General features: G+C 41.4%; 5 protein-coding genes, 6 long non-coding RNA genes and 6 pseudogenes across 37 annotated transcripts, besides 20 other annotated features; 9 read left to right on the top strand and 8 right to left on the bottom strand.

Moving 5' to 3' along the window:
- RNU6-659P (RNA, U6 small nuclear 659, pseudogene) lies at positions 25,561 to 25,664 on the bottom strand (annotated as a pseudogene).
- On the top strand, positions 38,015 to 52,895 carry ADAM20P1 (ADAM metallopeptidase domain 20 pseudogene 1; annotated as a pseudogene). Its single transcript, NR_037933.1, has 2 exons — positions 38,015 to 38,336; positions 50,179 to 52,895. The product of NR_037933.1 is annotated as an ADAM metallopeptidase domain 20 pseudogene 1 (transcript).
- Positions 52,896 to 61,865: 8,970 nt separating this feature from the next.
- ADAM21 (ADAM metallopeptidase domain 21) lies at positions 61,866 to 69,597 on the bottom strand. The gene is made up of 2 exons (NM_003813.4): positions 69,508 to 69,597; positions 61,866 to 64,422 (listed from the first exon to the last, which is right to left on the bottom strand). The coding sequence occupies exon 2, from the start codon at positions 64,269 to 64,271 to the stop codon at positions 62,103 to 62,105; it is 2,169 nt and encodes a 722-aa protein (NP_003804.2). The 5' UTR covers positions 64,272 to 64,422; positions 69,508 to 69,597; the 3' UTR covers positions 61,866 to 62,102.
- Positions 69,598 to 77,289: 7,692 nt separating this feature from the next.
- Positions 77,290 to 104,686, bottom strand: LOC124903339 (uncharacterized). Its single transcript, XR_007064237.1, has 2 exons — positions 104,583 to 104,686; positions 77,290 to 77,938 (listed from the first exon to the last, which is right to left on the bottom strand). It is a non-coding gene; the product is annotated as an uncharacterized LOC124903339 (long non-coding RNA).
- Positions 96,112 to 96,312: a silencer, noted in NCBI's record as "peak2189 fragment used in MPRA reporter construct". NCBI's record gives its function as "represses an SCP1 promoter by STARR-seq MPRAs in K562 erythroleukemia cells {active_cell/tissue: K562}" and the evidence as "EXISTENCE:reporter gene assay evidence [ECO:0000049][PMID:32103011]".
- Positions 103,695 to 104,894: an enhancer, noted in NCBI's record as "BRD4-independent group 4 enhancer chr14:70883594-70884793 (GRCh37/hg19 assembly coordinates)". NCBI's record gives its function as "activates an origin of replication core promoter dependent on BRD2, P300/CBP, MED14 and CDK7 cofactors, and independent of BRD4, by STARR-seq in HCT116 cells {active_cell/tissue: HCT116}" and the evidence as "EXISTENCE:reporter gene assay evidence [ECO:0000049][PMID:35650434]".
- Positions 103,695 to 104,905: a biological region, named in NCBI's record as "BRD4-independent group 4 enhancer GRCh37_chr14:70883594-70884793".
- Positions 104,606 to 104,715: an enhancer, noted in NCBI's record as "active region_8654". NCBI's record gives its function as "activates an Ori minimal core promoter by ATAC-STARR-seq in GM12878 lymphoblastoid cells {active_cell/tissue: GM12878}" and the evidence as "EXISTENCE:reporter gene assay evidence [ECO:0000049][PMID:35858748]".
- SYNJ2BP (synaptojanin 2 binding protein) lies at positions 104,681 to 155,272 on the top strand. The gene is made up of 4 exons (NM_018373.3): positions 104,681 to 104,871; positions 133,165 to 133,301; positions 146,000 to 146,095; positions 148,640 to 155,272. The coding sequence occupies exons 1-4, from the start codon at positions 104,808 to 104,810 to the stop codon at positions 148,778 to 148,780; spliced, it is 438 nt and encodes a 145-aa protein (NP_060843.2). The 5' UTR covers positions 104,681 to 104,807; the 3' UTR covers positions 148,781 to 155,272.
- SYNJ2BP-COX16 (SYNJ2BP-COX16 readthrough) lies at positions 104,681 to 196,690 on the top strand. Of its 3 annotated transcripts, none has more exons than NM_001202548.2 (6): positions 104,681 to 104,871; positions 133,165 to 133,301; positions 146,000 to 146,095; positions 179,042 to 179,113; positions 192,535 to 192,597; positions 195,322 to 196,690. In NM_001202548.2, exons 1-6 carry the CDS (start codon positions 104,808 to 104,810, stop codon positions 195,436 to 195,438), a joined length of 549 nt encoding a protein of 182 aa, NP_001189477.1. In that variant the 5' UTR covers positions 104,681 to 104,807; the 3' UTR covers positions 195,439 to 196,690. The 3 variants fall into 3 exon arrangements, with proteins under 3 accessions (NP_001189477.1, NP_001189476.1, NP_001189478.1); NM_001202547.2 differs by lacking the exon at positions 179,042 to 179,113 and adding an exon at positions 148,640 to 148,738; NM_001202549.2 differs by lacking the exon at positions 179,042 to 179,113.
- Positions 104,826 to 104,905: an enhancer, noted in NCBI's record as "active region_8653". NCBI's record gives its function as "activates an Ori minimal core promoter by ATAC-STARR-seq in GM12878 lymphoblastoid cells {active_cell/tissue: GM12878}" and the evidence as "EXISTENCE:reporter gene assay evidence [ECO:0000049][PMID:35858748]".
- Positions 121,910 to 122,470: an enhancer, noted in NCBI's record as "H3K27ac-H3K4me1 hESC enhancer chr14:70866018-70866578 (GRCh37/hg19 assembly coordinates)". NCBI's record gives its function as "activates a minimal SCP1, AML or CMV promoter by ChIP-STARR-seq in naive H9 embryonic stem cells {active_cell/tissue: H9 hESC(naive)}" and the evidence as "EXISTENCE:reporter gene assay evidence [ECO:0000049][PMID:30033119]".
- Positions 160,689 to 160,867, bottom strand: RNU2-51P (RNA, U2 small nuclear 51, pseudogene; annotated as a pseudogene).
- Positions 161,509 to 161,598: an enhancer, noted in NCBI's record as "active region_8652". NCBI's record gives its function as "activates an Ori minimal core promoter by ATAC-STARR-seq in GM12878 lymphoblastoid cells {active_cell/tissue: GM12878}" and the evidence as "EXISTENCE:reporter gene assay evidence [ECO:0000049][PMID:35858748]".
- Positions 162,059 to 162,368: an enhancer, noted in NCBI's record as "active region_8651". NCBI's record gives its function as "activates an Ori minimal core promoter by ATAC-STARR-seq in GM12878 lymphoblastoid cells {active_cell/tissue: GM12878}" and the evidence as "EXISTENCE:reporter gene assay evidence [ECO:0000049][PMID:35858748]".
- Positions 162,088 to 196,690, top strand: COX16 (cytochrome c oxidase assembly factor COX16). 2 transcript variants are annotated; one of them, NM_016468.7, is made up of 4 exons: positions 162,088 to 162,252; positions 179,042 to 179,113; positions 192,535 to 192,597; positions 195,322 to 196,690. In NM_016468.7, the coding sequence occupies exons 1-4, from the start codon at positions 162,184 to 162,186 to the stop codon at positions 195,436 to 195,438; spliced, it is 321 nt and encodes a 106-aa protein (NP_057552.1). In that variant the 5' UTR covers positions 162,088 to 162,183; the 3' UTR covers positions 195,439 to 196,690. The 2 variants fall into 2 exon arrangements, with proteins under 2 accessions (NP_057552.1, NP_001191019.1); NM_001204090.2 differs by lacking the exon at positions 179,042 to 179,113.
- Positions 171,002 to 172,201: an enhancer, noted in NCBI's record as "MED14-independent group 3 enhancer chr14:70816287-70817486 (GRCh37/hg19 assembly coordinates)". NCBI's record gives its function as "activates an origin of replication core promoter dependent on BRD2, BRD4, P300/CBP and CDK7 cofactors, and independent of MED14, by STARR-seq in HCT116 cells {active_cell/tissue: HCT116}" and the evidence as "EXISTENCE:reporter gene assay evidence [ECO:0000049][PMID:35650434]".
- Positions 171,348 to 176,636, bottom strand: LOC124903340 (uncharacterized). Its single transcript, XR_007064238.1, has 2 exons — positions 176,578 to 176,636; positions 171,348 to 175,443 (listed from the first exon to the last, which is right to left on the bottom strand). It is a non-coding gene; the product is annotated as an uncharacterized LOC124903340 (long non-coding RNA).
- A 9,843-nt stretch (positions 196,691 to 206,533) lies between the features above and the next one.
- Positions 206,534 to 266,952, bottom strand: LOC101928046 (uncharacterized). Of its 4 annotated transcripts, XR_007064236.1 has the most exons (7): positions 266,429 to 266,952; positions 265,582 to 266,006; positions 246,411 to 246,475; positions 230,205 to 230,294; positions 207,917 to 207,971; positions 207,353 to 207,453; positions 206,540 to 206,645 (listed from the first exon to the last, which is right to left on the bottom strand). It is a non-coding gene; the product is annotated as an uncharacterized LOC101928046 (long non-coding RNA). The 4 variants fall into 4 exon arrangements; XR_943988.2 differs by lacking the exon at positions 266,429 to 266,952 and having other exon boundaries at positions 206,534 to 206,645; positions 265,582 to 266,139; XR_943989.1 differs by lacking the exons at positions 265,582 to 266,006; positions 266,429 to 266,952 and adding an exon at positions 263,717 to 263,758.
- Positions 219,490 to 220,180: an enhancer, noted in NCBI's record as "OCT4-NANOG hESC enhancer chr14:70768308-70768998 (GRCh37/hg19 assembly coordinates)". NCBI's record gives its function as "activates a minimal SCP1, AML or CMV promoter by ChIP-STARR-seq in primed H9 embryonic stem cells {active_cell/tissue: H9 hESC(primed)}" and the evidence as "EXISTENCE:reporter gene assay evidence [ECO:0000049][PMID:30033119]".
- Positions 231,996 to 232,497: an enhancer, noted in NCBI's record as "H3K27ac hESC enhancer chr14:70755991-70756492 (GRCh37/hg19 assembly coordinates)". NCBI's record gives its function as "activates a minimal SCP1, AML or CMV promoter by ChIP-STARR-seq in naive H9 embryonic stem cells {active_cell/tissue: H9 hESC(naive)}" and the evidence as "EXISTENCE:reporter gene assay evidence [ECO:0000049][PMID:30033119]".
- Positions 263,905 to 265,409, top strand: LOC105370552 (uncharacterized). 2 transcript variants are annotated; one of them, XR_943992.1, is made up of 2 exons: positions 263,905 to 264,007; positions 264,938 to 265,409. It is a non-coding gene; the product is annotated as an uncharacterized LOC105370552 (long non-coding RNA). The 2 variants fall into 2 exon arrangements; XR_943991.1 differs by having other exon boundaries at positions 263,905 to 264,278.
- Positions 266,825 to 266,934: a silencer, noted in NCBI's record as "silent region_5886". NCBI's record gives its function as "represses an Ori minimal core promoter by ATAC-STARR-seq in GM12878 lymphoblastoid cells {active_cell/tissue: GM12878}" and the evidence as "EXISTENCE:reporter gene assay evidence [ECO:0000049][PMID:35858748]".
- ADAM21P1 (ADAM metallopeptidase domain 21 pseudogene 1) lies at positions 273,970 to 276,018 on the top strand (annotated as a pseudogene). The gene has a single exon (NR_003951.1). The product of NR_003951.1 is annotated as an ADAM metallopeptidase domain 21 pseudogene 1 (transcript).
- Positions 276,019 to 282,072: 6,054 nt separating this feature from the next.
- Positions 282,073 to 283,459, top strand: LOC124903338 (uncharacterized). 2 transcript variants are annotated; one of them, XR_007064235.1, is made up of 2 exons: positions 282,073 to 282,243; positions 283,109 to 283,459. It is a non-coding gene; the product is annotated as an uncharacterized LOC124903338 (long non-coding RNA). The 2 variants fall into 2 exon arrangements; XR_007064234.1 differs by having other exon boundaries at positions 282,073 to 282,291.
- A 2,673-nt stretch (positions 283,460 to 286,132) lies between these two features.
- Positions 286,133 to 287,467, bottom strand: LOC101928010 (histone deacetylase complex subunit SAP25-like; annotated as a pseudogene).
- Positions 287,468 to 289,187: 1,720 nt separating this feature from the next.
- Positions 289,188 to 334,663, bottom strand: LOC646548 (ADAM metallopeptidase domain 20 pseudogene; annotated as a pseudogene). The gene is made up of 4 exons (NR_135825.1): positions 334,539 to 334,663; positions 329,250 to 329,402; positions 294,067 to 294,199; positions 289,188 to 291,753 (listed from the first exon to the last, which is right to left on the bottom strand). The product of NR_135825.1 is annotated as an ADAM metallopeptidase domain 20 pseudogene (transcript).
- LOC107984686 (uncharacterized) lies at positions 298,353 to 313,555 on the top strand. Of its 2 annotated transcripts, none has more exons than XR_001750796.1 (3): positions 298,353 to 298,511; positions 309,122 to 309,213; positions 313,531 to 313,555. It is a non-coding gene; the product is annotated as an uncharacterized LOC107984686 (long non-coding RNA). The 2 variants fall into 2 exon arrangements; XR_001750795.1 differs by lacking the exon at positions 313,531 to 313,555 and adding an exon at positions 311,378 to 311,414.
- Positions 307,612 to 307,812: a silencer, noted in NCBI's record as "peak2187 fragment used in MPRA reporter construct". NCBI's record gives its function as "represses an SCP1 promoter by STARR-seq MPRAs in K562 erythroleukemia cells {active_cell/tissue: K562}" and the evidence as "EXISTENCE:reporter gene assay evidence [ECO:0000049][PMID:32103011]".
- SLC8A3 (solute carrier family 8 member A3) lies at positions 332,366 to 477,556 on the top strand. 15 transcript variants are annotated; one of them, XM_017021606.2, is made up of 8 exons: positions 332,366 to 332,462; positions 353,287 to 355,132; positions 460,832 to 460,935; positions 465,958 to 465,975; positions 469,657 to 469,781; positions 470,664 to 470,763; positions 472,729 to 473,004; positions 475,448 to 477,556. In XM_017021606.2, the coding sequence occupies exons 2-8, from the start codon at positions 353,349 to 353,351 to the stop codon at positions 475,822 to 475,824; spliced, it is 2,784 nt and encodes a 927-aa protein (XP_016877095.1). In that variant the 5' UTR covers positions 332,366 to 332,462; positions 353,287 to 353,348; the 3' UTR covers positions 475,825 to 477,556. The 15 variants fall into 15 exon arrangements, 14 of the variants coding, with proteins under 14 accessions (XP_016877095.1, XP_047287667.1, NP_001424998.1 ...); NM_058240.4 differs by lacking the exon at positions 332,366 to 332,462 and adding an exon at positions 332,820 to 333,392 and having other exon boundaries at positions 469,666 to 469,781; XM_017021607.2 differs by lacking the exon at positions 332,366 to 332,462 and adding an exon at positions 332,820 to 333,392 and having other exon boundaries at positions 472,732 to 473,004.
- Positions 332,846 to 333,175: a silencer, noted in NCBI's record as "silent region_5885". NCBI's record gives its function as "represses an Ori minimal core promoter by ATAC-STARR-seq in GM12878 lymphoblastoid cells {active_cell/tissue: GM12878}" and the evidence as "EXISTENCE:reporter gene assay evidence [ECO:0000049][PMID:35858748]".
- Positions 333,246 to 333,385: a silencer, noted in NCBI's record as "silent region_5884". NCBI's record gives its function as "represses an Ori minimal core promoter by ATAC-STARR-seq in GM12878 lymphoblastoid cells {active_cell/tissue: GM12878}" and the evidence as "EXISTENCE:reporter gene assay evidence [ECO:0000049][PMID:35858748]".
- Positions 447,545 to 447,839: a silencer, noted in NCBI's record as "tiled region #1623; HepG2 Repressive non-DNase unmatched - State 12:CtcfO". NCBI's record gives its function as "represses a minimal TATA promoter and a strong SV40 promoter by Sharpr-MPRA in HepG2 cells {active_cell/tissue: HepG2}" and the evidence as "EXISTENCE:reporter gene assay evidence [ECO:0000049][PMID:27701403]".
- Positions 460,016 to 461,215: an enhancer, noted in NCBI's record as "CDK7 strongly-dependent group 2 enhancer chr14:70527273-70528472 (GRCh37/hg19 assembly coordinates)". NCBI's record gives its function as "activates an origin of replication core promoter dependent on BRD2, BRD4, P300/CBP, MED14 and CDK7 cofactors, with strong dependence on CDK7, by STARR-seq in HCT116 cells {active_cell/tissue: HCT116}" and the evidence as "EXISTENCE:reporter gene assay evidence [ECO:0000049][PMID:35650434]".
- Positions 468,492 to 468,692: a silencer, noted in NCBI's record as "peak2186 fragment used in MPRA reporter construct". NCBI's record gives its function as "represses an SCP1 promoter by STARR-seq MPRAs in K562 erythroleukemia cells {active_cell/tissue: K562}" and the evidence as "EXISTENCE:reporter gene assay evidence [ECO:0000049][PMID:32103011]".
- Positions 468,492 to 468,700: a biological region, named in NCBI's record as "MPRA-validated peak2186 silencer".
- Positions 468,499 to 468,700: a silencer, noted in NCBI's record as "fragment chr14:70519788-70519989 (GRCh37/hg19 assembly coordinates)". NCBI's record gives its function as "represses an EF-1alpha promoter that drives an FKBP-Casp9 reporter gene in an ReSE screen in HepG2 liver carcinoma cells {active_cell/tissue: HepG2}" and the evidence as "EXISTENCE:reporter gene assay evidence [ECO:0000049][PMID:32094911]".

Raw genomic sequence — 485,908 nt, 5'->3', positions numbered from 1 at the left:
GTTGGTTGAGTTCTCCAGAAGCAGATACTGAATTGGAGTTTCAAGTACAAGATTTTGTTAGGGACCAACAGCTGTGAAAAAAGGCAAGGAAGTTGGTTGTGCAGATGAGAAATACAAGTACAGGCGTACCTTGGACATAATATAGGTTCAGTTCCAGACCACTGCGATAACAGGAATATCACAATAAAATGAGTCACACAAAATTTTTGGTTCCCAGTACATAAAAAAGTTATATTTACACTACACTGTAATCTGTTAAGTATGTAGCATTATGTCCAAAAATGCAATACCTTAATTAAAAATCTTTTATTGCTGAGAAATAGTAACAATCCTCTGAGCCTTTAATGAGCCATATGTTTTTGCTGGTGGAGGTTCTTGCCTCATTGTTGACAGATGCTGACTCTTCAGGGTGGTGGTTGCTGAAGATTGGGGTGACTGGAAATTTCTTAAAATACGACAACAATTAAGTTTGCTGCATCGATTGACTCTTCCTTTCACAAATATTTATCTAGCATGTGATGCTGTTTGATAGGATTTTACCCACAGTAGAACTTCTTTCAAAATTTGAGTCAGTCATCTCAAATTCTACCACTGCTTTATCAACTAAGTTTATGTAATATATTAAGTCCTTTGTTGTTATTTCAACATTGTTGACAGCATCTTCATCAGGAATCAATTCCATTTCAAAAAACCATTTTCTTTGCTCATCTATAAGAAGCAACTCCTCAACCATTCAAGATTTATCATGACATTATGGCAATTCAGTCATATCCTCAGGCTCCACTTTTAAGTCTAATTCTCTTGCTATTTCCACAACATCTACAGTTCTTTCCACCACTGAAGTCATCTGTGAAGGTTAGACTCAATGTCTTCCAAACTCCTTTTAATGTTAATATTTTGACCTCCTCACATAAATCAGGAATGTTCTTAATGACATCTAGAATGGTGAATCCTTTCCAGAAAGGTTTCAATTGATTTGCCCAGATCCATCAGTGGAATTACTATCTATGGCAGCTATAACCTTATGAAATACATTTCTTAAATACAAAGACTTGAAAGTCAAAATTACTCCATCCATGGGCTGCAGAATGGATGTTGTGTTAACAGGCATGAAAACAACATTAATCTCCTTGTACATCTCCATCAGAGCTCTTGGGTGGTCAGGTGTATTGTCAGTGAACAGTAATATTTGAAAAGATGTCATTTTTTTTTCTGAGCAGTAGGTCTCAACAATGGGCTTAAAATATTCAGTAAACCATGCTGTGAACAGATATGCTGTCATCAAGGGCTTTGCTGTTTCATTGACAGAACACAGGCAGAGTAGACTTAGCATCATCCTTAAGGGCCTTCAGATTTTTGGAATGGCAAAGGAGCATTGGTTTCAATTTAAATTCACCACCTGCATTAGTCCCTAACAAAACCGTCAGCCTGTCCTTTGAAGCTTTGAAGCCAGGCATTGACTTCTCCTCTCTAGCTGTGAAAGTCCTAGTCTCCTTCCAATAGAAGGCTGTTTCATCTACATTGAAAATCTGTTGCTTGGTGTAGCCACCTTCATCAGTGACCTTAGCTAGATCTTCTGGATAACTTGCTGCAGCTTCTACATCAGCACTTGCTACTTCATCTTGCACCTTTATGTTATGGAGATGGCTTTTTCCTTAACCCTCATCAACCAACCTGTGCTTGCTTCAAATTTTTTCACCGCAGATTCCTTACCTCTCTCTGCTGTCATAGAATTGGTGAAAATTAGGACCTTGCTCTGGATTAGGCTTTGAATTAAGGGAATGTTGTGGCTGGTTTAATCTTCCGTCCAGACCACTCAAACATTCTGTATATCAGCAGTAAGGCTGTTTTGCTTGCTTATCATTTGTGTGTTCACTGGAGTAGCATTTTTAATTTTCTTCAAGAATGTGTCCTTTGCATTCACAACTTTGGCTGTTTGGTACAAGAGGCCTAGCTTGGCTTTTGACATGCCTTTCTCATTAAGCTTAATCATTTTTAGCTTTTGATTTAAAGTGAGAAATGGAAGACTCTTCCTTTCACTTGAACACTTAAGCTATGGTAGGATTATAAATTAATGGGCCCAATTTCCATCTTATATCTTAGGGAATAGGGAGGCCCAAGGAGAGGGAAAGAGATGGGGAAATGGTCAATTGGTGGAGCAGTTGGAATACACATAATTTTTTTTGCTTAAGTTTGTCTTCTTATATGGTTGGGATTTGTGGCACCCCAAAACAATTATTATGGTAACATCAAAGTTGACTGATCACAGATCACCACAACAGATATAATAATAATAAAGATTGAAATATTGTGAGAATTACCAAAATGTGACACAGAGACACAAAGCAAGCACTTGCTATTGAAAAAATGGTGCCAACAGATTTGCTCAACAAAAGATTGCCACAAACCTTCAATTTGTAAAACAAAAGCAAAAGAGTATCTGTGAAGCACAATACATTGACGTGTGATAAAATAAGGTATACTTCTATATTGCAGCTTTGGCCAATCTGGCAGTGAGCTCTGGACTGAATATTGCTTGACAAATTTGTCTGAGTTGGGCCAAAATGGTCTGGTCTTCATCCCTTCAGTTTGTTCATTCCCTTGGATGTGGGAGAAGGGCATGAGCTTGGTAGGATGCCTCTTTGTAACTGAGGCTGACCCCAAAGAGCTAACATCTGGATGCTGTCTTCTGATCATAATTCCTGCAGACGGTCAGCAAGTCCTCTCTTGAAGGAGGATCCAAGAGGCATATTTGTGTATTCTACAGTCCAATATTTGCACTGCTCTGACCCACTTTTTTGAATATATTGTGGGAACAATGCCTCCAGGATTATAGTGGACATCCCTTTCTGTGGGGAACCTTAGGAGAAGGAAGTTAATGGGATAAACCATAGTCCCTCTGTAGCATTTGGGATTGAGGCTGAAATGGATACTTATTGTCTCACTCCTCCACTGTCCATTCTAGTTTCCTTGACTGTGTGATATGACCCAGGTCTTTATCTCCAAAAGCTCGGAGCACCAGAGCACCTTCTCAGACTGTGATTGCTGAACCTGTCCATTTATATTCACAATCAGGCTGGGGAGTACCATTAGGCACCTAAGGAGATCACCTGGGTTCTACACATACACTCTTATGTTTCCATCTTGTGACAGAAGCCCTGCCTCCTCCTGATGATTAGGGTCAATCACTTCTGTCAAGAATGTGATCATCTTCTTGGTTGGTGCAAGGACACAGTGAGTTCTAGTGGCAGCTTTAGCTTATAATTTATTGGGACTCTAGCTTTGCCCTGGTGAAAATATGACCCATTTGGGGACCAGGACCTTTGGGCCACAGAGTCCGGAGTTGCAGTAGGCAAGAAGCACAAACCACCCCAATGAGTCACTGTGAGTGACAGTAAGTGGGACCACTCCTGTTTCCAGGCCTTGGTTCCCAGACCCATGTAAAGATCTGTAGTTCAGTGCACACAATTCATTCTGTGAAATGGTAGTATATTGCCTCTGAACAAGCGCTTCAGCTTTAGCTCAGTTGCACCATCAGTAGATATTTCCAATGCTTTATTAGGCTGGCAGCCCCTAGATTATGTTGTCTGATATACAGCCAGTATATACCATGTTCTTTGGTCCCCTTCCAAAACTTCTTCACTGTAAAGTGGTACCTTGGTCTGATATGATATTATACAGAAACACCAGACCAGTGGGTCAAATACTCCAAATGTCTTTGAATATTGGTGCTCACTGAGGCTCACTGCCTTACCTCAGTGAGATAAGGCAAATTCATATCAAGAATATGTGTTTATTACTGTACGAATGAACCACTGGCCCTTCCAGGATGATAATGAAGAATTGTAGTCAATTTCCCTCTATGTGTTCTTCTAGAAATTATGCCAGATTAGGGGATCAGCTTGGTCTTTATTGTTAGTTGGCTGATGGCATGCCTCTGCTGCAGAATCCCAGAGGCATACACTGTGATTCTTTCTCTGGGGCTTACCACAAACTCCACCCAACAACCTTTTCTGTCACAGACACTTTCAACATCATAGGGTCTACTAGGGAGTATGACCCCAGTGGAAGTCTGTTTGCATCACAACCTGGACCTGGTGCAGAGCTCTTTCCTTCTATGGTTTCCACTCAAAGATGACATCATTATATGTTACCAAATATAAGGACCAGAGTTGTGGTCCTAGGTATCAAATTTGCTGCCTCCAGGAACCAAAGCAATCCCCAGGCATTGTGTTTCCTTCTTCATGATAGGAGATGCAGAAAGGAATAATTTGGCCTTACTTTGGAAGGGATAACCCGGCATATTCCTGGCTCTTAGAAAACTAAAAATTTTACTGACACATCATGTCCTTGATTACAATGTATTATTTTTCACAGAGCTTATCTTCCATTTTCTGAGCTCATGTGTTTTACCAAGGCCTTCAATGTCATTACCACCTCTTTTACACCTGGCTTGATCAACATAATGTCATCAATGTACTCGATCAATGTGATGTTATCTGGGATATCCAGACAGTCCTCTCACTATACTATGTTATGACAGAGGGTAGAAGAATTATCATAGCCCTGTGTCCATAAGACCAGTAACCCACTGTAAGTCAGAGTGTTGCTAAGACTTTATTTATTACCCTGTCCTCATATATGTCTTCATTCTAACAGGAAGGTCATCAAAATGTTTTGAGTACTTGGACATTAATGTCAACTCAGTCCCTGTGTTCAATAGTCCTTGAAATGTATAGATATTCCCCCTTCCTTATGCACAGCTATGTAAGTGGCCATAGTTCCCTTTGGTGAAGGGCTGGGGGAATCATTATTATTTATATATTTGCCATGGTTTTATAGCATCCTGGGCCCAAGGCTCTGTCCACGTCATCAGGGAGTGAGTTCCAGGTTTGAAAGAAGTTCAAGTCCATAAACTGGAAAAGTGATTAACTTTTGGGGAGGCAACTGCTTTTTGCTTCCCAGTCATCTATCTTTGGCTTCTTCTATTGGCATAAAGTAAGTATCCTTGTTGGCTGTCTATCTATTTTACCCTTAAGGATTCTAGAATCCTTCCACTACCATCTCCTTAGGTCTTGGCTGCCATTCTGACCTTGCCAGTCTTTATGACAATTGCAACTTCTTATTCTTATTCCTTGGGATGGTTATGTATTGCTCGCTGACCTCTAGGTGTCAGAGTCATATTATCACCAATGCTATCAGCAAGCAAATTTCTGTAACACCCTCCTCCTACTCTGAGCCTGGCTTGCAAAGACTTAATAATGGACCTTTTGGTAATGCCAGTGCTTCCTCTTATTAGCACATTCTTTATGCCTTTGGTAAATGGTGTATTTTCTGGACATTCCTATGGAACATTATCATCTGAAGGCCATGTATAATTCCATTTCAGCATGCCCATTTCCATGAACCTTTTAATCCCATAATCATTATGGCAATTCTGGCATTTCGGCTTCTCTGTATGAGCATTACTTTTTCCATGCTTCTAGGAGACATCCCAGGAACAAATTTACACCATGCCCTAGGGTCCTTGCCAAGATGTAAAATCCTATATCTTGGGAGAGTGAACATTTTTCCCTTCCCAATTTATTGTTTGTCATTTGATTTTTGCATCTCAGAATGTAGTGCCTTTTCTCTGAGCATGCTGAGCACTTTTCCAGTTGATTATGCTGTGACTCAATCCTAGCTTTATGCCTAGTGGCCAAAAAAGGAGGTGGGGGAAGACTCTGCAAAAGACATCTATAGCCTCATGGTGGAGTGGCATCTGCATTCTCCTTCACTATACAGGGGTGAATCACTCCCGTGGATGAGTATATGGAGCGTGAGTGTTCAAAGGATCTAGTCAGATGTTCCCATCATGTGTGTCAGAGTCTCAGGTTTTCTCCACCAAGGTCCTGATTACAGCGCTCCCTTGGTTGGGCATTTAACTTTTATTTATTTATTTATTTTTAGGTTCAGCCACTTGGATTTCTTTATCCTCCCCTGGAAGGAAATGAGGGTCACTTTGTATGCAGTCAGAGAGGATACTGACATTCATGCCTGGATTTTAATTGCCTGTTGCTCACCATCAGCTGTTCACTATCTTGCTGTAGTATATCGAAGGCACTTAGCAATCCAATGCTTTTATTATTCTAGCTCCGATTTCCTCCTTACCTCTTGTGGTAGGCAGAATTCTAAGATGCCCCCCTTGCATCCCATCCCCCTGGTATCTGCCTTTATGTATTCTTCTCCCCTCAAGCTTGAGTGAGACCTGTAACTTGCTTCTAACCAGACTATCGCAAATGTGGGAATTTTGCAGATGTCATTAAGGCCCTTAACTAATTGACTTTAAGTTAATCAAAAGGGAGATTTTCCTGGGTAGCACCAGGTGATCCCTTTTAAGAAGGGTCTGGAGGTAAGACTTAAAGCTGCAGACACTTCTGTTGGTGGCTTTGAAGAAGCCAGCGGCCATGAGTTCTACAACTGCCAGAAAATGAAACCCGCAACAACCTGAGTGAGCTTGGAAGCAGATCTTTCCCCAGTCCAGCCTTTGATGAGAATGCAGCTCAGCTAGTGCCTTGATTGTAGCCTTGTGGGACCCTGAGCCAAAGACCTAGCTAAGCCTGCCCCAACTCCTCACAAATGGAAACTGTGAGATAATAAATGTATTTTGCTTAAGACACTAAGCTTGTGGTAATTTGTTATATAGTTTAGAAAATGAATACAACTCAAACCCTTGCCCTGTCTCATCTGTCAGTGATTTCTTCCTCAGTGGCACATATCCCTAGTCACTACTTATGAGAGTTTTAACCATTGGAATGCCCACCTTGTGCCAGGGGCTGTTTGTACTCCACCTATCACCAGAAATAGAGTCCTTGTTACCAGTTCTTGGGGGCAGGCTAACTCACTGCAGCTGTGTCAAACCGTGAATTAGCTGAAAGCTCAAGTCTGGCTGCTGACCCCTGGGGACACCTTGTCCTTCCATGAGAGAGAACCTGGGCTTCTCATCTTCTGTTATGTTTTTGTTATCTTAGTGTTTCCTTTCCACGTTTCAGTCCTCTGATACTTGTTTAGCCACTTTTGTATTTAACCATTCTGTATGTTGAATTATTGCTTTTAAAGTAACTGACATGCTGTGGTTTTCCTATCTGGGTAATGACTCATATAGCATCTTGAATATATTCTTTCAATTTTTAGCAGGCATGATGTCCTTTTGTCACTCTTTGGCTTCATGGTGCCCTCATGTAATCCTTGAAGTCTACAGACAGACATGGAGAATTGGCTTCTGGGAAGCCTGTCATTAGGTAGCTGGGATTCATCCATTCAGTTCTCCTCAAAGTTGATATGTAACTGAAGCTGATAGAAGTACGTAAGTCTTTAGTTCCTCAGAGGTCCTAATCTTAAAGTGACTAGGGTACTGGTGTCATAACCTTGATGGGGACTAAAGCACAGAGAGCAAGGTAGAACCCCACTAATCAACATTAGGGAACAAGCTAGCCTCTAATCTCAGGAGAAAGCAGAGAAAATAAAACTTACACATGAGTGCAAGGAACAGCTGGCTAGGAGGAAGAGGAATTTTATATCGAGCCCAGGATGTTAGTCTAAAGCTGTTTAGCCAACATCAGTCTCCATTCTAGAAAGAGGTGCCAGCGTTGGACCTTCCTGCTTGGGTTACGGCTGGAGCTACAGGAAGAATGCAGAGACTGGGGAGACAGGGACTGACAGAATAGGGAAACCACTCACTTTGGACATGGGTATAGGTGGCTAAGTGACCAAAACAAAACAAAACAAAACAACAAAAAACCTTCCCTTCCATTCTCACGTGAATTTCTTTTTAAAAAGTTTTTATTTAGATTCAGGGGGTCCATGTGTATGTTTGTTACATGGGTGTATCTCATACTGATGGGATTGGGCTACTAGTGTACCCATTAGTGAACATTATACCTGATAGGTAACTTTTCAACTCACCCCACTTCCATCTTCCTCTGTTTTGGAGACCCTGGTGAGTATTGTTTCCATCTTTATGTCCATGTGTACCCATTGTTTAGCTCCCATTCATAAGTGAGAACATGCAGTATTTGATTTTTCGTTTCAGTAATTCACTTCCTCCTCCCTTTCACCCTCCGCTTTCTTTCTCCTCGTCCTATTTTTCCTTTTTCTCCTCTGGCTTCCCTTTCTTCTTCCTTCTGTTCTTTACCTTCCTTACCCTGTTCCTCTCTGTCTTCCCTGTTATTTTTTTTTTTATTATACCAGAAGTAAAGACATGAACATTCATTTTGTGAAACATTAAAATTTTGTAGATAGAATTGTAATCCCATTTTACTGTTCGCCTGTCAAGAGGAAACTTTATCAGCTTATTTGGCAAGATTCCAGACTATTTCCTTTATACATACATTACAAAATAATACATAATTTTGATGGACATGTAGATGTCCATTATTTGGATGATTTTTGTTATCGTTATAGATTTTCATAGTAACCAGACTGTTCTATTTTATACTATCTATGCTTTTTCACCAAATTAAAAAATATCCTTTACTTTGTTTATAGTGATAGAATTTAAAATTTGTTAAGTAGTTGTATTTATTTTCTCTAACACTGAACTTTTTTAAAAAGATTCTTAGACAAGAATTTTTTTTTTTTTTTGAGATGGAGTCTCACTGTCACCAGGCTGGAGTACAGTGGCGCAGTCTCAGCTCACCGCAATCTCCGTCTCCTGGGTTCAAACGATTCCCCTGCCTCAGCCTCCCGAGTAGCTGGGACTACAGGTGTGCACCACCATGCCCAGCTAATTTTTTGTATTTTAGTAGAGACAGGGTTTCATCATGTTGGCCAGGATGGTCTCAATCTCCTGACCTCGTGATCTGCTCCCGTCGGCCTCCCAAAGTGCTGGGATTATGGGCATAAGCCACCATGCCCAGCAGAAATATTTTTCTACCCTCAGATCATAAAGACATTCCTTATTTTTCTAGTAGTTTAAGAGGAGTTTTTTTTTCATATTTAGGTCTTTATTCTTTTTGAAATATGTTGTGTCTCTGTGATGTATAGATAGAATTTTATTTTTCCATATGGAAAGCCAATTTTGCTGAACCCTGGTTTTATATGTGTGTGTATATATATACATGACTATTTCTAGCGATTTAAATCTTTTTTTTCTTTTTTTTTCTTTTTTTAGATAGAGTCTCACTCTGTTGCCCAGGCTGGAGTGCAGTGGTGAGATCTTAGCTCACCACAGCCTCTACCTTCTGGGCTCAAATGATCCTTCCACCTCAGCCTCCTGAGTAGCTTGGACAGCAAGCACATGCCACCACACCCGGTCAATTTTTCGTATTTTTAGTAGAGATGGGGTTTCACCATGTTGCCCAGGCTGGTCTTGAACTCTTGGACTCAAGTGATCTGCCTGCCTCAGCCTCCTGAAGTGCTGGGATTACAGGTGTAAGCCACCTCACCCGGCCTACATTTTAAATCTTGTTGTATGTTTGTCTGTTCCTATACCAATTCCACATTGTTTTAATTATCATACATTAAAAATAAATCTTGATATGTAGTTGGTATAGATGCCAATCCCCTTGTCTTGATTTTCTTTTCAATTTGTTTGGTTTTTACTTAATGTTTTACTCTTTCAAATATATAATTTTAATATTTTTAAATTTTCTTCAGGTTTTTTGGGGCATGATTGAAAAAAATTGCATGTATTTAGGGTATACAATGTATTTTTTTTTTTTTTTTGAGACAGAGTCTTGCTCTGTTGCCCAGGCTGGAGTGCAGCGGTATGATCTTGGCTCACTGCAGCCTCCATCTTCCGTGCTCAAGCGATCCTCCCACCTGAGCCTCCCAAATAGTTGGGACGACAGGCATGCACCACCACACCTGGGTAATTTTTTTTTTTTTTGGACTTTTGTAGAGATGGGGTTTTGCCCTGTTGGCCCGGGCTGGTCTGGAACTCCTGGGCTCAAGTGATACACCTGCCTCAGCCTCACAAGGTGCTGGGATTACAAGTGTGAGCCACCACACTCGGGCTGATGTTTTGATATAGGTATACATTATGAAATGATTACCACAATCAACTTAATTGACATATCCATCACCTCACATAGTTTGAGTAAATTTGTCTATCCTATGAAATATTCCCTTGGGATTTTGACTAGAATTTGACTTGTTTTAATCACCAATATGATACATATCTCAATTTCCTCAGTTCTTTTTTGTGCTTCAATAATGTTTTAAAATATATGTCTAAAGGTATGTACATCCTTTTAAAAAATATTTATTCCTCAATAAGTTAAGACATTTTATTTTGCTAATGTGTGTACTTTTTTCTACTGCATTTTATAATTATCTCTTGTGTATAATAATGGTATTTACGTTTGCATGTTGTTCTTGTATTTAGGAAATTTGTTTAGCTCTCATTAGTTTTAATGGTTAGTTTCAAGCTTTTTCTGTTTGATTTCCTATATGGACAATCATATTATCTGCAAATAATGATATGTTTTCCTTCCACTGCAAGCATTATACCCCATTTTGTGTTCTTGGCATGTTTGTCAAAGGTCAATGGACCATAAATATGTGTTTATTTCTAAGCTCTCTATTATGTTCCATTGGGCTATGTGTCTGTTTTTATGCCATTACCATACTGTTTTGATTACTATACCTTTGTAGTATATTTTGAAATCAGGTAGTATGATGCCTTCTTCAGCTTTGTTCTTTATGCTCAAAATTGCTTTGGCTGTTCTTTGTGTGTGTGTGTGTGTGTGTGTGTGTGTGTGTGTGTGTGTGGTTCCATACAAATTTTAGGGCTGTTTTTCTATTTCTATGAAAAATGCCATCAGGATTTTTTTTTATTATACTTTAAGTTCTGGGATACATGTGCAGAACATGCAGTTTTGTTACATAGGTATGCACGTGCCATGGCGGTTTGCTGCACTCATCACCCCATCATCTATATTAGGTGTTTCTCCTAATACTATCCCTCCCCTAGTGCCCCCACCCCCCAACAGGCCCTGGTGTATGATGTTCCCCTCCCTGTGTCCATGTGTTCTTATTGTTCAACTCCCACTTATGAGTGAGAACATGAGGGGTTTGGTTTTCTGTTCCTGTGTTAGTCTGCTGAAAATGATGATTTCCAGCTTCATCCATGTCCCTGCAAAGAACAGCTGAGAATGATGATTTCCAGCTTCATCCATGTCCCTGCAAAGGACATGAACTCATCCTTTTTAATGGCTGCATAGTATTCCATGGTGTATATGTGGCACATTTTCTTTATCCAGTCTATCATTGATAGGCAAAAAATGCCATTAGGATTTTGAGAGGGATTGCGTTGAATCTATAGATTGCTTTGAGTAGTATGGACGTTTTTTAATTCAATTCATGAGCACAGAATATCTTTCCATTTATTTGTGTCTCCTTCAATTTCTTTCATCAATGTTTTATAGTTTCCAAGGTACAGATTTTTTTCACCTCATTGGTTAAATTTATTCCTAAATATTTTATTTCTTCATAGCAGTTGTAAATGGGATTGTTTTCTTGATTTATTTTTCAGATAGTTTGCTGTTGGTATAAGAATGCTACTGATTTCTGTATGTAGATTTGTATCCTGAAATTTTATTATATTCATGTATTAGCTTTTGATGAAGTCTTTGGGGTTTTCTGTACATGAGATCATGTCATCTACAAACAGATAATTTAACTTCTTCCTTTCTAATTTAGATGATTGTTTTTCTTTCATCTGATTACTCTGGCTAAAAGTCCCAGTACTATATTGTACTGAATTAGCGAGGGAGGGCATCCTTGCCTTGTACTGCATCTTAAAGAAAAAGCTTTTAGTTTTATCTTACTGATTATGATGTTAGCTGTGAGCTAGTTATATATGGCCTTTATTGTGTTGGGGAAATTTTCTTCTATATCTAAGTTGTTGGAATTTTTAATCATGAAAGGATGTTGAGTTTTGTCTATGCCTTTTCTGCATTCATTAGAGAATCATAGTTTTTACCCTTCATTCTGTTAATGTGATGTATTGCATTTACTGATTAGTGTATTTTGACTATCCTTGCATCCCAGAGATAAATCCCACTTGATCATGGTGAACAATCCTTTTAATGTGCTATTAAATTTGGTTGGCTAGTATTTTGTTGAGCATTTTGCACCCATGTTCATCAGATATATTCGTCTGTAATTTTCTTTTCTTGTAGTGTCCTTAGCTGGCTTTGGTATCAGGGTAATGCTGACCACATAAAAATAATTTGAAACTATTTCCTCCTCTTCAATTTTTTTTTGAAGAGTTTGAGTAGCGTTGGTGTTAGGTCTTTTTACATGTTTGGCGGAATTCATCAGGGAAGCCATCAAGTTCTGAGGCTTTGATGGGAGATTTTTTATTACTAATTCAATCACCTTACTTATTGGTTTTTTTCAGATGATCTTTTTTTTTTTATAATTCTGTCTTGGTAGGTTGTAATGTTGTAGGAATTTATCCATTTCTTCTAGGTTATCCAATATTTTGGCTTATAATTGTTCACAGTAGTCTCTTATGATCCTTTGTATTTCTGTAGTACCAGTTGTAATGTCTCCTCTTTCATTTTTGATTTTATTTATTTGAGTTTTCTATTTTTTTTAGTTAGTCCATCTCAAGATTTGTCCATTTTGTTTATCTCTTCAAAACCCAACTCTCAGTTTTGTTGGTCTTTTCTATTTTCTATTTAATATATTCCAGTCTCTATTTAATTTATTCCTCTCAGATGTTTATTATTTCCTTTCTTCTGCTTGCTTTGGGCTTAGTTCTTGTTTTTCTAATTCTGTCAAGTGTCAAGTTAGGTTGCTTTTTCAAAATCCTCCCCTTTTTGATAAAAGCATTTATTGCTACAAACTTCTGTCTTAGAACTGCTTTTGCTGCATTCCATAAGTTCTGGGTATGGTGTGTGTCCATTTTTGTTTGTCCCAAGATATTATTTAATTTCCCTTTTTAATTTCTTATTTGAAGAGCCATCAGTTGTTCAGTAACATGTTTAATTTTCATGTATTATGTAAATTTAAAAAAATTCCTCCTGTTATTTCTGGTTTTATTTTTTATTTTTTTAAGGATTGTTAAAAATTTCATAATGGTTTTAACATTAATATGTCTTGTCTTTTGGATACATTTACTTTTTTCTTTATTTATTTATTATACTTTAAGTTCTGGGATACAAGTGCAGAACATGCAGGTTTATTACATAGGTATACATGTGCCATGGTGGTTTGCTGCACCTATCAACTTGTCATTTAGGTTTTAAGCCCCACATGCATTAGGTATTTGTCCTAATGCTCTTCCTCCACTTTCCTCCCACCCCTGACAGTCCCTGGTGTGTGATGTTCCCCTCCCTGTGTCCATGTGTTCTCATTGTTCAACTCCCACTTATGAGTGAGAACATGCGGTGTTTGGTTTTCTGTTCCTGTGTTAGTTTGTTGAGAATGATGGTTTCCAGCTTCAGCCATGTTCCTGCAAAGGACACGAAATTCTTTTTTATGGCTGCATAGTATTCCATGGTGTATATGTGCCACATTTTCCTTATCTAGTCTATCATTGATGGGGATTTGGGTTGGTTCCGAGTCTTTGCTATTGTGAATAGTGCTGCAATAAACATACATGTGCATGTGTCTTTATAGTAGAATGATTTATAATCCTTTGGGTATATACCCAGTAATGGGACTGCTGGGTAAAATGGTATTTCTGGTTCTAGAGCCTTGAGGAATTGCCAGACTGGCTTACACAATGGTTGAACTAATTTACACTTCCATCAACAGCATAAAAACATTCCAGTTTCAGCCGGGTGTGGTGGCTCACGTGTGTAATCCCAGCACTTTGGGAGGCTGAGGTGGGTGGATCATGAGGTCAGGAGATCGAGACCATCCTGGATAACATGGTGAAACCCTATCTCTATTAATATACAAAAAATTAGCCAGGCGTGGTGGCAGGTGCCTATAGTCCCAGCTACTCGGGAGGCTGAGGCAGGAGAATGGTGTGAACCCAGGAGGCGGTGCTTGCAGTGAGCCAAGATCGTGCCACTGCACTCCAGCTTGGGCGACAGAGCGAGACTCCGTCTCAAAAAAAAAAACAAAAAAAAAACAAAAAACGTTCCAGTTTCTCCACATCCTCACCAACATCTGTTGTTTCCAGACTTTTTAATGATCGCCATTCTAACTGGTGTGAGATGGTATCTCATTGTGGTTTTGATTTGCATTTCACTAATGATCAGTGATGACAGGCTTTTTTTCATATGTTTGTTGGCCACATAAATGTCTTCTTTTGAGAAGCATCTGTTCATATCCTTTGTCCACTTTTTGATGGGGTTGTTTGTTTTTTCTTTTATATATATATATATATTTATTATACTTTAAGTTCTAGGGTACATGTGCACAATGTGCAGGTTTGTTACCTATGTATACATGTGCCATGTTGGTGTGCTGCACCCATTAACTCATCATTTACATTAGGTATTTAGGTATATCTCCTAATGCTATCCCTCCCCCCTCCCCCCACCCCACAACAGGCCCCGGTGTGTGATGTTCCCCGTCCTGTGTGCAAGTGTTCTCATTGTTCAATTCCCACCTTTGAGTGAGAACATGCGGTGTTTGGTTTTTTGTCCTTGCAATAGTTTGCTGAGAATGATGGTTTCCAGCTTCATCTATCTCCCTACAAAGGACATGAACTCATCCTTTTTTATGGCTGCATAGTATTCCATGGCATATATGTGACACATTTTCTTAATCCAGTCTATCATTGTTGGACATTTGGGTTGGTTCCAAGTCTTTGTTATTGTGAGTAGTGCCGCAATAAACATATGTGTGCATGTGTCTTTATAGCAGCATGATTTATATTCCTTTCGGTATATACCCAGTAATGGGATGGCTGGGTCAAATGGTATTTCTAGTTCTAGATCCCTAAGGAATCACCACACTGTCTTCCACAATGGTTGAACTAGTTTACAGTCCCACCAACAGTGTAAAAGTGTTCCTATTTCTCCACATCCTCACCAGGACCTGTTGTTTCCTGATATTTTAATGATCGCCATTCTAACTGGTGTGAGATGGTATCTCATTGTGGTTTTGATTTGCATTTCTCTGATGGCCAGTGATGATGAGCATTTTTTCATGTGTCTGTTGGCTGCATAAATGTCTTCTTTCAAGAAGTGTCTGTTCATATCTTTTGCCCACTTTTTGATGGGGTTGTTTGATTTTTTCTTGTAAATTTGTTTAAGTTCTTTGTAGATTCTGGATACTAGCCTTTTGTCAGATGGGTAGATTGTAAAAAATTTTCTCCCGTTCTGTAGGTTGCCTGTTCACTCTGATGGTAGTTTCTTTTGCTGTGCAGCAGCTCTTTAGTTCAATTAGATCCCATTTGACAATTTTGGCTTTTGTTGCCATTGCTATTGGTATTTTAGTCATGAAGTCCTTGCCCATGCCTATGTCCTGAATGGTATTGCCTAGGTTTTCATCTAGGGTTTTTATGGTTTTAGGTCTAACATTTAAGTCTTTAATCCATCTTAAATTAATTTTTGTATAAGGTGTAAGGAAGGGATCCAGTTTCAGCTTTCTACATATGGCTAGCCAGTTTTCCCAGCACCATTTATTAAATAGGGAATCCTTTCCCCATTGTTTGTTTTTCTCAGGTTTGTCAAAGCTCAGATAGTTGTAGAAGTGTGGTATTATTTCTGAGGGTTCTGTTCTATTCCATTGGTCTATATCTCTGTTTTGGTACCAGTACCATGCTGTTTTGGTTACTGTAGCCTTGTAGTATAGTTTGAAGTCAGGTAGCATGATGCCTCCAGCTTTGTTCTTTTGGCTTAGGATTGACTTAGCAATGCAGGCTCTTTTTTGGTTCCATATGAACTTTAAAGTAGTTTTTTCCAATTCTGTGAAGAAAGTCATTGGTAGGTTGATGGGGATGACATTGAATCTATAAATTACCTTGGGCAGTGTGGCCATTTTCACAATATTGATTCTTCCTATCCATGAGCATGGAATGTTCTTCCATTTGTTTATGTCCTCTTATTTCATTGAGCAGTGGTTTGTAGTTCTCCTTGAAGAGGTCTTTCACATCCCTTGTAAGTTGGATTCCTAGGTATTTTATTCTGTTTGAAGAAATTGTGAATGGGTGTTCACTCGTGATTTGGCTCTCTTTGTCTGTTATTGGTGTATAAGAATGCTTGTGATTTTTGTACATTGATTTTGTATCCTGAGACTTTGCTGAAGTTGCTTATCAGCTTAAGGAGATTTTGGACTGAGACGATGGGGTTTTCTAGATATACAATCATGTCATCTGCAAACAGGGACAATTTGACTTCCTCTTTTCCTAATTGAATACCCTTTATTTCTTTCTCCTGCCTGATTGCCCTGGCCAGAACTTCCAACACTATGTTGAATAGGAGTGGTGAGAGAGGGCATCTCTGTCTTGTTCCAGTTTTCAAAAGGAATGCTTCCAGTTTTTGCCCATTCAGTATGATACTGGCTGTGGGTTTGTCATAGATAGCTCTTATTATTTTGAGATACATCCCATCAATACCTAATTTATTGAGAGTTTTTAGCATGAAGGGCTGTTGAATTTTGTCAAAGGCCTTTACTGCATCTATTGAGATAATCATGGGGTTTTTGTCTTTGGTTCTGTTTATATGCTGGATTACGTTTATTGATTTGCATATGTTGAACCAGCCTTGCATCTCAGGGATGAAGCCCACTTGATCATGGTGGATAAGTTTTTGATGTGCTGCTGGATTTGGTTTGCCAGTATTTTATTGAGGATTTTTGCATCGATGTTCATCAGGGATATTGGTCTAAAATTCTCTTTTTTTGTTGTGTCTCTGCCTGGCTTTGGTATCAGGATGATGCTGGCCTCATAAAATGAGTTAGGGAGGATTCCCTCTTTTTCTATTGATTGGAATAGTTTCAGAAGGAATGGTACCAGCTCCTCCTTGTACCTCTGGTAGAATTCAGCTGTGAATCTGTCTGGTCCTGGACTTTTTTTGGTTGGTAAGCTATTAATTATTGCCTCAATTTCAGAGCCTGTTATTGGCCTATTAAGAGATTCAATTTCTTCCTGGTTTAGTCTTGGGAGGGTGAAATTTATCCATTTCTTCTAGATTTTCTAGTTTATTTGTGTAGAGGTGTTTATAGTATTCTCTGATGGTAGTTTGTATTTCTGTGGGATCGGTGGTGATATCCCCTTTATCATTTTTTATTGTGTCTATTTGATTCTTCTATCTTTTCTTCTTTATTATTCTTGCTAGCCAGTCTATCAGTTTTGTTGATCTTTTCAAAAAACCAACTCCTGGATTCATTGATTTTTTGAAGGGTTTTTTGTGTCTCTATCTCCTTCAGTTCTGCTCTGATCTTAGTTATTTCTTGCCTTCTGCTAGCTTTTGAATGTGTTTGCTCTTGCATCTCTAGTTCTTTTAATTGTGATGTTAGGGTGTCAATTTTAGCTCTTTCCTGCTTTCTCTTGTGGGCATTTAGTGCTATAAATTTCCCTCTACACACTGCTTTAAATGTGTCCCAGAGATCTGGTGTGTTGTGTCTTTGTTCTCATTGGTTTCAAAGAACATCTTTTTTCTGCCTTCATTCCATTATGTACCCAGTAGTCATTCAGGAGCAGGTTGTTCAGTTTCCATGTAGTTGAGTGGTTTTGAGTGAGTTTCTCAATCCTGAGTTCTAGTTTGATTGCACTGTGATCTAAGAGACAGTTTGTTATAATTTCTGTTCTTTTACATTTGCTGAGGAGTGCTTTACTTCCAACTATGTGGTCAATTTTGGAATAGGTGTGGTGTGGTGCTGAGAAGAATGTATATTCTGTTGATTTGGGGTGGAGAGTTCTGTAGATGTCTATTAGGTCTGCTTGGTCCACAGCTGAGTTCAATTCCTGGTTATCCTTGTTAACTTTCTGTGTCATTGATCTGTCTAATGTTGACAGTGGGGTGTTAACGTCTCCCATTATTATTGTGTGGGAGTCTAAGTCTCTTTGTAGGTCTCTAAGGACTTGCTTTATGAATCTGGGTGCTCCCGTATTGGGTGCATATATATTTAGGATAGTTAGCTCTTCTTGTTGAATTGATCCCTTTACCATTATGTAATGGCCTTCTTTGTCTCTTTTGATCTTTGTTGATTTAAAGTCTGTTTCATCAGAGATTAGGATTGCAACCCCTGCCTTTTTTTGTTTTCCATTTGCTTGGTAGATCTTCCTCCATCCCTTTATTTTGAGCCTATGTGTGTCTCTGCACATGAGGTGGGTTTCCTGAATACAGCACACTGATGGGTCTTGACTCTTTATCCAATTTGCCAGTCTGTGTCTTTTAATTGGAGCATTTAGCCCATTTACATTTAAGTTTAATATTGTTATGTGTGAATTTGATCCTGTCATTGTGATATTAGCTGGTTATTTTGCTTGTTAGTTGATGCAGTTTCTTCCTAACATCGAGGGTCTTTACAATTTGGCATGTCTTTGCAGTGGCTAGTACTGGTTGTTCCTTTCCATGTTTAGTGCTTCCTTCAGGAGCTCTTGTAGGGCAGGCCTGGTGGAGACAAAATCTCTCAGCATTTGCTTGTCTGTAAAGTATTTTATTTCTCTTCACTTATGAAGCTTAGTTTGGCTGGATATGAAATTCTGGGTTGAAAATTCTTTTCTTTAAGAATGCTGAATATTGGCCCCCATGCTCTTCTGGCTTGTAGAGTTTCTCTGAGAGATCTGCTGTTAGTCTGATGGCTTCCCTTTTTGGGTAACCGAACCTTTCTCTCTGGCTGCTGTTAATATTTTTTTCTTCATTTCAACTTTGGTGAATCTGACAATTATGTGTCTTGGAGTTGCTCTTCTCGAGGAGTATCTTTATGGCATTCTCTGTATTTCCTGAATTTGAATGTTGGCCTGCCTTGCTAGGTTGGGGAAGTTCTCCTAGAAAATATCCTGCAGAGTGTTTTCCAACTTGGTTCCATTCTCCCCGTCGCTTTCAGGTACACCAGTCAGACGTAGATTTGGTCTTTTCACATAGTCCCATATTTCTTGGAGGCTTTGTTCATTTCTTTTCTTTTTTCTCTAAACTTCTCTTCTCGCTTCATTTCATTCATTTGATCTCCAATCACTGATACCTTTTCTTTCACTTGATCAAATCGGCTACTGAAGCTTGTGTATTCATCACGTAGTTCTTGTGCCATGGTTTTCAGCTCCATCAGGTCCTTTAAGGACTTCTCTGCATTGGTTATTCTAGTTAGCCATTCATCTAATCTTTTTTCAAGGTTTTTAGCTTCTTTGCAAAGGGTTCAAACTTCCTCCTTTAGCTCGGAGAAGTTTGATCATCTGAAGCCTTCTTCTCTCAACTTATCAAAGTCATTCTCCGTCCAGCTTTGTTCTGTTGCTGGTGAGGAGCTGTGTTCCTTTGGAGGAGAAGAGGCGCTCTGATTTTTAGAATTTTCAGTATTTCTGTTCTGTTTTTTCCCCATCTTTGTGGTTTTATCTACCTTAGGTCTTTGATGATAGTGACGTACAGATGGGGTTTTGGTGTGGATGTCCTTTCTCTTTGTTAGTTTTCCTTTTAACAGTCAGGACCCTCAGCTGCAGGTCTGTTGGAGTTTGCTGGAGGTCCACTCCAGACCCTGTTGGCCTGGGTATCAGCAGCAGAGGCTGCAGAACAGTGAATATTGCTGAACAGCAAATGTTGCTGTCTGATCATTCCTCTGGAGGTTTTGTGTCAGAGGGGTACCTGGCTGTGTGAGGTGTCAGTCTGCCCCTACTGGGGGGGTGGCTCCCAGATAGGCTACTCGGGGGTCAGGGACCCACTTGAGGAGGCAGTCTGTCCGTTCTCAGATCTGAAGCTCCATGCTGGGAGAACCACTACTCTCTTCAAACCTGTCAGACAGGGACATTTAAGTCTGCAGAGGTTTCTGCTGCCTTTTGTTTGGCTATGCCCTGCCCCCAGAGGTGGAGTCTATAGAGGCAGGCAGGCCTCCTTGACCTGCGGTGGGCTCCACCCAGTACAAGCTTCCCGGCCGCTTTGTTTACCTACTCAAGCCTGAGCAATGGCGGGTGCCCCTCCCCCAGCCTCACTGCCACCTTGCAGTTTGATCTCAGACTGCTGTGCTAGCAATGAGTGAGGCTCCGTGGGCGTGGGACCCTCCGAACCAGGCATGGGATATAATCTCCTGGTGTGCTGTTTGCTAATACCATTGGAAATGGGCAGTATTAAGGTGGGAGTTACCCGATTTTCCAGGTGCCATCTGTCACAGCTTTGCTTGGCTATGAAAGGGAATTCCCTGACCCCTTGCACTTCCCGGGTGAGGCGATGCCTAACCCTGCTTCAGCTCATGCTTGGTGCACTGCACTCACTGTCCTGCACCCACTGTCCGACAAGCCCCAGTGAGATGAACCCGGTACCTCAGTTGGAAATGCAGAAATCACCCGTCTTCTATGTTGCTCATGCTGGGAGCTGTAGACTGGAGCTGTTCCTATTCGGCCATCTTGGAACCACCCCGCAGGGTTGTTGGTTTTTTCTTGTAAATTTGTTTCAGTTCCTTGTAGATTCTGGATATTAGACCTTTGTCAGATGGATAGACTGCAAACATTTTCTCCCATTCTGTAGGTTGCCTGTTCACTCTAATGATAGTTTCTTTTGCTGTGAAGAAATTCTTTAATTAGATCCCATTTTTCAATTTGGGCTTTTGTTGCCATTGCTTTTGGCGTTTTAGTCATGAAGTCTTTCCCCATGCCTATGTCCTGAATGGTATTGCCTAGGTTTTATTCTAGGATTTATATGGTTTTAGGTTTTACGTTTAAGTCTTTAATCCACCTTGAGTTAATTTTTGTATAAGGTGTAAGGAAGGGGTCCAGTTTCACTTTTCTGCATGTGGCTAGCCAGTTTTCCCAGCACCATTTATTAAATCCTTTCCCCATTGTTTGTTTTTGTCAGGTTTGTCAAAGATCAGATGGTTGTAGATGTGTGGCATTATTTCTGAGGCCTCTGTTGTGTTCCATTGGTGTATATGGTTACTGTAGCCTTGTAGTATTGTTTGAAGTCGGGTAGCATGATGCCTCCCACTTTGTTCTTTTTGCTTAGGATTGTCTTGGCTATACAGGCTCATTTTTGATTCCATATGAAATTTAAGGTAGTTATTTCTAGTTCTGTGAAGAAAGTCAATGATGGCTTGATGGAAATAGCATTGAATCTATAAATTACTTTGGGCAGTATGGCCATTTTCACAATATTGATTCTTCCTATTCATGAATATGGAATGTTTTTCCACTTGTTTGTGTTCTTTCTTATTTCCTTAAGCAGTGGTTTATAGTTCTCCTTAAAGCAGTCCTTCATGTCCCTTGTAACTTGTATTCCTAGGTATTTTATTTTCTTTGTAGAAATTGTGAATGGGAGTTCACTTACGATTTGGCTCCCTGTTTGTCTATTATTGGTGTATGGGAATGTTTGTGATTTTTGCACATTGATTTTGTATCCTGAGACTTTACTCAAGTTGCCTATCAAAGTAAGGAGATTTTGGGCTGAGATGATGGGGTTTTCTAAATATACAATCATTTCATCTGCAAAGAGAAATAATTTGACTTCCTGTCTTCCTATTTGAATATGCTTTTTAAAATTTCTCTGACCTGATTGCCCTGGCCAGAACTTCCACACTATGTTGAATAAGAGTGGTTAGAGAGGTCATCCTTGTCTTGTGTTGGTTTTCAAAGGGAGTACTTTCAGCTTTTGCCCATTCAGTATGATATTGGCTCTGGGTTTGTTAGAAATAGCTCATATTATTGTGAGATATGTTCCATCAGTACCTAGTTTATTGAGTGTTTTTAGCATGAAGGGGTGTTAAATTTTATCAAAGCCTTTTCTTCATTTATTGAGATAATCATGTGGTTTTTATCATTGGTCCTGTTTCTGTGATGGATTATATTTATTGATTTGCATATGTTGAACCAGCCTTGCATCCCAGTGATGAAGCTGACTTGATCGTGGTGGATAAGCTTTCTGATGTGCTGCTGGATTCTGTTTGCCAGTATTTTATTGAGGATTTTTGCATCGATGTTCATCAGGGATACTGGCCTGAAATTTTCTTTTTTTGTTGTGTCTCTGCCAGGTTTTTGTATCAGGATGATGCTGGCCTCATAAAATGAGTTAGGGAGGAGTCCCTCTTTTTCTGTTGTTTGGAATAGTTTCAGAAGGAATGGTACCAGCTCCTCTTTGTACCTCTGGTAGAATTTTTCTGTGAATCTGTCTGGTCCTGGGCTTGTTTTGGTTGGTAGGCTATTAATTACTGCCTCAATTTCAGAACTTGTTATTGGTCTATTCAGGGATTCAACTTCTTCCTGCTTTAGTGTTGGGAGGGTGTATGTGTCCAGGAATTTATCTGTTTCTTCTAGATTTTCTAGTTTATTTGCGTAGAGGTGTTTTTAGTATTCCCTGATGGTAGTTTGTATTTCTGTGGGATCAGTGGTGATATCCCACTGATGGGGATCCTTTTGTAGGTGACCTGTGCTTTCTCTCTAGCTGCCTTTAACATTCTTTCTTTGATTTCAACCTTGGAAAATCCTTGATTTTGGGAATGATCTTATGTAGAATCTTGCAGGAGTTCTCTGTGTTTCCTCAATTTTACTGTTGGCCTCCCTAGCAAGATTGGGACAATTTTCATGGATGATATCTTGAAATATATGTTCCAAGTTGTTTGGTTTCTCCCCCTCCCTTTCAGGGACACCAGTGATTCATAGATTTGGCCTCTTTACGTAATCCCATACTTCTCAAAGAATTTGTTCACTTTTAAAATTCTTTTTTCTTTATTTTTGTCTGACTGTCTTATTTCAGAGAATCAGTCTTCAAGTTCTGAAATTCTGTTTGTTTTTGTTTTTTGTTTTGTTTTGTTTTGTTTTGAGACAGTTTTGCTCTTGTTGCCCAGGCTGGAGTGCAGTGCTGCAATCTTGGCTCACTGCAACCTCTGCCTCCTGGGTTCAAGCAATTCTCCTGCCTCAGCCTCCCAAGTAGCTGGGATTACAGGCACCTGCCACCATGCCCAGCTAATTTTTGTATTTTTAGTAGAGAGGGGCTTTCACCATTTTGGCCAGGCTGGTCTCGAACTCCTGACCTCAGATGATCTGGCTGCCTCAGCCTGCCAACATGCTGGGATTACAGGCATGAGTCACTGTGCCCAGCCTGAAATTCTTTCTTCAGCTCGATTTATTCTGCTCTTAATACTTGTGATTGCATTGTGAAATTCTTGTGTTATTCAGCTCTGCCAGACCTGTTAGTTTCTTTTTTATACTTGTTATTTCATTCTTCATCTCCTATATCACTTCATTGTGATTTCCATTTTCCTTGGATTGAGTTTTGCCATCCTCCTGAGTCTTGGTGATCTTTGTTCCTATCCATATTCTGAATTCTATTTCTGTCATTCCAGCCAGTGCAGCCTGGTTAAGAACTGTTGTTGGAGAACTGCTGCAGTCATTTGGAGGAAATATGACAGGTACCAAAGTTCTTACCTTGGTTCTTTCTCATCTGTGTGTGTGAGTGTTCCCTTAACTGCAGTAAAGATTGAACACAGTCAATAGATTTCTTTTCTGGATGTTTTCACTGGACCAAGACATTGTGTAGGGTCTTTATTTGAAGCTGACTTCTTGTCTCTGATTTCAGAGGGAGGTATGTTAATGAGGTATTTTTGGTGTTGAAGCCTTGGGATGTGATCCAGCAGGTACACTTAGGCTTATTGGTCAGTTGGTAGACTCTTGCCCCTTTGTGTGGCTCCCCTGTGTTTTCCTGCAGTTGCAGTCATGTTCCCTCTCAGTGCTCTGAAAATGTGGTTCCTCTCCCCGTTAAGTACAGGGTGTAGTTCACGATTTGGCAGTCCTGGGCTGCCCACTGCAGCTCTTGGGTGATTTCAGTGTTTATGTTCTTTTCCCAGCTTAGCGGCGCAGAGGAAGAGATCTTAGTAGTGGTTGTGGCCAAGGGTCATTTGCTTGATTCCTTGGGACTCCAACTCAGAGAGATGCAGGTCAGCAATTGCTCAGTGCAGTCAACCCAAGATGGAGAGTTTGTGCTGTGGGCCCAAGCCAGGGGTTCCCTGTCTGTTGATAAGCCATGGGGGCTATATGGGACCCGTGGGAGATGGACTGACGTCCTCCCCTTGGGTCAACTGCAGCTCACTGGAGGTATGAATAAGGCACTTAGGGTCTCTACTTCTTCACTAATCTGACGGTGGCAAGGGCAGTTCCCTTGGGAGCTTTGCCAAGGGAGGTATGGACCTGTTGCTGGCCCAAAGTCACCTATAGGAAGTGGCTAGAGACCCCGGTTGGGAGGTCCTGCCCAGTAAGGAGGAATGGGATCAGGACCCATTTTAAAAAGCAGTCTGGCCACGTTTTTGTAGAGCAGCTTTTCTGTGCAGCACTGGGGGTCCACTTCAGGGCCCAGTCACCCCAGACACTCCAAAGTCCAAAGGCTGGAATAGCTAAGTCACCCAAACAGTAAAGATGGTGGCCTTCCCCTCCCTCTGGGAGTGCCATGCCAAGAGTAATTCAGATCTCTGTTGGTTGGAGTGCCTAGGTGGGGTGGCTTGAGGCCTGAGTTGGGAGGTCCTGCTCAGTAAGGAGGAACAGGATTGGGTACCTGCTTAAAGCAGCAGTCTGGCCACATTTTGGTAGAGTGGCTGTACTGTTCTGGGGGATCCCTTCTGCCCCAGGTCAGCTCAGACTCTCCAAAGCCTGAAGGCTGGAATGACTAAGGTGCCTGAACAGCAATGGTGGTGGCCCACCCCAACCCCAGGGAGCTCCTTCTTAGGGAGGTGCAGTGCCACTACTGGTAGCTGCTGGAATTCCAAGTCAGTGGGTCTTATCTTGTGAAGTGCTGTGGAAGTGGGGTCCGTGGGCTGTTGCTGCTCAGCCCCCTGGATTCATCCTCTTTCCTAGGGGCATGCACAGGAGTCTAACCTCCCACTTTGCTGGAGCTGCAGCTACGTTTTCTAGAAAGCCTTAGCATCTAAGGCTGCAGGGTCTCCATGCGTGCCTGAGCAGCTGCTATGCCAAGACTCCACCTAGTTCTGTCTGTCAAACTGAAGACTGAAGGCCCTGGTGGAGTGCGTTCACAAGGAGACCTCTTGACCAGCAAGTTGCAAAGATCTGTGGGAGAAGCATGGTTTCCCAGGGCTGCTCATTCACTCACTGCTTCCCTGGGCAGGGGGGAATCCCATGGCTCCATGTCGCTGCTAGGTGGGCCATTGTCCTGTCTTGCTTTTGTTTGTTCTCTGTGGGTAAGGCTGTTTCCTTGATTAACCCCAGTGCGAGTACCTGGATGTTTCAATTGAAGGTATTGTATTTATTCACCCCTTCTCTTCCTCTCCATGAGAGCCATGCACACTATCTGCTTCTATTCGGCCATCTTGGCCACTCCTTTTTTTTTTTTTTTCTTTTTACTATGCTATAAGAAGCAGTTCTTACAGCATTGGTCTATTTTTACTTTTATTTTTGGAAATTAAAAATTATTTATTATGTTATTTTTCACTATGGGCTACTTAGAAACTATATAGCATGTTTTTCCAAACTGTGTATTAAAATTCTTTAGTTTTTAAAAATTTTTAAATAATAATTTTATTTAATATAAAAATATAGAGTACTTCACAAATTTGTGTGTCATCCTTGTGCAAGGGGCCATGATAATATTCTGTGTATTATTCCAATTTTAGTATTTGCTTCCAAAGTGAGCACTGCTAGTTTTTTTAGTTTTTTTTTTTTTAATTTTTGTGGGTTCATAGTAGGTATATGCATTTGTGGGGTACATGAGATGTTTTGATACAGTCATGCGATATTAAATAATCACATCATGGAGAATGGAATATCCATTCCCTCTAGCATTTTTCCTTTGTGTTACAAACAATCCAATTACGCTTTTTAAGTTATTTTAAAATGTAGAATTAATTTATTATTGACTATAGGCACCCTGTTGTGATATCAAATAGTAGGTCTTATTCATTCTTTCTATTTTTTAAAACCTATTAGCTATCCCAACCTCCCCTCCACCACCACGTCCCCTTCCCAGCCTCTGGTAACGATTCTACTGCTGCTCTGTGTCCACAAGTTCAATTGTTTTGATTTTTACATTCCACAGATAAGCGAGAACATGCAATGTTTGTGCCTGGCTTATTTCACTTAACATGACCTCCAGTTCCATCCATGTTGCTGCAAATGAAAATTATAGGAGCTCATTGTTGTTAATGGCTGAGTAGTACTCCATTATGTATATGTACCACATTTTCTTTATCCATTCATCTGTTAATGGACACTTAGGTTGCTTCCAAATCTTAGCTATTGTAAGCAGTGCTGGAACAAACATAGGAGTGCAGATATCTCTTTGATATACTGTTTACTTTCTTTGGAGTATATACCCAGGAGTGGGATTGCTGGATCATATGGTAGCTCTATGTTCATTTCTGTGAGGAACCTCCAAACTGTTCTCCATAGTGATTGTACTAATTTACATTCCCACCAACAGTGTATGAGGTTTCCCTTTTCTCCACATCCTCACCAGCATTGGTTATTGCCTGTCTTTAAGATAAAGGCCATTTTAACTAGGGTAAAAAGATATCTCATTATAGTTTCGATTTGCTGATGATCAATGATGTTGAGCATATTTTCATACACCTGCTTGCCATTAGTATGTCTCCTTTTGAGAAAGGTCTATTCAGATCTTTTGCCCATTTTTTAATTGGATTGTTATATTTTTTTCCTATAGAGTTGTTTGAGCTCCTTATATATTCTGGTTATTAATCCCTTGTCAGATAGGTAGTTTGAAAATATTTTCTTCCATTCTGTGGGTTGTCTCTTCATTTTGTTGACAGTTTCCTTTGCTTTGCAGAAGCTTTTTAACTTGACGTGATCTCATTTGTCCATTTTTGCTTTGATTGCCTGTGCTTGTGGGGTATGCCTCAAGAAATTTTTGCCCAGAGCATTGTCCTGGAGAATTTCCCCAATATTTTCTTGTAGTAATTTCATAGTTTGAGGTCTTAGATATAAGTCTTTAACCTGTTTTGATTTTATTTTTGAATACATTGAGACATAGGGGCCTAGTTTCATTCTTCTGTATATGGATATCCAGTTTTCCTAGCACCATTCAGTGAAGAGACTGTCTTTTCCCCAGTGTATGTTCCTGGCATCTTTGTAAAAAATGACTTCACTGTAGGTGTGATGATTTGTTTGTGGGTTCTTTATTCTGTTCCATTGTCCTATGTGTCTGTTTTTACACCAGTACCATGTCATTTTGGTTACTATAGCTTTGTAGTATAATTTGAAGTCAGGTAATGTGATTCCTCCAGTTTTATTATTTTTGCTTAGGATAGTGTTGGCTATTCTGTGGTTCCACATAAATTTTAGGATTGTTTTGTCTATTTCTCAATTTTTTTTTTTTTTTGAGACAGGGTCTTGCTCTGTCACCCACTCTGGAGTTCAGTGATGCAATCCTGGCTCACTGCAACCTCTGCCTCCCAGGCTTAAGCCATCCTCCCACCTCAGCTTCCTGAGTAGCTGGGACTACAGGCACATGCCACCACACCTGACTAATTTTTGTATTTTTCTGTAGAGACAGGGTTTTGCCATGTTGCCCAGGCTGGTTTCAAACTTCTGAGCTCAAGCAATTCACTCACCTCGGCTTCTTGAAGTGCTGGCATTACAGGCATGAGCCCCTGCATCCTGCCTTTTTTTTTCCTTTGAATAATCTTCACAGATGATAAAAATATAAATTCTATATAAATTTTATGATTTTTTTATTTCTGTGAAGAATCTTATTGGTATTTTGATAGGCATTGCACTGAGTCTGGAGTTTCCTTTGGGTAGTATGCACATTTTAACTATTTTGATTCTTTCAATTCATAAACATGGAATATTTTCTATTTTTTGGTGTCCTCATCAATTTATTTCATCAGTGCTTTATAGTTTTCATTATAGACATCTTTCATTTCTTTGGTTAATTCCTAGGTAGTTAAATTTTTGTTGCTACTGCAAATGGAATTACTTTGTAAATTTCTTTTTCAGATTGTTGACTGTTGGCATATAGAAATGCTACAGATTTTTGGATGTTGATTTTGTATTCTGCAATTTTACTGAATTTGTTTATCAGTTCCAACAGTTTTATTGTGGAGTCTTTAGGTTTTTCCAAATATAAAATTATATCATCTGTAAACAAGGATCATTTGACTTCTTCCTTTTCAATTTGGATGCCCTTTCTTTCCTTCTCTTGTCTGGTTGCTCTAGCTAGGACTTCCAGTACTATGTTGAATAACAATGGTGAAAGTGGCATCCTTGTCATGTTCTAGACCTTAGAGGAAAGGCTTTCTGACTTTTCCCATTCAGTATATACTAGCTGTGAGTCTGTCATATATGGCTTTTATTATGTTGAGGTATGTTCCTTCTATACCTAGTTTTTTGAGTCTTTATTATGAAGGGATGTTAAATTTTATCAAATGCTTTTTTAGCATCAATTGAAATGATCATATGGTTTTCATCCTTCATTCTGCTGATCTGATGTATCACATTGATTGTTTTGCATGTATTGGACTGTCCTTGCATCCCAGACGTAAATCCCCCTTGGTCATGATGAATGATTTTTCTAATGTGCTGTTGAATTAGGTTTGCTAGTATTTTGTTGAGGATTTTTGCATCAATATTTATCAGAGATATTTGCCAGTAGTGTTTTTTTTTTTTTTTTTTTTTTGATGTGTCTTTGGTATCAGGGTAATACTGGCATTATAGAAAGAGTCTAGAAGTATTCTCTTCTCCTCTACTTTTCAGAATAGTTTGAGTAGGATTGGTATTAGTACTACTTTAATGTTTGGTATAATTCAGCAGTGTCACCATTGAGTGCCAGGCTTTTCTTTACTGGGAGACTTTTTATTACAGCTTCAATCTCATTACTTGGTTTTGTTCTGGACAGGTTTTGGATTTCTTCATGGTTCAATTTGGTTTTTTTGAGACAGAGTCTCAAAAAAAAGGAGTGCAGTGGTGTGGTCTCAGCTCACTGCAACCTCCACCTCCTAGGCTCAAGCAATTATTGTGCCTCAGCCACCCAAGTAGTTGGGGTTACAGGCACGTGCCACCATGCCTGGCTAATTTTTTGTACTTTTAGTAGAGACAGGATTTCACCATGTTGGCCAGGTTGGTCTCGAACTCCTGGCCTCAAGTGATCCACCCACCTTGGCCTCTCAAAGTACTGGGATTACAAGCATGAACCACTATGCCTGGCCCATGGTTCAATCTTGTTCTCATAATAGTGAGTTCTCACAAGACTTGATGGTTTTATAAGTAGAAGCTTCCCCTGCTCTTGCATCTCTCACCTGCCCCCACGTAAGACGTGCTTGCTTCCCCTTCCCCTTCTGCCATGATTATAAGTTTCCTAAGGCCTCCTATCCATGCTTCCTATTAATCCTGCAGAACTGTGACTGAATTAAACCTCTTTCCTTTATAAATTACCCAGTCTCAGGTAGTATCTTTAAAGCAATGGGATAATGGACTAATACAGTAAATGGGTACTGGTAGAATAGGGTACTGCTATAAAGATAACCTGAAAGTGTGGAAGCAACTTTGGAACTGGGTAATGGGCAGAGGTTGGAACAGTTTGGAGAGCTCAGAAGAAGACAGGAAGATGTGGGAAAGTTTGGAGCTTCCTAGAGACTTACTGAATGGTTTTGACCAAAATGTTGATAGTGATATGTACAATGAAGTCCAGGTTGAGCTGGTCTCAGATGGAGATGAGGAACTTATGTTTAAAAGGAAATCAGAACATAAAAGTTTGGAAAATTTGCAGTCTGACCATGTGGTATAAAAGTAAAACCCATTTTCTGGAAAGAAAGTCAAGATGGCTGCAGAAATTTACATACGTAATGAGGAGCCAAATGTTAATAGCCAAGACAATGGGGAAAATGTCTCCAAGGCATGTCAGAAACCTACTGGGAAGCTTCTCCCGTCACAGGCCTGGAGGCCTAAGAGGGAAAAATGGTTTTGTGCGCCAGGCCAGGGACCTGCTGCTTTGTGCAGCCTCGGGACTTGGTGCTCCATGTCCCAGCCACTCCAGCCTTAGCAGTGGCTAAAAGGGGCCAAGGTATGGCTTAGCATTGCTTCAGAGGGTGCAAGCCCCAAGCCTTGGCAGTTTCCACATGGTGTTGGGCCTGTGGATGCACAGAAGGCAAGAGCTGAGGTTTGGGAACCTCCAACTATATTTTAGAGGATGTATGGAAATGCCTGGAAGTCCAGGCAGAAGTCTGCTGCAGGAGTGGAGCCCTCATGGAGAACCTCTGCTAGGTCAGTGCCGAAGAGAAATGTGGGGTTGCAGCCCCCATGCAGAGTCCCCACTGGGGCACTTCCTAGTGCAGCTGTGACAAGAGGGCCACCATCCTCCAGACCCCAGACCCACTGACAGCTTGCACTGTGTAACTGAAAAAGCCACAGACACTCTGGGTTTTGAACTTGCATGGGTCTTGTAGCTCCTTTATTTTGGCCAATTTCTCTCATTTGGAATGGGAACATTTAACCAATGCCTGTACCCCAACTGTATCTTGGAAGTAACTAACTTGTTTTTGGTTTTACTAGATGAGACTATGGATTTGGACTTTTGAGTTAATGCTGGAATGAATTAAGACTTCGGAGTATTGTTGGGAAGGCATGATTGGTTTTGGAATGTTAGGACATGAGATTTGGGAAAGGACAGGGCAGAATGATATGGTTTGGCTCTGTGTCCCCACCCAAATCTTATCTTGAATTGTAATCCAAATTGTAATCCCCATGTGTTGAGGAAAGGACCTGGTGGGAGGTGACTGGATGATGGGGGTGGTTCCCCCATGCTTTTCTCATGATAGTGAGTTCTTACGAGATCTGATGGTTTTATAAGTAGACGTTTCCATGGCTCTCATGCTTCTTGCCTGCCACCATGTAAGATGTGCTTGCTTTCCCTTAGTCCTCCACCATGATTGTAAGTTTCCTGAGGCCTCCTAACCATGCTTCCTGCTAAGCCTGCAGAACTGTGAGTCAATTAAACCTCTTTCCTTTATAAATTACCTAGTCTCAGGTTGTATCTTTATAGTAGTGTGAGAATGGACTAATACAGATATGGACAGTGAAGTCTGGACTGAGGAGGTCTCAAATGGAGATGAGGAACTTATTGGGAACTGGGATAAAGGTCACTCTTGTTCTGCTTTAGCAAAGAGACTGGTGGCATTGTGCCCCTGCTCTAGAGACCTGTGGAACTTTGAACTTGACAGAGATGATTTACGTTATCTGGCAAAAGAAATTTTTTTTTATAAGACAGGGTCTCACTCTGTCACCCAGGCTAGCATGCAGTTGCGTGATCTCAGTCACTGCAACCTCTGCTTCCCAGGCTCAAGCAATTCTCCAGCCTCAGCCTCCCAAATAGCTGGGCCTACAGGTTCACACCATCACACAGAGCTAATTTTTATATTCTTTATAGAGAAAGGATTTTGCTGTGTTGCCCAGGCTGGTCTCAAACTCCTGAGCTCAAAGCGACCTACCCACCTTAGCCTCCCAAAATGCTGAGATTATAGGCATGAGCCACCGTGTCTGGCCAGGCGGAAGAAATTTCTAAGTAACAAAGCATTCAAGCTGTGGCCTGGCTGCTTCTAAAAGCTTATGCTCATTTGCATAAGCACTGAAATGAATTGAAACTTGAACTTATATTTAAAAGGAAGCAGAGCATGAAAGTGTGGAAAATTGCAGCCTGGCTATGTGGTAGAAAAGAAAAACTCATTTTCAGCGGAGGAATTTAAGCCCAAGCTGGCTGCAGAAATTTGCATAAGTAAAGAGGAGCCAAATGTTCATAGCCAAGACAATGGGGAAAATGCCTCCAGGGCATTTCAGAGACCTTCACGGCAGCCCCTCCCATCACAGGCCCAGAAACCTAGGAGGGAAAAATGGTTTCATGGGCTGGGCCTCGGTCTTCAGGCCTCACTGCCCTGTGCAACCTAAGGACACTGCTCCCTGCATTCCAGCCACTCCAGCTCCAGCTGTGGCTAAAAGAGCCCCAGATATGTCTCAGATCACTGCTCCAGAGGGTGCAAGCTGGAAGCTGCCAAGACTTCTATGTGGTGTTAAGCCTGTAGGTGCACAAAGGGCAAGAATTGAGGCTTGGGAGTGAAGTGACACAAGCACCCCTGTGGCCACCACCACTGTGACTTTGTTGGGTCACACCTGCAGCCAGAACAGCACTGAGTCTCACCCAAGGCCTGCTGTAACCAATCCCTTGCTACTGTCTGTGTTTACACAAGGTTCTGGGGCTGTACAATTAGCAGGTGGAAAAGCCACCCAGGCCTGTGTTTTTTTTTTTTACTTCAGGAAAGCAAGTTCCTCAAAACCTCAGGTGGGTCCAGAGATGCTCTCTGGGAGTTGAGGACTAGAGTCAAAAGCTTTAGCAGCCTACCTGGTGTTCTATTTTACTGCAGCTGAGCTGGGACTCAAACTACAAGATGCAATCTTTTTCACTATTCCCTCCCCTTTCCAAAGGCAGAGGAGCCTCACTCCATAGCCACCACCATCACATGCCACAAGGAGTACTGCCAGACTACTGGTAATGTTCCCTTAAGGCTCAAGGGCTCTTAAGTCAGCTGTGGTGAATGCTGCCTGGCCTGGGACTCACCCTTCAGTGGGCTCCCCTCCAGCCCAGGGCAGGTCCAGAAATGCCATCCAAGAATCCAGTCCTGGAATCAAGGACCCCAAGAGCCCACTTGGTGCTCTACTTCTCTGTGGCCATGCTGATATGTAAGGTAGAAGACAAACTCCCCTTTACTTTTCCCTCTGCTTTTTTCAAGCAGAAGGAGTTTCTCCCAATAGCCACCACAACTGGTAATGTGCTATGTCTCACCTGAAGCTGGCAAGTCTCAGAGGCTCACCCAAGATTCTTGACATAGTACCTGGGTATTGCTGCTGATTATTCAGGGCTTAAGGGCTCTGTAGTTAGCAGGTGATGAATGCTTCCATGTCTGGGCCCCTTTCTTCAAGGCAGCAGGTTTCCTTCTGGCCCAGGATGTGTCTAGAAATGTTGTCCAAGAGCTAGGGCCTGAAATGGGGGCCTCATGACTCTGGCCAGTGCCCTGTCCTGCTGTGGCTGAGCTGATATCCAAGTTGCAAAACAAGTCCTCCCCATTCTTCCCACTCCTCTCCTCAAGTGGAAGGAAGGACAACCAGGTCTCTTGCAAGCTGTGAAGTCTGATTTTAGAGGAGGAGTGATGCCAGCACTCCCTTAGACACCCTGGCTGGTGTCTCAGTTGGTCACGTGTCCCCCACCCCATCCCCCCCTGCCACCAACCCAGTCCACTGACTCTGGGCCTAGTTCAGCACTAGGACTTATCTTAGAGTTGCAGTCCTTATAGCCTATACTGCCTTTCAAATTTACTTAGAGACATGCAGCACTGTAGCCCTCAGTGGTGAGGTTTGCAGGTACTCAAGTACAGACTGCTGGGACTAGCAGTTCCCCTCTGGCTAGGGCTTATTTAAATGCTCCCTCTATGGGCAAGTGTCAGCTGAGTTCAGTCTGATTTTCCTTTCTGGTCTAACAGGACAGCACTGAGTTTAATCCCTCCAATTGTTGTGCTCTCTCTCCCCCAGCATCCAGACATGCTCTCTGCACCCCACTACAGTTGCCTGGGGCAGGAGTGGTGGTGTCGGGAATTCAAGACTGTTTTTTTCTATTTCTTCGGTCCCTCTTTCAGGGATACAAAGTAATATGAAGATAAAACCAGGTACTAGGAGTGCTCTTGTGATTTTTGGTTCTTATGAAGGTTTTTTTTGTTTTTGTTTTTTTTTCTGTGTAGATAGTTGTTAAATTGGTGCTCTTGCAGTGGTGACAATCGGTAGAGCCTTCTGTTCCACCATATTGCTCCCCCTCTGCTCCTGCTTTCACATTGGGTTATTTTTTAATTTTTAAAATTAATATACTTTATTTTTTGGAACATTATTAGGCTTACAGAAAAACTGAATAGAAAGTACAGGAAGCTTCCATTTACTTCCTGTCTCCCCTACCCACATTCTCCCCTATTATTAACATCTTGCATTGGTAGGTACAGTTGATACAATTGATGAATCAATATCAATACATTGTTACTAACTCAATTCATAGTTTACATTGAGGTTCACCCTTTGTGTTGTACATTTCTATGGATTTGAAAAACACATGTCATGTATCTACCATTGCAGCACAATACAGAATAGTTTCACTCCATAAAAATCCCGTGTATGCCAGCTATTCATTCCATCTCTTTAACACTGCCCCGCCAACTCTGGAAGCCACTGATATTTTTAATCTCTATAGTATCACCTTTTACAACATTGGAAACATAAAAGTATGTCAGCATTACACCTATTCAAGGATATCTTTGTTGCTTTCAATTTTTATCAATTATGAGTAAATCGGCTATAGATATATGTACACAGATTTTTGTGGACATAAGTTTTCAATACATTTGTGTAAATACCTAGGAGTGTGATAACTGGATTATATGGTAAGACAATGTTTAGCTTAGTAAGAAACTGCCAAAATGCCTTCCAAATTGGCTGTATCATTTTGCATTCCCACCAGCAATGAAGGAGAGAGTTTCTGTTGCTCCACAACCCTACCATCATTTCCTGTTGTTGGTGTTTTAGATTGTAGCCATTCTAATAGATTATGTGTGGTGGTATCTCCTTGTGGTTTTAATTTGCAATTCCCTAATGACATGTGATGTTGAGCATCCATAAATATGCTTATTTGTTATCTGTATATCTTCTTTGGTGAAGTATATGTTCAGATTTTTTGCTTATTACTTAATGGGTTGTTTTTTCTTACTGTTGAGTTTTAAGAGTTCTATCTATATTTTGGATACAAATGTTTCATCAGATATGTGCTTTGCAAATATTTCCTTCCAGTTCATGGCTTGTCTTTCCATTCTCTTAACAGTGCTTTTTACAGAACTGAAGTTTTTCATTTTAAAAAAGTCCAACTGATCATTTTGTTCATTCAAGGAACATTCATGCTTTTTGTATGGTATATAAAACATTGCCAAATCCAAAGTCATATACGTTTTCTCCTATATTAGTTTCCAGAAGTTTTAAAGTTCTTTTAAAAAGTTATTTATTTATTTAATTGAAATGTTGTAATTGTATATATGTATGGGGTACAATTTAATGTTTTGATACATATCTATGTTGTATAATGATCCAATCTGGGTAGTCAGTGTATGTATCACCTCATGCATTTACATTCCTTAAGGTGAGAACCTTCAAAAGCCTCTCTTCTAGCTATTTTGTAATATACAATATTTTAATGTCAACCATAGTCATGATACTGTGCAATAGAACACCAGAATTTACTCCTTCTATCTAATTGTAACTTCGTACCCATTGACCAACTTCTCCTATCCTCCTCTTTTCCTCTATCTGAAGTCTTTGGTAACCACTGTTCTATTCTTTGCTTCTGTGATATCAGCTTAAAAAAAATAGATTCCATGTATGAGTGAGATCATGCAGTGCTTGTCTTTTCTGTGTCTGGCTTATTTCATGTATCATGATCTCCTCCAGGTTCATTCATGTTGTCTCAAATCGTAGGATTTCATTTGTTTTTATGGCTGAATAGTGTCCCATTGTGTATATATACCACATTTTCAATATCCATTCATCCATTGATGGACACTTAGATATGTTTCATATCTTGGCTATTGTGAATAGTGCTGCAATAAACATGAGAGTGCATATATCTCTTCAACATATTGATTTCCTTTATTCTGGGTATAAACTCAGCAGTGGGACTGTGAGGTCATATGGTAGTTCTATTTTTACTTTTTTCTGAGGAACCTCCATACTGTTTTCCATAATGGCTGTACTACTTTACATTCCCACCAACAGCATATGAGTATTCTTTCTCTCTATCCTTGCCAGCATTTTTAAAAAATCTTTTTGATAATAGCCATCCTAGCTGAAGTGAGGTGTTATCTCCTTTGGTTTTGATTTGCATTTCTCTGATGATTAGTGATGTTGAGCATTTTTTCATATACCTATTGACCATTTGTATATCTTCTTTTTAAAAATGTCGATTCAGGTCTTTTTGCCCATTATTAGGTTGAAGTATTTGGTTTTTAGCTGTTGAATTGTTTAAGTTCTTTATATATTCTGTATATTAACCTCTTGTCAGATAAATAGTCTTAAAATTTTTTTACATTCTGCAGGTTGTCTCCTCACTCTGTTAATAGTTTATTTTGCAGTGCAAAAGTATTTTAGTTTGATATAATCCTGTTTGTGTATCTTTGCTTTTTTTGCCTGTGCTTTTGAGGTCTTATTTTTCCAAATTCTTGAAAAATTCAGCCCAATATTGGGAAGGATTTTCTTTATGTTTTCTTCTACTAGTTTCATAGTTTTTGTGTTTTATATTTAAGATTTTAATCCATTTTAAGTTAATTTTTGTATACGGTGAGAGTTAGGGATCTGGTCTCATTCTTCTGCATAGAATATCCAATTTTGCTAGCATCATTTATTAAAGAGACTGTCTTTTCTCCAATGTGTGTCCTTGGCACCTTTGTCAAGGATCAGGGTTGTTGATTTGTTTCTGGGTTTTACATTCTATTCTATTGGTCTATGGATCAGTTTCTATGTCACTACCATGATGTTTTGGTTACAATAGCTTTGTAATATATTTTCAAGCCAGGTAGTGTGAGGCCTCCAGCTTCACACTCCAATGGAATCTTTTATGATTTCACATAAATTTTATGGTTTGTTTTTTCTTTATCTGTGAAGAATGTCATTGGTATTTTGATAGGGATTGTATTAAATCTCATTGCTTTGGGTAGTATGGCCATTTTAAAAACATAAATTCTTCCAATCTATGAACACTTCTACTTATTTGTATCCTCTTCAGTTTCTTTCATCAAAGTTTTATAGTTTTCAGTGTAGAAATCTTTCACCTGCATGGTTATGTTTATTCCTAGGAGTTTGCTGTTGTTGTAGTTGTTGTTGCGATTGTAAATAAAATTGTTTTCTTGATTTCTTTTTAAGATAGTTCACTATTAGCATATTGAAATGGTAATAATTTTTATGTTGATTTTGTAGCCTGTAACTTTTAATTGAATTTGTTTATTATTTCTAGAGGTTTTTTGGTGGAGTCTTTAGGGTTTTCTCTATACAAGATGAAGTCATCTGCAAACAGGACCAATTTGACTTCCTCTTTTCCAATTTGGATGCCTTTTACTTCTTTCTCTTACCTAATTGATCTGGCTAGGACTTCCAGTAAAATATTGAAAGTGGGCCTTCTTATTTGGTTCCTGAGCTTTTCCCTTTTCACTATGATGTTAGCTGGGAGTTTGTCATATATGGTCTTTATTGCGTTTAGGTGCATAACTCTATACCTAATTCGTTGAGAAATTTTGTCATGAAAGGATGTTGAATCTTGTCAAATTATTTTCTGCATCTATTAAAATATCACATGGTTTCTGTCACTCTTTCTTGTAACGTGGTGTAGTGCATTTGTTGATTTGTGTATGCTAAATCATCTTGCATCACTGGCATTAATCCCACTTGATCATATTGAATAGTCTTCTTAATATGCTGTTGGATTTGGATTGCTAACACCTTACTAAGAATTTTTGCATGTACATTCATCAAGGAGTTTTTGTTGGCCTGTTGTTTTTGTTGTTGTTGCTGTGTTGTTTGGTTTTGGAATCAGGGCAGTAGTGGCCTGGTAAAACTAGTTTGGCAATACTCATTCCTTTTCAGTTTTTCTGGAATAGTTTGAGGAGAATAGGCATTAGCTCTTCAAATGTTTGTAGAATTCAGCACTGAAGCCATTAGTTCCTGAGCTTTTCTTTGATGAAAGACTTTTTATTACTGATTCAGTTTCCTCGCTCATGTATTACTGATTCAATTTCCTCACTCATCACTGGCCTGTTCAAATTTTCTATTTCTTCATAATTTAATGTTGGTAGGTTATATCTGTCCAGGAATTGATCCCTTTCTTCTGTGTTATGAAATTTGTTGTCATAATAGTCTCTTATGACCCTTTATATTCCTGTACTATCAGTTGTAACATCTCCTTTTCATCTGCATTTTATTTATTTCAGCCTTCTCTCTCTTTTTTTCTTAGTCTAGATAAAGGCTTGTGGATTTTGTTTTTTAAACCAGCTCTTCATTTCATTGATCTTTATTTTAGTCTTTTTTTGTTTATTTCTTCTCTGAGCTTTATTATTTCCTTTTTAGATTGCCAATTTTGCCAATTTTGAGTTTGGTTTGTTCCTGCTTATCTCTCGCCTAAGTCTTAAAGATTAAGAGCTTGTGAACAGAATATTGGCAGAAATATGGACAATGAAGGCCTTTCTGATGAGGTCTCAGATGGAAATGAGGAATATCTTATTAGAAACTGAAGGTAAGGTCATCCTTGTTATAAAGTGGCAATAAACTTGGCTGAATTATCCTCATGACAGAGGACGTTGTGGGAAAAATAATTAAAAAGCAATGAAGCAATGCACTGACCAGGCATGGTGGCTCATGCTTATAATCCCAGCACTTTAGGAGGCTGAGGCAGAAGAATTGCTTGAGCCAGGAGTTCAAGACCAGCCTGAGCAATATAGTGAGACTTTGTCTCTACAAAAACAAACAATCAAATGATAGATAGATGATAGATAGATAGACTACATATATATGGTATATATGTACACATGAATATATAGACAAAAATATTTTATTAATATTTTGCTTAGATATTTCTGTTATATATATACATACACACATACACACACACACACACATATATAAACACATATATAAAAAACAACCAAATAAAATAAAAGTAATACATAATACATATATATATATATAGACATCTGGCCATAGAAATATCTAAGCAAAATATTAATAATCTGTATGGCTTCTATCAACTGCTTAGAGTAAACGCTAGAAGAAAGAAAGTATTTTTTTATTTTTTATTTTTATTTTTATTTATTTTTATTTATTTATTTTTTTATTATACTTTAAGTTTTAGGGTACATGTGCACATTGTGCAGGTTAGTTACATATGTATACATGTGCCATGCTGGTGCACTGCACCCACTAACTCGTCATCTAGCATTAGGTATATCTCCCAATGCTATCCCTCCCCCCTCCCGCCACCCCACAACAGTCCCCAGAGTGTGATATTCCCCTTCCTGTGTCCATGTGATCTCATTGTTCAATTCCCACCTATGAGTGAGAATATGTGGTGTTTGGTTTTTTGTTCTTGCGATAGTTTACTGAGAATGATGTTTTTCAGTTTCATCCATGTCCCTACAAAGGACATGAACTCATCATTTTTTATGGCTGCATAGTATTCCATGGTGTGTATGTGCCACATTTTCTTAATCCAGTCTATCATTGTTGGACATTTGAGTTGGTTCCAAGTCTTTGCTATTGTGAATAATGCCGCAATAAACATACGTGTGCATGTATCTTTATAGCAGCATGATTTATAGTCCTTTGGGTATATACCCAGTAATGGGATGGCTGGGTCAAATGGTATTTCTAGTTCTAGATCCCTGAGGAATTGCCACACTGACTTCCACAATGGTTGAACTAGTTTACAGTCCCACCAACAGTGTAAAAGTGTTCCTATTTCTCCACATCCTCTCCAGCACCTGTTGTTTCCTGACTTTTTAATGATTGCCATTCTAACCGGTGTGAGATGATATCTCGTAGTGGTTTTGATTTGCATTTCTCTGATGGCCAGTGATGATGAGCATTTCTTCATGTGTTTTTTGGCTGCATAAATGTCTTCTTTTGAGAAGTGTCTGTTCATGTCCTTCGCCCACTTTTTGATGGGGTTGTTTGTTTTTTTCTTGTAAATTTGTTTGAGTTCATTGTAGATTCTGGATATTAGCCCTTTGTCAGATGAGTAGGTTGCGAAAATTTTCTCCCATGTTGTAGGTTGCCTGTTCACTCTGATGGTAGTTTCTTTTGCTGTGCAGAAGCTCTTTAGTTTAATTAGATCCCATTTGTCAATTTTGGCTTTTGTTGCCATTGCTTTTGGTGTTTTGGACATGAAGTCCTTGCCCACGCCTATGTCCTGAATGGTAATGCCTAGGTTTTCTTCTAGGGTTTTTATGGTTTTAGGTCTAACGTTTAAATCTTTAATCCATCTTGAATTGATTTTTGTATAAGGTGTAAGGAAGGGATCCAGTTTCAGCTTTCTACATATGGCTAGCCAGTTTTCCCAGCACCATTTATTAAATAGGGAATCCTTTCCCCATTGCTTGTTTTTCTCAGGTTTGTCAAAGATCAGATAGTTGTAGATATGCGGCGTTATTTCTGAGGGCTCTGTTCTGTTCCATTGATCTATATCTCTGTTTTGGTACCAGTACCATGCTGTTTTGGTTACTGTAGCCTTGTAGTATAGTTTGAAGTCAGGTAGTGTGATGCCTCCAGCTTTGTTCTTTTGGCTTAGGATTGACTTGGCGATGCGGGCTCTTTTTTGGTTCCATATGAACTTTAAAGTAGTTTTTTCCAATTCTGTGAAGAAAGGCATTTGTAGCTTGATGGGGATGGCATTGAATCTGTAAATTACCTTGGGCAGTATGGCCATTTTCACGATATTGATTCTTCCTACCCATGAGCATGGAATGTTCTTCCATTTGTTTGTATCCTCTTTTATTTCCTTGAGCAGTGGTTTGTAGTTCTCCTTGAAGAGGTCCTTCACATCCCTTGTAAGTTGGATTCCTAGGTATTTTATTCTCTTTGAAGCAATTGTGAATGGGAGTTCACTCATGATTTGGCTCTCTGTTTGTCTGTTGCTGGTGTATAAGAATGCTTGTGATTTTTGTACATTGATTTTGTATCCTGAGACTTTGCTGAAGTTGCTTATCAGCTTAAGGAGATTTTGGGCTGAGACAATGGGGTTTTCTAGATATACAATCATGTCATCTGCAAACAGGGACAATTTGACTTCCTCCTTTCCTAATTGAATACCCTTTATTTCCTTCTCCTGCCTAACTGCCCTGGCCAGAACTTCCAACACTATGTTGAATAGGAGTGGTGAGAGAGGGCATCCCTGTCTTGTGCCAGTTTTCAAAGGGAATGCTTCCAGTTTTTGCCCATTCAGTATGATATTGGCTGTGGGTTTGTCATAGATAGCTCTTATTATTTTGAAATACGTCCCATCAATACCTAATTTATTGAGAGTTTTTAGCATGAATGGGTTGTTGAATTTTGTCAAAGGCTTTTTCTGCATCTATTGAGATAATCATGTGGTTTTTGTCTTTGGCTCTGTTTATATGCTGGATTACATTTATTGATTTGTGTATATTGAACCAGCCTTGCATCCCAGGGATGAAGCCCACTTGATCATGGTGGATAAGCTTTTTGATGTGCTGCTGGATTCGTTTTGCCAGTATTTTATTGAGGATTTTTGCATCAGTGTTCATCAAGGATATTGGTCTAAAATTCTCTTTTTTTGTTGTGTCTCTGCCTGGCTTTGGTATCAGAATGATGCTGGCCTCATAAAATGAGTTAGGGAGGATTCCCTCTTTTTCTATTGATTGGAATAGTTTCAGAAGGAATGATACCAGTTCCTTCTTGTACCTCTGGAGAATTCAGCTGTGAATCCATCTGGTCCTGAACTCTTTTTGGTTGGTAAGCTATTGATTATTGCCACAATTTCAGATCCTGGTATTGGTCTATTCAGAGATTCACCTTCTTCCTGGGAGAGTGTATGTGTCGAATTTATCCATTTCTTCTAGATTTTCTAGTTTATTTGCGTAGAGGTGTTTGTAGTATTCTCTGATGGTAGTTTGTATTTCTGTGGGATCGGTGGTGATATCTCCTTTATCATTTTTTATTGCATCTATTAGATTCTTCTCTCTTTTTTTCTTTATTAGTCTTGCTAGCAGTCTATCAATTTTGTTGATCCTTTCAAAAAACCAGCTCCTGGATTCATTAATTTTTTGAAGGGTTTTTTGTGTCTCTATTTCCTTCAGTTGTGCTCTGATTTTAGTTATTTCTTGCCTTCTGCTAGCTTTTGAATGTGTTTGCTCTTGCATCTCTAGTTCTTTTAATTGTGATGTTAGGGTGTCAATTTTGGATCTTTCCTGCTTTCTCTTGTGGGCATTTAGTGCTATAAATTTCCCTCTACACACTGCTTTGAATGCGTCCTAGAGATTCTGGTATGTTGTGTCTTTGTTCTTGTTGGTTTCAAAGAACATCTTTATTTCAAAGAACATCTTTATTTCTGCCTTCATTTTGTTATTTACTCAATAGCCATTCAGGCGCAGGTTGTTCAGTTTCCATGTAGTTGAGCGGTTTTGAGTGAGATTTTTAATCCTGAGTTCTAGTTTGATTGCACTGTGGTCTGAGAGATAGTTTGTTATAATTTCTGTTCTTTTACATTTGCTGAGGAGAGCTTTACTTCCAAGTATGTGGTCAATTTTGGAATAGGTGTGGTGTGGTGCTGAAAAAAATGTATATTCTGTTGATTTGGGATGGAGAGTTCTGTAGATGTCTATTAGGTCTGCTTGGTGCAGAGCTGAGTTCAATTCCTGGGTATCCTTGTTGACTTTCTGTCTCGTTGATCTGTCTAATGTTGACAGTGGGGTGTTAAAGTCTCCCATTATTAATGTGTGGGAGTCTAAGTCTCTTTGTAGGTCACTCAGGACTTGCTTTATGAATCTGGGTGCTCCTGTATTGGGTGCATATATATTTAGGATAGTTTGGTGTTCTTGTTGAATTGATCCCTTTACCATTATGTAATGGCCTTCTTTGTCTCTTTTGATCTTTGTTGGTTTAAAGTCTGTTTTATCAGAGACTAGTATTGCAACCCCTGCCTTTTTTTGTTTTCCATTTGCTTGGTAGAACTTCCTCCATCCTTTTATTTTGAGCCTATGTGTGTCTCTGCACGTGAGATGGGTTTCCTGAATACAGCACACTGATGGGTCTTGACTCTTTATCCAACTTGCCAGTCTGTGTCTTTTAATTGGAGCATTTAGTCCATTTACATTTAAAGTTAATATTGTTATGTGTGAATTTGATCCTGTTATTATGATGTTAGCTGGTGATTTTGCTCGTTAGTTGATGCAGTTTCTTCCTAGTCTTGATGGTCTTTACATTTTGGCATGATTTTGCAGCGGCTGGTACCGGTTTTTCCTTTCCATGTTTAGTGCTTCCTTCAGGAGCTCTTTTAGGGCAGGCCTGGTGGTGACAAAATCTCTCAGCATTTGCTTGTCTGTAAAGTATTTTATTTCTCCTTCGCTTATGAAGCTTAGTTTGGCTGGATATGAAATTTTGGGTTGAAAATTCTTTTTTTTTCACTCTTTTTTTTTTTTTATTGATCATTCTTGGGTGTTTCTCGCAGAGGGGGATTTGGCAGGGTCATAGGACAATAGTGGAGGGAAGGTCAGCAGATAAACAAGTGAACAAAGGTCTCTGGTTTTCCTAGGCAGAGGACCCTGGGGCCTTCCGCAGTGTTTGTGTCTCTGGGTACTTGAGATTAGGGAGTGGTGATGACTCTTAACCATCATGCTGCCTTCAAGCATCTGTTTAACAAAGCACATCTTGCACCGCCCTTAATCCATTTAACCCTGAGTGGACACAGCACATGTTTCAGAGAGCACCGGGTTGGGGGTAAGGTCATAGATCAACAGCATCCCAAGGCAGAAGAATTTTTCTTAGTACAGAACAAAATGGAGTCTCCTATGTCTACTTCTTTCTACACAGACACAGCAACAATCTGATTTCTCTATCTTTTCCCCACATTTCCCCCTTTTCTATTCGACAAAACCGCCATCGTCATCATAGCCCGTTCTCAATGAGCTGCTGGGTACACCTCCCAGATGGGGCGGCAGCCGGGCAGAGGGGCTCCTCACCTCCCAGAAGGGGCGGCCGGGCAGAGGCGCCCCCCACCTCCCGGACAGGGCGGCGGCCGGGCAGAGGCGCACCCCCACCTCCCTCCCGGACGGGGCGGCTGGCCGGGCGGGGGCTGACCCCCACCTCCCTCCCGGACGGGGCGGCTGGCCAGGTGGGGGCTGACCCCCCACCTCCCTCCCGGCGGGGCGGCTGGCCGGGCGGGGGCTGCCCCCCACCTCCCTCCCGGACGGGGCAGCTGCCGGGCGGGGGCTGCCCCCCCACCTCCCAGATGGGGCAGCTGCCGGGCAGAGATGCTCCTCACTTCCCGGACGGGGCGGCTGCTGGGCGGAGGGGCTCTTCACTTCTCAGACGGGGCGGCCGGGCAGAGACGCTCCTCACCTCCCAGACACGGCGGTGGGGCAGAGGCGCTCCCCACATCTCAGACGATGGGCGTGGGCGGCCGGGCAGAGACGCTCCTCACTTCCTAGACGGGATGGCAGCTGGGAAGAGGCGCTCCTCACTTCCCAGACTAGGCAGCCGGGCAGAGGGGCTCCTCACATCCCAGATGATGGGCGGCCACGCAGAGACGCTCGTCACTTCCCAGACGGGGTGGCGGCCAGGCAGAGGCTGCAATCTCAGCACTTTGGGAGGCCAAGGCAGGCGGCTGGGAGGTGGAGGTTGTAGCTAGCCAAGATCATGCCACTACACTCCAGCCTGGGCAACATTGAGCACTGAGTGAACGAGACTCCTTCTGCAATCCTGGCACCTCGGGAGGCTGAGGCTGGCAGATCACTCCCGGTTAGGAGCTGGAGACCAGCCTGGCCAACACAGCGAAACCCCGTATCCACCAAAAAAATACGAAAACCAGTCAGGCATGGCAGCGCGCGCCTGCAATCGCAGGCACTCGGCAGGTTGAGGCAGGAGAATCAGGCAGGGAGGTTGCAGTGAGCAGAGATGGCGGCAGTACAGTCCAGCTTCGGCTCCGCATCGGAGGGAGACCGTTGAAAGAGAGGGAGAGGGAGACCGTGGGGAGAGAGAGAGGGAGAGGGAGAGGGAGCAAAAATTCTTTTCTTTAAGAATGTTGAATATTGGCCCCCACTCTCTTCTGGCTTGTAGGGTTTCTGCCGAGAGATCCGCTGTTAGTCTGATGGGCTTACCTTTGAGGGTAACACGACCTTTCTCTCTGGCTGCCCTTAACATTTTTTCCGTCATTTCAACTTTGGTGAATCTGACAATTATGTGTCTTGGAGTTGCTCTTCTCGGGGAGTATCTTTGTGGCGTTCTCTGTATTTCCTGAATCTGAACGTTGGCCTGCCTTGCTAGATTGGGGAAGTTCTCCTGGATAATATCCTGCAGAGTGTTTTCCAACTTGGTTCCATTCTCCCCATCACTTTCAGGTACACCAATCAGATGTAGATTTGGTCTTTTCACATAGTCCCATATTTCTTGGAGGCTTTGCTCATTTCTTTTTATTCTTTTTTCTCTAAACTTCCCTTCTCACTTCATTTCATTCATTTCATCTTCCATCGCTGATACCCTTTCTTCCAGTTGATCGCATCGGCTCCTGAGGCTTCTGCATTCTTCACGTAGTTCTCGAGCCTTGGTTTTCAGCTCCATCAGCTCCTTTAAGCACTTCTCTGTATTGGTTATTCTAGTTATACATTCTTCTAAATTTTTTTCAAAGTTTTCAACTTCTTTGCCTTTGGTTTGAATGTCCTCCCGTAGCTCAGAGTAATTTGATCGTCTGAAGCCTTCTTCTCTCAGCTCGTCAAAGTCATTCTCCATCCAGCTTTGTTCCATTGCTGGTGAGGAACTGCGTTCCTTTGGAGGAGGAGAGGCGCTCTGCTTTTTAGAGTTTCCCGTTTTTCTGTTATGTTTTTTCCCCATCTTTGTGGTTTTATCTACTTTTGGTCTTTGATGATGGTGATGTACAGATGGGTTTTTGGTGTGGATGTCCTTTCTGTTTGTTAGTTTTCCTTCTAACAGACAGGACCCTCAGCTGCAGGTCTGTTGGAATACCCTGCCATGTGAGGTGTCAGTGGGCCCCTGCTGGGGGGTGCCTCCCAGTTAGGCTGCTCGGGGGTCAGGGGTCAGGGACCCACTTGAGGAGGCAGTCTGCCCATTCTCAGATCTCCAGCTGCATGCTGGGAGAACCACTGCTCTCTTCAAAGCTGTCAGACAGGGACATTTAAGTCTGCAGAGGTTACTGCTGTCTTTTTGTTTGTCTGTGCCCTGCCCCCAGAGGTGGAGCCTACAGAGGCAGGCAGGCCTCCTTGAGCTGTGGTAGGCTCCGCCCAGTTGGAGCTTCCCGGCTGCTTTGTTTACCTAATCAAGCCTGGGCAATGGCGGCCGCCTCTCCCCCAGCCTGGCTGCTGCCTTGCAGTTTGATCTCAGACTGCTGTGCTAGCCATCAGCGAGACTCCGTGGGCATAGGACCCTCCAAGCCAGGTGCCAGATATAATCTCGTGGTGCGCCGTTTTTTAAGCCTGTCGGAAAAGCGCAGTATTCGGGTGGGAGTGACCCGATTTTCCAGGTGCTGTCCGTCACCCCTTTCTTTGACTCGGAAAGGGAACTCCCTGACCCCTTGCGCTTCCCAAGTGAGGCAATGCCTCGCCCTGCTTCGGCTCGCGCACGGTGCGCGCACCCACTGACCTGCACCCACTGTCTGGCACTCCCTAGTGAGATGAACCTGGTACCTCAGATGGAAATGCAGAAATCACCGTCTTCTGCGTCGCTCATGCTGGGAGCTGTAGACTGGAGCTGTTCCTATTCGGCCATCTTGGCTCCTCCCCCAGAAAGAAAGAATTTAAAGACAGTTTATCACTAAAAGGGAAGCAGAGCATAAAGACAGAAAATTCTCAGCCTGGGTTTTCTTCTCCATCTAAGACTCCCATAATGCATATGTTGTTTAGCTTGATGGTGTTTCACAATTTCTTTTTGTTCTGTATACTTTTCTTCATTCCTTCTTGTTTCTTCTACTTAGATCAGATAAGTTCAATTGTCCTATCTTCAAGTATTTTCAAGAAAAGAAGACTTTTTTTCTCTTTGAACAAATCTGCTGTTGAGCAACCCTACTACATTTTTCATTGTAGTTACTGTGCCTTTCCAATCCAGAATTTTCATTTATTTCCTTTTTGTAATTTTCTTTGTTAAAAATGCTTATTTTGTTCATATATTAGTTTTTTGATTCTTCTGGGTTTTTTTTTTTTTTGTCCATGTTTTCCCTTAGCTCTTTGACTATACTTCAAACTGTTGTTTTATGGACTTAGTCTAGTAAGTCTGGTGTCTAGGTTCTATTGGGGATGATTTCTGTCAATTATTTTGTTCTTTTGAATAAGCCATGTCTTACTGTTTCTTTGTATACTTTGTACTTTTTGTTGTTTATGACAATAGGGTATTTGATTATTACAGTGTGGTAACTGAGAACATATTCTCATTCCTTCCGGTAATGCTTTTGAAAAGTTTAGTTGTTGAAGGATATAAGGCATTTGTTTAGATATTTTTCCAAACAAATTTAGTCAAGCCTATCTGGTTTTGTGTGCTCAGTAAAGATGCTGTTCCTTTAGCTTGCATTAACTAATGTTTTGGCAAAGGTTTCTTTAATTATTGGAGTATTTTGAAGATGGCATTTTCTTGATGTATGTTTGTTTGTTTGTTGTAAACCTTTGCATTTTTTTCCAAAGCTCTTACACAGTTGATTCAGATAGCTGAATTTCTAGGTTTTTTCTTTTTCAATGTTTCTATGGGGGAAGGAGAGCTTGCAGTTTTCCAGCCTGATATTTTACTGATGTCACTCTCACTTAAAACTTTTTAAAACATCTATGATTTCAAAAATAATACATTATAATTCATGAAAAGCCAGATGAGACACACAAAGAGAGAACTAAATTCAAGAAGATTTTTAAAAGACTAAACACAATACACACACACAGACACACACATACACACGATTACTCAAACCTAACTCATTTCTAGAACTTCTGTGTACCCCCAAACAGTCCCTTCACGTCATTGAAATAGTCTGCTAATTTATACAACATTGTGACTAGGGGGTTTCCTGGCTGTATCTTTTCAGTATCTGTGATATTATGATTTTATATATATATATATATATTTTATATATAATATATACACACACACACACACACACACATACACACATAGGTTTTCATCCATAGTTCCTGGCTTACAATGCCCACAACCTTATTATAGTTTTGTTATAATTAATGTTGGAGTGCTTTAGGCCTCAGAAACAGACCTGAAGAATCAGAATCCCTCTCTCTCTCTCTGACCTTTTCCTGTCCTTTTTCACCTATCCAAGGCAGGACTAATCTGATTATGGGGCAGAAGACCCTCATTCCAGAGGGGGTCCTACCCAATATCCTAAAGGAAGAATGGTAAACACAGAGGCGAAGACTGAACAGACAGGCCTTGCTGGGTTTAAACCATGCACTTTCTCCAATCACATTTCTGTGTGGTTGTCAATCATGCCTATGTAATGAAACCTCTATAAAAACTCAAAAGGGTAGGGTTCAGAGAGCTTCTGGATAGCTGAGCATGTGGGGGCTCCTTGATGATTGTGCACAAGGAGGGCATGGAAGCTCTGTGCCCCTTGCACCATACCTCACCCTATGCATCTCTTCTTCTGTATCATATATAATACCCTTTATAATAACTGGGTAAGCGTAAGTGTTTTCCTGAGTTCCATTCCAACAAATTAACCAAACTCCAAAAAGGAGTCATGGGAACCCCAAATTGAAGCTTGTTGATCAGAAGTTCTGGAGGCCTACACATGTGACTGGTAGCTGAAGCTGGGGACTGGATGCCTAACCTGGGGAATCTGACACTATACCCAGGTAGATGGTGTCAGAATTGATTTGAAGGACACACAGCTAGTATCTGCTGCTTGGTGTGTGTGAAAAACAAAAACAAAAACACTTTTGGTCACAGAAGTCTTCTTTAGTGTTGATTGTTGTTGCAGTGTGAGAGCAGAGGACAAAAACGATTTGACAGATTGCTGAAAACAGTACCTGAATATAAAAAGCAGCCTAATTATCTTTCGAATATCACTTCCCTTATGTCATCCCCATTCTTACAGATTTCAGTCAATATTTCCCGTCATGTCAAATAATAAACGGATAACTAGCTATTACTCCTCCCCAAAGGGCTCAATCCTTTTTATCTGTTCCTATTTTTCAATAATTCTTAATATACATATAATGTATAAATTAGTACATTTTATAATTCTTACCATTACAATTACTTTTATTCCTCTTTCTACTTTTATTACATTACTTTCTTCTAGAAATTATTATTTTTTTTTATTGTGGCCAATTAATTTCAGGCTGAGATCAACTCATTCTTGTACTTTTAAAGTATTTCTGACTGCACTGAATTTAAAACAAATCTTTCAATGTTGCACACATTTAAATATTAATATATTCTTCTTTTCTAAATATTACCTTGTGTAAATCCTCCCAACTAAAAGGTATGACTCATAAGAGGAGAAAAATAAATGAGGTAAGCTGCTGTAGGTAACTTCCTTATACCAAATTGAGTCTGTTTTCATGCAATTCTATGTTAAAACTATTTTTGAAAAGGAAAGGCAGATGGTTTCTGAGATAATTTCATGATGTGCTAATTCTGGATTGAGTCAGAAAGAAGCTAAAGTCAGATCCTTTATAGAAAATTAACTCTTGAGGTGTACTTAGCTTATGATAAAATACACAGATTTTAAGGGTGCAGCTTGATTAGCTTTTATTTGAAATCACCATTGCAATCAAGATATTTGACTGATACTTTACCTTTTTCCAGAAAGGTCCTTTTATGCCCCATTCCCCTGCTCACACATCTAGAAACTAATAATTACATTTCTATTTCCATAGATTAATATGAAGTATCCTAGAACTTCATACAAATTAAAACATAATCTACTCCATTTGGTCTGGCTTCTTTGTCTCATAATTTCTTTGAAATTCAACCATGATCTTGCATGTTTCAGAAGTTTGTTCATGTTATAACAGAGGAGTATTTCAATGAATGAATATATCAGTTTGTTTATCCATTCACCTATCAAGGACTGGTTCTTGGTTTCCAGATTGTAGAATACATTTATGAATAATACTGCTATGAACATTCATAGACAAGACTATGTGGTAAGTTCCTAGGACTGAAATTGCTGGATCAAAGCGTAGGTATATGTTTAACTTGATAAGAAATTATAGTTACACACCCTAATTTTTCTCATGACATTTTACTCTCCAGTTCATCCATTACCCTCAGCTCCATTTGATTTCTATAACCTCTAAGTCTATCCTCAAAATTCTTTTAAGAAGTTTCTACTTTCCTTATCATTGTATATGCTTCCCTCTTTTAATTACATGTTGAATCCTTCCCTCATTTAGGCTTGAGAAAAATGTCCTTAAGTGTCGTAAACTTGCATCAAACCCACTTACTCATCAAACCCCACTTATGACTTCCCTTAGAGGACAAGCGACATTTCAGCTCAGTTATACACTGCTTTTCTCAATTCCTGCCATTTTTTTCTCTTCCTTTGCCCCCTGGCCTACGTCTCCAGCTCACTGAAAACAGCCTCCCCTGATGAGCACACCATTGTTATGTAATAGCCTAACCCTTACCCCTCGCCTATCAGGGGGTGCCAAGCCTGCAGACTCACTCTGCCTTCCTCAAAACTGCCCTGAGGAGAAGGCTGAAGACTGAGGAATCCTCTTTCTGCCTCCCATTTGACTGCATTTTCTTTGGTCAAAGGCTTCCTTATTCATGGGACCTGCCTGGGTCCAGGACCCCTTGACAGGTGCTCTCTGGCTGCCTGTCCTCTGGGCACTCTTGTCCCAGGTCTATTGTTTTCATGACCCACCAGGATGGCGCTTCACTTCCTCAGAAATTGTGATCCCCAGGAAAGTGCCCCACAAGAGGGGTGGAGTTGAGATGCCAGACCAGCTCTCTTACAGCATGCGTTTCCGGGGCCAAAGACACGTGATTCACATGAAGCTCAAGAAGAACATGATGCCCAGACATTTACCTGTTTTTACTGATAATGACCAAGGGGCCATGCAGGAGAACTACCCTTTTGTCCCACGAGACTGTTACTATGACTGCTACCTGGAAGGGGTTCCTGGGTCTGCGGCCACATTGGACACCTGCCGTGGAGGTCTGCATGGCATGCTGCAGGTGGATGACTTGACTTACGAAATCAAACACCTGGAGGCTTCTTCCAAATTTGAGCATGTAGTATCTCTGCTTGTGTCAGAAGAAAGACCAGGAGAGGCTAGTAGATGTAAGACTGAAGGGGAAGAGATAGATCAAGAATCTGAAAAGGTAAAACTGGCTGAAACTCCCAGAGCAGGCCACGTTTATTTGTGGAGGCATCATAGAAAAAACTTGAAAATTCACTACACGGTTACTCGTGGATTATTCATGCGGAACCCTAATGTGTCACATATAATAGAGAATGTAGTGATTATTAACAGCATCATACATACCATTTTCAAACCAGTTTATTTAAATGTCTATATATGTGTTTTGTGCATATGGAATCAAAAGGATGCAGTACTATTTTCTGCTAGCAGGCCAGGCCACGTTGCTGTAGAACTGTTTGGTGTGTGGAAATATCACAATTTGTATTCAGAAATTTCACATGATACCTCAGTTGTTTTTACATCAAATCGACTTGGAAACAGTGAGTGTTATGCCAGCTTTGATGGAATATGCACCCCCAACTGGGGAGCAATGTTTGTGTATATAATGAGGTATCACCTATTTAGGGGGGCATGTGTTACAGCACATGCACTAGGTCATAACATGGGCTTGAGACATGATTCTGTTGGTTGTTATTGTTTTCGACGAACCAACTGTCTCATGACCCTGTTCCTGATCTTAATGATATGATGAGCAATTGTTCTTATGAGATAATTCAACGCAAGTTTAATCAATGGGATCCTTGTTTGAGTGCTCCAAATGTTCCATACACTAATTTTCCATACGTAGCTCCTCGTTGTGGAGACAAGATCAAAAATCAGAGGGAAGAATGTGACTGTGGCTCCCTTAAAGATTGTGCCAGTGATAGATGTTGTGAGACCTCTTGTACCCTTTCTCTTGGCAGTGTTTGCAATACAGGACTTTGCTGCCATAAGTGTAAATATGCTGCCCCTGGAGTGGTTTGCAGAGACTTGGGTGGTATATGTGATCTACCGGAATACTGTGATGGGAAAAAGGAAGAGTGTCCAAATGACATCTACATCCAGGATGGAACCCCATGTTCAGCAGTATCTGTTTGTATAAGAGGAAACTGCAGTGACCGTGATATGCAGTGTCAAGCCCTTTTTGGCTACCAAGTGAAAGACGGTTCCCCAGCGTGCTATCGAAAATTGAATAGGATTGGTAACCGATTTGGAAACTGTGGGGTTATTCTACGGCGAGGGGGAAGTAGACCTTTTCCATGTGAAGAAGATGATGTTTTTTGTGGAATGTTGCACTGTAGCGGTGTCAGCCACATTCCCGGTGGAGGTGAGCACACTACATTTTGTAATATATTAGTACACGACATAAAAGAAGAAAAATGCTTTGGCTATGAAGCACACCAGGGGACAGACTTGCCAGAAATGGGGCTGGTAGTGGATGGTGCAACCTGTGGCCCAGGGAGCTACTGTCTTAAACGCAATTGTACTTTTTATCAAGACCTGCATTTTGAGTGTGATCTTAAAACATGCAATTACAAAGGAGTATGTAACAACAAAAAACATTGTCATTGTCTGCATGAGTGGCAACCACCAACATGTGAACTGAGAGGAAAAGGAGGTAGTATAGATAGTGGCCCTCTACCTGACAAACAATATCGTATTGCAGGCAGCATACTTGTAAATACAAACCGAGCACTAGTTTTAATATGTATTCGTTACATCCTTTTTGTGGTTTCGCTTCTCTTTGGTGGCTTTTCACAAGCAATACAATGTTAGGGAAGAGAAAGGAAAAGAGCCCACACAATGGAGTAAATTACATTGACACTTACTGGGAGATATAATCAATAGTCACTCTGACAATTACATCATCTTTTAGCAATTCTGATGTCATCTTGAAATAAAATCACTTGGCAATTTAAAAAGGTCTGTGTGTTTAAATTTACTTAACATTTCATGTCTGGTCACATTCTCAATACTTCTATAGATGATGGCAGCAACTCCTAGATTCACTAACAAGAGGACTTGTACTCATGTAAGATTTGGGGTCTAATGTTTTCTAGATACCCCTGTGGCAAATCCTGTTTGCACTAATATACATTTGCTTTGCTTTAACACTCTTAAGGTCTTTTTCTTTTTCTTATTTTTTGAGACAGGGTCTCACTCTGGCGCCCAGGCTGCCAGGCTGGAATGCAGTGGTGCAATCTTGGCTCACTGCAACCTCTGCCTCCTGAGTTCAAGCAATTCTCCTGCTTCAATCTCCTGAGTAGCTGGGATTACAGGCACACACCACCACGCCTGACTAATTTTTGTATTTTTAGGAGAGAGAGGGTTTCACCATGTTGGCCAGATTGGTCTCAAACTCCTGGCCTCAAGTGATTCCCCTGCCTGGGCCTCCCAAAGTGCTGGGATTACAGGCGTTAGCCACCGCACCCAGCCTTAAGGTCTTTTTCTAATTGGTTACATTTGAGATGTTTGCTATTTGTCCATTTTATTGTTAGTGTTAAACAAATAAACATAAAAGGCTACTTTGGCACTTATATGGTAGGATAGATTTTAAAAATCTTTTGTGTCATAAGCACCTTGAATTTCAACAGTGGTTCTACCAACTGCTGATTGTGTGATTATAGGCAAAGTCTTAATATTTCAGAGTTTCAAGGTCCACATTTTACATTCCCAGTTGAAATGTACTTTTCCAAAGCATTGTGACAATCAAAAGAAAGCACTTAGAAAAGCCTGAAACATTTTCGGCACTTGGTACATGCTGTCTGCTATCATTTTCATTATTCTCAGTATTTCTACATTGTGTTAAGCCTGGGGAATCCCATATGTAATTTCTCTGGCTTTTTGTCTTTACCGTTAAACTATTACAGAAAGGGTCATTATTCACTGATAAATCACTTCTCAATTTCTCTGGAAATTAAAGGTATGGGACATCATATTTTAAATCTCCAGGAATTGCCTAAGCCCAGCCTATCTATAAATTGCAGGATGGAACTGACAGTCTGATAAATGTACAGACACAAAATCTTACCTAAAGGGAAACAGGAAGAATCACTTCAGAAATAGTGCACTAAGGTCGGGCACAGTGACTCATGGCTATAATCCCAGCAATTTGGGGGCCTGAGGTGGGAGGATTCCTCGAGGCCAGGAGTTTGAGACCAACCTGGGCATCCTTGTGAGACTCTATCTCTATAAACTATCAAAAAAATAAAAAAAAAAATACCCAGGCATGGTGGCATACACCTGCAGTCATAGCAATTCAGGAGTCTGAGGAGGGAGGATCAGTTTGAGACCAGCCTGGGCAACATAGTGAGACCTTGTCAACACAAAATATAAAGAAATTGGCTAGGCATGGTGGCATGTGCCTGTGGTCCTAGCTACTCAGGAGGCTGAGGCAGGAAGATCACTTGAGGCCAGGGGTTCAAGACCAACCTGGGCAAGATAGCAAGACCCTGTCTCTAAAAAAAATTTAAAAATCAGCCAGGTGTGATAGTGTATCTCTATAGATCCAGCTTCTTGGGAGGCTGAGGCAGGAGGATCACTTGAGACCAGGAGCTGGAGGTTACAGTGAGTCATGATCCTACCACTGCACTCCAGCTGAGTGAAAGAGTGACACACTGTGTGTGTGTGTGTGTGTGTGTGTGTGTCTGGGTGTGTTTTAAAAACTTCTCCCTTGTTTTTAAGGCTTATCATATCCAACAAGAGGTGATGTTCCAGGTCAAATAATAAGAGGGAGCTGGAGATGTGGAAGAAAAGAAGCAAGGGGGACTTTAAGAAGATAGGGATCAGGATAGAAGGGAGGTGAGAATCAGAGGCATAAACTGAGGTAGAAGGGAGGAGTCTTTTGGGAAAAGAAGACCATTGAAGTTGTTGGAAACAGGACTCAAGACTAGAGACTGTTCAAAATATTTCTTTTCTTGGTTTCTTCATACCAATTAAAGTAAGTTATTCGTGGAGTGTCAGCTATTCTGCTACCCTTTTCTTCTAAGGTGACACAAAAATGCACAAGTTTGACATGTCCCAAGTAACCAAAGGCAGTGCATTTCAAATTTATACCTGATGAAATCACACCACTTAAGAATTTAACAGATCTATCAACATTGCACCAGACCATATGTCTACACAGATCTGGCCAGGTGTTTGGGTTGAATAGGAGTTTCCGTAGTAGAAGAAATTTGAGATAATAGAAGAGTCTTGTCCCACCTTAGGAAAGTTGCCTAAACTCTCTGCACATCTAAAGAACTCTGAAAGATGGAAGGAAAATGCTGACTTCAGTCTGACAAAAGGGTACCTAGAAAAAAGTCAAAGCATGCAACCACCATGCTCTGAAAGAAAGTCAGGTGATGGGATGATCTGTGTGGCAAACCACCGTGACAGTGTTTACCTATGTAATGAACCTGCATGTCCTATCCTGCACATGTAACACTGACCTTAAAATAAAAGTTGGAAATCAAGAATAAAAATTTAAATGAGGGAAAAAAAGAAAAGAATCAGAGACCAAGAGCAGGGCTTATCTCTCCACCCAAGGATATATATATATATCACTTGAGACCAGTTTTTTTTAAGTGACTCAGACAGAGGTTAAAGGCATTATTCAATTGAACTACATGAGGGAGTACCTGAAGACCAGGTGATGTCACAAGTGAAGCAGTGTCAAGGTTTTTACAAGATGGGAATGTTTTGGGTAGCTGTCCTTGTCCTTTCAATTTTACCATCAGTGTTCACCTTAACCAAAACTCGTAGATGGAGACTATTCGTATTTCCTTGTCCCTTCTTTGGAGTCTAATAACCAACAGAACAATAATTCTGAGAACTGTCTTTACAAACCTTGTGGGTTTTTGGATAGCCATGGGCTGTGAGAGATATACAGTTTAAAAAAAAAAAGGGGGTTGTGGGAAGGGTGCTGGGCATGGTTGCTCATGCCTATAATCCTAGTACTTTGGGAGGCCAAAGTGGGAGGAATGCTTGAGCCCAAGACTTTGAGACCAGCTTGGGCAACATAGCAAGACCCCACCTTTATAACATTAATTTTATTTTAACTTTAAAAAAATAAAGAGAAGAAGGAAAAAGAAAAAGGACAAAAGTGGGAGTCAGGGAGAACCCAGAGCCCTTGCTGTAATGTTTGTTTTAAATCTTTTGCATCTTCATCCCAGGAGGTTAACACTGCTGCACATATCCATTCACAGTTACGATTGTGTTGGGTGGTTCCAAGTGGCTCCCAAGTGAATCCTCTAGTTTCTTCATATAATCCTCCATGCCTCTACTGGGGCTCAGCAGCCTTACCTCCCCCTGCTATCCAGGGTCAATTACTCCTGCCAAAATGACTCTTCTTTTTACCTGCTTGTCCTTGAACAGAAGATGTCCCAGATGCCCTGAGGGCAGCTTGCAGGTCTATGGAACTTATACTGGGTCCCCTGGCAAAGATGCATTCTCTTTGTGGACCAAGACCTGCCTAGAGAACAGATAGTTGCAGGGAGGGAAGCAGATCAGTGGATCATCAAGTGTGATGATAAGTGAGGCCACCCAGCTTCTCTTCCTTGGTTCTGGGCCCCATATATTCTTTCTATTGCGTATACAACACCATGTAGGAATCTCTGACTAAATATACACAATGCATTGTGAAGGCTGGCACTCAATTCTATTCTTTCAGAATATTGTTTCTGAGCTGGCACTCTGGCCCTGCCTTCTGCAGGCCATTCTAAGCAGTCTAGAATAGATGCTACTAAATATTTGATATATGATACAAACAATATAATTCATTGCTACATGCCATTCTTGCACCTCATACACTAAAGAATGAATGAATCCTCTATTCATATGCCAAGTTGCATGAGATTCCATGCTTAAAGATCCCACAATCCATATACCCCCAGTAGTGGTGCTGGCTCAAGTTCTGCAGACAATATCATAACTAGAATATATATATTTTCTTGTGTGAACTAATCTCTGGCCCTCCCAGGATAAAAGGTGCACAAAGGAGTTAATGTCTCACTAATTTGCTCTTTGGTTTCCTCGAAGAGTAGTACCTTCCCAGAAACTCAGCCTTGATCTGTGTCACTGGCAAGTTGGACATTCATGGCAGAAGTGTCTTGATTAATTCTCTTGGCAAGTGGGAGTCCATGCTATTGAGCCCAATGTACCTGTATCTCTGCCACCATGGCCACTTGTTTGTGTGCCCCTTGAAGAACTCATATATATAGATATCCTCTCAAGAGTGTGAAGACCCAAAATAATGGCTAAAGCAGAAAGCTTTTTTACCTTTAGAAAAAGAACAATACATTTGTGAAGAAATGACAAAAGGATCTAAGCTAGGGACAGTGAATTCCAGGGAAGTCACTAGGAGATATATTGGTAGGGAGGAGGAGTTATAAAGCTAGGGAGAGATAAGAGTTACTTTATTTGTACAGGTCTACTGAAGCAACAATTTCCAATCTTTGGGGATAGGGTTATTTTCTTGTCCTGGTACAGGGAAGGCATCTTTCTCCATGGAATTTTTATGGCTTGCTATATGTGGGAAAAGGCAGGTCAGATAGTCACTTCTGGAAATACAGTTTCCAAAGTGCTTTGAGCTTTGAAGTAATCATATACTAATTTGGCATATTTTAGAGCAGCAAACTTTTAACTCCTTTATTTTCCCTGTCTGAAACTTCCCTAACAGTTTCAAATTAAAAGCTGAGTTAGTGTTTGTGGAGAGAAGAGTTGTGTTAGTAGCTGAGTGGCAAGGGGTCTGCAAAGGGAGAGAAGAACACAGATTAGAAGGAGAATTAATAAGCAGAAAAGAACAAATCTAAACACATTTACCCATACTGCATTCAACCAATCTCCTATCACTGGCAATGGGTCAGTCCAATTGAATGGTTTAGCCTCATTTATAAGATGAAGAGTGTTTATTTTGTCTTTCAAAAAGTTCAGATTAGATTCTGTCTGTCCCTAGTGATTTACACATAAGCAGGGTTCCTCACCAATGATTGCATAAGCTCCTCCTTCTTGGGCTGTCATTGTATCCAGGACATGGTGATTCTGAAGTACAACAGAGGCTAAACTGTTCACTTCTGATTGGAGTCTTCTCAGTGCTTGCATAGTAATACTGACTCCTGTTCTATTACTATGGAAACATTGAGAATTGCCCTTTCCCTCTCATAAGTTCCAAAGCCTGGGAAAATGGATCTCAGCATGGAAAGGAACTTAGAATTGTGACATATAAGTGGATTTTCTATAAAATCTCATTTAGTACGCTTGTGTATCACTACTTTATAAACGAAGGAGCCCAAGTTTATAATTTGGCTGGCATTGAAGGAGGAGTACCTGGTGGCAAAGTGTTAGGTATCTGAGTCCCCATCATTCTGACCATGTAGGTGGGAACCCTTCATAGACCTTGTCACCACACAAGATAAAAAGACCAGTGTGGTTCACAAATAACGTTAGAGTGAAACTCGTGACCCTACAGATTGGGGTTTGTTGTGCTTTGTCTTCCGTCATATTGGCATCTGTGTATCTATATGTGCCCCTGTCAATCCGAAGGAGTAGAATAGATTGCAGAATATCAATTTAGTTTGGTTTTGGCAGCTATAGGACTTGATTTTGTCACCTGGCCAAGTTATTCCACATTTTTTGAATACTCACCATGCTATCACCATGTAATCTTTGGTGCCTATCAGTCTAATGAGAGGAGCAAGTGAGCAAATCCAAGTTGCACAGGGCTGACTTCTGGGCCATCCATAACATGTGGTGATGTGGCAAGTGTTTGTACCATAAGATTCAGTGTCAGGACCATTTATGACCTTTGTGAGAGGCTTATATGTGTTGTCTGTGGCATCAAGTCACAGGGTTTGATTGTACTACTGCCTTGGGAAGTTACCTATGAAAGGTCCTGCACCATCTCTGCTTTCAGTACAAAGGGAAAAATCCCTTTCTAATGTCTTTACCTAAACAAATGACAGTCCTCAACCTTCTATACAGGTGTCCAACTCACCAGAAAGAGAAGTAGTGTGACGTTGTTTTCTTTTCATGGAAGCCATACCTTGTCATGCGTCTGTGCTCCGGATTTGACCCACCAGGCACTTGCATCAGCAGGAACAAAAATAAGTTCACATAATTTTGCATAATCTAGATGCTGATATACCCAGCAATCAGATGGCTTAGTTCACGTGGCCACGGTTTGGAAAACTCATGCAAAGGGATGTCATGTCAGTTCTGTGCCTAAACTGTTATGAAAACAGTAAGGGTTAATAACAATAAGACACAGTTTGAAAGAAAGTCCATAGTGGAGGATCACAGGGAGAATTGAATAGACTGAGACAGTCTCCAGTCAGCTTTTTCAATAGGTGCTCAAAGAACAAAGAAGACTTTGTGAAGAACAGAGTTTTTTGAAGTTTTCTTTGGGGGGAAAGTAGAGAGACCCAGTTCCTGTTATACTAAATGAACAGCCTCACTTGGGCCCCAACACCACAGAGAAGTTCCATGAGGACTGGGGAAGCTGTCATGCTCATTCACACATTTCTTATCAGTTGAGAGTTGCTTTCACATGCGTTAACTCCTTCTTGCTTCCAGCCTGCTCCATCAATGGGCTGAGCTCACCCCCATAAAGTAGAATGCCATTAGTGTACATAGTTGTCATCAGTACTACAGACAACCTCAAGGTTCAGCCTAAGAGGATACAGGCAGGTACCACTAGAATCTGCTGTACCATACTTTCCAGCCCTAAATACCTTTACTTTTACTCTCATTTCCCTAGGATTGTATTTTCCAAATAAACCATTTAGATTTATTCCTTGCTTCAGCATATGTTTTCTAAGGAACCTGGGTACAGTAGATGCTGAAAGCTCACCCTCCATCTTCTTGTCCCACTTGAGTTCACTTGCAGCCACAGTAGACAATCTTCATGCTCTGAGAGTTTACTACTTCACATGCTTATATCTCAGATATTCTTTTCCTTACAGCTTTCTCCTGAACCATGGAATATTAATCAAAGGTGTGTTTCACATGACTTCTCAGAAAGCCTACAGGGATGACTCCAGTAGTACACAGAGAAAACTTGTTCATTAGTCTGCCCTGTTTTGTGCTTCCCCAGAAAACTAACTCCACCTAAATCCTTGTCTCTGGGTCTGCTTTTTGGGCAATCCAAATTAAAACAGGTGGTAAGACTCTATGCTTCTTATAAAAAGGTTAATTCTACCCACCAATCCTGATATAATTGACTGATATAGCTCTAATTAACTCAATGAATATAAAATAACTATGCAGCTTTTCTTAAAATAAGAATATTGCAAAATGCACTGCTTCTTGTAAAAATTTACAAGTAAAATAAGGTGACTCTAACAAATTAACTTTAAAATACAATACAGGATACCAATTTACCAGCAAAGCAGTGATAAAGGATTTATTCTATGAAGTGTATCAGGACAACAGGCTACCCATTTGGAAAAGTATACAATTAGATACCTATCTCATTCCTTATAGCAAAATAAATTCCACAATTAAGCATAAGAGCTGAAACCAACATAATCCCAGAAAAGTAATCTCAAGCAGAAATACAAAACTCGGCAAATATAAAAGAACATTAGGCTGACAAATTTTACCGTAATCAACTTCAATGGCTTTTTACCATAAAGCTTTTCAAAAAAGAACCAATAAACTGGAGCAGCTATCTTTTGTCTCCATATGGATGTGTACACTTACAACATGTGGAGCTTTCTCTGATTTGACCAGATTGTATTCTTGATTCACTCCTCCCTCCTTGTATGGCTCCAGTAGCTGTCCTCTGCTTCTTTTTGCTAGCACATTGTTGGACCCTCTCCATCTCTATTCCTAGAGGACATCAAATCATAAAGGGGTGACCACAAAGTGATGGGGCACACAAGTGGAACACTTACCATTTCATAAGGAATGCTTCTACGAAGATATAACATTTAACCTCTATTGAGAGAAAATAGGAGTTTTCCAGGGCAAGGGAGTAGGGGCAGGGTGGTAAACAGCATTTTGGGAATGGGGATTTCATGTACAAATATGCAGAGAATGACACAGCCAAATATATTCTAAACATGAAATAGATAGAAGATGCAAAGTTGGCAAAGCATAATGAAAAATGATATGCAAAAGGTATTTTGACTCAATTTACAGAGTGCCATTCAGAAGTTAACTGATCAATACAAAGGGTATCTGACTCACTCTGTGTTTTCAAGAGACAGGCTTTCCAAAAACACTGAGAATAGACGGAGAAGATACACTGGGGGAAGAAAAGACCAGCAAACTGCACCAGGTACAAACAGCAGCATTTTAAATATTCAAAGTTTAATTTTGAGCAAGAGCTCCAGTAGTTTAAAAAAGAGGATCAGAATGACATCCCAAGGTATCAAAATATTATTTTTACTTTTCATAATTTCATTTATTTAATACTCCATTCAGATTCATGATTTCATTTAAGTATTTATTGTGTAGTAAGCACTGTGCACTGTTCCGGCTATCAAGGATACAATGATGAGCAAAACAGATGAAAACAACCCCACCCTCATGGAGATTATATTTTGGTATGTGAAGCAAGCAAATGCTCCAAAAGGATATCCAAACTGCCAAATTAAGACAAAGAGCTAGGAAGCACACAGGGAGCAAGATCAGGAGATTTCATCAGATAACAATCTGTTTATACTTAACAAAAATTCACTTATTTCTCTCTTTTGGTTACCAAATAAAACCAAGAAGTTGGGTGGGACAAATATTATTATGAACCCTACCCCTTTTCAGATTTTGAAGCAGAACATCAGAAAATTTAAGTAATTTTCCCACATTGATAAATGTCAGTAGAGAGGTAAGCCTCACCCCTGGACACTCTGAGGCAGAAACATCTCATACATTTCCCATAAGTCATCTCTATGCACAAGAAACACAACAAGGACTAAAGGGAGGGAAGGATGTAGCTTTATTTGCTGCTTAAAACAATAAACAATAGATAGAAACATGTTAAGAATAACTTGAACTTAATGACAATGTTTGTGGTACTAATGTAAGGGAAGATCTTTGCAGCTTTCTGGAAATGGTCAGAAATGTGCTCAGTTTCAGGGATGTACTAATGTTTCTACTGCCAAGAGACTAAAGTGTACTAATGCATGGAATATTAAGTTAGAGACATTTTCTTAACCTGATGAATGAGCCTTAGTTTCTTTGGGACCAGAACATTGTCGTAGATACATAAGAAGCCCGACAGTAAACAGGAAAGTCAAAACAGACAAAGAAGGAATCACAATCAGCGGCAAAAAAACTCCTCTCTTTGCAGATGCTGGGCCACTGTCAATACTGCCCCCATAGCCTCTGTGCTGGCAGTAGGGTGGGGACCACCCATAGCCACAGTGGCAGTGATGTTTGTTATTGCAGATCCCCTTCATATTGCAGGTCTCAGGAAGGCAGACATGTGACAAGACAGACAGACTGACACACTTCTTATGGATGCAGATCTTTCCTGGGCCACACACAGTACCATCTTTCACTTCACCAATGTCAGATATGTTCATCCTTAAATGATAGTCAATACCCCAGCAGGTGACACCATTGATATGAGTGTGCTGCAAAGTAAAATGATCTTGGAGAAGAGGAATGTCTCTCACATTCTCACATTGAACTCTCCCACAAAAGACATCAGAGATATGACATTTTAGGTATGTTGTGCCATTTATACCACAGTGACCAAAACGGTTTCCCTGAGAATTGATTTCTTTATAGCAATTCTGAGATGCACTTTTTGCATCTTTACCAAAAATCTCCCTGCAATGCTGGTCATGGTTATTACACCTCTTTTGATAGCAGTAGGCACTGTCACTACAGGGGATCCCGTCCTGCACATATCTATCTTCTGGACACTGATGAGATGTTCCATTGCACCATTCTGGAAGGTCACATTCATTGACCTCTTGTCTACAGAGTTCCCCTGATGGCATGAACTTGCAGTCTTTGCAACAAAGCCCAAAAGCACAGGCAGCCCCAGGCCTTAGAGTGCAGTTCAACAGACAACAGGCGTCTTGTTCACACTGCTGTACGGATCCACAGTCACACTGCTCTTCTCTTTCAACCACACCATTCCCACAGCGCTTTAGCATAAAGATTTCCCCCAATCTTGGAGGATTATGCAGACATGATCCCTGGTTTAAGGTGGTCTTCATAAAATCAGCGTAACTGCAATTGGTGAATTTCTCTGCTGGCACTCTAAAAGTATTCATGATGCAACCTCTTTCCCCACAAAAACAGAATTCTTCATCATGCTGCATACCTAACGTATGACCTAACTCATGGGCCACAGTGTTGGCAAAAAGAGACCAGGTATCTCCTTGAAAATTATCAACTCCACAATCAATAGGTGGACGACATATTCCTGCAACATAGGCTAGGCCAAGTATACTTATAAGTGAATTTTTTATGAACATATGTGCAGCATCATGCTGTAGCTGGGAAAGACTGATTTGTTTCCATTGAGAGAAATCGTTCAGGACCTGTTCTATGCTTGTCATTGGGAAAACATTTCCTTGATTCCAAATTTCAATTCCAATCAAAATTATGTAAGTACCTAACTGCTTATACATGGAATCCACTATGTTGACAACAAGAAATACATCCTCTTGCACCTTTGAGATGTTGCTTTGAGAGTAAATGAAGAAATCATGGTTCACCACAACAACTAGCTCCAGAAACCATGCATGAGTCCACCAGTCACCAGCAGATTTTGGTTCCAGAGCTGAGTTCTCAGCCTCTTCAAATTCCAACTGTTGGCGTGCTACTTCCTTCTCTGTTAAGCCACATCTCATAGCTGGGAATTGTGTCTCATTACTGTTTATCTTATAAACCAGGTGTTCAAATGTGGCAGAGTGCCTGATGGGTTCAATTTCATAAGTGAGGCCACTTATTTTTAATACTCCTCGAAAGCCCCCAAAACAAGCACTGAACACAACCAGAGACTCAGGGGCTGCCTCCACGTAACCATGATAGTAACAGTCATCTGGGATGAAGAGCTGATCCTCCAGGAGTGCACGGTCATCTGTGTAGGTGAACACTGGGAGGTGTCTAGAAACTAAGAGCTTCTTGACCCTCATATGAACAACGTGTTTCTGGCCCCCAAACCGCAGACTATAGGAGAGCCATCCAGGAGCCTTTGCACTTCTGCCCCTGCTGATCACCTTCAAGGGGATCACCACTTCCGGGGAAGTGAAATGCTGGGAGGGCCCAGCCTGACAGTAGCCGGAAATAGACAAAAATACCCCAAGCCAGAGCAGCAGAAGAGTGACTCTGATGTACACGAGGGTCCCATCCACTGCCATTATGAAGCTGTCGTTATGGAGCCATCTGTCCAGAGCAGAAGAGGACAAGGTGTGAGGCACTGCTGGTCTGGCTTCTCCCTCTAAGCTGCTCAGGATGCAGGGCTGACCCTGTGGATCTGTGTCCTGGCAGAGTTAGATCAGAACTGCAGTGCTGGAAGTAAAAATAAAAAGATGGGTTGGAAAGGTGATAAGTAAGGAATCAGGAGAGAAAAAGAATGAAGTAGTGAAAAACTGGTTGATGAATCAAGAAAATGCTTTGGATTTGCTTTTAGTAAATGAGGGTGGGGATTTAGGGGGTATAGAGGAGACAACATTGGCCACGTGGTGATAATAGTTGAAGTTGGAAGATGGGTACTTAAATAGTTATCTCAGTCTTTACAGGCAGTATGGAATGTCCATAATAAAAAGTAAAAGCAAAAGTAAAGAAACTTAAGAGTAGGGTGACTCTATATATCAAATTGTCCAAGATAATATTAGTTTATGCCTGTTGCCCTTGCAATATCTATTGATAGTGTCTCCTTTGACTATCAAAACTGGAGACATCAAAAATAATCACAATTCTGTGTCAAGTTGCATCAGTCTTATGATATACTTTAGTTTCTTTATCTCAAAGTTATTTACTATTCCTCATTGTATTCATCTTTACTCATAACTTCATTAGACTGAAAGATTCTTGACTGCAGGGTTTATGATTTTCGTTCATTTTAGTATCCTCTGTAATGCCTCATATAGCTCTATGTACAATGAAAAATGGAAAAACGGAGGAGGGATTGCAAAATGTCTTGGATTATAAGTGAATGCTACTAAAATGTGTTCATATTGTAGTATAATTTTTAGAAAAGAAAATTCATGAAACACTGACATCATTTAAGGGTATGGAGAGAATAATGTTGTTCTCTCCAGTTAGCTACAGGAGAGTCCCAAAGACAAAACGAAATGCTTTCAGAAGAGAAAATGAGAATCTATGCAGTTTAAAGGTCTTCCGAAAAGGAACTCTTTTCTTATTAGGGCAAAAACCATTGTAGAGTCTAGTATTTTAGGATCGCCAGGGAAGAGTCTGAGTGTTTGCTCAAATATATTTACCAACAGTTTTTGAAAGTGGGGAATTTCTGCACCTGTCATACAGTCTGGCTGGCAACACTTATCCATTTCTTTTTCTATTTATTAAACAAGTCTTTATGTGTTTGGAGCATACAAAGTGCAGGACATTGTGCTAGATATTAGAGAAAGAAAATCAAAATACAGAGCATTAAATAAATTATCAATTTAGTGCAGAAACTGTGGCAGGAGCAAGAATAAGCTTTAGGAGGTCAGTAATATTGTATTCAATATTTTATGTATTTCATGACTTTTTTTGCTGAGGAGAGTATCCATATATTTCATCATAGTCTCAAATGACTGTCAAAAGTGAGGCTAGTAAGCACTGAGCATGTGTAGAAACAAACAAAAAACAGATAATTATAATATAATATGATCAAAACCAGACAAAGTTTATGCTTCAGGGATCCTCACTGTACAGACCTCTATAAAGACCCTGTAAGGGGCTCAGCAATGGACTTTATGAAAGTCATATAATTATGAGTAATCAAAATTAGTCACTATACAAGAAAAATCTCAAACACCCTGAAATATTACATCGCATACATAAAAGACTTAATAGAGGTTTTCTAAAATTTGACAATAGTAAATTTAATTATTTATCTCATTACCAATAACAAGCTGTGAAGCTGAATTTTCTTTTCTAAACTATTAATAATACAAAATGAATTTTTATTAAACATACTAGGGAAAGGCAAATGCCTTTCAGTTCTTGCCGTAGAAATTATAACAAAATAATTCTCTTAAGGGAGGTAATTAAATAAGCAATTTAAAAACTATAGGGAAAAGGTATCATAAAAGTGAGTTAGGAAGTTGATTAATGTAATACTGAGGGGATTAAATTTTGTGATGTTTATGGTGTTTTCAACCTTTTAATATTTATAATTTGTTGCAGCTTCTTTCTTATGCTAAATAAATCCTCATTTTCATACTTATTTTCTGCAATTGTAACTTGGTATTATTTTTCTTAAAGTGGGCCCCTCATCTTGTACGTGCATCAGGCCCAAAAACTTAATTTCACCTCTGACTGTGATCAACATATTGATGAAGGTAGGTGCTATTTCTTATAAGAACAAAAAGGAAAAGCACTTAAATCAAGCTAATCTAAGAGGACTTACACAGAAGATATAAAAATGAACATGCCTGACCCAACACCAATCATCTCCTGGATTTTGAATCCATTTCTAATCAATGCTTTCTTTGCCCTGATTCAAGTTTCCTTATATTCTCTTCTTATACCTTCCCTTGTGCTTTCTGGAGTCTTCCTTTAAAGACAAAAGGAGAGAGAGAGAGAACCAACTCCATCCTGTACCTCTTCACAGAAAGCTCCCTACATCTACTTACCGTATTGAACCTGAGCTTTAATAGAATTTACTGCTTGCCTAAAGGCTTCCTCTTGAGAAACTCCATCCTCAGAAGTCACATGCACCACAAGGACCAGAGTTCCTGTTCTCCACAGCCCACAACATGAACACCAAATCATTTATCCTGCAATATCTGACTACACTATTTTTAGATGTCTCTTCAACCACCCTTATCACACTTGGACAAAATTCAAAGGCTCTGGCCTCTGACTGATAAAATTATTCTCCACCAAAATTCCTACCCTCAACTTAAAGTAATATTAGCAAGTATATAGAAAACCCATCTGAAAACAAGACAGGGTTTTTTAAAGTTTTTTTTAACCTCTTCAATTCATCTTCAGTGTAATTCAGCCCACCCACTCATAGTCATAATGTATACCTTGTCAACACACAAAAAATTTCATATATCCTAATCAATTTACCAACAATTTTAGTTCTCCCAGCTCTCCCCCTTACTTCTGCTATACCTGTTTCTCAAACCCAAAGAAAACCCAAATACTTTTCTTTCATCATCCCCCATTTCTCTTAATGTTCTTGTCTTCCAATCCATTCAGCTCTGCTACCAGTTTCATCCCTTCAAGCACTGTATGCCAAAATCTTTGACTCTAGAGAGTCCTAAATGTGACAGAGATTGTCGGGGAATGGGGGGTGGGCAGGAACTGCATTAATTCTTCACATACTTCCTCCACTCCTACATCAAAGCTACTAATGCTGCTCTGAAAAAAAAAAAATCCCAAAACCAATGTGTTTGTGAAAGGCTTAAAAAGAGAATATAGAAATCAAAACTGAAATGGCTTGTCCTGGATCCCCAGCCTAAGGAATAGAGATATAAAATCCAGTAGATATTTCAAAACTTCCTATGCCATATTGCTCTTTTCTTTATTCTCCTGGATATTGCATTTGCACCTCCTCAATCTTCTGAGTTTTCCTCATTTATGTATAGTGCCAGCAGCTGAAAATCCATTCTCATTGTCTCTCAATCACAGTAGAATTAGTTAACCAAGTACCTTTCCTTTCTAATATAAAGTATTTAAGGTTTTTTTCCTTTTCTTGTCCTAGACTGGCTATGTGGATGCTGGAAGATGGGGAAAACTTGTTTCAAGCTGAACATTATCCTTGCCATTAACTTGCTTAAAGAGGCTGGATTCATCTGGGCAGTTTTCACTGCTGCAAGTTAGGCACCTTATTCCACAAGGTGCAAGTAGCATGGAAGAGAAAAGCAAAGTTCATAGGCAAAACTTCCAAGAACAAAGATCTCTGAATTGGGATGAAATTCTAACTGCCAGATTTGCTCTCTATATCTCTCTTGATATGTTTTCTACTTACTATGGAGTGACAGTTGTTGTGGATGGGAGGATTGAAAATGGGAAGAACTAATCAAAGATATAATGTTGTGGAAAGGACTGATAAGCTACACCAACCTGTGTCATATTATTCTTTTTCTTGGAGCTCAGCATGAGAGCAGGCAATAACAGGAGAATAACTTTAAAAAAATCTTTAAAACCAGACTCATTGTCTTCATTCCTAGGACTTACAGAGACCAAAGCTCCTGAAGTACCATCATTCTACCATGGATACTGTGAAGTGGTACCACCGTAAATCCATGTCCTCTAATGTCAGCGGACTATCAGGTGAGCCAACAGCCCTCTTCTGCATGTTTGATAAACTCTTCCTTTCCCCACAGCTATTTCAAATTCATCAAGACCGCTCTCTACCCATCTTCCCTCTTATTCCAATGCCCTAATGCACTGTTTTCCTATCTGTCTGTCACTAATATCTGTCCCATTAGAGTCATGGAAGTAATTCAGCTGGCTATAGCCTGCAGTCTTTTTCCTTGAGGAAATAGAACAGAAATATCAGAAGGCATCCCTAGAAGATCCTTAGCAACCTTGCACACACAGTGCCAAATATGTGGGGTGTAAGTGTGTGTAAAGCCACAATGTCATAATATAAAGTGGATTTCTTTCTCTGGAATATGATACACACACACACACACACACACGCCAAATTCAAAGATAAAATGGTTTCTGGGCCTTTCACCATCTGAATCTGCCTATATCCACCTCTTCTCTACCTTACTACCTCTCTAGTCTCATTAGCCCCTCATGGTTCCAGATCATCTCTCCCACCTACTTGAGGACTGTTTCTATTAATTTTCCCTATTCTCAACTGCATCTTCATCTTCTACTACTTTATCTATTCCTTACTGGCAATTGAGGTGACTACCTCATCCTGATTTTCCCAGGACTGTCCTGGTTTTAAAACTGAAAGTGCTGCACCCAGCAATCCCCTCAGTCTCAACCAAACTGGAATGGTTGGTCACCCTACCTACATCCATGCTCAAGTCACTCATATCTTTAAAAATGAAAACACGCCGGGCGCGGTGGCTCACGCCTGTAATACCAGCACTTTGGGAGGCCGAGGAGGGCGGATCACGAGGTCAGGAGATCGAGACCATCCTGGCTAACATGGTGAAACCCCGTTTCTACTAAAAATACAAAAAAATCAGCCAGGCGTGGTGGCGGGCACCTGCAGTCCCAGCTACTCAGGAGGCTGAGGGAGGAGAATGGTGTGAACCCAGGAGGCAGAGCTTGCAGTCAGCTGAGATCGCGCCACTGCACTCCAGCCTGGGCGACAGAGTGAGACTCCATCTCAAAACAAACAAACAAACAAAAAAAATGAAAACAAAACAAAAATTAAGAGACTTCACATTATCCAGTGGACTACTCTGGATACCAAATTATGCATAGAACCAAACTTTATGAATGACTTACCATCAGAAGAAACAGTAGTTTCCATGGCCATTTCTGTCTAGATGGTTTATACCATGCTTTATCAATGGTTTGTAGCTGAGGCCACAGAACAAAGGGAAACATAAGCCCTCTCCCTTTTGTCTCTCAGGTGACTAAATTCTAGATTTAGCTACTTAGCAACAAGGAACTTTCAATTCTACAGAAATAATAATAGGCTCTGAAGAATATCTTGCTCTCATCCTGCCATTTCTATACTCACTTCCGAATTTAATACAATTGGAATTGGGTTGTCTCCTCACCTCCAGTCTATGTCCCCTGACAGCACAGGTTTGTAATTTTGCTGGTGTCATTGCATTGGTCTAGACTGTCTAATCACTTTTCCCATTGAACTGAATTATAGTAACTTTATAGGGCAAGATCAAATTCCACTTCCATTATCAAATCTTTCCTAAATAATCCAGAAAACATTAACATCCTGTAACTCTCTTTATAACTTTAATATGCAATACATTTTTGTGTGACAAAATTTATATCCTTGCTATTTTCTGTTTCATACGTGAGTTTTAAAAATTGCATCTCCTATTAGACTATAATGTTTTGGAGAAAAGTATGCTCAAAATGATTGGTGGAGAATTTATGGTATAGTGTTTGGTAAAATATATAATCAATAAGATGAGTTCAATTTATAAAAACTACATAGGATAAAGACTAATTTAATAAAATATTAACTCTAACTTTGGGAATTTCTGTTATAGATTTTTGTCAACTCCTAATTTACCTGGTAGAATCAGAGCCTCATGGGATAACCATCAATTAGAAGCAGTTTTAATTACAGACCCCTTCCATTTCCTGCCAGGAAAAGATTCTACTATTTATGCTGGTTTCTTTAGAAATCTGACAAGGTTCCTTTTGATAAACTGTTTTGCTCATACATGCAAAACTGGAGACACCTCTGCCTTAGGAGGGGTAGATACAAAGAGGTTTGTCTTCCGCTGGACTCAGTGGATAACATCTACTTCTATACCAGACATCATTTACAATGAGGTATACATAGCCCCAAAAAATTAGAGTAGAGGAAACCACATACATTCAATCATGGAAAAAGCTTAGTAGCAAGCCAGTAGCACTAGTAAGCAGAGCGAAGAAACTCTACGCAGGGAGAAAGATAATTGAGGAAGAATAGAATGCCTGCTTCAGGCAGAACAAATAGTAACCTGCAAGATCCATAGGTGGGAAAAGAATGAAACCTTCCCAAAGGAGCTTGGCTTGATCTCTCTAGCTGTAAGAAGGAGTAAATTTATTTCTTCTTCTTCTTTTTCTTTTTCTTTTTTTTTTTTGACAGGGTCTCACTCTGTCACCCGGGCTGGAGTGCAGCTGTTTTTTGTTTGTTTGTTTGTTTGTATCTTTTATAGAGATAGGGTTTGTCCATGTTGGTCAGGCTGGTCTCAAACTCCTGGGCTCAAGTGATCTGGCCTCCCAAATTGCTAGGATTACAGGCACCCGGACAACATTTATTTCTTTGTGGAATCAGCACTAAGAACTTCTGGTTCCAGAAAAGATAGAGTAGACACATTTCTTCCTATTATTCCTAGTAAGTATAGTAAGTCCTCAATGTCATGAATAGGTTCTTGGAAACTGCAACTTTAGGTGAAACAATGTACAGTAGGTCCTGAAATAACATTGTTTTGTCCAATGTGTTTCATTATAACACTGATGAGACAAATAAAAATTTGTTTTGTTGTATGTTACTTTGCACTGTTAAAGTCACAGTTTCTGAGAACCTATTGCTGATGTGAGGACTTACTGTGCAAGTAAAAACACTGTATTTTAAATAGAAAACAAACATAAGAAGGTTAAGAAAGGTAGAGAAAATCATGCAGAGAAGGTACCTACCCTGGGATCTAAGGAATAACATGGTGGTGAATCCCTGAGTTTTCTTTTAACCTCAAGCAATCTGGAGAAGCCTATAACATTTTAATGCCAACAGACATAGAACAAAAAGACTCAAGAAGTTTGCTGTCTGTAGCCAAAGGACTCAGAAATGAGCAGTCTGGCGAGACAGAAAACTTTTAGAAAATAACCATCCTTCTCCACCCAAATGTCATGGGAAAACTTGTATCCCCACATGCACTTCATCAGCAAAAGCCACATGGGGAGCTTAAACTTTCAAATCTTCCCAGCTGTAACGTGGCATCCCCTCCCCCACCCCACTCACTGGGGTGGTGTCAGAGAAGGTCAAGTTGAGTTCTGAGACTTTCCTCCTTGTCATGCAGTAAATGAGGCCCTGATATAGTTTGAATGTTTGTTCCCTCAAAATCTAATGTTAAAACATGATCCCCAATGTTACAAGTGAGGTGTGATAGAAGGTGTTTGGCTGGATCCCTCATATATGGCTTGGTGCTGTCCTTGCAGGAATGAGTGAGTTCTTACTCTATGAGTTCACATGAGAGCTGGTTGCCTAGCCAAGCTCTAGGAACAGGGCCACCACCCTTCAGACCCCTGAATGATAGAGCCACCAGCAGCTTGTACCCTTAGCCTAAAAACACTGCAGGCACTCAATACCAATCTGTGAGGGCAGCCACAGGCGCTGCACCCTGCAAAGCCGCAGGGGCAGAGCTGCCCAAGGCCTTGGGGAGCCCACCCCTTGCACTAGTGTGGGCTGAATACAGGACATGGAGTCAAGGATTATTTTAAAGCTTTAAGGTTTAATGTCTGCCCTGCTGGGCTTCAGACTTGCATGGGGCCTGTTGCCCCATTTTCTTTTGGCCAATTTATCCCTTTTGGAATGAAAATGTTTGACAAATGCCTGTGCCACCATTTAATCCTACAGGCACATAGGTGGAAGAAACCTGCCTTGAGTATCAGATGAGACTTTGGACTTTGGACTTTTAATTGAATTGATGCTAAAATGAATTCAGACTTTAGGGGACTACTGAAAAGGGATAATTGTGTTTTGCAATGTGAAAAAAAAAACATGAAATTTGGGGTCCTGGGAAAAAATGATATAGTTTGGATGTTTTTACCCTCCAAGTCTGATGTTAAAATATAATCCCCAGTGTTAGAGGTGGGGCCTAGTGGGACACGTTTGGAGCATGGGGGTGAGTCCTTCATGAATACATTGGTGGTGTCCTCATGGTAATGAATGAGTTATTCCTCTATGAGTTCATGTGAGATCTGGTTGTTTAAAAGAGCCTGGCACCTCCTCCCTCTCTCACTTTTTTCCTCTCTCACCATGTGACACACTGGCTCCCCTTTGCCCTTTGCCTTCAGTCATGATTGTAAGCCTCCTGAGAACCTCGCCAGGAGCAGATACAAGCACTAGGCTTCTTGTACAGCCTGCAGAACCATGAGCCAAATAAACCACTTTTCTTTATAAATTACCCAGTCTCAGGTTGCTTCATAGCAACACAAAACAAACACTGGCTCCTATTTCACAATGTCAGTGGAGGTCACTTGGACAGCTGTAATGAGGCATCTTTCAACTTCCCAGCTAAGATGGCGTCAACAGAGGCCTAGAGAGGAGGATGAACTTTTCCATTTGAACAGCAGATGTGAGCTGCCCTTTACCCCTGGCATATCAACAGAAATTAAGTGGAGAACCTGGAAAGATGCCAGCGTTTAGCAACAGCAAAGTAATGCCATTCTTACCCTACTGGTGCAACATCATAAGGATCCTGATAAAAGAAAAAATTTAATAAGATCTAGGGCCTCACAACATAACACCCAAAGTGTTCAGAATACAGTGGAGGCCAGGCGCAGTGGCTCACGCCTGTAATCCCAGCACGTTGGAAGTCCAAGGTGGGCGGATCATGAGGTCAGGAGTTTGAGACCAGCCTGGCCAATATGGTGAAACCATGTCTCTACTAAAAAAAACAAAAAATACAAAATTAGCCAAGCATGGTGGTGTGCGCCTGTAATCTTAGCTAATAGGGAGGCTGAGGCAGGAGAATCACTTGAATCCTGGAGGTGGAGGTTGCAGTGAGCCGAGATCATGCCACTGCACTCCAGCCTGGGCGACAGAGCAAGACTCCATCTCAAAACAATACAAAAAACAGAATACAATGAAAAATCACTAGTTATTTATAAAACCAGGAAAATCTTAACTTGAATGACAAAAAGACAACAGATGCTGACTCTGAGATGATGCAGATGTTAGTATTATCTGATAAGGATTTTGAGACAGACATCATGAACTGCTTCAATGAGCAATTACAAATCTGACTAAAATGAAAAAAATAGAGACTTGGAACAAAAAAATGAGAAAGTCTCAGGAAAGAAATATAAAATATAAAGATGAAAGTAATAGAAATTTTAGAACTGGAAACTACAATAACCAAATCCAAACTCACTGGATGGGCTCAACAGCAGGACAGAGAATAGAGAAAATTATCAGCAAACTTGAACATAGAGAAATAGTTAATACCAAACCTTTTGTTAGATTTATACCTAAGTATGTCATTTTTGGGAGGTGTTAATATAAATGGTTATATTCCAAAGAGATCAAATCAGATCTGTACAAAACTGTTTATTGTGGGATAATGTGTACTACCAAAGGTTTGTGCACAATTCTAATTCCATCATTAGAAAGCTATTAGGTAAACAGCAATGCTTCTACATCATGAATAATATGCAGTCATAAATGAAAAAGGATTATCTCTTTACATTAATATTCAGTGATTTCCAGGGTCAGTAAGCTTAAAAAACAAGATTAAGAGAAGTATATATGGCATACTACATTTTGTGTTAGGAAGGAGAAAAAGGAGAATTCTGAGAAGATGACAATGTTGAGACTTCGATCCATCTATTAGGGAAGATAGAGCTGACAGATGCAGGAGGCAGATAAGGGAACCTGCCCAGGGTCTTGCCTGGGCATGCTCACAATGAACTGGGGGCCTGTATGTTCACTGGGAGAATGGGGTGGAGCCACCAGGAATTCACACCTTATGCTGGGGGAGGGGCCCGGCCTCTTCAGCTTGTGTGAAGTGGTCTGGTCTTCAATCTGTGAGGTGGTAGCATGTTGGCAGGACCACTTCTTTCTTTGCTGAGCTTTCTTTTTGCCTAATAGATCTACCCTCCTCATCCTTCAATTTGTCCACGTGCCTAATTTTTCCTGGTTGTGAGACAGAAACCTGGATTTTAGCTGAACTAAGGAGCAAAAAATCCTGCATCATTTGGTAGCCTGTAGAGGGACATGAGGAGGGGTGAGTAAAGTGCGGACCCAAAAATCTCCTTCCCTTTCATTTCTGAGCCTTTTTGTCCTCACACTAAGTCTGAGGGTAGAGGAAACTGCTCCCCCGCCCCCCAACACCCATCACTCTTGGGGGTCAGGAACTTTGGCCCTGGTCCAAGCCAGTCTTTTCTATGGCATTTTCCTTCTTTTTGGGGGAACTGTAATGGCATCTATCATTTCTTTTACAATATTGGGGATGTTTCACCCCCACCCCAGTGGCCTCAGGTACACGTACAGGATTGACAGGTGAGCAGTTGCTCCCCGCCCCTCTTCCCTTTTGGCTGGGGCACATGGCTGTGTCTGCTGCATGTGCGTGCCAAACACACACACACAGGCCAACAGCCACGCAGGGCAAAAATGAACCACAGCCACTACCCAGGCCCCAAGGCACCTCAGGGTCCCATGCCCTGCACAAACAGCTGGCCAGCGTTCCCCACCACATACCCCTGGCGTCTTCCCCTCCCCTGGCCAAGGGGTCCAGCTCAGTCCAAACCCCAGGGAAGAAATAGCAATTAAAAGTTTCTCTCCCAGTTGAAGAAACTCATTTGCATAAGAATAAGAGGTTTCTTCCCCAGGCATCTTTTTCTTTTCTCCATTTTTCAGCAATTAACACAGCGTTGTATTTAGGTTTTTTTTTTTTCCTTTCTCCACCAGGTCAGAAGTTAACTTTTATGTGAGAGGCATTTTTTTTCCTTTTAGAAGACGTTTTACTAGGTTGGGACCCCAATTCACAAGACACCCTTTTCTATCCCTTGTTGGAGGAAGACTCAAATTCACAGCTTCACCTTAGCATTCTGCTTATAAGGAGTTCATGCAACCCAACCCCCCAGAAACATTTTTGTCCCAAATTCAATTCCAAGTTCAGGAACTCAAAGGCTACTGACAGCAGGGGAGATAGGGCATACGTGGGTAAGAGAGGATGATCCCACCCCCTAGACCCCTCTGTTAACATGGGTGAAAGCTGCTTTGATACCCATGGGTGGCAACCTGTTGTGATTGCCAGAACTCAGAAATATAAGGATGGAGTAAAGAAAGAGACATGCTTTGCTTTCTCTACCTCATGTACCATGGGTATTCGCTAGGAAAAGAAGGGAACTGGGGACACCTTGCTCCTCTCTTTCTAGATGAGTAGCCATTCATCTTCCATCTGTACCTCTTTGAATGCATCCTGAGTCCTGGGTCTCCTTTGAAAAAATGCCGTATTTTTCCTTTTTCCTCCTCTGTCCTCTGTTCACAGATGGAAGGTTGTGTCCCCATGCTGCAGGACACTCCCCTCAGATGTAGCCTCCAAACTGGGAAAAGTTAACTTCCCAAGCTTTAAACTAGTTGTCTTGGGATTGAGCTCAGTGGGGAGGGAACACAGAAGCCTGACATGCTGGCAAAAGGGGCCTGACATGCTGGCAAAAGGGTAAGAGTGGTTTTTTTATTTTACCAGTTGAGCTTTTGGCCCCACTCTCCTGTGCAAACTGGTAAAGGGAATGATAAGGATCACTGTTTATATTCTCTGTAAAGTTTGTAGAGTTTTAATTATAAAAAAGGATTCATGAGGTTGGTCTTAAGCTGTAGCCAATCTGGTGTGCTTTGCATGCTTCTCTATATGGTTCTGTAAGAAAGAGGGGTACCTTAGGTTGGGATGTGGGCCTAGGACTCTATAGGCCTTCTACTCAAGCCAGCCTGGAAAACTGGTCAGTGGCAAACTTTGCTGAAGGCCTCCATCATATTTTATGTACTTGGAAGGATGACCTTTAACCATGTGGCAGTGCTTTGTTTTAGCCTCTGCCATTTTACAATGGTGGCCCAGGTTCAATCCCGGCTTAGGGAATGAGTTCTTTCTGGTTCGATATCTGTGACCTTTACCATTTGTTGATTCTCTTCCCCTCCATGAACTACCTTGAATTTTCCTTTCTGTGAGCACCTGGGAAGTTACCTTTCATAAAGTTCAAAAGCTAGAAATATTGGCTGCTTGGCATGGCTAAAGTTGCATAATAAGGGATTTAAAAGGACTTTCTTAAAGAGTGCTTATCTTAACTAAAAGTGGATATCCAAGTTATAGGTATATTTAAAACGCCTTTATGTTTTTCTCTTCTTGGATCTTGTTTTGTTGGAAAAAGGTTTTTTTTTTCTCAGACAGCTGAATTCTTTTTCTCCCTTAAGGCATGCATGAGAGGCCCTAAAATAATTTCTGATGGCCTGGGGCTGCTTGGGCAAAACAGAAAAGGTGCCACAGATTCCATTTTGGGAGAGACCTCTGTTTTCCTCACGGAGCCCCAGGAATTGGAGGCAGATGAATCCCTCTCAAAATCTGATTTTGTCTTCCAGCTATACCTGTTTTTTAGGCCCTAGAAACTGCATGCTTTCCTAGCCATGCTCTCAAAGGGCCCACTCAGAGGTGAACAGTCCAATTAAGAGATTGCAGAACAGAAAATCTGATAACTACTGGATCTGCTTCTGCTTGTCTGTGTAGTTACATAGGTGTAGTGTGTGATGTCTATTTTAAAAAAGAGCTCTAATTAATTGACTTGAAGGATAAGCACTAGGATCAAATATTTTTGAAGAAAAAATAAACACTGTAATGCCTTTTAGTTCATGTGACTTTAATCATCAAGAAATAAAAAAAGACTTATGGATTCTGAACCCCAAAAATTTGAGACAGGTCTCAGTTAATTTAGAAAGTTTATCTTGCCACGGTTGAGGATGTGGCCATGACACAGCCTCAGGAGGTCCTGAAGACATGTGCCCAAGGTGATTGGGGCACAGCTTGGTTTTATACATTTTAGGGACACATGAGACATCAATCAATATATGCAAGAAGTACATCAGTTCCATCCAGAAAGGTGGAGACAATTCAAAGTAAGGCCCCCCCAACTGGGGGCTTCCACGTCACAGGTAGGTGAGAGATAGATGGTTGCATTTTTTTGAGTTTCTGTTAAGTATTTCCAAAGGAAGCAATCAGAATATGCATCTATCTCTGTGAGCAGAAAGATGACTTTGAATAGAATGGGAGGCAGATTTGCCCTGAGTGGTTCCCAGCTTGAGGGGGCCAAGATATTTTCCTTTCACATTTCCCCCCTTTTCTTTTTAAAAATCTTTTGGAGAAAGTATTTTACAAGGAAATGAGTCTCTGGTCTTGTTTCATCTGATCTCTCGTGGCTAGGATGGTTTATTTCTAGATGTGTAGGTTGCAATAGCTCATTTTTAGCAGGTTGTATAAAGTCTCATGTCCTGTGAAGAGAAAATAGTGGTGTGATGGTTAATACTGAGTGTGAACTTGATTGGATTGAAGGATACAAAGAATTGATCCTGGGTGTGTTTGTGAGGTTTTTGCCAAAGGAGATTAACATTTGACTCAGTGAGCTGGGAAAGGCAGATTGGGTGGGCACAATCTAATTAGCTGCCAGCACAGCTAGAATATAAGCAGGCAGAAAAATGTGAAACGAGAGACTGGCCTGGTCTCCATCCTCCCGTGCTGGATGCTTCCTGCCCTTGACTATCAGACTCCAGGTTCTTCAGTTCTACAACTTGGACTGGCTCTCTTTGCCCCTCAGCCTGCTGATGACCTTGTGATCATGTGAGTTAATGAAGCAGAAAATGTAAAAAGAAAAATAAGTAAAGGGAAAAACAAGTTTTCCTGTACTTGGCTAACTCACTCCAAGGCCAGCAATAGGCAGAGCCCTAGTGGGGCCTTGATAATACTATCTGAAAAGCCAGAGCCCAAAGGAATGAGCTCCAGAGATTCTCCCAACACCTTCCCCACCCAGAGCAAGAATAAGAAAAACAAGTTCTTCTTATCAGTTTCCCCCTTTGAAATTCTTTTCCTATACCATTATCCTTTGATCTCTTCTCACAACTACTTTTGTAACTATTTCTGCAAGTTTGCAAGGATTTTGTAAGTTCCTGTTTTCCAGCTGTGCAGTATGGCAATGGTCACAAGACATGCCTGAGTTGTAAAACCTGTCACTGTTCGATAAACTGCCTTTGTTCTGCTTCTGTAAGCTTGCTTACCCACCTTACAGGTTTTGCACCCTTTTCAGATGTATATATAAAAGTCAAGCCCTGTCTTTGTTTGGTGCTCAGCCTTTGGATATGAATCCGCTGAGTTGGTGGCCACCTAATAAAATCCTCCTGTTCCAACCATTGGTCTCTCTCATCTCCTGATTCCTGCAACATTTTGGTGAGCCAGGCAGGGGTGGAGACAACAGGTTTGCTGTCTCCTTTGCCTGTGGGTCTAGGCCCCTGGGCTGGGGGAGAACCGTGACCTCACGTGCCACTGGGGGAACTCAAACCCAGAGAAGGAAGCAGCTCTCCCATGACTTGGTGCCCCTCCCTGACATGGTGTTAATCCTTACCATCCCGCAGGCTGAGGAATGGAGACTATACACAAAAAAGACACAGGCACCAGACCTGCCTCATATGCTGGGGATAGAGGAATTGTTTGGGTTACTTACTAAAATTCCTGGAGTACGGGCTGAAGATAACCCTCTGGGATGGCTGTAAATTAGGCACTGGTAGTAGTAGAATTAAAACCAGGAGCAACTCCGGTTCGGGTTCACCAGTACCCACTCCCCTGAGAAGCCATTTGGGGCATTTACAACCACTTAAAGTGGCTCTATGATCCTGGAATCTTAGTCCAATACCAGTCACCCTGGAACACTCCACTTACCAGTACAAAAACCAGGGTCTGGTGAATATAGGCTGGCGCAAGATTTACATGCTGTAAACCAGACTACAGTGACCATCCCTCCAGTGGTACCAAACCTGTATACTTTAATGGGACTCATTGCGGCAAGTGCTGCTTGGTTTACTTGCCTAGACTTAAAAGATGGCTTTTTCTGCCTTTGCCTAGCACCAAGTAGTCAGCCCCTCTTTGCATTTCAATGGGATGATTCAGTCACAGGCACAGGGGAGCAACTCACCTGGACTAAGCTCCCACAAGGATTCAAAAACTCTCCCACAATTTTTGAGGAAGCATTGGCCTCAGACCTCAAGGCCTACACCCTGCCAAATAATAACTGTGCCTTGCTCCAATATATAGATGATATCCTTTTAGCAGCCCCAACCCATGAGGACTGTTACCAAGGAACCCAAGACTTCCTCTACCTCCTATGGAAAGCTGGTTATAAAGTATCCAGAAAGAAAGCCCAAATTTGCCAGGAAAGGGTTAAATATTTAGGCTTCCTAGTGAGTCAAGGGGAATGCCAGCTCAGCAATGAACAAAAGCAGCCTGTTTGTGCACTCCCAACTCCAACAACTTGGCACCAAATAAGAGAATTCTTCGGGGCAGCAGGGCTCTGCCGTATCTGGATCCCAAATTTCTCACTAATGGCCAAGCCCTTGTATGAAGCCACAAAGTTGGGGGGAAAGGAACCCCTCCTCTGGGAGGCTGACCAGGAGAAGGCGTTTAAACAAATTAAAAAAGTCTTAACCCAGGTCCCAGCCTTAGGACTGCCAGATATAACTAAGACTTTCTTTCTATATGTCCATGAATGAAAGGGAATAGCTATAGGGGTCCTGACTCAAGTCATGGGATCATGGCATCGCCTGGTGGCACACTTATCCAAACAATTGGACTCTGTGGTGCTAGAATGGCCTCCTTGCCTCAGGGCACTAGCTGCCACTGCCCTATTGGCACAAGAAGCTGACAAAATGACTCTAGGGCAGCAACTAACCATCCAGGTACCACACTTGGTTATAACGTTAATGGATCAGAGACGGCACCATTGGTTATCGAATCCGAGGATGACTCAGTACCAGGGGCTCCTACGTGAAAATCCCCACATAACTTTGGAAACAGTAAACATCCTTAACCTGGCTACCCTGCTCCCAATCGAATGGGGATCCCCCTCCATGACTGTGTGGAAACAGTAGACGAGGTGTTCTCAAGCCAGGGAGACCTTACAGACCAACCCCTCAGGGACCCAGATGTTGAATACTTTACAGATGGAAGCACTTTTATGCTGGAGGGGGTCCGCCAAGCTGGGTATGCAGTAGTAACACTGGACTCAGTGACAGAGGCTCAACCTTTGCCTACAGAAACTTCCACTCAGAAGGCAGAGCTAATAGACCTGACAAGAGCTCTTTTGCTGGCAAAAGACAAAAAAGTCAATGTTTATACAGATTCCAAGTATGCCTTTGCCACATTGCGTGTTCATGGAGCTATATATAAGGAGAGAGGACTAATAACTGCTGGGGAAAAATAAATAAAGTACAAAGAGGAAGTTTTACAGCTCTTAGATGCTGTATGGGCCCCAAAGAAGTAGCTGTTATGCACTGTATGGGGGCACCAGAGGTCCAGGACACTAGAGGCCAAAGGAAACAGAAAGGCAGACAGGGAAGCAAAACAGGCTGCAGTGACAACTTTGCATCCTGGAGAGGAAGCCCTGGCTATGCCTCCTCTCCCAGAACCTCCCCTCCTGGAGGTCTCAAGTTACTCTCCAAATGAGAAGGCCTGGTTTGCCCAAGAATCCGGAAAATATATTGAGGTAGGATGGTGGAAATTCTCTGATGGGAGACTAGCCATTCCTGAAATGGTGGCTTCCAAATTTGTAAGACAATTCCATCAAGGAACTCACATGGAGAAAACAGCACTAGAAATGTTACTGGGACACCATTTCTATGTGCTGCGGCTCACTGCCATCACCCAAGCTGTTTGTGAACAATGTCTAACTTGTGCCCAGAACAACCCATGACAGGGGCCCACTCGGCCCCCAGGGATTCAGGAAATGGGAGCCACACTCTGTGAAAACCTGCTTATGGACTTCACTGAGCTGCCCCGAGCAGGGGACTATCGGTACATGTTAGTACTCATCTGCACCTTTTCAGGATGGATTGAGGCTTTCCCCACCAGAATAGAGAAAACATGAGAAGTGACTAAAGTACTGTTAAGAGACATTATCCCAGGTTTGGACTGCCCCTAACTCTAGGGTCAGACAATGGACCGGCATTTTTAGCCACAATAGTTCAAAAACTAACACAGCTGTTAAAAGTAAGATAGAAATTACACACAGCCTACCAGCCACAGAGCTCAGGCAAAGTGGAGCACATGAACCAGACACTCAAACAGCCACTGAAGAAATATTGCCAAGAGACCCATCTAAGGTGGGATCAGGTCCTACCCATGGTCCTCCTCCGAGTCAGGTGCACCCTTACCAAACAACTGGGTATTCACCCTATGAAATCTTGTTCAGCCAGCCACCCCCAATCATAGGTCAAATTAAGGGTGATCTCCGGGAGCTAAGGGACTTAACCTTAAGAAAGCAAATGCAGGGCTTAGGGATAGCCATGCAAGATGTCTATGGCTGGGTACGGGAAAGAATGCCCATAAGCCTGGCAGACCCAGCACACCCCTTTAAACCCGGGGACTCTGTTTGGGTCAAGAAATTGAATCCAACCACTTTGGGACCCCTATGGGATGGGCCCCATACTGTAATCTTGTCCACTCCCACTGCTGTTAGAGTTGCAGGAATTGTGCCTTGGATCCACCCCAGTTGGCAGAAACCAGCAGTCCAAGACAAGTGGACCAGCCAACAGGACCCAGACCATCCAACCCGGCTAATCCTATGATGGGACTGAGTTGCCATTAAGGATGGTGACAGCCCTGCTCTGGTCACTCCAGAAGCTGACCAGTCTACACATGGCTGAAGCTTGAGGAGACAACAGCCATGCTCTAGTTACCCTGGAAGCTTACTAGTCTATGCACGGCTGAAGCTTAAGTTGTCATCAGGGAAGTAATGTGGCTAGAGATCTTAAGCCTAGTAATTTTCCTTATAATATTAATTGTTATACTGTTGTTCTGTTGCTTTGCTCAACCTCCTCCACTGGGTAAAAACCTCTTTTGTCCTTGCTGGGTATAAAGATGCTGCTCTTTTCTTTGTTCCTACTCCTCCCCATCAGGGCACTCCCTTTACCTGTGCCAGGGGATGGGCCCATAGAAGGGTGCCCCCACTGTACTCACACCACACGGTCGGGGAGCACAGTAACTAGAACGCTGTTACATCACACTTACTGTAAATGTACAGGGACTCGCCGAGGAACTTGTATTCACAATCAGACGACCTACTTAGTCTGTGACCTGGGAAATGACCAGCCTTATATATGTTATTATGCTAATTCCTCACCTTATGAGTCCATCCGGTTTGAGGCCTATGTCAGGCAAAAGAAGGGAACCTTCTAACCCTAACCCAAAAGGTCCCTCCCTCCTACAGGGGGCCTATTTCCTTGTATTTTGATGACTGCCAAGCTGCATACATCAGCTACTCTTATCCTGTAGTTTCTTGTGACGGCCTATCATGGGAAAGATACTATAGTAACTGTCACAAGTATATATGCGCACCAAGGAGAGGAAGCTTTCAGGAGAAGACCCCTCTTTGCTCCCTGAGGTCTCTGGAAGCAGACTGTCAGGCCAGCACGATGTGGTCCATTGACCCTGTAGAAAGTCAGGGACGACCACAGGAGACCGTCAGGCTTACCAAAATGCCAGCAAAACCATATTGTAAGACAAGAACCTGCAATCCTTTAAATTTTACCATCTTGGAGCCAAATCTGCCCATATGGACTACAGGTTACCCCATGACATTATGGATCAGTGGTCAGGGAACTGACCCAGGAGTCTATTTATATATTATAAAGAAAACTCAGACCCATTCAACCCAATAATTCTGAGTTTTTGAGTCATTCTGTGAGCACATCCACCAGGAGTTGCCTGAACCTTCTACCTTGGCCAGACACCTCTTTCCCCAACTAGCTGAAAATATAGCTAGCAGCTTGCACGACTCCTCATGTTACATCTGTGGGGGAACCAACATGAGAGATCAATGGCCATAGGAAGCAAGGGAGCTAATGCCCCAAGATAACTTTACTCTGAATGTCCCCTCCCCCAAACCAACGCTCACAAGCCCGAGCGTCTGGCTCTTAAAAACTTCTATTGTTGGGAGACTCTGCATTGCTCACTGGGGAAAAGCCTTTACAGACCCGGTAGGAGAATTAACTTGCCTGGGACAACAATATTCCAATGAAACAGTAGGGAAAACTTTATGGTGGGACGGGAAATATAATTCTGCATTGCCCCACCCAAGCCCATCCAGTTTCCCTTCCTTAAACAACTCTTGGTACCAACTTAATGTTCCAAATATCTGGCAGGCACCCTCTAGCCTCTATTGGATCTGTGGACTGCAGGCATATCGGCAGCTGCCAGCTAAATGGACAGGAGCTTGTGTACTAGGAACAATTAGAACGTCCTTCTTCCTAATCCCTCTAAAGCAGGGAGAAGCCTCAGGTACCCTGTTTATGATGAAACTAAAAGGAGAAATAAAAGGGGCATAGCCATAGGGAATTGGAAGGATAATGAATGGCCCCCTGAGAGAATAATCCAACATTATGGCCCGGCCACCTGGGCAGAAGATGGAATGTATGGATACCACACCCCTTTTACATGCCCAACCACATCATAAGGTTGCAGGCAGTGCTTGAAATCATTACTAATGACACTGCAAGAGCCTTAAATCTGCTGGCCAAGCAAGCCACAAAAATGAGACACGCTATTTATCAAAATAGATTGGCCTTAGACCACCTCCTAGCCCAGGAGGGAGGGGTATGTGGAAAGTTCAATCTAATTGTTGCCTAGAAATTGATGACAATGGAAAAGTCATTGAAGATATAACTGTAAAAATCCAAAAATTAGCCCATGTTTCAGTCCAGATGTGGAGGGGATGGTCTCCAGACTCCCTCTTCGGGGGCTGGTTTTCATCCCTCGGAGGATTCAGGACCTTAGTAGGAATAGTTCTGGCCATATTAGGAGGTTGCTTAATACTCCCTTGTCTCTTACCCCTCCTTGTCAAAAACATCCAATCAGCAATAGAGGCTCTTCTAACAAGCCAAACTACTCAGCTAATGGCTCTAACCAAATAGCAGCCCTTGCCAAGTAAGAACTAACTCCCCATGAAGAATTAAAATTTGATGATGATGCTTTCTATTAAACTTCATTTATAGGAAGCACCAAAGCGGGGAATGAAGCAGAAAACGTAAAAAGAAAATTAAGTAAAAGGAAAAACAACTTTTCCTGTACTTGGCTGACTACCTCCAAGGCCAGCAATAGGCAGAGCCCTAGCAGGGCCTTGATAAAACTATCTGAAAAGCCAGAGCCCAAAGGAACGTGCTCCAGAGACTCTCCCAACACCCCCCCAACCCCGAGCAAGGATAAGAAAAACAAATGCTTTTTATCAGTTCCCCCTTTGAAATTCTTTCCCTATACAATTATCCTTTGATCTGCTCTTACAACTACTTTTGTAACTATTTCTGCAAGTCTGCAAGGATTTTGTAAGCTCCTGTTTTCCAGCTGTGCAGTATGGCAATGGTCACAAGACATGCCTGAGTTGTAAAACCTGTCACTGTTTGATAAACTGCCTTTGTTCTCCTTCTGTAAGCTTGCTTACCCACCTTACAGGTTTTGTGCCCTTTTCAGATGTATGTATAAAAGTCAAGCCCGGTCTTTGTTTGGTGTTTAGCCTTTGGATATGAATCTGTTGAATTGGTGGCCGCCTAAAAAAATCCTCCTCTTCCACACATTGGTCTCTCTGGTTTCCTGATTCCCACAACATTAATACTTAATAAACTCCTATCTATCTATCTATCTATCTGTATGTATGTATGTATTCCATTAGTTCTGTCCCCCTGACTAATACAGATTTTGGTACCAGGAGTGATTCTAGAGGAACAGAATATTAAGGATGGAGTTCTTTTGTTGGTTTTGGGGTTTCTGTGGTTGGTTGCTTAATATGATTAGACCCAAAAATGCTAAGGACTCTACTTCTGATAGTATGGAGAACACTGATAGTACTTGGCATGAACTGTTTAGAGAGTTAGGCAAAATAAGTGCATTTGACACCCTGATTCATTGCTCGTGAGAGGCAAGGAGTTTAGTGACTCAATACATAATACCTTTGACCATATGTGGAGAACAAGGGAACATAATGAAACTGGTTGGTTGCTCCTAAGTCTAGCAGACAAAGTGATGAAAGAAAATGATGAACTCAGGGATTTTATCTCCTGGCCTCAGAGGCAGATGCTGAGCCTCAAATCTGCTAAGATTGCCCTGAGTGACAGTTTTATCTCCTGTAGAGAAAGAGCTGAAATTATGGAAAAACAGAGACAAGCTCTTATCATGTGAGTGGCTGACCTGGAACAAAAGTTGCATACCCAGCCTTGTCAGGTGTCTATTGTTAAAGTGAGGACATTGATTGAAAAAGAATGAGACCCTGCATCTTGGAATGGGGATGTGAAGGAGGACCCTGATGAAGCTGGGGACACTGAGTTTGTAAACTCTGATGAGACTTTCTTTTTTTGCCAGAAGAAACAGCTACCCTATCCCCAGTAGCAGCAGCATCGCCTCCCTGACCCATGCTGCAATCAGCATTTCCACCTTTGTCTGAGGAGATAAACCCTGTGCTGCCTGAGGCAATAGTGATGGCCTCCCCTGAGGCAATCACCAGGCAAGATAATGTTTATTCTCCTCAAGAGCCACTCCCAATGCCCCTGTTTGCTTCTAGACCTATAAGTAGACTAAACTGGCAGGTACCTAGAGGTGAGACTGAGAGTGTGACCCATGAGGAAGTGTGTGACACTTGAAAAGAACTGCTTGAGTTTTCTAATTTACATAAACAGAAATCTAAATAACAGGCATGGGAATGGATATTAATGGTGTGGGATAATGGTGGAAGGAATATAGTGTTGAATCAGGCTGTATTTATTGATCTGGGCCCTCTAACTAGTACTCTGCATTTAATGTTGCAGCTTGGGGAGTTAAAAAAGGGTATGATCAGTTTTTTTTTTGGTTACCTGAAATATGGATTTAAAGATGGCCCACTATGAGTGAACTGGAAATGCCTGATCTCCCTTGATTTAATGTAGAGGAAAGGATCTGAAGGCTTAGGGATATTGGGATGGTGGACTGGATTAGTCACTTTAGACCTACTCATCCCAGCTGGGAGGATCCAGAAGATATAACCTTGACCAATGTCTTGAGAAATAGATTTGTGAGGGCAGCACCTGCATCTTTGAAGAGCCCTGTAATTGCTCTTCTCTGTATGTCAGATCTAACCATGGGAACTGCAGTCACTCAACTACAAAATTTATATACAATGGGAATAATTGGATCCCAAAGTGGCAGAGGCCAAGTGGCAGCACTCAACCATCAAAGTCAAGATGGGCCTAGCTATTGTAATGGACAGCAGAGGCAAAGCAGCAATCAGAATAGTGTGACTTGTGTAGACCTCTGGCATTGGCTAATTAATCATGGTGTTCCTAGAAGTGAAATTGATAGGAAGCCTACTGCATTTCTACTTAATTTATACAAGCAGAAAACTTCTAGGTCAAATGGACAAAAGACTAATTCGAATGATAAAAACAGAGAATCACAGCCCCTCAATCAATTTCCAGACTTGAGCCAGTTTACAGACCCAGAACCCCTTGAATGAAGGGGAGGCTGAGTCCCCTTGAGGAAGGACCCCACTACATCACCAACAATTTATGCAGTTAATCTTTCTCCCATCCTTCCCCAAGGAGATCTCCAAATCCAGCCTTTTACCAGGGTAACTGTGCACTGGGGAAAGGGAAAATGATCAGACATTTCGGGGACTACTGGACACTGGCTCGAGCAGGTCCTGAAGGCACAAGTAAGTTACATGAGGAAGTGGCTCAAATGCCCATGGTCTCCACTCCTGCCACCCTGCCTCCTCTCCCGCAGCCTGCACCGACGGCCTCATGGGAAATTCCCTATGATCAGTTGACAGAGGAAGAGGAGACTACGTAGGGCCTGTTGACAGATGGTTCTGCACGATATCCAGGTACCACCCAAAAATGGACAGCTGTAGCACTGCAGTCCCTTTCTAGGACTTCCCTGGAGGACAGCAGTGAAAAGGAGTCTTCCCAGTGGGCAGAACTTTGAGCAGTGCACCTGGTTGTGCACTTTACATGGAAGGAGAAATGGCCAGATGTGCAATTATATACTGATTCATGGGCTGTAGCAATGGTTTCTCTGGATGGTCAGGGACTTCGAAGAAGCATGGCAGAAAAATTGGTGACAAAGAAATTTGGGAAAGAGGTACGTGGACAGACCTCTCTGAGTGGTCAAAACTGTGAGGACATTTGTATCCCATGTGAGTGCTCACCAACGAGTGACCTCGGCAGAGGAGGAAGAGGAGGATTTTAATAATCAAGTGGATAGGATAACCCATTCTGTGGACACCACTTGGCCTCTTTCCCCAGCCACTCCTGTCATTGCCCAATAAGCCCATGAACAAAGTGGCCATGGTGGCAGGGAAGGAGGTTATGTATGGGCTCAGCAACATGGACTTCCACTTACCAAGGCTGCTCTGGCTATGGCCACTGCTGAGTGCCCAATTTGCCACCAGCAGAGACCAACACTGAGCCCTCAATATGGCACCATTCCTCGGGGTGATCAGCCAGCTACCTGGTGGCAGGTTAATTATATTGGACCTCTTTCATCATGGAAAGAGCAGAGGTTTGTCCTCACTAGAATAGACACTTTCTCCAGATATGGGTTTGCCTATCCTGCATGCAATGCTTCTGCCAAGACTACCATCAGTGGATTCATGGAATGCCTTATCCACCATCATGGTATTCCATACAGCATTGCCTCTGACCAAGGCACTCACTTTATGGCTAAAGAAGTGGTGGCGTAGTTTCATGCTCATGGAATTCACTGGTCTTACCATGTTCTCCATCATCCTGAAGCAGCTGGATTGATAGTAAAATGGTCTTTTGAAGTCACAATTACAACACCTACTAGGTGACAGGACTTTGCAAGCTTTGGGCAAAGTTCTCCAGAAGGCCGTGTATGCTCTGAGTCAGCATCCAATATATGGTACTGTTTCTCCTATAGCCAGGATTCACTGGTCCAGGAATCAAGGGGTGGAAGTGGAAGTGGCACCACTCACCATCCATCACCCCAGTGATCCACTAGCAAAATTTTTGCTTCCTGTTCCTACGACATTACATTCTGCTGGCCTAGAGGTCTTAGTTCAAGAGGGAGGAATGCTGCCACCAGGAGACACAACAATTCCATTAAACTGGAAGTTAAGATTGCCACCTGGACACTTTGGACTCCTCCTACCTTTAAGTCAACAGGCTAAGAAGAAAATTACTGTGTTAGCTGGCATGATTGACCTGGACTATCAAGATGAAATCAGTCTACTAACACACAATGAAGGGAAGGAAGAGTATGCATAGAATACAGGAGATCCATTAGGGCATCTCTTAGTATTACCATGCCCTGTGATTCAGGTCAATGGGAAACTACAACAGCCCAATCCAGGCAGGACCACAGATAGCCCAGACTCTTCAGGAATGAAGGCTTGGGTCATTCCACTAGGAAAAAAAACGCGACCTGCTGAGGTGCTTGCTGAAGGCAAAAGGAATACTGAATGGGTAGTGGTAGAAGGAAGTCATCAGTACCAGTTACGATCATGTGATCAGCTATAGAAATGAGGACTGTAATCGTCATGAGTATTTCCTCCTTCTTTGTTAAAAACATGTTTGTGCATGTATACACTTGTACTAAGAAAACATCTTCAGTTTATTTCCTTTCTCCTTTATCTTGTGACATAAGATTTATTGACTTCATATCAGCATTTAAGTATTGTTAACATTATATAATAGTATTTGGGTATGGGATTGGTGCGTTTCCGGTTGTACGAAGAATAGTTGTGTTATGTTAGGGGTAACTATGACCTTACTATTGTCTTTATTTGAAGATTATGTATGATCTCAGGAGTTGTATATGGGTTCAAGTTGACAAGGGGTGGTCTTCTTATCGTTAATACCGAGTGTCAACTTGATTGGATTGAAGGATGCAAAGTATTAATCCTGGGTGTGTCTGTGAGGGTGTTACCAAATAAGATTAACATATGACTCAGTGGGTTGGGAAAGGCACACCCATCCTTAATCTGGGTGGGCACAATCTGATCAGTTGCCAGCATTGATAGAATATAAACAGGCAGGAAAATGTGAAAAGAGAGACTGGCCTAGCCTCCCAGGCCACACCTTTCTCCACTGCTGGATGCTTCCTGCCCTTGAACACTAGCCAGACTAATAAACAAGAAAAGAGAAAAGAATCAATAAATAAACTAGAAAATCTAGATGAAATGGATAAATTCCTGGAATTTATCCCCTCCCAAGACTAAACCAGGAAGAAGTAGAATTCCTGAATAGATCAATAAAAAGTTCTGTAATTGAGGCAGTATTTAACAGCCTATCAAGCAAGAAAAGCCCAGGGCCAGACGGATTCACAGCTGAATTTTACCAGAGGTACAAAGAGGAGCTGGTACCATTCCTTCTGAAACCATTCCAAACAATAGAAAAAGAGGAACTCCTCCCTAACTCATTTTATGAGGCCAGCATCAACCTGATACCAAAACGTGGCATAGATGCAACAAAAAGAAAATTTCAGTCCTGATGAACATCGATGCAAAAATCCTCAATAAAATACTGGCAAACAGAATCCAGAAGCACATCAAAAAGCTTATCCACCATGATCAAGTCAGCTTCATCCCTGGAATGCAAGGCTGGTTCAACATACACAAATCAATAAACGTAAATCCATCATATAAACAGAACCAGTGACGAAAACCACATGATTATCTCAATAAATGCAGAAAAGGCCTTCGATAACATTCAACACACCTTCAAAAACACTCAGTAAACTAGGCATTGATGGAACATATCTCAAAATAATAAGAGCTATTTATGACAAATCCATAGCCAATATCATACTGAAAGGGCAAAAGCTGGAAGCATTCCCTTTGAAAACTGGCACAAGACAAGGATGCCCTCATCACAACTCCTATTCAAGATATTATTGTAAGTTCTGGCCAGGGCAATTAGGCAAAAGAAAGAAATAAAGGGTATTCAATAGGAAGAGAGGAAATCAAATTGTCTCTGTTTGCAGATGACATGATTGTATACTTAGAAAACCCCATAGTCTTAGCCCAAAAACTCCTAAGCTGATAAGCAACTTCAGCAAAGTCTCAGGATACAAAATCTGTGTGCAAAAATCACAAGCATTCCTATATACCAATAATAGACAAACAGAGAGAGCCAAATCATGAGTGAACTCCCATTCACAATTGCTACAAAGAAAATAAAATACCTGGGAATACAACTTACAAGGGACATGAAGGACCTCTTCAAGGAGAACTACAAACCACTGCTCAAGTAAATAAGAGAAGACACAAACAAATGGAAAAAAATTCCATGCTCATGGATACGAAGAATCAATATCACAAAAATGGCCATGCTGCCAAAGTAATTTATAGATTCAATCTATTCCCATCAAGCTACCATTGACTTTCTTCACAGAAATAGAAAAAGCTACCTTAAATTTCATATGGAACGAAAAAAGAGCCCATATAGCCAAGAATCCTAAGCAAAAAAAAAAAAAAAAAAAGCTGGAGGCATCATGCTACCCAAGTTCAAACTATTCTACAAGGCTACAATAACCAAAACAGCATGGTACTGGTACAAAAACAGATATATAGACCAATGGAATAGAACAGAGGCTTCAGAAATAATATCACACATCTACAACCATCTGATCTTAGACAAACCTGCCAGAAACAAGCAATGGGGAAGGATTCCCAATTTAATAAATGGTGCTGGGAAAACTGGCTAGCCATATGCAGAAAACGGAAACTGGACCCCTTCCTTACACTGTATACAAAAATTAACTCAAGATGGATTAAAGACTTAAATGTAAAACCTAAAACCAGAAAAACCCTAGAAGAAAACCTAGGCAGTACCATTCAGGACATAGACATGGCAAAGACTTCATGATTAAAACACCAAAGAAATTGCAACAAAAGGCAAAATTGAAAAATGGGATCTAATCAAACTAAAGAGCTTCTGCTCAGCGAAAGAAAATATCATCAGAGTGAACAAGCAACCTGAAGAATGGGAGAAAATTTCTGCAATCTATCCATCTGAAAAAGGCCTCATATCCAGAATCTACAAGGAACTAAAGACATTTCTAAGAAAAAAATAACCCCATCAAAATGTGGGTGAAGGATATAAACAGACACATCTCAAAAGAAGACATTTATGAGGCTAACAAACATGAAAAAAAGCTCATCATCACTGGTCATTAGAGAAATGAAAATCAAAACCACAAAAAAATCAATACCACCTCACACCAGTTAGAATGGTGATCATTAAAAAGTCTGGAAACAATAGATGCTGGAGAGGATGTAGAGAAATGTGATTGCTTTTACACTGTTGGTAGGAGTATAAATTAGTTCAACCATTGTGGAAAACAGTGTGGCAATTCCTCAAGGATCTAGAAGCAGAAATACCATTTGACACAGCAATCCCATTACTGGGTATATATCCAAAGGATTATAAATCATTCTACTATAAAGACACATGCACACATATGTTTACTGCAGCACTATTCACAATAGCAAAGACTTGAAATCAACCCAAATGCCCATCAATGATAGACTGGAAACAGAAAATGTGGCACATATACACCATGGAATACTATGCAGCCATAAGAAAGAATGAGTTCATATTCTTTGCAGGAACATGGATGAAGCTGGAAACCATCATCCTCAGCAAACTAGCACAAGAACAGAAAACCAAACACTGCATGTTCTCAATCATAAGTGGAAGTTGAACAATGAGAACACAGGGAGGGGAACATCACACACTGGGGCCTGTTGGGTGGTTGCGGGTAAGGGGAGGGAGGGCATTAGGACAAATACCTAATGCATGCTGGGCTTAAAATCTAGATGATCGGTTAATAGGAGCAGCAAACCACCATGGCACATGTATACCTATGTAAAAAACCTGCACATTCTGCACATATATCCCAGAACTGAAAGTAAAATAAAAATTAGAAAAATTAAAACTTTCAGGAAAAAAAATCAAAAAGTAACAGATGCTGGTGAGGTTGTGGAGAAAAGGTAACCCTTATACACTGTTGGTGGGAGTGTGAATTAGTTCAACTATTGTGGTAAACAGTATGGCGGTTCCTCACAGAGCTAAAAGCAGAACCACCATTCAACTCAGCAGTCCCATTACTGAGTATATATCCAGAGGAATGTAAAGCATTCTACCATAAAGACACATGCACGTGAATGTTCATTGCAGCACTGTTCACAATAGCAAAGACATAGAATCAAGCTAAATGCCCATTAGTGACAGACTGGATAAATAAAATGTGGCACATATACCCCATGGAATATTTTGCGCCAGAAAAAAAGAATGAGATCGTGTCTTTTGTGGGAACATAGATGGAGCTGGAGGCTATCATCCTTTGCAAACCAACGCAGGAACGGAAAACCAAATACCATGTGTTTTCACTTATAAGTGGAAGCTAAATGATAAGAACTTATGAACACAAAGAAGGAAACAACAGACACTGGGGAATACTTGACGGGGGAGGCTGGGAGAGAGAGGAGCAGAAAAGATAACTATTGGGTCCTGGGCTTAATACCTGAGTGATGTAATAATATGTACAACAAACCCCCGTGACACGTGTATCGGTGTAACAAACGTACACATGTACCCCCAAACCTAAAATTAAAACTAAAAAAAAAAAAAAAAGAAACAAGATTCCAAATTCATATTCTGAGGCTAGCCTAATCCTGATAATACAACTTCATAGTAAAGCATATGTTATGTGCTCTCATTTTAGCCTCTCCACCAGAGAAGTTAACATGCTGGATCAGATTAATACGGTCTTGGGTGCATAGGATGCAACCAATGAACTGAAAATGTGTTATTTTCTATTCTGATAATAAAAGAGCCATCAGAAAAAAATCTGCACTCATATAGCGTGGACACAAATATTTATTTATAGGCTTGCCTCCAGGGCTATGTTATTTCACCTGCCTCTGGCATAATATAATCTGAGGAAATCTAGACTGTTTGAACATACAGAAAACCTTATACGGATTCACTTCATTGAGTATCATGCTGATGGGGCTGCATTGTTGGTTCACTGGAGGTCTTATTAAGAGATATGCATTCCAGGGGTAGGAAAGATTTGGGGACATGATACTTTATTAGAGTATTTAAGGGTACAGTGGTTAAAACCATGGTGGGATATACCCTTGAAGTAAAGGCAAATTGCCGCATTTTGCATTCCCTAGCACAAAGAAAAAGGTGGTGCCTGCTATATGCCTCCATGGGTTGTTGAAGCAAACATTTCACACCTATGAATACTACTCTGGCCCATACACTAGACAATAATGAAGTGATCATCTTTGAGTAGGGCCCAAAACAAGAAATGACCTTGCTGTGGGTCCAGGTTGTTATGTGAAGGAGTTAAGGATATGCCACCCCAAAATATGCCAAATTGGCATATTGATTATTTCAAGCTGAAAGCACTTCAAAAACTGCATTTGCAGTAACAGCCATTTGACCTGCTGTTTTCCACATGTAGCAAACCATAAAATTTCCATATAGACCAGGAGGTCAAGACCAGCCTGGCCAACATGGCAAAACCCCATCTCTACTAAAAATATAAGAATTCCTTTGGGAGGCCGAGGTGGGTGGATCACTTGAGGTCTGGAGTTCAAGACCAGCATGGCCAACATGGTGAAACCCCATCTCTACTAAAAATATAAAAATTATTTTTTATATTTTTATATATAAAACATACAATATAATATTTTATTTAAAACATACATATAAATGTATATAAAAATACAATTAATATTTTATAAAAAATATACAGGCATGGTGGTGCATGTCTGTAATCCCAGCTACTCGGGAGGCTGAGGCAGGAGAATTGGAGAACTGCTTGAGCCTGGAAGGTAGAGGTTGCAGTAAGCCAGGATTGCACCACTGCACTCCAGCCTGGGTGACAGAGTAAGACTCTGTCTCAAAAAAAAAAAAAAAAAAAATTTAGCCAGGTGTGGCAGCACATGCCTATCATCTCAGCTACTCAGGAGGCAGAGGCATGAGAATTGCTTGAGCCTGGGAGGTGGAGGTTGCAGTGAGCTGAGATCACACCACTGTACACCAGCCTGAGTAACAGAGTGAGACTCTGTTGAAAAGAGAAAAAAAAAAGTTCCATAGATGTTGGGAACAGGCCCCCAAATCTGGCCATAAACTGGCCCCAAAACTGGCCATAAGTAAAATCTCTGCAGCACTGTGACATGTTCTTGATGGCCATGACACCCACACTGAAGGTCGTGGATTTACTGGAATGAGGGCAAGGAACACCTGGCCCACCCAGGGTGGAAAACTGCTTAAAGGCGTTCCTAAACCACAAACAATGGCATGAGCAATCTGTGCCTTAAGGACATGTTCCTGCTGCAGATAACTAGCCAGAGCCCATCCCTTTGTTTCGGCCCATCCCTTTGTTTCCCGTAAGGAATACTTTTAGTTAATCTATAATATATAGAAATAATGCTTATCACTGGCTTGCTGTCAATAAATATGTGGGTCAAACTCTGCTTGGGGCTCTCAGCTCTGAAGGCTGTGAATCCCCTGATTTCCCACTCCACATGCTGTATTTGTGTGTGTGTCTTTAATTCCTCCAGCACCACTGGGTTAGGGTCTCCACGACTGAGCTGGTCTCAGCACATAGAGGAAGATGGTTTTCCTGTACTAGGACAAGACAGTAACCCTATTACCAGAGACTGGAAATGGTGCTGCAATGGACCTGTACAAATAAACTTAATAACCCTTACCTTCTACTAGGTTTACCCCTCCCCAGTATATCTCCTAGTGACCTTCCTGGAATTACTGCCCTTAGCCTAGATCCTTTTGTCCTGTCATTTCCTCATAGACGTATTGTTCTTCATCTAAAAAAATATAAAAGCTTTCTGTTTTGGCCATTTCTTCAGATCTTCACTCTCTTGTGAGGATCCCCCTGTACATGTAAAAAGTAATAAAACTTGTATCCTTTTCTCCTCTTAATCTATCTTGCATCAATATCATTCCTAGACCCAGTCAGAGATGGGTGGAGGTGATCCGTACATTCCCTACAAATTTTGGTGCCCAACGTGGGGCATCCTTCACTGGCTGGAACACTGCTTGCTCGAAACTGCTGCACCTGAAATCCTGGCCCTCTGACAAAAGGCCAGCAAAGGTAAGAATTCTTAATACTGTCAGTCTGCTGGATCTCTGCCTGTGGAGAATGGTCAAGGTGAGAGTGGTAAGACTCTTTTCTTCCTCTTTCCCTCTCTAAATTTAGACTGGCAGGAGAAAATATTTATGTGAACTAGTTTTGGGGGCAAAGTGACTTTGGTGTTTGTGAGTAGTCTTGTTTTCTATTTGATCTTTTCCCCCCAGAGTTAATCTTTGCTTTCCTTTTGTCTTTTGGGGTAGTTTGTTATAAGGGGGAAAATCATATGAAGATTCTCATTTCATCTTGTTTTATGTCTTGAGAGCTTGGCTTTGTAACCAAGTGAGAAGTTCTCTCTCTCTGGTCTCTGCCACTTGGGGAACATGATTGTCAAGTCATGTCTGGCAGCCAGCCAAAAGGCTGGGAACTTGAGATGCAAAGTGACAAGCAGGACTCTCCTCGTCTGACTGTGCCAGCTCCCAGGGGTGTTTTCTCTTAAGAAGAAGCTCTAATTTATAAGCAGCTTTTGTAATCTCAACCTTTGTTGCTTAGTGCAACATGGAGGTCACACATAATGACCTCCATTGTATGTCCATATATATGTAATTGTATATGTATTACATATATGTACATTCTATACATACGTGTACATTGTATACATATACATATACATACATGTATACACACATATACAACGTATACATACATGTATACATACACATACAATGTATACATACACGTATACATGCATGTATACATACACATACAATGTATACATACACGTATACGTGTATGTATACATACATATACAATGTATACATACACGTATACGTGTATGTATACATACATATACAATGTATACATGCATGTATACATACATATATACATTGCATACATGCATGTATACATACACATTGCATACATGCATGTATACATACACATTGCATACATGCATGTATACATACACATTGCATACATGCATGTATACATACACATTGCATACATGCATGTATACATACACATTGCATACATGCATGTATACATACACATTGCATACATGCATGTATACATACACATTGCATACATGCATGTATACATACACATTGCATACATGCATGTATACATACACGTATACATACACATTGCATACATGCATGTATACATACACATTGCATACATGCATGTATACATACACATTGCATACATGCATGTATACATACACATTGCATACATGCATGTATACATACACATTGCATACATGCATGTATACATACACATTGCATACATGCATGTATACATACACATTGCATACATGCATGTATACATACACATTGCATACATGCATGTATACATACACATTGCATACATGCATGTATACATACACATTGCATACATGCATGTATACATACACATTGCATACATGCATGTATACATACACATTGCATACATGCATGTATACATACACATTGCATACATGCATGTATACATATACATTGCATACATGCATGTATACATATACATTGCATACATGCATGTATACATATACATTGCATACATGCATGTATACATACAAATACATTGCATACATGCATGTATACATACAAATACATTGCATATGTATTACATATATGTGAACATACAATGTATTACATATGTGGACATATGTATATGTATATGTGGGCATATACTTACATGTGTACACTGTATATGTGTATGTATATGTATATATATACACAAAATTGAGCACTGTAATACATATACACATACATTGTATGGGTGTATGTATACACATACATTGTATGGGTATGCGTATACGCATACATTGTATAGGTTTGCATATACACAATGTAGCACACCATAAAAGTTCCATAGAGATCGGAGTTGTGTAATACATATACACAATGGAGTACTATTTTCCTTATCCATTCATCTGCTGATGGACACTAGGTTGCTTCCAAATCTTGGCTATTATGAATAGTGCTGCAATAAACACAGGATTGCAGACATCTCTGATATACTGATTTAATTTCCTTTGGCTAAACACCTACCAGTGGGATTAGTGGATTTTATGGTAACTGTACCTTCAGTTTGTTGAAGAACCTCCAAATTCTTCTCCATAGTGGTTGTACTAATTTACATTCCCACCAAGTTACAAGTGTTCCCTTTCCTCCACATCCTCGCCAGGATTTGTTACTGCCTGTCTTTCGGATAAAAGCCATTTTAACTGGGGTAAAAAGATATCTTATTATAGTTTCCATTTGCTGATGATCGATGATGTTGAGCATCTTTTCTTTTCTTTTTTTTTTTTTTTTTTTTGAGACGGAGTCTCGCTCTGTCGCCCAGGCTGGAGTGCAGTGGCGCGATCTCGGCTCACTGCAAGCTCCGCCTCCCGGGTTCACGCCATTCTCCTGCCTCAGCCTCCCGAGTAACTGGGACTACAGGCGCCCGCTACCACGCCCGGCTAATTTTTTGTATTTTTAGTAGAGATGGGGTTTCACCGTGTTAGCCGGGATGGTCTCGATCTCCTGACCTCGTGATCCGCCCACCTCGGCCTCCCAAAGTGGAGCATCTTTTCATATACCTGTTTGCCATTAGTATGTCTTCTTTTGAGAAAGGTCTAGTCAGATATTTTGTCCATTTTTTAAATTGAAATATTAGATTTTTTCACTATAAAGTTGTTTGAGCTCCTTACATATTCTGGTTATTAATCCCTTGTCATATGAGTGGCTTGAAAATATTTTCTTCCATTCTGTGGGTTGTCTCTTCATTTTGTTGATAGTTTCCTTTGCTTTGCAGAAGGTTTTTAACTCGACGTGATCCCATTTGTCCATTTTTGCTTTGATTGCCTGTGCTTTTGGGGTATGACTCAAGAAGTTTTTGCCCAGAGCAGTGTCCTGTAGAGTTTCCCCCAATATTTTCTTGTAGTAGTTTCATAGTTTGAGGTCCTAGATATGTCTTTAATCCATTTTTTAAATTTTTATGTATGTTGAGAGACAGGGGGTCTAGTTTCATTCTTCTGCATATGGACGTCCAGTTTTCCTAGCACCATTTATTGATGAGACTGTCTTTTCCCCAATGTATGTTCTTGGCACCTTTGTCAAAAAATTAGTCCATTGTAGATGTATGGGTTTATTTCTGGGCTTTCTCTTCTGTTCCACTGGTGTATGTGACTCATTTTGAGCGCATCAGCAATGTCAGTGAGAACAGCTGAGAGGAATTCAGGCAGTAGAACTAGTACACTATTGACTGCAGCAGGTGATGAGACAGCAAATGACAACTGCAGTGTGATCTTTAGCAAGTGACTGAGTTTAAGTTTCATCATCACTAAAATTCATTCATTCATTGAAAGCCTATTATAAGGCCAGACACGATGGCTTATACCCATAATCCCAATCCTTTGCAGGGGCTGAGGCAGGAGGATTGCCTGAGGCCAGGAGTTTTAGATCAGCCTGGGCAATACAGCAAGACCCTATTGCTACAAAAAATAATTTAAAAAAATAAACAAAAAGAAAGCCAAGTTTGTGTTGGCAACTCTTATAGGTACTGGAGATAAAGCAGTGAACAAGAAGCCGTGGGGCAGATGGCACAGCAAATGCAAAGATCTAAACTAAACCAAATGTATTTGTTTGAGAAACAGAAAAAAGTTCAGTGTAGATGTAATGAATGAGGGAAGGGGGTTGTGGTAGTAGACGAGTTAGAGAGCTTGACAAAAGCCAGATTATCTGGTCTTAGAGGCAATGTTAAGGATATCGATTTTTTTCTACATGAGATGGAAATGACTGAAATATTTAGATTGGGGCATGACATGATCTGATTTACATTTTTGTAAGATTGCTCCAGCTGAGGGAAGAATAGATGGGAGATATCGAGTGAGCAGCAGAAAAAACATTCAGGAAGAACAGTAGAAGTAGAGGCAATACATACTGGTGGTTTGTAATAAGCTGGTAGTATCAGAGATGGTCAGATAGACTGTATTTCATACATAGCAACAGCTATACTTTTGATGGGTTGAATGTAGAATGCAAGGGAAAGAATGGAATCAAAAGCTGTTCTTAAGATATTCATATGAACTGAGTAAACTGAGTTACTCAAGGAAGGGGAACAGCTAAGAGAGGTATCAGTTTAGGGGTATAAGGGTTAGAAATTCTCATTTTATCATAATTTAAGATGCCTGCTAGGCATCTAAATTTTGAGATGTTAGGTAGGCAACTGGGTTACACAAGACTGAAGCTCAGTGAAGAGACATGACAGCTGGCATATTAATGGCATTAGAGCCAGGGGTCTGAATTAGACTTCTTATAAAGATAGCATATATATACAGAAGAATAAAGAGTACCAATCAAAAAGGACAATAGAAGATAAAATAATTGTAAATGCCTTGTGGCTATCTGCTGTCATCAATAGCTGGGGTCAGCAGTGCAACTTGCAGCAAGAACTTGAAAATTAAAGCAATAATACTGCTATCAGGTCTAAACTTTAAAATCAACAAGTAATGGGCCAGAGCAGAGATATGCAATGCCAAAGGCTGTGACTTCACTGTAATCTGTGTTATGGGCTGTGTTGTATGCCTGCAAAATTCATCTGCTGAAGTACCTCAGAATGTAACCATATTTGGAGAAAAGGTCTTTAAAGAGGTAAGTAAGTTAAAATGTGGTCATTACGGTGGGCCCTAATCTAATATGAACGATGTCCTTATAAGAAGAGGAAATTTGGAAACAGACATGTGTGCACACAGAGGAAAGACCATGTGAAGACAGAGGTAGAAGATATGGCCATCTGCAAGCCAAGGAAAGAAGCCTCTGAGGAAACCAACTCTACCTGCACCCTGATCTTGGACTTCCAGACTCCACAGCTGTGAAAAAATACATTTTCATTGTTCAAATTACACAATCTGTAGTATTAGTTACAGTAACATTAACAAACTAATATCGTCTGATTAAATGTAATAATAATACAACAAAGAAAAAAGTGTGTCAATCACAAAAGAGTTTTGTCACCTAAGGAAGCATAGAAAAAATAAAATATGCAGGAATTTGAAACTAAATAGGTAAGGGCAAAAAGTTGGAACAAATGCTATGTCAAAGGAGAGGTGGATAAGTCCCAAATACAAACATATTCATGAGTTGGTCATCAAAGAGGCTGATAGAATAAAATACTGAAGTAGGAGGGGACTGAAGCAGACAAGAGAGATTAAAAAGACAAAGTGAATATATGACAGGAAATGTGCAAAAATAGAGCAAGGTGTGATTAAGGTGAGGCAAGGTTTCCACTAATTTTGTAAATGGTAGATTGAAGTTTCCACTACATTCTACATTTTTTACATAACTCAAGGTCATAAGCAGAAAGGTTAGTTCAGACAGAAAGTGTCACTTCTTGTGTCAGAGACTGCCAGTGGCCTCCCAATATCCATTCTCCCACTTTCAGTTAATAATAATAACCTTGATTTTTATGGTTGGCACATTTCTATCCCTGAGATTACAAGAAGTCTATGACATTTCCAGGAGGTCTTCTTTGCCCTTCCTTCATTACCTTCCTGGAATGTAGATATGATGGTTGAAGTTCCAAAATCCATCTTAAGCATCTTGGACCACGAAGTAAAGTCTACACTCCAGGGGTGAGCCACTGCACCCGGCCTGATTCCATAATTTTTCTCAATTGTTTCCTCTGAGTAGGATCTCATTTTCTCTGTCATTTGCTTTCCTACATATTAAAGCTCCCTCATTTTTTTTTTTAATTTATTTACTTTTATTATTTTTTAGTAGAGATGGGGTCTTGCTCTGTTACCCAGGCTAGAGTGCAGTGCTTCAATCACACCTCACTGCAGCCTCAAACCCCTGAGCTCTAATGATCCTCCCGCCTCAGCCTCTAGAGTAACTGGGACTACAGGCATATCACCACGCCCAGCTAGCTTCCTTGTTCTTCCATTGTTACTGGAAAGGGGTCCTGATCCAGACCCCAACAGAGGGTTCTTCAACCTTGTGCAAGAAAGAATTTGGGGCAAGTCCATAGAGTAAAGTGAAAGCAAGTTTATGAAGAAAGTAAAGGAATAAAGAATGGCTGCTCCATAGGCAGAGCAGCCCCGAGGGCTGCTGGTTGGCTATTTTTATGGTTTTTTCTTGATTATATGCTAAACAAGGGGTGGATTATTCATGAGTTTTAGGGGAAATTGGTGGGCTATTCCTGGAACTGAGGGTTCCTTCCCTTTTCAGACCATATAGGGTAACTTCCTGATGTTGCCATGGCATTTGTAAACTGTCATGGCGCTGGCAGGAGTGTCTTTTAGCATGCTAATGCATTATAATTAGCATATCATGAGCAGTGAGGATGACCAGAGGTCACTTTAATCACCACGTTGATTTTAGTGGGTTTTGGCTGGCTTTTTTACCACATTCTTTTATCAGCAAGGTCTTTGTGACCTGTACCTTGTGCTGACCTATCTCATCCTGTGACTTAGAATGCCTAACTTCCTGGGGATGCAGCCCAGTAGGTCTCAGCCTTATTTTACCCAGCCCCTATTCAAGATGGAGTCGCTCCAGTTCAAAAGCCTCTGACACCATTATTCCTATACTTCTATTAGGGAATAAAGGCAATTTACATATCCCATCTCTCACTCTACTTATTACCAGCATTTCCTCAACTTGTTTAGGATACTTTTTTCTTTCACTGCCCTATGTATTTCTTTTGAAGCTGTGTGTTCAGATGAAAAGGACAATTTTCCCAGGTACTGAGAGGTGATTCCCCCACCACCGTCCCCACAGTGGTCTAAAAGAAACCTTGTGTTTTTTTCCTTACAAATCTCCTCATTGATGATTTCTTGATTTTCCCCCCATTTCTATTTGATCTTTTCTCTCTTGACATTCCAATGTCATTTATTTTATTTTATCTATTTATTTTTTGAGATGGAGTCTTGCTCCGTCACCCAGCGTAGAGTGCAGTGGCACGATCTCCACTCACTGCAACCTCCGCCTCCTGGGTTCAAGTGATTCTCCTGCCTCAGCCTCCCATGTAGCTGGGACTACAGGCCTGCGCCACCACGCCCAGCTAATTTTTTTGTATTTTTAGTAGAGATGGGGTTTCACCATGTTGGCCAGGCTGCTCTGGAACTCCTGACCTCAAGTGATCTGCCCACCTTGGCCTCCCAAAGTGCTGGGATTACAGGTGTGAGCCACCCCGCCCAGCCCCCAATGTCATTTATTTATATTACACATTTTTTTAATTTATCATTCTCTGCCTTTTATAATGATCATTTTATTCACTCATCCAACCAACATATGAAGAGCTACTATCAATCCCATTTTAAGATGGGGAAACAGAGTTCAGAGATGTTGGATTCCTTGCTCAAAGACAGACAAGTTTAAGGGAATGGAATGGAAACTTGAGCCCAAGTTGTAAGTCATAATCTGTGTTATTTCCACTATCCCATCTTTTTTTTTTGAGACAAAGTTTCGCTCTTGTTGCCCAGGCTGGAGTGCAATGGTGCAATCTCGGCTCACTGCAACCTCCGCCTCCCGGGTTCAAGCGATTCTTCTGCCTCAGCCCCCCGAGTAGCTGGGATTATAGGTACCTGCAACCACACCGAGCTAATTTTTTGTATATTTAGTGGAGACAGGGTTTCACCATGTTGACCAGGCTGGTCTTGAACTTCTGACCTCAGGTGATCCACCCGCCTCGGCCTCCCAAAGTGCTGGGATTACAGGCGTGAGCCACTGTGCTCAGCCTCCACTATTCCATCTTAACTTCTCTCAGAGTGAGCAAATAAGAGGTCTTCCTGCCGAATCTGCCCCTATCTCCTTCTGTTTGGTAAACATAGTAGCTGCTGCTTTGGTTTTTTACTCTAAATTTAAATGTCTTTACATTGGCCTTGCACTTTCTAGTCCTCTAAGATCCCCACCAATCCCTGTGGTCTAACTCCAGGTTGCTTCACAAGGTTGTCACCTTCCTGGCTCTTTAGGCTTTTGTGTTTTTGACCCCTGAAGTTTCATTCAAGTTCAGTTTGGAATGTCTCATTCCAAAAGTCAGGAAGACTGGCCTAAAGTTATACCTAAGCCATGCGTTAACCTTATTGTAAGAGTTAAAACATTAAAAAGATTGAATTTTCCCAGTTGCCAAAAGAATGAGACATTCCCCCACCCCCCTTTCTTAAAACATTTTCTTGAGCAAATTGTAATTATAATCCGTGTGTAGTGTGTGTGTGTGTGTGTATCTTTTTAAAAGCTAAATAAGCCTCTTGTCAGATAAAACCCAGGAATTGTTTTCGTCAGGTCCCGGGAGCCAACTCCTTGAAATTTAAGTATCAAGGTAGACAGTGCCCCTATGTTCCAGGCTCGCGGGAGTTACCCGAAGCGCCTTGCTCCAAGCCGTAAGTACCTGTTTGTCACAGAGATAACGTTTTATTTTTCCTTTGGATAAAGGCAATTAACCAACACAGGCGGCCACTCCAACGGTGAACTACCAAAAATTGAATACCAAACCATGTTAACTCGTCTTACATGAGAAGATGCGTGTGCTTTGGCTACATAAAATGTGAGATTTTTGTCTCTCTTTGCAATCTCATTAGTGGATTGCCTGTAACACCCATTCCGGTCTGGTTCGATGCTTACAGAATAATACACCTTTTTTTTCTTTTCTACATTTGTGGAGATTTTCTAGGATGGCAGGAGATTTTTTTAAAATTTTTTTTCTCGACAATATCAATTTATTTAGGTCCCTTACTTTTACTAGCCACCCCCTTCCCACTTGCTTCCAATGGCAAATTAGAATGGTAACTTGCCCCTTGCTCACCTCATGCTTGGCTTTGGGAACCGGTGAGAAACTGCAATCCATTGGCGGTAGGAACCACGATTCCCAGCATTCCCAGTGCTCCGAGTCCTTCGGGCTTCCTTTTCCGGGTCTCGAGGCTGCTGAAACCGAAACCGCTGTGCTGTGGGCGCAGCGCCGAGATTGATTCACCTTCACCTGTGCTGCACTCCAGCTGACCCAAGTAGGAAGCCAGACGAGCTGTAAAACATGAACGGAAGAGTGGATTATTTGGTCACTGAGGAAGAGATCAATCTTACCAGAGGGCCCTCAGGTATGTGCGGAAAGGGTCATATCTGACAGTAGGGGATTAGAGGGTGTAATTGCAGACACCTCTGCTGCTGAGCCGGATTCACCTGGCCTCGGGGCGGGCAGGCCACAACCTAGAGGTTTCGTGCAACGCTTCGGGGTGCTTAGAGAAAATATATTGAAATCCATCATTAGCCAGATACGGGTCTGAGGAATCCACCTCAAAATCCAGTTGGATGAACACAAATATATATAGTCAAGAAGGGGTTCTTTGTGCAAATCGTGCTAGAAAAGCCTTTTTAAAAGCCTGCTTTTTTAGCCTGCTTATCGTGGATACCACATCCTTCTTTCCGTTGCCTGTTCTATCCCTCCCCCTATGAGGGACCGTTTAGTAAAATGGGAGCATAAACGGTGTGGACTCTGAATGCATAGCCGTTTTCCTGCAGCTAGGATCCCTCCCTCGCTCCTTTGATTTCTGGGAACTTCATTTACAATGTCAACTAGAATGTTAAAGCAGGAAGAGCCCTTAGAAATCTTTTATTACACAGGTTCCCAAACTTGGTTCCGCCACAAAATTACCCAGGGCTTTAAAAAAAAAAAAAAAAAAGAAAATAAAAAGTTAAATCTTATCTCCCATCTGCAGGGATTTGGATTTAATACAGATTTATTTTATTTATTTATTTATTTTTTATGAACACCTCATGTGATTTTGAGCAGCCAAACTGCTATCCTCTTCCCCCACTGTGGCTCTTCATTAAACCGGGCTCTTGACATTACTACATTCTGCCTGCTTTCGACTTTGTTTACTTTCCTTTACAACTATTTAGTTGATCAATTAAGAGCTCTTTAGCTTTGGAATTACAGTATCTGGGTCTAAATCTTGTATCTAACCTCTTACTGATTCTTGATACTTATTGGCTAACTTAACTGATGTAAGCCTTAGTTTATCATCTCTAAAATGGGGATGGTTATAAATATACTTCATAGTGTTGTGAGAATGAAATGAGTTAATCCATGTAAAATGTTTACAACATTGCTTGACCTATGGTAAACAGTATGTGTTTCCTACTATTGTTACTGTTAATGGATAAATAGCTAAACTGACACAGTAAATCCTACTAATACTGTATTCCAAGAGTCTCTAATAAATCATCAAGTACTCTGAGCTCCATCTCTGAAATGTTCCTGAAATTCTTTCACTCCTGTTTCCCTTGCCACTACCTAGGACAGTCCATCACCTTTTCTCATCTGCAGTTCTGCAGTAGCTTAATCATGGATAGATTATTCTTTATAAAATATAACTTTCAGAATTATCCATACTTTGTGTCTTCTTTTCTTTTCTTTCTTTCTTTTTCTTTTCTTTTTTTTTTTTTTGAGACAGGGTCTCACTCTGTTGCCCAGGCTAGAGTGCAGTGGCACGATCTCAGCCCACTGCAGCCTCTCCCTCTTAGGCTCAAGCAATCCTCCCACCTCAGCCTCCTGAGTAACCGATACCATGGGTGTGCACTGCCACGCCCGGCTAATTTTTTTGTATTTTTGGTAGAGACGATGTTTCACTACGTTGCCCAGGCTGGTCTCATTTAAACTCCTGAGTTTAAATGATCCACCCACCTCTGCCTCCCAAAGTGCTGGGATTACGGGTGTGAGCCACTGTGCCCTGCCTTCCTTTCTATTATTAAAAATTGGAAGTTGGTTTTACTTATCGGAATATAACTCATCACTAATACCATTATTAATATTTTTTTTTTTTTAGAGACGAGGTCTCACTTTGTTGCCCAGGCTGGTCTTGAACTCCTGAACTCAGGCAGTCCTCCTGCCTTGGCCTTCCAAAGTGCTGGGATTACAGTCATGAGCCATCATGCCTGGCCTATCACTAATCTTAATGGATTAGTGTCATGCTCCATATGTGCGCCTAAACTTTTGTCAAAGGCTCATTTGGTATGCCCAAGTTTCTTGGATTCATTTTTTTGCTATTTTATATAAATGTATCCTTCACTCACTGTTAATATTTATTGACTTTTGAGGCTAACATAGAAAGTTACTTTTCAATCAAAATCTGTTTTTTTGTACTTTTCATCCATTGATAACTTGTTCTCTTAGGACCAATTAAAACAATGCTAGTTCCTTTTCTGATTGCTGTGCAAGTATTTATTTAAAGGCTCTAGTTGTTCTGCTCCTGTTTTGCCTCTTTCTTCTTTATCCTAAATATCTTCGGTTATTTTACTACCTCTTGAGATGTTTGAGATTTGATTCTTGCCTTTTGCTTAAGAATTTAATGTACTTTGACATAGTCCTTTTGCTCTGGCATCCAAAGTATTTTCAGATCTCCTGTCTAAAGCAGAGCAGGACCCTGATATTATCTCTTGTTCTAAAGATGAAATCTTTTTAAAATTCAGTATAATATCACTTCATCTTTTTTGGCATTTGTAGTCATAAATTTCCTAGTGTTAGTATTTTCCCAAAACATTGGCATTCGGACAAGCTTCAAGGACTAATTAAAGGGAATAATTATATCTAGCTAATATATTTCACCCAAAAATGGTTTGATTTCTGTATCACATATTTATTACAAATGAATGTATTTATTCACTCAGTGGCTTCCTAAATTTTCATAAGCATTTCCATGTATTAATTATATAAGTCAGTGAACTTACTGGGAGAGTAAAGCCTCAAGTTTAGGAATGAACTTGGGTGAAAACAGTCATTTGAAATTTGGTTGGTTCAGTTAACAAAGAAAGGTTTCAAGTTCATGTTAATCACTTACCAGAACTGGTTTCCTAGTATGTGATACTCTTCTTCTCAGGGTCTAATTCAGCTTTTCTTCATGGTATCATCATGAAGATATATAGGGAGGAGACTGTCTCAAAATACCACTAGAAACTAATCACCACTAGAAACTTCCACATAATTTTGATGGTCCCATAAGGATCTTTCTATCTATGGAAGAAATATGAAAATCCTCTAAGTATGCATTTCTTTTGTAGGCAGCATTGCCCACTCTTTGTGTTTGTATAGCTGTGTACTCAGGAACCTGATGTTTAATCAGATCCGAGAACATGTGTACCATTCCCCCTTTGTGTTCTGTCAGGGACAAGAATTGTGGATATTTCCAGTGTTTGGGCCCATATTATAAGGCAGTCGAACCTGTTCCTGACTGATCTGCTTACTGCAAGGGAAGTAATGAAATCTTGGGGAAATTATGACAACAGAGTGAAGAGGCAAAAGAAGCTTGACATGTATTAGGTTGGTGCAAAAGTACAATTACTTTCTTTTGTTCTTCTTTTTTTTGAGACGCGTCTCACTCTGTCACCAGGGTGGAGTGCAGTGGCACGATCTTGTCTCACTGCAACCTCTGCCTCCCAGGTTCAAGCAATTCACCTGCCTCAGCCTCCTGTGTAGCTGGGATTACAGGCATTTGCCACCATGCCCGGGTAATTTTTGTATTTTTAGTAGAGACAGGGTTTCACCACGTTGACCAGGCTGGTCTTAAACTCCTGACCTCAAGTGATCCACCTGCCTTGGCCTCCCAAAGTTTTGGGATTACAGGCGTGAGCCACCCCGCCCAGCCATAAGTACCACTACTTTCAATGGCAGAACCGCAATTACTTTTGCACCAACCTAATAGCATGGAATCTCTCCTGTTGTCTGCTTTCTCAACTGTAAGAAGGGACTTGGGCTAGATGACTTCAGAGGTCTCTTCCATCTCTAAGAGTTCATTCTTTGGCTCATTTTATGATTATTTATGTTATTTTATGTTTCCTACCATTTGGAACTTCGTTTTGTTTTTATTTCCTGCCATTTTAGACTAATAGTATGAGCTGAAGAATTACAAAGGCAGTGGCTACAATCTCAAATGTCTTCAAGGGTTGAACAGTTTACCTTTTATCTTTAGTGGAATCTTGTTTTTTTCTACAGGAGTCCAGCTTGATTATAGTATCTAAGGCTCTCACTTTTTCTTTATCAAATTGAAAGTCTCTTAATGCGTCTCAAAACTCAGTTACTCTAAAAAGTGTGACAAGACTGTTTAATATGTTTTTTTGCACTGCAACAGGTAAGAGATTGGCCATAAAGACAACCTTACTGTACATTGAGTACTATGATTAGGAATCTTGTTTTTAGGTCCGAGTCCTCAATGGGTTTCAGCAAGTTACTCCTGATATGCCATCTTTAAAGAGGGAAGAGAATATTTATTTTCTTACTTTCTTTAAAGGCCTTGGAAAAGATGATGGGTTGATGGCAGTGTTTTAATAATGAATACTAAAGGAGGTATTGTCTTTCCGGTAGTGTGCTAGTTACTATATATACATATATATACTGTATATATACTATACATACATATATATACTGTATATATACTATACATACATATATATACTGTATATATACTATACATACATATATACTGTATATATACTGTATATATACTATACATACATATATATACTGTATATATACTATACATACATACATACTCATTTAATCTTCACAGCAACCCTGAGTAATAAATATTTAATCCACATTATTAGATTGGGAAATTGCCTTGGGGAGGTTAAGGACTTGCCCAGTTTCTAATGCCAGTAAATTTCAAAGGATTTTTAACCCAGGTGTGTTAATTCTGCTATACCATATACTACTTTCCACTGCAGTAGCCATGTTTAAGAAGTTGACTGCCAACCTTTCCCCTGACCTTTATTTTATTATATCATGCCTTATTCCCAGAAGCATTTGAGGCATCTTAAATGACTAATACAACCTACAGTGGAAAGTTTTTATTGCTTGCTCTTGATAGAGCTGAGGGCATATCAAGGTGAGTACCTAAAATCAAGATGCCCCATTAAGTTCTATCATTTAAGCCTTGTAGACCTGTCATAGGCTTTGGGTTTCATGCTAACTGAAACTGTTGCTAGCAGTTTTCTGATCTATTCCTTTCTTCACATATCAAATAGATGTGAGGCTAAATGCTATATCCTTGCCCTATTTTCTCTTGCTTACACAAAGTCTCGCCTTCATGGAGTTTACAATCCAATAGAGATATGATGTTCACATATGAAAAATTAAATCTCACTGCAAAGGTGCAGATAGTTAAGGAAAATGATGAGGAGGTAGTTAGTGGGAGGGCAAAGGAAGTGCGGAAAGGAGCATGGTAATCTGACCCTGTGTTGGGAAAGTTCAAGAATGCAGACACTGCTGAGAACCATTAAAATGGTCAATTAAAAGAACGTGGAACTTGTGGGTCTTCTGGAATGGACAGGCTTTAGGCTAGGGCCAGAGTCAGGGATGAGTATGGCCTAAGCAATAATAGAGAGAAGAAAATAAGCAGAGCATATTCTGAGGTTAGTGAGTAAACCAGCCTGGACAGAAGGAAAGTTTCCTTTAGGAGATTCAAGAGAGAAGAGGTAGCTGAGTAGTAACCTGAGTAGGTGGAGATCAGATTATGGAGTCTTTAGTGTTAGTATGGAAACTTAATCTTTCTCTAAAGTTCTATCTGGATTCTTTCTACTTCCTAGCCATTGATTAGGACTCAGTTCAACAGTTAGCTCCTCCAGGAAGCAGGCTTTACCTAGGATAGATGTTCTCTTATTGTCTATATTATACATCATTTACAGATTGCCTGTAATGTATTCCCATGTATTGCCAAGCTAAGCACTGTATCTTGTCCCCTTGTAAAAAGGAAGAGATGAAATGGTTATTATCCCCATTTCAGAAATGAGGAAACCTTGACTTCTGCATTATACAACTCTTTAAGTGAAGATTTCGATCCAGGTCTGTGTGACTTAAAATTCCAAGCCCTGAATCATTATAAATAACTTTTTTTTTCTATATGCTTTCTCACTTATGTCTCCTCCTTCTACTTCACTTTGAGCTCTTCTGAGTCAAAGAACATATATTTTATTTCTTATTTTCTTTCATTTAACTATTATTTTAGGTTCAGGGGTACATGTATAGGTTTGTTATATAGGTAAACAGTGTCATGTGGGTTTGTTCTACAGATTTTTTCGTCACCCAGGTATTAAGCCTAGTACCCATTAGTTATTTTTCCTGATTCTTTCCTCTCAACCTCCACCCTAAGTAGGCCCCAGTGTCTGTTCTCCTCTGTGTGTCTATGTGTTATTATTTAGCTCCCACTTATAAGTGAGAACATGTGGTATTTGGTTTTCTCTTCCTTTGTTAGTTTGCTAAGGATAATGGCCTCCAGCTGCATCCACGTTCCTGCGAATGACATGATCTTGTTCTTTTTCATGGCTGCAAAGTATTCCATGGTGTATATGCACCACATTTTCTTTGTCCAGTCTACCATTGATGGGCATTTAGGTTGATTCGATCTCTTTGCTGTTATGGATAGTGCTGCAGTGAACACATGCATGCATGTGTCTTTAATGTTTTTTTAATGCTTTGTCTAGTGCATGACACACAGTGGTCAGTAAGTGTTCATTAAATGACTGAGCAAACTGATAGATATCATAATAATATAATGGAATGTTTTTATATTTATTTATTTATGACATAGGGTCTTACTTTGTCACCGAGGCTGGAGTGCAGTGGCACGATCTTGGCTCACTGCAGCCTTGACCTCCTGAGTACAAGTGATCCTCTTGTCTCAGCCCCTCAAGTAGCTGGGACTACAGGTGTGTGTCACCACACCTGATTAATGTTTTTATTAGCCATATTTTTCATAGAGACGGGGTTTCACCATGTTGCCCAGGCTGGTCTCCAACTCCTGAGCTCAAGTTATTCACCCACCTCGGCCTCCTAAAGTGCTGGGATTACAGGCGTGAGCCACCACACCCAATGTACTTATTTATTTTTGAGACAGGGTCTTGCTCTGTCCCCCAGTCTGGAGTACAGTGGCACTATGACAGTTCACTGCAGCCTCGACCTCTTGGGCTCAGGTGGTCCTCCTGCCTCAGCTTCCTGAGTAGCTGGGACTACAGACATGCACCACCACACTTGACTAATTTTTTTTTTTTTTAATTATTTGTAGAGACGAGATCTCACTATGTTGCCCAGTCATGCCTTGGACTCCTGGGCTCAAGTGATCCTCCACCTCAGCCTCCCACAGTGCTGCGATTCCAGGCATGAGCCACTGTGCCTGCCATAATGGGATGTTTTAAATAAAGAGAAGCAGTAACATGATCTGTTTCAGCTTTCAAAAAGTGGTAAACATGGTTCTTCACTAAATACAATTTGAGAAAGAGAGAATGAGGATGGACACATTGTATTATGATGGATAGGAAACTGGCTAAGATATCAGAAACAAGGAGAAGGAGTAGATGGAACACCTCTTGGAGAGAGTCAGGTAAATGGAACAGTTCTCTAAAGATTGCTTCAAGGATCAGTATTAAGATCTTTTCAAAACAATACTAAAGAAAAACTGTACAGTAAAATATCTAGGAATTACTTTGGGGAAATAGAAAGGCAAGCTGATAGATGTTCAACTGCAGAAACATTTTGCGAAGCCATGTGACTAGCCAGAAAAGTGGTCAATGATTACATGTGATAAGTACACAATTATTTATTGAGGGAAAAATAGCCAAACTATACTTAGATGATAGGGTCAGAACTGCTGGTTTCAGAAGACTGAAAAGTAAAGTAAAACTATTTTTTAAAATTTATTTAGCATTTATTATGTGCCTACACTATGATTAGGAATCATGGACACTAGAATAAAGAATAAGAAATGATCCCCATTTTTAAGAATTTTGCAGTTCAAGCCAGGCATTGTGGCTCTTGCCTGTAATCCGAGCACTTTGGGAGATCAAGGAGGAGGACTGCTTGAGGCCAGAAGTTCAAGACCAGCCTGGGCAACATAGCAAGACTCCCATCTCTGCCAACAAAACAAAGCAAAACAAAACAAAACATTAGCTGTGTTTGGTGGTGCATGCTTGTAGTCCTAGCTACTTGGGAGGCTGAAGTGGAAGAATTGCTTGAGCCCAGGAGTTCGAGGTTGTTGTAGTCCTAGCTACTTGGGAGGCTGAGGCAGGAGAATTGCTTGAACCTAGGAGGTGAAGGTTGCAGTGACCTGAGATCGTACCACTGCATTCCAGCCTGGGCGATACAGCGAGACTCAGTCTCAAAAAAGAAAAAGTGCCAGAATGCTTGAGTTCAAATCCTTACTCTATCACTCACTCACTGTGTGACCTTGTGCAAGTCACCTCACTTCTATCTGCCCCAGTTTCCTCAGCTATAATATGAGAGTATTATTAGAATCTACTTATAGAGTTGTGAGGATTCAATGATTTTTTTTTTTTTTGAGACGGAGTTTTGTTCTTGTTGCCCAGGCTGGAGTGCAGTGGCGCAGTCTCAGCACACTGCAACCTCTGCCTCCCGGGTTCAAGCGATTCTCCCGCCTCAGCCTCCCAAGTAGCTGGGATTACAGGCGCCCGCTACCACACCTGGCTAATTTTTCTGTATTTTTAGTAGAGATGGGGTTTCACCATGTTGGCCAGGCTGGTTTCTAACTCCTGATCTCAGGTGATCCACCCATCTCGGCCTCCCAAAGTGTTGGGATTACAGGTATAAGCCACCACGCCTGTCCGATTTTTGTTTTATAAATAATTTGTAGTGACGATTCTGTACTGTCTTAAGCACTTTACCACAAAACAACTCATTTAATTCATTGAAGTGCTTTAAGGATACTGCTATGTGGGGAGTAGACTTTATGGGGCAAGAATTGAGTCATCTAGGAAGGGTAGGGTAAGCTGTGTCAGTAATTTCAGGGATATGGGGCTTCTGTTTCTCTTTTTCCCTCCTTTTATGCCTTAGTTTATAAAAAAACCCTATTACTGCAATAGTCCTTCCCCCTCCTCCAAAAAAAAAAAAAACCTGTTAGAAGCTCCCAGAAACATTTTTAACCTTGTGAGATTTCCCTAGAACTGGAAATGTTAGAAATTCCTGACCTAGGTGTAATTTTCAATTCCAATAATAGTCAATTGACACCAGTTGGGCTTTGTGTATGTACTAGGTACTATATTGGCACAGGAGGTACAAAAATGAATATAAGCTAATTACATTGTCTTCTAGGAACGAATATTGCAATAGGGTAATGAGACAATTAAACAAGTAATTTCATGTTTTCAGGCAAAGGGAAGAAGACATCCAAAGTCACGGAGATAAGCAGTAGCTGTGGGCGGGGATGATAGGGTGAAAAGCGATAGCAAATATTAAATTTTGTTTACTGTATAATGCAAAGTAGAGAATGTCCAAAGATGGCTAGAAAGGTAGATTATGGTGATTTTGAGTTTAAACTTCATCTTCTATGTTTTTTTTTTTACTTTGATTTTATCTTGGGGATATACTTAGAATTTATTTAAAAATCATTTTATCATATTTGCATAGGAAATAGTAGAAAAAGTCTACTGTAAGGAGGATACTATAACAAATTTTTTTTTTGCTTAATTAACACAAAATTGGTGCTTTGAGAAACTTTAGCCTTTTATTATTGACTAAGTTGGTGCAGAAGTAATTGTGGTTTTTGCCATTTTTTTTTTTTTTTTTGAGACGGAGTCTCGCTCTGTTGCCCAGGCTGGAGTGCAGTGGCACAATCTCGGCTCACTGCAAGCTCCGCCTCCCAGGAGATCACGCCATTCTCCTGCCTCAGCCTCCCAAGTAGCTGGGACTACAGGCGCCTGCCACTATGCCTGGCTAATTTTTTGTATTTTTAGTAGAGACATGGTTTCACCATGTTAGTCAGGATGGTTGTGATCTTCTGACTTCATGATCCACCTGCCTCGGCCTCCCAAAGTGCTAGGAGTACAGGTGTGAGCCACCGCACCTGGCCGGTTTTTGCCATTTTTTATAGCAAAAACTGCAATTACTTTTGCACCAACCTAATAAGTAGGAGTCATTAATAAATGTTTAAAATGCTTGCATTTTTGTACATAATCACCAGGTTCATCTCAACTTTTTTGAGGCATGATTCACATTCAATGAAGTGCAGGTGTAATCACCCAATGGGTTCTTCTTGCTCGCTGCCTAGACTGAGCCAATTTATCAAGGCAAGGGAATTGCAATAGAGAAAGAGTTTCATTCACACAGCGCTAGCTGTACAGGAGACTGGAGTTTTATTATCAGTCTCCCTGAAAACTCAGGGATCAGGGTTTTTAAGGATAATTTGTCAGGTGGGGGGTTGGAAAGTGGGGATCACTGATTGGTCAGGTCAGAGAAGAAATCATGGGGAGTTGAAGCTGTCCTCTTGTGCTGTGTTGTTTCTTGGGTGGGCACTACAAAGACTAGATGAGTTAGTTTATAGATCTAAGTGGTGCTGCCTGATCCATTGAGTGCAGGGTCTGCAAAATATCAGAAGCACTGATCTTAGGTTTTACAATCGCGATGTTATCCCCTGGAGCAATTCGGGGAAGTTCAGAATCTTGCAGCCTCCAGCTGCATGACTCCTAAATCATAATTTCTAATCTTGTGGCTAATTTGTTAGTCCTGCAACGGCAGTATAGTCCCCAAGCAAGAAGGGGGTTTATTTCAGCAAAGGGCTGTTATCTTTGTTTCAAAGTTAAACTGTAAGCTAAGTTCCTCCCAAAGTTAGTTTGGCCTACACCCAGGAATGAACAAGGACAATTGGAGATTAGAAGCAAGATGGAGTCAGTTAGGTCAGATCTCTTTCACCATCATAATTTTCTCAGTTACAATTTTTGGAAAGGCAGTTTCATAAGCATTTTAAATATAAAGTTTATTTTGTAGTTGTTGGGTGTGTTATTCTGCAAAGGTAACCTGACGTTCCTGGTGTGTGTGTGTGGTGGTAGGCCCCCTCCTGCCCTGCTTATGCCTGACTGGCTACCTACTATAACAATATGATTTTAACATATAAGCCTAATACGTATCTGTTGGACTTCCAGGGGTTCCTTTTGGAAAAGGGTTAAAGTTAGAATTTGAAATTTAGTTTTGGAAAGCATGTCAAATAATGCAGGTTGAAAACACTTAATCTAAACAGGATCACAAGACACAATAAATAATAGTCATTAATTAAGTCAAGGTGATAATTGAAAGCAAAGACCTTTACTCTTGAATAGAAAGGAGACTTGGTTTCCCAAACAATCAAAAGACCTAATAAAGACAGCACAAGACCAACACATCTTTTTCTCTTTTTATTTTTGTAGATTACTCAAAAGGTGAACAAGTCTTTTATTATCTCTTAGTATATGAAAATATTGTTTAAAAGAGAGAACCATATTCTACCTTTGCATCAGTATGTTGTTAATGCTAAAGCTAACTTTAATAAACAAATCCATCTAATCTCAATCAGCTTTGAACACACAAGATTCCCATAACCCTTTTTTAATCTATTAAAGAGCAGATCAGTGGCCCCCAAAACCCATTATTTTGAGTCTGGCCTTGCATCAGTGTGCTTTTGATATTAATGCTCAATTTTGATTTTGATGCTCAGTTTTTTAAAAAGTGAAATAATCCCCTTCTAATTTTAGCCAACTTGATCACTCACAAAATTCATAAGATTCATGTTCCACAAAACTTCTATTAGGTTGGTGCAAAAGTAATTGCAGTTTTTGCCATTACTTTTGCACCAACCTAATACAACCTGTTCAAACCTTCAGTTTTGTCCTATACTTCCTTTTTGATATTGGCATTCTACCTTAGGACAGAAATTTATTATACATTTATTTCCCCATTATCATTCATTCATTCATTTATTTTTTTCCGTAGACATTCTACAACCTGTTTAAATCTTTAGTTTTGTCCTATACTGACTTTCTGATATTGGCATTCTACCTTAAGACAGAAATTTACATTTCCTTCTTTCCTATCATTGATTGATTTGATTGATTGATTGACTGACAGGGTCTCACCCTGTCACACAACTTGAAGTGCAGTGGTGTGATTACAGCTTACTGCAGCCTCATCCTCCTGGGCTTTGATGATCCTCTCACTTTAGCCTCCTGAATAGCTGGGACTACAGGCACACACCACCACACCCAGATAATTTTTTGTATTTTTTGTAGAGATGGGGTTTTGCCATGTTGCCCAGGTTGTTCTTGAACTCCTGTACTCAAGCAATCCACCCACTTCAGCCTCCCAAAGTGCTGGAATTACAGGCGTGAACCGCTATACCTGGCCCTCCTTATTTAATTTACATTTCTTTCCTCCTTATTTTGTCCACACAAAGTTACCATGTAAAGAAAAGTGATCTCTATTGTCAACTTTCTTCACATCTTACTTTCTTTATATGCACTGTATTTAGAATTGTTTCTCTTGTGTTCAGTAGTTTTAATTGTATATATTGACGGTAACTTTAACTCTTAGTAACCCTAATTTCCAGTGAAGAACCTAGGAAGTAAGGTAATTTTGAACAGTTTTATACCAGTATTTGTAGATAGAACCATTTCATAATTTCTAGAAAGATAACCTTCTCAATCTGTTTGTTAACAGATCTAAATATATTTAGCTTTTCTATACCATGTAAATGACTCAGACATTTTATAATTATCTGTTACTTAATTTAGCATAACATGATTTTAAGTTTCTGAAAAAGATTCTTAAAATTATGAAAAACTTGCTTATACACTTTTATACCATTTATATTCATTTAATTTATTCATTTTTAAAAGTTAGACTTGTATAGATCATTAAACAAAGCTGGCCGTCATCCCAAGTTACTTATTTTTTTGTGTTTGTCTTTAAGACAGGGTCTTGCCCGGTCACCTAGGCTGGAGTAGAGTGGTGCTATTATGGCTCACTCCAGGCCTACAGTAGTGCACCACCATGCCCTGCTAATTTTTTTTTTTAATTTTTCATTTTTGTAGAGACAGGATCTTGCCAGTTGCTTAGGCTGGTCTTGAGCTCCTGGCCTTATGGATGTTAGCTACCATGCCTGGCCTCAAGTTATTTCTTTGTTAATAGTTTCCACAGCTTGTGAAAGAAACCCTGACGTTACATACATGCATATTTTGCTGATCAGAAGAAACAGCCATTTTCATTAAACCAACAAAGTAGTCTTATTTTTGTAATGTGAACTAAAAGGCATTTGAGTTACTTTCTATATTTCTGATAAAATACTTGATTTAAGTGCTTACCTTTAAAGCCATTTTGTTACTGGAAAGGGGTCCTGATCCAGACCCGAAGAGAGGGTTCTTGGATCTCACGCAAGAAAGAATTTGAGGCAGTCCATAAAGTGAAAACAAGTTTATTAAGAAAGTAAACAAATAAAAGAATGTCTAATCCATAGGCAGAGCAGCCCTGAGAGCTGCTGGTTGCCCATTTTTATGGCTATTTGTTGATTATATGCTAAACAAGGGGTGGATTATTTATGCCTCCCCTTTTTAGACCATATAGGGTAATTTCCTGACATTGCCATGGCATTTGTAAACTGTCTTGGCGCTGGTGGGAGTGTAGCAGTGAGGACCACCAGAGGTCACTCTCATCACCATCTTGGTGGCTTTTGGCCAGCTTCTTTACAGCAGCCTGTTTTATCAGCAAGTTTTTCATGACCTGTATCTCGTGCCAAACTTCTTTTTCACGCCATGACTAAGAATCCCTTAACTTACTGGGAATGCAGCCCAGCAACCTTATTTTACCTAGCTCCTATTCAAGATGGAGTTGCTCTGGTTTAAACGCCTCTGACAAATTCATTAGAATGTTTTCATGTATTTTGGTAGTGAAGTATCACATACACATGACACATAAACATAGAGACATACAGACACAGTGACAGAAACAGATCTTATAGCTTTATAAGATTCTTCATTTGCCAGTTTGCAGATAATCTCTCCCTGTTTAGACTACCAGTTCCTTGATTACTTATTCCATTGCCCTAAACAGTTGTTTAGCTAGGTAACCCTAAATTGCAAACATTACTCTTAGGTGAAAATTGATACCCCTAGAGGCATAGAACTTATATCTATATACCATTATTTGCTGAAACAAAAAGAATCAGTCAAGATAAGATTGCCAGGAAAAGTATCTTTAAACATAGGTAAGGTTTGTTATGTCAACTTTAAGCCAGTGTCTTTCCCATTGTAAAAATTTCTAGCTGCTTGGGTATAGGGGCATGTCCTTACAAATGGAGATTTCCTTTATAGAAGTAAATTTATTTTACATAGAGTTTCAAAGTAGCCAGCTAAGTGCTAGAAAGTTGTATTTTGGAGACTATAATCTTGTTAGATACTTAGTTCGTTTCTTGATTAGATTACTGACTTCAAAGTGGAGCCCTTTCATGAATGGGACCAGGAAAGTATTTGCAGTTTCCAGGGCCTAATAGATATATATTTTAAAAATTTCTTTCTTTTTTTTTTTTTAAAGCAGGCTTTCATTATGTTACCCAGGCTGGTCTTGAGCTCCTGGACCCAAGTGATCCTCCCACTTCAGCCTCCCTGGGACTACAGGTGCACCACCTGTTGTCCCAGTGAGGACTGCCTCAGGGCCTGATATTAAGTGTCTAAAAACCAGGCAGATTTGCAGGGCAGTGCATCTGGATCTTTAAAAATCAAGGAAACCACTTTTACGTGAATCTTGGGTCTCCACAAAGAGCAAAATGCCATGATACCAGGCCACACAAACCTCCACAGCGCACCTCACTACAAAGACATTAAGCCACACCTTTCTTACCTAAATGTTTAAAAAATAAAATAAAATGAGTAGCTGCCTATAGTAATAACCATTCACCATAAACAACTGCTGTTAGTCACCTCCAATACTGTAGCTCTTGTCAGTGACTTACCAGCCATAACATACACAAAGGTCTCTTTCACAGTACAAAGTAATCTCTGGTACTCTCAAAAGCCAACAAGTAATGCAGTATGGAAGAGAGCAGAGTTTTAGACCTGAGAGGAACCTGTCCATGACTTTTCAGACTCCACAAGAAGACAGAATACCCCAAAAAGGGAGTGAATGGTGTGTTTTTTCAGCGTTCCTTGAGGGGTCTGAGTCGTTAGAAGTCTCCTTTAGATTTCTTCCTGTGGTATCAAAATAACAAAAGGAAGGAAGAGCAGAGTGGAAAGAAATAGAACAAGTTTAGCCAGGAACAGTGGCTCATGCTTGTAAGCCTAACTGTTTGGGAGGCGGAGGTGGTAGGTTCACTTGAGCTAGGAGTTTGAGACCAGCCTGGGCAAAATAGCAAGACCCTGTCTCTACATAAAAAAAGAAAAGAAAAACATTAGCTGGGTGTGGTGGTGTGCTCCTGTAGTCCGAGCTATTTGGGAGGCTGAGGTGGGAGAATCACTTGAGCCTGGGCGATTGAGGCTGCAGTGAGCTGTGCCACTGCACTCCAGCCTGGGCAACAGAGCAAGAGCCTGGAGATTTTAAATTTTGTAAAAGGCCAGTGAAGTTTTATATTTTTCTCAGCAAAAATTATGCCAGCAAGATTGGAAACAAACAGAAGACTCAAGGTATCAAACATATTTAAAAAGGGGTCTCAATTGACTGAAAAAAAAAAAAAAAGCCAAGAACCAGGATCCAAGAGAGGAAAAAAGCAGAAAGTCCTTTCCCCCCCACAAAAGATAGCCTAAATATTACTTTTAATTAAGCTTTTTTTCTTTTATTAAAAAAAAATACATTGCCCAGGCTGGTCTCAAACTCCTGGCCTGAAGTGATCCTCTCTCCTTGGCCTCCCAAAGTGCTAGGATTACAGGTGTGTGAGCTGCCATGCCCAGCCCTAAGTAAGCTGACTTCTGACCAGAGAACTCTAAAAAATAATCTTTTCAAATCTCTTATTATCAGATTTTAACCAAGACAATTATAAAGTAGGTCTCTCATTCAGTTTGTACGGTTCTAAAACCAGCTTTTTTTTTCCCTCTTGTGCTTGCAAATGAATTATTTTATACATTTCAGAGGATCCCTGTTTTGGCTGTTGCTGCTTATCAGCATCCCAAGTTAAGTGAGTCCACTTTCCTAGATATTTACAAGAGGATGTCCCATAAGTGTTATATATAAGTCATGCTGGTGTTTCTAAAAAGAGCACTCGAATTTTGAAGCTTAATTTTTCATAATTTACGGACTTTTCAAAAGTCATAAACTGCTTCTTTGGCTTTTGAAAATTCTTCAACTTGCCTGCTTTACAGTTTGGTAAGGCTGGGGAACATATGCCACACCCCTAGCTATGTTAGAAATAGACCTTATCAGCATCTAAGTAAATAATTAAAATAACTTACCAGATTTTTCATCAAAATTAAGAATTGCTAACAGTTACCATTATAACATGTAATTGAGACTACTGAGGATAGATTTACATGCAAGGTGTGTAAAGAATGTAAAACGTGTCTTTAGTAAAAGTATAAGAAGGCATGGGAATATACATTTTTGCCTAGTTTAGGGGGTTAAATGATTGTTTTAAATTAGGTAAGATAAAGCTAAATGTTTAAACAAGTTGTGGAAGATTTGTAAAGGTTAATCTTAAAAACAAAATTCTGTGTGGGAATACTAAATTCAAAAGGGTATTGTTTGTTTTTTTTTATAAAGTGAACTTGGGAATAAAACCACAAGGGTTTCTAAAGGCACTGTTCTACTCTTTAACAAAAATTTGTAAAGGGATTGTCAAGATAAAGATAGGGTTTAGTCTTCTTCAGGTTATATTTTGGTGAATAATACTTGTGTATGTTCCAAAATTGTATGGGACTTCAAAAATCCAAATGTCTGAGTATATGCTGTCAATCATAATTAGGGTTATCGTATTGGGTTATTGTAATCCACAGAGGTTACCAAATTTCTTAGTCATTTGTGTTTTTGAATGAAACGACCTTAGGATATTTTGGCATTCACAGACAATTGTTGTCTTGTTTTGATCCTCTTCAAAAGATGGATTATAGTCCTTGAGTACAGGTTTCTGATAACTTTGGAGATTGTGAACAGGAGTTGACTGAGTGATCTGAACTAATGGAAGACTGAAATAATCCTTTTTGACTTTTTGCTTGGAACATTGCTGCTCATTTGTTTTGTATTTCAGAGTCAAGGAAACTTTTCTCTTTTTTGCAGCTTTTGACAATTGTAGGGGTGAACCAACCAGTGATCTCTGACTGCAGCTCAAAAGAAATAAAAGGGGTGGGCTGTCAAACTCCAAATGGTCATGGAAATGGAGCCTCGGATGATGGCTCCCTTTTACTGGGGACCCTTAGGTAGGACCCTGAGAGGAAATCTGCTGTTTTCCCCAAAACAACACCAATCAGCATGAAGCTGACCCTTAGATAGGATCCTGAGAGAAAATCTCCTGTTTTCCACAAATTAACACCCTCTGTCAGCATGAAGCAGTTAAGAGCAGTCATCGTCCCTATCTTAACAGCAGTTAGATGTTCCTCTTCAGAGGGGGAATTCATGGCAGTGCCATCACACTGGCTGCAGCGGGGAGGCGTGGGCAGTGACAGCAGGAGTGGCTGCGGGAGCAGCAATGGCAGTGGTGGGTCCCCTATGCCTTGCGTCCCTGAGGCAGCCAACTGTGTGTCCCCCACCCTCACATGGCCAGGCAGGACCCATCCCCAGGTCCGGAGCCTCTGTTGCTCCAGACCCTGGCCCTGCATTGCCTCTCTTGCCTGCTGCCACTGCAGGGAGAGTGTGGGGAGGAGGCAGGGCTGGGCCCCGGGCAGTGCCTTGCTCCATGGAGCCAGTGGGAGCCAGGGACAAGCAGGAACCCCACTGGAGCCTGCTGCCCTGGGGGCTGCGCTATGGGGCGAGGCCGAGATGGGCGCCAGCAGGTGAGCAGTGTGGTCGAGCAGAGAGGGGCCGTGAGGCCAGGGTGGGCCTGGGGCAGTGCCACGCTTCTACACAGAGCATGGGGGCTGGGCCAGGGGTGCAGAGCTGGGGCCGCACGTTGGGGCCCCAGGGTGGGAAGTGGGAGCGGCGCCTGCTTTGGGGACCTGGCCAGCGGAGCACCCACCACACCCACCCACCACGGGCACTGCAGTGGGTTCTTGCACCTTGGGAGCAGCCTCCGCGGGGCCGCATCCCCGGGGTCCACCCTGCATCTGGGTGACTTCCGAGCCTGACACTTGTGATGGCCAGGACTGGGGCCCACTATCTGCTCCTGGAGGCCCCCTATCTGCTCCTAGAGGCCCCCTATAGGCAGGGCTGTGAGCCAAGCGACAGTGAGTCCCAGGCCACCCCTCAGCGCCAGGGCGACAGCAGGGAGCTTGTGGTGATGTCACTCCTGCTCTGAATATTTGCCCCGGCCCAATGAGGACCTGGAGCCCCCACCCCAGGCTGTGAGGAGGCACAGCTAGTGCTGGCTGCACACTTCATGGAGCAGATGAGAGCTCTGCCCTCCCAGGTGCAAAGACCTAGGCATTTCTGCACTCTTCACCCTCAGGGGCCCAGGAAGGTTCCCCCTGCACCCACAGGCTCAGGGGTGTCTTTTCCTGCTGCCTGGCCTCTCCCTGCTCCCAGTGCCTGCTCTGATCTCAGTGCAGGGTTTGGGCCAATCTGAGTGCTGTCAAAGCCCGGCCCAGTGTGTACACACTTAGGGCAGTGCTGACACACCAGCCCCTTGCTGCCTCAGCCCTCTCTGGACTTTGGGCACCAACAAGCATGAGGGGAATCCTGGGGGTGCTGAGGGCAGCTCAGCACTGGCCTGCAGGTGCCCCTTGGCACAAACAGGCTGGTCGCCATGGATGGTGGCAGGAGGCAGACAGTCTCCTGGGTGGAAGGGGGTTGGTCCCTGGTGAGGCCCCACCTTCAGGCCAAGGTGGGCCTGAAGGCTGAGGGCTGGGCTGCTAGTCCCACAGACTGGAATGGGTACATGTGGTGCCTTTTCTGGGCTGTCTGTGGCTGCCCATGGACCAGTCGGCATACACTTCTGCTCTGAGGCCCATAAATGCCCCAGGTTCAGCCACAGCAGAGAAGATGGGATGACCAGCTCCAGAGAGGAGCTACCCTCTCTGCTGAGAACTGAGTACTTGTTGAGATGACCTGCCTACAGAGAGGAGCTACCCTCTCTGCTGAGAGTTGAACACTCATTGGGATGACCTCCCTAGCAGAGAAGAGCTACTGTCTCTGCTAGGAGCCGAACACTCATCAGCACACCCTGGATGCTGAAAGGAGCTGCCCCCTGCAGGTCCCCTCTGAGCTGTTCTGTCACTCAGTAAAGCTCCTCTTTGACTTGCTGACACTCCACTTGTCTGTGTATCTCATTCTTCCTGGTTGCTGGACAAGAACTCAGGATCCATCGAATGGTGAGGCTAAGAGAGCTGTAACACAGTCAGGGCTGAGACATGCCCCTTGCTTGCCACATTGTGGGTGAAGAGAAAGAGAGAAGAGCTGCAACCCTTCATGTATCTGAGACCTGGGAGCTCCCTGAGCCAGGGCTGTGACTTTCTCCTTGGGACCCTACGGTTCCTGGCATCTCCAAGCTTCCAGATGCCATCGTGTTCCCCAGTGCCAGCTGTAGAAGCTGCTCGCGCTACGCCTGGTCCAGCTGTAGCCTTGCAGAGAGCCAGCACCTGGAGCTGCCCACCCTGCTGCAGCAGCCACACAGAGGTCTCCTGCCAGAAAAGTGACACCCCAAAGTTCCCATAACAAAACAACAGAGTGCCAAAATGTATCAAGCAAATGTTGAAAAATTGATCTGGAGAAGTAGACCATTTTATAATAATAGTTAGACCTCAGTATCCTCATTTTCAGTAATGGATAGGACAACCAACAGAAAATCAATAAGGAAAGAGAGGATTTGAACAACACTATAAACAAATTAGACCTAACAGGCGTATATATATATATAGAACACATCATCAAATAACAGCAGAGTACACATTTTTAACATACGGTGTTTGGAAAACTGTATATTCACATGCAGAAGTATGTGAAAGTTGGATTTTTGCCTTAACATTATGTACAAAAATTAACTAGAAATTTATTAAATACCTAAATGTAAGAGCTAAAACCATAAAACTCTTAGAAGAATGGAAAAAGCTTCAATACCTTCGATTTGGCTATGATTTCTTGGATGTGATACCAAAAGCACAGGCAACAAAACAAAAGATAAACCGGGCTTCATTAAAAGTAAAAAATTTTGTGTTTCAAAGGACACTATGAGGAGAGTTAAAGATAGCCCACAGAATGGGAGATAGTATTTGCCAATTATTTATTTGCTAAGAAGTTAATATCCAGCATATATAAAGAACTTTTACAGCTTAGTGACAGAAAACAACCCAATTCAAAAATGAGCAAAGGACCTGAGTAGACATTTCTCCAAAGAAGGTAATACAAATGGCCAATGGCCAATAAGCACATGAAAAAAATATTTAACATCACTAGCTGTTAGGGAAATGCAAATCAAAACCACAATTTGTTACCACTTCACACCCATTAGGATGACTATTTTACATACATACATATATATATACACATACATATATATATAAATATACATATATATACATACATATACACACATACATACATACATACACACATATCATTGGGGTAGCTGTGCATTGTTTGTGAGGATGTAAAATGGTGCAGCCACTGTGGAAAAGTTTATCACCTCCTCAAATTATTAAATATATAATTACCATGTGATTCTGCAATTCCACTCCTAGGTATATACCCAAAAGAATTGCAAGAAGGGACCGGGCGCGGTGGGTCATGCCTGTAATCCCAGCACTTTGGGAGGCTGAGGCGGGCAGATCATGAGGTCAGGAGATGGAGACCATCCTGGCTAACATGGTGAAACCCTGTCTCTACTAAAAATACCAAAAATTAGCCAGGCGTGGTGGCAGGCGCTTGTAATCCCAGTTACTCAGGAGGCTGAGGCAGGAGAATGAGTGAACCTGGGAGGCGGAGCTTTCAGTGAGCGGAGATCGCGCCACTGCTGGTCAGCCTGGGCGACAGAGCAAGACTCCATCTCAAAAAATAAAAAAAAGAATTGCAGGAAGGAACTCAAAACAGATATTTGTACACCAGTGTTCACAGCCGCCAAATGTGGAAACAACACAGATATCCTCTGCCAGATGAATAGGTAAATAAAATGTGGTATGTACATACAAAAGATTATAATTCAGCCTTAAAAAAAAGAATGAAATTCTGAAATGTGCTGCAATGTGAATGAACCTTGAAGACATTATGCTAAGCAATATAAACAAGACACAGAATAACAAATATTGTGTGATTCTACTTATATGGGGTACCTAGAATACACAAATTAATATAGACAGAAAGTATAATAGATGGTGTCAGAGTTTGGGGGAGGGGAGAATAAGGAGCTATTTTTTAGTGGGTATAGAGTTTTTATTTGAATAAAAAGTTCCAGATATAGGTGGTGGTGATGATTATACGACATTGTGAAGGTACTTAATGCCACTGAATTATACATTTAAAAATGGGTAAAATGTTAAATTTTATGTTAAGTTTATTTTACCATGATATAGATAAAGACAGACAGGGGGGTTGTGTATCCAATGGAGTTTGATTGATGTCTGGGAGAAAATTAGTCGGATTGATCTTGGGAAAGAAAAGGGAAAATAGGGTGTTTGTTACTCTAGTCTTCATAAAAGACAGACAGGGGGGTTGTGTATCCAATGGAGTTTGATTGATGTCTGGGAGAAAATTAGTCGGATTGATCTTGGGAAAGAAAAGGGAAAATAGGGTGTTTGTTACTCTAGTCTTCATAACTCAACAAGTGGCTATAATCCTTGGTGTTAATGAACTATTTTGTTTCATTTTAATTATGTCCAGAATTGTTATTTCTAGAATAACAGGTTAACACTGGTCATTTACTTTATAACTTTTAGATTTTGTAGATAAGAATCTGAATGAAATGAAGGGCTTTTCCTTTTCTGGTCTGAAGGTAAATAATAGGAACCTTGACAACAGTTACAAAACTCTATAGTGGTGAATTCTTCCTCTAGAATATATTACCCTTGGAGATTGTTCTACAACCATTATCCCAGCATTGCTTGTTCAGAGCCAGCCTGGAGACCAGTTAGCTCCTAAGATAGCCAGCAATGCTTAGAAGACTTTTTTTCTTAAAGCAGTTTATATTTTCTGCAAAGATGTATTGTAGCAAAATGGTTAAAAATTCATGCTTTGGAATCACACAGCCTGACTTAAGTCTTGGCTTTGCAAAGAGCTGTGTGACATTTTTGTAAAGTTGCTTAACCTGTCCATGCCTCACCTTTTAAACTCTTTGAAAAATGAGTACTTGTGTTTGTCAAGAAGATTAAATGAGATAATATATATAAAGTACATAGCATATTATTTGGTACATAATAAGGTCTTGGTAAACATTAGCTGTTGCTTCTGCCATTGCTCTTTTAAACAGGCTTAGGGTCCAGACCTATAGTCAGGAGTTCAAAAGAAGGGATTTCTTGTTTAACTTTCCAAGGTTCTTCTATTAGGCACACTTTCTTTCTCTCTTAATCCTATAGTGGTGTCATTCTTATGCTACCTTTACTATTTTGCATTTAGACTGCAAAATAGACACCCAGCAACCCATTTTAATCTTGCCATATTTTAAAATTTGTTGGCACATTATAACCAGAGCTCACTAAGCTCTTCATTCATTCACTAAAAAAAAAAAAAAAAAAGTTGAATCCCAGTCTTTTTTCTTCCTGCCTCTCCCCTCAACTCCTTTTGGACCTTAAATGCTAAGAGCTGAATTAATTATACCCTTTAGCTCCAAAGTACACTGTTATCATCAGTATGTTCCTCTCAGGTTCTTTTTTCACCCTTCATACCTAAACTCTATCCTGTATCTTTCTCCCCATAAGTACCCACTCTAATGTGTCTTTATATTTCTTTAAATATGCATGCATTTTTGTAAATAGTTAATATTTGTGTGTATGTTTTTATTTATAGGGAGGTGTTGTGTTATGAATATGAACATTACATTTTAAAACTCCATGTTTCTTTTTTTTTACATTTTTATATTTTTACAAGCCTGGTTACCTTGTAAATAGCTGTAATAGGTTTCTGTCTCATGGGTGGTCAGACTTTTCCTGTGAGTTAATGAAAAACTAAGAATATATTATTAAGGATCTTTTTTTTTTCCTTTGGTTTCAAATCTTTTTTTTTTTTTTTAATTTTAAGTTCTGAGATACATGTGCTGAACGTGCAGGTTTGTTACATAGGTATACATGTGCCATGGTGGTTTCCTGCACTATCAACCCGTTATCTAGGTTTTAAGCTCCGCATGCATTAGGTATTTGTCCTAATGCTCTCCCTCCCCTTACCCCCCACCCCCTGACAGGCCCTGGTGTATGATGTTCCCCTCCCTGTGTCCATGTGTTCTCATTGTTCGGCTCCCACTTATGTGAGTGAGAACATGCAGTGTTTGGTTTTCTGTTTCTGTGTTAGTTTGCTGAGGATGATGGTTTCCAGCTTCATCCATATCCCTGCAAAGGACATGAACTCATTCTTTTTTATGGCTGCATAGTATTCCATGATATATATGTGCCAATTTTCTTTATCCAGTCTATTGTTGATGGGCATTTGGGTTGGTTCCAAGTCTTTGCTATTGTAAACAGTGCTGCAGTAAACATATGTGTGCCTGTGTGTTTATAGTAGAATGATTTATAATCCTTTGGGTATATACCCAGTAATGGGATTGCTGGGTCAAATGGTATTTCTGCTTCTAGATCCTTGAGGAATCTCCACACTGTCTTCCATAATGGTTGAACTAATTTACACTCCCACCAACAGTGTAAAAGCATCCCCATTTCTCCACATCCTCGCCAGCATCTGTTGTTTCCAGACTTTTTAATGATCGCCATTCCAATTGGCATGAGATGGCATCTCTTTTGATTTGCATTTCTCTAATGAGCAGTGATGATGAGCTTTTCTTTATATGTTGTTGGCCGTATAAATGTCTTCTTTTGAGAAGTGTCTGTTCATATCCTTTGCCCACTTTTTGATGGGGTTGTTTGTTTTTTCCTTGTAAATTTGTTTAAGTTCCTTGTAGATTCTGGATATTAGCCCTTTGTCAGATGGATAGATTGCAAAAATTTTCTCCCATTTTGTAGGTTACCTGTCCACTCTGATGATAGTTTCTTTTGCTGAGCAAAAGCTCTTTAATTGATCCCATTTGTCAATTTTGGCTTTTGTGGCAATTGCTTTTGGGATATGTGGTCACCCTACTTATGCAAGATTTTTCTGGGCCATAGCCAATGATTAGCAAGATACGTATTGAATAGCCTTTCCCTTTCTGGTGGTTTCCAACTGACATCTGTTTCAATTGGTTGGTCCATATGCTGGATGATTGCCGCAGAGTTTAGATATCACACTTGCTAGAAACTACTCTTAAGGGGGATTTCTAGGTCACATGCCATAGACGTACTTAATAAGTTTGAGTTCCTGTTTATAGATGGGTGGAATTTTAAAATCTGTCTTCCCATTTTTTAGGAGATTTTGCATTTCTACTGTATATTTATTCATTCTTTCTCTGTCAAACTATCTAGTTTGGAGCTTTAGCAGCCATTAGTTTATTGACAACTACTCCTAGCGCCTTATCCCAATAGAGCAACTACTATGTAGTTTATGAAGATTTTTTTTCGTATTTTATGTTATTGGCCCCTAACACTTACCCATTGATGTAGACAGGGCAGAATTTATAATTCTTATTTTTGTAGAAAAGGAAGCTGAGGATCAGAGGTAAACTGACTTGCTTCAGTCCACATATCTGGTAAGTTATAAACTTAGAACCAAGTCTTCTGACTTTGATTTGCTTCTACAATATCTAAAAGGGACAGGGAAAAGGATAAATTTGGGTTTGTGGTTAAAATAGGAACTGTCCAGGTTAGCTTTATATCTTCCTCAGAGCATAACGTAATGCCTAACACATAGTAAATGTTGATTTGCTTCTGCAATATCTTAAAGGGACAGGAAAAAGGAAAAACTCCAGTTTGTGATCAAAGCAGGGAGTGTGCAGTTTAACTTTATGTCTTCCTCAGATGATAACACAACATCTTACACATAAGATTCAATCAGTAATTTTTACTGAGCAAGTGAACTGGGGATTATGTAGGTATCCGTACAGCCCAGGTTCAGTTGGTCATGCCACTACTTAATGCTGTGGTGACTCTTTTATTGCAGCAATGCTTTGGCTTATAGATACACCCAGTTCTGTAAATATTCTGGCTGAACAAAGGGCTTCAGGTCAGTCCAGGAGTTCTCATGTTAAATAGTTTGGTTCATTTACAACAGAAGTAGCAACGGGTTATAAATGTACCTATATAATATGACTTCGATGGGGTGTGTAGTAGACGGCTCTTTTTTGTTTATGGTAAATCTCGGTAAAATTTCTTCTACTCTTCCTTTTTTTTCTACAGTTAGCTTTGAATAACCAGTAGCAAAGTCCTTTCTGTTGCTAACTACTACATTGCATTCAGCTGCTTAACATTTGCTTCCTGTTCCCAAGATCACCAGAGGCAACTGTAGCATTTGATGAGGGTGTTGGATTTCATCAAAAGATTTTTCTACATAGTTTGTTCCAGCTTGGGAGAGGTGGGTTGGCCTTGGCCCCCTTGTTCAAAGCTGTCACAGTTTTGAAGTCATTTCAAAACCTTCGATAATCTTGTTCCATCTGCTTTTCCACCTTATCTTACATTTCTGTACCTTCTCCAATACTTCCTACCTTCTATGATACAAATTGAGGGTGCTCTAAGAAAATCATTTAGTAAGTTAAGCTACTATTTTTAATACCCAGCCCTTCAAGGAAGTTAAAATAGCATCTTCCAGAAGTAGCACCTTCTTATTTATTTTTTTAGAGAATAGGGTCTTGCTATGTTGCCCAGCCAGGTCACAAACTCCAGAAGTAGCACTTTCTATTATGTATATTATTTTAGAGAATAAATTCTTTCTATTATCTAGCTGCAGAGATTTTATGCACAAGGTATGCTTTTTATGTATTTTATTTTATTTTTGAGATGGGGGTCTCACTCTGTCACCCTGGCTGGAGTGCAGTGACACAATCTTGGCTCACTGCAACCTCTGCCTCCCAGGGTCAAATGATCCTCCTACCTCAGCCTCCCAATGTTGGTCATGTGCCACCACGCGTGTCTAATTTTTTGTATTTTTGGTAGAGACGGGGTTTCACCACGTTGCCCAGGCTGGTCTCGAACTCCTGAGCTCAAGTGATCCACCCACCTTGGCCTCCCAAAGTGCTGGGATTATAGGCGTGAGCCACCATGCCTGGCTAAGGTATGCTTTTTAACTTAAATGTTTCCTGTTGTGTCTTTGTTTGGTCATGTTTTTCTTTAAATTACAAATTGATTTGCTAGTGCTTATGTTAATACTGTGAGCTTCAGGTGTAAGCTTTTCTCCCACCAATGGGGAGAACTTTCAGAAAGCCCGCATATGTCTCTTTTTTATTTTTTTTTTTGAGATGGAGTCTTGCTCTGTCGCCCAGGCTGGAGTGCAGTGATGCAATCTCAGCTCACTGCAAACTCCACCTCCCGGGTTCACGCCATTCTCCTGCCTCAGCCTCCCGAGTAGCTGGGACTACAGGTGCCTGCCACCATGCCCAGGTGATTTTTTGTATTTTTAGTAGAGACAGGGTTTCACTGTGTTAGCCAAGATGGTCTCGATCTCCTGACCTTGTGATCCACCTGCCTTGGCCTCCCAAAGTGCTGGGATTACAGTCGTGAGCCACCGCGCCCGGCCCCCCGCATATGTCTCTTTAAGTATCTTTTCTATTGAGAACAGTGTAGGCTGGTGATTATGGTTATTCCTTCCAATTGCACCGCTAGATTTTTGGTTTGTTTCCAAACTATCTCCTTTGTCTTACACTGTGCCCCTGAATTCTACCAGTAGCTGACATTAAGAAAGCCCTAGAGAAGTTCCTTTTTCCTTTTTATTTTTTTATGCATAGGTAAAATCCTTTCCTAACAACGGTTTCTGTACAGTAAAATCCTTTCCAGCACTTAGTCATTGGTCCATAGAAATAGCACTTTGGTACTCAGTTTTCTTTCCTTCTCTTTTTTCTTTCTTTTAATATTTTGTTTTACTGTGGTAGGAACACTTAACGTGAGATCTACTCCGAACAGATTTTTCAGTGTATGATATAGTATTATCTGTAGGCACAATGTTGTACAGCAGATCTCTAGAACTTAATTCATCTTGCATAACTAAAATTATATGCATTTAAAATAGTTAAACTCATAAAAACAAATATTAGAATGGTGGTTTCCAAGGACTTAGGGAAGAGGAACTGGGGAGTTGCTAATCAACGAGTAGTCAGTTTTTTCTACAGTGAATAAAAGTTGTCAATTACTATGCCCAAGTATAGATTGAGTAGCCCAAATCCAAAAATCTGAAATTTGAAATGCTTCCAACTCCAAAATTTTTTAAGGGCCAACATGACGTTCAAAGGAAATGCTCATTGAAGCATTGCAGATTTCAGATTTTTGGATTAGGGATATTCAACTGGTAAGTTTAATTCAAATATTCCAAAATCCCCCAAATTCAAAATTCAAAACACATTTGGTCCTAAGCATTTTGGATAAGGGATACTCAACCTATATATGGTTGTACTTGAAGTAGCGAAGGAAGGGAGAGTAAATTTGGTGATTTAGTCCTACCATGAAATAGCAGTTACCTTTCTGGTTCTGAGGTTTCTCTGCCAATACCTACACCACTGCCTCCACCACCAAAATGGAAAAAAAAAAAAAAAAAAAGAAACTCTCAAGAGATTTTTCTAAAGCACTATCATACATAAATTCTCCAGAAGCTTGGGAGAAGGAAAGTGTGGAAGGGAAGGTATGGTTAGAAATCTCTCACACTAAATTAGGAACAGTTCATTTGATAATTGGTAAAAATGCATAGCTTCTTTTGATGAACACAGCTAACCCTGCTGTAGTAATATCAGGAATGTCAGGAATTGGGTCCTTTGAATACCATCAACAGGATCAAAACTAAATGTGAGTAGAAGAACTTACATCTAGGCTGGGCATGGTGGCTCACACCTGTAATCCTAGAACTTTGGGAGGCCAAGGCAATAGTGATTGCTTGAGGCCAGGAGCTCATAACCAGCCTGGGCAACTGAGCTATGAACTCCTGAGTAGCTGGGATTACAGGCGCCCACCACTATGCCCACTAGCAAGACTCTGAAAAAAAAAAAAAAAGAAAAAGAAGAACGAACTTAGAGTAATCACCATTATTCTTTAAGTTCTATATAGATCTTTCTTTATATATTGAACAAAACAGGTGGATCACTGTGTTTATATTTTCAGTCGTGCCTCATTTGAGTGAGCAACTCAATACTCTTGATATGGCTGACCTTGTTCATGACCATTCACCAGCTCCATCACAGGCTGACTCGCCAGCATCTCCTCTCCATCAGCCTTTCCTCCCCAGTAGGCTTTCCCTCCCTTTCTCTTCATCTTCTCTAATCTCTTTCTTTCTTCTTCACCCCCATCTTTTTACTCCTCCATGATTTTCTCAGGGCTGGGCTTCAACATCGTCGGTGGGACAGATCAGCAGTATGTCTCCAACGACAGTGGCATCTACGTCAGCCGCATCAAAGAAAATGGGGCTGCGGCCCTGGATGGGCGGCTCCAGGAGGGTGATAAGATCCTTTCGGTGAGAATGGGCTTCGGCCTCCTTCACTGTCCTTTGCTCCCTAAGCCCTAGGTCCTACCCCTCCCTATCCCTTTTCCTTGAAAAGATTTGGATCTGGAAATATACAGGTTGTAGAGTTGAATGGGAACAACTTTGATCAGTCATTCTTTCCAACCCTATCATTGAGCATGGAGGGCAACATTATGCTCACCTGATAGATGAGAATGTGAAGCCCAGAATGTGAAGTTACTTGTTCAAAAAGCACAAGGCAGGAAGCAGCGAGGGACTCATATGGGGAAAAGAGATTTAAAATCCACAAATTTTGTCTTTCATCCATTACTTTATCACCTCCTTTTGTTGATTAAAACACTAATGTGTATCTTCCTTTGGGGGAATGTCAGCCCTTATAATTGGATTTAACATCACAAAACAGAAAGAAGGAAGGTTGGAGTTAAGTGTCCTTTTCAGACTCAGAGCCCTTTTTCACCCATTATTAACATGAAAATTTGGAATGCAGTTGATTTGGGTACCTGTCCGCTGTGTTCCCATTTCATCCTGCTAATGTCTCTACGAAGACATACTACATGGTAATTATTAATCTTACTATTTTCCAGAATATTTCCTCAAGGGCAGTGAAAAGATCCTTTTTTTTTTTTTTTTGAGATAGATTCTTGCTCTGTCACCCAGGCTGGAGTGCAGGGTCGTAATCTTGGCTCACCGCAACCTCTGCCTCCCGGGTTCAAGCGATTCTCCTGCCTCAGCCTCCTGAGTAGTTGGGACTACAGGCCCCTGCCACTACGCCCAGCTAATTTTTTATATTTTTAGTATAGACAGGGTTTCACCATGTTGGCTAGGCTGGTCTCGAACTCCTGACCTCATGATTCGCCCACCTCAGCCTCCCAAAGTGCTGGGATTACAGGCGTGAGCCACCGGGCCCGGCCTAAGATCTTTTTTTAACCTTTTGAATCATAGCACAGTGCTTAATAATGTTTAAGAAATGAACAAGTTAAGAAATTCAGGCAAACCTAAAAAGGTTGACTGATAAATATGGGCCCACAGACCTCAGGTCTTAAAATAAATTAGAACAAGCATACAGTCAAAACTATTAAAATGCAAAATATAACTCTGGCCCTATTGTTCATTTCTCTACCTTACCATGGGCCACAGTAATCCTATGATACTATCAGTTTGCTGGGGGATAAGGGAGTATAGTTGGAGATAATTATTCTGTAGAATTTCTTTTTTTATTAATCTTCAGGACTAGTGAAAAATGGCCAGCTTATTACTTGTATGGAAACAGTGCAGATGATTGGTATAAAGAATGGAAAAATGCTGAGGGGGTGAGATATTATCTAGAATATTCTTGGGAGAGCTGGCTTCAAAGGGCTAGACTTAAATAAAAGGAAATTGAAATAGGATAGGGCTTCGGAGCCCTATCCTCTCCAGATGGGCCATAAGCCCATGGTCCGAAGAGGAGAAAACTATTCCCTGTTTTCTTTTAGAACTGAATAGGGCAAGATGGCCACGTTGGGAAAACGTTGAAATAAATGAATGAAGTACAGACAGGAGAAGTCTTGATTGGCAGAATTAAGTATTGGTCTCAGATACATGATTTTGAACCTACCTCTATAATGAGTTAGCTTCATCCCTTAAAAATTTTTTGCTATATAGTTTCATTTGAATTTTCCCTTTCACATTACTTCTCATGCAGTTCAGGTGATTAGTGATTAAAGGTCATATGTGTGAAATCTCTTGCTCTTCTTAGTTGTCAGCTTATTGAACACCTCTCTGCCATGAAGCCCATTTGGTAGCAGAACCTGAAGGCAGAGATACAAAGGAAAAGAGAGAGAGAACATCCACCTTTTCTTCATTTGGCATCTGAGTATTTGAGTGATCAGGCTCAGCAGTATGGTTCTGAATGCCTCTTCAGGAAGACTGTGACTCCACTTAGTCCCCCAAAAAGAAAGAAAATCAGAACAAGTAGCTATTAGAGCCACCTAAATTAGCTCAAGAATGTCTAAGCATGTGTCCTCGCTGATCCATAATATAAATATAGTATCAAGCACTGCAGTATTTCAGTCCTTCTCATTGACTATTCTGCCTCTCTTCAGTCCATTAAGCTTCTCCTAGACCCTGTTTATTAATCAGTGAGATGGAGACAGTGATAATATACCTGTCTTCTCAAAAGGATAGTGAAAAGTTTAGAAGCAGATTATTTCCTTTAGCTCCCAAGGAAAGACATTCATCCAATATGAATCAACTTGGCAGTGGTACTGTAAGGAATGCTGAGAGTGGGTTGTTAAAATAAAGGTGTAGCATTTAGTTAGAATCTATGCAGCTTAATATTTTGACACATAAATTACATTATCCTCAGAACACTGGAACCTGGGCTCTGTGGATGAAGAATAGTATAGGAGTTAAGAAGAGAAAGAAGAGAGCTGTATTATTTTAAAAGCTTTGGTTAAACGTAGATTATTGCAAAATGAGAATGGTGAGAAGTATTTGAGCACTAAATGTCAGGTAACATGCTAAGAACTTGAAATTTATTTTGTTTAATATTATAGTAATCCTATGAGGTGGGCATGATTATTGTGCCCAAGCCATTTGCCCAAGGTCACACAATTAGTAAGCAGCAAGGGACTCAAACTGGTTTGTCTGAATTTGTAGCCTTTTTTTAAACCACTATGTTATACTGTTATACTGCCTCCTAAAAGGTAAATGAGGAGCTAGGATTAGTTATCCTAAAGACAAAGTTACATGGTGAATTAATAGTAGATTGCATGTATGGTTTTATATAAAAACTAAAATTAGCCCAGGTACAGTGGCTCATGCCTGTAATCCCAGCACTTTGGGAGGCTGATGAGGGTGGATCACTTCAGGGCAGGAGTTCAAGACCTGCCTGGCCAACATGGCAAAACCCCGTCTCTACTAAAAAAAAAAAATACAAAAAATTAGGTGGGCATGGTGGCACGCGCCTTGGTGCACGCGCCTGTAGTCCCCCAGCTACTCAGGGGGCTGAGGCACGAGAATCGCTTGAACCTGGGAGGCAGAGGTTGCAGTGAGCTGAGATCATGCCAGCGCACTCCAGCCTGGGCGACGGAGTGAGACTCTATCTCAAAATAAAATAAAATAAAATAAAAATAAAATAAGATAAAAACTGAAATTCGTCTTTCTATAAAGGGTAGAATCAGAAATAAGGAAATAAACCTCAATGTAAAGAAGATTATTAGATACAAGTTGAGAACCTTATGTGGACCATTTCCTCACAGAGAAAATAAATTATTGAAAGGCCTCTCAAGTTTTAAAAAAGGGCTGGAGCTGCTGATAAATGATGGGAGATAAATGTCAATGAAGAGAAAAGTAGATGTCTAAATTTATAGCAAAGAAGATTTTACTTTACCAAAATATAAGAAATATAAAGATGTAAAAAGATATTAAATATTACAAAGATATGTTACAAGGAATGATATGTTTATGTTTTGGCCATTTAAGGAAAAGGCATCCAAAGAAGAGAGGGGAAAAGCCAGGGGAAGGAGAGGCAGAGATAGAAGACATATCAGGGGCTGTATCAATCTGTTTTCACACTGCTATAAAGATACTACGTGAGACTGGGTAATTTATAAAGAAAAGAGGTTTAACTGACTCACAGTTCCACTTGGCTGGGGAGGCCCCAGGAAACTTAAAATCATGGTTTTAAGTTTTAAGTTTAAACTTAAAATCATGTTTTTAAGGTGAAGGAGAAGCAAGTACCTTCTTCACAAGGTGGCAGGAGAGAGAGAGTAGGGGGAAGTGCCAGACACTTATCAAACAACCAGATCTAATGAGAACTCACTCACTATCACCAGAACAGCATGAGGGAAGTGGCCCCCATGATCCAGTCACCTCCCACCAGGTCCTTCCCATGACATGTGAGAATTACAAGAGTTTGCTTCAAAATTCTTCTTTCTAGATCCCATTCGTTAAGAAATACTATGAAACAGCCTGTTCCATCACTTACCCGTGACATCGTATTCCCTCTCTGTCCTTAAGTGAACTTCTAGGCCATAACTATGAAATGTACTTAAGTATTCATTTATTATTGGCTTTGAAGTCTCTGTAAAAATGATGCTAAATTATGTATTAGTCTAAATTCTCATTTAGTTTTTATGTATTTTCCTATGCTCCACGCATAGGTTATTTCTCCATGTTATAAAATATGCCCCATTTTTCCTCTAGTAATGTTTGCTAGATAAACTAAAAATGTATCTCTTCCTTAGCACATACCTATTTTAGATAGCTGATTTAAGTAACATTATGTGACATGTAAATTTCCTAGAGTTATTATTAGCTATTAATTTAACCTTTTCATTCTCCCCAAGTAATTCCCACATATTATCTTGCTTTCAAGTTCTAAAATTAAGTAACTGCATGGTTTATCATGTAGTTTCATGGCGTGAACCCGGGAGGCAGAGCTTGCAGTGAGCCGAGATCGCGCCACTGCACTCCAGCCTGGGCAATGGAGCAAGACTCCATCTCAAAAAAAAAAAAAAATAGTTTCCTCTTTCTCATCAAAAGTGAAATTTCATTTTTTATGATCACTGTAGATGATTTAAACTTAAGAAAGAAAAATTTTCTTAAATAATGACAGTAAATGATTTTTAAGGCCATGTTGCATCTGACAACCATGAAATAAAAATGGCTATTACGAAGGCTGGAAATTCCTCACCCATGGTTCATTTTGTGTGTGTATGCTGGCGAGAATGGTTTATTATTAGAATAAACCATTATGGAACCTGGAATAATTTAATTTTTATTTTTAGAAAAGTGAACTAAGTTTCTCATTCCTTGTGTGTCTGCCTAAATGAAGGGAGGTGAAGAATAGTCATTCCTCAGTGAACATGACATTTTTATTAAGCTAAGGGTGACGTAGCTGGTCATACTACACAGTTGAATGTTCCATTTTAACATGGAACAAACCCCTTATATAACAAAATGGCACAGATTGAGCCATTAGCCAGCTTCATTTCATATTCTGTGTGAGTACAGTTTTTAATTTGGTGAATGAAAGAGTTGGTTAGTCATCAACATTTATCAACTATTGTACTTAATGGCCTTCAGAGCACTGTGCCAAGTGCTATGGGAAAGTTACAAAGGAAATGAAACACTGGTCTCTGCGCTTACCTTAGAAATCAGTGAGAAAGACCCAGCAGAAACCCTCATCCAATCAGCTGCAGAGATGTTGAAATATACAGCAGCATTCTTTAAATAAAATACCTCCAGGGAAGGATCTTTGCCTTATCATCTCTTTATCTCCAGCATCTAGTCCTGTACCTGGCCCTGAGTAAGCATCTAATAAGTTAGTTCCGTGAATTAACCCCTGCATTATAACACACTGACTTTTTTGGATTGGATCTAAATAATCTATTTTTATGGTTTCTTCAAAAATTGATGAAAAAAGAGACCAAAAAATGTGGTTCATTGCAGGATCTTAGTAAAAAATTACAATATCCAGAGTATATTCTCACATCTATTGCGTATTAAATTGAGCCCATTCTTTCTCTATGTCTCTACATTTACAAGTCAGAGATCTTGTTTTAGAATATCCTGAGGCAATTCAAAATTCTTAATCAAAGAAAACTAATTTTAACTCAGCTGATTTCATAAGGCAGGAAATAGGAAACACATTTTAACATGCTAACAACCAGAGTTAAAGTAAAAAAAAGTATGTTTCCTCATCAGTTAACTAGAACAACACCATGCTCATTCTCTGAAACTTCAGAGTCAGCGAAATTTTCTAGCACATTGCAAATCTGCCATATCTTAGGTTCAATAAACCTTATTATGTCATGAGTTAAGGAAGCTGAAGTAGCAAGTTAATTCTGGGATTACTCAGCCGAGTAGCTTCTGGTACTAAAAGTGAGGTTCAAGGACCAGCAGTCTGGCCATCACCTGGGAGCTTGTTAGAAATGCAGAATCTCAGGGCCCTTCCCAGACCTACAGAATCAAACTCTGCATTATGAGATCCCGTGGTGAGCCTGTGCACAGTAAAGTTTGAGAACCACTGCTGTAGGCAAGTGTTTTTCAGACCTTTTAAATTATAACCTATAACAGGAATGACATACATTTCCTATTCGTCAAATGAGTGTGTGTGTGTATTTGAAGCAAAAGTTTAACACAACAATACTTTTCTATATGTGATGAATTTTGATATTTTGTTTTCTTCTAATTTCACTTTTTAAAAAATAAACAACTTTTTTGTTTTGTTTTGTTTTGTTCGAGACAGAGTCTCCCTCTGTCACCTAGACTGGAATGCATCGGCGCAATCTCAGCTCACTGCAAGCTCTGCCTCCCGGGTTCACTCCATTCTCCTGCCTCAGCCTCCCGAGTAGCTGGGACTACAGGCGCCTGCCACCACGTCCAGCTAATTTTTTGTATTTTTAGTAGAGACAGGGTTTCACCATGTTAGCTAGGATGGTCTCGATCTCCTGACCTCGTGATCCGCCTGCCTTTGCCTCCCAAAGTGCTGGGATTACAGGCGTGAGCCACCGCGCCCGGCCAAACAACTGGTCTTGACCCACTGGATTGATTTCACAATATTTGAAAAATTACTACTCCAGTGAATGGAAAAGTACTAATGAAATCTGTAGATGCAAGGGATATGTAGAAAGGGGTATATTAAATAGGGGAAGTAGTCTGGGAGTGGAGACCAGTTAAAAGACTGTTTCAGGCAGATTAGGTAAGAACTAACTCAGACTTGAGAATCACTTTGAAGGAGTGTTAAAGTGCAGCTAGGATGAGGCCTAAACGTTTGCATTTTTAACAGGTTCCCAGGTGATGCTAAGGCTGCTGGTGGTGGGACCACACTTTGAGAACCACTGGTCTATGTTAGTAAGGATGGTAATAAAAAGAGTGGATTCCACAGATACTTAAGGGTGAAATCTACAGAACTTGGTGGTTAGTCACTGAGCAGCTGGAATCTAAAAATGCTTAGAGGATGTCAGTATTGGAGAGCAAATTCAATTTTGGAGTAGAAATGATATTGTCAAGGGAGAAAGTCGTAATCATGACATGTTTTAGGGGCTGGTTTACCTTGGGTAAAGGATGCGAAAGGGTTCTTTAAGAAAGAATTATCTTTGCATTTCTAAAAGGTCTCTTATTTGGGGTTTTAAAGTAGTCATTAGAATAACGTCTCTTAAATTAGAATACCTTTAGCCTTAACTAGGAGGGTTGAAAGGCATAATTGGCTTAACTGGCCTATGCCCTTTATAACATCTTCTTTTGCCTGATGTACCAATGTCTTTCTTCCCTGTTAGCAGAAGGAGACTCAGATGGAGGGGCAGGATTACACACTGAATCATTGGCAGGTAAAGCTACTATTAGAATCCAGGCCTTGCAGCTTTATGTAGTACTGAGATTATGTCAGTCAGGCTTTGTGTATTTATGGCTTTTTCAGGGTGCACTCTGCAGCCAAACTTCAGGAAAGCATGTGCTATTTATTATGCTCAAGTGTACAAAGTTCTCTTAGGTATTGTAGAGTTATAATGATCAGCTGAGATACATGTTGAAGTTACAATAGAATGCAAAGTGGTGTCAGGCAGAGTTCAATTTGGACTTTAAGAGAGTTACACAGTATTCAAAGTATATAGTTGCATAGTATTCAGAGTTACAGAGTATTCAAAGAAGTAAATCAGTCATATCTAGTGACGTTATCTAGAAAGGCCTTGTCAATGAAGTGGCACCTAACTAAATTGCTTTTTTAATTTTAATGCTACTTCTGTATATACAAATGAATAGTAATATTAATATATAAATACCTTGTTTTTATTCAACTCTAACTTTTTTTTTTTTTTGAGACAGAGTCTTGCTCTGTTGCCCAGGCTGGAGTACAGTGGCACAATCTTGGCTCACTGCAACCTCTGCCTCCTGTGTTCAAGTGATTCTTCTGCCTCAGCCTCCCGAGTAGCTGGGACTACAGGTGTGCGCCACCACGCCCAGCTTATTTTTGTATTTTTAGTAGAGACGGGGTTTCACCATGTTGGTCAGGGTGGTCTCGAACTCCTGACCTCATGATTCGCCCTCCTTGGCCTCCCAAACTGTTGGGATTGCAGGTGTGAGCCACCATGCCTGGCCTCAACTCTTAACACTTTTTAAATGTGTAACATTAAATACAAACTAAATGGCAAAACCAATAAAAATTTAATTTACAACATATATGTGATAGGCAGTAATATGTTGCTGAAATAAAATCCTTGCTTGCCATGTAAATTCATATAGATTAGTGTTTTAAAGTGAAGGCTTTTGGGCCAGCCTGCTTGAGTTTGAATCCTTGGCTTTGCTGCTTTCATTCTGTTTGCTCACAGATAAATTGATAGCCTTTCTACACTTCAGTTTTATCACTTATAAAATAGGGGTTCCTAACTTACAGAACTATTGTGAAGACTAAATGAGTTAATACATGTAAGATGAACAGACAGCTCCAGACATGGTTATGTTCAATAATTCTCTGCAATTATTACTGACTACTATGGCAAAGATTATTTTAAGCCCAGTATTTCTACCATTTAATATAGTGACCCAGTTATCTCATTTGCATTTATATTACTATGAAACCTTGGCTCTGATATTGAGCTGTGACATCATTTGGCATTCATTGACATGACTGCATCATTAACTTACTTGTCTGCCTCTAAAGAAAGTACTTATTTCTTTATAATGAGAAATAGAGCTATCACATGGGCTAGATTACTTAAGTGAGCATTCCCATGACAGTCAGCAATCTCACACCTATTCTGTCAGGAGTTAACTAGAAAATTGAGTCATTGAGAATTCATTGTGATAGTTATAGAAATCCTGAAGTTCTTTTCCTACAGCATATCTAACAAGAAAACCAAGGCATAACATGAAATTAAAGTCCCTCGACTAGAAAACTGTATTCATTTCTACACTGTAGGTAGCAGGACTGATCCTTTTTAAAGATCAATCTTGGAAGATAAATAGAATTTTTTAAAAGGGAAGGGCATTTAGGTGGTAGATACAGTTTGAGCACAGGTATAAAGGTAAAAAATATGTTTTATGTCCCAGTCAGTGAGTTATGTGACTTAGCTAGAGTATAGGATATAGGAAAGGAAATAGAAATTAACCTGAGAAGATAGGTTAGAGTCATTTCCTGGAAGACTTTCCATATCAGCATAAGAAACGAGGTATGTACTCTTTCCTTGCTCCCCAGTTTTGTTTTTGTTTTTTGAGCAGTAAAGTGGTAGTAACAGAATTGTACTTTAGGAAGATTAATCTGGAGACCTAGTATTTGAATCGGTTCCAACCTAGAGAAAAGTAAATCAGAGAGAAGTGATCACAGTAGTTCAACTAAGAGTATTTTAAACCAAGAGTCTTCTAAATTGATTGAAGTTTCTTTTGCCAAGGTTAAGGACATGCCTGGGAGACAGGTATGTTCCTTTCTCCAAAGATGATTTTGAGGGCTTTAATATTTAAAGTAGGCTGAAGAGCAAAGAGGGAAGGTATGGTAATCCACATGTTGCCAGAGGAAAGGAGCAGGCAAGGGAATAGTCAATTACGTATTTTCTTTTGCTTAGTAAGTTGGGACTTTACATAAGATAAGGTGAACATAGAGTAATTACCTGTGGAGATATTTAACCTGTTATCTGTAGCTATCTGCTTGGGAACAAAAGGAAAAGCAGTTTATTGCATGACTCAGCTTGCAGCTTAATTTTTTCTCTTGACATGGTGGATTGGGGTCCCAAGTTTTTGTTTTGTTTTTAGTGTCAACAGCCTAAAATAGGCAATAGGAAAGAAAATACTGTATGAGAGATGTCATAGTGTTAGACTGTGGAGTTTGGCAATCTATTGTATATGAAAGTTGACAGCAGAGAGAGTTTAAAACTATTATTAAAATTTTAGCCTGGGCTGGGGCACAATGTCTCACACCTATAATCCCAGCACTTTCGGAGGCTGAGGCAGGAGAATCACTTGATCCCAGGAGTTCAAGTCTCCAGTCAGCCATGATCACACCACTGTGACAGCCTGAGGGACAGAGCAAGACTCTGTCTCAAAAAAAAAAAAAAAAAAAAAAGTTTGAAGGAATGATAGTGGCAATAAGAAGCAAGGTATGTATTCTGATTTTTGTGGGAAGTAATAAAGAGGTTTTGGATATGTTGAATTAGGGTCTAGCAGAGTATACAGGTGTAGGCATCCAGCAAGAAACTGGCAAATCCAGAAGTACAAGTAGGGATACAAATTTGGGAGTTATCTTACAGATTATGGTTGAAACTGTTAAAGCTCACAGTGGGAGAGAAAGAAAGAAGATAGAGGATTGATACTGAAAAACCTTGACTCACCTTAAGGAGAAAGAAAGGGAAGAGGAAATCCGGAAAGGAATAATTTAAGAACAAAGAATGCTAAGTGTTCATATGCCAAGATAGGAGAAAATTACAAAAGGGAGGAGGTGGTCTGAAGACAAAAACGGCTATAGGATTTGGTGATTGGAAGTTATTGGTGACCTTTAGAAAAACATGTTCTTCCCTTCTACCTCATACATTGTGAGATTACAGGGGAATAGAGAATGAATGCTGAAGAAATAGAGGTAGTGCATGCAAACAGTTCTTAGAACAAATTTAGCAGTCAAAGAAAGAGGAAAGAAGATGGGAGGAGAGTGATAATGCGTTCCAAGAAATAGTTGTATTGTTTTCTTTATAGAGGTGTATAATTTTAGTTGAGAGAAGGAGCAGAGAAAGATAATAGTTAAGTAATCAAGAAGACAGAGTGTCTGTGAGTTTTGTAAGGAGGTTAGAAGAAGTATGATCAAGATCATCAGTGGATGGTTTCACCTTGAAAAGGAAATAGATCTAATTCAGAGACTAGGGGAAAGGAGTAGTGAGAAGATATAAAGAAACTTTGAGGGAGAAGGAAAGAAAATGTAGAAAGCATTTATCAGAAGTCCTCAGTGTTCTCACAAAAGATAAAGGAATCAGCTAGGGAGAGAGGTAGAAATGGGGTTGGAGACGGTGGTGGAAAAAGGTCTGGAACAGCTATCACTGCGTGTTTATTAAGGAGTTCAGCAAATGAGTAGAAGCGGTTTTAAGGATGAGCTGGAGTCAGCTAGTATGGGTCTATGGTGGAGAATGAGAATATACCTTTCTCCCAGAATATTCAACTTAATGATGGCAAGAAAAGGATTGCAGAATATGGCCCAGGACTGGAAAGATGGCAGAAGATCTTGGGGACAAAGGATTCTAATGATTTACCAAGTGCTTTGTTGAAATTACAACAGGAACTCCTAGATGGGCAAGGATGCAAGTAAAGTCTAAAAAGGTTACAAGGAGGAAATTCAGTAGATGAATAGAAAGTATGAAAAGAGTGGAAATTGTTGTCAGGTTTTTAAGAGTTTGAGATATTGGAGCTGAAGCATGTCTAATATTGAAGTCTAAGTTTACGTCAATTGGTGACTGAAGTGGAATGGAGTTGGAAACTATTGGTTTACAAAGGTAGACTGTCTATAGGGCAGAAGTGTTGGTAGATTCATTCACCAACTGTATTGGCAAGAGAGAGAGTAGAGGGAAGATTATGAGTGCCTTGGAGAAGGAAGATTGCGACAAGGAAAATGAGAGAGTTGAGTAAGGGAGTGACTTGAGCATTAGCTGAGCAGAGGATAGTTGGTGAGTCAAGATGGAAGAATAACAGTGCAGAAGGAACAGTGAAATGCAAGGACACTTTGATCTTTCTTTCATTATTTACAAATCCTAGCCCTAGCTCCAGCACAAATCTCACTGAGCTTCAAGTTTCTTTATCTGTGGAAACGAGATAAAAATAATGTCTACCTCATAGGGTTATCATGAGAATTAAAAGAGATAATGTATGTAAAGTACAGAACCTATCAAAAGAAATATATCAGATGTTCTTATTGCTGCTACTGTTAACGATGACATTGACAAGTATAAAAGATATGTAATCTTGCACTAAGTGGGCTGTGCTGTGTCACTGAATACAGCATAGGATAGATAGATTATTACTTGTGGCCGATGTCACTCCTAACTGCAAAAAGTATTAATACAAGTATTCCTTCACATCTCTCACCTCTAAGTGGTAGGAGTGACCTACACTGAAATTTTTTTAAGGATTTATATCATCACAGGAATATGGTTTTTACTAAGTTTTGATTAAAAAATGACTAATTTACTAATTTGGATATAATGGATAGGAGTATCCGTGGAATCACAGGAAGTTGTTCACTATGAAAAGCCCAATAGAATGGGCTAGTATAGATTTATATGACATCAAAATAAATTGGTGGAGAGTTTCATAGAGTTATATTTCTACAGTTGCAGCTGGCAATGCCAGGGCTTAGGAATATAAAGGTTAGGGTGGTAACCTGGAAGACCATGCTATCTTTAAGGAAGCAGGTTAACACTCATGGAAGAAATGCTAATACGGTAACAGATTCCCAAGTGTCAAAACGAGACAGGCATAGAAGCTAAGAGGAAGGAGAGACCACTTTTTATTTTACATAGGTTCTCTTCAGATGGCCTGTGGAACTTCAGTTCTAGGAAAACATAGTTTTGAAAATGAAAAAAGTTCTAAGTTCTGAGCTCTAAGTAACTTTGCCCATACTCCTAGTCCTTGCAATTTGCTCTGAAGGAGTTTGTTATTTAAAGTTTGGCCATTTGAAAATAAATTGTTGACTTCTAATAGCCTTCTTCCTTTCTTACTACTCTTTGGTGTTTTGACAGGTAAATGGCCAAGACCTAAAGAACCTGCTGCACCAGGATGCTGTAGACCTCTTTCGTAATGCAGGCTATGCTGTGTCTCTGAGAGTGCAGCACAGGGTAGGTATCACTTTGAGCCAGAAACCTGGCACCAGGCTTTTGCACTGTACTTCTGAATAAGCCCAATGTGTGTAATCTTCAGTGTTGCTTTTTGTTTTACCCTCACTCCCCTGAAGAGTTTCTCAGGCAAAGGGAGGGGTCCATTGGTACTTCTGCTTATCATTGAAGGACATTCAGGCCAGGCACGGTGGCTCACACCTGTAATCCCAACACTTTGGGAGGCCAAGGTGGGCGGATCACTTCAGGCCAGGAGTTCGAGACCAGCCTGGCCAACATAGCAAAACCTCATCTCTACTAAAAATACAAAAAATTCAGGCACGGTGGTGCACACCTGTAGTCTCAGCTACTTGGGATGCTAAGGTGGGAGGATTGCTTGAGCCCAGGAGGTAGAGGTTGCAGTGAGCCAAGATCATACCACTATACTCCAGCCTGGGCAAGAGAGTGAGACCCTGTCTCAAAAAAAAAAAAAAGAAAAAAAGAGAAAAAAAAGAGAAATTCACAACAGTATGGCTTATAACCAAGGTCCTTGCTTCAAGATAATATGCCTTAAAGATAAAGCTTGACAACCAAATTAAAACAGATGATTAAAGAAAAGCCAGGTGTGGTGACTCACATCTGTACTCTTAGCACTTTGGGAGGCCAAGGTGGTATGATTGCTTGAGCCCGGGAGTTCAAGACCAGCCTGGGCAACATAGAGAGACCTCATCTCTTAAAAAAATAATAATAAAAATAAATAAAAAATTTTAAGAGTGACATGGACCAATGGAAAATAAATAAATTAATTAATTAAAAAGATGGTAAAAAAACGTAGCCAATTTTACTTTTTGGTAGGGAAGGAACCATATGTCTACCGCTGAAAACTTATTTATAAAACCATTGGATAAAACACTACAAAGATGGTGGGTTTTCTGGTACCCACTATATGCTTTTCCCTGTCACTGCCATGAACCCTTCATTTATCAACTTGGTGACCCTCTTAACCAAATCTTTAGTGTTCATAGGAGAACTCCAGGAAAAAGGAAATGGAATTCAGAATTCAGTCAAGGCAGCACCTATCCCTGCATCTGTTTCTTATTTCCAAGTGTTTTATAATTTGGATGATGATGTAAAGGGAAGCCTGGGTAGATATAATTCCTCCTATAGCATTGAGAATTTCTGAGCATATTCACAAAACAGGTTCCATGTGCCTTTAAATTAAATCAATTTGCTACTTCTTAAATAGGTGCACTCTTCCTCACTCAGTGGCTAAGGATTTAGAAGCTTAAGAACATTTAGAGGAGTTCCTAAAAAAGTAGAGAAGGCAGAACGTGAAAGATACCTGAGAAAACAACCAGTTGCAAGCAGAATCTGGGTGTAATGGATTAGAAAACAGGTTAATAAGAGATAATATTGGTCATCAGTTGCTTCTGCCTTGGCTCTTCTCTTTCTAAAGCATGGGAGCATTTGTGCAGTAGATAAAAACAAGTAAATATAGGGACACACTTCAATATGATTACAATTCTTTTGGAAGGTATGTGAGAAGTTATTTCCAGTGTTCACTTTTAAGGAAACATCCATAAATAATTCCTAATAAAAAAGACCCTTATGTTCAGGCAATTGGCCTAGCCCTAAAAACCATGCCTTCTTATTGAGCATGTCCTTTCAGGACAGCTCATCAGCAAATGAATGAAAAACATAGAGGTGGAATAGAGGGTATAATGGTATTTCATGCAGTCTTGCCTTTCAGATTGAAGTGTCAGTTTTATGAGTTGTAATGAGGCAGTTTAACTGAAATACGATGATGCCATAATTATTGCAAGTTAGCCACTAAAAGTTGATATTAAGAAGAGCTACCCTGAAAACCATCACTAAAATGAAGACCATCCAGCCTCAAAAGGAAACACTTAGCCAATAGAAAATTATAAGCACTAGGATATAATTTCTTTTTGCTTTTTTACATCTGTTCCATATAGATTCACCTTCATCTCTCTCTAGTATTAGAAATGAGCAGATGAAGGGCAAAACCCCATCTTTGGAGGGAGTTGGGTGCCTTCTGGGATCTGGAAAGCATTTTTCAAGTAATGGCATTGGACGTATGTTGGTATTGCACCTATGTTGACATTGCCCACATCTGCTCTTACTACATTTTGATGACTGATTATCTAAGTAAACATTTCCAGAAAGATCCCCCTTCTTCCTCACCAAGTAATATCCAAGTTCCCTATAAGATCATAGGTTTTATCTCATGTCTTCATTTTCCTGATACGATACACAAATAGCAAGGTAGAGGCAGTACAGAAACAGAAATTACCTGACTTGCCCTCACGGGTCCCTTTAGGTCAGCAAGGTTAAATGCCTCCCCATTAGACCTATTTTCTTTCCAAAGATCCTGTGACACTGATGCATCAGCTCAGGACAAAGAGAGGACTCCTTCTGCTAGGTATTGCTGGGGGTTACAGTTTTGGGTGGTCTAGAGTCTACAAACCCAGGTGATGTATCAACCTGGGCGTTTCAGTTGCAAACACACATTAGTCACTAGAGTTAACATTTTTCTTTCCCTTCCAGTTACAGGTGCAGAATGGACCTATAGGACATCGAGGTGAAGGGGACCCAAGTGGTATTCCCATATTTATGGTGCTGGTGCCAGTGTTTGCCCTCACCATGGTAGCAGCCTGGGCTTTCATGAGATACCGGCAACAACTTTGAAAAACTTGCTCTCTTTCAATACTCCCAATGAAGATACATTTCACTCACCCTCCACCCCTGCTATTCTGCCATGTCTTTCCCTCTCTCTGCATAGCCAGATTTGAAGTGACTGATACCCACCCCAAACCTTGCTGTTCACAGTCTCCAATTCTTCATATTCTAATGGGAAAGTAAAGGTATTGTTTGAAGGAAAACTGAAGAAAAGACTTGGCTTAGAACAAATGAGGAGTTATATATTTTACTAGGACTTTTGATAGAAATTCAGCTACAACCCAAAGAGAGAAAGATTGAGTCTTCCTGTCACCATAGGCAATACCTTTTTTCTTAGCTGGCATGCCATAAAGGCCAGCTATGTGATATTAGAGGAAGAAAGGATTTTTCTTTTTAATGATCTTCCTTGGGAAATTATTGTGGCCTTTATTTAATTTCTAACTACGTACCTGGGTGCCTATATCGACAAAGAGTGAGAAGAGCATTTTTACTTTTTTAAAAAAGCAAATACATATATACACATACGTATGCAAATATTATAGTATAATAGTGATCCCTATGGAGAATTAAAGGTGAGAAAGCTACTTTGTGGTGTCTAGGTTTCTGATAAAAGGGATGATCTTAACTGAAGAATTTAAAGAGATACTTAAACAGAGCAAATGTAGTAGGAACAAGGGAGTGAGCCTTATAAGAGGACGTTCAGTCTCATTTATTAAAATAATAACTGAGACTGGGAGAGGTGGCTCATGCCTGTAAATCCCAGCACTTTGGTAGCCTGAAGTGGGAGATTGCTTGAGTCCAGGAGACCAGCCTGGGCAACATAGCAAAACCTCATCTCTATTTAAAAAAAAAATAGAAAAAAATGTAATAACTGAAGCAACTAATTAAAAATCTTAGAAGAACAATATTTATTCTTATAACAGCCAACTATGGTGAGTTATTATAAGGTAAATTGCCATAATCCAGCGCTGCTCACATCTAAAAAACTTTGAGGTGTAAAGGTAAATCGTACCAATCTCTGGGCTGCCCTAGTGACTTTTTTGATACCTCAGAGTCCTATTGAAGAACCAGGTGGAATGATTGTGGTAAGGGCTATAGTGCTGGAGCCAAACACCCCAGCAAGAAAACTCTAAAAGGACAAAAGATAAGGTAGTGCCTCCAAGGTGGCACCTGAACCCTCTCAGGCTACTTTTTGGTTTCTACTAACAAACCTGAGGGAAGGAACTGCCTCCCTGGCAGGATGGGCATCAAATCAACTCTGGCTTCAGATTTAGTTAAAATGAGGCCGGGTGCAGCGGCTCACACCTGTCATCTCAGCACTTTGGGAGGCCGAGGCAGGCAGATCACAAGGTCAGGAGTTCAAGACCAGCCTGGCCAACATGGTGAAACCCCATGTCTACTGAAAATACAAAAATTACCTGGACATGGTGGCGCGTTCCTGTAATTCCAGCTACTCAGGAGGCTGAGGCAGGAGAACTGTTTGAACCAGGACCTGGGAGACGGAGGTTGCAGTGAGCCAAGATCACGCCACTGCACTCCAGCCTGGGCTACAGAGCAAGACTCCATCTCAAAAAAAGAAAGGCATGGATTGCTAGTATTTTTGAAAGGCTTTATACACTACATACGGCTTTTAATAAACCTTTTTGCAGCAAGAGGGAGGAAAAGAGTTTTGTTTGCTTTAGGAGGTAGGGAAATGTGGTAGGTGTTTCATGCGGCCTAGGAGGAGGATATGAATGAATGGATACTATGGAATGCCAGTGATCTCGATAAGGTGGGAACCATCCTGTTCATGTTCTTTTAAGGCTGGTTTTAAGCACTATGGGTAGCTGAATTTTCTGGCTTTAAGAAAATCATTTCCATTAGCCAAATATATTGGCCATACTATAGGCCTTTTATAATTTTGTTAGCAAGATTATCAGGACTCAGGCAATCAACTGTATTTCATTTCTAGCTTGGACAGTCTGGTAATTAAATGTTGATTGGACATCAGCTTTGTCAAGACACTTTTACAAAGAAGTACAGTGCATATCCTCCATCCCATAGGGCTTTTGGGTTCCAACTGCGAAGACAACACTCTTATTGGCCACATAGGTAGGACAGTGTAAGTAGGGGTCATGTTTATATTACAGACAGCAAAAGAGAAAAGTTACTGAGAACTGGGGCGTTTGAGAAAGTTACGTGGAGGAAAGGGACAAGTTGAAGACCCTTAAGGGCCTCACAGCCTAGTTAAGAGAATTCATAAACAGGTGAGAAGTTAAAAGTATATCAGCAGGCTAAGTATTGAAAACAATATTAAAGGGGTACCATGCAAAACACGATGCAGCAACAAAGAAGATATGCAGGTAATCATCACATTTTCTTTTAGAAATTCAGGGAAAAAAAGATGTCACATAATGGCATCAGGCTCAATTGGAAAGGGAAGGCTTTTGAAAATAAGAGGTCCGGTAAGACCTTGCCTCTGGGTCACTACTGGTATAGGGAGAAACTTGCTTTAAACAGTCCTGACATAAAGTGCCTTTTGACATCAACTATTCAATACCTTTGAGACTCACTTAGACAACTGGACTCATTGTAGGTTCCACAGAAAAACACGGACAACATTCTAGTTGTCACTCCAACCAGCCACACTAGGAGGGCACAGCCTCTGGTACCCTTTCTGTTCCTGAAGGCATGTACAGCGGCTTCTACAGCAAGCTTGCTTACCTCCCAGGATTCACCTCATGGTTTGGACACTGATTCCTGAGAGAGCCTTGAGACACACAAAGTGAAAAAAATGTCAAGCAGGAATGAAAGCTCTAGTTTTTTGCTTGTTGGTATATGTAAATTTGTTTAAAAAGTATCCATTCTGTCGTTGGTAGAAGTTTTGCTTTGGTTGATAATAGAGATTCTGATGTACTCTTATAACTTAGGTTTTCTCAGAAATTAAGTAGCATTGAAGATCAATGTAATACAGTTTTAAGCAGGTACACTAATTATATTATTGATTCTATAGAAAACTAAAATTATAGATGAGGTATCAGGATCCATTATAGGTTGTAAAAAAATTCATGTTCTTCATAGATTGAGTCTAATATTTCTTCTATAGATTGCATCTAATGTTCCTACTACCTAAATTATTACGTTCAAAGTTTTGAAAATTGAACGAAGGTATTTTTAAGTACTTAAAACATTTCTCTATCATTCTGTATTACATGTATAATTATAAGATATTGTTTGCTTCAACTAGCTGTACTTTGTTTTCCTGTGAAGTTTCAACTTATGTGTTATCGATTTAACTTAATTGTTCCATCTAGCCATGTATAATGGAAAAAGGAAGTTAATATTTGTTATTGTGTTCTATGCCAGGGACTGTACCAAACTCTGATTGGTACATTATTTCATGTCTCATAACTCTGGGATCTAAGTATTGTCACAAAGAGACTAAAAATGAGAGAAAAAATTACTTGACTAGGATTATGTAGGTGGTAATAATAGAATCAGGATTTAAACTCAGGACTTCAGATGCCAGCATCAATGATATTCTCTCACTGGAAGTGGTTCTCAAAGCAAGGTCCTGACAAAAGCATCAGCGTTACTGGGGAACTTGTTAGAAAAGCAAGTTCATAGGCTGGGCATGGTGGCTCATGCCTGTAATCCCAGCACTCTAGGAGGCCTAGGCAGGTGGGTCACTTGAGCTCAGGAGTTTTGAGACCAGCCTGCACAATGTGGTGAAACCCTGTCTTTACTAAAAGTCAAACAAATTAGTGGTGCATTCCTGTAGGCCCAGCTACACGGGAGGATTGCTTGAGCCCAGGAGACTGAGGTGCAGTGAGCCGTGATTGCTCCACTTCATTCTAGCCTGAGCAACGGAGTGAGACCTTGTCTCAAAAACAAAAAAACAAACAAACAAAAAACAAAAAGCAAGTTCCCAGAAGAGAAAAAAGAAGTTCCAGACCTAGTGAATCAAAAACTCTGAGCGTGGCATCTCACAATCTGTGTTTTTGTAATCCTTCCAGGTGACTGATTCATGCTAAAGTTTGAGACTCATTGCTCTATGCCAGTCATCATTCCCTTTGCTCAGGTTAGAATCATCTGGAGAGCTTATAAACGTCCCCATGCCCAGGCTGCACACAGATCAATTAAAAGGAACCTCTGAGGGTGGGACTCAAGCAGCAGTAAAATAAAGTTCATTGAGTGATTCTGGTGTGCAGCCGCAGTTGAAAATGTTATATAGCATTTAAACAAGACACTATTTAATTAAACACTATTTAAATTATTAAATTACATACATTGCTTCAGGCAAAACAACAACAACAACAACAACAACAAAAACTTGGGCCTTTAGAGCCCAGCTTCCTGAGCTTCTGCACGAAGTAAGTGGAACATTCATTTCTTCCTGATTTGCTAAGGATTGATCAACCTCCAGCAAAATGTATGATTAGTGAGTGTTTCAGTTGGTGCATCAATTAAATGAGAACCAATCATAGAACATTGAAGCTAAAAAGGACCAGAGAGCTTCTAGGATGAATCTGTCTTAGAGATGAGAAAAATAAAGGCTCAGAGAGGGAAGCTAACTTAACTCTGATCAGACTTAGTTTGTTGCAGAAGTGACCTTTCTGTCTCATATTTATGTCTTGAATATATTCACTACATGAATACACAGACTACCCATTTTATCTTAGTCTACTTCTTTCTTCTCTCTTTGGGCCTGAATAAAGACCAGAACTGATAGACAGCTAAAGGATATTGCAAGCATCATTATTGGAATTGGGAGATTCCACAGAACAATCTGAGAATGATCTCATATCAAATCCAATCAGATGAGTTATTCTGAGACTAATTCCAATAGTTCTAGAGACTTTTTTTTTTATGGTGGACATTGTTTTTATTGTGTAAATAAGCAATTTTTAAAGTATATTTAAAGAAATGAAACATAAGGAAGTGTATAGGCTGTCAGGTATGTGGGGAAGTGAAGTTCATGTAGTTTTCATGTGGAGCCCATACAGATTTTATTATAGTCAATTTTAGTGAAATTTATCGTTGGTCAGATGAAGGTTTTTTTCCTTCATTCAGCAAATAACTAATGACTGCCTACTATGTGCTAGGTGCCGAAGATAGAGAGATAAATAACACTTAGTCACTCTAAGCTGAAATTGCTCAGCATATGAAAGTGGAGGAATATTTGTAGGTGATTTTGATGTTAAAGTATTTTTTTAACATCACCTGGTAGTAGAAGATTGAGTTATGAAGCTGTCTACCTCTCACCTGTAATAGTTTTAGAGTTGGTTGCTATTTTGGTGTAAGTCTTTTTTGCTGTTCCTCTTTTAACTGCAAATCTTTTTGAGACCAGCACTCACATCCAAAAGGGCAATTGTGATAAAAAAGAAGACAGTATTTTAAGGATTCTGATCAGAACCAGATTCTTTTCTTTTCTTTTTTTTTTTTTTTTTTTTTTTTTTGAGACGGAGTCTTGCTCTGTCGCCTAGGCTGGAGTGCAGTGGCACGATCTCAGCTCACTGCAATCTCTGCCGCCCGGGTTCAAGCGATTCTCCTGCCTCAGCCTCCCCAGTAGTTGGGATTACAGGTGTGTGCCACAACGCCTGGCTAATTTTTGTATTTTTAGTAGACACGGGGTTTCAGCATCTTGGCCAGGCTGGTCTTGAATTCCTGACCTCGTGATCCACCCATCTCGGCCTCCCAAAGTGCAGAACCAGATTCTTAACTGCCACAGACTCTTGTATTATGTAATTTATATACAGAACACAAAGCACTTGATTTGCTTAACTGATGTACTTGATGATACTATAAAACCTATATTATGAGAAAGCATTGCTCCTTCAAAGGAATCAAGTGATAGCAAACACTCGGTCCTGTTTCCAGGTTTTCCTCACTGTTCATTTTGCCTTTGTTCTTGCAGGGGGAGAATGAAAGGGGCGAGAGCTAAAGTGTGTTGTCAATGCAAGTCAATCCTTAACCAACAATAATTTACAAAAGAACTTTATATTTGCTGTAATCATTAAATTTAGTTACTAATCCCAGGAAAAGGGTTAGTCCTTCCTCCTAGTTTGTAGATTTGCAAATGGAGATGAATAATTGAATCCTATTTTAATCTTTTATCTGCAGTAATCTGGGCTTCTTATTACCGGATATATTTGCATTTTACCTCCAGGCCATGTTAGTTCTTAGAAGATTATTTTCCTCATGAACCCTGTTTTGTTTTGCTTCCTTTCTGCTTCAATTCTAATGTCACATTGCATACCTGGATGTAAACAGCAGTCAGTTTCTCAGATCAAATAGAGCCCTGTAGCAACTTGGAAGACACAGAAGACACACGGACATAAAACTGTATTTATTATCCAGGGAATGTCACTACGGATTAATTATGTTAATGAGGCCATCAAAATCTATGGTAATCTTTCAGGCTTTGTTGTTTGATACCAGATACAGCAAATGAGATAATAATGTGTCTAATTGTGCCTAGCCAGTATTGGTATTTAATAAAACTTTGTCATTGAATCTTTACAATCTTTTTTCACCTTATTTTGAAGACCGTTGATTAAATATCTCATTTTTTTTTCTTCCAGATGAGGGTTTTTTCCTTCATTCAGCAAATATCTGATAAGTGCTTACTATGTACTAGATATTCTTAGGGTAACACCTCTGACAGAATTGTGGAAAGAGGAAGAAATCTAAATGATCAGTTTGAGGCTTTGACATAGGAGATAAGGAACAGGACATTGATATCCTGTTAACAATTATGGAGCTCTTATCAATATTCCAGCTTTTGTTCTAAGGCCTTTGCATGTATAATATTTATTTAAGCCTCAAAACAACTCTTAAGATAACTGCTGTTGTTATCTTCATTTTATAGATAAAAGGCATAGAGAGGTTAAGTAACTTGCCCAAGTTATACAGCTACTAAGTGCCAAAGCTGTGATTTAAACCCAGGCAATCTGGCTTCAAAACCTGCATTCATAACTATAACACCTTACTGTCTCTACTTCCCATGGTACCAGGCACTGCATTAGGCTGCCCTTTTGTATAACTTAATGCCAAATTCTCATATCTGTGCAAGGCAGTGTCAATATTCCATTTTTATAGGGGAGGTAACTTGATGCTTAAAGAAGTTAATAACTTGCTCAAGATACATAACTAGTCAGTTCCAGACCTGGGAATTTACTTCAAGCCAATGAGTCCACTGCCCTTCCACTATTCTAGAAAATTAAGGTTTACTATACTCAATTTGATTCAACCATGCTATCATATCCTTCCATTATGGATAACAGGAAATTGACTGCACTAGGTTAAATGTTCTATAATAGCAGTAGCAGTATCATTGTGTATTTATTCGCAATGTTTGCAAGCAGTTGCCAACATTTACCATCTTACTTGTATCCCCTTCATCCCCCAAAGCCTTATAAGATACATAGAAGGCAGAAGTGGGTTTGTGCCACAGCATGAAAAAGGACTTGTCAGAACTGAATATTGTTGACCTTTATTCTAAGTTAGTTTGCATACAGCTGACTTTGATATGAAGAGAAAAGGCAGTTTACATTGGTCATCATTGCTCCGTCACCCATGTTAAGCAGTTCAGGCCTGAAATCAAATTGGTAGTCTACAGTATGTATAGAATGGCCATGTTCTTTCTTGATAGGCAAAGGTGTGTCAGTTACCAATTATGTAACAAACCACTGCAAAACTTAAGTGGCTTAAAGCATATTAATAATTTTTTAAAAGATTCTGTCAATTGACTATTTGTTCTGCTGATATCACCTGGGATGGTTTTACTAATCAATTCTTGTATTTTTGCTTGTTTCCTATTTTTTTAGTTTAGCTTTTATTTTGGTTAATTCCCTCGTTATGCTTTCCTTTGTTTGTGTTTTTGGTTTTGGGCTTTTTTTTGTTGTACTTTTCCTTTTCATAAGTTGGATATTTGTTTTCAGTTATGTGCAATCATAGGACTTCATATGAAGTTTTTTTCCTTTTTATTAACTGCCATGTAACATAAGTTCTATTTTGATATCCTCCTCAGTTTGGGGGTTATTCAAAATGTTGTTTGATTTGGAAGTGATTATTTTAGGAAATAGATTCATTTTTGAGGCATCAAGTTCCAATTCTATTGGATGTGCATTGTGTTTTGTTTTATAGGAAACTTTGTGTGTACAATGGTATTTGACTAATCTTTTTTTTTTTTAAAACCAGTGGTAGACAATAGATGTTATTCAAGCATTTAAAACAACACAAAACACACATACAGACAGGACATTTTTTAATGGTTTCCTTTCCAGGAAGTTTATCTTGAGATAAAAGTGCACTTCACTTGCTCTCAATTCAAACATTTGTCTTCATATTTCTAAATATAAGTGTTTCTGTAAAGTTTTTTTTAACATAAAGTTCAATAGATAAAATCCTGTTTCACCACTGACTTATATTACAAAAGCACCCATCCACCTACCCAAAAAGGAAACCCTAGTTAATTAACAATATTTATACAGAAAGCTTTCAGATAGGGCTTAACCCTGTGACAACCAGCAGGCTAGAGTTCCTGCTTTGCTCTACCTGATGAAATTTGTAATCCAAGTAATAGTGTACTTTAGGACATTGCCGTTGTCTTTGAATTCCTTTCGGTTTCTTTTGTCTGTCTGTATAGAAGAGACCTCTAGCACTTTTGTATGGAATAGTTACCTTTGATTCTCTCCAAAGTGTTACAAAGCAGATTTTTGTTTGGTTTGAGAATTACTGGCCGGGCATGGTGGCTCATGCCTGAAATCCCAGCACTTTGGGAGGCCAAGGTGGGAGGACTGCTTGCGCCCAGGAATTTGAGACCAGCCTGGGCAACATAGTGAGACCTCGTCTCTACAAAAAATGAAAAAAAAAAAACAAAAAACGCCAGGTGTGCTGACATGGACCTGTTGTCCCAGCTACTCGGGAGGCTGAGGTGGGAGGATCACTTGAGCCTGGGAAGTTGAGGCTGCAGTGAGCCATGTATTCTTCATCCTTCACTGTATAGCATGATATGGGAAGATCCTGCCATTTCCTTGTTTTTGTTTGTTGGTTTGTTTTATTTATTATTATTATTTTTTTAAGATAGGGTCTTGCTCTGATGCTCAGGCTGGTCTCAAACTCCTGGGTTCAAGTGATCCTCCCGCCTTGGCCTCTCAAAGTTCTGGGATTACAGATGTGAGCTACCACTCCTGGCTGCTCCTGTCATTTCATTTGTTTTTCCAGAAAATTATGCATTGTGGTTTTGTACTATGAAGGAAGTCATGGAAAACAGAAATGTATTAGGCATGGTCCTGTTTACCCCATATCTTATACTCCATAAAAAGTAATAAGGCAAATACAGCAATAATTCTAAACTTGGAATGTTCATGATCACTATCATAAGAGAAAGTGCATTAAAGAAGAAACAGTTGATTTTCTGGCTGAACAATATCAAGGACAATTTTAACTGGTTTCAAGTTGGACTGAACTAGACCAACTCTTAGCTACTCTAGTTCTAGCCATAGAAATTAGATTGAATGGAGAAAAGGATTAAAATAAACCTTGGTGGCATGTTGACCTTGAGGTGTTAGAAAATCGTTCAGGCTCCTGGAAGTGTACCAGAAGTCTTCCATGCTGTGATAAAATTTGAAGCCAATGTGAAAGTGGAGTTTACCTAGGGAAAGAGGATGGAGCAGTGGTTGTCAGAGTGTGGTCCTCAGACCAGCAGCATCACCCAGAAGCTTGTTAGAAGGGCAGATTTTCAGGCCCCATCCCTGATCTACTAAATCTGAAACTCTGGTGATGGGGCCCAGCAGTCTGTTTTAATGCTCTCCCAGGGATTCTGGTGCACACTAAAGTTTGAGAGTAACTGAGACAGAGGGAAAAAATGGGACTAAGGACTCCAGTTTAAGGTTTGTAAGTCTGAAGACAACAAAAAGAAGTCTCACCATTGGAGAGGAGCCATGGCAGTGAAACTTCCATAAAAGCCACAGGAGGAGAGAATTTCAAGGAGATAGTCAGTATTGTCCAATTCTACAGGAAATTTAGTTCTGTTTGGGATATTTGTACCCCTTCCAAAGTGAGACCTTGTGTTTGCCTCTTAACTTTTCTGAGCCTTAGTCTGTTAACCTATAAGATGAGTCTGGCATCATGTTCTGCCCCTATCATAAGGTTTTTGAGTGAATCAAATTAGATGGTAAGCCAAGCATGGTAGCACACACCTGTAGTCCCAGCTACTTAGGAGGCCAAGGCAGGAGGATTGTTTGAGCCCAGGAGTTCAAGACCAGCCTGAACAATATAGCAGAACCTGTCTCAAAAAAAAAAAACAATTAGTAGATTCAATGGCATTATCAAAGTAAACAAAGATTCATGAAGTAACTAATCTTTCGATTACCATAGCCATGAATTCTGGCCATAATTCTGCTCTGTTGCCCAGGCTGGAGTGCAGTGGCACCATCTCGGCTCATTGCAGCCTCCACCTCCCGAGTTCAAGTGATTCTCCTGCCTCAGCCTCCCGAGTAGCTGGGATTACAGTCATGCGCCTTCATGCCCGGCTAATTTTTGTAGTTTTAGTAGAGACAGGGTTTCACCATGTTGGCCAGGCTGGTCTCAAACTCCTGACCTCAGGTGATCTGCCCGCCTCGGCCTCCCAAAGTGCTGGGATTACAGGTATGAGCCACTGTGGCTGGCCAGTTCTGGCCATAATTCTAAAACCTAACTTCAGGACTAAAGCTCTCAAGAAGACTGGTGTTTTTGTTTTTGTTTTATAACAACGCTCCCATGTACTTGCATGAGTTAAATGCTGGTAGAGCAGATACTAGAGGATAATATAACCTGCCTGGATATCAAGTACATACCAGTCCTCAGGGACTGGCATAGATGGTGGAGATGCCCCATTTCCTGAATATACATTTTTTGTAACTTCTTACAGTTAAGATAGCTGAGTCAGCATTTTAACTGTTTATTAACAATGGAAACACATGGAATTTGAGTCATATTTCTGGGAAGGCAACAGATTCCATACTGGTAAGAAATTTTGTGTTCCCTTTTTGTGAGAATCGTAAACTGATGACAAATATCACTCATTCCGATTTAACAGATGGAAAAACTGAAGTATACAGTAGTGATGCTTAAGAAGGGCGCTATGCATAGCTGGTAAAATTTACCACCTATGTAGTATGATTTGATAGGTGCTTACATTCCTCAGTGTCACAGATTTTGTCCCCTGACAATCTGCCGGCATACCTGTAATTCCTACTGTTCACAGTTACTCCTTCAGGGCCATTTCAAGGTTCTCAATAAATGCTTATTTGAGTGATTGAACAAACAAGATACTAAAGACATAGAGTGCCTTAAATTGGATAGATGCCTTATCTGAAAAGTGTAAGATTATCGACTCTAGCATTATTTTGAATATATGTATACGATTTAACCCATTATTAGCTACTACTTAGGTGCCGGGTTTTGATGGAGTAGTATCCAGTAGGCTGATGTTTTATGTAGTGAAGATGTAGGAAAACGCTAGAGTTTTAGAGCAGCGCCTTTGGCTTCTAGGATCTTAGGGAAAGTAGGAGATGTGATACGCTTAACTAACCTGGATGCCACGTGAGATTTATTTATTTATTTTTGAAACAGGGTCTAGCTGTGTCACCCAGGCTGCAGTGCAGTGGCATGATCACGGCTCACTGTAGCCTGGACCTCCTGGGCTCAAGTGATCTTCCCACCTCAGCTTCCCAAGTAGCTGAGACCCCACCATGCCTGGCTAATTTATTATTATTATTATTATTTGTAAAGATGGGGTCTTGCTTTGTTGCTCAGGCTGGTCTCGAACTCCTGGGCTCAAATGATCCTCCTGCCTCAGCCTCCCAAACTGCAGGTATTACAGGCATGAGCCACCATGCCTGGTCTGCATGAATTTTGAAATATCAAAAGGAAGTAAATAAGATGGGAGAGATGCACCGTTCCTGGGTTTCTGGAGGTATTGAAATACAGGTTGATGTGTAGAGTGGTGGAGCAAACTCCTATTCCATCTCCTTGCTTCAAAAACCCATTTAACATATTTTCCTTGGATAGAGAATGTGTCAAATATTAAACTGTTAAGAACAGATACTACACTTGATCTTAGCCAAAAGGATAAGTTTCACTGGAGTAGCCTGCAGTAGATCTGGAGCTTCTCTTCTGGAGACCACTTAAGAGGCTACTTTAATAGGTGAAAAGATGATAAGGAATTAAAAAAAGGAACATTTCAGTGGTAACAGAGAGGCAGGGACAGATGGAAATATTTCAGGAATAGCATGGAAGATAATATTCCGCATCACCTGCACTCTGATTCACTCTGGTAAATGGGACACGTGGGGGATCGGCTTCCTAAGCTATCCCAGTACTTCACACATGTTTGTTTCTGTGCCCATGAAATCGCCAGTGTCTTTAAGGTAAGGATCATATATTTTTATCTGTGTTCCTAGAACCCTTTCAAAGACACGCTGAAAGGTGGCCTGTATGGTTGCTGAATCATTGGTAAATAGACATTCATAAATGACTAAAGATTACAGGTTATCTCACAGTAAAATCATTAGCATTAAAAGTTCAGTAATGACTGATGAGACACTACACTGATTACATTTCAACCTAATCTTTCAAAAGCGATTTATTTTTAAAAGTCTCCATTAAACTGGCAAATTCCTCATCCCACAAATAGCCATAAAGACTGGAGTACCAGCTTCAAAATACTTTTTTTTCTTTTTTCTTTTTGAGACGAAGTCTCGCTCTTGTTCCCCAGGCTGGAGTGCGATGGCGCGATCTCTGCTCATTGCAACCTCCGCCTCCCGGGTTCAAGCGATTCTCCTGCCTCGGCCCCCCAGTAGCTGGGATTACAGGCGCCTGCCACCACGCCCGGCTAATTTTTGTATTTTTTTTTTTTAATAGAGACGGGGTTTTACCATGTTGACCAGGCTGATCTAGAACTCCTGACCTCAGGTGATCTACCGGCCTCGGCCTCCCAAAGTGCTGGGATTACAGGCCACCCACCCAGGCCACCGCGCCCGGCCTCAAAATACTTTTTTCCTTAGCTGATTTTATCGAGTGGCTATGTGCCTAAGGGAGTGTTCTAAGCAGACGTTAGTTAGGACCCAGAACGTGGGAAGTACTGGTTTCCAGATCAATTTGGTGGTGATCGTAAACCGATTCAAATCTCTAAATCCCAATTGCACGCCGACGTTACGGAACCAAAAACGCTGACGCCCACATTTCTGGGCGGACGCACAAGTATGTTACGATGGCTCGATTGCTTTTGCCTAGCGGAAACCATTCACTAAGGACCGAGCACCAAATAACCAAGGAAAAGGAAGTGAGTTAAGGACGTACTCGTCTTGGTGAGAGCGTGAGCTGCTGAGATTTGGGAGTCTGCGCTAGGCCCGCTTGGAGTTCTGAGCCGATGGAAGAGTTCACTCATGTTTGCACCCGCGGTGATGCGTGCTTTTCGCAAGAACAAGACTCTCGGCTATGGAGTCCCCATGTTGGTGAGTGGAGTGAGGAGGATCTTCCGCAAGGGGTGGGACCCTCCTCCTTGGCAGGATCAAGACCTGGGAGGGAATCTGTAAAATGTGAAGTTAAGGGCTGGCACTCGGGCTAGGAAGGAGCTAGCGACGGGGTGAGAGCTTTCCTAAAAGCTCTTCCACCAGTCTTTTCCACACCCCCACTTCCCCGCCGCTGTCCCCCACTCCCGGTTGGATTTCAGGTGTACTAGGATCTGTCTGCTTGTGAGCGTGGCGTCTTTCCCATCGTCGAACGCGGTCATTGTTACTACCCTTGATTCACAGTTAAGTAAATTGAAGCTCAGAGAATTCAGTCAGAACCACACTTTAAGCCAAGTTTGGATGATTACTAAGCTTGCTTCCTCGCCCCCAACTTAGCTATGTTTTGACGATACTGTGGATCATTGGGACTAGATGTATTCCATTTAACTGCACGAATTCCTGGTATCTTTCTGTTTCATCTTTCTAGTTTGTGAATTAGCTTAATACTTAGAGTTGTGATGAACTAATAACACCTTGTGAATAAAGTGTTGAGTACGGTGCCTGCCACATTGTAGCCAGAATGATTGCTGTGTTATAATTTCTAAAGCACGTTGAAAACAGCTTCCGTGTTTATATGGTTTCATCCATATCCACACTGAGTTCCCTAAGGATGTCATGAAATGCAGGCTGAGGCTGGCTTAAGACAACCAGAGTTGAAATCCAGATGACTCTTATTTGCTTTTTGATTACGGGCCAGTTATTTTGCTTCAGCAAGCCTTGATGTGTTAGTAAATGAAATAATTAAAGCATATGAACAAAAGCTGCTTTTAAATACAGACTATATTTTTATTTTGTATGAATGTTGGCGCAGATGAAATTACCAGCTTTTCCATTTAAGCAGACTAAAGGAAAGAAGTGATCTTAGAAAGGTAATGGATATTTTACACAGTTTTGAAAAATCCACATTCATCAAATGTGGATTTTAGGAATCTCCAAAAGATTCACCCATTTGAAGTATCTGGGCCAAGCACGATGGCTCACACCTGTAATCCCAGTGTTAGGGGAAGCCAAGACAGGAGGATCGCTTTAGGTCAGGAGTTCCAAACCAGCAAGACCTCTGTCTCTCCAAAAAAAAAAAAAAAAAAAAAAATTGTTGTTTTTAGCAAATTCGATATTAGTATACTAATATATTCGTATATTAGTATATTCTTAGTTATGGAGCCATCACCACAATTTTAGAACATTTTCATTGCCCCCAAAAAAGCATCATAACTAATAGTAGTCACTTCCCATTTCTTCCTGCCTCTTAATGCTGGCCTGGTAAACCACTAATCTACTTCTACCCGTAAATTTGCTTATTCTGCACATTTCATATTAACACACTAATACAACGTGGGTTTTTTGTGACTGGATTCTTCCACTTAGAATGTTTTTAAGGTTCATTCACATTGTAACATATATCAATACTTCATTCCTTTTGATGGATATAATTCCATTGTTTGGATATATTTTATCAATTGATGAACATTTGGGTTGTTTCAATTTTTGACTATTATGAATAATGCTGCTATGAACATTTATGTACACGCTTTGTGTGGAAGTATGTTTTCATTTCTCTCAGGTAGGGAATATACCTAGACGTGGAATTGCTAGGTCATATGGTAACTCTTCAACTTTTTAGGATGTGCCAGATGTTTTCCAAAGTGGCTGCATCATTTTACATTCCCACCAGCAAGATATGATTTTCAATTTCTCCACATCCTTGCCAACACTTGTTATTGTCCATCTTTTGAATTATTACCCTTTCTAGTAGGTGTGAAGTGATACCTCATTGTGGTTTTGATTTTCATTTCCCTAACGACTTATTATGTTGAGCATCTTTTCAAATGTTTATTGGTCATTTGAATATCTTTTTGGAGAAATGTCTGTTCAAATCCTTTGCCCATTTTTTAATTGGACTATGTTTCCTTTTATTGGACAGAGGTTTCTTTAAAACCCAAAACCAACAAATCTGCCAGTCTTTGTCGAGAGGCTCTGCATGCTTTTTTGGGCATGCTTTCAACATTCAGCCATGCAATTTACAGCTCCATGTATAGCCTTCACTTCTTACTTGCTCAGAGCTTCAAATTAGTCATAAGTTGAGAATTTAGGGCCTTCTCAGGTCTTTCTTGGGCATATACATTGCTCTGGGCATGTACACAGTTCTAGTTATTTGCATGACTTTCTAAATTCTCAGGAATATATTTGAGCTTTTCAGAGTCCTCTAAGGACACCTTATTCCTATTATCTACCACATCAGACAGTCATAATGTTAAACAATTACCTCTGAATTTTTTTTTTTTTTTTTTTTTTTTTTTTTTTTTGACAAACGCTTCCTAGGAGAAGTCTGTTCATACTAGTTGAGCTCCATGTCAGGTAAACTACAGAGAGCTTTGTGAATAGCATCTTCCAGGAAGTACCAGACTGGTGAAATGATGACATTTCTCACAGAATGGTGTTTTAAAGAGCTCCAACCTCTCTACCCTCTTCACTTGGTGCCAGGCTTTACATCATGTTTGCAGGCTGTTGGTTTTCATGGTTGTTACGGAGCTTGGGTGGAGGGGTGAGAATATGACAAATTAAAAATGCCACCAAGCTGTTCTTCCTGAGATTCAGGCATTTTTCTTAGGTAAATACTGTGCACATTGTTGCAAGTTTTTGCTTAATTTTCAGAGTTCTAAAAAAGTTTATTTGACAATTTTTTACAAATATTCTCGTTTTTGTGGAGGAAAGGATTTTTGGAGATACTCCACCATGTCACTGATATCACCCTTTGGTTCTTCTTTATATCTTCTATGTCTTTGGCGAGATTTTCTAATTTTCCATTTGTTTCAAGAAAATCTGTTGTTGTTTGAAGTATTTTTATGATGTTTCCTTTGAGGTCTTCGTCATCTTTGTCAGATAATTCTAATCTCTGATTTATCTCTGTGTTAGCATCTCTCCATAGCCTTTTTAAAATTCAAGTTTGTCTTAGTCCATTTGTGTTGCTAGAAAGCAGGGGTCCTCAACCCCTGGGCCACGGACTGGTACTGGTTTGTGGCCTGTTAGGAACTGGGCTGCACAGTAGGAGGTGAGCAGTAGGTGAGTGGGCATTATTGCCTGAGCTCCACCTCCTGTCAGATCAGAGGTGGCATTAGATTCTCATAGGAGCACGAGTCCTATTGTGAACTGCACATGTGAGGGATCTAGGTTGCATGCTCCTTATGAGATCTAATGTCTGATGATCTAAAGTGGAACAGTTTCATCCCCAAACTGCCATCCCACCCCCCACCCCCGCCACCATCTGTGGAAAAATGGTCTGCCATGAAACTGGTCCCTGGTGCCAGAAAGTTTGGGGACCACTGTTGCTATAAAGGAATACTAGAGGCTGGGTAATTTATAAAGGAAAGAATTTTCTTTTGGCTCATGGTTCTGCAGGCTGTACATACTGTGAAGCACGGCACAGCATCTGCTTCTGGTGCGGGCCTCAAGCTGCTTCCACTTGTGGCAGAAGGCAAAAGGGAGCCAGCATGTGCAGAGATCACATGCCAAGAGAGAGGGGAGGGAGGTGGCAGGCTCTTTTTGACAACCAGCTCTCAAGGGAACTAATAGAGTGAGAACTCACTCATTACCACAAGGACAGCCTCAAGCCTTTCGTGAGGGATCTGTCCCCATGACCCAAACACCTCCCACTAGGCCTTCCCTCCAACATTGGGGGTCAGATTTCAACAGGAGGTTTGGAGGGTCAAATATCCAAACTTGAGTAAAGTTATTTTCCTGGTTCTTGTCATGACAATGGAATTTGTATTATATCTTGAACATTTTAAATATTAGGAAATGATATCCTATTTAAGTCTTCTAGTTTAGCAGGATGTCGTCATGTTTAACTTGTAGGCAGTAGCCTACTATAATATTTTGGGCTCCCTTTCCTGGAACTTAGGTTCCAGATTTTGCAGTACTAATCTGGTCTGCTTTGTTCACCCGGTGGTACTGGGATTCGTGCTTGATCATGTCTGTATGGAATGTTGTAATCAACATATGCTTTTAAAGCCATAAGATTGATTAAGATTACAAAATAAGTGAATAGAGAAGAAGAGAAAACATTGTGCCCTGAGGTATGCCAACATTGGAGAGTTGAGGTATACAGGAGGAAACAATCAAGGAGACTAAGAAAGAGTGACTCTGTGGCAAAAGAAAAACCAGATATGAGGGAAGAGGAGGAGAGTGTGATCAATTGTATGAAATTTTATTCATGAAATCAGATGAAAATAAGTAAATCACCAGATTTAGTAATGTGGATGTCATTGATGGTTGGAATGGATCTAAGAGAGAGTAGGAAGAGCAGCTAGTATAGGCAACTCATTTGAGAAATTTTTCTGCATATAGGAACAAAGAAAGAGGTTGGTATCTGGTGGGAAAGTGGTGTCCAGGAAAGTTTGTTAATAAGATAGGAGAAATAATAGCATTTTTATGCTGGATCCTGCAGTGGTGAGCAAGATTTTGATGATACAGGAAAGGAGAGAATTGATGAATCAGTGTCCTTCAGTAGATAAGAGAAGATTGGAGATAAATGAAGATATTTAGTTAGGAGTGTGGATTCTATGGTAACAGGCAGTAAGTGTTGCAGTGCAATTCAAACACCACACACACACACACACACACGCACACACACACTCTATGCATAGTCCTGCACAAAACTCCCCTAACTTCCTACACCAGGCATAACCCCAGGTTTAAGCCACCCCCTCAGGTTCAATAATTTAGTAGAACTACTCATAGAACTCAGGAGAATACTATACTTATGATTACAGTGTTATTATAAAGGATATAAATTAGGAACAGCCAAAAAAAGAGACTCATATGTCGAGGTCCAGGAGGGTCCTGCATGCAGAGCTTCTGTGTTCTGTCCCCATGGGATCAGGGCATGTCACCCTCCTTGCACATTGATGTGTTTACCAACCAGGGAGTTCAACCAAGTTTCACTGTCCAGAATTTTTACTGGGGTTTCATTATATAGGCATGGGTGATTGAACCATTGGCCATGTGACTGAACTGTCTCCAGCTCTCCTCTTCTCCCTTGAGGTTTGGAGGTTGGGTTGATATCACATAGCTCAAAGCCCCAGCCCTCTAGTCACATGGCTGGACTTTTCAGCATGGCCTGCCTGTATCTTTTCATTGAAACTGAAACAAAAGTTATTTTGCGTATACAAATCTTACATTTTGACATTGCAGGTATTAGCTGCTTATCTATAACAGATATTTTTTCTGATTTGTTCTCTTTTGATTTTATGTTGTTTTTATTTCATTTATTTGTCAGCATAGAAGTTTTATTTATTATTATTATTGTTGTTTTTTTAAGAGAGGAGGTCTTGCTGTGTTGCCCAGGCTGGTCTTAAACTCCTGGCCTCAAGTGATTCTCCCACCTCAGCCTCCGGCGTAGTTGGGATTACAGGGATAAGCTACCATACCCACCCAGAAGTTTTAAATTTTTATGTGGTCACATATACTTGGTTTTGAAATTTATAGCCTCTGATGATAAAATCTTCTGATGGGAAAAAAAATGAAATTCATAACCTCAAGGTTTTGTTGGTATTCTCAACTTCAAAATTATAAACATTTATGTTTTATACCTTTTAATATTTAATTCTTTAATTGGTATATAAATATATTTATAAAAAAAAGGAAGGTAGGGGCCGGGCGCAGTGGCTCACGCCTGTAATCCCAGCACTTTGGGAGGCTGAGGCAGGTGGATCACAAGGTCAGGAGTTTGAGACCATCCTGGCCAATATGGTGAAACCCTGTCTCTACTGAAAATATAAAAAATTAGTCGAGTGTGGTGGCAGGCGCCTGTGGTCCCAGCTACTCAGGAGACTGAGACGGGAGAATTACTTGAGCCTGGGAGGTGGAGGTTGCAGTGAGCTGAGGTCACACCACTGCACTCCAGCCTGGGTGACAATGCAAGACTCTGCCACACACAAAAAAATATGTGTATATCTATCTATCTATCTATCTCTATGTGTGTGTGTATGTATATATATATATTTATATATGTGTGTATATATATGTGTGTATATGTGTGTGTATATATATGTGTATGTATATATATATAAAATTATATATAAATTAAATTAAAAGAAAGGTAGGGATCAAACTTTATTTTTTTCCAAATGGCTACATCTTTCAGCTTCAGAATGATGGATTAAAGCTAATTAGATTTTTTTTCTTTTTCTTTCTTTTTTTTTTTTTGACAGAGTCTCACTCTGTCACCAGGCTGGAGTACAGTGGCGCAGTCTTGGCTCACTGCAACCTCCACCTCCCAGATTCAAGCGATTCTCCTGCCTCAGCCTCCCGAACAGCTGGGACTACAGGTGCGTGCCACCACACCCGGCTACTTTATGTATTTTTAGGAGAGATGGGGTTTCACCGTATTGGCCAGGCTGGTCTTGAACTCCTGACCTCGTGATTCTCCCGCCTTGGCCTCCCAAAGTGCTGGGATTACAGGCATGAAACTAATTAGATTTTTGGATGACATGATAAAGTAGCAATGACAACTTGGGGATCTTTTAAGGTTACCACATACTGAGAAGTGTGGTAAATTTCATGAGATTTCTTTTTTTCTTTAGAAAAAAGTGGCAGTATTTACTTAAGAAGTGAAGATGTCATTTATCTGACCCAGAAATTCCATTACTGGATATTTTTTCTCCAGTATATGTGTACAAAAACAAATGTAGTTGGGAGGCTGAGGCAGGAGGATCTCTTGAACCCGGGAGGCAGAGGTTGCAGTGAGCCGAGATCGCGCCACTGCACTCCAGCCTGAGTGACAGAGCGAGACTCTGTCTCAAAAAAAAAAAAAAAAAAGAAAAAAAAAGAAATATATTTGTGTTAGAAAATGTATGAGTGAGTAGTGCACATAAATAATGTATGTAATATGCATTATGTTTACATATATATAATTATATAACATGTAGTTATAAAAATATCATATGTATGACACACATACAAATATAAAAAGATCTCCACTGGGTGTGGTGGCTCATGCCTGTAATCCCAGCACTTTGGGAGGCTGAGGCGGGTGGATCACTTGAGCCCAGGAGTTCAAGACCAGCCTGGGCAACATGGTGAAACCCCGTATCTAGTGAAAATACAAAAATTAGCTGGGTATGGCAGTGGATGCTTGTAATCCCAGCTACTCGGGAGGCTGAGGCAGGAGAATTGCTTGAACCTGGGAAGCGGAGGTTGCAGTGAGCCGAGATCGCTCCTCTGCACTCTAGCCCAGGCAACAGAGGGAGACTTGGTCTCAAAAAATAAATAAATAAATAAAAAAGTACAGACCAGTATTATATACTACACGTAAGTATCAATTCCTGGGTCAAATAAATGACATCTTCACTTCTTAAATAAATATTGCCAGGTTTTTCAAAAGAAAAAAGAAATCACATGAAATTTACCACACTTCCCAGTATGCAGTAATCTTAAAAGATCCCCAAATTGTCATTGCTGCTTTATCATGTCATCCAAAAATCTAATTAGCTTTAATCCCTCATTCTGAAGCTGAAAGTTCTAGCCATTTGCAAAAAAATAAAGTTTGATCCCTACCTTCCTTTTTATATAAATATACTTGTATTACCAATTAAATGATTAAATATTAAAAGGTATAAAACACTATAAAACATAAACTTTTATAATTTTGAAATTAAGAATACCAACAAAACCTTGAAGCTGTGACATTATTCCAGAAATCATTCAACTATCAAACAAGAGAATGAGTAAATAAACTGTGTTCTGTTTTTATAATGGAATACCATATAGCAAAGAAAATTAACTATAGCTGCATACAATATACTTTAATCTAAAATACATAATTTCTCACTAAAAAAAGTTACACCAAAGAATAGTTTTAATAAAATTCAAAAACAGAAAAGGCTTAATTATAGAATTTAGTTATTATATATAGATGGTAAAGTAAAGAAGAAAATCAAGAAGTGAATGCAATAAAATCTAGCTTTTGTGTTAACGGTAAAGAGAGGAAGGTTACCCTTTTATCTGCAAGGGGTATATGTGTTGGCAGTATTCTATTTGTTAAACTGGGTAGTTAATGCATTGTAGTTTATGTTACAATTATTATCTCTAAATTAATGCTTTATATACACTTTTGTGTGTATTTATTAATAAAATATTAATGCAGTGTGCAAGATGGTAAGCACGATGCATATTATGTCTCCGTTTGTATTAAAGGGAGAGTGTGGTATGTTTAAAATGTCTGTGCTTATACATGGATTGATGATTTTTTGAAGGACAACCAATAAGTTGGAAACAGTGGTTATATTGGGGGGAAAGACATAAATAAGATAGAAATTGTACCCTTTGAGTTCAGGCAAAATACTACCCTAATGAGGGCTCCCTACCCCTTTCATCCCCCCTTGAAGAATGGCTTCAGTCATTTAGTAGAAGGGCTAAGCTTTTGAAAATATTATTTTCTTCTTTTGTTAAATCAGCAAAATGTCAGGTATGTCTGCTTTTTCTGAGTTGTGTAAATTCCACAGTTAGGCTGATGCAAAAATATTTGAAGTCCAGTCTATAGAAGTTTTCAGTTAGCTGCTTTGAGATACAGCATTTGGTATTAACAAAGTTCCACAACATAAACCTTTGTAATACATTGCAGCACTGAAGATAGCAAATTGACCTAAAAGCACAAAAAGATGAATTAACCAAATGAATTGGATGAACTATTGTTTGTTCATTTTTAATTGTACTCAAATTATATTTCTTATTAGGGGAAAATGATAGGAGAACAGAAAGTAAAATATTAAACATTAAAATTGTTATTCTACTAAACACGTATAGTTAGGTGTAAGTTGGACAAAATCATTTGTGTGTTGTTGTTTTTAGAGAATACATTTATAAATGCAATGACAGTATTGTAAATATGTTTTCTTTGCATAGGAGAAGATAACTCTTAGTTAGCTGTCACTGCTGTATTGCTTCAATATGAGGTGAGAGGTGACCCAGCTGACTATTTGTAAGGTTCTTGTATTGGTTTGAACCCCGAGAGCGCGCCAATGTACAACACTGAGGCGGTATGGAGCAACATGCTGTTTTAATGAGCGCCTGGGTGCAGGCGGGCTGAGGCCTAAAATGGCGTCAACCCCAAGTGAGGACGGGACGAAAGTTTTACAGTCTCCTGTAAACAGGAAGTGTCCTAGTCTGACGTAATTGCTAAGTTGTAACTGGATTGGCCTCTTTCTGGGTCTTCAGGGGTGTGTCTTCCGGCCGGCTCTCTTCCTGCTTCTGCTATCTTCCTGGCGCACCCTGCTGGCGCAAGTAGCCTTGAGCCTTGGGACTGGGCCTGAGAAGGGAAGAGTTTTTCTTTCATCTCCTTAAGCTTTCAGGCCCCGGGGAGAATCTTACATTCCTGTCTATTTGGTTATAGAAAAGGGAAAAGGGATGACTTTCTCAATAACTACTTCAGGCGTGACATAGGGGTGGCGTGGGCACCTTGGAAAAAGAAAACCTTAATTTTTTGGGTATTCTTGAGAGACGGGCTGGTGTCCACCATGTCGTTGTATCAGGAGCATCATCTGGATTGTCTGGAAACACATCTGTGCCTGCAAGACAGTTATGTTGAGAGGACAAGGCGGTGTGGACAGGGAGAGGCATGGCCTCATTTGCTGCTTCACAAATGAAAGACCCTGTCTGGATTAAGGAGGGAAGGTAATTCCTGAAGGGCTCAGAGTCTGGTAAGGGTGGAGGCCCCAAGACAAAAGTTCAGCCATACATGATTGCAAAGGGACTATAAAAAGAGGGTGCTTTTGGTGTTGCGCAGAGCCTTATGAGGGCAAAAGGGAGATTTTTTTTGTCCACAACTGCTGGGTTTTTAGAGCCAGCTTGGTGAGTTGGGCTTTAAGGACAGAGTTCATTTTTTCAACTTTGCCTGAAGATTGAGGCCTGTAGGGTGTGTGGAGAACCTACTTTATTCTTAAGGACGTAGAGACGCCTTGGATAATTTGGCTGATTAAGGTGGGCCTGTATCGGACTGGATGGATGTTGGGAGGCCGAAATGGGGAATTATATGCATGATGAGAGTTTGTGTGACATTTGCACCTTCTGAAGTTGTTGGGAACACTTCTGCTTACCTGGAGAAGGTACAGACCAAGACTAGAAGATAGCGGAGCTGTTTATTGGGCGGCATGTGAGTGAAGTTTACTTGCCAATCGTGCCTGGGTATCTGGCCCCGGGCTTGGTGGGTAGGAAAAGGCGGTGGCCGGAGGGAGCCCTGGGGTGACACTGAGTGGCAGATAGAGCAGGACTGGGTAATATCTTGAACATAGCTGGAAAGGTGAGGACAAGTGAGAACAGGGCGGAGAAGTTGCAAGAGAATTTGTAACCAACATGGAAAGTGTTGGGGAGGCTTTGGAGATGAGGAAGGCTTTGAGAGTGAGGAAGAATGAAGTGCCTTTCCTTGACATACCATGGTCCTTGCTTTTGAAGGTTTTGGGCTCAGAAGTCCTCCTTTTCTTCTGAGGAGTAAAGAGGAGAGAACAAGGACAGGGACAGAAACTGGCCTTGCATGGGTTGCAGGGCTACTTGTTTGGCTACCTGATCTGCTAGCGCATTTCCAGCCGATATAGGATTGTCCCGGGTTTGGTGGCCCCTGCAATGAATGAAGGCAGCTTTCTGCGGGAGTCTGGCAGCTTGAAGGAGCTTGCTGGTAAGAGAGCCATTTATGACAGGAGTGTTTTTTGCAGTTAAAAAACCTTGTTCTTTCCACATAGACGAGTGTGAGTGTACTATATGGAACGCATAATGAGAATCTGAATATATGTTAATTTGTTGTCTGGTTACTAGAGTGAGATCTTGAGTGAGAGCAGTGCATTCAGCTTTTTGGGAGGTGGTGCCTGGGGGAGCGGATTGGCTTCAGTAGTGTGTGTGAGGGGGTGACACTATATCATAGCCAGCATGCCGGCATCCTTGACATAGGAAGGAGCTGCCATCTACAAACCAAGTAAAGGAGGCATCTGGAAGGGGTTGGGCTGTTAGGTTTGGAAAAGGTGTAAGAAAGGTTTGAACAGTGTTCACACAGAAGTGTGTAGGGTATTGGGCGGTTGTAGCTTCAGGAAAGAGCATGGCAGGGTTTACATGAGAGCTGGTTAGCACGGTGATTTGGGGGGTTTCTATGAACAGAGCATACAGTTGGAGGAGCCGTGGGGCAGAGATGAGACTTAGTACACTGTGGTGAGCTAGCATGTCTTTGATATTATGGGTTGAATAAACTGTTAGGTTGGCATGGAGAGATAGTTTTAGGCTTTCAAGGATGAAGACAGCAGCTGCCTCCAGTGCTTGGAGGCAGGCAGACCATCTGAGAACTGTGGCTTCAAGCTGTTTGGAGAGGTAGGCGATAACCTGGAGGGTGGGTCTCTTAGACTGGGTTAGAACACCTAGTGCAACTCTACACGTTCGTTGGTATAGAGGGAGAAAGGTTTGGTGAGGTCTGGGAGAGTGAGGATGGGGGCTGAGATGAGAGTCTTCTGGAGTAGATGGAAAGGTTGGGTAATAGGCTATGCAGGGTTTGAAGGCTCATGGAGAGGGCCTTTAGTGTCTTGGTATAATGGTTTGGCAAGTAGAGCAAAGGAGGGAACCCAGAGCCTAACATATCCCACTAGTCCTAGGAAAGAGAATTTCTTGCTTAGTTTGCAGAGGTGGGAGAGACTGGAGGAGGGATATGTGGTCGGTTGTGAGCCCTCGGGTTCATGGGGTAAGAGCCAGGCCTAGATAAGTGACTAAGGGGGCTCATATTTGTGCTTTCTTAGGGGAGACCCGATACCTCCGTTCTGCCAAGAAGTTTAAAAGAGAGAGATAGCATGGGCGTTGCAGTCTCTTTGAGAGGGGCTACACAGGAGCAGATCATTAACACATTGAAGGAGAGTGGACGGTTTTAGGGATAAGGTACAGAGGTCATGAGCAAGGGCCTGTCCAAAAAGATGGGGGCTGTCTCTGAAACCTTGAGGTAGTACGCACCAGGTGAGCTGATGTGAAAGGTGGGTGTCGGGGTTTTCCCATGTAAAGGCAAAGAGGTTTTGGGAATCAGGGTGTAAAGGAATTGTGGAAAAAAGCATCCTTTAGGTATAGAACAGGAAAATGGGTGGTATTGGAGGGAATTGCAGAAAGTAAAGTATATGGGTTAGGAACTACTGGACATACTGGGAGTACAGCTTGGTTAATGAGCCTGAGGTCCTGGACTAAGTGATAAGTTCCATCTGGCTTTTAAACAGGTAGAACTGGTGTGTTAAAAGGAGAGTTTCTTGGGTGGAGTAGGTGACTGGTGAGGCGGCGAGAAATGATAGGCTTTAGGCCTATGAGAGCTGCTTGGGGGATGGGATACTGCTTCTGTGATAGGAACTGGGTGGACTCTTTAAGGGTAATGCGGACGGGGGTGTGGTGTTTTGCGACTGAAGGTGTGGAAATATTCTAAACAGCGGGGTTAACTACGGATGGGGGATAAGGTAAAGTTGCATGTTTTAAGGTGGCAGGTTGGAGGAGTAGAAGAAAGTTAGATGCCCCGAGGGGTCTGGGTTGATGCGTTGGGTACTATGGGGAATGTGCAAGTGGAGAGTAGTGTGGAGTTTTGAAAGGATGTCTCTGGTATGAGGGCAGGACTAAGAAAGGGTGACTGAAGGAAAAGGTGTGCAGGGAGCAGAAAAGTGGAGGGGTGGCTCAGGGTTTGGAGTCTTGTCTGTCAATTCCCACAACGGAGAAAAGGGAGGACTGGGTGTGTCCTGAAAAATTAGGTAAAGCAGAGTAGTTTGCCCGGTATTAATTAAAAAAAAAATACTGGCCTACCTGCCACCATCAGGGTTACCCTTGGCTCGGATGAAGCGATGGTAGTTGCCGGGGCATCCATTCCAGGGCACCATCAATCTTCAGCGGCAAGGCCAATGAGATCCAAGTAGGAGGTTTTGGCCGGCTTAGGAAGTGATGGGGCCGCCCTTGCAGGGGCCGCTCACAGTCCAATTTCCATTGGGGTCCTCTGCAGAGGGGGCATGGCCTGGTGGGCTTACCTGGATTTGGGCATTGTCTGGACCAGTGGCCTTCATTGCCGCACTTGAAAAGGTGCCAAGTGGAGGTAGGTTGCTAGGAGGCTTCCGTGTGGAGCTGCGGACCCGTGGGCCTGCAGGGCCCCTGATGGCGGAGGCAAGCATTTGAAACTCCGCCTGTTTTTGCCTTTTACTTTCCCTATCACGATTGTTAAAGACTATGAAGGCTAAATTAAGACGGTCTTGTGAGGTTTGAGGGCCATCATCAAGCTTCTGAAGCTTGCACCGAATATCGGGGGTGGATTGGGAGATGAACCGAAGGTTTAAGATAATGGTTCGTTCTGAGGGTTTGAAGGGGGAAGGAGGGTTAACAGGCAGTGGAGGATAGGCAGGGGCGTAAGGTGGCGGGATGAGTTTACAAGCTTTAGGAGAGGGCAGTGGGGGAGGAGAATGGGTACAGGCAATACTAGAATTGTCCCGAGGAGGGGATGGTGTAGGAAAAGAAGTGGATACAGCTGACTGGGAAGATGGCAGCTGGGAAGATGGCAGCTGAGAAGACAACGAGGAGGCTTGGGGGGTTAAAAAAGATGGTTGAGAGGAAAAGGTAGGGGTTGGGAGGGGTGGATAGCAGTCAGTTGGATCGAACGAGAAAAATGAGGTAGGGTCGGGAGGAGAAAGGCGATCAGGGCGGTGAGAATGGAGGGGAAGGATTTGAACAGGTAAGCAAGAATTGCAGAGGTTGGGTTGTGAACTGAGTGCAAAAAGGCCTGGACATAAGGAATTTCTTCCCATTTTTCCAGTCGTCGGCAATAATTGCTTAAGTCAGTTAAAATTGTAAAGTTGAATGTTCTATTTGCAGGCCATTTGGACCCATTATTTAATTTGTACTGTGGCCAGGCTGTATTGCAAAAAAGACAGGTACTTAGAGCGAATATCTTGCCTGAGGCCTAAGGTTTGCAGGTTTTTTATGAAGCAGCCTAGAGGGCTGTTGTTTGGAATGGAGGACCGGAGTTTCCCATAACAGAGGGTAGGCTCAGGAGAACAGGGAAAAAGGAGACCATCCTGGAGGGAGATGATAAAAGGAGCAACTGTCACCGCTGCCTTTTTCGTTCCTGGAACACGATCAAATGGCTTAGAGGCATCCCCCTAAGACCAGATGATCAGCGAGTGCCTGGCACACGCCGGCGCCTTCTTGGACCAACACTGGATATTCGGACCAGAGAAACTAAGAGAGGCCGTGTGAATTTTCCCTGCTAACTGGGCCCCTGAGGAAACTTACCAGTAAGCAAGATCAGTGACCAATGTGCATGCACAGAGAGGCAACTGGAGATCGAGGAGCTTCCTTTGTCTGGCTGCTGTGGCCTGCTGTCTGGGGTGGAGGGGTAGGTTCACAGGGGACGTGGACCAGAACCTCTCCCGGGTTTCAGCACCAGATGTACGGTTCTTGTATCGGTTGGAACCCTGAGAGCGCACCAACAGACAACATGAGGTGGTGAGGAGCAACATGCTGTTTTGATGAGCGCGTGGGTGCAGGTGGGCTGAGGCCTAAAATGGCATCAGCCCCAAGTGAGGATGGGACAAAGGTTTTATAGTCTCCTGTAAACAGGAAGTGTCCTAGTCTGACATAATTGCTCTGTTGTACCTGGATGGCCTCTTTCTCAATCTTCAGGGGTACGTATTTTCCGGCCGGCTCTCTTCCTGCTTCTGCTATCTTGCTGGTGCACACTGCTGGTACAAGTAGCCTTGTGCCTTGGGACTGGGCCTGAGAAGGGATGAGTTGTTCATCTCCTTAAGCTTTCAGGTCCCAGGGAGAATCTTACACTATTCATCCCTGCTCTGAGATGTCAGGGAAATCTACAGGTGTCTTCTGAAATCCAAAGTCCATTCTAAGCTTGTTTTATAAGAGCGACACACAATAAGTAATGGTGAGTGAGTTTCTCCTTGTGGTCATTAACTTTTGTAGCAATACTGAAACCGCCTTTGCAAAATTATAACTGAGGAAATTATGACAATGAAAGAAATCAGACCTAACTGACTCCATCTTGCTTCTAACCTGTAAGCTGCCCTTGTTCATTCCTGGGCATAGGCCGAACTATGGGAAGGAATTCAGTTCATGGTTTGACTCTGAAACAAAATTGATAATAGCCCTTTCCCAAAAAGACTCCCTTCTTGCCTGGGGACCAGTCTGCCTTTGCAGGACCAACAAATTAGCTACAAGATTAGAAATTACAGTTTATGGGTCATGCAGCCTCTGGCTCCAAGAGCCTGAACCTCCCAAATTGCTCCTGGGGATAACATCGCTATTGTAAAACCTAACATCAGTTCTTGAGATATTTTGCAGACCCTGCACTGGATGGATCAGCTGACATTACCCAGACGGGTAATTGGGCTCAACCAGTTCTGCCATCCCACCCAGTGACAGAAAACAGCAAGGAAAGCTCACTTTGCCCCCTATGAGTCCAACTCCAAACTGACCAATCAGCACACTCCCCACTTCCCAAGCCCCTACCCACCAAATTATCTAAAAACTCTGATCCCTGAATGCTCGGGGAGACTGATTTGAGTAATAATAAAACTCCGGTTTCCACACAGCTGGCTCTGCAATTCCCCATTGTTATTCCCCATTGTAATTCCCCTGTCTTGATAAATCAGCTCTGTCTAGGTAGCACGCAAGGTGAACCCATTCGGTGGTTACAATTCTTTATTATGAAGTTTAAATCTTTTGAAAATACTGTGCCTCAAATAGGTGCCAGCAAAAACATGAAAGTGATTCTGTATATCTTAAGATGATGTTTCAGAATTTCACTATATAGTAAGAATTTGAAGACTTTCTTTACCTGTGACCTGTATAGCCATATTGTCCCTGGGAATACAATGTGATATACAGAATATTCTGCAGCAAGTTTTCATGAGATTTCTTTATCACTTGGTAAGGTAATGAGAACTCCAATTGCCTTATTTTGAAAAATCATAAAATCAAAAGAATTCTGGTCTTGAAGGAAAAAATGGCAAGTTTTACTGCTGGGTTTACCTTGTGTAATCATAGTACGAAAAGAAGGAAAACCTTAAACAAAAAAACAATAATGTTATAGAGTTTATTTGAACAAAGAAAATTCATGAATCAGGCAGCACTCAGAACCAGAAGTTGAGAGAGCTCCATTCTGCAATATGGGCAATGAGTATAGACAAAACAGGAAAGTGAAGTACAGAAATAGCTTGGTTGGTTATAGCTAGGCATCTGCCTTATTTGGACATGGTCTGATCAGTTGATCAGGTTTCAATTTCATTACTTACTAAGGAAGATCGCATAGCAATGGAATTACAGAGACATCCCTGGGCAAAATTTAAGTTAACAATGGACAAGTCATTTAGCTGGCTGTGCTTTTATTTCCTCATTTGTTGAATTTGTTTTTGTTTTTGTTTTTTTCTTAGCAAAAAACAAAAATAGGTCTATTGTAAGAGTCAGATAATACAATGCTTGTTATGATGTCATTTAAATCATAAGGTCAAATACAGGTATAGGGTGACGATTTTGGTATTTGGTAATGATGTGCTATAATGATTTCCTAGCCAGTATATACTGCATTTACTCTAAAAGATGAATGGTGACTCACCAGGAAAAATAATCTATAGAATTTTTGTATAATGTGCCTCTATTGTTGTTTAGAAAAGCAATCTATAGATAGGCTGAATTTGAATTCTGGTCTTCTGTTTTGCTTAAATGTTTCCTTTCTTTGTTTTAGTTGCTGATTGTTGGAGGTTCTTTTGGTCTTCGTGAGTTTTCTCAAATCCGATATGATGCTGTGAAGAGTAAAGTAAGAAATATAATTAGAGTTTGACATGTGTCTGTCTATATGTATGTTCTGGTTTAGGAGAATTGTATACTCAGTATACTAAGTAGTCTGAGTTTGTCTTGCTTTTCAACACTAAGATGTGATCTTTGTTTTTTTCTTTAAAATAACATTAGTGATCACATGGCAGTGAATCATGAAATGTAACTAATTTCGTAATCTTTCTTTTTTTCTTTTGCCACGGGGTCTCACTCTGTCGCTCAGACTGGAGTGCAGTGGCCTATCCTGGTTCACTGCAACCTCTGCCTCCCAGGCTCAAGCAATTCTCTTGTCTCAGCCTCCCGAGTAGCTGAGATTACAGGTGTGCGCCACTACCACCCGGCTAATTTTTGTATTTTTAGTAGAGATGGGGTTTCACTATGTTGGCCAGGCTGGTCTTGAACTCCTGACCTCAAATGATCCACCCGCCTTGGCCTTCCAAAGTGTTGGGATTACAGGTGTGAGCCACTGTGCCCAGTCTAGTAATCTTTCTTATTTCATTAGGAAATTTGCAATGTTGTTAGCATTCTCCCACAAAATATGATCTGATGTAGCTGTTTTTAGAATTTAGAAGGGATTAAAAAACAGAGGTCAATAATTTTGCTTTATTTTATTTCTCTTAATTTAATATTAATATCAGTAATTGTATAAAGTATATTGATATGTATCTTTAATAACTGTTACTAAAAGGAAAACTATTTTTCAGTATAAATAAAGACAGCTACATTTATAGTATCTACTTTGTAGTAGGACTATATTAGTTCATACACACACACACTCACACACACACAGATGATCCTTGACTTATAATGGGGTTATGTCTTGCTAAACTCATTGTAAATTGAAAATATCATAAGTAAAAAATGCATTTAATATCTGATTAAATGGATCGTAAAGTAAAAGAAACGTACGTTGAAACATTGCAAGTTGGGGCTATATGTTATCGTCTTTATTTTACAGGTGAGGAAACTGAGGGGGTCTATACATTAACTATAGTGGGTCTTTACTTGAAAAAACTGAAGAAAAATAAAGCTTATCTAAGTTGGCTAAGGTCACATGGCTACTTAGGGGTAGAGCTAGGATTCTCACCCTCTAATCACACAATTGTGAAATTCAGGACACATAAGAACTCTGGTTTTTTCATTCAGAAGTACATAGCTTTTGTTTATGGCACATATCTGATATTTGTAGTTTTTTTCTCAAGTAATATATGTATTTTATTAGCAGACCTCAGTAATATTGATAGAAAAGTAGAGTATAAAGTCCTATTCAGTTTCCTCAGTTAATTTTATGGTTTTAGAGAAACCAACATCAGCTAGTTTTAAGGACAGTAGGTATTAGGGTAAATTTTAAATTTAAAAAAATGTGTACTTTCTATGAAGGATTAGAACAATTTTATTTAATGAGGAATTTTACTTAATTTTCAGTTAGCAACTTTCAATTTAACTGTGTTAAAAGCTTTCAGTTAGCATCCCAATTATTTTATCAAGGAATTTTTTTCTTTTTCCCTTTAAGATGAAAATTATGGTAGTATATGACATTTGGAAGGGAGAAAATAAGTATATATTTGAAAAATAATTGAATAGTGGTCATGTGTTAATACTTGTTAGATGCTGCAAGTAAAGTATTCAGAAACTAGTACTTATAAAGTTTATAATTGAGGCTGGAAGACAGCTAATTAAAAAAATGTACCCAGACATATAATATAGCAATGCCAGTAAAATGCCATTACTAGACGTTCAAGGAGAGGTGTATAGTTTTAACTTGGAAAAGGAGAATCAGAGAAAGTTTTCTAAAGGCATTAGCCTTTGAATTAGGCTTTAAGAATGAGTAGGAATTAGCTAAATGATAGAAATGACTTATATTCTATAAGGTAGAGGGATTATTGGGCACATGGTCAGTGTTTCATTTTAGAACTAACTCTCTGGCAGTGGAGTACAGGTGGATGGGTATTGGGGGAGCAAGAGAGAAGAGAAAATATTGTTTAGGTTGGAAGTAAAGAGATCTGTTAGGATTCTGGGGCAGTAGCATAGATGAACAATAATGGAACCTGAAATAAAATATTTGCAACGATGATAAAGAGAAATTAATGAGTTCCAGCAATAATTTTAGCAGCAAATTGATAGTATTTGATGACTAATGTATGTAATACAAAAATATGAATAAATCTAAGATGTCTCAAGGTTTTGGTTTTGAGGACTAGGTAAATGGTGGTGCCAATAACCCAGTGTATTAGTCTGTTTTCACACTGCTAATAAAGACCTACTCAAGACTGGGTAATTTATACAGAAAAGAGGTTTAATTGACTTACAGTTTCACAAGACTGGGGAGGCCTCAGGAAACTTAGTCATGGCAGAAGGGGAAGCAAACATGACCTTCTTCACATGGCGGCAGGAGAGAGAAATGAGAGCCTAACAAAGGGGGAAATCCCTTATAAAACCGTCAGATCTTGTGAGAACTTACTATCATGAGACTAGCATGGGGGAAACCACGTCCATGATTTGATTACTTCCCACCAGGTCCCTCCCATGACACATGGGAACTACAATTCAAGATAAGATTTGGGTACAGACACAGCCAAACCATATCACCCAGTTAAGGAGAACAGGGGAGGTTGAGCTACCAGATGAGGTTTAGGAAATGGAGTCAAAGTAAACGGAACAAGATTAGGTAAGGTTAAGAGAATGAGGTTGATTGAAGTTGTGAGGACAAGGTCAGTTGAAGTCAAGGGAATGAGGTTAAAAGAAGGAGGATGGTTAAGGTCTGTAGGAGGAAGATGAGAGGACATGGTTGAGGTGAGAAGGATCAGAAGACAAGGCTTATGACATTTAGAGGCCGAGGTTGGTTGATGATGTTGAAAAGTCAAACTCAGGTGATCAAGAGTCAGTGTTTGGGTGAGGTTGAGTTCCAGTTAGGTAGAGAGGATGAGGTAATGTTGAGAGGAGTTAAGAGGTTGAGTTTTGTTCTTCAGGATTGAAAGGATAAGATTGTTTGAGGCTGATAGTGGTTGCATGGGTTGAGAGATTGAGGTTAGGGTGGTCAAGAGGGTAAATTGCTGAGGTCAAGGGGGGTTGACACTGTGGTCTAAAGGAACAAATTGGATCAAGAGAGGATGGGTTCAGTTGAGAAGTTTGGAAAAGGATGTAGAAAGCACAATATGGATTTGGGGTGACCAACCGTCATTGTTTGCTTGAGACAGTCCTGATTTTTGTACTGAAAGTTTGGCATCCCAGGAAAAAAAAATCTTGCTTCTCAGTAATGGATGTGCAAAGTTCATGGGAAAGTATAAGCCTAAAAAAGTAAGGGCTGGAAGCAACAGCTTTCAAGTTTTAGAAAATGATTTGGAATAGTTTATCTGCTGTCCCTAGTGGCTGTTGCTGTTTTTTTCTCATGAGTGCTGATTCTAACCACCAAGGATCCACAATAATGGGTCATACATTGTTGGATCACACCAAAAGATGTGATTTAAGTGTGCAATATAAGTACATTGCAATTGCGAGCAGTAAGTCTTCGACTTTGCCTGCCTGTTGTGCTTTGTAACAGATGGTGTTAATTTTTAACATTATAAATATTGTGACCGTGTTTTCTAAGATTAGATAATGAAAATGAGAACAATTATAATATCAGTGCCAGTATGATTCAGACATCACTGAAAAGGAAAGCTAAATGACTCTGTTACTTTAATGACATATGGAAGGACACATACAACTGGATTAAGGAGTTAAATAACCAAAACGGAGCATACTGCACAATACGCAAACAAGAAATTAGATTGGGCATGGTGGAGACAGGAATGTGAAAACAGATATGAAGACTGAATCTCACAGGTCCACGATGAGGCAGGCAAGTACTTATAAATCAATCATAAGTTTACTCATCTCCCCAAAATACAACACTATACTCAGTCTAAAATAGAGCTGCTGAGTTAGCTTGTGTATACCATACCAGTGAGAACATGCATTATCATATTGTTCTCTTGATTGCTCTATGAAACTGACTAAAGTGACATTTTTCTGATTCAGAGGTTAGAACTACTAAAATATCCTATGGGTGAACAAAAGGGGGACTGGTACCAGGTTTGTTGACCTCCTATGTATACTGTTAAATTTTACCAAGGATCGTGCTTTCTATAGTATATCAATGCTAAACAGAAAAATGGCACCAAGAAATGTCCACCTTAGCTCTTAGGTACTTGATTTAGAAAAAATTGACTTTCAAATTATCTTCTGGGGCCGGGCATGGTGGTTCACATGTGTTAATCCCAGCACTTTGGGAGGCCAAGGTTGGTGGATCACTTGAATCAGGAGTTCAGGACCAGCCTGGGCAATATGGTGAAGCCTCATCTCTGCAAAAAATGAAAAAAGTAGCCAGGCGTGGTGGTGCGTGCCCGCAGTCCCAGCTACTCGGAGGCTGATCTGGGAGGATTGATTTAGCTCAGGAGTTTGAGACTGCAGTGAGCTGTGATCGTGCCATTGCACTCCAGCCTGGGTGACAGAGCGAGACCCTGTCTCAAAAAAACAAGAGACCCAAAAAGCCAAATTATCTTCTGATTTCTTTGAAGATTTTAATGAAACCACAGAAAATGTAAAACCAAAAATTGTTCATTATCTTGTCAGTTGTTGCTTTTGCCGAGTTTTCTTTATGGGATACCAATCAGATGTGTGTTATATTCTTCATGCCCAACATTTCTATTATGATTTTTCAATGTTTTGTTTTCCCCTCATTTTTTTTTTGTACTTTATTTTGTATATTTTCTATTGTGTTATCTTCTAGTCACTAAACCTCTTTTTTGCTGTGTTCAATCTCCACATGAAGCCATCCCTTGATTTAGTGATTTCAGTTACTATATTTTTTAGTTTTAAAATGCATTTAATTCTTTATTACACATTCTAGTAGTCTGGAGAAATCTTCTATGATGCCATATTTTAATCTATTTTTTCCTTTGATATCTTGAACATATACAAATTATTGTTACTTAAAAGGCCTGTCTCCAACATAAGGATCACTATAGATCTGCTTTATTTTTCTCTTGTTTTTTCAGTTATATGATTCTATCTTTAAACATGCCTCATAATTTTTAAATTAAATACTAGACATTATTTATAAACAATTATAGAGGTTCCAGATGGTATTGTTTTCTTCCATAAAAGGCTTATCCTTTTTTCTGCAATGCAGATAGATTGAGGGCTGCTCCATCTTACTATCATCCAGGAGTGAGCCAGGTCCTGGCTTGACTTCAGTTAATTAAGACTTAGGCTATCCTCTCTGTTTCTTCACTATTCCTAGCCCCCAATCTGTCTGTATTGCAGAAAAAAGGATAAGCCTTTCCTGGAGGAAAACAATATCATCTGGAACCTCTATAGTTGTTTATAAATAATGTCCATGGACCTACATGGCTTTAAATTGATACTCCAGGAAATTCTGCTCTACTTTTCAGAGAATTTTCAACCTAGTGGTATACTTCTATCTTATGCAGTTCTAGAATTTCAAAACTGTTGCATGTTTTGATCTCTACTTTTTGTCATTATAGCCCTGTGTGGTGGTTTCTGTGACCTCCAGTAGCAGCCATCTGCCTGGTTTCAAACCTTTGTTCTTATCCTATGGGTTTACCAGGTGTGTCAAGGGTTTCCAGGGAAAAAATGGGCTTTCAACTCTAAGCTCTTTTGGAACCCTTCCTTTAGTGGGTCTTTATCTCTTAAACTCCAAGAGACTGCAGTAATAGCATTTTTTGGTTGATTATTTTGTTTTGCAAATTACTTTGACATTATTGGATAAATTTTAGATTATTGGATAAATTTTGTACAGAAAATAAAGATACAGGAAGAAAGTTTATCAAAGCATTATACAATAGAGTAGCATCTTAGGTAGAGGTTTGATTTTAATGTATGCTGGTAAGGCAGAAATTTCACACAATCAAAATTAGCACTAAAAATTTCTTTTAAATCACACAAAGTACAGATATATCTCTCAATAATACAGTCAGTTCCTCGTGCCCACCAACAGTAGGTCATTTGCTGTTTTCTTAGTTGAAAGCATATGAGGAAGTTAACTTGTATTGTAGGTTTGTGTTTTATCCCTTTTACATACATGCAATTATTAATATAGTAATTCATTATTTTATTTTTATTTATCTAAGTTGTTTTGTTGTGAAACACAATACAGAAACCAAGGAGTATATTGAACATACATGTACAATTTAATAAATTATCATAAACTGAAAACCCAAGTAACCACCATCTGTGTCAAAAAGTAAAAATTGTTAAGCATTCCAGACCCATTCTGTGTGCTGCTTCCTAATCTCTCCTCCTGCCGCTCCATGTCTTCCTCTTGGCCCTAGCATAAACACTACTGCGCTTTTTTGTTTTTGTTTTTGTTTTTTGTTTTTTTGAGACGAAGTCTCACTCTGTGGTCCAGGCTGGAGTTCAGTGGTGCAATCTTGGCTCACTGCAACTTCCGCCTCCTGGGTTCAAGCGATTCTCCTGCCTCAGCCTCCCGAGTAGCTGGGACTACAGGTGCATGCTACCACGCCCGGCTAATTTTTTGTATTTTTAGTAGAGACAGGGTTTCACTGTGTTAGCCAAGATGGTCTTGATCTCCTGACCTCATGATCCACCTGCCTTGGCCTCCCAAAGTGCTGGGATTACAGACATGAGCCACCACACCTGGCCCTACTGTGCTTTTTATAGTAATTACTTCCTTGGTTTTACCATTTTAGAATACATCCCAAAACCTTTGATTAATTTTCTTTGTTTTGAATTTTATATCAGTGGAATTATATATATTCTTTTGTGCTGACTTCTTTTATTCAATATTATATATGTGAAATTCATTTGTGCTTCAAATCTAAGTCAGGGATCAGCAAGCTTTTCCTGTAAAGAGCCAGATAGTAAATTTGAACTTCTGCATTTACTCAAGTTTGCTGTTGTAGTACAAAAGGCAGTCATAGACAAAGGTAAACAAATGAACATAGCTATGTTCATGTTTCCATTTTTATTTGTTTCCATAAATTTTAAAAATTTGGTCCTTTTTTTTTTTTTTTAACTCTTTGGTCATTCAGGAGCGTTGTGTATAATTTCCATGTATTTGTACAGCTTCCAAAGCTCCTCTTGTTATTGATTGCTATTTTTATTCTGTTTTGGTCAGAGTAGACACTTGATATGATTGATACTTTTTTGAATTTGTTGAGACTTTGTGGCCTAACATATGGTCTATCCTGGAGAATATTCCATGTGCTGATGAGAAAAAGTGTATTCTGCAGCAGTCTGATGACACATTCTGTAAATTTGTCTTAGGTCCATTTGGTCTAGGGTAGAGTTTAACTTTAATGTGTCTTTGTTGATTTTGTACCTAGATGATCTGTCCATTGCCAAAAGTAGGTTGTTGAAATCCCCCAATATTATGTATTGCAGTCTGTCTCCCTTTAGATTTGTTAATATTTGCTTTGTATATCTGGGTGCTCAGCTGTTGGGTGCATATATATTTACTGTTGTTATATTCTCTTGCTGAATTGACTCTTTTATCATTATATAATTTCCTTCGTTGTCTCTTTTTAGTTTTTGACTTAAGTCTATTTTATCTGATATAAGTATAGCTACTTCTGTTCTTTTTTTGGTTTTCATTTCCATGGAATATCTTTTTCTATTCCTTCACTTGCAGTTTATGTGTATCTTTATAGATGAGGTGAGTTTCCTATAGGCAGCATATACTTGGGTGTTATATTTTAATTCAGTGAGCCACTCTGTTTTCTAACTGGAGAGTGTAGTCCATTTACATTCACTGTTATTATTGATAGGTAAGGCCTTACTACTGCCATTTTGTTGCTTGTTTTCTAGTTGTGTAACTCCTCGCATCCTTTTTTCATTCCTTTTTATGTGATTAACTGATTTTTATCTGGTAGTATATTTTAACTTGTTGCTTTTTATTTTTAGTGTATCTGTTACGGATTTTTGCTTTGCAGTTACCTCAAGGCTTACAGAAAACATCCTATAGATATAACAACTTATTTGAAATGGATACCAACTTAACTTTGATTACAGAAAAAGGAAAAACCAAAATAAAAACCTATACACATTAACTCTCTTTCCCCCAACATGTTGAATTTTTGATGTTACAATTTATTTATTTTTGAGATGGAGTCTTGCTTTATTGCCTAGGCTGGAGTGCAGTGGTGCAATCTCGGCTCACTGCCACCTCTGCCTTCCAAGCGATTCTTCTGCCTAAGACTCCCAAGTAGCTGGGACTACAGGTGCGCACCACCACAACCGATGAATTTTTGTAATTTTAGTAGAGACGGGGTTTTGCCATGTTGACCAGGCTGGTCTTGAACTCCTGACCTCAAGTGATCCATCCACCTCGGCCTCCCAGGATGCTGGGATTACAGATGTGAGCCACTGCGCCTGGCCACAATTTACATTTTTGTATTGCCAATCTCTTAGCAAATTGTTGCAGTTACTATTTTTAATAGTTTTGTCTTACTAAAGATAAAAGTGATTTAAACATCATGATTGCAGTATTAGTATATCATGCAGTATTCTTATCTTTTAGTATGAAGAACTCTCTTTAGCATTTCTTTTGGGACAGGTCTAGTAACAATAAATTCCCTCTGCTTTTGTTTGGCAGTCTTTCATCTCTCCATTTCTGAAGGATAACTTTGCTGGATACAGTATTTTTGGTTGTTACAGTATTTTTGTTTGTTTTCCTCAGCACTCTAAATATATTGTCCCACTCTCTTCTGGCCTTTATAGTTTCTACTAAGAAGTCTGCTGCCAGGCATATGGATGCCCCTTCTATCATTTGCTTCACTTCTCTTATTGCTCTTAGCCTCTTATCTTTGACTTTGGTGTTTGAGAGTTTGATTATAATATGTCTTGGGGTATTATTTGGGTTGAATCTGATTGGTGACATTTTACCTTGCTTTTCCCAGATACTTATATATTTCTCCAGGTTTAGAAAGTTTTCTGTTATTATTTCTTTGAATAAGCTTTCTGCTCCTTTGTCTTTCTTAGTTCCCACTTTAACTCCAATAACCTGAATATTTGCTGTTTTTATGTTGTTCCATAGATCCTGTGAGCTGTTTATTACTTTCATTCTTTTTCCTTTTTTCTCTTCTTACTGTGTATTTTCAAATCGTTTCTCTTTGAGCTCACTGATCTTTCATCTGTTTGCTGAATTCTTCTGTTGATGCTTTGTAGTGCATTTTTTGTTTCATTCATTGTATTTTTCAGCTCCAGGATTTCTGTTTGATTTTTAAAAAATTATTTCAACCTCTCTGTTCAATTTCTCTGATAAATTTCTAAATGGCTCTCTGTCTTTTCTTGAAGTTTATTTAACTTCCTTGAAACAGCCATTTTCAGTTTTTTGTCTGAAAGATTACACATCTCCATCATTTTAGGGTTGGTTTCCAGTGCCTTATTTTGTCCATTTGATGAGGTCATATTTTCCTAAATGTTTCTGATACTCAAGGAAATGTGACAGTTTGTGCACATTGAGAGCCTCTGTATTTATCTTAGTCTGTGCAAGTCTGGTTTTGTTTGTGCCTGTCCTTCTTCAGAGGGTGTTCCAGGGATTCTAAGCACACTGACTGTTGTCTTCCCTGAGCCTGTGTCCACCTGAGCTGCCTCAGCCCTAGAGAGTGCCCAAAGCCCAGGCTTGCCGTGAGTCTTATGAAGGCTCCAAGGTTGGCATGGCTTTTTGGCCCAAATGGATCTGTGGAAGATCCAAGGTAGGTACTGGGGCTGTGTGGGAATGCTGACCAGGTACTTGAGTCCAGAAGACTGTCTCAGCGTACCAGACAAGCATGCCTCCCAACAGTTCTCTGCATAGGCAGGATGGGTTCTTGACTGTAGCAAAAGGGACTGGAGTTGAGACTGGACCCCTTCTGGATCTGCTGTGGGAAGGCTGATGATCCCCTCTCATTGCCACGGATGAGCATGTGTCACTTGGCAGGTCACTGCATCAGTGGGGTAGTTCCTCAACTTCCACAGGAGGGGCTGAAGCTGAGACTGAGCTGCCTCGGGATCTACTGTAGAAGAGAGGATGGCATGCCTGTCACATTGGCTCAGGTGGGTGTGCATTTCCCAGCAGGTCCCTAGACAGACAGGATAGTTCCCCAACTGTGGCAGGAGAGGCTAGAACTGAGACTGGGCCCCCCTGGGATCTGCTGTGGCCTGGAGGCTAGAGAGCTGGATCTTGTTGGCTCAAGTGGGGCACTTGTCTCCCTGGAGGATCCTGCGCAGACAGGATCGTTTCTCAACTACAGCAAGAGGGGCTGCAGCTGACGCTGGGCCCCCTCAGGATCTGCTGTGACAGGAGGTTGGCAAGCCCACAGGGGAGGCCTATACTCCTGGGCTGCCAGATATGTTGAGTCTCCCTTTGGGTCCTTGTGTAAACAGCTCTGAGCTGGGACCTGCAGCTGAAGGCTGGAGCAGAGCCACAGGGTCACTTTCAGGCTCACTGTCAAGACCAATATCATCAGGCAGACAAGCCTTTCTGTTAAGTCACTAGCATGTATGAGTCCTTCTGGACCTCTTGGCAGCTGGTTTTGGTTGTAGACTGAAGGCCAAATGGGGCTATAGCTAAGCCCGTTGAAGGACTGGGCTGTTTCCAGGCTTGAACTTAGAAGCAAGCTCAGTGGATCATCCACCTAGGTGTGAATGCATTCAAAACGACCTTCCTAGGTCTTTGGCTCCATCAGGGTTTGACAACCTCCTACCTGAATTCTGAGGTTCCTGCAGCAAGACTTTTTACTGTGGATAGGTGCAGGATTCTTGTTGCTATGGGGGGATATGAGCAGGTTACCTTCTATTCTGCCATCTTGGTGACATCCTGAACATTCCCATTCTTGTATGCTTTTCTCCTGTACATGTACAAAAAGGAATTGCTAGATTATAGGGTGTTGTATCATACTTCAATTTTATTTGATAATTCCAAACTGTTTTTCAGAATGACTATCCATCTATACTGTTACCAGCAATTTATTGTTAAGGCTCCAAATACTTTGTATTGTCAGTTTAATTTTGTTTTGTTTTTTAAAATCATTCTGGTGGGTGTGTTACGAATTGCTATCCAATTATGAGGTGAATTTAAATTTTCCATGGTGACCGATGAAGTTAATCACTTTTTATATGTCTGTTGGCCATTTTTGTATTCTATTTTGTATATTCATTTTTGTGATGTGTCTATTGAGGCCTCTTGCTCATTTTTTTCTACTGGATTATTGGGTTTTTTTCCTACTATTTTTTAGGAGTCTTTTTATGCATGCCAGATTATAAACCTTTTAGTCTTCACTTTCTTAATGGTATCTTTTGATAAACAAATTTTCTTAAGTTTAATACACTTGGTTGGGTGCCGTGGCTCACACCTGTAATCCCAGCACTTTGCGAGGCCGAGGCAGGTGGATCATGAGGTCAAGAGATCAAGACCATCCTAGCCAATATGGTGAAACCCCGTCTCTACTAAAATACAAAAAATTAGCCGGGCGTAGTGGCACATGCCTGTAGTCCCAGCTACTCGGGAGGCTGAAGCAGAGGAATTGCTTGAACCCAGGAGGCAGAGGTTGCAGTGAGCCGAGATCGTGCCACTGCTTTCCAGCCTGGTGACAGTGAGATTTCCATCTCAAAGAAAAAAAGTTCAATACAATATATTTTATTCTTCTTTTACTTTATGATTTTTAAGAAACATTTTCCCTACTCCAAAGTATAAATATTTTTCTATGTGAATTACTATAAGTTTTGATTTTTGCCTTTCATATTTGGGTCTACATTCTATGTGGAATTGATTTTTTTCTTTTTTTGTATGTGATGTGAGGAATATATTCTCTTAATAGATAAGAAATTGTGCAATCATCAAATATTGACAATCGCATTGTTTCGTGACTGCTCTTCTGTGCCTAATTTGTCATAAATCAACTGTTCATATAAGTTTTTAAGTCTGCTTCAGGATTCTCTGTTCTGTCGCATTAGTTTGTTTGCAAATTACATTGTGATTTCCAAATTAACTTCGCCTTTCTGGAATAAATTCAACTTGATCATGGTATGCTGTCTTTTTGGTATGTTGCTGAATTCTTTTTACACTAAGAATTCTGCATTTGTGTTCATATATGAAGCTGGCCTGTTATTTTTATTTTCTTGTGAAATTTGATATCAGGGTTATGCTTACCACATAATTCATACAGAGTGTTTGTTACACTGGCATTATTTCTTCCTTGGGAGAATTCACTGGCAAAGCCATCTGACCCTGGACTTTTCTTTGTGTGAGGTTATTCATTATAGATTTAATTCTTTATAGATTGTAAAACTATTCAGGTTGTCTATTGTGCCTTTGTCAGTTTTGGAAAGTTGTATTTTTCTATTAATCTGTCCATTTTATCTAAGTTTTCAAATTAATGGCATAAAATTATTCATATTATTATACTCTTTATTGCCTATAGAATTTGTGCTGTTGACCTTTTCATCTAAATACTCTTTATTTGTGACTTCTCTTTTTTCTCTTAATCAACTTCACTTTGATTAAAAATGTTTTTGTTTTGTTGTGCTTATTTCTTATGATGTTCTTTCAGTCTGAGGACTCATTGCTATGTAGTGGTGAATTCTTTGCTATTTTTATTTAATTATTGCTCTCCCTCCCCTTTATTTTCTAATTCTGGAACTTCTAGCTATGTGTTAGAACTTTTAGGTCTAGCTTTTGTAAAATACTTTTTTTCATTCATCTCATTTTTATCTCTTCATGCATTATTCCAGTGAAATCCTCTGGTTATGCTTCTATTTTACTTATTTGATCTTTGCTTTTTTGTAGTTGTTGTTTATTGATTTCAGCCATCATACTCTTTTTCCTGAAGGCTTTGCCACATACAGAAAGGCTTTTTATACAGTTAATATAGCATTAGCTCCTTTTTACCTCTATGGATTTTTTTTTTTTTTTTTTGGTAGATATCTACTTCTGGCCCATGGAAGGTATTCCTTTTTGTTTTCAAGTGCAGCATTATATTAGTATTTTTGTTATTTCTCCATAATATAATTTAGATTGGTGGTTAATAGTGTGAACTCTGGAGGCAGAGAACTAATACTTAAAGCCAAGCTCTGCTTCTTTGACATGTTATTCAAACCCCGTGTCCCATATTCCTTACATATAATACAGATCTCATGGATTTTGTGAGGATGAAACAAGATAATATATGTCAAAATGCCTCTCACATAACAAGTAATCAGTAGATATTAACTCTTTTTAGTTGAATAATGCTGGCAGTAGTACATTAGTTATCATTATGTGATCAGAGTAGATGGTGGAGATTTTGCCATGTGTTTGTATTTGGCTATAGTATTTCAGCCATCTCTTCTATAACTTAAAATTGAAAATTGAGTCTAACAAACAGACTTAGATAACTTATTACTTTTTTTCCTTTTCTACAGATGGATCCTGAGCTTGAAAAAAAACTGAAAGAGAATAAAATATCTTTAGAGTCGGAATATGAGGTACGGTATGTTAATATAGTCTCTGTCTTATAACAATCAGTTACTGGTTTTATCTGCCTTAAAAGTATTAGTAGTACAGAAAAAAATTACGTTGAATATATATGGTATTTGATAAACTATAATCATTTGAAAAGCAAATAAAAAGATGGATCCATACTTAATATACTACAAATAAATAAATTCCAGATGGATCAAGAATTTGAAAGTAAAAAACAAAATGCTGAAAGTACTAGGAGAATATAAATGGAGAATTTTGTTTGTTGTCTTGAGTCAAAAAAGCCTATTTAAATGTGATATAAAACCCAGAAGCTCTAAAAGTAAAGATCAATGGGTTCATACATACAAATTCAAAAGTTAAGAATGAAAAAAGTATATAAAGTCACAGATTACATGAGAAATCCTACAGATATAGTTTAATCTTATCATGGCACATTAATTTACTTAAATATGAAGACCATCTCCAAATCAATGTGAAAAAGTTCAACAATTCATTTGTTCAGTAAGAACATGGGAAAGCATAGCATGTAAAACTTTTGGACAAAAGGAAATAAGTATCATTCTTAAACATATGAAGAGATGCTCAATTTATCATAATAGGAATGTCAAAGTCTAACGAGGTATCACTTTTCACCCATCTAATTAGCAAAAATCAAGGAGTTTAACAGCACGCTATATTATGGGATGTGGTGAGGATGTTCTTCATGTCTTTGAGTTTGTCATTTTTTTGACTGGATTATATTTTCCTGTTTCTTTGTATATGTCTGGTCATTTTGTATTGAAAGGTAGTCATTGTGAATAATACACTGAAGAAAATTCTGAAGAGTGTTGATTTTTATTTTGACAATTTAATTGTTAGCTAATCACCTTAAACTTCATTTTGTGCTTTGTAGGGAAGTATCTGTTGAAGGGCTAGCTATCTTTCCTTGGCCCTTCTCCCTTGTTGGGACTCAATCTCCAGACTATCTCCCCAGAGAATCTTGTCAAGGCTTGGCTTTAAGCTTTGTTGGGGTGAGTCTAAAGAAAATCTTATCGCGCCACTGCACTCCAGCCTGGGTGACAGAACGAGACTCCGTCTCAAAAAAAAAAAAAAAAAAAAAAAAATCTTATTCTCAGGCATAATTTTTACTCCTGAAGAACAGTCCTTTTGGTGTCTTAGGTGGATGTCAGGGTAGCAACAAAATGTTAAAAGAAAGGTCTCCACTCTGGCAGGCCTGGAAACTCCATATTCTTGACACTGTTTTTTCTCAGCATTTCTTGACGCTGTTCCACACTCAGGCCTATACCAGTTGGCTGTGAAGTGTTATGTCTTGGGTGGTTTTTCTCAGCACATTTACATAGCCCATTCTTCAGCCACTGTGCACGTTTTGTAGAATTCTACAAGGAATCTCCTTCACCAAAGATCTGTAAAGGCTAGACTACTTTTACATGAACTTGTTATTTAAGAATTTTCTTCAGTTCTGTTAAGCATACATATCTTACGTTACCTGGATAATGGCCATTATTCTTTATTAAAATCTTTTAATAACTTTAGATCATTTCATAACTATACTTATGAAATAATCTAAATTCTTCTTGTATGCTAAATTAGTTGAATTTTGTTCCTTCATGTATATATGTAATACAGACTCCTGGTAAAACTATAAGTGAACAGTATTTTCATTTACTACTTTCCCATTGATTAAAAAAAAAAATCCTGTAACTTGCTAACTTGTAGTTCTACAAGTGCTATACCAGTAATGATGCTATGAAGAGTTTGTCTGGGAGTAGATTTTCCTTCTAGTTCTTCTAGGACCTGTAGAATTTGAGAGCTGAAGACTCTCAAATGTAGAGTATTTGGTCCAACCTTTTCATTGTTACTTATGAGAGAGTTAATGCCCAGGTGGCTTAAATTACTTTCCAAAGGTTATATAGCTAGTTAGTAAGAGAGTAATGCTTAGTATCCAAGTGTCAAGGTAAATTTATTCCATTTTCCCTGTCTCTGGATATAAGCTATCCTATGTTTTCACAGCTTTTTTTTTCCATCTTACTCAATTATTTCAGAACAACCAAAACAGCAGATATGTAAAAGTTAATGTCAGAGTGGTGGTCAGTAGGAGAAAGGTGAAGAAACATTTATTTCTTCCCTTTTATTCCAACTATTTTTGTGCTTGAGAGGTACTTCAGACTAAATGAAGGTAGGATGATCCATAATGTAGTTGCAGTTAGTTTCAGTTGCCCAAAAGTGTTTTGCTTATGATAGATAGCTGTAGGAAAGTCTTTTCATTCCTAAGCCCAGGCGTAAGACAAATGATCTTGGTCTCTTTTCTTTTTTGTAGAAGACTTTAGGGTCTCCACCCTTTGTTCTTTTCTTCTTATTTTCTACCATCATCCCTGATAACCCTTTCAGTCACTGTGCTGGATCAGCCTTCAGATTTGTACTTTTGTTTTCCCAGCTTCAGCCTTTTCCTTGTCCTCTCAAAAATAAGGCATGTAGACTCTTTCTCTATTTTAATAGTTTTACGGTTAAGGTGGCGTAAGATAGGCATTAACATCAGTAACAAATGAAAAGTTCTAAATCTTAAGATGACATTTCATCAATGATTGTAGTTGATTTATTTGCTACAGTTGTAATCGAGGACCTATCGGATACTTTCTACTCATTTATTCATTGAGTTAGTTGTGTCCTAATCAAAGCCACAGGCTCTTATACTAATATTTATACTTTAATTTTTTGTGGTTCTATAGAAAATCAAAGACTCCAAGTTTGATGACTGGAAGAATATTCGAGGACCCAGGCCTTGGGAAGATCCTGACCTCCTCCAAGGAAGAAATCCAGAAAGCCTTAAGACTAAGACAACTTGACTCTGCTGATTCTTTTTTCCTTTTTTTTTTTTTTAAATAAAAATATTATTAACTGGACTTCCTAATATATACTTCTATCAAGTGGAAAGGAAATTCCAGGCCCATGGAAACTTGGATATGGGTAATTTGATGACAAATAATCTTCACTAAAGGTCATGTACAGGTTTTTATACTTCCCAGCTATTCCATCTGTGGATGAAAGTAACAATGTTGGCCACGTATATTTTACACCTCGAAATAAAAAATGTGAATACTGCTCCAAAAACAGAGTCACGTATTCCACTCTCCAACTACCCACATATTCCTTTTGCAATAGCCATTAGGGCATCATTTTGATATTTCATTCTGATTTCTGATTCTCTGATTTCTGATTCCTAATGAGGACAGTAGGTCTGGATCCAAATTCTCACAGTAAAATCAAGCAGTAATTTTCTCTCATATCTATTAGGGAAAGAAAAATGATCACAGTCTGCTAAGAGTCTTGATTTTCTTTGTAATGCCTCACATAGTATGATAATCAGTCTCCAAAGCATCACATGATAATTACAATGATACCATTAACATGTCAAGGAAATTATATTATTTATGGTTGTCAAAAATTATGAAGTAGTGTATGATTATAAGCAGATATGGCAAATTTGTTCAGTAAATCCATAGATGACTACATTTTGAGAAATACTAAGATAATACTAAAAATTATGCCTTAGCATAATTTGCATGCAAAATTGCCCTCTAGTGTTTTTGTTTTGTTTTGAGACATAGTCTCGCTCTGTTCGCCCAGGCTGGAGTGCAGGGGCACGATCTCTGCTCACTGCAAGCTCTGCTTCCCGGGTTCACACCATTCTCCTGCCTCAGCATCCTGAGTAGCTGGGACTACAGGCACATGCTGTCACACCCGGCTAATTTTTTGTATTTAGTAGAGATGGGGTTTCACCACGTTAGCCAGGATGGTCTCCATCTCCTGACCTTGTGATCCGCCCACCTCGGCCTCACAAATTGCTGGGATTACAGGTGTGAGCCACCACGCCTGGCCGAAAGTTAGTTGTTTTGAACTCATTTTCTCCTTTTTACCCCTGCCTTTATCAGCTTCTACCTTCTGGTTTCATGCTGAGTTCTAGTTGCCTAAAGTCTCCATTGAAACACTCCTGTTATAATTGCCATAAAATCATAAATCCACTCCCCCTTTCTCCTCCTAGTCAAAATTTGTATTCTTTTCAGCAGGTTGGTTTTAATAAAAAGTAAATTAAGTTGATTATCTAGTGATAATTTGTGATAGACATGATTCATAAGATAGTTATCTGGGGGAGCAATTGGATTTCAGAGAAAAAAAGTCTCCACTTATTATTCACTCATTAAACAAGTAACTCAAAAAAGGATCATTGATTTAAATGTAAAACATAAAAGTATAAAACTTTTAGGAAAAACCACAGGAGAAAGGCTTCAACTTACCGAATAGCTCTTACCAAAGAATATTGATAAAAGAAAAACTTGACAGATTGACACATCAATATTACAAGCTTTTGTTTGCCAAAGGCCCTGTTAAAAGGATGAAAAATATAGACAGAGAAAACACATGTAAACCACATATCTGGCAAAAGACTCATACCTAGAGTAAAGAACTCTGTAAACTCAGTTAAAAAATATCCAATTAGAAAATGGGCAAAAAACATAGAAACATTTCACTACAGAGGATACACTGATAGCAAATTAGCTCTGAAAAGAATGTTTGACATCACTATGAAGGAAATGCAATTTTAGACTACATTGACATCACTAGACATCTATTAGAATACCTAAAAAAAAAAAAAAATTAGTGACAGTATGAAATGCTGGCCAGGATGTGGAGAAATGAAATCTCACATGGTGGTGGTATCATGTAAATGGTACAACTCGTCTGGAAAATTGGCAGTTTCTTTAAAAGCATAAGGGACTTCTGGTTTCCAGTTTGATATGTAAAAAGTTTGAAAAATTTAATTCCCATCATAACAAAGAAAAAAGCTGAACAACTAAACTCTGACTTTGAGTTGAAGTCACAGGACAAACTACCACCCTGAAAACTGGAGACAAAGGCAGGTCCAGAAAATCATATTTTACCTGGAGGAGCACCTGCCCAGAAACCACCACTGGAGCCAGCATTGGGTAGGAATATCTAAAGGTAATTGAATACTTCCTGGAGGCTGATCATGGACTAATTGAGAGAAAATCTCTTGAGAGGAGGCCAAGCCTTGTGTGGATTTGAGAAGGCACACTTGTGAGTTTTACCTCTAAGAGTCCCACCTGGTTTTCATAGTGAATATCAGAAAAATCCCCTTGTGCTTCTAGCAGATGTAGGTGAGAGTAACTATTCTGAAATAAGCCCAGAGAATTCTGTTTTATTTAATGTAAGCCTGGCCCCAAAGTAAACTCTTTTGCTAGAACCTAATTGCATTGGGTTTTACCAGTGCCTAGACAACTGGAGGAAGGGGAATAACCAACTCCAGCCTCCTCCAACCTTCCTGTTTTACCTAAATGGGGGTGAGGAGAGGTGGAGGAAGACTGAAAAACACTTGTGAATGTCCAGTCTGGGGACCTAGGCTTATTAAGAAGCCTAATCACAGGACCTATAGAATGCTCCCCACTGCATGTATTACCACCACATCACTAAAGACCTATTCACTCGAGTTCATTTTACCCGGTACATCACGTCCAACAGTCAACAAAAACGAAAGACAAAAAGCACAGTTTGAAGAGAAAATGAGCATCAGAATCAGATTCAGACATGGCAGGGATGTTGCAGTGATCACACTGGGAATTTAAAATATGATTAATATGCTAAGAGCTCTGATGGAAAAAGTATACAACGTGCAAGAACAAATGGGCAATAAAAGCAAAGAAATGGAAGAATTAAAAGGAAATTCTAGCATTAAAAAACTAACAAGAGAACAGTGACTTTGATGAGGTCATCAACAGAGTGGACAGAACTGAAGAAAGGGAGAAAAGTACATATAGTATGTTAACAGTAATCAAAAAGTTTGAGTAGTTATATTAATCTCAGACAAATCAGACTTTAGAGCACTGAAAATCATGGAAGAAGAGGGGCATTACATAATAATAAAGGGGGCCCACCCTCTCCAAGAAGACATAAAATTCTTAATGTATATACACTGAACAAAGCAGCAAAATACATGAGCAAAAACTGGTAGAGCTGCAAATATGTGAGAAATATAGGAATAGACTTACAGAGACACAATCCTCTTATCAGCAACTGACAAATCAAGTAGGCAGAAAATGATTGAGGACATAGTTGAGCACCATCAATCAGCTATATCTAATTGACATCTATAGCGTACTCCACAACAACAGAATAGGCATTCTTCTCAAGTTCAAACAACATTCATCACTATGAACAACCATATAACACACCTCAACAAATTTGAAAGGATAAAAATCATACAAAGTATGCCTTCAGACTATTATGGAATTAAACTAGAAATCAATGACAGAAAGATAGCTAGAAAATCCCAAAGTACTCATAGATTAAATGACACTCTTCTAAATAACACATGTGTAATGAAATTTAAATAAATTAAAGATATTTTGCACTAAATGAAATAGAAAATAAAACTTACCAAATTTGTTGGATGCAGCAAAAGAGGTGCTTTGAAGGAATTTTATAGAATTGAATGTGTTTAATAGAAAAAAATATATACATTAGAGACAGGGTCTTTCTCTGTTACCTAGGCTGGAGTACAATGCCACAATCATAGCTTACTGTAGTCTCAAACTCCTTGGCTCAAGCAACCCTCCTGCTCATCCTCACTGGTCATTAGAGAAATGCAAATCAAAACCACAATGAAATACCATCTCATGCCAATTAGAATGGCAATCATTAAAAAGGAAACTACAGATGCTGGGAACATCACACACCAGGGCCTGTTGGGGGGTGGGTGGCTAGGGGAAGGATAGCATTAGGAGAAATACCTAAAGTAGATGATGGGTTGGCAGGTGCAGCAAACCACCATGGCATGTGTATACCTATGTAACCTGACAAAAACAAGCAATGTGGAAAGGATTCCCTATTTAATAAATGGTGTTGGGAAAACTGGCTAGCCATATGCAGAAAACAAACTGGACCCCTTTCTTACACTTTATACAAAAATTAACTCACGACGGATTAAAGACTTAAATGTAACACCTAAAACCATAAAAACCCTAGAAGAAAACCTAGGCAATCCCATTCAGGTATAGGCATGGGCGAAGATTTCATGACTAAAATACCAAAAGCAATGGCAACAAAAGCCAAAATTGACAAATGGGATCTAATCAAACTAAAGAGCTTCTGCACAACAAAAGAAACTATCATCAGAGTGAACAGGCAACCTATAGAATGCGAGAATATTTTTGCAATCTATCCACCTGACAAAGGGCTAATATCCAGAATCTACAAAGAACTTAAATTTACAAGAAAAAAACAACCCCATCAAAAAGTGGGCAAAGGATATGAACAGACACTTCTCAAAAGAAGACATTTATCCAGCCAACAAACATGAAAAAAAGCTCATCATCACTGCTCATTAGAGAAATGCAAATCAAAACCACAATGAGACGCCATCTCACACCAGTTAGAATCACGATCATTAAAAAGTCAGGAAACTACAGATGGTGGAGAGGATGTGGAGAAATAGGAACACTTTTACACTGTTGGTGGGAGTATAAATTAGTTCAACCATTGTGGAAGACAGTGTGATGATTCCTCAAGGATCTAGAACCAGAAATACCATTTGACCCAGTAATCCCATTATTGGGTATATACCCAAAGGATTATAAATCATTCTACTATAAAGACACATGCATACATGTATTTATTGTGGCACTGTTCACAATAGCAATAGACTTGGAACCAACCCAAATGCCCATCAATGATAGACTGGATAAAGAAAATGTGGCACATATACACCATGGAATACTATGCAGCCATAAAAAAGGATGAGTTCGTGTCCTTTGCAGGGACATGGATGGAGCTGGAAACCATCATACTCAGCAACTAACACAAGAACAGAAAACCACTGCATGCTCTCACTGATAAGTGGGAGTTGAGCAATGAGAACACATGGACATAGGGAGGGGAACATCACACACTGGGGCCTGTTGGCGGGTGGAGGGCTAGGGAAGGGATAGCATTAGGAGAAATACCTAATGTAGATGACGGGTTGATAGGTGCAGCAAACCACCATGGCACGTGTATACCTATGTAACAAACCTGCACGTTCTGCAGAACTTAAAGTATAAAAAAAAAAAACATACTCTTAAAACTGTTTCAAATAAGAAATAAAGACAAAATTACAACAAATATTGAAGAGTCTTTAGGATATGTTGCAAATATGAATATATATGCCACTAATCATCTCCACGTAAGCAGTTCCTCTCCAGTAAATTTACATTGCAGTAAAAAGTGATGTCTCACAGTTCTCACATATTTTTTCATCATGTTTACTGCAATATCTTAAACCTTGAATAACACCATGGAACCCATAGAGTGCCACTAATTGATGCTCAAAGTACTCTAAGAAGCAGATAAAAGTCATGACATTATAATAAAAAGTTGAAATGCTTGATAGGTACCATAGATTGAGGTCTGCAGTGCAGTTGCCCACGATTTCAAGATACATGACTCCAGCATAAGGGCCTTTGTAAAAAAAAAAAAAAAAAAAAAGGAAAGAAAAAGAAAAAAAGAAAAATTGTGAAGCCATCACTGCAGCTATGCCAGCAGATGTGAAAACCTTGCACTTTTTGCAAACTATCTTTTTATCTCATTTTGAAATTGCAGCTTTTATGTGGTGCTGGGTTGCTATAAGAAAGACATACCTATAGACTAATATGAGTCAAGAGAAAGTGAAGTCATTATATGACAAAGCAAAAGGAAGGTGAAGAATCTAAAGCTGAAGAATTTGATGCCTGCAAAGGATAGTCTGATAATTTTACAAAGACGTTTGGCTTTAACAACAAAACAAAAAAAACAGTCACTCCCAGCCTGGCCAATAAGGTGAAACTCCATCTCTACTAAAAATACAAAAATTAGCCGGGCGTGGTGGTGTGCGCCTGTAGTCCCAGCTACTCGGGAGGCTGAGGCAGAAAAATCGCTTGAACCCAGGAGGCAGAGGTTGCAGTGAGCCAAGATCGTGCCACTGCACTCCAGCCTGGGCGACAGAGCGAGACTCCATCTCAAACAAACAAACAAACAAACAAACACTCACTCCTAAGTGTGGAAGTACACTGAGAGTTTCCTTGTTTGCTGCTTGACTGTCCTAATCATACTACAGCAAAGAGGTAGAGATAATGAGAAATAGTGCTCCAACCCTACTGGTCAGTTTCATAAGAGGCATCAGCCCAGGACTGGGTGTTTCATGGAGTATAAAGGGTAGAACTGAGTGTTGGCATATCATTTGATTCAATGGGGCCTAAAAAGCAGGGCACTTGGGAAACTGGGAGTTTGCGGAGACGTAGCCAAGTTGTCGCCTCCTTCTGGACTTCATTTTCTCTAACTGTACAACAGAAGGTGGGGTAGTAAACACCTACAGGAATGGCATTAGGATATGGTAAGACTGTAAGCACAAGGGCAGGGAATGTTTCTTTGAAATGTTCTGCCTCATTTCTCTTCCTCTCCTCTCTCTCTACCACAACAGCAAAGCTGAGCTGACCTGATGTGGAAGGTATTTTTCTTGGGCTTTCCAAGATCCTGGTAAGGTGTTAACATTTCAGTTTAAGATGTGGATTTCTTTTGTTTTTGAAAGTCCATGGGAACATTTAAATTTACAATGCAGTTAATTGGTTGTTTCCTACCACTGTCTTTGAGTTCCCCACCCTAAAAAAAATTTACTTCAATACAAAGTATTAGTAATCAATGTAACATTTACTAATAATTTCATAGGGAAGAGAGGAGATGGTTTATACTGTACCACACAAGAAGTAACTCAAGAAATCCCCCTATCGGCTGGATGCGGTGGCTCACACCTCTAATCTGGCACTTTGGGAGGCTGAGGCGGGTGGATGACTTGTGGTCAGGAGTTCAAGACCAGCCTGGCCAATACAGTGAAATCCTGTCTCTACTAAAAATACAAATTAGTGCTCACACCTGTAATCCCAGCACTTTCGGAGGCTGAGGCGGGCAGATTGCCTGAGGTCAGGAATTCGAGACCAAAGACCAACCTGGCTAACATGGTGAAACCCTGCCTCTACTAAAAGTGCAAAAATTAGCTGGGTGTGGTGGTAGCTGGGTGCCCGTAATCCCAGCTACCTGGGAGGCTGAGGCAGGAGAATCGCTTGAACCCAGGAGGCGGAGGTTGCAGTGAGCCGAGATCATGCCATTGCACTCCAGCCTGGGCGACAAGAACAAGATTTTGTCTCAAAAACAAAAACAAACAAACCCAAAAACACACCAAACAAACAAAACAAAACAAAACCACACAGCCCGGTTTGGTGGTGGGTACCATAGAGACTGAGGTAGGAGAATCGCTTGAACCTGGGAGGCGGAGGCTGTGGTGAGCCGAGATTTCCCCACTGTACTCCAGCCTGGGTGACAGAGCAAGACTGTCTCAAAAAAAAAAAAAAGTTCTTATCAAAATGTCACACCTAAAACAATATTTTAATAACATTACTCAGTAGTCTGTTCAATTAGTAGCAATAAATTCTGTGTGGGTGGAAGGATCTATCTAAATGTTTTTGTATATCTCTTTTCTGCAAACAGTGAAGTTCAGTGGAAAACCATGTAAACTGGTAGCCCTGAATTGGACTCTGGACTTTGTCACTTACAAACTGTGTAATCTTACACAAATTACATAACCTCTTTGAGTTCCAGTTGCCTCATCTGCGAACTGCAGTTTTGACTGTGTCAACAGTTGTGTGACTGTGTGAGGTATACATGGAACTCAGTGGAGAGACAGGAAAGATAAGATAGGTAATAAAGGAGTAGTATTGATCAGTACAAGGAAAATAGTCTGCTTACAGATGATAGATTGTTCTACAAGCATTGCTTCATATAATACTGTTTTTTTAAAAAAAATTTCTGGTTTTCTGCCTTTTGAAACTTAAACAATGTTTAGCCTACTGTAATCATTACTAGAATAATAGAAGGAGAGTGGACAAAAGGTTTCTGAAATAGGACTTTCAGTTGGATGACATTTGTGTGCATTCCTTTTGTGAGAGTGGAGACCAGATTTTGAGGATGGACTTTGGTCTATGATACTCCCAACGGAAATGATCCTGGTCTGGGCAAGCCTTCAGGAGTCACTGCTCACTCCACAAGAGGGTGCACAAAGACCACACAATACTGAGTTTTGAAGCCAGAACTCTTAGATGATGTCCAACTTTTTCTAGGGCCTTGCCCTCCACAGGGAGTCCCATAATCAAGAATCCTGACTTGTTCTCTCTGCATTTTCCCTTTAGATGCTGTGAGGCCAGAAGATTCCTGGCTGGATGAACTGGCTCCTCCAGCTACTGTATCTTCTTTGTGCAGAGCTGCCTCCCTCAGGGGTGGCTGATGCCTGTAGTCCAGCAGAGCCTCACAAACCCTGGACCCCAAAGGAACTGCTCAGGAACCCTCAGGGTTCCCAAAGGAACCCTGAGGAACTGCTAATCACCTGTGTCTGAGCTGGGCTCTTCTGTCTTCTTTCAGCTATTTCCTCCTGCCTTCATCCTTTTTGCTCAACTTTCTCTGATTGCTTCTCAGCTCCCTTTTCCTTGCCCAGGTATATCAACCACAAGAAACCAGGGCTCCCCTGCGTCAGATGTCTCTAGGCAGTAATAATCAAATCCTCCTGCTGGTCCCTTGGACTGCCTGCTTCACAGACATACTGACACAAAACACAAACATACACACACACACACACACACCAGCTACAAATCCTCCTGCTGGTCCCTTGGACTGCCTCCTTCACAGAAATACTGACACAAAGACACAAACATACACACACACACACACACACACACACGTGCATGCTAATCCCTCCATGGTGGCCGGTGTGTGGGAAGGGGCCATCTGGGACAGTAGCCTTGGGAGGCAGCTGTGAGGCCTGACCTCAGCATAAGTCTCAAGTCTGTGCCACACCTGAAGGGGGCATATTTACTCCCATGCACCGAGGATACGATGTCAAATAGCATTGCCCTGGACCTGGGCAGTCTTTCTGGGGCAAATCAAAGTTTTCCTCAGGTGCTAGGAAAACAAGAAACTCCAAAGCCAATGCTGGCCACTGTGTGTGAGAAGATACCCAGCTTCCAGAAATCCTAGCACTCTGCTGGCAAAGTCCCTGCAGTAACATTCTTCCAGGCTTGTTTGATGATTTTTATGGCAGGGGGTCTGGGTGAGAACACTAATTCAATTGTAGTATAACTCTGTTTAAACACACAGAAAAAAGAATCTTGACAAAACCCTCTTTCTTGGACTTCACAACACTGTGAAGCACAAACTGCCCCAAGGGCAGCCTTGTCTGCCCCACCTGCTAGATTCCCCTTCCCATCTCATCAAGGCGGGGCAAGAAGCCACTACAGTTGTCACCTCTCTTCTCTTCCTTTGCTATGCTATATTAATTGCTTGTAATGTGAGCTTTCTCTGAAGTTTGGGTATGTGAAGGTCCGAGAGGCCTGTACTATACCATTTCTTGGGCTCAGGACACAGTTCCTGATGTGGCTCAGAAAATACACTAGTCCCTACAGTTCACTAGGAAAAAAAATCTAGGTTTGTTATCAATTTCCCCCAGAAAATAATCTCAGCTTTTCCTACAACAGATACAGGGCCTATATTTATTAAAGAATGAGAGAGTTACAAAATGTGAAATTGAGAAAGAAACGTAGAGATCACCCATCCTAGACCAAGGGTCTCACTTTACAGAAGACGAAGATGAGGCCTGAAAAGAGAGGTGACTTGCCTGAGGTCCCATAGCTGGTTGGTGGAAGATTCTGGGCTGAAACCCAGTTACCCTGACTACCAGGTGAAGACAGTCTTGTTCACCTCAGTTTAAAGTGTTGTGTAGGAGCCAGTTAATTTTTTTTCCAATAAAGTCTGTATGTCTCTATTTGTGAATGTGGCTGAGAATACGAGGCCCTGAGAAGAGATACAATATCTCTGGCATTTATAACCATGCTTGGCAGGTACATGCTAAGAAAATATTTATTGAATGAATGGATGGGCCTGTGTGAACGCAGAGAAAGGGAGTGGCTATATGCCTAATATTACCCATGACTCAAGACCCAACAAAAGCAGACAAGTCAGGGACATACAGATATCAGGAGCACATTTTTTCCACTGGGTATGAAGCCTGAGTGAGGGAAGGGAGTATCTATTTATAAGTGATGTCTGAAAGCTTCATGTGTGCTGAGAGTCCAGTCTATGATCCCAGGATTAGACTTAACTTTCTTGGGCTCCATTTCCCTAATGTTCCTTAACATTAAGTAACTAGAGTGTATCTCCCAGATTGTCCCAGATCTATGTCAGGCCACAGACCTCAAGGGGGGAATGGATTTCACAGGAAAGTCATCTTATCTTGCGATGGTGTGCTCTTTGGGTGGTGGGTCCCTGTAGTGGGTAGAACGCCAACATTTCCACCTCTTAGCCTCTAACACATCTATTCCCAATCCCAAGCTTCATTTCTCCCTTTCCTCTGTTCACAAAAGTTCATTCTCTGGACTGAGAACTTGGAAGAGAGATGCAGGATTCAGTTTTGAATTGCGTGTATCTCGTGAAATAATCTTGGTATAACAAGTGAACTATTTAAATTCTTAGCACCTGTCTGGACATTTATTTCATTTCATATACCAGTCCATATCCAGTAACAAAGTATTGAAATCCTGTAACCATTTATTCTTCTCTTATCTGCTATAGAAAATATCTCCCCAACCTCCGCCAAAGAAGCTGGTTACTTAAACTGCATTTCATACTTCCCTCCCTGGACCACCCTCCACCACTTAGGAATACATCTGCCACAAAGCTCCAGCGCTGCTGCATCAGATAGAAAACAGGACTGGAAGAGGAGGGCCAGCATAAAATGGCCCTTCTCTTTTGGGTATTAGGTTCCAGACACTTGACAGGTTCCCTAAGGATTGCTAGGCAGATTCTGCTGCTTACTTTCAGTATCAAGGAGCAGGCTTGGCCTGGGTCCATAATCCCTAGAATGAGGAACTCTACCATCATGGCTGGAGAGCATCTCAGGTGCGGAGCCAAATTATATTGTGTTTCTCTAGACATGGGAATTAACCGGAGTTAGTCTTATCTTTGTAAAGTAAAAACCAGATGAACTACAAGTTCAGATACTCCCACTCGCCATAATATGCACTGAATTTTGTATGCAGAATGGGTTCACTTAAGTTCTCTATGATCTTATCACTTAACGGATAACATGCTTGTGAACCCCAAAAATCTGAGACAGGTCTCAGCTAATTTAGAAAGTTTATTTTGCCAAGATTGAGGATGCATGCCCATGACACAGCCTCAGGAGGTCCTGAAGACATGTGTCAAAGGTGATCAGAGCACAGTTTGGTTTTATAAATTCTAGGGAGACATGAGACATCAATCAACATATAGAAGATAAACATTGGCTCGGTCTGGAAAGGCGGGACAACTCAAAGCAAAGGCGGGAGGACTCAAAGTGGGGAGGGGGCTTCCAGGTCATAGGCAGATAAGGGACAGATGGTTGCATTTCTTCTGAGTTTCTGATTAGCCTTTCCAAAGAAGGCAACCAGATATGCATTTATCTCAGTGAGCAGAGGGGTGACTTTGAATAGAATGGGAGGCAGGTTGGCCCTAAGCAGTTCCCAGCTTGACTTTTCCCTTTAGCTTAGTGATTTGGGGGCCCCAAGATTTATTTTCCTTTCAAATTTCCCCCTTTATCTTTTTAAAAATCTTTTGGAGAAAGGACTTTAGAAGAAAATGAGTCTCTGGTCTCACATTTTCTCTGATCTTTCATGTTTAGGATGGTTTATTCCTAGACAGGTAGGTCCCGAGTTATTAGGAAAGCTCATTTTCAGCAGGTTGTGAAGTCTTATATTCTATGAAGAGAAAATAGGGGGAGGAAGGGAGAAAAGCAACATCAAACTAAAGAACAATCCTGGGAAATCAATATAGGCCACATTACTATGAAGTCCATATATCAGTAGGCAGGTATGAAAGTGGCTTATGTATGTAAACAGGTTGCTGTTACTTTCTTCTGAAGTTTAGTTGTCTAGCTTCAGTTCACAGGGCTTTACAAAAGCACAGCTTAGTTTTTGGTGGTTCCAAATTAGGAAAAATGGGGGAAAAAAAGAAGGAAAAAATGGAAAACATTATTTTGCAGGCTTGTAGCCAAGAAAAATTAGAATTCAGTCCAAACTGTAGAAAATAATAAAAATTGAAAAACATTAGACAAGACTAGAATCTAACAACAGGTGTTGTATTCATCCATTTTCATGCTGCTGATAAAGACATACCCAAGACTGGGTAATTTACAAAGAAAAAGGGGTTTAACGGACTCACAGTTTCATGTGGCTGGGGAGGTCTCACAATCATGGCAGAAGGCAAAAGTCATGTCCTACATGGCGGCAGACAAGAGAAAATTAGAACCATGCAAAAGGGATTTCCACTTATAAAACCATCAGATCTCATGAGACTTATTCACTACCATGAGAACAGTATGGGGGAAACTGCCCCCCACAACATGATTCAATTATCTCCCACCAGGTCCTTCCCACAACGTGTGGGAATTATGGGAGCTACAATTCAAGATGAGATTTGGGTGGGGACACAGCCAAACCATATTAAGTGTACTACAGTTTTTGAAATATAATTTTTCTCTCTCTAGTTTTCCATTTTTACAAAAGACAAATCATGGTAGGACTGATTTGCTTTATTATACTTGGCTTGATTATTTGTATATAGTGCAGCAAGAATAATTATTTATTTTTTACATAGGCTTTTAAATTGGCTTTGATGGAATTTTGTTCCATAGAAGGAATCTCACATAAGACTTTTTTAAAGCTGAGCCCAGCCATGGATTTGGACCATCAAATACTTATGAGTTGGGTGAATTCCTCTCTTCTTCAGGTTCCAAGATAAACTTGGGGCTCCTGAGCCTGTCAGAAAGTGACATTCTTTACTTACCACAGGTCAGGAACCCTGTACAGGGACTGTGTAGACAAAGATATAAGGCCAGTTTTTCCAAGGGGCTTATATTGGCTCCATAAGTCAAGTTTGATTCCTTAAAGGAAAGCACACCATTCCAGTCAAAGCCTTGGTAAAATAACCAGTTTCTCCAATTGTGTCCTGTTACAAATGAAAACAGATTCTTATTGTACTTATGCAAATAACTATTATCATAAATTAAGAATACTCACAGGCCAGGTGCAGTGGCTCACACCTGTAATCCCAGCACTTTGGGACGCCGAGGCGAGTGGATCACAAGATCAGGAGTTTGAGACCAGCCTGGCCAATATGGTGAAACCCCGCCTCTACTAAAAATATAAAAATTAGCCAGGCGTGGTGGTGGGTGCCTGTAGTCCTAGCTACTCGGGAGGCTGAGGCAGCAGAATTGCCTGAACCCGAGAGGCGGAGGTTGCAGTGAGCTGAGATCGTGTCATTGCTCTCCAGCCTGGGTGACAGAGCAAGCCTCCATCTCAAAAAAAAAAAAAAAAAAAAGAATATTCACAAATAGTTCCCAAATTATGTAGAAATCAGGTAGAGAGAAACAAAGGGAATATACTTTACTCAATTGTTAAAAGCTGTAAATAGCTTAAAAGTCTTTTTGACTCTGAAAAACAAAACAAAGGATCAGCAACGTTTTATTCTATTAGTTTAGTCCATGCACTTAATTCCTATTCTGTTTGTTATTCAGGAGCATTTCAACTCTCTATGAGCCCTGAAAGTTTCTCCTCTATTCTGATGTCACAATCTCCAAAGCTATCAGAAAACTGCATTCAAGAGCACCTGTTAAGAGTTTTATAGCTGATTATAAAACCACCTTCTAAAGAGGACCAAAACAAGACAAGAAGGGCAGCCGTAGTCAAAGACACAATTGACAAGGAAATTTGTTACCTCTGTGTCACACAATAATTTAACATAACAATTATAATTATTACTGATAACATACACTAAGTCATATCAGAATTATAGGAGTTTCCCATAATTTTGGAACACATACCAGCAACATATTTATACAAATACGGCCCAAAGAAAAACCAAATACCATTTCATATTTGACAATGCTTCCTGTATAATTTCTATATCAAATAAGCCAAACATGTCATTTTTTGACTTTAGGGATCCTATTAATAATATCTTAAAGGATTAATTAGGTCAGAAATGACATAATGTATAATTTGATTTTGGAAAGTTTGTCAAATATCAAAGGTTTAAAATACTTGATACCAGGCCAGGCATGGTGGCTCATTCCTGTAATCCCAGCACTTTGGGAGGCCAAGGTGAGTGGATCACCTGAGGTCAGGAGTTTGAGACCAGCCTGGCTAATATGGTGAAACCCCATCTCCACTAAAAATACAAAAAATTAGCCAGGTGTGGTGGTGCACTTCTGTAGTCCCAGCTACTTGGAAGGCTGAGGCAGGAGAATTGCTTGAACACAGGAGGCAGAGGTTGCAGTGAGCTGAGATCATGCCATTGCACTCCAACCTGGGCAACAGAGCGAGACTCCATTTTAAAAAGTAATAATAATAATAATAATAATAAATAAATAAAACACTTGATATCACAAAATGGGATTACAGGCCATTGTAAAGTAAGTCATTCATTTAACCAAAGTGATAACTCAAGGATTTCAAAAAAGAGAAAACCTTCATTCTTTGAGAGAGAAGACTTAATTTTCCAAATAATAAGCCCTAATAAAAATAGCATGAAGCCAATTAAATTTGTTTTTCAAATTTTACCCATATGCTAGTCTTGCAGAGGTGTGACTTTGACATTAATGGTTAATTTGTAGAGAAACTGAACTTATTTTATCTCTTAAAATCGGCCCTCACAATCTCACATGCCCACCTCTTCCACAATAGTCCCTGGGCCTTGTGGAGTTGAACGGCTTTAATTTCTGGGCCTGTGTCTCAAGAAGGTAGTTTATTTTGATTGGCATCTTCTATGGGGCCTGAAGATGAGGCTTTAATTGCTGTCAGTGTTTAAGAGTTAGAAAGGGATGGCCGAATAGGAACTGCTCCAGTCTACAGCTCCCAGTGTGAGTGACACAGAAGATGGGTATTTCTGCATTTCCAACTGAGGTACAAGGTTCATCTCACTGGGACTTGTTGGACAGTGGGTGCAGCCCATGTGAGTGTGAGTCAAAGAAGGGCGGGGTATCGCCTCACCCTGGAAGCACAAGGGTTCGGAGAATTCCCTTTCCTAGCAAAGGGAAGCCGTGACAGACGGTACCTGGAAAATCGGGACACTCCCACCCTAATACTGCGCTTTTCCAATGGTCTTAGCAAACGGCACACCAGGAGATTATATCCCATGCCTGGCTGGGAGGGTCCCATGCCCATGGAGCCTTGCTCACTGCTAACACAGCAGTCTGAGATTGAACTGCAAGGTGGCAGTGAGGCTGAGGGAGGGGCGTCTGCAATTGCTGAGGCTTGACTAGGTAAACAAAGCGGCCGGGAAGCTTGAACTGGGTGGAGCCCACTGCAGCTCTAGGAGGCCTGCCTGCCTCTGTAGACTCCACCTCTGGGGTCAGGGCACAGCTGAACAAAAGGCAGCAGAAACTTCTGCAGACTTAAACGTCCCTGTCTGACAGCTTTGAAGAGAGTAGTGGTTCTCCCAGCACGGAGTTTGAGATTTGAGAACTGACAGACTGCCTCCTCAAGTGGGTCCCTGACCCCCGAATAGCCTAACTGGGAGACAACTCCCAGTAGGGGCCGACTGACACCTCATACAGCCGGGTGCCCCTCTGAGACGAAGCTTCTAGAGGAAGGATCAGGCAGCAACATTTGCTGTTCTGCAATATTTGCTGTTCTGCAGCCTCCGCTAGTGATACCCCAGCAAACAGGGTCTGGAGAGGACCTCCAGCAAACTCCAACAGACCTGCAGCTGAGGGTCCTGACTGTTAGAAGGAAAACTAACAAACAGAAAGGAATAGGATCAACATCAATAAAAAGGACATCCACACCAAAACCCCATCTGTAGGTCACCATCATCAAAGACCAAAGGTAGATAAAACCACAAAGATGGGGAGAAACCAGAGCAGAAAAGCTGAAAATTCTAAAAGTCAGAGCACCTCTTCTCCTCCAAAAGAATGCAGCTCCTCACCAGCAATGGAACAAAGCTGGACGGAGAATGACTTTGACAAGTTGACAGAAGTAGGCTTCAAAAGATCAGTAAGTAAAACAAACTTCTCTGAGCTAAAGGAGGATGTTCAAACCCATCGCAAAGAAGCTAAAAACATTGAAAAAAGATTAGACAAATGGATAACTAGAATAAACAGCGTAGCGAAGACCTTAAATGACCTGATGGAGCTGAAAACCATGGCACAAGAACTACATGATGCACGCATAAGCTTCAGCAGCCGATTTGATCAAATGGAAGAAAGGGTATCAGTGACTGAAGATCAAATGAATGAAATGAAGTGAGAAGAGAAGTTTAGAGAAAAAAAGAGTTAAAAGAAACGAACAAATCCTCCAAGAAATATGGGACTATGTGAAAAGACCAAATCTTCGTCTGATTGGTGTACCTGAAAGTGACGGGGAGAACCAAGTTGGAAAACGCTCTTCAGGATATTATCGAGGAGAACTTCCCCAACCTAGCAAGGCAGGCCAACATTGAAATTCAGGAAATACAGAGAATGCCATAAAGATACTCCTTGAGAAGAGCAACCCCAAGACACATAATTGTCAGATTCACCAAGGTTGAAATGACAGAAAAAATGTTAAGGGCAGCCAGAGAGAAAGGTCGCGTTACCCACAAAGGGAAGCCCATCAGACTAACAGCGGACCTCTCAGCAGAAACTCTATAAGCCAGAAGAGAGTGGGGGCCAATATTCAACATTCTTAAAGAAAATAATTTTCAACCCAGAATTTCATATCCAGCCAAACTTCATAGGTGAAGGAGAAATAAAATCCTTTACAGACAAGCAAATGCTGAGGGATTTTGTCACCACCAGCCTTACAAGAGCTCCTGAAGGAAACACTAAACATGAAAAAGAACTGGTACCAGCCACTGGAAAAACATGCCAAATTGTAAAGACCATTGATGCTAGGAAGAAACTGCATCAACTAACAAGCAAAATAACCAGCTAACATCATAATGACAGGATCAAATTCACATATAACAATATTAACCTTAAATGTAAATGGGCTAAATGCCCCCAATTAAAAGACACAGACTGGCAAATTCGATAATGAGTCAAGACGCATCATCAGTGTGCTGTATTCAGGAGACCCATCTCATGTGCAGAGACACACATAGGCTCAAAATAAAGGGATGGAGGAAGATCTACCAAGCAAATGGAAAGCAAAAGAAAAGCAGGGGTTGCAATCCCAGTCTCTGATAAAACAGACTTTAAGCCAACAAAGATCAAAAGAGACAAAGAAGGCCATTACATAATGGTAAAGGGATCAATTCAACAAGAAGAGATAACTATCCTAAATATATATGCACCCAATACAGGAGCACCCAGCTTCATAAAGCAAGTCCTTAGAGACCTACAAAGAGACTTAGACTTCCACACAATAATAATAGGAGACTTTAACACTCCACTGTCAACATTAGACAGATCAATGAGACAGAAAGTTAACAAGGATATCCAGGACTTTAACTCAGCTCTGCACCAAGCAGACCTAATAGACTTCTACAGAACTCTCCACCCCAAATCAACAGAATATACATTCTTCTCCGCACCACATGGCACTTATTCCAAAATTGACCACATAGTTGGAAGTAAAGCGCTCCTCAACAAATGTAAAAGAACAGAAATTATAACAAACTGTCTCTCAGACCACAGTGCAATCAAATTAGAACTCAGGATTAAGAAACTCACTCAAAACCACTCAACTACATGGAAACTGAACAACCTGCTCCTGAATGGCTATTGAGTAAATAACTAAGTGAAAGCAGAAATAAAGATGTTCTTTGAAACCAATGAGAACAAAGACATGACGTACCAGAATCTCTGGGACACATTTAAAGTAGTGTGTAGAGGGAAATTTATAGCACTAAATGCCCACAAGAGAAAGCAGGAAAGATCTAAAATTGACACCCTAAAATCACAATGAAAAGAACTAGAGAAGCAAGAGCAAACACATTCAAAAGCTAGCAGAAGGTAAGAAATAACTAAGATCAGAGCCAGAACTGAAGGAGATAGAGACATGAAAAACCCTTCAAAAAATCAATGAATCTAGGAGCTGGTTTTTTGAAAAGATCAACAAAATTGATAGACCACTAGCAAGACTAATACAGAAGAAAAGAGAGAAGAATCAAATAGACTCAATAAAAAATGATAAAGGGGATGTCACCACCAATCCCACAGAAATACAAATGACCATCAGAGAATACTATAAACACCTCTGTGCAAATAAACTAGAAAATCTACCTTCCTGGACACATACACCCTCCCAAGACTAAACCAGGAAGAAGTTGAATCCCTGAATAGATCAATAACAGGCTCTGAAATTGAGGTAATAATTAATAGCCTACCAACCAAAAAAAGTCCAGGACCAGATGGATTCACAGCCGAATTCTACCAGAGGTACAAAGAGGAGCTGGTACCATTCCTTCTGAAACTATTCCAATCAATAGAAAACAAGGGAATTCTCCCTAACTCATTTTATGAGGCCAGCATCATCCTGATACCATAGCCTGGCAGAGACACAACAAAAAAAGAGAATTATAGACCAATATCCCTGATGAACATTGAAGTGAAAATGCTCAATAAAATACTAGCAAACTGAATCCAGCAGCACATCAAAAAGCTTATCCATCATGATCAAGTTGGCTTCATCCCTGGGATGCATGGCTGGTTTAACATATGCAAATCAATAAACGTAATCCATTATATAAACAGAACCAAAGACAAAAACCACATGATTGGGGCTGGGAGCGGTGGCTCACACCTGTAGTCCCAACACTTTGGGAGGCCAAGGTGGGCAGATCACGAGGTCAGGAGATTGAGACCATCCTGGCTAACATGGTGAAACCCCATCTCTACTAAAAATACAAAAAATTAGCTGGGTGTGGTGGTGGGTGCCTGTAGTTGCAGCTACTCGGGAGGCTGAGGCAGGAGAATGGCGTGAACCTGGGAGGCGGAGCTTGCAGTGAGCCAAGATCGCGCCACTGCACTCCAGCCTGGGCAACAAAGCGAGACTCTGTCTCAAAAACAAAAACCAAAAAAAAGCCCCACATGATTATCTCAATAGATGCAGAAAAAGCATTCAACAGCCCTTCATGCTAAAAACTCTCAATAAACTAGGTATTGATGGGACGTATCTCAAAATAATAAGAGCTATTTATGACAAACCCACAGCCAATATCATACTGAATGGGCAAAAACTGGAAGCATTCCCTTTGAAAACTGGCACAAGACAGGGATGCCCTCTCTCACCACTCCTATTCAACATAGTGTTGGAAGTTCTGACCAGGGCAATCAGGCAGGAGAAAGAAATAAAGGGTATTCAGTTAGGAAAAGAGGAAATCAAATTGTCCCTGATTGCAGATGACATGATTGTATATTTAGAAAACCCCATCGTCTTAGCCCAAAATCTCCTTAAGCTGATAAGTAACTTTAGCAAAGTCTCAGGATACAAAATCAATGTGAAAAAATCACAAGCATTCCTATACACCAATAAGAGACAAACAGAGAGCCAAATCATGAGTGAACTCCCATTCACTATTACTTCAAAGAGAATACCTAGGAATCCAACTTACAAGGGACGTGAAGGACCTCTTCAAGGAGAACTACAAACCACTGCTCAACAAAATAAAAGAGGACACAAACAAATAGAAGAACATTCCATGCTCACAGATAGGAAGAGTCAGTATCATGAAAATGGCCATGCTGCCCAAGATAATTTATAGATTCAATGCCATCCCCATCAAGCTACCAATGACTTTTTTCACAGAATTGAAAAAAACTACTTTAAAGTTCATATGGAACCAAAAAAGAGCCCACATTGCCAAGGAAATCATAAGCCAGAAGAACAAGGCTGGAGGCATCATGCCACCTGACTTCAAACTATACTACAAGGCTACAGTAACTAAAACAGCATGGTACTGGTACCAAAACAGAGATATAGACCAATGGAACAGAACAGAGCCCTCAGAAATAATACCACATATCTACAACCATCTGATCTTTGACAAACCTGACAAAAACAAGAAATGGGGAAAGGATTCCCTATTTAATAAATGGTGCTGGGAAAACTGGCTAGCCATATGTAGAAAGCTGAAACTGGATCCCTTCCTTACACCTTAAACCAAAATTAATTAAAGATGGATTAAATACTTAAATGTTAGGCCTAAAACCATAAAAACCCTAGAAGAAAACCTAGGCAATACCATTCAGGACATAGGCATGGGCAAGGACTTCATGACTAAAATACCAAAAGCAATGGCAATAAAAGCCAAAATTGGCAAATGGGATCTAATTAAACTAAACAGCTGCTGCACAGCAAAAGAAACTACCATCAGAGTGAACAGGCAACCTACAGAACAGGAGAAAATTTTTTACAATCTACCCATCTGAAAAAAGGCTAGCATCCAGAATCTACAAAGAACTTAAACAAATTTACAAGAAAAAATCAAACAACCCCATCAAAAAGTGGGCAAAGGATATGAACAGACACTTCTCAAAAGAAGACATTTATGCAGCCAACAGACACATGAAAAAATGCTCATCATCACTGGCCATCAGAGAAATGCAAATCAAAACCACAATGAGATACCATCTCACACCAGTTAGAATGGTGATCATTAAAAAGTCAGGAAAACAACAGGTTCTGGTGAGGATGTGGAGAAATAGGAACACTTTTACACTGTTGGTGGGACTGTAAACTAGTTCAACCATTGTGGAAGACAGTGTGGCAATTCCTCAAGGATCTAGAACTAGAAATACTATTTGACCCAGCCATCCCATTACTGGGTATATACCCAAAGGATTATAAATCATGCTACTATAAAGACACATGCACACGTATGTTTATTGCGGCACTATTCACAATAGCAAATACTTGGAACCAACCCACATGTCCATCAGTGATAGACTGGGTTAAGAAAATGTGGCACATATACAACATGGAATACTATGAAGCCATAAAAAAGGATGAGTTCATGTCCTTTGTAGGGAGATAGATGAAGCTGGAAACCATCATTCTGAGCAAACTCTTGGAAGGACAGAAAACCAAACACTGCATGTTCTCACTCATAGGTGGGAACTGAACAATGAGAACACTTGGACACAGGGTGGGGAACACCACAAACCGGGGCCTGTTGTACAGTCAGGGGATGGGGGAAGGATAGCATTAAGAGAAATAATGTAAATGACGAGTTAATGGGTGCAGCACACCAACTTGGCACATGTATACATATGTAACAAACCTGAATGTTGTGCACATGTACCCTAGAACTTAAAGGATAATAATTTTAAAAAGGGCAAAAAAAAAAAGATTTAGCAAGACTTGGTGTCCTTTTTAGACCCAAGTGTCAAAGCCCTGTAACTTAATGTCACAAGTACTTTTAAATCACATACAGAAAGATACATGGATGTAAGAACCTCAATTAAAAAAAAAAATTAATCTCAGTTTTTTCCTAAGCAAAGCAAAACTTTAATAATAATGATATAGAAATTATTTTAATAAAATGTAAAATTTGTTAGGTCAGTTACCAAAAGGAAAAAGACCTTCTGCAATGTACATAATATTATTTTGTAAGAAAACATTTCCTTTACATCTTTAAGAAAGTATTGTTAGCATCAGGCTACAACAAACAGATCTTGAAGAAAAAAAAATATGAGCTGAAAATGAGTTGAAGGAGATTGTTATTATTTCATGCCTTTTAAAAGGGGAGAGAAAACCAGAAACAGTGAGATGCACTAAACATTAAACTTTGGGTTAAAAAATTAAAATCTCTTATAATTTATTAAGAGTAAATCAATCCCTTTAGGGAATTTTATTGTTCTAATCAATTCTTTAGTGTACAAGTGTTTTTTTTTTACATCAAGCCCATTCTCTAGAAAGACCATTATAATTTCCCTTTAATTATAGATAACTTGATCATATAAATGTTTTTTTTAATAAAACCTTTTATTGTGACTTACACAGACCATTAATGATATGTTTGGACTTTCTGGTTTGTCCTGAACATTCCTCTTTCTTAAACAACCAGTCATTTTATTCTAGGTCTAAATTTACCGTACAAGATTCTGTAACTGCCCAAGGGGTTCGCTTTATCTGCTGCCTAGACAGAGTCAATTTATCAAGACAGGGCAATTGTAATAAAGAGTAATTAATGCAGAGCTGGCTGTGCAGGAGACCAGAATGTTATTATTACTCAAATCAGTCTCCCTGACAACTCTGGTATTTGTGTTTTTAAAATTAATTTGGTGGGTGGGGGATGGGGACAGTGAATTGGGAGTGCTGATTGGTTGGCTTGGGGATGAAATCATAGGGAGTCCAGGCTGTTCTCATCTGCTGAGTCAGTTCCTGGGTGGGAGCCACAGAACTGGTTGGCAGATCCAGGTGGGGCCATCTGGTTGTTAAAAATGCAAAAACCTGAAAAGACATCTCAAAAGGACGATCTTAGGTTCACAATAGTGACGTTACCTTCAAGAGTAATTGGGGAAGTTGTAAATCTAATGACCTGTGGAATAATGGCGGGTAATATTTAGAATTCCAGCCCCTCTCATCTTGACTTGGTGGCTGGTGGCCTTTCATTTGTTTTATAAGAACAGTTTAGCCTTTTGGGGAGGGCTATTATATAAACTATACACTAAATCCCTTCCCAAAGCTAGTTTGGCCTATGCCCAGGAATGAACAAGGACAGTTTAGAGGTTAGAAGCAAGATGGGGTCAGTTAGGTCTGATATCTTTCATTGTCATAATTTTCTCAGTTATGATTTTTACAAAATGGCTTCAATGCTTTCTCATGTAAAATTATTTCTTTTTAAGCTTTCTTACCAAAAAATGCCTCTTTATCTCATACCGTTCTTTACATTTCCCCTATTTCCTGGTTCCTTTAAACTTGTTTTATACATAACCTTTAAATAAGCTTTTAATTAGACGAAAATTGTTCACCTTTTTAAAAAGGACACTTTTTTTTAGAAAGAATGTTTTCCTACAATATATTTTTATCAGAAAATACCCAAATAATGAAATATCATTTAATTTAACTTTAGATTCTAAATTATGACATTTGTCTACAAGTATTTATCCCATTATATTTACCTAATTATTTTATTTTATTCATTTACCTAGATTATTTATGAAAACTACGATAGTCATCATTTAAAGTTATGAAACTCACCATTACAAAATTCTAACTGAGGCAGTGAAAAATATATGACCTAACTTACTCCATCTTGCTTCTAACCTCCAAGCTTGTCCTTATTCATTTCTGGACTTTGGGAGGAACTTATAGTTTAGCTTTGAAACAAAGATGGTAACAGTCCTTTCCCAAAACAAATCTCCTTACTGCCTGTGGACTATGCTGCCTAAAGCCACAAGATTAGAAGTTATGTTAGTTTTACTAAATAATTCAAGATGTAGTTATTTCCATTAAACCAATATCAATGTCTTATTTATTAAAGATCACACAAGCAAAGATTATTCTGTATTAGGCTAGGTTTATAGTTTTGTAACCCCTGTGCCAAATTCTGACACCTCATAGTATTTGGTAGGGATAAGTATGAAATTGCTTGATTAATAAATGCAAATAAAAATGTATGCTGGCAATTCTTAAGACATTTCTAATACTACTTTACCAATAATTTTAAAGCTAGTTTATTTATTAATGATTTTAAGTCTCATAAACTTGAAAAAGCATTTGACTAGTCTTTCCTTTTTCTGATAAAGTATTTGATTTAAGTGCTTTTATTTTTATTTAGCCAATTAATTAGACCTCTCATATATTTTCAGTAGTGAAATGTTGTGTACACAACACATAAATACATAGATGTATTAGGCTTGCTGATAGAAGAATATCTTATAGATTAACAAAGACCTTTTTCCCCCTCATCTTAGACTTTCAGATTCTTGATAACCTGTTTCACAACTCAAGGCAGTTGTCAGATAAAAAGCCTTAAATGTGCATATTAAAGGAAACAACTCAGGTGAAAATCAAATAGCAAAATTTACATCATAAGGTACAGAAAGAAAAAGGCTAGTGGTGCTAGAGGAACATTAAAGATGATGCCAAATCAAACATAACATAGAAATCTATCGTAGGATTGTATAAGGAGACCAATTTTATTTAGACAGGAACTATCTGTCAGGCCTCTGAGCCTAAGCCAAGCCATCGCATCTTCTGTGACTTGCATGTATATGCCTAGATGGCTTGAAGTAACTGAAGAATCATAAAAAAGTGAAAATGCCCTGCCCTGCCTTAACTGATGACATTGTCTTGCAAAATTCCTTCTCCTGGCTCATCCTGGCTCAAAAGCTCCCCTACTGAGCACCTTGTGACCCCCACTCTGCCCGCCAGAGAACAACCCCCCTTTCACTGTAATTTTCCTTTATCTACCCAAATCCTATAAAATGGCCCCACCCTTATCTCCCTTCACTGACTCTTTTTGGACTCAGCCCGCCTGCACCCAGGTGAAATAGCCATGTTGCTCACACAAAGACTGTTTGGTGGTCTCTTCACATGGACGCACATGAAATTCAGTGCCATGACTCGGATCGGGAGACCTCCCTTGAGAGATCAATCCCCTGTCCTCCTGCTCTTTGCTCCGTGAGAAAGATCCACCTACGACCTCAGGTCCTCAGACCAACCAGCCCAAGAAACATCTCACCAATTTCAAATCCAGTAAGTGGCCTCTTTTTACTCTCTTCTCCAACCTCCCTCACTATCCCTCAATCTTTCTCCTTTCAATCTTGACACCACACTTCAATCTCTCCCTTCTTTTAATTTCAATTCCTTTCATTTTCTGGTAGAGACAAAGGAGACACGTTTTATCCGTGGACCCAAAACTCCGGCGCCAGTCACGGACTGGGAAGGCAGCCTTCCCTTGGTGTTTAATCATTGCAGGGACGCCTCTGATTATTCACCCACGTTTCAGAGGTGTCAGACCACGCAGGGACGCCTGCCTTGGTCCTTCACCCTTAGCGGCAAGTCCTGCTTTTCTGGGGGAGGGGCAAGTACCCCAACCCCTTCTCTCTGTGTCTCTACCCCTTCTCCGCCGTTCTGGGGGGGCAAGAAACCCCCAACCCCTTCTCCTTCACCCTTAGCAAGTCCCGCTTTTCTGGAGGAAGGGCAAGTACCCCAACCTTGTATCTCTGTGCCCCGTTCCCTTATTTCCATGCCCTGACCTCTTATCTCTGCACCCAATCCCTTATTTCTGTGCCCTGACCTCTTATCTCTGTGCCCCAATCCCTTATTTCCACGCCCCATCCTCTTATCTCTGTGCCCCAATCCCTTATTTATGCACCCCAACCCCTTTCCCGCTTTTCTGGAGGGTAAGAACCCCCGAACCCCTTCCCTCCTTGTCTCTACTCTCTCTTTTCTCTAGGCTTGCCTCCTTCACTATGGACAACCTTCCACCCTCCATTCCTCCTTCTTCTCCCTTAGCCTGTGTTCTCAAGAACTCAAAACCTCTTCAACTCACACCTGACCTAAAACCTAAACCCCTTATTTTCTTCTGCAACACTGCTTGGCCCCAATACAAACTTGGCAATGGCTCTAAATGGCCAGAAAACAGCACTTTCGATTTCTCCACCCTACAAGACCTAAATAATTTTTGTTGAAAAATAGGCAAATGGTCTGAGGTGCCTTATGTCCAGGCATTTTTCACACTTCGTTCCCTCCCTAGTCTCTGTTCCCAATGCGATTCCTCCCAAATCCTCCTTCTTTCCCTCCCGCCTGTCCCCTCAGTCCCAAACCCAGCGTCACTGAGTCTTTCCAGTCTTCCTTTTTCTACAGACCCATCTGACCTTTCCCCTCCTCCCCAGGCTGCTCGTCACCAGGCCAAGCTAAGTCCTAATTCTTCCTCAGCCTCTGCTCCTCCACCCTATAATCCTTCTATCACCTCCCCTCCTCACACCCGGTCCGGCTTACAGTTTAGTTTGCGACTAGTTCTTCCCCACCTGCCCAACAATTTCCTCTTAGAGAGGTGGCGGGAGCTGAAGGCATAGTCAAGGTACATGTACCTTTTTCTCTATCAGACCTCTCTCAGATCAGTCAGCGTTTAGGCTCTTTCTCATCAGACCCCACTAAATATATACGGCAATTCCAATATCTCTCTGTCCTACAGTTTAACCTGGAGTGACTTAAATGTCATCCTGACTTCTACCCTCCCCCTAGATGAAAGGGAAAGAGTTTTTTCTCTAGCCCAATCTCACGCTAATAACCACCAGCTTCACGAGCCAGACCTCCAGGAAGGCATTAGAGCAGTCCCCCAAGAGGATCCCCAATAGAACTATCAGGCAAATTCCCCAGGTATAGCTAGGCAAGATTACATGATTTCCTGCCTAGTTGAAGGGCTTAAAAAGGCAGCTTACAAAGCTGTTAATTATAACAAGCTTAAAGAAACTACCCAAGGTAAAGACGAAAACCCAGCCCAGTTCATGGCCAGCTTGGCAGCAACCCTTAGACGCTTTACTGCCCTAGACCCAGAAAAGCCAGAAGGCCGCCTTATTCTCAATATGCATTTTATCACCCAGTCAGCTCCTGACATTAGGAAAAAACTTCAGAAATTAGAATCTGGCCCTCAAACCCCACAACAGGAATTAATCAACCTCGCCTTCAAAGTGTACAATAATAGAGAGGAAGCAGCCAGACGGCAACGCATTTCTGAGTTACAATTACTTGCCTCTGCTGTGAGACAAAACCCAGCCACACCTCCAGCATACAAGAACTTCAAAATGCCTAAGCCGCACATGCCTAAGCCACAGCAGTCAAGCATTCCTACAAGACTTCCTCCATCAGGATCTTGCTTCAAGTGCCAGAAATCTGGCCACTAGGCCAAAGAATGCCCGCAGCCCAGGATTCCTCCCAAGCCATGTCCCATCTGTGCAGGGACCCACTAGAAGAGAGACTGCCCAGCTCGCCCGGCAGCCACTCCTAGAGCCCCTAAAGCTCTAGCCCAAGGCTCTCTTACTGACTCCTTCCCAGATCTGCTTGGCTTAGCGACTGAAGATTGACGCTGCCCGATCGCCTCGGAAGCCCCCTAGACCATCACGGATGCCGAGCTTCAGGTAACTCTCACAGTAGAAGGTAAGTCCATCCCCTGTCTAATCGATATGAAGGCTACCCACACCATGTTGCCTTCTTTTCAAAGGCCTGTTTCCCTTGCCCCGATAACTGTTGTAAGTATTGATGGCCAAGCTTCAAAACCCCTGAAAACTCCCCCACTCTAGTGCCAACTTGGACAACACTCTTTCATGCACTCTTTTTTAGTTATCCCCACCTGCCCAGTTCCCTTATTAGGCCAAGATATTTTAACCAAATTATCTGCTTCCCTGACTATTCCTGGACTACAGCCACATCTCATTGCCACCCTTCTCCCCAATCCAAACCCTCCTTCGCATCTTCCTCTCGTATCCCCCCACCTTAACCCACAAGTATAAGACATCTCTACTCCTTCCCTGGCAACCGATCACATGCCCATTACCATCCCATTAAAACCTAATCACCCTTACCCCGCTCAACGCCAGTATCCCATCCCACAGCACGCTTTAAAAGGATTAAAGCCTGTTATCACTCACCTGCTACAGCATGGGCTTCTAAAACCTATAAACTCTCCTTACAATTCCCCCATTTTACCTGTCCAAAAACTGGACAAGTCTTACAGATTAGTTCAGGATCTGCGCCTTATCAACCAAATTGTTTTGCCTATCCACCCTGTGGTGCCCAACCCGTAAACTCTTTTGTCCTCAATACCTTCCTCCACAACTCACTATTCAGTTCTTAATCTTAAAGATGCTTTTTTCACTATTCCCCTGCACCCCTCATCCCAGCCTCTCTTTGCTTTCACCTGGACTGACCCTGACACCCATCAGTCCCAGCAGCTTACCTAGGCTGTGCTGCCGCAAGGTTTCAAGGACAGCCTTCATTACTTCAGCCAAGCTCTTTCTCATGATTTACTTTCTTTCCACCCCTCCACTTCTCACCTTATTCAATATATTGATGACCTTCTTCTTTGTAGCCCCTTTGAATCTTCTCAACAAGACACACTTCTGCTCCTTCAGCATTTATTCTCCAAAGGATATCAGGATACGTATCCCCCTCCAAAGCTCAAATTTCTTCTCCATCCGTTACCTACCTCGGCATAATTCTTCATAAAAACACAAGTGCTCTCCCTGCTGATTGTGTCCGACTAATCTCTCAAACCCCAACCCCTTCTACAAAACAACAACTCCTTTCTTCCTCGGCATAGTTAGATACTTTCACCTTTAGATACCTAGTTTTGCCATCCTAACAAGACCATTATATAAACTCACAAAAAGAAACCTAGCTGACCCCATAGATCCTAAATCCTTTCCCCACTCATCTTTCCGTTCCTTGAAGACAGCTTTAGAGACTGCCCCAACTCTAGCTCTCCCTGACTCATCCCAACCCTCTTCATTACACACAGCTGAAGTGCAGGGCTGTGCAGTCACAATTCTTACACAAGGACCAGGATTGCGTCCTGTAGCCTTTTTGTCCAAACAACTTGACCTTACTGTTTTAAGCTGGCCATTATGTCTCCGTGCAGTGGCTGCTGCCGCCCTAATACTTTTAGAGGCCCTTAAAATCACAAACTATGCTCAACTCACTCTCTACAGCTCTCATAATTTCCAAAATCTATTTTCTTCCTCACACCTGACGCATATACTTTCTGCTCCCCAGCTCCTTCAGCTGTACTCACTCTTTGTTGAGTCTCCCACAATTACCATTGTTCCTGGCCCGGACTTCAATCTGGCCTCCCACATTATTCCGGATACCACACCTGACCCCCATGACTGCATCTCTCTGATCCACCTGACGTTCACCCCATTTCCCACATTTCCTTCTTCCCTGTTTCTCACCCTGATCACACTTGGTTTATTGATGGCAGTTCCACCAGGCCTAATCGCCACACACCAGCAAAGGCAGGCTATGCTACAGTACAAGCCACTAGCCGGCCTCTTAAAACCTCTCATTTCCTTTCCATCGTGGAAATCTATCCTCAAGGAAATAACTTCTCAGTGTTCCATCTGCTATTCTACTACTTCTCAGGGATTATTCACGCGCCCTCCCTTCCCTACACATCCAGCTTGAGGATTTGCCCCCACCCAGGACTGGCAAATAGCTTTACTCAACATGCCCCGAGTCAGATAATTAAAATACCTCTTAGTCTAGATAGACACTTTCACTGGATAAGTAGAGGCCTTTCCTACAGGGTCTGAGAAGGCCACCGCAGTCATTTCTTCCCTTCTGTCAAACATAGTTCCTCGGTTAGGCCTTCCTACCTCTATACAGTCTCAAAACAGACCAGCCTTTACTAGCCAAATCACCCAAGCAGTTTCTCAGGCTCTTAGCATTCAGTGGAACCTTCATATCCCTTACCATCCTCAATCTTCAGGAAAGGTAGAACGGACTAATAGTCTTTTAAAGACACACCTCACCAAGCTCAGCCTCCAAATTAAAGATTAGACAGTTTGGGCAAGACTTTTACCTCTTGCCCTTCTCAGAATTAGAGCCTGTCCTCGAGATGCTACAAGGTACAGTCCATTTGAACTTTTATATGGATGCACTTTCTTGCTTGGCCCCAACCTCATCCCAGACACCAGCCCTCTAGGCGACTATCTTCCAGTCCTCCAACAGGCTAGACAGGAAATTCGCCAGGCTGCTAATCTTCTCTTGCCTACTCCAGATCCCCAGCCATATGAAGACACCCTAGCTAGATGATCAGTTCTTAAGAATCTGACCCCTCAGACTCTACAACCTTGATGGACCGGACCCTACTTAGTCATCTATAGTACCCCGACTGCCGTCCGCCTGCAGGATCCTCCCCACTAAGTTCACCATTCCAGAATAAAGCTGTGTCCATTGGACAGCCAGCTTAATCCCTCCTCTTCCTCCTGGAAGTCGCAAGTACTCTCCCCTACTTCCCTTAAACTCACTCGTATTTCTGAAGAACAGTAATAACCCTTATGAGCCTAATACATCCCTTCATTCTATTAGGTCTGTTCGTCCTTACCCTACTTTTTGCAACAAGGCTTTACGAAGTCACCCCCACCACTTAGGCCGAGCCCCAAAAAAACCTGTCATCCCTACTATTTTCTATCTAGTCATACTCCTATTCTCCGTTCTCAACTACTTAAAAATGCCCTACTCTTGTTTACACTGCCAGTTTACACTGTTTCTTCAAGCCATCACAGCTGATATCTCTTGATGCTATCCCCAAACCGCCACTCTTAATTCCCTCTTAAAGTAGGTAGATGATCTTTGCTGGCAGGGCACCCTCCAATACTTCCACCTTGATGAAGTTCTATTCTTTACTTTTATACTCACTCTTATTCTCATTCCCATTATTATGCCACCCTTTACCTCTCCCCAGCTATCTCCACCACACTATCAACCTTACCCATTCTCTCCTAGCCGCTTCTAATCCCTCCTTAGCGAACAACTGCTAGCTTTGCATTTCCCTTTCTTCCAGTGCCTACACAGCTGTCCCCGCCTTACAGACAGACTAGGCAACATCTCCTGTCTCCTTACACCTCCGAACTTCCTTTAAAGCCCTCACCTTTACCCTCCTGAAGAACTCATTTACTTTCTAGACAAGTCCAGCAAGACTTCCCCAGACATTTCAGATCAGCAAGCTGCCGCCCTCCTCCGCACTTATTTAAAAAACCTTTCTCCTTATATTAACTCTACTCCCCCCATATTTAGACCTCTCACAACACAAACTACTATTCCTGTGGCCGCTCCTTTGAGTATCTCTCAGCAAAGACCCACTAGAATTCCCCTAGGTAATCTTTCACCTTCTCGATGTTCCTTTACTCTTCATATCCGAAGCCCAACTACACACATCACTGAAACAATTAGAGCCTTCCAGCTCCATATTACAGACAAACCCTCTATCAATACATACAAACTTAAAAACGTTAGCAGTAATTATTACTTAAGAAGACACTTACCCTGTATTTCACTCCACCCTTAGCTACCTTCCCCTTGCTCGTCAGACTCTCCTCCCAGGCCCTCTTCTTGTTTACTTATACCCAGCCCCGAAAATAACAGTGAAAAGTTGCTCATAGATACTCAATGTTTTCTCATACACCATGAAAATCGAACCTCCCCCTCTACGCAGTTACCCCATCAGTCCCCATTACAACCTCTGACAGCTGCCGCCCTAGCTGGATCCCTAGGAGTCTAGGACAAGACACCCCTTTCAGCACTCCTTCTCACCTTTTTACTTTACATCTCCAGTTTTGCCTCGCACAAGGTCTCTTCTTCCTCTGTAGATCCTCTACCTACATGTGTCTACCTGCTAATTAGACAGGCACATGCACACTAGTTTTCCTTACCCCCAAAATTCAATTTGCAAATAGGACTGAAGAGCTCCCTGTTCCCCTCATGACACCGACATGACAAAAAAGAGTTATTCCACTAATTCCCTTGATAGTCAGTTTAAGACTTTCTGCCTCCACTATTGCTCTCGGTACTGAAATAGCAGGCATTTCAACCTCTGTCACAACCTTCCGTAGCCTGTCTAATGACTTCTCTGCTAGCATCACAGACATATCACAAACTTTATCAGTTCTCCAGGCCCAAGTTGACTCTTTAGCTGCAGTTGTCCTCCAAAACCGCCGAGGCCTTGACTTACTCACTGCTGAAAAAGGAGGACTCTGTATTTTCTTAAATGAAGAGTGTTGTTTTTACCTAAATCAATCTGGCCTGGTGTATGACAACATAAAAAAACTCAAAGATAAAGCCCAAAAACTTGCCAACCAAGCAAGTAATTATGCTGAACCCCCTTAGGCACTCTCTAATTAGATTTCCTAGGTCCTCCCATTCTTAGTCCTTTGATACCCATTTTTCTCCTTCTTTTATTCAGAACTTGTATCTTCCGTTTAGTTTCTCAGTTCATCCAAAACCCTATCCAGGCCATCACCAATCATTCTATATGACAAATGTTTCTTCTAACATCCCCACAATATCACCCCTTACCACAGGATCTCCCTTCAGCTTAATCTCTCCCACTCTAGGTTCCCACGCTGCCCCTAATCCCACTTGAAGCAGCCCTGAGAAACATCGCTTATTCTCTCTCTCCATACCACCCCCCTAAATTTTCGCCGCCCCAACACTTCAACACTATTTTGTTTCATTTTTCTTATTAATATAAGAAGGCAGGAATGTCAGGCCTCTGAGCCCAAGCCAAGCCATCGCATCCCCTGTGACTTGCATGTATTCGCCCAGATGGCCTGAAGTAACTGAAGAATCACAAAAGAAGTGAAAATGCCCTGCCCCGCCTTAACTGATGACATTGTCTTGTGAAATTCCTTCTCCTGGCTCATCCTGGCTCAAAAGCTCCCCTACTGAGCACCTTGTGACCCCCAGTCTGCCTGCCAGAGAACCCCCCTTTGACTGTAATTTTCCTTTATCTACCCAAATCCTATAAAACAGCCCCACCCTTATCTCCCTTCACTGACACTCTTTTTGGACTCAGCCCGCCTGTACCCAGGTGAAATAAACAGCCATCTTGCTCACACAAAGCCTGTCTGGTGGTCTCTTCACACGAACGTGCATGAAACTATTTTTTAACTGGATCTCTGAGCTCTGAGCAGAGGAATTATTTTGAGGTTAGACCATGTGATGCTTTTACAGTACACTTAAAAAATTTTTTTTAACAAAGACATTTCTAAGTGTCTAAATTACACCCTTCCTTAAAAACCCCAGAGTAGCCTCTGTTGCAATAGCTATTAATGAAGAAAACAAAATCCATTCAACTGAGAGGAAAAAACTTTTGCTCAAAAATAAGACAGGGTCTTAGGAGGACAAAAAATAACCCCATGAAGGCCTTTTAAATACAAACACGCGCACACACACACACACACACACACACACACACACAATCTTGGATATTAGCTTTTAATTAAGATGACTTTTAACCATTGAGCTCCTTTGAAAAAAATCTTTTAAAATCTCATTACTATATTCCAGCTAGGACAAATTGCTGCTACTTCAGCAGTACCAAGTATCAAACCGGAAAAAGTTTGATTTAGGAACCAAACCCAGGCTGTCGTGGTGGGAAAAAAAAGAAGGCAGAACCTTAAGCTATCAAACTGCGGTACGGGGCAATATCCATTTCAGTTTGTCCTAGCTAGCAAAAAGGCGGCCTTGTTATGTAAATAAAGCTCCTGTAGTAGTCAAAATAAAAAACCTTTCCTCTTTTTGTTTTCCTTGGTTGGCCATTTTTCTCCCCACCATACCACCTTTTTTTGTGTGTATGGGAATTTAGCCACTTCAGAGGCCTTGTTCCCCATAATTTGGAACTTCCTTTGGATTTGATAAAGTCAGATAGAGTTGATCAAACCCAATGGGAAAAAGACCAAAACAACAAAAAAACAGTTAAGCAAAACAAACGATGGCACAACTTATAAGATCACTGAGTGCTCTAATGGTAAGGAGAAATTAAGAGTAGCTGGTTGTTAGTCTTAAATTTAACCAAGACAAACCCTAATTCAGGTACTTACCTAGGGATGGGTCTCAGGCTGTAGACTGCTCTCTACCATCCTAGAAGCAGGAAAAAAACCTCATCTTCCCTGTCGGAAGCGAGCTCAAACTCCATAAAGGAATTACCTGCCTTCCATCATCATGGAAACAGGAAATCTTGCCTGCCTTGTTGGAAGCAAGTAAAACTCCAAAAAAGAGGAGTTGTATTAGCTTAGTGATTTGGGGACCCAAGATTTATTTTCCTTTCACATGCTTTATTGGCAATAAAAACATTACAGATTCTGGACTGAATAAAATATTAGGACAACACTGGTCTGGCAGATCAGGAGGCTTCTATCATGGACAAATTCCAGCACAGAAGAGATGGCAAGGATTAATTAATGTGACAGCTATTAACTGAGTGATTACCATGAGCCAAGCAACAGTCTCCCATTTGGAATACAACAATGTTAAGAACAGAAAAAGATCCCTGACTTCATGGGCCTTATATTCTCACAGACAGATATAGACGTTAAGCAATAAATATATAAATAAGTAAATTCTTATTAGAATTAGTATATTAGAAAGTGATTAATTGTTATAGCAAAAACTAAAAAAAGATGACGAAATTTGAAAGCTTGTAGGGGGAGGGAACGGCAGGTTACAATTTTAAATAGGGTGCTCAGGGTAGGCCTCATTGAGAGGACGGTATTTTAGCAAGCACCTGAAGAAAGTAAGGGAGGTAGCCATGTGCAAAGCTGGAGCAAGTGGGGTCCAGGCAGAGGAAACAGTCAGTGCAAATGTCCTGAAATGGGAGTGTAATTGAGGGAACATATCAGGCAAGTAGGACTGAAACCAAGTGAGTCAGGGAGAAAGATGAAGTGAGGTAGAGGGAGGAGGGGGGTGCAGATCATAGGCTTTGTTGGCCATTTTAAGTCCTTTGGCTTTTCTCTGAAGGGAATGGTGAGCTATTTATTGGAGAGTTTTGAGCAGAAGAATGACATAATCTGACTTACATCATACAAGTATCTCTTTGGCTCTGCTAGGTTGAGGCATGCATTTGACTTGAACCAAAGCTCTCCTTCAGATGATCTTACATTTCACATCTAGATAAGGAAACAAACAAATGAAATATGGAGATGTGTCACAAGCAGCAGGAGAAGGAAAGTTAAAAACCAGCTAGGGGCTGCTCTGCCTATGGAGTAGCCATTCTTTATCCCTTTACTTTTCTAACAAATTTTCTTTCACTAAAAACAAACAAACAGCTAGCGAGTCAGCTATGGAGAGGCTTGTTTTGAATAATCCCATGCAGAAATTCCAGAAATGTTTCCCAACATGTAATAAGCTTTTTTGCAGTGATTGTCAATTTTTGTGCCCTAGAAAGTGTGCCTACTTCAAGAGAGCCACTCCAAGGATGTTAAACAGGCCCTGCTTGGCAGAGTACAGGCTCCTCTAGTGGGCAACACAGAGCCAGAGGGCTTAACACCTCAGTTCACCTTTTTTTTTTTTTGGCTCATTACCGTTGCTTTTTTTCCTAAACAGGAAAGAAACTGCCTTCCAACAAGCAAAATATACCTCAAAACTCATTCACAGCACCATCTCGATCAAGGCACTGGCACAGAACACTTTTATTAAAATCATCTACATCATCATTCACTCAAAGGACATTCATCAAACACTTGCCATATGCTAGGGACTTTTCTAGATGCTGGCGATTCAAAGAGGAAGATTCTTTCCTGTCTTCATATTGCTTATACTTTAGTCAAAGCACCAATTTATACGTTAAAAGTGTTTATAGACTATAAGTGCCTTTCTAGATATAGGAGTCAAAGGCTCTGAGGAGAGAGTAATTTACATTGTCTGAAGAATGGGGAAAACGTCATGAACCTGATTTCACTAGAGCTGCATTTTGAAGTTGAGGAAATTCATGGTATACTCAGGAAATGTTGTCTTCCTTAGGATGGAATATGAAGTTAATGGGAAACAGTGGCAGAAAGGCAGATCAACATCATATTACAAGGGGCCTTAAATTCCTTGCTAAGAAAATCAGAGTGAACACTTTCAGGCAAAAGCAGAAGAATCCCAGAATTATTTATCTCTCTTAGGTAACTTTCAGCAGTGTCAAAGGTAGACTTGAGAATCACAGTGAAGTTTCTTTTTTCTCTGTTTTAACCCTGTAATCATGGGTGTAGAGATCAGGAGTTTCTCCTCTGGAGACTCAATGGGGGTCCACTCTAATAGGTGGAAAGACAAGGGATTAAAACAGAAAACTTTCAATGGCAATAGAGAAGCTGGGACAGATGAAAAGACTTCAGGGATACAGCATGGTAAATATGTCACTTGCACTCTGTATGATTGTCACCCCAAATAAATAGGTGAGGCTCTGACTCCCCCTGGCAAATGGCATGTGTTGGGGCTGTTTCCTAACCTAACACTGTAGACAAACGTTCATTCAGGTGCCCATTAGATTACTAGATTCTTTAAGACAGGGATCATATCTTTTCATCTCGGTATTCCTAAAGCCTTCCAATCACAGGGCACAAGGTGGGCTGGATGTTCATTGAATGAATGGAAAATAGGCATTCCTAGACGAAGATGACAAACCATTTCTAAGTGTAAGCATTCATTGTTGTTTTTTTCTTTTTCTTTTCTTTTTTTTCGCGACCGAGTCTTGCTCTGTTGCCCAGGCTGGACTGCAGTGGCTCGATCTCAACTCACCGCAACCTCCGCCTCCTGTGTTCCAGCGATTCTCCTGCCTCAGCCTCCCAAAGTGCTGGGATTACAGGTGTGCACCACCACACCCGGCTAAGTTTTGTATTTTTAGTAGAGGTGGAGTTTTGCCATGTTGGCCAGGCTGGTCTCGAACTACTGACCTCAGGTAATCCACCCACCACGCCTGCTGGGATTTCAGGTGTGAACCACCGTGCCTGGCTTTAGTGTAAGCATTTGCATTAATGGTTCAATGATAGCAAGACATTATGTTTGTTGATCAGGGTTCAACCTAAACTTTCCTCACATTTTTATAAATAGCTTTTATTAATTTGCTAAACTTCCCATCTGACAAATAGCCATAGAGGCTAGGGTACTAGCTTCAAAGTACCTTTTTTCCTTAGCTGATTTTATCGAGTGGCTATGTGCCTTGGAGTGTTCTGAGAAGATGTTAGAAAAGGGGAAGTACCGGTTTCCGTATCAGTTGGATGGTGACAGCGAACGTGATTCAAGTCCCTAAATCTCAACTACATGTAGGCGTTCCGGAATGAAAACGCTGACGTTCCAATTTCCGGCTGGACCCGCAATATGTTACGGTGGATCGATTGCTTTTGCCTGGCAGATGCCTCTTAGGAGAGGGTTGGGTTCCCAGAGGGAGCTTCTCTGGGAGGTAAAATCTGGAGACTTAGTTCCACGTGAACAGGTGAAAGCTTTTTAAAAATTTTTTATTGTATTTTATTATTTTATTTTACATTTTTACCTAGCCTCAGAAGTAATCAGGTTCATTTCTGTTGCACTCTGGTAGTTACAAACAACCACTAAGGCCAGCTAAGCCCAGATTCAAGGGTAGGGTAATTGAGATTCCACCTCTTGGTGGCAGAATAGCAAGGTTACATAGCATAAAAAATGTGGGATGGAAGCTATCTCTGGAAAATACTATCTGCCATATACACACACATACATGTATATATATTTGTGTGTATATATGTGTGTATTTACATACAGATAGTTTTTCTCTCTAAAGAACAGCAATGTTAGTAAGTTAGTCTGACCTTTATATCTCTGCTCTTTTGTAGGAATCAAAGTTTTTCCCCTATCAGTGCTACTTCCTTTTCTCCCCATTATTTTTGTGGTAGCCCACATAGCTACTATACACAAAAACATGAAGTAGCCAATTGTGTGGGCAAAATGGCAATTGCCATTTTAATTATTTTTTTGAGACAGAGTCTTGCTCTGTCACCCAGGCTGGAGTGCAGTGGTGCAATCTTGGCTCACTGCAACCTCCGCCTCCTGGGCGCAAGCAATTCTCATGCCTCAGCCTCCTAAGTAGCTGGAATGATAGACGTGTGCCACCACACCTGCCTATTTTTTGTATTTTTAGTGGAGATGGGGTTTCATCATATTGGCCAGGCTGATCTCAAACTCCTAATCTCAACTGAACCTCCTGCCTTGGCTTCCCAAAGTGCTGGGATTATAGGCGTAAGCCACAACGCCTGGCCCATTTGCCACTTTAAATACTTGGACGAGAAGCTAGGCTCATGTCTTTAACCTAGTAAGTGAACCTGTGTAGAGAGGAAAGTGGTCTGGCTTCCCAGCCTCAATCATTAATTAAAAGATGAAGAAAAGGGTGCCTTCTTTCTCTATAATTTGAGTGATACATGTAATCTCAATTTACTGGGATTTCCTTGGAGTCCATTAACAGATTGCCAGTCCTTTTTATCATGCCCTGTTTTCTGAATTCCAACTAGGAAATTTTCCACCATGCATATGTTGCTTTTCACCATTGGATAAACATTGCTTGAAATTATATTGATAGGCAGGTGCAATGTTGAATGTAACAAGGATTTTGATATTGCTATTGTAGTCTCCTAATGTGGGCCTTACGGCCAGCAAGAGAAAGTGCTTCATATTCTAGTTAACTTCGGTTTGCTATAATGTAGTTAGGTTAAGAGAAAGTTTCAGCAGAAAAGTGTAACTCTGTCCACCTCCAAGCTAATCCTACTTTCCATGGACAGTTATGCCCCAGACATGCATATGTACCTCAGTATCTTCTCAGCCCACAGTGCTTCCCAAATTCTACACGCGGCTTTCTATTTTTTTGCAATGTGTGTGTACCACCCTACTATCTGTATTAGATTTCTATTGTGTTAACAAGCTCTCACAAACTTAGTGGCTAAAACAACACAAATGTATTATTTTACAATTCTTGAAATCAGACATCTGACATAGGTGTCACTGCGCCAAAATAAAAGGTGTTGGCAGGGCCGCATCCCTTTCTGGAGAATCAAAGAGAAAATTTATTTCTTTGCCATTTCCAGCTTCTGGAGGCTGCCCTCATTCTTTGTTTGCATTTCTCTTCTATTTTCAAGGGCAGCAATGGCAAATTGAATCCATCTCACATCACATCACTCTGACCTCCACTTCTGCCTCCCTTTTTCACCTTTAAGGACCTTTATGATTACACTGGGCCCCCCAGGATAATCCAGGATAATCTTCCTATCTTGAAGTCAGCCATCAGCAACCTTAATTCCATCTTCAACCTTAATCCCTTCCTGCCATGTAAAATAACATATTTAGTGTCCAGGGATTATAAGGTAGACATCTGCCTACAACAAGAAGATTTTTATTATTTTGGAGATATATATATCTCAACACACTAAAATACTTGAATAGCAATTATAAAGCCATCTACAAGTTATCACTTAACCCTTAGGTTCTTTTCAACCTTCATAATATCCAAAGCACTACTGTATTAGTCTGTTTTCATGCTGCTGATAAAGACATATCTGAAACTGGGAACAAAAAGAGGTTCAATTGGACTTTCAGTTCCACATGGCTGGGGAGGCCTCAGAATCGTGGCGGGAGGTGAAAGGCACTTCTTACATGGCAGCGGCAAGAGAAAATGAGGAGGAAGCAAAAGCAGAAACCCCCGATAGACCCAACAGATCTCTTGAGACTTATTCAATATCACCAGAATAGCATGGGAAAGACTGGACCCCATGATTCAATTACCTCCCCCTGGGTCCCTCCCACAACTCATGGGAATTCTGGAAGATAAAATTCAAGCTGAGATTTAAATGTGGACACAGCTAAACCATATCAACTATGAACCAATGAGATTTTAAGTAGAATTCTCTACCTGTCAGATAAGCAAAGATGAAAACATTTGACAATGTACATGATTAATGAAAATGTGTAGAAATAATGCACATTCACTGTTATTAATTTGATGTAAATTTGATAAGTGTACCAAAAATTTTAAATAGCTATCCTTTTTGGCCTACCATTTCCACCTCTGCAAAGTAAATATTGAGATGTTCTTTACAATATTGTTTGTAATTTTGAAGAAAAAAGAGTATCTCTCTATATAAATAGATTATATCATAATTTATATATACCATATATGTCTGGCACACATATATCTCTGATATATGTATATAGAGGTATATATAATTATGATATATCTATATGTTAAAATAATACCTATCCCTTTAAAAATGTATGGGTAGAGGACTTCTAGTTTTGTCCAAGGTGGAGTATCCCCATTTATCCCTAGTATCCCCCTTTACAACTAAAAAACCCTGGACTTAACAAATATAGGAAGACTCTGAAAGATGGAAAGATGACAGACTGCCTAGGGACTTCATAAAACTTTATTAAGAACTGAGATGAAGTAATCACCTAGCTTCTGAATAATGGATATTTCTCTCAATTCTTGTTGCATGAAGACATTCTGGTAAATAGCAAAGAGTCTTTTCCAAACAAAAAAAATTCTTAGGGATAAATGGCAAATTCAAATCATCCCAGATCTCTACACATTTACTTCTTAGTTTTGGTGTGGATGCACTTGTGGGATGTGCATCGTAGGATGGCAGAAAACCAGAGATCGTCCCTGGGAAGCCCCAGGCTTCTAAAGAAACATCCTTATTATAAAACTGTATCCATGTAAGTGAGTGAGAAATATAGCCATCATTTTAATTAACACATCTCTAGTTCTACTTGAAAGGCATTTAAAGAGGTTGGTAGGACACTTGGCTCCCTTAGCAGTTGCTGAGCAAATCCTTTGAAAAGCAGTGGAATTTGAATAGCTCAGAGGATGACAGAGAAGGAACATAAGGATTTTGGAAAAGAAAGATATGAGGAATCCATCATGATCCTTTTTAGCAGGGGATGCCAGGGCAAGGAAAGGAGGTCTCAGTGGATTCTCTGTCTTCCTGGATCATTTTGTTCACCTGTATCATCTACTTAGTTTTTGAAACTGCAATGATTCACTCTGGAATGACTCTGGGAGTCAAGAAGAGTGTATCCACCTGTGTCAAATGCTTCTGAGACATTACATGAGAATAGGATACAGAACTGATCATTGAGTTTGGCAACATGGAGGTCATCAGGATCTTTACTGAGGAAGAATAGGCATGAAACCTCATTGGAGTGGATTGAAGAAAGAATGGGAAGTAAGGAATTGAAAACAGTGGATGTGGGAAACTTCTGAGAAATATTTTGCAGTTAAGGGGGACAGAGAAGTAGAGTGGTATCCAGAGAGAGAAGACTAAGTTGGTTAGGGTCATTGACATGGTTTGGATTTGTGTTCCTACCCAAATCTTATGTTCAACAATTAATTCCCAACATTAATTATAATATTGGAGGTGGGACCGGGTGGGAGGTGACTGGATCATGGGAGTGGATTTCTCATGAATAGTTTAGCACCATCCCCCTTGGTACTGTCCTCGAGATAGTGAGTGAGTTCTCAGGAGATCTGATTATGTAAAAGTGTGTAGCACCTCCCACCTTGCCCTCTTGCTTTTGCTCCTGCCATGTGAGACATCTGGTCCCCCTTTGCCTTCTGCCATGATTGGAAGCTCCCTGAGGCCTCCCCAAAAGCAGAAGCCACTACACTTCCTGTGCAGCCTGCAGAACCGTAAGCCAATGAAACATCTTTTGTTGGTAAATTACCCAGTCTCAGGTATTTCTTTAATGTGAGAATGGACGAATACAGTCATATTATGGACAACCTTTTTTACACTGGCAAAGGGTAACCCTGAAGATGTCAAAACCAGAAAATTTGTTATAAGTGTAGGTTTGGGCTGGCAGCGATGGCCCATGCCTGTAATCCCAACACTTTGGGAGGCCAAGGCAGGGAGATTGCTTGAGCTCAGGAGTTTGAGGCCAGCCTGGGCAATGTGGTGAGACCCAATCTCTATTTATAAAAAATTTTTTAAATAGGAAGGGTAGGCTTGGAAATGGGAATGTGGCAGGAATAACTTGAAGGGTGATGTTGAGAGACTGGTAGAGCAGATGCAGCAGTAGTCCAGGAATAAAGAGGTAAGAATATGAGCCTGGGTGGCGGCCACCAGGATGGAAATTAACAAACAGAAATAAGGGCCATTATAGAAAATGGTGACATTTACTGAAAGACTTTGAGCAGCACGCTCTAATCACTTGCTCAGAGATGAAAATGTGGGGCTGAAAGGGATCTTAGTATAAACTTATTTTACAGAAGGGGAAGAAACAGTTCCAGAGAAAGGAAGAAGTTAAAGCGTATATTTTACATAAAAAGAAATTAAGTGTACACATAAATGTAGCCAGGCACAGTGGCTCACACCTGTAATCCCAGTACAGGGCTAAGGTGGACAGATCACTTGAGCCCAGGAGTTTGTGACAAGCCTGGGCAACATAATGAAACCTTGTCTCTACAAAAAATACAATTAGCCAGGCATGGTGGTGCGCTACTTGGGAGGCTGAAGTGGGAGGATCGCTAGAGCCTGGGGAAGTTGAGGCTGCAGTGAGCTATGATCACACCACTGCACTCCAGCCTGGGCTACACAGCAAGACTCTGTCTCAAAAGAGTTAATGAAAGTATACACATGAATTTACATATATGTGTGTGTGTGTGTGTGTGTGTGTGTGTGTGTGTGTTCAGAGCATACTTGTCGCTGAGAACATCCCTGTTAGGGGTCCTGGATGAGATCATCTGAGCACTTTGCTTCTTGGTCTTCAACATTCCCCATTGCAAAGGGCAGGACTTAAGGATTTCCCCATTTGTGTCTCTTACATGGACCCCAAAGGGCAGGACCATTGTACACATTATCAAAAGTTGCCCTTTGCTCTGGTGAATGTCAGCTTAAACTGCTGGGCTCTTGGGCCTTTGCTCTGCAGTTCTACCCTATGGTCATCTTGAATTCGTCAGCTTTCACACTCTCCTCTACACTTCTCTTGTCCTCAGCCCACCAACTCTCCTGACATTCCTTCGTGTTGGTGCTGGCTTGCTCTCTGCCTCCAAAGCTATTTAGAGTTCAGGCACCTGCCCTCCTTGTTGCTACCACCCAGAGATGCTCACTTCTGAATTAGCTCTGTTTGTAGGGAAGAATTATTTAGCCCTTTTGGAAGGGGAGCTGCTCAGGCTCTGGCGGCACAGCACTTTAATGTTTCATGTTTCCCACATTCTGCTCTTCCTGGGTGCACAGATGCTTCCTTAAAGGGATGGGGGAGGCTGAGTGAAGGCACGCACAAGGGCAGACTCACATGGCATTGGGCACACTGCCATTGCCACTCAGGCATCACGGTTAACTCCAACACAGGATGTCTAGTTCCTTCATTGCTTATGGAGACCTGCTTTCCCTCCCTCTAGCTTGGCTACTCTCACCATCAGGTAGGAATGAATATATTTTAACTCTAAGTGTAAACCCCAATAGTTATTTCCCAGAGGCCTCTGAGCTGCACATAAAACCCAGAATATGGCTAGTCTTATGTTGTGTAGAATCATCCATTCAAGGACAATTAAAAGAAACGTCAGGAAGCCTCCTCTCACCTGGCACTCATCTACTACCTTGGGCAAGTTATTTAACCATTCCAGGTCTCATGTTCCTCACCTGGTGAGGATGAAGTGAATAAATATAAAGCATTCAGAACAATGCCTGGCATTTTGGCTATGTTCCAAATAAGGAGGGGGTTATAATCACATGTGTATACTGCACATCAAACATTTACATACACGCACAGCCATTTCGATTGACAGAGATCCACTTGGCCAGAGCCTTACAGAAGTGAAACTGGAGTTTAGGTGAAAATGTTTCCAGATGCTGCCACTCCTTTCTCATGTTTTTTTGTTGTTGTTGTTGTTGTTTGTTTCCTGGATGCCCTGCGTATGAGTGCTGCCTATAGGAAGATTCTGCACTCCTCTTAGGCAGGAGAAAGAAGGCAAGTGACACTAGGGCAGGAAAGCTTGCTGAGGAGAGGTAGGGAACATCTGAATGCTAACAGCCTAGGACTGCTGTTTGAGATCTCCCTCTCACATTGGTTGCTTTCTGTGCAAGAACACAATGTGGTGGGAGTAATGAGGAATTTAAAAGGCAGGCTGATGGCTGGGCTCACGCCTGTAATCCCAGCACTTTGGGAGGCCGAGGCAGGTGGATCACGAGGTCAGGAGATTGAGACCATCCTGGCTAACATGGTGAAACCCCGTCTCTACTAAAAATATAAAAATCAGCCACGTGCGGTGGCACGCGTCTGTAGTTCCAGCTACTCCGGAGGCTGAGGCAGGGGAATCGCTTGAACCTGGGAGGTGGAGGTTGCAGTGAGCCGAGATGGTGCCACTGCACTCCAGACCGGCGACAGAACAAGACTCCGTCTCAAAGAAAAAAAAAAAGGCAGGCAGACATCTACGGCAGACAGTGAAAGAGCCCTGTGAGAAAGGGACTGAACAAGGAGCATCATATGTAACCAAGGAAGCAGTGCCAAGTAGCCCCAGCTGGGGCTTAACAAGAGGAAGCTGGCTGGAACCAGAGCTCTGGGTAGAATGGGGAGGTGTTTATGAAGTATAGGTACTCAGCTTTCTCTTTGTTTATGAACTCTCAGATGGAAATGAAGGAACTTGGAACTGTGTGTGTGTGTCAGAGGAAATATGAATGAACAAGTTGGGGTGATTTTTAAAACATGGCTAAGACTGATTTAAACCACCATTCCTAAACTGCAGAAATTCTAAATCCCTCCCTAAGATTTCTGTGAATTTCTGGATGGGCCCATGTCCACTAGGATCCCCCATTGACTCCACATTCCAATTCTACTGAGTGCATTCCATTTATAGATAATTTCCACACCCTGTTTACCAGCCTGCCGAAGTTAGAATCTAGTTTTGCCTCTTACCTGCTGCGTTACCTTGGACAAATCACTTAACCTCTCAGCTTCTGGTGCCTCACTCACAAAATGGTGAAAATACGATTGCTTACCTTATAGGTTTGCACTGAGTTTCATTAAATAAGATAGTTACTATAAAGCATTTAAATATGTGTATGTATGGATGTTAGAATTCCACTTGGCACATAATCAACATGTTAACATTATTATTATGCTGAGGTGATTATTATGCATTAAAACAGATGTTGAACTCAGCCTCTTTTCTTTCCACTCAAAACAGCCCTCTCAAAAGGGTCTGTGTGTGTTTACATGTTTGTGTTTGTGTCTGTGTTTATGCATGTGTTTGTATGTGTTTTTTTTGTGTGTGTGTTTTTGTGTATGTGTGTGTGTACAGAAGACTTTATTAAATATTAGAGTGATGAACAAGTTTTCATTTAATTTGTGCCAACAATGTGTAATTTCAGGGTATATATTTAATAATGGTGTTCCTAGAAGTTCCTCAGACATTTCCACTCTAAACTCACCCTTTCTCATTCCTCCTGCATTCCACATTTCTAATCTTTGTGAATGCAAAGTAACTGAGCTACCTGTTACTCCACCTTTAGCTCTACTGACTGATGTTCTCAGGGTCTCATCTTCCACCCCCAACCTGTTTATCAAGAACTGCCTTAAGCATAGGTATTTCCTTTGCACATATCATGCAGTAGATACAGTTCCCAGTGGTTCTCATGAATTCTTTAATATTGAAGTATGTTAAAAGAAATCTGATTAATTATTTTATCATTTGAACTTTTACTCCGGCTGCAGTTTTTCTATAAATCCACATTTTCACACTTTAGGCTGCAAAAGTAATACAAGAGACCGTGAGCCCCTAGAGAGCAGAGATCAAATCACTTTCATTGTTATACTCACAGCATTACCCAGTCGGTGGATCAAAAATTGATATACATTTGTATTTCATTGTCTATGTATATAAATATATATATATATATATATATATATTTTTTTTTTTTTTTTTTTTTTTTTTTTTGAGATGGAGTCTTGCTCTGTCACCAGGCTGGAGTGCAGTGGTGCAATCTCGGCTCACTGCAACCTCTGCCTCCTGGGTTCAAGCGATTCCCCTGCCTCTGCCTCCCGAGTAGCTGGGACTACAGACGCATGCCACCATACCCGGCTAATTTTTTGTATTTTAGTAGAGATGGGATTTCATCATGTTTGCCAGGATGGTCTTGATCTTCTGACCTCGTGATCTGCCCGCCTCAGCCTCCCAAAGTGCTGGGGATTACAGGCGTGAGTCACCGCGCCTGGCCATCTATATCTTTCCAGTAGGAATGAAATACCTTTTTCTGGGAGAAGGCTTCAAGCCTGATGTTCATTTGCAATTAGTAGATATACAGGTGCGGAATTTCTTCACTATCATGTCAGTAAAGCAAATGATTCCTTTTGGCCTCAACTAGATAAAGGCCCAAATGATATCTGTTCCACTGTATAAGCCCGGGAACTTTTGAACATCACAAGTAATTCTCATTCTTTTCCTCCACAGGATTTGGTTTATAACTTTGTGTTGTTGTAGTTAACCTCCTTGATATTTGATTTTTCTGAGGCATAGTAAATAAGTTCAATTTCTTTTTCTTTTTAGGAAAATATATTTTTTATTGTTACACCAGCAGTGATACAAAAAGTCTAAACAGAAAAGTGTTCTTTTTTGTTTTAAACTTTTATTTTAGGTTCAGGGGTACATGGGCAGGCTTATTACATAGGTAAGCTCATGTCACAGGGGTTTGTTGTAACAGATTACTTCATCACCTAGGTACTAAGCCCAGTACCCAATGGTTATTTTTTTCTGCTCCTCTCCCTCCTCCCTCCCCCCACTCTCAAGGAGACCTCAGTGTCTGTTGTTCCCTTCTGTGTGTCCATGTGTTCTTATCATTTAGCTCCCACTTATAAGTGAAAGCATGCGGTTTTTGGTTTTCTGTTCCTGCATTATTTTTCTAGGGAAAAATAACTTCTATTTCTACCAAGTTTAACATTGTGACTACAGTTATTCCTCCCAGTGGGGAATTCCTGGGAGAAGAAAAGATAAAAGAAATGGTTTCTGAAAGGGAAAGGTGACATTCTTTTCTCCATAGACATGTTATTTTTAGAACGGCAGATGTCTCTTTTGTTTCATACACAATTTTGTTCAAAAAATATTTGTGGCCGGGCACGGTGACTCATGCCTGTAATCTCAGCACTTTGGGAGGCTGAGGTGAGCAGATCCATTGAGGTCAGGAGTTTGAGACTAGCCTGGCCAGCATGGTGAAACCCTGTCTCTACTAAAAATACAAAATTAGCCAGGCGTGGTGGTGGGCACCTGTAATCCCAGCTACTCAGGAGGTGGAGGCAGGAGAATTGCTTGAACCTGGGTGGTGGAGATTGCAGTGAGCCAAGATTATGCCACTGCAACTCTTCTGGGAGATAGAGCAAGACTCAGTCTTAAAAAAAAATTATAATAAAGAGTCTGACGTCTGACTCTATGTTTCATCCTGACATCTTTTAAACCTTGCCTCTTCTTCTTTCCCTCTGTCCCACATACGGAAAACTGATTAAAAAAATAAAGCCCAGGTGATGTCTCCTTTGGTACCAGTAGGAAGTTCAAACAATGCATAGGAACCCTTGACTTAGTCTCACTCCCCAGTCACCATAAAAACCCCAACCCAAACCACTTTCTCTGCTTTCTCAACACGTTTTTGGGCCGGCTTGGGAGCCACTTCTTTCCCCAGAAAGCCTTATTATGTGAGTATTAAATCTTTTCATACTCTCTTGGTAGGGGGTAGTTTACAACAAATTTCTGGTGGAGATCTATCTTGATTCTACAGTGTCCACAACAATTTTATTCAATATTTAATGCATACGAAGAAATATTTATATGTTTATGTATATGTTTACAATAGAAAAGTAGCTGTCTTAGTCTGTTTCTGCTACTATAACAAGATGCCTTAGGGTGGGTAATTTGTAAACAACAGAAATTTATTTCTTACAGTTACAGAAACTGGCAGGTCCAAGATCAAGGTGCCAGTAGATTCAGTGTCTCGTGAAAGCTGCTCTGTGCTTCCAAGACGGTGCCTTGGTGCTGTTACCTCAGATGGTGGAAAGGACAGAAGCTGTGCCCTCATGTAGCAGAAGAGATGGAAGGACCAGGCAGCTCTCCGAAGCTTCTTTTAGGAAGTCTTTAATCCCAGTCACAAGGATGGAGACTGGATGACTTAATCACTTCCCGAAAGACTCCGCCTCTTAATAGCACCACAATGGGGATTAAGTTTCAACGTAAGGATTTGGGAGTGACACAAACATTCTCAAGCCATAGTAGTAGCAATTATATACAAAAAAGCTCTAGAAGTATCATAAGAAATAGAACATTATATTTGCATTGCTTCTCCCTGATTTCATGCTTCACTCTCCCTAAACCTATCCCCACTGCAGCTCATCAGGGTATTAATTAGCCTGAGTTTGTTATTTATCACTCCCTTTGTTTCACTTTATGTTTACATTTTAACACAGATGTACGTATTTATTTATTTGACATGGAGTTTCGCTCTTGTTGCCCAAGCTGGAGTGCAATGGCACGATCTGGGCTCACTGCAACCTCTGCCTCCCAGGTTCAAGCGATTTTCCTGTCTCAGCCTCCCGAGTAGCTGGGATTACAGGCATGTGCCACCATGCCTGGCTAATTTTGTATTTTTAGTAGAGATGGGGTTTCTTCATGTTGGTCAGGCTGGTCTCGAACTCCTGACCTCAGGTGATCCGCCCGCCTCGGCCTCCCAAAGTGCTGGGATTATAGGTGTGAACCACTGTGCCTGGCCAGATGTATTTATAAATTGTGTGTGTGAGTTTTTTTTGAGTTGAGGTCTTGCTATGTTGCCCAGCCTGGTCTTGAACTCCTGGGCTCACAGGATCCTCCTGCCCCAGTCTCCTGAGTAGCTGAGGTTACAAGCATGTGCCAGCATGCCTGGTTTATGTTTACTGATTCATTATAACTGAAATCTTATGGTATATACTATTTGGGGACTTTTTCTTCTCAATGTTGTCTTTGAAAGTTTTCTTCACATTGATTTATGTAGCTGCATGCATTCATTGTCTCTACCATATTGTATGTCCATTGTCCATAAGTAATTTACAAATTATCCTTTCAGTGGACATGTTGGATTTTTCCCCTTATCTTTTAATCTTACATACAGTATTACTGTGAGGATCCTCGTACATGAGCTCTGGTGAAAATGTGCAAGTTTCTCCAGCATATATGCCCAGGAGTGGAATTTCTGGATCATACAGTACGCGCAGCTTTAACACATTTGATGATGACAAATCCATGTTCAAAGAGGCTATAAAAATTTACATTCTGTTTTCATACCTAACCATTTGGATAAACAATTCTCCCAGCACCATTTGTTGAAGGATTCTTAACCTACTGAGCCACAATATCACCTCTGCCATAAACTAAGCTTGCATACGTATGTGGTTTCTGAGTTCTCCATTCTGATCTATTTATTAGTCTGTTTTCATCTGTTTCTGTACAAGTGCAATGCAGGCTTATGAATATAGCTTAGTTATAAGCTTTGATATCTAATAGAGTAAGAACCCCACTTTATTCTTTTTCTTTAGTCGTATCCAAACTATTCTTGACCCTTTGTTCTGTAAAAATTTTAGACACAACTTATTGAGCCACTGACCCCCAAAACCCAAAATGTGTTAAGCTTTTGATTGGCATTGAATTGAATCTATAAATCAATTTGAGGAAAACTGATATCTTTGCATTATTGAGTCTACCTATGTATAAACATGGCATAACTCCCCATTTATGGAAGTCTTCTCCAATGTCCTTCAGTAAAGTGTTACAGTTTCCCCCCAGGAAAGGCTTGTACATTTTTGGTTTTATTTATTCCTAGCTGTCTTATTTTTATATGCTATTGTAAATGTAATCTTTTTTAAAATTAAGCATTATGTTTAAATTATCTGCGGATTTGATGGTGCTTGATGCTTTATATATAAAAGAACTGACATGCATGTCTTGGTTTTGATTCAAAATACAGTAACCTTGCAAGAATCCCTCATTAATTCCAATATTTTACTAGAAATTATTTTGGTTTTTATCTGCACCTCTGAAAAATAACGGTTTTTCCTTTATTTCCTTTCTGGTCCTTGTAACTTTTAACTCTTTTTTTTTTTTTTTTTTTTTTTTTTGCTTTTTACTGGCTAGAATTTTCAAAACAATGTTCTATATCAATGTCTTCTTCCTGATAGTAAAAGAGAAGGTTTTTACCATTATGTATGTATGTAGACTTCTGTAGATACTTTACACTGGCTAGTGGCTATCCTGAGAGTGCTCCTTGGTTGCCTGACAATGCACTGTCTAGGACTGGACAATGCACTATCTAGGACTGGGAGCACTGCCTCTTCCCAGCTCAGCAGGAGGGAGTAAGGCTGAGCCCAGCCTGAGGACTGAAGGTGCTACTTCCCTGAGATGCCTGAATACAATTTCCCCAAGATCACCAGTAAAAATGAAAACATATGACCACACAAACACATAAACATAAATGTTCACAGCAGCATTATTCACAATAATCAAAAAGTAGAAACAACCTAAATGGCCATCAACTGATAAATGGATAAATGAAATACGGCCTATTCATACAATGGAATATTGTCGATAAAAAGTAATGAAATACTGATGACACATGCTACAACATGGATGAACTGCAAAACCATTATGCTTAGTGAAAAAAGCCAGTCACAAAACACATATTGGATGATTCCAATTACATTCAATGTGAAAAAATGGATTTATAGATATAGTAGATTAGGAGTGGAAATAGAGAGTGACTGTAAAGGGACATAAGGTCTCTTTTTAGGGGGACGGAAATGTTCTAAAGTTCAGGTGTGATAAAGGTAAAATTAGGTTATTGTGCAACACTGATAATATACTAAAATTCACTGAATTATACACTTAAACACGAAAATTTATGGAATGTAGATTATATCTCAGTGAGGCTGTCTTAAAGACGGATCAATAAAAGCAGCCGATGTTCCATGACAACTGATTGGCTGGCATCTAACCCTAGACCTCTTGGTGTCTAGGTCCTGACTGCTTATTTGCTGCATACATGGCTGCTCTGATGCTTGCATAGAGAGTAGAATAGCAATGGGGCTGGGCATTATCACAAATCACTGAACAGCTAGTATCTACCCATTGCTTGCTACATAAGTCCTAATTGTATTTCCTGCACTAAAAGCCACTCTCTCTCTTACACAATAAGCCTGTAGCAAGGCTACAGAATACCCATCTCCCTTACACTCAGAGCAGAGCCACAACTCTATCCAAGAATGCTCTGGCCCCTACTTACCTCTGCATTGGATTACGAGACAATGGAAGAATTGGACCTTATCTTGAAATATTCCAGATTCCCCCCTGCACAAAAAATAAAATAGAATCTGTTTTATATACCCATATCAGATGCCATCATGGTGTTTATCGTCACCTACTTCTTCTAATCCTGGTCTGCCCACAGTTTCTACTAGATGGGTGTTGAATAACTGAATGTTTCTTTCCCCATATATGGAGGTGCATATCCTATATTTCTCCTTTAAAAATGCTAATGTGGTGAATTACATAAATTAATTTTCTAATGTTAATCCAACCTTCCATTCCTGAGACAAGCCCAGCTTGGTCAATGTAACAGATACTGTTGGTGCCCTGCCTAGATCCCCTGGGATCCTTTTTACCGGCTTGTGCCCATTCCCTAAATGCTACAGTGATGCTGCTAATAGCTCACACCTGCCTCATTCTCAGGAGACACACCCCTGTTTGATTGGAATTGCCTCACCAGAAGGTGCTTACAAGTTATACCCTGCAGTGATCCTGGGAGGTATCTCTAGTAGAGAGACCATGTGGGGGTCTCTGGCAAATACCAGTAAGAAGATTATAGTGCAGGCATCAACCAGCCACAGTCTTTGGCTACTACAGTGCTGACGTAATGGGCTCATGAATGGAGTAGGCATAATGGTAGAGATGAAGGCTATGCATGGGCACAAAAGCAGGCCATCCCTCTCACCATAGCTGACCTAGCTACTGCTGCCACCCTACATGTCAATGACGGAGACTAATGCTGAGCCCTTACTAGTGCATGAATCTTTGAGGAGACCAACCAGCTATTAGTGACACTTGATTACTTAAGACCCCTTGCACCCTAGAAAGTGCAGCAATTCATTTTGACTAAAATTGACATGTTTTCTATGTATGAGTTTACCTTTTCCTGCCTGTACTGACTTGGCTAGCACCTCTGTTCATGGGCTCATAGAGTATCTGATTAACTAACATAGGATCTCTCATATACTATTACTTCAGATTCAAGGAACAAAAGTTATGACAAAAGAGGTTCCGCAGTGGGCAAATAGCTGTGTAATTTGCTGATCTTACTGCATCCACATTGTCTGTAACACAGACAGTAAGAGTCTACCTAATAGAGTAGTGGAGTCCACTATCTTGCTTCACCTCTCAGGACACTAGCCTAATAGAGTAATGGAATGGCGTCTAAAAAATGCAGTTGTGGCCACAGCTTGGGGATGTTGTCCTACAAAGATGAAGCACCATCCTTCAGGATGCAGTATACAAATTAAATCAGAGGTTTGCAAATAATGGTTCTTAGGCCAAATATGGCTTGATGCAGTTTTTATCAACAGAGTTTTATTGAACACAGTTACCAATCATCATTTATATATTATCTATGGTTCCTCTTATGCTACATCAGCATAGGTGAGTAGCTGTGACACAGACCATATGCTGTACAAAGATTAAAATATTTACTGTCTCACCCTTTGCAGAAAAAGTTTGCCATTCGTCCATTAAACCAGTGGTCCTTATGTAATTCTTTTTCTCAATAAAATATGGAGTCTCAGAGCCAAGGGTTGGGAGGTAGGATGGCCCTGTGCCAGCAACCCACTTGGGAAAGTTTTGCTTTCAATTTTGAAACTCTAGCTCTTTAGTTTAAGAACTAGAAGTGCTGGTTTGTAGAAGGGGGACTGTTTCTACTAGAGGACATATTAATGGTTCCACTAATCTTAAAGCCATGGCTGCCACTAACCATTTTAGGTCCACTGTGCCAGCACACCAGCAAGACACGAGTTACCGTACTTGAAGGGGTAGTTGTCTTCGATAACCATGAGGATTCATGATTATTATTATGCTACATAATGGTGGCAGGGAAGAGTATATTAAGCACTCACATGAGCCACTTGGGGTATCTCTTGGTAATGCCAACCCCTATTTTAACTGTAAATTGGCAAGTAGAGCAAACTATGGTCAGATAAGTTCATGGTAACCAAAATCTCATCCCCCTCAAGAGACACCACCAGGCAAGCCACCTAGACCAGCAGAAGTGCCAGCTAAGGGTGAGAGAGAAAGAGAATGGGCAGTAAAGAAAGGAAACAGTATCAGTTCTGATCTCAGGACCAACTGCAGCAGTGGAAGCTATAAGCTTCATCACACTAACTAGGAACCCATCATAGTCCTAAAAGATACAATCCTGAATATTGAAATCCCAAAAAGAAAAACTCCTATAAGTCCCAAATCCCCAAAGTCACAACCTTGAAAGATCAAAATCCTAAAAATACAATTCTGGAAAAAATAATAAAAAATTCCTTAAAGTATATTTATTTACATTTTTAAAAAAGGATTTGAGAAACATGAAACATGAAAACATGAGAGAATACTTCATTAGCCACTTTATACAATAAAATAAGCCATAAATAACATTTTTGCAAGTAAAAACACTCAGGTTACCTAATGATGGGTACACTAATGACAGTCACAACATATAACCTAGGTAAAGAAATAGCTTTTATAACTGCAGTAATATGAAATATCGTGACGGACAACCTAAGTCTTTTGATGAGACCCCAAAGAGCCAAGATCTCAAGAAATTTTATCTTTCACAAATGTAGATGGGCAAAAAGGGCATCTCATTTATTGCGGAGCTTTCAATGTTTTTATGTACACGCACAATGTTTGCACGCAAAGTCAACATTGTGATAATGCATCTTTGTGGAGTCAAATTTGCAAAAACTTCATAAAACAAATTAGAACTCTAAAAGTCTTTACACAATTTATACCTCCAGTATTGGAAATGATGCGAAGATATAACAGCATGGCAAACTTTATTTATTTTTTGAGACAGTCTCGCTCTGTGGCCCAGGCTGGAGTACAGTGGCGTGATCTCGGCTCACTGCAACCTCCACCTCCTGGGTTCAAGCCATTCTCATGTCTCAGCCTCCCTAGTAGCTGGGATTACAGAAGCCCGCCACCATGCCTGGCTAATTTTTGTATTTTTAGTAGAGATGGGGTTTTGCCACGTTGGTCAGGTTGGTCTTGAACTGCTGACCTCAGGTGATCTACCCGCCTTGGCCTCCCAAAGTGCTGGGATTACAGGCATGAGCCACTGTGCCTGGCCATCATAGTAAATTTTTTAAAATAATGATGACAATTTAAAATAGCAGGGAAAAAACTAAAAAAAAAAAAAAGGAAAATTAGACAAATGAAACAGTGTATTACAGGAATAGATTATGGGTAATTGCACAGAGGTAGTTCATAAGAGCTGGCCAACTTCCATGATCATTATGTTTTGAAGTCTTGCATCACAATAAATAGCTGTTTTTTTTCTCTTAGGGCATGACTCTCCTCAGAAAATACACTCACATTTTCTATGTGGTGCTGCTCTTTTTGAAATTCTCTTTGTGTTTCAATATACATGAACATAAGCATTCCCTTTGAAACTTCCCATCTTCCATGCCATGCTTCCATGTTGTTTTGGGCACTCAGAAATCCATTTCCCATGCACTTGTATACAGACTACAAATCTGGCAGAAACAACATTTGTGATCGAATAGCAACACCCTTGCATAAAGTGTCTTCTTATCCTACCACGCTCATAATAATTATTTTTGAACCAGTCAATAACTTCACTATATTCTTCAGGTCAATTCCAATTTAACTTATTAAAGCTTCTGGTATGTCATTGGCTGGAAGGAAGGCCAATGCAGGCAAATGACATATTTTTTTTTTCTTTTGAGACAGGTTCTTGCTCTGTCACCCAGGCTGGAGTGCTGTGGCTCCATCACGGCCCACTGAAGCCTTGACCTCCTGGGCTCCATTGATCCTCCTACCTCAGCCTCGAGTAGCTGGGATTACAGGCACACATCACCATGCCTGGCTAACTTGTATATTTTTGTAGAGATGGGGTTCTAGCCATGTTGCCCAGGCTGATCTCAAACTCCTGGGCTCAAGCATTCCTTCCGCCTTGACCTCTCAAATTGTTGGGATTACAGACTTGAGTCACTGCACCTGGCCCAAATGACACATTTTTAACTGAAGTTTTCATCTTGCAGTATCACATGGCCAATCCACTCACCTGAATTTTCTGCCAAATGCTTTGGGCTGAATGAAAAAAACAAACTTTATTGGTAACACCTTGAAATTCACTTTTAGAAGATTTGATTGCACTTAATTCCAAATCTGCCATTATAGTTTGGAGATTAAATTGAAATTCATTTTCTGCTCAGGGGCAGTGGTTCATGCCTATAATCCCAGCACTTTGGGAAGCCAAGACAGGTGGATCACTTGAGTCCAGGAGTTCAAGACCAGCCTGGGCAACATGGCTAACGTATTTTGTAGAGGATACAATTTTTTGTATCCTCTACAAAAAATACAAGAATTTAGCTGGGCATGATGGCCTGCCCCTGTAGTCCCAGCTACCCAGGAGGCTGAGGTGGGAGGATTGCTTGAGTCTAGGAGGTCTAGGCTGCAGTGAGCCAAGATCGCACCACTGTACTCCACTCCAGCCTGGGTGACAGAGGGGGACCCTGTCTCAAAAAAAAAAAAAAAAAAGGAAAAGGGAAAAGAAATCCATTTTCTTCTGTGAAGTCCACCAAATCTTTAAATAAGTGTTTACTTCACTTTTCCAGTCATTAATATGTAAGTAGGTGGATAAGTTTTAGTATTTTCTGATCCAACAGGGTCATGAATTGTATCTAGTTGATAAAAAACAATGGTGACAGTTTTGAAGTACCATCTATTAGCCAAAGTAAAACGTGTTAGTTTTTCTGTTAGATTCAGTGATAAATATAAAAAGTCTATCTTCTTTGACAGTCAAATCCCTAATCAAGAATAGTTCACCATTTCATGCATTTTGTAAGATGCGGAGGAACCTCAGTATCAGTTAGTGTCTTTGGTTTAGAAGGTTATTAAGGTTGTTAAATTCTTTTAATTCTCTGACAAAGGATATTTTTTGAAGGGAAGCATGGCACTATGTGTGAAGGGGCAGAAGTCATACACGATTGAATCATTTGACAAGGAAGATTTCTTCTATGTTCCACTTAGAGTTTCACTACTTCTATGATCGTTGAAATACTTGCTGCACTTGTATTTTGAGAGAGGTTGTGGTCTACACATTTCCTAACTATATGCTGTCCATTTGAAAGTCTGGTTATTGCTCAGTTGTTGCAATTAAGTGATTTTCTGCTTTCAAAGCACCAATTAGAATTAGCTTTTAAATTTTTATCTTTCAACATTAAGTAGCCTCATACACTTAACTTATCACAGCCTTATTTCAAGGGAACAGTTTCACAGATCTCTTCCATTGTGTTGTAAGGAATATAGTAAGAAGGAATGATACTCAGCTTCCCCATTACCAAATCTACATTAGTCAGGGTTCTCTAGACAGAACCAATAGGATCTGGATGTAGATATATGAAAGGTGATTTATTAGAGGAATTGGCTCATGCAATTATGGTGACTGAGGAATCCCACAACAGGCCATCTGCAAGCTGGAGACCTTGGGATCCTGATGGTGGGGCTAAGACCAAGTCCAAAGGCCACAGAACCAGACAAGCCGATGGTGTAACTCTCCATCAGAGGCTGAAGACCTCAGGGCCCAGGGGGCTGCTGGTATAAGTCCTGGAGCTCAAAGGCTGGCAAGCCTGGAGTTCTGATGTCCAAGGCAGCAGATGAAAAATCTGTCCCAGGTCTCAGAGAGAGTCCAATTTGCCTTCAGTATTTGTTTTCTTTGGTCCCCTCACCTATTGGATGATGTCCACCAACACTTCCCCACCTAATCCATTCAGGCTCACACTCTATCTCCTTTGGAAACACCCTCACAGATACACCCAAAATAATGCTTTACCAGGTTTCTAGGTATTCCTTAATCCAGTCAAACTGACACCTAAAATTAAGTCCACCAGTCCAATCCTTGTCAATTTGGCACCCATAGACATATCTTTAAACAAGACTTAATTTCCAAATAAAGACAATAGCATGTCTTTATTTGGTTTTAACATGTATGCAACTGTCCTGTGTTTGTGATTTTCAGGATTTTAGACATTAGGGATTTAGACTTTAGGGATTTTGATCTTTCAGGATTTCAATATTCAGGATTATGGCATTCAGGATTGTATCTTCTGGGATCATATTCCAACCCCCTACTAACTTTCTATTTTAAGATATCCTAGAAAGTGTAATCAACCAGAATCCTGGAGAAGTAAAAGCATGAAAGGAACCTAATGTGTGAGGGAAGTGGACCTGAGTGATACAAGGAATGAAGCATAGCAGACAACGCTGGTGTTCTGTCCAGATCTCCTGGGTTTCCTTCCATTGGTTCAGCATGGCCATTCTCCAGCTGCTGCAGGTTCTGTTGCTAACAGCTCACACCTGCAATAGTCTCAGGAGGATTGCCCTTGGCAGATTGAAGCAACACCACCAGGAGGTGTCTGGAAGTTATGCACTCATCTCTGTAACAGCCTGTAAACAATGACTGACTGATGCTTGATATGGAGGTACAAAAAAAGCCTCACTCCCTTGCCACCAGGTAGGAATGATCCCTCAGTATTTCGGAGCTCCTGGACATTTCAGGCTAATGCTATAGCTGAAACTATAGACTTGCTTCCCTTGACCTCTTCTGTTTTCCTCATTCCCCCACAGATTTCTCAGGTAATCATGCAATTTCTCTCTTAATAAAATGCTTGATTATCTCTGTCCTGCTTTTGTAAAGTTCATTCAGTAATTTCTCCCTAATATCTAAAATTGGAATTCTTAGTTCATAATTCTGAGCCTTTTTGCTTATTTGAGAATATGTAATGATCCATTTTGCTCAAAGGGAGACTTTAGCAACATTCTTCATCATTCAGTTCTAAGAATTAATTTCCATTATGAATTTTTTGGCCCACAAATACACTTAAAAATTTCTAAACACCCATGGGGGGATTTCTATTTGTCGTTTTGTTACTGATTTTTAAACTTACTTTTATGGCTGTCAGATAAGTATTTTGTATGATACTAATTAAAAACATTTATTAAGTTGTATGCATTGCCACAAATATTTTGTTTTGGAAAAGAATGTATATTCTGCAGCTGTTGAATACGGTTTTCATTAAACTTGTTAATTGTGTTGCTCAGATTCTCTACATTCTTGTGTTTTTTTTTTGTCTCTTTGATTTCTTATGTGGAATTAGTTAAAATCTTCCTCTGTGATGGTAAATTTGTCTCTATATTTTGAACTGTTATTAAATGTATAGACGTTTAGAATTGTTATATTTTCCTAATGGATTAAAGCTGTTATCATTATACAGTGACCATCTATATTTCTAGAAGTGCTTTTTGCTTTAAAGTTTATTTTTTTGTCTGATATTAGCATAGCTACACCATATTTCTTTGTTTAGTATTTTCCTAATCTATTTTTCCCATGCTTTGACTTTCATGCTTCCCATGTCCCTATGTTATAGTTTTATAGGTGAGGCACTTACAAAGAGCATAGAGTTGTATTATTTTTAATCCAGTCTGACATCTTTGACTTCTAATTGGATAGTTTAGACAATTTCTATTAAGATACGTTTTATATTTGGTATGGTAGAAATTTTTATTATCAAAATATTCACTGACCCTTCCTAGCAAGGACTGCCTCTTCCATGCTGAAAAGTATATTCTCTGCTATATCCCTGCTAAAGTATAAATTTCCAGCTCCATTAACATGTAAACCCATTAATAGGCTTGACCATGTGATTTTTTTTAACCAATTAAAACTGAGTAGAAGTAAATGTGCCACTTCTGAGTAGGGCTTTTTTGTTTTGTTTTGAGATGGAGTCTCACTCTGTTCTGCAGGCTGGAGTGCAGTGGTGTGATCTTGGCTCACTGCACTGCAGAAGAAGGGATTCTTCTGCCTCAGCCTCCCGAGTAGCTGGGATTACAGGTGCCTACCACCACACCCGGCTAATTTTTGTAGTTTTAGTAAAGATGAGGTTTCACCTTGTTGGCCAGGCTGGTCTCGAACTCCTGACCTCAGGTGATCTGCACGCCCCAGCCTCCCAAAGTGCTGAGATTACAGGCGTGAGCCACCATGCCTGGCCTGACTAGAGGCTTTTGAATCAACATTCAAAAGCTGAGTTGTTCTCTGCCACAATACCTGCAGTATTCCACACTGAGGCTGCTCTTTCGTTGTGTCCCAGATTGAATAGCTAAAGCTAACTGAAGACTACCGTGTGATGTGAGAAATAAACCCTGGATTCCATAAGTCACTGATATTTGCAGATGACTTATGATTCTGACCTTATAAAGTCAGGATAATATATTTAAATGTATTTCTACCATATTATTTGCTGTTCTTTGTATATTGCTTCCTGCATTCATTTTCTTCTATTGTGCCTTCTTGATTGCTCTTTAAATTTTTAAATTCCTTTTCTTCTCTAAGCATTTGGAATTATGTTCTATATCCTTTTAAGTTACTTCCCTATGTATTTTAACTTGTATACCAGTATTTATTAGGATAAGCTATATTATTCACTGGGAATACACAATTTCAAATTCTCAGTAGCTTAGACCAACAAAGTTCCCATTTTTCCTCTATAATATATAGGCGGATGGAGGATCCAGCATGTGGGAGCATCACCAGTTGTAGTAGCAGAAAGAGAGAACAGAGTTTGCAGTGGCACTTAAGTGTGTCTGCCTAGAAGAGACTTGGGTCACTTCTGCTCAAATTTCATTGAACAAAAGTTCCATGATCACACCCAAATTCATGGGAGCCAGGGAAGTTCAATCTTCTTGTGTGAGTGGAAGGGGAAGAAAACTTGAAATATTGGTGAAAAGATGTAATGTCTACCACAGAAGATGCCATTCTGCTCACCAAAGTTTTGAGTCACCTTCTCCCATGCAGAACACTCACCTCGAAAAAGGCAACCCAAAAGTCCCATCTAGATAGAAAGTTTAGCTTTGCGTCAGGTTTCCTCTGTATTTTGGAGAAATATAGAGGATGCACAACAGTCTCTACATCAGATCTTGATATGGTGTGTGTTTGTTTTTTGAGACAAGGTCTCACTTTGTCACTCAGGCTGGAGTGCAGTGACATGATCATGGCTCACTGCAGCCTAGATCCTCCCACCTCAGCCTCCTGAGTAGCTGGGACTACATGCATGAGCCACTATGTCTGGCTAATTCACTTTTTTTTTTTTTTTTAAAGAGATGGGGTCTTGCTATGTTGCCCAGGCTGGTCTCAAACTCATGGGCTCAAGCAATCTTCCCACCTTGGTCTCCCAAAGTGTTAAGATTATAGGTGTGACCCACCTCGCTTGGCCTGGTTACTCTTGATATAAGCCTGTTGGGCCAAAAAGACAAATTGGATTCATTACAAGCACCCAATGTACAATGACAAAACAAGTACAACATAACCAGAAAAACACTTCCACTTGGAAAAGAAAAACTCCATGATATAACAATCGCTGGTCCATAACAATTGAAATTCCAGTTGGTGAGTATTGTTAAGGCCTCTATCCTTGCAGGGATGGGAAGTTTATGTGAATATTCCTTGATTAAATCTACTCTCTAGTGGGTGGAGGGACTTATTTTTCCATTATTCTCTGTGGCCCTGACTCTACATTCTGAAAAGTTATTCCTTTTTCATTATCCTTGTTGGCCACATCTGAAATAGAGGAAAACAGAGCTACTTGTGGGCTAAGCAGCCTTCTCAGCTATTAGATGTCACCGGGAAAGACACACACTTTAGAGCTCTTTACCCTGAGCTGTTTTATTGAATGAAGCAGTTTGTTAGGTACCACACCCTCAACTTTGGCTTTTTGCCCTGTATATTAGCCTGTTTTCATGCTGCTGATAAAGACATATCTGAAACTGGGAACAAAAATAGGTTTAATTGGACTTACATTTCCACATGGCTGGGGAGGCCTCAGAATCATGGTGGGAGGTGAAAGGTACTTCTTATGCGCCAGCAGCAAGACAAAAATGGGGAAGAAGCAAAGGCAGAAACCCCTGATAAACCCATCAGATCTTGTAAGACTTAATCACTATCACAAGAATAGCAAGGGACAACACGTGGGATTCTGAGAGATAGAATTCAAGTTGAGATTTCGATGGGGACACAACCAAACCATATTATTCTGCCCCCGCCCCCCTCCAAATCTCATGTCCTCACATTTTAAAACCAATCATGCCTTCCTAACAGTCTCCCAAATTCCTAACTCATTTCAGCATTAACTCAAAAGTCCACAGTCCAACGTCTCATCCAAGACAAGAAAAGTCCCTTCTGCCTATGAGCCTGTAAAATCGAAAGCAGGCTAGTTACTTCCTAGATACAACGGGGGTACAGGTATTGGGTAAATACGACCATTTCAAATGGGAGAAATTGGCCAAAACAAAGGGGTTATAGGGCCCATGCAAGTCTAAAATCCAGTGGGGCAGTCAAATTTTATTTTGTTTTGTTCTTTTTTTGTTTTTGAGACGGAGTCTCGCACTTTCGCCCAGGTTGGAGTGCAGTGGCGCGATCTCGGCTCACTGCAACCTCAGCCTCCCAGGTTCACGCCATTCTCCTGCTTCAGCCTCCCGAGTAGCTGGGACTACAGACGCCGGCTAATTTTTTGTATTTTTAGTAGAGATGGGGTTTCACCGTTGTAGCCAGGATGGTCTCGATCTCCTGACCTCATGATCTGCCTGCCTCGGCCTCCCAAAGTGCTGGGATTACAGGCATGAGCCACCTCGCCTGGCCTGGGGCAGTCAAATTTTAAAGCTCCAAAATGACCTCCTTTGACTCCATGTTTCACATCCAGGTCACACTGATGCAAGAGGTGGGTTCCCATGGTCTTGGGCAGCTCTGCTCCTGTGGCTTTGCAAGGTACGGCCTTCCTCCCAGCTGCTTTCATGGGCTGACATTGAGTGTCTGCAGCTTTCTAGGTGCACAGTGCAAGCTGTCCGTGGATCTACCATTCTGGGGTCTGGAGGACGGTGGCCCTCTTCTCACAGTTCCACTAGAGTGCCCCAGTAGGGACTCTGTGTGGAGGCTCCAACCGTACATTTCCCTTCCAGACTGCCCTAGCAGAGGTTCTCCATAAGAGCCCTGCCCCTGCAGCAAACTTTTGCCTGGGTATCCAGGCATTTCCATACATCTTTTGAAATCTAGGCAGAAGTTCCCAAACCTCAATTCTTGACTTCTGTGCACCTGCAGGCTCAACACCATGTGGAAGCTGTCAAGACTTGGGGCTTCTGTCCTCTGCAGCCACAGCCCGAGCTGTACGTTGGTCCCTTTCAGCCACGGCTGGAGTGGCTGGGACACAGGGCACCAAGTCCCTAGGCTGCACACAGCACAGGGACCCTGGGCTCGGCCCACAAAACCACTTTTTCCTCCTGGGACTCTGGGTCTATGATGGGAGGGGGTGCCATGAAGGTCTCTGACATGGCCTGGAGACATTTTCCCCATGGTTGTGGGAATTAACATTAGGTTCCTTGCTGCTTGCACAAATTTCTGCAGCTGGCTTGAATTTCTCCCCAGAAAATGGGTTTTTCTTTTCTTGTGCGTAGTCAGGCTGCAAGTTTCCCAAACTTTTATGCTCTGCTTCCCTTATAAAACTGAATTCCTTTAACAGCACCCAAGTCACCTTTTGAATGCTTTGCTGCTGAGAAATTTCTTCTGCCAGATACCCTAAATCACCTTTCTCAAGTTCAAAGTTCCATAAATCTCTAGGGCAGGGGCAAAATGCTGCCAGTCTCTTTGCTAAAACATAACAGGAGTCACCTTTGCTCCAGTTCCCAACAAGTTCCTCATCTCCATCTGAGACCACCTCAGTCTGGACTTTACTGTCCATATTGCTATCAGCATTTTGGGCAAAGCCATTCAACAAGTTTCTAGGGAGTTCCACACTTTCCCACATTTTCCTAACTTCTTCTGAGCCCTCCAAACTGTTCCAACCTCTGCCTGCTACCCAGGTCCAAAGTTGCTTCCACATTTTCAGGTATCTTTTCAGCAATGCCCTACTCTACTGGTATCAATTTACTGTATTAGTCCATTTTCACACTGCTGTAAAGACATAACTGAAACTGGGAACAAAAAGAGATTTAATTGGAGTTAGAGTTCCACATGTTCCACCTCAGAACCATGGCAGGAGGGGAAAGGCACTTCTTACATGGTGGCAGCAAGAGAAAAATGAGGAAGAAGCAAAAACGGAAACCCCTGATAAACCCACCAGACCTTGTGAGACTTAATTACTATCATGAGAATAGCACAGGAAAGACTGGATCCCATGATTCAATTACCTATCCCTGGGTCCCTCCTACAATATGTGGGAATTCTGGGAGATACAATTCAAGTTGAGATTTGGATGAGGACACAGCCAAACCATCCTCACCCTGAGATCCCTCCTTAATCCATCTGGTGGTTCTCACAAGGGTATAATGTCTATACTGCTTGACCTCTGCCTTAAGGCTGAGTTGTAATCGGCCTTTGCTTCTCAAAGATTTTCTTACATTTACCTTTTACTTTTTGGGGTGGTGAACTAGTTTTCTATTCTTGAAAGCTCATGGAGTTTGTATTCTATTTGCTTTTATTCCTGTTTGCAAACAAATTCCTTACAGAACTTGGAAATGGCCAAATGCAGCCAACAACAATGCTTCTTTCTCATTTTTCTCTTGCTGCCACCATGTAAGAAGTGCCTTTCTCCTCCCGCCATGATTCTGAGGTGGAACACATGGAACTCTAACTCCAATTACATCTCTTTTTGTTCCTAACACTCACTAGTAAAGTTTTTTTTCCATTCTGTTTCTCTAGAGCTACATATATCTTTATTGGATACATAGTATGACTCCCAAGTTATTTTGGCATTACATCTTTCTCACCTTCAATATGCATTTCTTCACTGCTTCCCTTACCAATGCTTGTTTCTGTTGGGATAAGGCAAGTCATACTGTCACACAAATAACTCTGAGTTTTCAGAAGGAATTAGATTTCACCCAAGATTTCACTCCGGATTACAGGCTATGAAGGTTCAACAGGAATAGTGCCAGGCTCTGGTAAATGTGGCAGTGAAAGAGAATGGTTACTCAAACTAGGTCTTAAAATACTCTCTGGCAAGTGACACTTTCAGATCAAAGCTAGTTTTTAGGCAAGGCTAACTTCCAAGTAGGCAAGGAGGTCCAGAACCCTGCATGCCCCAAAGGAGAAGAGAACCATAAATACTGAAGGGTAACGTTAACATCTGCAACAACGTTAATATCTTTAGCCACTTTAAAAATAATATAAGTACATTAAAAGATTTTAATTCTGATTTATCCTAACTTACATAAAGGTTTCTCAGGATATTAGTTTTATCTTTCCAATTTTTTACCCCCCTATTAGATATTATTAATATTATTGTCTTCTACAGCCAATCTTTATTTAGATTGATTCAGGTGTTTACCATTTTCTTTTTTTTTTTTTTTTTGAGACAGAGTCTCACTCTGTTACCCAGGCTGGAGTGCAGTGGTGCGACCTTGGCTCACTGCAACCTCCGCCTACCGGGTTCAAGCAATTCTCCTGCCTCGGCCTCCCAAGTAGGTGGGATTACAGGTGCCTGCCACCATGCCCAGCTAATTTTTGTATTTTTAGTAAAGACAGGGTTTCACCATGTTGGCCAGGCTGGTCTTGAACTCCTGACCTCAAGTGATCCACCCACCTCAGCCTCCCAAAGTGCTGAGATTACAGGCATGAGCCACTGCACCAGGCCATGTTTACTACTTTCTTCCTTCTCCAATATTACATCATAATGGGTTTAATTTTGTGTGTGTGTGAAATATACCCTTTAGAATCCTTTCACTGATAGTCTGTTGGTAGTAAATTGTTTATTTTTGTTTGTCTGAAAAGGTTTTATTTCACCACCTTTTCCTTTTTTAAAGTGAGGGTTTATTTTCCTAGGCACTCAATTCTAGGCTTGCATTTCAGATTTTGAAAGTATGATTTTACTGTCTTGACAGTACCATTGTTGTTGAGAATTCAGCTGTAAAATTAACATTTATCTAATCTTCCTTTCCTGCGAGCCTCTTTTCTTTGCTTTTCTGTAGTGCACTATAATTTGTTTGGGTATAGAAGATCTTTAATTTATCCATTTTGGGGTTTGGAAACCTTAAATCTGTAGGATCTTGTCTCTCATCAATCTGGAAAACTTTCAGACTTCATATCTAGGATTATTGCCTTTGTCAATTCTGTGCTGAAACTTTGATTAGATGTAAGATAGATCTTACTCTAATGTCTAGGGATTTTTCACCTATCTTGCGTTATTTATCTCTTTGCCTGCTTTTTCTCTATACTGTATAATTTCCTTAGAACTATGTGTCAGGGCCGGGCATGGTGGCTCATACCTGTAATCTCAGCACTTTGGGAGACCAAGGCGAGTGGATCACTTGAGGTCAGGAGTTTGAGACCAGCCTGGCCAACATGATGAAACCCCATCTCTACTAAAAATACAAAAACTAGCTGGGCATGGTGGCACACAACTGTAATCCCAGCTACTCGGGAGGCTGAGGCATGAGAATCGTTTGAACCCGAGAGGCAGAGGTTGCAGTGAGCTGAGATCATGCCAATGCACTTCAGCCTGGGCGACAGCGTGAGACTCCGTCTCAAGAAAAAAAGAAGAACTATGTGTCAGTTTACTAATTTTGTTTTTAGTTGTATATAATCTGCCATTACACATTTTCATTTTTTGTTTCTATGTATATTGAATGTATATATATTTATATATTATTTAAATGTACACATTGATTATATATGTACAATTCAAGTTCTATTTGATTTTCAAAAAAACTGTCTAGCCATTGTTATTGTTTGTTACTAATAACCTCCAATACTCTCTTGTTGAAATTATAAAACATATTTTTATAATATTCTATCTGATAATAGGGGCAGCAGAATTATTTGTAAGTTTCATTCTGCTATTGTTTTTATTGTTGACTTATCAATGGGACTTTGTTTCCTTCTGTATTTTGTAATATTCAAAAACTCGTGGGAATTTTATGAGGCCTAAGTTGAAAATGTATTTTTCCAGAGAGAGTTTGCATGTTTTTACGTCCATGCTTTGAAAATATCACAACTCAATATCCCTTCAAAATAGATATTGCTCAAAGTTTTTGGTGCCATATAAGTGGTATCAATTTATTCCCCTAAATGGCACAAAGTCTAGCTTATACGTGTAGGGAAACACAGGCAATTTGTCTCCTCTTCTCCCACCATCAAAGGTAAAAGGTGGTTTTCCTTGTTATCTTCATCTGTAGGTTATATTTTCTTTTCATTTACCCTGTTTTTGTCCTATGGCTCTCCTAACAACATCTCCTCCTTGGCAAAGCTGAGACATTGCCTACTGTTCCCATCATTTTATGCAGCCATCAAAATATAAGCTCAATTTCACCAGGGAGGGACAGATGCCTCAGAGAAGGTACCAACTTCAGGGTCGCTTTCCTTTCTGGGTTCCTGCTTTTATTCCATTTTTGGTCTTCGAGAATTTCCCTTACCTTATCATAGCACATAATTTTTTTCACCCTCCCAATATTTTATATTAAAATTGAATTAAAATATTGGGAGGGTGAAAAAAATTCATGTAGAATTTTGAATTATTTTGCTGCGTGAGCTAGGAACTGGACATGTTGTCTGCCATAGTGCCAAATATGGAAGTCCAGTTTTCCAAATTTTGTTTTTTCTTATCATTTATTCTGTTATTTTTAAACAACTACACTAGAAAGACCATTAGAGAGCTGGTGTTTGTTTCACAGAGCTTTAAACTACACTGATCTATCCAGGAATAGATCTGGCTTTGATCCTTTAAGAAGAATCTCTAGCATTTCCTGTTCTAAGCAATTACCTTGACCCTCTATTACTTTGTCCATTTCCTTGTTTTTGCCCCCACTTGAATCTAGATTGTACTCAAGAGTCTGACCTTTGTCTTTTTCATTATAAACCAAAAATTGACCAGAGTTGAACACAAATGTAGCTTTCTGAGTTTTCATATTTTGATACTTCCTAGAATTTGCCTTTGCTGACATCATTGATGTTTCTGCTTTTTACATTCAAAACTAAGCATTCCACTTGAGCAGATCCTGCACCAATCATCCTACTCTGTTATTAGCCACCTGACCTGTGCCCTAGAAAAGCCTTCTCCACTCAAGAGAAGTCAGAAAAACACCACTAGTTTGACCTGTAACCAGTCTTCTGACAGTGATCAAATTTTAGTATCCAAAGCCCAATACACTTTAAGAATGTTTATTTTACTATTAGCAATATTAGTATTAATATTATGACATCTCTTATTATGTACTATATATTGATCTATTCATATTCCTACTTCCTATTCCACAAGTGTCCTCAACCTCTTATTTTAAGTGGCTTCTTTTTCGTTCTTCTTTTGCGACACAGTCTTGCTCTGTCACCCAGGCTGGAGTGCAGTGGCACGATCCCGACTCACTGCAACCTCCGCCTCCCAGATTCAAGTGATTTTCTTGCCTCAGCCTCCGGAGCAGCTGGGATTACAGGCACGCGCCACCACACCCGGCTAGTTTTTGTATTTTTAGTAGAGACGGGATTTCTCCATGTTTGCCAGGCTGGTCATAAACTCCTGACCTCAGGTGATCCACCCACCTCGGCCTCCCAAAGTGCTGGGATTACAGGCTTGAGACACTGCCCGGCCCTCAGTGGCGTCTCTATAGGTGATTTTTACTTGCACAGATTTTACAGACTTTAGCATTGCAGTTTGTGTCGGTGTTTCTCACATGGTACACAGTTCCAAGGAAACATCTTCTCTTTGTGTGCATGTTTTTCTCTTAATAAAATACTATGGACGGAGGAATGCAGTGCTCCTATCAGATGGGCTTATGCCATATGACAACTGCTAAGCCAGGAAAGGGTTTAGCTTTATACAAGGCAAAAACCTGAGTGGAAGAAGCCATGGTGCTCGGATCAAAATAAGAAAAAATAGGTCCAGGATAAACAAAAAGTTTTTTTTTAACTATCATTTTTCATTGCCCTTTGAACAAAGTCTAGCTACAAAAGGATTCAGTAGAAAATGTCTCCTCACCCTAAAAGCCTCCAGGGCTTGAACTTTTATTTCCTACCTTGAAGCAGTTGATTGGATTTTATTTATATATATATATATTTATTATCATTTTTGACAGTCTTTTTCTGTCACCCAGGCTGGAGTACAGTGGCACGATCTCGGCTCACTACAAGCTCGGCCTCCCGGGTTCACGCCATCCTCCTGCCTCAGCTTCCCGAGTAGCTGGGACTACAGGCGCGCACGGCCACACCCAGCTAATTTTTGTATTTTTAGTAGAGACGGGGTTTCACCATGTTGGCCAGGATGGTCTCTATCTACTGACCTCGTGATCCGCGTGCCTCAGCCTCCCTAAGTGCTGGAATTACAGGCTTGAGTCACCGTGCCCGGCCAATTGGTTGGATTTATAGATGTCCTCCCCTCCCTTTGTGATTTAGACAGCTTGGACCTTAAATACCTGAGGGGTAGCCAAGGCACCTGTTGCCTAGAAACTTAGTAGAGTCTCCACCTCTCCCCAGGCCTAATTCCATTTCTTGGGATCGTCCATTCTCTGACTCACGACAGGGTATAGGAGGCCTAACCAATTATGAGCACAAAGGAGAGATTAAGTGAACCAGTAAGTGTTTAGTCCAAGTGGGCCTGGATTCAGTTTGCCAATCCTACCACATGGGGACGATAGGAAGCAAGAGGGGTAGTTACAATATGCCTTTCTAATACGCAATGACTGCCAACGGTAGCCCAGACAGTATTCCAGAAGTTGACAAAACATAGACGCTCCTCCTTGGGATTGAAATGTATGGGGGTGGGGGGAAGAGCGAGAAGGGAGAGTGAAAGAAGAGGATAGAGATTTTCTTTCTACTTCAAAATACATCTTTCCAGTCACTTTGGTAAGCATAAGGGATAACGTAATGTTTAGTAGTTTTTTTTACTTGAATCTATTTTCTACGTCCTGAAATGTTTGATAACATAGAAATTTTAAATTACTGGATAAAATTCCGCTCAAAGGGTATACTATTATATATCTAATTAAAACACTTAGGTGCTTATCTATGATGTGAACACTTGATAGTTTATTTTCAATCTTCGTCAATTTGACTTATATATTTCTAAAATTGTAGTGATTTTGAATACTTTATTGACATATTTATTGCCTTTCTTTTTTTGAATTTCCATGAGTATCCTTGATCCAGAAACACTTACTTTTTCTGAGTCATTTTGCTCCAATTTGGATATATAGCACCCCATCACCCCGTCTTAACCCCCCAGGATGAGAAAGCATTCGCAAAAGAGGAATTTGTCTCATTGCATTTTTGAAAAGGCACTTCCTTTTCTTATGGCGCATTTTGTTCAAGCTTTCTTTTCTTCTCCCACCTCATAATCCTCCTGGCTCTCTCTTCTCTTTCCGCCTCACAGGGCTGCCCTTGTGAAAAGTTTGTGGAAACATCTAGGTCAGACCCATTCAGAGTCCTCCCAACAGGAAATTGAGCCCAGCACTCTACTATGAAAGGTGACCACCTGACAAAGCATCCTCTTCTGTTCTTTCCAGGTCCCCTGGTTTGTGATGCAGAGTCCTTCATTCAGTTTCCAGTGCAACCCTTTCTGATGAATTCACCCCAGAGTCACTTTTACTATCATGGGATCCATCATATTAAAACGGCACTTAGGAGCTGGGTGAGGCAGTGAGGAGGACAATGGAAAGACTGAGCAGCAAGAAGAGAGGAGGGTGAGGTGGGAACCCACATGGCTGAGTGGAAAAAGTTAACTGAACTGCCTTGGAAATAGGCTCCACATATTTTTGGATCAAGCCTTAGTGTTCTATCTCGTGTGTTTGACAGAGCGGATTATGTTTTAACTTTTCTTCCTCTACCTGACAAAGTTATTTTGAGGAATAATCATGAAATGAAACAAATAATTAATGGCCAGGAAACTTTAAGTAGTGAACATTTTCTTTCACTAACCCTTATATGGTCATGTCAGTAAAAATAAATAAATGAAAATAAACATGCCATTTCAGATTAGGAAGAGTGAATTTTTTTCATTGACCTTTCCATATACAATCATACCACTGCAAAAGTTTTTAAAAATAAAAAGTAAAATGAATAAGAATAGTACCAAATAGGGTAGTGAAAAGGTAATAAATTCTTATTAAATATATTAATATATATTTTTAAAAGACATAGGAAAACTTACTTCATATTGTGTCCGGAATTGGTGGCTTCTTGGTCTCACTGACTTCAAGAATGAAGCCGCGAACCCTGGTGGTGAGTGTTACAGTTCTTAAAGGCGGTGTGTGCAGAGTTTGTTCCTTCTGATGTTTGGATGTGTTTGGAGTTTCTTCCTTCCGAGGTTCGGATGTGTTCGGAGTTTCTTCCTTCTGGTGGGTTCGTGGTCTCGCTGGCTCAGGAGTGAGGCTGCAGACCTTCGCGGTGAGCGTTACAGCTCTTAAGGCGGCGCATCTGGAGTTGTTCATTCCTCCTGCTGGGTTCGTGGTCTCTCTGGCTTCAGGAGTGAAGCTGCAGACCTTGCGGTGAGTGTTAACAGCTCTTAAGGCAGCGCGTCTGGAGTTGTTCGTTCCTCCTGCTGGGTTCGTGGTCTCACTGGCTTCAGGAATGAAGCTGTAAGACCTTTATGGTGAGTGTTACAGCTTATAGAGGTAGCGTGGACCCAAACAGTTAGCAGCAGCAAGATTTATTGCAGAGTAAAAGAGCAAAGCTTCCACAGTACAGAAGGAGACAGGGAAGCATTGCCACCGCCAGCTCAGGCAGCCTGCTTTTATTCTCTTATCTGGTCCCACCCACATCCTGCTGATTGGTCCATTTTACAGAGAGCTGATTGGTCTGTTTTAACAGGGTGCTGATTGGTGCTTTACAATCCCTGAGCTAGACACAAAAGTTCTCCACCTCCCCACTAGATTAGCTAGATGCAGTGTCCATTGGTGCATTCACAAACCCTGAGCTAGACACAGGGTGCTGATTGGTGTGTTTACAAAACTTGAGCTAGATACAGAGTGCTGACTGGTGTATTTACAATCCCTTACCTAGACATAAAGATACTTCAAGTCCCCACCATACTCAGGAGCCCAGCTGGCTTCACGCAGTGGATCCCGCACAGGGGCCGCAGGTGGAGCTGCCTGCCAGTCCCGCGCCATGCGCCAGCAGTCCTCAGCCTTCGGGCGGTCTATGGGACTGGGCGCCCTGGAGCAGGGGGCGGTGCTCGTCGAGGAGGCTCGGGCGGCGCAGGAGTCCACAGCAGTGGGCTGGGGGTGGCGGGGAGGGGGTGGGGGCTCAGGCATGGCGGGCGGGGAGGGGGTGGGGGCTCAGGCATGGCGGGCGGGCAGGGGGCGGGAGCTCAGGCATGGCGGGCGGCGGGCGGCGGGCGGCGGGCGGCGGGCGGCGGGCGGCGGGCGGCGGGCGGCGGGCGGCGGGCGGCGGGCGGCCAGGCATGGCTAGCTGCCCGTCCCAAACCCTGCTCGTGGAGAGGCAGCTAAGGCCCGGTGAGAAATCGAGCACAGCAGCTGCTGGCCCAGGTGCTAAGCTCCTCACTGCCCTGGGCTTGTGGGCTGGCCGGCCGCCAGCGGGGCCTGCCGAGCCCACGCCTACCCGGAACTCGCACTGGCCGGCAAACGCCGCGCACAGCCCCGGTTCCTGCCCGCGCCTCTCCCTCCACACCTCCCCGCAAGCTGAGCGAGCCGGCTCCGGCCTTGGCCAGCCCAGAAGGGGGCTACCACAGTGCAGTGGTGGGCTGAAGGGCTCCTCAAGCGTGGGCAGAGTGGGCGCCAAGGCCGAGGAAGCACCGAGAGCAAGGGCTGTGAGGCTGCCAGCATGCTGTCACCTCTCTATATTGGCCTATCATATAAATAAATCACAACATTACAGTTTCTGTTCTTGAGTTTTAACTTCCACAAATTTGTCCATGACTTCAACAAAATTGATCTTCACATACCTGTGCTTGAAGGAGCGCTCGCAGGAAAATAATTTATCCATTAATTTTTTATTTATTTTAACTTAAAAAGTTTTGCTAACATGAAGATTGAAGATAATAAAACGGTTAAGAAAAGCTTTAAACAAAGGATAAGCAGACATTCATAAGAATCTAATTTCACAATAAAAATGAAAAATTTCAAACTGTCCATGTCTTTATTTTTTCGGTATCAACTCTACCAGTTTTGAAATATGTCTATAATCTAAAATTCTAAACACGAATAAAAATTTTATCACAAAGAATGACAGAATTGAAGTAACTCAAGTTTTATTTCTTTGTCTTTATAATCATTGTGCTACAATTGTTTTTTATTTTTTATTTTTATTTATTTTTTAAATTTTATTTTATTATTATACTTTAAGTTCTGAGATACATGTGCAGAATGTGCAGGTTTGTTACATGGGTATACATGTGCCATGGTGGTTTGCTGCACCCATCAACCCATCATCTACGTTAGGTATTTCTCCTAATGCTATCCCTCCCCTAGCCCCCAACCCCCTGACAGGTCCTGTTGTATGACGTTCCCCTTCCTGTGTCCATGTGTTCTCATTGTTCAACTCCCACTTATGAGTGAGAACATGCAGTGTTTGTTTTTCTGTTCTTGTGTTAGTTTGCTGAGAACGATGGTTTCCAGCTTCATCCGAGTCCCTGCAAAGGACATGAACTCATCCTTTTTTATGGCTGCATAGTATTCCATGGTGTATATGTGCCACATTTTCTTTATTCAGTCTATCATTGATGGGCATTTGGGTTGGTTACAAGTCTTTGCTATTGTGAACAGTGCTGCAATAAACATCCGTGTGTATGTGTCTTTATAGTAGAATTATTTATAATCCTTTGGGTATATACCCAGTAGTTGGATTGCTGGGTCAGATGGTATTTCTGCTTCTAGGTCCTTGAGGAGTTACCACACTGTCTTCCACAATGATTGAACTAATTTACACTCCCACCAACAGTGTAAAAGTGTTCCTATTTCTCTACATCCTCTCCAGCATCTAAAGCTCACATATAAAACAGAAAATAGCAAGGACATAAATTTTGTCACACAAAAATGTGTTGCATGTTATAGTTATAAGAGAGTTATAGGATGTTTATGTTTTCTGGATTATTTAGGAAAGATTTGATAATGGAAGTGGAATTTGATCTTGCCCTAGAAAGTTACTATAATTCAGTTCAGTGGGAAAAGTGATTAGACAGTCTAGACCAATGCAATGGCACCAGCAAAATTACAAACCTATGCTGTCAGGGGACATAGACTGGAGGTGAGGAGACAACCCAATTCCAATCATATGGAATTTGGAAATAAGTATAGAAATGGTCAGATAAGAGCGAGATATTCTTGAGAGCCTATTATTATTTCTCTAAGAAGATAAAGATCCTCGTTGCTAAGCAGCTAAATCTACAATTTAGTCACCTGAGAGACAAAAGGGGGAAGGGCTTACGTTTCTCTTTGTTCTGTGGTCACAGCTACACACCTTTGTTCATTGATAAAGGGTGGTACAAACCATCTAGACGGAAAGGGCCATGGAAACTACTGTTTCTTCTGATGGTAAGTCATTCATCAAGTTTCGTTTCAGTTTGATTGGGACTGAGGGGATTGCTGGGTGCAGGACTTTTAGTTTTAAAACCAGGACAGTCCTGGGAAAATCAGAATGAGGTGGTTACCCCAATTGCCAGTAAGGAATAGGTAAAGTAGTAGAAGATGAAGATACAGTTGAGTGTGGGGAAAATTGATAGAAACAGTCCTCAAGTATGTGGGAGAGATGACTGGAACCATGAGGGGCTACTACCTGAATCGGGGAGGATCACATTTCCACTGAGACTGGAGAGGGAGTGAGGTAAAGAAGAGGCAAATATAGGTGGTTTCAGATGGTGAAAGGCCCAGAAACCATTTTGTCTTTGAATTTGGAATATATATATATAAATTCCAGAGAAAGAAATCCATTTTATATTGTGACATTGTGGCCTTAAACGTACTTACACCCCAATTTTTGGCACTGTGTGTGCAAGAGTTGCTAAGAATCTTCTAGGGATGCCTTCTGATATTTCTCTTCTATTTCCTTAAGGAAAAAAACTGCAGGCGGCCGGGCACAGTGGCTCATGCCTGTAATCCCAGCACTTTGGTAGGCCGAGGCGGGCAGATCACAAGGTCAGGAGATCGAGATCATCCTGGCTAACACAGTGAAACCCCGTCTCTGCTGAAAAAAAAAAATTAGCCGGGCATGGTGGCGGGCACCTGTAGTCCCAGCTACTCAGGTGGCTGAGGCAGGAGAATTGCGTGAACCCCGGAGGCCCAGCTTGCAGTGAGCCAGGATCGCCACTGCACTCCAGCCTGGGCGACAGAGCAAGACTCCGTCTCAAAAAAAAAAAAATTAAAAAAACCCAAAAACTGCAGGCTGTAACCAGCTGAATTACTTCCATGACTCTCTACTGGGTCAGGTATTAGTGACAGACAGATAGGAAAACAATGCATTAGGGCATTGGAATAAGAGGGAAGATGGGTAGAGAGGGGTCTTGATGAATTCGAAATAGCTGTGGGGAAAGTAAGAGTTTATCAAACATGCAGAAGAGGACTGTTGGCTCACTTGACAGTCCACTGACGTTAGAGGACATAGATTTACGGTGGTACCACTTCACAGTATCCATGGTAGAATGATGGTACTTCAGGAGCTTTGGTCTCTGTAAGTCCTAGGAATGAAGACAATGAGTCTGGTTTTAAAGATTTTTTTGAAGTTATTCTCCTGTTATTGCCTGCTCTCATGCTGAGCTCCAAGAAAAAGAATAATATGACACAGGTTTGTGTAGCTTATCAGTCCTTTCCACAACATTATATCTTTGATTAGTTCTTCCCATTTTCAATCCTCCCATCCACAACAACTGTCACTCCATAATAAGTAGAAAACATATCAAGAGAGACACAGGGAGCAAATCTGGCAGTTAGAATTTCATCCCAATTCAGAGATCTTTGTTCTTGGAAGTTCTGTCTATGAACTTTGCTTTTCTCTTCCACGCTACTTGCACCTTGCGAAATAAGGTGCCTAACTTGCAGCAGTGAAAACTGCCCAGATGAATCCAGCCTCTTTAGGCAAGCTAATGGCAAGGATAATGTTCAGCTTGAAACAAGTTTTCCCCATCTTCCAGCATCCACATAGCCAGTCTAGGACAAGAAAAGAAAAAAACCTTAAATACTTTTTATTAGAAAGGAAAGGTACTTGTTTAACTAACTCTACTGTGATTGAAAGACAATGAGAATGGATTTTCAGCTACTGGCACTATACATAAATGAGGAAAACTCAGAACATTGAGGAAACTCAGAACACGATACATAAACGAGGAATGCAATGCCCAGGAGAATAAAGAAAAGGGCAATATGGCATAGGAAGTTTTGACATATCTGTTGAATTTTATATCTCTATTCCTTAGGCTGGGGATCCAGGACAAGCCATTTCAGTTCTGATTTGTATATTCTCTTTTTAAACCTTTCACAAACACATTGGTTTGTGATTTTTTTTTTTTTCAGAGTAGCATTGGTAGCTTTGATGTAGAAGTGGAAAAAGCATGTGAAGGATTAATGCAGTTCCTGCCCATCCCCCACCCCCACCCCCCACAATCTGTGTTATAATTAGGACTTTAGAGAGTTAAAGATTTTGGCATACAGTGCTTGAAGGGATGAAACTAGTAGCAGAGCTCGAATGGATTGGAAGACAAGAACATTGAGTGAAATGGGAGACAATGAAAGACAAAAGTGGGTTCTCTTCGGGTTTGAGAAATAGGTATAGCAGAAGTAAGGGGGAGAGCTGGGAGAACTAAAATTGTTGGTAAATTGCTTAGGATATATGAAATTTTTTGTGCGTTGACAAGGTATAGATTTTGACTATGAGTGGGTAGGCTGAATTACACTAAGACAAATTGAAGAGGTTTAAAAAAAAACTTGAAAAAACCCTGTCTTGTTTTCAGATGGGTTTTCTATATACTTGCTAATATTACTTTAAGATGAGGGTAGAATTTTTGGTGGAGAATAATTTTATTAGTCAGGGTCCAAAGCCTTTGAATTTTGTCCAAGTGTGATAAGGGTGGTTGAAGAGACATCTAAAAAATAGTGTAGTCAGATATTGCAGGATAAATGATTTGGTGTTGATGTTGTCGGCTGTGGAGAACAGGAACTCTGGTCCTTGTGGTGCATGTGACTTCTGAGGATGGGGTTTCTCAAGAGGAGGCCTTTAGGCAAGCAGTAAATTCTATTAAAGCTCAGGTTTAATAAGATAAGTAGACGTAGGGAGCTTTCTGGGAAGAGGTTCAGGGTGGAGTTGGTTCTCTCTCTCTCTCTCTCTCTGTCTCTTCCCTTTTGTGTTTAAAGGAAGACTCCAGAAAGCACAAGAGAAGGTATAAGAAGAGAGTATAAGGAAACTTGACTCAGGGCAAAGAAAGCATTGATTAGAAATGGATTCAAAATCCAGGAGATGATTAGTGTTGGGTCAGGCATGTTCATTTTTATATCTTCTGTGTAAGTCCTCTTAGATTAGCTTGATTTAAATGCTTTTCCTTTTTGTTCTTATAAAAAACGGCACCTACCTTCATCAATATGTTGATCACAGTCAGAGGTGAAATTAAGTTTTTGGGCCTGATGCACGTACAAGATGAGGGCCCCACTTTAAGAAAAATAATACCAAGTTACAATTGCAGAAAATAAGTATGAAAATGAGGATTTATTTAGCATAAGAAAGAAGCTGCAACAAATTATAAATATTAAAAGGTTGAAAACACCATAAACATCAAAAAATTTAATCCCTTCATATTTATATTAATCAACTTCCTGACTCACTTTTATGATACCTTTTCCCTACAGTTTTTAAATTGCTTCTTATTTAATTGTCTCCCTTAAGAGAATTATTTTGTTATAATTTCTGTGGCAAGAACTGAAAGGCATTTGCCTTTCCCTGGTATGTTTAATAAAAATTTGTTTTGTATTATTAATGGTTTAGAAAAGAAAATTCAGCTTCATAGCTTGTTATTGGTAATGAGATAAATAATTAAATTTACTATTGTCAAATTTTAGAAAGCCTTTATTAAGTCTTTTATGTATGAATTATAATATTTCAGAGTTTTTCAGTTATAATATTTCTGATTTTTCTTGTATAGTGACTAATTTTGATCACTCATAATTTGAGGAGTTTCTTAAAGTCCATTGCGGAGCCCCTTTCAGGGTCTTTATGGAGGTCTGTACAATGAGGATCCCTGAAGCATAAACTTTGTTATCTTCAGATTAATCTGGTTTTGATCATATTACAATTACCTGTTTGTTTGTTTCTACACATGCTCAGTGCTTATTAGCCTCACTTTTGACAGTCATTTCAGACTATGATGAAATATATGGACTCTCTCCTCGGCAAAAAAAAAAGGCACAAAATATATAAAATATTGAATACAATATTATAGGCCTCCTAAAGCTTATTCTTGCTCCTGCCACAAGTTTCTGCACTAAATTGATAATTTATTTAATGCTCTGTATTTTGATTTTCTTTCTCTAATATCTAGCACAATGTCCTGCACTATGTATGCTCCAAACACATAAAGACTTGTTTAATAAATAGAAAAAGAAATGGATGAGCGTTGCCAGCCAGATTGTATGACAGGTGCAGAAATTCCCCACTTTCAAAAACTGTTGGTAAATATATTTGAGCAAACATTGGGACTCTTCCCTGGCGATCCTAAAATACCAGACTCTCCAATGGTTTTGCCCTAATAAGACAAGAGTTCCTTTTCCGAAGACCTTTAAACTGCACAGATTCTCATTTTCTCTTCTGAAAGCTTTTCCTTTTGTCTTTGGGACTCTCCTGTCAGTAACTGGGGAGAAAAACATTATGTTCTCCATACCCTTAAAGGATGTCAGTGTTTCAAGAATTATTTTTCTTTTCTAAAAATTATAATACAATATGAATACATTTTAGTAGCATTAATTTATAATGCAAAACACTTCACCACCCTTCCTCCCATTTTCATTTTTCATTGTAAGCAGAACTATACAAGACATTATAGAGGATACTAAAATAAATGAAAATCATAAACCATGCCGTCAAGAATCTTGCAGTCTAATAAAGTTGTAAGTAAAGATGAATACAATGTGGAATAGTAAATAACTTTGAGATAAAGAAACTAAAGTAAATCATAAGACTGATGCAACTTGACACAGAATTTTGATTATTTTTGATGTCTCCAGTTTTGATAGTCAAAGGAGACACTATCAATAGATATTGCAAGGGCAACAGGCATAAACTAATACTATCTTGGACAAATTGAGATATAGAGCCACCCTACTTTTAAGTTTCTTTACTTTTGCTTTTACTATTTATTATGGACATTTTCATACTGCCTGTAAAGACTGAGATAACTATTTAAGTACCCATCTTCCAACTTCAACTATTATCACCACGTGGCCAATGTTGTCTCCTCTATACCCCCTAAATCCCCACCCTCATTTACTAAAAGCAAATCCAAAGCATTTTCTTGATTCATCAACCAGTTTTTCACCACTCCATTCTTTTTCTCTCCTGATTTCCTTACTTATCACCTTTCCAACCCATCTTTTTATTTTTACTTCCAACATTGCTCTGCCAGGACACAGATCCGTAGGGTCAGCCCTGCATCCTGAGCAGCTTAGAGGGAGAAGCCAGACCAGCAGTGCCTCACACCTTGTCCTCTTCTGCTCTGGACAGATGGCTCCATAACGACAGCTTCATAATGGCAGTGGATGGGACCCTAGTGTACATCAGGGTCACTCTTCTGCTGCTCTGGCTTGGGGTATTTTTGTCTATTTCTGGCTACTGTCAGGCTGGGCCCTCCCAGCATTTCACTTCCCTGGAAGTGGTGATCCCCTTGAAGGTGATCAGCAGGGGCAGAAGTGCAAAGGCTCCTGGATGGCTCTCCTATAGTCTGCGGTTTGGGGACCAGAAACATGTTGTTCATATGAGGGTTAAGAAGCTCTTGGTTTCTAGACACCTCCCAGTGTTCACCTACACAGATGAGCGTGCACTCCTGGAGGATCAGCTCTTCATCCCAGATGACTGTTACTATCATGGTTACGTGGAGGGTGCCCCTGAGTCTCTGGTTGTGTTCAGTGCTTGTTGTGGGGGCTTTTGAGGAGTATTAAAAATAAACGGCCTCACTCATGAAATTGAACCCATCAGGCACTCTGCCACATTTGAACACCTGGTTTACAAAGTAAACAGTAATGAGACACAATTCCCAGCTATGAGATGTAGCTTAACAGAGAAGGAAGTAGCACGCCAACAGTTGGAATTTGAAGAGGCTGAGAACTCAGCTCTGGAACCAAAATTTGCTGGTGACTGGTGGACTCATGCATGGTTTCTGGAGCTCGTTGTTGTGGTGAACCATGATTTCTTCATTTACTCTCAAAGCAACATCTCAAAGGTGCAAGAGGATGTATTTCTTGTTGTCAACATAGTGGATTCCATGTATCAGCAGTTAGGTACTTACATAATTTTGATTGGAATTGAAATTTGGAATCAAGGAAATGTTTTCCCAATGACAAGCATAGAACAGATCCTAAATGATTTCTCTCAACGGAAACAAATCAGTCGTTCCCAGCTACAACATGGTGCTGCACATACGTTCATAAAAAATTCACTTATAAGTATACTTGGCCTAGCCTACATTGCAGGAATATGTCGTCCACCTATTGATTGTGGAGTTGATAATTTTCAAGGAGATACCTGGTCTCTTTTTGCCAACACTGTGGCCCATGAGTTAGGTCATACGTTGGGTATGCAGCATGATGAAGAATTCTGTTTTTGTGGGGAAAGAGGTTGCATCATGAATACTTTTAGAGTGCCAGCAGAGAAATTCACCAATTGCAGTTACGCTGATTTTATGAAGACCACCTTAAACCAGGGATCATGTCTGCAAAATCCTCCAAGATTGGGGGAAATCTTTATGCTAAAGCGCTGTGGGAATGGTGTGGTTGAAAGAGAAGAGCAGTGTGACTGTGGATCCGTACAGCAGTGTGAACAAGATGCCTGTTGTCCATTGAACTGCACTCTAAGGCCTGGGGCTCCCTGTGCTTTTGGGCTTTGTTGCAAAGACTGCAAATTCATGCCATCAGGGGAACTCTGTAGACAAGAGGTCAATGAATGTGACCTTCCAGAATGGTGCAATGGAACATCCCTTCAGTGTCCAGAAGATAGATATGTGCAGGACGGGATCCCCTGTAGTGACAGTTCCTACTGCTATCAAAAGAGGTGTAATAACCATGACCAGCATTGCAGGGAGATTTTTGGTAAAGATGCAAAAAGTGCATCTCAGAATTGCTATAAAGAAATCAACTCTCAGGGAAACCGTTTTGGTCACTGTGGTATAAATGGCACAACATACCTAAAATGTCATATCTCTGATGTCTTTTGTGGGAGAGTTCAATGTGAGAATGTGAGAGACATTCCTCTTCTCCAAGATCATTTTACTTTGCAGCACACTCATATCAATGGTGTCACCTGCTGGGGTATTGACTATCATTTAAGGATGCACATATCTGACATTGGTGCAGTGAAAGATGGTACTGTGTGTGGCCCAGGAAAGATCTGCATCCACAAGAAGTGTCAGTCTGTCTGTCTTGTCACACATCTGCCTTCCTGAGACCTGCAATATGAAGGAGATCTGCAATAACAAACATCACTGCCACTGTGGCTAGGGGTGGTCCCCGCCCTACTGCCAGCACAGAGGCTATGGGGGCAGTGTTGACAGTGGCCCAGCATCTGCAAAGAGAAGAGTTTTTTTTTTTGCCATTGATTGTGATTCCTTCTTGTCTGTTGTGATTTTCCTCTTTACTGTTGGGCTTCTTATGTATCTACGACAATGTTCTGGTCCCAAAGAAACTAAGGCTCATTCATCAGGTTAAGAAAATGTCTCTAATTTAATATTCCATGAATTATTACACTTTAGTCTCTTTGCAGCAGAAATGTTAGTACATCCCTGAAACTGAGCACATTTTTGACCATTTCCAGAAAGCTGCAAAGATCTTCCCTTACGTCAGTACCACAAACATTGTCATTAAGTGCAGGTTATTCTTAACATGTTTCTATCTATTGTTCATTGTTTTAAGCAGCAACTGAAGCTACATCTTTCCCTCCCTTTAGTCCTTGTTGTTTCTCATGCTTAGAGATGACTTATGGGAAAGGCATGAGATGTTTCTGCATCAGCGTGTCCAGGGGTGAAGCTTACCTCTCTACTGACATTTATCAATGTGGGAAAATTACTTACATATTCTGATGTTTTGCTTCAAAATCTAAAAGGGGGTAGGGGTCATAATAATATTTGTCCCACCCAAGTCTTTGAGTTTATTTGGTTACCAAAAGAGAGAAATAACTGAATTTTTTAAAGTATAAAAAATTGTTGTTTGTCTGATAAAAGCTCTTGACTTGCTCCCTGTGTGTTTCCTAGCTCTTTGTTTTAATCTGGCAGTTTGGATATCCTTTTGGAGCATTTGCTTTGCATACCAAAATATAATCTCCATGAGGGTGGGGTAGTTTTATCTGTTTTGCTCACCATTATGTCCTCAATAGCCTGAACAGTGCACAGTGCTTACTACACAGTAAATACTTAAATGAAGCAATGAATTTGAATGGAGTATTAAATACATGAATTAATTATGAAAAGCAAAAATAATATTTTGATACCTTGATGATGTCATTCTGATCCTCTCTTTTAACTACTGGAGCTCTTGCTCAAAATTAAACTTTGAATATTTAAAATGTGTTTATTTAAAATGCTGCTGTTTGAACCTGGTGCAATTTGCTGGTCTTTTGTCCTCCACTGTATCTTCTCTTCAGTCTATTCTCAGTGTTTTTGGAAAGCCTGTCTCTTGAAAACAGAGTGAATCAGATACCCTTTTTATTGATCAGTTAACTTCTGAATGGCACTCTGTAAATAGAGTCAAAAAACTTTTTGGATATCATTTTTTATTACACTTGCCAACTTTGTGTCTTCTACCTGTTTTATGTTTACAATATATTTGGCTGTGTCATTCTCTGCATATTTGTACATGAAATCCCCATTCCCAAAATGCTGTTTACCACCCTGCCCCTACTCCCTTGCCCTGGAAAACTCCTGTTTTCTCTCAATAGAGGTTAAATGTTATATCTTCGTAGAAACATTCCTTATGAAATGGTAAGTGTTCCACTTGTGTGCCCCATTACTTTGTGGTCACCCCTTTATGATTTGATGTCCTCTAGGAATAGAGATGGAGAGGGTCCAACAATGTGCTAGCAAAAAGAAGCAGAGGACAGCTACTGGAGCCATACAAGGAGGGAGGAGTGAATCAAGAATACAATCTGGTTAAATCAGAGAAAGCGCCACATGTTGTAAGTGTACACATCCGTATGGAGAAAAAAGATAATTGCTCCAGTTTATTGATTCTTTTTTGAAAGGTTTATTCCCACAGAAACACAAACTGCTATCAGAGAACACTATAAACATCTCTATGCAAATAAACTAGAAAATCTAGAAGAAATGGATAAATTCCTGGCCATATACACCCTCCCAAGTCTAAATGAGGAAGAAGTTGAATCCTTGAATAGACCAATAACAAGTTCTGTAATTGAGGCAGTAATTAATAGCCTACCAACCAAAAAAAGTCCAGGACCAGATGGATTCACAGCCTAATTCTACCAGAGGTACAAGGAGGAGCAGGCACTATTCCTTCTGGAAACTATTCCAAGCAATAGAAAAAGAGGGACTCCTCCCTAAGTCATTTTGTGAGGCCAGCATCATCCTGATACCAAAACCTGGCAGAGACACAACAAAAAAGGAAAATTTCAGGCCAATATCCCTGATGAACATCGATGCAAAAATCCTCAATAAAATACTGGCAAATCGAATCCAGCAGCACATCAAAAAGCTTATCCACCATGATCAAGTTGGCTTCATACCTGGGATGCAAGCCTGGTTCAACATATGCAAATCAATAAACATAATCCATCACATAAACAGAACCAATGACAAAAATCACATGATTATCTCAATAGATGCAGAAAAGGCCTTTGACAAAATTCAACACCCTTCATGCTAAAAACTCTCAATAAACTAGGTATCAATGGAATGTATCTCAAATTAATAAGAGGTATTTATGGCAAACCCATAGCCAATATCATACTGAATGGGCAAAAGCTGGAAGCATTCTCTTTGGAAACCGGCACAAGACAAGGATGCCCTCTCTCACCACTCCTATTCAACATAGTATAGGAAGTTCTGGCCAAGGCAATCAGGCAAGAGAAAAAAATAAGGGGTATTCAAATAGGAAGAGAGGAAGTCAAATTTTCTCTGTCTGCCGATGACATGACTGTATATTAAGAAACCCCATCATCTCAGCCCAAAATCTCCTTAAGCTGATAAGCAACTTCAGCGAAGTCTCAGGATACAAAATCAATGTGCAAAAATCACAAGCATTCCTATACACCAATAACAGACAAGCAGAGAGCCAAGTCGTGAGTGAACTGCCATTCACAATTGCTACTAAGATAATAAAATACCTAGCAATACAACTTAAAAGGGATGTGAAGGACCTCCTTAAGGAGAACTACAAATCACTCCTCAAGGAAAGAAGAGAGGACACAAACAAATAGAAAAACATTCCATGCTTATGGATAGGAAGAATAAATATCATGAAGATGGCCATACTGCCCAAAGTAATTTATAGATTCAATGCCATCCCCATCAAGCTACCACTGACTTTCTTCACAGAAGTGGAGAAAACTACTTTAAACTTCGCATGGAACCAAAAAAGAGCCCGCATAGACAATCCTGAGCAAAAAGAACAAAGCTGGAGGCATCATGCTACCTCACTTCAAAGTATACTACAAGGCTACAGTAACCAAAACAGCATGGTACTGGTACAAAAACAGATATATAGACCAATGGAACAGAAGAGAGGCCTCAGAAATAGCACCACACATCTACAACCATCTGATCTTCGACAAATCTGACAAAAACAAGCAATGGGGAAACGATTCCTCATTTAATAAATGGTGTTGGGAAAACTGGCTAGCCATCTGCAGAAAACTGAAACTAGACCCCTTCCTTACACCTTACACAAAAATCAACTCAAGATGGATTAAAGACTTAAATGTAAGACCTAAAACCATAAAAATCCTAGAAAAAAACCTAGGCCATATCATTCAGGACATAGGCAAGGGCAAACACTTCATGTCTAAAACACCAAAAGCAATGGCAACAAAAGCCAAAATTGGCAAATGGGATCTAATTAAACTAAAGAGCTTCTGCACAGCAAAAGAAACTGTCATCAGAGTGAACAGGCAACCTACAGAAGGAGTGAAAATTTTTGCAATCTATCCATCTGACAAAGGGCTAATATCCAGAATCTACAAATAACTTAAACAAATTTACACACAAAAAAATCAAAAAGTGGGCAAAGTATATGAACAGACAGTTCTCAAAAGAAGACATTTATGCAGCCAACAAACTTATGAAAAAATTGTCATCATCAGTGGTCATTAGAGAAATGGCAATCAAAACCACAATGAGATACCATCTCACGCCAGTTAGAATGGTGATCATTAAAAAGTTAGGAAACAACAGATGCTGGAGAGGATGTGGAGAAACAGGAATGCTTTTACACTGTTGGTGGGAGTGTAAATTAGTTCAACCATTGTGGAAGACAGTGTGGTGATTCCTCAAGGATCTAGAGCTAGAAATACTATTTGACCCAGCGATCCCATTACAGGGTATACACCCAAAGGATTATAAATCATTCTAGTATAAAGGCACATGCATACGTATGTTTTTTGTGGCACTATTCACAAAAGCAAAGACTTGGAACCAACCCAAATGTCCATCAATGATAGAGTGCATAAAGAAAATGTGGCACATATACACCATGGAATACTATGCAGCCATAAAAAAGGATGAGTACATGTCCTTTGCAGGGACATGGATGAAGCTGGAAACCATCATTTTCAGCAAACTAACACAGGAACAGAAAACAAAATACTGCATGTTCTCACTCACAAGTGGGAGTTGAACAACGAGAACACCTGGACACAGGGAGGGGAACATCACATACTGGGTCTGTTGGGTGATGGAGGGCTAGGGGAAGGATTTCATTGCGAGAAATACCTAATGTAGGTGACAGGTTGATGGGTGCAGCAAACTACTATGGCACGTGTATACCAATGTAAGAAAACTGCACATTCTGCACATGTACCCCCAGAACTTAAAGTATATATAAAAGAAACCATTGAAGTTGATTATAGTAATATTTGTCAGCCTATTGTTCTGTTATATTTGCTGAGTTTTGTATTTCTGCTTGAGATTACATTGAAATAATCCATTTTTTCTGGGATTATGTTGGTTTCAGCTTTTATGCTTAATTGTGGAATTTATTTTGCTATAAGGAATGAGATAGGTATCTAATTGTATACTTTTCCAAATGGGTAGCCTGTTGTCCTGTTACACTTCATACAATAAATCCTTTATCAGTGCTTTGCTGGCAAATTGGTATCCTGTATTGTATGTTAAAGTTAATTTGTTAGAGTCACCTTATTTTACTTGTAAATTTTTACAGGAAGCAGTGCATTTTGCAATATTCTTATTTTAAGAAAAGATGTATAGTTATTTTATATTTGTTGAGTTAATTAGAGCTATATCAGTTAATTATATCAGGATTGGTGGGTAGAATTAACCTTTTTATAAGAAGCATAGAGTCTTACCTCCTGTTTTAATTTGGATTGCCCAAAAAGCAGACCCAGAGACAAGGATTTAGGTGGAGTTAGTTTTCTGGGGAAGCACAAAACAGGGCAGACTAATGAACAAGTTTTCTCTGTGTACTACTTGAGTCATCCCTGTAGGCTTTCTGAGAAGTCATGTGAAACACACCTTTGATTAATATTCCATGGTTCAGGAGAAAGCTGTAAGGAAAAGAATATCTGAGATATAAGCACTTGAAGTGGTAAACTCTCAGAGCATGGAGATTGTCTACTGTGGCTGCAAGTGAACTCAAGTGGGACAAGAAGATGGAGGGTGGGCTTTCAGCATCTACTGTACCCAGGTTCCTTAGAAAACATATGCTGAAGCAAGGAATAAATCTAAATGGTTTATTTGGAAAATACAATCCTAGGGAAATGAGAGTAAAATTAAAAGTATTTGGGACTGGAAAGTCTGGTACAGAAGATGCTGGTGGTACGCACCTGTATCCTCTTAGACCGAACCTTGAGGTTTTCTGTAGTACAGGAGATCTACACACTAAAGGCTTTCTACTTTATGGGGGAGGGGGTGTGCTCAGTGCATTCATGGAGCAGGCTGGAAACAGGAAGGAGTTAATGCATCTGAAAACAACTCTGGACCAATGAGAGATGTGTAAATGAACATGGTAGTTTCCCCAGTCCTCATGGGACTTCTCTGCGGTGTTGGGGCCCAAGACAGGGTGTACATTGTTAGTATAACAGGAACTGGGTCTCTCTACCTTCCCTCAAAAAAACCCCAAACAAACAAACAAACAAACCCAAAACCCTTTTCTTTTCTTCACAAAGTCTTCTTTGTTCTTTGAGCACCTATTGAAAAAGCTGACTGGAGACTGTCTCAGTCTATTCAATTCTCCCTCTGATCCTCCACTACAGACTTTCTTTCAAACTGTGTCTTATTGTCATTAACCCTTACTGTTTTCTGAACAGTTTGGGCACAGAACTGACATCCCTTTGCTCCAGTCTTCCAAACCCTGGCCACGTGAACTAAGCCATCTGATTGCTGGGTATATCAGCATCTAGTTTGTGCAAAATTATCTGAACTTATTTTCGTTCCTGCTGATGCAAGTGCCTGGTGGGTCAAATCCGGAGGCGGATGCATGACAAGGTATGGCTTCCATGAAAAGAAAACAACGCCACACTTCTTCTCCTTTTGGTGAGTTGGACACCTGTATAGAAGGTGGACTGACAGGGACACATATGGATACACAGATGCCAATATGACAGAAGACAAGGCACAACAAAGCCCAATCTGTTGGGTCACAAATTTCACTTTGACATTATTTGTGAACCACACTGGTCTTTTTATCTTGTGTGGTGACAAGGTCTATGAAGGGTTCCCACTTACATGGTCAGAATGATGGGGACTCAGATACCTAACGCCTTTGTCACCAGGTACTCCTCCTTCAATGCCAGCCTAATTATAAACTTGGGCTCCTTTGTTCATAAAGTAGTGCCACACAAGTGTGCTACATGAGATTTTATAGAAAATCCACTTATATGTCACAATTCTAAGTTCCTTTCCATGCTGAGATCCATTTTCCCAGGCTTTGGAACTTATGAGAGGGAAAGGGCAATTCTCAATGTTTCCATAGTAATAGAACAGGAGTCAGTATTACTATGCAAGCACTGAGAAGACTCCAATCAGAAGTGAACAGTTTAGCCTCTGTTGTACTTCAGAATCACCATGTCCTGGATACAATGACAGCCCAAGAAGGAGGAGCTTGAGCAATCATTGGTAAGGAACGCTGCTTACATGTAAACCACTAGGGACAAATAGAATCTAATCTGAACTTTTTGCAACACAAGATAAACACTGTTCATCATATAAATGAGGCTAAACCATTCAATTGGACTGACCCATTGCCAGGGATAGGAGACTGGTTGAATGCAATATGGGTAAATGTGTTTAGATTTGTTCTTTTCTGCTTATTAATTCCCCTTCTAATTTGTGTTCTTCTCTCCCTTTGCAGATCCCCTGCCACTCAGCTACTTATACAACTCTTCTCTCCACAAATACTAATTCAGCTTTTAATTTGAAACTGTTAGGGAAGTTTCAGACAGGGAAAATAAAGGAGTTAAAAGTATGCCTGCAGCTCTAAAATATGTCAAATTAGTGTATTGATTACTTCAAGCTCAAAGTACTTTGGAAACTGTAGTTCCAGAAGTGACTATCTGACCTGTCTTTTCCTGCATATAGCAAGCCATAAAACTTCCATGGAGAAAGATGCCTTCCCTGTGCCGGGACAAGAAAATAACCCTATCCCCAGGATTGGAAATTGTTGCTTCAGTAGACCTGTACAAATAAACTAAAGTAACTCTTATCTCCCAACTAGCTTTATAACTCCTCCTTGACACTCCCCACCAGTAGATCTCCTAGTGACTTCCCTGGAATTCACTGTCCCTAGCTTAGATCCTTTTGTGTCACGGTCCCAATCCCTGTTGGACTGAACAAAGGGGGATGAACGCGGGAATAAAGACAAAGACAAAAGAGTATTTTTGGTTGAAGGGGTCAGGGGGCTCCTTACTTCTAGTGAACAAGGGCTTTGAGTTTCTAGCTCCCTTCATATTTATTGAGAAAAGAAGATAGGGAGAAGGAGGTGGTTGTCAGTAGGCTGCTTGACTCGGCGCAGGCCTGCATGACTGCATTCTCTGAACAGTAGTCTCCAGATGTTCCAGCAGATAACCTCAAGGAGCATGGCGCCAGGGAGTGATTGCACCCAGCATATCTTCTGGCAGCTGTGAGTCTGCCCACATCCTGCATTCATGATAAACAGTTTGCTGTTTGATCATATAGCCTCCAGTGGAATGCTGAGTTGGTTACTACCCAAAGGCTTTTGGCTCTCTACACTTTTGTCTTGTCATTTCTTCACAGATTTATTGTTCTTTTTCTAAAAGTATAAAAACTTTCTGCTTTGACCACTATTTTGGGTCTTCACACTCTTGAGAGGATATCTGTGCATATGAGTTCTCCAGGGGGCACACAAACAGGTGGCAATGGTGGCAGAGATACAGGTACATTGGGCTCAATGGCATGGACTCCCACTTGCCCAGGGAGTTAATCAAGACACTTCTGCCATGAATGTCCAACTTGCCAGTGACACAGATCAAGGCTGAGTTTCTGGGAAGGTACAATTCTTCAAGGAAACCAAACAGTGAATTAGTGAGACATTGACTACTTTGTGCCCCTTTTATCCTGGGAGGGCCAGTGATTAGTTCACACAAGAAAATATACATATTCTAGTTATGATATTGTCTATAGAGCTTAAGCCAGCACCACTACTGGGGGCATATGGATTGTAAGATCTTTAAGGATGGAACCTCATGCAACTTGGCGTAAGAATAGAGGATTCATTCACTCTTTAGTGTATGGGTGCAGGAATGGTACGTAGCAATGAATTATATTGTTTGTATCATATATCAAATATTTAGTAGCATCTATTCTCCAAAAGTGCTTAGAATGGCCTGCAGAAGGCAGAGCCAGAGTGCCAGCTCAGAAACAATATTCTGAAAGAATAGAATTGAGTGCCAGCCTTCACAATGCATTGTGTATATTAAGTCAGAGATTCCTACATGGTGTTGTATATGCAATAGAAAGAATATATGGGGCCCAGAACCAAGGAAGAGAAGCTGGGTGGCCTCACTTATCATCACACTTGATGATTCACTGATCTGCTTCCGTCTCTGCAACTATCTGTTCTCTAGGCAGGTCTTGGTCCACAAAGAGAATGCATCTTTGCCAGGGGACCCAGCATAAGTTCCATAGACCTGCAAGCTGCCCTCAGGGCGTCTGGGACATCTTCTGTTCAAGGACTAGCAGGTAAAAAGAAAAGTCATTTTGGCAGGAGTAATTGACCCTGGATAGCAGGGGGAGGTAAGGCTGCTGAGCCCCAGTAGAGGCATGGAGGATTATATGGAGAAACTAGGGGATTCACTTGGGAGCCACTTGGAACCACCCAACGCAATGGTAACTGTGAATGGATATGTGCAGTAGTGTTGACCTCCTGAGATGAAGGTGCAAAAGATTTAAAACAAACATTACAGCAAGTGCTCTGGGTTCTCCCTGACTCCCACTTTTGTCCTTTTTCTTTTTCCTTCTTCTCTTTATTTTTTTAAAGTTAAAACAAAATTAATGTTATAAAGATGGGGTCTTGCTATGTTGCCCAAGCTGGTCTCAAAGCCCTGGGCTCAAGCATTCCTCCCACCTTGGCCTCCCAAAGTGCTAGGATTACAGGCACAAACAACCATGCCCAGTGCCCTCCCTGCAACCCTTTAAAAAAAAAAAAAAACTATATACCTCTCACAGCCCATAGCTATCCAAAAACCCATGAGGTTTGTAAAGACAGTTCTCAGAATTATTGTTCTGTTGGTTATTAGACTCCAAAGAAGGGACAAGGAAATACGAATAGTCTCCATCTATGAGTTTTGGTTAAGGTGAACACTGATGCTAAAATTGAAAGGACAAGGACAGCTACTCGAAACATTCCCATCTTGTAAAAACCTTGACCCTGCTTCACTTGTGATATCACCTGGTCTTCAGGTACTCCCTCATGTAGTTCAATTGAATCAAGCCTTTAACCTCTGTCTGAGTCACTTAAAAAAACTATATATATATTTAATAATTTTGTGTTGTTACTTGGAATAGTTTTGGACAAAATGCCAACACTGCCCAGTTTTGTGTCAAAGACAGCATTATCAAAGCACCCTAATTTCCTTGGGTGAAGAGGTAAGCCCTGCTCTTGGTCTCTGATTCTTTTCTTTTTTTCCCTCATTTAAATTTTTATTCTTGATTTCCAACTTTTATTTTAAGGTCAGCGGTACATGTGCAGGATAGGACGTGCAGGTTCATTACATAGGTAAACACTGTCACGGTGGTTTGCTGCACAGATCATCCCATCATCTGACTTTCTTTCAGAGCATGGTGGTTGCATGCTTTGACTTTTTTCTAGGTACCCTTTTGTCAGACTGAAGTCAGCATTTTCCTTCCGTCTTTCAGAGTTCTTTAGATGTGCAGAGAGTTTAGGCAACTTTCCTAAGGTGGGACAAGACTCTTCTATTATCTCAAATTTCTTCTACTACGGAAACTCCTATTTAACCCAAACACCTGGCCAGATCTGTGTAGACATATGGTCTGGTGCAATGTTGATCGATCTGTTAAATTCTTAAGTGGCGTGATTTCATCAGGTATAAATTTGAAATGCACTGCCTTTGGTTACTTGGGACATGTCAAACTTGTGCATTTTTGTGTCACCTTAGAAGAACAGGGTAGCAGAATAGCTGACACTCCATGAATAACTTACTTTAATTGGTATGAAGAAACCAAGAAAAGAAAGATTTTGAAGTCTCTAGTCTTGAGTCCTGTTTTCAACAACTTCCATGGTCTTCCTTTCCCAAAGGACTCCTCCCTTCTGTCTACCTCAGTTTATGCCTCTGATTCTCACCTCCCTTCTATCCTGATCCCTATCTTCTTTTTGTTTGTTTGTTTGCAAACCAACACTGTTTCATTGTCAACACAACCAGCCCACTCTGCCCCGAGAAGGCTATGGACAATGGGTGTCTGGGGTCTGTGGGAGAGAGAGGTCAGCACTCTGAAAACTGCTGGGGCTACCACAGGGGCTGGGTGGGTCAGAGGTAGGGCCTGAGGGGCCAGCCACGGAGGAGCTGGGCCTAGGCTCCCCCTGGCTCACCTGCAGCAGGCCAGTGAGAGCGATCAGCTCCGGCCCGCTGAGCCAGGCAGTGGAGGGGCCCAGGGAGGGTGACAGGCGGGGGAGAACCTTGGCAGACATGATGGGGGGCGGCGGCAGCAGTTTCAGGGAGCCCATCATCTGCTGGGGGGCCTTGGACAGGTACAGGGGGACACGCTGCCCCCCGGGGCAGCAGAGGGTCCGAGAGGAAGACGTCTTCACAGCACATCACCGGGAACCCTGCATCCGGGGCCGCCTGCTGTCCATTCCAATGCCCTGTGGCAGGGGCCACGGGCCTGAGACCCCTGCCCGAGGCTGCCTCGTACAGCGGCCAGAACGAGGGGTGACACACCGTCTGGCCTGAGAACGAGGCTCCTGAGCTACAGTTGGCCCCCCAAACCAGCCGAGGTCCTGCTTTGGCTTCGTAGTTGGGGTCCCAGGGAGCTAGTGGAGTCATCCTCGAGGGGGCCACCTCCCAGGCCACCTGGGGGGAACGAGGATCTGGGGTTCCGGGGGGCTGCTCAGTGGCCGGGCCTGGCGGGTGGTGGGGCAGCAGCAGCTGCTCTCTCCGGGTCCAGGAAGGGCTGTCCCATGGGGGTGTCCCCAGCTCCCTGGGGGCGTCCGCTCCGGAGCTCCAGGGCTCGCCTCCTGGTCCTTGCCCGCCGCAAGGCCTGGTCCCTCGGGCGCCTCCTCCGGGCCCGCGCCCCACCGCGGCGGCGACCAGGGAACATTCCGCGTTCCCGAGCGCAGGACCATACCGCCGTGTACCCGCCGCCCGGCGCGGCCCGCTCAGCCTCCCTCCGAGGTGCCGCACGAACCTGCCCTCCTGGCGAACCCACCCCAGAGGCCTCGCGGCAACCCCTGATCCCTATCTTCTTAAAGTCCCCCTTGCTTCTTTTCTTCCACATCTCCAGCTCCCTCTTACTATTTGACCTGGAACATCACCTCTTGTTGCATATGACAAGCCCTAAAAACAAGAGAAAAGTTTTTAAAACACAAACACACACACACACGCACACACACACCGTCACTCTGTCACCCAGGCTGGTGTGCAGTGGTACAGTCATGACTTACTGTAACCTCCAGCTCCTGGTCTCAAGTGATCCTCCTGCCTCAGCCTCCCAAGTAGCTGGATCTATAGGGACACACTATATTACACCAGGCTGATTTTTAAATTTTTTTAGAGATGGGGTCTTGCTATCCTGCTCAGATTGGTCTTGAACTCCTGGCCTCAATTGAGCTTCCTGCCTCAGCCTCCTGAATAGCTAGGACTACAGGCACGTGCCACCATGCCTAGCTAATTTCTTTATATTTTGTGTTGATAGATTCTCACTATGTTGCCTAGGTTGGTCTCAAACTGGTACTCCCTCCTCAGACTCTGGAATAGCTAGGACTACAGGTATGTGCCACCATGCCTGAATAATTTTCTTATTTTTTAATATTTTATAGAGACATGGTCTCACAATGCTGCCCAGGTTGGTCTCAAACTCCTGGCCTCGAGGAATCCTCCCACCTCAGGCCCCCAAATCGCTGGGATTATTGGCGTGAGTCACTATGCCCAACCTTAGTGCACTATTTCTGAAGTGATTCTTCCAGTTTTCCTTTAGGTAAGATTTTGTGTCTGTACATTTATCAGACTGTCAGTTCCATCCTGTAATTTATAGATAGGCTGGGCTTAGCCAATTATTGGAGATTTTAAATATGAGATCCCATACCTTTATATCCAGAGAAACTGAGAAGTGATTTAACAGTGAATAACGATCCTTTCTGTAACAGTAAAGACAAAAAGCCAGAGACATTACATATGGGATTCCCCAGGCTTAGCATAATGCAAAAATCATGAGAATAATGAAAATGATAGCAGACAGCGTGTACCAAGTGCCCAGAACTTTGGGAGGCCAAGGTGGATGAATCACTTGAGGCCAGGAGTTTGAGACCAGCCTGGCCAAGATGGTGAAACCCTGTCTCTACTACAAATACAAAAAATTAATCTGGCGTGGTGACGCGTGCCTGTAATCCCAGATACTCAGGAAGTTTAGGTGGGAGAATTGCTTGAATCCGGGATGCAGAGGTCGCAGTGAGCCGAGATTGTGCCACTGCATTCCAGCCTGGCAGCCTATGCACCAGAGTGAGACCTTGCCTCAAAAAAAAAAAAAAAGGAAATTAAGAGTGTGAACAAATGTATATTAGTGTACACGGGATTTGCCACAGGGGTATCTAGAAAACATTAGCCCCAAATCTTAAATGAGTACAGGTCCTCTTGTTAGTGAATCTAAGAGTTTCTGCCGTCATCTATAGAAGTATTGAGAATACGACCACACATGAAATGTGAAGTAAATTTAAACACACAGACCCTTTTTAAATTGCCAAGTGATTTTACTTCAAGATGACATCAGAATTGCTAAAAGGTGATGTAACCGTCAGAGTGACTATTGATTATAACTCCCAGTAAGTGTCAACGTGATTTTCTCCATTGTGTGGGCTTCCATTAGTATTTACTCATTAGGTTCAGTAGTTTTCATTATTTTCTCTTCCATAAATTCTATTGCTTGTGAAAAGCCACCAAAGAGAAGTGAAACCAGAAAAAGGATGCAACGAGTAAATATTAAAAGTAGTGCTCAGTTTATATTCGCAAGTGTGCTGGCTGTAATACGATATTGTTTGTCAGGTGGAGGGCCACTATCTATACTACCTCCTTTTCCTCTCAGTTCACATGTTGGTGGTTGCCACCCATGCAGACAGTGACAATGTTTTTTGTTGTTACATACTCCTTTGTAATTGCATGTTTTAAGATCACACTCAAAATGCAGGTCTTGATAAGAAGTACAATTGTGTTTAAGACAGTAGCTCCCTGGGCCACAGGTTGCACCATCCACTACCAGCCCCATTTCTGGCAAGTCTGTCCCCTGGTGTGCTTCATAGCCAAAGCATTTTTCTTCTTTTATGTCGTGTACTAATATATTACGAAATGTAGTGTGCTCAGCTCAACCGGGAATGTGGCTGACACCGCTACAGTGCAACATTCCACAGAAAACATCATCTTCTTCACATGGAAAAGGTCTACTTCCCCCTCGCCGTAGAATAACCCCACAGTTTCCAAATCAGTTACCAATCCTATTCAATTTTTGATAGCACGCTGGGGAACCGTCTTTCACTTGGTAGCCAAAAAGGGCTTGACACTGCATATCACGGTCACTGCAGTTTCCTCTTATACAAACAGATACTGCTGAACATGGGGTTCCATCCTGGATGTAGATGTCATTTGGACACTCTTCCTTTTTCCCATCACAGTATTTTGGTAGATCACATATACCACCCAAGTCTCTGCAAACCACTCCAGGGGCAGCATATTTACACTTATGGCAGCAAAGTCCTGTATTGCAAACACTGCCAAGAGAAAGGGTACAAGAGGTCTCACAACATCTATCACTGGCACAATCTTTAAGGGAGCCACAGTCACATTCTTCCCTCTGATTTTTGATATTGTCTCCACAACGAGGAGCTACGTATGGAAAATTAGGTATGGAAAATTTGGAGCACTCAAACAAGGATCCCATTGATTAAACTTGCGTTGAATTATCTCATAAGAACAATTGCTCATCATATCATTAAGATCAGGAACAGGAGCCATGAGATAGTTGGTTCGTCGAAAACAATAACAACCAACAGAATCATGTCTCAAGCCCATGTTATGACCTAGTGCATGTGCTGTAACACATGCCCCCCTAAATAGGTGATACCTCATTATATACACAAACATTGCTCCCCAGTTGGGGTTGCATATTCCGTCAAAGCTGGCATAACACTCACTGTTTCCAAGTCAATTTGATGTAAAAACAACTGAGGTATCATGTGGAATTTGTGAAAACCATTCATAATATTTCCACGAACCAAACTCTCCTACAACCAGGTCGGCAGGCATGTTATACATTACTATATCCATATCATTCCATATGCACAAAACACGTACATAGACATTTAAATAAACTGGTTTGAAAATGGTATGTATGATGCTGTTAATAATCACTACATTCTCTATTATGTGTGACATATTAGGGTTCTGCATGAATAATCCATTAGTAACTGTGTAGTGAAGTTTCAAGTTTTTTCTATGATGCCTCCACAAATAAACGTGGCCTTCTCTGGGAGTTTCAGCCAGTTTTACCTTTTCAGATTCTTGATCTATCTCTTCCCCTTCAGTCTTACATCTACTGACCTCTCCTGGTCTTTCTTCTGACACAAGCAGAGATACTACATACTCAAATTTGGAAAAAGCCTCCAGGGGTTTGATTTCATAAGTCAGGTCATCCACCTGCAGCATGCCACGCAGACCTCCACGGCAGGTGTCCAATGTGGCCACAGACCCAGGAACCCCTTCCAGGTAGCAATCGTAGTAACAGTCTCGTGGGACAAAAGGGTAGTTCTCCTGCATGGCCCCTTGGTCATTATTAGTAAAAACAGGTAAATGTCTGGGCATCATGTTCTTCTTGAGCTTCATGTGAATCACGTGTCTTCGGCCCCGGAAATGCATGCTGTAAGAGAGCTGGTCTGGCATCTCAACTCCACCCCTCCTGTGGGGCACTTTCCTGGGGATCACAATTTCTGAGGAAGTGAAGCGCCATCCTGGTGGGTCATGAAAACAATAGACCTGGGACAAGAGTGCCCAGAGGACAGGCAGCCAGAGAGCACCTGTCAAGGGGTCCTGGACCCAGGCAGGTCCCATGAATAAGGGAGACTCTGACCAAAGAAAATGCAGTCAAATGGGAGGCAGAAAGAGGATTCCTCAGTCTTCAGCCTTCTCCTCAGGGCAGTTATGAGGAAAGCAGAGTGAGTCTGCAGGCTTGGCACCCCCTGATAGGCGAGGGGTAAGGGTTAGGCTATTACATAACAATGGTGTGCTCATCAGGGGAGGCTGTTTTCAGTGAGCTGGAGACCTAGGCCAGCAGGTCAAAGGAAGAGGAAAAAAAATGGCAGGAATTGAGAACAGCAGTATATAACTGAGCTGAAATGTCTCTTGTCCTCTAAGGGAAGTCATAAGTGGGGTTTGATGAGTAAGTGGGTTTAATGCAAGTTTAGGACACTTAAGGACATTTTTCTCAAGCCTAAATGAGGGAAGGACTCAACATGTAATTAAAAGAGGGAAGCGTATACAACGATAAGGAAAGTGGAAACTTCTCCTTAAAAGAATTTTGAGTGCTGCAATATACATATGTGTGCATGTGCCTTTATAGTATAATGATTTATAATCCTTTGGGTATATACCCAGTAATGGGATTGCTGGGTCAAATGGTATTTCTAGCTCTAGATCCTTGAGGAATTGCCACACTGTCTTCCACAATGGTTGAACTAATTTACACTCCCACCAACAATGTAAAAGCATACCAATTTCTCCGCATCCTTTCCAGCATCTGTTGTTTCCAGACTTTTTAATGATCACCATTCTAACTGGCGTGAGATGGTATCTCGTTGTGGTTTTGATTTGCATTTCTCTAATGACCAGTGATGATGAGCATTTTTTCATGTTTGTTGGTCGCATAAATGTCTTCTTTAGAGAAGTGTCTGTTCATATCCTTTGTCCTATTTTTGATGGGGTTATTTGTTTTTTCCTTGTAAATTTGTTTAAGTTCCTTGTAGATTCTGGATATTAGACCTTTGTCAGATAGATAGATTGCAAAAATTTTCTCTCACTCTGTAGGATGCCTGTTTTCTCTAATGATAGTTTCTTTTGCTGAGCAGAAGCTCTTTAGTTTAGTTAGATCCCATTTGTCAATTTTGGCTTTTGTTGCCATTGCTTTTGCTGATAAACAACTTCAGCAAAGTCTCAGGATACAAAATCAATGTGCAAAAATCACAAGCATTCGAATACACCAATAATAGACAAGCATAGAGCCAAATCATGAGTGAATTCCCATTCACAATGGCTACAGAGAAAATAAAATACCTAGGAACACAGCTTACAAGAGACCTGAAGATCTCTTAGAGGAGAACTACAAATCACTGCTCAAGGAAACAAGAGAGGACACAAACAAATGAAGAAAACATTCCATCCTCATGGATAGGAAGAATCAGTATTGTGAAAATGGCCATACTTCCCAAAGCAATTTAGACATTCAATGCTATTCCTATCAAACTACCATTAGCTTTCTTCACTGGAGAAAGCTAATTTAAATTTCATATGGAACCAAAAAAGAGCCCGTATAGTCAAGACAATCCTAATCAAAAAGAACAAAGCTGCAGACATGACGCTACCTGACTTCAAACTACACTACAAGGCTACAGTAACGAAAACAGCATAGTACTGGCACCAAAACAGATATATAGACCAATGGAACAGAACAGAGGCCTCAGAAATAACACCACACATCTACAACCATCTGATCTTTGACAAACGTGACAAAAACAAGCAATGGGGAAAGGATTCCCTATTTAATAAATGGTGCTGGGAAAACCGGTTAGCCGTGACAGTAGATTTCTCATCAGAAAACAAGGAAGTGAGAAGGAAGTGGCAAAACATTTTTCAAGTACTGAAAGAAAAGAGCTATCAACCATGAATTTTATATCATGTGAAACTGTCCTTCAGGAATGAAGAGGAAATAAAGACATTCTGAAAGGAAGGAGAACTACAAGAGTTTGCAGCTAGCAGATCTACTGTTAAAGATTGGCCAAAGGACACTGTGGAAAGTAGTTTGGAGATTTCTCAAAGAATTAGAAAGAGAACTTCCATTCAACTGAGCAATCCCATTACTTGGTGTATACCAAAGAAAAATAAATTGTTCTACCAAAAAGACACACGTATCTGTATGTTCATTGCAGCACTATTCACAATAGCAAAGACATAGAACCAACATAGGTGCCCAACAATGGTGGATTCGATAAACAAAATGTGGTACATCCACACTATGGAATACTATAGAGCCATACAAAGAATGAAATCATGCCTTTGCGGTAACTTAGATGCAGCTTGACACGATTCGTATCTGTGTCCCCATCCAAATCTCATGTTGAATTGTAATCCCCGGTGTTGGAGGTGGGGCATGGTGAGAGGTGATTGAATCATGGGGATAGATCCTTCATGAATGGTTTAGCATCATCTTCTCAGGTAATGGTGAGTGAGTTCTCATGAGATCTGTTTGTTTAAAAGTGTATAGCACCTCCCCCTTCACTCTCTTTGTCCTTCTCCAGCCATATGAAAAGTGATGGCTTCCCCTTCACCTTCTGCCATGATTGTAAGTTTCCTGAGCTCTCACCTGAAGCCAAGCGGATGACAGCATCTTGCTTCCTGTATTGCCTGCAGAACTGAGTCAATTAACTTCTTTTCTTTATAAATTACCCAGTCTCAGGTATTTCTTTATAGCAGTGCGCGAATGAACAAATACACACCTGAAGGTAACAGAAAACCAAAAACCAAATACAAATAAGAATTAGCTATAACAAATAGAAATAGATAATGAAATGGAAGACTTAAGAATTAACAATAATTACCTTAAATGTAAATGATCTTAATATACCAATCTAAAGACAGAGAGAAGGAGAGTGGATAAATAAAAATGACACAACACTATGCTGTGTATAAAAAATTCACTTCAAATCTAATTACATAGGCTGAATGTAAAAGAACTGAAAAAGATTTACCATGCAAACATTGATTTAAAAAAACCAGGAGTGGCTACATACTTTCACACACAAATGGGTACAAATATAACTGAGGAAATCTGAGTAAGCCCAGTGAATTTTATTGATGTTAACAACCCAGTTATGTTATTGTACTATAGTTTAATAACTATATTTTTCTTCCATTGGGAGAAACTAGGTAAAAGCTGTATGAGATCTCTCTATTATTTTTATAACCACCTATAATTATCTCAATAAAATTTTCAATTGAAAATTTGAATGAGTAGTTTAAAATCTTCCTAAAAAGAAAACAAGCTTTGATGGTTTTATAAGCTAATTCTACCTAACAGTCAAGAAATAAATAACTCCAATGTTGTACCATTGAACATTCTTCAATTCATTTTAAGAGATGGTATAATCATGACACTTAAACCTAAGAAAGAGGGCACAAGAAAGAAAATTATAGCTTGCCCTCAATAATGACCATGGATTTAAAAATCCTACACAAATATTAAGTCAGATACAGCAATGTATAAAAAAGACAGTACATTACAACCAAGTTGAATTTATTTTAGTAATGCAATATTGTTTCAACATTTGAAAATCAATATAATTCAGCATATTAAAGATTAAGGAAGAAAGACTATATAATCAGATCCAATAATGCAATTACTTGGCTAAAATCTAACATCTATTCATAATTTAAATAAAAAACAACCATTAGCAAACTAAAATGAACCTACAACAAACATCATACTTATCTGTGCAACAATGAAGCATTCTCTTTAAGATTTATTACAAGACACAGATTATGTATTATCACTTTCATTAATCATTGTTCTGGAGTTCCAAGCCAGCACAGTAGGCAAGAAAAGAAATAAATGTATAAGGATTGAAAAAAAAAAGTAAAACTGTCATAATTTACAAAGGTTGTGATTTTCTTTGTAGAAAATCCAAAATAATCCACAGATAAATTACTCAATTAAGAGCAATTAGAATGTTTATTACATAAAATACAGTTACATAAAATAATTATGTTTTATTATGGCCACAAGAAACTAAAAATAATATTTACAGGATCCTCAATATGTAAGTACCTAGAAAAAGCTAGCAAAGGTACACAAGACCTTTACTAAGGAAATTATAACTCTTTCACAAATTAGTTACCAAAACAAGAGATACAGCATATTCACGGATTGGAAGACAATATTATAAAGATGTCAGTTCTCTGTTAAATTGATGTATTTATTTACTGCAATTCCAGTGAAAACTTTAAAAAGTATTTTGCTGATATCGAAATGGGAAAGTTCACTTGTGCCCCTAGAAGGGTGTGCGATGGGGGTGTGGCTTGCTTCTTAGGTGCCTGGATGCTCAAACCTCTAGCAGGATCATGCAGATGGGTAGGTTGTGGGGCTCTGAACCCAAGGCAGCGTCTAGGGGTGAATGTTTACAGCTGAAGCCCTAGTGGGCGTGTGTTACAGTATGCTCTTTCAGTTTAGCTGTCCGTAGGTGGCTTGTGTTAGCTCAATTAGACCCCTTCCCTTATCTGTCCCTTAAGGACAGGGGGCTTTCTGTATCCCAGGGTTTCCTGCCTTGGTGTACAGGAAGAATTAGATTACACATGGGTTTGAAAAATGAGTGCAAGGTTTTATTGAGTGGAAGTAGCTCTCAGCAGATGGGGGAGCCAGAAGGGAGATGGAGTGGGAAAGTGGTTTTCCCCTGGAGTTGGGTGCTCAGCAGCCGGGCTCTCCTCCGACGCCCCAGCCGAACTCCACGTTGTTCCACCAGTCTCCTGCCAGCATCTGTCGGTGTGCTCTTATGCCCATGTGTTCCTCTCAACGTCCAGCTGCTTGTGTCTCTGCCCACTAGGGTCTTGGGGTTTTTATAGGCACAGGATGGGGGTGTGGCAGGCCAGGTGGTCTTGGGAAATGCAACATTTGGACATGAAAACAGAAATGTCTGTCCTCACCTAGGTCTGTGACCGCAAGCCTGAGGTGGAGCCCTAGCCAGGGACCATGCCCTTCCCTTCCTAGCATTTCCCTGCGCCCCCGTACCAATATTACGGGAAGAATACTGTGGAAGAATAAAGTGCCAAAAACAGCCAAGACACTCTTGAGAAAAAACTTCAAGATTGGAGGAATACCTATCAGTTACAGCGAGTCTTTATATAACTCTAGTAATTAGGGAGAGTGTGCTATTAGTGGAGATGTAGACAAGTATTTCAGAAGAATAGAATGGAAGCCTTGGAAAAACTCATCCAAATATTGAAACTTGGTATATAATAGGGTTGACAGCAGATAAATAGAAAAAGGATATTTCTTCCATAAATGATGCTGTAATAATGGATAAAACAACTCACATTATACACAAAAATTAATATTTATCAGATGGCTCATGAATCTAAATGTCAAAGGCAACTATAAAAGTTCTCCAGGACCTTTATACACGCTGGTCCTTGTGTTCAGAATGTTCTGTTATAACCTCTGTCTGCTTAACTGCAACTCACCCTTCAGATTTCAGCTTATATATGACCTCCTCAAACAAGCCTCCTTGGTTGTCCAGGCTTAATTAGATTCTCTTGTTATAAGTGCTCAGAGGTCCTCTCCTTTGTTTTTTCCAAACTCTTTCTTTGAGATATACTTTACATAAAATAAAGTGAACAAATCTTAAGTGTTTAGCTTGATGGATTTTTTTACGTAGGTAAATGCCTGCGTAACCACCACCCAGGTCAAGACACACAAGATGCTTCTCTTAAGTTTAGGCACTTGATTTCTTTCTATTGTCAAATAAAAGAGGAGGCAGCGAGGATTAGATGGAAGTTTTGCTAACTGGTCCTGGAAAAAAAAAAGCCTATTTACACTACTCAAAGCAACTTCTAATTTAAAAATTATGTCACTTCCACACTCTCCATTCTCTTGTGGGTCTATTTTTATATGAATTCCATTCTTATTTCAATATTATAAACTTACCATATCCTCATATACGATTCTGAAGGTACCCTTTCCATGTATTTATTCAGTATTGTCATTTTTCTTTTGAGAAATTTTTCCTTTTTTAATAAATATTTTTCTTCTAGATGACTTTCAGAAATCATTTTATCAAACAGCCATAAAATCATGAAACATTCTAGGAACATGTCGTACCTTTAGTTTGCTTAAATTTTTTCATTCATGTCCTTAGTGGCAGAAATTGCTATGTGAATTCTGGTCACTGGAATGTGGATTAAATTGACATATGGGATGTCCAGCCCAGCCTTGCCCCTAAATTCAGTGTCCTTCCGCCTCAATGTCCTTCCCCTCAAAATTCTCCATACTCATTTCCCCATTTGACATGGCTGGAATAAAGATGGAAACGACCTCATATCAATTTTGGAAGCCATGTATTGGAGATAGGGGAGCCACAGTGATACAGACAGGGGGCGACCAAGGGTCCCCGGCAAAACCCGCCTTCAAGCCTAAAACAGCCTGAAGGCCGAAAAATCGGATTACTGACCTGGAGAAATCTCCCATTGGCCTACGCGCTGGGAGGAAGCGGTGGGGCCTCGGGAAGCTGCCGCTGTTTGCATGGGGAGGAGTCGGCCCCTCCCGTTCCTGTGCGGTAACCGGCAAGTTAGTCTGTGACGTGGGGGCCTGTTAACAGGAGCCCCTCTCACTCAGGAGCCCCTCTCACTTTGTTGAGAATCTTTTTCCTTTTCACCCAATACATTCCGTAACTTCTCACCCTTCAAAGTGTCTCCGTGCCTAATCTTTCCTCGTCGTGTCGCAAGAACCGAGTTTTTCCTACAAGAAGAAGGAAGTAACCTGGGTCCCTGAATTTCTTTTTTTTTTTTTTTTTTTTTTGAGACGGAGTCTCGCTCTGTCACCCAGGCTGGAGTGCAGTGGCGCGATCTCGGCTCACTGCAAGCTCCGCCTCCCGGGTTCACGCCATTCTCCTGCCTCAGCCTCCCGAGTAGCTGGGACTACAGGCGCCCGCTACCACGCCCGGCTAATTGGGTCCCTGAATTTCATCCGAAGAGCAGCTGCCCTCTGATCTGAAATACTCATTTTGTCTTTATGTGAGGAAGATATAAACTTTCACTGGGGTAAGCTGCTGAAATTTTGAGGCTGTGTATTATAACAGCTAGCCAGTTATGACTAATGCATTTTTTAGGAGGTTCTCTAGAACTTTTCATCATTGAAATTTTATGTTTATAATTTATTTTTAATGATATATTGGTTATAATTATGTATTATATTACTTTTAAAAACATATAATAATGTAGGAAAAATGAGAAATTAGGAAAAGTAAATTAAAATCACAGTAACATTGACATTCAATAACAGTTTTTAACATATCATTTCTATCTTTTCAGTTGTCCATTAGATGGTCACTCAATTTCTGTGCTTTCCCATGTTGTAATTTAAAAATAAGTTTACATTTCTTAAGTTCCCACTTGCCCGTAGAGTAGTTTCCAGATTTAGAAAATAAAAATATAGGATCCCTAGTTCAGTTTGAATTTTGACTAAATAATGAATAATTTTTTAGTATAAGTGTATCCCATGCAATATTAAAAATTACATTTTAAATATTACATTAAAATTTTGTTTACATTACTTAACATTAAAAATTTGTTGTTTATCTGAAACACAAATTTAACTGGGTATCCTGAATTTTACTTGTTAACCCTAAAATGCAAGGAATTAACATGAAAATGTGCCCCCGGTTGTTTTTTCTAAGTTTCATATATTAAGAAACAGTCCAGCATGGTCCTTCCCTGTTGTCATTTTTGCTGCCCTACTGCTGTCATCCTTGCTAATGGTTCTCATAAAAAAGCCTAGCTAAAGCTGTCTATATAGCTTGTTAGAGATTCATAAACAACAATGAAATAAGACTACAAGCTTGAGTCCATCTCAGAGTCCCTTATTGGGTACCACTCTTCCAAGTTCTTTACCTACCTTCATATGGTACAGTGAATTCATCTGCATCATTGGGAAAACTCTGAGTATCTCTGTGCCCCTAAATTCAGATTCGACTTCCCTGACACCCTTGTGAACACTTCTGCATCCTAGGCATCATCCTAAGTACTTTACATGCATTGCCTTATTTAATTGACTGAAATGACCAACGATCCTGGTTTGCCCAAGATTGTCCCAGTTTTAGTATCGCAAGTGTTGGTCCCATGAAACCCCTCACTAGGAAGAAAAGCCCCAGTTTTCAGTGATGGATGTGGAAGGTTGGGGGAGAAGTACAAAATTCATACAGTGGTTCAAAGAACAAAGGCTAAAAACAACATTGCTTTTATTATCAAATGATACAACATAAATTATCTCTTTTTCATAGCCACTGTCTCTGATTTCCCCTTGCCCGCTGATGCTGGCAATTGTAATTTGTGTTTGCAATAATTAATCATGCGTTATTGCATCCTCGAGTAATGCAGGTTAAGTGTGCAGCTTTAGAACTTAAAAAAAAAGCGCTGGAAAAAGCCAAGTTAAACAGGACTTCTCAATGTTTTTTTTTTTTTTTTTTTTTTTTACCACCTTGTAACTTACTTGGACTCCAGTTTCAATTTCACAAGTGCAAATTACCTATATGCCTCAAAACCATTTTCCGTGAGAAAGAAAAGTTCAGCTTAGGATGGCATCCAATGTGTTTTAGACTTTTTTTTTTTTGAGCATTTAAACCATGAATAGCCTATATGATGAATTTATAGATGCAAAGGGCTTGATTGACAAAGAACTAATCTGTCAAAACAAGCCTGTAGAAACAAAGTGGATAGGCATTTTTGGAGAGCTGGAAACTAATTCCTACAAGTCCAAAATTTCTGCTGTTGGCAGGAAGTAAAATCCTAAGCGTTCCATGTTCACATGCTTTTGTGAGAAAATATTTAGCTTTATGTCATCACATTGGACTGATATCCAGATTCAGCACAGTGTGGGCTTGCTAAGAGCGGAGCTGCAAGTCAAAGTGAATTTTATGTTTCACTGCTCAGTACTGATATTACACAAAAGAAAAGAAGCATGCTCTAAATGCTACAAGCAGTTCAGACAAGGATTATGGTAAAGGAAGCAGAAAGTAAAAATATAGGGCAGAAAGAAATGTCATTATTATTTTTTATTCAATGTAGGCAATATGTGTCAATTAGTCCTATTGATTTACATGAGCACTTTAAAAAACCTTACATTTATATATCTTAGAAGATACATCTATGGTCAACTTATAGTTGACAAGTGTGCCAAGACCATTCAATGGGAAAAGAATTGTCTTTTCAACAAATGGTGCTGGGACAGCTGGATAGCTGCATGCAAAAAATGGAGCTGGACCCTCATATGATTTGAATATATGTCCCTGCCCAAATATCATGTTGAATTGTAATCCCCAGTGTTGGAGGTGGGGCCTGGTGGGAGGTATTTGAATCATGGGGACGTAGCCCTCATAAATGGCTTAGCCTGTCCCCTTGGTGATAAGTGAGCTCCCACTCTGAGCTCTCCTGAGATATGGTCATTTAAAGGTGTGTGGTACCTTGCCCTCACTCTCTCTCTCTTGCCCTGTTCTCACCATGTAATGTGCCTGTTCCCCCTTTGCCTTACACCATCATTAGAAGCTCCCTGAGGCCTTCCTAGATGCAGATGCCACTATTCTTCCTGTACAGCCTGCAGAACTGTAAGCCAATTAAATCTCTTTTCTTATAAATTACCCAGTCTCAGGTATTTCTTTATAGCAATGCAAAAAACAGCCCAATACAGACCACTACCTCATGCCTTTTTTTTTCTTTTCTTTTTTCTTTTTTGAGACAGAGTCTCGCTCTGTCACCCAAGCTGTAGTGCAGTGGCACCATGTCGGCTCACTGCAACCTCCACCTCCTGGGTTCAAGCAATTCTCCTGTCTCAGCCTCTCAAGTAGCTGGGATTACAGATATGCACCACCATGCCCAGCTAATTTTGTATTTGTAGAGACAGGGTTTCACCATGTTGGCACACTGGTCTTGAACTCCTGATCTCAAGTGATCTGCCCGCCTCGGCCTCCCAAAGTGCTGGGATTACACGCATGAGCTACCTCACCTGGCCAGATTTGGCAAATAATTCTTAGATATGGACACCATAACCATGAGAAAAAATAAATTAGAAACAAAAAAAATTAGACTTTATCAAAATTAAGAACTTTTGTGCTTCAAAGTACATCACGAAGAAGGTGAAAAAGGCAATCCACAGAATGGCAGAAAATATTTGAACATTACATATCTGATAAGGGACTTGTGTCTAGAATATATAAAGAAGTTTTAAATTCAGTAATAAAAAGACAACTCACTCAGTTTAAAAATAGGCAAAGGAGCTCTCCAAAGAAGACATATAAATGGCCAAAAAGCACATAAAGAGATACCCAAGGCCAGGCACAGTGGCTCACACCTGTAATCCCAGCCATTTAGGACAGGAGGATTATTTGTCACCTGACACAGGAGGATTGTCTGTTGCCAGAAGTTTGAGACCAGCCTGGGTAACATAGCGAGACCATCTCTACTATATATGTATATGCTGGGCTATATATAATATATATTTATATATATTATATATAGCCTAGCATGGTGGGGTGCACCTTAGTCCCACCTACTCAGGAGGCTGAGACGGGCGGCTCATTTGAGCCCAGGAGTTCAATGCTGCAGTGAGCTATGATCACATCACTGCACTCCAGCTTGGGTGACAGAGGAGATCCTGTCTCTTAAAAAAAATAAATAAAGATGCTTGACATTATTAGTTGCTGGTCATCATTCATCATCATGGAAATGCAAAGCAAAGCCACAGTGAGATACTACTTCACCCATACTACTACCCATAAGATGCCAAGAATAAAAAAGATAACAACAGGCATTGGCAATATGTGGAGAAACTGGAACACTCATATGCTGCTTGTGGGAACATAAAATGGTCCAGCTTCTTTGGAAAAGTCTCGCAGTACAACAATAGATTAAACATAGAGTTACTATAAGACCCAGCAATTCTGCTCCTAGGCATATATTCAAAAGAAATGAAAACACATGCCCACATAGAAACTCATACATGAATGTTTATATCAGCATTATTCATAATTTCTTAAAGTGGAAATAACCCAAATGTTAACAAATGGATGAACAAAATATGGTGTATCCATATAGTGAAATAACGTTCATTCCATAAAATGGAGTGAAGTAGCGATACATGCTACTACATGAGTGAACTTTTAAAGCATGCTAAGTGAAATAAGCCACACACAAAAGGACAAATATTGTATGATTCCACTTATATGAAATATCTAGAACTGACAAATTCACAGAGACACAAAGTAGATTAGCGGCTGCTTAGAGCTGTTATGGGAGGGGAGAGGGATGACAGCTAAAGAATATGGAATTTCTTCCTAAGGTGGTGAAAATGTTCTAAGACTGACTATGACGAAGGCTGTACGTCTCCGAATATGCTAAAAATAATTGAACTGTAGACTTTAAGTGAGTAAACTGTGTAGTATGTGAATTATCAATAAAACTATTTTAAAAAGAATACACAATATTATAGTCTACTAAATTTAGAAATCCAATACAACGTTTTCAAAGGAGTTAAAATAAATTGCTTGTATCAGAAGGCAGAAAGCAATATTGTAAAAATATTGTTTTATTTTTCTTACATATGATTTATTTAATTAGTCCTATTACTACTAATTCTATCAACTAGTCCTATTGTTGTTTTGTTTAAATAATAGCATTATATAATAGAAAAGTAATACACAATGATGCATAATTTCAAATAACATTGATTTTCATATTTTTGTTAAAGTAATACAACATAATTGTGCTAATTCTAATTATATATAATATATATGTATAATAATACATTATTATATAAAACATATATGTATTAATTTATTTTGTTCTGGTATGGCTGTGTCCCAGGTTGGCATTGTAAATAGTTGGCTACTGATTTAACTCCCACATAAATTCTATGATGTAGCTAATACAATTATCCACTCCAAACTCCTGACCCCAATTTATAGATGAAGGAACAGAGGCTCAGAGATATTAAGTAACTTGCTTAAAACAACAAGAAAATAAATGGAATTTTTTCTCCCTCCCATATAAGGTTTATCTACTCAATTATTTCCTCTTTTTAGGGTGATTGAACATAAAAATGTCCATCCTCTTTAATATAGTTTTCAAAAACTACTAGTCCTTGGTAGTGTGAGTTTCAGTGTGTGCATACATACACTTGAGTGCCTGTTTGTGTGTGTTATTGTTCAGCAGCACATTTTAAAACTGGGAATTTTCATATATAAATCCAGACTTTTTCTCTTGAAAACGCAAATGATATGGCAACACTGGGTCCACATTCCTCCACAGCAGCAGTTGCTAGCCTGTAGCTATCTCTTTAGTCGGGAGATTCATCTTCAATTTGCCCAGTTTGCCATCTCCTGCAGCTTCGCTCAAGGACACTACACTTCCTTTAAAGAGGTAGCCTACCATAATGGCTAAAGACAGGGCTGTGGAGCCAGATGGATTCAAATCTAAGCTCTGCTACTTATTGGTTCTATAACAATAAACAAATTACTTAACCTTTCTGTGTATAGATTTCTTCATTTTTACAACTAAACTACAAATAATATCTTCTTCTTGGGGTTTTTAAAGGATCTATTGTAATAATTCAAGTAAAACCCTTGGAACATTCCTTGCCATTTATATATGTTTCCTATTATAATTCCTACCTGTCATAGTGTAGTCATTTCACTTTGGATCCCTTGCTGTAAAGGAAACTCCGTCCCTCCACCCTCAAAGGTATCACCTCAGCCAGACAATTAGATCAGATCATAATAGTCCAGCAACTGTGCCTTTGGGGGTGTTCTGTCCTAAGTCATTCCACACATGGACATCAATCATCCAGCCCATGTTGAGCTGAACCATGGGCAGTGCAATTACTTTTTATAGTTTCTATTCATCAGGGAAGATCCTGCTTCATGTCCCTTCTGCAGTTTTTAGTTTCCCAGATTTAGTTAACCTGCATATAATTCATCAAAAAGGAACATCAATAGCTTCACCACAACTAGCAACATGAGGCAAGGCAGTCTCTAAATCCACATCTCTAAATTCACACAGGCAAACAACATTCTTTCCATCCTCATCTTGAACTCCACCCCAAAGAAGTTACGGAGTCTCAGAGGCAGCTCTGATTCAAACACACTTGAGAAGACCCAGTACCAAACAGAATATTGAGCATTCCATCTAAATCATTTGAATGAGGTTAAGGGTGTTCCACCTGCTCCCTCCACTCCATTCCCTCACCCCTGCCTCCAGAAGATAAAATACACTCTCTACCTCCTTTAGGAGTGAAAAAAAAAAAGCTGACAATTTTTTAAAGATTCAACAAGAATCTTAAAGGTCTGGCTTTAAATAATCACACCTATATATTAATATAGATTGTAAATATAAATACATGCAGTTTTAACAAAATAGATTCTACTCTCAATGATATCTTAAAATCTGCTCTTTTCACTACAGTACTAATATATTTTAATATCAGTGCATTTACTTCTGCAGTGTTTTTTTGGTGGTTTTTTGTTATTCAGCGGTATGAATGTGATCAATTCCCTGTACCTGGACATTTGAATTGTTTCCTGATTCACTCACTAAGAGAACAACGATGTGATAAACATCCTTGTGAATTACATTTATTTACCCTGGAAATTTTTCCTAGATGTTATTCTCCTAAGTTCTTCTCACTTTTGAAAATAGTTTATTTGTAGGAAAAAAATTTGTTTGTTTTTTGTTTTTAATTTTATTTTAAGTTCTGGGGTAGATTTGCAGGATGTGCAGGTTTGTTACATAGGTAAACATACGCTGTGGTGGTTTGCTGCACCTATCAACTCATTGCCTAGATATTAAGCCTGGCATGCATTAGCTATTTTTCCTGATGCTCTCCCCTAAACTGCCCTCCCCCAACAGGCCCCAGTGTTTGTTGTTCCCCTCCCTGTGTCCTTGTGTTCTCATTGTTCAGCTCCCACCTATAAGTGAGAACATGTAGTGTTTAGTTCTCTGTTCCTGCATTAGTTTGCTGAGAATAATGGCTTCCAACTTCATCTCTGTCCCTGCAAAGGACATGATCTCGTTCCTTTTTAAGGCTGCATAGTGTTCCATGGTGTATATGTACCACATTCTCTTTATCCAGTCTATCACTGATGGGCATTTGGGTTGATTCCATGTCTTTGCTATTGTGAATAGTGCTGCAGTGAACATACACATGCATGTATCTTTATAATAGAATGACTTATATTCCTTTGAGTATATACCCAGTAATGGGATTGCTAGGTCAAATGGAGAAAAAAATCTTAAAATATCCTAATTAGAATATTTCATCTATTTCCATTAGACCCTAATTGACACAGAAGCTACTACTTACCAATATCTACTACATATCCTGTACTTTACATTTTTTACTCAAATCACCCAATGGCCTTTTTGTGATTAGTATTATTTTCATTTAAGAAATGAGGGTGAAAAAGCAAAGTAATATGCCCAAGGTGACATATAGTTAGTAGCAGAACTAAAATTTGAATTCTTACTGGCCTCACTTCAAAGATCAGACACTTTCCTTAACACCATATTCCTGAAGAGATTTCATGATTCAATTTTTGTATGCATCCAATAATATTTTAGATGCTGTGAGAAGAGGACCATTTAAAACTGTCAATGAATGAATTTACAAAATGAATAACTACTCACCAACAAAACATTTATGGAAATCAAAATGTTTGGTTATCAGGTAACTGAAATCAAGAGGCATTTCCAATTTGTACCATCTGCTTTGAGATGGATACAACTCCACGCTCTTCCTCAGCGCCTGTTCAAAGCTCTTTGGGAGGTCTCTCTATTCATTAATCTAACTCTTTTCTGTTAGTTATTATCAAAAACATAAGTACTAATTTCAACCTGTTTTAGACTTAACAACAAACAACACATTTAAAAGTCTGTCAGCCCCAGGTGCGGTGGCTCACGCCTGTAATGCCAGCACTTTGGGAGGCCAAGGCGGGCGGATCACGAGGTCAGGAGTTCAAGACCAGCCTCGCCAACATAGTGAAACCCCCATCTCTACTAAAATACAAAAAATTAGCCTGGTGTGGCAGCATGCGCCTGTAGTCCCAGCTACTGGGGAGGCTGAGGCAGGAGAATTGCTTGAACCCAGGAGGTGGAGGTTGCAGTGAGCCAAGATCATGCCACTGCACTTCAGCCTGGGCGACACAGCAAGACTCTGTCTCAAAAAAAAAAAAAAAAAGTCTGTCATGTCACCTATACTCAAGGCATTGTGGAATATAGATTCTGGTTGGTTCTGCTTTGCCCACTCTCTAATGTAAATCTGTCCATTTTCTAGAGAGGTCAGTTTCCACCAGTAGAAGCACAAATCCATCTTGTTAGCCCAACTGATCAACTCTCGAAATTGAATTTGTTTGTATTTGTAGTTTGCAGGTACTATAATATTGAGGCTGCCCTTCAGAAAAGTTGGGCTTTTCCTTTATTGACCACCAATGGCCTGTGTCCATTAAGACAGGTTTACCTCCAAAAAAGAGTTTCTTAAGCTGTAAGAAATTCTCTCTCTCTCTCTCTTTTTTTTTTTCCTTAAGAAGGATTCCTGAAGTAGGCAGTTCCAGAGCTGATCAGCAACTCACAAATGTGATCGGGAGTCCAGACACTTTCCATCCTTCAACACCAGCATCATTAGCAGACTGGCTTCTCATCCTCATACTCATCATCTCACTGTCATGAGCAGGCTGCCACAGCTCTAAGCATCAGGGCTTCATGCTAATTACATTCAAAGATGAGAAAAAGAGGGCAAAGGAAAAATACCTCTTCTGTTCATCAGGAAAGAATTTCCCAGATTTTCTCCTGTTCCCATGGTGGGAACTGAATCACATGGCCATCTCTAACTGTAAGGCAGGCCAAAATGTGAGTATCTGGCAAAGAGGCTTCAGGGTCCCATGATTGGCTTAGACCAATTACAATTTGTATTTATTGAGCCCTTTAATTCCTACCTTTTGTGTGCCTTTTTTGATCTTCACTCTTACTGCAGTCAAGGGAAAAGAAAGGGGAAATGGCTGTTAGGCAGCTAACAGTCTCTGCTACTCATGTGATGTCGTATCTCATACCATCTTCTGAGCTCTGATAAGCAAGAAAGGGCAATAAAGAAGTTGCCTACCTATATGCTGTGATTAGGGCTGGTCAAGAAGTGGATTATGTCTCTTTGTGGTTCCTGCATTATCCTTGGCCACAGAATGAAAAAGATAACAAAGACACCAAAAAAGGTAAAAATGTGAAGACTAAAATCTTCTATAGGCTGACTCATTCCAAAGACCAATAAGAGTCTCAGCTGGGCCAAAAATACGGAGGGAACTGAAGTTGTGGTTATAAGTCAAGCAGAGAACAGTAAATCTCTGCTAGTATTTTAGTTGAAGACAGCTCCCCTTATCTTTTAAGACTAAGAATCAGCCAAGTCCCCTGATTAGAAGGGCCAGCTTATTAGGGTAAAAGTCAGGATGTGTATGCCATGATGGGCAGTTTTAAATGCTTTGAATGCCGTGTGTGTGTGTGTGTGTGTGTGTGTGTGTGTGTTCCTCAGCATGTGTTATGCACTGAAACAAGTCTGACTGACAGCTACACACCAAGTATAATAATTTGCTCTAAAAACCAGTCCCCAAGTCTGAGTCTCCCCTATCTACTTTGGATGAGGTCTTATGAATTGGGGAGGGGAGCCAGGAGCCTGCCAAGGTTGTAACATGACATTTACCCCAGAAAACGACCACATGGAGCATAATTTTGGCTTTTGCCAATCCCAGCCTCTCCCTGCACTATTTTCTTTGGTGCCTCTAGAGCCTAGAGGCCAGTCTGTGAAATTAAAACGCAGTGTCAATGGGAAAGTGATTACTATATAACGCAAAATTTAAAATTAGAATACCAAATTGTAGCTACCAAGTGACCTCAGATATATCCACATATATGTGTGTAATTATATAAAATTAGAAAACTTAATAATAGTTATCTCCAGGTGGTGGTATTTGGATGATTTTTCTTTATGCTTTTCTGCATGTCTAATTTCCCAACAATAAATATGCGCTGCTTTCATAATCAGGTAAAATCATAAGCTTTTTTTTTCTTTTTTTAATTAGTGTCATGGAAGATGCTGTCACAACAGCTGGTCTATGCACCATCTTGGGAAGGAGCATATCTTTCAAAAGTTGTTTTATTTTCATCAAGTAGTGCATTTCTCACTGGTGAAGGGGAGATTAATAAACAGATCAACACCAGAAGTTCCGTGATGATTTCCTAGGGGAAAGACTGCCCAGGGTGCTTGAGGCCTGGCTTGTTTGGCCTGCTGCTGCTCCTGGCCCTCCAGGGAACTTAACAGATTAATCACTGTGCTCCATTGGGGACTTTGCTATTTTTAGCTCTTTTGACTTCTAAACTGTGAGCAAACATGCAACAGGCTGAGTACCTTGCAGGTAGGTAACCAAGGCCCCATGAAGGGTAGCAGCCTTCCATTAAAAAGAAGACTACTTAAATCAAGAATGATGTCATATCTTAGGTAGAAAGTATTTAGAGAAGATGAAATCAAGCTAAAAACCTCTGGGATTATAGGCTATCCAGCTTTACCAGCAGCCAGAGGTGCAGGTCTTCCCTCATCATCTCTCACCACTCTCTCTATCATTTGCTAGGTTCTGTTAAAGACAGCTTCTTCTTGCTCCTCAAAAACACTGGCTGCTCATCTGGCCCCAAAATCTGCACATGGTTCATTCCTTCATTTCATGTAAGTGATGGCTCAAATGTTACCTCCTTATAGAGACCTTCTGCCTTAGTCACTTTGGGCTGCTATAACAAAACTACCATAGGCTGGGTGGCTTAACAACAGATACTTCTTCCTCACAATTCTGAAGGTTGGGAAGTCTAAGATCAAGGTGCTGGCCTATTCAGGTTCTGGTGAGGGCCGTCTTCCTGGTTTTCTGTGGAATGCCTTCTTGCTGTATCCTCAAATGGGGAGAAGAGAGAGAAATTGCTCAGCCTCTTCATCCCCTTACAAGGGCACTAATGCCATCATGGAGGCTCTGCCTGCATGTTTTCCTTTAAACCTCATCACCCCCTAAAGGCCATACCTCCAAATACCATCACATTGCAGATTAAGGCTTCAACATATGAATTTGGGGGCCACATAGTACATAGTAGCTTCCCTAAAATTCAATCTAAATTGCCACCAAAACATATCCCACCGCAGTCACTCTCTAATACCCAGCTTGAGTTTTCTTCATATCACTGATTTTTATCTGAAGTTTTATAAAAATATACCCTACTTTACTTGTTTATTATCCCTCTCCTCCATTATACTAGAAGCATGATGCAGTGGGAATTTTCTCTTATTTACTTATGTATCTGGGCAACTAGAACACTGCCATATACAGACATACTTTGTTTTATCACACTTCATTTTATCACGTTTTGTAGGTTTATGTTTTTTACAAATTAAAGCTTTCTGGCAACCATGCATTAAGCAAGTCTATTGGCATCATTTTTTTTTTGACACAGGGTCTCACTCGGTCACCCAGTTCTGGAGCACAGTGACACTATCATAGCTCACTGCAGCCTCAACCTCCTGGGCTTAAGTGATCCTCCCACCTCAGCCTCCTGAGCAGCTGAGACTACAGTTGTGCACCACCACACCTGGCTAACTTTTTTATTTTTATTTTTTGTAGAGACAAGTTCTCACTGTGTTGCCTAAGCTAGTCTCAAGCTCCAGGGCTCAAGCAATCCTCCTGCCTCAGCCTCCCAAAATGCTGGGATTATAGGCATGAGCCACTGTGCATGGCCGTTGCATCATTTTTTCAGCAGCCTGTGCTCATGTTTGTGTCTTTGTGTCACATTTTGGTAATGCTTGCAATATTCCAAACTTTTTCATTATTATTTTATCTGTTATAGTGATTTGTGATCAGTGATCTTTGATGTTACTATTGTAATTATTTTGGGGTGCCACAAATTGCATATATGTAAGATGGCAAACCCAATTGATAAATTTTTGTATGTGTTCTGACTGCTCCACTGAGCAGCCATTTTCCCATCTCTGTCCCTCTCTTTGGGCATCCCTATTTCCTGACACACAACAATATTGAAATTAGGCCATATAGTAACTCTACAATGGCCTAAGTGTTCAAGTGAAATGATGAGCTGCACATCTCTCACTTTAAGTTAAAAGCTAGAAATGATTAAGCCAAGTGAGGAAGGCATGTTAAAACCTGAGATTCTAGGCCTCTTGTTTCAAAGAGTTAGCAAGTTGCAAATGCAAAGGAAAAGTTCTTAAAGGAAATTAAAATTGCTACTCCAGTGAACACAATAAAACATCATTATGGCTGATATGGAAAGGTTTTAGTGGTCCAGATAGAAGATCAAACCAACCACAAAATTTATTTAAGCCAAAGCCTGTTACAGAGCAAAGCCCTAATTCTCTTTAATTCTGGGAAGCCTGAGAGAGATGAGGGAGCTGCAGAGAAAAGTTGAAAGCTAACAGAGGTTGGTTCATGAGGCTTAAGGGAAGAAACCATCTTCCTAACAAAATGTATAAGGTGAAGCAGCAAGTGCTGATGGAGAAGCTGCAGCAAGTTACCCAGAAGATCTAGCTAAAATTATTGATGAAGGTAGCTACACTAAACAACAGATTTTCAATGTAGATGAAATAGCCTTACCACCTAGGACTTTCACAGCTAGAGAGGAGAAGTCAATGCCTGGCTTCAAAGCTTCAAAAGATAGGCTGACTGTCTTGTTAGGGGCTAATGCAGCTGGTGACTTAAGTTGAAGCCAATGCTCATTTACCATTCAAAAAATCTTAGTGCCCTTAAGAATCATGCTAAATCTGCTCTGCCAGTGAAAGCCTGGATGACAGCACATCTGTTTATATTGTAGTTTACTGAAGTTTTTTTTTTTTTTAGATGGAGTTTCGCTCTTGTTGCCCAGGCTGGAGTGCAGTAGTATGATCTGGGCTCACCGCAGCTCCACCTTCCTGGGTTCAAGCGATTCTCCTGCCTCAGCCTCCGGAGTATCTGGGATTACAGGCTTGTGCCATCATGCCTGGCTAATTTTGTATTTTTAGTACAGACGGGGTTTCTCCATGTTGATCATGCTGGTCTTGAACTCCCAACCTCAGGTGATCTGCCTGCCTCGGCATCCCAAAGTGCTGGGATTACAGGTGTGAGCCACCACACCTGGCCAGTTTACTGAAGATTTTAAGCCCACTATTGAGACCTACTGCTCAGGAAAAAAGATTTCTTTCAAAATATTACTACTCATTGACAATGCACCTTATCATCCAAGAGCTCCGATGGAGATGTACAGGGAGATTAATGCTGTTTTCATGCTTGTGAGTGCAACTTCCATTTTCGGCCCATAAATCAAGGAGTAATTTCAAATTTCAAGTTTTATTCTTTGAGAAATAAATTTCATAAAGCTATAGTTGCCACAGATAGTGATTCCTCTGACAGATCTGGGCAACATCAGTTGAAAGCCTTCTGGAAAGGATTCACCATTCTAGATGCCATTAAGAACATTCATGATTTATGGGAAGAGGTCAAAATATCAATATTAACAGGAGTTTGGAAGAAGTTGAGTCTAACCCTCATGGATGATTTTGAGGAGTTCAAGACTTCAGTGGAGAAAGTAACTGCACATATGGTGGAAATAGCAAGAGAACTAGAATTCGAAATGAAGCCTGAAGATGTGACTGAATTGTTGTAACCTCATGATCAAACTTGAATGGATGAGAAGTTGCTTTTTATGGAGGAGCAAAGAAAGTGGTTCTTGAGATGGAATCAACTCCTGGTATAGATGCTATCAACACTGTTGAGATGACAACAAAGGATTTAGAATAGTACATTAACTTAGTTGGTAAAGCAGTGACACAGTTTGAGAGGATTGAATTCAATTTTGAAAAAAGTTTTCCTGTCATTAAAATATCTCACTTTCTCTCTTCTCTAGGTATATACATATACACACACACACACACACACACACACACACACACACATGTCCAAACCTCATGCATATATATACATATATATGTATACACACATATATATAATATATCCACATATATTATATATAATACACATATATAATATATACATATATAATACATATAATATAAATTCAATACATTTTTGTTTTGCAAAGCAAATGCTATCAAACAGCATTGTATACTACAGAGAAATCTTTCATGAGGCGAGTCAATTGATGTGGCAAACTTTATTGTTGTCTTATTTTCTGAAATTGCCTCTACTACCCCAGCCTTCAGCAGCCACCCCTGTGATCAGTCAGCAGCCATAAACATTGAGTCAAGACCCTCCACCAGTGAAAAAGATTACAACTTGCTGAAGGCTCAGGTGATTGTTAACATTTTTTAGCAATGAAGTATTTTTAATTAAGATATGTACTTTTAAAAAGACATAATGGTATTTTGCACTTAATAGACTACAGTACAGTGCACACATACCTTTTACATGCACTGGGAAACAAAAAAAATTTGTGCAACTCTCTTTGTTCTGATCATTGTTGTGATCTTGAATTAAACCTGTAATGTCTCTGAGGTTGCCTGCATAATTGGCTTTCAAAAAGAAAATTCTGTAATCAATGAATGAATGAATAAATCATCCCCCACCCCACCTCACTTATGAAGGGGATTTTGTAGCAGCTTTACCACCTCTCTAAGTCTGGTGTTGGAGATGCACTTACCTTTCATCTCCCTCTCTCATCACCATGATGTGTCATCACTACTGAACAACATATCCCTGTCCTTAACCTCACTTTCTTTTGTTTTTGTCTAGTTCATTTCTTTCATCTTCTCCTCTGGGGAATCCCTCTAGAGCCCCAGCCTTTTTCTGAGTGTTTCCTTTGTGTTCTTTTTCATGACACAAACATATTCTTTCTGATCTGGACCTAGCCTCTGAACCTCAGAGACCATTACTAGTGTCCAAGGGCAGTGATGGGAGAAGACCTCAATGGCATCCTTGCAGCTGCAGAAACTTCTGTGGAGTTTTATGCATCCCAGGCACTTAACATGGCACTATGACAATATTTTATTCTCTTGCAGTTCTGCATTGAAACCTCTTACCAATGGGAATGCTTTTTTTTTTTTTTTTTTTTGAGCAAATAAAGACTACCAAAGACTGCAAGACTCCTCTGCAGAAAGGAGTGTACAATGGAAGAAACAATCCTGAGCTGGAAGTCAGAGCCAGGGGTTCTGATCCCAACACTCCACTAACCATGTACTCTTAAGTAAATTGCTTAATAGTTTATGAGCCTTTGTTTCCTTATCTGTCAAATGAAAGAATGTCTACCTTTGAGGATTATTATTAGTTTCTAAGGAGATGATATCTATGAACATAATTTAAAATTGTAAAATGCTACGTAAATGTCAAATAATTGTTATATATTTTCTAAGTCAAATCATACAAGATCAGGAAGCAGTTTACCTCCATTTTAGACCAATGGAGAGATTTGTCATTCTATTCTTGGTGATTACGTTTCCTATTTATCCAGGTTTCTGTCTCAGTTTGGCTATCCTACCCTCTCCCCACCCTCTCAGTGCACCATGACCATGAGGACATTCAAAGGGATGGAAGATCTTTGCTCATCTTCTGTGGAAGAGAGCATTTCTCTTGAAGAGGAGCCCTGAATTTTATGCCTTTGAAGCCCCTCTTCCTGCTGTGTTCTTCTAACCCAAGTGTGCCTCCCTAAATGAAATGTCTATGGGATACTTCAGAAAGGTAGAAAGGGCTGCCCCTGTAGCCTGTTTTTGCCAACAGTGGATAGACAATGATTGTCATGGAATAAGAAGAATGCCCTGCTTGCAGTGTTACAGCATCCTCTTTGCCTTCTTTCCCTAGATTCTGACATACGTATTCTTTTCTAGTCATAGGTTAAACTTGACATTTAGTGACCTTCTTAAAAACATATAGGCATCCTCATCTAACATCCAGCAACACATCCTTTTACTTTTTATATAATTATGACACATGTTTAGAAAGATTTTGTTGGAAGACTGTGAGCCACTCCAGAGAAATTATTTCCATGGTAGAACAGATAGGCCTTGTTTACTGATTGGATAAAGGATGAGGGAGAAGGAGGAGTCCGGCATGACATCCAGGTGTCTGGCTTGAGGAACTAGAAAGATGGCAGCACTGACTTGGGAAATATGAGAGGAAACATGTTTGGAGGGCATGGAGCACTGATGAACCTGGGGAGCTGGCATGATATTTGAAGGAGAAATCTCAGAGGCAGCTGGAGATATGCATGGGAAGCTCAGGAGGGAAGGCTGACTGGAGACACAGATTTGAGACCTTTCAGCATCTAGGTGGTTTTTGAGCCACGGGAACAGGCCAGAACACCCAGGGAGTGTGTAAAGTGAGGAGAAAAGAAGGCCAAGGGCAGAACTCTAGAGAAAATAGGTATAAAGGCCGGGTGCGGCAGCTCACGCCTGTAATCCCAGCACTTTGGGAGGCCGAGACGGGCAGATCACGAGGTCAGGAGATCGAGACCATCCTGGCTAACACAGTGAAACCCTGTCTCTACTAAAAATACAAAAAATTAGCCAGGTGTGGTGGCGGGTGCCTGTAGTCCCAGCTACTCGGGAGGCTGAGGCAAGAGAATGGCGTGAACCCGGGAGGCAGAGCTTACAGTGAGCCAAGATCACGCCACTGCACTCCAGCCTGGGCAACAGAGCGAGACTACGTCTCAAAAAAAAAAAAAAAGAAAAAAAAAGAAAAAAAAGAAAATAGCTATAAAAAATATAGACCGAAAGAGGGGAGCCCACAAAGATGTCTAAAAGAGTTGGATAGAGAAGAAAAGTAGAGCTAAGAGCATGGGTTATTGAAGGCAAAGAGAGAGTCCTTTCCGTGAATAACGTCATGACCAAGTCAGATGAGGAATAAAAAGTAGCTATAACCATGTAGTTTAAAGTAGCTTAGTCCCTTTGATGAACTTAGTCAATTGGTTGAAGCAGGTGCCAAACTTCCAGTTAAGGGTTCAGGGGAAATCGAGCCATGGATTCATGAAGGACAGCTCCTTCGAGAAAGTTGGTTTTGACAAAGCAGAGAGGGAGATGGCAATGAAGCTACATACCAAATACAATAATCTGCTCCAAAAACCAGTCCTTAGGTCTCTGAGTCCTCTCTACCCTCTTTGGAAGAGGTCTTTTGAATAATTGGGAGGGGTGGCCAAAAAACTGCTAAAGTTGTTACATTATAGTATTTACTCCAGAAACCAATCACATGGGTCTGTTGCCTTCCTGATAACCATTTGCACCCCACTCTTTTCTTTGCTAACAAAGCCCTGCTTTTGTTCAGGACATGAATCTGCCCTGCCTCAGTAGATAGATCTGATGGACATAAACTAAAAATGACAATCCCATTGCCCTTTGCCAGATACAGGCCTATAATCCCTTATCTGAAACCCCTGGGGTCAGATATGTTTCAGAATAAACTTTTGGACACTTAGAAGGGTAATAAAGTGATACAGTGCCTATGTAGTGTATGGGTTTTTTGTTTTGTTTTGTTTCGTTTTTTTGTGTTTTTTTTTGGTTGGGGACCCACTTTGTTGCCCAGGCTGGAGTGCAGTGGTGCAATTATAGTTCACTGCAGTCTCGAACTCCTGGGCTCAAGGGATCTTCCTCAACTTCCTGAGTAGCTGAGACTACAGGCATGTGTCACCACATCTGGCTAATTTTTTGTTTTTTATAGTGATGGGGTCTCATCTCACCATGTTGCCCAGGTTTGTTTCAAACTCCTGTCATTAAGCGATCCTCCTGACTTGGCCTCCCAAAGGGCTAGGGTTGCAGGCATGAGCCACCATGCCTGACCCTGTACTGTATGTCATTTAACACCACAGTAAGTGTTAGACAGCATCCTGTTTCAAACATATTAATAATTCTGTATTAAAACAGAGAGATCGTCACATTAATTATGATGAATAAGGACTATAAATAGTGTCATCTCTGTTTGGGTCAAATTTGCCAATGTATTAGTCCATTTTCACGCTGCTAATAAAGACATACCCGAGACCGGGCAATTTACAAAAGAAAGAGGTTTACTGTACTTACAGTTTCATATGGCTGGGAAGGCAAGGAAGAGCAAGTTACATCTTACATGGATGGCAGCCTGCAAAAAGAAAGCTTGTGTAGGGAAACTCCCATTTTTAAAACCATCAGATCTCATGAGATTCACTCACTATCATGAGAACAGCATCGGAAACACCCGCCTCCATGATTCGATCATCTCCCACTGGGTCCCTCCCACAACACGTGGGAATTATAGGAGCTACAAGATGAGATTTGGGTGGGGACACAGAGCCAAACCATATCAGCCACCAAATGCATTTTGGCACCAAACTTATAAAGGACTTTTAAGTTTTCAGACTTTTTTGGTTTCAGAATTGCCAATAAGAAATTATGAGCCTGTGATCATTTTTTCCAGCCTCTTCTGCAGGTAGAAGGGTCTTTGTGACCCTGATGTAGCCAATGCATTTTTTTTAAAGTCTGCTGAGGGGGCTTATTACAAATAGGGTTTATTTCTTGATAAAAGGGTATAGAACTTCCTTCCCATTTGTTTTTGCCTTGAACTTGGAGATGATATCTGGAACTCTGGTTGCCATCTCATGATCTTGCCGTTACAAGCATGAGGGGAAGTCAACAAGCTAAGGAGGGTTGAGCAGAAAGTACAGAAAGATCCTGCATCCTTGATGACAATACTGAGCTCAAATATCCTGAGATCATGTTCCTCTGGACTTATTATGATTTAAGCTGCTGTTGGTTGGGCACTTTATTACTTACAGAAGGAAGAAGAACTAAAAGAGTTGTGGGGTTGAGCAAGAACTTCTTTGAGGCTAAATATACTTGCACAAATTTTTATGTATAAATCCTTTTGTTTTTTCTTTTGTTTCCTAGTTACTGTTAATGTTATTATTATTATTTGCAAATAGACTCTTTATCAAACTATCAATGCACATTTGGGTTCATCTGTAATTTCTCTCTACAACTGTTGTAGTGAATTCTTATACTTTTATGTTGCTCCAAGTCCATTTTGAATATGAGCTGTACTATCTTATCTGAGGAGCAGGGCTCAGTCTCCCTTCACACAGTTTCCAGTTCTACTCCTTCTCCCGGTTCCTCAAGGTGGTCAATCCATTTATCTACCTTAAACAACTGCCTACTGGTGGCCACTACCCTGAGGGACAGCTAGATACAGCCTACTTACCTGGCCCCACTGACTCACCCTGAATGGACTGTGCAGATATGCAGCACTGACCACCTCTCAGTTACACAGTGAGCCCATGTAACGTGTGCCTGTTTGTTCTAAACCCACCAACTAGAACTCTCAGGAAACCTGCTTGGATAACGCCCTGACCCCAATAAGGGCTTTAGTGCCACAGATTCTCTCTCTCTGTCACCCTCTACCTGCTGGCTGGGCATGCTGCCGTTTCCAGACTTGCTGCTGGCTGTCATGGGCACCCTTCTTCTCCTATGGATCTGTGAGTAACAGAAGGTGTCTGTGATTTCCTGTGTTTTGTTATGCAGCCTCTTCTGCACATCACCTGGCACACGCACCTGAGCCTAACTCTTCTCCTGGTGTAGGCTCTCCTAGAGAGTGGCTACTGGGGAGTCCTTATGGTCAGTCTCAAGATAAAGATAAAGGTTAATTTAGAAAGATATTACAGTTTCATTAAAATCAGAAACAAGTCAAATATGTCTACTATTTCTTCTGTTATTCGATATTGTAAGTATTGGACAATCCAACAAAAAAATACAATGAAACAATCAGTATAAATATTCACATATAGCAAATTTTTAATTTTCAGATTAGATGATTGTTTTCTTAGAAAAATTAAGAAATTCTACTTTAGACCTCAGTTTCCTCATCCATGGAACTGATATAATAGTATCTGCCTTATAGAGATGTTATCAGGATTAAATGAGCTAATACACATAAAACACTTAAAACAGTGCCAGATCCATTGTAAGTTCTCCATAAATGTTAAAGATTGTTATTAAAAGAATTGAATAGGGAAACTGAATACAAAATAAAGATACAAAAATTAATAGGTTTACTTTTAGTAAACAAACTTAAATGTCACAGGGAGGAAATCCCATTTTTAATAAAAATGAAAACTATAAAATACCTAGAAATAAAATTCACAAGAAAGGCAAAAGACCTAAATAAGTAAAACTATAAAATCTTACTAAAATATGAGAAGAAGATATCTAAATGGAATGACAACTTTCTAAGATAGAATGATATATTATAAAAATGTGTATATATTTTTATATTAAATAATTATATTTTTAATTAAATTAATTTATATATTTAATTAAATTCCAACCAGAATCCCAGTTTGGGATTCTTCACACTGGATATAATAATCTTAAAGATCACTGAAAGAATATCTGAGAGGAGTACATTTTTATGGAAAGATACAAGGATGATAACTTATTATATATTACAATTAGCTCTAAATTTAATGCAATAAAAATATGGCACAGAGGGGGATAGGAGTGTATGAAAACTCTCTACTTTTTGCCCAATTTTGCTGTGGACCTAAAACTACTCTAAAATATAAAATTTATTAATTTAACATAAATAAATAACAATGCCAAAAATATAGACTTGGCCACAATATAGGCCAATAAATCAATGAAACAGAATCCAAAGTTGATTCAAGTAAATATGAGTCTTAGTATCTGACAAAGTGGGAAAGGATGATGTATTTAGTAAATCATGCTGACAGAATTGGCATGTGAAGGAAGGCAGACCAGACCCCTGCATCATACCATGCTCAAAAAATTCTAGATGAAGTAAAAATCTAAATGTAAAATATAAAATAATAGAATGAATTTTAGAAAAATATTTTTGTAAATTTAAAATTTTGTAAATTGAAAGTGGGAAGACCTTAAGCAAAAGGATCCTCCCCCAGAGCCTTTGGAAAGGACTGCCGTCCTGGTAGTACCTTGGTTTTAGGCCAGGGAGACCTGTGTTGAACTTCTAACCTGTAAAACTTAATGAATTTGCATTGCTTTAAGCCATTGAGTTTGTTGAAATTTGTTTCAGCAGCCATAGAAAACTATTAAAATGTATTAAGTATGTTAATTCCCTCATTTGAAAATCCGACTTTACCAATGTTACACAAACTTGTCCAGAGAATAAAGATAAAACACTTCCTAACTCTTCTGATGAAGCCAGAAAACCCTGATACCAAAATCGGATAAGGACATTACAAAAAAAGAAAATTATTGGCCAATCTCTGCTATGAATGTAGATACAGAAGTCCTTTACAATTTAATAGCTAACCAAATTCAGTAATACACTTAAAAAGATAATTCAACACAACCAATATGACTTTATTCCAGGAATGTAAAGTTGGTTAGTCATTAGAAAATGAGTTAATTATAATTTATCACTTTAACAGGTTAAGTAGAAATTTCATACAGTCATCTCAATAGATGCAAAGAAAGCATTTGATGAAGTTCTGTTCATCAAAAGACACAATAAAAGGAATGAAAAGGCAAGCAAAAAAGTTTATGACTAAAATAAGAGAAACCTTAAGAAACTAGGAAGAGAAGGGAACTTCCTTAATTTGATAAAGATATTCTAAAAAAATAACAAATATCATATTTAATGGGAAAATATTGAAAGCATTTCCATTGAGATCAAGAAAGAAACAAAGATTCTTGCTATGTCCACTTCTATTTATTGATGTATTTGAGATCCTAGTCATTGCAAAAATAAAAGATTTGAAAGGAAGAAATGTGTAAGCATAGTTATGTATGAGGGAAAAAAACCTAAACAATCTACAAACTTTTAGAATTAAAGTAAATTTAACAATGTTGCTGGATACAAAATCAGTTTACAAAAATCAATTTAATTTTTAATCATAAGAAACAATTTTACATAAAATTTTGTTTAATTAGAAGAAAAAGAAAATAATACCATTTATGTGACATCACAGAACCCAAATACCTAGGAATACATCTAAAGAAACACAGTTGTCTCAATAAATATGGGGAATGAGTTCCAGGAACCCCTGCATATACACAAATCCAGGCATACTCAAGTCCTGCAAGTTGGCCCTGTGGAACATGCATATGTGAAAAGTTGGCCCTCAGTATAGGCAGGTCTCACATCCTGCAAATACTGCATTTTTTATCTGCTTTTGGTTGAAAAAATATATACATATAAGTGGATCCTCAAAATTCAAACCCCTGTTTTTCAAGGGTCAACTGTGTGCAAGACCTGTACATTGAAAATGTTAAGACATCACTTGGAGAAATTAAAGATCTAAATAAATAAATATTCCATGTTCATAGGTCAGAAGACTCAATATTGTTAAGATGTCAATTCTCTCCAATGTGATCTATAAATTCAGTGCAATCTTAATTAACTTCCCAGCTGGCATTTTTACAAAAACTGACAAGCTGATTCTAAAATTTATGTGTAATTGCAAAGGGCCAAAAATAACCAAGATACTCATGAAGAAGAACAAAGAATAAACACTCATTCTACCAGATATTAAAATTTCTTGTAAGCTACAGTAATTAAGACAGTGTGATGTCGATACAAGAGGAGAGAAATAAACCAATGAAACAGAGTAGAGAGTCCATAAATAGACCCATACATACACAAAACTTGATTCATAGGAAAGGTGACATTGCAGGTAAAATGAACTCTCTTTAATAAATTCTACTGGGTCATTTATATATTCATATGGAAGAAATAAAATTCCACCCCTACTTCATATTAAATGCAAAAATGCAATCCCAGAAGAATTGTAGATCTAAATTTTAAAGTTAGAAAGTAAGAGTTCTAGAAGCTAACACAGAAAAATATCTTCATAACCTTGAGTAGACAAAGGAACATGAACCAGACAACATTTAGGATAAAAAAGAAAAAACATGATAAATAGACTACATTAAAAGTAAGAACTTCTGTTCATCAAAAGACACAATAAAAGGGATGAAAAGGCAAGCCACTAACTGGGAGAAGATATTTGCAATGTGTATGATGACAGAAGACTCATCCAGAATATGTGAAGAACCTTCACAAATCAATAAGAAAAAGACCTTATGGAAAAATAGGCCACAAACTTGAGCAAATACTTAACAAAAGAGGGCATCCAAAGCCAATACGTGTATGAAAAAGTTTCCACTTCAGTAGTCACTAGGAAAGTGTAAATTCAGTAGGTGGTTTTCCCCTGACAGTGCTAAGGAGGCTGGGAGGTCCGGACTGGGTGGAATTCACCACAGCCCAGTAAAGCTGCTGTGGCCAGACTGCTTCTCTAGATACCTCCTCACTGGGCAGGGCATCTCTGAAGGAAAGGTAACAGCCCAAGTCAGGGGCTTACAGACAAAACCCCCATCTCCCTTGGACAGAGCACCTGGGGAAAGGAGCGACTATGGGCACAGCTTCAGCAGATGTAGTCACTCCTGCCTGCTGGCTCTGAAGGGAGAACCTGATCCTGATAAGAGGGATTCTCCCAGCACAGCACACCAGCTCTGCTAAGGGACAGACTGCCTCCTCAAGTGGGTCCCTGACCCCCGTGCCTCCTGACTGAGAGAGACTTTCCTACAGGGGTCGACAAACACCTCATACAGGAGAGCTCCAGCTGGCATCAGGCTGGTTCCTCTCGGGGATGAAGCTTCCAGAGGAAGGAAAAGGCAGCAATCTTTGCTGTTCTGCAGCCTCCACTGGTGATACCCAGCTGAACAGGGTCTGGAGTGGACCTCCAGCAAACTGCAGCAGACCTACAGAAGAGGGTCCTGACTGTTAGAAGAAAAACTTACAGACAGAAAGCCCTAACATCAACATCAACAAAAAGGAACCCCATACATAGAAACTCCATCCAAAGGTCATCAGCCTCCAAGATCAAAAGTAGGTAAATCCACAAAGATGAGGAAAAACCTGCATAAAAATGCTGAAAATTCCAAAAACCAGAATGTCTCTTCTTCTCCAAATGATCGCAACTCCTGTCCAGAAGGGCACAAAACTGGATGGAGAATGAGATTGATGAACTGACAGAAGTAGGCTTCAGGTCGTGGGTAATAGAAGACTCCTTGGAGCTAAAGGAGAATGTTCTAACCCAATGCAAGGAAACTAAGAACCTTGATAAAAGGTTACAGGAACTGCTAACTAGAACAACCAGTTTAGAGAGGAACATAAATGACCTGATGGAGCTGAAAAACACAGCACGAGAACTTCGTGAAGCATACACAAGTATCAGTAGTGGAATCGATCAAGGAGAAGAAAGGATATCAGACATTGAAGATCAACTTACTGAAATAAGGTGTGAAGACAAGATTAGAGAAAAAAGAATGAAAAGGAATGAACAAAGCCTCCAAGAAATATGGGACTATGTGAAAAGACCAAACCTACAATTGATTGGTGTACCTGAAAGTGATGGGGAGAATAGAAGCAAGCTGGAAAACACACTTCAGTGTATTATCCAGGAGAACTTCCCCAACCTACCAAGACAGGCCAACATTCAAATTCAGGAAATACAGAAAACACCACTAAGATATTCTTCAAGAACAGCAACCCCAAGACACATAATTGACAGATTCTCCAAGGTTGAAATGAAGGAAAACATGTTAAGGGCAGCCAGAGAGACAGGCCAGGTTACCTACAAAGGAAAGCCCATCAGATTAACAGTGGCTCTGTCTGCAGAAACCCTACAAGCCAGAAGAGAGTAGGGGGCAATCATCATTCTCAGTAAACTATCGCAAGAACAAAAAACCAAACACCGCATATTCTCACTCATAGGTGGGAATTGAACAATGAGAACACATGGACACAGGAAGGGGAACATCACACTCTGGGGACTGTTGTGGGTTTGAGGGAGGGGGGAGGGTTAGCATTGGGGGATATACCTAATGCTAGATGACGAGTTAGTGGGTGCAGCGCACCAGCATGGCACATGTATACATATGTAACTAACCTGCACATTGTGCACATGTACCCTAAAACTTAAAGTATAATAATAATAAATAAAAATTAAAAAAATTTAAAAAAATAAAAAAATTTAAAAAAAAAGAAAAGAAAATAATTTTCAACCCAGTATTTCATATCCAGCCAAACAAAGCTTCATAAGTGAAGGAGAAATAAAATCCTTTACAGACAAGCAAATGCTGAGGGATTTTGTCACTAGCAGGCCTGCCTTACAAGAACTCCTGAAGGAAGCACTAAATATAGAAAGGAAAAACTGGTACCAGCCACTGCAAAAACATACCAAAATATAAAGACCAATAACACTATGAAGAAACTGCATCAACTAAAGTGCAAAGTAACCAGCTAGCACCATGATGACAGGATCAAATTCATACACAACAATATTAACCTTAAATGTAAATGGGCCAAATGCCCCAATTAAAAGACACAGACTGGCAAATTGGATAAAGAGTCAAGACCCATCAGTGTGCTGTATTCAGGAGACCCATCTCACATGCAATGACACACATAGGTTCAAAATAAAGGATGGAGGAATATTTACCAAGCAAATGGAAAGAAAAAAAAAAGCAGGGGTTGCAATCCTAGTCTCTGATAAAACAGACTTTAAACCAACAAAGATAAAAAAAGATAAAGAAGGGCATTACATAATGGTAAAAGGACCAATGCAACAAGACTAGCTAACTATCCTAAATATATATGTACCCAATACAGGAGCACCCAGCTTCATAAAACAAAAAGTGACTTAGACTCCCACACAATAATAGTGGGAGACTTTAACACCCCACTGTCAATATTATACAGATCAACGGGACAGAAAATTAATAAGGATATTCAGGACTTGAACTCAGCTCTGAACCAAGCAGATCTAATAGACACCTACAGAACTCTCCACCCCAAATCAATAGAATATACATTCTTCTCAGCACCACATAGCACTTATTCTAAAATCAACCACATAATTGGAAGTAAAACACTCCTCAGCAAATGCAAAAGAACAGAAATCATAACAGTCTGTCAGACCACAGTGCAATCAAATTAGAACTCCACATTAAGAAACTCACGCAAAACCACACAACTCCATGGAAATTGAAGAACCTGCTCCTGAATGACTACTGAAATAAAGAAGTTCTTTGAACCCAATGAGAACAAAGAGACAATGTATCAGAATCTCTGGAACACAGCTAAAGCAATGTTAAAAGGGAAATTTATAGAATGAAATGCCCACATCAGAAGGCTGAAAAGATCTAAAATCGACACCCTAACATCACAATTAGAATAATTAGAGAAGCAAAAGCAAACAAATTCAAAAGTAGCAGAAGGCAAGAAATAACTAAGATCAGAGCAGAACTGAAGGAGATACAAACACGAAAAACCCTTCCAAAAAAAATCAATGAATCCTGGAGCTGTTTTTTTTGAAAAGATTAACAAAATAGATAGACCACTAGCTAGACTAATAAAGAAGAAAAGAGAGAAGAATCAAATAGACACATTAAGAAATGATAAAGGGGATATCACTACTGTTCCCACAGAAATACAAACTACCATCAGAGAATACCATAAACACCTCTATGCAAATAAACTAGAAAATCTTGAAGAAATGGATAAATTCCTGGACACATAAACCATCCCAAGACTAAACCAGGAAGAAGTCAAATCCCTGAATAGACCAATAACAGGTTCTGTAATTGACGCAGTAATTAATAGCCTACCAACCAAAAGAAGCCCAGGACCAGATGGAATCACAGCCAAATTCTACCAGAGGTACAAAGAGGAGCTGGTGCCATTCCTTCTGAAACTATTCCAAACAATAGAAAAAGAGGGACTCCTCCCTAACTCATTTTATGAGGCCAGCATCATCTTGATACCAAAACCTGGCAGAGACACAATAAAAAAAGAAAATTTCAGGCCAATATCCCTGATGAACATCAGTGCGAAAATCCTCAATAAAATTCTGGCAAACTGAATCCAGCAGCACATCAAAAAGCGTATCTACCACAAGCAAGTCAGCTTCATCCCTGGGATGCAAGCCTGGTTCAACATATGAAAATCAATAAACGTAATTCATCACATAAACAGAACCAATGACAAAAACCACATGATTAACTCAATAGATGCAGAAAAGGCCTTTGATAAAATTCAACATCCCTTTATGCTAAAAACTCTCAATAAACTAGGTATTGATGGAACATATCTCAAAATAATAAGAGCTATTAATGACAAACCCATAGCCAATATCATACTGAATGGGCAAAAGCTAGAAGCATTCCCTTTGAAAACCGGCACAAGATAAGGATGCCCTCTCTCACCACTCCTATTCAACACAGTACTGGAATTTCTGGCCAAGGCAATCAGGCAAGAGAAAGAAATAAAGGATATTCAAGTAGGAAGAGAAGAAGTCAAATTGACTGTTTGCAGATGACATGACTGTATACTTAGAAAACCTTATCATCTCAGTCTGAAACTCCTTAAGCTGATAAGCAACTTTAGCAAAGTCTCAGGATACAAAATCAGTGTGTGAAAATCACAAGCATTCCTATACACCAACAATAGACAAGCAGAGAGCCAAATAATGAGTGAACTCCCAATCGCAATTGCTACAAAGAAAATAAAATACCTAGGAATACAACTTATAAGGGATGTGAAGGACCTCTTCAAGGAGAACTACAAGCCACTGCTCAAGGAAAGAAGAGAGGACACAAACAAATGGAAAAACATTCCATGCTCATGGACAGGAATAATCAATATCATGAAAATGGCCATACTGCCCAAAGTAATTTACGGTCTCAATGCTATTCCCATTAAGCTACCATTCACTTTCTTCACAGAACTAGAAAAAACTACTTTAAATTTCATATGGAACCAAAAAAGAGTCCATATAGCCAAGACAATTCTAAGCAAAAAGAACAAAGCTGGAGGCATCACACTACCTCACTTCAAAGTATACTACAAGGCTACAGTAATCAAAACAGCATGGTACTGATACCAAAACAGATATATAAACCAATGGAACAGAACAGAGGCCTCAGAAATAACACCACACAACTACAACCATCTGATCTTCGACAAACCTGACAAAAACAAGCAATGGGGAAACAATTCCTCATTTAATAGATGGTGCTGGGAAAACTGGCTAGCCATCTGCAGAAAACTGAAACTAGACCCCTTACTTACACCTTATACAAAAATTAACTCAAGAGGGATTAAAGACTTAAATGTCAAACCCAAAACCATAAAAACCCTAGAAGAAAACCTAGGCAATACCATTCAGGACATAGGTGTGGGCAAAGACTTCATGACTAAAACACTAAAAGCAATGGCAACAAAAGCTAAAATTGACAAACGGGATCTAATTAAACTAAAGAGCTTCTGCACGGCAAAAGAAACTATCATTAGAGTGAACAGGCAACCTACAGAATGGGAGAAATTTTTTGCAATCTATCCATCTGACAAAGGGCTAACATCCAGAAACTACAAGGAACTTAAACAAATTTACAAGAAAAAAGCAAACAACCCCATCAAAAGTGGGTGAAGGATATGAACAGATACTTCTCAAAAGAAGACGTTTATGTGGCCAAAAAACATGAAAAAAAGCTCATCATCACTGGTCATTAGAGAAATGCAAATCAAAACCAAAATGAGATACCATCTCACACCAGTTAGAATGGTGATCATTAAAAAGTCTGGAAATATCAGATGCTTGCAAGGATATGGAGAAATAGGTACGCTTTTACATTGTTGGTAGGAGTGTAAATTAGTTCAACCACTGTGGAAGAGAGTGTGGCGATTCCTCAAGGATCTAGAACAAAATACCATTTGACCCACCAATCCCACTACTGAGTACATACCCAAAGGATTATAAATCACTCTACTATACAGACACATGCACACATATGTTTATTGTGGCACTATTTGCAGTAGCAAACACTTGGAACCAGCCCAATGCCCACCAATGATAAACTAGGTAAAGAAAAATGTGGCACATATACACAATGGAATACTACGCAGTCATAAAAAGAATGAGTTCATATACTTTGCAGGGACATGGATGAAGCTGGAAGCCATTATTCTCAGCAAACTAATACAAGAACAGAAAACCAAACACCACATGTTCTCACTTGTAAGTGGGAGTTGAACAATGAGAAGGCATAGGGAGGGGGACATCACACATGGGGGCCTGTCAGTATTTGGGAGGCCAGGGGAGGGAGAGCATTTAGGACAAATACCTAATGCATGCGGGGCTTAAAACTTAGATGATGGGTTGATGGGTGCAGCAAACTACCAGGGCAATGTATACCTATGTAACAAACCTGCATGTTCTGCACATGTATCCCAGAATTTAAAGTAAAATTTTTTAAAAGTGCAAATTAAAGCCACAAATTAAAGTCAAATTTATACCCACCAGAATGACTAATTTTAAGTAGTCTGACAATACTAAGTGCTGAGAAGAATGTGATCAAACAATCTTGGAGAGGGAGAGTGTAGGCAAATGTTCACAGCAGCATTATTCAAAAAATAAAAAACCAGAAACAATTTAGATATCAAGAGCAGAATAAAAAGTTGAGTTGCATATTCATTCAAAGGAAACTATACATAAATGAAAAATCACAAATTGCTGCTACACACAACAATATGAATGAACATCACCAAAATTATGCTGAGCAAAGAACCCCCAAAACAGTACTTTCCATCTGCTTCCATTTACGTAGAGTTCAAAGTCACATAAGATTAATGTGTGGTTTTAGAAGTCAGGAGAGCCGTTCCCTCTGGAGAAGAGGAAGAAGCATCGCTGGGAGAGGCACGAGGGGAGCTGCTGGGGTACTGGTAATATTTATTGTTCTGGATGATGATTAAATAAAATATATTCACATTGTGAAAATTCTTTGAGCTATAGTCATGACTTGTGCACATTTCTGTATGTATATCCTACTGCAATAAACTTTATAAAAGGAAAAATAAATAATTGACAAATTTTTGAAATACAAGTTATAATGAGATTAAAAATAATATAACGCATAGGGAAGAATTATGTCTCACTAAATAAATACCCTATTATCAGACAGGGTTTACTAAACTTCCATCCTCCCTACAGAGCTGTTCCAGAACTTACTTTTAGCTTCCACTTGACTGCTGTTGTTTCTCAACTGCTATCAGATTGTATAGTCCAAGGGCTGTGGAATGCTGGCACCTAGGTTGCTTGTGAGAAGAGACACTGTGGCTTGTGTGGGATGCAGTGCCACTGGTGGCCAGGACTGGCAGGTCGTCTGCTTATGAAGTGCCTGAGGCCCCGCTTTTGGAGAGGCACTGACTTGTGGAGTTCTGCAGCATAATGGCAAATACTGGGGCCCCACCAAGAAGCCATGTGGTCCCTTCCCACTATTCATCCCATCTGCCCTATTACTTGCTGCTCAGCCTCTAGAGAAAGGGTATTCTATGACAAGGACTCACAGAATTAGGGCTACTATGACAAAATACCAAAGACTGAGTGGCTTAACTAACAGAAATTATTTTCTCATAGTTCTGGAGCCTAGAACTCCCACATCAAGGTGTCAGCACATTTGATTTCTCTCTCCTTGGCTTGCCTTCTCGCTGTGTCCTCACAAGGTTGTCCCTCTGTCTGTCTGTGTCCTAATCTCCTCTTCTTATAAGGATAGCAGTCATAGTGGATTAGGGCCCACACTGACGGCACTGTTTTAATTTTATTACCTTTTTAAAGACCCTGTCTCAAAACCCAGGCACATTCTGGGTACTAAGGGCTAGGGCTTCAACACACAAGTTTTGGGACACACAATTCAGTCCATAAAAGAGTCTGTCTAGTTCTTACCAAGCTCTGTGACTGGGCTGAATCCTGTAGCTTCTCGGGTCCTGAGTTTCTTCCCAACTTGAAAATGAGGTTTGTGGCTCTTGCTCCCAATGCTGATGTTACACAGCTTACTTTCCATCTTCCTTGTGAACATCTCCTTGGGTTCCAGTACAGCTAGATATAAGTAACAATGGCAGAAATGCAAGTACGGTGTCATTACATTTAATGTTTTCCAACCCTGTATGCATGTAGTGGGGAGAAAAAAAGAAGTGAGAATGTCCAGAGTTGAAAGCAGTCTGAGACTTCATAGGCCACGTGAAGGTTGGCTGTAGAACTTAAGATGGGAGAGAAGCAGGGTTGGGGGAGAACAAAAGTAGGGGAGAAGGAGAATTGATATATATTTGGGGATTGGTCTGTACCAGAAACTGTAATCTCACTGAAGCTTCACAACAACCTCACGAGGTGGGTATTATTATTATTAATAATAATAATTAATAATAATAATAATAATTATTATTATTATTAATAATAATAATTATTATTATTCCCATTTTACTGGTGAGGACACTGAGGCTCAGAATGCAGAGCTGGGCTTTGCTATTTCAGTCTACCTAGAACTCAGAGGAACCTACGCAAGTCAGCTCTGCCGACAGCGTTGGTTGAACATGCTTTGGCACCTCTTGCCTTCCTCCCCGCAGCATTGCCCTGTCACAGGTGACAAGAGGAAGACAAGGTTCCTGTCTGTTTTGTTTGGTAGTTCTAAAAAAATGACATGACCAATTCTGTTGTTGTTGCTGGTTCAGTTTTAGTGAATAGGTAATGTTCACTGAAAATATATCAATAGATATTAACAAGCAAACAAATAAAATTCTGGCACAAGCAAAACTAAGCCACAGTGACAGAAAGCAGATCAATAGTTGCCTGTGGGAAGAGCGGATGAGTATAAAGGGGCCTGAGAGGACTTCTGGGGGAGATGAAAATGTTCTATGTCTTGACTGAGGTTGTTGCTCTACATGTATGTACTTGTATAAAAACTCTTCAAACTATACACTTAAAACAGGTGAGTTTTTAGTAGTAGTAGTGATGTTTGGATACCTGTAACTTTATCTCCATTAGAAATGTCAGATATTTTAATATCATCAGTTAGTTTTTGCAGGTATCTTGAAATATTATTCATGTTCCTCACTACTGGGATAGTTTTGCAGATTCATGTTCCTCACTACTGAGATAGTCATTTAGCCTGTGCACTAGACCTTGCTTTTGATGCCTTCATAAAGCATAGATCAGAAAAAAGGTGAGTTGTTGTATGTAAATTACACCTCAATAAAGTTGATTGATACAAAGAGAAACAAAATCACCAGAAATCCCACCACCAAGAGATAACCACTACCATTTTGGGGTTTTTATGCTGCCAGGGCATTCATCCCCACCCCGCCACCCCCGCACATGCTGTGTTACACTGTGTTCTGGGGTTTTTTTTCTCTCTGTCTACGATATATTATAAAAACCTTTCCACACCAGTACACAGAATGCTGCATCTGTATTTTTACAGTGGTAGAATACAGCATTATGTCAACAAAACATGTTTACTTCACCAATTTGTTGTGTTGGAAAATTAAGATGTTTCCAATTTTTCACTCTTAAAAACACTACCATGAATATCCTTGTAACTAAATATTTGAGCATATCCTTAATGATTGCCATAGAATAAATTTCTTCCAGTAAAATTACTGGGTCACAGGCATTCACGTTTTTAAGGAATTTGATGTATCTTTCAAAATTGCCCTACCTAAAAACTCTATCAATTTAGGTGCCCATTAGCCATCTCTTTGTCTCTACTGTAGACTCTCAATGTGTAGACTCAGCATTGTGACTCTCCACGGGAGCAGACACAAGGTAAGTCCCAGTAACTGACATATCCTGAGATCCCACAACTTTAGAAGCTATTGAAACCTTTCAAAGTCAGTCCCAGCCCTAACTTTAAATGAAATTCAAGACCCATAAAGGTTCAGGGGTCTGAAAGCACTCCTACTGCTCCTACTGAGCACATCCAGGATTCTGACTCCGGACTCAGGCCAGAAACCACCACACAGCTTGCTAACGGAACACTGAGTCAAAGGACCAGCAAAGACCTCCTGCCATCTCAGGCTTAGAGATTCCCTAGTCTCTACACCCCCTTAATCTGTTTGAACCAAGCCTTGCTCCAGAGCAGCCGGGCAAAGGAGCCAGGGATCTCAGGAGTCACACACACTGTTGACGTCTCAGCACAACTCCGGTTGGTTGCATTTTATTTCAATCCTTGGCTCTGCTGCACGTGGCCTTGGGATGGTTATTTAACCTAAGGCTCAATTTCCTCAACAAAAAAATGGAGTTGGTAATTGTACCTAGCTCACAGAGTTTTAGTAGGATGGCATGAGGTAATACAATCAAATTCACTAGCACCACTCCTGGCCCTTAAAAGGTGCTGCTATTTGGTAAGTATTATTATCATTTGTTGGCCCCTCACACTTAGCCTCAGGCAGCAGAGAGGCCTGAAAGAGAACAACTTCCTGCCCTTACATTCTGACTTTTCTGCACTGGTGTCGCTACAGAAGGCCAGCCACCAGGCTCATTTTAGATCTGCCTAATGCCACCGATAAGCTGAGGGCTTGAAACCCCATTCTTAGGAGTGGCTTGCCCACCCCGCATGCCTCTAGGACCAAGCCTGACAAATATAGCAGAAATTACAGGCATCTGATTTAAGGCTACGTGTGTACACTTCGCCTGAGCCAAGCCCCAAGCCCTAGTCCCGCTGCTGCATCAAAGGACCAGCTCTCTTCCAGCCTCCAGGCCCAGAGTAAGCAGCAATTTGGGAGGCAGCCCCCTCTTATTTTTAGCTTTAGAAACCCGAAAAGCCAACATACCAGAGCTCACCCAAGCGTCTCTCACAAACTGTTGTTTGACTTGGGTTGAGAAAATGACAGGCTGGGTTCTGCACCAAGAAGAGAAGAAAAAAAGAGGGGGAAAAAAGGAGTTTTCTTTTCCCTCCGCTGCCAATCTCCATCCCCCTCAACTCCTCCCCTAGGCCTGGGTGGACCCTGCCTGGGTAATAGTTCCCTGCTATATTTAAAAACCACAGATGTGTTTGGTGGAGACTTAATTTCGGAATTGCAGGCAGCGTCTCCTGAGGACAAGGGGAAAGCCGGTGCCGCGCGCCCGCCTGCTGCCTGGAGCTCCCAACTCGGCGGAATCCAGGTCAGGACGCGCCGCCGTTTTGACGTGCTGCCGGCCGGGAGGCGCGGGCGCCAGGCTCCAACGACTAGGGTGGGTGGCCGCGGGGCAGGGGTTGGATCTGAATTCGTCCCTCGGGGGCTCTGGATGCGGGATGCGGGATGCGGGATGCGGGCTCGACTTCCTCGCTGCTGGTCGAGGAGCGTTCTGAGAGTCTCCCCTCCGCGCGCGAGGATAAATATGCGCGGCTTGTCAGTCAGTGCGGCGCTGTCTCCCAGCTGATAGGGTGACGTTCCGTTTGGAGGCTTGGAGATTGGCTTTTTGATTTGGCTTCTTCCGGCAGCTTAATGGGCAAAGCTCTCCGCTCGCCCAGAAACCAGCCTCTCCGCGCGTCCCCTCTGCGCGCGGCGAGGCCGAGACGTCTCCCGCGGTGACAGCGTGCAAGGCGGAGACCCGGCGCGCTCCCAGCCCAGGGAAAGCCCAGGCGACGCGACCGCAAGCCCGAGCCCAGGTCCCTCGGAGCCGCCAGGGCGCGCCGGGCTGCTTGCCTTCCTGCCCCTTCCTGCAGGAATCCCCCGCCGCCCGCGGCCGGGACTCCGGGCCTCTCCCGGGCGTAGATTCCAGTCACCGCTCTGGGTCGGGGTTTCCCTCTTTCTGAAATCCGTGCGGAAGGACCCCTCCCGGGGCCCCTCGCCCTGGCCCCAGACACCCTCCCTCCCAGACCCCGCGCTCCAGATGCGCTGCCCCGCAGCTCCCTGACAGCTGCGAGCCCACGAACCCCGGCGGGAGGGCGGCGGCGGCGGACTGACATGCCCCGGACGCGGCTGCGGCCGGCGGGCAGCCCGCGGGGGCGATGAGCCGCTGCGACCGGTGAGGCGCCGGGCGGCGGGGGCATCGCGTACCTTCCTCACCCCCCTCCCTTGCCCACTCCGCTCGGGAGGCCGAGAGGAAACGGTGAGTAATGGGGTGAGCCTCCTGCCCTTCCCCCTTAGCGGGCAGCCGAGACATGGGAGGTAGAGGTTGGGGGGCTTGGGATGCCCCTAAGAGGATCCCTGATTGTGAGTAACGGGGTTAAGTTATTTCTCAAGATCATTCATATGAACCGCCTTCCTGTGGATTTAGTGCCAGGAGAAGTGGGGTGAGGGTGCCCCGGAAAGTGTACATTGTGTATGCAGTGTTGGGGGGGCAGATCTGGCAGAGTGGGTGTCTACAGGAGGGTGCCGCCGGGTGGGGAGGGGCAGAGAGAGATGCCTGGGCAGGTGGGTACAGTTGGATCGTGAGCATGCTGGGTTGGTAGCGGGTGCTGTTTGGGGAGACTGACTGCTGTGTTGTGTGTGCTGGATGCATGTCGGCATATGTGTGCCACCTGGGCCAGGGCGTGTTGTGCTTCTGGTGCTGTGAGTGTCCGCCGGGTTTGGGGGCTAGCAGGGAAGCGCGTTATCCACTCGGCGCGCGCCCGCGTGCACATACGCACGCACGCGCTCACCCCAATCTCGGGACTCCACCGCCGCGGGTCGGGAGCTGCAGCCCCAGAGCACCCACCGCTGGGGCCAAGGGGGCGAGGGAGAAGGAGGGTTTCTCCAGTGCTGCACTCTCCAGCCCCTGGTGGTCTGCGTGATCCGGGACTCGGTGGAGAGAATCGAAATATATAACTAACCCTCCCCCGATCCCCCAACACACACGCGCGCGCGGACACACACACACACACACACACACACACACACACACACACAGTCAAAGCCCTGATTCAGAGGCTAGCGCTGCTGCTCCTACAGGCCCTGGCTGACCTGCCCAGAGGACCCGAGCCACTGGGAAAGATGATGAAAGCAATTTGCTCCGGGGAAAAAAGCAGTTCTTCGTCTTAATTCATTGTATTTTATTTTTAACGGTGTGGTAGTGGTGGTGGTGGCGGGGTGGGGTTAAATAGAAGAAATGCCTTTAATGCAGTACCATAAATTTACCCGCTCATCGCAGCTTCCTTCTCTCTCTCTCTCTCTCTCCCCCCGCCCCCCGCTTCTCTTCTCTTCTCTCCTCCTTTCCTCTCTCTCTCTCTCTCTCTTTCTCTCTCTCTCCCCCTTTCCTGGCGATTAAAAAACATACCTCCGAACGCATTCGGCGGTTAGGTCTCCCGGGCAGAAGAATTAAAACTGGTTTCAATTTATCAGAAACGCAGACTGCAGCAGGCGCAGCCAAGCTCCTGGGTGGTCAAGAAACACCCGAAGGGGGTGGGGGGAGGAGGGAGTTGAGCGGGGGTGGAATGTGGGTACGTGATAGGAACACATCCGGCCTTCCGGTGGGGCACCAAAAGGGAAGCCTCCTCGGCCCCTGGCGACCCGGTGACTTGCAGCGGCGTGTGATTAATCTTCCACAGCTGTCGTGCCCCATCCACTTGAGCTGAGCTCTTGTTTACCTCGATTTTCAAATATAGCTGCTGCGCCATGCTCTTCCTGAAATAGGGGGATCAGTTCACCCTTTATGGGCTCTTGGCTTCGGGCTGGGGCTTCTTTTTGCTGGCGTCACTGGCTGGATCCAAGTTTGAGAGGAACCTGCCCCTTCATGCATTGCAGGTCTCCAAAGGAGGATGGCTGATGGTCAAAGCTTAGGGTAACTAGATGTGGACTGATCAACCCAGCCCCTCATTGCAATCTACAATGCCCAGCAGCAGTCCCCACACACAAGTCCACTTTGTAGCCTCCTTTTTCTTTAAATGAAATGTAGATACTGGGTTGAGAGGAAGCAGATAAGGCCTATAGAACTGAACTTGGTTGAAGTGGTTCTTTCTTTAACTTGATGGAGAAGGGAAGGCCATTCATGCAGTTTCCTCCGCTTGGAATGCTTTATTCTTCTTCCAACATACTCCTAAAGTACTCCTACTCAAGCTTCAGCTCTCAGCTCACTAGTTACTTCCTCAAGGAAGCCTTTCATATTCTCCCTGACTAGGCCACATCCCTGCTTATTATACACCTGTATTAGTCCGTTCTCACACTGGTAATAAAGACATACCCAAGACTGGGTAATTTATAAAGGAAAGAGGTTTAATAGAGTCACAGTTCCACAGGGCTGGGGAGGCCTTAGGAAGTTTACAATCATGGTGGAAGGGGAAGCAAACATGTCCTTCTTCACATGGCGGCAGCAAGAAGTGACGAAAAAAAGGGGGAAAAGCCCCTTACAAAGCCATCAGATCTTGTGAGAACTCACTGTCACAAGAACAGCAGCATGGGGGTTACTGCCCCCATGATTCAATTACTTCCCTGGCTTCCTCCCAGGACACGTAGGGATTATAGGAACTACAATTCAAGATGAGATTTGGGTGGGGACACAGCCAAGCCATATTTGGCCGTGGAGTCCATTGGACTCCAAAAGAAAAATATTTGTTTATTCATTCGGTTAGCCATTTATTCAATAAATATTCAACAGCCACCTACTCTGTCAGGCATGTGCTAAGTCCAGATGCAAATAAAATAGAATGGACCCTTTTCTCATAAACACTCATAATCTGAACTTATATTTTTGAAGTAATTTAAAGACGCCCATTAAATTTATGTATGTGATTAAGTAATGCCAGGCACACCTCTAGATAACAGACTCCACAAAGGGAGGAAACTGTGTCCCCAAGGCCTAGCACTGTGCCCGGCATGGGATAGGTGCCCAGTAAATGTTGGTTGAATGAGTGGAATTGGAGGAACAATTACATTCTTTCCTTCTCTGTTCCTGCTCTTCTGAGCTCTCCTTTACACTGCCACCTACAGCTTCCTGGTCGGAGAAGGGAGAATATGCTTACTGAACTGACCCTGTTAAAACTATTCCCATGCCCTGTGCTCCCCCAGGGGATGGGACCCTAAAGCCGATAGGTTGTCCTCTTGCCCTGGCCCTGCCCTTTGCCTGTGCAGGATGGTTCCTCTTGCATTCTCTGGGCACAGTTGTTGATATTACTTATGGGCACTGATAGTAGGCATGTTCCCCAGCCTGCATGATTCAGTCATTGCCCATGATCAGGATTTGGGAAATGTGTCACACATCTGGACTTCTTTTCAAACTATTGAGATTAGATAAAAAGAAAGGAATAGGATGGGCGTGGTGGCTCACGCCTGTAATCCCAGCACTTTGGGAGGCCGAGGCAGGCGGATCACCTGAGGTCAGAAGTTCGAGACCAGCCTTGCCAACATGGTGAAATCCCGTCTCTACTAAAAATACAAAAATTAGCTGGGCATGGTGGCAGGCACCTGTAATCCCACTTACTCAGGAGGCTGAGGCAGGAGAATCGCTTGAACCTGGGAGGCAGAGGTTGCAGTGAGCCGAGAATGAGCCACTGCACTCCAGCTTGGGCGACAGAGCAAGACTCCATCTCAAAAAAAAAAAAAAAAAAGAAAAGAAAAAAAAGAAAGGAATAACCCCCTTCACTTAAGCCTGGTTGCTTTGCCTAAGAGGTTCAAATACGTGCTGAGGCTCAGAAAAACATTGAACTCCAAAAGAAAAAGCATTCATTTATTCATTCAGCTAGCCATTGATGCAATAAATATTCAACAGCCACCTACTCTGACAGGCATGTGCTAAGTACAGAGGCAAATAAAATAGAATGGCCTCTTTCCTCATAAACACACATTCCAGCAAGGATAACCAGCTAGTGAATGGACAATTACTGTATAAAGTGATTTATGCCAGTAGAGGGTAAACCCCATGATAATGGAAGCATATAGGAGGAGCACCTCTTCCTATGGGCTTAATGAGGACTTGTAGGGACAGCTAAGCCCAGAAAGGGAGGATAGGTAGGAGTTAGCTTTGGTGAAAGAAAAGAGGAGAGGAAGTAAAGAGGAGAGGAGAGTGGAGGGAGAAAGTGTTATGAGTGAAGGGATTCATATGTAAAGACCTAACATGGATAAGAGCTCTTTCAAATGACTGAAGACAGAGATTAAAATGCAGTGGGGAGTTGAGTGTGGAGAAGGCATAGGGTCAAACCTTAAAGGGCTTGTACTCCATGCTAAGAATTTCCACTGAGTTTCCAGCACGGGGTTAGGAAAATGTTGACTACTGATTTGAAAGGTCAGACTTGCATTTTAGATAGTATACTGAAACTGGAAAGTGGGAGAGAGAGGAAGGTAAAGAGGAAGCTGTATAGAAACCCAGGTGTATGGTCCCGGCAGTCTATGAAGGTGAGGGCGGGGGTTTCTTCTTTCTGTTTCAATGTACAGACTCTCATGGGTAGCGACTATTTGGGGCCAATGTCGCGTGGGAGGTAAAAAGAATTTACCAAGACAGTTGTAGGTAAAAAAGAAAATAAAAGGCAGATTTATTAGAGAACATGTGAAGATAGATTGCAGTGAAGCAACAGGCAGGTCAGCAAGAGAAGAAAGAGCTGACTGCAAGGAGACAAAGGCTTGCTGGGGGCTTTATAGGATGGAGCTTGTGCTGGAGAAAGCTATGTGCAGCACTGATAATGCCAAGGTTGCAGTGAGTTAACTTGCACTTTTCTATCAGCCGATGGTCTGGTGATAGCTGGGTACAGGAAGATTGTGAATTATTTGCACAGGAGGGCTATGTGTCCTGGACCATGAAAACAGGCAGACTTATAGCTTATCTGCTTTCTCTTTTTGCTTTCCTCTGGTCCTGCCAGCCTGACCTCTTTTCCCTAATTAGGTCTCCAGACAAACCAGAGATACCCTTCTAGGAAAAAGTTTAACTAATTTTCTCTAATGAGATTGGTTTATGTTTGGTTGTCCATTTGTGTTTTGAATGGGCCCTCTAAACTCAACACTGGGCAGATGCCTTAGGGGAAAAGAGAAAGGGCTCCACAGAGTGTGAGACATATTTCCTGGCCAACTGAACTGCAGAGCAAAGCAAACTCTCAAAGATTTGAGATGGAGAGATCCGTGAAGGCTGAGACAGGCCTGAAGAAGGAGCCTGGAAGGGTTAGAATTTAGGTCCATGGAGACTATAGAGCAAGACATCTAGACAGGAGACTCACATGTGTATGTACGTGAGTATTTAAAAATAATATGGTGAGTGAATAAAAGCTAATTCTAGAATCCAGGGTACTTGGATATGGCATACAGAATCATATCTAATAAGAAGAAAACAGCTCTGTTTCATCTATATGTAATTTGGAACAGACCAAATAGCATTTACTGCCTTGATATTTGGAAGGACAAATAGGGCTTTCCTAGTTGTGTGCAGGAATGCTGGGTCATGTGGGGACTAGATCTGGAAGTAGGACCAAAAGCTGTGCTCCTGCCATGGCTTCCATGTGATAATTTCCAAATAACTAGACAGGAGAGGACCTCGAAGTCCAAAAGAATGAAACCAAACAGTGTGAGCTTCGTCAGCATTCTTCCTTTGCACCCTGATTTCTCCACTGGGTTCCTCATCCTTCCCTGTCACTAATCTTAGAGTGAAAAACAAACGAACAGAAACAAAACCCTTCATTTCCTGCACAGTGCCCAGGAGCTCACCCTTGCCTTACTTTGGTAAACTGCCCCAGTTCCATCTCTTATCTGAAGTGTCTTTCTTCTTCAACACAGAATCCTCTCCCTCCACAAACTCCATCTTAAAAAGAATATCACTTCTCTAATTCCTTTTCCCCATTATACTCTTTCCCCATCATGCCTTCAACAAACTCTTGAGATTTTAATCATTTGTCCCTATTTTCTCATCACTCATCCACTCACTTCCCACTTTTCTCCACCTTCTCCCCAAGTCTCATCCAACAAGGACTGCTCATTCCCCAAAATATAATGACTTATTCCAAAGAGCTGCCCGCTGTCCTCCCTCTTTCTCTCTCTCTCTCCCTGCACCAGATAATATTGACCATTAGCTCCTTAAGTCTTTCCTCTTTCAGCTTCTTTCACACAGAGCTCTCTAGGTCTCACTACCTCTACATGGCCCCTCTTCCACTTCCACTCCAAGATTCTCTCCTCTCTCCCAATTTTTCCTTTCTCCATTATCCCTTGGCAGTCTCCCTGAATGGTTTGTGCTGTTACTGCAGTGTGGATAGTTCCCAGAGTCTGTGACTCTAGCTCTCCAAGCTGGGTGTCTTGTTTCCAGCCGTGTGCACAGTATCTCCAACAAGATGTCCTGTTAACTCCTCCTGAATTTTTACTAACCTGACATCATCTTTGTCCTTAGGAGCTTCTCCTCCTGACTTCCCACTTTCTCTTGATGGCACCAACAAACTTCCAGTCACCCTGGCTCGAAACCTCCAAGTTTATATTTGAACTCCTCTCCCTTGTTCCCCAAGTATTGCTTGATGTATTTTATAAGCCCATGCCCCTCTTCTTCATCCCAAACACCACTACCCAAGTGCAGATTTTATCACCTCTTGTATAAAAATAATAATAATGTGTGTGTGTTTACCATCTGTCAGCTACTCTGTTGCAAAGTGCTTTACGTTGATTTTCCCATTTAATCCTTACCATGACTGTACGAAGTACTTACTATTATTATACTGTAAAAAACAGCTTTCTGCCATCTTCCCAACTTCAACCTTTTCCTCTTTCAATTCATTTTCATCAGTTACAAGATTCACCTCCTAAAATGCCCTTGTAAACTTATCATTTTTCTGCACAAAAAACTTTGAAGGGCATTCCATTTTTTGCAGTTCCTTGTATTCAAGGCCCTGTATGAGCTGGTGCCCCACTCCATATCTAGCCTCACTTTTTACAGTTTCCTTGCCCTTTCTGCTTTTGTGCATTTGTTCACAGTTTACCTTCCCCTAAGACTTGTCCTTGTTCTTCAGTGTTCAATTCAAATGCCTCTGCCTGATGGGAAGGCTTTATGGAGAAGCTGTCCCTTCCTCCTGTGAATTTTAATAATGTGACATCTGTTTTTCATTAGCCCTTTACACTTTCTGAAATGCACTTTTTTTTTTTTTTTTGCGTGTGGCTTACCATCCCTCCTGGAGCAAGTGCTTTTTCTGTCTCCCACTCTATGTCACATGATGCCTGAAATACAGTAGGTGTTCAATGAAAAAATGGAGTGAATAAATGAATATACTCCCTCACCCATGAAGCAGGTGAAACAAGGTCAAGAAAGGGGATCTATACTATTTCCTAAAATAAGACAGTGGTGGAGTCAAAATTCAAACCAGGGACAGGAAAATGGTGTCATAGAGGAGGCAATGAATTGGTGATAAAAGGTTATGTTCTAATTCTTATCACTTCTGACAACCACAGGTAAGACTCACCTCTGTTCTCTGGGCCTTGGATTCCTTATCCATCAAAAGAGTTTGTGTTGGATGTGTTGACTTTTATGCTCCTCCCTGACCTGACAATTCTGTATTCTGTGAGTCTTGTTTCATAGCATACAGATTGTCTCCTGCTAAGAATACTTTTAGTGCTGACTGTATCTTTCATTTCAGGACCTTCCAGCTGTAACTTGAAGCCTCTAGTGTATCTGTTATCACATTGAGTCTCTAGAGATCAACTTGGCCAGTCAACTCAGCTGTCCAGCCAGTAAGGTGCCCTAAACTGGTTAGAGTGCCTCAAGGGCCCCAGGTTGGCACTCCTCAATGTGCAGCCACCAGTCAGCTCCCACTGCAGTATTCTAGGGCATTCGCAGAATGACTAGTAGTGCTCTAGGCTCCCAAATGTTCCAGACATCCTATCTCAACTCCTGCACTTCTGCCTTTCATAGAGCCCCCAGAAAAGATGTGTTTAGAGCCATGTAGATTCTGTTGAGAGTCTAGTAAAACCACTCTGCTCAGTGGCTTTCTAGATGCTCCACCTACCCCAAACATACCACTGTACTCTCTCCCCAGTGAGACAGGAAGAATCCTCTTGAGCCAATGCCTTTTAGCCCCTGAAAAGAAACTAATAGAGGAATCAACCTCAAGGGGAAATCATTATGGAAGAGCACATCTGTGAAGGTAGTAGCTAGATCTGCTGGGAGTCTGAGGAATCTGCTCCTAGCACCCCCTTGTAATAGGAGGACCCAGAGCATCCCTAGAGTTAATTATACAAAAGAACTACCCAGACTTGTCTCAGAGAGATGACTTTGACTGCTCGCCAGGTTTTATTTGTTCTTCAATCAGGCAATGATATGATTTAATTCCATATTTCAACATTTAAAAAATTAAAATAAATTAAATGGCATTAAAATACATCTGGCTTCTGGAGAATAGCCTGAGAAATATGTACATAAAGGAGGCTGATCACCAGCATCCCTTGATGGCTTTGCAACAGGGCAGAAGGATGTCAGCCTCCCCCATGGGTAACCTCAGAAGATAGAGCCCAGGTGGTTCTCTCTTGGCAACAGGGAAGGGCAGGAACGATGTCGGCCTCAGGCTGCCCTGGGATTCTTGCTCCTTTGACTCCAGCCCTGACTTCCTTTCAGTTGCAGGGGATGCTTCCTCTTGGTCCTTCCCGACATGACACACTCCTTCAGCCTGCTGAAAGGAGACCTCTGGCATTCACAGCACGAAGGTTTGGTTCTGGCTCCATTATTTATTGGCATAGCAACACTCAGCAATAAATGAGCCCCAATTTCTTCTTCTGTATGATCATCCTCATAAGAAGGATTAAATAAGATCCTGTGAGTGAGAAGTTCTTTGTAAACCCCTGGCACATAGCATTGTTTAATATTTATTGAATGAATGATGCAGTATAAATGCTGATTATCATTATGCCATACTCTGAAGGAAAAGTGAGGTGCTAATGAGAGGACTAAGACTGGGAGAAGGGGCCGTGTTTAGAATTAGACTCACGACTTCTGTCCAAACACTATGTGGTCCCATTGGTTCTTGAGAATGAACAAAACTCTCTGAACTCTGAGGTCATTGGCTTTAACCATATACCTCTCTACCCTAAGGCTTGCCAGGAAGTTTGAAGTCTCTTCCTAGATGCATCTTTCCAGAATCACTTAATGAAAACTCCTGTAGAGTCATTTTGCATCCACTCAGCAAATACTTACTGAGTACTCCCTCTGCCAGCACTAGCCAAGGCACTGGGAATACTGTGGTGAACAAAAGGGACCAGATTCCTGCTACTATGGAGTATATATTCTATGATAAACTAGTAAAAAAGCAAACAAAAACAATGATGATTTCATCAAGTGAATATGGGCTGTAAAGAAAACGAAAAGTGATGTTACAAGAGAGTACTGGAGGGGGAGATTGCCTTTAGATAAGATGGGCGGGGGAAAGCCTCTCAGAGAGGGGGCATCTAAGGCCTGAATGAAATCTAAAAGTGACCTATGTGGATATTTAGGGTAAGGTTGTTTCAAGTAGAGAGAACAGTAGATGCAAAAGTCCTAAGACACATGCTTGCCTGTTCTAGAAACTTCAAAGTATTTCATCTGAGTTGGAGTGGAGTATGGGTGGAGCAAAACAAAATGGTAGGAGATTTGAAAGGTCAGCAAGTTAGAAGCTAGATGAGAAGTCAGTAGGGGGTGGGGTGCCACAGAAAGAGAGAGGATACAAAGAATTGCATGATCTATCTGATTTACATTTTAAAGAGACTTTCCGGCTGTTTTGTGGAGAGTAGATTATAAGGGGTGGAGCAAGGTTGGCAGCTGTTGCAGTAGTCCAGGTGAGAGATGTAATATTAAATATTAAATCTCCAGCAGCTAGAATGGAATGTGACACACATTTGGCACTCAATAAATTTGAGAATGCATCCAGGCAGAAATGATCTTCAAAGAACCTACAACTGTGATGGGCACATAGTAAGTACTCGACCAATACTTTCGTTCATGAATCAATGAACAGCATCATGCTTTCTTGTAGCCACTCTAGATTACCTTGAAGTTAATCTCAATATTTTGGGTTTTTTACACATAATTCTTATCCTTCTAGCTAGCATTTTTTCTTAGGAGCAATATGTTCCATGGGTTCATTTTATCCTGTGTGAAACTGCGGTCATTTGAAACAGATCTGAGATGTCTGACTCCATAACCTTTAGGCAGTGTTCATAAGTCCCCAAACCCTTTGCTTACACTTAGATACTGATCTCATATACCTTTCTGTGTGTCACTCCCGAGGGGGAACCAGACCTGCTTCATCAGTGCATCTTCAGAGCTTATCACAGTCTGGTCTATTGAATCCACAAATGGTTATTCCCTTGACTAGACTGAGGAACACTCTAAGGCCTTGATTGGGTTCCATTTGTCCCACAGTTACAGGAAGTCCTAAAGCTAAGAAGATATCTAAGTTGGATGGTTTTGTGTTGATTCCTTCAGCTTTCATTTCTTGGGGCCTGGAGATCTCAGGATCGGGATGAACTTTGCAGGGCCAGTGGAGGAAGGGGCCTGATGTGGTATGGTCCTTGCTAGGCCTCTTCATTCCTCTTCACCATCATCTTCTGTTTCTATTGGTCTCCAACTTACATGGATTCTCCTTTCAGTGCCTCTGAAATCCATGCCTTCCCCAGCAGCCCTTTTCCCACTGCCTTGGTTCAGTTCTCCATTGCCTCTCATCCCAGTCCTGGGAGAGTCTGGACTGGTCTTCCTGCCGCCAGTCTTGCCCCGCTTTCATTCACCTATCCTGTTCCCACACTGTCATCACTCTAGGTTGCCTATCCAAAAGAAAAACATTGATCTTGTCCCTCCTATGATTAAAAACCTTCAGTGCTTCCTTATTGCCTCCAAGAGAATGCCCACATTCCTTGGCCAGGCACACAAGGCCTCTTACCAGCGATTCCTCACTTATCTCCACAGCTTCTCTCAAGTCTTTCAGCCATACTGCTCATCCTTCTGGAAACAGACGCTGCTTGTTCGGGCTTCCATGCCCTTTAGCATGGGATTCCTGTGGCCTTTGTTTGAGATGCACTGTCTTCCACCCAATTAACTCCTGTTCATTCTTTAAATCCTAGATCTAATGTTAGCTGGTTCATGCAGCTGGCCCCAGTGATCCCAAGAGGTACTATACCTTCCTTTCTTGTGATCTCTTGGCACTTTGCACATGCTTCAAAATCTGGTAGTTGTTTTGGTGTAATTATTTGGTTTTCTGTCACTGTTCTCCAGTGAAGTGTGTGCTTCTCTAGAGGGATTATATTTTGTTCATATTACTCAAATTCAGAAAACCTTGCTCACAGCATCCCTGACAGATGGTTCTCCAGCCTCCAAGTTGAACACTGCCAAAGATGGGAGAACTCACTGGATATTATCCCTTCTATTTTTGCACATTCATTCCATGTACTCCTTCATTCAATAAATATATACTGAGCATCTGTGATATGCCAGGCACTGATTTAGGCACTGGGCATACAGAAATATCAGATAAAAATTTCTACCCTCTTGGAACTTATAACTTTTTTGAGTGTGTGGAAAAAAATGAGTTTGGAACAAATTAACCTTCTCAGCATAATTCAGTGAAAGTCAGCCTGTGACACATAAGCTGGGTTTCATACAAATGCATAAATGCATGCATGCATGAATGAATAAATGAGTAAGTGAGTGAATGAACAAAGAGGCCATGAGGAAGTGTGAAGAAGTAGACCTAAGCTATTATCAGTGAAAGGAAAAATAATTAGAAATACAACTTGCTGAAAATGGACGAATAGCATCATTTTCCTACAAAGACAAGAGAATTATGGATTTTTTATATTTCATGAGTACAAGTATAAACCAAGTAGACAGCAAGTTTAGGGAAAGATAAAGGGAAAATCTGCTTATGTGGGTAGAGAATTGATGCTGACTATTCTTGGCAAGGTATGAAAGGAAATGAGACTTCAAGAAGGTGAGATGTTTGTCCAGCGCATAGAAATGTCTTGTGGTACCCATTTGTGCGTCAACGCATGATCTGCTATGAGTCCTTCTCTCAGTCCAAAGAAAGTCTCTAATGGCTGGAATACCTGGGATGCAAATGTCATAGTCAGGTGAGGTTCCTTCTCTTCTCTCCCAGGATTTTCAACCTTGTCTGTATCTTAAAATCAATAAAAGAACTTTTCAAAAACATAAGTATTTAGGCTCCTCTCCCAGAGAGTTCAAAACTTAGGTCTGGAGTAGGATCTAGATGTCTGTATTTTTTAGAACTCCATGGTTATTCAGATGTACAGCCATCTCTAGAATGTGATCCTGGTTCCATCACTGTCTCCAACAGGAGGATGACTTAAACGCAGATGTAGACCCAGCCATGGGAAAAACAAAACTTAAATTAAGCTGAGCTAAGCCCTGTCTCTTCCTAGCTCTCTGGCCCACTCTCAGTGTTTGTAACTCCCCAGATCTGTCAAGGATTTGGAGAGGGCAAAGTCCTCTGGTTTACACAAGTCTAGCACATTTCAGGCATCTTTGAATCACAGAATTTTAGAGGTAGAGAGGGTTATCAGAGGTCAAGTTCAACCTCTTAGTCCTATCAATAGAGTTTCACAGAGTGTGATGATGCATTTTTACAAACAAAAAAGCTTCCCCTTTGGGAGGGTGAGGTGGGCGGATCACTTGAGGTCAGGAGTTCGAGACCAACCTGGCTAACATGGTGAAATCATGCCTCTATTAAAAATACAAAAATTAGCCAGATGTGGTGGTGCACACCTGTAATCCCAACTACTTGGGAGGCTGAGGCAGGAGAATCGCTTGATCCTGGGAGGCGGAGGTTGCGGTGAGCCGAGATTGCGCCACTACACTCCAGCCTGGGTGACAGAGTGAAACTGCCTCTCAAAAAAAAAAAAAAAGAAAAAAAAAAGCTTCCCTATATTGACTTGAAATTTTTCATAGAGCTTCCAGAAGAGTGTGGAAGATGGATAGGTAAACAGATAAGCCCAGTACAGTGTGACAAGTGCTTCAGGGATGACCAAAGTGTTAGAGGAACCCAAGAGAATAAATGACTCACTTTACAATTAGAGGAAGATGCATTTTCGGGGAAGGCTTCCCAGAAGACACAGAACTTTCTGGAGCCCAAAGTTCTTCACCTAAGGGATCTTGATCCCTAGCCTACTCTTCCACCATCCCTTTCATCTCCTGGAGCTTAAAAGCAGACTTTAGCATTTGACACACCAAGTTTCATAGCCCCTCTTTGCCACTTGCTCAGCTGGTAGACCTTGGGTAAATTATGAATCTTTGAGGCCCCTATCTCCTCATTTCTAAAACAGATAACAAGACATGTCTCATGGTGGGTTTGTGAGGTATTAAATAACAGATATAAAAGTGCCTAGAGTAGTGCTGGCTATAGAGTAGGTGCCTGATGAATATATATGATCATTGCTGTTGTCATCACTTTTTTAAAGTCCTTGGTCCATATAAAGAATGAGGAGACGGAGGCCTGCTGATGCCCTGGTCTGTCTAGGAAGCTTTCTTTTCTCTTCTTCTGTAGTAGTACCTGGGAGAGTGTCAGCAGGGTTTCATGAAACTGTCAGACGGTTCAGAAGTCATTAAAGGTCTGAGAGACTTCAGAGAAGGCAAAATATGACAATTGCATGAGATCAGAGAAGCAAGAACAGTATAATATTATCTCACATACGACTGCAACATTCTCTACATTAAAAGCCCTGCTGCAGTGCAGCCACTGCCCACACGGGTTGAGGCATCCGTAGAGCCACCAACCTGAGCGCTTAGAGCAGCAGAAGAAAATCATATTACTTTCCAAGACATAGTTGTAATCAATTATTCCAATAATTACTTGTTTGTCTCCACCCCTCATCAGAAAATAAACTCTCAGAGGTTGGAGAAGTGGTTCATGGCTGTACCTGCAATTGCTAGCACAGTGTTTGGCCTTAATAGGCAAAAAAAAAAAAAAAAAAAAAAAAAAAACAAAAAAAAAACGGATTTGGTCCAAGGGGCTTTTTGGTAAATCCAGAATGTAGGCTCTCCTTGACTTTTCCCTGGTCCCCTCTTCCTACCACCCCCTCCTAGCTTATTCTCTTATCCTCTGAGGTCTCTGTGGGAGTCTAAATTCCACACCTGGCTTTCACGTGGCTCTGGGCCCATCTAACATAAAATGTGTCCCTTCACTTCTTTCCTTTCCTGTCATCAAAGCATGTTTGACTGGAAGGAACTATAGCGATCATCTAACCCAACCTGCATTTTATGGATGAGGAAGCTGCTGCCCTAAGAGGGTCACTGACTTCCCAAGGTCTCACACCTCATTGAGGCGAGGCTGGAAAGGAAGTTCTTGTCCATTTTCAAATCCAGGGCTCTACCATGGATCCATTCTGCCTGTATGTAGAGCTTCCAAGCTTGTCGGGGGCCTCCACATCTAGAAAGACTCAGCCTGCCCTCCTTGAGCCTTTGCTCGAAGGGGCGCTCAAACCTAGGGTATGTGTCAAGCACAGTGGTAACAGCATGTGTCCTGGAGGTGGACTGCCAGAATTCAAATGCTTACCTTTCTGTTTACTAACTGGGGTCTTAGGCAAATTCCCTAACCTCTATGAGTTCCAATTTGCCATCTCTAAAACAAGTGTGGTGATAATAGCACCTCCTTCATTGTGAAGATTCAAAACATTAATAATGCAAGAAAAACATTTAATATCATTATATTTTCCTCCTTGGATACAAGTTCCAGTTGTGGCAATCAAGCTACCTAAGCAGCAGAGGTCACATCTTTCCTACTCTTGAGAGAGTCAGGAGCTTCATTCCTGTGTCTCTCGAGGAGTATTGCCGAGGACAGGACTGCACTGACTTCCACCCACCGGAGGCAGAGGAAGTGCAGGAGAATATGCAGTGTGCTTGGACTCGGGTGACACAACGGAGCCAGTGCAGCCTGGCTGGACCTAAAACTTTTATGTAAATTGGCTATGACACCTGTGCAGGGGCCCAGATTTAGAAGCAGAGTGGGACAACTCTACCCAGGCTGGTGACATGCCCGGAGCAGTGTTCCCATTGGAGAAAGTGGAGGGCATAGCAGGAGGGAGAATTTGCTCAGTCTGTCCTGGTGGCACTGTTTTATTAATGATCTGGAAGAGCGGAGGAACGGTGACTTTAATTAAATTTGCCAGTGATATTAAAAGATGTCAGGAGCCACTGCTAAGGACACAGACGCCTTGCAGATGGCCTCAGAGGCGTTAGGAAGATGGTCCGGAAAAGGGATGAGAGGCTCGGGGCTGAGCCAGGGCATCAGTTTGACTGAGAGAGGGGAGTGTGACATGGGGACAGACGGGCATCATGAGCAGAATCTACCCAGGCCCACCATGCTTGTCTGTATCTGTTCAGTTTGCAGTAGAGTTCTATCTGACCTTCCTGCTCCTGTCTTGCCCACTTACAGCCATCCTAAACCCTTAGGTGAAATTGGTATTTCTGAAAGACGAATCATACCATGTCATTCTTTGGTTTACAACCCTATCACTGGCTTTTCATTGCCCTTAGAATAAAACCCTGTCTTCTCAGCTTGGCATCTAAAGCTTGCCATGAGTGAAGTCTTCCCTACTGTCTAGCCTCATCTACTGGGCCTCCTGCCTCACACTGCATGTCTTGTAATCCCACGCCCACAGCAGCCTTTTCCATCATGTTTCCATGTCTTTGCCTTTGCCTGGGCTGTTCTCTTTGACTTGAATGCCCTTCCCACTTTCCTTTTTTTTGACTAAAGCTCACTCATGCTTGAAGTCTCATTTCAGGAATCACCTCCTTCAGAATGCCTCCCTGAATCCCCAGGCTGGCTCAGTGCCCTCTTCACATTCTCATAGCATTCTGCCCTACCTCCTCTTTTTACAATAAAAGTGTTTATTTGTACATCTGTATACTTCTGCTAGATTGTACCTTTGAGGGCAAACGCGGTGTCTCTCTTTTTTTTTTTTTTCTTTTTTAATCCACCAGCGTCTAATACCAGGTCTAGCAAATCACAGGCTTTTGTCAATGTTTGTCAAACTGAACTGATGGGAAGAATATTTGGATGGGAGGCTGCAGCAGGCAGCCAGAACAACCCCAGTAAGCCTGGGAACTAGGCATCGAAACAGTAAGTTTCTCCTCTGAGCAGGTGTGGGACAGTCACCTTGCTTCTAAGTCCACATAAGACTGGAAACTGATTGGAGGCCGTGGACATTCTACAACAAAGTGGGACAGCTTAGTAAAATAGGGTGGTTAAAACCATACTTTATGTCATCTGTCTGTGAATTCTAGTTCTACTATTTCCTTTGTACTTTGAGTAAATGACTTAGGTAAGACTCAGTTTCCCAAAATATAAGATAGGGATAAAAATATTTCTAACCTCATAGGGTTGCTATGAAAATTAAGTGAGAAAGCACTCAGCATTATGCAAATAATAAACACTTGTAGATGCGAATTACTGTTATTAATGTCTTTATGATTTGGGGTGGTCCTGGGTGGGGGAAAAGATCTCAAGTTGAGTCATATCTCTGAGTATGCCTCGGGGTTAATAGCCTTCTGGAACCACAGAAGATTATCTGGGTCTCTAAGGGGTTGAGCTGGACCCCCAAGATGTTGGGATCTATCTCAATTGGTGTCTGGGCCGGGGCAATTGCATAAAAAATGACGACTGGCTTGGTCATTAGAGATGTTCCTGCTTTCTCTAACATCTCAGCCAGAAACCATTTCCTGGCAGGGCTGCAAAGAGGAACTAGGCATTCACAGGGCATTTTCCACCTTCAATTTCAAAAACTGGGTGCCTGCATTTACTAGCCATCTCACCGCCTTGCCTTTTCTTTTTCTTTTTTTGTTTTTGAGACGGAGTTTCACTCTTGTTGCCCGGGTGGGAGTGCAATGGCGCGATCTTGGCTCACTGCAACCTCAGCCTCCTGAGTTCAAGCCATTCTTTTGCCTCAGCCTCCCAAGTAGCTGGGATTATAGGCGTGCACCACCACGCCCAGCTAATTTTGTATTTTTAGTAGAGATGGGGTTTTGCCATGTTGGTCAGGCTGGCCTTGAACTCCTGACCTCAAGTGATCCACCTGTCTCAACCTTCCAAAGTGCTGGGATTACAGGTGTGAGACACTGAGCCAGGCCTTGCCTTTTTTCTTTAATCTTTTCCTTCAGTTCATTTATTTTCTCATGGAATAGTCTTTTTAAACTGGCCTCTGATTCTGATCATATGATAGCACATTGCCCAGAAAAACCTGTTGCCACAAAGCGTCTACAGGGCCAAAGGAAAACAAAGACCGTCATCCTCCTTAATTCTCCTGGTCCATAAGATAAATACGACTCCAAGTCCCCTGTTAATCAGGATGATTCTACCATCCCAATGTTCCATGTCCTTTCACTCTGGAAGACCGGCTCTCTTCTCTCCCCCATGGATACTCACCCTCTTGGGATTGGTTGGCTCTCATAGCAGCCACCTCCTGTCACTGGGTTGGCACTTGAAGAAAGAGCTACTCAGCTGTGCCTACCATCTGTCATCGCTGCATGGGGCTCATTGGAATCCACAAAGTGTCAGGGTTTTCAGAGGTCAAAGTAAAGAGCCAAGGTCCTTTTCTCTCCACATTTCTCTAGGGTGGGTGAGTGTCAAACCTCTGAATGAATGCCTTTGTGCACATCATTGATGACAAGAGCTTTCTTAACCTTTGAAGATGGATGCTGAACATCTTCAACCACTCTATTCCTCCACAGTCATTCCCATAACCTCTTCTCCTCTGAGTGAGGTCAAAGGCACAACAGGTCCCAGCACCTGTTGTGATGCCCCCAGCACCTGGACTAATGGAGAATGTGGGCTTCAGAACTTGGCTGCCACTCTAGGGATTAAACCAAGTAAATCCTCAGCTCTTTGGGAGGGAGGTCTTCATGGGGACAATATGCACCCTGATGTTTTGTGTCCCGAAGAGAATTTCTCTTTGAGCACAGGCTTTGGAAATTTAAAGAGGTCCCACATAGCCTCTAAAATCCAGTCTGGTTTTGTCTATGAAATGTATATGTATTTCCAAAGCAAATGGCTACAATTCAGATAAAAAATAAAGAAGGCTGTCATCCAAGGAAGCTTCATTGGTGACTACATTTATTCATTCCAAAAACATACAGTTACTGAGAACCTACTAACCATTCAGGATACCATGATAAACAGAAGAGACACAGTCTTTGCTCTTATGTCATTCACTGTTTATTGGATGAGATCTAAAGCATTATTAAGAGTGGGGAGTGCAAAGAAGAAACCCTCATTTCAAAGATGAATGAGAATAATGGCATGTACAAAGGTCCTGGGGTGGACAGTCACTTGGTATAATCCAAGAGTGAACCTGAAGGCTATTGTTGTTGAAATGTAATAAGGGAGAGAGTGACGGGATGAAGGGGGATGAGTGGGAAGCAGTGAATTCCTGCAAGGCTTTGAAGGTCATGGGAAAGAATTTGGTCTTTATATCAAGAGCAAGAGAAGACTACTAAAGGGCTTCAAACAGGGGAGCGATATGCTTAAGTCTGTTTGTTTGTTTTTTTAAAAAAAGATTACGGTGGCTATATGAGGAAAGTGGAATTGAGAACTAGTGAGAGTTGGAGTGGTGAGCTCCATTAGGAGGCTACTGAAGTAGATTCATGAGGTAAGGAGTGATGGTGGCCTGGGCTGGGATGATGGTGGTAGAAATGGAGAAAGAGTTGATAGGATTTAGTGATTGGATAAGGGACAGAAGAGAGATGAAGGCTTTCAGACTAACATCTGCTTTCTAACATGAGTAACTGGGTGGCTGAAGATGCTATTTTCTGAGCTGGGAAACAGGAGAAAAAGGAGCAAATATGGGGGATGAAGACTTTGAGTCTTTAAGGTGCTGTACAAACACAAATCAGCATTCCTTTATTACTAAGGGTATCCCACACAGTTGTAGCAGAGGGAGAAAGATCGCCCCCCCCCCCACTTTTTTTTTTTTTTAGCTATTCCATGGTATTTTCATTCTCATCCCACCCAAATGAGGCAGTGAGTGGTAAGATGAGTATATAATAGTTTCAATTGCATTTCATCCCATTCTTCTGAGCTCAAGCTCACCTTTTAGTGGTTTGAGGCCAGTAGATGAAGCTGCATATCACCCCCAAAATCTTGTCTCTAGTTTAACAAAACTTATTTGAGAGACATTTGCATGTTTTATTAATAATGATTTTTACCACTTGTTCCTTTCCATGTTTGGGTTTGAAATTTGAGTGGCTGGCGGATGATCATCTTCCTGTTACTGCCTGCTTAAACTGCTCATAAGCAGGTTTTACTGGAGGGCTCAGAGCTGCTGTGAACTTGGTCTTGGGCACAACTTACATGGCCTCTGTTTGGCTATGGGGTGGGTGGCATTCACCATTTATCAACTCTTTTGATTTCCCAAGCTATCTCAGAATTATAGCTTGCCTCCAGAAGTCTTGCATTCGGGGAGGAAGTTTCTTTCCAAGGGAGCTCAGTTTTCAAGGTTTATTGCTCTGTTTAATGGATGAGATCTAAAGCATTATTAAGAGTGGGGAGTGCAAAGAAGAAACACTCATTTCAAAATCGATTGAGAATAATGGCATGTACAAAGGTCCTGGGGTGGACAGTCACTTGGTATAATCCTGGAGTGAACATGAAGGCCAAGGAAATATGTATACATTAAACAGAGCAAGGTTTTCAATTTTCTGGGGACTAGTCCATGAAAATTCAATTCAATATACTCTCTTGCAAACCTATGTTATCCAAGATACTCAAGTATAATGACAACAGGGTAAGGAAGTCCGAACACCCCAGAAACAGTATAAATGGGCATGAAGATTCAGGTTATACATGGCCTATTTTAAGTTGCTTCTTGAGAACTCTCACAGGTAATACCAGTTTGGGAGACAGGACTTGAAGGCTATTGCTGCATTTCCATCCCCAGTATTCCCAGCTATTTCAAGCCATTTTTCAACGGAGTCTCCACCAGATGGTTTGGAGGACAGAGCAGCTATTTGTGCCTCCCATTGACATCTATTTTTCCAAGTGAGAGACTGCCCCATATGTTAGTGCAATATGTCACTGGAGGTGAAGCATCAGTTGTATTGGTGGGAACCTGCCGTTTGCTGTCCCCTTTTTCCTCATGCCTTTTCCTGCCTCTCTGATCTTTTCTAGGTCTCTGGCCTATCAGGAGGACAACTGGTGCTGCAATAGAAGCCAGTGGCTAAGTCTCGTGTATGGCGTGGTTAAGGTTGCAGCCTCTCACCTCTGCCTTCCTCCATTTTGGGCTGGTTACCTTTGTGCTCTTCCTGAATGGTCTTCGAGCAGAGGCTGGTGGCTCAGGGGACGTGCCAAGCACAGGGCAGAACAATGAGTCCTGTTCAGGGTCATCGGACTGCAAGGAGGGTGTCATCCTGCCAATCTGGTACCCGGAGAACCCTTCCCTTGGGGACAAGATTGCCAGGGTCATTGTCTATTTTGTGGCCCTGATATACATGTTCCTTGGGGTGTCCATCATTGCTGACCGCTTCATGGCATCTATTGAAGTCATCACCTCTCAAGAGAGGGAGGTGACAATTAAGAAACCCAATGGAGAAACCAGCACAACCACTATTCGGGTCTGGAATGAAACTGTCTCCAACCTGACCCTTATGGCCCTGGGTTCCTCTGCTCCTGAGATACTCCTCTCTTTAATTGAGGTGTGTGGTCATGGGTTCATTGCTGGTGATCTGGGACCTTCTACCATTGTAGGGAGTGCAGCCTTCAACATGTTCATCATCATTGGCATCTGTGTCTACGTGATCCCAGACGGAGAGACTCGCAAGATCAAGCATCTACGAGTCTTCTTCATCACCGCTGCTTGGAGTATCTTTGCCTACATCTGGCTCTATATGATTCTGGCAGTCTTCTCCCCTGGTGTGGTCCAGGTTTGGGAAGGCCTCCTCACTCTCTTCTTCTTTCCAGTGTGTGTCCTTCTGGCCTGGGTGGCAGATAAACGACTGCTCTTCTACAAATACATGCACAAAAAGTACCGCACAGACAAACACCGAGGAATTATCATAGAGACAGAGGGTGACCACCCTAAGGGCATTGAGATGGATGGGAAAATGATGAATTCCCATTTTCTAGATGGGAACCTGGTGCCCCTGGAAGGGAAGGAAGTGGATGAGTCCCGCAGAGAGATGATCCGGATTCTCAAGGATCTGAAGCAAAAACACCCAGAGAAGGACTTAGATCAGCTGGTGGAGATGGCCAATTACTATGCTCTTTCCCACCAACAGAAGAGCCGTGCCTTCTACCGTATCCAAGCCACTCGTATGATGACTGGTGCAGGCAATATCCTGAAGAAACATGCAGCAGAACAAGCCAAGAAGGCCTCCAGCATGAGCGAGGTGCACACCGATGAGCCTGAGGACTTTATTTCCAAGGTCTTCTTTGACCCATGTTCTTACCAGTGCCTGGAGAACTGTGGGGCTGTACTCCTGACAGTGGTGAGGAAAGGGGGAGACATGTCAAAGACCATGTATGTGGACTACAAAACAGAGGATGGTTCTGCCAATGCAGGGGCTGACTATGAGTTCACAGAGGGCACGGTGGTTCTGAAGCCAGGAGAGACCCAGAAGGAGTTCTCCGTGGGCATAATTGATGACGACATTTTTGAGGAGGATGAACACTTCTTTGTAAGGTTGAGCAATGTCCGCATAGAGGAGGAGCAGCCAGAGGAGGGGATGCCTCCAGCAATATTCAACAGTCTTCCCTTGCCTCGGGCTGTCCTAGCCTCCCCTTGTGTGGCCACAGTTACCATCTTGGATGATGACCATGCAGGCATCTTCACTTTTGAATGTGATACTATTCATGTCAGTGAGAGTATTGGTGTTATGGAGGTCAAGGTTCTGCGGACATCAGGTGCCCGGGGTACAGTCATCGTCCCCTTTAGGACAGTAGAAGGGACAGCCAAGGGTGGCGGTGAGGACTTTGAAGACACATATGGGGAGTTGGAATTCAAGAATGATGAAACTGTGTAAGTAACCTTCCTGTATTCTGCCCCTCCCTGACCCCATCTTTTGCCATCTCTTTCTGTCTTTCTGTACTGCACTTTACAACATTTCCTTGTGTTTGTGTTAATGTCAAACTTTGGTTCCATCACAGGTATGCAGGATCAGCAGACACCACTGGACAGGTTCTGCTTCCAAACTCTTCTTCAGTTTTCTCACTTTAAATTGTTTCTGGGCAAGGAATCCTGTGACAAGAGCTAAGGACACAAAACATTTTCTTCTCTGAAACACAAAATGATAGCTGGTGGAGCTGTGGGATGACAGAAGTTTTGTGATATCAGATTTTGGAGAATTCTTGTGACTAAGAAGGACTAGAGAACTGCTTGGGCCTCTTCTTCCTCCCTTCCTCATATGAAGGGTATCTATGAGCTTTGAAACCAATCCTTTCCATTCTGGGCAGCAATAGCCCATCAGAACATTCTAAAGAAAACAAGTGGCATTGGCTTTGTTCCCTGGTACTATATTGCCAGTCTCACTGTGTAACCAGATTCCAGGCACGTCTTCTTTAATTTGGAAATTGCAAAATTGATAGAAATTTAGCAATCTTTTTAAATGACCATAGACTATTTAATGGTGTGAGGCTTGCCCAGCCTAGTTGAATTGAGTCAGTATGGTTTGGATACTGGAAAGTATCTTGGAGAAGCAGAGCTCCCAGGGCAGTGGCTACTTGTCTTTAGTCACAGGTCTAAGCTCCAAAATCTGGTGAAGCAGTGAAGGAGAAACATCCTAGGAATTGTGGGAGGAAATATATCTTCTGTGTGGTCCTCTCTTTTCACAGTCTAGGACTCTCCTGAAGTACCTCTTCTTGGGCTACTGCCCCATTCAGCCCTTCAGAAACTGTGGGTATTACACTTCTGTCACCTCTATTACCCTAAGGCCTCTGCCCATTGAACCCTCTTGCAAATTGGTTATTCTGTCCTTTTTCCAGTTGGATAGCTTTAAAAGGGAAAGCAGAATGACTTTCCTCAGGATTTGTAGCTTATGAGAAAGTAGACTTTCTTGGGTGGCCTAGAAGGTTGGAGAAGACAAACGGGAACTTCCTCTGAATGACTGAACATATCCACAAATAATAAGCGTGGCAGGAGATGGTGTGAAGAGTAAAAGGAGCATATAGGAAGTTGTGTGTGTGGGGTGTCTGTTTCAAGAACCTGCTAATTATACCTTCAGTAAGAAATGAAGCCATACAACCTCTAGAAGAGGAGGAGGAAGGAACTCATGGAAAAGTGGGGAGCCATAGAAGCTAGGGAGAGGTGTCCTAGGAGTGCTTCTGCCCAGGTCCAGCCATGAGACAGAGCTCAAAAAGAGCTGGGCACTGCTGGTGACAGAACTGAGTGACCCGGGGGATCCTGCATCTGTTCTTACTCAATCCCTTCTTAATAATGTGACTTGGGGCAGGTCATTTATTGGTTCTGGAACTTAACTTTCTGATATGCAAACTGGGAATAACAATACTTTCCTTGCCTGGAGGCAAGGTCAGTCCTTTTTGCAGTTCCTTCCAGCTCTAAGATTTTCTGAACCATAGACATAAGCACTCAGTGTAGGTCATATTCGCACTTGCCAAAAATGGATCAGGGGATATTGTCTCCTGAAGGGAAATGGCCATTGACAAATTGATTTATTAGAGCTCTGTTTAGTCATTTTGCTGGGAAGGATAATCATTTGTTAACGTAAGTAGAAACCTGTGCCTTCTGGAGAATACTATCCATTTATATGTACTCTGGGGAGAGTGTTTATACATACAAATGAAGGACAGGGCTTCACTGGGAAAACAAACTCCATGGAATTTCACATGATTATCGCGATGTCAGTGTGGAAGAAGATATGGTAAGGCATTAAATGACATTAAGACCACAAAATTTGCCATAATTTGACGGACTTGTGGTTCTTCTGATTCAGAACCCTTTCTACCCATGTCACGGATAGGTAGTTTTTCAGAGATCAGAGGCTTAGTTCATTCTATTAATTTCCTCATTCTATTAATAATCAATTATGCACCTAGGGTCTCTGAATACGACTAAACCTTCCTCAAACTTATTTGCGTTTTCAGTTTGTATAATATCTTGGTGCAAATGAGCCTCGCAAATGATCACTTCTGGGTAATACTCATTCTAAAGGTATGTCAACCTTGAGAATTCTGGTCTAGATATTCTAGGGTTTGGTGAACAAATCTATGTTCCCATCCATCCCTTTTCATTTATTTTTTAGACTTCATTCATTGCAGAATAATGAGTCCAAAACCTGCTCATCTGTTCTCACGTGGCACCCCTATTCTTGATATTTTAAATTGCAATTTTACAACTAGAGGCAGTATTACGGAGCAGAAAAATCGTGGGTTCTAAGTACTCTGGGTTAGGATTCTGGCTCCACTACTGATTTAATAATGTAGTTTGGGGAAATTTTATTAACCTATGAAATTATTTCCTCATTGGCAAAATGGGGATAATAATATCTCTCTTGCAGGGCCATTATGACGATTCAAGGTATTGTATGCGGTGTACCTGGTACACGGTATATGCTCAGGAAACAAGACTCTTCATAGTAATATTGACGAATTAACAATATTCTTCAGAAGACACTGTGGAGTTGTTTAGGTTACTTGGCTCTTTGTGTGACCCTAAGTAATGAGCATGCCAGTTTGGGGTTACTATGAAGAGTACTTACCTAAACTCATAAAATATTAGAGCTAGAAAGGACCTTAGAATATCTTCTGCAGTCATGGTTCTTAAATTTTAATGTGTTGCTCAATCATCCAGGGATCTCACTGAAGGGCAGATTAGGATCCAGGAGGTCTAGGGGAGGGATTGAGATTCCGCATTTCTAACAAGTTCTGGATGCTGCGGGCCCCAACTTAGAGGTGAAAGGTTCTGAAGCTCTTGACCAAACCAGGAGACCCAGCAAAGAAGTGGTTTTTCAGACAACTTGCTTAATTGAATAATGATTGTTTGCTCTTTAATTCCAACTTTCAACGCCAATTTAGCAAGAACCAGAGGCTGTGCTAATTGCCACACCAGTCTGGAAACCGAAATGGATAGCTTCAGGGTACTTGGACAAAGTTGGAACATCTGCTTTCTAATCTCTCCCTCTTTGTATAGCTTTATTTGCCTACCAAGCCTGGTAGTATTGAAAATCTGCCCTCACTATACTCCCCTAAATATAATCAAGTTGAGGCCAGGCCTGTGCTCTATCAATAATATAGGATCCACGAATTCACATGTTTGGTTTTATGCTTTACTTCTTCAAAGGTGCTTTTAGCAGCATGGAAGAATGGAAAAGCACGAGCTTTGGAATATGAAAGCAGATGTGAATCCATCACTTACCAGTAACTTTTAACAAGTCACATCACTTTTCTGAGTACCAGGTTTTTGTTGGACAACAGAAATAATATTCTCTATCCTTCAAGGGAATACTAAATATAAGTATGAGAAAAATGCACAGTGCCTTCTCGTAGATGGTGTTCAGTCATTCAACAAACATTTGTTAGATATTTGCTATGTACTAGCTACATTACTAGGCACTGGGGTTAAATAAGTGAATAAGACAAGCTGACATTTCAGCGCTCAAGGATCTTACTGTCAAGTGGAGAGGATCAAAGGGTACAGACAAATCAAGGAACGTGAGAGAAGTGGTATGGCTGAGATGGATTGAATAAAGGAGCAATGAGAGCTCCCTGCAATGTGTGTGGTACCACTGAGGATTCTAAATTAACCTTCATTAAGGACTTAGTAGTGACAGAGGTGAAGTGGGGATAGGTACATGATTAATTTACATCCATATTACAATGAAACCTTAACATTTAAGAGGGATATTATTGATGTCTTCATGATCCAGAAGAATCCTCACCTTTGCAACCATCACTATAGTCACTTCTTGAGAATTATGGCCTTTAAGACTGTAGCATGCAATGACAAAACCTCACAGAGGTATGGGTTCTGCCCGCACACTAATTTCACTCATTAAACAAGTGACTGGCTCCTATATCCCAGGCTCTCAGCACGCCTTTGCAAAATAACAGATTATTGCAGCTCTTGGACCTTTGATGCCTCTGGGAATAGTCAAAGCCACAGATGTCAAATATGTAAATGCCAAGATCTATTATAATTAAATAGTGCAGGCCTCCTTCAAAGAAAAAAAGCATGTTGGCTGTGCTGCACGTTCTCCAACCAAATCAGAATGTTAAAGCTCGAAGGTATCTGACCTCCCATTTTTTAAATTATGAAGATGAAATTCAGAAAGGGAAGGTAACTTATCCAAGATTACATGGCTAGCTATGATAGAAAGTTAGAGTTGGAAAGGACGTTAGAAAGTGAGGGTTTGAAAGGACTTTAGAAGCTGCTTATTCAATGTTCTCTCTGCCCTTTCCCATCTTAGGCTTCTCCATTTTACTTTTATCCATCAATAAAATGTTAACTTCAAAAAGAATATGGCAATTCTTGGGTAAAAGATGCTCTGGAAGTGTGAGTCCGGGAGTATTATGTGACTAATGTCTTAACTAAGAATAATAATATATTATGGACTAGTTTTAATCTCTTGTTTCACCTTGAACTGTTCAGGAAGGAAAATAGCCCACGGAAATTTTTTAAAAAGTCTTTCTCTATCTGAATTGAGAAAAGGTGACAGGCATAGTTGGAACATCTTTTAGGCAGTGCTGGTGAACTTCAGGCTAGGCCTTGTTCCATGAAATAATAAAAATTTTCAAAATAATGCAGACCATTCCCTTCCAGGGATGCTTTCTCTGTAATGTTTTAACCCCAAGAAATCTTTCTGTAAAAATCTATAAAAATCTGGAGTGTTCCAGGATACAATTTGCACATTCTCCAATTTAACTAAAACACAATCGATTTTTTGTTTTCTTTTTCTTTGGCTTAGCAAGGTTTTAAGATAGTCTCTTTCTGGCCACAGAGGGAGATGATTTGCCTCTAGAATACCCTTTCTGTGCTTGAGAGAGTCACAAGACTGCAAGCTCATGGAGGATGAGAGTCAAGTAGAGGTGGTGACATCTCTCCCTTGGCCAACATCCCTCTCTTTCTCTTTCCTTCTGCCTTCAGTGGCAGTAGCAAAAGTCCTCCTTCTCTTTAGGTAGACAGTCAGCCACTACAACTGTGGCTTCCTGAAATCCTCAGTGGAGCTGTGTACTTGGCACAGATTTGTCTTGAAGAAGGGACTCCATTTCTGAGCCAGTTGTTGAATGGGGATACTTAGCAGTACAGTGAGGCATTTCCAGTAGGATTGTTCAACCACAATTGCCCACTTTCCAGGCCCAAAGGAATAATTGAAGGCTATGTAGACTTTTTTTTTTTTTTTTTTTTTTTTTTTTTTGAGATGGAGTCTCGCTCTGTCGCCCAGGCTGGAGTGCAGTGGCACATCTCGGCTCACTGCAAGCTCTGCCTCCCGGGTTCACGCCATTCTCCTGCCTCAGCCTCCCGAGTAGCTAGGCCTAATATATATATATTATACATATATATTTATATTTATATATATATATACCACCACGTCCGGCTAATATATATTTATACTTTTTTTTTTTAGTAGAGATGGGGTTTCACCATGTTAGCCAGTATGGTCTCGATCTCCTGACCTCGTGATCCACCAGCCTCAGCCTCCCAAAGTGCTGGGATTACAGGCGTGAGCCACCGTGCCCGACCATGCTATGTAAACTTTTTAGCAGAAGCTTTAGCTATTGTGTCCCGAAGGGCCCCAGGTCATGATGAAATGTCTTTTTTTTTTTTTGTCTCTTTTCTTCTTAATTACTGAGACTGTCAAAGAATATGTCAAAGCATGACATATTCCAACTCCAGGATCCATAAAACACCCCAAGTTCTGTGGAGACCCTATCACATCTGCAAAACTCTCCAGGAAGTCCAGAGCCCTCCTGGTTAATTTGTTTTAGGGACTAGGCATGCGGTATCCCCTGACAACACTGGATCAGCAATTCTCCTACCTAAGTCAGTCCCACACCATGTGCAGCAGAGTATCCAGTGCCCCTGCCCTGGTCTGCTCACATTGGTTTGCTCTCCAGAATAATAATTCCTCAATATCCACAAGAGATTGATTCCAGAACTACTCCGAGGATACCAAAAATCCTCAGATGCTCAAGTACCTGGTATAAAATGGCACAGTATTTGGCATATGACCTAGGCATATTCTCTCCCATATACTTTATTTATTTATTTATTTCGGGACAGAATCTCATTCTGTCGCCCAGGCTGTCACTCGCTTATTGCAACCTCTGCCTCCCAGGTTCAAGCAATTCTCCTGCCTCAGCCTCCTAAGTAGCTGGGACTACAGACGCATGTCACCACGCCTGGCTACTTTTTGTATTTTTAGTAGAGACAGAGTTTCACCATGTTGGCCAGGCTGGTCTCAAACACCTGACCTCAAGTGATCCGCCCACCTTGGCCTCCCAAAAAGCTGGGATTACAGGCGTGAGCTACCACGTCCAGCCCCCCATATACTTTAAATCATCTCTAGATTACTTATAATACCTAATACAATGTAAATGTTATATAGTTGTTTTAATGTATTGCTTTTTTTATTTGTATTGTTTTTTATTGCTGTATTATCCTTTTTTATGTTTTATTTTTTCAAATATTTTCTACCCGTGGCACCCACAGTTGGTTGGTGGAACCTGCGGTTGGTGGAGCCCATGGATGTGAAGGGCTGATAGTATGAGAAAACTCAGAGGTGCAGAGTTGGAGAGCACATCGGGGAGAATGTCAGCATGGGTTAAAAAAGACACACTGTGGTTGGAGATGATCACATGAATGGCCACTTCAAAAATGAATGGGTCTCATCCTCAAAGCAGGCTCTCCTGGGCACTGCTTGGGAAGGTGCTAATTGGAGCTTCAGGCAACAATAATAAGGGGATACAGGTGGGGATCCTGCCATGGGCGTAGCTTACTTTCTCTGGACTCTTCTGGGTCTTAAGGCCAGTTTCCTCATCCACTCAAAAGAATGACAGCAAGGTGAGCAAAGCAAGGCAGGTAAATGAGGAGGACTCTTTCTGGCTGTCCAACTTTTCATCAACTTCCCAAAGGTTTTTGGATGGGACATGAACACTCATTCCTTCTCCACCCTTTAGCTAGGCCCTGTCAACTCCAGGAGGAAGGTAGAAGAGGTCAGAGCTGTGGTCTTTCACTTATTCAAGATGTTTCCTTAGTGTTTTGTGTTTGGGTTTTTTTTGTTTTTTTTTTTTTTGACAGAGTCTTGCTCTGTTGCCCAGGCTGGAGTGAAGTGAAGTGGCATAATCTGAGCTCACTGCAACCTCTGCTTTCGAGTTCAAGCGATTCTCATGCCTCAGCCTCCTGCATAGCTGGGACTACAGGCATATGCTACCATGCCTGGCTAATTTTTGTATTTTTAGTAGAGACGGGGTTTTGCCATGTTGGCCAGGCTGATCTCAAACTCCTGACTTCAGGTGATCCAGCCACCTTGGCCTCCCAAAGTGCTGGGATTACAGGTATGAACCACTGCACCTGGCCCCTTATTGTTGGTTTTTAAAAGAGAAACTAAGCTGTGCTTCCAGAACCCAGTTTGAGAAAGTTTGAAGACCTGGCATAGAGCCAGTGACATATAATTGTTAGTTGAAGAAAGAGAGCTCCTTGATCTGCAAATAGAGCACGGCCCCATATTTAAATTCTGCACATTCTAGAAGCATTTTGCAAGAATCAAATGCTTTGAGGATTTTGCTAAATAACCATGGAGGAAAGCACTAGACAAATATTTTCAGATGGCATGAGAGTTATCATTCATAGGAATTATATTTCCACTCCTACCACTTACTGGGGACCCAAGTAAGAAATTACTTGGATAAGCAGAGGAGAATTTAAAGTTGAATGTGGTGGAACTTATTATGGAAAAAATATGTTTTTCTGAAAACTGGATATGTGTATATATATAAGTTCAGTTGTCATTTTGGAACCATCCTTACTCTTCCTAGCTAAGGATTAACATACATAGGTGCAACTTGACTAACTCTGCCTGGACCCAATTCAGTTACCTTTTGGTGGGTAGGGTTCATGAAGAAGCAGTTATTTGTGGAGTGTATAGAAACCACTCTATTGTAGGTTCTTTAGTTGGTACTTTCAAAATAAGTGACATCCAAATAGTAACTTAATATTCCAAATATGGCTGCAAAACAAATTGTCGATTATGGATGACTACTACTGCCATCTCTCCATACCAGTCCATCTTCTGCCAGGCTGTTTGGTCTTGATTTGTCGACCTTTTAGGTTTCTCCCCATGTATTCCACATGACCTTCACCAACCCCACTTCTATCTCCAAACGTCTTTCTGAGTTGTGGGGATGCAGATGTATTCTGCCACCATCACAAGGGCTAACCGAGCCCTGGCTGCGGATCTTCATTGTTGTTCACATTATTTCCATTCTTACACCCTACTTCATGTTTGTACACTATTTTCTTACATTTGCTGTCTCTTCTAAACATTCTTTGCTGCATCCACTTTTTCTCTATTTGTGCTCTAGGTGCTGCAGAGGCTAATGCTGGGTTTCCTTTCATTCCTCCTTGCACTCAGCACCTCCCTTCTCAATTCCTTTTGCCATGTCTCCACTTTAAATCTTAACCTACTCCAGATAGTCTTTTCCTTCACACTATTGGCATCTGTGCTTGGGTTGCTTTCAGTCTATTCTCTGATCTATGATTTCTTTGCATGATCAAGAAGGTGCCATGAAAGGATCCCTTAAGAAAGCCTGTCATTTAGCCAGAACGAACTAGCTTCATGATAGCACCAGGAAGACTGATATCTCCCAGGAAACAAACCACTCATGGTGGTGCTCTTTTTGCCTTCACTATGAAGTGTTTGTCTGCCTGTATGTGAAAACGAGAGGGTTTAATTGTAAGGATGCAGCACAGATTGGGACTGGCATCAGAAAGCCATTGGGGACTGAGGTAGCTCTAGAGACCGCTTTCTGTCTCCAGTGCTCTCCCTCCTGGGTGACATGTTTTCTGTCTCCTGGCATCTCTGCTTCTCTCTATGGGCTTCTTTATTATTTGCAGCTTGCAATGGTACCCCAAAGTCCTAGCTCATGGCTCCTCTCTGCATATATGCTTTCTGTTCCTACCCACAAAGCTCTTTCTATTCTTCTAGTTTAAATTTTCAAGAGAAGAAATCTGATTTTTTTTTAACCTGGTCATGTCAAAGACCACTGACCACATATGAGCTGGTTGCCCTGTGTCAAGTGCCCCCTTCTCCCACCCTCTTCCCCTCCCCATCTGGTCTGTCATAACTGAATGATGGAGTGGGAAATTGAAATTGCCATGGGAATTCCATGATAAGCTATCTAAACAGTTTTATCTATAAGTGGTAGACAGAGTCACTTAGAAGGGAGTCCCAGGTGAGACAGGCACCTGTCAACTCCAAACTGGCACACATTCTAAGGTCTGCAACACCCCAGAGAGAGCACTGATTTTGTAGTGGCCTGTACTGGGGCGGTAGGCTGGAGAATGGGAGAAATAGCCACTTCAGAATCCCCCAGCCCAAATGCATCAAGCTCACTATAGACTCTGCAGCCACGATTCAGCTGGCTTCTGCTCAGATCAACAGAAAACATTCTTAGTGAATGATGCTTGTGGCACATATCTCAAGGCTACCAGGGTCATTTCTTCCCATTTACTTTTTCTCTGATCTATCCTCTCCAGGACACTAGCGTCAGAAGATAATCTTCCGTCGTTTTCAGGTACACTATTTGGGTACTGAGTCACTTTCAAAGCCTCTTTCTGGGTTTGGATTTCCAGAGCAGCCTGTGCTGTAAAGCAAGACAGAAAGCTTCCCTGCCATTCATGCCTGCCAGGGATAGAATGACAGTACTCCTGAGGCTCTCCCTCCCCACCCCTCCCCTGCTGGACAGCTGATCTGCTGGACTCAGCCAGAGCCAGCAGGCACCCCCTCTTTATCCTAGGAGCTGCAAACTTGATGCCTTTCCAGGAAATCCCCAGAAGCTGGAGTATCCTCATCTACATGTGGCACAGTGTATGGTTGTGTCAGGTGCTCATGTCCCATTGCATAGGACTGGGGTGGAAAATAGGGACCGTCCTTTTGTGTCAGCTCCAGTCAATGAGTAGTGGCCATCCAGGGGGCCATCTTGGAAAGGACTTGTGAGGCTGTATCTGCGCTCAGTTGTAGATGTGAGAAGAAAAGGCCAAATATCTGCCAATCCTAGTCCTGGGATTCAAGATAGAAAGAACTGCATGGAGTGAAGAAACTAGGAGTCTCCATTTCACTGAGATGCATAAGAATGAAATTATTGTCACTATTTCTTCAATACTGGGCCAATCCTAATAAGAAAACCCTTTTTGAGTCTCTCTTTTCTTTATCCTACATATAACACAGAAGCTTTTTCTATTCCCTGGATGAACCCACAGGGACAGAAATTCTTGTTGGACAGGTGAAGCAGATAATTTCTTTATCAGACTAGAATCTTCCAGAAGCACTGCTAACCTAGTGAGTTTTGTACTCTAGACAGGTGGTTCTCAAGCCAGCTCCCCACCGCAGGCCTTTTTCATGGTCTGCCCCTCCCTGTGGAACCCATGTTTTAGGTTATTAGCTGATAATTGGATTTCTATTTTTTCTCATAAAATACAGCAAAAGATAGCTAGTGATATTATGATGAGTTAATGTAATTATAGCCAAAGCAGAGAGAAACAACATTTTAATTAACCTGTGTGGACTGCTGGAAGAATATAAACTTTCTATTTTGGGGGTTGAGTAGAGACAGAAATGAACACAGCCAAGGGCTGACTGTCAGAGGACATTTAACTGATGTAAAATGCTTTGAAATTATTGGGCACTCATTGTTTAAAGTTGTTTTTGATGATGGTAACTCCGTAAGGGGATCAGAACATGCTGGAAAGAATGGGCACAGCTTTGGTTACCTGGGCCTTACCACTGTTATTCAGGCCTCTGAGAAAGCTTACTATTGTTGTTATGTTTCTTACATAATAAAACTTCTAATATTTGTATGAAAACATAGAATTCCACTTTTAAAGATGTAAGGATTTTGTCATACCATTAGGGTTACTATGATCACTTGATTCTAGGTCTAAGAAATATTAAGTAATTTACCCGCGAACACAGAGTTTTAAGGGTAAGTATCAAAACCTTGATCTTCTAATACCACATATTCTCACTCATATGTGGGAGCTAAAAATATTGAGCTCAAAAAGGTAGAGAGTAGAATTGTAGTTATTAGAGGATGCGAAGGAGGATAGGGAGAGGTTGGTTAATGGATACAATGTGAAGTTATGTAAGAGGAGTAAGTTCTAGTGTTTTGTAGCACTGTAGGGTGAATATGGTTAACAGTAATTTAGTGTATATTTAAAAAAAAATAGACAGGATTCTGAATATTCACAAAGAAATGATAAATATTCAGCTGGGCGTGGTTGCTCACGCCTATATTCCCAGCATTTTGGGAGGCCGAGGTGGATGGATCACCTAAGGTCAGGAGTTTGAGATCAGCCTGGACAACATGGTGAAACCCCGTCTCTACTATAAATACAAAAAATTAGCTGGGCATGGTGGCGCACACCTGTAGTCCTAGCTACTTAAGAGGCTGAGGCAGGAGAATCGCTTGAACCTGGGAGGCAGAGGTTGCAGTGAGCCGAGATCACGCCACTGCACTCCAGCCTGGGTGACAGAGTGACACTCTGTCTCAAAAAAAAAAAAAAAAAGAATGATAAATATTTAAGGTGATAGATATGCTAATTACCCTGATTTGATCATTACACTTTGTATACATGTGTCAAAATATCACTCTGTATCCATACATATGTATAATTATTATGTGTCAACTAAAAATAAAAGGAAAAAAATCATTTCAGTGTATTTACAAAACATATGTAACCATTAAGAATAATGTTTTAAATTATATCTAAGGGTGTGATAAAATTACAGTATAAGATTGTGCTTGAAAAAGTGCAATAAGAAGTAAATATGTACAGATGAGAAAAAGTGCAAAGAACTAAGTCCTAAGCAGACTATACCTTTCCTACTGCATGGTACTTCTCTGGCCTTTTGCTTTGAAAGATTTTGCACCCAGCATGGCAAGTGGTTAGCAGAGGCAGCCATTCTCACTTGTGCGTTGGCTTTGGGAGCCATATATGTTGTTCAGCTGGGTGTGGAGTGGAAAGGCTGCATGTTGTATTAATGCATTGTTAAGAACCTCTAAGAGTGATTTCTTTTGGGAAGTGAGACTGACGGTCCGAATGGTGGAAAGACAACTTTTAATCTTTTACTTTACACTTTGTGCACTTTTAAATGTTTAACATGAGCATGCATTTCTTTAATAATAAAAATACAAAAAAATTTTAGCCCTAGATCTTCTGATTTTAAACTGCATATTCTTTCTATTGTGTTACATATTTTAGCATGAGAATAAGGTTATGAAGCTGGAAGTAGCAGGCTCCCTTTTCCTCATATGTAGGAAGTTAAGAATGCATTCTACGTTTCTTCTTTAAGGAGTTGGCTTCTTTCCTTTTAACATAGGGGTAACTGGGCCCAGGGAGTTTGGCAAGGGCCAAATAAAGTCCTTAATGCCCAGCTCAGAAATCTGGATTCACCATCCTTGACTGCTGGCTCCAACCCACCCTCACCTGAGCTGGTCTGCAGAGGATTCTTGTTTGTGTCACTTCATCACCAGCAACTACCGACAGATGATGCTTTGGCCGGCTGCCTGGGTAACAGGGCGAGGCTGGCTCAGGACCATGTTTTCAGATCAGGGGACCTCCTTTGATGCCATGTCCATGGTGTCCGAGGGCAGCCAGGATCAAGGGCTAGACGGGGCAGTGATGAGATGAGAGCAGGAGGGGCTCAGCTGCAGCCCCAGGAGAGCCTATGCCAGCCCTGTTGACCAAGGAGGACAGAAGCAACAGGAGAGCGGAGGCAGAGGGGTGAGTGTCTATCGCTCAATGTATAATCGGCAGACATTTGGGGAGCTCATACTGTGGGCTAAGCACAGGGAAGAAAGGCACAGTCCCTGTCCTCAGGGAGGTCACAGTTGATAGGGAAGACAAGCATATGTGCTAGCTGCTATAGAAGGGGGAACCACTGAGGGCTGTGGCCATACAGAGGCAACACCCCCTTCTTGTTTTTTTGTCAGGGATTCAGTTTGGCGTCATTAGAAGTGACTTGCACAACCCCCTCCTCCAGTCAATTCAGAAGGACTTGTTAAGCAGGAATGATGAATTAGCTTCAGCTTGTGGGGCACACACAGATGGAAGTATAAGGTGGCCTCAGGAGTAAGTAAATCCCCATGCAAGCTGTGTCCTTAGACCAGAGCAGCACCCGGTTCTTCCCCATTTCTAGTAAAGGTGCCTCACACACCACCAGGACACAATTTATGCCTGCAGAATGAATGAATGAATGAATGAGTGAATTCCTGGAACCTCTTCTGCTTATGTGCCACACCAGGTTGCAGCAAGCCCAGGGACACCTGGGACTGGAATTGGGCTCTCAGGTGTAAGGACCAGGGAGCACCCACCATTTTGCATTCTTCAGCCCTTCCTCCTCTCCTGTCCCAGCTTCAGCAATATCCACAGAGCCCTCTGAGCAACTCTGAGCCTCTCCACAGCCTGACGCCTGCCTGGGCACCAGCTCTTCAGAGGGTGTTTCTGTGCTGCTCAGCTACCTCTGAGCCTGGGCTGCCTTTGATGCTCAGGAGACACCCTGTAATTCAATTAAGCCTTCTCTCCAGGGAGCATGTAATTATGTCCTATCTGGGCCTTGTAATGACAGCCCCCTGCCACTCTACAGGGAGTTGCCCTGCTCAGCTGCCCAGAACCTTTCCCTGGGAGGAAACTAATCTGCTTAGCCCAGATTGGACGCAGTTCTGCACAGCACTTTTCCGAATGCCTCTGAAATGAGTCCTCACTGACAGAACGGGCCCACTCTGGGGGAACTGAGGGCTCTCTTGGTCCTGCACTGCTCTTTGCCATACAGATCTGTCTGCCCAGGATTTTTCTTGGGTGTGTAGGAGGCTGAGAGAGCTCCCCTTTCTTCTCATGGCTAAATCCCTTGGTCTTTCCAGCCCTCCTGGGGGTTAGAAGGGAGAGGGAAAAAAAAAAAGACTGAACTTGTTGTTGTTGTTTTGTTGTTGTTGTTGTTTGCCTGTTTTCTATGTTGTCTTGTGGGGAGAGGGTATAAGATTGATTGACAGAGTGGCACACTTCCCCTGCAAATTCATCATTTGAATTTCTCAGGTAAGATGTTCACATTTCTCTGTTAAGATGCTCCAATTTCTCTGGTTAAGATTTCTCTGGTAAGATGCTCATGAATTGGTGGAGGTGTTGGCGGGATGTGGGAAGTGTGCCTGCTCTTTCTGAGTTTTGGGGGAAGTTGCCTTAATTCTCTGCATGACTTTCTTTGCTCCTTTGGGCTTCATTTCTGTGCAATGTAGTCTGACATGAATACTGCTCAGGGAGGTGTTGCTTCCCACTGCCCACGCCACTGGAAACCAGTAGCCCAGGTTTACTCGAGTCCTCCTTTTGAGGAACCCAAATTCTTTCATTTCTTTTATGTGAGATCTGCCCAAAATGCCATTGGCAAGCTGTACTGGGTTGAATAGTGTCCTTCCTCCTCCCAAATGTATGTCTACTCCAAACCACAGGATACTACCTTATTTGGGAATAGGGCTTTTGCAGGTGTAACCATTAATAGTTATGATGAGGTTATACTAGATTAGAATGGGCCCTAGATCCTATGACTGGTATCCTTACAAGAAGGCCATGTGATGACAAAGACAAAGAATGGAGTGAGGCACCCAAGGAACTCCAAGGATTGCTAGGAAACACCAGAAGCTTGGAGGAAGGCATGGAACAGATTCTCCTCTCGGACCTCTAGAAGGAATCAGTCCTGCTGATACCTTGATTTTGGACTTCTAGCCTCCAGACCTGTTGGGGAGAATACATTTCTACTGTTTTAAGCTACCACGTTTGTGGCGATTTGTCACAGCAGCCATAGGAAACTAATACATACAACCTGCACAATGCCTACTCCAGCATTCCATAGCAAGTCAAGGGCCTCACAATTATGTCCAAAGGACTGATAGAAGAGCGACCTCTGTGCTACTTGCCCTCAGGACGCTGACCCACAGCTCTCAAGGCAGGAGTAGGCCAGAGCTCATTCAACAACTTTGTTATATAGGGGTTCCAATTGTAAACCTTTTGAATTCCTGTTTGCAAGTAGATGAGGGTTGAAAAATAAATGGCCACTTTCTCTAAGCCACATACCCCAATCTGTTTTGTTACTTCATTACAGCTGTTATAATGGCCTCCTCTTCTATCTTCCAATCTCCATAGCCCTGGTTCCTTGATAGTTCTTTTTTTTTTTTTTTCTTTTTTTGAGGCGGAGTCTCGCACTGTCGCCTGGGCTGGAGTGCAGTGGCACGATCTCGGCTCACTGCCACCTCTGCCTCCCAGGTTCAAGCAAGTCTCCTGCCTCAGCCACCTGAGTAGCTGGGATTACAGGCACCTGCCACCATGCCTGGCCAATTTTTTGTACTTTTAGCAGAGGTGGGGTTTCACCATGTTGGCCAGGCTGGTCTTGAACTCCTGACCTCGTGATCCACCCACCTCAGCCTCTCAAAGTGCGGGGATTACAGGCATGAGCTACCGCGCCTGGCCAGATAGTTCTTAAACAACTGCCCAGAAGTTCCAGCCTAGGCAGGGGCAGCCATGAACTGCATTGCTCATTTCTGCTTTTTGACCTTTTCGATGGCTGAACTCTAGGCCATGGAAAACAAGGACCCACTGTATAGTTAAGAGTCATTTTGTGACTAGGGAGACAAAAAAGGGCCTATTCTCCAAATCCCCTTTCCCTCTGGAGTTCCTCGGTGCCTTAAAGCTTGTCCTGAGCTACAGGTGTGTTACCTGCTTATCCCAAAATGCAGGCATGTTACCTGCTTTCCTCTGCAAAGAGAGGCAGGCCTGGCTGGGGCACAGCTGAAGATGTCAAGGCCAACCTAAGGGCAGCCAAGCTATGGCTGTCTGTGACAAGAGGAGAGCAGCGGTGATGGGAGGGTAGGAGGCATTGAGTTCATGTCCGGGTTTGCCTCCTACCCTCCTATCACTGCTTGATGATCCTATCACTGTCTTGATGAGTTCAAGACAGAAGTTTGCCTCATCATTGCCACAATAAAATCACCAATAACAGAAGTGTGAAAGCAGCGATGTGAGTGGAAGCCCATATATACACAGGGGGTAATAGAGCAGCATGATTAAATATGTGGCCTTGTTATCAGACAGGCTGATTTGGAGTCCCAGCTACTTGTTGGTGACCTGAACTAGAGGAAGTTATCTAACCTTTCATTTTACTCATTTACATAACATGGCTAATAATAGCACCTACCTTATAGGGTTATTGTGAGGATTGAATACAATTATGCAATATAAAACGTTTAGCATAGTGCCTAGTCTAAATTCCTCACCAGGGGTATGATGTACTAGTTTTTAGTTAAGTAATTAGTATCCTGGACATGTCACAGCCATTTGACCTATCTGGGCCAGCGTTTTGCTCAGGTTCCCCCAGCAGTAATTGTATTCCCTCCCCAATCCCGGGATTAGCTTTTAGGAAGAAACAGTTGATCTAAAGATAGAAAGTCAGAGTACTGTCTGGAGGAAGGTAGAGGGAAATGTCATTATCTGGGTTTTCTTTGATGATGTCAGGGAACATGACAGGCTGCTCCCAAAGACAGAGCAGCCCCAGGACAGGGAAGAAGGTGACCTTGAGGTTGACTCCTCTGCATCCCGATGTGGACGTTATGGACTTGTTTTGGAGATGAAGGGAAAGAAAGATGGAATGTAGAAAGTGAAGGAGAATAAAAGAAGTGGGAGGAAGAAGGGCTGGGAGGAGGATGGGCAAAGTCTTTCTGGTCTCAAGGATAATTACATGTGAAATCACTTGCCAGTGGGACTCTGGGGCTGGAGCAGCTACAATAATTACAGTACAGGCTGCAGAGGGCTCTTGGGCATGTCTTGGAGCAGCCTGTAGGCAGTACTGAGGCCTCTCTCACTAGACCCATCTCCCAGATCACATAGTACACACACCTTCCACCCCCGGGCCTGTTAATGATCAAAAAGCTTAAACAGAACAATTACAGCTTCAGAGTGGAACCATATCTCTGGGCTCCTGTGATGAAAACCACAAGCCTGTCAGGCTGGGGCTGCTTCACATGGAGGGCCCTGCTCTTAATGGCCAAGTGATCTGGAGCAAGACCCGTGACTCTCCCATAGTGCTGTGGATGGTGCTGCCTCTCCCCACGCATCCCCAGAAGAGGAAGTTCAGTAACTAAGGAATTAACTATTCTCCAGCCTGATTCTGCTTTTCCCAATCAGGGCTTTATACCTTTCTTTTTCATCCCTATATTTGGAGATGAGTCACCCTTGCCTTCATTTTACCTAAGCAAGGCAGTTTCCTGTAACCTAATGAAGTGCCAAACAATACTGTGATTTATTTAGTACTTACTGTGTGCCAGGAATTCCAGCAGGTGTTGGACATTTATGATGTATGATCCTTACACTAAGCCTGCAATGGTGCAACCCCAGCCCTGACCACTCTGTGCTTCCCTTTTCACAACACAGCTTGTCACTAAATCCAAGTCAGGAATTCCAGGTTAGGCTTGAGTTGTGCAGAGCCCTTAACTGAAATTTGCCATGGTTGAGGCATGATTGCAATCACTGACAACTCCTCCCGGCTCTACACACCTACTTGTCATATTCACGCCCTGATCACGGCCCCACTCGCATCTCTTCCCACTTTAGAAGTTCTTTCCTATAGAACACGTTGCTGCTGCCCTGTTCTGGTCACTGATCAGCCCTGGCCTAACCACTGGCTAAGCTTTGTGCTTGCACATAGCTGGTTGAATCGTATGTATTGCTGTTTGTGTACATCAAAAATATAATAATAATATCGGCAATTTTATGTGTTTCATTCAACATGAGGGACCCAGCATTCTTACCTTGTCGCTTTGTAAACCCTGCTGCTCTCAAATCTCCACTAGCTGTTTCCTGAGCAGAAGGAGATAAAAGGCTGGCTCACACCCCCATGTTTTTACTGGTCACAGTTACTGCCACCATCCAAGGCTGAAGAGACTTCCTTTGTGTTAGGGCTAAAACCTTAGTCATTGTATCTAAATGTCTTCTGTATTCCTTTCCTCAAAAGAAAAAAGTACCCTCTTCTGCCAACCCTCTCCCATGCCAACTAAACAAGCAAGCAAGCAAACAACAAAGAAAAGGTGATATTACAGATGCTGCTCAGCCTATGATGGGGTTACATCCTGATAAACCCATCACAAGGGATGTAATTCCATTGCAAGTTACAAATACCATAAGTCAAAAATGTATTTATTTCATATAACCCACAGAACGTGATAGCTTAGCTTAGCCTACTTGATCATGTTCAGAAGACTTATATTCGTCTACAAGTGGACAAAAACATATAAAACAAAGCCTATTTTAAAATAAGGTGTTGAATATCTCATATAATTTATTGAATATTGTACTGAAAGTGAAAAATAGAATGGTTTTCTGGATACTCAAAGTATAGTTTCTACTGAATGCATATCACTTTTGCACCATCATAAACTTCAAAAATTGTCGGTCGAACCATCCTGAGTCAGGAATCCTGTCTGTACAGGGTATAAAGGAGGAAAGCATCAGCTTTGGAGGCAGGTGGACCTGTGTTTGAACCCTGATTCTGCTAGAGCTTGACAATGCATATTCGTTTTCTATTGCATAACTAATTACTACAAACAACACATTTATTTCTCAGTTTTCATGAATCATGAGTCCAGGCACAATTTAGCTGCAGTTAAGGTGTTAGCTGGGGCTGCTGTCTTATCTGAAGCATGGGGGTGGGGGTGTGGATTCCAAGGTCAGGTGGTTGTTGGCAAAATTAATTTTCTTGCAGCTATAGAACTCATGGCTTGCTTCTTCAAGGACACGGGGAGAGAGAATCTCTCACATCTTTTAAAGGGTTCACCTGATTAGGTCAGGTCCACTCAGGACAGTTTCCCTTAAAGTCAAGGCTTAATAGTCAACTGATTAGGGACCCTAATTATATCTGCAAAATACCTTCACCATTGCCATGTAACATAATCATGGCAAATAATCACAGGTCCCAAATGTTCACAGGTCCCACTCACACTTGAGGGAGGGGATTATATAGGGCATGTTCTTGCGGAGAGAAGGAATCTTACAGCCACATTGGAATCTGTCTTCCATGCTATTTGACCTCAGGCAAATTGACTAATCTCTTGAAGGTTCAATTTCCTTACCTGGAATAAAAGGACAATAAGATCAGCCATATAAGGCTATGACAAAGACTAAATGAGATAGAATAGGCTGGAAAAGTCTTGCAGATAGCAGACACAAGTATATAACAATTTCCCTCCTACTGTTCCTTTTGTTTTTCACCTATCCTGCAGTCTCTGTCACTTCAAATACCATAGAAAACCTTTCCAAGCAGCCCAAATCATGCCCCCAAATAGTCACGCCTCATTATTCATAGCAGTTATGTTCCATAAAGTTAGCACAAACTCCGAATGAGTGAATCCTAAAGCGTTGCTCCTGGAGGAAATACAGGCTGCTGGTCACAATATTTTTATCAACTGATCAATATATACCTTGTCTTATGTGTGTTTCTGCTTCAAGACACTTTATTTAATATATACGTTGATTCATTAACTCTGAACTCTCTAGGCAACAGCATTATAACTCCTGCCTTCACAAAGCTTATCTAACACACACATTTCCTCCTCAGGCACATCCCAGCCTTCTTGCACTTAGGATTCAGCAGTATGCTTAAGGGCCATTTTCAACAGCAAACTCATCAGCGCAAACACAAACATGTGAAAAACGTAGCACTAAAGAGACTGCAAAAAGGACACTGGCTTACAGCATGGAAGCTGGAAGGAGAAGGCAGAGAATCACCTTGTTCCACTTCAGCTATGAATATGCAGTCAGGCCACCCAGTCATTCAAATTTTATAAATATACTCTAATATATATATAAATACCAGGCAGGGTTATTTTTTTCCTCAAGTCATTTTTCTAATTTTTTTTAAATGAATAGATAGAAGAGCTGAAGTAAGGGTCAGGAGCAAGAGCTCTGCTTCCTTTTCCCTTGCTGGGCTTCGTTAGAGAGCCATCATCTCCTCAATATGTCTCCCAACTCTTCTAGGCATTGGATGAGTTTGCTGCAGATACGAAACCCAACTTTGCCAGTCACTTCATACTAACAGGTGAAATGTAGTGGAGGAGCCTTTTGAAGACAGGGACTCAGCCCCCCATTAGCCTCATTGCAGACCTAGATTCCTGCCAAAATTAATTTGGCTGGAACTTCCCAGCCATGGCATTGTCGACATTACACATCTTCCACTGTAATGTCAATTACCATTTTATTCAGCCGAATGCTGGAGAGTTAATGTTCAAGTGGTTAGAGCTGGCTACGGGTGGGCTGAACAAGATGCCTTTTCCTTCATTTCCCCTGCCTGTGGTGAAGGATTGTAACCAGCCCTGGCTGGCAGCACTTTGAAGCTCACCCAGAGTGCTCCTGGGGACATCTTCTACAGAGCCTATCATTTGGACATGCTGTCTTCTGGGCCTGTCTTCCTTCCTTCCTTCTTCCCTCCCTCCCTCCCTCTTTTCCTTCCTTCCTTCCTTCCTTCTTTCCTTCCATCTGCTTTAAAACCAGCTGCCTTGAGTGCTTGTCTTGGCGCCCCTCATTAGTGCCATTGCAATCATCCCTCCTGCCTACCCTGCTAACCACAGCTTGTTAGTCCACAACAGCAACAGCTGTGTGCTGGGGTGCAGCAGCTGGAGGGCCAAAGGTAGGGCTGGGGGACAGGGTGTTGGGATGGTTTTCTGGGGCAGATGAGTTTATACGTTTCTTTCATGTCCCCTTCCTCCCACATAGACTTTTATTTCCCCAAAGGAAAACAGAAAACAATGATCTGTTTGACAGTGTTGCTATCATTGGGCATCAAACCTATCATCTAAGGGGAATCCCCCTGTATAATCAGTCAGCCAAATGGAGCAGGACCCTGTGTTTTGTAGCTGATACAACAGGGCAGCATCTCTAGTGAGGGGGCCAGGGCTTCTATTTCCTTCATTAAAAAATGAAACAGCAGACCTGATTCCATATTTAGAGATTACACTTAGTTGCCACTGTGGGTGTGCAGGCACCAACCAAACCCAGTTGGCACCGTTGTCTTTTCTCTGCAATGATGTATTGAATTTAATAATGGAGGTATATGAAATTCAGAGTGATTGGAACTGAAGGTTTAGGGGCTTTGTGTAAAATTGATATGTAAGGGATTTGGAAGTAGGTGAGGGATTCTTCCCCAATACTTATTCAATTTTGGAGTCAAATAACCAAGCATTTACAAATAGCCAAAAAAGAAATTGAAAGAGGGTTTAATCCAATAAATTTTCATGCCTCATATGAACCACATCTTATAATAAGAATTATGCTTTTTCATTTCATACTCAGTTAACAAATATGATTTGTGAGCACCTGGTAAGTTCAGGGCACTAGGCTGAAAGGGGTTACCAAATGTCTTCATTTAACAAAGTCCAGCTGAGCTCTTACAGGTACCAGAACTGTGCCTGGGCTGTCATATGAAGATGAATGTAAGAGTGTGTCAGGCCTTCAAGAGCTTACAGTGTGTCAGGAGACATCAAACAAGTGAGCCAATAAAATGATACTGCCATTTTAGAAATAGCCTGAAATTCATGGAGTTCACAGTCTTGTTAGGAAAGTGAAACATAAACCTATAAGCATTAAAAAATAACTGTTGAAGACAGTAACGGAAGAATGCAACTGGCAACTGAATGATATAGGTTGTGATGACTGTTAAATATCATGAAAAGAGACCATGATGAGCTGAGGCACTCCAAGAGACTTCTTTTTGGAGATATGTTTGGAGCCAAATCTTGAAGATTTAATTGCTTTTTTCTTTTTTTTTTTTTAGGTGGAGTCTCGCTCTGTTGCCCAGGCTGGAAGTGCAGTGGCATGATCTCTGCTCATTGCAACCTCTGCCTCCAGGTTCAAGCGATTCTCCTGCCTCGGCCTCCTGAGTAGCTGGGATTACAGGCGTGTGCCACCATACCCAGCTGATTTTTGTATTTCTAGTAGAGATGGGGTTTTGCCCTGTTGGCCAAGCTGGTCTCAAACTCCTGACCTCAAGTGATCTACTCGCCTTGGCCTTCCAAAGTGCTGGGATTACAGGCATGAGCACTGTGCCTGGCCTTTTTTTTTTTTTTTTTAAAAAAAAAAAAAAAAAAAAAAACAGGAAGTTTTCGTTAGTTTTTTTGTTTGTTTTACTTCCCATAAAAACTCTTTGTGTCACATGGAGGTGAATGGAAAGAGAGGCTGTGGCAACAGACGGAGACTTTTCTGATATCAGAACCCAGTCCCATAGACCAGAATGTATGCTTTCAATCCACGTTGTCTGGGTCCATCCTATTGAGTGCCCTGCCCCCACAGCGGGGTATGGAGAAGAGTCAGACACAGCCCCAGTCCTCACGTAGCTCACAATCCAGTGGAGGAGACGGACTCAGAAACAGATAGAGATGAAGCCATGAGATCAGTACTGTCCGAGGCCATGGCCACGGTTTTGTGGGAACCCACGAGAGGGAATGACTAACTGTGGGGAAGAAGAGGGAGAGGACCAAAATGCAGGGGAAGTGCTCACAGAGGATAAGTAAGCAGTGAGGTGCCATGAAATGAGTATACACCTGACAGCCGTGTAACAGCTCAGAGCCTGGGTAGAGGGGAATAGAGCTGCTGGTTCTCTGGGGGGAAGAGAGGGGTATGGGATTCTGGAACAGAAGCACCAAAACCAGCAGGTTATTGGAGCTGTTAGTGCTCAGATCAGCAATGGGTGCACAACCAAACCATTCTCCTAGGGATGAGTTCTTTCCTGTGGATGAGGGCTTCTCAGCCTGGCTTCTCCCGAGAATTACCCGGGAAGCTTGAAAAGTACTGATGCCTGGAACCTACCTCCAGAGAGTTGGATTTCATTGTGTTGACGTGGGGCTGGGATATCAGTATATTGTTTAAGCACTCCAGGTGATTCTGATACGTAGCTGTGATTGAGAACCCTTGCCCTAAGCTATCCATCTGCACTCCAGGGGTGCTCCCAGGCCCATCTGTTTGTAAATGGACAGGTGTCTTGAGGTAACAAATGTGCCAAGGCTCTGGAGCCAAGCACGCCTGGCTCCTTAGTGCCTACTTAGTGACCTCAGGCAAGTTACTAAATGGCTTAAACTTTACAAATCCTTAATTTGTAAAATGTGGGCAATGATAGTACCTCCTCACAGGATTATTACGAGGTTTACACGGAATACTCTCAGCTCATAATAAGCACTTGCACAGGCCTCATGGGCTAGGCCCTCAAAACTTAACGCATCTACAGGCAACAGCCATATGAAAGGAATTTTATACCACCAAGTCAAAAAATCTGTGAGCACTGCTCAGAAGCAAAAGCCTGTCTCCAACAGCGCTCATTTAAGGGGTGGGCGAGCTACAGAGAGAAGAATGAGCCCCCACAGGGTAAGCTGGGGGTAGCTGGGGACAGAATGAGACTCAGGAAATCACTTGAATATTGATTATATTTGTGCTCAATAATAAAATAACGAAATGAGTACAGCCCTAGACCTAAACATTGTGGGTGAGGCAAAGGCAATGCGTTAATTTTGCATCCACTGAGGAAAAACTCTAAAACGGTGACTTCTTTTTTAAGGGACCAGAAGAATCTAGATTATATTTAGTCTAAGTCAATACATACGACAGAACCTTGCCCTCTAGACTTGATAAGAAAGAAGTAAAATAAGAGAAAGAATAAAAAACCCTTCCACCAAAATACTAACATTCAGATAATGACTTTTTAGTTAGGTCTCCTGGAGAGGAGGTTCCCTCAGAAATGAATAGATTTCTCTTCTAGTGCAATCATCAAAAGGTAATGCATGGACTTAAGTGTGATCCCCAAGAGAAAATCAATGACCTTTCTGTGTTTGCCTTTGAGAAAATCAGCCAGTCTATGGTTAAATTAGACATATTTTTTCTCCTTGGTCAAGATTAGTGGGACCAAGAATGCAGTCTTACACTCCTTCTAGCAAAGAATTACCTGATGCCTTATTTCACACAAATTTGCAAAGTTGTATGGACGTTGTATCTTATTTTAAGGAGAACTGGTGATCAAATGATGACTATTTCAATAGTGGTTCATTTACACCACCACCCTCACCCCACATCCTGCTTTCACCTGAATCTGAACGATCATAGTCAGTCTGAGATTCTGAAGGTTTGAAATTCCTTTTCTGAGCTCTGCAAGAACAGCATCTCCCAAGAGAGCTCAGGGCAGACTGTCTGGGAGAGATTGGAAACCTGTCTTTTGCAGTAACATGAATTGGTTGAATGGTCACCCTCCATATCAGGCCTGCTTCTCCCATTGGGTTTCTGATCAGCCCAACTTGGGTCTCACCCTTCTGATTTCTCTCTCCTGGCTCACATGGGGCTGCACTGGCCATTAGGTGCCAGGCTTGGCTCCGTGGAACCCATTGGCCAGCTGGGCTCTGTGGAGCCCTAAGGCAGGGCTCTGGTCACTGGTGAGAGGGAGGCCATTGGAGTCACTGGGGTGGACCTACAGACCCTAGGGTTAACAGCTAGGTGGGTGTCCTCTTCAGAGAAACGGGTTACAAAGTGAAAGAAAGTTACACTGTGAGGTCAGCCAGGGAGGAAGACAGAGAGCTGATATAAGATAGGTACTGATTCCCTGGGGATGTGAAAGGAGGGTAATATTCCTAAAATGATAGCATTTAGCTTCCAGTATACATTAATTGATTCCTGATATTCATTAAAACTAAACGCTATTTCCTTGATGTCTCATCCAAAGCCGCACCACTCTTCCCACTAAGTCTGAGGGGAGCTTGTTTTGTTGACAAGTGTAAGAGGTTGAAGAGGGACCCATGAACTCTTTTGTCCTACTGAAGAGATCCACAGATGGAAACAAATGCTCCTACCACATTTATGAACTGCTGCTTTGCAGTCCCGCTTCTGCTATCATGCACAGGAACTGACTAAGCTCCAAAGCCAGAGGATGTAAATCTCCCTGTAATAAATGTAAGTCATTTATTAGCTACATACACTTCAGCAAGTCACCTAACCTGCAAATTTCAAGCATGTGAATCTTGGATCTTTCATGTGCTAGCTGTGAGACTTTGAGAAATGTATTTAATGTCTCTTTGCTTCCTTTTCTACCCACACAATGGGTATAATAATGTCTACCATATATCTTTGCAGCAAGGTCTAAATGGGGTGATACATGCTGAATACATTTCCAACAGAGTCTGTGCAATGATAAGCTCTTTCCAAATGTTAGTTAAAGCTAACCAACTAACCCACCAACAAACCAACCTCTTAGCCAGGACTGATGGAAGGAGTCTGTGAGAGAATGCATTTAAAACACTTGGCACCATGCCTGACAAGAGTAAGTACTCGATAAATCAGTTATTGTTATTATCGCATCGGTATTATGACCATTATCCTCTTCTCTATAGGCTTCAGGTTTTCCTGTCTTTTTATCACAGCAGTATTCCAGCAGAAGCCTTTGATTTAACTAAGTCTCTACTGTGTGTGTGGCTAGATGCTATAAAGCATCCAGAGAAGTGAGAATTTGGTCCTGCTTTTAAGTAGCTTATAGTCTAATTAGGGGGAAGTAATCAGATAGAAAGGAAACTAACAATATGCAAAAGGAAACTCATAGTTTGTGGTAAATGCCAGGTGCTGCTGATAGTGGCTTCAGAGAGATCTCATAGATGCTATAGGAGGTCAAAGGAGAAGCGTGCAGCTTGAGCTAAGTTTTCAGGGAAAAGGGTGAAAGAATTAGTCATTAATGTACACCTACATTACCTGCCAGACTCCATTCAAAAATATTCTTACCAAATCATCACAATACCTTGTTGGTAGGTACTATTACTATTTTACAGAGGAGGAAAGTGAGGCAAAGACACATTAAATAATTTTCCCAGAATCCCAAGGTGTGAGGTGGAGCAAGGACACAAATCCATGGCTCTAAGTCCCTCCTAGTATATCCTGCAAACACATCTGGAATTAATGCAGAGAGGAAGGGGAGAGGCAGTGTTCTGCAGGAGTTCAGAGCCATGATAACCCTTCTTGTGTGGCTTTTGGTAAGTTATTTTACCTCTTACCCTCTGTTTCCCCATCTGTTCAATGAAGGTTGTATATACACACATTATATGGCCGCTGTAAGTGTGCAGTGATATGATGCATGGGGACTCAGTTCATGAGGCAGTGTGAATTCTGAAGGTATCACAATGGGACAGGTGTTTTTTTCTCCACTCATTTTCTCCGAAAGTCTTTTGTTTTGTTGCCCTCCCTCTTTGGGGCATATGCTTTCAGCTCATACCTTAATGACATCAGAATCTGCAATTTCCTGGCAACTTTTGTGGTTAAAATTATTCTGCCCTTCCATTTTAAAGCACTAATATCAAAGGTATTAGGTGCAAAATGATGATAAAAATAATTGCAATTTTTACCATTAAAAGTCATGGCAAAACCACAATTACTTTGGCACCAGCTGAATATTTTGAAACTCCCTACTCTGATGTTAACCAAGTTCATGATTCAACGAACTTGCAGAGGGGTAGGGGAATTTCAAGGGAAAGGGGGAGATGCCTGGGGTTGTCACACACTCTGTCTTTCATCCTCTATTGACATGTTGGTTATTTGGAGATGGTATTCAGTTCCACTATAGCCCCTCAGTCACTGTAGACCCTCTCAAAGGGGCAATCATGTTTCCCTTAGGTCAGGTCCATTCATCTAACCCCTCTCCCGGGGGCATCACCTTGTTTGTTCCAGCAGCTGTCTGGCCAAACTCACACCTCCTCCTCACCCTCTAGCCCTTATGATCTGCTTTGGGGAGCCATGGGAACCCCTAGTTTCCTCTTTCATACCCACTGAGATTCACAAGTAACTAAGGTCAAGGCGGGGCTTCATTGCCTTTCTGCAGATACCTTACGCTACTGTTCCTCCTCGCCTGGCTGGCTCCACACTCCAGCAGACCTTCTGCTGGGCGAGAAGCTGCAGGCCTGAATCTCTGTGTTCTCATATGGCCCCAACTCTTGGGATTACACTAGCTCTTGTAAGAACTCAATGCTCTGCTCTGCTCATTTTGATGCCATCAAAGAGGGCTTGCAAGTTACCAGCTGGGAGTGAACACCAGTGTCCTCTTTTTAGAGGTACCCCTAATCTTTCTGAACAATTTTGCTGGCACCCCTTCACTTGGCTTTGCCGGGGTAAGAGGGGGCACTTCTCTCCTTTCCCTCATGAAAGGAGGGAGAGAAGCCAAAAATCTCCCTACTAGTCAACAACTCAGGCACCCCTCCTTCTCTCCTCTATTTTATAGACTGGGAAGGGAGTGATGGTTGTTGGAGGTGGCAGAGCCAGTTCAGCTGCCTTTTGTGAAGTCCTGAAGGAGGTGTCTATCCTCAACTGCTGGCTTCTGTCCTTAAGCCTGGGGAGAATTAAGTCCTCTTTGCCTCAGTTTGGCACTCCAATTGCCAACATTGGGACAGCAGGAAAAGTTCCATCCAACATCCCATTAAATATGTAATGTGTATTAGCACAGCGCCTGGCACTGGGCAGGTATTTTCTAAGTGATAGCCAATGCGAAGCCTACTTTATTATTTTCCTCTTTGCTTAACCTACAAGGTGTCTAAGACCATTTGTTTGTCCACACATAGTAAGATAAACAGCACTGAGACTGTGGTCCTTTCTGCCCTGTGTCCTTATCCCACCTGGGAATCTGGAAAGCCAAGCCTAGACACACTCGTTCCACAAATGTTTACTGAAGCTTGTTCTATTCAAAGCACTGTACAGCTACAAAGACCATCTTTTCTGAACTCCAAACCAGGCCACATGGTTGGAATAACTTCAAGTATGGAGACCAAGAGAAAAGGTGGTTGTTGTCAGCAAAGCTCTGAGTCCACACCTTCCAGGAACTTATAGTTGATGCAATGGTGGGAGAAGTCTGAACCTGGATTCAATCTGCTTGATTCCGATGAATGGTGCAGTAGGCAGAGCCATGAGTTCAGAGCAGGAAGAAACCACTGGTTCAAAGAAGCATCTGTCACATCGAAGCTGCTTTATAGTCTGTTGGGAAGCATGCATAATAATTTATTCTTTCTTTCTTTCCTTTGGTCAACAAAGATTTCTTGAGTCCCTACTATGTGCCAGGTACTCTTCTAGGTACTGAAGATGCAGCAGTGAACAAAGAAGATACAATCCCTGCCCAGCGGAGCTTACATTCTAGTTATCGAAAGTCCCTTTCTCAGTGGCTGCTCTCTTTATTTGAGAAACCATGGGCTGTTCTCCTCCCATCCTAGGGCTGCTGGCTCCACAGAGGCACACAGTCCATCAGGATGCTCTGCCAGCCACCCACCCACTCAAGACCAAGGGTTACACTGTCAGTGTGAGCAGGGACACTCCCGTCTCTGCTACCTCCTTTCTCCTGAAAACAAGATCTCAGGGAACATCTGCCATCCATTTTCCCTCCCTGGGGAGTGACAGGAAAGGTGTATGGAGGAGATTGAGCGGAGTGATGGATTGAGGCACTGTGAAAGTGAATCATTGCCTGACATGGGAATGAGGAGACTTGCTTAAAGGACAAGCCATGCTAAGTCATCCATCGTTCTCCCCTAAGGAGGTGAATTGAAGTTCCCATTTTTCCCAGGGAGCCAAATTAACAAGGTGCTGGGAGATTTCCAAATTAGAAAAAAAAAAAAAAAAAGGCACCACCAGCTCTCAAATCAGAGAGGCTGTTGAGTTGTTTTTTGGAGCAGATCATTGTATTTGGCATCTAACCTTGAAATAGAGGAGAAAGCATGGAATTTCTGCTGAAAACTCATCCTCCTCTGAGCAGGTGGTACAAATAAGCATCGTTGTGTTCTCAGAGGCAGGAACCACATTTGCACCTTGATACCAACTACCTCAATAACCACAGTGCTGAATTTTCACAAATTGCGAATTAGGAAATTGTTGCTCATTTTACAATTTGGTTTCCCTCAGGATTCCTTTTAAGTAGCCAGCTACCCCAGTACTTTTGAAATATGACTTGCTTATAAAAATTTGATAGGCTTGGCACGGTGGCTCACACCTGTAATCCCAGCACTTTGGGAGGCCGATGTGGGGTGGATCACGAGGTCAGGAGTTCAAGACCAACATGGTGAAACCCTGTCCCTACTAAAAATACAAAAACTAGCCAGGCATGGTGGCACATGCCTGTAATTCCAGCTGCTCGGGAGGCCAGGCAGCTAGGCAGGAGAATCACTTGAACCCAGGAGATGGAGGTTGCAGTGAGCCAAGATCATGCCACTGCACTCCATCCTGGGTGACAGAGCAAGACTTCATCTCAAAAAAAAAAAAAAGATATATAAACAAGTTTTTATAATATTCTCAATATGAACTAGTAGAAAAAAAGCATGTGTTTTTAGGTCTTAGAGGCCTGGTTCCCAGTTTTATCTCTGACTCTAATGAGGTATAGTATTACCTACATTGATTAGCCCTTCTATACTTCATAGGAGATGCTCCAAGACTGCTAGCTTTCTTCATTCAATAAAGAGAGATATAACAGGATGGGCCTTAAAAGTAGCATGCATTTCTTCTTTCATTCACTCATTCAAAATATTTTCATGCGTGAAAATGCCAAGGATGTTTGGTCAACCAACTCTTCCCAGACCCTGGCTGTGAGCCTGGCTTAGAACAATTCCATTTTAATGGTCCATGCCCTCAGGCACTTGTATTCTAGTAGAAGAGCAAGGTAAGAAAACAGCTTAAAAAGTTAAACAGTTTTAGGTTGAGATGGGTGTTGTGAGAAAAATAAGCAGGATGCTTTGAACCTATGCAGGTAGGAAGGTCTGGAAAGGCCTCTCTGATATGGTGATGGTTAAAGCAAAACCAAAAAGACCAAGAACACATGGAACACATGAAGGGCTGGAAGAACAGTGTTTTATGGGGAAGGACTAGTACACACAAAGGCTGCAAAGGCGAGTGGGCTCATTATGTTCTAGAACATGCCAAAAAGCGGGTGCAGCTGGAGAGGGAGTAAGATGGCACAAAAGGTGAGTGAGGTGGACAGGAGCCTTATCACGCAGGCTTACACAGGCTCTCAGAAGCCCTGCGTGTTGGTTTCTTGGGACTACCGTAACAAAGCTCCACATACTGGGTGGCGTAAAACAACAAAAATGTATTGCCTCACAGTTCTGGAGGCCAGAATTCCAAAATCGGGTGCTGGCAGGGCTGCGCTCCCTCCAAAACCTGTAGAGGAGAATCCTTCCTTGCCTGTCCCTAGCTTCCAGTGGGTTGCTAGCAATCCTGGGCTGGGTGACTCCAGCTCTGCCTTGGTTGTCACAGGGCGTTGTCTTTGTGTGTCTCTGACTTCACATAGCCCTCTTCTTCTTCTTTTTGTGTGTGTCTGTGTGTGTCCACTCTGAGGCACAGAAGTTTTTATTTATTTATTTATTCATTTATTTATTTCATTGATAAACATAATAGTTATGCATAGTTTTGGGGTACATGAGATATTGGATACATGTGTACAGTGTGTGATAATCAAATCAGGGTGATTGGAATATCCATCACCTCAAACATTTCTCATTTCTTTGATTGGGGACATTATAATTCTTCTAGCTATTTTGAAATATACAATAGATTATTGTTTACTATAATTTCCCTGCTGTACTATCGAATACTAGAACTTATTCCTTCTGTTGAGGGTGTACTTTTGCACCCATTAACCAACTTTTCTTTATGTCCTCCTTCCCACTTCCCTTACCAGCCTCTGGTAACCACCAATCTACTCTCTACCACCATGAAATCAACTTTTTTTTTTTATAGCTCTCATATATGAGTGAGACTATGCAGTGTTTGTCTTCTGTGCCTGGCTTATTTCACTCAACATAATGACCTCCAGTTCTGTCCATGCTGCTGCAAATGACAGGATCTTATTTATTTTTTTATGGCTAAATGGTATTCCATTTTGTATGTATATCATATCTTCTTTATCCATTCATCCACTGATGCATATTTAGGTTGATTCCATATCTTGGCTATTGTGAATAGTGCTCCAATAACCATGGAAGTGAAAATATCTCTTCAACATACTGATTTCCTTTCTTTTGGATATATACCCAGTGGTAGGATTGCTAGATCATATGGCAGTTCTAACTTTAGATTTTAAAGGAACCTCCATACTTTTTTTCCATGGTGGCTGTATTACTTACATTCCCACCAACAGCATATGGTCATCTCCTTTCTCCACATCCTTGCCAGAATTTGTTATATTTTGTCTTTTTGATAATAGCCATTCTGACTGGGGTAAGATGATATATCACTGTAGTTTTGATTTGCATTTCCCTTATAATTAGTGATGTTGAGCATTTTTTTATATACCTGTTGGCCATTTATATGTCTTCTTTTGAGAAATGTCTATTCAGGTCTTCTGCCCATTTTTAAGTGGATTATTTGTTTTTTTGCTACTGAGTTCTTCGAGTTTCTTATATATTCTGATACACAGCCATCTTCTTATGAGGACTCCAGTTATATACGATTAGAGAGGTCCACCCTTTTTCAGAATGAAATTATAGCTTAACTAATTACATCTGTAGTAACTCTATTTCCAAGTAAGGTCACATTCTGAGGTACAAGGGTTTAGGACTTCAACATATGAATTCCAGTGGGACACAGCTCAACACATGACACCATGGTAGGGAACTTTATTCTACTTGCAAGTTCTGAGTGTCTTACGCAGGTAGATGGACTGGTGTGATGTATGCTTTAAAGACCGCTGTGTGAAGATGGCCTTAGGGTGATGAGGATGGAAGTTGGAGACTAATAAAGGACTAAGAAAATGCTAAGAAAATCCAGGTGAGAGGTGATGATGGCAGAACTAAGGTGATAGCAGTAGAGAGAAGAGAAGTGGATGGAGATTAGACATCTTTTGCAGAACGAATGACAAAATACCCCTATGGATTGGACATGGGATGAGGAAAAGGAAGGACTTGAGGGTGGTGTCTAGGCTTTTTACTTTAATCGTGAAGGGAAGCTGGTGCCATTTACCTTGTTCGGACAAACCTGGAGAGGATCAGGTTAGGGACTGCGAGTGGTATGGACGGCAAAGGAATGGGAAGAATGCAGGGATTAAAAATTGGAAATCCCCCTCCCCAGTCAACAATATCTTACTTTTATCTGAAAAATACTAAGTAAAAAAGCATCCTTTTGTTGGAAAGCTCAATCCTTGTTAAAATGAAGACATCTCTGGGAGAGGAAACATAGTGAGCACCTTTCCCAAAAGCAGCCACTGATTTGGAGATGAGACAGAGTAGCATACAGGACATCAGAGAGAACATGCTCAGGACAGAAAGAGCAATGTAGGAAAAGGCAGTGTCTTGGCATCACAGTCTTTCCTCCGACTGGCTGTGAGCAAGTGCTCAATTTAATTCCATCTCAGTGCTGGGTCAGGACAAGTGCCCAAAAGCAAATTGACAAAAGTACCAGCATGATGGAGTTAGAAGGTAGCAAGTTCCCTCCACAGAGCCCAGCTGGAAAGGAAGATAGAGGGGAAGTTGACCCCTGGGGATGGGGAATAGGGTGAGAGGAGAACATGAAACTGAGAAAAGGGCTTTGAGTGAAATCTAGGCTAAAAGCTAAGGTTTCTTTAGAAACCCACCATTGACCCAACATGACCAGGGCTTTCTCTTGACTTGATTATTTTTGATACCCCATCTTCTTCTGTATTCCTGGAACTAGCTCTCCCAAGCCCCAGAATTGTGCTTCTATCAGAGCTGGGTTTTCATCAGAGTCTCCCCTTTATCCTGTATCTCTGTTGCCCTATTTTGTTTGAATTCCTGCCAGGTCAGCTGAATTTGGGCATTTGGGGTGAAAAACCATCAAGGGTGGCATCCTGGCTTTGGCACCTGGCACAGTGTGACCCCACTGGTCTCTCCCTCACATTTGCTGTGGTCCGTGCACGGAATTTGTCAAAAGACCTCCTCAGTATCAGCTTTCCTGCAGCCTCAATGCACCTTGTTCTGAATAGGATATTACCCCCCAAGAGTATATTAGGGCATTTTCCTATGCCAGAAGGGGTCCTTAGGCCTCTTGCAGTTTTTTCTGGGTGACAGTGAAGGAGGAGGTGGCTGCAGAGCTTACTGCCTGTGGACTGACCACCCCAGGGCCTGGTGTCAGGACCATTTGTCCAGCCTGTTGAGTGAAGGTCATTCTGCCTAAACTGTAAGCACAAGAGAGAGTTCAGCATCATTTGCATCCTATTTTATTGTCTTTCTTCTCTTTTCTTTCAAGGCCTCATTTTTTTTGGCTTGAACAAATGGTAAAGGCCATTTTATTACAGGTACCAAGCCAAACTTTCCTTGGTTTTGTGGCCATCCTGCTGGGGAAGGAAGTACTCCTTTACTTTAAATAACTTTAAAAACATCTGTTTGGTCTCAGGGGCTGCAGCTGGAAAGATTTTCTAACTAATACTTGTTTTATGGGGGTGTTTTTGGGGGGGTTTATTGAGTGTCAAACCTGGCAGTAAATTAGAATCAGAAGACAACAGTTAGTGATAAGCAGAGAAGCCAAGGATGTTACCATAGGCAGGCAGCAGAGAGAGGGGAATTGGTGGCTGGCCCCCCAAAAACAGATTTGAAGATCTCCTTCTGTCATGTAGTGAATCCCCAAGTGCCTAGGGTGGGCTGTGATTACTTGAGCTCCTGTCTCCACTGTCTCAGCTCACTTGCCTTGGGGTGGACACACAACACACATTTGCTCATAGCATCAGGTATTCAGGAGCAAAGAGCTGAATTTATCTGGTTAATTTAGATACCCCTACCCCCTCTTTTAACACCAGATTGCCAGGATCATGACCTCAAAAGGCTACCCTGAAATGCAATTGACAAATGGGATGAAAGATTTCCCGTTTCATCCACATTTGCCTCCTGAGCTACTTACAGCAGCAGGTCACCGCAGCCAGAGCCCACCTGCTTGCCCACCATGCCCGCACACAGACAATGCTGCTTCTGTGGCTGGAGGTCGGAACACCTCAGCACTATCTCAGTTTGGCTGCAGATCCTCTGTGTGCTTGGTAAACAGGTTTCCTCATCTGTAAAATGAATTGGCTCTTCCACAACTTTTTTAAAAGCACTAACATATTAGGACTCTCACTAAATACTCAAATGCTAAACTCAAATACTAAAAGAGTGCAAAGGGATGGGCTCCCAAATATTACAGTGAAGGCTGCAGCATTTTCTGACCTTGCTGCTTTTTCTGGTGAGTGGCTTTTATTTCTTAGTTTGGTTTCTTCTCTCCCATTCTAATCAAGCAAGAAGTGACCACCAAAAGGGGCACTCACCAAACCAGAACAAGCTAGTTCTTTCATCTTTAATTCATTGCAACCAAACAGATGCCACAGAAAGAGCCAAGGGCTCCAGGCTTTAGCTCCAGCCTTGCCATTAACTACATATGTAAGTCAGCCATGCTGGTCTGCAGGTTCTTGCTTTGCATGATCAAGGGACAACTTGGAAGGTCTCCAATCACTCTATTCCCCCAGATGGAAATGTATTCACTTATTTCCTGGAGATGTCTGTCCTCCTCCCAGTTAAAGACAGACCTTGACCCACCTCCACTTCCTTCTCTGTGGCCCTGTCTTATCTGTCCTCTTGTTCTTGCCTCTTCAATTGTTCTCTCACCGTGTTTGTCACTTCTGAGCTATCACTGTGATCCCCCTGATTGTTTTTCTAATGTCCCTGAACTTCAACCTGATTTTCACGCATATACAATGTCTTCCTAAACACTTATAGACTCTGACACATTCTGTAACTGACACATTTCCCTTTATCAAATGCAATCTAAGAAGCTCACAGTTTCTCTCAGTTTCAACAAGAGAAATCAGGAGCACTTGAATTATACAACTTGACATTATTAGGGCTGATGTCTGATTTTGTCCTGTCTGCCCCTGTCATTTCTGTACTACCTTTTACAAAACCTCTCCTATGACCTGTGTCCTCCTCCAGCTCCATTTGAGAACACCTGCTGTATACCCTGTGGGCTAGCTTTTATTATGTTCGCCTCAATGATGAAGAAACAGGCTTGGAAGTTAAATTATCTACCCCAGGCCCACAGCCTGGAACCTAGGATTCCAACCAAACCTTGTCTGATTCTAAAGCATAGCAGAGGCTCCATACTCTGCCTCCCTCTTCTACATCATTTCAGTTTCTTCACTTTCCCACCTCCAATTCTCACCCAAACTGAATGTCTCACAGTCTCTGTGCCCCCACTTTGCTCCATCCCTTGGCCTTCTGCAGTCCAAGCTCCATTCTGAGATCATCCAAGGCTTCTCTTCTGTGTTGATCCTTGGCCTTCTTGGAGTCTCTTTCTCCCATGTTCTCCACAACAGAGCATTCTCCTGACTGTTTTCATTCTGCATCTCACTCTTTCATCAGTATCTTTTTCTCTACCATGCCCCATAAATTTGGGTGCTCCTGAGGGTCCTGTCCTTGTCCCCTGCTTTCTTGTTGTACAACCTCCTTGATCTACTTCATCTACTCAAGTTTGGTCCACAATTTCTATATTGTGAAGATTCAAATCTGCATCTCTAGCCATATATCCATTTGCCTGCTAGGCATTTCTACCTGAATATTTTATAGGCATGCCAGTGGCTCTTACTCTATGGCTCTTACTCTAAGTCTAGACTACAGCAGAAAGCAATGCTCTTTTTATTAAGGCATAGTGCCTCTTTCAGAATAATTTACAGCATACAACCAGGCCTGCTGTGCAGCATTACAATTTGTCATTAAAACTCCATTCCTCTTGCCAGAGTAAATGAGCCATTTACAGCCAGGGCGCCAAGATGGACTGTTGTTATTTTTTCTGCCTTTGTATTATGAGTGTTCATGGCTCTCCTCAGACAAGCTCCTGGGGATTCCCAGTGGAGTTGCCTTAACATGCAGGTCAATTAGCCAGGCTCAAGGGTAGTTTCCTGGATATTGGTATCCCCCTTGCAGAGGACTGCAGGAAAGCTGAACAGTGTTCCCCCAATGTGGGTGGTGATCCTGAGAAATATCATTTGTATCTGCATGTGCTGTCTCACACACACTAGCTCACATGTGCACACACACGTGCATGCACAGGACAAAAACAAACACAGGGCAACCCAGCATCTGCCCCCCAGCCATCAGCATTGTTACACCTTTATAGGGGGCGGGAACAGGTTGGTCAGCAGGTGAACGTCAGGTGAGTTGAGAAAAGTTATTAAATCTTAAATCCTTAAGGAAAGTTATTAAATCTCTTCTAAAATGCATGCATAGGCGGGCTCAGTAACTAACATGCAAATGTTTAGGGTCTGAAGCTCCTACCGATAATCTTTCAGATCTCAGAATTCCAGCCCCTTGTGCTGTTCTGGGTTGTCTGACACAGACGAAGCAGAGAACAGTAGAATAAACAGCTCAGTAAACAATTCATTGAGGGAAAGAGAGTGAGAAGATTCACTGGACAGCTAGAGGAGGAAATACTGCTGGTGACTATGGAAGAAATTTGCCCTAAGGCCTGCAGGCAATAGCTTGGTCTTATTTATCCTGGTGTCCCACCCTCTCCTCCAACACATACTGCCCTGGCAGGTACGTAGAAGATGCGTGAAAATATCTTTTGAATTGAGCTATGCAAAAAATACTGGATTCTGCCCTCCAAGAGTTTACTGTTTAGTTTCACAGAAAGCACATGCCCTCCTTTCTCTGCCTCTTGAAGACTGACCTATCTTTCAAGGCCACTGGCCCAATTCTGTTTTCTAAGTAAGACCACTGAGTCAGTGGTGACCTCTCCTTCTCCCTAACAAAGTCTGATTTACTTGAATATACAACTATCTCCCTCTTGGCCTGTGAATTTCTTGTGTTAGGGAACATATCTGATTTATCCTTATCTCTTCCACAGTACCTGGTGTAAAATGCCCAATAAATGCATTGAAATATTCATGAAGCTTACTAAATGCTCTGCCTTATGAGCCATGAAATATAAAGTGCCTTAAACTTTGTTTTTCTCTTATGTAAAATAAGGATAATAATAATGACACCCCTATAGGATTGCTGCAAGGATTAAGTGTGATAATATATATAAAACTCTTAGCACAAACACCTGGCTCACAGGAATAGTAGCTACTACCATAATGGTAACTTCGAGGGCAAGTTTTCTCAGAGTTATTTAGCCCTCCTTCACCCTGTGTCCAGGAGTGCAGATCAGAATGGTCAGATTCCAGGACACCAAGTTTTCTGTGGGAGCTTCCCTAGGAATATAACTAAGGAATTTAAATCAGGTTCAGCTCATGCTGTTACACTCTCTTCCTCCACTCAGGCATTGGGTGTGGCTTTTCCAAGCTTGAGAAGGGTGTGATCTGAGATGGGCTTGGGTATAGAGGGGAATTATATTTAGGTCTACCCTGTATAGGAAAAAGTGCCTTCCCAAAGTCTCCCTGGCCTAAAGTATAAGAGATATGTGTTGGGATTTAGACCCAGAGCCCAAGCCAATAATGGGACCCCCTTCTCACACGTGGCTACCTGCTGCTATCACCACAACAGCTATCATACCCATAACTACAACAGAGGCCAATTAACGTGGTGATAATTGACAAATGTCAAGACATCCTACATTGAGGCACACTGTGCGTTTTGCGTGAGCTTTTAAATTGGTAGGGAAGGAAAACTTTTATACCTACACCTATCATGGAAGGCAGAAGGTAAGAGCTAAAATAAAGGTATGCCAAGAACAAAGGCAGGAAAGAAGGGTTTTAACAACTTGAGGCCTGATCCATTGATTAGTGAAGAGGAAACATGTTCAAAAACCACTCTATAACCACCTTCTCCAAGTTTTTTATAATTTTGCTTCTTCGGATATCTTCTCATCATAGTCTTAAATGCCATCAAATTAACTGAAAAATGCTAAAAATGCAACCACTCTAAGAGAATGGGTTAGATGGGAGATGGCTTTGTTAAAGAAGTCGGTCTTAAAGCAAAAGTAGGGCTTTGTCATGGTAGTATGGAAGGAAGGACATTTTTGGTCAAGAGAAGAAAGTGCAGGGCCTGTTGAGGAAGGAATGAGTAGTAAAATATGGCTAGAACAGGGTGCAGAGGGGAAGAACTTCAGAGAATGACCAAATAAACAGGCTGAAAGGTGTAGACATTATAGGCAATAAAGCAACCACAGAGGTTTCTAAGCCATAGGGTGACATGATAGATCTGTATTCTAGAAAAGTTAGTTTTGCAGCAGTTGTGTCCATTGAAAGGGACAGGATAAGGGAGATAGATAAGAAGACATGCTATGATGATAACTAGATTTGGATACCAAGTGGTATGGTGGAAAGGAATGAGAGAACAGGGTCAAAGATGAATGACTGCCCAATTTCAATCCATCATAACAGGATGTATAGGATTGCCCTTAAGTAAGATGGGGAATCCAAAAACGAGGAACAAGTTTGTAAGGTTTTGGGGGCCAATGATGAATTCCATTTGGGACATGTTGCTTTGGATATACCAATGGGACATTCATGTGAAAATGATCTCGGCAATCCTATCCTGGAATTCAGGATAGGATCAGAATGAGGGACACAGTTTATAAGGTAAACAGAATGGAGGTGATATAGAAGATAAGGGCATAGATGAGCTTACCAAAGGGGAGAGTTTAGAATGAAAAGAAAAGACCAAAGGCTAAGCCTGTGCTATTCTTTCTCCTCACAATACGCTTCAGACCTGGGCACAAACCATCAGTGAGTGTCATGATAACACTACTGTGGGCAAATCCCCCCTCTATAAGGGCCTGATTTCCTCCTCTATAAAATAGAGGGTTGAACAGGGTGGTCCATATCCTGTTAATTGTGTTTGGAGAGCACACAACAAACCAGCTACTATCCAAAGGGGACATCCCGAGGCAGGACTAAGCAAAGGAAATCCAGCACAGGGAAAACACTTTCTGGTGCTGGTCCCAGTTAGGCAGCGTTCAGTTTAACCCATCACCATCACCATCAGTAGCTTTCAGCTGCTACTGACCACACTTATAGGAAGAAAAACAATTAGAATGGAGAGCTAACTCTTTGGAAATGGTCAAAGAACACGGGTCTACAAAACCGTCAATAAAGCGCTAAGATGCCTGGGCGGGGTCAAAAAGTCTACCTGGGCGGGGTCAAAAAGTCTACCTGCTCAGCATATGGGGCCCAGACATCTGACCTTTACCAACTCCACAATAACCACTTCATCTATGGATCCAGTCTTGGTATCACCTAGTCGCTGTTTTCAAGTAACAGAATATTTGGTTCTCAATGGTAGGTGACTGGAATACAGCTTACTTTCTCCCACCCCTACCCCCAATCCTTTCTGCCCCCTTATAGTTTAATTTGCTTGTAAATTACTTGGGAATACATTTGGGAGCCATTATAGGGAAATAGAAGGCAGACATGATGAACAGAATGCAGGGTGTTTTTTATTACTTCACATTGTGCTCAACAATTAGGAGGAATTCTAGAAGCCCCTCCCAGTGGCCAGGAATTGGTCATAGCATGAATAAACTCAATATAGGTTGAGTATTCCTTACCCAAAATGCTTGATACCAGAAGTGTTTTTGGATTTTGGATTTTTTTTTTGAATATTTGCATTATATACTTACCAGTTCAGCATCCCTAATCCAAAACTGAAATCTAAACTGCTCCAATGAACATTTCCTTTGAGTGTCATATTGGCACTCAAAAAGGTTCCAATTTTGGAGCATTTTCAATTTTGGGTTTTGGGATTAGGGATACTCAACCAGTGGTAGGTTTGGGATGATATCAGCATGCTAAGGTCAAAGAGACCTAGCTGGGAAGGGTGGGAGGAACATGGAATTTTCATTCTCTGGGCACCCCTTGAACAGTCTTACTATTAGGGCCCCAAATTTGTTCTAAGTGTGTGTGTGTGTGTGTGTGTGTGTGTGTGTGTGAGAGAGAGAGAGAGAGAGAGAGAATTTTCTTTCTTCCTTTATATTCTAAGTTCCTCAGGACAAAATTTTGGGTTTCTTTGTATTCTCCCTGCAGCTCCTCATGTAGTTCTAAGCAAATAAAGGAATTCATTAGGTCCTTGATTTCAGAAGCCTCCCAGTTCTCTATGTAGGAGGAATCTTAGGGTGGCAAGATAAGTTGAGGGACTTTTCTTCAAGCACATTTCACAAGTAAGAGAAAATGTTGACTGTGTATATCTAAGAATGGGTGGGGCTCAATGATGCCCCCCTAAGTTACTCTTTACTATTATTGATTGATTGATTGATTGATTGAAGAAGCAATGTTTTGATTGATTGAAGAAGTAATGTTTCCAATGGCTACAGCAGACTGGAGCAAAAGAACAAAATGAAAGAAAATACATTAGGCTTTCCATTTCTTCTAATTCTGGGGCATCTGATGAAGCTTTGGATCCCCCAAGGTAAGAGCTGGACTCTGCTGGTGAAAACTCTTTAGGAAAAACAAAAGAATATTGTCAGAATCTGATGCACCTTAGAAATGATGCAGCAGAACTGCTTTATTTTCTAAAAGGTGAAATGGAGACCCAGAGAAGCAAAGTGATTTGTTCATGATCATACAGCTATTCAGTAAAGCCAGGACTTCTGTGATCCACTGTCCTTTCCTTAAACCAGTGGTTCTCAACCTTGGGAGCTTTAAAAAACTGCTAGTGTTGGATCCATCTCAGACTAATTAAATCAGAACCCATGGGGATGAGGCCCAGACATGAGTGGGTTTTTTGTTCTTTTTTAAAAAAAAGCTCCCTAGGAGATTTCTCAAAGAACTGAAAATAGAACTACCATATGATCCAGCAATCCCACTTTTGGGTATCTACCCAAAGGAAGATAAATTATTATATAAAAAAGATACCTGCACTCAAATATTTATTGCAACACTATCCACAGTAGCAAAAATATGGAATCAACCTAACTGTCCATCCATGGATGACTGGATAAAGAAAATGTGTATATATACACACACAATGGAATACTATTCATTCGTAAAAAAGAACAAAGTCTGTCTTTTGCAGCAATATGGAAGGAACTGGAAGCCATTCTCTTAAGTGAAGCAACTCAGAAACAGAAAGGCAAATTCCACATGTTCTCACTTACAATTGGGAGCTAAATAATGCATATGCATGGGCACAGAGTGTGGAATAATAGACATTGGAGACTCGGAAGGGTGGGGGGAATGGGAGAGGGTCAATGATGAAAAATTACTTAATGAGTACAACGTACATTATTTGGGTGATGAATACACTAAAAGCCCACACTTTACCACTATGCAATATGGCCATGTAACAAAATTGCCCTTACACCCCTTAAATTTATACAAATAAAAATAAATAAATAAAAGCTCCTTAGGGCTGAGAACTACTGCTCCTGTCCTATGGGTCCCCAGCTTTATTTTAACTCAAAATGAGTTTAGAAAAATTTATGAACCCATTTAAAAATATTTATTGAGTATCTCCTGTGTGCAAGGCACTGTGTTATGTTAAGTGGCTGAAGGGAAATTAGACTGGGGAAAAAGACGAGGTCATGGCCTAGGTTTCAAACTAATATAAAAGACATAACGAATAAGAAAGGATGCCACCTTCTTCCAACCCTCATCCCTCTTCCTTTTGACAGTTGCAGATGTTGCTAATTCATTTTGGCACCCTTTTTCTCTGACCCAAATATAGTCTTATAAACCTTTTCAACCCACGGCTCTAGGCAAGTATCACCTTTTGCTCTTTTGGCACCAGATCTCTTGAACACTATTTACTGGTTTTGGAAAGATTATACATGTATGTCTGGAGTTGAATGACTGAACAGAGCAATAATAAGAGTTAAAGCAAGAAAGACAGGCCTACAGGAGATGGCAGAGGGTCTTGCCTGTCAGGCATTGATTTTGAACTTCATTGCATAGGCAATCAAGAACTATTGAAGTTTTTGCACAAAAGACTATAGATGAGATTAACCTGGTTACCGTAAAGGACAAAGTGATTGCAGGTAGAATGAGGCCAGCTTCATAAATGAATCATCAGGATATGAGAAGCAAGGGCTTGAACATGAGAGGCCATAGTGGGAATGGAGGGAAAGGGACAATGTGAGAAGCAGTGAAGGAGAAGGGCTGATTGAGTAAAGCAGTGGAGAAGACAGTGAAAGATGTCAGATGACTACCATGTTTGGCGACTGAGTGAGGGAAGAGGTGGTGATGATATTACTGAAGAGAGAGGCAAGGGGTGGTCACTGGATTTAGAGCAGACATTATCAACTTGTGGTGTCCAGACATTTCACCCTGGGAGAAACCTGTTCTGAAGTGGCTTCAGCATCTCTGAGGTCAGATTCCTAGTTCTACTATTTTTCTACTGACTGAAATGGAAATCGAGTAGGCAAGGCTTTTGATTTGTCTCAGTGGTCTCTTCTGTAAAATGGGGGTGTTTATATCCATAGTCTTATCACAGGGCTATTTGGGGGATTAAGTAAGACAAGTGTGGCAGAGCTTTGTAAACTGTAATACACTGTGTACAATTGGATAATTATGGATTCTTCTGACTCATCCACATGGATGTCTGCTGACCCTGGGGGACCGGAGCCTGGGAGGGAGGCCAGACCTGGAAATGGAAACTTGAAAATGTTCTCTGTAGAAAAGATAATTAACATTTGAGGATGGTTAAGTCCTCTTAAATAGATGTCAGAAAAAATGGAGGTCATGTAGACAGAATGTTGGATAACACTACTTTGTAAAATATTTTATCTTATTTCCATTATAAAAGAAAAAAAGCTGGGCTGGGCACGGTGGCTCACGCCTGTAATCCCAGCACTTTGGGAGACTGAGGCGGGTGGATTACCTGAGGTCGGGAGTTCAAGACCAGCCTGGCCAACGTGGTGAAACCCTGTCTCTACTGAAAATAGAAAAATTAGCCGGGTGTGGTGACAGGTGCCTGTAATCCTAGCTACTCGGGAGGCTGAGGCCGGAGAATTGCTTGAACCCAGGAGGTGGAGGTTGCAGTGAGCCAAGATTGCACCATTGCACTCCAGCCTGGGCGACAAGAGTGAAACTCCATCTCAGAAAAAAAAAAAAATAGACAGGAAAATAAAAAAAGCCACCTCACATAGTCTACTACCACCAAACACATCATTAACATTATATTTCTTTATTCCATGCTCTTTGTTTTTAATATAAACAATTACTTTTAAGGGAAAATGAGAAAAGGAGAGAGTGATAAGACTTTATTTTAAAAGGTGGAATAATTCTAACCATGGAGAGTATTTATAAATTTTTTTTTTTTGAGACAGAGTCTCGCTCTGTCACCCAGGGTGGAGTGCAATGGCGTGATCTCAGCTCACTGCAACCTCCACCTCCCGGGTTCAAGCAATTCTCCTGCCTCAGCCTCCTGAGTAGCTGGGATTACAGGCAACCGCCACCATGCCCTGCCAATTTTTTTTTTTTTTTTTTTTTTGGAGATGGAGTCTTGCTGTGTCGCCCCAGGCTGGAGTGCAGTGGCATGATCTTGGCTCACTGCAAGCTCCGCCTCCTGGGTTCACGCCATTCTCCTGCCTCAGCCTCCCAAGTAGCTGGGACTACAGGCGCCCGCCACCGCACCCAGCTAATTTTTGTATTTTTAGTAGAGACAGGGTTTCATTATGTTGGCCAGGCTGGTCTTCAACTCCTGGCCTCAAGCAATCCTCCTGCCTCAGCCTCCCAAAGTGCTGGAATTACAGGTGTGAGCCACCGTGCCAGGCCCATAAAATATTTTTTATAGACAAGTGAGAGCAGAAATCACAGGTTCTTATGAGCAGGAAAATTTTGAAGGTCATCTACTCTGAACGTTTTTTTGTTTGTTTGTTTGTTGTTGTTGTTTGTTTGTTTTTGCTTAGTTTACATTTATTAAATACCCGTTATGGTCCAGGCCCTTGGCTAAGCGCCATCCATGCAATATATCACAAGATATGCCCAGCAATCCTAGGAGGTAGGGTTTATTACTACCCATCGTACAGAGGAGGAAACTGAGTCATAGAGTTTTAGTGTCCTGATCCTGGTCACAGAGCCAGGAAGTGGCAGAGCAGGCCAGGCCAAGTCTGTCTGACATCAGAGCTCATCAGAGCCCTCCCCATTGTCCTTGAACCAGTAAAGATGGAGTTCTTCTACAGGGGTGGTTGGGGGACAAGGACCCCATGGGTGTGTCTGAGTCAGAAACATCTGCGAGTGGGCTGAGAAATGAGTCTTCTGTGAAAAAGAGCAAAAGAAAAAATGGGTCAGGAGCCAATAATCATTGTCCATCTTTGTGTGAATGTATGGTGTGGGAGTGGGAGCAATAAACGATTCTAAGGTCACACAGAAAAGATGCCACCTTCTCCAATCACATACCGCCCCTCGTCCCCCAGTTTTCTCTGAAATAGCTCTTCTTTTGGCTCTATCCTGGCTTCTTCACACAGGGGTGTCCAGTCATCTCATCCTGGTGGGACAGGGATAGAGCTGTGGCAGTGGAGATGAGGAAGCTCGCCTCCTAAGTGAGTCTGAATTCTTAAATATGGAGCCACTCCATAATCATTTGGAGTGAATATTGGGCCATGGCCCTTTTTCTTGCCAGCTGAGCTATGAAAAAAGGATGTCCTAAGACCAGAGGCTGTGGGACCATTCCCAGCCCCTGCAGGAATCAAAGGAGCTGACAGAATTGTTTGTTTGTTTTTTTCACAAATTGAAAAAAAAATGTAAAATTTTTGAAAAGAAAGCCTCATTGAAAAGAAATCCCTCTCCCCAGCTGGGCTCCCAGGCAGCCTCCTGCAGAACATCCTTAGCATTGCAGAGTTGTTCCCATGGCAACCGAGTAAGGGGCTTTTTGTTTTCCTTAGAAGATTGAATCCTTTCAACCAGAAGGTAACCACTGGTTCTTCCCCACAATCCACACTCCAAACCCCCTACCCTTATTTGACTACATGACTAGTTTTGCATTTATGGATTTTTTTATGCCTAATTGAAAAAGGCTAAATATACAGAAACTGAGGCTGAAGTGGTTTAAGGAGGCAACTGGCCCAGTGGTTTCTCAGCAACCACATGTCAAAGCTGTGGACGTTAGACTTGACGAGAGCAAGACATATCAGAATCTGTAGCAGGAGCATCTAGTCTCCCAGTTCAATAGTGTCCACAAAAGAAATCCAGAGGTTTTTGAAGCAAGGAATTTGGGTGGCACTGCTGTGAGAAACAATCACCTGGCTCCTCCATGGGGCATAGAGTGGAGATGCTTCTTCAAATACCCCTTCCTTTCCAAGGCCATGACTCAGAATGACTGGCGTAGGGAGCCTGGACCTGATCTCTTCAAGGAAGGGGAATCAGATGAGCTGTTTAATCTCTCTTGTAAAATGAGGGGTTATGAGACCATAGGCTCATTTTGGGGGGGGTCTAAAATGCAGTATTTTTTGAACTGATATGGGGAAAAAAAGACATTTCTGAATTGTTGTCATGTTGCAGATTCTGGGCCGTTCCAGCATAAGCACCTTTCTTAGAGTACTTGGCTTTGTGAAGTAGTCCTTATCCCCTCCTTCCACTATTTTACATCAAGTTAAAATAGAGGAAGATGCCTAGAAATGGCCGTATAGACAGAGAAAACTGCACTAAAACTCCCTCCGTCATGCCTGACTCCTCTCTAGACTATGACCATCGTGGGGCCAGAAATCATATCTTAAAGATCACTGTGCCTCCAGTACCCAGCACGGTGTTTAATAAATGTTTGTTGAATGAACGAACTAGTAAAATTTTCAAATCATTAGAGCTGAAGTATCCTTTAAGATTCTTTAGTCCCTCATTTTACAGATAAGGAAGCTAAGGCTCAAGACATTGTGTGGCTTGGCCAAAGGCACACAGCAAGCTAAAGGCAGAGGGAGGACAGGACCCGGCTGTCTCAACCCCCTGGCTGCTACACTTCCTGCAGCATTTCTAATTCTTTTACCATTCTTGCGAGGGATTTTACAGGCATGTACTGCTAGAGCCGAAATAATTAGAAGCCTCTTACTACTCATCAGAAAAGCTATGTGAGCCCCTAGGGAGGACACAGCTAGCCTAGACTCTGCCTCTTTGCCCTCTGCTGCTTATTAGCAGAATGTAAGTGGTTGTGTATGATGATTAGTGTAAGTAGGATGGGCAAATGCACACCTTTCCCACCTTCAAACTCAGAAGTTGTAACCAAGAGTCACACTGACTAAACACTCCAATTTCCCTTTCTGTTTTCTTAACATATGTCCTATTTTACCAATAATAGCCATGGTATATTAGTCATGGTATTTCACGCTAGCTGCAGAAATAACTTCCAAATCTCATTGGCTTACTCAGTGAAAGTTTATTTCTTACTCATATAAAGTTGAATGTCCTGGTCAGGCAGTTATCTAAGCCACAACTTGGGGATGGGGATGCAGGCAGCTTCCATCGTATTGGCTCCACCATTCAGGGATGGCAGAGTTGCTCTGGCATAATCCAACCAATAGAGGGGGGAGGTTTGGCACTTGTCAGTTAACCACCTAGCCTAGCATTGACACACACCACTTCTACATACACTCCCCTAGTCATCATTCAGTCATGTGGCCCAACCTAGATGCAAAGGCATCTGGGAAATGTAGCCCCTATCTGGTCAGCAACAACTTTGCACTTGGAAGGGGAGCCTGAATCGTTATTGGTCTCCAACACATGTAACTAGCAATTATACAGAACGTTATTTGTCAGGCAATGTGCCAAGAATTATTTCATTTAATCTTCACAACAATCCTATGAGGTTATTGTCCTCTTTAACGTATAGATGAAAAAGTTGATGGTAGAGATATAACTTAACTAATGCAAAGTTGCATAAGTGGTTGGTAGCAAATCCAAAATTCAGGCTGTTCTCTCCAGAGCTCAGGCTCATGATTGCTGCATTCTACTGCTTTGAGCTTCTGATCTGAGAAAATGCATCAGCCACTAAGTAGCCTGTGTAGTCTCCAGCAATTACTTTCCTCCCTCTGGATCTTGGTTTCATTCTCTGCAAAGTGAGGATGTTTAACTGGATAAAATCTGATGTCACCTGCCAGCTGGGACATCATATGATTCTCAGGGTAAGCATATCAGGTGGGTGGGGTCCCCAGTGATGCTTGACCATAGCAAAGCCCTTTCAAAGGTTTCTTAGCACACCACATAAATGGAAGCCTCACAGTGTCCATGTAGGAGAAAGCAGGGCAAAGTATTTCCATTTACCCAACAAAGAAATCAACATATAGTAAAAAGAGAGTGTTTTCCCACCAAGGCCTCAGATTGACTAGCGGTAGCCTTGGAAATAGGACTTTATTTTGTATAGTACTTTTGCCACCAGGGTGGGGGGAAAAGAGTGCTTCTTTGCCCCAAATGCTGGTTTCATAAAACCTAAAGATGTCACATGGAAACACACCATTCCCCCAATCCCCCTCAAAAAACTACTTGCACTTAAATGAAAGAGTAAAGCTGTAGGACTTTACTGAGCAGTGTCCTGTGGGGTCCTTGCACTGCCATGCTCTTGAGGGGCTCGAGGTGTATGAATTCCCCAGCATTACTTCTCCTTAGAGGTTTCAGATGAGCAGTATGAGCTCCAAACTCATGCTAGACCCAAGTATTTCATGAAAGAACAATCCTTGAATGACTTTATACAGCAAAGCTATATTTCACTGTGTCCTAGAAAACCAATTGTGTGTGTTTGTGTGTGTGTGTACAACTGCTTGTGTTCTTTCTACCTATGTCCCCCTGATGCCTCCACACAGAACATCCCAAACTCCATTTCAGGTTCCTCTTGAGATTCCCAAACTTGGAAACAGGAGATGCTTCAAAGGCCTCTTGGAATGTCTTTTGAGGCTTTATATTGTGATATGTTGGACAGATGGTTAAGAAACAGAAGAAGAGCATCACCAAAAGGATTTCTCATTTTATGTGGAGATCTATTAATATTTGCCACTAGCAAAGGCATTCTTTCTTGGGAATGAATTATGCCCCTAGAATCAGATTGACCCCACAGAAACAAGGGAGAATAAATAGAGACTTGAGCTTAGACCTTACAACATGGCCAGAGCTGAAAAGGCTGAGCTCTAGGCAGAGAAGATGCAAGAGCAGCTTCAGAAGACCTGAGAGCTTATTTGGGTAGGTTCCTCTGGTGTAAAGGGTTCTTGTTCACGTTTTCTTCCAGAATAAGAAAAGAACGCAAGGTGTCAGAGGGTGGATGGAAACAGGGTATAAAGCAGGAGCATTTGGAATCTGCCCTTTGTAGCCTGGCCCAGAGAGCGTCAGGCAGCTTGTTGGGTAATAAGTAACACTGGCATTTTTCCCATGGTTCTGTCATCTTAAAGAGCAGGATACATAAAGGGATTCAGATGTCTTGTTGGTTTGGAGAAGCTTCTTTTTAATACCTTGTTTTAAAATTTACCTGGAATTTATTTTAATCAGGTGTGGTAAGATGCACAGACATGGAGATGACAGTCATGAAGGAAGAAGTATTTATACTCACAGATCCCTGTAAATAGGAAGCATGGCCTCCATGCAGGCCAATGGGGAAGCACCAGGGTCAGGCGCAAGGCAGAAGGAGCAAGAGGAAAACATGGACAAGAGGCTCTACTGTGGATTCAGTGGCAAAGAATGGGAGGGGCAGAGTAAGCAGGTTTAGGATTATCGGGTTTGAATGACTTGATTGAGCTGTAGGGTGTAGAGACTGCCTCTACTGTCTGGCACCAGGGGTAATTAGGGCAGCTGGATAGTGGTCTGGAGTGTGAGAGCTCCCTAAAGGAGGTGGTTGGAGGTGTAGGTTTTGGATTGGTTGATCTGTATATGAAAGGTGCACGTGCAGGGTGAGTCCTCTACTATCACTAGAAATTGGCTGGTCCCAGGAGAAGTAGTCTCTCTAGAGACAGCAATGCCCCAGATGTCAAAGCATCAGAAAATACAGAAAAAAAATTAAAAGCATGATTAATTCATACTCACAGGTCTAGTTTTTGTGTAGTTAAGAGCAACCTAAAGAAGTTGATAACTCGTGTTGCAGGTCAGGTTTCCCAGAAATCATATTCTCAGATGAAGATTTGCATGAAGGAGGTTTAATGCTCAAACTAAGCCCTAAGGCTCCATACCTGTGGAGGAAGTGAAAGAAGCCCAACTGGGCACAGAAGGTGGAACACAATGCCAGTCACACAAAGACCTCAGTGGATCCTGGGCCATGAGGAGCTCTAAGCACAGATGACCCTTCAGAAATGTCTCCAAGTGGGGAAAGGAATCATGCTAGTCACTGGATGTGGGCTTCCCACTCCACCCCATGAGGGCATGACCTTAAGTGAGAGAGCTCTTTGGACACAGGGCATCCTAAGAGGGGCACTCAGCAGCCACATTGGGCACCAAGACTCTCAGCAGCTAGAAGAAGAAGGTATAGTCCCAAAGGGGAATCTGGGCTGCACACCTTAGTATCCATTAGAACTGGAAGTAGGCTGAATCCCAGGCAGGGATCCCCTGGAGAACACAGGTAATTTTTAAAAAAATCAAGCTATGTGTCTGAGGCTATGTGGTAAGACATCTCAGTTTTCTGCTAGGAAAAGCCACCAAACCAGATTGGCTTATTCATGTTGAAAAGTCTGAGAATCACACTCAGATGTTGTTGATAATTCTGCTTGGATAAAATTTATCTATTGGTATGCTTGTGATATAGCAGTACCATTGCTAAAAATTCCATGCGGAGAATCCAATCTGCATCATTTTCTTTCTCAATGATTTGTTTTTAAAGGCAGAGGTTCGGCTGTGCCCCTTTAAACCTTCTGTGCAAGTGCCAGCTTCCTTTCAAATGGAGAAGCAGCAGCCCTGTCAGAAAGGGTGGCTGGAGCTCCCCTTTTGTGAGAGGAGGAAAACTTACTGGGAATTACCTGTTCGAGAGCCACACATGAAGGCATACCACTGCTTCCTCTGACCTTCCAGCCGGTATATTAATGACATACTGTTGTACCTGAGAACCAATGATGAAGTGGGTGATGTGCCTGGCACCTTAAAGGCCTGGGCCTGCTTTGACAGGGGAGATGATACACAACATGGCTGTTAGCCAGCTCTCACTGCATCTGGAAGCACCATGTTCCTTAGAGCCAAAGTTCTCAAACTGTGCTTCCTGCTGGGCTCCACAGATCCTTCCCGTTCCACCCTGCACACAAACGTGCACACACATACACACACACACACACACACACACACACACACACAGTGTTCTCAATGCTCGCCATTTAGTTAGTATGCACCAAATATGTGTAGTATCTGGTTCCACCCCTGGCCTCTCAGACAATTATTAGTATTTTTGGGAGCGGGGAGGAGAGTCAGGAAGACCCAAGCGCCATATTTATTATTTCCCCAGCCACCCCGGCCCAGGCTACATCCAAGTTCAAAGTCTATGACCCCCTCTCTGAGCTTTCAGCACTACCTCCCTTTGTGGGGGAGGGGGGTGCCAATTCTCTTTCTTCTCATCATCTCCTGTTGCAAAATAAAAGCCTAGGCATTCCTTTGAGAAACTTGGGCCTGGCATTGGAAGGCGTCTGACAAAGGCTTTGTTAAATGAGTGGAGGGAGGGACGGTCTGGGAGATACTTTTTCAGGTGGCATAGGACCTCCGCTTCTTCCCTTCTCACATGAGAAGGAAGATTTTTCTAGAAATCTACAGGTGTTTAAGCTGGAATGTGCCTCAGACATCATCTGGTTGGACCCTTTCATTTTGCAGCTCTGAGGCCTAGAAAGATTTGGTAACTTGCCCCAGGTCACAGTTGACAGAATTGCTCAGTGAAAAGTCCAGCATAAATACCCCAGCCCATGTGGCCACTGGCTGTGTGCTCAGCTAGTGAGGCACACTTACTTCTTAATTTGTGCCACCCACTTTTCAGGCTCCCTTAGGACAGCCTCCACCTGCTCCTACTGTGCTTCCCATCGTCCCTCTCCTCAGGCACAGGCTGAGGAGTAATAAGAGCACCTGATATGTGTCAGGCCTTACTGTGTGCTAGGAATTGTGCTAAGTACTTCCTATGAATTTTCCATTTATTCTTTATAATAACTTTGTAAAGTTAGAGCCATTATTCCAGAAGGGAAAACCGAGGCAATGGGAGTCAAAGCAAAGAATTTGGGCTTTTAACCATTACACTGTTTTGCACAAGTAGCCAGTAATGAAAAGGCTGCTCTCCGGAATCATCTTTGCAAAAGGTAATTTCTTTAGCACTTTATCAGAAGAAGGGGGCTCCTTCCTCAAATTCTGAGGGAAGAGAAGTGGGGAAGAAAAGATGACTGAATCCAAAGCTCGGGCAGGGAAAGCACATCGAGTGCCAAGTGCGCTGCGCTGGGGTCTAGTCCTGACTCAGCCGCCATCTTCCCAAGTGCTTCCTGGAATTCTCTCCTCTCGTGGGGCCTCAGCTCCTTCATCTTAGGAAAGAAGGGTAAAGATCTACAGACAAATTGATCTTTAAGTATCCTTAGAGCACTACCATTTTCAGAATCTAGGATTCTATATCCTTCCAATTATCTCTGTGTAGGGAATTATTGGTCGTGTCTCCTGATTAGGGAGCCGGACACTCGTCTGTCAGCCCCACCTGGCTCTGCAAAGTCCCTTGTGTATCTGCCCTGCCTGGTCACGGGAGAGGAAGAGACAAGGAAACACCACCGCTCCGACTCTGTGGAGCACGCGCTCTCTCCCACCCACACACCCGCTCAGGAGAGGAGGAACCTGCACATTTGAGTCTCCTCAGAGCCTCTGCAGACTCCCAGCAGGGGTCTGGCTTTCCTCTCAGGTAGCACAGTCATGCTGTAAACTCATTTGGGTCTTGCTTGGTATGATAATGCGTTTAGTTGAAGGGTTATATAATTGCAGAGTCGATGATGATCTCTAGGCCAATTTAAAGTCAAAGCTATTTTTAATGGAATTGCCAGAGGAGGGCAGGGATGGGGGCAGGGAGGAGAGATGGTTAGAGAGTGCTTTTGAAACCAACCTCCAACAATTTCAGCCATTGCATTTCCGAACCTGAATTTTCAGGGCAGAAATTGGACAATGCCAATTAAATCAGAGCAGGTGTATGTGAGAGCTGGGTTCACCTTCTTGCAGCTACAGTTTTATTTTGAATACTGTTGCAGGTAGTGAAAATATGACTAGGCTGAATAAGAGATCTCAGTCTATTCCCAGCTCAGCCAAAAGCCCTTAGTGTGTCCTTGATCAAGTTACTTCCCCTATCCATTTCCTTACCTGCAAATGAGAAGCTTGAACCAAACTATCCTAATGTCCCTTTCAACTCTAAAATCCTAGATGATCCTCAGATGTCAACAGTGCTGAAGCCCAGCACTGTAAGATGTCAGGTGGTCCGCAGAGGGTGAGGCTCTTCCTGCTCAAATTATTTCTTCCACCCAAGACTCCTCAGTTACCTCTGTACACAACCTTGCAGGCCCATCTAAGTATCCAATAACCTGGGGCTTTAGTTTACAAATTTTCTTGGGGAAGAAGGTAAAAGGGATCTAGCTTTCTGGGTTATGAATGCCATGTAGGGAGGGCATGGTTTGAGTTAGTCCTGGTGCTGGGAGTTCATGAGACTTATTCTCAAATCTTCAGAGAAGAAAATTCCGTGAACACCTGGGAACATCAGGAAAAAAAAATGTCCCCTAGGCTACTGTCAGGTTAGGCTGCTGGTTCTGATTTGACCTTGAACTTGCTATAATTGAACAAGATAAGCATGTGACCTAATGAAATACTTTAAAACTTGTAGCTTCCTTCAGCACAGAAGTGGCTCTCTGAACCAATTTTAAGCAATCCTGGCTCTATCTGTGCATGTTGATTTAGCCTGTGGTTATAGTGTTAACAATTTAGTGATTCACCTCATTTTTAATCTCTCTTTCCCTTTAGCAGGATCATTTTCTCTGTGTTAAGGGATCAACATTGAGGTAAGAATGGCTAAATAATAGCATCTTCTGGAATACAAATGACTTTATAAATAAAAGAAGATAAAAGGAAGAAGTAGGATGATTTCTCAGCTCTAATACACTTGGCAAATGCCATATGCTTTCTCCTGCGTGTACTGGTCAGGCCAGTTCTAGATACAATCATGCGCTGCATAATGATGTTTTGGTTAACAGTGGATTGCATATGTGACAGTAGTCCTTTAAGATTATAATACCATATTTTTGCTGTGCCTTTTCTAGGTCTAGATATGTTTAGATACACACATACTTACCATTGTGTTCCAATTGCCTACAGTTTCCAGTACAGTAACCTGTTGTACAGGTTTGTAACCTAGGAGCAATAGGCTATACCATACAGCCTAGGTGTGTAGTAGGCTATACCACTTAGGTCTGGGTAAGTACACTCTATGATGTTTTCACAGTGATGAAACTTCCTAATGACAAATTTCTCAGAATGTATCCCAGTTGTTAAGTGAGGCATGACAGTACTATATCTCAAGACTGTCCCCAAGCTGAAGTCTCCAGTGGACACAAAGACCAATGTATTTAGTTGAATCGTGGACCCCAAAAGTTCAAGTCCACCCAGAACCTCAGAATACAATTTTATTTAGAAATAGGGTCTTTGCAAATGTAGTAAGTTAAGATGAGGTCATACCAGAGTAAAGTGGGCCCTAAATCCAATATGACTAGCATCCTTGTAAGAAAAGGAAAAGGAACACAGACAGGGGAGAAGGCCATGTGAGAACAGAGACAAAGACTGGAGTGAGGCATCTACAAGACAGGGAACACCAAGGATTGCCAGGAGCCACCAGAAGCTAGGAAGAAGCAAGGAAGCATCCTCTTCTGGGGCCTTCAGAGACAGGATGGCCCTGCTGACACCATTGTTTCAAATGTTTAGCCTTCAGAACTGTGAGACAATAAATGTATATTGTTTCAAACCATCCAGTTGGTGGTACTTTGTTATAGGAAACTAATACATTCAGGATGGAGAGGTGTCTGGGAAGCCCATGAGAACAAATGGAAAGAGCCAGAAGCCCTCAACCTTGGCTCGTCTACAGTCCATTTTCTTCATTCCCGCATCCAGGCTTTGAGATGACAGGAAGCTGTGAAACCTGTGAATTGTCTCCACCGCAAATCCTGCTCCCTGGTCCCACCTAGACTGTCAGGGTTGTGTGGCAAGGCTTTCATGCCTCTCACTGACTGCCTAGTACGTCCCCTCAATGACTGGTCCACATCTTTCTCACCTTTCTCATGCATGGCCCCAGATCCACCCCAGTGCCTCGTCCTCAAGAGGTGATTTATTCCGAGACACTGATGAGAGCACTGTCCTTCCTGTGTCTGAGGGAAGGCATGTAACTCTTGCTTATCTTCACCTGTGCTCTAGATCCTGACCTTCTCTGGCAACCTCAGGGACCTTGCACCATCCATTCTTCTCGCCTAATGGCGAGACTCAGTCTCTCCCTCTCCCTTTCCACTCTCCCTTGCCATTCTTAGTATCTTTCTACAAGCAGGTCTTCCAAAGTACTGCTTGAGGTCTGAGTTGGAGGGAACATGCCTCTACCCTACTAAAAAGAGAAATTCCTCTGCAGAAGACCCAAGCTGACTGACAAATCCCTTTACTGTAACTGCAGCTCTAGCTCCCACCATTTTCCTGTACTTACTCTCCTGCTCAGGTTCCCTGGCATTGCTGATGTCTTTCAGCCTTTGTGCCCTGGCCCCTTTCCTCCTCTCCCCTCATCTAGCACTACCTGTCAAAATCAGGGACTTACTTTAAAATTTATCCCAAATTATCATTGCCATCATCTCCACTGTCACCTTATCATATGTTTGAATAGCGTTTCCATTTCCCACATGTTTTCGCATGCACTTTCTCAATTGAGCCTTACGAATCCTAGAGCTGAGAAGGGTAATAATTTATGAGTCCTTTGACAAATGTGGAAACTGACATCACAGAAAGTAAGTTGCCAGCCGATATGTCACTGTCTTCAAACTCTTCTTTGTATTTTTATTATCTCCCATTATATTCTGCCTCTTGTAATGATTATTTCTACATTGGTCATATCTTTCCTTCTGTACTGATCTTCGCTTATGATAACAAATAATAATAGTTTACCTTTGCATCACACTTGATGGTTTACAAAATGCTTCAAATTCAACATGGCCCTTGATCCTGAAGATATTTATCACTTAAGAATCATTATCGCCATTTTAAAATACAAATTTATTACTTGGGCTAAATTTTCTTATTATAGTTGGGATAGGCCTTCATCCATAGGGTGAGTGCAGTATTTGTGGACTGTCATGGCAGCTTAAACATTTAGTACTTGAAAATCTGATGCATTGATCATCAGAGAAATGCAAATCAAAACTACAATGAGATATTATTTCACCCCAGTTAAAATGGCTTTTAGCCAAAAGACAGGCAATAATGAATGCTGACGAGGGTGTGAAGAAAACGGAGCTTTCATACACTGTTGGTGAGGATGTAAATTAGTACAACCACCAGGGAAAACAGTTTGGAGGTTCCTCAAAAAACTAAAAATTGAGCTACCGTGTGATCCACCAATCCCACTGCTGGGTATGTACCCAAAAGAGAGGAAATCAGTATATGAAAGAGGTATCTGCAGCCGGGCGCGGTGGCTCACGCCTGTAATCCCAGCACTTTGGGAGGCCGAGGCAGGCAGATCATGAGGTCAGGAGATCGAGACCATCTTGGCTAACACGGTAAAACCCCGTCTCTACTAAAAATACAAAAAATTAGCCAGGCGCGGTGGCGGGCACCTGTATTTCCAGCTACTCGGAAGGCTGAGGCAGGAGAATGGCATGAACCTGGGAGGCGTAACTTTCAGTGAGCCGAGATAGCACCACTGCAGTCTGGCCTGGGTGAAAGAGCGAGACTCTGTCTCAAAAAAAAAAAAAAAAAAAAAAAAAGAAAGAGGTATCTGCACTCTCATGTTTGCAGCAGCACTGTTCACAATAGCTAAGATTTGGAAGCAACCTAAGTGCCCATCAACAGATGAATGGATAAAGAAAATGTGGTACATATATACAATGGAGTACTATTCAATAAAAAAAAAGAATGAGATCCAGTCATTAGCAACAACATGGATGGAACTGGAGATCATTGTGTTAAGTGAAATAAGCCAGGCACAGAAAGAAAAACATCTTATGTTCTTACTTATTTGTGGGATCTAAAAAGCAAAACAGTTGAACCTATGGACATAGAGAGTAGAAGGATGGTTACCAGAGGCTGGGAAGGGTGGTGGGGGGCTTAGGGGGAGGGTGGGATGGTTAACTGGTACAAAAACAGAAAGAATGAATAAGGCCTACTATTTGATAGCACATCAGGGTGACTATAGTAAATAATAACGTAGCTGTACATTTTTAAAAAACTTGAGTATAACTAAATTGTTTGCAACTCAATGGACAAATGCTTGAGGGGATGAATATGCCATTATTCATGATGTGCTTATTTCACATTGCATGCCTCTGTCAAAACATCATATGTACCCAATAAATATATACAACTACTACATACCCACAAAAATTAAAAGTAAAAAAAAAAATTAAGAAAATAAAAGAACAAAAGTAGATGTATTCTACATGTCTCCATATTGTAAAACTAGAACCAGTCAGTTAACTTTAGAGGAAGGGGATTGTGGACTTGATATAAAGACAACTTTATAATATGCAGAGCAGCCTAATCCTACAATTGTCAAAAAGTATAGTGGATTCTTTATTTATTTGTCCATGATATTATAGAGGTCATTTCTGCTTTAACAAGTAGGTGGGAGATAGCTAGGTAGGATATATTTTGTTCTTATTTTTTATTTTAAAATATTGGGCTGTGGCTGGACATGGTGGCTGAAACCTGTAATCTCAGCACTTTGGGAGGCTGAGGCAGGCAGATCACCTCAGGTTAGGACTTTTCGAGACCAGCTTGGCCAATATGGTGAAACCCCATCCCTACCAAAAATACAAAAATTAGCCAGTTGTGGTGGCATGCACTGTAGTCTCAGCTCCTTGGGAGGCTGAGGCAGGAGAATTGCTTGAACATAGGAGGTGGAGGTTGCAGTGAACTGAGATTACGCCACTGCACTCCAGACTGGGAAACAGAGTGAGACTCTGTTTTATATATATATATATATATACACACACGTACATATACATGTATATATATACACATTATTATTGAAAGCAGCCAAAGAAAAATAACACATTATATATAGAGAAAGAGCAAATGATGAGTGACTTTATATGTATATATATGTGTGTGTGTATATATATAATGTGTATATATATACATATATATATATAGGTTAAGAACCTTCAGCACATGTATACCTATGTAACAAACCTGCATGTTCAGCACATGTATCCCAGAACTTAAAGTGAAAAAAAAAAAAAAGAACCTTCTGCATGCCAGTAACTGTGCTAAGTGATTAGGATGCAATGGTAATAAAAACAAAGTCCCTCTCCTTAAAGAATTTTCTATTTAGAAGGGAAAACTGGTAAATAAAAAATAAATATATAAATTACAATTTGTGAAAAGTGCTACACATGAAAGAGTGCTGAGACAGACATCAATGGATAAACTTTAGATTGAGAAGGGCTCTGACAAAGCAACATTTAAGGTGCAACCTGAGAGAATAGAAGGTAAACAGGCAGATATTGGTGAAAGAGCAGTCTAGGCAGAGGGAACATCATTTGCAAAGGCCCAGGGTAAAGAAGATCCTGGTAAGGAAATGACAGTGGAAGAAGGTTAGTGTAGCAGGACTGTGGCTAGGGCGGAGAGGCAGGGAAGTAGTTTAGAATTTCAATGCAATAGGAAATATGGAAGATTGAAGGCAGTTTTGCATTATAAAATAATATGATTGCTATTTTAAAGCTACTTTATCTAAGGATGGAAGATTCTTAAATAAACTTGTGTATACTTGGACCACACCACCATGAGCAGCAGCTGCTCTAATTCAGAGCAGTCCTCCTGCCAAACGCTGTGTGAGACAAAGCTCTGATTCATAAAGGGGCATTTTTCTCTGGGAGAAAACCAGTGATCCATCTGTAGAAGTACCTGAGTCTAAGGGGAGACGAAGCAGCAAAAGAAATTGGCTTGTGAGGACAGGGACATTGTAAGAATGAAAAGAGGAAGGGAGGTGCTGAGCCCTTTTTCTTTTTTCTTTTTCATTTTTCTTTTTTTTTTTTTTTGAGACGGAGTCTTGCTTTGTCGCCCAGGCTGGAGTGCAGTGGCGTAATCTCAGCTCACTGCAACCTCCGGCTCCCGGGTTAAAGCGATTCTCCTGCCTCAGCCTCCCAAGTAGCTGGGACTACAGGCCCTTTTTCTTAATCCACAACCTTCAGTTGGATTTTGCAAATGAGTCTGTCTTCACTGTTTCCATTCAGTGGCTGGAGACAACTTGGAAGAGAATCTCAGAAATAACTCTGGCTGCTCACCCAGTTGTTTGTAAATTTTTATTGAGACTCTACTGTGTGCCAGGCTGTACCAGGCACTCAGATATGACAGTGAATGAGATAGGCAACATCTTTGCCATTGGAGAGCCTACACTGAAGTGGACATGAGGGAGTTGAAAGCAACTCTTATAGGAAATCATGGTAAAGACGTCCAAGAGAAGAAAGATGAAGGGCAAACACATGCACGGATGCCAAACATCTATCAGAGAGAAAGGAATTTTCAGACCTGACCTGAATGATGAAAGGAGGTTTTTGGAAAGGAAAATAGAAGGGAAGGACAAGGGAAATTATCTGGGCAGCAATATTTATCTGCTGTGGTGCTTCACTCTCTCTCTAATCCTTTTCCACCCCAGCCCCAAATTTGAAAGGATTGCAGGGAGCTCCTGCTGGAGTCATTTCTGGTATTAAAAATGTACAGAAAGGAAAGCTTTGGTTCTGAGTTTGCAGGCTTCCCTGTCTTTCATTCCTATTGTAGAAAGCAGCTTATATAAAAAGATGTGCTGTGTGGCCCTTTGAGCTGCTGTGATTGTGTTAGGACCCCACTGGATGGTATTCGCATGAATTAATCTACTGTAGCATCTCTACAAATCAAGAGGCTGGCTTCTGTTTGAAATGTCCCAAGGCTTTGTGCACAGGGCAAGCTAAATGTCTCCCTACAGTGAGACTGAAAATGCCTTGGGTGCCCTTGTCGATAGGATCTGATGTATAGATGCATGTCTACAATTGCACAGTGGCTGCTGGCAACATTTATTACAATCTGAATGTGAAATGGCTATTCTGTTCAAGGATTCTGATAAAAAGTATCAGCCACAGTAGATGTATAAGGAGCCTGGTTTCACTGCAACTGACTACAGTTATCTGATTTTTTTTTTCTAGTTCATTTTTAGTCTGTGGAGCAAACAGAGATTTCCTCCCCAAATGATGTCCTTTCTCAGTCACCAGGGTGTGGTTATTTGGTTTTATGTAGAGGAGATAGAAACCAATCAGTCTAAATCATATTCTGTTGAAATCAGAACCAAAGGATCCACAATCTAGCTCCAATCTAACTTTCCAGCCTCAACTCCTACCTGTTCTTTGTTACTCTTACCCCTCTAAACCACTTGTGGGATCCTGAACTTGTAACCTGTGCTCAGACTGGTGCTTTTGCACTTCTCTGATGGGAAAGATTTCTCTCATCTTTTATGATTCAGCTGAAGTTTCAATGCTTCTGAAATTTTTTCCTGCTCCTGCTGGAGAGCTTGTTTCTTCTGGATTCCCATAGGTCAGGTCCTGTGTTTGGCATTGGGATACAAAGCCAAGTAACATAGCATCCATATTCTCAAATCCTCACAATTTGGTAGGAATATAGACAAGTAAATACACCCTGTGCAACCTTTTGTAACAGAGGTATAAAAGGGTATGAAATAAAGAATTTAATCAAATCAAATTGAATATGGGCTTCAACTCTGAGATCTTCTTCCATGATGAGGTTCCCAGTTTACTCTAGTGAGGTCATGATTCCATACTGGCACTCTTCTAGGCACATAAGGCTCTATCCTATTATTAAATAAAGATTATTACCATTCTCACTGCAAGCAGCAGCAACCTGACACCATCATCATCATAAAATAAGTAAAACAGAGTTAATTAAGTGTGAACTTTCTAAACCAACATTGTATGAGATAATTACTCATAAAAATGATTCTTCACTTTCCAAAGGTGCCTCTAAATACTAAGATTTCTGTTACAATAAAACTTAGATCCAATTTACAGATATTAAATTTGGTCCATTTTCCAAGAATATTTTCTTTTCTCATAAAATAAAAAAAGTATGTGAGAATATTAGCACAAAGGGGTTGCAAAATAAATTTTATTTATCCAGATGTGAGATAAGAGGCACATGCGTCTTTTTTCTTGTTTTACTGCACTGGTTAGGACCTCTAGTATGTTGAATAAAAGTGGTAAGAATGGACATTCTTGCTTTGTTTCCAGTTTGCTTTAATATGTTTTCTGTCAGTTTTTCATAGATGCCTTTTATCAGACTGATTAATTCAGTCTATTATTATTTCAGTATGTTATTCAGTTTATTATTTCATAATAATTTTTTAAACCATGAATGAGTTTGAATTTTGTCATTCCTTTATGTATCTGTTGAAATGATCATATCGTTTTGCTTTCTAAAGCTTCTAATATGGTTTAATCACATTTATTGATTTTTCAAATGTGAAGCAAATTTAAATTCATGGCATAAATCCTACTTGGTCATCGATGTGTTATCCTTTTTGTATGCTTCTGGGTTCAATCTGATACTATTTTGTTAAGTATTTGTGGTGTCTTTTCATGAGAGATGTTGGTCTGCAATTTTTTTTTCTTGTAAGGTTTTTGTAAGGGTTTAAGAAAGCAAGGTCAGGTAAGCTTCACAAAGTAAGTCAAGAAGTATTTTCACCTTTATCTTCTGAAAGAATTTATGCAACGTTGAAATTATTTGTTTCAGAGATGGTCAACAGAATATACCAGAGAAACTATTTGGACTTAGAGCTTCCTTGGGGGAAGGTTTTTGATAAATAATGCAATTTCTTTAATACATAGTACTTATATTTTCTATCTTACCTTGTGACAATTCTGATGAATTGTGTTTTTCAAGAAGTTTGCCCATGTCATCTGAGTTGTTAAACTTACTACAACAAAGTCTTTGATAATATTCCTATATTAGCCTTTGAATGTCTATAAGATCTGTCCTGATGTTCCCTCTCTCACTTTTTTAAAGAAGTCTTGCTAGAGGTTTACCAATTTTATTTTGTTTTATTTTATTTTATTTTTTCTTATTTGAGACAGAGTCTCGCTTTGTCGCCCAGGTTGGAGTGCAGTGGCTCGATCTCGGCTCACTGCAAGCTCTGCCTCCCAGGTTCACGCCATTCTCCTGCCTCAGCCTCCCGAGCAGCTGGGACTACAGGCACCAGCCACCATGCCCGGCTAATTTTTTGTATTTTTAGTAGAGACGGGGTTTCACCACGTTAGCCAGGATGGTCTCGATCTCCTGACCTTGTGATCCACCTGCCTCGGCCTCCCAAAGTGCTGGGATTACAGGCGTGAGCCACCGCGCCTGGCCGAGGTTTACCAAGTTTATTAATCTTTTCAAAGGACTACATTTTGGCTTTGATAATTTTTCCTATTTTTTATCTACATTATACTGATTCCAATTCTTATCTTTATTCTTTTCTTCCTTCTCTTCACTTTGGGTTTAATTTGTTCATTTTTTTTTCTGGCTTCTTGAGATAGAAGCTGAGATCATTGATTTTGAACCTTTCTTCTTTTCTAATAAGTGCATTTAAACTTACACATTTCCCTTTAAGCACTGCCTTAGCTGTATCTCACAAATTTTGATATTGTCTTTTCATTGTCTTTTATTCAATATATTCTAATTTTTCTTGTGATTTCTTCTTTGGCCCATAGGCTGTTTAGAAATATGTAGTTAGTTTCCAAATATTCGAAGACTTTCACAGATACCTTACTATTATTGATTTCTAATTTAATTCTGCTACAATCCAAGTATATACATTATAAAGTTTCAGCCTTTTGAAATGTATTAAGAATATTACCAGAGATAAGAAGATAAGAATATTACCAGCGATAAGTAGGGATATTTCATAAATAATAGACGAATTGATTCATCAAGAATATACAACAATCATAAATGTGTATGTGTCTAATAACAGAGTCTCAAATTATATGAAACAAAACTGACAGAACTAAAGAGAGAAATGGCCAATCCCACAATCTTTATCTTTATCAGGTGATTTATCTTGGTGAACATTCCTTGTGCTCTTGAAAAGAAAGTGTATTCTGTAGTCATTGGGTATAAAATTCTATATATGACAATGAGGTGATTGATAAAATTATTTAGATTGTCTATATCCTAAGTTTTGTAGAATTATTTCATGAATTACTATGACAAGGATGTTAACAACCTACAGCTATGATTGTGGAATTGGCTATTTCTCTCTTTAGTTCTGTCAGTTTTGTTCCATGTAATTTGAAACTCTGTTATTAAACACATACATTCATGATTGTTGTATCTTCCTGATGAATTGGTTCCGTTATTATTTATGCAATGTCCCTATTTATCTCTGGTCATATTCTTTATCTTGAAGTCTTTTTAACTGATATGAATGTAGCCACTTCATCCTTTTTATGCTTACCATTTGCATAGTTTATATTTTTCCATTATCTTATATTCACACTATTTATCCCTTTATACTTAAGTCCATGTCTTGTAGACAGTATGCAGTTAATTGTGTCTTGATTATTTTTACTCCTTTCTGACAATTTCTGCCTTTCCATATAATATGCTTATCAATACAGTTGGAGTTAAATCTACCGTCTTGTTATTTGTCACATCTCCCATCTTTTGTTGTTGTTCCTCATTTCCTTGTTTATTACCTTCTTTTCAGTTATTTTTTTTTTGTATTCCATTTTAATTCCTCAATTGGCTTTATAGCTATATATCTTTGTATTATTTTTTATTGTTTGCTCTAGGGATAGCAATATGTATACTTACCACAGACAATTTAGAAATCATATTGTACCACTTCACATAAAATAGAAGAAGCTTGCAGCAGTCTATGTCCCTTTACACTCCCATTCTTTGTGCTATTGTTTCCGTATGTATTACATCACGTACATTGTAAAATCCACAATAGAGTGTTATAATCTTTTTCCAAATCCTTGTGTGAATTAAAAATTTTATGAGTAGAAAAATACATATAACATTTTATTCTTACCTACATACTTACCAGTTCTGCTTTCTTTTCATTCTTACCTGTTTCAGTCTTATCTGTAAACCCGTTTTCATTTGGTGTCATTTCCATTAGCATTTCAGTGCAGAACTTCTAGCAACATATTCTCTATTTCCATGTATCTTAAAATATCTTTATTTTGCCTTCGTTTTTGAAATATATTTTAATTGGACATAGAAATCTAGGTTGGCAGTTTTCTCTTATACTCTTGGGTTTCATTGTCTTCTGATTTCTGTTGTTTATGAGGAAAAGTCATTGATTATTTGCTCTTTCTCTATACACAATGTATTATTTTTCTTTGGCTGTTTCAAGATATTTTTCTCTTTATCTGTGGTTATCAACACTTTGATTATGATGGCCTAAGTGGTATTATTGTTGTTTGTATTTATTCCACTTGGTGTTCCTTGAGCTTCTAACTTCTGTGAGCTTTTTATTTCTCAGCGAATTTGGAAAAATTTAAGCCAATTATTATATAATTTTTCTTCTCCATTCTTTCTACTCTCTTTGGAACTCCAGTTGTACATAGGTTAGACTGCATGACGTTGTCCCATAGATCACTAAGACTCTGTTCATTTTTCAATTTTTTTCTCTATGTTCTTCAGATTGGACAATTTATCTTGATCTCTATTAATGTTCACTTATCCTTTATTATGCCACCTTCAATCTGATATTAAGGCCATTCAGATCTAGAATTTCTATTAGGTTATTATTTATAGTATTAATTTCTCTGCTAAGATTTTTTGTCTGTTCATTCATTATGACCACAATATTAGGTTCTTAAACATATTTTAATAGCTGCTTTCAAGTCCTTGTCAGTTAATTCCATCTGAGTCATCTTGGGGTTATTTTCTATTGAGTGATCTTTACCTTATCTGTCGGTCACATTTTTTTCTGTTTCTTCACATGTCTAGTAATTATTTATTGTTTGCTGTATATTGAAATGAAATATTATAAACAGTATCAATTACATTATCTTCCTTTTAAGGGTATTGAGTTTTGTTCTGGAAGTAGTTAAATTACTAGTAGAACTTTTTGTTCCTGTCAAACTTGATCTTATTCTTTGTTACAGTGAGCCTATTTTAGTTTTAAAGTTAGTCCTAGGGTACAACTCTTGCTCTATTGTATGCTCCTTACTTCTATCACATTTATTTCTATTGCCTGAGATAGTCAATGAGTTCTCACCTGAGCAGGAACTGCAACATTTCTTGACATGGTCTTACCTATGTATTCATCATTCATCTCTCAGGCCTGTAAGAAGAGATCTCTGTTGGGTCCTGTGGAATCTTGCTTGCACTTGGACAGCTCAGCCTTCAGCCAAAGACTTGCAGGAAAACCCCATAGAAACATCTGGGCCCTCTCAATATTTGATGTTTAGGAAGCTAAACGTCAAGTATAGCCTCCTTTTCTAGGGACCCTATCTTGTGAATTTCACTCACCTTAACAACTCAGAACTCTTATCTTCTGCCTTCTCAGGGGAGCTAAACTGTCACTTTCTGTGGGCTCCATCTTCCTGCTCCACAATAGGAAAGTATCTGCAGAGAAAAGGCTGGACAATTGTGTAGTAATTGCTTCACGCATTTCCCTTCTCTCAAAGATTGTAAGTTTGCACTGTTTGCTGTTCAATACCTGAAAATGATTTCTACAAATTGTTTTTCCAGTTTTATGATTGTTTTCAATGGGAGATCATTTCTAGTACCAGTTCCTCCATCATGGCCAGAGGTACAAGTTCAACTTGGATCATTTTAAAAATACAAACTGGGGCATGTCACTTCCTGCCCCAAACCCCTTGGTAGCTTTCCATTGCTCTTAGAATAACTTTGTGATCTACAACATCTTCTTCAAGGCCCCGCATGATACAAATTCTGGCTATTTCTCTAGTTTCTTATTGCACCACCTTGTCCCTCATCCACCTTTTTTTTAGTCTTCTCTCTTTCTTTGAACTTCTACCACCAGGTTTTTTCACACGTTCTTCTTTCCCCATTAACAATGATCCACCATTCTCTTTCTTTATCCACTGTTACTCATCCTCATAACTGAAACATCATTTCCTAAGGATGGCCATTCCTGGTTCAGTCAGTCTATATTTCATCCCCCATCACATACTCTTGTTTTACCCTATATTTTTCCTTCAAAGCACTTATTTAAGTTGTAATTATGTGTTGTTTATTTTATGTCTGTCTGCCCTCACAGAATCCACAGTCCAGGAGAACAGAAATCCTGCCTCTTTTATTTATACCACATCCACAGTATTATTAGTGCCTGTCACCTAGTAGGTATGCAGTATGTACCTATTGAATAAATGAATTGACTTCTGTCTTTTAGATCGTCTACTCATTTTATCATTGATGACAAACATAATACCTTACATTCGTGTAGTCTTTTTCACTCCTCAAAGAGGATTTTCTGCATAGCTCCTCTGAGCCTCACAAAACCCTTTAAGGAAGATTGTGAATATTATCAGATAAAGATTGTGAGACACAGAAAAGCCAGATGATTTGGCAATGCTCATAGTACCAGAGGCAGAAATACAGCTAGAACAGTCTCCTGGCCTCTAATCAGGAGTTCTTTCCAGAACACTGCTTCATCTTCCATTCTCTTGGGTTCTTTCTATCCTTACTTTATAGGGCAAAATGTGTGCAAAGTATAATCCCTCTTTTGCAATGTGTTTTTAGTTTTTCAGATTGGAATCATGTAGGCTTTTTATGCCCTTAATAAATATCAGTGAGCACAAAGGAAGTCCTGTGAGGGCTTATAATCATTTTGCTCCCATTAATTCCAACACTGAGCAGTTTCCCCATTTCCATTCTTGGCCTTGTGAAGCTCTTTGCTATCCCTGTTAAAATCTAAAGTTGCTTGAACCTTCTTATTGCAAAAATGCATCTTAAACATTCTAATACCTCTTTTTTAAAAAACCAATAAAGACTACGTCAAAAATCAGCCATCAATCGAGAAGCCCTGCAGTCATTTGTGTGCTGTTGTCCCTAAGTAGAAGTGAATGTGCTGAGCTCTGCATTCCCCACCTAGCTCCTCTGTGATCAGGGTGGACATTCCCAGGACAACTGGGCCGAGGCTGGAAACACCATCTGAATGTCTGACCACACAAAGTTGAGTGGCTGATCCAGGTTTAACCTTGACCTCATCAGCACCACCTTCTAAGCAACACTTTGGCTCAGAAGCCCAGTTATTTATTCCAAGGGATGATTGAATGCAGTGCTAGTGTTTCTTCAGGGCTTTTGAACTCATTTATTTATCCAGTCATTTATAAAAGATGAAGAGGAGAACAAGGTAGGCCAAAGTGGCTTTGTACTATTAAAGGCTGCTTGATTTCTAAGTACATGTTCTTTGCCACCTTTCTGCCATTCCACATTCTAGAAGCCATGGGTAAGTCAGCACAGGGATCTTAACATGATAACATTGGTTTTAGGAGGTCTCGTGCATAATGGACCAGACTTAGAGCACAATGCTGTAAGGTAGTGATTTAGGTGAGCAGCAGATTCTGGCTTTAGGAGTTTATTATCAGATGCTTTTTAAACGACTTGTGGCCCAGGATCCCTGCACCCATGGGAAGCATTGTAGCCTTAGAACTCTGGGAATTCTGAATATAATTCCTGAATCAATCGTAAGGATGCATATCTGATGCTTAGTGCAAACCAAGAGGCAGAATATTTGCAGGCAGTGTATCCTTGAAAAACAAATCTAGGTCATTTTCCTGCCATGCTTCAAGCTTACTTTTCCATCCTTCCTGATGGTAGTACTAACTACATTTGTAGACCATTTACGTGGTCAACACTGTGCTAAGCTGTTAGCTTCATTCTCTATGAGACAGGCACTCTTAGCCCAACTTTACAATTGGGAAAACTGAGACTCAATGAGATAAAGTAAATTCTTTACAGTCATTATGCTAGTCCATGAAGGAGCTGCGATTTGCAACTAAATCTATCTGATTCCACAGTCTTTGCTTTTAACCAGAGGTTAGCAAACTACTTCTGTAAAGGGAAGACAGTAGGTATCTTAATCTTTGTGGGCAACATAGGGTCTCTGTAACGTATTCTTCTTTCTGTCACAATCTTCTGGAATGTAAAAAACATTTAAAATTTACAAACCTTACAAGAACAGCTCATGGGCTAAATCAGACCTGGATTTAGTCTGTGAATCATAGTTTGCTGACCCCGCTTTTTAACCAGTATGTACCCTCCTTCTCGGGATGTGAAAAATTAGTGCAATTGCAATGGAAAATAGCAAGAAAATGGTAAGGGCCTGGAAGAGGCAGCAGGATTACATCAGGTGCTATCCCTGCTCTGGTGAGATGAAACTGGGGATCATTGAACCACCTGGCATTTGTTAAAGAGTTCTGCTTTCCCTCTGAGATTCTTTCAGGAACCTCACACCTCTAGCAGCCCGGAGAACCGTGGGCTGCAAGGAAATGCCTCCTCAAAGGAGTAGAAAACCTGCAGGATAGAAATCATCACATCTGTCTGGCTTTTCTCAACCTTTCTCTTCTGCACTTTCTTGGATATAATCAAAGCACTACCAGGAACTCCAGAGTCGGCACCTTTTCATTTTTGTGTTTTCATTTAATTATTTCTCAGCTGCTAAGTGTTTGACTGTTTAAGGGACTCTAGTGGTAAATATTTGTCTTTAGCCTGGCAGAAGCTGTGGTTTCCTTTGATGAGCTCACACGGTGTGGCTTTTAAGATGCTGCTGACCAGGACAGCTGACTGTCCCCAGTGGGTGCAGTCCCCAGCAGTGGGCTGGACCCCTTCCAGAAAGCGCTGCTGGGCCAAGAGGCTTCCTCCAACTTCCCGCTGCCCCCATCTAACCAACACCTCAGTCTCTTCTCCACCTGCTTCCCTGCCCTCTTCCTTTCCCTCGCAGACACTTTCTTCTGCCTGGCAAAAGGAATCTTGTTTCCATGGAAGCCTCATTAAATCTGCATCTTGCTCAGTTTGGGTTTGATCACGGCTGCCAGAAGTATTTTTAGCCCATGCAGTTGCGTAATGAGATAGAGATTGGGGAAAGGGGGAGGTGACTGTATAGGCAGAGGGTTTTTTTTAAAAAAAAGTGAGAAAAAGAAGGAAAACCTCTAAAGAAAAGAGTTTTATGGAATTGGAAGAAGGATGGAGCACCTCTTTTGGGAGCATGAGGCTGGTGTTCTCTGGTTAGCTCTTCCCACTGGAAGCCCATGGACACTTGCCATAATACCTGTCCTGGTCACATGTCAGGGGAACCTCTGATCTCCCTTTCCATGAGCTTAGTTGGCCCAGCCAGGGTGACACTTATGCTAGGGAGTGTGATTGATGTTGCTGCTTACAGATTTCCCCTCCCACAGACCTGATGGGGCAGCCAGGATAGTGGCAGAGAAGAAGACAGAGCAATAGCAGGAAAGAGAGGACAACACTAACACATTGGAGGTTTATGTTCAAAGACGGGATCTAGGGGGTCAGAGAAAGCACACCTACCATGTAATTGGTGCTGGAATCTGATGCCAAGTGCACCCTTGGCTTCTGAGGTTCTGAGAACTCTTGCTTGTGCTTTTCAGCCAGACTATGCCCTCACCTGCCCCTGTACTTTAAAGAGCTCTTTAGGCTGGAGTGGTTGTTTGCATTGGATTGTTGGAGTGTGTGTGCATGTTGTTGTGTTCTTGTATTACAAGACAAAGAGATTAAAAAAAAACCACATGCAGCTGTCACAGCTAATGTTTATTGAACTTTTACTATGCCACATGGTGTTTTAAGCATTCTATATGTGTTAACTCATTTTCCCTAATTCTATGGACTAGACACTTAAACAGTCTCCATTGTACAAACAAGGAAACTGAGGCACAGAGAGGTTGGGAAACTCATTTGAGGTCCTCCAGCTAATTAATAGTGGAGCCAGGTTTTGTACCCAGACAACCGGATTTGAGAATCTGCAGTCCTAGATTAGTAACGTGTTGTTGGCCTGTCACACATTTTAAATGACATTCTGTACACAGAACCATTTATAGTAACTTTGTATTGTTGAGCTGAAAGCAGTCTGCAGATGTGCTGCTGGGATTTCATTCATCTTCAAAGAGGTGTTTTTTTTTTTTTTTTAAAGGAAAATGCTTTTCTGAGGGTGGTATCTAAATTCATAAAAATCTTTACGATCAAGATTTTCACAAATTTCATTCTGACTCTGTTGCATTGCCCTTCTTCCCATATTCCCAGTTAGTTTGTATTGATTGCTGCATCTCCCTTGAGCCCATGGTCCCCCACAACATTTCTTGCAGAACTGTGTCCTGCCTTCACACTGTCAGGCAGCAGGAGCCTCTCTAGCGGCCAGCCCACAGTCCTGCAGCTCCTTCCTCAGGACGTTTAATTTCCCACATTTCTATGCAGTTACCTCACAGAAGGATGGCTACGAGGGCCTCACTTGGCTTGGCAAGTTGGTCCCCTTTTTACTCACAAGACTCTGTTTATCTCTTTGTTTATCTTTGTTTATCTCTTTGTTGACCTGCCCCTCTTCAAGGCCTCAGTTTTCTCTGAAGTTTACAGCTTCCCTCCTCATCCCGCAAAAGACCAAAGTGGAAAAGATGAAACCAGAATCCACTGCAAGCCCCACCTGCCACAGCCTCTCCTCTAAATGCATTCTCTGTTGTGTTTAGGACTTGAGAATGAAGAGGGACATGAATTGAGGATTTGTTTATTATTCTTTACAATATCCCTGTGAGCTGAGTACTGTAAATACCCCCATTTGATACATGAGTAAACTGAGGTGTGGAGTGATAGAGGAATTTGCTCAAGGTCACATAACTAGTAAGTGGGTGGAGCTGTGATGTGAAACTGGGCAGTCTGATTCTGGGACCTGTGCTCTTAATCACCAATCTATATTGCCTCCTACTTGAAAACATCCAGGGAAAATGTTGAGATAGATCAGCTGAAATCTTCTTGCACAGTAAAGCAGGGGCCACCTGTCCTGGAGTTACATTCATCTTGTTCATTGTCAACGATTTGTGTTCAGTGACACCCTCTTCAGCCCAAGAACTTACCTGGGTGCTGTGACAATTGGACATGACTAGGAACAACCAGTGACAATGTAGCCCATCCAAACACAGGGTAGGAAGTGGATGCTTGTCACTCTCTTTTGGTTATAAGAAGCAGGAACCCAGTAAAGGCACCTTTTATATATCTATAAAGTTGAATATATAAGATATATGGGGGCCAGGCACAGTGGCTCACACCTGTAATCCGAACATTTTGGGAGCCCAAAGCAGGTGGATCACCTGAGGTCAGGAGTTCAAGACCAGCCTGACCAACATGGTGAAACCCCATCTTTACTAAAAATACAAAAATTAGCTGGGCGTGGTGGCACACACCTGTAGTCCCAGCTACTTGGGAGGCTGAGGCAGGATACTTGCTTGAACCCGGGAGGTGGAGGTTGCAGTGAGCAGAGATTGCGCCACTGCACTCCAGCCTGGGTGACAGAGCGAGATTCCACCTCAACGAAAAAAAAAAAGAAGATATATGGGTATGTGTAGAACTCACAGAAGGGCAAACAGGCCTTAACAGGTGCTGAAAACAGGAACTGGGAAGTTGCCAGTACCTTCCTGTCTTTTCCCCTGGAACCAAACGGTTTCTTACTTGCTTCTCTCTGCACCTCTGTCTCATTTCCCTCTCTCTTCAGATGATTTTTCATTGTTGCATCACACACATAGAAAAATCAGGATCCACCCTCCCAAGTTTACATATCGTTGTTTCAGGCAGCCATAGTATCCTTAAAACTCCACATTCCAGGGAGAAAGCTTGGGTCAAGGATTCAGCCAAAGGGCAGCGAAATGGAGTAAAGATGCAACTGCCAGGTCTATGGGCAGCAAGGAGGCCGGGAAGGAAGCCGCTGTTGTGGTCCAAGTGACAATTCAACAGCTCAAAGCATAAGTAAGTTGTGTGCTTTTCACAGATGGAGAAACTGAGGCACAGAAGGAACCTGGCTGGGGTCCAGGTCTCTGGCCTTTGTGTCAATGCTAGGTCACTGGATGTGGCGTCTGATTTCTACAGGAAATGTGGTTTCTCTACTTTGTCCCAGAGCCCACTCAGAGCACTGGCTGGCCAGGGGGTCCTAGGGCCCTCTTAGGATAGTCTCAGGCCAACAGCCCCAGGACAGAAGCAACCAAAGTGAAGTTATGAAAGAAAGCTCTTTGCTGATCTGTCAATGGCACCCTTGTAGAGCCAATACTTAGAACACCTGGATTTGAATACTCATCTCCAAAACCTGTGTTCTTTCTACCACGTGACAAGCCCTTGTAAACCTCACAACGTCTCTATGAGGTGAGCGCTTGCAGATCCACACTTTAGATAAGCAAATGGAGGCTCAGAGGGTAAGCAGCTAGTTCAAGGTTATGCACCTGAGCCAGGATGTGGACACAGCTCTGTGTCTGATTCCTAAGGGCCTGTGCTTTAGCCACTTTGCAATACTGCTGCTGTCTGCTTCATTTCCTCATCTGTCAGATGGGAACGATAATACTCAACTCACATGGATACTGTATGAGGAAAAACAGATAAAAGAAGAGAAAGTGCTTTGAAAACATAAGCAGCCCTGGCAGATGGGAATTATTTTTGCTGCTGACACACATCCTCAGCCTTGAGGGCTCTGCTGAGCCATACCCAGCTCAGAGCTCTGGAGGCACCTCCTCCCCATCAACAGCAGGGGGGACATTCTGTCTTCATCCTGAGCAGGCTGACAAACTGAACCCCACTCCTCCCTCAATGTCCCCATGCTGGGAAGGAGTATAGCTCATGCTGTGTTCTGTCTTGTTGCTGAGAGAATGCAGAACCCAGAATTTGGGTCTCAGCAGGTTGGGGAGAAAAGGAAATGTATTTCTTCCCCCAAGATTTCTTTTTGAAATATTTTCATTTGTGGAATCAGATTGTGCATGCAAGTTTCTTCCAGAAATGTAAGACGTCGTAATGATGGGAACTGTTGGTTTTATAATTGAAGGATGGGAAAGGAAACTGATATTTATGGAGCACCTGTTCTATACCAGGCAGCTACCCAACCATCAGCCATTGTTGCAATGTTATGCAAGCTTTATTATCCACATTTCACAGTCTGAGTCTGACTCAGCAATGTTGTGTTCTATGTGCTAGTTCCCACAGGTAGGTGGCTGCAGCGCTGGGATTTGAACCCATCTCCAAAGCCTCCATCTTTCTACCACTGCCTCCCATTGGTGGGGAGGCCATGGACTGGCTGTCAGAGATGTCCTTTCCAGTCTAGCAGACTAGGAAGCTGCTGGAAGCTACTTATGCAAAGGTCAGCAAGGAAGGAAACAGAGTCAGAACTAGATGGGGCTCCCCTGGCCACTTTTCCATGCTGGCCCACATGTCCGGCTAGCAGTCAACATTGGGTCTTATGCAGAGCCACCTGTGTTCAATGGAAACATCCTGGACACTGCACAAACTAGTGGGAGCCTGGGAGGGAACAGCCTGTCAGGTTCATTGAGGTTCAGCCCAACTCATGAGCTAGGGCAGGTACCAGAGGGTGTGTTCCACCCAAATGGGGCAGGTAGGCAGGGGACACAGGCTCCATTTTCATGACCAAATACTGAGCAGAGAGGCTCTCTGAGCAGTGGCAGAATGGGAAGTGTCAAGAAGCTTTGTTTGACAATTGAGTCAAGAGGACAGAAAAGACAGAAAGCAGACATCAGAATTGGGAAGGCTCACCCCAGCTCCTTGACAAAGGTGCATGAGGCCAGTTCTTGAAGCAGTGACCCTGCCTTATGTCATGTGTTTATCAAAGCCGGCCCATCAGCCCTGAAGTGGCCTCTGTGTTTAGAAGAGGGCCTGACATGATTCTCTGAGAAAGGATTTGACAACAACAAAGTGTTGCCGTATGTGTTGTCTCATCCCCTCAATAGTCCTGTGAGGTATGTGAGACAGGTGTTACTCTCTCCACTTGGCAAATAGGGAAAAGAGGGCCCAGAGAAGTGAAGCTGCTTTCCCAGGACCACACAGCTGGTAAACAGTGTCCATCTCAGCTGTTCTGTCTCCCACACCAAATACCCTGTGCACCACGCAAACACAAAGACAACTGGACAACCAAGTCATCTAATGAGTATGCATGCTATGGTCTCTCTCATTTTGTCTTTCAGGGCTATACCCTAGGAGAGCTAATCATTCTTGGTTAGATAAGAAATAGCCAACACTTCTGCAGCATGGTAGGCCAAATACCACCAGAATAAACTCAGACCCAAAGAGATGCTCAGAATGTGTGGAGTTAATACTTCACTATACAGCTCTAAGGTATAAGCCTTGTCCATCTGTCACATTATGACATGTGCTTGCTCCCACCTCAATTCCTGATTCCACATTACAACAAATACAATTTCAGGCTTTGAACTAACAATGCCAATGTTTCTGAAGCCCATATTAAATGCCAAAATCTGAGTCAGCTACTGGAGGTAGAGACATGAATAAGATGGTCCATATTATTTTAGAGGATTCTTTGGTTGCAAAGGGCAGACACCCAGCTTGAATTCACTTTGGAGAAATTGGGATTTTTTTGGCTTGCATAAGCAAAGCATGAGAAAGAAAGTTCCAGGGATGATGAAAACCAGGAATGCAAATGTCTCCAGAATTCTTTCTTTTTTCTTTTAGGCCATCTTTTTTCTCTCAAACTGGTTCCCTCCACTGGGCTGGAGACATTACTACCAGCAGCACTCAGACCCACATCTTCAGTTTAAATGTTGGAAATGGACTGTCAGAGAACATTTAGGCCATTCATTCTGTGGGAGAGATAGGCTATGTAAAAAGATAGCCACTCCCATGTGAACAATGTGGTTAGGATTAGAGGCATGAATATACCCCAAACCAGGGGTGTGGGAAGGAGGTTGACACTCTAGGTGATAATACCCAGACCTTAAGGAGCTTTCTGTCTAGAGGGAGGTATGGACATGGACAAGTAATCAACAGCTACAAAGCAGAGCTGCCAGCTCTGCAACACAAGAGCCCTGAGAGGCATGACAGGGGCAGGGTGGGGATCCATGTGGGTCTGGATTGAAGTGAGGAGGGGCATCAGGAAAGCATTCCAGGAGAGCTGAGGGACACTTGAGCACACCCTCAAAGAATGACTGGGGGTCATGAGGTATACAAGGGAGGAAGTGCACCCGAGACAGAAACAATCACATAAGCAAAAATGCAGAAGAATATGAGGATCTGGGAAGGGCAAGTAGCTCAGTAGTGTTGGAGGCCAAGGGACACGAAGGAAGGTGATAAAGCCCTGATGTTAAGGATAGAAAAATCAAAGTCCTTTGAAAATCATGTGGAGTTAGGATCTCAAGAACCCTACAAGGATTTCTTTAGAATAGAATCAAAGAAAAACAAAGTTTACAGTCTGTGAGGGTTGCATAGGAAGTAACGTGGTGAGAAATGTTGGCTTGAGAACCACATATCCATAACACAATGGTGTTTTAGAGGATTTGGGGGAAGGGAGAGAAAATCTCAAATTGTCTCAGTAACTAATGAGCTTTCATGTACATTTAAAATAGTAATAAATGCAATTGTGAGGATGATGGTGAGATGAGCAAAATAATCCAGTTTGTAATTGTAGTTATCAGGCTGGCATATCCTGCAGGTCACACTTCTAAACATGACTTCGAAAAATCAAAGATCAGCTAAGTTTGAAGTAAGTATTGAAAGAGGGAGATTATGTTGCCTCAAGTTAAAATAGAACGTAAAAGATGGTGATTCAAATGATCAAAAGCACCAAGCTTCCCTGTTAGGATTCAAGGGAGGGGTGCGTGGCTCCGACACCAGATATCTGCAAAGCAATATGAAATGAGATCAATAGTAGACATTGAAAGATTGAAACTGATATAGGATATTCAAGTACCAGCTTCAAGAAAATGAAATGAGACCTAATAAAAGAGAGTAGGAGTCAAGGGGGTATACGATATTAAAGAAAGTGAAGAGCCAGGGTTTGTAGGAAGGAAGGGAGAAGAGGCAAAGAGAGCAGCTCTTTTAACACAGGAGCTTCCTCCTTTCCCATTCTCCCTCCTGCTAAAAGCCGAGTTTGTTTTAGCTGAAATGATTGTAAGACAAATTTTTGTTATTAAAAAAGGAGCTATTTTGTGTTGGTTTCCATTATAAAATCAGAGCTCTGCTGCCATAAAATTAAATCCCATAATAAAATGAGTAGAAAACGTGATGTCCTGCAGAAAGGAAGATGGCAGCCCACTCAGTGCCATGCTGGGCTTGACTATATACAAGCCGTGCATCTCCTGCTGCGAGTTGTAGCTGCTGCCCAGCAGTGCACATTATCGTTGCAGCTGTTTTCCTCACATTCTGAGGTTTATGAAATCCCTCATCCATCAATAATTGATCTTTAGCTCTTAGTCCAGGGGTTGTCAACTGGCACTCCATGGACCTTTAGAGGATTGATGGCTAGGTTTTCAAAGATCTTTGAACCCCCTGAAATTATATACAAAATATTGTGTGTGAGTATGTGCATTTTTCTGGTAAGAAGCACCTGAATTATCGAAGCAGTTTGTGATCCCCCAAAAAGCTAAGAACTACTTCCTAGAGCAAAGGGAGATTTTGCTACACTTAGAGATTTACACATTTGACCAGGGCAGCTCACACAAGTGGGATGCGGTTTCACATTTCATGGCAGATCTGCTTCCAGCTATACAAATTCATCAAGGAAATATTGTAATACTTCTATATGAATCAGGAATTCACTATATTTAACTTATTTGGAATAAGAACCACTATATATATACAAGTTTTTCCAAAAGACTGAAGGTTCTTCCTGTGGCAGGAAGGAATATGATTAGATTCATGAAGCGCCTTTATGTTTATATTTCAACTCTGAAAGATAATTGTGACTTTACTAAATCAAACCTGTATACCACGATTAGGAAAATGTGGACTGATTTGGGGTTCTAGGGGTAAAATGTGACCCCTGTGAAGTACCAATGCACCGTTCTTTTATCTGTGAACGGGCACTGAGCTTCTGAAATTAATTAGTAGGCAGGAGGACATGCGCATATGACGTGATAGTTTAAGTACTGATAATTATTCACTTGGAAGGGAAGAGAATAAAATTCAGAACACAGTATTCCTTAATGGGAAATCAACTTAGAGGAGGTAGGAGGGAGATCAAGCAAGAATATTTCTGGTAAAACATGCATAAATCAATGGTCAGCCAATGTGTTGATCAAAGAAATTATCTTTCGGGGAAAACAGTAGAAGGCAATTGAAAAACAAGCATCAGGCTGCATAAAAACAGCAAACAAAAGTCACAATGGCTTGATTGTGTGATGAGGTAATTAATGGCTGCAGTTAGCAAAATATGTTAAAAAAAAAGACAGAAAGGGTAGTTACAGGAGAAAAACATCCCCGCAGATCTTCAAAATCAGAAACAATGAAAATAATTATTTCAAAAATTAAGAAAAAAACTCTCTAATTTATACCTGAATTACCTGGATAATTGGTAAAATTTCCTGCGTATACAAATCTTGGTCCTCTGCTCCTCTCTCTATAAATAAATAGAAATGTATGAATCAATAGTCAGCCAATGTGTTGATCAAAGAAATTATCTTTTGGGGGAAAATTGGTAGAAGCCAATTAAAAAACAAGCATCATATTGCATGAAAACAGCAAACGGAAGTCACAATGGCTCGACGGTGTAATGAAGCCACACAATATGTATTAAACACATCATCTACACAGATGGATTCAAAGATACCTTCTTTGTGTCTAAGTCCCAAATCTGTGTTTCCTGGCTCTGTTCCCTCATATCTAGTCATTCTCCAAGTCAGCATGCCCAACTTGAAAGTGTCATTTTCAAAACCTGCTTCTTCTCTTCTGGAAGTTCTTCCTCTGCCCATTGCTCCACAATCCCCACCTCTTTCACCCAGTAGCAAACCTTAAATTTATCTTTTACTTTGTCTTACTTCCCCTTCTTATATTCAAAATGTTTCTCACTTGCATCTCTTTTCATTCATTTCATAAGCATTTATGAGCTCCTGTTATGGTTTGGAAACTGTTCTTCATGCTGGAGGTGGTCTTATAAACAAGTAATTTCAATTGAGTATTTAGTATGTTAAGTGCCATCCCAAAGGCAAACACCAGCTGTGGGAGGCTCCCCAAATCAGTCTAAGGAAGTTGGGAAAAGCATCTCAGAGAAGATGGTGTCTGAGATGGGGAGGATGTGTGGAACTGGGCAAGGAAGAGAACAAGTAACAACATTCTAGAAAAAGGCCTCTTTCAGCATGCTAAGAAGTTTGGAGGACAGAGGAGTTACCATTCAAAATTTGGAGGGAAGGAAGAGCATACTGAGGTTTGCCACTTGAACAGATAACTTCAGCTGTGTTGGGTGAGTGAAGTTGAGTGGGTACAAATCAGGTCAGGAATATAAGTTAGGAGACTGTTACTAGAATCCAGGCCAGAGGTGATGGTGGCCAATATATGAGAGTTTTAGCAGGGAATGAAAAAAAGAAAATGTGTTCATGAGGTAGAAGTAGGTAAAAAGAACAGGATCTGGTTCCTGATTGGAAATGGGGGTAGTCTGGAGAGGAAGCCAGAATGCAGGCAAGAATGCATAGTGGTACCATCCACTGACATAGGGATTAAAGGAGGAGAAGAAGCTTTGGTAAAGAAAATAAGAAGTTCAGCTATGGAATGTTTGAATTTGATTTCTCTGATGAGGAGTAGTTCTAGGTGATGATAATGCTCAGGGTGTAGACTTGAGAGTGGATGGGTAAAGTAAAGGTTGAGGCTATTAAAAGGGAAAAGGTCAAGGAACTGAGGGCCAAGGATTTATAATAAGTTATCTTGGGCCACTAAAGCCACGCAGGATGCTGGCAGGAAACCTATGAGCCAGGTCTTCAATGTTGAGTCCAGTGACTCAGGTGTCAGAAGCAGCAGGAGAAGCATTGATAGCCTGATGGGGAAGGAGCCGTTACCTGAGAGTAGCAGAGAGAGTTATCCTAGCTGACACAGCTCTCAGGGATTTGCTTCTAAAGCAATCCTTAGGAAAGAAAGAGCAGTATCCACAGGAGACTGGTGGGCACTGGCTTCCCCAGAAAACCTACCTAGATGAATTCTATTCTCAAGGGACTCCTATTTAGATAAGGGGCTTTGTTAGTTCTCAGAGCAACACCAAACAGATGTATATCTCATTACTTGCCCCCACAACCTTTCTGCTCTGGCCACATGGGCCTACCCACTGTCTGCTAAATGCACTTCATATTTTCTTGTTTCAGTGCCTCAGTATTCATAATCTTCTTTTCCTAATCTCTGCCCCTCACTTACCTGAATCTTTTGTATTCTCAATGACCTGCTCCATCCCAGCCCTTTCAAGAACCTTTAATACCTACCAAGTGAATACTCTCTCCATTGATTACACACTTCCTGTAGCACCTGTTCTATAATTATGAAATATTACCTATTGTACACATATATTTCAATCTCTTGGTGGACAGAGAATCCAATTTATGCCTTGTCAATTTGTAGCACATTTCCTTGCATATGTAGATGCACCATGAATATTTAGAGAACTTGTTAGTTAATTTCCTGTTTAACATGGGCTGCAAAGTTCTGGTCCATGCACGTCTTTTATAAAATAGAAATGACGGATGGTGCATGGAGCTTAAATTCCATGAAGCAGAAACATATGAGAGATGGAGCTGAATTTGTTTGCCTGTACAGCTCTTACAGCAATTGCTTCCAATTTGTTTGATTTACCTAAGAGCTAAAATTGTAAATGGCAGCTCAAATGATTTTTCTGTACATTCAGAAAATGAGTTTGAATATTTGTTGGAGAGTAACTGCTTAAGACATGAAAAAGGGGGAGATTATAGCTTTTAACTCTTTTTTATGGCAGAGCATTAAGGAAAAAAAAGTGCAGATAAATGAGATCAAATGGCAAGTGTCTGAACCTGCTGGACACAAGTCCCGGTAGCCATTGATAGACAGTGTTTATATGACTTCTGGGCCATCAATAGATAGATAAGGTACATCAGCGGCCAATGTTCCAGGAAGTTTGAGAAGATAAATGGAAGTTGCACAGCAGCCTAAGAGCTTCCTTAGGAGGGCTGTGCTCCTCCAGAGCGCCATCTGTCTGTGTCTTCCTGTTCTTCTTCTTCACATTAAATGCTTTTCCTTTTCTCATTTTTATGATGGTTATCCTAAAGATATGCTAGCCTGGACTTTGACAAGGACATCTGGAGATAAGAAAGATTCTGAATTATTTTTCCCTTTGGGCAATTGTAGCAATTTTAAAACTATGTTAGATGGCTAGAGATTCTTGAGAATATTTCTTTTCTTGGAAAATCATAAGGCTTTGGATAGTGGTACCTATAGAAGCTGACATCAGCAGCAGCCTGCCTCCAGTCGATCAGGGCCTTTGGAACTTCACGGGGCTCCTCTACTGACAGCCCCATCGGTTTCCCTCCAGCACACGTAACTCAGCATTGACTCTGGGTAGTAGAGGGTGGTTTATGGAATCTGATTCATCTCAGAAAGAGGTGGATGCAAACACATTCCCAGAGCAGAAGGCTTGGCATGTCTGGTCTTAGGCAGAGGGAACTGGAGATACTTGTCCTATTGTTCTTGAGATTCCAGCAAAAATAGCCCATTACAGAGGAAGAAGATATCAGGTCAAATGAAGGCTTTGGTGCTACAACATTGTCTTAGAAAAAAAAAGAAAGAAATTGGCCAAGTGCAGTGGCTCAGCACTTTGGGAGGCTGAGGGGGGCAGACCACTTGAGATCAGGAGTTCGAGACCAGCCTGGCCAACATGGCGAAACTCCGTCTCTACCAAAAAGTATTAAAAAATAGCCGAGTGTGGTGGCGGGCTCCTGTAATCCCAGCTACTCGGGAGGCTGAGGCCGGAGAATCACTTGAACCTGGGAGGCGGAGGTTGCAGTGAGCCAAGATCGTGCCATTGCACTCCAGCCTGGGCAACAGAGTGAGACTCCATCTCAAAAAAAAAAAAAAAAAAGAAAAAAGAAAAAGAAAAAAGAAAAGAAAGAAATTAAATTAAAAAAATTGTTTTTTAAACAAAGGAAGGCTTTGGGCTTGGAGTCCAACTAAGCTAGGCTGGAATCCCGGTTTCATCTCGCTTCTCTGTGCAACTTTGGATTTTACTGAATCTCTCTTATTCTCAATTCCCTCCTCTGTAAAATGAAGATAATGCTAGTACCTGTCTCATCAAGTTGAAGGAGACTTAAATGAGATGTGTTGAAAGCATTTAGCATAGTATGTGGCACATAAAGAACACTCAATAAATGCTGGCTATAAAGAAGCCAGAGAGAGACTCGGAGGTGATGAGAGAGGCCACAATTCCCTCCATTTCATTGAAAAGCAATTTTTATTATCTCATTTGAAAGGCAGTATAGTATAGTGGTTAAGGACATGCACTATGGAGCTAGACCTCCTCAGTTCACTTTCTGTCTCTATCATTTATTAGCTGTGACTTAACCTTCTTGTGCCTCAGTTTTTATCATTTTTGAGAGAGGAGTAATAATAGTTCCTACTCTGGTGTGTTGTGGAGATTTGATGAGTTAATACATATAAAGCACACATAGTAGTGCCTGGAGCATATTAAATGACATGTAAGTATTAGCTGTTATTTTATTAAACAACATGTGGCATAGGACATATTGGAACTTTGAAGTCTTTGAGGCTCTTCCCAGTTTCATAAATCAGAGACTACAGTATAAATATCTGCTTACATGTCTGCTTTCCCCATTGGACTGCGAAATCTTGAAACTGTTTTATTCATCTCTGCATAGTGTTGGCATCGTATTATGATACCTGACATTTACCAGGTGCCAAATGGGACTGGGCATGTTGTAGGGATTCAGTCAATGTGGGTCATTGCAGGCGGGGAGGTGGGTCGGGTTAAAGGTAAGAGAAGGGCCTTGGGGCATCACATTAAGTAGTTACCAGATTGAACTGCAAACATTGCTATCCAGGAGAAATCAGGTCAATATTTCACCTTCATGGCAATACCAGTACAGTCCAAGGAGAATGCATAGAAGGAAAGAAATCATAATCTGATTGTATGTGTTTTTTTAGTAGTAAATAATAATAATTATTACTATTCCTATATAATTTTGTGTGTTGGTGTGTTTTGTTTTGTTGTGCATGAAAAATGGGGTGCTAATCTATTCCCCTTCCCAACACCAGTGCTCAGAAGAAATTTCCACAGATAGAGAATCTATAGGTTATGAATTTGGCCTTGATGGATTCTGGGTCACTATTTCTCAATGTTTGTCCATGTCATGTGAAGCTCTTAAGATAAAGAACAATGTCTTACTCGTCTTTTTAACTTCTTTACCCCCTAATGCCTATCACATACTTTGCCCATGGAAACTCAATAGACATTTGTAAATGGAATTTAATTTCTGAGGTCCAGTAAAGCCTTTTTCCATCCTTCCCCTACTACACAGTTTGTCTAACCATGTCTTCCCTTCCATCATCCACCTTATAAACGTTATTACTCATTCTTCCATCACATTCTTGACACCTCCCATGTCCAATGTCAAACAAGTACCATTTGGGAAACAGAATTCTAGGAATCTGGAGACCTAGAGCTCTTCAGACCCTGAAATCCAGTTTTCTGAGCTGAGACAGTTTCTTAATTTCTCACTCCAACTCCGTTTCTCCTCTTTCTCAATGGATATTTTCCAAGTCTCCATTAGGCATATAGCAATTCCAGAAAACATTCAATTTTCCCTTCTCTTAATGTCATGCTCCAAAACACCACATTCCCTCTAGACATTGAGCATTGGAGAGAGATGGAAAAGTACTTTGAAAATGTGTGCATGTGAGAAAAATGCTAAGTGTTCTGTCTGGTCACTTCAATGACAAGTTTGCTACTTTAGAAACTTGACTAAACAGAGTGTGAGGAAAAACATGAAAAGAAAAAAATGTGTTCAGCTTGGCTGAATAATGACCAGCAGGGTGAAAAGATAAGATAACCACCCGCTCACAGGATTTCTATCCTCAAGCCCCAGAAGGTTGACAACAGCAGACACTGAAACTACTCTTAATGGAGGGTGTGCTAAAGAAGCAACATTATAGCCGCTTTTAGGAAAGCAAATAGGAAAGTTGGTGAAATAGAGAAGATGCCTAAGCATGTGAGATACCACCTCCATCTTGGAAAATAACCAAGGTGATACAATGTTATGCAGGACCCCTTAATTAAAACAGATTTAGTGATTAATATCAGGAGCATTGTCAAGAATCACAACAACAGCAATTAGTTACTATTGAGCAATTTCTGCTAAGTAATTTGCAGGAGGGCATCTCACTTAATTATCACATCCTTTTATAGATGAGAATATAGAGGCTTAAAAAGGTGCTTTTCCCAATGTTATTCAGCTATAAGTGGTCAGTCATGACTCAAACATAGGTCAACCTGACAACAAGATCTTCACTCTTAACTTCTCTTCTGTGTTGTAATACCCTTGATCCATGGAAATGGACCATCTTCATATACTGCTTTTTTGCCTCCGGAATGTCCAGGTATGGATTGGGTAATGCTCAAAGACAGAGAGGAATAGAGTATTAAAAAGATCCCTGGCCTCATTTTCTGAAGACATGAGCCTAAGCTGAGCTGTACCATTTACCATCTATGTGAACTTGGGCAGATTTTTTGACACTGCTGGGTCTCAATTCCTGTAACTGTCAAGTGGAAGTGAGCCTAACTGCATAGACTTCACTGGGCTGTTAAGAGAATAAAATGAAATAACTGTAAACAGAAGTGCCTAGTGCACATGCAAAGGATTATTGGGGCTTTCTACCCTTCAGGGATTAGAAGTTGATAGTAGGCAACAAGTTATAAGAAATACAGTCAATTGTCTGCTGACCAGGGCTAGAGTTAATTGTCTCTGGAAAAAAGGACTTGCCTCTCTTTCTCTTCTTCCTCCAAAACTTAAGACGTTTGCAGCTGAATCCCCAACAGGATTTTGTTTTCCTTTGGGAGAGAGGAAACAGACCAATATACCCCCAAAACTAACCCCATAATTTCATTTCAGCAGTAAAGTGAGGTCCTTGATAACTGCCCTGCCCAACCTGCAGGGTGGTTGGGAAACTCTGAATGGTCATGCATGGGGAAGCATTTTGTCCACTGTAAAGAGCTCTCCGGAGATGATAAATCTCATCAGAAGGCTTCATGCTTGAGGCATGGATTCTTGGAAAAACAATCACTCTACGTATGTGGTCAGAATCTAAAGGAGATGCTGGGGAGAGGAGCTAGGTCAGTCTCCAAAGTGGAACAGTAGAAACTAATCATGTGGAGCCTAAACTTATGAAGGTTTTTAAAATCAGAATTGGCCACCTTCCTTTGGACCATGAGCTCAGATTGTGAGGTGTGACTAGGTCACGTCTCCTTCCTGCCCCTGTTTCCCTCCTCTCCCTACCTGTCCCTCCTTGACCCCAGGAAAAATTGCCGGGATATGAAAGTTAATTATGACCCAAGGGAATTGGTACAGATGGGGAAGAAAGAAATGCATTCAAGAGCATTTCCATCAGTATTGAAATTACACAGAAGGCTGGTGAATTTGGGCTATCCATTCTTGCCTCCCTCTGTGCCCATAATTCCTTGGCCTCCTTCAATTTCATTTTCCCTTTGGTTCAGAGGAATGCTTGATGGCTTAAGCTAGCCTCAGTTGGCCAAGCATTGGAGAAACAGAGAGGTGTATGACACAGCTACACTCCCATGGGGCTTACAGGGCAAGGTGAGAGAAGACAGAAGTTGTATGTGCTGGGTGCCACGTGGTAGCTACAAACTAGAAATGAGACCAGGTTCGGAAGAGGAAGAGGGCTTGCAGACCTGAGTCATGGGGACAGTTTCTTCAGGAAATGGGATCTCAGCTCTGCCTTGTATGCAGGGCTTACATAATAAATATGTTTCATTGTTGTTGTTGTTATTGTTGATTTAATAAGATTTTGTTTTAAGAAGATTTTGTAAAAACAACTGAACAAATGCAATCTCCTGCCAGAGCAGGCAGCAGCAAAGGAGATTAGGAATATAACCCCCTTGGAGACGTTCCTTCACCTACCTGGTGCTGGATTACCTAAAAGCTTCAGCTAAGTAGGGTCACCCCCCCAAGAAATTATTTTAAAAAAATTGAAATCTGATATTTTTAGAAAATCTTATCAAGGATATTTAATTGGACTATTTACACCTATTTAGGGTCAGTCGGTTTTGGACAAGTATGCAGGGGTCTTGGAATCAGACCACTGGGGTCAAATCCTAGTTCTGTCACTTCCTAGCTGGGTGACCTTGGACAAAGTTACCTGACTTCTAATAGCTTCAGATTCCTCATGGGCAAAATAGAAATGCTACTAGTACTTAATAGTGCTCTGAGAAGGATTCAATGAGAAGGATTAAATGTATGTAAAGCACAGTGTTTGCCCATAGGAAGCTGTTATTTATAAGGGAGGGGAGCATCCTAAGGTCCTCCGAATTTAGGAGAACTAAAAATCTTACACTGACTTCTCCCTTCAACAGCACCTTCAGAATCTCCTTCATTTTTCATACTGTTCTTTCAACCCTTTGATGAATGAGAAATTAGGCATTCTTTCCCTGCAGATTTTCCCAAACCTTCTGCTTTGGCCAATAAACATATTTTTAGTCCCAATCTTGCATGCTCCTTTGGGACTTTTCATCTGATAAACATCCCCTCCTGTGCTCTTGAATCCAATACCCTTCTTCCCTGCCCTCCACCCAGAGTCTCCTTGTATCTGCTGTTAGGCACAATGATGACCCCACCAAGGTCAGACAATGGCTGTGGCCTCACCTGGACCTTGATGACCCACATAGCCTAGAGCCCAGGGATCAGCCACTGATGGAGGCCCAGAGGGCAGTTGGAAAACTTCACAAGACAATCCAGCCTGATTGTTTTGACATGCCTGACTTCAGGCTGCTAAAAATGAGCTCGAGGAATCAGATAGGAAAAAGAGATAGGTGATGCAATTTTATTCCATCTCCCAATTTTCTGAGTCAAGAGTTGTTTGTTTAACTCCAGTTAAATTAGTATTTATCCAAATTTCCTGGGTGCTTGTCCAAAGAAAAGTACCCCAGATCTACAAATTAGAATCTGGGACTGGGACTTAGGAATTGGCACTTTTACAATTATACCAGATGTTTCTAATATGGGTACTTCAACCACTACCCTTATAGAAGTGCTGCCTAGGACCCTCTCTTCTGGCAGGTGAAGTGGAAGGAGGTTTTGTCGAAGGGAGATTCTCCACTTCAACTTGAGTGTCTCGGCTTGTATCCGCTTTGTTTGGTTCTATTTCACCAAAGGCTTTCATCTTCACATAAATTTTCTTCAGCTTTAAATAATTAGTTTTGGTAACCATTGGTATACTGGAAAGAACATTAGATTTGGAGTCCAGGTGGCTTGAGTTCAATTCTCTGCTCTGCCATTTACCAGCTGTGTGACATTGGGCAAGTTGCCAACCTATCTATGTCATTTCCTCATGTAAAGATAATCCCACTTCACCAGGCCACTTTTGAGGACCCAGTGAAATGATGTGTAACCATTTTAGGAACACTGGATCATTCTACAGTGCAATTTTTTACATCAGCTTGGAGCCTACCATGTAGGCATTCAAATCCACTGAGTGTATGGAGCTCCGTGCACAAATAAAAGGACTTCTCTTTTCTGCCCGTGTACAACTTTGGTTTCCTTAATCAATAGAATCCATGACAATCCTGGGCCATGGTATAAAGATGGGACTTTCTTCCTGTGAAGGAGTCTGGTCTGAACATCTTCCAAACTCCAACATAACTGATGTCATTTCTCCACCCAACCCCATTTGCTGTCTCCTGACTCAATTGCTAGAGAAGCCACTTAAGGAAGGTTCCTGGAGTTAAGGCTGTGTCTGGGCCAGTGTAGCGAGCAGTTTTCAACAGTCAGTCCTCTTTATCTTCTCTTTTCCTGCGAGCCTTTACTAAGCACTGCCTCCTCCTGTCTCCTTACTGCATCTCCTGATGGAATGCACAGGTAAATCTCCTTGGAGAGTACCAGCCAGGAACAGTCCACAGCCAAGGCCACCGATCCTCACCGCTGAGCTCCATCTTTCCTTTCAAGCTGTCCTTCCCCTCCCCTCCCCACCATCACCATAGCAACACAGTGGTATAAAAAAATGAAAGCGCTAAGGCATCTAAATATAGTCTGAGTATCAACTCTTCCAGCATGGAGCCGAAAACCTAGGGAATGACAGCTAGAGGCATCCAGACGATAACTGGCAGCCAGGAGGGTGGATAAGTCAAAGGAAGGGGTCAAGGAAAGAGGGGAAGGAAAGGGAACCATCACTTGCTGAGCCTGCTGCCTGTGCTTTCTCATGTCACCCGCACGACAACCCAATGTGAATGTTATCATCTCCAGGTAACTGCTGAAGAAACGGAAGCTCAAAGAGGTAAGAGATTTGGCCAAGGTCACACAGCTATAAGCAGTAGAACTAAGATTTTAACTCAAGTTTCTATGGCCCCAGAGTTTATGTGTTTCTCTCTCCATACCACAGGGACAGGTGCAAGTGAGAGATTTTGCTGGAAGCACTGGGCTTTTTGAGCAGGCCATATAAAAATTCTGAGCCCAGAGCTCAACTAAATTATTGGAAGAGACTGGGCCAAATATAAGGCTTCTATCTAAGCAGCACCTGTGTTTCTCAAGGACTGAGGAAAATGAAGGGGGAGGGTTGGCAAGGCTGCATTTCCCAGGGTGCGTGATTATATGGCATGGGGGTGGGGGCCATTATGATGCCCGGACATGGAACTTACACCAGTGCAGAAAGGGTGTGATTAGAAGCCCTAAGCCAGAGAATGTTCAGTGTGATAAATGCCATTATTTTTTCCCTCATTCATTCAATAGATTTTTTTTTTAGATGGAGTCTCACTCTGTCGCCCAGGCTGGAGTGCAGTGGCACCATCTCAGCTCACGGTAACCTCTGCCTCCTGGGTTCAAGCAATTCTTGTGGTCCAGCTTCCTGAGTAGCTGGGATTACAGATGTGCACCACCACGCCTGGCTGATTTTTTTTTTTTTTTTTTTTTTTGTATTTTTTAGTAGAGACAGGGTTTCACCATGTTGGCCAGGCTGGTCTCGAACTCCTGACCCCAAGTGATCCACCCACCTCCACATCCCAAAGTGCTGTGGTTACAGGTGTGAGCTACCGTGCCTAGCCTCATTCAACAGATATTTTTATTAAGCATCTGATGTGTGCTTAACTCTGGAAATATAGGGGTGATTAGAACAAATGCAGCTCCTGCCCTTGTAGAGCTTATTAGGATAGTGGAGAAGACAAATAAGGAAACAATTATACAATTGATTGATTCTTTACAACTGTAACATGTACTATAAGTACATAACAGAAGAATATCACTTGCCTGATGACTTCAGTGAAAGGGAAATACAGAAGTTCTTACAAATCAAAGCAATCCCCTGGGCCAATTGTAAAGGTGATGCCCACTTTCAAGGTGGACAGAGACTGTGCTAGAAGCTTAGCCTCAACCATGGGTTTATATGATTGGTAGACCCTGCAGATCCATTCCCAATGGTGTATCTTCATACTAATCATGAAATCCATCTAATAGCCATACAAGTGAGGTTTTAAAACCCAACAAACTAGACTCAAATGAAATCTGATGAGGGAATTTATGATTTGTTCTTCCTACAGCCTTTGGTATCACTGACATAAAACTGAATGTATGTGCTGAGGGTGCTTGTGTCTTGGTGATAGACAAGGTAGGTGGTCCAGCCCATGGTACTGGCAGCTTAAAGTCAGCCAGCCATCAGTGGGAAGTGCCTGTGAATTATGCAGGAGTGGGAGGGGAGGGAGTAGGCAGTAAAGTAATGCATTTCTGTGGATCCAAAGCTTTCCAAACTACCTGCAAGTCAGCAAATATGGGGGATGTTGTATGACTAAGTGAGAATCAGATAATATAATGTGTATGGAGCTCTTTAGTTCTTCAGAAAAAAATGCTGTCTAAACAAATAGTGCTGATATCAAAGATAATGATACAGTACCCTAATTTTAATGCTCTGCTACCTACCTGCCAGCTGTTTCCCAGGGATGTGGTAAAGATGAATGGGCAAGATCTGGGAAAGTGTTTTGAAATCCTTGATTAAAGGCCCTCCAGGCAGATGTAGAATTTTAAATGTGTTATATTACTGCCACTATTGTTATGCTTTCTTTTATCACCCCAGAATTTCACCATCTCCTGTTTCAGGTGAACGAGTCTGCCTGACTCTTACCTGCCCTGAATGGCATTGGAAAGGTAGCAGCCCTGAGATGTGCCATATAAACAAACATGTTTTTAACCAAGGGATCAGGAGGCCTTCCTGGCTGGCTCCTGTCAGCTGGTCATCACCTCTCTATAACTCTAGGCTTTCCCAAGCTTATTTTATTTCCATCAATAGGACAGGAATATGTAAATGTCCTGCTTGAAATGAGTATTGGCTACAAGCCATCTGCCTCTGAACAGAGGTGAAAAGTGGAAATCGGAGGAAGGGCAGATGTCTTTTGCAAGGGAAACAGACTGTTTTCTGCCACTGCACTCTGCCCAGGCAAAAGAGTAAAGGAACAGCACTCAGGAGAATTCACTGAAGCGAGGGCAGAGTGCAAAAGGAACTTGAGAAATTGGTACTGGGACCCAAAATCAGATTCTGGCATTTCTGGGAAAAGAAATGGGCATGGGTGGGGGTTTTATCTGTCAATAAAAGCATCCAGAATGGGGCTAGAAGGAAGTAAATTCAGTTGCCACCTCTGCCTACTGGACAGCCACGGAGAACTTCTCCTTATCCAAGGTCGAGGAGCCCTCCGGAGTACATACTGATACCATTGGTTCTCCCACACATACCCCCATGGAGATAAAAACAGGACCCTGGAAGCCCTGTCCGTGTTTAACCAATGGGATTGAAACATGGAAATGAACTGCCCCACAATCCACCCTGTGAGAGACCAAAGAGCAGTGTTGGATTAACAGGGAATGTTACCCTGAAAAGGCATTCAGCTTCCACTGGGGCAGCAGGTACAGTGCAAAGATGATCCCACTTAAATTCCTAAGACAGGAAATAAGGAAAGATGTTGTGGAAACTCAAGACCTCTCAAAGCATACTCCTTTGTAGTTCTTCCGCAGACCAGACCACGGAATTCAGAAAACACCCTACCTGGTTCCAAACCAGCACCTGCCAAACTTCTCACCCTCTTCTGACCCTGTCCTGGGAGTTAAGAAAAAAAAAATCACTTTATTGGTTGCTCCAGTTATAACTTAAACAGACAGACCATCATCAAATTAAGTGACATGTACGACTGCTTATTGTATGCCAGTTACTGTGCTGTGGGGTTTTGGTTCCATTATCTCATTTAATCCTCTCAAAAACCCTGTTAGGTAGGTTTTATTATTGCACTCATCTTAGATTAAGGAAACTGAGGCTCATAGAGATTCGGTAATTTGTCAAAAGCCCTAAAACATAATTACTGCCTCCAGACGTCTCTGATTCTAAGGCCCAGGCTCTTAATCAGTAAATGATCAAATGAATAATGATTTTCATGGCATCTGTCATCGGAAAGAACAATGGAGAATATGCTTAACCAAAGTCATAACCAAATAAATGAACTTGACAGCAGAGCCGTGATTCTAGCCAAGATGACTATTTTCATGCATGTTTTGAAGGCCAGGAAAAGGAGGTTAGACTTGTTTGGGAAGGGAAACAGGAGCTATCAAGGTGAACTTTTCCTAAGAGTAGCCCAATAATAGTGCTCGGGAGGGAGTAATGTGTGCAAGAATAGAGTCAGGGAGACCAGCCAAGTGTGTGCCTCAGCATCCCTAGCACAAATCACACACTAAGCATTAAGATTGTCTCTGCAGTGAGAAAGGCCTGGGACCAAATTTGGGCTCCACCACTTACTGGTATTCATTAATCATTCATGCATTCATTCAACAAATATATATTGCGTGTGGTCTATGTGCCAGAGACTGTGCTGGGTGCTGGCAAAGAACACAGACAAGGTTCCTGCTCTCATGGAGCTTTTATTCTGATGAAGGAAACAGACCACTTACAGATAAATAAATAAACAAGATAAAGGGAAACAGATATGATGGAGAGTAGCTGGAGGGCCAAGCAGACCGGGCAGACAAGGTGGTGGCATGTAAGCTAAGACATTTAAAAAGAACCTGGTCATGAGACTATCTGGAGAAGGAAAGCTCCAGGCAGAGGAAGCAGGTAGTGCAGAGGCCCTGAGGCAGGAATGAGGACAAGATATTTGAGAAAACAGAACAAAGGCAGGCATGACCAGGCCGAGTGGGTGGTGGAAAAGTAGTAGAAGGTGAGTGGGGGAGTGGGGGCATCAAGGTCAGGCTTTGCAGGCTTGATCAGCGTTCTCACTGTGGTTCTGGAGCCAGCAGCATCAATGTTACCTGGGAACTTGTTAGGAATGCAAATTCTCAGGCCCCACCCAGACCTGCTGAGTCACAAACTCTGGGATGGGGCACCTCATTGTGTTTTATCGAGCCCTCCAGATGATTCCGAGTATGCTAAAGTTTCAGAATTCCTAGGTTGGATTATGCAGTTCAATTTTAATTTTAAATGCAATGGGAACCTATGAAAGATTTAAGTAGGGGAGCAGCATGTTATAATTTTCTTTAAAAAATTGTTTTTAAGCACTCCTGCTGAGGAGAGAATGGACCATAACAGGCTAAGAGAAATGGAAGCAGGGAGATAAATTAGGTGGTTATTGCAAGAGGCCAGGTAAGAAGAGAAAGTGGTTTAAGTAGGGTGGTGTGGCAGAGAAGACGGTTCCAAGCAGAGGGGGACCACGCTGACAAATAAGCGCGGGCCACTCACGCAAGCCCAACAAGGCAGAAGGCAGAAGGCAAAAGTGAAGGCCAGAGAAAACTGGACACCACCTTTCCAGAGCACAGTTCAAAGGCAATGTCCTCAAAGAAGACACTCCACCCTCCTCCCATTTCCTCCCTATTGCCTAAAAATAAGAAGGATACGCGGCCTATGGCAAACCTTGGGCAGGCACGTGGGAGCTGAGCTCTTGCAAAGGGCAGATAGTTCCTCTGGTGAGAGAGAAAAGGAAGGGCCAGTGAGGAGTGAAGGAAGAGACGAACAGAGAGCCCGAAAGGCTGAGAACGTTGTCTGGCTTCCTGAAAGGCTTAAGGGGTTAGCTCTGGAGGGTGAACTAAAAGCCCTAGTTATATTAAACACACACGCACACACGCACGCACACACATGCGCGCACACACACACACACATACACACAGTTGAAGGAGACCTGCAGTTTCCAAAAACAAGAGTTGTATTTTTTTTGTTCATATCATGACCCATAACAATCTCAAAAGAGAAACAATCTCTTGTCTTCCTTGTTTAGGCTTAGGAGAACCTGTAGTAAGTAAGCAGCAGCAGCGGAACTCAAACTCGACTCTTCCTACTGTCATTCTCTCTATTACACCACAAGGCATCAGAGGACCACTAGAGTCGCCTCCCTAGGGTTAGGGTTAGGGCAAGGTAAATGAAGTGAGTCAGCAAGGGCAGGATAGGAACCTGTCTTTATTAACATTTTGATATTTTGTTTATCATGGATTTGTTGCATTAATTGCAACTTTTAAAAATCATTGCATTAAAATATTATTGATCTTGATTACTGAGTTTTTAGGTGTACCCTTAAATGTTGCACCTCTGACTTACTAGTCTCACCCTGATCCCTGTCCTGGATCTATGCCTGTCTGTTCTATATCAGCCTCTTGCTTTGACCATAAGAATAACTTCAGACCTTTAAGCATAGAGGAAATAGGATTTCTGTCTCCCTTCCCCACCTTTGTGATAATCTCAGCTTCTGCTTTTAAAGTCTATCTCCCAAGTAGTTTGCCTACTATGTTCCTCCCAAGGTCACTAGGTTCTGTGAAACTAGCAGCAGGCTAGATTGTCACATTAGCACAAAGGATCCACTATTCCTGCAGCCGAGCTGGGACAAGCACTTAGGCCCACTGACTCCAACCCTTCAATAGCCTGGGACCTACGTTGTCTCCAGGTGGTATAAAACAAGAATTTCCCCTTTGACTGGGAGAAAAAGGGAAGAACTCTAAATTGGAAAACAGGTCATCTCGAATTCTCACAGGTGGAAATTTCTGACAACCCCTTTGGGACCCACAATTCAACACACCCCAAATGGGGACAGTAGCTAACATGCAACCTGTAGGCTGTTCTGTCATCCAGTGCCACTGTGCTGCACACCACCAGGGGGCAGCATTCTCATTGGCTTCTATGTGCCTGGAGCCCAGTGCAGTTGTGCAACACTGCAGCTTTGCTTTAGTGTAGTCCCTGATGGGTTCAGTCAAGAAAATGTCTATAGAATCAGCTAATCTCCCATGCAGTTAAGTCTCTAATTGAAATATTTTCTCTGCTCAGCCCAGGGACAGCAATCTTTCCTGGATTTGCTATTTACAAGGATCTCTAGAAATTATCCACCAGAAATATGGGCTTTCTCAGAGCTTGAGTGGACAGGGAATTAAGGTGGAAGGCAGGGCGTTTTGACTGCATTTGACCCAAGTCCTGAAGAGCCAGCTCCTCTCTCTTCCTAATTATTAGAAGGTTTTGTTTGGACCCAGTGTTTCACGTGTATACAATACAAACTTCTCTCTTTTCTACTTGGATCAAATTTGTTCTCTCAAAATAAGATTCCCAGCAGTGAGAGAAGACAAGACAGAGAGATCCAACATCTCTAAAGCCATGAATCAGATAACCAGCCACTTGTTCTCTTCAGTGCTGGGAACAGATACACTGTTAAATAAAATGATTTTATAGATTCTTCTCACTGCCTTTCCAAGAAGGGGATTTATCAACTTCAGGGCACAGCAATCATTTATTCCCAGACTACTGGCATGCATATATATATATATTTACTTCTCTTGACTTAGAAAAAAGAGAGAATTGGAGTTGTGAATATTCCTGTCTCCCTCACCCCAGCCCCCTTGAAGTGAGTCAGGACAAACTTGGGGCCCAAATGGAGCTGTAAGTAACTGAGTCACATGCAGAGATGAAACCTTCACAGACCCACTGATATGGAGGTTGAAGATTAAATTCCCCTTTGAGAATAACTGGGTAACACTCATACAGAGACTACTTTCAAGAAGGCCAGATCCTCCCTCTAATGTATAGTGCAACGTTCCTAACCCTCAGCCCACTCCGTCATACCCCCACTCACATGAATACACACATAAGCAGTAATATAAAGCACTTCCCACCATAGGGCAGCAAAGAAGGAGGGAAATCTTTATTATGGAAGAGTGGAAGGAAGGAAGGGAAGGGAAGGGAAGGGAAGGGTAAGAGGAAGAATTCTCAGGGTGAGCAGAGGAATGACATGTTTGGGGCATAATGAAGATAATTGAAGTGCAGAGTTTGTATGGAAAAATTTGAAAATATCAGGTGGCAGGCCAGGCATGGTAGCTCATGCCTGTAATCCCAGCACTTTGGGAGGCCAAAGCAGGCGGATCACCTGAGGTCACGAGTTTGAGACTAGCCGGGCCAACATGGCAAAACCCCATCTCGACTAAAAATACAAAAATTAGCTGGGTTTAGTGGCGCATGCCTGTAATCCCAGCTACTCGGGAGGCTGAGGCAGGAGAATCATTTGAGCCTGGGAGGCAAAGGTTGCAGTGAGTCGAGATCATGCTACTACACTTCAGCCTGGGTGAGAGAGCTTTCTTTTTTTTCTCTCACAAAAAAAGAAAAGTTCAGGTTGCAGAGATGGATGGATGGATGGATGGATGGATGGATGGATGGACGGATAGATAGACATTACAGAGAGTTTCCAATTCTTAGGATGAATTGGAATCCTTAAGTCTTTATTCTGTAAGAAAGGAAGGGGAGAATAAAATTTTGTGATTTTAAAATATTTTCTACCCTGTAGAGCTACCCTACAAGGCATGAAAACCTTAAAAAAAAAGGCATCTACTTTAAAAGAATAATGTCTAAAAAATTAGAAATTCCCTCTTTTTGCCCTGACCTTTGGGAAACAGAGTGAGTGATCCTTTTGAGGTTTTTGGCACTGCCTTGCCTGTGATCATATCCTGAACCCTAGGTCCATAATCATGCAGTTACCTCAGATGTCCCTTTCCCTCTAGCCACAGGTAACACGCTCTCCAGGCACTGGGAAAGTGGGTAATTAGGAAAGCAGAGGAGTACCCATGGGCTGTGATGCCCAGTTATAAACCCAGACATTTCAGAATTAACAGAATGAGCATCAAGTCCTCAAATGGGTCTACATCCATAAACATGTCCAGCAGTCAGCTCTTTACTGTCAGTAGAGACAAAATGTTCCTACACTTTCCCTAGGGGAAGCCACATCCTCAGTAGGTTATCTCTGATGAGTCCAGCTAGTCACAGGTATGTAGAAGCTGCATGCAGCAGAGGGCTCAAAGGAGGGTCCAGAATAGATACCAAAGCAAAAGGGGAGTCTGTGCACGTTCTCACACGCACCCCGAAACACTCTTTTTGTTCACAAAATAGATGGTGTAGGGTAGTTCCAAGAGATCATTTAGCTCAGGTTCCTGCCTCCATAAAATAAATAAGCCTTCCATATTAGTTGTCTGTTGCTGTGTAGCAAATTGTCAGAAACGTAGAGGCTTAAAGCAATACCCATTTATTATCTCGCAAGTTCTGTATCTCAGAAGTCCAGGCAGGCTTGACTGGGTTCTCTGTCCAAGTTCTCGTGAGACTGAAATCAAGGTGTTGGCCAGGCTGGGATCTTATCTGGAGGCTCTGAGGACATATACGCTTCCAACCTTATTCAGGCCATCAGCAGAATCCCGTCTCTTGTGGCTTGAGGTTGGAGGTCCCCGTTTCCTTGCTGGCTGTCATCCAGGGACCACTCTTTGCACCTACAGGCTGCCTATGTTCCTATTCACAAGACACCGTTCATCTTCAAACCAAAGCAGCATGTAGAATCTTTCTTGTGGCTCGTATCTTTCTGGCTTTCCCTTCTTCTTTAGCCAGAGAAAGTTCTTTGCTTTTAAGCGTTCATGCGATTCAATCAGGCCCACCTGGATAATGTCCCTATTTTAAAGGTAACTGTGATACCGTATAACATTTCAGGAGTGATAACAGCACATTTACAGGTTCCAAGGATTGGGGCAGAACATCTTTGGGGGAACATTTTAGAAACTCTGCCTCCCCACTCACCCATAATCCTTTTAAAAACCAAATCTTGAAGCCTTTTTTTCCCAAAGGCCTTTTTGAATAAGCACATTTATACCTAACTTCATCAGACACCCACTTTGAGCAAACACTAGCATGTGGCAAAATAGGCTGTAAATCAATCAGAACTATTCTTTCCCACCACAATCTTTCTCAAACACATTGGGAGAATCTGACACTGTCAGTGGTATACCAGAGCAGACTCCTACCATCTCACAAGAGCTGACTGTTAAATGTTTAGTAATTGTGGACATTGGTTGTTAAACTATTAGTAGCCTGAAATTGACTATAGTGAGAGTATTTTCACCATGGAAAGCAACCGTTCCAAATCAGGGTTTCTCTTTATTCCTGGGAAGCTGGTTTATTAGCTCACCACTGGCTGTAGTCCTTTAGGGGTCATTACTTGACCTCCTGTAGCATGCAGGAATCCTCTCCATGGCCTTTTTTATGCATGGACATCATCCTATTTTTTAATACCAGGAATGGGGTGATCACTCTCTTATAAGCTAGTTCATCTCCCTGATGGAATGGTATGTGGTAGAGTTGAAACCCACCTCCCTGGAACTTCCCACCAACTTCCTTTGGAAGCAGCACTTGTGACAGCCCCAGAACCATTTGGAGTAAGTAGCATTTCCTCCAGGAGACATCTCTCCTCTGGATCCACAAATCAATAGTTAGATGCAAAATCTTTAGAGCCACACTGTTTGAATTCAATTCCCAGCTCTGCCACTTATTTAGTTATAACCTTAGGCAAGTCTCTTAACTTTTCTGGTCCTCTGGTTCTTCATGTGTGGGAATGGGGATAAAAATAGCACCTACCTCATAGGTTATTATGAATATTAAATGAGATAATGTGTGCAGAGAAAATAGCACCTGGTCTGGCCTCTACCTATCTAACAGGTTAGTTGTGAGGATTAAATTACTTAATATAAGCAAAATGCTTAGAGCTCTGCCTAGCACAAAATAAGCACTATGTAACTATTGGTAAGTTAATTTGAAATGTGGTTTCTAGATCTCTCATCATCCTAGTCACCCTACTCTGGATGTACTCCAAAGTCCCTCTCAAGATATAGTGTCAGAATTGACCTAATTAGTCCAGCATTTGACTGAAACGCTAGACTTTGACTCCAGCCCCCCATCCTTGACTGGCACTAGCATTCAAGCCGCTTCTCCTCTTTCCCTGGGTCTTTAATAGAGTCAGAGCGACTTCTCCAGGGGATCTTTTGGCCATGGACCAGTAGCATCCACACACGCTGGGGCCTTGTTAAAAAGGCAGGCTCTCAGGCCCCACCCCAGATCTACTGAATCAGAATCCACACATTAACAAGATGCTTGGGTGATTCATGTGCACATTAAAGTTTGAGAAGCACCGCTTTCAGGGACGAGATGACACACTTATTTTAAAGAGAACGCCAATTAGAGACCCTAAGCCTTCTCATGGAACAGGGGCCTTCCCCTCAGACCTTGGGAGAGGGGTCAGGGAAATATCAGTGTTGGGTTGTTGGTGACAGGTGGCGGTGGGGGGTTCAGTCCACGTTCAAAGAGCCAGAAACCTGGCAGGGGAAGAGATGGGGCAGTGACACCCAACCGGAAAAATAAAGGAAACTACAAGAAGAACCCAGCTAAGAGATGTGAGGCTTCTGAAAGCTCCCATGGAAAGGTTCGCAGCTCCTCCACCTGCTCGGTCCAGCTGCCCCAGGTCAAGGAAGCTCTGTGAGTGTTAGCTGACCCGGAGCAGCAAGGATACATTCAGAAGTGATGAAAGGGAACGCTTCTTGACAGGGTAAAGAGTCATTCAGTAGGAATGAGACAGGAAGAGGTCACAGAGTCAGAAGCCCAGCCTGTACTCAGAGATTATTTCTGGCATGGGAGGGCCGAAGGGTTAGGAGGCCACCTACTCACAATACAATACAGAGGCAGATCCACTTATTACCTGCCTGTGCTGCTGGGATTTCAGTGTGGAAATTCTGTGCCTCCTCACTGTGGCTGCAGCTTGGGAATGACATCCAGAGCTTACCCACCTGCATAAGAAATAAGCTATAGGTGTAATAGGGGGACATAGGCTAAAATCCTAGCTCAGCTGCTTAATAGCTGTGCGACTGAGCAAGTTACTTAACCTCTTTGAGCATCTGTTTTCTCATCTTTAAAATGGAAGTAATCATAATTGACCAGGCCCAGTGGCTCACACCTATAATCCCAGCACCTTGGAAGGCCGAGGCCAGTGGATTGCTTGAGCCCAAGAGTTTGAGACCAGCATGGTGACACCTCGTCTCTAGAAAAAATACAAAAATTAGCCAGGCATGGTGGCAGGTGCCTGTAGTCTTAGCTACTCGGTAGGCTGAGGTGGGAAGATTATATGAGCCCGGGAGGTTGAGGCTGTGGTGAGCCAGATTGTGCCACTGCAATCTAGCCTGGAGACAGAGTGAGACTGTGTCTCAAAAATAAATAAATAAAATAATAATATCTATGTTAATAAAGCAGAAATAAGAATGAAATAAGAGGCCTGACATGGTGACTTATGCCTGTAATCCCAGCACTTTGGGAGGTCAAGGTGAGAGGATCACTTGAGCCCAGGAGTTCAAGATCAGCCTGGGCAACTTAGTGAGGTCCCATCTCTACCAATAATAATTTTTTAAAAATTAGCTGGGCATGGTGGCATGCACCCGTGGCCCCAGCTACTCAAGAGGCTGAGGCAGGAGGACGGCCTGAGCACAGGAGTTGAGGCTGCAGTGAGTCATGATCACACCACTGCACTCCGGCCTGGGTGACAGAGTGAGACCCTGTCTCAATAAATAAATAAGAAGAATGAAACAAGAAAGTTCTTCTTATGGTTCTCATGGTGGTGAGCACAATGTAAGCATATATATTATCTTAGAATTCTTCCTTCCTGTATAAAGAAGGCCTCCTCCAATGTATTAATCATCTGTTCAACTAATAAATGCTGCTTACTCCCACTTTCACTCTAAAGGAACTCAATGGCTAAAGAGAACCCTTCCCCTTTGCAGCACCCTGAGGATCAGAGGCCTGATTTGAATGTCCTCGATGCAAAGGACTATTTCAAAAGGCCAGCCAGGCAGCCCAGACATGTATTTCCTAATCGTCTCCAGGTTGTTTGATAGAAGATCTCCTGGGAGCAGGTTTCCGCAGCAGCTCAGCCAGGTCTGTTCTGGGAACGCTGTGTGCATTGGCACCTCCCTTGGCAGAAAGCTTGGAGGAAAGGCAGGTGCAGGTCCTGGAGCCTCTGACAGCATTACTGGCTCTAGGAGTAGCTGCTCAGGATAATCTGTCCCCATGACCATTAAGTAACTGCCACTGTGCGGGAAGAAGAACTGGAAATGGGGGGCCCAAAAAAATCTGAAAACCCTCACTTGAACCAGTAAGTTATACCCTGGGTTGCTGTTGGAGAGAGCTTCCTTGGAGTAGACAAATGTGGTATGTTAAGTAAACTGGGGATCTAGGTTTGATGATACTGGGTCTGCAGCTTCTTTGTCCCACTGAAAATCCTCGGGCATTCCATGAAAGTAGCCTTCAAAATATTTTTGTCTCTAATGACATATTTTTGCTGCAAAAAGATGAGTGGATTCATTTTACGAAGTCTCAAGTGTGTTAGAAATTCACCATGAGTCACTCAGCAAGTTATGTTTGAGGGCGTTCTGTATGCCAGGCACTGTGCTGGGCACTGGGACTACTGTAGCAAGTCAGATAGACAAGAACTTGCTTGATCTTGGAAGTAAGCAGGGTGGGGTCTGGTTAGTCCTTGAATTGGAGACTGCCTGGAGATACTGGATGCTGCAAGCTTTTGAAAAAAGACAAGTTCTCTGTACTTGCAGAGCTTACATCCAGTAACTAACTAACTAACTTCAGGCTGTGTTGAGTGACTGAAAGTGGTGGAGCCAGGAGTCCTCTAGATAAGGTAGCCATGGAAGGCCTCTCCGAAGAGGTGATAAGTTTACTCAGAGACGCAAACGATCAGGATAAGCACAGACCCCGGTGAAGAGCGTCCCAGGCAGAGGGGATAGCAAGGGGATTGCCCTTAGGTGGGAAAGGGCTTGATTTGAGGACTGGGAAGACCAGTGTGTCTAGGACACATAAGCAAGGGGAGGACGTTATGAACGAGGTCTGAGGGGTCAGCAGCGACTGGATCATGCAAGCTCCCATAGGCCATGGTAAGGGCTCTGTGTGTACTACAATTACAGGATGCATGATAGGACCTGGGCTGCATTTTTAATAGTTAACCCTGGCTATAATGTGGGGAAGGGATTGAAGAAAGAGGGCAAAGGCAGGAACAGGAAAATCTCTTAGGAGGCTACTGCAAAGCCCAAGGGAGAGGTGATGGTGTTTTGTTGTTGTTGTTGTTTGTTTTGTTTTGCTTTGAGAAGGAGTCTCACTCTGTCGCCCAGGCTGGAGTGCAATGGCACAATCTCGGCTCACTGCAACCTCCGCCTCTTGGGTTCAAGCAATTCTCCTGCCTCAGTCTCCCAAGTAGCTGGGATTACAGGCATGCACCACCATGGCTGGCTAATTTTTGTATTTTTAGTAGAGACAGAGTTTCCCCATGTTGGTCAGGCTGGTCTTGAGCTCCTGACCTCAAGCGATCCACCCGCCTCGGCCTTCCAAAGCACTGGGATTACAGGTGTGAGGCACCGCGCTGGCCAAATGATGGTGTTTTGATCTGGGTCTTAAAGGCAGAAGGAAGGGGGGTAGTAAATTAACTGTGCTGGGGAAGAGAGGGAGGCCTGAGAGTGAGGAAAGAATGAGGGGTGATTCCAGGTTTAGGAAAACTGGGCAATTTGTTAGATGATGGTGCCATTGACAGAAATGGGAAAGAACAAGTTTGGAAAGAAAACTCAAGATCTGGCTGGTGACTTGTATTAAACTTAAAGCCTCATTTGTGACTTGAGCAGAAGTAAGGACTTTCTCCAGTGTTCAAGAGCTGGAAGGGATTTTTCTAGCCTCCAGGCAAGGTAATACCATAAGTCCCAACAGTGATGCCCTCCCTGGGAATGATCTCAATGGGAGAATCCTATACCCTGCCTCCTCCATTCATTCCTTGCTCTGATGGTGGTTCTGGCTGGCTAACCTAAGTTACTCTTGCCACTAGTTAACGCCTGTCCTTATTTCTCTTGTCCCCACCTAAGATGTCAATCAAAACAGCACGAGCCATGCTATGTCACATGACATGTTGTCTGTCCAGCCCAGAGCTTGTTGCTGATGGGGGCACAGACTAGATTTTGAGAGAAATCTCTCTGTTACCACCCTTAACATTCCAACCCCCTCTAATAGCCCATTTAGGATTTATCATACTGTTTCATCCAAACCTTTCATGACCTGATTTCTATTTCCAGCTTCAACCACCCCTTGGGTCACCACCTGTACTTATTGAGTTTCCCTAGTTTTCTGAATTAATGACTGAAGATGATAAGCTTCCCTTACATATGACTCTCAAACCACCAAACTGGGATTGTTGTTACTCTTAGTGATAATGGTTGCTATTTATGAAACTTTTAATAGGGAACACAAACCCTGCCCAGAAATTCATATAAATTATTTCATTTAAGAACATCACAAAGTAGGTGCTATTATTTGACCTTACACGTGAGACTTGAAGAACTTTAGAGCATTGCCCAAGGTCACCCAGCTAGTGAGGGGTGGAGGCGGGATTTGAATCCAGCTCATCTGTCTCCATTACCTGGAAGAAGGAAGGCCAGAGCATCATGGCCTTTCACAAGTTGAAGAGCCACGGGCTTTCTACGGTAGCCAGCCACGCTTTTCCATGACTGGGGTGGGTGTGGCAAGTGATGAGGGTTTGGAGTTCATGTGGTGGGGTGGCAGGGACCAGGTGTCTTGGTAACTGCTGTTGCATTCACTTCAGGAGCAAAGGACCAGATCTGATTCTGCAGGATCAACAATATGGACACTGCAGGCTCTGTAGACATCCAAAGCTCTAATGGTGACTTGGGGAAGCTCAGGAGGGCAGGGAGGTTGTACCCATTTAGAATGTAAAGATTCCTATTTTATAAAAAAGAAAAAAAGGAGACTGAAGGCCTCAGTCTCCTCCAACAAAGCCAGGCTGTGGGGTAGCAGAGTCTCAAAGGGTGCAGGCCCATGGCCACTGCCCAGGGCTCCTGCTCAGGCCTCCTCACTCCCACAACTGAGGGGAGACCCAGTTCCACACCCACCCACCTAGCAGTGTCTCACACCCACCGGGAGAGGTCTAAACATCTTCCCTGGGAAATGGTCCCAAAATGTCCCTGCAGTAAGCAACCATCTGGAGAGGCCCAGGTCTACATCTGTTTTTAAAGCTCCAATAAATAAATAAATGAAGGAAGAAAAAAAGAAGAAGAAATGCAGAACAGGGTGACTAAAATTGGCATGTATTTTTAAATGTTTATATTAACAAACTAACACCTTTTAACATGAAAAGCAATATAATTGTGCTAGCCACAAAATCATCGTAGGACTGAGAAAGGAATCGTGATTCTGAGAGCCCTAGAGTTAATGTGATCCAGCTGGCTCATCCCTGTGACTGCAGAAGCCTGTTTGGAGATAGTGTCAGTAGCTTTTCAGGCCCTCTGTGAATTGCCAGAATGTGTGACATGAGCCAAATTTCCCCCCAGCATCCCCGCCGCCGCCACCACCACCCCCGACCCAACCCTCCCGCCGGCTCCCATAGAATAGTCACTGCCATACAGAAAAAGAGAAGTTCTACTATTTCTGGGCAAGATTTCCACAAACCAGTTTGTCCCTTTCTGCTTTCATGAAATAAACCATTTGGATCAACGTCAGCTGATTGCAAAAATTTTCCCTTGTCTCAAAAGCAAGACTGATAAGGAAGCAAACATGGGAGGACCTTAGTGGCCGAGCCTTTATGTGTATGTTATTTCATTGCTCTCATAACTGCCCTGGGATGCTGTAAGCATGATTCATCCTGTTTGTTTATCAGTTAAATTATGTATCCAAGATTACACAGCCTATCCAGGATTAGAACTCAGAGCCCTCGGCTGTGAAGCTTGAGCTCTTTCTTTTCAGTCTTCAAATATGATCATGCCATGAAGCAGCACAAAGCCCAGGAGGAGCCCAGTGAGGCTGGAGGGGTCCACTGGCAGCCACTCTCCTCCGTGCCCCTGTGGTGTTGGGGCAAACTTGGATCTTTCTGAATCTTTTAACTGTTTCCTTCTCTTCCCGTTTTTGTCTGCTGGCTGACTTGTCCTACACTCTACTCCTTGCTTATGATACTTATTTTTCCATCCACAGCAAAACAATTCACATCAAGGTAATTGATGATGAGGCATATGAGAAAAACAAGAATTACTTCATTGAGATGATGGGCCCCCGCATGGTGGATATGAGTTTTCAGAAAGGTGTAGTACCCTGTCCTCCACACTAACACTAACATTCTTCTCTCCTCTTCTGTTTCTTCCTCTCCAACCCATTTGTCTCCTCCTCCTCTTGTCTTCCACCTCTCTGGTTCCCTTTCCCTTGTCTCCTCTCTTGCTCTCTCTCCTGCTCTCTTTTCACTCCTCCCTCTCCTCTGTCCTCTCTCTGCCCCCAGCTCTGTCCTAACACCTGCCAGCCTGACACATGGCATCCATACGAGGGATGCTCAAGACCGATGGTAATTGTTCTGGGATAAGGAAATGAGTATGGGGAAAGAAAGAGCCAAAATGCTGGAGTATCATGTGCGGCTCTTGGCTTCTCCAGAATGGCTGGGCATAAAGGGGGGAAAAGGGACCACATAGCCCAGCACCAGACAGAAGAGCAGCACTGAGAAACAGGCTTTCAGCACAAATTTCCATGGGGCAGTTATTCTCAGGGCTAAACTTAGAGTCCCAGGAAGTTGAGAATCAATGTATTTGGATTACAGTTCATTCCCCTCCCAAAAGCAGGCTTTAGGAGCCACCTTATCTGCCATGTTGCTACTATCAAGACTTGTTTCTCCTCCTGACCTTGAGGAAGCTGAAAGTACAGGTTTGAGTTCCAGATCTAGGTCAAATATCCATTTGTCTTCCTATGTTTTTCCTATTAAGAACACCCAGGTGTGGAGGCAGAGAGTTAGAATAGTGGTGGAGATCATCCTGACCCAAATGGAAGCTTCCCCAAGAGGTCCATGGGGCTTCTCAGAGTGGATGGAATCTTTGCCTTCAACTTCAATGACCCCATACATCCCATGGCCTCCAATAGACAAGTCAAGAAGTCCTTTCCTGAATAGATCATACTGTGGAGCAGGGAGCTGCCAGTACTGAGGGCAATGTTCCTTCCCCTTCCAAGCTGTCCCTCATGCCCTCCAGTACATGCCTGTTGTCACAGAGCACCCCAATCCCATCCCACAGCAGAGTTCCTGCAGCAGAGAAACAGGCTCACACCTTGTAGACAGCCCTGGGGTCCCATATCTAGGGCCAACAGAAATATTCCCAAAAAAATGCCTCTTGACAATCAATGAGCTTTCTCTTTTGTCCGCTGAGCAAGGTATAAAAAGATGTCAAAAGAAGTACCCAAAAAGGTAATAAAAATGTACAGTCGTGCATCACTTAGCAATAAGGATACATTCTGAGGAAGGTGTCCTTAAGCAATTTTGTCATCGTGGGAAAATTATAGAGTGTACTTTCACAAACCTAGATGGTGTAGCCTACAACACACCTGGACTATGTGGGCCTATTGCTCCTAGGCTACAAACCTGTACAGCATGTGCTTGTACTGAATATTGCAGGCAACTGTAGCACAATGGTATTTGTGTATCTAAACACATCTAGACATAGAAAAGGCACAGTAAAAATATCGTAGTATATAGCCTTATGGGACCACTATTGTAGATGTGGTCTGTCATTGAGCAAAACGTTTTTATGTAGCATGTGACTGTACTTGTAAAGTACACACACCACAAATGCACAGCAAGTCCTGTGCCCTACAAGCCCCTTTGGGTCAGTCTACTACATTATAAATGGCAAAGCCGAGCACGCCCACAGAAGGTAGCAGGAACATCAGAGGATCTGAAGAGACATTTAGGTAAATGCTCTTTACCCTTTAGAGCATTTAGTTCTTAGCCTCCCCTCCCCCAATCTCCCCCCCGCCCCCCGCCAAAAAGAAAAAGAAAAAGAAAGCAGAAAATTACAATTCTGGCTCACTAGTAGGACCTGCTAGCCACCATTGTGATTCCATGAAGGACCAGAAGAAACCATATAGGAAGAATCAGGCCCACACGGCAACCTCTCCACATGACAAAGAGCCAGTCTTTGGAGGGCAGTGAATTTCAAGGAAAGTTTTCTTCCCTGGGTGACTTGTTTTTAAAAGATGTTATGTTTTGTTGAGATACCCAGAGATGAACAGAAACTTCCATCACCTTGTGCCCCAGACCCATGATAATTCACATTGAGGAAACCAGTTTTGGAACACATCACCCCTAAGTGATAGAAGCCCAAAGGTGATTTAGAATTTGATGATTTACATCATTTTCTTCACATTTTCCCAGAAATGCATCAGCTGTAAATAGTAAAGGATTCCTATGTAATATTGTGGTTAATACATATTTATTTTAGTTCCCACCACTGAAGCCCTATGAGATAAAGAATGAGAAAGATCACACAATTCTACCTCCCTTTCTTCTCTCTCTCTCTCTCTTTCTCTTTCTCTCTCACTCTCTCTCTCTCTCTCTCTTCTCTTCCTCTGTCTGGTTTTCCTTCCTCATAAATACTTTTCTTTTAAAATTTTCTTTCTGAAACTCACAATGGAAGTGAGTATAGACATAAAGAAGGGACACAAGCCCTGGGTTCTGTTGACATATTCCCTGTTGTGGGAAGACCCTGGGTTATTCCCAGTGGGTTAGTAGTTTACCTGTTGCCCAGAGAAATGCCACTGTTATCATGTGACACCCAGTGGAATGTGCTGCCTGACTCACTTCCTACTAACTGTTGGCAAGGTCTAAAATGACTCCTCCTCACCATTACCCGCCTTCTGCCTTCTCCTCCCCTTCTGTCCTTCTGGCTCCCTTCCTTTGCCCACCTTTCCTTGCCTCCTGGCTCCCTGCCCCCTCACCCGTAAGAACAACTATGACCAAGAAGACAAGAAAAACTAAGACCATTTATTACCTGAGAACAACACAATCCACCATGGTCCTGTTGAAAGCCACCATGGTGGGACTGGACTGCATGTGCCAGGAATGACGGGGAATGATTTTAAAGGCTGTGCTCCAGGTGACCAACCAATCTACCGACCCAGTCGACACACTCTCTCTCTTGTTGTCCCTACAGGAAAACCATAAGGGTTAAAATAGTAGATGAGGAGGAATACGAAAGGCAAGAGAATTTCTTCATTGCCCTTGGTGAACCGAAATGGATGGAACGTGGAATATCAGGTGTGAGATTCTTTAAAAACAAAACAACAAAAAAAAAGAAAGAAAAATTAAAACAAACTGAAAAACAACAACAAAAAAGAAAAAGCAGCTATATTTTTGTCTCCCTCCTTTTCTTCCCTTCTCCTCCTTTCTCTTTTTGACCAATGGATTTTTTTATTCTTTTCCCTCCTGTATTCTCGCTCTCACCCTGTTTCGGTATCATCTCTGCCTTCTTAGCCTTAGCTTATTCCAAATTCCTCCTTTACCGCCTTCTGGGCAGCACTGCAGCCTCAACTCCTCATTACCCTAATGAGTTATTTCCCTGTTTTGCTACAATTTTCAATTATTCAATTGCCATGGGCCCCTGCACTCTCCCCCACCCCACCCCTACACTGTAACCTGTAAATGTGAAAATTCCTTGGTGGGTGGGGAGGAGAAGAAAAAAAAGGAATGTGATGCGATGCATGCCTGTGCCCCTTCCTGCCTTCCTCCCCTGCCACCCCTCACTCTTTAGCCTGGATTGAATGTGGGGGGGTCTGGGATGGGGGTTGGGGCCTGGGTTGCAATGATGCTTTGACAGTTTTCTGCTGCATTCCCCAACTTCCTTTGAACGCTTGGCAGGTTATTCACTTGTGGAGTGGCCCATAGGCCCCTCTGCCCTTCGAGGAGGTAAGTGTATTTTCTGGCTGTTTCACAGTTGGGCAGACCGTGGCATGGGAAAGTGTACCAATTGTCAGAAGCCACGGCTTCTGAGAGCTCTGAGAGAGAGAGTTGACTTCTGGGGTAATCATGCAATCTGGAATTCTGAGCTATTCTTCCTCCTCTGGGCATCCCACCCCATGCCATTCTATGTTCCTAGCCCAAGGTTGGGTGCCTCATTCAGGCTACTTTGGGACAATGCAACCTCTAAAGCAGAAAATTGAGAGTTCCTGAAGGGAAGGAAATAGTTCCAGGTATGAAAATTCCCGTAGCCAGGGGCCCCAGAAAAGGACTGACATTGGGCAGGCCTGGAGTGTTGACTTGTGGATTTTCCAACAGAAGAGACTCTAAATGATGCAGTTGGTGCTGATCCCTGACAGACAGGTGTTGGAAAGGTCACAGATGTCTGCCTTTGCTTGGCATCTGCAAGAGAAAGTACCGCCCAGATCCCAAGATAGCCCTCATCCCACACTAGAGAAGTGGCCTCATCTCCTGCTTTCCTCAGGACCTGCATCTGAGAATACCTGCCAGGGGCTCATCCCTAAAGGACTGATTATGTTGCAACCAGGGTAGAAGTAAGGAAGGATTTCTTCCCTTGAAGAAAATGATTGGAAGCCACTACTTTGAATGGCTTCCAATCATTTGGAGGCATAGATGTGGGAATGGGTTAGGGTGCTCCTGGGAAATAACAAGAGGACGTTCACACTCCCATTCAGGAGAGATATGCTGCTGGGAGCCTCCTAGCAAATGAAGCAGTGAAATCCACCTGTTTGTCAAAAAGGGGTGATCATACTGCAATTAGTTCATATTCATGTGACAAAGAGCAGCATAAAACTTTCCACACGAGGACAGAGCTAAGAGATTCAGCAACAACATTCCCAAAGGATTCTCTACAGGCCTTCTCAGTGTGATTGGTCATTTCTCATTGTCTGCTGGGGACTCTCCTGCAGAGCTGACCACTTCTGTGCCTGCGCTGGTTTGGACACACCTGATGCTCTAGGGGCAGAACTCCTCTCCTTCTTCACTGCTGGTTCTCTTCGTCACCACTCAATAAAACGTTGCCCTCAGCCTGACTGCCAAAAAGTGCTGGAAGAAAGAAATTATCTCTGGTTCTATTGTTTCCCACATTGTATTCTTGCCCAACTTCCAGTTCTTGCCACCAACAATATTCTCAGAGGTTGCCTCAGCACCTGCCCTACCTCATTCCCACCTCCCTTGAGCATTTATTCCATGTATTCATAATTGGTTGGAAGCAGCAGATACCCAAGGCCAATTGTAAGTCACCTTCATCAGTTTCCACAGTCCAAGCTACTTAGATGCAAACGAAAGCAGCACATGTACAGCGTACAGGAAGGAAGGCAGTGGTTCCAGACAAGAGGAAGAGATTGGAAGTCCATACATGCCTTTATTCCACCAGTAAAAAGGCTCTTCTCTTATGCCTCCCTTAAAACCTCTACCAACAGCAGGACAGAGAGTGACCCAAGATAAGTCTTCAAGAGACCTAACCAAATGCAAATGTCTTTGGCTAATCCCCATTTAAGGACATCTTCCTGTTTTGCACAGATTCTTTGCCCAAGGAAATGTCAGCAATGCCCTCGTGGAGGGAGTAGGTGAGAAGACAAGGATTTCAGCAAGCTATCTGTGTGGTGTGCCCCCAGATCTCCCCAGTGACCGAGATGCCAAGATGAAGAGTGCCAAGAAGAAATTGGTCAATTTTCCAGCTGCCTATTTTATTGTCTATGTTTTCTAGGCGGTTAATTTCCAGTTTCTTCAGTACTTCCCGTATTTTGACATTAGACCATAAGGTGAAAGGTCATAAAACCTGATTGTCTAGACTCAGAAGCAAATGGAAACCCATCCAAATTTCCAGAATTCCCTGCTGTTCTCAGAGTGAGAAACAGAACAGTGGAAATTGCTTTTCATTATCACTACTGCATGGGAGAGTCTGAAACATTCAGAATGGCATAGTCTTTGCATGGTCAAAATGACAATTGCATTAAAAAAATGAGAGACTGGATTTGAAATAGGAGACTCTATTTTTGGCAAACAAAACAGACTTCAGAGTTGAGATTAAAAGCTCTGGATGAGCTGGGGGATGGAAAAAAGGGAAGGAAAAAAGGGAGACTGAATAGGAAACACAGTTGCTCTGGAGTCTAGAAGTGGACTTCCGAGAGCAACACTGAGCAACATAATCAAGACTGTTGGGCCTGGGCCTGGACATTGGAAGCCTTCGGATAGAAAGGAAAGCTCTCTGTCTCTCTCTCTCTCTCTGAAGAATGGGGCCTGTTTGGTCCTCCTTTTTCGACAACCGTGGGCTCATCTTGACAAGCTGCCCAGATGCTTCCTAATTACTCACAGTCCTATGCTCTTTCCAGCTTGTCCCTGGGGTGTCTGAGCAGGAATAAATGACTCTCACCTGACCCAGGGGATCAATACAGGGGAAAGTTCAGCTCCAGCTTCTCTCATGAGCAGCAGCAGGAAAAACACCCTCGAGGTATTGTGTCAGTCAAAGCTGGCCTACCCAGGTCTTGCTGACCCATCTATAACTGCTGAGCAGAAAGTCTTGGATTCATGGAGACAATGACCAGAGAATGATGGAATTCCAGCCAACTGCAGGCCTTCTCACTACTCTAGGGATGGGCCAGATGTTCGGTGGCATGTATGAGTGAAAACCAGGGCATCAGGGACCTTTCTGGAAGAGCTGCCTTTGTCTGACCCACCTGTGTTCATTTATGTGCTGGGATCTCTGATCTCCCCTGGAACTTGGGGGAAGCTCTTCCACGCAAACTCCCGGAAGGAGCAGAATAAACAAGCTCTTGCCTATCTATCTATCTATCTATCTATCTATCTATCTATCTATCTACCTATCTGCCTATCTATATCTATCTATCTCAATGTAGTGAGGAAAGCCATTGATCCATTAACCTTTGGAATTCTACATGGGAGATACCTAAAAAAGTGAACTGCCTTGTTTATGTATCATGCAGACTCTGGATCCACATATATCTCAGTGGCTGTGAATATAGGATGATTGATCACAGGCCTGAGTTGCATTCCTACAGATTCTTAGGAAAAAAATTGATTCACAGACATGTCCCCCCTGGTTCCCCCACAACACACACTCCTTCCTCAGCAATCTCTATCAGTCACCAACTACACGTTGAATATGTGGCAAGCTCTTCCCAGACCTTTATCTGAGAGCCAAGGAGTGAGGGGCTGTACTAAGATATCATAGAAATGAAAATGTGGTGTGTCACAAGTTTCCTTAATTCTTAGATCTTAAACTCTAAGAGGGTTCAGCATAAGTACAAATTCAAGGGCTAGAGACAACCTGTATTGGGTGTGTCTTTAACTCAGTTTCCCAATCCACATAGGGACCTTGCATTTGTCATCTCTCATCTATGTATAGCTGTTGGTATGACAGTTTCTCTGTTCCAGAATACCTGAACTCTGACTTAGCCTGTCCTTTCTGAAACAGAAAAATCACCCAACCAGAGATCTATGAGATCTATGGAAAAGACAGTTGCCAAAATAGACAGCAAACAGCCAAACTTAATTGAACACTACCACATGCAGGGACTTTGCTAAGCAGAGGTGATACAAAATGGGAGGAGCCCATAGCCCTAACTTCCAGGATATATCTACGGTAAAGACAAACCATTCAAGGAAAACATTCTGCAGGACTTACCTTTTTGCTAAGTCATTCTTTTAGGGGAAATCAAAGTTCTAGTCAACGTGGCAGCTAGGAAGGCATTTGTGGTGATGGAAACCTTATGAGCACTGAGAAGCTGAGCATGAGTTCAGCTAAGTCGTTAGGGATGGAAGACATAGACCTGGGCACTGTTCCACTCTTGCACAATGCTACCCATTTCCTTGAGCTCCCATTCAAGCCCCATGGTCATTTTTGCCACTCATAAGTTAGCTACTCTGGCAGGGTTGCAACTTACACAGTTTTCATGATAACTGGATTCTCACTCCTTTTTTTACAGAATGGATGTGATAACCTGGTATCCTACACAGTCATGAGTGACCAACCTACCCATTTGGTTCCCCATCCTCATTCCTCCATTCCTAGCCCTAGGGTAGCCGGGAAAGCATAGGAGCAAATGCCCTTACCAGGGCCCTGGTGCTCAGCAGCCTCTCCGGCTGCTCACACCTCTTGCTGCTGCTCTGTGCATGCTCCAAAGGCTTCTTTTTGCGTATGGCTGCTGAGCTCTCACCTACTAAGCTCTCTGCTTTCCTTATGCTGCCAGCAACCACAAAACCTGGTGATACTTTCAAGATGGGACATTAATGCTCTTTCCTTTTCTTTCTTCCATTTTTCTGGTATCCATTTGCAAACAGCGCTCCTGTTATCTCCAGGTAAGAGGTGTCTTGTCCCCCTCTTTTCTTTCCACTTCTTGCCAGTGCCATTATTTGGTTTAAGACCAATGTCCTTTGATTTATTGAATAAGAACTGCAGGCTCAAGTTAACCTGACAATTTCTCCCAAGGACTGGGAGATTTATTTTCCCACATGAAGAAATTATGAGAAAGCAATTGTGAGGAAGGCAATTCCTTGAGCATCACTTCTGTCTGGGGACGTGGGTTAAGGCATAGCTGATCCTCTCTGGGACCAGGAAGAGAAATTAAGCTTAACAAGGAGATGGTGGGTCATAGACTTCTCCTGAGTCTTAATTCATCTGCCATCTCATGTTGTGGGGGAAGAGACAGTGAGATTCAGAGCTGGAATCTCCTAATATAATTGTGACAGGATTTGAAAAAAAAATACTTTAATCCCAAGGGATCCAGGAAATAACCAAACCTGTTGTGAGAATAGGAAATGCAATTTTTAAAGAATCTGGAATTTTACCAGTCCTGGAGATCTTCCATCTCATCACAGCTGAGACTTAAATTGCTAGAATTTTGGTTCATTTGTCATTGACCCTTAAAGTCCTATGTGCCGTGAACAAGATGAATTAGGATGGGGGATTGGGGCAGTGTTCTGGCTGGAAATATAAATTTTAGAGAATTTATTTTGAAGAGATTCTCATGCAGAATCTAGGTGCTATAGAGGACGTACACCTACTTTGAGAGTATGCTTGCATGAGTGGAAACCAATCATAAACAACATTCAACTTCATGAGCAGATATGAAAGCATTTTCAGCATATCTAGCAATACTATAACTCTTTGTGCAAGCAGAGTGGCCTACACAAGACAGTTTCAATATATTTTAAAAGAACGTCTTACATTTCATCAGTCCTTTGAACACAGAAAAAAATGTTAAGGCCACTTAAGAGGCAAAACATCTTACAGAGTTCATTTATATTCAAAGTCACCTACAGGCTACATCTTGGGTTCAGGAAGGGGCGGTGTACATAGTAAGGACATAAGCCTTCTGGGAGCCTTAAACAAACAAAAAAAATGTAGGTAACTCCTACATTTTTCTTTTGTGGAAAAAACACAGTTACTCCAGCTTCCTTGGCTTTTTGCTTCTTTTTTATACCAACAAAATAAGGGCTATCCTCAACCCTCTGTTCTTCATTCTTCTCCCAGGGTATTGATTTCATAACATTGGGTTTTTCTTCTCTACTTCACTCATCCTCTTGCCTGTGAAGGTATGTAAGGCTTCTTTGTTCCAACTCTTTCCTCCACCCGCCCCCCCTCACATAAATGCATAACAAAGATTGTGATTTAATTTAAGTTTCTTTCTACTTTTAACATATTTGCAAACATCAATAGAAGCTAAAATGGGAAAAAGGAAATGTTTCTTTTCCTAGCTCTTTCAATCTGTAAGCCTTTAATTTAGGAGCGCTGATTAGCCTTTCAATTCGTTGGAAATCTCAAATACTGGTTTTAATTTTCCTAGGTGGACAGAGACAGAGGGAATATGTTCATTCTGAGCTAACCACCCCCCCACCCCCAAGCTCAGGCGCCTTGCAGGAAGAGCACTAGCTACATCACTCTGCAGAGTGTTCACAACATCCTATTCTTGTCTGGCCTGGCAAGCTCTTTGTCCTTCCAATATTTGTTCAATCTTCCATCCTATTCATATTCTATCTTTCTCTCCCCTCCCAGCCTCTCTTCCTGTTCCTAGAACTGAGAGTTTATTTAGTCAGTCTGAATATCTAGATCACCTGCCATTTATTCTCTTTACTTGAAATTCTGAGGAGTCACATAAACAAGATATCAGAATCACTATGGTCCTCTAAATTGAAGACTTATAATTCTCTCAAGAAATTAACAACATTTGAATTTAAAGGAAAGATCATGACAAAAATAGAAAAAGGCAGGAATTATTGCCAAACCGAGAAACTAGAAACTAGAATTAACTTAAAGGCATGTGACTCAATCAATTAACAAATATATACAGAGAGCCTCTGTGGGACTGTGGGAGATCCAAAGATAGAGGATTGGTTATTTGTCAAAGGGATTTTTGCAGAAAGCTAGATGGAAAAACTGACTGTCACCACAGAGGTGGACAGGTCAGTAAGTAGATCAATATCCTGCCAGATGGATATAGTGCTAGATTGATAGGTAGACAAGGGGTTAGACAGGTACATTTATATGTCACTGGAGAGCTCATTATATTGGTATAAAGTTATTGTGTCACATGTAAAGTATGACATGGGGGAATTGGGGAGGAAGGAGTGGAATAATACTGTCGCTGCTAAGATAGGCATTGTGATATGGTGCTTAAACCTGCAAGTAAAGGAAAAGAGTATGGAATCTGTGTGTCTTTTTCTAAGGGCTTTTTCCCAGAGTAGCTTGCAGTCTGGCTTCTAGGGTTGCTGGCCTATAGCCAGAACCCTAGATTCACCCAGATTTACCTTCAGAATTAACTAATCAGAGACTCAAATTCAATAGACTAAATGAAGTCAGGCTGCTAGAGGATGTCTGCTGACTTGGACATATGCAGAAAGACATGGATCCTTGAGAAAACATTGTTTCCAAAAGTGGCCACCAGCACTAGAGGAAGGACAGCACCACGGACAGCTCCCAGACATTTTAGGATTGCCTTCTGTGTTTGGTGCCCGAACACTGAGCAAAACAGCGAACTCAGGAAGTCTCCACACACTCTCATACCATCTTCATGCAGTCCAACTAAGAAAATTCTTACATAAAATATAAGGCTGTCTGCTTGGTAATTTAAACCCTTGGCTTATAGTCTTTTCAGTGAATTTCTTTCCTTGCAAACTCGAGAGTTGGAGTCTCACGACTGCCCTTGCTTCACCAATTCCCCAGCTAGAGACAAAAGACCTTCTTGGCCTCTGACCCATTTTGTCCTTGAGATTATCCAAGGACTACAGGATTCCCCTAGGAGGTTTACTGTGTGGAATGAAAGCAATTAAGGAGCTGAATAAAAGAAATAATTGCATGTGAGAATGTGGACTTGGATGGGAAGATGTTTAAATGAGCTCTGAAAGAAACAAGCTGCCAAGAGCAATTTTCTAATTAAAGGGGAATAAAAAGATTCAATCTCTATTTCACTCTAATCCAGAAAACATGTCTTCATGGAGAAGTGCTCTTAAAATGGACTCATCAGCCAAAGTGGAAAAACAAAAAACAAAAAAACTGTTCAACATGAGAAGGGACCATTGGTAAATGAGTCAAGATGCTGTGAAACCAGTAGACATTTCCTTTGAATAAATGTACTTCTGCACCTTCAAGAACTCTTACAGGAAGTGGTTGAACAAACAGGCCCAAAAGTTCAAAATAGTTCAAGGTCAAAACACTTGCCCTTTCTTCCCAGTTCCCCAACATCTCACTGAGTGTCTTGAGAACTTCACTTGATGCTATTTCTCAGGAGATGTTTAGGTCAGGTTGTCCACCCAGGTATAAAAGAGAAAGAGGAACGCTTATCCCAGTCTGCAAGGCACATTCTCATGGTCTGGTTATAAAGTGTTTAGTACTTCATAAAAAAGGCACTAAAAATATATATAAACTCCCCATTCCCAAGAGTTATTTGCTTTGTACCCACTGCCCATGCCTAATACTCTGAGCTGTATCCTTCCAGGGAATGGAAAAGGTGTTAAAGCGAGTCTGATTTTGTTTTGTTGCAGATGTGACAGACAGGAAGCTGACTATGGAAGAAGAGGAGGCCAAGAGGATAGCAGAGATGGGAAAGCCAGTATTGGGTGAACACCCCAAACTAGAAGTCATCATTGAAGAGTCCTATGAGTTCAAGGTCAGGCAAACAGTGAGGTCTAATTGAATAATAAATAAATTAAAGTGGGAGGCAGAAGACCTGGGGTGTTTTTTTCCACTTTCACTAGTGAATATGTGAAGTTGAAACTGAACAAATCACTTACCCACCCCAGGTCTCAGTTTCCCCATTTGTAACATGAAACAAATAGTGCTGACCATTTGTATGCTAGGAATATTGTTAGGAAACATAATATAGAATGTGAAATAAGTGGACTAGAAAGTCCTGAGATGTATTATCATTATTGTTTAACTGTGTTTTTAAAGCAAAAATATTAAAACTCACTACTACAGGGCAAGATATATTAACATCATTATTATTATTCATTATTGTATTATTCTAAATAGCCAATTTCAAAAGTCACAACCAGGCCAGGCAGTGAGGGACTCACGCCTGTAATCTCAGCACTTTGAGAGGCCGAGATGGGAGGGTCACTTATACCTAGGAATTTGAGACCAGCCTGGGCAACATAGGGAGACTCCATCTCTATAAAAAATAAAACAAAATAAAAATCAGCTCAGTGTGGTTGTACATGCCTGTGGTCCCAGCTACTCAGGAGGCTGAGGTGGGAGGATGGCTTGAGCCCAGGAGGTTGAGGTTGCAATGAGCCATGATTGCACCACTGCACTCCAGCCTGGGTGACAAAGTGAGACCCTGTCTCAAACAAAACAAAACAAAAAGATTACAACCAAAAACAAAGGGAAATAGAAGGATTGCCTCAAAAGAGATCGCCCAAGGCCATTCCATGCGTAACTGTCAGAACACCTTGGAGACAGGGCATCTTTCATTCCTTTGAAGAACCAGACTCCTCATTGGTTCTGAGCATTCTAACCTCATGGTTCCAAGTTTTTCTCTTCTTAACAGACTACGGTGGACAAACTGATCAAGAAGACAAACCTGGCCTTGGTTGTGGGGACCCATTCCTGGAGGGACCAGTTCATGGAGGCCATCACCGTCAGTGCAGGTGAGAAGTGTCTCAGGCTGGCCTTGCTGGGAGAAGCAGGCAACCTCTGAGAAGGAAGCGTAAAGCCACGTTAACAGCCTGCCAGTCCCTAGGAAGGCTTGTGTGTTCAGTCTTCCCAGCTCTGGTCCTAGGTGCCTGCTTGGAAAAGAATCATGGCGTATCTGAAAAACATGGTTATCTCTGGTTTCAAATCGTTGTTCTGCTGTGTGAACTGGAACAATGTACCCTCTCTGACCTCAATGTCCTCTTTCCAAAGGGGAACTATTGCTACCTTTCTCAGAAAAGTAGAAAGGTACAGAGTCTTGTATAAAATCCAAACTCAATAAATTCTGATTTCTGTCATTCTTTCTTTTCATGGGTTTGGTCCCGCTCTTCTGTAAAATGTGGGACAATTCTGATTTAGAGATGTGGGAGTTAGGAGTTTATAAAATGTGTTGCATTGACTCTCCAACAAAACACTCTGGATGATTCCATACCCCTCCCTCGGCATTTACTGACAGGCTCCCTCAGTAGTGACCCACAGCACAGCCGGGAGTCCTAGAAGCCTGAGGGGACTGCTGGTTGGAACAGGGACGGAAAAGGTCTCCCAACCACCATCACTATCACCTCTCAGCACCACTGAGGCCTCCTGGCCTTGTCTTTTATTGAGAGACTTTGTTGTCATAGCAACCCACAGGGTCATATCCCCAAGGCCCCAGAGCCAGAGCAAAAAGACAGCCAGGAAGAGAGGTTTGCTGCTGCTGCTGCTGCTGCTACCCCACTTTTCTCATCACCTGCTTTAGATCTTTCTAGCTCCCCCTCTGATGACCTGACTGTGCCCCTCAAGACAATAAACGGAATGTAGGCCACATCATCTACCCTGCTCCTTTTACAAAGGAGGGGACTGAGGTTCAGAAATAAGAGATGATTTACCCCAGCTTACAGATTTTCTTCATGGCAAAGCTGGAATGAGAACCCAAGTGTTCTGACTCCTGTTCTTTCAAACCCCAGCTTCTACCGGTTATGCCAAAACATGACAGAAGTTGCCGTTGGCAAGGCACAGGCATGCCTCAGCATACCCTCCCCTCCAGGGCTGCTGAGTGGGCAACTCTGCCCACATTTCCTGGCAAGGACAATCAAGGCCCATCCTGCTTTTTCCCATGAGATGTTTGGAGGAGGGCACTGGCTCTGCAGTATATTCTCGTGATCTGGAATGACAGCCATCCCTCAGGGGACAGATAATGACCAGAACCACAATGGTTATTGCAGCAGTCAGGTCAGAAAATTTGAGAGGAGCCCTGCTGGCATCCAGTGAAGAGTGGCCACACCGAACTGATTTCACTTCTCTCCTTAGACAACAAAATGCAGCCTGTGCATTCTCCTTTCTTTTTTTTTTTAATTATACATTAAGTTCTGGGGTACATGTGCAGAACATAGAGTTTTGTTACATAGGTATACACGTGCCATGGCGGTTTGCTGCACCCATCAACCCGTCATCTACATTAGGTATTTCTCCTAATGCTATCCCTCCCCTATCCCTCACCCCTGACAGGCTCCAGTGTGTGATGTTCCTCTCCCTGTGTCCATGTGTTCTCATTGTTCAACTCCCACTTATGAGTGAGAACATGCAGTGTTTGGTTTTCTGTTCTTGTGTTAGTTTGCTGAGAATGATGGTTTGCATCCTCCTTTCTTTCTGCTCCACTGTCTTGTCCCTCTTAATCTCCTTCTTTCTTCTCTTCCTTATTCCCTGGCCCTCTCTCTCCCACTCTACCTTGGTGCCCTGCATTCAAATTGACCTATGAGGCAGCCCAAATTGTTTCCCCACTATTTTCTGGCACGCTGGCCCTGGCCCCCACCAGCTGCCCAGAAGACAGCTGGAGTCCCCTTCTAGCGGATGATGCCTGTGGTGCGGGTTGGGCTTGACTTTCTCATGAATGATTATCTGACTTCGTTACCCGTTCTCTTGCCTGTTTATCTTGCCTTCAGCAGGGGATGAGGATGAGGATGAATCCGGGGAGGAGAGGCTGCCCTCCTGCTTTGACTACGTCATGCACTTCCTGACTGTCTTCTGGAAGGTGCTGTTTGCCTGTGTGCCCCCCACAGAGTACTGCCACGGCTGGGCCTGCTTCGCCGTCTCCATCCTCATCATTGGCATGCTCACCGCCATCATTGGGGACCTGGCCTCGCACTTCGGCTGCACCATTGGTCTCAAAGATTCAGTCACAGCTGTTGTTTTCGTGGCATTTGGCACCTCTGTCCCAGGTGAGAGTGAGAGGTGCTTGAATTTGCAAAGAGGATTTTACCTGGTTCAAATGACCCCTGGACTCCATCTCATTATCTTCCACACCATCTCAGATCTGAACTTAACAGAGCCTCTGCCCTTAAAGTGCACAAAAGTCAATCAAAGAGATGAATAATGACATTAGTAATGACAGCTAATATTTCTTGAGCACTTTCAATGTGACAGACACCATGTGTGTTCAGCAATTTACACATTTACATTTTCCCCCTGTAATGTTTCCCAAAGCCCTATTAAATAGGGTAAGTTATTATCCCCACTTCACAGACAAAGAAACTGAGGCCCACAGAGGTTAAGCTACATGCCCAAGTAAGTGGTCCAATTTCTTAACCTCCACATTATGTGAGTAGACCACAAACAGTGAAATTAAAAGAATGTAGATATTGTTCTCCTTCTATTTACCTCTGGCGATCTCTGAGAGGTTAAAGATTAGCCAGCTCAAAGATATCAAAGGAGAAATGCCCACATACATTCTTGGCCTCCTCTACTTGGAAGGACACTGTGAGTACAAAGTATCTCCTAGCAGGACAGCCAAAGGAAGTTCCACAGCTTTTATCTTTTTATAGGATGAATTACATACTCTTTCTTTTTCTTAGGAACACTCAGAGACAAACAGAAAGGAGCGGACATTCCTTTACTCATTGAACAAATATTTACTGAGCACCTATTATGCCTGTTACAGTATTGTGCTAGTTTTTGGGACTATAGTGAAAGGCAAGATACACATGCTTCCTTCTCCACGTGGAGTTTATAATCTACTGAAGGAGGCAACTCTCAACTACTGTAATTAAAGTTATCTTGTTAAATCCTAGGAAGAAAAAGAAAAGGTACTGCATACGGAAGGAAGTTGGGCCTGAATGTAGGAGTTAGCAGGTAGACAGGGGCTGCACTAGCCCAGGTTCTTTACTTAATTCAGTTAGGGGCTTTGGGGCCTCTGAACTCTGAACTTCTGCCAGGGAGCTGGCATCCCAGTTGCCCCAGAAAGAAACAGAGCACATCCTCCTGCAGGGAAGTTAGGCTGAATCTCATCAGACAGGACTTTTCTGGCTGGGCCAAGGGAAATCTTTCCTGTACCAAGCAAACATATCCTTCAAGAGAGTAGCTGAATTCACATCAAATTCTAGGAAAACCTCTTTCCAAAACCCCAGCGCAGGCCAGCGGTATTATTTGTCCATTAGTGATGCAAGAGATTTAGCTATCGTGGAAATGCATCAGAAGGTTGGAAATTAGATGGATGATCCCAGGAAGGCCTGTGGATGAGATGCCCTGTGATCTCTGTTCTCCAAGCCTTGGGGGACCTGAACTATCAGAGGGGAGGGAGGAAATATGGGGGAAAGCATAGAGGTGGGAAGAAATATCAGAGGATCAGAAGCAAAAAACAACAATAACAACAGAAACAAAAACAAACAAACAAACAAAAAAACAAGGCCATAGGCAAGAAAGGGTAAGAGGTTTTCTCTGGGAGATCTAAAAAAAATGGCAATAATGAGGTAAGCCAGGCAGATACCTTTGGGCATCTCCAAGTCCTTGCAATTGGCCAAGACAACAGCTAACAACATTTGAGGCTTTAAGAAGGTTACCCTGTGATCCACTCATCTGATTTAGTGGCTTTGGCTGAAGCTCTTTGGATATAGTTGAAGGTATGGAAAGGGTCCTTACATGAGGACTTTAGGGTCAAGTCTCTTGCTAACATCCTATGTGACCTTGGGTAAATTCTTTGACCCTTATTTTTCTTACCTGTAAAATAAAAGAATTGGGCTAGATGTCTCTGACAGTCCTCCCTGTATCTACAATCTGTGCCAAGATCTAAAGTCAAACACCCTGCAAGGCCCTGTGATACATATATAAACCACAAAGACAGAGCCCCGTCTTCCTTGAGTCCACAGTTCACCCTGCATGTCCCCATCATGGTTCCCCAACATGTCCTCTGTCCCCAAAATCCAGCACCTCACCCAGTGCTCAATCAGTAGGCATTGCTCAATAACTGTTGGTGGTTCGTGAATAAATGCCCCATATGACAGTTAAAATCAGGCATCTACTCCAAGCAGCTTCCCAGGGTGTCAAGGTTCCCTGGGGAGATATTATGGGATGGCAAACTTCCCTTACTGAAAAAGTAGTCAAAGGAGAACAATAAGCCCACTCAGTAAATATCAGAACTGGAAAGCCCTTCAGAATCTTTCAGATCACTGCAGATGAGGAATGGGAAGCCCAGACTAGGGATGTGACCTACCCAGGGCCACACGGCTTGCTTGCGGCAGAACTAGGAGTTAGGAGTGGCCCCCTAGCCCTTGTCTCTCATTCCTGGGTTCAGCCCACCAGCTCAAGCTGCTTTTTGGGCATACTGGAAGACAAGCCCTGCACACCTTAGCCTCCTACCAGTTCCCATGTGTCTTTGTCCTTTTCCAGATACGTTTGCCAGCAAAGCTGCTGCCCTCCAGGATGTATATGCAGACGCCTCCATTGGCAACGTGACGGGCAGCAACGCCGTCAATGTCTTCCTGGGCATCGGCCTGGCCTGGTCCGTGGCCGCCATCTACTGGGCTCTGCAGGGACAGGAGTTCCACGTGTCGGCCGGCACACTGGCCTTCTCCGTCACCCTCTTCACCATCTTTGCATTTGTCTGCATCAGCGTGCTCTTGTACCGAAGGCGGCCGCACCTGGGAGGGGAGCTTGGTGGCCCCCGTGGCTGCAAGCTCGCCACAACATGGCTCTTTGTGAGCCTGTGGCTCCTCTACATACTCTTTGCCACACTAGAGGCCTATTGCTACATCAAGGGGTTCTAAGCCACACAACAGAGCCTCCAGCAGGGCAGGCCTAGGACTTCTCCTAAGAGAAGGGCACTTCCCCACCAGTGATCTCTCCCGACTGCACTGCCCTGGAGAGGCAGCATCAGGACCTAAGCCCCAGGAACTTCACCCAACTTAGGCCCTGGCAATTAACTGAAAGGGCAAAGTCTTAATCAATCAAACAATGGAGGAATCACCGACTTTACACAGTATTTAATTGAATACAAACAAGCAACAGCAACAAATCCACCTCCACCCCATCTCCCCCTCATATCCCTGACCCAAAGCAAAGGTCAGAGCCTTTCGCCTCCTTCTATTCCATCTTTTGATTATTCCTTTGCCTCTCATTTCTTTGGAAGCAGGGTTTCTCCTCTCTGCCCAATTCCATATGTCCCTATTATCTCACTCAGCTGACAAGACGTGAAAATGAGTCACATTCATGTGGCTGGGGTGGGGTTCTTTTTTCATTGTAATCATTATTGTGGTTGCTTTCGTTTTGCCATTAGGTTTTGCTTATTATTTTGTTTTGTCTTTTTTTTCTGAAGTGAGTGAAAAAGGTGCCACAAAGGAATTCCAGGTCCGAGCCAACAGAGAGAAACATGAATTTTTAGACACATGCTCTCCTGCCACCTCTTGGCTCCATCAAGATCCAGTTCCCCATCTCACTGTTTTCTCTGAGTTCTTGGGAGGAGTGATGGTGTTGGGGTAGAAATAAGCTCACTCACCCACGCAGGGTACTAAAGATCTTACAGGAGCTTCAACTGGAGCAGGAGGAGCTTTTTATGCTTATGTTGAATCAAGTCAGATACAAAAAGCAATTGTCCCTCTTTGCCCAAGCCTTTCCAATTCTGTGTGTCTTGTTGTGTCAGTGTCCACTTGTGTATCCTTCTGCAGGAAGACCCGCCAAATAGAAGAGATGGGACAAAAATAGGAATGGTGTGTGACGACAAAGGGCTACTGGAAGAACAAAAGGGATACAGGCCTTCTTGATTATCTTTGGCTTTGTACCTGAGGCAGGAGAGAAGAGATGTCCAACCAGTGAGATCTTTAAGAGAAAAGTTTGTATTTTAAATGTCAATGTGCCTGAGAAATGTCAGCTTCACCACGCTCTTGCTTCCTAATGCTCTATACAAAGAGGGCTGACTATATTTCTTGAAGTGGTGTAAAAACTTAGAGATTTTATAAGAGAACCAGGGGCTCCCTTCACCTCTCCTGGTCCCTCAGGTCACATATGAAAGCATTTTTACAAGATAGGAACTGGAATTCCTCATTTCTCCCATGTTCCTGCTTGTTCTTAAACTTCATGAAGCTATTTTTCCAGCCTATGGGGTAGTTCTTGCTCCAGTAAGAGGAATCTTAGTTGTCATAATCCCTTGGAGCCTGGGTTTTTGGAGAAAGAGATCTCCGTGCCCTACAGACCTTTTCTCAACGAATGTGGGAAGGACCTGGCTTTAAAACACGCACACAAACACACAAATAAACAGACATAAGATGTCATCACGAAACTGCCCACGGATCTTTAGGCTTTCTGCATTGACATAAATACATTTTCTAAGGGGGGGGGGGAAGAAATTAAAAAACACCTGTTAATTTTAAACACATTTTTTAAGAAAAAAATAATTAAAAAAGAAACAGTGCTCATGTCATAAGCTATGTTGACAGTTGCCAGTGGAAATGTTGGGTTGGTTCAAAAAAAAAATAAAAGCTATACTATATCTCTCTACATACAGCTTGCTTCTACCTGTGTTTCTTCAGTGAAAGGTCCAGGGGGCCACTGTGGGCTTCTTGTGAGGAGACGTGACTCAGGTGAAGGTGTCACCTCCTCTCACACTCAGGTGCCAATGTGTCAGACCCAGTATATTCTAAGCAAAAATACTTCAGGAAAATGCCACTTGTCAAAACCTGGACTTTGCGAAGTTGGAAGATGTAAGTAGTAGTAAAAGCTGTGGTAATTATGGAGGAAGGAGGTTTCTGTATCAGAAAGGCATTGGCCGTGACAGACTCCAGCTAGGAAAACAGTGCCCTGCACCTATTACCAACAGACATGTCTTCACTCATTCATTTACTCATCATTCATTCAACAAAAAATTTAGGAGCATGTTGAATATATTGAATGACACTCTGGTGATACAAAGAAGAGCAAGACATAGTTCCTGACCTCAAGAAACTCACAGTCTAGGCTGGGCATGGTGGCTCATGCCTATAATCCCAGCACTTTGGGAGGCTGAGGTGGGTGGATCGCTTGAGGCCAGGAGTTCAAGACAAGCCTGGCTAACAGCTCTACTAAAATTTTTAAAAGTTAGCCAGGCATGGTGGCACATGCCTGTAATCCCAGTCACTCAGGAGGCTGAGGCACAATAATTGCTTAACCCAGGAGGCAGAGGTTGCAGTGAGCCAAGATTGTGCCACTGCACTCCAGCCTAGGCGACAGAGCAAGACTCTCTCTAAAACAAAACAAAACAAACAAACAAACAAACAAAAGAACTCACAGTCTACATGGGGCAAGTGATCAAGAAGCCCACTAAACTTGTTCAAAGAACAGGGGCAATACTGCGAAGGCCTGGTGGCAGGATCTTGTGGAACCCAAGGCAGGAGGCACAGCCAGGCCGTAGGAGCCTGAAAGCCATCAGGAACTGAGCCCACATTCCCTACCTCCCCCAAGCCACCTGGCCTCTCTCACCCTTGCTTCCCTCTGCCCATTGGGCCCATCCTCTTCCTTTATCTCCCAAGGTGCTTCCTCTGATTTATTTTCTTGCACATAGCCCAGCACAGTCACCAGCCCTGACACTATATCATGACCTCACAGCTTTGATCACCACAATGAACTGGAACTTCCCTCTTTTCCTCTGAGTGCAAATTCTCTATCAAGAGAATATGGTCAACTCTCCATCTCCAGAGGGCCATTCTGAGAAGGCAGAATCCTTTGTAGAAGGCAGTCACAGTGCCTATGGACTGGGTGCTTTGTGTCAAATGTTCACTTCTGGTACAAACAACCCAGGTGTGGAGAGGAGGGTGATGATCACATTGTAGGTACTATTGCCCCTTCTAAAAGCCAAGTGATGGGAAGAGGTTTATGATGCATGTGGACACCAAAGTGCAAATGCTAATGGCAGTCCTATGCCCTGAACACTCTAAGAGTGACCTAAACAGAATGCCATGGGAACACAATGGAAGGAAACATTAACTCAGCCTGGAAGAATTGGGAAAGACTTCACAGAGAATGTAACAGGTAAGTAGGATCTTGAAGGAAGATGAAATCATGATTTACTTTGGTGAGGGGCTTCATATTGAAGGATGGACAAAAAGTGAACAGCACATTCAAAGGCACAAGGGTAAAGCATGACACGGCACAGTCATGGAATGGCAGCAGTAAGCATGGCTAGGATAGAGGTCAAGAGGAAGGCTAAGGGTAAGTGGATCCTACCTGTGGCCCCACTGTGCCCTCTGCTGAGGTTTAGAAGGTGTCTGCAGTAGGGTCCTGGGCTTAAACTTATGGCCAAAATTGGGGCTGATAAAGCAGCATCAGGAACACAATTCCTACCATGGAGGCTAAGAACAAGATGTCAATGGAATTTGTGAGTGAAACAGATTAGCACAAAAAGCAGGCAGGGAAAAATGGTTGGACTAAAAGCCTCATTCAGTTTTTTGCCAGCCACTAAATTAAAAATGAAAAAAAAAAAAACCTTTTAGCAGATTAAATGGTAGATGCAAAATCACAAAATCACAAAATCCATTTGTGTCCATCATCGCTCCCATTTTCTGAGTCCTTTCTGGGTTATCCAGGTGTTAGGCTTTGTCAAAACAGAAGCTGGAATGAACCATAGGAGGAGAATTGAGGAATTCATCCCAGGAATCTGAAGCCCTGGGTACTAGTTTAGATGCCCCCACTAACAATCCATCTTCTCTTTGGATGCATTGTCTCCCTGGATCACAATTTCCTGAACTATAAAGTGAGGTTTTCATAAATGACCTCTGAAGTCAATTACTTCTAGCTTTAATATTGTGATCCTAGAATATATACAAAAGTAGTGTGTGTGCATGTGTGCACACATGCACGCACACGTGCATGCACACACTCAAACTGCCTGGCTACCTTAATTGACACACCATTGCAGATGCCCCTTTGCAACTCCTTGGCCCTATGGCCTGTGTATTATTCAATATGAAGAAGACATTGTTAGCCATTGTGCACGTGTTCATTTTCAGCACTTCTTACTGATTGAGCCACAACATGCCCATCCCTTTGGCTCATTTTTCACTAGGGTCATGTTAGCTGCTGTAATAAACCCCAATATTTCAATACCTTATCAAAATAAAAGTTTATTTCTCACTCCCATAATAATCCAATAAAGATGTTCTTGGTCAGCAGGTGGCTTTCTTCCATGTGATGATTCAGGGACTCTGTTTCCTTCTATTTTGTAACTCTGTCGGACTCTGGGGCCCTGGAGTGTTTTTCATCTATCAGTAGATGGCACAAAAATTAGAAAAAGCACACACACACTTCTGACTACCTTGATTTTGAAGTAGTACTCATTACTTTCGCTGATATTCTTGTATTAGTAAAAGCTGGTCACTTCAACCCACTCACAAGCAAAGTAGACTGGGAGATATCATCCTTGTGGGGCAGCCACTTCCCATTGACCATTCTATACTACAAAAGGATGAAATGTGTTTGAATGTTTGCCTCTGCCACACTCCCTTTGTGATTAAAGATAGATATTTTTACTATCGATGGCCAAGAGCAATCTGACCTATGTCTATGTGGGTTTTCATGGTTCACAAAAAGCTTTTCATATACATGTGTTTGAGTCTGATAAGAACCACAAGTGGTAGATATTCTTATTTTATCAACGAAGTTCTGAGAGGTTAGATGATTTCCCAGGAGAAAGCAGATAGTAAGAGGCAGACACAAACACAGGTCTTCTGATGCCAAATTCAAGCTCTTCCCAGAATATTATGAACCCTTGTGACAAACACCAGAACAAAGAATGAGACTTAGAGGAAGCTGGATCTAGCCAGCGAGACAGAGTTCCCTAGAGAGGCAGCCAGGGTCCAGGTGGGGAAGGTGAGGGAAGGCGAGGGAAGGCGAGAGAAGCCAGTCAGCACTGGTTCTCTCACCCTCCCACAGTTCCCTTCTCCTCTCCTTTGTCTCCATTCTTACTAAGCGAGGCACTTCCCCTGGGGGCACCTGAATGGATGATGTGCCAGTAAAAGCCAAGGGCAGACTGATGGAAATTTCCAAAAGAGAAATTTAACTGTGATAAAGCTATTTGGATTAAGGAGCCTGATTACAATTTTCTAATGGAGAGTCATCTGGCCCCAGGAAGGGGGTGATTCAAAAGACATCTTCTTGGGAAAGGGAATCCAAAAAAGACTCCTGGAACATGGCCCTGGTAGGTGTGACATATGGCATTTGTGGCATTTTCAGGAAGGAACAAAGGAGAAGGGAAGTCAAACTGACTTTACGAAAACTAAGATCAGCCTTTACTAGTAAACTTGAAGGCAATTCATTATTCTTTCTTTTCTTTTTTCTTACACTTTTACTGAAGTGTAACCAACAAATAAAAATTATATATATTTGAGGTCTACAAAATAATGTTTTGATATTTGTTTACATTGTGAAACGATCACCACAATCAAGCTGATTAGTATATCTGTCACCTCATATAGTTGCCCTTTTTTGTGATGAGAATACTTAGGATCTACTCTCTTAGCAAATTTCAAGTACTCAACACATTATCATTAACTATAGTCACCATGCTGGACATTAGGTCTCCAGAACTTGTTCCTCTTATAACCTCAGGTATGTACTCCTTGAGCAACAGCTTCCTCTCTCCCCAACCCATCCCCTGGTAACCACCCTTCTACACTCTGTGTCTATGAGTTCCAACTTTTGTAGATTCCACATATGAGTGAAATCATGCTGTAGTTGTGTTTTCTGTGCCTGGCTTATTTCACGTAGCATAATGTCTTCCAGTTTCATCCATGTTGTCACAAGTGGCAGGATTTCTTTCTTTTTTAAGGCCAAATAATACTCCATTATATGCATATTGTGTGTGTGCATATACACATACACACACACACACACACACACACACTACAACTTCTCTACTCATTCATCCATCAACAGACACTTGGATTATTTCCACATCTTGGCTAATGTGAAGAATGCTGCATTGAACATGCATATATAGATACCTCTTCAAGATGCTGATTTCATTTCCTTTGAATATATTCCCAGAAATGGGATTGCATCATTCTTTCTTAAAAATCTGGAAAGGAGGTGCAGCCCAAGGTAAACTATTCTGGTACCTCAAATCTTTAGATTCCGATTTCTAATCTTAGTCCTTTCTGCTGTTTCTCAAGTTCTTTCTAGCTTCTACCTCAGCAAAAACACAACGGGAGTGGTAGTCATTCTGTCATGTTTACAAACTGCAAATTACATCAATGGGATTGCTTCTACAGTGCATGATAACTATTCTTTTTTTTTTTTTTTTCGCTATGATCATCACCTCTGGCTGAGTCCTCACTCAATCAATTTCTCCTTCCATGACTGTGGGACTGTGGGGCAGACATTAAAACCTGGTGGCCAGCAGACTTGATGTGTTTGATTCTTACAGTGCTTTTTCAAACCTGGAATAGTTCTCAGTGTTTTGAAACAGAAACATGTTGTGTAAAAATCTGGATTTTGGCTTCTCTGGCCACACTGGGTAGGCATTCCTGTGAGGCAACAAATCCAGTGGCACTACTAAGTGGCCACCCTATCTATGTACACAGCGTTTACTCTCTCAGTTTACCAGAGTTCCTACCCAATCCACATCTCTTATTCATGTGACCAGTCCAGTCCTGAAGCCATTTGTACACATGACACCTGCTATGGACCAAGGCTTGAGGTATTGCATTTTTGCCTTTGCATGTTGATGCTTGCCTCCAGCGTTCTGTGGGGTTTGAAGCCCAGCTCTACTATTTTTACCCGTTGTGGAATTTTAAGCAATTGACTGCCTCCCTGAGCTTCAGTGTCCCTAAACCCAAAATACAGTGTTGCAACGATTAAAGAAACCATTCTCAAGTCAATTGCCATAGGGTTTAGCACCTTCCATACACCCTAGAAATGTTAAACTTGAGTATTACGATTTGGAGAGATGGTCAAGGGACACCAGGACCTCCAAGTCATGTGAGCCTTTAGACACAGTGGAGAAGAGAGACAGACATGTTTGGTGTCAAAGAAAGGGTGACATAGAAGAGGCGGCAGGCCAAAGGAGTTCATTAATGCTAATAAGTAAGTCAGATAATGGTGGGCCTGAAGAAGGGAGTGAAGCTTTGTGAGAAGTTATGTCATCTGTCCAAGGCCATTCCACAAGTAAGTGGCAGAGCTGGGCTTAATATCTAGAGTGACCATTATCTTCACATGCACCTGCTAGGTAGGTAAGATAGTTATTATTTACTGTCAGGGTGGTGAAGAAGAAAGCACAAATCATAAGTAGAATAACTTGTCTGGTTTGCCCAGGACTTTCCTGGTTTTAGCACTGAAAGTCCTGTGTCCCAGGAAATCTCTCAGTCCTGGAAAATTGGGACAGTTTGTCACCCTAAAATATTGAGTCTTACAGAGCTAGTAAGAGATGGAATGTCTACATGCAAATTCTACTCTGTTGTGCTGCCATATTTTCCAGCCATTCCATATCCTGTTACTCTTAGCTAGCATCTCAGTTACATGAGGTTCTTTCCTTGGTAGGATAACCCAAACTTTCATTCCCACAAGATTTGAATTATTGGCATGTTGCTCAGTTTTCCGTTGACCAGTACTTTTGGGCAAGGGAGTATGAAAAGGTACATCAGATGAATTCCTACATTGCAAACCCAGTCCTTCATATTCTCATTATGCAACAGCAACCCTATTTCCCCCAGGTAATTAGGACATTCGTCTCACCAGTTCAATGAACCCAAAATGACTAGGAGGCAGTATCTACTTCTAATTCATCAGAACCAGAACTCTTCCTTGGTGCAAGCATTTCTCCATTGTCACTGGGACTTCCAAACCTGCTGAGACCAAAGCTATAGAAACAGAAAGTAAGATTCTTCATGTAGGTTATTAGGCATAATAATGAGAGGCATCACCCATCTCTACCCCTTAGTCTCCAGAACTATGATCCCATCTATGGATAGATTGCACTAGATATTGGCCCCCAATTACAGCATATACTGCATTCAGTATGATAGCATCTTAATATCACAAGGTATTATCTTCTACGTGATGCTGTAATTGAGCCTGAATCAGGTCATTCCACTTTTGGGTAATAGGAAAAGTGGTAAGACCAGTGACCCTGGTAAGACAATGTTGTGAAAGATATCACTGCAATGGATAAAACATTCAAAGTCCATAAATGGACATGCTAGCAGAAACACTATGGGCAAGAAAGGCAAATTCATACCCAGAATATGAGTCTATCCTCTGTGAAGAGACTGACTGCTACATTTTCTATAATGGCAATTGTCCAAGGAAATCAATCTGACACTGTATAACCTGCTGGCCTTCCTGGGAGATATTACCATGTCAATGGCTCATCCGTTGCTTCTGCTTTGAGCAGGTCATACACTCATCAGTGGCAGTAGCCAAATGGGCCTTGGTGAGAGGACAGCCAGGCTGTTGAGTCCAAGTACAGCCTCCATCCCTGTTGGCATGCCATTTTGTTCATGGATCCACTGAGCCAGCATCAGGGTGGCTAGGGAGAGGGGCCAACTAATATTAACGACAGCATGAGTCATATTGAGAACATCTACCACCATGGTTGCTCTCTGATAGGCATTTGTATGGGGCACTATATCTTCACACTATGGGGCCCATTCCATACATGGAATTCCTAAATTCCTAATTTTTCTTGCCACCAATTAGCTTCAAGTCCTCAATGAGCCAGTCACTCATCATCCACTGCATGAGTTGGTGTAGATCCATGATTCAGGCCCAAGTGGACAGTTCAATGTACTGCCTGAAGTTCTGTCCACTGGGAAAATTTCCATCCACCACAGTCTTTGAGGGTCTCCTGTGAGTAGGGCTATAGATGGCGCTGTCCACTTCTGGCTGGTGCTGGCATGCTGTGCAGAATTAGGTTCATGCTTTTTTCTCATTTATTCACTGGTCACAGGGAATTCCCCATGAAGTCAATGTGTGGTTGAGGGAAAGGCAGCAAAGCTGTTACCTGGAGTTACCACAGGAGTCAAAACTGCCTGTTTGTGCAGGTTACTGGTGCTTTCTTGACATGAATGGGCTGTTTTCCCTATATACATACCACTTCCATTTTATAATAAATATTTCTGAGCAAGTTCAATTTTATAATTTATTGGGAAAGGTACCCAGTTCTACATGGGTAGGTTAAGTCATATGTTATTTGGTGTTACTCCTTCCCTACTCATGTCCTGAAGAGTCCTAATGGGGTCCAGCATTTAATTAATGCTGCAACTTGGGCTTGGTCCATATCCCTGTGGTCCCTGCAGCTATAGGAGAGGAGGGACTCCTTTAAAGTTTCCTGGGAGGACTTCCAGTTCTCCCTGTGCATGTTAATAGCTTTTAATTTGTCTTTTCCCCCATGTATGTTCTCAAGAGTCATGCAAATAATCAGGTGATGTCATAATTTTTGAAAATACTGCAATTGCTCTAGGAACAAAGCATTAGAACCACTTGATCCCCCAGCATCTTGCCCTCCACTTTATTCTCTACCCCATTCAGTGATAATTTGAGTATTGATGATGCCACCCTTTACCATGAACTACCTGGGTCCCATTTGCCCTCATCAAGGAAGTTGTCCTTGAGCTGCTCATGACCAGCCCAAACCCAGAGTTCCACTTTATGAGTTTGCTTCCTCCTAGGCCCAAGTGGAAGGAGAGGAGAGGTTTCAGGAACTGAGAAGGAGAGAGAATCAGGTAGATAGGCCTCTTAGAGAGGAGTGATACCTTTCAGTCAAAAAACAAAGCCAGCCCAAGGCAACCTTACAGAGAATAACACCTGTCCTCCCTCCCCTCCCACTCTCCCATCTCCCACTGGACTCCTGGTCATCCAGAGAGCACAAGAACTCCATTGATGCCATGC

Source organism: Homo sapiens, chromosome 14 (assembly GCF_000001405.40).
Source record: "Homo sapiens chromosome 14, GRCh38.p14 Primary Assembly".
Classification (NCBI taxonomy): Eukaryota; Metazoa; Chordata; class Mammalia; order Primates; family Hominidae; genus Homo; species Homo sapiens.
This window is presented reverse-complemented; position numbering and strand designations above follow the sequence as displayed.

Excerpts from the sequence above, each read along its gene's own strand:
- SYNJ2BP-COX16 (NM_001202547.2), top strand. The coding sequence starts at position 104,808 with ATGAACGGAAGAGTGGATTATTTGGTCACTGAGGAAGAGATCAATCTT. Across the intron at positions 146,096-148,639 it reads CTCTGAGAGTGCAGCACAGG|TTACAGGTGCAGAATGGACC; the intron begins GTAGGTATCACT and ends TTTCCCTTCCAG. Across the intron at positions 192,598-195,321 it reads CTTTAGAGTCGGAATATGAG|AAAATCAAAGACTCCAAGTT; the intron begins GTACGGTATGTT and ends GTGGTTCTATAG.
- SLC8A3 (XM_017021606.2), top strand. The coding sequence starts at position 353,349 with ATGGCGTGGTTAAGGTTGCAGCCTCTCACCTCTGCCTTCCTCCATTTT. Across the intron at positions 355,133-460,831 it reads TTCAAGAATGATGAAACTGT|GAAAACCATAAGGGTTAAAA; the intron begins GTAAGTAACCTT and ends TTGTCCCTACAG. Across the intron at positions 473,005-475,447 it reads ATTTGGCACCTCTGTCCCAG|ATACGTTTGCCAGCAAAGCT; the intron begins GTGAGAGTGAGA and ends GTCCTTTTCCAG.
- COX16 (NM_016468.7), top strand. The coding sequence starts at position 162,184 with ATGTTTGCACCCGCGGTGATGCGTGCTTTTCGCAAGAACAAGACTCTC. Across the intron at positions 162,253-179,041 it reads GCTATGGAGTCCCCATGTTG|TTGCTGATTGTTGGAGGTTC; the intron begins GTGAGTGGAGTG and ends TCTTTGTTTTAG. Across the intron at positions 179,114-192,534 it reads ATGATGCTGTGAAGAGTAAA|ATGGATCCTGAGCTTGAAAA; the intron begins GTAAGAAATATA and ends CCTTTTCTACAG.
- ADAM21 (NM_003813.4), bottom strand. The coding sequence starts at position 64,271 with ATGGCAGTGGATGGGACCCTCGTGTACATCAGAGTCACTCTTCTGCTG.
- SYNJ2BP (NM_018373.3), top strand. The coding sequence starts at position 104,808 with ATGAACGGAAGAGTGGATTATTTGGTCACTGAGGAAGAGATCAATCTT. Across the intron at positions 104,872-133,164 it reads TCTTACCAGAGGGCCCTCAG|GGCTGGGCTTCAACATCGTC; the intron begins GTATGTGCGGAA and ends TGATTTTCTCAG. Across the intron at positions 133,302-145,999 it reads AGGGTGATAAGATCCTTTCG|GTAAATGGCCAAGACCTAAA; the intron begins GTGAGAATGGGC and ends GTGTTTTGACAG.